This window comes from Heterodontus francisci, chromosome 27 (assembly GCF_036365525.1).
Source record: "Heterodontus francisci isolate sHetFra1 chromosome 27, sHetFra1.hap1, whole genome shotgun sequence".
Taxonomy (NCBI): Eukaryota; Metazoa; Chordata; class Chondrichthyes; order Heterodontiformes; family Heterodontidae; genus Heterodontus; species Heterodontus francisci.
In genome coordinates this window covers 38537739-39114454 of record NC_090397.1, presented here as the reverse complement: position 1 = coordinate 39114454, position 576716 = coordinate 38537739, and the positions used below count along the sequence as shown (strand labels likewise).

Sequence of the window (576716 nt, the reverse complement as noted above, 5' to 3'; positions counted from 1 at the left end):
TGAAGACTTGAGCGCATGTGAGAGCAGCAGTGAGAAGAAGATCCCAAACAGTGTAGGTGCGAGAACACAGCCCTGTTTCACTCAGGATAGGAAAGGGGTCTGATGAGGCACCGCTATGCTGAATTGTGCTTTTCATATTGTCATGGAATGAGGTGATGATACTTAGTAGTTTTTGTGGGCATCCAATCTTTTCTAGTAGTCTGAAGAGACCACGTCTGCCGACGAGGTCAAAGGCTTTGGTGAGATATATGAAAGCAACGTAGAGGGGCATCTGTTGTTCGTGGCATTTGTCCTGTAGCTGGCGAAGGGAGAATGGCATGTCAATGGTGGATCTCTTTGCTCGAAAGCCACACTGTGCCTCAGGTAGACACGCTCAGCCAGCTTCTGGAGTCTGTTTAAAATGACTTGAGTGAAGACTTTCCCCACTATGCTGAGCAGGGAGATTCCACGGTAGTTGTTGCAGTCACTGCGGTCACCCTTGTTCTTATAGAGAGTGATGATATTGGCATCGCGCATGTCCTGGGGTACTGCTCCCTCAAACCAGCACAAGCAAAGCAGTTCATGGAGTGCTGAGAGTATAGCAGGCATGGCACTCTTGATTATTTCGGGGGTAATGCCGTCTTTTCCAGGGGCTTTTCCACTGGCTAGAGAATCAATGGCATCGCTGAGTTTCAATTTTGTTGACTGTTCGTCCAGCTCATCCATGACTGGCAGAGACTGGGCTGCATTGAGGGCGGAATCAGTGACAACATTTTCCCTGGAGTACAGTTTTAGGTATTGCTGCACCCAGCGGTCCATTTGCTTGCACTGGTCAGTGATCATTTCCCCTGATTTAGACTTGAGGGGGGAGATCTTCTTGATGGTTGGCTCAAAAGCTCTCTTAATGCCATCACAAATTCCTCTGATATTTCCGGTGTCAGAGGCCTGCTGAATATGACTGCATAGGTGTTGCCAGTAGTCATTTGCACAGTGCCTGGCTGTTCTTTGTGCAGCGCTTCTGGGTTACTTTAAGTGCTCCAGATGTTACCTTGCTGGGGGCTTTCTTGTAGTTCAGCAGTGCAATGTGCTTAGCGGCTATGACAGGTTCCAGCTCTTCAAAGTGAGATTGAATCCAGTCTGCATTCTGCTTCTCACATTTGCCAAAGGTGGTCATTGCTGAGTCATAGATGGCGCCTCTGATGTGGGCCCACTTGGTCTTTGCATCCCCTGCAGGAGTGTTTTGAAGGGCTTTTTCAAGTGAATTTAGAAACTTATGTCACAGCTGTGGATAAGAAATTCAGTTCGTCTTGATGCATGGGCGGCCCTTCTGCTTGGAGTTCCTACTGGCTAGGACACATAGTTCTGACGTTCCAGCTTGCAAAACGAAGGGCTGGTACCCATTTTCCTTTTTTTGTCATGCTATTTGGTGCAGTGTTACAGTCCACTTTTCGGGCAATGCACCTGAGCTCCAAGCACCCATTGAAGCAGGCGGACTGTGGCGGGACAGAACCTTTCTGACTGGGGAATGCCCGGTTTGAGGCGGGCGGTAACTGTCCAGTGAGATACAATGACGTCTCCCATCGACAAAGGCAACCCGTGGCACCCAATCTCTATGCCAACTGAGCTGGACTTATAACCTGTAACTGCCGCCTTCCGGAGAACTCCCTCCACTTCTTGAAATAGAGCCTTGGAATCATCTGCATCCCATTGAAAAAGTAGCGTCTCAGTTTAACCTTTCACCTTAAAGATAGCATCTCCAGTAACACAACACTTTCTCGTTGAGACTGAAGTGTCAGCTTGGATTACGTGCTCAATTCCGTATTGAGGCTTGAACCCACATTGTTCTGATTCAGTGGTGGATAAATCAGTTACCCCTTATTATACACCAGAAACAACCTTATAGAGGATAGACGGAATTCTATCTCCACAGACCCAGGTGCAGCAGGCAGCCTGGTAATGGGTCAGGAACGCATTTAGCAATGAAGCGGCTTTGCTGTAGCTCTTTAACTCAGCCGTGGCATCAGCATCCTCTTTCCGGGTTTCCAGACAAATTAGAGAGGGCGGGCAGGATGGCGTGTTCAATTTGTCAAAGGAAGGATTACTAATTAAAGGGACCCCAGTAGAGGTTAGAATGGCATTCTTGAGGCTTCAGCAACCATCGGAATTGAAAGGAGACCTCGCAAGGCTTCTACCTGCATCCCTGAATTTCACCTGAAGGTCCTTCCACGAGATCTGAGGGACTGAAGTGAGGTGCCATTTGCCAAGGACGGAAGGAAGAGGCCACCCTCTGAACCAAGCAGGTATGGATGGAAGAGGCCAAGGGCATGAGCAACAGGAATGAGGTCCCTCAAACCTGGATACAGTGCCTGAAGAGGTTCAAGGACCTCAGGAGGGCAGGAAAGATGAGTGGCATCTCACTTTCAGGTGCCAAGTCCCACATTCTGACTCTCCCAACATGTCCCCTACACAACATTTCTCAGACCAACATACTTTGCAGCTCCACACATTCCTCTCTTACCAGCCCTCTTCTCACATCCCCATCTGAACAGCTAACACTGACAATCATCCTCATCGTTGTGCCATTTCACACCCATGCTTCACAGTCACCCTCCACAAAAATTGTCCTTCCCTCCTCGCCACACGATCCATTTCTCACATTCACAACAATCCAGAAGTTGGCAGGATCATGTGGGGTTCCCAACCCGACACCACTTTTCAGGGCTTTAAACTCTGCTCGCACCCGAGCTCAATGGGTTTGTTTTGTTGATGTTGATCTGTAGGAAACTTTGACTCATCTAGAACTTGATGTGAAACATGCAATTTCTTTTCCTCACCAATTTTCTCTGCTGTTGATTTCTCTTCCTTCAAGAGTTACAATGTTGCTGGGCACCCTCCATAATCCTCAGCAATCTGACCAACTTTCATGCATGATCTTTGGACATTGAATGTTCTCAGGTTATTCCACATGGGAATAAAGCAGCTAGCCTGATTTTGTACTCACCCTGATGCCCAGGTGGATGCAGCACCAGCAAGAGTCATGGAATAACAATAAAAAAAGCAATACTGGCCATTGTACTCCTCACTAATTCACAGTGCCAATTGCAGAATCTCTGTCATTGCCTTGGCGTCAATCAACTACATCAATACAAATCAGGGATTGAAACTGAGACCTTCCAGATTTGTATGATTCGGTTTGTCCCTGGATAAATTCCATTTAATAGGTTCTATTTGTCCCTAAACTTTTTTATTGCCAGTCTTGTCCTGGTTTCTTTTGCAGAAATATTAATGCCTGCATTTGCTTTCTTTTATTTTGTTGCTGTTGCACTGAGGTACAAGTTTGCTCATAGCTCTTTCTAAACAAATAATGAAATCCGAACTTCCATGAAACAGGAGCATAAGTCAATGCTAACAATAAGCGATCTATTTCGTAGCCATATTTTTGTAAAATGGTTCATTTTGATATTGAAGGAAGAAACATTATATCAAGCTGAAAGCCTGTTAATGGCATTTATTGCACATTGTGACTTTTTCACTGGTAACAGAAAGTGGCACAAAGAAAGAGCTCCCTATCAATAATAAAAAAGACAAATATTATAATGATCTCTTTTTTCCATGATTAAAAATGCAATGTCAGGCATTGAAGACTCGTTATTGGCAAATTACTGTTAGTGTTACAGTGTTTATTACAATATCACCTTTAAAACATATCTAATAGAATGTATTCTTAGATATTTTATTGATTCATTTAAAGATTTGTTTTGGTTATTTTTGATTGTTTTTCATATGGGATTTGTTAAATATTGTACAATTGCTTTTTAATGAGAAGACAATTCCTTATACCTCCTCTAAAAATCCATAAAATGCTATGGTTCACAATACTAATTTGCAAGAATAAAATTCAAAATAATCTAATGGGAGTTTCACTTGAGCAGGGATGCCTCTTTTTTCCATTAAAGGAAACTACTATAAAGACAAGGTATTTTTTAAATGCTAAGCAGAGATTTTTTGCAGCACCTGGAAATTACAGACAAGCCCAACATTTTTTGCCCATCTTTGGTTGTGGTGGACCTTCTTGTTAAACTGCTGTAGTCAGTGTGGTGAAGATCCTCCCACAATATTGTTTGATTTTCACCCATCAACGATGTTGGAATAATAATATATGTCCAAGTCAGGATGCTGTGTGACTTGGAGAGGAATTTGGAGGTGATGGTTTCATATGTTTTCATGATGGTTTCCTTGTTTTTCTAGATTGTGGAAGTCATGAGTTTGGATGCCACATTTGACTGTTAAATGTGATTTTAGTGTTATTATTATTGGGTTATTAATCTGTTTAATTTAAATGGGAATCAATGCCAAAGCAAATATAATGCAGAAAGGAATTTAGTATAAACATGTTAACTAATCACATGTGAATTTTGCCATATGCCACATACAAAAAATAAACAGTGTAATTGTGCCAACAAATGCAGCAATGGGTTAAGAAAGAGAAACTAGAAACGGTCTTGCATTTGAATAACACCTTTCCTGTTGAAATACTTTTGAACTCGAGTTACTGGTAGAACATTGGGAAGCGTGACAGTCAATTTGTTCACAGCAATGAGATAAATGAACAGATAATCTATTTTAGTGTTGTTGTTAAGGATTGCATTTTGGCCTGGAAAACTTCCCCGTCCTTCTTTGAGTAGTACCGTGGGATCTTTTATGTTCACCTTAGAGGACAGATAGGGTTTAATGTCTCATCTGCATTACCTCAGCACTGCAGAGATGTGTCAGCCCAGATTATGTGCTCAGTTCTCCGGAGTGAGACTTGAACCCATGGCCTTTTGACTCAGAGGAGAAAGTACTGCCACTGAGCCAAGGATGATACAAACACTTTAATTTTTAATCTTCTAATGGACAATAAAAACTTGTTGATGTCTATCTTGCCATTTCCTGTTTTCATCAGCCACTTTCAGGTTTCAGTATGTCATCCCCATTGGTGGTTATGAGCCCAGCATGGAACTTCTGCACTGACACACTCTCATAACCTCTGTTGTAGCAACACCATGGGGTAAAAATTCACCTTGGGTGGTGGCAAGAATCAGACAATATCACATCGGCCGCCTGTTATATGCTCAGGCTGAAGTCAATTGAACTGAATATTGTGCGGGGAGTATTGCGGGCTGCAGATACAATACTGCTCTATATGAATTTCTGACCTCGAATTTCAAAAAAGATTTAGGAATATCGGGCTCAGAAAACCAGGTGCCCATACTCAGCTCACATAAGATAATAGGTTGGGCAGGCGGCCTAGTGCTTCCACAGTCCTTCAGACACAGTGGGCTGGATTTTAGGCGGCTGTAAACAATGGCAGCCCGCGCGCGCAGGCTGCACTTCGTGGAGCCACCGCAACATTAAAAGCGGCTGATCATTTAAATGGCCGGGGCGCACTGCTCGCCCCCCCCACCCCCCACCTCCGATGACATGGAGGGGGCGGGTGGTCCATCCCAAGCAATGGCATCAGGTGCCACTACATAGGTGCCGACACCATTTTTAAAGGGCTTTGAGCTCTTCTATTTAGTTTAAATCTTTAAAGGGATAATCATTAAAAATTTATTTTAAAACTTAAATGGTTCTGGTCCCTCTCCCACACCCCCCCCTCCTCCAATAACCATACAATTCATTCCTTGCCCTCTCCCCCCCAAAATGCTTAACTTCTGTGTTGGAACATCCCCCGCCCCCCTCAAAGTTCATAAAATTTTAACTTCACCCCTTCAACCGCGCCCTACACCAATCAGAGTAATTTGACTGCACTCCCCCCGCCCACCCCCCGGCACTGAAATACCTACCTGCTGCCCCCTCCCCACCTGTGTCCTGCATCAGATCTCTGGCCACTGGCACCAATATTGGAGCAGGCTAGATGGCGGGAGTGAGTAAGTAATTACTTTGCTAATTTGCATTTATTTAAATATGTAAATTTGGCTGCCGTCGCTGCACGGCTGGGGGGGATTGACCATGAGACCTCGCTGCCGTTGGCAATATCAGGCTGGGCCTTCCCAGCGTTGAGGCCCGTGGCAGGCCTCTGCCGGGGGCATTTTCCAGCACCACCCCCCCAACCCACGTCACAACCCCTGACATCGCAGGGAGGGTGCTTTAAAATCCAGCCCAGCTGTAATGAAGGGGGTCTCAACTCTGCATTCATGAAGGGAGAAACCCTGTACACCTCTTCCATCAAGTGGGCCATTCTGTGCCTGTGAACGTCTGGTGGGGGCACTGACCCTACATTCGGCCAACGACGTTTGGGGAAGGGCGGGAACAATGCCAGTCCATGATTCCTTGATGTGGGGTAGGGACCACAAATGGTAGCTGATTTAAGGTCATGTTGCCGGTGATCCAATCCAGGCAATGGCAATGATATGACTGTGGTCATACTGCCCTGCTCTTATTTAAAGCTAAGATGGGCAATGTCACGCCATACTATATAGGTGATGCTGGAGCACCAATTCACATCACTTTCTCGCCTGATAAGTGCCATTGACCTACTGAAGGAATGAGTTCACCAGCAGCAGCAGTCACCAAGCTGCATTCAAGGCCAGAAAAGATAGTGGGTCTACTGGTTCTGTGTGACGTAGCTGCAGATGTCGGAGCGCTAGTGTCAGAGATGACTGCGGATGTCCAGAGGGACAGTGACACATCTGTGTTATCTGCTGAATGATGACCTGCAGCCGATGGACTTTGTGTGGCCCTCAAAGTGACCGTGGCTCTTATCCTCTACGCCACTGCATCATTCCGGAGATCCACTGGCGACCCAAGTGGGGTTTCATAGTCAGCAGTGCCACTGTATCAGGGAGGTCACCAATGCCTTGTACAGGTGGGCCGGGGACTATTTTCGCTTCAGGACAGACCCTGAGAGTCAGGACCAGAGAGCCCTCAGATTTGGGGCCATTGCGGGATTCCCACAGGTGCAAGGGGTCATCGACTGTACGCATGGGGCTATCGAGGCTCCAGCGGACAACAGCCGCAATACTGAATAGAAAGGGCTTCTACTCATTCAATGTGCAGCTCGTATGTGACCACAGGAAATGCTTCATGCAAGTGTCTGCCCGCTTTCCAGGCAGCTGCCATGACTCCTTCATCCTGCGCCAGTCTTAGGAGCCAATACTCTTCACTGCACCGGCTCAGATCCAGGGGTGGATTCTTGGGGACAAGAAACACCCTTTGCTGAAATGGGTCCTGATGCCGGTGAGAAACCCCACCAGCGATGCAGAGGAGAGATACAACGCCTGCCACTGCTTAATATGAGCTACCATTGAGCAGGCCATCAACATGCTGACGATGCGCTTCCACTGCCTCAATAGATCAGGTGGGGCCCTACAGTACGCACCAGAAAGGGTTACGCGTATCGTTGCTGTATGCTGTGCACTGCACAACTTTGCAATGCAGGGGGGAGGCCTTGCAGGACGATGAGAGACGGGAGCAGGAGACATCCTCAGTGATGAGGACACAGAGGGGTTGCAGCAGCATAATCGTATGGGAGGATGAAAAGCATCAATGCAAAGAACAAAGAACAAAGAACAAAGAAAATTACAGCACAGGAACAGGCCCTTCGGCCCTCCAAGCCTGCGCCGATCCAGATCCTCTATCTAAACATGTCGCCTATTTTCTAAGGGTCTGTATCTCTTTGCTTCCTGCCCATTCATGTATCTGTCTAGATACATCTGAAAAGACGCTATCGTGCCCGCGTCTACCACCTCCACTGGCAATGCGTTCCAGGCACCCACCACCCTCTGCGTAAAGAACTTTCCACGCATATCCCCCCTAAACTTTTCCCCTCTCACTTTGAACTCGTGACCCCTAGTAACTGAATCCCCCACTCTGGGAAAAAGCTTCTTGCTATCCACCCTGTCTATACCTCTCATGATTTTGTACACCTCAATCAGGTCCCCCCTCAACCTCCGTCTTTCTAATGAAAATAATCCTAATCTGCTCAACCTCTCTTCATAGCTAGCGCCCTCCATACCAGGCAACATCCTGGTGAACCTCTTCTGCATCCTCTCCAAAGCATCTACATCCTTTTGGTAATGTGGCGACCAGAACTGCACGCAGTATTCCAAATGTGGCCGAACCAAAGTCTTATACAACTGTAACATGACCTGCCAACCCTTGTACTCAATACCCCGTCCGATGAAGGAAAGCATGCCGTATGCCTTCTTGACCACTCTATTGACCTGCGTTGCCACCTTCAGGGAACAATGGACCTGAACACCCAAATCTCTCTGTACATCAATTTTCCCCAGGACTTTTCCATTTACTGTATAGTTCACTCTTGAATTGGATCTTCCAAAATGCATCACCTCGCATTTGCCCTGATTGAACTCCATCTGCCATTTCTCTGCCCAACTCTCCAATCTATCTATATTCTGCTGTATTCTCTGACAGTCCCCTTCACTATCTGCTACTCCACCAATCTTAGTGTCAAACTGCAGTGCAGAGATGGTGAGCAGAGAGCAAGGGATTCACAACAACACCTTATTCTTGAGCACTACCACTATCCTTGAGGTGCACAATATGCTCCCCACGTTACACATCACCATGGTAGGCAGTCTTCTGCATCTGTGGCATCTGTGTCTCCACTATTACTGGCAGCAGATGACTGAGCCATTGCCCATGTGACTGCATCTGTGCAGTGCCACATCAAACATACCGGCATAGCGATGATGTTGTTTCATACATTGGCAGTTCTGTCAGGTCAATGATGTAATGGGAGGACACATAATCGGTACATGCTGGCATGCGTCATTCACACAGTAAAAAGGAGACACATGTTAGAAAAGCACATTTAGTGAGAAGGATTTAATACATAAGCATCTGACCTGTGAAAACCTATATGGGCTGGATTTTAAAGGGCCTTCGACGGCAGGAACAGTGGGGGGGAGGTATGAAGATTGCAATGGATGAGCCTCGTCACTGACTCCAACGCCGGCAGGCCCCATCCCGATCTCAACGGAGGCGGAGAGGCCTCGTGGCGGCCCCTCCCCCCCCCCTCCACCGCTTGGCGACAGGACAGCGGTTTCCATATTTAAATACATTAACCTATATGAATTAATGAAGGTCCTGATACCTCCTTATTTGCCGCAATGATCTTCATTCGGGCAGCCGGCAATGCTGCGCCTTCGAATCTCCATCCAGGGAAAGGAGGCGTGACTCCTGTGGGGAGGGGAGAGGAGGTACATGTCTCAGTGTGGGAGCCGGGGAGCAGGGTCAGCCTCCTCAGATTGGTTGTGGGGGTGATGGGAAGGGGTAAAGGATAAAGGTTCTGAAATTTGGGGGGGTCATATATTCATCATATAAGGTCATATATTCACAGTAGGTATTCCAGCGGGGTAAGGGCAGGAATGATGTGTAATGCATTTGGAGGGGCGTGGGGCGGGGTCGGGAGGGGCATGGAAAGTTTTTTCATTCATTTGTATTAACTGTAAAATGACTGTCACTTTAAAAATTTAAATGGTCATTTAGGGCTGTAAGCTGTTTAAAAATGGCACTGGCGCATGTGCATTGGTGCCGGACGTCGTTGCTGGGAACAGCTCGCCCGCCCTCTCCATGTTATTGGTGGGGGGGGGGGCCATTTCAGCCATGCTAATGACCGCCGCATTTGGTATCAAGGCGGCTCCGTAATGTGTGCTCTGTGTGTGCAGGCGGCCATGCTTTTAAAATGCAGCCCATATGGTGTCTTTTTGAAATGGTTGCGGGTGCTCCATCGCGGTGCTACATCTGTACTAGCAGCTTGACCGGAGGCAGGCTGCTAATCAGGACGCCCTTTGGCTTCAGATGACTTGGGCAGTCGTCCTCTGGCTGCCTGAGAGCCTCCTCAACCGGTGCAGGACTGTCCTCAGACGTCGTGGCTGCTGGAGCTGGACTCACCGGCGGAGGGGCTGAGGAGCCTGTGTCCACATTGGAATCCCCCTGAGGGGGGGACTCCAGATGTGGAACACTGGCTTACCTCCTCCTTCTCAAGGCTTGTAGGAACCTCCCTGCTCTCCTGAGAAGGACCAGTAGCAGAGACACTCTCCAGGCCTTGGTCCCCCTACTGCTGCATGCAGCTCATGGCCGAGGTGAGGGTTTGCAGGTCTGCATGCATCCTCTGAAATTGTCTCTTCCTCAGAGTTGCAGGAAGTCTCCAGGGCCTCCAATGCCAACTCTGAGCCTCGCCCTGCAAGCTACAATGTAAAGAGTACAGGTTTAGGTTCACTGGTGCACATGTCACGAATATGACAGCATTGTGTCCAAAAGTGAAATGTTCTGAGTAATCATTGTGTTTGTCACAGAGCTGTATGTTCACCCGGGACCCCAAGCTCCACGTCAGAAATGGCACATCCTCCCTGGCTGCCAGCTAGCTCCAGGGCCTCCTCCTTAACCTGTGCTGGTGGTCTAATGTCTGGCACCCCTCCACTGGTCCTGGAGGCTTCCCTCGCATTGTGGGCCCTCTTCGCCTGGAAAAGCAAGGATGCAGATGTTGAACATTGACAAAAAACATGACGCATGTCACAACAGGGGCGCTAAAACAAAAGTTGGGGGAAGTTCAGTCTGTAATACAGACTCAGCCTGTCATGTAGGTGCCATGATCTGAGGTGCAAACGAGCGTGAGTTCTTTCACACGTGCAGCCATTCATGTGGAATTAATCCTCCCCCGCCCGACCTCCCTGTCTTTAACACTCTGTGTGGGGACACCCAGGTCAAACGGAGCTGTACAACAAAGTGCCACTTCTCTTTGCCATGCACATGAGATCGTTCACCCTCTTGCGACACTGGACCCAGTCTCGGCAGGTGACCCCACGGCAGCTTACTTCCTCTGCAATTTCTGTCCAGGCTCGCTTGATCAGGTGGGACCCTCAGCACCTGCTGACTTGACAGCTGACGCTATTCACAGTGTCATACAGCCCGCCCTCTTCACGTGATTGAGGGGGGTGGGCTGACCTGGGCATACTAATGAGCCATTGCGCGTGAAATAACGGCAACCCCGAGGTAATATTTTTTCACGACGGAAGGCTCTTAAAATCCAGCCCAGTGTCCAATCAAGTGCTGCTCTGTACCAATAGTGCAAAAGCAGGAAACTTTTCCTCTTGTTCACAATACTGCTTTATAGAGCAGCCAAACCAATTCTCTCTCCTCACCACCAAACATATTTGCTAAGGTCATATAAAAAGACAAAAATATGTGCAGATGTATGACAATATTGAGGGTTTTGTTTTTTAATTTAAGATTTTTTTTCCTTAACAGATATTTACTAATTTCATGGTATGGTACATGGAGCCTCTGTAAATACACATTGTAACAATGATCCTACTATTTTTCAAAGTGGAGCTAAAGAGGATTACTGGCACTGCTGAGGCCAGAATTAACTACAAAAGTTTGGTGCATTCTTCAAATTCTATAATCAGGGCAGGGTTGTAGAAAGAGGGAAGGCCACTTATTTCAAACACTGAACTGACATGCCAGCTACAAGGACTACATAGGAATGCAAAATATGCTTCATATAAGTCTTTCTAAAATGTCCTGTGACTTTAGATTTGTACATATAATCAAATTCCAGAACTGAATAGACAGAAACTCCCCAAACCACAAACATCATTTTCCCATTGTTGCACGTGTCACTATTCAGGGTGCATTACTGAAGTGCAGCGTAACTTTGAATGAAAGTCCAATGAATGGGATGGGTATTGGGGGGTTGGGAGGTGGGGCAATGGGGGCGGCAGTGGGGTGGGAGGGGGAGGGGTGAGTTGATGGTGGGTAGGGCAACAGATGGAATTAGCCTCCTAGTGTCCTGGAGTTATGGAGGCTGAAACAGCTATTGATGAGATTTACCTGACCTAAAAGATTATAGAATTCACAGCTGCAGTGTAATATTATACAAATCCAATTTAGAATGACGGAAGTTTGATATCTTTGTTCTCCATCCTCATGGGTCTGTACTTGAAGGGGAGAAAATGAAAATGCTGCCAGCTCCTCTGCAAATAATTTGTCCTATTTCCTACAGCATCACATATTAACATTACAAAGCATAGGCGTCAACTATAAGTAAACTCTTAACATGCCAATTAAATGGATTAAGTACAAATATTAAAATTTACGTCATGCATAAAAATTCCTTAATATATGCATCTTATTTTAATAAATCCTGAGGTACAAATTAGGACATAGGTTGTTGTGTTTTTCAAGGGAAAAAAAGGCAAAACAACCAAGAGGAGATAAGAGGTGGTATGGTAATTTTTTTTTTGTTATCATGTAACTCTGCAAGATTACAATTAAATACAGTATTAGGTTTCCAAAAACATTTTGCATCATTCTTCATGGGAAAAAATGCAAACAATCTGAGGTGTGCCTATCATAATTATTATAATTAAGTTGAAAATGCTGGCTGTACAAACAGGATAGGATTTAAGATCATTTAATGAATTTATGTCTGGAACAATTATCTTGATGAGGAGCTGTAAACATTGTGTTCAATTCAACGAAAGAGACGCACAAGACACTTTTAAGGTAAAAGAGTGATAGCTGTCATGGGCCCCTTTTTGTTTCCAAATTAATTTCCCTGCTGCTTATTGTCAGATGAATCTATGGACATTTACGTGCTCCACTGCTTGATAAGCAATGTATTAAATACTGAAGCCTGGACTCTGGAAGCTCTCTAACCAGATCCCACACAAGCTGGTGATGTTACTTCAAAAGAATGCTCAGCTTGCAGGAGTCTGCCCTGCCTCACAAAGACTATACCACCCACCAGGATTCTACAGACACAAGAAGGACTATGGCGGGAAGTAGCAAAAGAAAAGATTAAACATGGGTCTCAAACTGGAAAACAAGGGGAAATGTTTCTGCACAAATTGTGCAAAACACAGTGAACAAAGTGGGTCATCTGCAATCCATGTGAAAGTGGGGAGTTATTGAAGATGAATGGGTTAGATTCTAATCTATAACATCTTTTTAAAAGATGAGCAGGAAACAACATTATTTTATGATCATGTCCCTTGAAAAGAAGTTGCTAAGATTCATCGGGGGTGCTATCAGGAGTGGTGTCTGCATTGCAGGGGCCTTGTGCAAAGGTTCGGTTTTGTCCCCATATATTTGACTAGATTATAATTTATAATGATTATAAATACTATCCACTTAATCTGCTGTCGGATACACACATGTACAATCATGTAAAGGCATGTGTGCAATTGGTAATATAAAAATAGTTTTTTTTAATGATCAGGGGTCAGCCATTACTATGGTGCAGCTGCCCTTTCACTGGATCTGCTCGGGGCCCACCGCATGCTCTGCATTTGCCTCCCAAACTTGATCAGACAGTTTCCACAGCCATTGTCAGGTAGTTGTGCCAGGGCCTGCAGAAATGGTTGGTATCATCTTGGCAGGTGTGGCCAGTCTGCCAACCTGGCTGCCAATTACCCTGGCATGCCATTTTTCATGCATTCCCACTAAAACCACAATGTATTGTTGTTTGGGTGTTTCTGAGGAGACAATTGGCTCTGCTGCCTCTGGAACCTTTGAGAATACCTTCACCTGCACTAATCATTTGGCAGAGCAAGCTATGTTCTGCAGATCACAGTGTCTGGGTATCAGTGGGAGGTCATGGAGCATCTCTTGTGCAATCTGACCTGCCTGACATTCTCCTGCAGGCCCCCTCTTGTTCCAAGCACAACAGATAGGAGCATTATCACTGGGTAATCTATTGCCAGTAATAAGGTAAAAACTAAGCAAGTGGCATAAAGGATTGTGAGAATTTAGGTGCTAGCAGGAAAGGAAACAAAAATAAAATGAAGAATGTTTAAGAAATGATTAAAATACATTTACCTTGATATTAATGCTTAATGCTACCTATCAACCTTAGATGTGCGTAACACATAGGTGTGATTAACATATGGCATCCTGCACATCAAACAAATGCAAATAACTATGTTGGAGACCGCCACAATCCACCACTCCACCCACCAACACCCAAATTCATATTTACATAGGTGCACCTGATTGCCGTGGTTACTTCCATATTACTGGTTGCTTGCATCAGGAATTGCATTGATACACAAATACATGGAGTTCACTTTGCACTCCAAGTTGCCTGACAATGGAAGCAAATCTGGACTCAATTCTTTTATCAACTACAAAACCACTTTGGTTCTCTATTGTATATGGATTATTGTCGCCCCGATCTTAAGGGGAGATTTTAACTCCCTCCATCAGCCAGAAACTTGTTTTGCTACTTAGATATCGTACACTTTAACATTGATTGGTTGATGAGTTCATCTAACTCAGACAAACGCCTCATTGAAATCGCAAACTGTCAGCCTATGGCTCAGAAAGGATTCTGAAGTAATTTTAATGCTCTGCTGGTCGGAGTTTGTTTCATGGATGCTCCAACCTGTAAAATCTGCCAGAGTGCAGGCAGCGACTTCAAAAGGTTAAGTCAGATGAAGTGTCCTGAGCATCAGGGATACCTTTGCTGTTTGTTCATGGGATGTGGACATCAGTGGCAAGACCAGCATTTATTGCCCATTCCTCATTGTTTTGAGAGGGTGATGGTGAGCCATGTTCTTGAACTGCTGCAGTCCTTTTGGTGTAGGTAGATCCACAGTGCTGTTAGGGAGGGAGTTCCAGGTTTTTGACCCAGCAACAGTGAAGGAACGGCGATATATTTCCAAGTCAGGATGGTGTGTGACTTGAAGGGGAACTTACAGGTGGCAGTATTCCCATGTGCCTGCTGCCCTTGCTCTTTTAGGTGGAAGAGGTCATGGGTTTGGAAGGTGCTATCGAAGGAGCCTTGATGAGTTGCTGCAGTACACACGACTGCCACTGTGCATCAGTGGTGGAGGGAGTAACTGTGTAAGGTGGTGGATGGGGTGTCGATCAAACAGGCTGCTTTGTCCTGGATGGTGTCGAGCTTCTTGAGTGTTGATGCAGCTGCACTCATCCAGGCAAGTGAGGAGTATTCCATCACACTTCTGACTTGTGCCTTGTAGATGTGTACAGGTTTTGGGGAGTGATGAGGTGAGTTATTCACCTCAGAACTCCCAGCCTCTGACATATCTTGTAGTCTCAGTATTAATGTGGCTGGTCCAGTTAAGTTTCTGGTCAATGGTAACCCCCCAGGATGTTGACTGTGGGAGATTCAGCAGTGTTAATGCTGCTAAATGTCAAGGGGAGATAATTAGATTCTGTCTTGTTGGAAATGGTCATTGCCTGTTACTTGCACCTTAACAGCCCAAGCCTGAATGTTGTGAAGGTCTTGCTGCATGTGGTCATGGACTGCTTCATTACTTGAGGAGTTACGAACGGGACAGAACATTGTACAATCATCAGTAAACATCCTCATTTCTGACCTTATGTTGGAGGGAAGATCATTTCTGAAGCTGAAGATGGTTGGGTCTAAGATGCTACCCTGAGGAACTCCTGCAGCAATGTCCTGGGGCTAAGATGATTGACCTCCAACAACAACCATCTTCCTTTGTGTACAGTATGATTGCAGCCAATGGAGAGTTCCCCCCCGCCCCTCCCCCCCACCCAATTCCCATTGATTTCAATCTTCCTACGGCTCCTTAATACCACTCTCAGTCAAATTCTGCCTCGATGTAAAGGGCAGTCAATCTAACCTCACTTCCTAAATTCAGCTCTTTTGTCCATGTTTGGAGCAAGGCTGTAATGAGGTCTGGATCTGAATGGTCTTGGCAGAAGACTGCTTTCTTTTAATGCTGGGCCTGCAGTTCATGCTATGTTACCACAACTCAATAAAATGCTGAAAGTTCAAAGATATGATATATTGGGCTGGATTTTCTAGCAGGCATTAGAACCCTGAAATTGGGCCCATATGGGTCCCTGAGCCTGCCCATGTTGTCAGCGTGCCTGTCGGCGCAACCTTCCAGGAGGCAGCATCTCCTCCATATCTTCCCAGCCTCTAATCCCATGTCCACGGGCCTGGAAAGTTTAGCCAGGCAGGCAGGTCCTGGTGATCAGAGCCGTGAGAGTGGCCATTGCTCCCGGAAGTAACTGGGAGGTTGCCTCGATGTACCTGGCGGTCCCCCAACATAGCGGGAGGCTGTTCTGCTCTGGTAAAATGCTGGAGGGGATGTAAAATGGCCATTAATAGGCCAGTTAATGAGATTAATCAGCTGCCAGACTACGGTTGGCGGGCGGCCGAGCCGCTGCCGTTCCTGTCTTTGGAATAATCCAGTGGCAGCAAGAAGACATCAGGCTACTCTCCCATTGCCTTCTGCCACCATTTTACCTGCCCTCCCGCCTCCCAGCCTTTCTCCAGAGGGCTGGTAAAATCCCAGCCTCTGTTTCTCTCTCCACAGATGCTGCAAGACCTGATGAGTATTCCGTGCAATTTCTGTTATATGAAGTCACATAAAATGACAAACATGTGTGCACGGTATATGTATGTCATAGGATGAACATCCCACCTTTGTCACATGGCATAAAAGCTTTGGTGTAAATTGGTTTTCCGGACTAATTTCTAAGCCTTTTTTTAATCTTTCTAGAGTGAGAAATTAAGTTCCATCAACATCCAATCTGACCATAGATTAATATTTCTATATCTTGTTATGCTAATATAACTCAGTGTAGAATTTTTCTGTGCATGCATGTGCTTTGGAAGATGCTGCATAATTAAGACAGGCATTAGCTAAAACTGATCAAATTAATAATTACTTTGTTATACAAATTCACTTGTCATATCAGGCTAAGGTCAACAGGAATTCCTCCTGACTGATTGAATTGCAGAAGCAGAGTGAAGCCTGCATTATATATAGGGTTTTAGGGTGATTGTTTCTTCCAATGCTCCAAGTATTATTAAGATGTTAGGATTTGTGTGACACTTTTATTTAATTATTCTTGGGCTGGATTTTATCTGGCCCTTGGAGATGGGCTGGAACATGGGGGTGGCAGAGAAGATGGCATGGGGTGGCATTGGACTTGTCCATGGCGAGCACCATAACGGATGGGGAGTTTGCTGGGAGGCCAATTAAGCCACTTAAGTAGCCCATTAAGGGCCACCTCCTGTCTCATGGCATTTAACCAATGTCAGAGGGGCCTGCTACCATGTGGAGGCATTGCCAGGTGAAACCAGGCAGCCTCCTAGCGAGCTTTCTGGGGTGGCGGGGGTTGGGGGTGGTCCACGGCCCATGGAGGGACCCCCTCCTCCCCCCAGTGATGATGGCCACTCCTGCGGCAAGACCCCCACCCCATCACCCTCAACATAAACTCTCCACCCTCGCGATGGTCTGCCAGACTGGCCCTGGCAATCCCACTTACCTTGGTCCCAGGGTCTCCTGCATGTTCGCTGCTCTGGGCCTCCTGCAGTCCCAGCAGTGGCCACTGGTCCCAGTGGTGCTACTGGGACTGCTGATCTGCTGGCCAGCAGCTCCTGAGGCTGGATCTTGTTCCTTTAATGGGACAGCATCCCTGATGGCAGGCAGTTAATTACATGCCCTCCGTTGAATGCATTGAGGGGTCCTATAAAGGGCCAAGGACGGGTCGCTTCCCACCTTTCAACCAGTTGCCAAGACCCCAGTCGCCAAAATAAATTCCAGCCCCTTGTTATACTGACAGGCTTTTCATTTCCTTACAATGCAGAGACATATTAACTGCGAAAAAGTGTGAAGGATGAATACTGATGAAATTTATAATCTGTTTACAGAGATATCAAGGCTATGCCATTAGTTCTATCATACTGTTTCCATTGTTGAAATATATTTCATCCTGTACTGTTTGGAACTGTTTGGTCTCTCCAAGCTCTAGACACTTGTTTGATTGCCTTTTTATAGTGTACTTGTTGCAATGTCCTTTTATGTTAGTTATCCTTTGCAGTGAACAGTCGGTTTTTAAGCATTAATAAAGTGCATGTTGGTCATCTTTAAGAGAGATTTCTGTTGCTGCCTTCCAAGATGGGACGAGTTTGTTGTTTAGTGAGTGAACCTTGCTGCTTAATGTGAAGTGGGGGCAGATGAACAGGCCGATGCACTGAAATTAATTGCCTTTCACTTTCTTTGACTTCAATTACACTAATTTTTCATTTGACTAAATAATATATATTCTTTGACAGTCCCTGAAAAATTGTGATAATGAATTTAACAAATTTAACATTTGTAATTGATGCTCTCTTGGGCTATTACATATCCTGTGGCAACTTTGAACCTCAAAACAATTTAAAAATTCAGTTTACCATCAGCAAAAAGATTGTCTCTGTCTGAAACAGAACAGCAATTAACGAGGAGCAATGAAAAACTTGTTTAATATTTTGGGATGTTGTTAAGATACAAGATAAATTTCTCCATCCCTTAAAGGCAAAATAAATTTGAGGTAAAAAAACAGTACAGCTATCCATGGTACTCTGAATTTAAATAGATAAGTCAGTCATGTTTGGTCAAGGAATACTTGAAACCCAGATTATACTATTATTTATTTGCTGTACTATATAGTTGTATTTTATAGCTCTGGGAGAGAAAAACTACTTAAAGTGTCACCAGATATATATGAAATTAAATGGTTACCTACTGCCGACTATTCAATTAGGAATTTAGTTAAAAGGACATTATTAACTTCCTATTTTCACATATTTGTTCAGTTATATCCATATATTTAGACTTTACAATCCTACAGCAAATGTTTTCCCTGAGCAAGGATATTCATTTTCTTTACCATTAGATAAAAGTTCCTGGCTAATCACCAGCTGCTTCTGTGTATGTCTCATCGCTTCAGTTTTATGACTGTTTCTATCCTTTGTATACAGTTAAAGAAAGAAGTTGAAATAATTGAAATTATTCAAAGAATGATGTCAGTGTTACTCAGAGGAAAACTTGTTTGGTTTTTCAGTTGGCTTTCAAACGATGTTTTGTATTGTAGAAGTTACTCAGTGTTGGACCTTAGTCAAGTTTCTCTGTAGCTTTGCCTGGGTAAGGAAAAGGGTTACAGCTGATTGTGAGGCCTTTCTGTTCTGACCACAAAAGACCCCCTTTCTTTGCGAAAAGCGAAGCTTCCGGTATGAGATCATCAAGTTCAAGAAGAGGAAAAACTCCTTTCAGTTTGAGCAGACAGCAGTGCAGGAATCACTGATTATTTGGCAGCCGGTCAGTGCCTCTGTCACAGACTGGCTCAATGATGACAGCCTCCACAGCTGCAAAAAGAGAGAGACTAAACACTGAATATTTATCAGCAAATGACAGGATACAGACAATATGACTGGAACAATGTGGTCCTTACAGAAATATATTTATTAGATTTGCCTTGTAAGGTATTTATATGTACCTAGTAAAAGACTGCAAAATGTAGTTGTCTTTGCAAATAAACTGCAAGTTGGCTGCGTGTCAAGGTCGATTTTCCTATAAATGACACTAAAACATTCACTGTTCTCTATACCAAACAAAAACAATATTGGTTTGCTGACAAATGGGGAAAAGTATACTTGAAACTTGTATCACAAATAAATTAGTAAACTGTGTTCCTTCTGGGCTTTGTGGGGTGATGGGCAATAACTTTGACTTGGCCAAAAGTGTAAAACAGTTGTTATTGGATCATTATACTTCTCTCCTCTCTTTGGTTTCCTGCATCTGTGCAAGGATATCACTGTAAAACATGTACTGATAGGATAGATTTCAACCCAGTGGGTAACTGCTCCGCCAAGTTAATTTCCTGCCGAAGATTGCAGCAGGAGGCTATGGTGATTTTAACCATTGGGCCTCATTTAACTTCCGCTGGTCCACTTCCTGCACTGAACGGTTGCTGGCAGCAGAAGAACCAGCAGCCCTTGGGTCACCCACCGACTTCGAGGTAACTAGTAGGAAGGCGGTTTTCAGGGGGTCTCATGGGAGGGATGCATGAGGAGTGGTGAGGAGGCCCAGGGCCACAAATTTCCTTGTGGAGCCCGGTGGAGCACTCCTGCTCTTCCTTCCTTGCCACACAAAAGAAATGTTTTGACTTACATGGAGGGCTTCTCTTTCCCTCCAACCAGCTGCTGACCTGCTTCAGCCTGGTGAGAAATCCCAGTGAAATACTGCTGAGACCTATTGGTACAATAGAACGCCAATTTGCTTCTGCTTGCTTTAAGCTGGCACCAAACCAACTAGTAGAACCCTGTAGGTTAATATCGGAGATGGTGGCAAAGGGTTGAGGTACGAGTGGGTAAGTAACCTGCTCGTTTTTAACTGTCCACATCACCAGTTTCTGTCTGGTGGATTAGGTAAAACTAACCCCACTGATTTCATTCAAAGTTGCAAAAATAAAGCTGCTGTATTTGGAGTTTCAAAAAGTATTTGATAAAGTGCCACACAAGAGGTTGTTACATAAAATTAGAACTCATAGGATTGCAGGTAATATATAGTATGGTTTGAGGATTGCTTAATGGACAGAAAACAGAGAGTAGGAATCTCCTTTGGCCTCCTTATCTTGAGAGACAATGGGTAAGCGCCTGAAGGTGGTCAGTGGTTTGTGGAGCAGCGTCTGGAGTGGCTATAAAGGCCAATTCTAGAGTGACAGACTCTTCCACAGGTGCTGCAGAAAAATTTGTTTGTCGGGGCTGACACACAGTTGGCTCTCCCCTTGCGCTTCTGTCTTTTTTCCTGCCAACTGCTAAGTCTCTTCGACTCGCCACACTTTAGCCCCGCCTTTATGGCTGCCCGCCAGCTCTGGCGAATGCTGGCAACTGACTCCCACGACTTGTGATCAATGTCACAGGACTTCATGTCGCGTTTGCAGACGTCTTTAAAGCGGAGACATGGACGGCCGGTGGGTCTGATACCAGTGGCGAGCTCGCTGTACAATGTGTCTTTGGGGATCCTGCCATCTTCCATGTGGCTCACATGGCCAAGCCATCTCAAGCGCCGCTGACTCAGTAGTGTGTATAAGCTGGGGATGTTGGCCGTCTCGAGGACTTCTGTGTTGGAGATACGGTCCTGCCACCTGATGCCAAGTATTCTCTGGAGGCAGCGAAGATGGAATGAATTGCGACGTCGCTCTTGGCTGACATACGTTATCCAGGCCTCACTGCCATAGAGCAAGGTACTGAGGACACAGGCCTGAAACACTCAGACTTTTGTGTTCCGTGTCAGTGCGCCATTTTCCCACACTCTCTTGGCCAGTCTGGACATAGCAGTGGAAGCCTTTCCCATGCGCTTGTTGATTTCTGCATTTAGGGACAGGTTACTGGTGATAGTTGAGCCTAGGTAGGTGAACTCTTGAACCACTTCCAGAGCGTGGTCGCCAATATTGATGGATGGAGCATTTCTGACGTCCTGTCCCATGATGTTCGTTTTCTTGAGGCTGATGGTTAGGCCAAATTCGTTGCAGGCAACCGTAATCCTGTCGATGAGACTCTGCTGACACTCTTCAGTGAGCGATGTTAAGGCAGCATCGTCAGCAAAGAGGAGTTCCCTGATGAGGACTTTCCGTACTTTGGACTTTGCTCTTAGACGGGCAAGGTTGAACAACCTGATACCTGATCTTGTGTGGAGGAAAATTCCTTCTTCAGAAGACTTGAACACATGTGAGAGCAGCAGGGAGAAAAAAATCCCAAAAAGTGTGGGTGCGAGAACACAGCCCTGTTTCACGCCACTCAGGATTGGAAAGGGGTCTGATGAGGTGCTGCTATGTTGAATTGTGCCTTTCATATTGTCATGGAATGAGGTGATGATACTTAGTAGCTTTGGTGGACATCCAATCTTTTCTCGTAGTCTGAAGAGACCATGTCTGCTAACAAGGTCAAAGGCTTTGGTGAGATCAATGAAAGCAATGTAGAGGGGCATCTGTTGTTCACGGCATTTCTCCTGTATCTGACGAAGGGAGAACAGCATGTCAATGGTCGATCTCTCTGCTCGAAAGCCACACTGTGCCTCAGGGTAGACGCGCTCGGCCAGCTTCTGGAGCCTGTTTAAAGCGACTCGAGCAAAGACTTTTGCCACTATGCTGAGCAGGGAGATTCCACGGTAGTTGTTGCAGTCACCGCGGTCACCTTTGTTTTTATCGAGGGTGATCATATTGGCATCGCGCATGTCCTGTGGTACTGCTCCCTCGTCCCAGCACAGGCAAAGCAGTTCATGTAGTGCTGAGAGTATAGCAGGCTTGGCACTCTTGAATATTTCAGGGATAATGCTATCCTTCCCAGGGGCTTTTCCACTGGCTAGAGAATCAATGGCATCACTGAGTTCCGATTTGGTTGGCTGTACGTCCAGCTCATCCATGACTGGTAGAGGCTGGGCTGGATTGAGGGCAGTTTCAGTGACAACATTCTCCCTGGAGTACAGTTCTAGGTAGTGCTCAACCCAGCGGTCCATTTGCTTGCGTTGGTCAGTGATTATGTCTCCTGATTTAGATTTGAGGGGGGCGATCTTCTTGATGGTTGGCCCAAGAGCTGTCTTAATGCCATCATACATTCCTCTGATGTTTCCGGTGTCTGAGGCCAGCTAAATATGACTGCATAGGTGTTGCCAGTAGTCATTTGCGCAGCGCCTGGCTGTTCTTTGTGCAGTGCTTCTGGCTGCTTTAAGTGCTACGGATGTTAACTCGCTGGGGGCTTTCTTGTAGTTCAACAGTGCAATGCGCTTAGCGGCTATGACAGGTTCCAGCTCCTCAGTATGAGATTGAAACCAGTCTGCATTCTTCTTTGCACGTTTGCTGTAGATGGTCAAAGCTGACTCATAGATGGCGTCTCTGATGTGGGCCCACTTGGTCTCAGCATCCCCTGTGGGAGTGTTTTGAAGGGCTGTTACAAGTGAGTTTAGAAATTTTTGTAACAGCTGTGGATGAGAAATTCTGCTCGTGTTGATGCACGGGTGGCCCTTCTGCTTGGAATGATGCAACTTCTTTGGTCTGAGTCTAACCTTGCTGCACACCAAGGAGTGGTTAGTGTTGCAGTCTGCGCTGTGGAAGCTGCGTGTGATTTGAACACTGTTTAAGGAGGCTCGCCTTGTGACAATGAGGTCTAGCTGGTGCCAATGACGCGATCTTGGGTGCCTCCATGAAACCTGGTGACAGGGTTCAGTGTGAAAGAACGAGTTGGTGATGCAGAGGTTATGATAGGTGCACAACTCAAGCAGTCTCTGCCCATTCTCTGAGAGTAGGAATAAACAGGACATTTTTGGGTTGGCAGACTGCAACTAGCAGGATACTGCAAGGATCAGTACTTGGGCCTCAGCTATTTACAATCTATATTAATGACTTCAATGAGGGGACTGAGTGTAGCATATCCAAGTTTTCTGACAATACAAAATTAGGTGGGAAAGAGGCTGCAGTAGGTTATAGACAGGTTGGGTGAGTGAGCAAGAACATGGCAGATGGAATACAATGTGGCAAAGTGTGAAGTTATCCACTTTTGTAGGAAGAATATTAAAAGCAGAATGTTTTTTTAATGGTGAGAGACTGGGAAATGTTTGCATTCAGAGGGACCTGGGTGTCCTTGTACATTAATCACAGAAAGTTAACATGTAGGTACAGTAAGCAATTAGGAAGGTAAATGGTATGTTAGCTTTTGTTACAAAGGGATTGGCGTATAAGAGTATAGAAGTCTTACTACAATTATATTGGGCATTGGTGAGGCCACAGCTGGAGTACTGTGTGCAGTTTTGGTCTCTTTACACAAGGCAAGACACACCTACCGTAGCGGGAGTGCAACGAATGTTCACTGGACTGGTTCCTAGGGGATTATTTTATGAGGAGAGATTGACTAGACTAGGCTTATATTCCCTGGAGTTTAGAAGAATGAGAGGTGATCAAATTGAAACATATAGCATTTTTAAAGGGGCTGGACAGGATTGATGCTGAGAACATCTTTTCCCTGAAGAATATTTATATCTGACTCAAAATGTCAGCTCTGTTTCTCTCTCCACAGATGCTGCCAGACCTGCTGAGTATTTCCAGCACTTTTTGCTTTTACAATGAAAAAGCAACAATGGGACAGTTGAATCACACCACCAGGGTTCATATCTGTAAGGTGCGGAGGACAGTCATGGGAGCTGGGATATTAGTTGATGAATATTACTGCATCAACAGTTTTGTCATAATAGCACTGTATATGCAAATTAATGGATCTTTGCGTTACACTGTGCTAGCTTTTCTCAAGAAAGTGGCAATTTTGGAAAATTCTAGTTTATTAAAATATACACACATAATTTCTATAAAAGTTTTCAAAATCATGTTTAAAGAAAAGCAACTGTTTTGTTAAAAGAGCAACACGGCACATTGTTAAGATGCTTTACTGTTGACTTTGTATTACAGCATGAATGGAGCTTGAAACTACTTGGAACCACATATGCAAGGCATACTATGATATTCATTGCATCAGCTTCTTTTTTTAGCTTATTGCAGCAACTGAAACAATCCACTTTATTTGTGTATTGTAGATGTATTCTAAGTGTCCTATAGTTAAAAGCTCCGTTCAGCTGCAATTGAGCAGCATTCACTGACTGCCAGCCAAACATTTTCCATTCAGTGAAATACTTTTCGATGTGGCTAATATGAACAGCTAAGTGCATGTCCCTATTCTAGAGTCTTTGGGCTGGATTGATCAGGTACATATGTAAATATATAGATAGGTGGGTGGAGAGATAGGCAAAGGAATTAATTGTTATTTGGTAATCAATGATATTGTACCTTCTTAGTCGTGGCAATGGTGGCGGGGTAGAGGGTGTTGAAATAAGTAGGGAACACAAATTCCAGAGACATTCTCCTTGGCCTCCTATGTATTTTTGGCACAAAGCAGCTGGCAGACATCCGGTAGGAACCTCCACCAATGGTTTCCAGATCAATTGGTCTGGCCCCAAGATAGGGGATGTATCAGACATTAAACTGACAGGAACCAGTTAGTAGCCAAACCTTTCAGCCTCAGTTTGTCTTGAATCAGCTCTTCCCACTTCTCCCCCAAAGCTTGGAATTTAAATGGAAGGAATGTTGGTCAGGCACCATTATGGATGTGTTATAATCACCCCCCACCACCAACCCACTCCACCATCACCAACACCACCACCCAGTGGGTGCATTACACTCAGGCAGGAAAGAAGAAAATCTACCCTGACAGTTGACATGAAACACATAGTGTTGGCATGAACCTTTCTAGATTTACCATGTTTGGTGTCATGGATCAGAACATTACATCTGACGGTCATGTTTGGATCAGTAGTCCTACACAAGCAGAGAGAAATGAAAATGGTTTGTGTAATGCCATTCTAAGACCAGATTAGATAAGGATTCATTTGGGCTGCACTTTGCTCCATTTTCTGTTATATTTTTTGATACAGTGTAAACAGCAATTTTTCTGCATCCAGTCCTAATAAGACAATTTTACAGATGTAACATTGGTGCAGCAAAGTGACAGCATTGTGCAGAACACAACAAAATTGTTGGCAGTGCTCTCCTGACATCAGAAAAATCCCTTCTTATTTTTATGGCATAAAATGATGCCAAAGTGCCCTGCATCTTCTGCTGCCTGCCTGCCCTGCATTTTCTGCTGTCTGCCTACCTGCCCTGCATATGCTGCTGTTTGCCTGCCGGCCCTGCATATACTGCTGTCTGCCTGCCCTGCATATACTGCTGTCTGCCTGCCCTGCATTTACTGCTGTCTGCCTGCCTACCCTGCATTTACTGCTGTCTGCCTGCCTGCCCTGCATATACTGCTGTCTGCCTGCCTGCCCTGCATTTACTGCTGTCGGCCTGCCCTGCATGTACTGCTGTCTGCCTGCCTGCCCTGCACTTACTGCTGTCGGCCTGCCCTGCATTTACTGATGTCTGCCTGCCCTGCATATACTGCTGTCTGCCTGCTTGCCCTGCATACACTGCTGTCTGCCTGCCCTGCATGTACTGCTGTCTGCCTGCCCTGCATTTACTGCTGTCGGCCTGCCCTGCATTTACTGCTGTCTGCCTGCCCTGCATGTACTGCTGTCTGCCTGCCTGCCCTGCATATGCTGATGACTGCCTGCCTGCCCTGCATGTACTGCTGTCTGCCTGCCTGCCCTGCATTTACTGCCGTCTGCCTGCCCTGCATGTACTGCTGTCTGCCCGCCTGCCCTGCATTTACTGCCGTCTGCCTGCCCTGCATTTACTGCTGTCTGCCTGCCCTGCATGTACTGCTGTCTGACTGCCTGCCCTACATGTACTGCTGTCTGCCTGCCTGCCCTGCATATACTGCTGTCTGCCTGCCCTGCATATACTGCTGTTTGCCTGCCCTGCAAGCACTGCTGTCTGCCTGCCTACCCTGCATTTACTGCTGTCTGCCTGCCTGCCCTGCATGTACTGCTGTCTGTCTGCCTGCCCTGCATTTACTGCTGTGTGCCTGCCCTGCATATACTGCTGTCTGCCTGCCTGCATTTACTGCTTGCCCTGCATATAAGGCTTTATTGGTATGATTCCAACAGGTAGTAAGGGTCATATTAAACACCTGGTTAGCAGCCTCCTCCATATCCTCCTCATCAAGGAAGCATTGCGCTCCACAAGATCCTTGTTATTCAATCCTCCCCCCTCTGCAGCATCAGGTCATGCAGAACACAGCAGACCACTAGGATACGCGAGATCCCCGTTGGGGCATACTGAAGGGCTCCACTGGACCGAACAAGGCATCTGAATTCAGGAGACCAATGGCCTGCTCGATGCTCGCTCGGGTTGAACCGTGGCAGGTGTTGTACCTCTCCTCTGCATCTGTGCATGAGTACCTCACAGGCGTAAGTAGCCATGTCCTCAGGGGCAGCCATTGTCTCCTAGTATCCATCCCCGAAGGCGTGTTGGGGGTGGGTAGAGGTGCGGGTGTAGAAAAGCTGTGGGACCTGGGACTACCAAAGTATGCATGCTTCGTGGCTGCGGTCCTGTATCCGTGCACACACCTGAAGGATCTGCCTGCGGTGGCCGCAGACCAGTTGTACATTGAGCGAGTGCAAGCCCTTGCTGTTGATGAAAGCCACTGCCTGGTCTGTGGGAGCCTTGATGGCCACATGCGTGCAGTTAATCACACCTTCCACCTGGAGGAATCAGCCATAGTCCTGAACCCCATAGCTCTCTCAGCTTCACTGTCTGGATCAGTGCACATAACTCACGGAGCTCCTGAAAAGGGCATTGGTCATCACCTTGATGCATCGGTGCACTGCAGACTGTGAGATCCCACACGTATCTCCAGTGGATCTCTGGAAAGATCCTGAGGCTGTCATGGTGATCTTCAGTGCCACTGGCTTTGGATGTCAACCAACTCCCATGGACCTGAGCTAGTTTTGCAGCATGGCACAAAAATCCGTGATGGCCTCCCTGGTGAGGTGCTGTCTTTGGGGACACTGTCACTCAGACATCTGCAGGTAGTTGAGCCTTGGAAGGCAGACTCTCTCTGGAAGGTGGCCTCTTCTGCACGTAGGAGGCTGTTTGTGTGCCCTTCCGCACCCTTCTCCTGTGTCTGCACCCTGTGTCAGGCCCTCCCATTGGCTCTGAGGCTGCTGATCTCCTGCTGCCTGTGCCTGGACTTCCCTCCCTCTCTGCTGCCCCTCCTCCTCAATGGGAGCCCCAAATTCTGGGTGAATGAGGCCCATGGCAGGTGGCCTCTCTCAGTGTGCAAGGCCTTTTATGCAAATGGCCGTTCCCCACTTTCCCCCACTTTTCTCCTCAAGTGCCATTACCCCAATGGCACGGCACCCTGGCAGTACGCCCCCGCAGTGCTGGCACCTTATTCTCCCTTCTTCCTGGCTTTGTTTGCTGCTGCCCATGCTGCTCCACACTCCCTGACACACCATGCTGGCTCTCGATGGCTGCTGGAGAGAGCCAGCACTGAGCTCCTGCTTGTTTGCCACCTCCTTTTACTGTGCAAGGCTGTGAAGTCCTGTGCGCTGTTAGTAAAATTCAAAAAACCCTGTAAAATTGCTCTCAATTAGTGAGCTAATTGGTTAATTACCAACCACCACGTCAATGTCTGTCCTCCATGTCAGCTGCCGTCAGGAAAATGAGGAAACAATGTGAAGATGTCGGACTTCTGGTCTGATTTTACACCCCACCCCCCACTTCGGAGCCCGTTCTCAAGTGGCCCGTGAAATTCCAGCCAGGGGATTTGATTGAAAGATAAAATTAAAGTGGTGGTTATCTTCACTTAGAACACATGGTGACACACTAGATAAATAACATTGCAAATATTGTATCAGAGTTAATGGTGCATCAGAGAGCAAAAGCATTATTAAAAATAAGTAGCATTTCAATGAAGAAATCATGATTCCAAGGTAATATAAACAAACTGTGATAAAACTACTTATTTCTCTTTTATTGTATAATACTGCACTTTAATAAACAGGAGACAAAGATATATTATTTCAGTATTTACTTTATTGCCACAATCTTTCACCAGGGTTGCTCCTGGCATCATCCAGTTCTTTAATGAAGAGAAAGTTTTTATTCATTCACGGGATGTGGGCTTTGCTGGCAAAGCTGGCATTTATTGCCCATCCATGATTGCCCTTCAGCAGGTGAGTCACCTTCTTGAACCCCTGGAGTCTGTGGTGAAGTTACTCCCACAGTTGGCTGTTAGGTAGGGAGCTCCTGGATATTGACCCAGTGACGATGAAGGAACAATAATATATTTCAAAGTCAGGGTGGCATGTGATTTGGAGGGGAACTTGGAGGAAATGAGTTGCCACTGCTTGCTGTTCTTGTTCTGCTAGGTGGTAGAGGTCATAGGTTTGGGAAGTGCTGTCAAAGAAGCCTTGGTGAGTTGCTTCAGTGCATCTTGTAGCTGGTATACACTGCAGCCATGGTGTGCCAGTGGTGGAGGGAGTGAATGTTTAAGATGGTGGATAGGGTGCCAGTCGAGTGGGCTACTTTGTCTTGGATAGTGTCTAGCTTCTTGAGCATTGTTGGAGTTGCACTCATTTAGGCAAGTGGAGAATATTCCATCACACTTCTGACTTGTGCTTTGAGCAGGTGGACAGGCTTTGCAGAGTCAGGAAGTGAGTCAATTGCTGCAGAATTGCCAGCCTCTGATCTGCTCTTGTAGCCATAGTATTTATGTGCCTGGTCCAGTTATGTTTCTAGTCAGTGGTGACCTCCAGGATGTTGGTTCTGGGGCAATTTGATGATGGTAATGCCATTGAATGGCAAGAGGAGATGGTAATATTTTCTCTTGTTGGAGATGGTCATTCTGTGGCCGTTGTGTGGCATGTATGTTACTTGTCACTTATCAGCCCAAGCCTGAATGTTGTTCAGGTCTTTCTGTATGGGGGCAAGGACTGCTTTACTATCTGAGGAGTTGCAAATGGAACTGAATACTATACATCCTCAGTCAACATCCTCACTTCTGACCTTTTGATATAGCTAAGACCATTGATGAAGGGGCTGAAGACAGATGGGCCCAGACACTGCCCTGAGGAACTCCTGCAGTAATGTTCTGGGCCTGAGATGATTGACCTCCAACAACCACAACCATCTTTTTATGTGCTAGGTATGACTCCAGCCAGTGGAGACTTTTCTCCCTGATTCCCATTGACCTTCAATTTTACTAGGACGTCCTGGTGCCACACTTGGTCAAATCCTGCCTCGATGTCAAAGGCAGTCACTCTCACCTCGCCTCTGAAATTCAGCTCTTTTGTTTATGTTCAGACCATATCTGTAATGAGGTCTGAGGCCGAGTGGTCCTGCGGAACCCAAACTGAGCATTGGTGAGTAGGTACTGCTGAGTGAGTGCCACTTGATAGCACTGTCAACAACACCTTCCACTTTGCTAATGATTGAGAGTAGACTGATGGGCCAGATTGAATTTGTCCTATTTTTTGTGGACAGTCCACACCTAGGCAATTTTCCACTTTGTCGGGTAGATGCCAGGGTTGTAGCTGTACTGAAACAGCTTTGTACAGGCACAGCCAGTTCTGGAGCACAAGTCTTCAGCACTAGATCTTGGATGTTGTCAGGACCATGGCCTTTGCTATATCTAGTGCGTTCAACGTGTCTTGATATCACGTGGGTATCAAATTGTCTGAAGACTGGCATCTGTGATGGTGAGGACCTCGGTAACATAAGGACAAAAGAACATAAGAAATTGGAACAGGAGTAGACTATATTGCCCCTCGAGACTGCTCCGCCATTCAATATGATCATGGTTGATCTTCTGCCTTGACTCAACTTTCCCGCCTGCTCTTCATATCCTTGATTCCATGAGAGACCAAAAATCTGTCTATCTCAGCCTTAAATATATTCAACATCCACAACGCTCTGGGGTAAAGAATTCCAAAGATTCACAACTCTCTGAGTGAAGAAATTTCTCCTCATCTCTGTCCTAAATGACCCATCCCTTATCCTGAGACTGAGCCCCTGTGTTCTAGATTCCCCAGACAGCGGAAACAACCTTTCAGTGTCTACCCTGTGAAGCCCCTTCAGAATTTTGTATGTTTCAATGAGATCACCTCTCATTCTTCTAAACTTCAGACAGTGTAGGCCCAATTTAATCAGCCTCTCATCATAGGACAACCCGCTCACCCCAGAAACCAGTCTAGTCAACCTTCGCTGTACTGACTTCAAGACAAGTATATCCTTCCTTAGATATGGAGACCAAAACTGCACACAGTATTTCAGATGTGGTATCACCAAAGCCCTGTACAATTGTAGCAAGACTTCCTTATTCTTAATCTCCAATCCCCTTGCAATAAAGGCCAACATGCTATTTGCCTTCCTAATTGCTTTCTGTACCTGCATGCTAACTTTCTGTGTTCATTGACAAGTACACCCAAGTCTCTCTGAACATCAACATTCAGAAGTTTCACACTTTTTAAAAAATATTCTGCTCTTCTATTCTTATGACCAAAGTGAATAACCTCACAATTCCCCAAATTATATTCCATCTGCCACCTTGTTGTCCACTTATTTAACCTGCCTATATCTCTTTGCAGCCTCTTTGTGTCCTCCTCACAGCTTACATTCCCACTTAGTTTTGTATTGTCAGCAAACTTAGATACATCACTCTTGGTGTCTTTGGCTAAGTCATTAATCTTGATTGTAAAAAGCTGAGGCGCTAGCACCAATCCTTGCAGTACTGCCAATTTGAAAATGCCCCGTTTGTCCCTACTCTCTGCTTCTTGTCCATTAAGCAATCCTTTATCCATGCTAATATATTACTTCCAACTCCATGTGCCCTTATCTTGCATATTAATCTTTTGTGTGGCACCTTATCGAATGTCTTTTGGAAATCCAAGAATACTACATTTTCTGGTTCCCTTTTATGTACCCTATTACTTACATCCTCAAAAAACTCTAAGAAATTTGTCAAACATGTTTTTCTTATCATAAACCATGTCGACTTTGTCTGATCATACTTTGATTTTCTAAGTGCATTGTAAAGACTTCATTAATAATTGATTACAGGCTAACTGGCCTGTAGTTCCCTGTTTCCTCTCTCCCTCCTTACTTGAATAAGTGGTGTTACATTTGCTAACTTGCAATCCACTGGGACTATTTTAGAATCTAGGGAATTTTGGAAAATCATAATCAGCGCATCCACTATCTCTGCAGCTACCTCTTTTTGAGCCCTAGGATGTAGGCAATCAGATCCTGGGGATTTGTTGGCCTTTAGTCCCTTAAATTTCTCGAATACCTTTTGCTCTGATGCTATTAATTACCTCTTAATTACGTTGCATTCCTCACTCTTATTAGCCCCTTGGTTATCCTTTATTGCTGGTATGTAATTTGTGTCTTCTACTGTGAAGACAGACACAAAAATATTTGAGTATTGATGAAAATAGAGACATGTTTTCGAAGCGTTTTGTCTTGCACTCATCAGGACAATCCGCAAGAATACCAATGTAAGGGAAAACAACTTTATACTGTATGAGAAGAGAGTGCTGACTGGTTGGCATGTGAACTCTGATTGGTAGAGGAGTTGCCATAGAGAATGCACCAGTTTATGGTGACTGACAGTTAACTGCCAAGCTTTGTTTGAAATTTAAACCAAGCAGCTTGACTCTGATTGGTCAAGGCATTGCCCTGAGGAATGAACCAGCCAATGGCTCTCATGTATTTTGTTTAGTTGAAACAGGTGCAGTGTTTGTACATGTTCTTTCTGTGTGCAAAGAACAGGGCCCTCTGTATTAATACATGTAGCTTCCAGTATATGCAAATGCGCCACACTGTGAGCCCAACTGACAATCTTAAATTGGTTGTCAGCATAATTCTTAGCACACTGAGGATTATTTAGCAAATGTTGTCCAATCGCAGAATCCTCAGTGGATTTTGTGAGGTTGCTTAGCTCTTTCTACAGCGAGCTGTTCCTGCTGTTTAGTATGTACGTAGCCCTGTGTTGTAGATTCACTAGGTTGGCATTTCCTTTTTAGGTCCACCTGGTGCTGCTCCTGGCATGTTCTCCTGCAGTCCTCGTTGAACCAGGGCTTGTCCCTTGACTTGATGGTAATGGTACATGACGGCTATGAGGAACCATGAGGTTACAGATTGTGTTGGAAGACAATGGTTCTGCTGCTGTGGGCCAGGGTGCCTCATGAATGCCAGTTTTGTGCTGCTAGATCTGTTCTGAATCTATCCCATGTAGGACAGTGGTAGTGTTACACAAAACATTTGTGTGAATTTGGTCTCCACAAGGACTTTGTGGTGGTCACTCCTACCAGTAATGTCATGGACAGGTGCATCTGCGACAGTAAATTGTTGAGGATGAAGTGAAGTATATTTTTCCAATCGTGTTGATTATCACCATCTGCCGCAGGCCCAATCTGGGATCTGGGTCCTTCAGGCTGCGGCTAGTTTATTTAGCAATGACGCTACTGAGTCACTCTTGGTGATGAACATTAAGCATTTCATCCAGAGTACTTTCTGAGCCGTTGCTATCCTCAGTGCTTCTTCCAAGTGGTGTTCAACGTGGAGGAGCACTGATTCATCAGCTAAGGGAGGGAAGTAGGTGGTAATCAGCAGGAAGTTTCCTTACCCTTGTTTGACCTGATGCTGTGAGACTTCATGGGGTCCGGGATCAAAGTTGAAGACTCCCAGGGGTCAAGGTCGAAGACTCCCAGGGCCATTCCCTTCAGGCATTATGCCACTGTCACCACCTCTTGTGGTCTATCCTGCCTGTGGGACAGGGCAAACCTGGAAGGTGCTGGAGGGGTCCCAATATTGGCTAAAGGGTATGTTTCTGTGAGTATGACTATATTAGGCTGTTGCTGTACTAATCTGTGGGACAGTCTCCCAATTTTGGCACATCCCAAATATTAGCAAGGAGAATTTTGCAGGGTCATCTGAGCTGGGTGAGCCTTTGTTGTGTCCAAATCCAGTGCCTAGGCTGTGCTGAATAGTCCATCTGGTTTTATTCTTATTATGCTTTTTCATTGCAGTTTGATATAATTGAGTGACTTGTTGGGCCATTTTACAGGGCACTTAAGTGTCAACCAGATTCCTATGGGTCTGGAGTCACTTCTAGGCCAAACCAGGTAAGGGCAACATATTTCTTCCCTAAACACCATTAAAGAACCTGCTGGGTATTCACAACCTGGTAGTTTCATAGTCATCATCACTGATACTAGCTTTTGATTCCAGATTTGACTTGATGCCATGAAACTTCATGGGTCTGGAGTCAATGTTTAGGAATTCCTAGGACACTCCCTCTCAGTTGTGTACCTCTGTTAGAATAGAAAATATTTTAGTAAATCATTTTCTAACCATTCCTTCATTAACAGCATTTAATGAGGTCAGGGACCATCATGATCAACCAATGTGGCCATTAAATGACTATGGAAGTAATTTATCATAGTTACAGCCAGGCTCAGAACAGAATATTAAAAGTGAATCAATCAGAATTGGGTCAGTTCAGATTTATTCTGTCCCAGTGAGACTGATTCAGATTCATGGATCCTTTTCTGTTTAAGACAAGGGGGCGGGGGGATTTTTAAGCTGCCAAGTACTGTTGCAGCCAATCTCTGTGCCCACTGGCAGAAACTAAGGAGGTAGACAAAAAATACACAGATGATGCTGAATGCAGAGAAGTGTTCCAGTTCAAGGGCGTATTCTGGAGCTGCGTGAACTGCACCACCGCAAATCTGTTGGAAATCCAATATTAGTAGAAAGTCCAGGTCAGCATCTTAGCAGGCCAATCGACTGTGAAACATCAGAATATAAAAAATAGGAGCAGGAGTAGACCATTCGACCTCTCGAGCCTGCTCCGCCATTCAATAAGATTATGGCTGATCCTCAGCCTTGACTCCACTTTTCTGCCACCCCCCTATAATCCCCTGATTCCCTGAGAGACATCATAGACCAGCTAGAATATGCACTGAACAGCAATCACAAACTGGGAGCTCTGGCTGATGTTCCTTTATGAGGATAATTGCAGCATTCTCACTTCTGGATGCTCTTCTGTATATCACTAAAATATAGGTGACATGAAGCAAGTGACTGATATTAATAGAGAGCAGTAGGGGAAAGATGTGGGCACCTGTGGCATGTAAAGTTTCTTTTGACATAAAGAATTCACTTTTTCATTCAGATTGTCAGTGGAGCACGAGAGAGCTCCACGAATGCCAAGCTTGCCCTTACATAAAAAGTCCATGATGCCTCAGGAAAAATAGGACCATAATGATCTCAAAATGATCTGCTACTTTGGTCTCCGAAAACAACTAAAACTTTCCAAGAGAGTTAAGCAAGGTAGCGCTATTTTATCTACTGATTTAACTTGTTTCTGTGTATATTTTTTAATTATTATGAATAGTTTACAGTTTAGCCTGAAAAATATGGTGTGGGTGAAATTGGACTCATCATTGACTTCAATGAAACAAAAATTGGGTGGCCTGTATAATGGGTTGCCAATTCCCTATTGCCCATTTTTCACTGCTGTCTACGAGAAATGTCACTCCTATGTGTGCTCATGGTGCTATCAGTCTACCAGAAAGATCAGTAGTACACAATGATATTCTGTGATATTACTGGCATAAAGCAGTGATAAATAGGCAGCGTTGAGGCACACTCCATCCCATTCACTATATAAGCTAAGATTTTGGATCATAAGAGCTGCAGCTCTGCATAGAGAAGCTGTCTTTTGTGGTAAACGCAAGTAAAGAATGCTGGGAGATCTTTTGAGTCATTAGATCTTCGTCACCAGCATTTATTCAGCTTAAGTCTGTCAATCAGTCAGATCCTAAACTATTTCTGAAGAAAGAGTTCTGACAAAAGGTCAACTACTTGAATTGTTAACACTATTTCTCTTTCTACAGGTGCCGCCTGACTAGCTGAGTATTTCCAGTATTTTCTGTCTCGAGATCCTAAAACTATCTCTGTAGTTTCATTTATGATTTGGTTCAGTCACAAAAATGACCATCACATTCTACGAAAAAAAATCTATGCCATATGACAGCAATGACAATTCCTGTCCTTCCCACCACATATATTAAAAATAACATGTATCACATAATCTGTTACTAAAAATTTTATATCTCCCATATTTTGATTCCATAGTGAGCCTGCAATATAGTTCGTGAGGGTTCGCTGAAGAAAAAGAAAAGATTTGCATCTGCATAAGAAAATAATTAAACAAAGAGTCAAAACCATGTTGCCACTAGAGCTGGATTCCTGAATTTAATTATTTTTTGAATGCATGGTTACAGATAGCAACCAGCCCATTGAAGTACAAATTTATCGCAAATAAAGTCCTATACAATGCTAGAGCAAAGATACTGAAATAATAATATCAGAGACAGAGAGTCTGGGAATGAGCTTACAGAAGATGAAAGGTTTGGAGGCATAGGGAACAAGTTTGGAAAAGGCAGGAACTTCACATTTGATCTAATGCACTGAACACCATTGAACAGTGATAGCAGTTGAGATAGAAACCCAAGGAAACCACAGCAGAGGGTGAAATTTAGCTGGCACAGACACGATGGGCTAAGTGGCCTCTTTCTGTGTCTTAAACTTTCTATGATTCTATATGGTCGGCATCTGTCAAGACATGATGGCAGGCAGGAAGTGCATGGTCATTGCAACCTGGTAGAGTGTCTCCCACCATGTAGGTAAAAAACAAGTTGGTGAGCTGGGCCTGAAACAGGCATTAAACCCTTTGCATAATCAAACTAGGGGGTTAATGCCTTTTTTGAAGCCCATTTTAAATGTACTTACCTGATGTGGAAATGAGAAGCAGGACTGCTCTTCCCAACCATGTAAGTCACTGCTAGCCACTGATCTCTCCCACAACCACCATTGCAACATCCCCCCACAATCCCCAATCCAGGCATCTGTCCACTATTCCCCCTTCACAATAAGTGCTACCCATCCTCTCCTGGCCCCATCGCTCTCCTCCTGACCCAGTTGTCCCTCTTCCTAGTCCCATTTGATGACTTACCTGCTGGTGCTCCAGCAACCAGATATTTGGCGTCTCTTAGTCTGCACTTATACAGCTTGAAGATAATGAAGGCCACAGTCTGTTGTGATATCACTTTAACAGTTTGAGTACATCACACATCATCACAGGAAGTGACATCAACTAACATGTGATAGTTTATTAGAGCCATGTTGGTCACCAAGTCACATGTATATAATAGATCTCTCTTGCCATCTTGTTAATTTACAAAAAGGACCCACTCTTTAAATACCATTTAACTCAAAATTGTCTGGTACCTTATCACTGAAGAAAACAATAACACAATATGTTGGCAGTGGTGGGATCAATGTGCATTTGAAGACCACAGCATGGAGGCAGCAGAATGCATCGAAGTAGCAGCACTGCAGAGAGGCTCAACAATGGTGCTCAATGGGAACAGCGATTTTGAGGGAGACAATTCGATTCCGCGTGATATCAAGAAATGACTGAAGGCACTGGATACTGCAAACGCTATGGGCCCTTACAACATTCCGGCAATAATACTGAAAACCTGTGCTCCAGAACTTGCTGTTCCAGTGCATCTACCTGGCAATGTGGAAAATTGCCCAGGTATGTCCTGTACACAAAAAGCAGGACAGGTCCAACCCAGCCAATTACCGCCCCATCAGTCTATTCTTAGTTATCAGTAAAGTGATGAAAGGTATCATCAACAGTGCTATCAAGCAGCACTTGCTTAGCAATAACCTGCTCACTGACACTCAGTTTGGATTCCGCCAGGGCCAGTCAGCTCCTGACCTATTTACAGCCTTGGTTCAAACAAGGACAAAAGAGCTGAACTCCAGAGGTGAGGTGAGAGTGACTGCCCTTGAGGTCAAAGCAGCACTTGACTGAGTCTCACATCAAGGAGTTCTAGCAAAACTGCAGTCAATGGGAATCAGGGGGAAAACGCTGCACTGATTGGAGTCATACCTAGTGCAAAGGAAGATGTTTGTGGTTGTTGAAGGTCAATCATCTGAGCTCCAGGACATCACTGCAGGAGTTCCTCAGGGTAGTGCCTGAGGCCCAACCATCTTCAGCTGTTTCATCAATGACTTTCCTTCAATCATAAAGTCAGAAGTGGGGATGTTCGCTAATGATTGAACAATGTTCAGCACCATTCGCGACTCCTCAGATACTGAAGCAGTCTGTGTAGAAATGCAGCAAGACCTGGACAATATCCAGGCTTGGGCTGATAAGTGGCAAGAAATATTCACGCCACACAATTGCCAGGCAATGACCATCTCCAACAAGAGAGAATCTAACGATCTCCCCTTGACATTCAATGGCATTACCATCACTGAATCCCCCACTATCAACCCCCCACTGGGGGTTACCATTGACCAGAATATGGAGAAGCTATATAAATACCATGGCTACAAGAGCAGGTCAGAGACTAGGAATCCTGCGGCGAGTAACTCACCTCCTGACTCTCCAAAGCCTGTCCACAAGGCACAAGTCAGGAGTGTGATGGAATATTCTCCAGCTGCCTGGATGGGTGCAGCTCCAACAACACTCAAGAAGCTTGACACCATCCAGGACAAAGTAGCCTGCTTGATTGGCACCCCATCTTCAAACATTGACTCCCTCCACTATCGACGCACAGTGGCAGCAGTGTGTACCATCTACAAGATGCACTGCAGCAACGCACCAAGGCTCCTTGGACAGCACCTTCCAAACCTGCAACCTCCACCACCTAGAAGGACAAGGGAAACAGATGCATGGAAACACCACCACCTGCAAGTTCCCCTCCAAGCCACGGACCATCCTGACTTGGAACTATAGCGCTGTTCCTTCACTATCACTGGGTCAAAATCCTGGAATTCCCTTGCTAACAGCACTGAGGTTCTACCTACCCCACATGGACTGCAGCTGTTCAAGAAGGCAGCTCACCACCACCTTCTCAAGGGAAATTGGGGACGGGCAATAAATGCTGGCCTAGCCAGCGATGCCCACATCACAGCAACGAATAAAAAAAAGACATCGGGAACAAGGATCTCTCCCATTGGAGTCCCTTGAATACAGGACAACGTGACGCATTGTCAGAGGTAGCGGTGGCAGCAGCAGGACACTGTCCAGTTTGATGACCATCCATTGAGTTCGGTGCTCAGGGGTGTGTGAGTACATGAAAGAGGGTTGTTACTTCAACAATGGCTGGCAAGAAAAGGCAGGAATCGGGTGGAATCAGACTCGGGAAAAGCAAGCCGAGACGGTTCACGTCAGGGCTACAGAATGGCACCGCCGTTGTGCGGGGTGTGTTTTCCTGTCATAATTGCTTCCTGGCGGAGTCTCCCAGATTGCAGGCTGAAAGCTCTGGCTCTGAGCACAGGGCAGGGCTGAAGTCCGATGCTCTAGACACAGCAGAACTGCAATATTTTTTCTGTTCAGGGAAACCTCAAAATAAGAGAAATAGATAAAAATGGGAGTCATTTAAAGGGGAAAGCTCCAGCCAAGGATTCTTGCAGACAGGAAATGTGACATCATGACTACCAAATACCTGTCAATGAATTGGAAAACTAGTATCTCCCCTATGGGTTCCAACTCTTCAAACAATGAATGGAGTTGAGCTTTTTGGATCTTGCTGTCACTAAGCTTGACAGGCAAGTGATCAAAATAAAAATCACGATCGGCAATGAAGGGCTGCATCGTAATAACATCTCCGGACTAGTTGAAGTGGACCAGAGAGACCCAGTGAGACTCTGGACTACATGAGAGGACCAGCTGAAAGTCAAGATTAATTTTAGGATCCATCGTCTGGCACTGATGGTGTACAGGCAGCAGTCCATGGAGACCATTGAACAATTCATAAGCAGATGCCACAAGAAAGGTAAAGTCTCTGATTTCTCGGAGCTGGAGTTCTCCGAAAGGATCGTGGAATTGGTCATTGCGTCCATCCTGAAAGAAGCTTTTCAGAAAGAACCACTAGACAAATAAAGGGTATGACATTGAAAGATTCTTGAAAGAAGGCAGGAAGTTTGAGGCCATATTTGTAAGCAGGCAGTGCATACGAGCACTTGAAACAACAACCATAGGCGAGGTAGCCAGGTCACCTCAGCAAGGCAAGATATGTGGCAAGTGCGGTCTAATGCACCAACCGAGAAATTGTCCTGCTTTCATGGATAACTGAAAGGTATGTGGTAAGAAAGGGCACTGGGCAAGGCTGTGCAGGATGTTTGGTAATGGAAAATTGGCTAGAAGTCACACCAGGCCACAGCCTGACAAGAAACAAGCACCACTTGGTGGGCGAAACAGGGATGCATTCATAAGAGGTCAATTTAAACACAGACATGTCCATGTGATAGAAAAGGACATGAGCAATAAAGAGGACATTGATGGTGAACAAGCTTTTCACATTGTAAAAGTTGCACACCGGAGAGATGCGGTTACACAGCAGGAAGCATTCAGCACCATTGACATCATATGTCCAGAGAAGAATGGCCAGCACAAGTTGCGACTGAAGGTCAGTACAAGAGCAAATGCAAATATTTTACCACTGAGAATATTAAAACCTGGCAAGATGGGAAGCCATGTACAACCTACAAAGGCAAGACTTACTATGTACAACAGCTCTCCAATCAACTGTACAATAATGTTGGAGTGCAGGTATGGAAATTCTTTGTGGTCGCAGCAAATTTTCTGCATTGTTGATTACTAATGGTCCAGCAGTTGCAGGGCTACCAGCATGTAGTGAGCTTAGAATTGTGACAATCCATATGATCAGTAGTGTGCTAAGGACACACGATCAAATTAGATGTGATCCCATTGAGTCCATCCAGGATTTGCAAAGAATGCACCCAGATCGTTTTGATACTGTGGGAAGTTTCAAAGGAGATGCTACTCTACATGTGAGGGTTGATGCCATTCTTTCTACAGATCCACCAAGAAAATGTAGCGTCCACATCAGGGACCAACTCAAAGCCAAGCTGGATACTATGGAGAGGCAAGGAATTATTCGGCGTGTGCAGCAGCATACAGATTGATTGCGACCAGTGGGCACCGCAGGGACTGGAGTGCATTGTCGACACCGAGAGTGGCATTTTAATTTGAGTTTTTTGTTTATTTATCTGTTTTTTAATAAAGTTATTTTAAAAAAATGTATATAAAGGAGGCCTGAGGAATAAAGGCCCCCTCGACATGAAATATATAAAAGGGGCCTGGGGTATAAAGGCCACCTGGAAAAAAAAAATAAAAAGCATACAGATTGATGCAGCTTGATAACAGCTGTAATCAAAAAAGATTGCACCATCAGGGTATGTTTAGGCTGCATCGTTGAACTGGGCATTAAAACAATGCCCTCATAAAATCCTCACTTTGAAAGCGTTAAATCCATATTTTGCGAGAACCAGATTCTTTTTGAAGTTAGATGCAAAGCATGGATACTGGTCAGTTCATCTCTCTGAAAGTTCACAAGAGCTACCAACTTTCAAGACTATTTAGAAGATTCTGTTTTTCGGCACCTACCATTTGGTTTACCAGTAAGCCAGGATTTATTTCAACAATGGGTGGATCATATCATTGAGAGTGTTCCAGGGTGTGTCTGTATTGCAGATGACATAGCAGTAATGGGCAGCACAAAAGAGGAGCATGACAGGAGTCTGCACATCCTAATGCAAACAGCCAGAAATGTCGAATGACCTAGCTGAAAGAATGGTACGTACAGTCAAATCACTGATTGTGAAATGACGAGAAACTAAACAAGATCTACATGTAGCCATGTTACACTTAAGGGCAACACCAATTGGCACAGGATTACCATCACCTGTGGAAATTATATTTGGAAGGTAAATCAAGGCACCCTTCCAAATCATAATTTCATGAGATTTTCATCAATACAGGACAAGCTGTTAGAGAAACAAGAAAAGATGAAAGCTGTGCATGACAAGCATGCAGGTGTAGAACTACCACTGTTACAGATTGGACAGAAGGTCAAAGAGATCGAGCTGCAGGAGAGAACGTGGTTTCCCATGGAGATTTTGAAAATCTGCAACAAAACAAGGTCGTATGAAGTTACCACTCCTAATGGAGCAGTACTAAGAAGAAACTGATGTCAGCCTAAGGAAAAGCTAGCTGAAGAGTTCTCCTGAGACTTAAAAGCCCTGAGCTGAAGGTTACTGTGGTTCTAAGAGGTTCATGATACTACAGCACATCCAAGCATCACTGGCATCCTGGCCTTCAAGTATCAGCTCATGCAGCACCAGGATAAGCTTAAGAATGGGATTGATTGGCATAAGGGGTAGGAATAGTGGGGAAAAAACACATGCCTGTAAGAAATTTTGCACAGGGATAAATCACTTTGTGCTAAGTAGTCCAGTGGTCTGGAGTTACTTTCTTCTTTGTTTCTTGTGTTTGAGAGAATGCTTGGCAGACAATTTGCACCAGTAAACAATATTCCTTCTACATCTATTACTGATTCATTGCCTTCTTAAAAATCCCTGAAGGAGTGGTCTGCTGACTCTAGTGGAAGGGTACTTCCAAGTTGGTGGTCTTCTCCTTTGTTGTAACCCTATTCTGCATATCCAGTTCCTCTTCCTCCTGTTCCTGTTCTGCCTCTATTATAAGGACATATATGGGAATGCTCACAGTAATCCCCATAATCAGGGCTATGTGATGGAGCAAACAATTTCCCTGTCTATAACTTCAGGAAGGCAGCTTGCAGAATCCCTTCTTAGTTGCACAGCTGAGAAAAGTTTTTTCTAGTCACTCGAGTCAAAGCTGATGTTTCAAAGTTTGTGGTCAAATCCTGTGAACTCACTACTTCCTGGTCCCTCAAGACATGCAGGTACATTATCTCTCTTCCTACAAGTTTAAGTCAGGTGAAAATCTGGTTCAACTGATGGAATTTCTGAGGCAGCAGCTTTGGTCTTTATTATGCTGTCATTTTCGGACATGCACTACTTCAAAGTTGGGTGCACCACTTGACAGCAGCCAGTTTCATTGGAATTATATTTTATGACAGCTGTAGCTCTCGCATATCAGACTTATGCCCCAAATTCTGGTCTTTACATCAAAATGATACCATATTTCCATCAATAAAACTCAATTTCGGATCCATTGCTTTTGCATGTGTTATGATCTTAAATTGTTTCTTGTAACACATTCCTTCTAAAATGATAGTAATGGAATATTTTGACACCAAACCTCACCTAATATCTTGACAGAGTGACCTCTTAAGGACGCTAATGGTTGTTTGAAGCTCCTTGAACCTAAATAAGGTCAAGAAGGATAAGCATTTGGTCTTTAAAGCACTGCCTTTGAGTATCACAGGCAGGATTTTCATTGCAATGCGAAGGCAAGAACGTGAGCGTGCGGTTGCTTAAATTCACTCCTCGGGTTGGCGTGCCAGTTTCCAGACACAAAACCAGCATGCTCAAATTTTAAAAGGCTCTGCTGAGAGACAAAGGAGCCAACCTGCCTGAAATTGCTAAATGGCCAGTTAAGCTACTTAACGAGCCTGTTGTCAGCTCGTTACGGGCCAGTTTTGAATTTTCTTTTGGAGGCACGGGTTCCATGCAGGGTCCAAACCATGACAGGGAGGAGGAGGAGCAAACTAAGTGGGAAGCCACTCAAAGCAGCGGCACAGCAGCAAGAGGCTCCATCAAAGAGGGAAGGCTCAGAAAAGGCCCTCATTCAGAAGCAACCAGCTCTACAGAGTCAGGAGAATTATCTGTAATATCTCCTCACTCTTGACAGGGGCATTTTGTGGGGGTGGGGTGGACGGGTCCCTCTGCTTCTGGGCCTCGTGTCTTCATGAGAGGGGGTGTTCAGGAAGACTGCACATTCCAGTAGAAAGGAAGGAAGGACAGAACAGGAAATGGGATTAAGCTACTCCATGATTGGATCGACTGGTGATGAAGAAGAGCATCTGCAGCAGCAGAGGCAGAACCCTGAGCAACAGGGGTGCAGGGGTCAGAAACAAGGAACAGGAAGGCAACGGAGGTGATACCCTCAGCAGAAGGTTTACCACCAAAGGAGAAGCTATCTGGATATGTCGGAGCACCAGTGCCGCGAAAAGATATGCCTTTCCAGGCAGATGGTGCTGGCTTGTGCACCTTCGTTGAAGCTCCTTCGAGGGTTCACAGGAACCGTTGACACAGCCTTCCCGTGGCTGTAAAGATCACAGTGGCCTTGCACTTTTTTACAGCCAGGTCCTTCCAAGCAGCAGCAGCAGACAATAGTGGCATCTCACAGGCAGCATCACATTGTTGCATCACAGATGTAATGGATGCTTTGTTTGAGAGGGCAGGGGATGACATTGAATTCAAGGTGGATAGTGGCACTGAAGTTCAAAGGGCAGTGGGATTTGCTTCAGTCGCCGGATTCCCTCATGTGCAGGGGATCATCGATTGCACCCATGTGACCATCAAGGCACCAACAGACCAAGCAGGGAGATTCCTCAACCAGAAAGGATACCACTCCCTAAATATTCAGCTGGTATGTGACCACATCAAGAGCTTTATGGAGGTGTGTGCATGCTACCCTGGAAGCTGCAATGATCCCTTCATCCTTTTGCAGTCACAGGTACCACTGCTCTTCATGGAGCCTTCAGAAATCCAGACATGGATGTTACCAGGTAAGGCGTCTCTCGTGAGAAGATGGCTGATGACTCCTGTGTGTTATCTTGCCACAGAGGCTGAGAGACACTACAACCGAGGCCAACTGAGCGCAACGGTTAACATTGAGCTGGCCATCGGCCTCTTGAAGATGAGATCCAGGTGCCTTGACCTGTCGGGTGGTACCCTCCAGTACACTCCCTCAAGGGTCACCCTCATTGTGGCGGTCTGTGGTGCACTTCATAACATGATCCTTCAGAGAGGTGTGGACCTTGAAGAGGGAGAAGTGCTGGAATGGCATAGCTCCTCAGAGGAGGAAGAGGATCAGGAAGAGGAGGAAGAAGATGAGGATGAGGAGGAGGCTGACAAAGAACTGGAAAATGGCCCCCATGCTTTGCAGGGATGTTGCGATGGATGGTTTAGGAGGCAGGGACACTAGGGCCACTCTGATGCAGACATGTTTCACTTGAGCGATACTCAGTCTGAAGGACATTTTGGAGAGGAGATTTTGCTTCATCGAGTGGGAGCAAGTATCCATTAACAATAGTCTGCAACCTTCCAATGGCACTAACACTGCAAGGTTCCAGATTCTCCACCTGGCACACTCTTCCCCAACACACTCTTTTGCTTCAATAATTCTTATTTCCTCTTCCCCTGTCTTTTGCCATGATGAAATGAAGACACAGAAGTCTGCTTTAGTGCAACAACATGCCCAGTGCTTTATTGAATTACAGTGTGTTACGACCAGATGAGAAGGTCCAGGGGTTCCCTCTCAGCCTTTGCCTGGTTTAATCGTAACAGGGTTTAATTTTTTTTAAACACAGTGTTTTAGCTCCCCCTTAGTGAATCCTTGTTCACTGCTTTCCAATTGTAAGACAAAGAAATCAATTCAGACAGGTTTTCTTAGATTTTAAACAAGAAAGGTATAGGTTTACTGATCTTAAACGCCAACTGGTTACCGACTATGTATATGCGACACAACCACGCTAGCATGTATACGCGATAAACACACATGCAGGCAGAGACAGAAAAAGTAGAAGGAATAAAGGGGAAAAGTTTGAGGCAATATCTGGTAGTTACAGTCCTTTGAGTTCAATGTGGAGTCTTTGGTTGCCGGTCAGTCTTGCAATTCATTGGGGTCCAGTTCACGCTTCAACTTGTTCCAATGAAGGAGTCTTTTCTCTCTTGAGGTTTACCTGTCTTCTGTGGGTCTGTTGGCTTGGGGAGAAAGTGAGAGAGAGAGAGCGGTTTCCTTGTTCCAGCTTCAGTTTCGAACTGCCTTTTGCCTTTTACTGTGGCACAATTTGAAAATCAACATTACCCAGCCAGTTAGTCATGTGACTAGCTGGTTTGACCACTTCTGTTTGTGGATTCTGCCATCTTAGCAGTCATCCTGGAATGTGAGCTTCCTAACCTTCAATGTCTGATGATCAAAGTCCATTTTGGATTAAGTGGACCAGGGAATAGTCCTTTGTCTCTCCAAGCACTGGCTGTTAGTTTGCAAATGTTTTTCCAGCCACTGCTGATCTGTTTAACAGGTCATTTCATCGTTCCAGCAAGTTTAAAATCAATGTTCATATGACAAAATTAATATGCCTCATTCTTGGCAGGTGGGGGTCTGCATGACAAGTGTGATATTATTTACAATAGACACACCCACGTGACCCACAAAGTGACGTTACCTATGTCGTGGCCTCTGCTCACAGCCACTCCTATGAAGTGCTCCCCCTGTGGCTGAGGATGAGGTGGAGGCAGATTGCTCATTAGTGCCTGCCTGGGACTGGGATGCCCGTGACCCTCGGCCTCAACATAGGGGGTACCTCCAGAGGCTGCTTCACTGGCATCACTGCAGGGGCACGCTGCCAAAGGGCATAACTCTACAGATGCTTCATCCATCGGAGGGGCCATGGAGGCAGATGATGATGATGCAGACACGTGAGGGGTAGTCTCCTCATCACCATCTGACACCACCTCAGCCCTTTCACAGTGCCCTTGATCGCTAGACAGAACCACCAGCTGGGGTGCAGCTGGCATCCACTCCATGCTTCTTGCGCCATGTGCGCCACTGACCGGTCAATGCTACAGACTGAGGCATGCATTCTGTGCATGTCAGTGCACTGTTGCTACAACCACTCTGAGTACTGCCGCATATGGCTCTCCATGAGGTTGGCCATTCACTCAATGGAGGAGCTCGTGTGTTCAAAGCACTGAGACATTGCGGAGCACATGAGATGAATGGACTCCTCCGTTCTCATCCCATGACTCTGCAGTGACATCCCACCATCCAGACGTGCCCTCTCACTCTCCCTGGCCTTCATCTCCCATTTGGTTTCCAAGATGAAGAAAGATGCCGTTAAGACAATGCCCCAATACCTCTCTCTCACCACTCGCTGCTTTTCAATCACATAAGATGTTGCAGCCTGCACTCCAACCTCCTGTCCAATAGCACGAGGGTTCTGAACTATGCTTATTGGTTATCAAGGCTGTTGAACACACATCTCTCCCATGGTCAGGAGAACCCTATGCACCCTCAGGATGCCCCTCTCTTTTGCATCTGGTAATTGCTGACAAGGAGGCAGGAGGCATGCCATCTGGTCTAGCTTTGGACTCAACCTTCCAGACTTAAGCAAGTCATTGAAACATTTCCTGCACTGAACCTAGTTCCTCCTCACCACTCATCTGTTGCTGATCTCATAAGCCACCCCAGGCATTACTTCTTGGTAAGCCTTGCAGGCTTTCAGTTGCCACTGGCAGGGAACAGGATGTTTCTCCATTCAGCCATTGCCTCCAGAAGCACCTCCAGTGAGCTGTCAGAAAAACGAGGGGTTGCCCTGGCACAGGAACCTTCCCTGCCACTGCCATATGCTCAGCTCCTCCTTGCATCGTGGGGACAAATGGCAACCACAGAAATGGCTGCCGCTCATTTTCTAAATCGGGCCCGCAGGTGACTGTTTCTCACTTCCTTCCTGCGTCTGTGACACTTGGCCAATTAAAGACTTACCATATTAAAATTGCAACATGTGCACATTGCCAACATGGTGTGGTGTCGTGACCAGGAAATGAATGTGATGTCATGTTCTGACCCCAGAATTGAAATCCCAGCACACATGTGTATATCAAATAAGCTGTTACACTGTCACTATCAAGTCACCCTCATGTGAGCCACTGATTAGATGATCCTTTGCAAATTGGGATTTTCCACTCTTCAATGAGTTATGTTGAAATATACAAGATTCACCAAAGGATATTAATTTTAACAACAGGAGTTCCTTGACAAGAATGCACTTATGATTCACTCTGCAAACCCCTAATGCACAGGATGTACAACAATTCTGAAGACAGGAAAGGTTATTAGCTGTCTGTTTGAATTTGTCCTGCAAGATGAACTTCTAAAGCATGTTAGTCCCTTGCTGTTAACTAAATGGATATGCTCTGTTCTTCAAGACATGCATGAATACTGGGAATTCTAGGGAATGCTGCAAGTCTTAAGTATGATGCCGTTTAAAAAGTAATCGTGATGCAATATACCAGGATCTCTATAATGTCATTTTCTTGCAAACAATCAGGTTGTATATCTGGTACAAGAATGTTTAAACAATGTGTGATGGGAGTGACAGTCATTGTTGCAAATGATGACAAAAAGTTTATTTGTTTAAACTGATCAAATTTGAAACTATAGGATATCAGAAACATTTTGCAGCCTAATTGTAAAAGCTCTCAAAACATTTTCTGAGGTCTATCAGGTACAGATGTAAATGTGTGCAATAAACTGACAGGGCAGTGGATTCATCATTGAGAAGGTTTGTAAGTAATTATTTTTTTTTTACAAGTTTCACAATGACAACCTTGAAAATCCAAAAACTCTTTTCATTGCAAACTGTATGAATCCAGCCGACACCTACATTACTCATCAGGAATACTGTGTGGAACTCTAACATATAGCAACATTATCTGAGGTGGCCAATTCATCTGCCATTCCAGGAAGAATCATTTTTCCCAACCGAGGCCATATCCACTTATTTATTTATGAAAGGATTGGAAATAGTATTGCTGACGTTTAGTGATCCTGTATAATGATCTTCAGATTCCTTACTTGTGTGCACCATGGGCAATGTTTTGTCAGGGATGGGACAAAGTGACCTGATGATCACATAATGCAGAAAAATGCTTTTTTCCATGTTCACCAATGGCATAGTTCCGTTTGACTTGTATAAAATGCTATTCCTTCTTTCATATTAATTTAGAATGAGCACTTCATAGGAAATAGCCACTCAGATTCATAATCAATAGACAAATAGTACACAGGATACTGTTTCAATATTGATAACTGTAGCTGAAATAATAAAAAAAAAGCATAAGCATAAGCACCTCTTGTAAAGTGGCATATAACACTATAAAAGAATTATCGATGATATAGAAACTGGTTAACCCATCATAAGTTACTCGCTTGGGAGAGAGGTGCTCCGCAGAGAGGATATAAATGTTAAAATAAGAGCTGGTTGTACCATGCTGCTAAAAGGCTTGCATGTCACATGGAAACCAATATCCTTGGTTCATGTAGTCTGTTCAATTATACCACAGAAAATAAAAACCAAGATGAATCCAATCTTGTTTACACAGGTAACATTTATTGAAAGGGTGAGTTTGTGCAATTTGCCATTATAAGAATAATCATTTAAAAAAACACACAATAAATGACGATTAAATAACTATGAGGCTGACATTTCCTTTGGTCACTATTTGTTTCTGATGTTAATGGGGCAGGTAGAATTCCTATATTGGTTATTATCAATGACTCTGTAAAAGCAGTTAAAAAGAAAACTTTAATGATTATTCTAGAAATAGTGATCAGAGGAAATCTTCCAGTTATGTTTACAGTATTGCTGATACAAAGCAACCTGGAGTGGAAATCTTCCCTTAGTTTTCTTTAAATCAGGTGTTTATTGCACCTTTCTAAAAATGTTAAATAAATACACATTCTTATTTTTGCACATTTGTGTTATAACATGACAATTTCAATTATAAATTGCAAGGGAATTATATTTTAAAATTCTGCACTTATGATACTCAAAATTGTTACTAAAATACATGTGAAATAATGTTTTGAGCTGGATGGCCACTTCAAGTTTCAAAACATCATCTTGCACCTAATCTGAGCAGCCAGCTTTCTTTTATTAAATAGTGTTATGACAATCTATCATAGTGTTGTACATGCCTTTAAATCAATTTGTTTTGCCTTTCAATTTATGGTCACAGTTTGTGTCATGTCTGTTGATTCTAAGTAAGTGGCATCCAGCTTCACTTTATGCTTCAATCTTTTTAAGTTCATTGGAAAGGTTAGTGGGTTTTCAGAATTTAGGGGAATAATAATGTATGTTTGCGTAAGCTCATTATATATATATATATATATATATATATATATATATATATATATATATAGCCAGGGAGCATAGATTTAAGGTAAGGGGCAGGAGGTTTAGAGGGGATTTGAGGAAAAACATTTTCACCCAGAGGGTGGTTGTAATCTGGAACACACTGCCTGAAGGGTTGGTTTACATTTACATTTGAGAAGTATTTAGATGAACACTTGAAACGCCATAGCATACAAGGCTACGGGCCAAGTGCTGGAAAATGGGATTAGGATAGGAAGGTGCCTGATGGCTGGCACTGACACAATGGGCCGAAGGACCTGTTTCTGAAACTTTCAACTTAATGTTATAAAGTTAGATTTCATCCTGCCAAGCATTCAATTTTAAAGTTTGCCTTTGTTTTCAATTGTAATATTAACCAAATAAGTAGATTTGGCCTTTGAAGGCTTTTTAACGTAACTTTGAAAATGTGACAAGCTAGACCACAGTTTCAGTGACCCTATCCTAATTTCTAAGCATTGATTTAGAATTACTAATCCATGGTTACGTAAACCAGAAAAGCACAAGTTACTTTCTTGTCTGTATCAGCAAATTTATGAGACTATTCCAGACACAAATCAATAGTGGAAAATGCACTGCACTGAGAACCAACAATTTAGTTTCTTGCTTATTGTAGCTTGTCTGGAAATTATGCTGCCTATAAAGTAATGGTACTACAAGCTAAGATCATCTTCTGCTTACTTATGCCACATAAATATGATGCAATGAGCAGAAAATGCCACGATTAGGGGATAGCATTTGTTGAGAGGCTGTCAGATGTTGTGGCCTTGTGCCTCTGGCAGTATTAAGGAATTCAAAATCAGGCCACGCTTAATTCTGTTGGTGCCAGACTAGAAGTACAACAGACCAATCGGGATTAGTGTTATTTAGTCACAAGATACAGAAACAAATTGGAGACCATATCTTAGCAGTTAGGGGCAAGAATGTCTGGTATTTCCACCTGGCAAGGGATTTAGAGTGCCTACAGTAAATGTCAGATTATTTGACAATATCTTTTCGCCTTACAAAGCCATATATATATATACATACATATATATATACAACTGTTTGGGAGACTCTAAAGATGATGCAATTTATTTTAAAAATAGACAATCTGACCTGCAGCTGCTACACACTAAAGCTCCGATTTTAACCCTCTGTGCCCAACTTGGGAAGGAGGACAGGGGTTAAAACTGCGGCAGTTTGGTCATTAACATATGCAGTTCATGCCACTCACTAATTTTACCAGTGTGATTTGGGCAGCGTCACGGCAAGTGCCTATTTGAAAGGCAAAAGTTGGGGTTTGATGGTGCCTTTCAGATCCTGATGTCATTTTAACATGTTTACAGCGAGGTTGGCACCTGTTGCCTACCTTACCAGCCACTAAAGGTGCCAAAAGCAGCAGGCCCCGAAGAGGGTTAATAAGGTAAGTTTATTTTTTATGAAGCGGTTTCTTTGTGGGCCAGGTGGAGCCAGAGTGCTGTTACGGTTGGGAAACAAGTCACGGTTCTCTCTACCAGGCTACTACTGCCATCTGTTACTTTTCCCTTTAATTAACTTTCTCATTTTTGATGGGTTTTTACTCTCTCACATTATTTCCCTTTCAGTTATTCTGTTTTTTTCACATTTCATTTCAGCTGCTTGCTTATATTTCTTTTGCCATTCATTCCTCGTCTTCATTCTTTAGTGTTTGCTCCTACTTTCTGTCATTTATATTGGCTCATATATATTTTGTGTGGCTTTGATTTTAATTTTGTTTTGTCTGTGCATGTTGGCACATCTCAGCTTTGCCTTGGCACTATTGACAGACTTGGTACAAGATGACAAAAAAAGTCCACTGATACTTTACAGTTCTTGAAGCTCCATAAAATATCCAACAGCACTTCAAGTGAAATAATGGGGAATGTAGATAGCAATATTTAGTGAAGGTATGTTTGAGCGTTTTGTCAGAACATTCAGATCGTTGTGCATAAATGAATAGACTGTCTTCAAAAACATATGTAGTAGCCCACTGAAATCATAAAACATGCTAATTCATTTTTATTTCCCATTGTACTAAACAATGGAAAGTGCATGCTCAGTAAATCAAGAAAGTAGCACAGTTTTGACATCATGATATAAAGGTAAGCTTTTTTTTTGCCGAACACCTCATCATCTTACCAGAAATACATTTAATTGTCCACTTACTGGCTTTTAATTATAAAAATCAGTACAGGAAATAAAGAAGAAAGTTCCTTTTTCCAAAATGAAAGGGATGAGAAGAAGCCTACCTCATTATTTAGCACACACCCTCTGTATTCTTTATAAACTAGTACAAACAGAACACAATGATGCAATGCCTAGGCATAAAAAGAGAATTAAATATTTAATTTTTGTCATAAACAGTAACAAAGGGTGGGGATGCATAGATTGAAGGGGTTAAAACTTTGTTCATGCATTTGCTTGTACTTCCATGAAGCAATGGCCCTAGAAGAGTGCTCGGGAGGGCTCACATGGGTATATCAGCTATGCCATGTGATTCACAGTTCCTTCGGCACAAGTGAATGAATCACTCCTGTTGGGTTCTGCCTAATCTGCTGAACGGGCTAGAGATACTTCTACTCTATCATGCATCAAAGCAGCAGTCAAGCATACTTGATCATGGGTTTGGTACTGATATTGCAGGATTAGCATCCTTTAACTTGTAAAACAATTGGCAAAACATAACCTTTACAATGGAGCAACCTCCATGAAATTACTTAAGAACTTGTGTGCTATGCCCTTATTAGTAATGTAGTATCTGTCTTGTGGTATCTAGAATGGTGCAAAGTTTTTGATGTACATTGCATTGTGTGAAAAAAGTACAACGTATAATTTTATGAAATAAAAACAGAAAGTGCTGGAAATACTCAGCAGGTCTGGCAGCATCTGTGGAGAGAGAAACAGAGTTGACATTTCGAGTCAGATATGACTCTTCTTCTGAAGATGCTGCCAGACCTGCTGAGTATTTCTAGCACTTCCTGTTTTTATTTCAGATTTCCAGCATCCACCGTATTTTATTTTTATTTTAGTATCATTTTATGACCCAGACAATAAATCCGCATAATGCATGAGAAAAGATCAGCTGTTTCTTCCTTTTCATTTATATATCAGAATTAGATTCCGAGGATTTTATTGCATGAAAGGTAATTATTGAGTAAATGCTAATGTCATAATGTGGCACTTAAAAGTCGGTCTACCGCTTAAACTTGTATTGAAATGTGGCTACCAATAATTACAATTATTATCTCATGTGAGATATTTCAAGATTTTATGCCCATAAGTTATGAAATACTGATTGTGTTCGCCCCTGAAATGGCTCACACCTATATATAGAACTGATAAATAGCACTTGGGATGCTGTTAACCTATATATAGCCTTGAATGTCATTCACAGAAAGTACCTGCTGCAGCAACAGTATTACAGTGAACTCATTCTCCTGGCAAATGTGCCAGTAATATTCAATGACATACATGAAAGCCAATTCAGGTTTCCTATATTCATGCATATTTCCATTATATTTTAGTTATTGTCCACTGCTCTGAGATTGTCGTCAGCTATACTATCAAAATTAGAAAACATTCTTCCCATTTTGTTGAATGAATGCCTACATGCCACACACACAACAAGTTTGTAAAATTTGTTATAGCCATCCCAAGCCGAGGAACAAATTAAAAATTCTGCACATTTTTCATCAAGATTTCACTTGTCTGTGTCATTTTCTTTCTCTTAAGGGCTTTATTTTATGCTATGTAATGTGCTGTAACAGCTTGCGTGCTTTCTCTGATGTTCCCTTGTTGAGGAATTCTCATGTTGACGTGATTGAGTTTGACCTGCTGGCTGTGTGCCAGAAATGCATGTAACGGTGGATGCAACATTTCTTCTTTATTTATTCATCCAAAGATATTTAACTAGGGCAACCCAAAGAAATCATTACTCTTATTCACACAGCGCTCTGCAATTTTCATGAAGCAGAGTTTTGGGACAGTATTTTATGACGGAAGTAAACAAAGGATATTGTTTAAGACACTAGGGCTTAAATATTTTGTTTCAGCAGAACTGGAGTTCATCTTTAGCATGATAGTTCTTTCCCCCACTACAAAATACACCACTGATTCTGGCCAATTCAATATTTTGGCAGGATCCTAGGCCGTTGCAGGGACCTGGAGTGAGAACAGAAGTTGCCTGTGAGACAGTTTCTGTGCTGCTCGTATAACAAAACATTTTCAGCACAAAAACAGGCCATTCAATCCAACAGAGCCATGCCAGTGTTTATGCTCCACACGAGCCTCCTCCTCCCCTTCATCGAACACCATTAACATACTCTCTATTTCTTTTTCCCTCATGTGTTTTTTTTTATCTTTCCTTAAATATATCTACGCAATTTGCTTTAACTACTCTGTGTGGTAGTGATTCTTCATGCTAACCACTTTCTGGCTAAGGAAGTTTTTCCTGAATCCTCTATTGGATTTATTAGTCACTATCTTATATTTATGGCTCCTAGTTCTGGTCTCCCAAGTGGAAAAATCTTCTCTACATCCACACTATCAAAACATTTCATAATCTTGACGATCTCTAACAGGTCATCCCTCAGTCTTTTCTTTTCTAGAGTAAAGAGGCCATACCTGTCTAATCTTTCCTGATGTGGGTATAATCTTTAAGCTTTGATACCTAATGGCTAGCACAGCAGAACATCTACAGATACTAATGGATAGAATGAATGAAGTGGTGAAACCTGACAGAATGAAAATTAATGTAAAAAAAAACGACAGTTATGAAGATTGGAAGAAACAATGGTGGGAAAGCAGAGGTCAAAATAAATGGTCAACAGCTGGAACAGGTGTCACAATTTAAATACCTGGGAAGCATCTTGTCAGAAGATGCTTACTGCCATAAAGAACTCAGAGCTAGAATAGTAAGATTAATAAATACATTCTCCAGACATAAAGAATTGCTCAGTATAGGAATGAATAGAGATCTTAAAAAAAGAATGATCAAGTCTATGATTTGGAGTGTCTTGCCGTATTGGGGCTTAAACATGGATCTTGAGTAAAGCAGACATCCAAATACTAGAGAGTTGTGAAATGTGGTTCTGGAGAAGAATGAAGCGGGTCACTTGGAAAGAACACAAGAGCAATGAAGAAGTTCTCAGGATGGTGAGGAGAATAGATTATTAGTGAATATCATCAAGAAAAGGGACAATGCTGAATCGGCCATATTCTAAGGCAGGAGAACTTGCTGAAGGAGGTGACTGAAGGAAGATTAGAGGGATTTAGACCAAGAGGGAGAAAGAGAATGATGATGTTAGACAACTTGAAATTTAAAATGGGAGGCTCTTATGAGCAACTGAAGAAGAAAGTGCAAGACCACGAGGCATGTAAAAATGAGCAGAGGACCTGCCCTTAGGCAGATTACTATAACACCCCCAGGTCTCTTTGTACCTTTTAGAAATGTGTGTTTTATTTTATATTGCCTCTCCTCCATCTTCCTATCATAATGCATCGCTTCTCATTTCTCTGCATTAAATTTCATCTGCCACGTTTTCGCCCATTCCACTAGCCTGTCTATGTCCTCTTGAAATCTATCATTATCATCCTCAGTTCACATATTGGTTCATTTGCAAATTACATGTCCATTCTGCAAGTTTATTCATGTCTTCCGAGATTTTGCTGCAATCCTCCTCTGTGTTAGCTACACGCCCTTGATGTTGGCCGCAAATTTTGAAATTATATTTTATAAATGTGGCAATGTTTTAAAAGATTCGTCAGCTAAGCTTTTGGGCATTTCAATTTCAAGTTACATTCATGCTGCCAATGTCAACACTAGGGATAAACTGGCACCCCTGCCCCAAGCATTCCAATAGCACAAGTGGTGGAACATACATTGGATAACATAATTCTGTTATTTGCTTATTATTGCAATGTGTCTGCCTATATCCATCTAGTGACATATTTTACGCAGAAATGTAGCTCTTTATATAGTTCAAATCAGTTCACTCCTCCAGTGGCTCAGCAGGTAAATCAACAGTGCAGTATCCCATTCAATCATTTAGTGCAGGGATGCCTTGGATTCCCTTGTTTCTGTTGAGTTGCCAATCTCACCTGCAGCACATTGATGGCACTTTAAAGTAGCATCCACGTTAACCAGCTAGGAGTGGGGGTAAAGAATTGCTAAATGTAGCAAAAAAGAGTAGTTATGTGAAGAAAGAACTGACAAGAATATAAATTTTAACACGGCACTGAGGTTTGCTATGACTGATTGGGTAAACAAAGCAAATGCAGTAGACTTGGAGTATATAGATTTTCAGACGGTATTCAAAAAATGTCTGAGGAGTTTTGTTACAAAAACGTAGGTATATATTCAATTGTATAGTAAGAGGAAATATGACAGCACGGATAGAACATTGCTTAATGGACAGGAAACAAAGGGCATGGGTAAATGGATGTTGCTCAAATTGGAGAAGCATTCTAACAAGCTACCACTTAGTGAATGAGTGATTACTGGGGCTCGGGCTTTAGCTTGCACATAACTTTGACTGCAGGGGCAAAGAAATCATTGACTTTATCATTTGCTATTGAGTCCACTCTATCTGACTTGGTAACAGGTTTAAGGTCAGCTGTGTGTTTCTTGTGTCTCAGCAGCTCAGCCTAATCATTTGCAAAATAGAAGCCATGTACTTGGCACTCAACCTTTTCTGTGAGGTAAGCCTCTTCTCCCAAGACATCTGTGAGTGGCTCTCTTGATGAAAAAGATGACTGATCAGTGGTCCAATTATTCCTAATGTACTTTGAACATAGAAAGTCTGGTAAACTATTTGCAACTACATAATATGTTGCTATGATGCTCTGAATACCATGCAATTGCCAAGTAATTGGTCAGCCTCAGAAAAGAAGCAGAGATCACTACTGCAAAAGGGATTTGCATTGTCTTTGAAGCTTCAGCCCTGACATAGACCAGTCTTCCAGTAAGTCAGGAAACCATTCCATGAGGTCATCCAAAGATGTAGCTTTGGTCATGAGCGCCCTTTGGTGTTCAGCATCATGTAGCTTCTGGAGAATGTGCATGAATCCCGCACGCCAGGGACAAATTATTAAGGCATGGGAGAGAGAATTCTAAATTAAGGCAACACTTAACAAATGGCAGATACCTGAAAAAGCAATGTGCATAATGAGCACTACACTACTACTTGAAAACTATCTACCAACTTTTTTAATATGTTAACCCAATTTTCATCCTAGTGGGTAGTTCCAAATTATACTACAAAGTATTATCCTTTAATATACCATTAACATGATGAAAATACTGTAATAAAGTTTGGTGTTTCCAAGTGTTCTGGGTTCAAAAAGAGTGAACATGATGGGCTGAATTTTACCAGCCCCTAGATGTCGGGGGTGGTGGCGGGGGGCCCGTAAAATTCTGCCAGGAGAGGCCAGCCTCGACTCCCGACATCGAGAAGGCCCCGTCGCATTTTTCCGGTGGCGGCGGGACCTTGGTACAGCTCCCACCCACCACCGCTCGGCGGCGGCACCCCAATAGTGCCACTTACCTTTCCTGATTATGCATCCCGCCGCCTCCCACTCCACACTTCCAAAGCTTTCGCTGAATGGGCAGCTGTCACGTGCCGTCCCACTCACAAATATGAAACCCAGATGGGGCAATAGTGCAAGTATGTCTGGGTTGATCGGGGTCACATCTCTGCACTCTGAAAGTGAGGTGGGAGGGGGTCTGGGATTACTGTTGGGAAAGCTCTGCAGGCATGAAGGGAGGTACTGTGTATCCTCCCTCCGTAAACAGTGTATGCTCTTCATTTGTTTCTGTGAGGGAGCAAAGGCACTCTAGTCACCCTGTGTGTGGGGAGGGTGCTGGAAAGGGTAGGAGCGTTAAGGTAATATGGATGGTGGAGGCAATTGATGCAGCTGGTAGGATCTTTATGTGCTCATGCTGTGCCACTCTGAATGTGAGCCAAGATAGGCAATGCCATGCCACGCCCATAGTTGATCCATGAAGGGACCTGATGTACCTGTCAACATCAATCTCTACCCTGTTAGGAACCTTCGAATAAGTGAAGGATACAACTTTATTTATCACATAGAAATGGGTTTGGCTCATCCTACATTGTGTGATCCGCTTCTCCTGAGGATTTGTATGCGCCGGAGGCAAAATCAACAGGCAGTTGCAGTCCACGTCGGGGCCTCGGTCATGGGCAGCAGCCCCCAAGGGGAGCTCGCCAATACAGGTTGCCGCATCTACAGGGCCCACATGACATGCCTTTGGATGTCAGAGCACCAGTGTCAGAGGCAATTGCGCATATAGAGAGGGTGGTGACACGTCTCTGTGCCCTGCTCAATGATGACCTGCAGCCCATGGGCTCTGGTAGACATCATATGCCTGCGGTCTTCATAGTGGCAGCAGCTCTTAAACTTGACACCTATGCAGCATTTCAGGGGTCCACCAGAGACCTTTGTGAGGTCACACAGTCAGCAGTGCACCACTGCATCAGGGAAGTCACCGATGCCCTGCCCCGGAGGGCCAATGAGTATGTCCTCTTCAGGACAGACTCTCACAGCCAGGCCCAGAGGGCCATCAGTTTCAGCACCATTGCCAGATAACCATAGGTTTTAAGGTTCATAAACTGCACCCATGTGGCTATCAGGCCTCTCGCCAGGCTACCACCTGCAGACATTACCATTAAAGGAATGCTGTAAATCCAAGTACAGCTGGTATGTGATCACTGGAGATGCTTCATGCAAATCTGTGCCTGCTTCTCAGGCAGCTGCCATGCCACATGGGTACTGCGCCAGTCCCAGCTGCCACTGCTGCTGTTCACCGAACCAGCTCAGATGGAGGGGTGGCATCTTGGAGACAAGGGCTATCCTTTGCAGACATGGCTCCTGACACCAGTGAGAGACCCCACCACTGCTGCAGAGGAGAGATACAATGCCAGCCACACAGCTACAAGAGCCACCACTGAGCATGTGATTGGCGTGCTGAAAACATGCTTCCAATGCCTGGATAGATAGGGTGATGCCCTATGCTATGGTCCGAAAAGGCCAGCTCCTTTCTTTGCTGCTCGCTGTGCTCTGCACAACTATGCACCCAGTAGGGGGCAGGCCTGGCATGATGAGACGTCAACAGGACTGATGAGTACCTACAACAGGAAAGACATATGGGAGGGCAGACGGCACCCAGGCTCTGCCTGCAGGGATAGCAGTGAGCTTGGGATATATGGCAGTAGCTTATCAGACAAAGGCTGTCTGCTCCATAGGAACCACCATGAGCTCTGCAAACCACACATCACTCTCACTTATCTGCTGTGCACCAGTCCACATCTACAGCATCTCTCTGTAAACCATTAAAGGCAGCAGCTGACTGAGCCAATGTCCATGTCACTGCATCCATGGAGACGCTCATGAACAATGGTGGCATTGCAATGATGTTATTGCATACGTTGGCTTTCCTGAAGGGCCAACAGTGCAAAGGGATGTGACATTGGCACTACATGCTGGCACACATCATTCATACAGAGAAAAGGACATACATGTTGGTGAAGAACATTTAGTGAAAGACATATTTACATTGCTGTGACACCCGTGCATTCCCATTTGTGTCAGTGTGTTCACTTTAAATGCTTGCGAGTGCCCATTCTCGGTGAAACCTCTGTGCTAGCAGCCTGACTGGAGGAAGGCTGCTGATCTGATTGCCCTTTGGCTGTGGGTGACTTTGGTGGTCGTCCTCTGCACGCACGAGGGCTGCAGGGCCCCGGCTGGCTGGGGGATTGATCGTTCATCCTCTTCTGATATTGGACCCTTTGATGCCGAATGGCCCCATGGCTACTCAACTCCCCTGCCACCTCCAGCCAGGCTGCCTTGTTCAGGCAGGAGGGCCTCTTCTTACCATCGCTGGGGAAAAGGACGTCCTACCTTGCCCGCATAGCCTGAATGAGAGTGAGCAGGTAGGCATCGTTGAACTGTCGGGCCAGCCTAGAGTACTCCTCTGCCATCCTCAGTTTTTGGTGTGGTCCTTTAAGTGCAAAGGTGAATCCACTGTGCAACTGCTCTAATTCTGGCTGCAAGGTTTCTCTTGCATATGTTTGAAAACCAATGCAGGACTAGTGAGGAAATCTGTACTGTTGCCATGGTTTTTCATCTATTACACATCAACACATGTTCATGTACACTTTGTTGCTGCAGCAGCTGATCATAATTATTGATGTAATAGTTGGCAATGCAGATAGAATCTGAACATATTCCTGTTTCTTTACAAAGATCATTTAATAGCAGTTACATGTATTTTCACATAACAGTTAGCAGAGAAATGAATACAGATTCCAAATGAATATTAGTCTGCAGCTTTTATTAAAAGCCCTTAGTATGTAGATATTCTTCAACTATAGTTTTATTTCTGTTGTGTGTTTGCCTTCTATGGTACATTTAAGTCTCATGACCTGGTGTGTGCAAAATTAAGATTATTCACCCAGCTGCAACATGCCTACAAGAAGGAATGTTACACTTGAGAGGAAGAGGAGGATTGCAACTTCACAGGACACTGGGACACAACAAGGTACGTATGTGGCAGCAAAGCAGAAAGTGCTGGGGAAGCTCAGCAGGTCAGGCAGCATCTGTGGAGAGAGAAGCAGAGTTAACTTTCAGGTCTGTGAACTGCCTGACCTGCTGAGTTTCCCCATCACTTTCTGCTTTGCTGTCAGATTGACAGCAGTCCCACTCTTCTACAGTGAGGTAAGTATTTCTTTGTAAGCTGTCGGAAGCAGGTGCTGGGGCTCTTTTTAAATAGGGCCCCAGCACCTGCTACACAGCTGACAAAAGGTCCCTCACTGCATTGGATCATCAGATGTGCCGCCTCTCCCCACGCAATATGGGTGGTGGTGGGGGGGGGGGGGGGGCAGCCCGTCGCAGTGATGCTAATGAGCCCCTGCGTGAAATATTGCGGGGGGCTCAGCGACTCAGTGTGGACAGGCCGCCGACTTCAAAGTGCACTGCTGTGATGTGCAGCGTGCTGATAAATTTCAGCCCAATGTGTCTGAAATACCAAAGTGGGAATGGACAGAGCCTCTTGAGGGTAGCAACATTTTATAGACACAAGAAAATTGCACTCCTTATATTAACATTCTGAAATGATTTCCAGTAAAGAGGTAACAAATGTTTTCAACAGTGCTGCACTAAGTAATACTCTTTCAAGCACTAAGGCTTTTACAATATCTAACAGATGTTCAGGACATATAGGGGCAGAACTTGGACCTCATACCGAGTGTAAAACAGGCACAAGGACCAATTTCAGGGAATGACCTCCTGTGCCCAGAGTGTTTGAAAAATACTTGACCCGATATTGGGTTAACCACTTAAAATGGGTATTTGGCCACTAACATATGTTACCGAGCAGGCTCTCAGGGAAATTGTGATGCCCTGAGTGGAGCAAGCGTTGGGCGTGCCCCATTCAACTCTTCCAGATGTGGATTCACTAAAAAGGTAAGTTAATTTTTCTTTTTAACTTTGCTATATAGCCAGGAAGAACAGAAGATAGTTTAAGACTGTATATCTACAAAGCCCAGTACTGATGAAGTTTAAGCTGTCACTATTTGACAGATTAATACAAAGAATGGTCCATTATTAATAGAAGGAAGTGTATTAACTGCTTGGAGATAGAGCGTTAGCTGATAAAATACACTGGAATTTGTGACTCACGCAGACAGGCCACATGACCAATGTGATTAATGTGACAGATATTCCATTGATTCTATTGGTACAAGAGGGCTGTTGCTCTCTATAAGTGCAATCTGCTATAGGTCATGATCAAATATGGATTACCTGGATTCTATCAAGATGTGAGTAAAAACTAATGGCTGGGAAATTGCACTGAGCTATTCCCGCTCCGCTGGCATTATTTCGCTAGACGTCCAGCGGAAACCCCAATAAAAGAAAAAGATGCAATGATATACCCTAACAACAATTGTACAGGAGCACTGAGAATCAGCAATGGATATATATGTATCTGGACTGTACTACATAGGCTGAATGGATGTGAGCAGTGTTGGAGTGGTGGCTTACCCTTTAAAAGAAAAATGAGAACCCAAGTCGGGAGAAAAATAAAGTTAAAAGCTGTGGCTCTGACAGAATAATTTGGTATCCAGGATCTAAGGAGGATGGAGTTGATTTTAAAGTGAGACTTTTAAAAAACAAAATGAGTGACACATCTTCTGATATGGCTGAGCTCTATCAGTGATGGATGAAAACGTTAACTGTATTTTTGTAGAGGGAAGCATTTATAGACAGCCATTTTTCATGTATCTTTCTTATGAGATTCGAATTTGAAGAAATATTCATTTTCAATCTAGCTTGCAGCTTTGCATAATATTTCTCTTTTAATGTTACAATCGTTATTAACTGTTTTTGTTCATGTACAAAATCACCAGATGTTAGCAAGGGAATGGGATGAATTTATGGGTCTCCTGCCCAGCAGAAAAGGGGTGGTAGGGCCCTGACAATGGCATGGAAGAACTAACCAGCTCATTCCTGTGGCTATCTCCATTTTGCTGGGGTCTACAGAATGGGTAGCCTGCCCAGCTGAGAAGGATGAACAGCACATGCAGATATCTAAATCAGCGCCTAACGATAACATTAGAAAATTTAGGATTCAACTGGGCAGTTATACTCCACCCACTATCAGCTGGCAACCTGGTTGAAGAGGATCCCAAAAGTAAACACTTTATTACTGTGGGGTCGGGAGAAGTAGGATTGGTCCTCCAGGCTCCACAAAACAAGCCTGGGCAGTTGTCTCTCTGGCTCATCCACCCTCCTCACAAGAGATCAGGGTACTCCTCCTTCTGAGAAATTGGTCTTAAATGGAAGCACAAACCAGGCGATAACTAATTGGCAGCTTGTTTTAAATACTAAAATTCTGTTTTAAATTTTCTTTTCCAATTTCACTCCTTTTACTGATCCAATGCCAGTAATGGAGTGCAATGCATGAGTGTATCAAGGTTTTTACTTGCTGCTTTCTCTGAACTACACAATACTGGACTGCCAAAACTGTACACTGTTCACTATTGCCTTTGTTAATAATAAAGGTAACAAAAAAGGTTTCCCTACAGCTTTAAAACTGCTTAAATATTAATTTTCTGTTGCAGTAGTAACATAAACAACCAAAATGGCAACATTTGACTATAGTCAAATATAATTATTTCTACTTCATCAATAATCCAAAGATATTATTCCTCATTATCTTCCTATGTTGTATGCAACTAGCTAGATTTAACATTAATATATGCTTGACTACCACTATCAAAAAAAAATATGCTACTTGCCACAATTGTTCAATATCAACAACTGTGACTACGTTTTCTTTATTTTAGACTAAGTGTCGCAGTGAACAGTGTCTTTGTTTACTGATTTCCTGTTGTACTGAATCATTTAGCAATTCTTTTCCAAAAATATTTCTATGATTCTATTGATCGAGTAATCTTAATTTGTCCATGTCCCTTAACTAAATCAGACAAATGTAGAGTTTCTCTGAGGGAGCACTATGAAAATAATCCAAAGTCAGTACATACATCATACAGTAAAATCACATACACTATATAATGAAATATATACCTCGTATACTGAAGTAAATGCAAACCTTGTTAGAATAAACACTCACTGCAAAACATAAAAATTAAGTTAAGATAGCTCTCCAATCCTTAATAATATGAACTCATGATAAAAAAAACACTGTCCCTATATGTATTTCTAATAATAAGGTTTGGCAGGGCTTATATGTTGCATGTAACATCAAACTTTACTATCAGAAAGTCATACAGGCACAAATACATTATTTTAGTAACTACTGCAATTGAGGTTAAGCATAGTAAATTGTTGGGTTTAAAAGTGATTGAGCATATGTTAGATTAAGAATGTCAAAACATAAAACTTTGAGCGAGCCAACGCCATTCATCCTACTCAGTTGTCTCCTTCTAACCCCTATATGCAATTAATATTGTTATGCAATCTGCCCAATCATTTTTAATTTGCTGAGGATGCAATAACCATAGGTAAGGCATCCATAACCAAAACCCTGTGAGACTTTTTCTTCAACCCCCCCCCCCCCTCCCCCTGGCCGCACCCCCACCCCCCACTCCAATGTCACCACAAAAGGCTGATTGACACTCAACTCTGCTTTAATCATCGCTTATTATTTACATTTCAGAGAGGGCATTTTGATGCCAAAAGATAAGATTTTCCTGCACCCCCAATCTGCCTGAGTCTGAATGTGGAGTGCACCTACCCTGGCCAAGCCCAGATATGCTGTGATTTTCTTCCCCAGACTATGTATATAGACTTGGGGCACCCATGGCAAAGGCCTGCTCTGGCAGGGTCAAGTGCCAATAGAAGTGCAGAAAAGACTGGCACCATTGCATGCCAGGCCTCTCAGATTGGAACCTTCTGACTGCTGATGGGGAATGGAAGTCAGAAGGTCTTGTGTTGATTAAGCATCCTGGAGGCCCTGATTTAAAAGTCTAAAGAAAAACCTAAATTCTTTCATTGATTATTTGGCTATCTTTTACTTTTTTTTATAAAGCCTTCAATCATTTTAATAATCAGACAATGGCTGGGAGGATAGTATGTGCTCAAGGTCACTTCTGTAATGCAAGGGTTTACTATATAGTGCAGAACAGTAATAGATCTTTGCTTCATTATATTCTTGGTGTTAAATTACTTATCAAGAACACACACTGACAAAGGTCGATATCAGGAAGAATAAAGGTTCTGCACATTTTAACTCCTCAGAAGTAATCGTGCACAGAGATGTACTACATGACAACATTTTCATCAATTTCACAGTGTGGACACCATGTCCAATGCATGGTAGTCTGTAATGTTACCACAGGAAAACTTTTCACCTGCTAAAGACTATTTCCTGTGCACATCAATTGCTGGAAACACTTAAACTGTTTTCGTGCACATAATAGCACTGTGGCCAATTGCAAATTAATGTCTGAATCCAAGAAAGGAAGTAAAATACTGCATCATGCAAAGAAATAAAATGTAATATCCTAAAAATATCCTAAAAGAGGATTTATGCATGAAGGCAGGGAGCACGGGTGAAGTACGAAATTAATACTTTGTATCTGTCTTTACCAAAGAGGAAGATGCTGCCCAAGTCATATGAAAAAGGAGATGGCTGATACATTGAATGGGCTAAATATTGATAAAGAGGAGGTATTAGATAGGCTGGTTGTACTTAAAGTTGATAAATCATGAGGACCAGATGAGATGCATCCAAGGATACTGAAGAAAGGGTGGAAATTGCAGAGGCACTGGCCAAAACCTTCCAATCCTCCTTAGACACAGAAGTGATGCCAGAGGACAAGAGAATTGCAAATGTTACACCCTTGCTCAAGAAAGAGTGGAAGAATGAGCCCAGCAACTACAGGACAGTCAGTTTGACCTTGGTGGTGAGAAAGCTTTTCGAAAAGATAATTTGGGACAAAATTAATAGCAACTTGGACAAATGTGGATTAATTCAGGAAAGTCAGCATGGATTTGTTAAGGGTAAATCATGCTCAACTAACTTGTTTTAGTATTATGATGAGGTAACAGAGAGGGTTGATGAGGGTAATGCAGTTGATTTGGTGTACATGGACTTCCAAAAGGCATTTGATAAAGTGCCGCAAAACAGGCTTGTTGGCAAAATTAGAGCCCATGGAATAAAAGGGACAGTAGCAGCATGGACATGGAATTGGCTGAGTGACAGGAAACAGAGTAGTGGTGAATGGTTGTTTTTCAGACTGGAGGAAGGTATAGAGTGGAGTTTCCCAGGAGTCAATGATAGGACCCCTGCTTTTCCTGATATATATTAATGACTAGACTTGGGTGTGCAGGGCACAAATTCAAAATTTGCAGATGACAGAATTCTTGGAAGTATTGTGAACTATAGGAGGACGATAGTGATAAACTTCAAGAGGACGTAGATGGGCTGGTGATATAGGTGGACAAATGACAGATGAAATTTAATGTAGAGAAGGGTGAAGTGATACATTTTTGGTAGGAATAATGAGGAGAGGCAATATAAAATAAAGGGTGCAATTCTAAAGGGAGTGGAGGAGCAGAGGGACCTGAGAATATATGTGCACAAATCATTGAAGAAGGCAGAGCAGATTGACAAAGCGGTTAATAAAGCGTATGGGATCCTGGGCTTTATGAGTAGGGGCATGGAGTACAAAAGCAAGAAAGTTATGTCCAACCTCAGCTGGAGTATTGTGTCCAGTTCTGGGCACCACACTTTCAAAAGGATGCTAAGGCTTTAGGGACTGTGCAGAAAAGATTCACTAGAATGGTTCCAGGGATGAGGAACTTCAGTTATGTGGGTAGATTGGAGAAGCTGGGACTATTCCCCTTGGAAAAGATTAAGAAGAGATTTGATGGCGGTGTTCAAAAATCATGAAGGGTCTGGACAGAGTAGATAAGGAGAAACTGTTCCTGTTGGCAGAAGGGTCAAGAACCAAAGGATACTGATTTTAAGTGATTGGCGAAAGAAACAATGGCGACATGAAGAAAAACCTTTTTATGCAGTGAGTGGTTAGGATCTGGAGTGCATTGCCTGAAATTGTGGTGGAGGCAGATTCAATTGTGACATTTATTTTTATTATTTATTATTTATTTATTTTTATTTTTATTTAGAGATACAGCACTGAAACAGGCCCTTCGGCCCACCGAGTCTGTGCCGACCAACAACCACCCATTTATACTAACCCTACAGTAATCCCGTCTAAGAGCGAAGTCCAAAGTACGGAAAGTCCTCATCAGAGAACTCCTCTTTGCTGACGATGCTGCTTTAACATCTCACACTGAAGAGTGCCTGCAGAGTCTCATCGACAGGTTTGCGTCTGCCTGCAATGAATTTGGCCTAACCATCAGCCTCAAGAAAACGAACATCATGGGGCAGGACGTCAGAAATGCTCCATCCATCAATATTGGCGACCACGCTCTGGAAGTGGTTCAAGAGTTCACCTACCTAGGCTCAACTATCACCAGTAACCTGTCTCTAGATGCAGAAATCAACAAGCGCATGGGTAAGGCTTCCACTGCTATGTCCAGACTGGCCAAGAGAGTGTGGGAAAATGGCGCACTGACACGGAACACAAAAGTCCGAGTGTATCAGGCCTGTGTCCTCAGTACCTTGCTCTACGGCAGCGAGGCCTGGACAACGTATGCCAGCCAAGAGCGACGTCTCAATTCATTCCATCTTCGCTGCCTTCAGAGAATACTTGGCATCAGGTGGCAGGACTATATCCCCAACACAGAAGTCCTTGAAGCGGCCAACACCCCCAGCTTATACACACTACTGAGTCAGCGGCGCTTGAGATGGCTTGGCCATGTGAGCCGCATGGAAGATGGCAGGATCCCCAAAGACACATTGTACAGCGAGCTCGCCACTGGTATCAGACCCATCGGCCGTCCATGTCTCCGCTATAAAGACGTCTGCAAACGCGACATGAAATCGTGTGACATTGATCACAAGTCGTGGGAGTCAGTTACCAGCATTCGCCAGAGCTGGCGGGCAGCCATAAAGACAGGGCTAAATTGTGGCGAGTCGAAGAGACTTAGTAGTTGGCAGGAAAAAAGACAGAGGCGCAAGGGGAGAGCCAACTGTGCAACAGCCCCGACAAACAAATTTCTCTGCAGCACCTGTGGAAGTGCCTGTCACTCCAGAATTGGCCTTTATAGCCACTCCAGGCGCTGCTTCACAAACCACTGACCACCTCCAGGCGCGTATCCATTGTCTCTCGAGATAAGGAGGCCCAAAAGAAAAAGAACAGTAATCCCATATTCCCTACCTCCTACCTACACTAGGGGCAATTTACAACAGCCAATTTACCTATCACCTGCAAGTCTTTGGCGGTGGGAGGAAACTGGAGCACCTGGTGAAAACCCATGCGGTTACAGGGAGAACTTGTAAACTCCGCACAGGCAGTACCCAGAATCGAACCCGAGTCCCTGGAGCTGTGAGGCTGCAATGCTTGCCACTGTGCCGCCCCAATTTGTTCTGACCTCAGTGAGAGCGTTAATGTTAAAATATGAGATATGAACCCCCAGACCAATTTAAAGAATTACAAGTCAAGATTTCATGATTTAAGACTTTTATTATGACAATGAGAATGTCCTTGGATTAGGCAATTCCTAGTGATCCTGTTGGTCTTTTCCTTCTCCACAGATGTCAACTTTCAAAACAGGTTCAAGTCTTCAAAGCCTTTCGCTGTATCAGGGATGACTGAGAACAGGTGTTCCCTTTCTCTCTCCCTTGGGGCTGCCACTGCTGGTTGTCTTCCTTTCTTACAGCCTGATCTGAGTCAGCAACCATTGGTTTCCTTTCTTACAGCCTCTCCTGAGGCTGTGACCGCTGGCTTCCTTTCTTACAGCCTGTCTGCCTTCAGAAAATCTGTTCAAATTATTTGGAATCAAAAGTCAATAGCTCATTGTCCTTTTCCAATATGCAATGTTCACAAGTCTGACTTCAGCAATGCCACCCAGGTTTTCCATCGCTTCCGGGTGTTAGCAGCTGCCATGCACATTTGCATTCTCTGAATCACTGACTCCTTGTTTACAATCCAAATATTTGGGAGGGTGAGACCCATTGTTATACCCCTGCAGACTCTGTAACCGTAATTTTATGACCCCCCACGAGAGCAGGCTGGGGGTGTGGTGGGGGGGGGGGGGGCATAAAATTGTATGGGAGGCAGGGGTGCCAATCCCGTCACCTTCCCACCCCTGCTGCAATTTTAAGAGTGACGGGAGAGGTTACAAACGGTCCATCTGTCCCAGGCCAATTGAGGCCCTTGGCTGGCCATTTAATAGCCAATTAAGGGCCATCCTCTGTGGACGGGCACTCTGTCAACTGTGCCCAGTAATACCAGGAGGCCTCATTACGGGCCTGAGGGGGACTTTCCTGATCAGACACCCTGTGCCCCATGGAGGGACCCCCAGCAGCTCCTACTGCCCTGCTAGTGCACCTCCCACCACCCTCCTGATTGATCCCCGTCCCCCTCACTGGGGCCCAGCCGATTGTCCCCAGTGAGGTCCAAAACCCCACTGATCATTTTCGGCGCCAGCGTCCATGATCCTCCTGAAGCTGGGTGCAGTCCCAGCAGTGGCCACCACTCCCGGTGGTGCTACTGGGTCTGAGGAACTGCCAGCTCCTGATTGGCTCGCAGCCTCCGGAGGTGGGACTTCCTGCCTCAGAGGGGTGGAAGTCCCACCCAAGGCCAATTAAGGGCCTGGGCCACATATAATCTTTGCGTGGCTCCCAGGCCCGGTGGAGGTGGGCTCGCCTCTGACTTTTAAGCTGGTGGGCAGGGCCTCCGCCCCAACGTAAAATTCCAGCCTGTTCTTCAAAATAAGGTTTTTGATCTATGTTCTCTGTTGTCCTGGTAACCACGATTTCTGTCTTGGCTTTAAGCAGAATTGATGTGAGGTCACCTACCTTCTCTGACTCCATCTTAAACTTTATAAAAATCACATTTTAAAAAAATAATCATGTGATAAAGGTTAGCATTCATAACCCTTTCAAAAAGGAATTGAAGAATTATTTGAAGAGAAAAAAATTGCAGGGCTGCATGGGAAAGGCAGAGGAGTGGAGTTTCTCTTGGAGAAAGCCAGCATGGATAGAATGGGCCAAATAGCCTCCTTCTGTGCTGTAGCCATTTACTGATTCTATGAAATCCTCACATACTCTAACAGAGGATTGTGACTCACAATTTAAGAGATAGTTTTCATTGTATTCTGAAACCGTATGTAAGAGTATATTGCTATGAGGTTGTTTGTGACTTGCATATTTAGCGAAAATCAGCTTTGGAGAGTTTTTGCATTAGTCAGATTCCAAATGGTAGCCCTGAGAGTTTAGGTATTGCCATTTATGTGCTGTTTTCGACACTGTTGTTGACCTCACATTTGCAACATATTCCTCTTGAGCATTTCATATGTTTTCCATTGGGGAATCTGTCAGTTCAGTGGAGAAGATACTTCTTTGGGAATTCCTGCTGATCAGAGGCTTGTAAGAAATATCCACAACTCATGGTTTGCAGGTACAGCAGGTGATAAGGAAGGCAAATGGAATTTTGACATTTATTGCTAAAGGAATAGAGTATAAAAGTAGGGAAGTGTTACTGCAACTGTACAAGGCATTGGTGAGACCGCACCTGGAGTATTGCGTACAGTTTTGGTCCCCTTACTAGAGAAAGGATGCAGTTGTATTGGAGGCAGTTCAGAGGAGGTTCACTGGACTGATTCCAGAGATGGGGGGGCTTGTCTTATGAAGAGAGATTGAGCAGTTTAGGCCTTTACTCTCTGGAGTTTAGAAAAATGAGAGGAGATCTAATTGAGGTATATAGGATGATTAAGGGGATTGACAAAGTAGACATAGAGAGGATGTTTCCTCTTGTGGGGCAATCTAGAACGAGAGGTCATAGTTTTAGGATAAGGGGTAGCAGATTTAAAACAGAGATGAGGAGAAATTACTTCTCTCAAAGGGTCGTAAATCTGTGGAATTCACTACCCCAGAGTGCGGTGGATGCTGGGACATTGGGTAAATTTAAGGAGGAAATAGACAGATTTTTAATTAGTAATGGGTTGAAGGGTTATGGAGAATGGGCAGGTCGTGCGAGGGAGCCGTGGTTTACTAAAGAAGTTGAAGCGCTTGTCAAGAGGAAGAAGAAGGCTTATGTTAGGATGAGACGTGAAGGCTCAGGTAGGGCGCTTGAGAGTTACAAGCTAGCCAGGAAGGATCTAAAGGGAGAGCTAAGAAGAGCAAGGAGAGGACACGAGAAGTCATTGGCGGATAGGATCAGGGAAAACCCTGAGGCTTTCTATAGGTATATCAGGAATAAAAGAATGACTAGAGTTAGATTAGGGCCAATCAAGAATAGTAGTGGGAAGTTGTGTGTGTAATCAGAGGAGATAGGGGAAGTGTTAAATGAATATTTTGCGTCAGTATTTACAGTAGAGAAAGAAAATGTTGTCGAGGAGAATATTGAGATTCAGGCTACTAGGCTAGATGGGATTGAGGTTCACAAGGAGGAGGTGTTAGCAATTTTGGAAAGTGTGAAAATAGATAAGTCCCCTGGGCCAGATGGGATTTATCCTAGTATTCTCTGGGAAGCTAGGGAGGAGATTGCAGAGCCTTTGTCCTTGATCTTTATGTCGTCATTGTCGACAGGAATAGTGCCGGAAGACTGGAGGATAGCAAATGTTGTCCCCTTGTTCAAGAAGGGGAGTAGAGACAGCCCTGGTAATTATAGACCTGTGAGCCTTACTTCGGTTGTGGGTAAAATTTTGGAAAAGTTATAAGAGACAGGATTTATAATCATCTTGAAAAGAATAAGTTCATTAGCGATAGTCAGCACGGTTTTGTGACGGGTAGATCGTACCTCACAAACCTTATTGAGTTTTTCGAGAAGGTGACCAAACAGGTGGATGAGGGTAAAGCAGTGGATGTGGTCTATATGGATTTCAGGAAGGTGTTTGATAAGGTTCCCCATGGTAGGCTATTGCAGAAAATACGGAAGTATGGGGTTGAAGGTGATTTAGAGCTTTGGATCAGAAATTGGCTAGCTGAAAGAAGACAGAGGGTGGTGGTTGATGGTAAATGTTCATCCTGGAGTTTAGTTACTAGTGGTGTACCGCAAGGATCTGTTTTGGGGCCACTGCTGTTTGTCATTTTTATAAATGACCTGGAAGAGGGTGTAGAAGGGTGGGTTAGTAAATTTGCGGATGACACTAAGGTCGGTGGAGTTGTGGATAGTGCCGAAGGATGTTGTAGGGTACAGAGGGACATAGATAGGCTGCAGAGCTGGGCTGAGAGATGGCAAATGGAGTTTAATGCGGAAAAGTGCGAGGTGATTCACTTTGGAAGGAGTAACAGGAATGCAGAGTACTGAGCTAATGGGAAGATTCTTGGTAGTGTAGATGAACAGAGAGATCTTGGTGTCCAGGTACATAAATCCCTGAAGGTTGCTACCCAGGTTAATAGGGCTGTTAAGAAGGCATATGGTGTGTTAGCTTTTATTAGTAGGGGGATCGAGTTTCGGAGCCACGAGGTCATGCTGCAGCTGTACAAAACTCTGGTGAGACCGCACCTGGAGTATTGCGTGCAGTTCTGGTCACTGCATTATAGGAAGGATGTGGAAGCTATGGAAAGGATGCAGAGGAGATTTACTAGGATGTTGCCTGGTATGGAGGGAAGGTCTTACGAGGAAAGGCTGAGGGACTTGAGGTTGTTTTCGTTGGAGAGAAGGAGGAGGAGAGATGACTTAATAGAGACATATAAGATAATCAGAGGGTTAGATAGGGTGGATAATGAGTCTTTTTCCTCGGATGGTGATGGCAAACACGAGGGGACATAGCTTTAAGTTGAGGGGTGATAGATATAGGACAGATGTCAGAGGTAGTTTCTTTACTCAGAGAGTAGTAGGGGCGTGGAACGCCCTGCCTGCAACAGTAGTAGACTCGCCAACTTTAAGGGCATTTAAGTGGTCATTGGATAGACATATGGATGAAAATGGAATAGTGTAGGTCAGATGGTTTCACAGGTCGGCGCAACATCGAGGGCCGAAGGGCCTGTACTGCGCTGTAATGTTCTAAAAAAAGAAAGTGGAGTTGAGGCCAAGATGAGATCAGTCATGATCATATTAAATGGCGGAGCAGGCTCGAGGGGCTGAATTGCCTACTCCTGCTCCTAGTTCTTATGTTCTTATGGTTGCGTTTACTAAAAACTTGTTTAAAAGAGGGAGAGGGGCCTGATTTTAACTCACTCAAAACCCATTCACTTCAACAGAGTAAAATCGGGGCCCGAGTCACTCTCACAGTAGGAGTATCAAAATGATACAATATTGAAACAAAATAAGAAGGAGTGGAATTTCCTGCAAGGGTGTAATCGTAAGATAATGGAAATTATGCCCATTTTACTGATACTTACACCCAGATTCTCTGCCAATTTCATTTACGTATGCCAGAAAGAAAAAATGGGCATATACACGTGAAAATCAGCATAAACAATTGGGCCCTGAAGAAAACATCAAGCTCACACCATAGATTTCCTTTTTAATTATGAAAATTAAGGTTTAAAGACACCTAGCTACAGTTCATGCACTAATATAATATAATATAAAAACAAGAAATGCTGGAAATACTCAGCATCTGTGGAGAGAGAAACAGAGTTAATGTTTCAGGTGTGTTAACTCTGTTTCTCTCTCCACAGATGCTGCCAGACCTGCTGAATATTTCCAGCAGTTCTTGTTTTTATTTCAGATTTCCAGCATCTGCAGTGTTTTACTTTTATTATAGTTCATGCACATTAGACACAACAAGATGGATCTTGACTTTGTGCAACAGTGAAAAATGGGTGATAACAAGTGGACAGCCTGTCTTAGATCTCCACATTCTGATAGCTGAGAAGCAATTCAAATGAAAATAAAAATATGGAGTGACATGAAATAGGCTGCCTATTTGCCAACAGCCTTTATGCATTATCACATAAAATGACAATCTACCACAGTTTGCTGAAGAACATGCGATTCTAGAAGCTTTTTAATTTTTAGTGTAACTTATACTGATGGCATAAAAATGTATTCAAAGAAACTGAAAATACAGTGCAAATTTTGGAGGGGGCAAATAAAAAAATTAAAATCACTCAAAAAATCATATTCAAACTTCTGAATAATGACTTTGTTTCCTGTTGCATCTAAAATTATGGGTTTAATTTTACACCGCTTTGTATAATTATTATTGCAGGAAATTCCTGTGCAGAGTCCTTTAGCTTGGGGCGGTGCTATTATAACGAGCTGAGATGCCTTCAGACATAGTGACCGATAAACAAGCAAGGAAATTCAGACGTAGCGATTACATGCGTCTTTGGGCACAAATACTGAGGGAATTTTACCCTATACGGTTATGCATTTCATCCTTTCCCAACAATGTGACTGAATCTACTCCACACTGTACTTTCATCATGAACATTTTGGTTCAGAGATTGTACTGGCTAAGGAATTTCATAGCTTTTTAAATGTCCCTGCAGCAATACTTGCAGATCCAAAATTTACACTGGGTTGCACTCTTTACGTCTCTCCCCTTCTCTCAGCCAGAGTCTGTCACTGTGTCCATCTTCACTGTCATATTGTCCTTGCTGCTGCTGCTGCTTTGTCTTTCTTACTATCCCTGTATGACAGAATAAATTTTTCAACATTGACAGCAAGTGTACTACCCACTCCATCACAATTAGATGGTCAGCGACATCACAGTAAGACTGGTAATTATGCAGAAGCAGCAGTTGTGGCAGACAGACTGGTTCCAAATCATTGGGATTCCTGACAAATAGAATGAGTACTTACAACATTAACGCTCCCTGATGTTCATTATGCTGTTACGTCTAACAAACAGTAAGATTTGGATTGAAAGTATTCATGCAGGTTGTGGTCTTTGTTGTATAAACTGAAACAAGATAAACCCCTGCCTCCATTGAGCATGTCTTTATTGGCGTTGAGCCAGAATCTTGTCAATCAAACCTGGAGCAATAGTAGTGGTCATGTGATGATTTTTCCAATTAGATTGCCTGAGAAAAAAACCTCATAGAATGGTCACTTGATCACTATTGGCCAAAATCCTCCCTAGCGCATCTCTTAATAGCCCTGGCCTCCAGTGCAAGGGCTTATGAGCCTCTTCCACATCCTCCTCCTTGGATGAGGACTTGTATTCAATCATATCCTCTTCATGCAAGGCCTCCTCCCTCTGCAGTGCTAGATTGTGCAGAGCACAGCAGACCACCATAGTAATGGCGAGACCTTCGTTGGGGCCTACTGCAGGGCTCTATCACCATCGATCAGGCAACAGAATCTCATCTTCAGCAGCTCAATGACTTACTCGATGGTCGCTCGGATGGAGCCATGGCAAGTGTTGTACCACCTTTCTGCTGCTGTGCGAGGGTTTCTCACAGGCATCAGTAGCCATATGTTCAATTGGTAGCCATTGTCCCTGAGAATTCATCCCTGAAGGTGAGGGGGGGGGGGGGGCCTGAATAGCTGAGGCACCTGGGACTGTCAAAGTATGTAGGTTTCGTGACTGCTTCCTAGGAAATGGGCACTCACCTGCAGTAAATGCTAATGGTGGTCGCAGATCAGTTGAACATTGATTGAATAGAAGCCCTTCCTTCAAGGCTGGTTGACCCATAGGAGCCTTAGTGGCCACATCCGTGCCGTTGATGACACCTTGTACCTGAGAGTATCCAGCGATGGCCCCACACCGAATGGCCCTCACAATCTGACTGTCATGGTTGGTCCAGTAATGCACATAGTTGCCATCGCTCTTTAACAGGGCGTTGGTCACCTCCTTGATGCAGCGGTGGGCTACAGCCTGGGAGACCCCACACATGTCCCCAGTGGATCCCTGGAAAAAGCCACTTACATAGAAGTCCTGTGCCATGGTGATCTTCAGGGTCACGGGCATTGGGTGTCCACCGACACCCATGGGTTGCATCTCGTCCTGCAGTATGGAGCTTAAGTTGGTGAGGGTCTCCCTGGAGAGCCGCAGTCTTTGCTGACACTGCCGCTTGAGCATTTGAAGGTAGCTGAGGCACGTTCAGTACACTCTCTAGTGCAGGTAGGCCCTTCTTGGCATAACTGTCTGCTGCCAGTCTCCTCTTGGAGCTTCATGGGCAGACACAGCTGCATCCTGGCCCTCTCTCCTGCTGAGTTGTTGCTGCACAGCCAGGCCAGGGGGTCCACAAAGTCAGGGCATATGAGACACATGCCAGCTGATCAGTAGCCCTCCACAGCATTGTCCTTGCAGAGATGAACTTGCCTTGGCATCTTTCCCTTTGCTACTCACCTCAGAATACGCACTAATGCCCCACAGAGAGCACAGCACCTGAGACCTGAGGGCGGCAAAGCCATCTTGGGGCTATCCCGCCGCTGACAAAATCGGAACCAATGTCAGGTTTCTCAGCAAGCACGCCACCCCAATTTTTCAGCCCTGCTTGCCTCAACTCCTACTCCTGTTGGCTGCACAAAATTCAGCCCATTATGTGCAATTCTCCAAAAGGGTAGGCAAATGACCAGCTTCCAAGGCTAAAACAATGACACTGGAGAATGGTTTGGCCTGGGCTGACCCATCATCTGTTTCTCATTCTGTCATTTTCATTCCTGTGAGAAAGATCCTAAAAAGATGCATCAAAAATTTTGGGAAATACTGAGAAATAGACCCATTTCCCACTCCATAATCATACTGCATCATCCCTACCCTACTATTTTTGTCCTCTTTGAAACAACAGACATGTCATGAAAATTTATTGATTTCATGGTGAGAGCAGGTGGAATTTTCTTTTATTTTTAGTCGTTCATGAGATGTGGGCGTCACTGGCTACGACAGCATTTATTGCCTATCGTTAATTACCCTTGAGGTGGTGGTGGTGAGTTGCCTTCTTGAACTGCTGCAGTCCATGTGGGGTAGGTACACTCACAGTGCTGTAAGGAAGGGAGTTCCAGGATTTTGACCAAGTGACAGTGAAGGAACAGTGATATAGTTCCAAGTCAGGATGGTGTGTGACTTGGAGGGGAACTTGCAGGTGGTGGTGTTCCCATGAATCTGCTGCCCTTGTCCTACTAGGTGGGAAAGGTTGCGGCTTTGGAAGGTGCTGTCTAAGGAGACTTGGTGCGTTGCTGCAGTGCATCTTGTAGATGGTACACACTGCTGCCACTGTACGTCGGTGGTGGAGGGAGTGAATGTTTGTAGATAGGGTACCAATCAAGCAGGCTGCTTTGTCCTGGATGGTGTCGAGCTCCTTGAGTGTTGTTGGAGCTGCACCCATCCAGGCAAGTGGATTTCTTATTCCTTCTACCTCAAATTTACATTTCCTGTTACTATTGGACCTTCAGAAGTACAGTCCTTTTCATCCACTTCCTTTTAAATACAGTAATGCATAAGGCACAAAATAGAAAAAAAAAACTTTATTAGAAAACTGATAACTGGCCACGTTAATGGGCAACATTCTGAATATTTCCACAAATGGAAATGAAACACATTATCCTTTATCTGTTGCCAGTCTTTATATAGAACATAGAACATAGAACATTACAGCGCAGTACAGGCCCTTCAGCCCTCGATGTTGCGCCGACCTGTGAAACCATCTGACCTACACTATTCCATTTTCATCCATATGTCTATCCAATGACCACTTAAATGCCCTTAAAGTTGGCGAGTCTACTACTGTTGCAGGCAGGGCGTTCCACGCCCCTACTACTCTCTGTGTAAAGAAACTACCTCTGACATCTGTCCTATATCTATCACCCCTCAACTTAAAGCTATGTCCCCTCGTGTTTGCCATCACCATCCGAGGAAAAAGGCTCTCACTATCCACCCTGTCCAACCCTCTGATTATCTTATATGTCTCTATTAAGTCACCTCTTCTCCTCCTTCTCTCTAACGAAAACAACCTCAAGTCCCTCAGCCTTTCCTCGTAAGACCTTGCCTCCATACCAGGCAACATCCTAGTAAATCTCCTCTGCACCTTTTCCAAAGCTTCCACATCCTTCCTATAATGCGGTGACCAGAACGGCACGCAATACTCCAGGTGCGGCAGCACCAGAGTTCTGTACAGCTGAAGCATGACCTCGTGGCTCCTAAACTCGATCCCCCTACTAATAAAAGCTAACACACCATATGCCTTCTTAACAGCTCTATTAACCTGGGTGACAACTTTCAGGGATTTATGTACCTGGACACCAAGATCTCTCTGTTCATCTACACTACCAAGAATCTTCCCATTAGCCCAGTATTCTGCAATCCTGTTACTCCTTCCGAAGTGACTCACCTCACACTTTTCCGCATTAAACTCCATTTGCCATCTCTCAGCCCAGCTCTGCAGCCTATTTATGTCCCTCTGTAACCTACAACATCCTTCGGCACTATCCACAACTCCACCGACCTTCATGTCATCTGCAAATTTACTAACCCACCCTTCTACACCCTCATCCAGGTCATTTATAAAAATGACAAACAGCAGTGGCCCCAAAACAGATCCTTGCGGTACTAGAAACTATACTCCAGGATGAACATTTACCACCAACCACCACCCTCTGTCTTCTTTCAGCTAGCCAATTTCTGATCCAAAGCACTAATTCACCTTCAATCCCATACTTCTGTATTTTCTGCAATAGCCTACCGTGGGGTACTTTATCAAACGCCTTACTGAAATCCATATAGACCACATCCACGGCTTTACCCTCATCCACCTGTTTGGTCACCTTGTCAAAAAACTCAATAAGGTTTGTGAGGCACGACCTACCCTTCACAAAACCGTGCTGACTATCTCTAATGAACTTATTCTTTTCAAGATGATTATAAATCCTATCTCTTATAACCTTTTCCAACATTTTACCCACAACCGAAGTAAGGCTCACAGGTCTATAATTACCAGGGCTGTCTCCACTCCCCTTCTTGAACAAGGGGACAACATTTGCTATCCTCCAGTCTTCCGGCACTATTCCTGTCGACAATGACGACATAAAGATCAAGGACAAAGGCTCTGCAATCTCCTCCCTGGCTTCCCAGAGAATCCTAGGATAAATCCCATCTGGCCCAGGGGACTTATCTATTTTCACACTTTCCAAAATTGCTAACACCTCCTCCTTGTGAACCTCAAACCCATCTAGCCTAGTAGTCTGTATCTCAGTATTCTCCTCGACAACATTTTCTTTCTCCACTGTAAATACTGACGAAAAATATTCATTTAACACTTCCCCTATCTCCTCCGATTCCACACACAACTTCCCACTACTATCCTTGATTGGCCCTAACCTATCTCTCGTCATTCTTTTATTTCTGATATACCTATAGAAAGCCTTAGGGTTTTCTTTGATCCTATCCGCCAATGACTTCTCGTGTCCTCTCCTTGCTCTTCTTATCTCTCCCTTTAGATCCTTCCTGGCTAGCTTGTAACTCTCAAGCGCCCTAACTGAGCCTTCACGTCTCATCCTAACATAAGCCTTCTTCTTCCTCTTGACAAGCTCTTCAACTTCTTTAGTAAACCACGGCTCCCTCGCTCGACAACTTCCTCCCTGCCTGACAGGTACATACTTATCAAAGACACGCAGTAGCTGCTCCTTGAATAAGCTCCACATTTCAATTGTGCCCATCCCCTGCAGTTTCCTTCCCCATCCTACGCATCCTAAATCTTGCCTAATCGCATCATAATTTCCTTTCCCCCAGCTATAATTCTTGCCCTGCTGTATATGCCTGTCCCTGCCCATCGCTAAGGTAAACCTAACCGAATTGTGATCATTATCACCAAAGTGCTCACCAACTTCTAAATCTAACACCTGGCCGGGTTCATTACCCAGTACCAAATCCAATGTGGCATCGCCCCTGGTTGGCCTGTCTACATACTGTGTCAGAAAACCCTCCTGCACACACTGGACAAAAACAGACCCATCTAAAGTACTCGAACTATAGTATTTCCAGTCAATATTTGGAAAGTTAAAGTCCCCCATAACCACTACCCTGTTACTCTTGCTCCTGTCAAGAATCATCTTTGCTATCCTTTCCTCTACATCTCTGGAACTATTTGGAGGTCTATAGAAAACTCCCAACAGGGTGACCTCTCCTCTCCCGTTTCTAACCTCGGCCCAGACTACCTCAGTAGACGAGTCCTCAAACGTCCTTTCTGCCGCTGTAATACTTTCCTTGATTAACAATGCCACACCCCCCCCCTCTTTTACCATCTTCTCTGTTCTTAGTGAAACATCTAAATCCCGGAACCCACAACATCCATTCCTGTCCCTGCTCTACCCATGTCTCTGAAATGGCCACAACATCGAGATCCCAGGTACCAACCCATGCTGCAAGCTCACCCACCTTATTCCGGATGCTCCTGGCGTTGAAGTAGACACATTTTAAACCAAGCTCTTGCTTGCCAGTGCCCTCTTGTGTCCTTATAACCTTATCCCTGACCTCACTACTCTCAACATCCTGCACACTAGAACTACAATTTAGGTTCCCATCCCCCTGCTGAATTATAATGGACTATTACCCTATTGTGGAACATTTGCAATGTGATACAAACATTAGCAGCACAAAAAGAAAAGGTACACGGTTACCTTTTAACTACTGGGGTGATATGATAGTAAAAAAAACAAGGGGTATAGTTTCCGCTTTGAGTGTAATCGGTGATCCAGGAGCAAATTGTGCCCCAAACTGTGCTAATTTTGAAAACTGTTCTTTGTTCTCAAGTTTCTGCTCAAACTCATTTGTAGATCACTGAACATAAAGGGCTGAATTTTCTTAGCACGCCGCACTTTGAACTTAGCTGCGTGCCCTCACTCAGTGCCTACTGCAGAGTTCCCGCAATATTATGCGCTAGAGGCCTGTTCAAGTTGGGAAAAGAACCCGACCCGAAGCCGACCGAACCACAGTGGACCTGAGCCCGACCCGGCCCGAGACCCTCCAATTTTGCCCCCCCTCATATTACGTGGGGAGAGGCGGGTCATCCGGCACAGTGATGGACCCTTTATCAGCTGTGTAGCAGGTACTGGGGTCCTACTTAAAGCGCCGCAGCACCTGCTTCCTGACAGCTGCCAAAGAAATACTTACCTTACTGTTGAAGAGTGGGGCTGCTGTCAATCTGGCAGCAAAGCAGAAAGTGCTGGAGAAATCCAACAGGTCTGGCAGCATCTGTGGAAAGAGAAGCAGAGTTAACTTTCAGGTCTGTGACCAAGTTCTGAGTTGCCCCAGCACTTTCCGCTTTGCTGTCACATACTTACCCTGTTATGTCCCAGTGTCTTGTGAAGTTGCGATCCTCTTCTTCCACTCAAGTGTAACATTCCTTCTTGTAGGGGTGCTGCAACTGGGTGAATAATCATAATTTTGCACATGCTAGGACATGAGACTAAAATGTACCATAAAAGGCAAACACACAACAGAAATAAAACCATAATTGAAGAATATCTACATACTATGAGATTCTAATCATCTGACTGTGAAAAGCCGCAGACTAATATGCATTTGGAGTCTGTATTCATTTCTCTGCTAACTGTTATGTGAAAATACATGTAACTTTGTAAAGAAGTAGGAAAATATGTTCATATTCTATCTGCGTTGCCAACTATTACATCAATAATTATGATCAGCTGCTGCAGAAACAAAGTGTACATGAACATGTGTCGATGTGTAATAGATGAAAAACCATGACAACACAGATTTCCTCACCAGCCCTGCATTGGTTTTCAAGCATGTACAAGAGAAATCTTGCAGCCAGAAGTTAGAGCAGTTACACGGTGGATTCACCTTTACATTTAAAGAACCACACCAAAAACCAAGGATAGCTGAGGGGGTGCTCTAGGTTAGCTCCACAGTTCAAAGATGCTTCCGTGCTCACTCTCATCCAGGCTGTGCGGGCAAGGCAGGACGTCCTTTTCCTCAGCAATGGTAAAAAGAGGCCCTTCCACTTGAACAAGGCAGCCTGGCTGGAGGTGGCAGGGGAGGTGAGTAGCCGTGGGACCATCCGGCGTCAAAGGGTCCAATATCAGAAGAGGATGAACGATCAATCCCCCAGCCAGCCGGGGCCCTGCAGGCCTCGTGCGCGCAGAGGACAACCACCAAAGTCATCCACAGCCAAGGGGCAATCAGATCAGCAGCCTTCCTCCAGTCAGGCTGCTAGCACAGAGGTTTCACCGAGAATGGGCACTTGCAAGCATTGAAAGAGAACACACTGACACAAATCGGAATGCACGGGTGTCATAGCAATATAAATATGTCTTTCACTAAATGTTCTTCACCAACATGTATGCCCTTTTCTCTGTATGAATGATGTGTGCCAGCATGTAGTGCCAATGTCACATCCCTTTGCACCATTGGCCCTTCAGGAGAGCCAACGTATGCAATAACGTCATTGCCATCATTACTCATGAGCGTCTCCACGGATACAGTGACATGGATATTGGCTCAGTCAGCTGCTGCCTCTAATGGTTTACATAGGGTTACTGCAGATGTGGACTGGTGCACAGCAGGTGAGCGAGGGTGATCTGTGGCTTGCAGAGCTCATGGTGGTTCCTATGGAACAGACAGCCTTTGTCTGATAAGCCACTGCCGTACATCCCTACCTCACTGCTAGCCCTGTGTGCTGAGCCTGGGTGCCATCTGCCCTACCATGCACCTTTCTTGTTGTAGGTCCTCAGCATCCTCATAGTCCAAGGAGGAAAACTGTTGGCATCTCTCCTTGGCCTGCCCCCTATTGTGTGTGTAGTTGTGCAGAGCACAGTGAGCAGCAAAGAAAGGAGCTGACCTTTTCGACCCATAGTACAGGGCATCACCTTATCTATCCAGGCATTGGAAGCACGTTTTCAGCATGTCAATCGCCTGCTCAATGGTTGTTCTTGTAGCTGTGTGGCTAACGTTGTATTTTTTTTTCTGCAGAAGTGGTGGGGTCTCTTACTGGTGTTGGGAGCCATGTCTGCAAGGGATAGCCCTTGTCTCCAAGACACAAACCCTCTATCTGAGCCAGTTCAATGAACAGTGGTGGCAGCTGGGACTGGCACAGGACCCAGGTGTAGTGGTATCTACCTGAGAAGCGGGGACAGATTTGCTTGGTATCTTCAGTGATCACATACCAGCTGCACCTAGATTGAGAGGATTCCTTTAATGGTAACGTCTGCAGGTGATAGCCTGGCGGGAGGCCTTATGGCCACATGGTTGCAGTCTGTGAACTCTAAAACCTATGGTTCTCTGGCAATGGTGCTGAAACCGATGGTCCTCTGGGCCTGGCTGTGAGAGTGCATCCTGAAGCGGACATACTCACTGGCCCTCCGGTGCAGGGCATCGGTGACCTCCCTGATGCAGCGGTGCAACGCTGACTGTGTGACCCCACAAAGATCTCTGATGAGCCCCTGAAATGCTGCAGGTGTCAAGCTTGAGAATCGCTGCCACTATGAAGACATCAGGCATGGGAGGTCCACTGAAGACCATGGGCTGCAGGCCATCATTGAGCAGGGCACAGAGACGTGTCACCACCCTCTGTACATGCGCAATCGCATCTGATACTGCTGCTCTGACCTCTACAGGTGGGGCCTGTAGTTGCCTGGTGACCGTAATGACGAGCTCCTTTTGGGGGCTGCTGTTCACGATCAGGGGCCTCTACGTGGACTGCACCTGCCTGTTGATTTTGCCTGCGGCGCATACGGATCCTCAGGAGAAACGGATTGCACAATGTAGGATGAACCAGACTCATTTCCATGTGATAAATAAAGTTGTATCCTTCATTTATTTGAAGGTTCCTAACAGGGCAGGGATTGGTGTTGATGGGTACATCAGGTGCTTTCATGGATCAACTATGTGGCATGGCATGGTATTGCCCATCTTGGCTCACACTCAGAGTGGCACAGCATGAGCACATAAAGATCCTACCAGCTGAATCGATTGCCCCCACCATCCATATAACCTTAACACTCTTACCCTTTCTGGCACCCTCCCCACACACAGTGTGACTAGAGTACCATTGCTCCTTCACACACACAAATGCAGAGCATACACTGTTTACGGAGGGAGGGTACACATACCTCCCTTTATGTCTGCAGAGCTTTCCCACCAGTAATCCCAGACCCCCTCCTACCTCCCCTTAAGAATGCAGGGCTGAGACCCCTGTAATGCCCCCTCCCTCCTCTCTTCCAGTATGCAGGGTTCAGACTCCTTTAATCCCCCCCTCCCTCCTCCCTTCAAGTATAGAGTTCAGACTCATGTATATCTGGAATTACCTTCACTTTCGAGTACTCCTGCTTCTGATGTCCCGTCTATTTTTATCTTCATGAACAGGACGGCACCAGACAGCCGTAAAATGCGGTCGTGTGGAGCACAGGCGGCGAGATGCATAATCTGGAGAGATAAGTAGTGTTTGACATATGGTAATTGGGGTGCCTCCGCCGAGGGGCAAGGGAGTCACACCGACGTCTCCCTGCTGCCGGTAATACGCAACGGGCCCTTCTCAAAGTCGGGCGTCGAGGCGGGCCTCACCAGGTCGAATTTTACGGGCGCCCCCTCCCCCCACCACCTGCCACGACTCATGGTGTCGTGGGACTGGTAAAATTTAGCCCAAAATCTTCCAAGAGCCAGTGCAATTGAGCAGTGTTTAAGAACTTTTTTTCCCCAAAATTTTGCTTTAAAAAGCACTCCTTGGTGTATTTGAGAGTGGTAGCTGCTGCAGTTTTGTTAGTACAGCAGAAAACGCGTTTATCTCAAAGAATATGCATGAATAGGCTGTAGAGTGTCTAATCGAAAGATCAGGTGCTGCTCTTCAAGCTTGCGTTGATGTTCACTGGAACACTGGAGCAGGCCAAGGACAGACATGTGGCCATGAGAGCAGGAAGTGGGGGGTGTTGAAATGGTAAGTGACCAGAAGCTTGGGGTCATGCACTCTCCAGCCTTGTGGACTGAACATTGAGTTCAATAACATCAGCACATGACTGGCCTTTTTAAAAATAGTTTTATATTTTTTATTTTATTTTATTTTATTTTTAACCATGTTTTTCATGTAGTCAGAGCTGCTCATTATTCCGCTATTAACACTCTCTCTGGACTAATGCTTTGTCTTTCAGCACAAGCACCAACACACTCTTTGCCTTTGTCCCAGGACAGCTTTGTTATTTAATCTCTCCTGCCCTCTGCCCTATCACACACCTTCCCCTTTTATTCTCTCCCCCACCCCACAACTAGCAGGGGAGGAGGTGGCGTAGTGGTATTATCACTGGACTAGTGACCCAGAGACCCAGGGTATTGATCTGGAGACATGGGTTCGAATCCCACCACAGCAGAAGGTGGAATTTGAATTTAATTAATAAATCTGGAATTAAAAGCGAGTGTAATGATGGCCATGAAACCATTGTCGATTGTTGTAAAAACCCATCTGGTTCACTCATGTCCTTTAGGGAAGGAAATCTGCTGTCCTTACCTGGTCTGGCCTACATGTGACTCCAGACCAACAGCAATGTGGTTACTCTTATATGCCCTCTGAAATGGCCTAGAAAGCCACTCAGTTGTACCTAACCGCTACAAAGTCAATAAAAAGGAATGAAACCACCTGGCATCGACCTAGGCATCAGAAACAACAACGTCAAACCCAGCCCTGTCGACCCTGCAACATCTGGGCGCTTGTGCCAAAGTTGGGAGGGCTGTCCCACAGACTAGTCAAGCAACAGCCTGACATGGTCATACTCACGGAATCATACCTTACAGACAATGTCCCAGACACTGCAATCACTATGCCTGGGTATGTCCTGTTCCACCGGCAGGACAGATCCACCAGAGGTGGCGGGACAGTGGTCTACAATATGGAGGGAGTTGCCCTGGGAATCCTCAGCATCGACTCTGGACCCCATGAAGTCTCATGGCATCAGGTCAAACATGGGCAAGGTAACCTCCTACTGATTACCACCTACTGCCCTCCCTCAGCTGATGAGTCAGTACTACTCCATGTTGAACACCACTTGGAGGAAGCACTGAGGGTGGCAAAGGCACAAAATGTACTCTGGGTGGGGGACTTCAATGTCCATCACCAAGAGTGGCTCGGTAGCACCACTACTGACTGAGCTGGCCGAGTCCTAAAGGACATAGCTGCTAGACTGGGTCTGCAGCAGGTGGTGAGAGAACCGACACGAGGGAAAAACATACTTGACCTTGTTCTCACCAATCTGCCTGCTGCAGTTGCTTCTGTCCATGACAGTATTGGTAGGAGTGACCACCGCACAGTCCTTATGGAGATGAAGTCCTGCCTTCACATTGAGGATGCCGCCCATCGTGTTGTGTGGCCCTATCACTGTGCTAAATGGGATAGATTTCGAACAGATCTAGCAATGCAAAACTGGGCATCCATGAGGCGTTGCGGGCCATCAGCAGCAGCAGAATTGTACTCAACCACAATTTGTAACCTCATGGCCCGGCATATCCCCCACTCTACCATTACCATCAAGCCAGAAAACCAACCCTGGTTCAATGAAGAGTGCAGGAGGGCATGCCAGGAGCAGCACCAGCCATACCTCAAAATGAGGTGTCAACCTGGTGAAGCTACAACTCAGGACTACTTGCATGCCAAACTACGTAAGCAGCATGCGATAGACAGAGCTAAGCGATCCCATAACCAACGGATCAGATCTAAACTCTGCAGTCCTGCCACATACAGCCGTGAATGGTGGTGAACAATTAAACAACAAACTGGAGGAGGTGGCTCCACAAATATCCCCATCCTCAATGATGGGGGAGCCCAGCACATTAGTGCGAAAGATAAGGTTGAAGCGTTTGCAACAATCTTCAGCCAGAAGTGCCAAGTTGATGATTCATCTCGGCCCCCTCCTGAAGTCCCCAGCATCACAGATGCCAGACTTCAGCCAATTCGATTCACTCTGCGTGATATCAAGAAACGACTGATGGCACTGGATACTGCAAAGACTATGGGCCCTGACAATATTCCGGCAATAGTACTGAAGACCTGTGCTCCAGAACTTGCTGCACCCCTAGCCAAGCTGTTCCAGTATAGCTACAACACTGGCATCTACCCGGCAATGTGGAAAATTACCCAGGTATGTCTGTACACAAAAAGTAGGACAGGTCCAACCCAGCCAATTACCATCAGTCTACTCTCAATCATCAGCAGAGTGATGGAAGGTGTCATCAACAGTGCCATCAAGCAGCACTTGCTTAGCAATAACCTGCTCGGTGATACCCAGTTTGGGTTCCGACAGGGCAATTCAGCACCTAACCTCATTACAGCCTTGGTTCAAACCTGGACAAAAGAGCTGAACTCCAGAGGTGACGTGAGAGTGACTGCCCTTGACATCAAGGCAGCATTTGACTGCGTATGGTATCAAGGAGCCCTCGCAAAACTGGAGTCAATGGGAATCAGGGGGAAAAATCTCTGCTGGTTAGAGTCATACCTAGCACAAAGGAGGATGGTTGTGGTTGTTGGAGGTCAATCATCTGAGCTCCAGGACATCACTGCAGGAGTTCCTCAGGGTAGTGTCCTAGGCCTAACCATCTTCAGCTGCTTTATCAATGACCTTCCTTCAATCATAAGGTCAGAAGTGGGCATGTTCACTGATGATTGTACAATGTTCAGCACCATTCGCGACTCCTCAAACACTGAAGCAGTCCGTGTGGAAATGCAGTAAGACCTGGACAACATCCAGGGCTTGGGCTGATAAGTGGCAAGTAACATTTGCACCACACAAGTGCCAGGCAATGACCATCTCCAACAAGAGCAAATCTAACCATCTCCCCTTGACATTCAATGGCATTACCATCACTGAATCCCCTACTATCAACATCCTAGGGGGTTACCATTGACCAGAAACTGAACTGGAGTAGCCATATAAATACCATGGCTACAAGAGCAGGTAAGAGGCTCGGAATCCCGAGGCGGGTAACTCACCTCCTGACTCCCCAAAGCCTATCCACCAACTACAAGGCACAAGTCAGGAGTGTGATGGAATACTCTCCACTTGCCTGGATGGGTGCAGCTCCAGCAACACTCAAGAAGCTCGACACCATCCAGGACAAAGCAGCCCGCTTGATTGGCACACCATCCACAAACATTCACTCCCTCCATCACCGACGCACAGTGGCAGCAGTATGTACCATCTACAAGATGCACTGCAGCAACGCACCAAAGCTCCTTAGACAGCACCTTCCAAACCCGCGACCTCCACCACCTCGAAGGACAAGAGCAGCAGACTCATGGGAACATCACCACCTGCAGGTTCCCATCCAAGTCACACACCATCCTGACTTGGAACTATATCGCCGTTCCTTCACTGTCGCTTGATCAAGATCCTGGAACTCCCTTCCTAACAGTACTGTGGGTGTACCTACCTCCCATGGACTGCAGCGGTTCAAGATGGCAGCTCACCACCACCTTCTCAAGGGCAATTAGGGATGGGCAATAAATGCTGGCATAGCCAGTGACGCCCACTTCCCATGAATGAAAAAAAAACAACTTCACTTGCTTAAAACCTAATTCTTTTCTAACCTTTTCCAGTTCTGATGACAGGTCACAGACCTGAAACGTCAACTCTGCTTCTCTCTCCACAGATGCTGCCAGACCTGCTGAGTATTTCCAGTACTTTCTGCTTAAATTGTAAGAGCCTCCTCAAAGGTCCAAAACGGGTGGAATTTGTGGAGATCTGTGGAAACTCGCAACCGTGACTAATTCAATCTAGGGCGTGAACAGTTTTATGGGTGGGGCTGGCTGCCTGCACAATGTTTTTCAAACTAGTGCAAAAGATTGCAGAGAATCAATTGATGCTGGATGTGATTTTCACTTAAAATTTCACAATCGTTTGTGCTGGCTTGGCCAATTTTGAGTGAAATGCACTGAAAAAAACAATGCAACCTACAGAAACTCCAGATCCAAATATGTAAGTGAAACTGTTTGGTCCTTAACAGATCCTAAGTGCAAATGTAATAAATAGAGTTTAAAAACATCAGCAGAGTTGGATCAAATTTGTTACAAAGTGAAAATGGCTCCAATTTGATTTGTTCACAAGTGGAATGGCTTGTATTGATTTTTCATTTCCATCAAACTTAGTAATATCATTATAGTTTGAGTGCTAAAATAAAGTAACTTAAGTCTTAGTAAGGAAGTTTAAGATTGCTTGGGATCAGTCAGCACAATTGCATGTTTATTATCAGCTTCCATACCAGTCACCTCCCCTCCCTTTCAGCATATACTTCCTCTTTTGTTTGTAATTTTACCATTTTACCATGGCAATTTCAGGTCCATTGGACCACAAAACTGATGGAGTGAAGGAATAGCCACAATACACTGTTAAATCACTTTGTTTTTGTAATATTACTTGTTCCTTTGGTATGTGAGCTATTGTAAGACTCACATGACTCCAAGTTATATCCAAACAAAACGTAGGTTTTTATTATACTTTAAACTAGGACGTACAAATATATAGAGCTACTACAGAAGCCATACCAACACACATCTCACCCTTTTGGACTACACCCACAACTCCCTGGTCATGTGTGACATGACATCTCTTCCTCCAATAACCTTCACTTACAGATTTTTAAGGTGGACCTCTTAAGGTCGTCCTATAACATCCCCCTTTTTTCCAAAGATAAAAACATATATACAATATACAATGATGTTGCGGTTCAGACTAACTCTACATGAATAAAACAAAATTTATTTACAAGTAAGCAAGTATAACACTCTCTAAAACATCGAGGAGGTTTGCTTATTCGTCCCAATCTCGTTATCATAAACCTTTGCCCAGAGCTGGACTCATCTTGATGACTCCTCTGACTCTGGTGATTCCGAGCTCTGGTTAGCATGTTCGTAGCCTCTGTACGTTCATCTTCAGAGTTTGTTTTTGAAGGTGTCCACGATGCCACAGGGTTGTCACATGTACTATTGTTCGTGCAGCTCTTTGAGTTAACTTTGGTTCTGTCTGAGAATCACACCATTGGGTGTCTGCACCTCTTATGACCTGGACTGGTTGCATATCCTAGCAACCTCTGCAGGATACCAAGTTCCCAAAGCATGTTTGAGGACTCTGACCTTCTGTCCTACTTGTAATCAAGCCAATCATGGTTTTGCTTGCTTGTCATATGAAGCCTTCATCTTCCCTTGTTTAGACAGAAGTGTATCCGTTACTGTGGAAAACTTAGAGAAATGTTGACTGGGCAGGGTAGTTCTTACCTGCCTTCCAAACATCAACTCTGCAGGCAACGGAAAGCCCATGTCCAAAGGAATAGCCCAGAGGTGCAGCATTGCAACCTTGAGATCTTGTCCCGTCTGCCTACACTTTAAAATTAGCGATTTGATGGTGTGCACCATGTGTTTAGCCATGCCATTGAACTTTGGATAATGCGGTAATGATGTCGCATGACGGACTCCCCACCTGACACATATCTCTCGGAACTGTCTTCCTGCATATTACGGTCCATTATCAGAAATAATTTTTTCCGTCGCGCCAAATAGGCTGAACTGAGCACTGACCATATCAGCAACCATTGCATTTTCCGCCTGATGATTGGAAACTTGGTGAAGTAATCCATAACAAGGAGGAAATCATCACCTTGAATGTGAAATAAATCTGTGCCGATCTTCAACCATGGATGTGAAGGTGTTTCATGTGGGATCAAGGGTTCCTTGATTTGGCTGACAACTTTGACATGCCTCACAGGATTTCACTACCGTCTCAACATCACTGTTGATTCCTGGTCAGTAGACCGTCTCTCTGGCAAGGCGTCTGGTACGTTCTATTCCTAAATGCTCTTGATGTAGTTGGGTTAGAATATCAGAATGCAGAGCTTCGGGTATCAGGACTTGTTTCCCTTTGAAAATCACCCCTAATGATATACCAAGCTCATCATCTTGATACGGCCAGAAACAGCATAGACGTTTGGTTATTTCCGGTATGGTGTCAGGCCATTCTTCCACAATCACCTTCTACAGCAATGATAGGAAGTTACAAATATTTTCAGGTATTGTTTCATAAAAAATTATCTTTCTTCATACCTTCCATTTGTCTGCTTATTGACCATTAAAACGCTCAAGGGTTAAAACACAACTCTCATCAAAACACACTGTCTTCGGTCAGTTGAGAATTGAAAAGTGGAAATCACCCTATCATTTCCCAACTGTCCGTTACATTATCCACACCGTGAACAGGCAACTCTACCGAGGCATCTGCATCTTTATTTGGGTTAGGCAACCTGCTCAGTGTGTACGCTGTGACCATTTTGCTGCCCAGTTTATATCAGACGTCACAATCATAGCCCTGGACATTCAACAAAAGTCTCTGCAACTGCGGAGGAGCACTTGTGAGTGGTTTGCACCATTTGGTTTCAGTGGCTCATGGTCAGTCTCCACGGTAAAATGTTTTCCGAACAAGTAGATATGAAACCTAACAATACGAAAAACCAGAGCTAGGATTTCACGTTCGATCCTAGAGTAATTTTTGTTTAGTTTAGAGATACAGCACTGAAACAGGCCCTTCGGCCCACCGAGTCTGTGCCGACCATCAACTACCCATTTATACTAATCCTACTCTAATTCCATATTCCTACCATATCCCCAACTGTCCCTATATTTCCCTACCACCTACCTATACTAGGGGCAATTGCTAATGGCCAATTTACCTATCAACCTGCAAGTCTTTGGCATGTGGGAGGAAACCGGAGCACCCGGAGGAAACCCACGCAGACACAGGGAGAACTTGCAAACTCCACACAGGCATTACCCAGAATTGAACCCAGGTCGCTGGAGCTGTGAGGCTGCGGTGCTAACCACTGCGCCACTGTGCCGGATTGGTTTTGCAACAAAACGGTGATTGGCTTCCTTTCCTGCATGATGAAGGCACCTATTCCCTTCTGGGATGTGTCAACCTCACGCGTGGTCTCTTTGGTCGGGTCGTAATACTGTGATACGCTGTCTTGACTTGACAGAGCTAGCTTTAAGGACTCAAACACCTGCTGGTGGTCTTTCTGCCACAAGTAAGGAGTGCAGCAATTCCCTAAGTGGTGCTGCTCACTCAGCAAAATTGGGGATGTACGGGGTCAAGAATTTGAACAGCCTGAGATTGTAGATCTTCCCGGTCCTGAGGAGTTGGCATGGCTCTGACATTGTCGATCTTAGCTGGGTCTGGGTGTATTCTTGTGGTGGAATATATCGAACCAAAGAAGTTGATGTGCCCAATGTTGTCCTGGCACTTGCTATTAAACACCAGGCCCTCATGATGAGCATCCAGCATCAGCAAATGCAATTTTGGTCATGTTCTCTCATGGTCTGTCCCACCACCACAATATTGTGTGCTATACAGATACAGCCCAGGATATTTTCTGTGATTCTGTCCATGTATTGTTGGAAAATGTCCTGGCTGGCACATAAACCAAACAATAACTGTCTGTAACAGAATCTCCCGAATGGTGTTCTAAAAGTTGTGAGTAGCTGGGACTTCCTAGCAAAGTGGACAGACCAGTAGCCATGCTTCGCATCAAGATTTGAAAATACTTAGCACCAGGATTCAGCTGTTCCGGGGTTGGGATTTTATGCAGCCATCTCTCAAGGGTTAAATTCAGTCGTCGCAGGACAAAGCAAATCCATTGTCATCTTTCTTCAGAATGCAGGTAATGGAACTGCACCAGTCAGAATGCTGGTGCACTCGGATGATGACTCCATTATGCTCCATCTCATCCAGCTCCACTTTAAGCTTCTCTTGAATGTGCACATGACACTTCCTTGGCCTGTCGACAGTAGGAACTGCATCCTCCCTCACTGTGCAATGTGGCGTCACCCTTGAAATCACTGACTGCATCAAACCTGTCGGGGTAAAGGAGTTTCAGGGCTGACTTACCCAATGCACTCCGTGTTGCAACCTTCCGTACCTTTCGGTCCAGTACTGACCACATGTATTGTGACGATTTGTAAACCTTGGCAGACTGGAAGTCCTGCAACAGCTGGTCCAGTTGTGTCTACAATATAAAATATTTGTGGTAGCCATTCAGAGCTCCCATAGCTGCATAACAAGGTTATTGTTCCAATGCACTTGATTGGAGAACCATTGTAGGCAATCAGCCTGGCCATGGTGGGTCGTACAATAGATTCCCATTTATTTAAGTACATGTCCTTCAGTATACGATGGACAGAATATTTGCACTTGCTCCAGTGTCAATTTTCACTCTGAGCATATGCTTGCCACTCTTCTGCAGACATATAATCCTGATCATGGCGAATGCCTCAGATTGTGTGATAGTTAATTTGGATTAACATATCAATGCTATGTGAATTACTCGCTCGCTGTTCACACGAGTGCATTCTTTACCCGTGTCTTCCTGGCAATCTGTCTCTCTGCTGACTTGATGTACCTGCTTGGGACATTGTTGTGTGTTGGTATACCTTTTGTTGAGTTGGCCATTCTTGTCTTGCAGATGTTCTCTCTGCATGTAATCTGCCACCATTCCTGTGTGCAGTATCTGAGCTTGGCCTTCTGCACTGCCTCGCCCAATGTCCTTGCATGGACAACTGCAAATTGGGTGAGTCAGGCCACATTTGAGCCTTGGTTACCATACCAATTGTCATAGCTGCCCTCAACGCTTATAACTATTGGTGGCCAGCCATGATAGCTTCAAATTTCCTTCCATCATTGAGTAGTGCATCAAATGATGTATGCTTTCTTCTTTTCTAGCATGTCTTTTTGAAAGGCCTTTATTGGGGTAGATGTGATTACTAGCTCTATGACCCATTCTGACAATTGAATATCTGTGAAGTCGCATTCTTGAGCTTTGTCTCGGCACCTTGCAACAAGCTGGTCAATGGACTCATCTTGCCTTTGCAGGTAGGTCATAAGCTCAAGCTTATGTACTTGGAAATTGACCTTCATTTTGAGTTTCTCCTCCAGGTATGTCCATAGCTTGTTAGGGTCCTTCTGATCCTCAGCTGACAATTCTGATGTATTGATCCATTGCAGGCCCTCGTTGCCCAGTGCGATCTTGATTTTGATAGCTTGTTTCTCTGGTTTGCTCACTTCTTAATCTAGGAAACACAATTCCATCCACTGTCGAAACAGTTTAAATCCAGATGCTATGTCTGATGCTTTCCAATCCATAGTTGGATACCTGAAAGCCATTTTCTGGATGCTGCTGCTTTATATATATATACAAAATAGGACTTTTACAGGCTTTCTTTTTCACAGGCAATGTTACGACCACATGAGGAAGAGGTCTCAGGCTCCCCTTTCACCCCTTTACTGGTTTGGCAGTAATAGGGTTTAACTTTTAAAACACAGTGTCTTTAGCTTCACCTCATTGCTCTCTATTTGTAATTGTAAACAAACCAATCAGACAGGCTTTCTTAGGTTTAAACAAGAAAGGTGTAAGGTTATTAACCTTAACATTCTAATTTAGTTAAAACTACTAAAAATATGCAATGCAACCATGCTAGCATGCATACGTGATAAACACACGCACAAATAGATACTGAGGAGAAGAAAGAATTAAAGGGGAGGGTTTGCAGTAGTAGATGGAATTCAGTTAATTGGTTTTAGTTTTGCTGTAAAGTCTTTGATTGAAGTGAAGTCTTGTTGCTCTCGTTGGCGCCCAGTGCGTACTTTCAACTTGTTTTGCTGGTACCAGAAGGCTACAGGGGTCTTCTGTCTTGAGGCTTAAGTTGCTTCTGTCGGTCCCTGGAACTTTGCGTGAGAGAGAGAGAGGCCCAAAACCTTTCTGTGAGGCACAATTCAATCAATTCCCAAATTGGCCAGCAGGTTAGTCATGTGACTAACTCTTTGTTTGAAACAGCATCGCCTGTGAGGATTGTTGATTCTTCAAAGCTTACTAGACACACTTGGTGGGGGTGGGGGTGGGGGGGGTGGGAGGGGACAATTGGAGTGCTGGCTCTGACATGGACAATGGCTCTCAATGTCTTTTGCTCATCACTATTGACAAAAGCCATCTGGCTAATTGAATCAGGGAGCACTCACATTGTCTCTCTATGCAACCATCTTTCAGAATGCAAATGTGCAGCCATGTTTTCAGTCAGTCAGCTCTGTGCTCTTTTTAAACAAGTTATGTTCAATGTCCTGTAAAAGTTCAAATAATGTTCCATATGATGAAATTAATATGTTTCCATCTGGCAAGTTTGGTTTTTTGTCACAAGCACACTTCTTTTACAGGCTTGCTGCGTTATAGGTATTCTGCCTCTCAGGTGCAACTTTTTGTTTCCTTTTTTAGACAGGTCATTTTTGCAGGCCTGTCCCAAAACATCCACGAACGGCCCCCCCGGCCGCAACTTCAAAGCGCCCGCGGGAGATGGCTCGGAGAGCATCTGCAGCGCACTGTCGGCAATGCTGCATGCCTTTATTTAAACCACTGCAAAAAAAAAAACCCTTAGCAAATGTAATCACCTCTAAGTCTGCCAAATGATGCTTCACCTCCCGAAGGACGTGGATGAGCTTTCCGGACGTCGATGGTGGGCACTGAGGAAATGGCTTATTACCTGCACCAGATTCCACCCCCCCTCCCCCCCCCTTTACCCCCCTTCCACCCCCCCCCACCCCCGTCCCCTTCCCTGCTCCACCCTCTCAGCTCACCCCCTCACAACCCCGTCCCAGCCCGCCCCCCCCCTCGCACCATCTTCACCCCGCACCCCTTTCCCCTGCACCCCCCCCCACCCCCTCCCTCTACCCCTCCCCCTTGCATCCCCTCCTCCCACCGGCACCATCCTACACCTGTGTAGGGGCCCCAACAACCCCACTGCCTTGTGGGCGTCTCGGGAGAGACCAAGGCTAAGGGAGTAAACCCTAACAGAAAATCCGGAGCGGAACCCCGTAGGCGGTCATGTGTCACCTTTGGCATGTTTCCGGCAGTTCCTGCAGCCATACTGGTGCCAAACGTCGTGTCCTGCACTCCTTTGGACCCCACCAGAAAGGCCGAGAGGGGGGTTTTGACGACTGGGCAACTCTCAACCTCCATAAATTTGCCCAGGCATGCGCCATGGAGAGGTCACTCCATAGTTGCCTCACAGCGACTGAAACAACACGGAAGGCAGCAGTTACGGGTTATAAGTCCAGATAAATTGGCGTAGAAACTGGGCGCCACGGGTTGCCTTTGTCGGTGGGAGAGGTCATTGCACCTCACTGGACAGCTACCGCCCGCCTCAAACCGGGCAGCCCCCGGTCAATAAGGTTCTGTCCCGCCACAGTCTGCCTGCTTCAATGGGTGCTTGGAGCTCAGGGTCATTGCCCGAAAGGTGGACTGATACACCGCACCAAACAACATGAAAAAAGGAAAGAAGGTACCAGCCCTTCGCTTTGCAAGCTGGAACGTCAGAACTATGTGTCCTGGCCTGTCGGAAGACCTTACACAAATCAACGATTCTCGGAAGACCGCCATCATTAACAACGAGCTCAGTAGACTCAATGTGGACATTGCAGCACTTCAGGAGACTCGCCTCCCCGCGAGTGGCTCTCTAGCAGAGCAAGACTACACCTTCTTCTGGCAGGGCAGGGATCCTGAAGAACCAAGACAGCATGGAGTGGGCTTCGCCATCAGAAGCTCCTTGCTCAGCATGATAGAGCCTCCCTCAAATGGCTCGGAACGCATACTGTCCATCCGACTGCTCACCACCTCTGGTCCAGTACACCTACTCAGCATCTATGCTCCAACACTCTGTTCCGCACCTGAAGCTAAAGACCAGTTCTATGAACAACTCCATAACATCATTAGCAGCATCCCCAACACCGAACACCTATTCCTGCTGGGGGACTTTAATGCCAGGGTTGGGGCCGACCATGACTCATGGCCCTCCTGCCTTGGGCGCTATGGCGTTGGAAGGATGAATGAGAACGGGCAGAGACTGCTTGAGTTGTGTACCTATCATAACCTCTGCATCACCAACTCGTTCTTTCACACTAAACCCTGTCACCAGGTTTCATGGAGGCACCCAAGATCACGTCGTTGGCACCAGCTAGACCTCATTGTCACAAGGCGAGCCGCCTTAAACAGTGTTCAAATCACACGCAGCTTCCACAGTGCGGACTGCGACACCGACCACTCCCTGGTGTGCAGCAAGGTTAGACTCAGACCAAAGAAGTTGCATCATTCCAAGCAGAAGGGCCACCCGCGCATCAACACGAGCAGAATTTCTCACCCACAGCTGTTACAAAAATTTCTAAATTCACTTGTAACAGCCCTTCAAAACACTCCCACAGGGGATGCTGAGACCAAGTGGGCCCACATCAGAGACGCCATCTATGAGTCAGCTTTGACCACCTACGGCAAAAGTGCGAAGAGAAATGCAGACTGGTTTCAATCTCATAATGAAGAGCTGGAACCTGTCATAGCCGCTAAGCGCATTGCACTTTTGAACTACAAGAAAGCCCCCAGCGATTTAACATCCGCAGCACTTAAAGCAGCCAGAAGTACTGCACAAAGAACAGCTAGGCGTTGCGTAAACGACTACTGGCAACACCTATGCAGTCATATTCAGCTGGCCTCAGACACCGGAAACATCAGAGGAATGTATGATGGCATGAAGAGAGCTCTTGGGCCAACCATCAAGAAGATCACCCCCCTCAAATCTAAATCGGGGGACATAATCACTGACCAACGCAAACAGATGGACCGCTGGGTTGAGCACTACCTAGAACTGTACTCCAGGGAGAATGCTGTCACTGAGACTGCCCTCAATGCAGCCCAGCCTCAACCAGTCATGGATGAGCTGGACATACAGCCAACCAAATCGGAACTCAGTGATGCCATTGATTCCCTAGCCAGCGGAAAAGCCCCTGGGAAGGACAGCATTACCCCTGAAATAATCAAGAGTGCCAAGCCTGCTATACTCTCAGCACTACATGAACTGCTGTGCCTGTGCTGGGACGAGGGAGCAGTACCCCAGGACATGCGCGATGCCAACATCATCACCCTCTATAAAAACAAAGGTGACCGCGGTGACTGCAACAACTACCGTGGAATCTCCCTGCTCAGCATAGTGGGGAAAGTCTTTGCTCGAGTCGCTCTGAACAGGCTCCAGAAGCTGGCCGAGCGCGTCTACCCTGAGGCACAGTGTGGCTTTCGTGCAGAGAGATCGACTATTGACATGCTGTTCTCCCTTCGTCAGATACAGGAGAAATGCCGTGAACAACAGATGCCCCTCTACATTGCTTTCATTGATCTCACCAAAGCCTTTGACCTCGTCAACAGACGTGGTCTCTTCAGACTACTAGAAAAGATCGGATGTCCACCAAAGCTACTAAGTATCATCACCTCATTCCATGACAATATGAAAGGCACAATTCAACATGGTGGCTCGTCATCAGACCCCTTTCCTATCCTGAGTGGTGTGAAACAGGGCTGTGTTCTCGCACCCACACTTTTTGGGATTTTCTTCTCCCTGCTGCTTTCACATGCGTTCAAATCCTCTGAAGAAGGAATTTTCCTCCACACAAGATCAGGGGGCAGGTTGTTCAACCTTGCCCGTCTAAGAGCGAAGTCCAAAGTACGGAAAGTCCTCATCAGAGAACTCCTCTTTGCTGACGATGCTGCTTTAACATCTCACACTGAAGAATGCCTGCAGAGTCTCATCGACAGGTTTGCGTCTGCCTGCAATGAATTTGGCCTAACCATCAGCCTCAAGAAAACGAACATCATGGGGCAGGATGTCAGAAATGCTCCATCCATCAATATTGGCGACCACGCTCTGGAAGTGGTTCAAGAGTTCACCTACCTAGGCTCAACTATCACCAGTAACCTGTCTCTAGATGCAGAAATCAACAAGCGCATGGGTAAGGCTTCCACTGCTATGTTCAGACTGGCCAAGAGAGTGTGGGAAAATGGCACACTGACACGGAACACAAAAGTCCGAGTGTATCAGGCCTGTGTCCTCAGTACCTTGCTCTACGGCAGCGAGGCCTGGACAACGTATGCCAGCCAAGAGCGACGTCTCAATTCATTCCATCTTCGCTGCCTTCGGAGAATACTTGGCATCAGGTGGCATAAATATATCTCCAACACAGAAGTCCTTGAAGCGGCCAACACCCCCAGCTTACACACACTACTGAGTCAGCGGCGCTTGAGATGGCTTGGCCATGTGAGCCGCATGGAAGATGGCAGGATCCCCAAAGACACATTGTACAGCGAGCTCGCCACTGGTATCAGACCCACCGGCCGTCCATGTCTCCGTTATAAAGACGTCTGCAAACGCGACATGAAATCGTGTGACATTGATCACAAGTCGTGGGAGTCAGTTGCCAGCATTCGCCAGAGCTGGCGGGCAGCCATAAAGACAGGGCTAAATTGTGGCGAGTCGAAGAGACTTAGTAGTTGGCAGGAAAAAAGACAGAGGCGCAAGGGGAGAGCCAACTGTGCAACAGCCCCAACAAACAAATTTCTCTGCAGCACCTGTGGAAGAGCCTGTCACTCCAGAATTGGCCTTTATAGCCACTCCAGGCGCTGCTTCACAAACCACTGACCACCTCCAGGCGCGTATCCATTGTCTCTCGAGATAAGGAGGCCCAAAAGAAAAGAAAGATCCCTTTTGAGAGTGTGAAACAGCTGATTTTGTTTACACAGCTCTGTTTTAAACTGAGAGAGCATGTTTCTTTGTTTACACAGACTGGTTTATTTTGTAAAAAACTAAGAGAGCAGTTTTTTTTCTCAGCCTTTGCTTTCTGCAGCACTGTAGCTTGCAGTACCGGCAGCTGCCACAACTAGCCTTTTACTGTGTGCTGGACCTCTAGTAGTGCTGTTGAGCTCTTTCTGCTTTTTTTTTGACTTAGGCGCTTTCATGAAGCAAAATACTAGGAAAACTAAAACAGTTATGGCTGTATTAATTCTTTTCAAATTTTTTGATCTACTTCCAGATTAATTGAAAGCTCCGATCTTCCAGAAAATTGTCTAGTATACTCACAGACTTTAAGAACCTCTTGTCTGCAGTCCCAGCTCACTACACTCTTGAGGGTTTTCTGCCATTCCAAGTAGACAATCCTTGTTCTCTCTTGGTGTGTTCGTCAGAAAGAAATCAAACATTGCCACAATGTAATATTTGGTCGTCTTCCGAAAAAATATATCCCAAACTTTGTCATCACGGAAATTACTTGTTCCTATGGGATGTGAACTATTGTAAGACTCACAGGACTACAAGTAATATCCAAAGAAAACATATGTTTTTATTATACTTTTAACTAGAACACACACACACACACATATATAGCTCGAGAGCTCTACAGGAGCAACACCAATACACATCTCACTCTCTCAGACTACACCCACAACTCTTTGGTCATGTGTAATGCAACATCACTTCCTCCAGTGATCTTCTTAATGTGGTCCTCTTAAGGTCGTTGCACAACAGCTTTCAGGTAGCTCAAGTGTATATTTTAATCACTTCCTGACAAAGCACTGTAGTTTTCACAGTAGTTGAGGCAACTAGACATGTGACATCTTATTTATCACACAGGACACTGATGGCATTTAGAGTTTTTATTTAATTTAGATTTTAGTGAAGACAGTCAGGAATAGAATAAATTATATCGCAAATATGGCTGTCACAGATTTACACTGTTTGGAACTCTGCCCTATTTAGCAACATATATATATGTAAATGCATCATGTTAACTTGCAGAACTATAGTCTGCAATGGTATGAAGAACCAAAAATGAAAGCCAGAATAATGTAGAATTTTCCAAATAACAATATTCCTGGATGACATGGATATTTCCTTTAAACACTTTCTACTGAAAAATCTTCCTGTTGAAAGGTACTTATTTAATTCGTTTTAAGTGGATTTCTTCATGCCTGAGAGAACAACATTTTAAAAGGCTATGCTTTCTTTAAGTATGTAATGATAAGACTGGTGCCCAATAAAATTCCATGATGCAATTTAAATACTTTCAGTAGAATTAAGGAGATTTTTCACAAAGAAATCAAACATATAAAAAACACAAGGGAAATTAGGAATACAGCAGGAAAAGAAGATAATGGTTATTTTTGTTAGATGGTTTCAAATCAGTTCCTGATCCTTTCAGCAGCAATCATAATTTCTGTAAGTTAAAGGTCACCAAATGACACTAAGTTCGGGTTCTTGCTTCTGAATGACAGCAATGGTTTTCCATTTTGCTCAGTGTATTGCATTGTTTCATAGGGCAGGGAAACATTTGCAGAAGGTGGAAAATATTACTGACAGAAAGGAAAATTGACAGATATGATAACAGGAAAGTGGGAGTTAATACCACTTTGGGTGTGTTTGATATAAACATCAGTTTAAGTTTGTGTAATTGAGTTGGCCAAAGACATGAAGCAAATAAACAGGCAAGAGGACTGATGGTCTGTTCCAAGAGGTGTTTTTTCTAAGCACTACAGTTATTTTCATTAATTATTCTTCTTTTTGAAATTTTCTCTGAGACATGTTGCTGGACAACATGGCTAAACAGTTCATACTGTCAGATATTTTCATTACAGTCCTGGCAAAGTAGTGGACATGATGCTAATGAATAAAAACCTACCATAGCATGTGAAATATAGTACAATATAGAAATAAGGAGTATGTAGTGATCTGGGTACAGAACCAAACACAACAAAATATTTTTGATTAAGGTCTAATGCTAAAATTACAGATTTGACTTTTACTTGCATTTAACATGGTTCTAAAACTGTATAAGATACACAGCATTCAGTTGTAAGTACAGCTAAGAATATTAGCTTTTCAGCAGCATCACCAACCAAATCAATTCAGGGCACAGATGCAGAAAAAACTAAAATGGAACAATATTTGAATTGCACAATTTTCCTGCCTCTTGGCAGTTGCAATCATTTTTATGCACTTTTCCCTCCATTTTTGATCTCACTCTACATAAAATATTTTTTAAAAAGATAAACATTAGACAAACATAATGTATATTTTCTTCTGGCCGTTAATGGAAACAAAATTTGATGTGACAAAACTGGTGGTTGAGAGCAGTAAGGGGCCTTTCTTCTGTCTTGTTCACACACTGAAACATGCATGTAGGTGATGGTTAATGATGAAACCAGCCGTGATTGGTCACTTTCTGTTATTTTCACTTTCAAAGCTGCACTTCATGGATTCAGCATGAGGAAAGTTGTCACTAATTGCCTTTTTGATTGATAGGCATTTGACTCTCAAATGATAAAAATGTTTTCTTACTTAAAAAGCACCATACATCTCATAGTGTGTCAATGCTAATTTATTTAAAATAATAACTAGCATATCTCCCATGGCATTGCCGACAGTGAATCAGAGGATTCATTCTCTCTTACTGGCCTCTGTCATATTGGTATTGCTGCTTTTCTTTCAGTCCCTCTAGTTTTTTGCTTATAACTCTATGTTTTTCTTACTTGGTGTCTATAATGCTTTGGTTTTCTACTTTTTCTTCTGTCCTGTTGGATGGCTGGTTTGAGCAGCAGGGAAGGGGGCTTGCCAAGCTTTCTGGAGGTGTGCGCGGGGAAAATGCAGCTCACAGGACTCAGGTATTCCCTTAGCATCCCATCCTGGAAATGTACCCCATTGCTTCTCCTGCTGTTTTCCATTTCCGTCATTCCCTGTGTACTTTGGACCACCTCCTGCCTATCAGCCTTTCTCCTTTTCACCACATCCTCTTTATCACCCTATCCACTTGGTATCACTCCTTTCTTAGCATAGTGCAAAGACAGTGGTGTAGTGGTAATGTCACTGAACTAGGAATCTAGAGGCTCAGACTAATGCCCTGGGTTCAAATCCCACCATGGCACCAAATTAATAAAAATCAGAAATTGAAAACTACTTTCATTGATTTTTGAAAAACCTATCTGGTTCACTAATGTCCTTTCAGGAAGGAAATCTGGTGCCTCTACCTTGTTTTGTCCAGACCCACAGCAATGTGATTGACTTTAAACTGCCCTGTCAAGGCCAATTAGGGATGGGCAACAAATGTTGGCCTTGCCAGTGGCATCCCATGAAAGAATAAAAAAAGTGGCAGGGGCCAGTGGCACAATCACATTTAATCCTGTATACTCCCTAACCCAATGTTGACCTGTTGCCTTGTTTGTCACCACACAGTTATTTTTGACTCACTATTGATTGAATACTGTGAGTCATGGAAGAACGGAATATCATGTGTTATTTAGTAAAAATAATAGAAGCAAATGACACTATTAGGCATTACCAATATTAAAGAAATCACTATTAAATTGTGATAACAGGGCGTAGGCATGCCAAAGAGAAAATTATTAGATGTTATAGTTGTTTTTCTAAAAGATGTAGGTTTTTAAAAATTATATTTATTGTGCAGGCATGAACAAAATTAATCTGTGTTGCTAAGGTATCCCAGAATGTCTCTAAAATCAAATCATTACTTAAAATATATGTTTAGAAAAAAATTTCATTGAACTATTTTGATTTTGTAATGCAGTTGAAGCCTGTCTGACTGTAATGATTTCCGAAGAATTTAGTCACTATTTAGGGTTTTATAGTATCTTAATATGTTTTGAGATCTATTTGTGTTTTTTATTCATTCTTGACCTTTCTTTCTCTCCCTTTTTTTTAAAAAAAAAAGCTCTCAATGTTTCTGGTATAAAATTGCAAAGTAAAGTACTATTAATAATAAATGTGCTAATGTATTCATATGAAATTCATCTGGAAAATGGTTTAATGCCTTTGTTAAAATAGTAGATGGCATTTATATGGGCAATTTAATGCATATGTTATTAATTTTACATGTTTGAACCATTCTATGTGGAATAATGTCACTGTACTTTACTTCAACCAGGTGTTGCTCGTACAGGTAATGTCAGTAATGGAATATTTTGGTAGGATAGGACAACACTCCATTCCAAATATGCAAAGCATCAAGAAAGAAGGCAGTTTGTCTCTGAAAGAATAAACCTCATTGGAACTCAGATAACCTGACCGGAGGACCAGATGTAGCTGTGTAACTCGAAGAAGAATGCAAGGGTAAAATAATAGCAAACGGCAGATATGGAGGAAACAATGCTAAATTTATGCAAAAATTCTGTACCGATTCAGAGAAATGTTAGCAAGGATGTACCAAAACGGATGATAGAACTGTAAAGAATAGGGGCATGCAAATGACATGTACTGTGAGAAGTAATTTCTATGGACTGCATTATTCCCCTTGCTCTTACATTTAAAGGAAAATCCCTCACACAAAATGAGGGCACAGCATATATCAGGTGGCGAACCATGTGCATGAAATCACTCATTCCACATAAAGATATTGGAATTCTCAAGATTAGTCATGTGTCTTCAGCAGTTCTGCAACTAGGGTGTTAGCACCCCTTTTCTGCTTCTGCCTAAGATGAACTTCTACCCCAATGTCTACAAATGGACTGCCCATAAGCACCTAACAGTGAATATAATTACAATACAGTATTCAAATTAAAGGCCTGCTCGGATCTGAAAAAAAAAACCTGACCTGAACCAGACAGAACCATATCGGACCCGAGCCCAAACCCAGCCCGAGTCCTTCCATTTTTACCCGTGCCCGACCCAACCTGAGTCCGACCCGACCACCTGAATGTTCACTTTCTGCAGTTGACAGCATTTGTTTTACATCCATAGTGCACTCACTGTACTTACCACTTTTGAATGGATGGAATGGAAGGAAGCTCAAGGATGAGTGCGATGACGTCATAGAGACGCTCCATCGCTCACTGCGCAGAGTCAGTTTGTGGAGTCTGGATGCACATTTCCCTCCTTGACATCCTGGACTCCCAGCTCAGGCAGGCTTTTCAAATTTTGACGCTTACTCAACTTTCCTTTGCCTCCCAGCAGAGCCAAAGGTAGTACTGTGTGTGTCCGACCTGGACTCGGTCCGACCTGGACCTGACCCGAGCCTGAAAGCCGGACCCGGAAGAGCGACCCGACACGACCCAAACCCAACACATGTCATCGGGTCCCGTCGGGTTCGGGTCGGGTAACAGGCCTTTAATTCAAATAGCTAAGAGTGCTTTTGCACTAATTTGCCCATAATCTGTCTTTTCAGAATACTGGACCAAGAACACAAATTTCTTGAGCACAAACAATCCCCACTCCCATCCGAAGCAAGCTGGAGCACAGCTAGACAGACTAGAAGAGTCATAATAATGTTCAGAAACAAGTACAGGTTAAGGCACCAAGCATGGATGACAAAGTGACAGCAGTGATGAGTGTGAAGAATTATAACAGAGAGGAAAAGGTGTGCATTTATAGAGCAACTTTCACATCCTCAGGACATCGCCTGGTATTTTTCAGTCAATGAAGTATTTTTGAACTGTAGTCACTGTTGGAATACAGGATTCAGTCTCACAATCAACAATAAGATAAATGACCAGTTAAATTGTTCTCAATGTGATTTGTTGGTTGATAAATGTTGGTCAGAATTCCAGGAGAACTCTCTTGCTACTCTTTCAATGGTGTCATGGAACTTTTTTACATACAGCTAAGAGGTCAGAGGGGGTCTCCATTCAATGTCTCATCCAAAGGTGGTACCTCCAACAATGCAACTCTCCCTCAGTAAACCATAAAAGTGACAACTTAGATGGCATTCAAGTCCTGGAATGGAGATTGGAATCACCACATTGAACTCAGGGGTGAAAGTGCTATCCCTGAACCAAAATTGACACCTTTTGAGGGGCCAACTGTTATATGACAGAAGCCCAGCATGCTGAGTGCTCATTCTGCATTGTGAACATACAGACATGGGTAGCCTTGCTTTCCAATGAAATCAAAGATAGTGGTATTATAGTTTGGGCTTTCACTCAATATATTTACCATAAGTAGCATAAGTTTCTTATGATTTTAAATCTGTGCCTTTATTCATGCCATGCCTAAGATTGTATGCCTGGAATTAAAATTTACCCTTTTGTTGGGCCACTGTAGATCATGTGGATAACCTTATATATTCTCCTGTCATCTCCAAAAGGTGATAAATACCACACCATCAAGCCGATGCATATATGCTAAAGCTGAGAGGTATTTAAAAATGCATCAATTTACAGAGGCAGTAAAGCACACCAAGTTACTGAAAGTAAAATATTTAAAACAATAAAAATAGAAACAACCCGGTGCTAAAATAATATTTTCATGTCTTACTTTGTAGACTGCTTGATAAATTACAGAATTCTTCCTGTGAAGTTGTATGTGGATGTGCAGATTCCAATCTATGACTAGGTAGAAATAGGTATTCTTGTGTCATGGGCAACCTTTCAACCAAATATCTGCATCATCACTAAAACGGCCTATTTCTACTTCTGTTACATCACCTGACTCCACCCCTGTCTCAGCTCATTTGCTGCTGAAACCCTCATCTATGCCTTTGCTACCTCTAGACATAACTATTCCAATGCATTCCTGGCGTCTTCCCCCTCCATAAACTTAAGTTTATCCAAAATTCTGCTTCCCATATCCGAACTTGCACCAAGTCCCGTTCACACACCACCCCAAGCTCGATGATCTGTACTGGTTCCTGGTTAAGCAATAGCTTATCCTTGATTTCAAATCCCTTCATAGCCTCACAAGAATGCAAAGGGCTGCATGTTACATGTCTGCTGCCTCCCTCTCCCTTGAAATAAAGACGAACATTCCACTTGCTTTCCTAATTAATTGCTATACCTGAATGCTAACTTAATGTATGAGGACACCCAGATCCCTCTGTATCACAGCATTCTGTAGTCTCTCTCCATTTAAATAATATTTTTCTTTTCTATTCTTCTGGCTGAATTTTATTAGCGTGCCACAAATCGTGGCGGTGCGCTTTGAAAACGGTGGCCTTCAGGCGCGGATACGTGGGGGCTCATTTAAATGGAGGGGGTGGAGCGATTGTCCCGATGAGGTATGCATGCGCCGAAGCCATTTTTTAAGTAATTGAAGTCCTGGATGAAAATTGAACATAAAATTTTATTTAAACTTTGAATTCCCTTTCAAACCCCCCCTCCCCCCCTCACCCACCCCACTGAGTTCACCATAAATAAAATTACCTATACCCGTGGAAAACCACTTTTTAAATATGCTGACCTGTCGCCCCACACCCCCCCACCTTCAGCACCTTTGACCCTCAACCCCTTCCCACCATCCCTACAACCAATTACAATAGTTCTCCCTTCTGCTCCCCCCCACTCTGAAATTTTCACTCCTCCCCCCTCCCCACCAGTGTCAAGCCTCAGAACTCGCCACACCAGAACACGCCAGCAGGTTAGTCATGTGACTAGTTGTTTTTAACAAACTCCTGCATTTGTGGATTCTCCATCTTAGCAGACACCCTGGAATGCTGGCTTTCTTACACATTCATTGTCTGGTGATCAAAATCCATTTGGGTTAATTGGATCAGGGAGTAGATCTCTTGTCTCTAGGCACTGTCTCTTAGTATGCAAATGTTTTCCAGCCACTGCTGATCTCTTTAAACAAGTCATCTCTTCAATCCAGCAACAGTTTAAAATCAATGTTCATATGACAAAATTAATCTGCCTCATTCGTGGCAGGTGGGGTCTTCATGACACTACCAATCAACTTCTCTGGCCCCAAAAGTGAACAATTAAGGGTATGGAGACTCGTTACTGTAAGTAGTGCTTGTTGTTGGATGTTACAAAGTACCAATTTTTTTTTGCTATTTTTCCTTTCTGTCTCCTTTTTTTCTCTCTCTTAATGAAATCTTTCCTTCCCTCTCTATTTCACTTTCTGTACCTGATTTGACATTGAGTTCACCGATTCTAATTCACCCTTCTTCTCAATTCTTCCTTGGTTTATTTCTCAATTCTTAAATCTCAACGTGAGATATACTGTTGGGCTCGTTGTTCCCCAAGATCTCAGATGCCCTGTTGCATTCAGCTCGCTGTTCCAGCAACTTTGTGGGAAAAACATTTTTGAGTTGAAGGGTGTAGGAACAAGTCTAACTCAGAACATATGCTGTGAGGTGCCATGGGATGTCTCACTCCAGCAAAGTCTGGGCTATTAAGTAGTTACACCTGCATCTACACTTGCAAATGGGGCATCCAGACATTAAAATTGTTCCTCCTGTTGCCCAGCCATAGTATCGCATCCACTTTGCTTCCTAATAGGATGAGGAATGGTGGTTAGAAGGAGCATTTGTCACAGCTCTATACTGCAGTAAAATAATATATAAAAATGTTTTCCTTTCAACAACACTTAACTCTCTGTAAAGTCCAAATCTGTTGAAGACTTGAATTTTCCATGTTTCTTACATAACATTTCTTGCACCACTGTCACTTCATAACCCTGAGAATGAATAAGGATCTGACTGAAGAATAGGAAACAAGGAGTACTCGTTAAAAGAATTATGTCAGAATGAGGGTAAGTACTGAGTAAAGTGCCTCAGGCCTCGGTGTTGGGATCAATACTGTTTATAACTTATATAAATAACTTGGAGCGAAAGCATGCACAAAGTGGTCAGATTTGCAAATGATACCAAAGTAGGTGGGGCAATTGGAAGAGGCAGCTCAGAAATTACATAATTAGTTAGGTAAGATAAGTAGGTAGAGCAGTGCCAGTTGAAAGTATAGTGCAGGCAAATGCAAAGTGCTGGACATAGGATGAGAAGATAGACCTTGTTGGGGAATTTTCCCTATAATTGCCTGAGTGATAACTTGGTGGAGTGGACTGCCTGCTCCTTGCAGAACCTGCCCAATTTGCATCCTATCAAAATCAATGCAATGAAAATTGCACAGTTTCTACAATGGGTGAGTGATCCGTTCTGCCAGATTACTACCCAGGTGATGGAGGTGAAAATAACCCCCAATTAGCTCAGGATGAAGCTGAAAGAGACCCAGGAGTCTTAGTAGGCTCAATACTAAACATCTCCAAGCAATGCAGTGCAGCAATCAACAAAGCCAATAAGATGTTGAAATACACAGCCAAATATTAGAAAATAAGTCAGATGAAGGAGGGAATGATTCAACTTTGCAGTACGTTGATTAGACCAGCACCTTGAATACTGCATCCAACTCTGGTCACCAAGAAACAAGAGAGATATTCAAGTAATGGAGGTAGTGCTGAGTCACAAGGATAATCTCTAGCGTCAGGAATCTGCGATATTTATTTTAAGACAGCATATTTTGATGAATTTTAGGAAAGCATAGTTTGTGAAACTATGTATTCTATACAGGTTGATTTTATTACTGAATGTATATATGTAGTCTAAACTTTACTGTTTTGTTGGCCCAGTGGACTGATGTAGGAATTACACGTAAACTATCTACTGCAAGGGAAACACCTAATTTTGCGCCCAATTCAGGTTGTGAATGTTTATTTATCACAAAACCGATAAAGCTGCAGCAGAGTACCTGGAAACTTCCATGGCACTATTTTTAGATTATTGGTATATTTGCACATTCTGAATGAGGACACACACCCACCTTTAAATGTTGTATTAATCCCAAGTAAAATTGGCCAGACAGATACTCGCTCAAATAAAAGCAAAATACTGCGGATGCTGGAAATCTGAAATAAAAACAAGAAATGCTGGAACCACTCAGCAGGTCTGGCAGCATCAATATTAAGTGAAGCGGAGGGAGGATCTGGAGGGGCATTAGTCCCCATCAGCTGCTGGAGCTTGCGTTCCTTAACACCTGAAAGGAAGAAAAAAAGTTTTTTGTTAATGCGTCGGATGAGACGAAAGATGAAATGAAACTGCGGAGTAGAACAGCTTTGAGATAAGGTGAGGTGGTGCCGCTGGAGAGAGAGGTCCAGTGAAACCTCCAGTGTTAAGGAATGCAAGCTCCAGCAGCTGATGGGGACTAATGCCCCTCCAGATCCTCCCTCTGCAGATACTCGCTCAATATTGGCTGGTTATTATGTCCCTTGAACAGGATAATAAGCTGCGAGTGACACTGTAATGCTTATGATAACATTGTAACTATGAGTTGGCAGTGTGATAATGTTCCAGTCCATGTCATTGTGCAGAAATTACTGTAGGATTGAGACAAACAAACATTCATTTAACTTCATCAGCTGCAAATTAGAAATTCTGAATGACATGAGGAAAAAAAGGAACAAAGAATGTCATGCTCCTTCATTTTTCCCATTTCCAAGGTCGAATAATGTTAGAAATTTACATATGGCATAAAATCCACACATTTCGTAATCAAAGGGCTAACCGCTTGCCATCTGAGGCAACTTGGATAACTGGTTTCCTAATAGTCTTCAGTAGAATCACTGATGTTAATTTTTTTGGTCATTGTTTGAACAATAAGTAATATAGAATCCTACCTCTAAAGATCTGATTTTAGTGACCTACATTTCAGGAGCTTCACATCAGGGAAGAATTGCAATGACAATCGCCTGACATTTTCTGCCATGGAAGAAAAATGTATTATGTTATGGTATTTTGGAACGCACACGTTCTGAAGCACTCTGAATACCTCCAGTTTGAAAAATAATGAATCTTCCTGCACTTAGATTGAACTGCTTAGATGTAGTTGTGCCGCACATATTAGTTCAGATTTTAATCTGTGTGGGAATTGGGGAGGTGGAATGAGATGTGAGTCGCTGAAACACAAAGGCAAGTGGCGTAAGGCCTGGTCAATTTTAACTCCTGGGCCTCATCTGTATGTCACCGGTGAAATGTCCACATGAAGTGGGTGAGAAATGGCAGCTGGCCATTGTGGGATAGAATGTTTTTTATTTATTTTTTATTTTAGAGATACAGCACTGAAACAGGCCCTTCGGCCCACTGAGTCTGTGCCGGCCAACAACCACCCATTTATACTAATCCTACATTAACCCATATTCTCTACCACATCCCCACCATTCTCCTATCAACTACCTACACTAGGGGCAATTTACAATGGCCAATTTACCTATCAACCTGCAAGTCTTTGGCTGTGGGAGGAAACCCACACAGACACAGGGAGAACTTGCAAACTCCGCACAGGCATTACCCAGAACTGAACCCAGGTCACTGGAGCTGTAAAGCTGCAGTGCTAACCACTGCACCACTGTGCCGCCCACTGTGCTGGGGCAACTACTGTTGGACTGTAGGAGGCCATGGTCCAGGCTGAAGAAATGGTCAGCATCAATAAGATAAGCCACAGGGAGGGGATTTCTGGAAGGGGGAATTCCCAAGGCAGATAGGCCTAAACTTTCATTATGGGGCCAAGAGAAGCACTCCTGCTCCTCCCCCCCACTCCCACCCGAGCCTAAAGAGGAAGGTTATAAAAAGTAAGAAAACTACCTATTTTTGTCTCTTCTGGTCCCACATTCTCTTCCTGCCATCTGCTCCTGAGGGGAAAGCCACATCAGTAATCCCCTGTTCAGGTCACTAGTTAAAATTGTAGTCCCTCCAATTATGTCATTGGACCCCAATCTACATATTTACAGAAGGACGCCACTGGCTTTAGGAGGGCTTCTTGGCTGCATGCAAGTTGCAGAGAGTGGAGATCATGCAGGATGCCAACGGGTAAATCTCCTGGTTGATTTGAACTGCTCTCCCAACTGGCTTCCTCCAAGGAGGTTTGTTGTTTTTGTTGTGTTTGTTTAACTTTGAAGCTGATTGTTAGCCAAATGGGTGTGTCTTAGTCTGAAACCTGTGATCCTATGCACACAGTCACAGCAACGCGGTTGATATCATACCATATCTGCTGATATTTTTTCATTAAGGTTAGAAGCTATTTTGGGAAAAGCCTTCAAATTAAATAAAAATGCTGCACGGCGCTGGAGTTTAAATATTGTAAAATGTTATTAACTGAATTAAGGCAGAGGTAGCACAAATACAATCAGAGAACTTTCACTTCATATGGTTCAGGACATACTAAAACATAGGTTCTTCATATATGGCACAAAAGGGGCAGAAGTGAATTGGTCACCTGTTATACACCCGCCCAGTATGACTTCAATAGAAAGAACAATCGGGTGGGATGTATAATGGATGGCTGATCCCTTTGTGCCCCACTGAAGTTTAATGAGAGGGATGATGGTGAAAGTGGACGTGGAGTGGCAACTCCACTCAAAGCGCTCCCATCCCTCACCCTTTGTTTCCCCACCCCAGTCAGTACTCAACTTGCTGCATCCTCTCTCTCTGGTCGAGTCTGCCCCTGCACAGGTGCAGGTGGAGCAGTCGTAGGTCGTAGGCCATGAGCAGTATGAAAGCATCATGGCAGCTCCTAGGCAATCTGGTGCAGACCTTCATGAACCTTTTCTTGAGCACTGAGACTTTATTCATTTCAGGACTCCTGATTCTTAACCATCCTATGAGGTGCTGGGTTTTTCAAATGCTGGGAAACCTGTGCAAGAGCCTCAATATTGCTGCCAAAATCTCATGAAAGGAGCCTCATATCAGACACCCCGATATCCACATTGGTTAAAATAGAAACACGTGTGTGCATGTGGCAAGTTAGGGTTGAGATTTGCAAATTTGACAATTTAACCTCCCCACGACCCTCTCCCATCCATCACTGGGGAGTTAATATTGACCCCAGTATTACCAGGTCTCACACAGCAACTATTTATTGCCTATGGACCATTGTGACAAACTCCTTGTTCTCTACAAAATTACACATTTTTCCCAACTATTTTTGGTGAACTGTTGAAACTGTTTACGCACTAGTCTGATTAGAATAAGAATATATTCACACTGAAATTACAGCTTGTAATTAAAATATGTTCTTGATCCAAAAAAGCTTGCCATAAATCAGCCACCAATAGACCTGTAATTAAAATGATTTTCATCATCACTTAGGCTCAGTGCTGTTTAATTATCACATGCCACATAAATACAGTGGCAGTTTTAGGTTGCATCTCTGCATTTACTAAAATTGTCACAATGGTGTTTAAAAATCCAGTTATTAAACTCAATAAAACTGGTGTAACATCACAGGAATCACCCTTTAGCAGCAATCCCCATCAATTAACTGTTTAGTGTTTGTTTCTTTAATAAGAGAAAATGTTGTTCATACAAACCTCGCTTAACACAATATTAAAGCTATAGAACCCAAAAAAACAAATAGATTTAGACAATTGATGTTGGCTCTTCCTGTACTTCCTATTAGTTATTGGGACAAATCCCAAAGTCCCCATACAGACAGTTGTGGCAAACAACATCTGCTTAAGCAAACACAGAAGTCTTCAGCTTCCTGTTTTTCCCAGTGAGGTCACCTGGAAAGAACAATTTGAATGAAATCAGGTGTTTTTGTTCGTTGTGTCACAGCAGCAGCTCTTATGTAGAACTCGGGATTATCCTTTCCTGTTATTTGCACCCTGGCAGATTTCCTTTCTTGATTATCAGCAGCACATCAGATGTATTAATGTTATTCGGCAGCTGTTCAGCAGTGGCTGTGTAAACACCTCTATGACTCTGGTTCCTTTCTACATGAACTTACATAGGGAAGTAGCATGTAGGGAAGAAAATGAGATCATAATTTTTTTCTCCAAGTGAACTATTAGTTATAATCAGCCAATTAGTTTGTTTAGTAGAGCGTGTAATTGTGTTGAATTTGGTCGAGTATTCTGGTCTCAAAGAACTCTCACACATAATAGACTAATTTTACTGGGCCAATTTTGACAGAGATGCAGTAAAAAAAAAAGCAACAAGGTAATGTGCATTGTGGCAGGCATGTAATAATACCAGACTGATAATTTCTACAGTTAATTCAAACTATTCCAGTACTAGTGTCCCCTCAGCTCAACAGTAGTAAGGCAGCATTGACAGATAGGGAGGTGTGCACTGTAACTTAATTGTGGCAATGACATAAAGATTCCAACTACCAATTTTACTTAGATGTAGATCATTATTGAATAATGCTAGTGAGTATGGAAAGGGATTTTTAAAGTAAATATTATACAGTAAATTGCAAATTCAAAATGTACTTAACAGGTCTGCAAAATGTGGTGTGATGTATTTAGGATATAATGTGGTTGGGGTGGGGGAGAATACAATTCCATAATCTTGGTGAGGAGTTCGATGAGTGAAGAATGAAACTGTGAAAATTTAAAACTGTGCAAGAATATGTTATACAAATATAATACATATTTTATTGTCTAATAAAAGGTACTACCTGGAATATCACATTTTAAAGTGGAAATACATTCCACTGAAATACCATATAATCCTGAAATTGAGATATTTTATTGAATTTTCCCTTGTGATATCATGAGCTTTCACTTCAGTGTTATAAATGGAGGGTGTTGTCCATAAACTTGTCCTTACTTGTGATGTCATTCAGACAGAATTTCATTTTAAGAGGTGAAACCTATGCAAAATATCTTCTCCCGATGGTCTTTAAACAACATTTCTAAAAGCAAAACCAGTAAAATGGGGTGACTGAGAAACACTGGTAAATGTGCAAATATCTCCTACTACAATGTTTAAAATGACTTGAAAAATAAAGCTATGAATAAAAAAAAAGTAGTGCATCAGAATTGAAATTGACATGGCAAACCTCTTAACTAGCCCCTGCAATATTAGCCTTGATGTGAATGAGTTCAGGTTTGGGTCAGGTTCAATGGGCTGGAATTGGTTTAGTTTCAAATCCAAGTGAAAGTATGGCTTGCTCATCCCGGCTACATTGTGTTGTATCAATGAATGATAGGTGCGGCTGTGTCCTGTTCCTGAATCTACTTGATTGTTTTATTGTTGAAAAATCATTACCAGCTCCAAGTACCACATTTAGACTATGACAGCAAATTGAAACTTCATCCAATCCTGCAACTGTTTTTTGTCAATAAGGACCATTTTAGTGGCCAAAATTAACTAAATTCACCACAAATTCAAAACCCTAACCCTTTGCCTCAAAACATCCAGCTCACAATTATCCCACCAAAAAGCCACAGATGGCTTCCTGTAATTGGGTGTATTGTTTAATATATTGCTTTTCTATTTAGAGCAATGTAACGACTCTAACTACATTATTGTAAATTAAAGCTGTGGTACCGATTATTAAATCCAGGCATTTAAGGAGATTTTAATGAGGTATTTTTGGCATTGATGTGGGGCTACACTGAGTTCACAGTGCATTCTAGAAATCATGTTAATACTGTTGGAAAAGAACTAGCTGGGTGGGAAAACAGCATATACAATGTGAGCGGACTTCTTTCATCTTTGTCCGGAGTCTGAGGTCAGAACAGAGAATGAGGAAGTGGTTTTCAATTTACTGTCGGACCATGAAAATTATATTGTGGGTCAGGCACCTATTACAGAAAGCACCTGATGTTGCAATCCATTTGGTTCAATGGAAAGATAGATCAGGTACTTTCTATAAACATTGCCAATCTGCAATGCCAATTTTAAACTCCAGTGGTGTTCTAACTTATTTCTGTGGAATCTCGTTAGGCACTGAGTTGAGGCAATATTTGGTGCCTGTGGAAGTTGAGCGGATCTGTCTATTCAGAAGTAGTAAGAGATTTAAATGCTATTAGCTATGATGGCTTGGGACATGTGTTTGGTGGCCCTGATGGAAGGCAGTACATGCTTCCAGTTATTTTCCTAGTTCCAGGTGCAGCTTATGTATCATTTGCGCTGATTGGCAGATCCCCAATCAAGCTGGTGCAAACAATTGGATTTGAATGTGTTCAACCTTCTTTTCTGCAGTACATGCCAATCTTTCATCTGAAGACCTCATTCGGAGTAATTCCTGGTCAAATGTGAAGAAAGAATAAAGAACAGTACAGCAAAGGAACAGGCCATTCGGCCCTCCAAGCCTGCGGCAATCTTGATGCTTGTCTAAACTAAAACCTTCTGCACTTCCGGGGTCCGTATCCCTCTATTCCCTTCCGATTCATGTATTTGTCAAGATGCCTTTTAAACGTCGCGATCGTACCTGCTTCCACCACCTCCCCCGGCAGCAAGTTCCAGGCACTCACCGTCCTCTGTGTAAAGAACTTGTCTCGCACAAACCCTCTAAACTTTGCCCCTCGCACCTTAAACCTATGTCCCCTAGTAACTGACTCTTCCACCCTGGGAAAAAGCTTCTGACTATCCACTCTGTCCATGCCACTCATAACTTTGTAAACCTTTATGATGTCACCCCTCCACCTCCGTTGTTCCAGTGAAAACAATCTGAGTTTATCCAACCTCTCCTCATAGCTAATACCCTCCAGACCAGGCAACATCCTGGTAAACCTCTTCTGTACCCTCTCCAAAGCCTCCACATCCTTCTGGTAGTGTGGCGACCAGAATTGCACGCAATATTCCAAGTGTGGCCTAACTAAGGTTCTGTACAGTTGCAGCATGACTTGCCAATTTTTATACTCTATGCCCCGACCGATGAAGGCAAGCATGCCGTATGCCTTCTTGACTATCTTATCCACCTGCATTGCCACTTTCAGTGACCTATGGACCTGTACGCCCAGATCTCTCTGCCTGTCAATACTCGTAAGGGTTCTGCCATTTACTGTTTACTTCCCACCTGTATTAGATCTTCCAAAATGCATTACCTCACATTTGTCCGGATTAAACTCCATCTGCCATTTCTCTGCCCAAGTCTCCAACCGATCTATATCCTGCTGTATCCTCTGACAATCCTCATCACTATCCGCAACTCCACCATCCTTTGTGTCATCCGCAAACTTACTAATCAGACCAGCTACATTTTCCTCCAAATCATTTATATATACTACAAAGAGCAAAGGTCCCAGCACTGATCCCTGCGGAACACCACTAGTCACAGCCCTCCATTCAGAAAAGCACCCTTCCACTGCTACCCTCTGTCTTCTATGACCGAGCCAGTTCTGTATCCATCTTGCCAGCTCACCTCTGATCCCGTGTGACTTCGCCTTTTGTACCAGTCTGCCATGAGGGACCTTGTCAAAGGCTTTACTGAAGTCCATGTAGACAACATCCACTGCCAATCCTTCATCAATCATCTTCATCACTTCCTCAAAAAACTCAATCAAGTTAGTGAGACACGACCCCCCGTTCACAAAACCATGCTGCCTCTCGCTAATAAGTTCGTTTGTTTCCAAATGGGAGTAAATCCTGTCCTGAAGAATCCTCTCCAATAATTTCCCTACCACTGACGTAAAGCTCACCAGCCTATAATTTCCTGGATTATCCTTGCTACCCTTCTTAAACAAAGGAACAACATTGGCTATTCTCCAGTCCTCTGGGACCTTACCTGTAGCCAATGAGGATACAAAGATACAACTACAGGGAAATCAGAACCAGCTTAGATCATCTCTGTCCTCTTATAAATTTCACCAGCAGCATAAATCACATTTTTATTCCATTTCAATTCAATGCTGTTCCTAAGAATGTGGTTCCCCTTCCCAGAACATAGTTCTGCACAGGCAGGCTACTAATCAAAGTTATCTCTGTTTATTTGACAACTTCTTTAAGTCTATGACAGAGATGTATTCAGTTGTGTGCCTTTTCTCCTATATGTCTCAATTCCCCACGACACAGATTATCTTATGCATGTTCTTTTATCATCAAGGACAAGCAGATTGGGATTTTTTTTTTACCTTGCTATGAGAAGGGTTTATTTCTTTCTATCTCTAGCTTTTCCTCTTGAAGAGACTGTTCCTGCTGTTCTAGAGAATGCCTTCTCTAATTTAGACATCTGACAGGCATATAGATAAGAGTATAACTAAGCATTTAATTTATTAGCCGATATTGGTTACAGTCACCTGGTTTATATCAATAGACATGGACAACCTCTTAGATACACCTCTCTTCTTTGGCCTCCTTATCTCGAGAGACAATGGGTAAGCGCCTGGAGGTGGTCAGTGGTGTGTGGAGCAGTGCCTGGAGTGGCTATAAAGGCCAATTCTAGAGTGACAGGCTCTTCCACAGGTGCTGCAGAAAAATTTGTTTGTCGGGGCTGTTATACAGTTGGCTCTCCCCTTGCGCCTCTGTTTTTTTTCCTGCCAACTGCTAAGTCTCTTCGACTCGCCACACTTTAGCCCCGCCTTTATGGCTGCCCGCCAGCTCTGGCGAACGCTGGCGACTGACTCCCACGACTTGTGATCGATGTCACAGGACTTCATGTCGCGTTTGCAGACGTCTTTAAAGCGGAGACATGGACGGCCGATGGGTCTGATACCAGTGGCGAGCTCGCTGTACAATGTGTCTTTGGGGATCCTGCCATCTTCCATGCGGCTCACATGGCCAAGACATCTCAAGCACCGCTGACTCAGTAGTGTGTATAAGCTGGGGATGTTGGCCGCCTCGAGGACTTCTGTGTTGGAGATACGGTCCTGCCACCTGATGCCAAGTATTCTCCGGAGGCAGCGAAGATGGAATGAATTGAGACGTTGTTCTTGGCTGACATACGTTATCCAGGCCTCGCTGCCATAGAGCAAGGTACTGAGGACACAGGCTTGATACACTCGGACTTTTGTGTTCCGTGTCAGTGCGCCATTTTCCCACACTCTCTTGGCCAGTCTGGACATAGCAGTGGAAGCCTTTCCCATGCGCTTGTTGATTTCTGCATCTAGAGACAGGTTACTGGTGATAGTTGAGCCTAGGTAGGGGAACTCTTGAACCACTTCCAGAGCGTGGTCGCCAATATTGATGGATGGAGCATTTCTGATGTCCTGCCCCATGATGTTCGTTTTCTTGAGGCTGATGGTTAGGCCAAATTCATTGCAGACAGCCGCAAACCTGTCGATGAGACTCTGCAGGCACTCTTCAGTGTGAGATGTTAAAGCAGCATCGTCAGCAAAGAGGAGTTCCCTGATGAGGACTTTCCGTACTTTGGACTTCGCTCTTAGACGGGCAAGGTTGAACAACCTGCCCCCTGATCTTGTGTGGAGAAAAATTCCTTCTTCAGAGGACTTGAACGCATGTGAAAGCAGCAGGGAGAAGAAAATCCCAAAAAGTGTGGGTGCGAGAACACAGCCCTGTTTCACGCCACTCAGGATAGGAAAGGGGTCTGATGACGAGCCACCATGTTGAATTGTGCCTTTCATATTGTCATGGAATGAGGTGATGATACTTAGTAGCTTTGGTGGACATCCAATCTTTTCTAGTAGTCTGAAGAGACCACGTCTGCTGACGGGGTCAAAGGCTTTGGTGAGATCAATGAAAGCAATGTAGAGGGGCATCTGTTGTTCGTGGCATTTCTCCTGTATCTGTCGAAGGGAGAACAGCATGTCAATGGTCGATCTCTCTGCACGAAAGCCACACTGTGCCTCAGGGTAGACGCTCTCGGCCAGCTTCTGGAGCCTGTTTAGAGCGACTCGAGCAAAGACTTTCCCCACTATGCTGAGCAGGGAGATTCCACGGTAGTTGTTGCAGTCACCGCGGTCACCTTTGTTTTTACAGAGGGTGATGATATCGGCATCGCACATGTCCTGAGGTACTCTTGGGCCAACCATCAAGAAGATCGCCCCCCCTCAAATACACCTCTATGTATGTATTGTATCCTTACATTTTTCGCACCTATTTTGTTGCTTGTATATATTTGTTTATACAAATTCTGATAAGTAGACAGCAATATCACAAGATTTTAGCTTTGTGATGACTGGGAATGCAGCAATGTACACAATGCTATTATATAAATTAAGGATTCATGACAAAAAGGTACATGGGCACATATTTGAATCATTTCTCATTGATGTCAGCATGGTTCAGGTATTAAAATGATCAGATATGAGTTAGAAAATTCCAAATTGCCATAGCTGTGTAATATTGATAGAGTGTGATATCTTTCAGCTGAGTTGTTAAACTGAGGTGTGACATCACAGATCATATGCATTATTTGAAGAAAAGCAGAGAGTTCTCCCATTGTTCTGGCCAGCATCTGCCCTGAAGCAACATCATTAGAAGATTCAGGTGGCTCCTTACTGTGTATAATTGGCTGCTGAAATTATCTACATGCTATATAATTGCAAATTATTTTGCTATTTTTTGCTGGTTTCCTCGACTCACTTCCTGTCCACAGCCACCCTGCCTCCCACTGATACACCAGCTTTCAGAATGATCGTAATATTTATTCTCTTATCAAGGCAATTACATTTATTTTAAGTTATTAATGTTGTGTGTTTTAGTAGTAGTGTCACTAAGATGTTGTAGATAAAGTCTAGGGGCTGAAATTTATGGTCCCGCTGCAATGGCGGCAAACTCGCGCCGCACTTCGCACAGCTGCTGTGATATTAAGTGCGGTGGCTCATTTACATAGCCGGGGCGGACTGCCCACCCTGATGACGTGGAAGAGGCGGGCTGTCCATCCCCATCAATGGCATCAGCTGCCATTGCACAGGCACTGACGCCATCTTTAAAGGGCTTCGAGCCCTACATTTCAATTTCAATATTTAAAGACATAGTAATTTTGAAAAATTTAATAAATTGATCCTTACCCTCTCCCACCACTCCCCCCAATAACCATAGAATTAATTACCTGCCCTCTTCCCCCCCAAAACACTTAACTTGTGCATCTGACCAACCCCCCCCAAGGTTCATAAACTATAAACTTTACCCCTTCCCACTATCCCCTACACCAATGAAAAGACTCGAACGCTGCTGCCCCTTCTCCTGCACTGAAAAACCTACCTCCCCCCTCCTCACCAGTGTTCCACCTTGAATCCCCAGATGGGGATATGAAGGTGCGGGTGTGCCGGCCACCAGCACCAATATCGCAGCGGAACGGAAGGCAGAGGCGCAGGTCTGATTAATTCATTAATTTTAATGGATTTAAATGGGTGTCCCGTCACCGAGCGGCGGGGGGGCCACCACGGGGCCTCACCGTTGCCGGTAATATGGGGCGAGTCTTCCCGGCGTCAAGGCCTGTGGCAGGCCTCTCCCAGAGGTATTTTCTGGACCCTCCCCACCACGACTGCCAACAGTAAGATTCGCCCCAGAGTTTACACTAGGATTGACCAAGCATGGTCTGTGGAAAGCACAGTAGTGATGGATTGAATGGCATTCTCTCATTCTATGTTATCTTATATACTTAGAAACCACATGCTGAAAACAATAATGAGATACAAAAAAAGTAACAACTTATGCTTACAGCAGCTGGTTCAAACCGACAATTGATAGCGCGATTCTTGTTTTACCATCCAAATCAGGCGGAAAATAAACAATTAAACTTAATATAGAGGTGGGATGAGATGATGTGGAACAGGCTTAGGTCAAACATGGGCTAGGAAATCTCCTGCTGATTTACACCTATCGCACTCCGTCAACTGATGGATCAGTACTCCTCCATCTTAAACATCACTTGGAAGAAGCACTGAGGTTTGCAAAAGCACAGAATGTATACTTTGGTGAAGTACTTCAAAGTCCATCGCCAACAGTGGATTGGCCCTGAAAGACTAGGCTTGCAGCAGACAATGAGACAGCCAACACAAAGGAATAAGCTACTAACCTTATCTTCACCAATCTGCCCATCACAGGTGCATCTGTCCATGACAGCATTGGTAAGAACATAGTCCTGCTTTCAAATTGAGGACACCACCATCATTTATGTGACGCTGCCATGGTGCTAATTTCCAATTAAGAACAGATGGAGTAACTCAAAATTTTGTATCCATGCACTGCAGCAACTCGCCAAGCCTCCTTCAACAGTACCTTCCCAACCTGTGACCTCCACTATCAAGAAGGACAAGTGCAGCAGATGCATGGGACCACCTGCAAGTTCCCCTCCAAGCCACACACCATCCTGACTTGGAACTATATCACCGTTCCTTCACTGTCACTGGATCTCCCTTTCTAACAGCACTGTGGGTGTACCTACACCAGATGGACTGCAGCAGTTCAAGGCGGCGGCTCACTACCAATTTCTCATGGGCAATTAGGGATGGGCAACAAGTGCTGACCTTACCAGTGACATTCACATCCCAGAAAATAATTTTTGAAATGTAGTCATTGGTTGAATTTTAGTCAAACCCGACAGCTAATTTCCAGACAACAAGGCCTATAAACAACAATGTATGAAAGACCAGTTAATCTGTTTTCTGTGATGTTCCAATTGAGCTTATAGCAAGGTTTTTCTGTACTGGTAATTGGATGGAGAGAAATGACTCTGTCTTACTGGTTGACTGATTTTACACGAATGCTGCGGAACATCACTCATTAAACTAGGGATGCGAGCTGGTTGGATGAGTGCTGGTTCCCTCCAGCACTAAGTATGATCTGCTTTTGGTCTGAACCCAGATGAACTCTGGATTGTTAATTTATAGATTGGATGCCAGGCCACGATAATAACTTCCTGTTTGAGGTCATTCCAATTGGCCTGGTCGTACAGCGTAATCATGTATTTGGTATTCCTTTCAAGATATCAATAAAGGACTATTTGGATGCAAACCAAACAGTTGTCAAATGTGCCAACTGATGCATTGTTGAGTGCTCTCAAGTAATCAGGGGAGTCTGAAATGCCAAATATAAACAGGCATTGAGTTGCAGAACAAACTAACTAATTGTAGTCATTAGTAACTGTGAAAGAGAGCACAGACATGGTGGTCAGCTTTATTTTTTTGCTTCCTTATTAAACCATCTGGTGACAATTGAAGTTTTTGACCAAAATAATGGTACATCTAAGGATAGACTGAATTTGGATAATGCTGCTTGACCAGTAGCCTAAAATAGAGCTACAGTATAAATTGTCTCCAGTCGAAATTTACTCATTTTGAGATTTATTTCTGTGCAAAATACTTTGGAGGTTCTTGATTCCAGATCCTGGCTCGAGATGTTTTGAACCACCATCAATGCTAACATTCTGCCAAAAGAGGCTGCAGTCTGGATTAGATCCAACCTAACTTCTGGCTTCCTCTATTAACAATGATTCAAGAATAGCTAATTCTTTTCATTCCCAGGTCCTGATCCAGTTGTCAGGATGAAATGTGGGTCAGGAATCCGGAAATGCTGACAATGGGAGCCTGAGGGAGAAATTTGAGGAGCTCTGTCCAATTAAGGATGGTGGGCAGGCTCCAAAGCCACGACAACCAATCAGCATGCCTGAGTTTCTGGTCAGCCGGCAGCCCCACCAGCAGAGGTGGGTGCTGCTGATGTAGTTAGGAGAACGAGAGGGTGCTTCAAGATGGAGGTGTGCTCTGAAGACCTTAGAAAGTTTAAAAATAAAATGTAGCCATAGCTGCTAGACCAGCATTGTGAGAGGGAGCCCCTCCACAGGATGGCTTGCGGCTGCGGCTGTGGCCCTCTGTCTGGGGGGTATTAAATGAGGCATCTTTGGTCCCCGACCCTGCCGCCGAGAGGCCACCTCCATCCAGCTGATGGACCTTGGCCTCATTAGGAGGCCCTTATGCGATTTGGAAAATTCCAAAGGCCATGTGAAAAGTGCCCTCAGTTGGTACTTTAATTGGCCTAATAGGTTACCCACTGCTGGTGGGTGGTTAGCCATCACTCCCCGGAAACAGCCTCCCCCAAAATAGGCCAGAGGTGGGAACGTGCTGGCAGACTGGCACGACGGCTGGTATCGGGAAATTGCTGGCATGCCCGCCTCTGAGCCCGCCTCCGCCGTGCTATGAAAATCGAGCCCAAACTAGCAACAGATGACAGGTTAGCTGAAAAGTCAAATGTTTGAAGAATGTGAAATAGATCTTTGATTCTTGTACATAAACAGCTGTCAGTTTGTCAACAACCAGAGTAATTTTTTTCCAGATTCAATATTAGTTCAACAAGTTTGTGACCCATCTCATTTCACCACAACTCATAAGAAGTTGGATACGATTCTAGGAGTATCCACAAACTTCACTTCACTCGGCATGCCAAACATTAGCACTCCCAGAAGAGTTTTCCTTTTAGTTCACCAAACTGGAGGGTGAAGTCCTGTGTGAAGTTACCTCACTAAGCTTGTTTAATGAAATTCTGTGCAAAGATATGAAAAGGAGAGTGAGAAAAGACTCTCGGGTTCATCGATGTTTATCTGTGGAATGTGTAATACCTAGCTGCACAAACCCCAAATCCTATTTACGCTAACCTCTGGAGGAGGCAAAAAAGTTCACACTTAAATATACCATTTCTACAAAAACACTACTAGACAGTGCCAGCTCCTATCTCTTCTTGTTAATCATCATTTAACTCATTAAAACTTTGGGGTCGAAAATCTTCTGGTTTTCTCCTGTCATAAAATTACAGGATTTGCACTGGAAGGGTCAGAAACTATTCGGAGATCCAGATACATTGGGTCCTTCTTTTATGTTGGGGATTCCAGGATGGTTGGTTGTGGGGATTGGGGAGGAGTGAGGGTGGTGGGTGGAGCTGCCATCTGCCCAAAACATGGGCATTGGCATAAAGGAGTGGGGAGAGGGGAGACCCCGTCATTGGGTGATCCTTCTTTCCTGGACCATGGTGGGCTCTGGTGTAGATTTGGGGGATATAAGATGATGCATACCATACTGACCAGGGGCCGTGGGGTTCAATTAAGGTTTCATACCAGTATTGAGGTCTGGACCCTTAAAGAGAAAAGCCATATATTTTACTAAAACTATTTAAATATGGGCCCTTTACAAAGGGGTTGCCAGACTGTTTCCTTTTGTTACATGGGGGATCCTGACATCGCCACTCCCAACCCCACCCTTACCCTGGGGCCAGGAACTTCTACCAAGTTTTCTGGCCTCTTTGCTACAGCGATGGACACTTTAGCCATTCTCTACTAGTGAGGGTGTCTGCCCTTGCAACATAAAATTAAGACTGACCCCAGAAGCTACATTAGAATCAGCAGTGGAAGTTCCTGATGAGCACATCTCAACATTTATGCTCAGATGAAACCTCTGCTGATTTTTCAGACCTTTATGTACCACTTTCTTTTGTGTAGAATGTCCAAAAACATAAAGAATGGAAATTGTACTTTGGAGAAAAATCTGTATATTGGTCAACCTTCAACTAATCCACCCCATGTTTCCTTACAGTCCCAAAATTCTCCTATTATAAAAGGCCAGATCAAATTTAAAGACATTGCTGCAAGATTAAAATCTACAATAACTACCTGCAGGGCACAATGAAAAATTGTTTAGTCAAAGAAATATAACACTATACATCCACTATAATGGCTATGCACCATTTTTCCATTATAAGAACATATAGCAGAAAACCAATAACTCCAGCATACGCTGCTGAGTGCTTACATTTTCTAACATAAATTGTGTCAATACTGATGAATCAGTAGATTGTGAGTAAAATCAATGGACTGAAAATTGTGAAGGTAAGATCGCAAATTCCCAATATGCAATCCCAGAGTACAAGGATCTGTACAGAGAGCAGTGAAGACAGGTGTTTACTCCTGCAACTTTATAATATGTGCTTGTGAGAATGGAGAGTTATTGAGCATGGAGCCTTTTTGATGGCACTCAAAGGTTGTCAAGTTAGGTTGCCACTTTGCCTATCTGAATAACATACTAAATTTTATAAACCACATTTGGTTTTGGAGCAGAAAGATAGCAGCACTTCAGGTAAGGGCAATCCACATTTAAATAATACAACTAATAAGATAGAAGTCCCACATTGAATGTCATGATTTGGGAGGAAGCATCACTGAGTGTGGCCTTGCCTACATAACATGGGCATACGTCTGCTCAGTGGACTTTACCTGCTTTGGTCTAGTTGTTAAGCAAGGTTTCTGTTGGTTCAGTTTGTGTTGATATACAGTTTTATTTCAGCAGTGAGAATTTAATTATTTTTGCATTGAATATGTTGCACACATTTTTCACCTATTCTTGCTGAGCCTTCACTTTGTTAGGCCAAATATTCCTTAGGTACTAGCAGTTCCTGCTGCATTACACCTTACAGCAAACAATGTTTAAAGGATGGGAATCACGCTAAGGAGAAGTAAAAAGATGAATGTGTCTTTTGTATTTACCTGAATTAATATGCTCTCAGGTCTGTATTTATGTCTCCTTTCAATAACCCTTTAATTCTGTATAGGCTGTGTTCTAAGATTGTAAGCATTCCCTAAGTGGAAGAGGCAATTGTGGTGATAGGTTGGTGGTGGATGATTTGGCCCTGTTGGGATGGTTGTGACCTTGAACCTCCTGGTGCAAGGTGATGAGATATCTTTACAGCAACTGGAACAATGTTCAAAGCATAGTGGCTGCTAGCACCAGCCTTCTCTCTGTCATTTTATCAATCCTTTGAGAGACCTGGCTGGAGTGAAAGGAAGTGCAGACATCCTGTGAGGAAGCTGCCTTATGACATTCCCCATGACTAGTCCAGCAGTGGTGTCTTCAAAGTAGTTTAATCCTCCCTTCATTGCTCTTTCCAATCAATTATTCAGGCTGTCAGATTCTGCAGTGATTGACTTCTGTAGGTAAATGCCCAAAACTTCGGTGGCACCAGTCACAGAGTTTCTGAGAGAATTTTGCTCTGTGCTTCTTTCCTCTGTGCTTCGGGGTTGCCTGCAGAAGGTTTAAGATGCCACTCGCTCCACAGTACTTTGCATTTCAATAAATCTCTTGTTCATGACTGCAGTGCATTTGGAGGGGCATTTCGGAGGTGTATTGTCCACTAGCTGTTGTAGTCTTCACATAGACGACTTAAACATTGAAAAAATACCTTGCTCCTCCTCACTTGTGAGTAATGAATTGCCCAATGCAGCTTCCTTAAGCTCACAACATATGTTTTCTAGGTTATGAATATCTGTTGTTAAAGGTGTGGCAGAGCTACACAAATGACTGTGAAGTACTAGCTTCCATGGTGTGGTTGTGATTGGGGTGGGGCTTGGGGGGTAGGGATTGACAGCAATCAGGAGGTGTGGGGGGGGTGGGGGGGGGTGGTGTGGTGTGGGGGAGGTGGAAGCAGTCAGCAGTGACCCAGTGCTTTTAATGTGAACTTGGGAGGACCATGTCTGCTCCTTCCAGCTGCACATTTAACTAAGTTTATTTAAAGACCGCCTGTTAGGCCTTATCTGGACCTACCTTTCCTGAGTCAAACCAGCCTTGCAGTGGGAGCCTCAGCAGGTGTTCGGATTTCTATTTTCATGTGCAAAGGTTCTAACAACTGATTCAGACGTGGGCACTGCACTTTGATTTTGGCCTTTACCAACATGCTGGTTGATGCACTTGTAGCTCGTAATGAACATGCGCTGCCTGCCACCATATTGGAGGCTTAGGAGACCGTTTAGCACCTGAAGAATGAGAGTTGCACAGTTATGTTTACGGCCTAGTGTGTATAAATGAATGTTGTGAAAGGGAATGAGTGTTATTTGCATGTTATCTCCCTGAGGCTGCAGGATATGAGCTTTTAGATTTGGTCTATACCTTCTGCGGATGGTAAGTTAGCATGTTTACAAAGGTGGGTACGGAACTTTGGCACTTCTCCTGATATCACTGAACGTCCTTTGCTTTTGTTCCCAGGTACGATGGACTTGCATTTAGTCACTTGACTACCTCCACCTGTGCAGCTTATATCTCAGATTTAACAGGAGTAAAACGTTCAGAGTCACTAATAAATGAAGGAGTCTTAGGTGTGTCTCTCATTGTACATATTTCTCCATATCTATACTTTGAAACCTCTCTTCATTGGTTGGAATGAAAAGTAGTGAAAATCCTTTTTAATGGAAAATTGAAGCCCTTTGAAAACTGCTGGCTCACCCAATTTTGTGGCTACCGACAAAATGCAGGCCTGGATCCAAGGACATGCTTTCCATGCATCAAATCATAGAATCACAGAATGGTTACAGCATAGAAGGAGACCATTCCGCCTGTCATGTTTGTGTTGGCTCTCTGCAAAAGCATTATGCTAGTCCCACTGCCCTTTCCCTGTAGCCCTGCAAGTTTTTTCCCTTCAGATTCCCTTTGAAAGCCACAATTGAATCTACCTCCATCACACTCTCAGGCAGTGCATTCCAGATTCCCATGCCACCTTTGGTTCTTTTGCCATTCACCTTAAATCGGTGTCATCTGCTTCTTGACCCTTCTGCCAATGGGAACAGTTTCTCTCTATCTGCTTGGTCCAGACCCCTCATGATTTTGAACACCTCTATCAAATCTCCTCTCAACCTTCTCTTCTCTAAGGAGAACAGCCCCAACTTCTCCAATCTATCTACGTAATTGAAGTCCCTCATCCTCTGGAACCATTCTTCTAAGTCTTTTCTCTACTGTCTCCAATGCCTTAATTTCTTTGCTAAAGTGTGATGCCCAGAATTGAACACAATACTCCAGTTGAGGCCAAACCAGTGTTATATAAAGCTTCAGCATAACTTTGTTGCTTTTGTACTCTATGCCTCTATTTATAAACCCAAGGATCCTGTATGCCTTGTTAACTGCTTTTTCAACCTGCCATGCCATCTTCGATGTCTTGTACACAGGTCCCTCTGTTCCTGCACCTACTTTAGAATTCTACCTTTTATTTTATATTGTCCCTCCTCATTCTTCTGACCAAAATGTATCATTTCATACTTCTCTCCATTAAGTTTCATATTCCACATGTATGTCCCTTCCACCCAGCATGTCTACTTCCTCTTGAAGTCTATCACTATCCTCCTCACAGTTCACAATATGTCCATATTGAAATGGTGGAGAAGGCTTCACTTGCAAACTTAGAAGAGGCCTGACCTCCCCACTATAATTGGAGGTATATCGGTGCTAGAGATGACCTCAACCCTAAGTTTGCCAGTCTCACAAAATGTATATATTCTTGGGAAATTGTACAATCCAAGCCACCTTATGTAACTGAGACAGGAACTGAATTTGAGGCTAAAAGAGGCCCATAAGTTGATTCAAAAAGCTATTCAAAAACAGATTAAAGGGCAAAGTTAAGCCTCAAGTGCAACCTTTAAAAGGCATGGGTATGAAAAATAAAGCTGGCAGAGAAATTATCAATTCAAAACCTTTACTCCAAATAAAGGAAATATTTAGGGTGGATGAAAAGAAATGGATGGTGAATATGTTAAATTATGCATTTAACTATTCACCTCTAAAATACCTGGGGGGCTAAATTGGATAGCCCCCGAAAACTGGCATGGGGATTGCGATGCACCAATAATCCACGCCTATTTGATGTAATGCAGGTAACATGGCATCTTTGTGCTGTTAGCTCATTTATATGATTGCTGCATGCTGTCAGTGCTTACTGAGCTGTTCATTGGCTGCATGCATCAGCAGGGAGCCCAAAATCGATACTTGCGAGCACCACTTAAAGCTCACCTGCACTGCTTAAAGCTAACCTGCACCTCTTAAAGGGGAGGAACATGTGACTGGAGCAGGTGCTGCAAGTCCTATGTGAGCTGGGAAAGACAGAAGAATGGCCAATAATGGGAGGAAGCAGTTTTCTGATGCTGCACTGGAAGTTTTGGTGGAGAGATGTCTTGCACCTGCAGGCAATCAGGATGCCCTCCAGACACATGGTGAAAATGCAGAGGGAGCAGAGTTCTGCAGCATTCAATGCCAGGAGTCTAGCCCCAAGGACCTCGAGCAGTGCCACAAGAAGTTTATTGACCTCACACAAATGGTCAACGTCAGTGAATGCATTTTCAAATGCCATATTCCACCGACTACACCATTAGCCTCAGGCACTGCTCAACCCACCACACTCCTAACATGCATCTACCAGCAATTTCTATCAATCAGGACTCAAAGCTAACATGCATGTCCTTTCCATCGCCCTCACACACTTAGCACTGCTGCAAGCCTCACACCCATAACTCACAGTTTGCAGCACGCATTACCAGCTATTCAAACATGACATCCAAATCACCCAGACTGCACGACACTCATTGATACACTTCACTCTTGCTTGCAGGAGAAGGTGGTGCATAATCAATGGCTGCAGGAGCTAACCAAAGGGAGAGAGTTGCATCTATAGCGCTGGCTATTATCAGAAGGGCCATTGCTGAGGCTGTGGCCAGCGCAGGGCTGAAACCATCAAGGATGATGGTATTCTCATACAGAATCGTCCTTCTCATATCCCACTCCCCCTCATCACACATTTTCTTTTGATTTAAAAACTGCAGACAGTATAAGCATGCACCTCTTGCTTTTCCCCACTTCCCTCACCAAAACCTTACCCTTGTGCCTTTTTCTTTCAGATACCCAAGGGGTGCAACCTAGACAAGCAGTGAAGGAACATCAAGAAGACAGTGATGATAAAGACACACTGTCACTCAATTTCACACATGCAGCCACCAGCTCAGATACTGACACTGCGCATATCTTAAAGGATAGTTTAAACTGTGGATCTGCACATGGTGAGACACTGCAAACAAGTCAGGCCAGGTGGAAAGCACAGATGCTAGCTTGCTGGAGGGTGATGTTGCACACTTGGTCCGCTGCATACGATTCAGATGAGGAATCTGATGAGGCAGGTTACAGAAGAGGGCTGGTGGGTATACATAACAAAATGCTAGGGCATTGAGTGACCTGCCAGGAATCCTGTGTTCCATATCAAGGAGCATGGAGGAATATAGCACCAATTTGACAGAGGGCTTTGTGTAGATCTTGGAGCCCATCTTTTCCAGCATGGCAGAAGTGACATACAGGCCGGAATTTTACACCAGCCCGCAGGAGTGGGGGGTCGGTGGGATGGTCATAAAATTGAGCAGCAGGCTGGGGGGTGCCATTCCTGATGCCTTCCTGCCCCCACTGCAAATGTACGAGGGGTGGCGATGGAGAGAAATGGCCCACTAATCCCAGGCCAATCAAGGCCCTTAAGTGGCCAATTAACTGCCACTTAAGGGCCTCCTCCTGCTTTTACCAGTGATTAGCCAGCAGCTCTTGGAGGTGGGACTTTCTGCCTCAGAGGGGCGGAAGTCCCGCCCAAGGCCAATTAAGGGCCTGGGAGGTGTAAAATCCTGGCGTGGCTCCCAGGCCTGGTGGAAAAGTGCTCGCTCCCAATTTTTTGTCTGGTGGGCGGGGCCTCCTCCTGCCCAATGTAAAATTCTGGCCCTAGTGTCCATAAAACAACATGCATATAGTCAATGGCACCCTGCATCATAAGGAAGCCTGCGATTCTAGCAAGTGCTCACTCTGCCTGCTTGTCTCTAGCAAGAGCGAATGAAATGAAACTGCTTTTCTTCGAGTAGAGAGCCTCAGTGACCTCCCTTATGAAACAGTGGATGGTAAACTGCGAGCTGTTGCTAATATCTCCAGCTCCAGTGTGGAAGGAGCCAGGTCAATAGAAGTTCATCCCCTTAGTAACCTTCTCAATCTCTGGAAATCCTGTCCTTGCCCTGCTCTGAGGTTGGAGTTGTGGCTTCAGCAGTTGGCAGGTTTCAGTGGGGATCCTCTTAGTGAAGTGCAGATGGCTCACACATTGTTCCTGTCTGATATTCAGGTAGGAGAAATGCTTCCTGAACCCTCTGGCCTCCAGTAAAGAGTTTTTCTCTCCCTCCTCTTCCTCCCTCTTCTAGCAGCTTGTCCTGCTGTGTGTAATCTCTGCTCATTCTCCCAGGCATCCTCAATTCCAAGAGGACGGCCTACTGGTGCACACATGTCTGGGAGCAACTGGTTTGTGCAGAAGCCTTAGTAAGCAAAAGGGTTTTTCAGCTCCTGCTACACCACTCCCTGTAGACGTTTGATACTTGAAGCAACTATGAAAACACTGAAAAAGTGTAGAAATGCAGCAGCAGCCAGAAGAAATCAACCAGCAACTAACCTGCAAGTAGTTGATGATCCCTTGAAAGGTGTGTGTGTGTGGGGGGGGAGGGGGGGGTTGGTGCGGGGGCAGGGGTGGGGGGGTCCTTCCTGTTGCTTAATGTTTGCTCAGCTGTGCAAGCTTAAGAGAGGGCATCAGCTGCACCGTTGAGCTGCAAAATGGCAGCACTGGCATCAAATCAGTGCTGAATGCTGATTGACATCATGACCGGCCTGCTCTGCATTCTTCCGGCAAACGTCACTCTGCATGCACTGACATTTGCGCCAAGATAGCGTCTGGCACGTTTTGCATCACATACTACTGATGCCATTTTGGATACCTAAGAAAAATGGTAGCGCCCAAAAAATGGGCACTGCCGAGCCCAACTTCTCACCCATACAATATTGGTGCCTGTAAAATTCCATGATTCAATAAATTATTTTAAATGCTACACTATTCCTGTATAAATAATGCAATCCCCAAGTTGAGTAAATGGAACTCTGAAGCTACGAAGTGGAAAATGAAAGTCAGACAGAAACAAACCTATGATTTTTTTTGTCCATGATTCACACATGACTATTTGAAAAGCTTTAGAAGCCATAATCAATAGAGAATTTTAACATCCAGAAGGGAAGAAGATACATGGGAGAATATTTTTGCGAATATTAGTGGAAAAGATTTCCATGCTGGACACAAACATTGACTATTCCCTAATATTAACAAATGGAAAAAATGCACTCCATGACTGCTGACAGCCCAATTGAAAGAAAATAACACATTAAATAAGAAATAAAATAATAACATAATAAAAGAAAAATTGATATAATGTGATAAGAAATTGAAATGAAATAATTGGAGTTATTCTCAGGCATAGATTGCTCACAGTGCAGTAACATTTTCAGCAAGCCCTGCCTAAGGCATATTATCAGCATGTCCCATCCTTTTTTTAATGAACTGAATAATGCTGGATAGCAGAAGATCATAATTAGCTGAATCATACTGTGATAAACAAAGTACTTAGAAAGCATTTACAAGTTTACAACAAAGAGCTGCAATTGAGACTACCTGCTCAAAGGGCTATTCTTTCCAGTTATTGTGCAGGATTATTAATTAATTCAGTTAGCTAGTAGGTGGCAACATGATACTACCATTTTCCGCTCTTAGACAAATGCATGAAAGATGAGACAGTTTTCAAATGTGCTTTCGTTTTATTAAAATATAACTGCAAGAGAGGAATATTGCAAAATTAGTACAGCAATCAAAAGCCCACAACATGCTATCTGTCTGCTGTGTTGCAGAGTAAACCAAGTGTATGATTCCTAGAGAATAAGACTTCCCAAGTACTGGCATAAAGTTACCAAAAAATGGTCATACCCTGAACTTTTATTCTCCTCACAGGATAGAAGATGAAAGCATTTTGCAATTGCAATCAAATCTGATTTTTGATTGATTTAAATTATCCTTTTAAACCTATTTTAGCTCCAAGAAAAGGTTAACTGGTATTATGTCATACAAAGGATCAAAGAATTGAACAACAATCTCACCGAAGAAATATAATTATGCAGGATAATGGAGCACAATATAAGCAAATAGTTTTGGCCATAAACACCCAGAAAGTATCAAAGGTGCTGACATTAGTTTAATTTTGTTTTCTAACATTCAAGTAATCCTACAGCTACAGATTTGACAGGGGGGTTACAATGTGTCATCAGCAAATCCTTTATACAGTAGACTAACCTTAGGAGAATGCTCAGAACTTCCAGGGTGTAATATTGACTATGTGCAATGGTACAGAATACGTGACAGCAAATCTGCAGATCGATTTACATCTCTCATTATTTTATTTCTATTGAAATCAATAGTGGTAAAAATTGGGAGAATGGGAAGAGATGTAAAATGGACTGATGATTTCCCTTTACCCATTTTGCGCTATCACACACAGTCAAAATTATACCCACAGATTTTTAAAAATTGTTTCCAGGAAATCCAGTGGACCACATGTAATTTTTAAAATGTGGCTTTACTAGAATTTTGCTGTAGGCGTGCGAACTAAAAGCAGTGTGAGATGCCACCTTGAAGGAGGTCTCATGTTGGTCAGCTTTAGTGTGATCGAGTGTCAGGTTGGACCTAACACCTATTGTTATTTTTCATGCATCAGATCCCTCCACCATTGGCAGCTGTGCCTTCAGCTGTCTACGCCCTAAGCTCTGGAATTCCCTGTCTAAACCTTCCCATGCTCTTCTTTCCTCCTTTAAGACGTTCTTTAAAACCTATCTCTTTGGCCAAGCTTTTAGTCACCTATCTTAATATCTCCTTATGTGGTTCAGTGTCAAGTTTTGTTTGATAATGCTCCTATGAAGTGCCTTAGGACATTTTACTATGTTAAACGTACTCTATAAATGAAATTGTTGTTGTTGTAATTCACCCCTGAAACTGTATAACACAAGATTGACAATGTAACTGTATACTTACAGGAAATCCTGTTGAAAAGAATCACTGAAAGTATCTTTTATAAAACAGTTAAGCTGGCTGTGCAATGCGGTATTTGATGGTTTTCATGTTTCAGAGACTGAAGAATTGCAGTATAACTGCAGTTTCCCAGTATAAAACTAGGACCAATATTTAACTTATGTAATGGTATGTGAGACCACATGGAGGAGGTTGCAATTATATATTTCGAAATGTTATAGGGAGCTCGCTAAAATACTTTAAAGGTGAATGTTGAAGTATTTAATGCTTGAAATAAGAACACTAGCAGTTGCAGGTATATAACTGAGTTCTTGCCTAATTAGAGAGCAGTGTGAGTGGGCAGTGCCTAACTAGACTGGCACCTGTCAGCGCTCCTTAAATGGTACCAGTGTCAAACAAGTCCATGCAGTATAAGTCAATCAACTGAACCCGACTGTAAAAATTACATGAAATAAATAAATCTACAATGTACTGCAAAGAGCATATAAATAAAATATGCTGAACTATTTATAATAAAAATATATCAAGCAAAGTTTTAAATGGCTTTGTTCCCAGCATGAAACTGCACTTTATGGGACTGTGTATTGGAGAATCAGTGTCAAGGTCAGTACATCTGAATCACAATACCTTCAATTCTCCCGTCATTAATTTTAATGCCCAGCAATTTAGAAGTGGGTGAAATGGGAATGCTGCTCTCTGTACCCAGTTTTCTGATCTGTGATCCCTTAGAGCAAGGCTCCATGTGTTGAGTGTAGCCTCAAAATTTACCTCGAAATTAAACTCTTTTTGAGTCTAGTGCAAAAAAATTAAATATCATTACCAAAGGAATATGCTTATTCAAGTGCATTTATTTATGCAATGAGTATACTGTTTAAGGCATTGTGATATCACCGGTGTGAAATCACTTATTTATTTAGTTACTTTTGAGAATCACTATCTACATCCATGACCAGGTAAAATAAAATGATCCATTAAACAATGAAATGCCACCATTCACCACAGAGCTAAATGAAATATTTCAAGAATACTAAAACTGCAGCCCCGAAAGCTTCATGCACCATAAGAATCTAACCATAATTGCCTGCATACTGACTGAATCCACTCACGCTCTTACATATTTCGCCATGACATAAATAGAAGATGGGGCTACCATTTAATATTTATTTGTTCATTTCAAGGCTTTTGAAAGCTTAACAACTAACCATAGGCTGTTTAAATAGAACATTCCAAGCATATTGGTATGATACAAAATTTAAACTGCGCGTGAAAATGAACATAACACACATAACCATTGCGCTTATTTTGTATGGCTGATGCCACTCATTCTTTAAATGTGTGGTGATACACTATATGTTCCTCATTAAATCAGTTTCTGGACCAGGTAATATTTCGATCACAGCAACCTGAAGGTGTATGAATGTACAGTGTCGACATGTAATAAGATACAAATTTTATGCTGTGACCTTACTCTCAGGTGTAGATCCATGAAGATGTTTGAACTATTTAGTTTCATGTGATATGATGTTATATTACTGCAAATTGTATGTTCTACCTATTCTGCACAGCTATGTTCTAGTGGCTGGCTAGTTGTCTTCTAAGGGATTAGCTAATTGATTTTCACAGAGCTTTCTTGTCGTTCATAAGTACCATGCACATGCATGTTTTCAGAAAACCTCCAAATTATTACCCAGCATTAATTTCCACTGAACATTCCAAACTGTTCTCTTTTTCCTCTTTTTGCTACCAATTTTCTCCCTGTCCTAAAAGTGTTGGCTCTTTGCTAGAATATGAGTCTGCAGGCGATATTTAATGGGCTCCCCATCAGAGTTGGGCGAGGAGGTGGGGGGGGGGATGGGGGGTGCACACAGAATTACGAAGGGAGATGGGGGTTGCGGAGGGCCTGTTGTCTTCCCGTTATTCTGCGATAAGGTCAGAGGTGGGAAGGGCTGAAGATGGCCTTACCACCCAGAAGCTAATTGAAGCCCTTAAAATGGCCAATCAGTAGCCACTTAATGGCCTCTACCCACTGCTGCTGGAATTAGGACAGCGGTGGGAGGGGTCTCCCCCACCTGGGAAGGTTGCCTAGTGAAACAAGGTGACCTCCTGCAGGCTTGTGGTGGGGGGTGCCTCCTCTGTAGGCAATTTGTGACCCATGGAACGTCTCTGCAGGCAAACAACCCAACTCTCTTAACAATACCCCTTGCACTCATCGCTCACCCCATCAATGGGGCCTGCCTGACTGACCACAGTGACCCCGCCTCACTTACCTCTTGTCCTGGTCAGCGCTGGGCCTGGTTCCAAGGTCTCCTGTAGTACTGGCTGTGGCCACCGGTCCCAGTGGAGCTGCCAATACTACTGAGCTGCTGGTCCTCTGATTGGCTGGCAGTTCTTGGAGGCGGGATACCTATTTTTAAAGGGATGGGGATCCAGCGCCGGGCACTTGAGTGCCTGAGCGCTGTTGGATCATGCTGTGAGGACTCCAAAAGGGGGAGTCAGGGTTCCTTTTCGGCCTGGAGCCAGGAGCCTGCCAGCATGACAAAATCCAGCCCTACATGTGCCACAGCAGCTATTATTCTCTGCACACTTTGACAGTGCTAGCAGACTATTTGACTGTGAGAATATTATAGCTGAATTCAATATTGTTCCCAACTATATTGTTCAGTACCCATTTCCAGTACAGTGGTTGAACAAGCAAGAATTCTGGCCAATTTCCTTTCTCTAATTCAGGGGTACCAAGGCCAATTGTACCACATTTAGCTTTACTTTAGTTAACCTACCTGGTTTGTGTGAGTGTGTATATTGCGTGTGTGGTGTAAACTGCTCTATATTTCCTCATAGTCCAGCATGTGTGTTCTTATATAGATCCAGTGACTTCTTCAGTATAGGTTAAGACTAGGAACTAATAACATTCACAGCTTTTTCACTTGCTGAACTATGTATAATGCTGGAGGAACCCTGAGGAAGGAGAATAAAAATAAACAATGAAAGAGAAAAATGAAGATGGGTGAGAGATATTTCCCCAACACATTTTCCAACTTGCTGCCATTTTTTTGAATATACTTTCAACATAAAGCATTCAAATAACAGTCATTTGAATCTAATTTTGTTGATTAGATAACTGTTATATTTCACAAAAAAACAAAACGGAGTTAGCATTGATTCCCATTATTCCATATGGAAATAATTTAATCATTCAGATGAAATATAATGATGACCTCCAGTTTTCTCAATTTTTATAAACAATTCATCCCTTTTTGCTCCGCTGTGCCAAGTACTGAATAAATAGCTATGTGGGAACTAATTGGATCTCCCAACCTTCTTACATGACTAGCTTGATACATTTTACTTTGCCGTAGAAAACAGCAGGTGAGTCACAATAAGCATTTGTTCAAATTTGGTCCCTGGAGCTGAGAGCATTTACTCTGAACTAAGATCACAATAAATCAATCTACAAACATTTTACCATGAAAATGGCTGTAGATTTGCAACAACTGTGAGTTTGTAGTTTAATGAGCTGGAAGACAACCAAAAATCTAACTGAAATGCAGAGAAAGAATAAGAAATGGCATTTACAGTAACAGTAAATTACACAATGGGTGATGAGGTTTATTTAGTAAGATAATGTCTTGGGTCAGAATACTATCAGCTCACAGATTCTAAAATTCCAATATTTCTTACTTAGGTGTTGATAAATTAAGCAGTGGTTAAAAAAGATATTTTGGTGTGTGAAGAATGAGCACTAATGTACAAACAAAAACAAGAAATGCTGGATTCACTCAGCAGGTCTGGCAGCATCTGTGGAAAGAGAAGCAGAGTTAACGTTTCGGGTCAGTGACCCTTCTTCGGAACTAATGTACAAAGATCACTGGAATTTTACTAAAATTCACTTCATAATCCGTAAAATTAAAAATCAAGAAAATTCTAGTCTGTTAGTTGCTGCATATATTCGTCTTTCAGATGAAACCAAGACTCCGTCTGCCCTCTCAGATAGAAGCAAAGCATTCCACAGCACTACTTTGACGATTGGGGAGTTATCCCTAAGGTCCTGGCCAATTTTTATCCCTTAATCAACATCAGAAAAAAACAGATTATCTGGTCATTATCACATTCCTGTTTGTGGGAGCTTGCTGTGCACAAATTGGCTGCCACATTTCCTACATTACAGTTGTGACTACACTTCAAAAGTACTTCATTGGCTGCAAACCACTTTGAAAAGTCCTGTGGTCATGAATGTTGCAAGCCTTTCTTTTATCAGATTTAAAAGTTAGACACAGGAAACTCCAAGTGCCCTGGGCCAGTATTTTTTTTAAGTTTTAGTTTACTCACACTGGCCCCAGAATTTCCTGTGGCAATGTAATCGGAAGTTACACTGATATCACTATGACCACCTATTTTCACCTCTGTAATAATGCCTAATTTCGCCCCTGTCTCGGCTCATCCCCTCCTGAAACCCTCATTCATGCCTTTGTTAACTCTATACTTGACTACTTCAATGCACTCCTCCTGAATGGTCTTCCACATTCTGCCTCCCATAAACTTGAGGTCATCCAAAACCCTATTGCCTGTGTCTTAACTTGCACCAAGTCCAGTTCCCTTATCACCCGTGTGCTTGCTGACCTATTTTGTCTCCTGGTCAAGAGACATCTTGATTTTAAAATTCTCATCCTTGTTTTCAAATCCCTCCATGTCCTCACCCCTCCCTATCTCTGTAATCTCCTCCAGCCCTGGAACCCGCTAAGATATCTGCATTTCTCTAATTCTGGCCCTGATTTGCGTCCCTGATTGTAATTGCTCCACCATTGGTGGCCACGCCTTCAGTTGCCTAGGCCCCAAGCTCTGGAATAACCTCCCTACACCTCTCCACCTCGCTTTCCTCTTTGAAGACAATCCTTAAAGCCTACCCCTTTGACGAAGATTTTGGCCATCTGACCTAATATCTCCTTATGTGGTTCAGTGTCATATTTTTTATAATGCTCCTGTGAAGTGCCTTTTGATGTTTTATTATGTTAAAGGTGCTATCTAAATATATATTGTTGTTGAAATTTACTCCTGCTCTTCCTGGCCATGAAACTAAAGTTTGACCATCTGCATTCACCCTGCCAACCCCCTTTCCACCTGCAAAACCTTCTCTAACTTGCCCCCACAACAAATCTGACTGACAATCATCTAGGCCATTCAATCTTTCTAGGCTTACAGCCCCTTGGCGCCCATCCCCATTACAGCTAGTTGCTGAGCTTTTTATGAGGCCCAATTGTTAAAATAGACTGGGCCTCCTGTTGCAGCTCCTGGGCGGATGGGCTATACATCCCTCGGAATTCCTGCTCTGTAGTTAAAATCCGCTTGAAAGATGAGAAAAGCATGGATTTGTATTTAAGCAGTAACTGTTGTGAGTTAGGGTAGATGTGGAAGCCAGTGATTTTGGTGAAAAGAAATAAATTGCATTTCTATAGCATCTTTCATGACCTCCCAAAGTGCTTTGCAGCCAAGGAAATACTCCTGAAGTGTAGTTGCTGTTGTATTGTAGGAAACATGACAGTCAAATTGTGCACAGCAAGACCCCACAAACAGCAATGTGATAATGACCAGATATGCTGCTTTAGCAGAAGGCCAGGACACCAGGGATAATCTTCAAAATAGGGCCATGGGATCTTTTACATCAACCTGAGAGGGCAGATGGTGCCTTAACATCAGCCTGCATTTTGTGCTTAAGTCCTTACAGTGGAGTCTTGAACCCCCAAACTTCTGACTAAGAGGCACGAGCTCTACCACTGAGTCATGGTTGATACCTCAATGACATGGAATTTGAAGCTTAGCTTTTGGTTTTTAACAGAATGCCAGGGTTTCTTCTGGTCTGGTTCAATCTCATCAGGTGACTGGGGCAAGGGAACAGAGTACATAATGAGGACAAAAATTGATGGTTTTGGTCATCCTAATATTCAGCTGTGGAACTTCGAACTCATCCACAATATGTCATCAGACTTGTAGTCTGACAGCGTTGAAGTATTCATAGTCAAGGTTAGCGGTGAAAAACTTGACTTGGTAGTTATCAGTGTATGGAAGCTGACCCTGTGCCTGAAGGTGGTATCACCAAGAAGCAGCATCTAAGTGATCAAAAGGGGAGTGGTGGTTGAGGAAATATTCTTGGGGACACTAGACATGACAGTGCAGGTACGGGAAGAGAGGCCATTGCTGCCGATACTCTAGCTGCATTTCAGCTGATAGAAGTAGAGTGAATGCAAAGGTAGTCTTTTGGAGCTGGACACTGGATAAGAAACACTGGAGGAGAATGGCAGGTTTGACCTTATTTAACAGTGTGGAATGGTGCAGAAGGATAATAGATCATAGCCACACTCAAATGAGACATCATAACTTTGGCCTGGGCAGACTTGATGTTGTGAGCAGGTTGAAAGGCAGAGTGAAAAGATTCAAACTGGGAAATTTGGAAAAGATGTGCCAGAGCTCAAAGAAGATGTTTATTTCAGCACCTGATAAAGGAAATGAATAACAGAAACAGGGTGATAGCTGGAGAGAACTGGTGGATTGCAAGTAGGCATTTTGAGGAGTAGATAATGACAGTTTTGAAAGGGAGATGTTGGTGCTTCAGGAAAGAGACCAGTTTACAATTGCAGTGGCGATTTGATATAAACAATACGCAGTACTTAGGAGATCACAACGCTAACTTTTCAACAAAATATAAACAGTTACTACTTATGGTGCTGTATGTTCCAAATCGCCACCTTTGCTAGTCTGTCCGCACCTTTCCCTGTTTTTGAGGGAGATTTGCAACCAGAATATCAAAGAGGTGATCACAACTTTTAAAAAACTGTGTGTTGTGTGGTTGTTCTGTTGTTACTGCCAGTACTTTGTAATTTAAAATACAGAACAGTTCTTCATAACATGTGGCATTTGTTGGTTTATTCAGACTTGGGTCAGAAAGGGGCTTTACTTTGAAGTGTTTTGTTCGTACACCTTTTCAGCAAATGATGCAAACGTTTCATCCATTTTACTAATGAAATAGAAACTGTCTCATCAGGCTGAATTTTTCAGTGATGCCCAGGCTCCTGTTGCAGAGACCAGAAGCGCAAACTCCTGCCACCTGGGCAGGGGCGGGCGGAGGGGGCTGGACTGGGAGGTGGTATTCCACGATGGCCGGCTAATTAACTGCTGGAAGGTGGAGGAGCTGTCCTGTAAGCCAGTGGTGGAGGCATGAGGTCATGCTGCTGGAAGTGCTGGTGCCATATTTAAAGGGCTGCTAGCAGTCTTTTAAATTGATTTAGCCATAATACAGCCTGAGTGGAAGATCTGTGGTGGAGGGCCTGTCAAAGAATGGCAAAGGGAAGATCCTGGTGGCCCCACGGTTTAGCGATGCTTCCCTGCAGGTTCTCCTCCAGGCTTCTTGGTTAAGAGTGGAGGTTCGCTTCCCACGGAAGGGGAGGAGGAGACCTGCCCGGGGGAATGGGGCCAGGCAGCAGCATTGCCTGTCGCAGGCATGGCAGCATCATGGTGAATGGCCCCAGTCCGTCAGAGCTGTCTCCTGCACTGCCACTACTGTGTGGCCGCATGCAGGGAGCAATCCAGTGGCACCATCATAGACAGTAAGGTGGCCACCAGCATAGGCATTGGGCTTATCTTTGTCAGGCAACTAACAATGTTCATCTATGTTCTTGCAGAAGAAGGTAGCCCCCAATGCAAAGGACAGGGTGAAGACTGGCAATGGAGTCCCATTCCTTGCAATCCTGACTCTCATGGATGAGGATGCTCTAAAACTTGGAGGACACCATGGGAGCCATTCCATCACTGATGGCGAGACAGGAGTGGAGACACAAGAGAGTGAGTGGCCGTATGGATGGGCACAAGAGAGCCTTTGACAAACACGAGGCTTAGTGCTCATGTGTCCACCACAGATCACATGGAGCTCCACAATAGGAGTAGTCTGAAGGGAGTGATGGAATGCACATTACCCTCTAATTAATCCTCTCTCTCATGCAGGGTAAACGCAAGAGCAGACAGCTCCAAAGACCTGGGGACAACCTGTGAGATGGAGGAGGAGGGAACCTCAGAGGACACACTGTCACGTTGCTTCCCTGTCCCCCACCAGCACAGATACTCTCATGCTAGTGGGTATCCATTCGCAAGTATGTCTGGGATCACAATTTGGTGAGCACACCACACATGCACCCGAGCAGCTAACGGAGGCTGTGACTGCTGAGGCCACTGATATTCAGAGGGCTGGGGGAAGCCAGTGCGATGTTGAGCCTCAGGCAGATGATCTGCCTCTGGAGTTATCAGCCAGGCGGCCGATGCTGGAGCTGCAACGTGAGGTGAGGGAACATCTGGCGGAGCTTCCAGAGGCTATGTGCAACCTGGTAGAGATGGTGGAGGATTCCATCCAGGCCATGGTTGCCGCCATATCTCTGGTATGTGCGCGCTTGCCTTCCTCCATCGAGAAATTGGTGACCCTCATGGAGAGCCATATCCAGCAGACCACACAGTGGATTCTGGACATGCGTGTGGACCTGCATGCCATTGCCAATTCCATGAGTTTTGTGCAGCAATGGCTGGGTGAGAGGCAGGCTAGGTGCCTGGGCTCACTGCCAGGTCATCGCACTCCTCAGATGGGCAGGGAGGTACAGGTGGGCCTTGAAAGGACAGAGGAGCAGCTGTCTGATGCATCTGGGGCCTCCTCTCAGGACACTCCTGGTGTGTGTAGTGGCCCCTCGGCCCCTCTATCAATGACACCAGTGCCTCACTTAGCTGCAAAGAAGAGGAGGCTCCTGCACTTCCATCCCAATGCCTTTTGTCTCAATGTTCTGACCTCTCCCGCCTCCCAGCCTGACCTAATGGACCAGGAAAATTCAGCTCGTCATGATATTGACCTTGTGAAATTTTAATCAGAGAATTGAATAGGCTATTGGTGTAATCACACAACTGTTGCTAGAAAGCAAAATATTACACTTAAGATGTGAATCATAATTGAAGTAAAAAGTAAATATCATTTGGTGCTTACAAGATCAGGTGCAAGTATCATGCTAAAAGATAGCATTATCCAAAGCTTTAAAGGTCAGTCAGTGAAAATTCAGTGTCATGTAAAGCATCCAGTGTCTGAAACAGTCATTCTAGGAATAATTAGCATTATCCAGGAGCTGAACCACACATACAGAGAATAATTGTGTCCTACCGAATCCATCTGTAACTTCAGGATTTAAAAAATAATTTCTGTTACTGGTCTGTAACAGACCTTCCCAAACATTGGGAAAGTAGGGGTCTCTAATCTGGTAACACATAACTTATGTTACATAAGAGTATGATGTCCTATGACAAATGAAGATCCTCATAACACATAAGATACAAAGCTTCAACCCAGTAATTCACGACAGATGGAGTAGTATAGCCATGAGTGATGAAACTTGTGAGGGATGAAGAATATATAACTCATGAATGATGAACAGTGCAATTGAACATGAGAAGTGAACCTCCAACTGATAACCCATGAGAAATAAAAGGTTTGATAAACTAAATATGGTAACCCAAAGGATGAAAAGCAGATCATGCTTGATAGATGAAGGTCCAATGCAATAATGCTTAAGTATCGAAGAACAAGTTCTAATCAAGCAAAGTACACGTGATGAAGCGTATGTCAATCATTACAGACAAAGATAAAAATAAATAAGTGATTGCTTGAAAGAAAATAAGGCTGAAAGAAAAAAATGCTAAAAACTCTAATGAATGTACTTTCTGAAGACTTGATTTGTTATCTCCAGACTTGGCATGGGGTATCACAAAATAAAATGTCTCACTGTGTAATCACAGGGAATGAAGAAATAAAGCTGACACATATAATTGCTAAAGAAAATGGTTTTATTTCTTTTAAAATGAATGGTTTTGTTGATCCTAAAAATAATCTTCACTACAGGACATTATCTGTGGGCTATTTGTGGAGATACCTTGCTGTGACGATGATTCCTCTGGGCTATCAACACACTGCAGGATAGAAAGGATATGGACAGATAAACTGGAGAAGATCATTTTAAAACAATCCAGAGGACAAACTATTTTCAGGCAGTGACCCCCAAGGATACTGTGCTGTTAAACTACAGCGCTTATCACTATAGGGCTATGAATTAAACACAATTTGTTTGCCCATCAGGAACATAACTCCTTTATCCTGTTTTTCAGCATGTGTTGAATTAATAGTTATGGTGCCTGGTGTTTTTCTCCAGTGAAGTACAATCTGTAACGGAAGCTGACTGGCTTGTTTTTCCTCATTAAGTGAGTCTGGAGCTGAAAACATTGCTAATTGTTCCTGTTCCAGAAAGTTTAAAATAGATTTTTTGTATTGATGCATAGTGAAGTTGTATCCTTATAGTAGCTTAAGCAAACACACATTCCTTTCCTGCAGACCAATGTCTTGCAATTTGCAAATACAAAACCGCTTTCATCATGTTATAACTCATTAGTGCAATCAGGTGAGGACAACTTGCTGAAGGGAATTGTGTCAAATACTCACCTCTGAAAGAAAAACTTGCATTTATATGGTGCCTTTCATGACCCCGGCTGTCCCAAAGCGCTTTACAGCCAATGGAGTTCTTTTGAAGTGTAGTCACTGTCGTAATGTAAGAAACTCAGCAGCTAATTTGCACACAGACAGCAATGTGATAATGACCAGATAATCTGGTTTTTAATGTTAATTGAGGGATAAATATTGACCAGGACACCAGGGATAACTTCACTGCTCTTCTTCAAAACACTGTCATGGGATCTTGTATATCTATCTGAGAGAGCAGACAGGGCCTCAATTTGTTGTCTCCTTGGCAGCACTGCTTGGGTGTGACAGCCTAGATTTTTGTGCTCAAGTCTCTGGATTGGGACTTGAGTCTGCAATCTGTTGATTTAAAGACAGGAGTGCTACCAACTGAGCCATGGCTGATATTCTGAACTTTCATAGCAATCAAACAGATTTTTGTAAAAGGGCACAAAGCTGCTCAAGAGACGGGCATGGCTGTTTGAGACAATAATTCCTTAGAAAGTGATAATCTGTTTATCGAACAAATAGTGTGATTCAATGGTGGCACTCTTGCCTCTGAGGAAGATGTGTTGTGGGTTCAAGGCCCATACTAAGGACCTGAGCACAAAATCAAGATTGGCATCCCAATGCAGTACTGAGGGAGAGCTGCATTGTTGGAGATGCTGTTCTTTGAAAGAGAAGTAATACTGAGGCCCTATCTGCCCTCTATGGTGGCTGCAAAAGATCCCATGAAGCAATTTCAAACAAGAGCATGAGGAGTTCTCTGTGGTGTCTTGGCCAATATCCCTCAATCAACATCATTAAAACAGATTGGGGGTGAAATTGTTTTACACCAGCAGCACAAAATGGGCTCGTAGTGAATTGGCAACTGTGCCAGTTTTTATTTTCCATTGATTTGAAAAATATTGCCAAGATTTTTAATTTCAATTCATGTAAAAGCAATAGTGAGACGAGAAAAAGAATCTCCAATCGAGTTTGAACTGCCATTCTGTGAAATTCAGTGGAAAGAAGATCGGGCACCATGAAAAATCAGCTGCTGATTTGCTATGAGCCCGTTTCTTGCTGCTGGCGTAGACCAATTTCACACCAATTATCTGGTTATTATCACATTTCTGCTTGTGAGACCTAGCAGTGCATAAATTGGCTGCTGTGTTTCCTACATTAAAACAGTGACTACATTTGAAAAATACTTAAATAGCTGTTAAGCGCTTTGGGAGGTGCTGAGTTCATGAAAGGCGTTATATAAATGCAAGTCTGTCCTTTTAGTTAACACAGGGCTGCATGTACAGCAAGCAAAATTCAAATAGATCAGTACACAGCAATAACTACTCAATTCAGACACTGAGAATGCATGGGGTACAGCGAATGGTTGTGAGTGCATTCATAAATCTATAAAATAGAGATGGTAAATAGGATTGCTTACATGTACATCATCACAAGTTTTGTTAGGTTAGTATGTGTATGAATGTGGGAGCTATGAAAGTGCTTGCAAGGTCAACTACTTTTAATAAAATCTTAAGCTTCTTCCTTCTGAAATCAGTGATTTGTGCTCTCAAGTGCATAAGCAGCACCCCTCCCCCCCACCCACCCATCTTCAGTACTTGCTCAAAAGCATCAACCTTCCTATGTAAGTCTCAGCAAGTCTACATTTTTCAATATGGTTGAATTTTATACTTGAATGGTTCGAAACAAATTGTGCAAGAAGTTTCAAGAGTGGGGAGGCCACTTATGAGCAGACAAAGCAAGCACACAGGTGTGGCCACAAGTCAAGTCTCTAATTTCCTCTAGGTTGATAATGCCAGTGCTCGGGAGATTCATATTCCATTCCGAGAGACTGGGAGGGTTGACAACCTTATTGGCCGCAAACAAAACCAGGCCCACAAGCCTATTTGAAGGTAACAACCTATGGTTGGAGATCAAAAAATGGTTTTGTGAATTCACAGGAGGATTTTTTTCCTCAATATATTATATTTTCTGTTAACCATTAGTCTCCTGTAGACTTGTAAATCTATTCGAATAAAAAGTAGAGATTTACCTTTGACAGGTCAAGAATTAATGTGACAGATGTTCCATGTTTTACAAACTTGACCAAATACAAGTCTTGACATGAAAGCTGAGAACTTTATGTGGTACCAGAAATTGGCACAAAATGGACAGCATGACGAGAACACGTGCTTGAAGATGTTGGCCCAAGGCTCACTGGAAATTGATCATTGGGCTTCAACTCCATCCCCTTCTGGCTCCACATAACCATAACAGTCCCTTTAAGAAACGCTAGTTGAACCAATGTAGGCTCGGAAAAACTGAGCGATACATGTGTTCTGCCTGTTCTACCCAGTTTATTGCAAATATCAAGTAGGATCCTAAAACAGACCTTAGAACCCCATTGAGCATATTCAAGGCTCCTAACACTCGCTTCAGATAGGCACTTTTAACAAAACAAATAAGTGCTGGAAATACTCAGTTCTGGCAGCATCTGTGGAGAGAGAAGCAGAGTTAATGTTTCAGGTCTGTGACCTTTCATCAAAACCGGCAAAGGTTAGAAAAAAATTAGGTTTTAAGCAAGTGAAGGGGAGGGGAATGGGGGAGAGAAATGTTTTAATATTTTATTTTTTAATCATGTGCCTGCTTTTCATGTAGTCAGAGCTGCTCATTATTCCACTATTAACACTCTCTCTGGACTAATGCTTTGTCTTTCACCACAAGCATTAACACACGCTTTGCTTTTGTCCCAGGACAGCTTTGTTATTTAATCTCCCTCTGCCCTTTCAAACACCTTCCATGTTGTTCTCTCCCCTACTCCCCTCCCCTTCACTTGCTTAAAACGTAATTCTTTTCTAACCTTTGCCAGTTCTGATGAAAGGTCACAGACCTAAAACGTTAACTCTGCTTTTCTCTCCACAGATATTGCCAGACCGGCTGAGTATTTCCAGCACTTACTTGTTTTGTTTCAGATTTCCAGCATCTGCAGTATTTTGCTTTTATTTTAGGCACTTTTAACAATTTGATAGCTGGCATATTTACAGTGTAGATTGGGCATGAGAGATCATGCCCCAAAATTGGTGCCCCAATGCTACATTTTCACCAAAAAAACAGGTGCAATAGGGAACAAGCTTCCTCATGGAAGAGGAGATCAACATAGAATCATTGCCAGACCAGAAGAGTTCTTGCCAAGCAAACAATGCAGCCAGCAAGGTCATCCCAGGCACTTAATTGAATGTGATTTGTAAAAGCAAATGCTTATGATTTGCATGATCAGGAGATGATGTGTTAGTAGGACTTGGTATAGAATAGGAGAGCTTTAGATGAGCTGAAGGCAGATGGTGGAAAGCCTTCCAAGAGACCATTTGAACAATCAATTCTGGAAGGGAGAACTGATTGGAGAGATTCAAACATGTAACAAGCATGGAACATGGAACTCCGTTCCCTAGCTGCCAACTCCATTACTCTCCCTGGCAACTGCCTGAGATTGAACCTGACTGTTTGCGACCTTGGTGTTATATTTGACTCCGTGATGATCTTCTGACCGCGTATCTGCGGCATCAGTAAGATCGCCTATTTCCACCTCTAAGATCGCCTGATGCTACCCGTTGCTCAGCTTATCTGCTGCTGAAATCATTGTCCATGTGATTGTTACCTCTAGACTTGACTATTCCAATGCACCCAAATTCTCCGCTCCCTATACTTGAGGTCATCCAAAACTCTGCTGACTGTGTCCTTACTCATACCAAGTCCTGTTCACCTATCACCCCTGCCTCATTTTAAAAATTCTCATCCTTATTTTCAAGTTCCTTCGTGGCCTCAGTCATCCCTATCTCTGTAATCTCCTCCAACTCTACAGCCCTCCAAGATATCTGCACTCATCTAATTCTGATCTCTTAAGTATCCCCAGTTTTAATGTCTCCATCATTGGTGGCTGTGCTTTCAGCTGCCTAGGACCTAAGCTCTGGAATTCCCTCCCTAAACCGCTCTGCCTCTCTACTTCTCCTTCCTCCTTTAAGATGTTCCTTTAAACTTACCTCTTTGACCAAGCTTTTGGCCATCTGCCCTAATATCTCTTCATGTGGCTCAGTGACAAAGTTTGCATTCTAACACTCCTGTGAAATGGCTATGGACTTTGTTGGCATTAAAGGCAAGTTGTTGGTACTGTTATGGAGCTGTGGGAAAGACAGGCAAGAATTTGGAAGATGGCAGCACATTCTGGAGAGCAAACGGTGGTTTGAGTTAATGTGACAGTTTGCAATGACAGAGGTGTCAAAGTTTTTCTTCAGGAAGGTGGGTGATGGTATCAGTTTTGAAATGGATGGGAACAATACCTGAAGAGAGGGAACCATTTACAATGTCAGTTAGTATGGGGGCTAGGAAAGGAAATTGAGTGGTCAGCTGCTTAGTGAGAAGCAGGTTAAGGGAGAAGGAAATGTGTCTCATAGACAAGATGAATGGAAGGAAATTAGATGGCGATGCAAGTTCAGGGTTATGACAGAGGGTAGCATGGAAGCCGACTTGGCTTGGTGGGCAAGAGGAAAATGAGGCAGTAGAGTCAGCTGAGTTGATGATGCCAAGCTTGAGAGATGTAAGAGAGGTAGAGCTGGGTGTTGTCAGTGTGCTTGTTGAAGTGACCACCAAATTATCAGCACCCTACTGGACAGGGTTGGGGCCGACCATGACTCATGGCCCTCCTGCCTTGGGCGCTATGGCGTTGGAAGGATGAATGAGAACGGGCAGAGACTGCTTGAGTTGTGTACCTATCATAACCTCTGCATCACCAACTCGTTCTTTCACACTAAACCCTGTCACCAGGTTTCATGGAGGCAACCAAGATCACGTCGTTGGCACCAGCTAGACCTCATTGTCACAAGGCGAGCCGCCTTAAACAGTGTTCAAATCACACGCAGCTTCCACAGTGCGGACTGCGACACCGACCACTCCCTGGTGTGCAGCAAGGTTAGACTCAGACCAAAGAAGTTGCATCATTCCAAGCAGAAGGGCCACCCGCGCATCAACACGAGCAGAATTTCTCACCCACAGCTGTTACAAAAATTTCTAAATTCACTTGTAACAGCCCTTCAAAACACTCCCACAGGGGATGCTGAGACCAAGTGGGCCCACATCAGAGACGCCATCTATGAGTCAGCTTTGACCACCTACGGCAAAAGTGCGAAGAGAAATGCAGACTGGTTTCAATCTCATAATGAAGAGCTGGAACCTGTCATAGCCGCTAAGCGCATTGCACTTTTGAACTACAAGAAAGCCCCCAGCGATTTAACATCCGCAGCACTTAAAGCAGCCAGAAGTACTGCACAAAGAACAGCTAGGCGTTGCGCAAACGACTACTGGCAACACCTATGCAGTCATATTCAGCTGGCCTCAGACACCGGAAACATCAGAGGAATGTATGATGGCATGAAGAGAGCTCTTGGGCCAACCATCAAGAAGATCACCCCCCTCAAATCTAAATCGGGGGACATAATCACTGACCAACGCAAACAGATGGACCGCTGGGTTGAGCACTACCTAGAACTGTACTCCAGGGAGAATGCTGTCACTGAGACTGCCCTCAATGCAGCCCAGCCTCTACCAGTCATGGATGAGCTGGACATACAGCCAACCAAATCGGAACTCAGTGATGCCATTGATTCCCTAGCCAGCGGAAAAGCCCCTGGGAAGGACAGCATTACCCCTGAAATAATCAAGAGTGCCAAGCCTGCTATACTCTCAGCACTACATGAACTGCTATGCCTGTGCTGGGACGAGGGAGCAGTACCCCAGGACATGCGCGATGCCAACATCATCACCCTCTATAAAAACAAAGGTGACCGCGGTGACTGCAACAACTACCGTGGAATCTCCCTGCTCAGCATAGTGGGGAAAGTCTTTGCTCGAGTCGCTCTGAACAGGCTCCAGAAGCTGGCCGAGCGCGTCTACCCTGAGGCACAGTGTGGCTTTCGTGCAGAGAGGTCGACTATTGACATGCTGTTCTCCCTTCGTCAGATACAGGAGAAATGCCGTGAACAACAGATGCCCCTCTACATTGCTTTCATTGATCTCACCAAAGCCTTTGACCTCGTCAGCAGACGTGGTCTCTTCAGACTACTAGAAAAGATCGGATGTCCACCAAAGCTACTAAGTATCATCACCTCATTCCATGACAATATGAAAGGCACAATTCAACATGGTGGCTCCTCATCAGAGCCCTTTCCTATCCTGAGTGGTGTGAAACAGGGCTGTGTTCTCGCACCCACACTATTTGGGATTTTCTTCTCCCTGCTGCTTTCACATGCGTTCAAATCCTCTGAAGAAGGAATTTTCCTCCACACAAGATCAGGGGGCAGGTTGTTCAACCTTGCCCGTCTAAGAGCGAAGTCCAAAGTACGGAAAGTCCTCATCAGAGAACTCCTCTTTGCTGACGATGCTGCTTTAACATCTCACACTGAAGAATGCCTGCAGAGTCTCATCGACAGGTTTGCGTCTGCCTGCAATGAATTTGGCCTAACCATCAGCCTCAAGAAAACGAACATCATGGGGCAGGATGTCAGAAATGCTCCATCCATCAATATTGGCGACCACGCTCTGGAAGTGGTTCAAGAGTTCACCTACCTAGGCTCAACTATCACCAGTAACCTGTCTCTAGATGCAGAAATCAACAAGCGCATGGGTAAGGCTTCCACTGCTATGTTCAGACTGGCCAAGAGAGTGTGGGAAAATGGCGCACTGACACGGAACACAAAAGTCCGAGTGTATCAGGCCTGTGTCCTCAGTACCTTGCTCTACGGCAGCGAGGCCTGGACAACGTATGCCAGCCAAGAGCGACGTCTCAATTCATTCCATCTTCGCTGCCTTCGGAGAATACTTGGCATCAGGTGGCAGAACTATATCTCCAACACAGAAGTCCTTGAAGCGGCCAACATCCCCAGCTTATACACACTACTGAGTCAGCGGCGCTTGAGATGGCTTGGCCATGTGAGCCGCATGGAAGATGGCAGGATCCCCAAAGACACATTGTACAGCGAGCTCGCCACTGGTATCAGACCCACCGGCCGTCCATGTCTCCGTTATAAAGACGTCTGCAAACGCGACATGAAATCGTGTGACATTGATCACAAGTCGTGGGAGTCAGTTGCCAGCATTCGCCAGAGCTGGCGGGCAGCCATAAAGACAGGGCTAAATTGTGGCGAGTCGAAGAGACTTAGTAGTTGGCAGGAAAAAAGACAGAGGCGCAAGGGGAGAGCCAACTGTGCAACAGCCCCAACAAACAAATTTCTCTGCAGCACCTGTGGAAGAGCCTGTCACACTGTAATTGGCCTTTATAGCCACTCCAGGTGCTGCTTCACAAACCACTGACCACCTCCAGGCGCGTATCCATTGTCTCTCGAGATAAGGAGGCCCAAAAGAAAAAAAAGAAAGAAAGACTGGACAGAGGAAATCTTTACCCACTTTGTGTTCTGTAATGTAACCAATTTGTTTTGTAACAAAACAGGTTAATGTGATTGATATTGCCCTAGAGGTAGCATTTCCATTTTGGGCATAATTGCAGCCTAAAACTGCACTAGTTTTGAATCTAACCTCTTAAAACTAGTGCAAAGGATCATGAAAATTCAAGTTGCACTGAATGCAATTTGCATTAGAATTTACAATGTTTTGCATCAGTTACTCCGACATTAGGGGAATTGCGCCAAAAAAGTGCAGTTCAGCAGAAAGTCCAAGCCCTATATACATGATTTTATATTGGCTTTTATTCTTGCATGAGATTATTACAAGCATCCACAATAAATGTTTTCTTTTGGGTTCAGATTAATTGCTTTTATATACCTTTTTTGCTCAGATATTGCCAATTTCCTACTTGATATCGTGCAGGTGGCCAAAATGTCAGATTACATGGTTTACTGTCCAACACTAACCTAATGTTATACATTTCAACTTTTTTGTTGAACACGTACTGTGGTATAGTTTTTCCCCATCTCATTAGCAACGTAATATTAACAATATATGTTCCTGTTGTACTGCAGTATATGTTTCCTAAAGCAACATTACAACATTTATCGCAAGTTTAAATTTATGAGTCTGCAGTGGATTACTTAGACAATCTAAGACTAGAGGTTGTCTGATTCATGTCAGATAGGAGTCAGCCACTCACCACAATGTTTCCTCTATGATATAGTGAGAAACAATATAATATCCATTTTCATTAACTGTATTGGCGCTTGTGGAGGGGTCCCTGTGTTGTGATGACATGCATGCTGGGTCTCATATATTTTGTTTATTTATCTGACTTCTGTCATTATGCCTCCTATTGTCTTATGCTAATATCACTTCTGCCATTTAAACATTGGCTGTTCTCCATTTAAGCACTTTATTGGTTATGCTTTTTTTTCCCCCCTGTGTGTGTGTCTTCCCTCCCCTTCCCCTTGTTCTGTACCTTTTTAAATGCTGTTCAGCAGTGATATCTTCTAGTTCTGAAGAAGGCTCCATACTTGAAACATTAACTTATCTGTTTTCTCCACGATTGCTGCCTGACCCACTGTTTCCAGTATTTCTGTAGTTTCTTTTTTAGATTTCCAGCACCTGCAATAATTTTTCTTTTCATCTACCAGGTGGTGGTCTAGCCCTTATGATGCTGCACTAAGCAGCATATTATTATTCTGAGATGGGCTGAATACTACTGTACAGGCCGAGATTTGAATGATGCCATGCTATCGTTTGTTCAGTGGTTTGTTGCGATACTGGATTTGGCTCAGCTACATGTGCTGTGCTATTAGTTAATGCCAGCACTACTTCTAATTATAGAACTTTGCCCTAGGACCAATGGATATGCTGCTATTAAATTATTTTCACTCTAGACTATGACCCAGAGAATGGTTTCCCCTCTGATGTCCTTTCATCTCTTACTTTAAAAAGGCCACAATTGATTTCTTGAAAGCATTCCTTATAGTTTACCATAAAATTCCTCAAACTCTATGCAAGTTGAAAAGTCTTTGATACAGGATGCTATTTTATGAACCGATAAAACACTAGTTTAGTTTGGATTTTTTAAATTGTGCATATATAGCCACGCTCAAGTTCTAACAAAGGGATATTAGCTTTATTTTTCCAAAAAACAATATTCCCTCTTACAACAGATATAAACAAGAACTGCTTTATTTTCGCTCTGTGCATTGTCAATAATGCTGACAATGAAAGATTTGTACTACCACAAAGCTAAAAATGTATTTGCTTTCATTAAACCGGCTGGTGTAGTGTGAATTGTAGTGCAGTGTATTGAGCTAGCTGAGCTAGTAGGCTGAATTTTGTTAGCGCGCCGCACATCGTGGCGGCACGCTTTGAAGTCGGCGGCCTTCAGGCACGGATATGCCGGCGCTGAGCCCCCACGATATTTCGTGCAGGGACTCATTTAAATGGAGGGGGCGAGAGCAGCCACCCCCGATGACGTAGAGGGGGCAGCCACTCCGTTCCCCAGCAATGGCATTTGGTGCCACTGTGCAGACGGCAGCGCCATTTTTAAAGGGCTTCAAGCCATTCAGTGTCATTTAAATGTTTAAAGAGACAGGGTTGTGAAAAAGTAAAATAAAATTTTATTAACATTTTCAATCCCCTCTCCCACCCCCCAATGAATAATAAGTCGATTTTTTGTCCTAACTCCCCAAAATGTGAGCTTTCACTCATGAAATTCCACCTCCACCCCTCCCCCGCCCCCCCGAGCTTTATTTCCTATGTCCCTAAACCCCTTCCCACCATCCCCCGTAACCAATCGGAGTGGTTTTCACTGCTCCCCCCCACCACCCTGAAATTTTCACTCCTCCCCCTTCCCTACCAGTGTCACACCTCGGAAGGCGCGCGAGTTGCGGCCGGCAGCCGGACTATCGGCGTGGGACAACCGTTGGGACCAGGTAGGCTTATTTGCATGCATTAACCTTTATTAACATATTTAAATGAAGGCCCCCCCACCACGATCCCTGACGTCAGAGGCCTCATAAAATTCAGCCTAGAGTATTGTGATAGCTAAGCATTTGCATACCACCTGTGTGCTGCCCTCTCTGTTCGGGAGGAGTAAATAAAAGTTCCACAATGGATGCCAACAGAAAGACTCATATTAGATTTAGCTAGCGAATATACAAGAGAAAGAGAACAATGATTTGGGATTAAAATCTTTTCTTTACACATCATTTGAGAGATTTCCATCTGAAGAACATTGTGGCACACTTTTTAGAAATCCCAAAGTCAATTTTGAGGAAGTTTGAGAGATTAGAAAGACTGCTCTGGGTGTGTCTGCAGCACGGTACGTTATTGAAAAAAATGGCACTGAAGACATATTTTGAGACAATGGAGGAATTCACCCCAAACAAAGAGTGTGTAGTTATAAACGACAGTTACATGTTTGGCTGTAAGCTAATAAAATAGGGGATGAGGATTAAGTGAATGTTTTCCTCACCATGATGGGGCCAGAAACTTTTGAGGTGGTGTTCAACCAATGTTGCCTGTGAGACCCCAGTACATTGGACTATTCTGAATTAATGAGATCCTGGGCTCAAATTATGGCATGACTGAGAATGAAATTGCACTGAAAGTTGCATTTCATGAAAGGAAGTAGTTGCCAGGTGGGTCCAGTGCTGATTATATTCTTGAATTAAAGAAACTCTCTCGCCACTGTGGTTATGGTGTAAACTTAGGCGTCAACCTTAGAAACACTTTTGTTGGAGGCCTAAAGAACAGTAAAACCAGGTCAAGCTTTTGAGTTAAAGGCAATAAACTGATCTGGAAGAAGGTCTGTGATGAGTAACAGCCATGGAAATGGTAGGAAGAGATAGTTGCAGATTGCAAGGAAGTTCCTTCCCTGAGTTGGCAGGGGAGGTCCACTGGATTTCAGCAAGTACCTGGTGGTGGCAGCCAAGTTCATAGACTCAGAGTTAGAAATTTAGATGCTACTGTTGCCATGGTAGCCACCAACCATCTAAATACTGCCATTAGCTAGTGTAGTGTGATAGCTGAGCATTTGCATACTGCCTCTCTGCTGCCCTCTCTGTTTGGGAGGTTTAAATAAAAGTTCCACAATGGCTTTCGACTGTAAGACTAAAGTTAAATTTACTCAGTGAATAGACAATGACAGATGTGTCCTACCACAAAGCTAAAAATGTATTTGCTTTAGTTAAATAGGTTGGTGGGGGAATCTTTAAAATACCATAGGTATACTTTTTCTACAGTTGCTGTTCTGTTGGAGCCCCAAGAAAGAACAGTCACATGTGCTGCTTGCCACAGTATAGGGAAGAGTACTTTCAGTATAAAAAGTATAAAGTGCTTCCATCTCTCTGTAGTAAAACAAAATGGTGCAGAAACTTTGTAAGAGATCTTGCAATTTCCATTATTGATTCCCTCCCATGGAGAGCTGTTATTTCAGGTCTCCCCTCACACTAGGAAGCCACTTTAATAAGTTGTTTATGACAGCATTAGAGAGACACTCCATTGAGAAACACAGAGTAGGTGCTTGGGGCTTAACTGGATGTAAATGTGAAGGTGCCCTAGGTGAGAAAGGTTTAGTACAAGCTGAGACATGCAGCAGTACCCAACCAGTGTTGAGTTTTCCAGGCCCAGATACTTTGGAATCAGCATCCCTCATATAATGCCATTGCCAAGGGCTCTTTACCTCTTACACAGAATTTTTAAATGCAGAGTTTACCTTTGCTTACTGAACCAGTCTAGCTGGAATATTCAGTAAACTGTAAGAAATCTGTAACTGTAACAAGAACTCGAAGACCAGAAAGAGAGAGAGAGAGAGAAAACACAGCGGGAGCAGAGCTTTAAAAAGCGCGCCAAGAACTCAGAGACCAGAGAGTGACAGAGAAAACATAGCGGGACCCGAACTTTAAAAAGCGCGCCAAGAACTGAGAGACCAGAGAGTGACCGAGAAAACACAGCGGTCGATGCCGGGACATTGAGTAAATTTGAGGAGATAGACAGATTTTTAATTAGTAATGGGTTGAAGGGTTATAGAAAACAGGCAGGAAAGTGGAGTTGAGGCTGAGATGAGATCACCCATGATCGTATTGAATGGCAGAGCAGGTTCGAGGGGCTGAATTGTCTACTCCTGCTCCTAGTTCTTATGTTCTTATCGCACTCTAATTTCCTCATTCTTTGCTTTCAGTCAAATTTAGAAGACTGTCTGTTACAGTTGTTTTTTGCTACATCTTATTGGTATACTGCCTAAAATATGGAAAGGAAAACAAGTTTAGCTGGTAAGAATCTTAAGGAAAGCACTTCTTAGAGTGACAGTGCTGAACTTTAAGATATGCTTTCACTTAAGTCTGATGTTCCTTTATGACTTTACAGCTTTGGCATCTATTGATTTTTAAATGTACACACTTATACATAAAAAAGCTGGCATCTTCTAAACAGGTTAAGGTTCTATACTGAATGTTCGAAACTACTGTAATGCTTCTACTGGTTTATTGCCTCTTGTAAACATGTACTGCACCATCGAAGTATTAGTTTTGAGTATTTATATGAATGGCTACCTCTGCCTAATGGAAATGCATTAGTTTGAAATTCAATGGGTTTTGGAAATCCTGTAAATATGCAAACATATAATACAATACTGCATATTGCAAAACCTGTTTTACCAAATATTTTAGCAATGCTAATTTATTTGCACAAGTAATGGCTGTTGGAAAGGAGTGCTAAAAAAAATGCACTATGTGGTATCACAGATAAAGCTGAAAGCTGATGTGCATAGATGTCACTTTATCATTTGCAGGCAAATACTGCACTATTTTTACAAGAAACAAGCTAGATTAGAACCAATTAATAATAGGGCTTGTCTCTGCAGAGCCATTTATTTGCATTACTTTGCTATGCTTGTCAAAAATCTTTAATTCTTTTTGTTCATCTCTGATTCTTTCTGCCCTTTACTCCCTTTCTTTCAATATCTATCCTTACTTTTAATTAGTTTTCTTTCTCTGCTTTTTGTTCTTTCTTTACTTGTGGACATTTATCTTTCTCACGTGTATTTTATTGTTTAATTATTCAACCACCTCTTTCTTTGTTCTCTATTGTATTTTTGTGTTTTACTTTTTCCCCTGCTTTAATGTCCTCCTGGTTTGTCTTTGCCCAGTTTGTTTTCCAGGTGGAACCTTTTAAAAAACAAGAACTGGTGTTTGTCCCATCAGACCGTGGAGTATTTGAAGTTTTCTTTACTCATTTGTAAGGCTTTAAATCCAGCTACAGTAGGGAATCCACAGATTATTATTTTCCTTTAACCTTGAAGATATCTTGATTACATTTTGATCAGTTTGTTAGAATTTATTTTTTAAATTTGCATCCCTGTCCCCATTCCCCCTTTCCATCTTTCTCTTGTCCACCATCCTTCCTGTAGCATCTCCTCCCTGTCCCTTTCCCTCTCATTCCAATTGCCCTCCCCATCTCCCCCTCCTGTATCCCAATCTCTCTCCTCTTTTCTTTTCTCTATTCCACACCTCTTCTCTCTCCTCCTTTATTCACCTTACCCTTCCCCTCTTCCCTTCCATCTCCATTTTCCCTCCCTTCCACCACCACTCCCCCCACCCCCCCCCCCCACCCCCCACTTCTCCATCCCTACTTCCCTGTCACTTCACTCACGCTTCTCCCGGCTTTCCACTCTCCTCTCTTTCTTCCTCCATTCCTGCACACCTCCCCCCTGGTCCTTGTATCCTTCGCTCCATTCTGTCTTTTCTCCAGCTTCCCCCATCTTTCCTCAGTGCAGATTCAATTCCTCAATGAACTCTAACCTCATTTAAACTCTGCATTTAGTCTTCACTCAACATAAGAAATGCTATGGGAGATCAACCAACTAGAAAAATAAACTTGCATTAATATAGCACTCAGAAACATCTCTCAGAAATATTTCAAATGACTTATTAACTGGGCAAACATGGCAGCCAATTTGTACACAGCAAGATCCCATAAAAACAGTCAAATGAATCATTAGTTCATATGTTTTTTGGTGGTGTTGGTTGAGAGAGAAGTTACAATGAGAATGTTCTGCTCTTCTTCAAAAGGTATCATTGGATCTTTAACCTGCATCACTGGAACAGGCAGACATGCCTAAGTTTAACATTTCATCTGAAAGATGACACACTTGACTGGCATACAACTCAGCACTCCCTTAGTACTACACTGGGCACTGTCATTTGAAATTATTGGAGTGAAAGGAAAAAGACAGTAAGAATTTGCATTTATGTAACTCCTTTTGCATCCTCAGGACCAACGCAGATCATGTATTAAAATCTATAAACCTTCTGATCTTCCAGTTCCATCTTCCTCCCTCTTTGCAGCATTGTCCCAGTTCTTTCCTTTTCTGTCTCCAACTCTATCCCGATGATCTCCTCCTTTCTATTTGTGATTACCTGACTCTACTTCTAGAAACAATAGGCTTCATCAATGCACGTTCATCACTGCCACTATCAACATATCACTACAGCTGCCAGTATTCCCATCGCCACTCTCATAGAAATAAGGGCCAATAACAGCCGTATTTTAAATGGACAAAAATTATAGCAGATGCCAGCAATTGCATGACCCACAGCAAGGCTCCCTACTGGTAGCTTGCATTCATATAATAAGCTGTATGTAGATAATTCAAATTACTTTTTCTCTAGCTTATGTTAGAGTGACTGAGATCTACCAAAATAAATGTCAAAATTCAAAAAATTAAATTTGACATTATCTAAACAGAACCAATTTCTTTCAAATTAATGTAAATTTATTTTGAAGTACTCCAGATGTAGTAATGCTGTGCACAGACAGATGGGTAGAGGCAACTTAGAATCCAACCTTTTCATACCTGATTAAATAAGAAAGCAATCCTGTTTAATATTTGTGGCTGCTTTAGTGTAAAACCAGGATTGGGGTGCTGGTACAGTATTACCTTAAAGAGCAATCCATGTGGCAGCACAGTCAGTTGCCTTCTGAATTGTAAAGGGGCTAGTAGAGTTAGTTGCACAGGCAATGCTAAAAAACCTGTTTGAATTTGATTTACTGTATTTTAGCCAGCTGATTTGGACATTCTATTCTGGGTGTAATTAAGTTATTTCGAGTTGTACAATTTTATTCAATTACATTTTTTATTCAATTTAAAGGGATGCATTACCTTCTATAAATAGGCTTGATTTAAATTAATATTTAAGAAAATTAAATACACACAAGAATTTTGTGCTCTCCTACAATCACACAAGCCCCTCATGACTTGGAAAGCTCAACTGGTAGCTCTGGAATGTGCTATGGTTAGTGTAAATCATTTTAGCATGATTTTAATTCCTGTTTAAAAAAGCAACAGTGGTTAGATCTGTGTCCTAAACTGACCTTGTTTTTAATGAATGCTATTTTTCTCCAGTTCTGGCACTGGACCAGCCACCCCCATTGGGGTCCAGCTGGGCTTGGATCAGCTCACAGAGGCTGCCACAGTTTGTACAGCCTGCCAAGCGGAAGCCAGGAACAGTGCCGAGAACTGAAATAGATTAAGAAAAACATTATTTTGAACCCAAAAAAGAACACAATAGGCTCTCAAGTGGTGCCTTGTACAAATGGGGCTTTTTCTACAAGCAAAGAATAGCTCCATCAAGCATGTCAGAAAGATGCTCTGTGCTGTTGAAATGCTTCTTTTGGGGCTGTATTCTTGGCTGCTACTCTGCTTATCTGGATCGTACAAAGTGGCAAACTCCCTCAGTTTTCTTGATTTTTTTTTAGTTAAACTCGCACATTCAATCAGTGTCAAGAGGTGAATAGATCTACTGTGACTTAAGTTTTTAAGCATTCAGGCAGCAGCGTTTTGACTCGTGAGTAATTAGGTGAAATGGTTGGTAGTTTCATAGCCGAGAGCACTCTCGGTGAATGTGACATAATACCTGAGAGCCTGAGAACATGTCAAAAACATCAAATAATGCATGTTTATTTTTCTCATGTGGAGTTACACCACATTATTATGGGTGGAGCCTAGCAAAAACCTGTTTTTCTTATCAAGGAATCATTTCGTCAGCTTTCGGCACAGCCAGGATGAACATTTACCTGGCATGAGTTTCGCCCTAAGAGTTTGTGACGGTGATATTTGTCTGTGTGTATCTTTTTGATATGTGGTGGAAATGTGCAACTGTTTGTGCACTTCAAAGTTACCACTAGTCACAAGACTGGAAATGGAAGATTCTAAATGTTCCATTTAAAACCACAAATATGTTGTGTTGCTCATACTGTAAGGACCTAAAGAGGTGGAAAAATAGCGCAGAATTATCCTAAAAGACCACTGACGACAGCTTGTAGATTTTGTTAGATATTTTATTATCTCAGTATTTCCCTCCTTTAGAGGATCAATTTTAACTTTAGAATGGCCAATTGGCAAAACATACCAGCAGCAAAGAGGCCAGAATCATTTTAAGGCCACGTGTAAGAGGTGCAGTTATTACCACTTTAAACGTTCAAATTTAAAATGGCCAGTTGTTTATATCAGCCATAAAGCAATGATCATGTAACTATTTGCATTAACGTCAATTTCAAAGTTGCTGGTTATAGTATCATAGCAGCTCTGTTTATTTCGGGCAGACTGGCCAACGCAAAGAAAGAATTTGTGCCTACAGTCCATCAGCTTAAACAGAACATTATTGAATTACTTGTTGAATCATTGCTGTTTGTAATAAAGTTAGTAATGTCCAGATGTAGCTGAGACATGAGCCCATCTGTTCTCGTTCAGTTACCAGCAGACCTGCTGTGTTCTTTCAGAATTTTTGTTTTATTGTTATCCCATGCTGCAGCGTGAATTTTAAATGTTTTCCCTCTGGCAATTGCAACTGAAATGGTGTTTAATTTGTAGCATTACTGTGTTATACCGCGTTATGCAGGCAAATTGTGTTTGCATGTACGCATCCATTGTAAGCAGTGGAGGCTGTACCAAAGTATCACCAGCACCTATAGAATCTTATTCTAGTATCTTCATGAGAGGACATGAGTGCAAGTCAAAAATTGGGTAAGATATGAAAAACAAAAGCTGATGGGGTCGATTTTAACTTACCAATATCAAAGCTAAAGGGGTGGTAATGGCCTCAAAATGGAGTCAGTAGACCATACCACTAATACACTGGTGATTGGCCTGTGGCCATCTTTAGAGGAGCCTACAGCTGTTACTACTGTAGCACATGTAGCAACCTCAGGAACATCTGCAATGGAGCTCCTCATGACAGAGGCATCAAGCAGCAATTTGCATGCAAGCATATGATATGGTAAGGGTGCTAAGTATATGCTTTTCTCACCATAAATAAAGCAGAAAATAATATGAAAAGGAAGAGCAGCAGAAATACCTAATAAACCCTGAGCTTTCTTAACTCCCCATCATTGCAACCCTTCCTAGGATTTTGAACAGAATGTCTATTGACACCAAAGTGTCAGCCAATGAGTTGTACTGTGTGAGCCAATGAGATGGAGGTGGGCAGGGCTTACAGGGCAGGACTCAAACAAAGTCTATTTACTCAACAAATTGCAAAGCAAACAATGTTTATTTAATGAGCACTATGGCAGTCTACAGAGTCTCTTTAAAAAGTTGGTACAAAGTACAGCAAACAGAACCCATGACTAAAACTACAGTAACTTATTATGACTAAAGCAAGTGAAGTTCTGCTGTAAATGGTTTTTCACAGGTGTAATGGGCTGCCAGTCTTCACTCAGTAACACTCTCACCTCTGTCAGAAGGTTGTGTGTTCAAGCTGCACTCCAGAATCAAGCACATATTCTAAGCTGACACTTCAATGCAGTATTGAAGGAATGTTATATTGTCAGAGGTGCCCTCTTTCAGATGAGAAGTTAAACTGATTTATCTCAGATGAATGTAAAAGATCTCATGATACTATTTGAAGGGGAGTAGGGAAGTACCCTGACCAGCATTTATCTTTTAACCAACATCATTAAAACAGAATATCTGATAATTTATCTCATATATATGCTGTTTGTGGGACCTTGCTGTGTGCAAATTGGTTACTATATTACAACAGTGACCATGTTATAGAAGTACTTCCTTGCTGGTGAAGCATTTCGGGACATCCTGAGGTCATGAAAAGTATCATATAAGAGCGTGTGTGTCCATGCCATAGTGAGTCCCATGACATATAATGCAACATTGGGCTGAATGCAACAAGGATATGGGTACATCTGACATCTTCCAGTGTCATGAGCATTCATGGTAATATTTGAAAGAAAGAGGCACCTTTCAAAACATCAGGACATCACAAAGCACTTATTTACATACTTTAAAACAGTGTGAAGGGGAAGTAATTGTAAGCAGTATACTTACTTCATGTGTTCTTTTATCTTGTTACATCTGGTATGGTCAATGAATCTTTTCCTGTACTGTTCCCAGATGTGGAATATTGTGAAAGTGACATTCTTATTGGAGACGTCTCTGACCATTCTCCATGGTTTGCTATACTTGTTCCATTGCCCTTGTCTGATCAGAAAATCTACGGGCTGGATTTTGTTTTCCCGCCGGCGGGAACAACAGCGGGCGTACAAAATGGCAGATGGCACACATGGGCTGCATGCTGCCACGCTGCTGCGATTTTGAGCCCAGTGGCTCTTTAGAATATGCAGGGTGGCCGCCCCCACCCCCCGCAATCACATGGCGGGGGCAACCTCGGTGACATCATGAATGACTTCAACTGTCTCTGCGCAGGCACTGGCTCCAGTTTTAGAGGGCTGCCGACCCTGCATAGAGAATGCAGTTTCCCCCCATTCACCCCTGAACTACACTTAAAATAAATGTTTGCCCCATTCCCCCTCCCACTACACAGCAATTGCAGTTAACCCCTTTCCCACCACCACTGCACAGATTGCAGAGTGGACCCCTTTACCACCCACGAACTGCACAAAGTGCAGTTCATCCCTTCTGCCCTGACTACACTAAAAATTCAGTGTTCATTCTGTCTCCCCACACACTATTCTACATATGCTGGGTTCCCCCCTTCCCTACCTCAGCTTTCCCTGTAATTGTAAGTGAAGGTGCGTGAGTCCCTCCCGTCGCACTGAAGATCTGGAACTGAAGGTAAGATCATGGGTAATTCAATTTAAATGTATGCAAACAGGTAATTTCAATAGTTGAAGCATGGTCCCACTGCAGAGTGGCGGAAGGGCTGCCACAGAGCTTCTCTGCTACCGGGAAGATTGGGTTCAGCAATCCCGGTATCGGGCTCTGTGGCGGGCCGCTGCCGCTCCAATTTTCCTCCGCACTCCCCCGCTCCGCCATGGAGCTCAATGTCGGGAAGTGAACAAAATTGAGCCCTCCATTTCTGACCCAAATCAAGATATGTAGTTGTAACAACAAAACAAAAGGTATTGAGTACACATGTAGGAAATTCTCCATTGAGTTTTGAATGCTTGATGCATATAAAGAATATAAAGCAAGGATATAACCCTCATTCCTATTGAAGCTGTGTTTGAGGTACTAGGATCAGTTGGTATTCTCTTTACTTCTCAAAACATTTGCTAATGTATTGTTAATATATCCTGTTATGCCAATGTGTTTTGTTGAATGATAATTTCCTTTAACCTGCTGACTGGAGATCTGAATTTATTTTTTTTAGAGGACATTTTTAAAAGACAAGCTGCCTGCAAAGTTATCCTTTCAGCTTAAATTGGCTACGTAGATTTCTATGCTCTATCCTACACTGCACTGCTTGTGAGGAGAGAGATTAAATGTCTGCTAATATCTCAGCAATAACCAAGACCCAGGAAGTTTAAAGGAACTATCTGTTCTGTCAGCGAGCAGAGCAATACTGGTAACTGCTATGTTTGAATGACTGAGTGATTGTCATGTGACAAGCCCCTCCCCATCTGTGGTTTTAAGCCGGTGTTTTTCCCTGCAGCAAATGAGAAGCAACTGGACTCTGACATGCGGAGACTCTAAGTGGGGGTCCCTCTCTCTCTGTCTCCATTCCAGCTTGAAAGCTTTCAAAACCTGCTTGTTGATTGACCACCTTTGCATACTCCAGCTACAATCAGAAACCCCATTGGAGGAAATCATCCGCATCACTATCTCCAAGAGACTCACTGAACCTTATCAAACTAAAAGCCTCAGGACTACTGAATTCAGCTAGAACCCAGCCAAATCACCAATCTCCACATACTACGTACCTTTTTTTATGGACTCTAACTCAACCAAACTACCTTTCCCCACTCTGTAACCTATTTATGTGTGTGTAAACCTCCAGTGTGTGTGTGTGTGTGTGAAAGTTGGCACGTGGTTTATTATTTTATTAATTCGGTTTAGGTACAATAAAGTTAAACTCTTTGTTAGCTCAAGAAAACCTGCCCAATTTGTTCTTGTTATGATCATACCAAGTAAATAATCAAACACCGACTGAGTTGCCAGTACATCCACTTTAAGAAAGAATTAAAACCTGTTGTGGTCTAACAAGGAGAGGACTGTAGCAGAAATTTGGGGGTTCACGTCCAGGATCAAATCCAAAGACAAACGGGAAATTGGAAGTAGGAAACTAAATTGATCCCGAGCAATAATTTAAAAACTTCAATACAGGCTTTCTTGTGGTGAGAACAGGAATGACCCCCAGAAGCCTGGATGTTTCCATTGTAACAAGGCAGGTCAACTTCGAGCTGAATGCTGGAAGTCATGGTTTAGTCAGGGTAATGATCTGGCAGGGCCGAAGGTGGTAGCTTCCCTAATGGTTTTAGAAAGATCAAAAGAAGTCAGGGAGACAGAGCAGTGACAGGAAAAGGTCCCCAGCATTTTTCCTGACTCTGTGGTGACCTGATCCATGGTGTTAAAAGGTTTTCTTTGTAATAACACTTAGGATTCTGCGTTTGTAAAAATTGAAAAAGGATATCAGTGGACATTAAGATACCTACAAATAGTTGAACTTTATGGATGTTTTGAAAAGGAGTTCAACAAAAGCTGAATTCGTAAACAAAGCCAATTGGCCTCTTTCTGTGCCTTAAACTTTCTATGTTTCTAAGATTCTAAACCAGGACTGGAATGCATCTAATTTCAAGGAAACCAGCAGAGGGTTGACCTCAGAGCTACCCTTTGTTATGACAAAAGAGAATTTATGTGACCTGTTTCAGGAAGGTTTCGGTTTCAGTTGGAACTTTAAAAAACCAGTGAGTTTGGACAAAAAGCAGGCATTTGAAATTTGATTTTGACCTGCCTGGAGATCAGAAGAAGATCCCGAAAAATGATTACCTCTCTGTAAAGGAATCCTGCATCTCTTGAGAAGAAACCCTGTATTTCAAATGTGGCAGATTCCTATTGCCTCCTGTCTCTGAAGAATCCATGCATCAAGCTGTATTGTTGCCTCCTGCATTTAAGAAATCCTGAATATTGGAATATTTTACTGCTATACTGCTGCTGTAAGACTGAAGAAGATCCTTGTTGCTGCATACCCAATGGAAGACCTTATGTGAAGCTTTCTACTATTGAAGTTCTTTGAACGTCTACCCATCACAGACTGTTCATCAAACTCATCTGGAAAGACTTTGAGTGACATCCAACTATTCAACTTTGGGATACCTCACCAAACAAAAAACCTTCCTTCCAGATCATGACAGACTAAGTTTTTTTTATTATTCCTTTCATTCCTATGAAACAGCTGTAAACAAAAATACCTTTTTTTCCCAGTTAACCTGTTTTTGGATGTATCCGCATGTGCATGAGAGCTAGGGAAAATCAGGAGCTTTATTTGTATATAGATTTATGCCACTTTTGGTTAAGACTTGGTTTTATAATAAACAGTTAACCTGGTTAGTGTGCTTAATTAGGGACAAATAGGGTATCTAATTGACTTTCAGTAAATGGGAAAAATTTATTGATATACTGTGACCCGTAGAGAAGTGGGACTGAATTAACAGCTTACGCCTCTCGCCTCAGTCGTAACAATGGCCAAACAAGCTGTGTCAGAGGAGGCTGAACTGGCACTGCAGAGAGATGACCCAACTGTTTGGTTATCTGTAACCTTCTTTGGGAAGTTAGAGGACCCAGAGGATGGGTTAAACAGGTCTTCCTTGGATGAGGCTCAGCAAGCTGACCCAGCGTTAAAAAAAGGTAGCACAGACTGCTGAAACTGAAGCTGAAGCAGATGATGTTCCAGAGTGCTACTATTTAAAGGATGTGATGCTGCTGAGGAAGTGGAGACCTCCTGACAGACCTGCAGACAAAGAGTGGACTATGGTTCACCAGCTAGTGGTGCCACCAAGGTACCATAGGGAAATATTGAGAATAGCCCACGAGAATCCAATGGCTGGACATGTCGGTATCAGAAAAATCCAAGCCCGCATCAGACAGCATTTTCACTGGCCACAACTCCACAAGGATGTGGTGGAGTGCTATAAGACTAGCCACATGTGCCAAATTGGTGGGGAAGTCTCAACCTGCAATAAAACGTGCACCCTAATTTCCATACCGGCTTTCGGGGAACCGTTAAACAGAGTGCTGGTAGATTGCTGCAGTGTTCCAGTGAACATCAACGCAAGCTCGAGGAACAGCATCTCATCTACCGATTTGGCACACTGCAGCCTGCCGGACTGAACATTGAGTTCAATAATTTCAGAGCATGACAGCCCCCCATTTTACTTTCATTTTTAGTTATTTTTTCTTCCTTTTTTTACATTTTTTAAAACATTTTTTACAATCTTTTTTTTGCATTTATTTCATTTCATCTTAGTTTGTTCAGTTTGCTTACCCACTGTTTTTTTTTTCAGGTTTGCACTTGCTGCTGTTCAATATTCAGTGTATTAACACCTAATCTGTACTAATGCTTTGTCTTTCAACACACCATTAACATATTGTTTGCCTTTGCTCCGTGACCTTTTGGTCAGCTATGTGGCCGGGTCCAATCTAGACCTCCTTTGTTATCTCTTGCCCCACCCCCACCTCATTTGCTTATAACCTGTGACTTTTCTAATATTTGTCAGTTCCGATGAAGGGTCACTGACCCAAAACGTTAACTCTGCTTCTCTCTTCACAGATGCTACCAGACCTGCTGAGTGGTTCCAGCATTTCTTGTTTTTATTTCAGATTTCCAGCATCCGCAGTATTTTGCTTTTATTATTATGCTGGTAGATTGTGTGGGACACCTGTCAAAAACAAAAGGAGGCTACCAGTACCTTCTCACCATTATGGATGTGGCTATTCGATTTCTAGAGGCTATCCCTGTAAGAACTATCTCCACCAAGGTAGTGGTAGAGGGGCTAACCCAATTCTTCACCTGATATGGGCTGCCTGCTGAGATCCCATCAGATCAGGGCATGAATTTCATGTCCAGTATTTTTAAAAAGGTCATGGGTAATCCAGGAATAACCCAGCTAAAGTCCTCAGCCTATCGCCCACAGTCACAAAGGGCCTTAGAATGGCACCACCAGACTCTAAAGACAATGATCAGGGCATACTACTGTGAGTACCCCCATGACTGGGACAAAGGGCTGGGATTTCTTCTGTTTGCTACCAGAGGCTCACCCAATGAGTCCATTGGCTTTAGTCCCGTTGAATTAGTTTATGGACACGAGGAGAGAGGTCTTCTTAAACTGATCAAGGAGAGGTTTTTGGGAAACAGGGACGAACCTTCCCTGTTAAACTACATCTCCATGTTCCTCGAACTGCTCACGAGAGCCTGTGCGGTGGCTCAGGAACACCTAACAACCTCCCAGACAGCTATGAAAAGTGGCCTGTACAGAGTAATAAAGAGAATAAGCCAGGTGAATTATATAATTGACACTCCAGATCATAGGATAAAGCAAAGGCTGTGCCACATCAATATTTTAAAACGGTATCACAGCCAGGAAGGGGACAAACAAGCACAAGTCTGTCAGGCAGTCAGGAAAGAGGAGGGTGAAAGGGACAGTGAAGACGTGTTAGAGGAAGGCCTGGAGGATTGCCAAATCGAAGCCCCTACTGTCCGGTTAGCTAACACTGAAATGTTAAGGCGATTAGACACTGTACTCTCCTACTTAAACACAGAACAGAGAGGAGACTTAACAAAGTTGCTCACAGAGTTTAAAGGGATCTGCAGGGACAAACCAGGGTGCACAACCCTAACCCTACACCATGTGGATGTAAGAGAGACTCCTCCCATAAAACAAAATCGCTATCGCCTAGGTCTCAGGAAACTGACCCAGGTTCGGGAGGAAATTCAGATGGAAGGTCTAGAAATTAAAGATTTAAATTCTGAAGGGAGACACAGAAAAGCTCATACGCCAAAGGAAAACCCTAAGCCCAAAAAGGTTTTTGTGGCAGATTTGGAGGCTGGTGATGGTGGTGGTGACTGCAAGTCAAGTATCCTAACTGAGAAGGAATTGTGGGCCAGGCTGGATGAGCACTGAAAAAAACATGTACAAAAAGCACTGGATAATTTTTCCAATGTTATGAACAACTTTGAATCCAGGGTTGAGTTCACTGATATAGAGAAACTGGAAAAGGAAGATATTGTAGAAATAGAATCATAGAATTCACGAGGAAATTCAGTGTGTGCTGGAACACAAGCTGATTGAGCCCAATCAAAGCAGTTGGAGTTCCCCAATAGTGCTCGTGCACAATACTGGATAAAAAAATAAATAAACTAGAGTATGGCTATGACAGTGAGACTGATGAGTGTGTGTGTACAGTTTCTTTTTAATAATGAAATGTTCCTGTTGTCACATTTCATTTTGTGTGGTGGAAAGGTGTTCCACCAATGTGTTTTGTAGAATGATAATTTTCTTAAATCCACTGACTGGAGATCTGAATTTATATTTTTAGAAGGCATTTTTAAAAGACAAGCTGCCAGAAAAGTCATCCTTCCAGCTTAAGATGATCACCTAGTTTGCTACATCGTATCCTATACTGCAATCCTTCTGAGGAGAGAGATGAAATGTCTGCTAATATCCCAATAAAAAACCAAGACCCAGGAAGTTTAACAGAACCACCTGTTCTCTCAGCAAGCAGAGACATATTGCTAACTGCTATGTTTGAATGTCTGAGTGACTGTCATGTGACAAGCCTTTCCCCATCTGTGGTTTTAAGCTGGTGTTTTTCTCTGCAGCAGAGGAGAAGCAACTGGACTCTGACATGAGCAGACCTTGAGTGGGGTTCCCTCTCTCTCTCTCTCTCTCTCTCCTGTTACAACCAAGGCAGGAGTAGTAGACGTTAATTCAGTCCCACTACTCCACAGATCACAGCTTATTAGTCAAGTTTCCCATCTACTGGAAAGTAGCCAAATTAAGCACTCTATTGTCTCCCAGAATAAAGCACACCAAACCAGGTTTCTTTAAACACAATAAAATTAACTATTTATTAAAAAACTAAGTTTTAAACAATAATGAGATAACTCTATATGTGAAAGGATTCTTTTCAAACTTCTTATTCTTTCTAACCCTCTTTCACACACGCATACATTCAAAAATCGATTAACCGGGAAAAAAGGATGTTTTCGTTCACAGCTGTTTCTTAGAAATAAAAAGGAAAAACTAAAATGATTGAGTTTATCATTTTCGGGTAGGATGTTTCCAGTAAGATGAGGTGTCTCAGAGTCCAATAGTTGCAGCCACTCAAAGTCTCTCCAGATGAGGTTGATGAACAGTCTGTGATGGGTAGGCTTTCAAGGCAATTCATCTTCAGCAGGAATCACACAGGTCTTTCAGCAAAGGGTGTAGCATCAGGTCTGTTTATTTTGAAGTAGCAGTATAGCAATAGAAGCTTTCTTGATTTTTCAGGATCTCCCAAAAGACGAGGCAATAGGAATCACTCGAGGCAGAGATTTTTCAGAGACTGGAGGCAATAGGATTCTGCTATCTTTAAAATGCAGGGCTTTCTCTCTACAAAGCAATCTTCTTCCACAGGGCGTAGCAAATCCTCTTTTCCAGGGTCTTTTCCTCTCCAGGGGTCTTTTTCTCTCTCCAGGCAGACCACAGCCAAACCTCAAATGTAGGATTTCTTCCCAAGAGTTGCAAGTCTTCCTTTTCAGAGATAAAAACTAGAAATGCTGGAAATACACAGCAGGTCTGGCAGCATTTGTGAAAAAAGAAGCAGAGTTTCAGATCAGTGACACTTCTTCAGAACAGCAGTTATGCTATTCTGCATAACTCTGGATCAGCTTTTTGTGCTGCAATTATAGAAGATTTGTTAAACATTTCATTTGAATTATCTAAATCCCCAAGGAAAGTTTCAGATACTTGGCTATCTGTTTGTGGTGCCCATTTTACCTCTGACAACGTAACTTGTTTAGCCATTGCTCGGGTTACTCCACACACAGGAAATATTCCTGGAACTTGTTCCTGTAATTGTTCCGTTCCTTTAACTTCACTTGGTTTCTCTGTGATTACAGGAGAAACTGATACTTTTGCTTTGGCCAAATCATTCCCTCTGAGTAGGTCAATTCCCTCTACTGGCATACTATGGACAACTCCTGCCTGTCCAGCTTACAGGTCCTTCACAATGCAAAAGTGAAACCAAAAGTCGAACAATAAGTCATGTGACCTGTCCTTTCTGCTGAGTTGTTTGGAACAGGTGTCTTGCAGTCTGTCCCACTCAGTTCAAACTGAGTTTCAGCATTCAATGTTCACAGAAAAATCAATTTTCTCAGTCTTTAAAACACATAGAATTTTAAGCTTTCAAATAAAAAACAAAACTCTTGTGACACTCTCCATTTCAGCTTGAAAGGTTTCAAATCTGGCCTGTTGACTGACCACTTTTGCATACTCCAGCTACAATCAGAAACCCCATTGGAGGAAATCATCCACATCGCTATCCCCAAGAGAATCACCCGAACCAGTCAACTACCTCTTTAAACTAAAAGCCTCAGGTCCACTGAATTCAGCTAGAAGCCAGCCAAATCACCAATCTCCACAGACTGTATGCCCTTTTCTGTAGATTCGAACTCACGAATCTGCCTTTTCCCACTCTAACTATTTGTGTGTGTGTAAACCTCCAGACTGTGTGTGTGAGTGAAAGTTGGTGCATTGTTTATTATTTTTATTAGTTCGGTTTCGATACAATAACGTTTACCTCTTTCTTTGTTAACTCAAGGAAACCTGTCCAGTTGGTTCTAGTTATGATCATAGCAAGTAAGTAATCAACACCTACTGAGTTGGTCAGTACATCCGCTTTAAGAAAGAATTAAACCTATTGTGGTCAAACAAGGAGAGAGAAAAGAGGGAAGCCATTCAACCCCTCCTCACATGACTGTAACAATACTCTTTAATGTAAATTTATGATTGATATGTAGAAGTACTTCTCCAAAAGTAGAACATTGTGTTGTCAAATCAATGGCAGTGATTGCATACAAGTCTTTGGTAATAATGAACTGCAATTTATGCTTCATGATATTATTGTGCAGTTGTTTAACCTATTCTGATGAAATGCTTTGTCCATTATTTTAACCCATTTTAGCTTAAATGGTTAATGCCAATATCAAAGTTCCAATGAAGGAATTTGATTTGAACTCCCAGCATATTTATATGATATTACAACATGCAATTTCCAATCTATTGACTTAGTAATATTTTCCTTTTGCATTTGATGCATACAACACTTAAAGTTACATAGAAAACAAAAACTGATTGATAATTTGTCCAAACAATACTGAATTTTGAAAGAGCACCTTTAGATAGTTTGTTAGCAAGTGAGAATAAAAAGAATATTGTAAGCAGCACTCAATGCTGGGTTCAGTACTTTGACAGACTTTGCATCAGGGTGGAAATCCAACCATTATTTCACTACTGTTAAAGTACATAACAAGGGAATAACAATGCATATTGCTATATGCTCCAACACTCTGCTCCTCACCTGAACCTAAAGACCAGTTCTACGACGAACTCCATAATATCACTAGTAGCATCCCCAATACTGAACATCTGTTCCTGCGGGGGGACTTTAATGCCAGGGTTGGGGCCGACCATGACTCATGGCCCTCCTGCCTTGGGTGCGATGGCATTGGAAGGATGAATGAGAATGAACAGAGACTGCTTGAGTTGTGTACCTATCATAACCTCTGCATCACCAACTCATTCTTTTACACTAAACCCTGTCACTAGGTTTCTTGGAGGCACCAAAGATCACTTCATTGGCACCAGCTGGACCTCATCGTCACAAGGCAAGCCTCTTTAAACAGCGTTCAAATCACACGCAGCTTCCACAGTGCGGACTGCGCCACCGACCACTCCCTGGTGTGCAGCAAGGTTAGACTCAAACCAAAGCAGCTGTATCACTCCAAGCAGAAGGGCCGCGTGCGCATCAACACTAGCAGAATTTCTCATCCACAGCTGTAACATAAGTTTCTAAATTCACTTGAAAAAGCCCTTCAAAACACTCCTACAGGAGATGCAGAGACCAAGTGGGCCCACATCAAAGACACCATCTATGACTCAGCAATGACCACCTATGGCAAACGTGTGAAGCGGAATGCAGACTGGTTTCAATCTCACTTTGAAGAGCTGGAACCTGTCATAGCCGCTAAGCGCATTGCACTGCTGAACTACAAGAAAGCCCCCAGCGAGTTAACATCCATAGCACTTAAAGCAGCCAGAAGCGTTGCACAAAGAACGGCCAGGCGCTGCGCAAATGACTACTGACAACACCTATGCAGTCATATTCAGCTGGCCTCTGACACCGGAAACATCAGAGGAATGTCTGATGGCATGAAGAGAGCTTTTGGGCCAACCATCAAGAAGATCGCCCCTCCCAAATCTAAATCAGGGACACAATCACTGACCAACGCAAGCAAATGGACCGCTGGGTGGAGCACTACCTAGAACTGTACTCCAGGGAAAATGTTGTGACTGAGACCGCCCTCAATGCAGCCCAGTCTCTGCCAGTCATGGATGAGCTGGACGTACAGCCAACAAAATCGGAACTCAGTGATGCCATTGATTCTCTAGCCAGCGGAAAAGCCCCTAGGAAGGACGGCATTACCCCTGAAATAATCAAGAGTGCCAAGCCTGCTATACTTTCAGCACTGTCCGAACTGCTTTGCCTGTGCTGGGACGAGGGAGCAGTACCACAGGACATGCGCGATGCCAATATCATCACCCTCTATAAGAACAAGGGTAACCGCGGTGACTGCAACAACTACCGTGGAATCTCCCTGCTCAGCATAGTGGGGAAAGTCTTCACTCGAGTCGCTTTAAACAGGCTCCAGAAGCTGGCTGAGCGTGTCTACCCTGAGGCACAGTGTGGCTTTCGAGCAGAGAGATTGACCATTGACATGCTGTTCTCCCTTCGCCAGCTACAGGAGAAATGCTGTGAACAACAGATGCCCCTCTACGTTGCTTTGATTGATCTCACCAAAGCCTTTGACCTCGTCAGCAGACGTGGCCTCTTCAGACTATTAGAAAAGATTGGATGTCCACCAAAGCTACTAAGTATCATCACCTCATTCCATGACAATATGAAAGGCACAATTCAGCATATCAGCGCCTCATCAGACCCCTTTCCTATCCTGAGTGGCGTGAAACAGGGCTGTGTTCTCGCACCTACACAGTTTGGGATCTTCTTCTCCCTGCTGCACTCACATGTGTTCAAGTCTTCAGAAGAAGGAATTTTCCTCCACACAAGATCAGGTGGCAGGTTGTTCAACCTTGCCCGTCTAAGAGCGAAGACCAATGTATGGAAAGTCCTCATCAGGGAACTTCTCTTTGCTGATGATGCTGCATTAACATCTCACACTGAAGAGTGTCTGCAGAGACTCAAGGACAGGATTGCAGCTGCCTGCAATGAATTTGGCCTAACCATCAGCCTCAAGAAAACGAACATCATGGGACAGGACGTCAGAAATGCTCCATCCATCAATATTGGTGACCACGCTCTGGAAGCGGTTCAAGAGATCACCTACCTAGGTTCAATTATCACTATTAACCTGTCTCTCAATGTAGAAATTAACAAGCGCATGGGAAAGGCTTCCACTGCTATATCCAGACTGGCCAAGAGAGTGTGGGAAAATGGCGCACTGACACAGAACACAGAAGTCCGAGTGTATCAAGCCTGTGTCCTCAGTACCTTGCTCTACGGCAGCGAGGCCTGGATAACGTACGTCAGCCAAGAGCGACGTCTCAATTCGTTCCATCTTCGCTGCCTCCGGAGAATCCTTGGCATCAGGTGGCAGGACCGTATCTCCAACACAGAAGTCCTCGAGGCGGCCAACATGCCCAGCATATACACCCTACTGAACCAGTGGCGCTTGAGATGGCTTGGCCATGTGAGCCGGATGGAAGATGGCAGGATCCCCAAGGACACATTGTACAGCGAACTCGTCACTGGTATCAGACCCACCGGCCTTTCATGTCTCCGCTTTAAAGACGCGACATGAAGTCCTGTGACATTGATCACAAGTCGTGGGAGTCAGTTGCCAGCGATCACCAGAGCTGGCGGGCAGCCATAAAGGTGGAGCTAAAGTGTGGCGAGTCGAAGAGACTTAGCAGTTGGCAGGAAAAAAGACAGAAGCGCAAGGGGAGAGCCAACTGTGTAACAGCCCCAACAAACAATTTTATCTGTAACACCTGTGGAAGAGTCTGTCACTCTGGAATTGGCCTTTATAGCCACTCCAGGCGCCGCTTCACAAACCACTGACCACCTGCAGGCGCTTACCCATTGTCTCTCAAGACAAGAAGGCCAAAGAGAAGAGAGATTGCTATATTAGCAAATTATATATTCTCCAAGGATTTTTAAGTTCTCATGTTTTGGCATACACCTATATTTCCATTATGTGAAAATCAAAGTCATTGTTGTCCAGTAAGACCATTGAAACAATTCCAGCTGTATATTCCAGCAGTTCGTTCACCTAGGAGGGAAAATTCATTGTCTTTCTAGTTTACAGTTGGAAGAATGGTGAACAATGGGCACTACTGAATTTTGCCACTATACCTTTTTTGGACAACCTCTATCTCTTGCACTAATCTCACTGTTTATTTCAAAGTGCAAAGAACAAAGAACAAAGGACAGTACAGCACAGCAACAGGCCATTCGGCCCTCCAAGCCTGCGCCGATCTTGATGCCTGCCTAAACTAAAACCTTCTGCACTTCCGGGGACCGTATCCCTCTATGAGAACGGGCAGAGACTGCTTGAGTTGTGTACCTATCATAACCTCTGCATCACCAACTCGTTCTTTCACACTAAACCCTGTCACCAGGTTTCATGGAGGCACCCAAGATCACGTCGTTGGCACCAGCTAGACCTCATTGTCACAAGGCGAGCCGCCTTAAACAGTGTTCAAATCACACGCAGCTTCCACAGTGCGGACTGCGACACCGACCACTCCCTGGTGTGCAGCAAGGTTAGACTCAGACCAAAGAAGTTGCATCATTCCAAGCAGAAGGGCCACCCGCGCATCAACACGAGCAGAATTTCTCACCCACAGCTGTTACAAAAATTTCTAAATTCACTTGTAACAGCCCTTCAAAACACTCCCACAGGGGATGCTGAGACCAAGTGGGCCCACATCAGAGACGCCATCTATGAGTCAGCTTTGACCACCTACGGCAAAAGTGCGAAGAGAAATGCAGACTGGTTTCAATCTCATAATGAAGAGCTGGAACCTGTCATAGCCGCTAAGCGCATTGCACTTTTGAACTACAAGAAAGCCCCCAGCGATTTAACATCCGCAGCACTTAAAGCAGCCAGAAGTACTGCACAAAGAACAGCTAGGCGTTGCGCAAACGACTACTGGCAACACCTATGCAGTCATATTCAGCTGGCCTCAGACACCGGAAACATCAGAGGAATGTATGATGGCATGAAGAGAGCTCTTGGGCCAACCATCAAGAAGATCACCCCCCTCAAATCTAAATCGGGGGACATAATCACTGACCAACGCAAACAGATGGACCGCTGGGTTGAGCACTACCTAGAACTGTACTCCAGGGAGAATGCTGTCACTGAGACTGCCCTCAATGCAGCCCAGCCTCTACCAGTCATGGATGAGCTGGACATACAGCCAACCAAATCGGAACTCAGTGATGCCATTGATTCCCTAGCCAGCGGAAAAGCCCCTGGAAAGGACAGCATTACCCCTGAAATAATCAAGAGTGCCAAGCCTGCTATACTCTCAGCACTACATGAACTGCTATGCCTGTGCTGGGACGAGGGAGCAGTACCCCAGGACATGCGCGATGCCAACATCATCACCCTCTATAAAAACAAAGGTGACCGCGGTGACTGCAACAACTACTGTGGAATCTCCCTGCTCAGCATAGTGGGGAAAGTCTTTGCTCGAGTCGCTCTGAACAGGCTCCAGAAGCTGGCCGAGCGCGTCTACCCTGAGGCACAGTGTGGCTTTCGTGCAGAGAGATCGACTATTGACATGCTGTTCTCCCTTCGTCAGATACAGGAGAAATGCCGTGAACAACAGATGCCCCTCTACATTGCTTTCATTGATCTCACCAAAGCCTTTGACCTCGTCAGCAGACGTGGTCTCTTCAGACTACTAGAAAAGATCGGATGTCCACCAAAGCTACTAAGTATCATCACCTCATTCCATGACAATATGAAAGGCACAATTCAACATGGTGGCTCCTCATCAGAGCCCTTTCCTATCCTGAGTGGTGTGAAACAGGGCTGTGTTCTCGCACCCACACTTTTTGGGATTTTCTTCTCCCTGCTGCTTTCACATGCGTTCAAATCCTCTGAAGAAGGAATTTTCCTCCACACAAGATCAGGGGGCAGGTTGTTCAACCTTGCCCGTCTAAGAGCGAAGTCCAAAGTACGGAAAGTCCTCATCAGAGAACTCCTCTTTGCTGACGATGCTGCTTTAACATCTCACACTGAAGAATGCCTGCAGAGTCTCATCGACAGGTTTGCGTCTGCCTGCAATGAATTTGGCCTAACCATCAGCCTCAAGAAAACGAACATCATGGGGCAGGATGTCAGAAATGCTCCATCCATCAATATTGGCGACCACGCTCTGGAAGTGGTTCAAGAGTTCACCTACCTAGGCTCAACTATCACCAGTAACCTGTCTCTAGATGCAGAAATCAACAAGCGCATGGGTAAGGCTTCCACTGCTATGTTCAGACTGGCCAAGAGAGTGTGGGAAAATGGCGCACTGACACGGAACACAAAAGTCCGAGTGTATCAGGCCTGTGTCCTCAGTACCTTGCTCTACGGCAGCGAGGCCTGGACAACGTATGCCAGCCAAGAGCGACGTCTCAATTCATTCCATCTTCGCTGCCTTCGGAGAATACTTGGCATCAGGTGGCAGGACTATATCTCCAACACAGAAGTCCTTGAAGCGGCCAACATCCCCAGCTTATACACACTACTGAGTCAGCGGCGCTTGAGATGGCTTGGCCATGTGAGCCGCATGGAAGATGGCAGGATCCCCAAAGACACATTGTACAGCGAGCTCGCCACTGGTATCAGACCCACCGGCCGTCCATGTCTCCGTTATAAAGATGTCTGCAAACGCGACATGAAATCGTGTGACATTGATCACAAGTCGTGGGAGTCAGTTGCCAGCATTCGCCAGAGCTGGCGGGCAGCCATAAAGACAGGGCTAAATTGTGGCGAGTCGAAGAGACTTAGTAGTTGGCAGGAAAAAAGACAGAGGCGCAAGGGGAGAGCCAACTGTGCAACAGCCCCAACAAACAAATTTCTCTGCAGCACCTGTGGAAGAGCCTGTCACTCCAGAATTGGCCTTTATAGCCACTCCAGGCGCTGCTTCACAAACCACTGACCACCTCCAGGCGCGTATCCATTGTCTCTCGAGATAAGGAGGCCCAAAAGAATCCCTCTATTCCCATCCTATTCATGTATTTGTCAAGATGCCTCTTAAACGTCATTATCGTACCTGCTTCCACCATCTCCCCCAGCAGCAAATTCCAGGCACTCACCACTCTCTGTGTAAAGAACTTGCCTGGCACATCCCCTCTAAACTTTGCCCCTCTCACCTTAAACCTATGCCCCCTAGTAACTGACTCTTCCACCCTGGGAAAAAGCCTCTGACTATCCACTCTGTCCATGCCACTCATAACTTTGTAAACCTCTATCATGTCGCCCCTCCACCTTCGTCGTTCCAGTGAAAACAATCCGAGTTTATCCAACCTCTCCTCATAGCTAATACCCTCCAGACCAGGCAACATCCTGGTAAACCTCCTCTGTACCCTCTCCAAAGCCTCCACGTCCTTCTGGTAGTGTGGCGACCAGAATTGCATGCAATATTCCAAGTGTGGCCTAACTAATGCTCTGTACAGCTGCAGCATGACTTGCCAATTTTTATACTCTATGCCCCGACCGATGAAGGCAAGCATGCCGTATGCCTTCTTGACTACCTTATCCACCTGCGTTGCCACTTTCAGTGACCTATGGACCTGTACGCCCAGATCTCTCTGCCTGTCAATACTCCTAAGGGTTCTGCCATTTACTGTATACCTCCCACCTGTATTAGATTTTCCTAAATGCATTACCTCACATTTGTCCGGATTAAACTTCATCTGCCATTTCTCCGCCCAAGTCTCCAACCGATCTATATCCTGCGGTATCCTCTGACAATCCTCATCACTATCTGCTAAGTAGTATTTCTGATAAAATTTCTCCATACCATTTACTCATCTATCAGATCACCTCTCAGACACCTCTTTTCCAGCTCCAAATCCCATGTTTCTCCAGCCTTTCCTTATAACTCAGACCCCCAACATTAGATATCGTTGTCATAGCTTGTCACTACATGGCTTCTAAAGCTTGCATGTTTTCTTTATATATGTTGGCAACCAAAATGGGACACATTATTGAACTTATGGTCTGACTAGAGCATTGCCCAGTATGATCATGATTTTCCCTGATTGGTGTTCAGCTACAATTCAACATTCTATTAGCTTTGCTGATTGCTTTTTAAAAATTTGTTCACGCGATGTGGGCACCGCTGGCTAGGTCAGCATTTATTACCCATCCCTAATTACCCATGAGAAGGTGGTGGTGAGCTGCCTTCTTGAACCACTGCAGTCCACCTGGGGTAGGTACACGAATATTGCTGTTAGGAAGGGAGTTCCAGAATTTTGACCCAGTGACAGTGAAGGAACAGCGATATAGTTCCAAGTCAGGACGGTATGTGGCTTGGAGGGGAACTCATGTGGTGTTCCCATGAAGCTGCTGCCCTTTTCCTTCTAGGTGGTAGAAGTCACAGGTTTGGAAGGTGCTGTCGAAGGAGCCTTGGTGCATTACTGCAGTGCATCTTGTAGATGGTACGCACTGCTGCCACTGTATGTCGGTGGTGGAAGGAGTGAATGTTTGTGGATGGGGTGCCAATCAAGCCGGCTGCTTTGTCCTGGATGGTGTCGAGCTTCTTGAGTATTGTTGGAGCTGCACCCATCCAGGCAAGTTGAGAGTATTCCATCACACTCCTGACTTGTGCCTTATAGATGGTGGACAGGCTTTGGGGAGTCAGGAGGTGAGTTACTCGTCACAGGATTCCTAGCCTCTGACCTGCTCTTGTACCCACGGTATTTATATGGCTACTCCAGTTCAGTTTCAGGTCAATGGTGACCCCCAGAATGTTGACAGTGGGGGATTCAGCGACAGTAATGCCATTGAAGGGGAGATAGTTAGATTCTCTCTTGTTGGAGATGGTCATTGCCTGACACTTGTGTGACTGTTCATTGGTTTGATATGATAAGCAACAAGTCTCCTAAAATGTGTAGGTTCCTTTCAACTTTACCACTATTTTAAGGCTATTCATGAGGTATGTGTGTTACTAGTCTGCTGATCAGAGCTATGCATTTGTCCTGCATGTCTAGCAGTATTTTTTTCAACAGGTGTTCTATTTATCTTCAATGGAATTGTTCACAAAATACCCTCCTCCAATCCATCCATTGTAATTCTTCCCTCAAGTCTTTGAATTTATGCCCTTATAAAGTTATAAACCTGGTTTCTGGTTAAAACTTAAACTTAGATCATGCCTTGATCATTCTGTGGTCATTGCCCCTCAGGGACTTCTATTTCCTGCACATTGTCTGAATATGAGTTCAAGCTGAGGACCGCCTCTTGTGGTCTGCCTTATGCAATTAGTCTTGACACAATTGTGCATTGCATTTACCAATTTTGAATCTACCCCTTGAGGAAGCCAATTTGTGCGAAAATCTTAATTTTACAGTTCTCTCTAGTAATACAGAACTATTTACAATTCCACCTGTATGTAACACTAATTATTATATTCTTAACAAATCAAAGAAACTAAAACTTGCTAAAAGAGCAGATAGAGAAAAGTTATATGAATCTGTTCAGTTTTTGTCCAATATTATTGACAACAGCAATTTGCCAGCTACGAAAACAGAAAATACTGGAAGCACACAGTTAAGTTATCACCTGTGGAGAGAACAGGCAGGCTAATATTCCAGGTGTGTATCCTTTATCAAAACCCAAGGGTAATTTTAACCCAACTCTTCCAGGGGAAACAACTTGGCCAGATCAGCTGCCCATTTTGCATGTTGCCAAGATTTTAATTTCTATTGAGGTCAATTTCAGGCAGCATGTTAAACAAGCACTGGCTTCCCACTAGATGAGTTAGATGAAAATGAAAATGACAACATCCATCTCCGTTTTGTTTCAAATTTCTTGCATTTGCAGTATTTTACACTTAACTTGCAATTCTTCAGCTGCTCTGTCTTTGTTGATACCAAACTATTGGACTATATTCCAATTTACCAGTTAGATCATACATGTTTTCTGGTGATATATGTTTATTAATTATGTGATATAAGAATTTAAATTTCATAATCTCATTGGTGAAGAAACAAATCTTTATCCGTGGATCCAACTTAAATTTGCATCGTTTCCCATCTTTGGAATCACTATTTCAAATCTGGTCTTTTTCTATTTTTTAGGTGTATTCCTATCTTCCACAGCCTTCGTGTTGGTTCACGAACAACAACAACTTATATTTATGGAGCACCTTTAACACAATAAAACGTCCCACAGTGTTTCACAGGAGTTTTGAAAAGCTTGATTGGACACCGAACCAGATGAGGCAGTATTCGGGCAAATGGCCAAAAGCTTGGCCAAAGAAGTAGGTTTAAAGAAGCATCTTAATGGAAGAAACAGGTAGAGAGTCAGAGAGGTTTAGGGAGGAAATTCCAGAGCTTAGGGCCTAGGCAACTGAAGGCATGGCCCACCGATAGTGGAGAAATTAAAATCGGGGTGCTCAAGAGGTCAGAATTAGATGAGTGCAGATATCTCGGAGGGATGGGAGGGATGAGGCCATGGAGGGATTTGAAAATAAGGATGAGAATTTTAAAATCAAGGCATTGCTTGACTGAGTGCCAATATAGGTCAGTGAGCAGAGGGGTGATAGATAAACTTGGTGCAAGTAAGGACACAGGCAACAGAGCTTTAGATGGTCTCAAGTTTATGGAGGGTAGAATGTGGGAAACCAGCCAGGAGTGTGTTAGAATAGTGAATTCTAGAGATATCAAAGACATGAATGAGGGTTTGAGCAGCTGATGAGCTGAATCAGGGGAGAAGTCAGGCGATGTTCGGGAGGTGGAAGTAGGCAGTTTTAGTGATGGTGCGGATATGTGGTCAGAAGCTCATATTGGGGTCAAATATGACACCAAGGTTGCGAACAGTCTCGTTTAGTCCAGACAACTGCCAGGGAGAGGGATGGAATCAGTAGCTAGGGAAAGGAGCTTGGAGTGGGGACCAAATGCAGTGGCTCAGTGCTCCCAAAATTTAATTGGAGGAAAATTCTGTTCATCCAGTACTGGATGTCAGATAAGCAATCTGATAACTTAGCAACAATGGAGAAGTTAAGAGAGGTGGTAGTGAGTTAGAGCTGGGTGCTGTCAGTGTACATGTGAAAACTAATGCTGTGCTTTCAGATGATGTCACCGAGGGGCAGCATGTAGATGAGAAGTAGGAAGGGGCAAAGGATAGATCTTTGGGGGACACCCCCAGAGGCAATGGGAGGGTAAAGAGAAGTCATATCACTAGAGGTAATGGTTTGGAAGTGAGAAGAGAAACCATAGAAAGTGATACTCTGGCTGTGATTAGATCGATAAAAATGGAACCAGGCAAATGCAGTCCCACCCAGCTGGACGCCAGTGGAGATGTGTTGGAAAACATAAATAGGTAACTAAAGTAACTCTTAAATTCTCTTGTTAAGAAAAGAACAATTTATGGATAGAATATGACTTGTTTGATGGAAATAAAGTTAAAGTGAAGTTAAAATAATAACCAAATAGGGAAGAGAGGGTGTGCGATAGATAAAACACGATACCACGCACAAAGTTTTCTAATTGCTACATTAAAAGTGACAGCCCCCGAGAATGAAGAGTATGTAATCGCCATGTAATTGTGAGATACCTGCTCCATAAATAGTCTTTTTCTTTGTTTAATATGGTCCCTGTCATTTGTTAAATCTTGAATCAAAACATAAATTTAACAAAAGAGTAAATCATTCCTCCCAATATTAAACACAATGTGGACTGAATATCTATGAGATATTATTTTTAAACATAATTTGTTGTCAATAGCTTTTTATTAAGGATTTTATTAAGGATTTATTAAGAAAAATAAGGATTTTGGAATATTACTCTATCACCTGTAGCAAAATATTATTTGATATTTGCCAATACCATTAGATTCAAGTGGTAGCTTTTTATGATTGTAGGTTTATGAAATCTATCATAAAAATACATTGGCTTTTCCTTTACAAAGTAAACACTTGCAATTGTGCGGTAGTGAAGTGATGGGTTATGGAATGGCTTTGCTTTAAAGGATATTTTTATTTTTTACTATTTAACCTTTTGGTGGCCCTCAATTAAGTTTCTGTTGCAATGGTCAAAACATTCCTTGTATTCAGTGCTGTAATGCATCAACTGTAACTTACAAACAGGACTTTCCCAGGTCACTTCATCTTTGCTTTAGACTCCTTGTACACGGCAGCGAAGGGTAATCGGCATTTGACTCCTTTCAACAGATATTCATTAGAGCAGATGATTTCCCATTACAGAGCTTATCACTAACCTCTGGTATCCTGCAGCAGAAACCTAAAAAAGGGTTCATTCATGACATATGACAGTCTACTGTATGAAGAAGGTACTGTAAGATACATCCAGTAATTTCAATTTCCATAACTGGTTTGACGTTGTTATGGACAGGTGGAAAGGGATGTGGGTGTTTCCCACTGTTCACCTCCCAACTGACCGCAATAGTGTTTTGTTAAAAATGGTGAGTTAGTCCCTGAATGTTTTTTAGGGTCAAATAAACAGACAAATGATTTGTTTTAACCTATGAGAAAACTTAAGATAACTATTTATTTTTGCACAATTCCCGAAATGGTCGCAACCTCACCCCCACACACATACACAAGAATAGATAGAGAGAAAAGGGTTGGAGGTATTTTAGAGTCCAAAGTAAGGTAAGTGTTCATGGTTTACAGTAAACCTGTTGAATCTTCTTAGGAGGAAAATATTTTAAAGGTGCAGGTCTGGCTGTTTGTCTTAAACTTGTTGAGATGGTATATAGTTTTAGTGGTTATAACTCAGCACAATGCTGGTGGTGTGGATGTTGTTACCTTCACAGATGGAGAGTCTTCAAGTCACTTTGTGATGTCTCCACTGAAGTGGTTGTTCAGTTATTGTTCAGCAGGGTTCTTAGTGCTTGGTTGGGTCTCTTGCACAACCTCTGCCTGGACTGTTTTCTGAAGGTGTTGGCTTGATCTCCCCCCTCTCTCTCTAGAGGGCTATCTTTTTAAGTTAAAAATCCGCCACATTAGAGTTTCTGTTAGGAGACATATGGCTCTCTCCCCTGGTGTAACTACACAATGGACCAGGAGAAAGACACCATGGCTATCGATTGATGTGTGAATGGGGACCATTCTGGTAACATAGTGCTACTGCACACCTATTCATCTTGGTATGGGCTGTGAGACAGTCTGTTTCCAGAATCCTTTGTTAGTTCATTCCAGTCGATAAGAGTCATTAATATGCAATAGGCTCCTTTCAATTTCAAAGGGGTTCTCCCCTTCCATCTTTATAGACAGGTTTGTTGATTTCTAGTACAGGAGGGGTGACGTGACAACTACATCACTTTGACTCTGGTACAAGTGTCTGTGTTCTTGTGGTTTTTGTTTAAGAGTTGGCGGCACAGTGGCACAGTGGCCTCACAGCTCCAGGGACCCGGGTTCAATTCTGGGTACTGCCTGTGTGGAGTTTGCAAGTTCTCCCTGTGTCTGCGTGGGTTTTCTCCGGGTGCTCCGGTTTCCTCCCACAAGCCAAAAGACTTGCAGGTTGGTAGGTAAATTGGCCATTATAAATTGCCACTAGTAGAGGTAGGTGGTAGGGAAATATAGGGACAGGTGGGGATGTGGTAGGAATATGGGATTAGTGTAGGATTAGTATAAATGGGTGGTTGATGGTCGGCACAGACTCGGTGGGCTGAAGGGCCTGTTTCAGTGCTGTATCACTAAACTAAACTTTTCAATTCATAATTCTTCCATTTCATTGTTCATTTTATCACGGCTCCTTCCGTGCATGAAAATGTGACATCTCATGAGTGATGGTCATGACTACAATCAAAGCCAGGAGCCAAAATGTAAATCAAATTTCCCTCCAGGGAAAATATTATATATATATATATATTGTGTTTTTGGGAGGGACTGTGTCAATATTTCTGTTCTTTAAAAAAAAACTTGGTCTACTTACTTGAGAGAATTACTCTAGGGGGATCTGCTAGAGGTGTGTAAAATAATGAAGGAATAGATTGTTTTCATATAGATTGATTATTCCAAGAAGTTAGGCCAGGAAGGACCAGACGTCATGCATCTAAAGGAGGACTTGTATTTATATAGTGCCTTTCAAGACCACAAGATGTCCCAAGCATTTTACAACCAATGAAATACTTTTGAAGTGTAGTTATTGTTGTTATGTTGTGCAAGGGTGGAACTAGTTAGATAAAAGGAAGTTCTTCCTTTCTCACAAAATAGTAGACCTATGGACAAACTGACGGCTCATGTGTTGATTGTGGATTCACTGCGTACATTCAAAAGAGAGCTGGATCAGTTCCTGCCTGGCACAGAGATCATGGCTTATAAAAGGTAGGTGGAAAAATAAGAAAGATAAATCATGGTCCACATGTTCTCCTGGACTAGTTTTGATTGCCTAAGGAGGTGGCAGAGTAACTTTCCAAATTTTTCCCCTTTAAATTGGTCTTGATTTTTGAAATCTTTCTCTTTTTGGCTCTCCCAAGTGATGATATGGCTATTGGTAGGTGGTGGGTGTTGTAAAGCATGATGCTTAAGACATATTTGTACAGGCTCGCTGGTCTGGTTGCTCTGTTTCTGACCATTACCTTTTGCATGTTTTGCATAAAATATAATTATTTATGCTTCCTCTATTACAGTCGGTGCATCCAGTGACTACCCATTGTTACCCAAAACCTTAGAATGGTTATGATGGATATTGAAAACATATCATTGATGTGCAGTAGATTTTATTTCCATTGGTCCCTCTGGTTTTTCAGCTATGTTGTGCAATACATGTGAGCTAATGCTCTATTGCCCTATATCCTACAGATGGATGCTATCCAGGAGAGATTAATACATAGTAGTGGGAACACCAAATGTTTTTCCCCTCCCCTGTTATGGTGCCAATTCTAGTGTTCTAGCTCTTCCCCCAGTTAAAGTCAGCAGAGACCACAAATGAAACCAAAAACATTCTGGTTATGTGGCTGAGTACTGTGCCAGTATGATGCCTTCACCCACTACCCATGAGGAATCTTGTATTTTTGCTTTAAAAATGGGGCAAACATATCATCCATCCACTTGTCATTTTTGAGGAATGCTCTGTAGCCAAAGCCAACAACACTTATAACAGGCTGACAGTTTTATCTGCCTGCATATACATACGCATGTATGATAGCATAATGAGTAACTGCAGTCTGTGCAGCAAAGGAGCAATATAAATCCAGTTCTCTGGTGCGTTGTTAAGTCTTATGTTTAATGACATAAGTGCTTTCACACAGCAGTAAGGAAGAGCATGCTTGTCCATGCTGCATTACATAAACTCAGACCCAGTCACACGCCATTACAACAGCAGCATGGACTTGTCAATGGTAATTAAGGGAGCAATTATTATGGAAATCTGCAATTGATTAATCATCAGCTATTCCAAGTGTGAAGTAAACAGCTTAGTGGAGCAATTTGACCTTAGGTTAACCTGCGATCTACGACTTTAAGTGATTCATCATTCAGTTGTGTCATTCATTTTCAACCCAAAGCTAGGATAATAAGAAACTCTGACATCGAAGTAACATAAAATAATCAGTATCCATAAGGCGAACATAAAAATGATTAATACGAGTGCAATAAGTCTGTTCTCACAAAGGAACAACAGACACAATTGATGGTGGATCCTGTTGGATGTTTCCCCGAGCAGACAGCCAAAGTCATTTGGCACAATGCCTCATCACCAGAACTTTCAAACAAGTACCAAGACAAGGGACGCACTAAAGCTTGGGGCAGCCACTGCAAAGGCTCAAGGGGGAAAGGTCACTTTGTAAGGTCCTCCAGTCATAATGAATCGAGGGGCTGGAACCTGTGTAAAACCCCTCGAGTTGTATGCACCAAAATGTGATTTTGCAGTGAAATGCAAATGTACATTGCATGTAAAATGGAATGGAAGGGTTGTGAGGCAACTTGTGTTCTGTATGAAAGAAAACTGATTTCTTTTGCACTTTCTGGAAGGTCAACTTGGAACTGTTTTTTATAGATAAAAAGATACAGCACTGAAACAGGCCCACCAAGTCTGTGCCGACCATCAACCACCCATTTATACTAATCCTACATTAATTCCATATTCCCTACCACATCCCCACCTTCCCTCAATTCTCCTACCACCTACCTACACCAGGGGCAATTTACAATGGCCAATTTACCTATCAACCTGCAAGTCTTTGGCTGTGGGAGGAAACCAGAGCACCCGACAGAAACTTACGCAGTCACAGGGAGAACTTGCAAACTCTGCACAGGCAGTACCCAGAACCGGACCCGGGTCGCTGGAGCTGTGAGGCTGTGGTGCTAACTCCTGTACCACACACTGTGCTGTGTTTGGTAATGTATTTATTTATTTTTTTTTTTTAAACAGATTTTTATGAATAAAATATATTTTTGGAAAAAGAAACAACAGACACAATTGCTTTGGAACTTCAGTGAGCTGGTGATATCAAAATGCACCATGTACTGAAACAGTTTAGATTCAGCTTTCAGTTCATGTTATAAAGGACAAGTTCAATCTTTCAAATAAAAACAAGAAATGCTGGAAATACTCAGCAGGTCTGGCAGTATCTGTGGAGAGAGAAGCAGAGTTAACGTTTCAGGCCAGTGACCCTTCTTCAGAACTGGCAAATATTAGAAATGTGAAAGGGCACAGATGCTGCCAGACCTGCTGAGTATTTCCAGCATTTCTTGTTTCTATTTCAGATTTCCAGCATCCGCAGTATTTTGCTTTTATTCAATCTTTCAAAGTTACATGTGTTTCCCACTCTAGAGAATCCATATAGTAATCAATAATTACTTTGGAATTGTAACAGACACATGGGAAACTGCTGCAGCTTCTTGTAGTTTGTAAGATTCCTTTCCTTATTCCTTGTCTCCCACATACAGTGACTTTTTCTTCAAAGGTCACCACAGACCCTCTGCACCCTGGCCCAAGAGATAATTCTTCATGCACGAACCCAAAGTCAACAAGCTACTTCACTTTAGCAGTGCATCACACATGAGTTGCGCTCCTACCATCCACTTGCTTGGGCATGTAATGCTTTAATTATTCATTAAAATCATTCAGAAATGGTATCTTGTAAGTCACATTGTGCTGGCATGTCACCAGAGTAGTTCTGCTGCATTCCTGGTACTTCATTGTTGCAGGGAAAGCTTTATGATGTGCAGTTTCTGTGTGAATAGTTTTCTCTGACACAGTATCACCCACTCTCGAGATAATAATTATTTTTTTCATATTGGCCCTCAAGATGGGAGCAGGTGTACTCTTAGCATTATAATCTGAATAACTTGTGATCCTTGCATCTACTCTGAAATCACAGTGCTATCATAATATGTATTGACACATTATTGGCTGCACTAATTAAGAGACATGAAATCTCTCTGCAATATGTGGCCTGGGGACCTTGGGACTAATCTCTTGACTGCTGGAAATGGTGTAATGGGGAGATAAAACACAAGTCTACAATTGTCTGGCAGGAATTAATACAAAGGAAGATTTTATAAACTCTTGCACTTTGCTTCTAATGGGGAAATATCAAAATTACATGTTAGAGACATTGGGCCAGAAATTCTTTGGCACCTATCCTGTTTTACAGGCAGAAAATTAGTGACTACTGGTGCAAAATTCATTCACCCTGATATGTGGGTGCAGGGGTCACGGTTTGCAGCATGCCCAAGCCCATTGGAAACAGGCGGGTAAGACACAAAATGTGTTTAGCTACCTCATTTCCATGATTGTAGTGTGGCCACGAGTCACGCCTACGCAGCCCAGATCTCCATTTTTGTGTAGGCATCCTCTGTGCACAACAGGGGGCCAAGTAGCGTTGGGAAGAAGCCACATTCTCCGGGCAGTCATCCCTTTTTTTAAAAGGGGAAGTTGCAGTAAAGCACTGCAGGCTGCTGGATAATTGTTTTTACCATTGAGGGAGAAACAATGGCACAGGAAGGGAAGGAGATGGTGCCCAGATTGTGTGACGCCTCCCTGCACTCATGCTGTCAAGAGATTCACGCCAGGAAAGAGGCCATGTTTCCGATGGGGCTCAGGAAGCCCTCCAGAGTAACCCTGCGAAGAAGTGGGAGCAGGTGGCAAGGGTCATGAATGCTCAGAGTGTGGCAGCATAGACCTGGCAGCTGGGCTGAAAAATATTTAATGACCTCATTCAGATGGTCAAAGCGAGGGAATACATCTTCACATCACATCTTTCACCCACCTCTCACCTGCTCAATACAGCGCACCCCCATCACTCACCCAGCAGCACACCCTGGACTCACCCCTAACATCCTAGACTGCACCTCACCCCCATACACTTTTCTATCATACCAGCCACATACACACCTCTCCAGGCCTCCACAGATCTTCAACTATTCAGCTATGGCTGGCAAATCACCCAAACACACTGGGCTGGATCTTGTTCTCCCCCAGGCGTCCAGTTCTGTGGTGGGGGGGCCTGAAGATAGCTCTGAATGAGGCCTGCCACAGACCACGACGCCGTGAGGGTCGGGCCCGATTCTCCCAGTGGCGACGAGAGTCCATGGTGGCCCCCTCGTCACTGGGCGACTGGACCATAATTAAAATATTTCAATTAATAAAATGAATGAATTAACGTATACTCACCTGCGATCTTGATGGCTCGCCGCGATCTTTGGCATGGCGGCCGGCACTCCCGCGCCTTCAAATCCCCATCCAGGGAAAGGCGGTACCACACTGGTGGGAGGGGGAGGAGGTGAGATTTTCTTTCTGGGATGGGGGGACGGGGTCAAATAAACATAATGGGTGTAGCCGATGGTGGGAAGGGTTGAACTGTAAACTTTGTGCAGTTTGGCGGGGGGTGGTAAAGGTCATATGTTAAAGGTAATTGAGATTGGGCGAGTGAAAAAGGGGTGTTAGAAATGTATTTATTTAATTTTGGGGTGTCTGTCTTTTGTAAGCAATTCATGGACACCACCCCCCTTCCAGGAACCACTGTACCTACCATGATCCCCTACCCGGACTGAACGCCCACCCACCGACCTCCCTTCACTGGGGTCTTCCTGACCGGCCCCGGTGACCCCGCCTCATCTATCTTTTCTCCAGAGTTCCACCGCTGGGACTGGGTCCGAGGCCTCTGCAGTACGGCAGTGGCTGTCGTTCCTGGTGGCGCTGCCGATACTGTTGAGCTGCTGGTCCTGTGGTTGGCCGGCAGCTCAGGGCAGGATCCCCGTCCCTATTAAGTGTTTAAAGGGACGGTGATCCCGCCTCCTTCAACTTTGTTGGCCACAGACTGGAGGATTGCTCCGGGGGCCTGTAAAAGTGCAGAGGCAGGGCTCCACCTGACTTTTCGGCCCAGCGACGGGTCCCCCACCTCCTGCACAAAATCCAGCCCTGGCATTGCACAAACATTGAGGCTAGTTTAGAGTCGGGCTCTACATGTGCTAAAATACCGCGCACGAGTGGGCTGTAGCCCGGCCAGAGCGATAGGTCAACTCGTGTGTGAACTCCCCAGAAGACAAAGTCACATATCAGTTCTGCTGCAGGGGACTCAGATGAGGACCCTGTTGGGGTGAACTATACGAAAACGCTGATGAATATCCATAGCAAGACGCTTGCTGCATTGGCAGGCCTGCTAGGTGCCTCCAACAACTGGATAGGAGCACAGAGGGGTCCGGCTCCATGTGGCACAGTGCATCGCGTAAAGCTTGGAGCCCATTCTTTCCACCGTGGAAATGGTGGGAACCTCCATGGCAGCACCACCAGACTTACCCTTGACGGAGCATCTGATGGTTGCTGTCTCAGCATTCACTGAAATGAATTTCTTGGTGTGGTCCCACACCAACTACACATTCAGGGAATGGTAGCCCTGTCTTGCTCCATGTTGAAGTGGGAGGCCGACAAAGTCATGTGCATGCAGTTATTGCCTACAACATTGGGAAGCCTGCGATCCTGATGAACCCATGTGCCCATTCATCCTGGTTTTCCTTCCTCAGGGAGAAGAAGATGTAGTCCCCTCTCCTGTAGAATGCCTCGGTCACCTCCCGTATTTTTCTGTGGACATCGAACTGTAACTAATGTCACCAGCTCCTGCCTGGAAGAAGCTGGTTGCGATGAACGAAAGGGTAACAGTGAGCTTCTCAAGCAGTGGGAGGGCTGTCATTGCCTTGGTTTCAGGCTCCAGGTCTTTGTGAATGAAGTGACACTACTCTGTCACCACTTATTTAATAAAGTGACACCTCCCGAGGCACTGGTCCAGGCCCTTCACAATGTAGAATTGGTGCTCCCAGAAGACCCTCTCACGGTGGGGCTAAGGAGAACTTTCCTTCTGCTCCTTCCTTGCAGGGGTTCCCATCTTGGCCTCCTCCTCTGCATGTCCTACTCCTGCCCCCATATTTGCACAAGCAATGTAATTCTCTGCCTTTCTGTGGTCAGTAGAAATGTTCAAACTCCTCCAGCAACTCATCACAGTGCTTCTACCAACTTTGCTTGAGTGTAATTAAGTCAAAAGCACCTCAGCTGCAACTTGTTGAGAGGCCCTTTAAATAGCCCCAGAAGAGGACCCATTTTGTGTCCAGATTGAATAAAGAAGGCAATCTCCGCACATTTGTTGGCAATTTTTTGTATTCATGCATTGCATCAGCTCAGTGACAAACGATTGTTTACTTTCACCCTCTTCGGTCACATGCAAGGGATACACATATGCCTCCCGCTCTTCAATTCTGCAGGTATGTCTACATAGCACCTACGTGAATGGATTTTGCAGCCTACCTGTGCACATTCTGGTGCACCACCCACCATATTAGTAAAAGTGCCTGAAACAGGGGTCAGGCCCTTTACAGATGGAAATATGTAAATCCTATTATCTCACAACATGATTTAGAGACTTGTAACAATTACCCACTGGATCACCTAAACTACAACAGCTATCATATATAAGTGTAGGATGAAGTTTATATTAAGATCTATACTAAGAGTTATCTCAAACTTTACCAGTGACACTTTTTATTTTCTTCTTTGGCCTCCTTGTCTCGAGAGACAATGGGTAAGTGCCGAGAGGTAGTCAGTGGTTTGTGGAGCAATGCCTGGAGTGGCTATAAAGGCCAATTCTAGAGTGACAGACTCTTCCACAGGTGCTGCAGATAAAATTGGTTGTCAGGGCTGTTACACAGTTGACTCTCTCCTTGCACTTCTGTCTTTTTTTCTGCCAACTGCTAAGTCTCTTCGCCTCGCCACTCTTTAGCCCCGCCTTTATGGCTGTCCACCAGCTCTGGCGATCACTGGCAACTGACTCCCACGACTTGTGGTCAATGTCACGGGACTTCATGTCGCGTTTGCAGACGTCTTTAAAGTGGAGACATGGACGGCCAGTGGGTCTGATACCAGTGGCGAGCTCGCTGTACAATGCGTCCTTGGGGATCCTGCCATCTTCCATGCGGCTCACATGGCCAAGCCATCTCAAGCACCGCTGGCTCAGTAGGGTGTATGTACTGGGGATGTTGGCCACCTCGAGGACTTCTGTGTTGGAGATACGGTCCTGCCACCTAATGCCAAGGATTCTCCGCAGGCAGCGAAGATGGAATGAGTTGAGACGTCGCTCTTGACTGACATACGTTGTCCAGGCCTCGCTGCCGTAGAGCAATGTACTGAGGACACAGGCTTGAAACACTCGGACTTTTGTGTTCTCTGACAGTGCGCTGTTTTCCCACACCCTCTTAGCCAATCTGGACATAGCAGCGGACGCCTTTCCCATGTGCTTGTTAATTTCTGCATCGAGAGACAGGTTACTGGTGATAGTTGAGCTTAGGTAGTTGAACTTTTGGACCACTTCCAGAGCGTGGTCGCTGATATTGATGGATGGAGCATTTCTGACGTCCTGTCCCATGATGTTAGTTTTTTTGAGGCTGATGGTTAGGCCAAAGAACTGCAATACTGGCAAGAATTCGGCCCAGGTGGAAAAGAAAGTGCAAACCCTATGGAAAATCTATCCCCCTTTTTAATAATAACTTTATTCTTAAACACATTTCTTATTAGTGTTCTGTTTGTTAAATCATTAATCCATGACATGAACAAATGACATTTTTAAGTTTGCTCTTCACCTCACAAGATACTCAGGGCTATAGCCAAGAAACCACATTTGATGATATTCATGAAGAAACCTTAATGTGCTCGTTAAAAAATCCTTTTGCTCTGTATTTTAATGCAGGCACTAAACCATTTATTTTTAATGGGTTAACACTTCTGCTAAAATAACTGACAGAGGTATGCCATACATATGTTAGGCGATCATCCGCTAACATTGCCAATATTAATTTTCAGGTTAAGTTGTTCCTCAGCAATGATCTTCTATTGCAAATACTCCAGTACAATAAACTGACAATGTGAATGTAATTTGTAATGATAGGGCGCTGCAGCTTGCAGGGAGCACTGGTCGATTACAACTTGCATTTGTATAGCGCCTTTGATGTAGAAAAACATCCCAAGGTGCTTCAGATTTTAATGGACAGGAAATTGCATGCCCACATTGCCTGACGTCTCCTATGTCAATTGCAATGAATGGAAAATCAGTTACTGTGGGCTCACTATCTCCCTACCTGTGCTCCCTGTAAGCCCTGTCCTGCATTAGGATCAACAAATTGAGCAATTAGCCATGCTGTGTGGTCATTAAACAAGCTGTCATTTTCTAATGTGTTTGATTCACATATTTTATACATTCTAAATTGTTTCTTGTTTCTGAAAAGTAAGAACATTTGAGCATAGTGTTCCCAAAATGGCATAATGACCTTTTCAAATAATATTTCACATGAAAGTTGCTTCCAAATTAATAAAACAAACTTGGAACATTCAAAGCAATAAATACCATGAAATTCTAAAATATCGCATACCTATAATTAATATTTTGAGTTTCTCTCTTTTTAACCAATCTTCAATTTTTTTCATATTTATTTACACATTTTTTTCTACAATATTTTTATAATTTACTTTTGTATATTTAAAAACTTCATTCGCCTTCCATGGGTACCCTTTGAATTTTGTGCTCATCAAAGTGCAAAAGGATGGCAATTGAAAATAGAAAACTTCACCAGTATTGACATCAAAAACCTTAAATGCAAGTTAACATTTGTTAGGAGCAAAGGAAAATTTCATATGCTATATCCCTACAACATGCATCAGCTCCAGCTTCAAAACCATAGCCATACTGCATCAATGTTACGTTCTCCATTTTACATTCCTCTCTGGAAAAGAGTGGAACCATTCGGTGCTGTAGGCCAAGAAACTGGATTAAAACTGCCCTAACTTCTTTCAACAACTTTCATTTATATAACACCTTTAACATCATAAAATGTCCCAAGATGCTTCACTCCAGCATTACCAAAAAAAAATTTACACTGAGATACACCAGGAGATAGGAAGACAGGTGGCCAAATGCTTAGTCAAAGATGTAGGTTTTAATGAGCAACTTAAAAGGAGAGGGAGGTAGAGAGGCAGAGAGGTTCAGGGAGGAAATTCCAGACCTCAGTGCCTAGACAACTGAAGGCACAGCTGTCAATGGTGGGGCGATGAAAATTAAAGTTGTGCAAGAGGACAGAATTGGAGCATCTTGGAGGGTAGGAGGATGTTACAGAGATAGGGAGCGGCAAGACCACAGAGGAATTTGAAAATAAGGCTGAGAACTTTAAAATCGAGGTATTGCTGGACTGGGAGCCAATGTAAGTCAGCAAGCACAGGGGTGAATGGTGAATGGGTCTTGGTGCAATTTAAGATTTGGGCAGCAGAATTTTGGATGAGCTTAAGTTTACGGGCATAGAGATTTAACAGGCAACAAAGGAGACTGTCATTGGTATTTGAATCCTGGTCCCAGAAATGAAAGCTCATGGAGAAAAATTATTTTTGTTCCTCTTGTGATTAGTTCTCACTCAGTAACTTCAAATTTGCTAAAATTCTTTCCAATGACAGTACAAGAATACACTAGTGTGTGAGATCTAAAAATGATCAATCACAGAGGTTGATTCTTGCTTAATATATCTGTCACTTTCAACTGAAAGCCATTTATCCTAAAATATCTGGGAACAATATTTTGTTAATTACTGGATGGATGTAATTCATTCAAATGCCAGTCACTACTGCTGGAGGGCCAACACCTGATGCCATTACAGCTAATTAATACTAATTTAAAACCCACTTACATGAGTTGTCAAATCCTGGGCTGTGATACTTAAAAGCTAAAAGTTCTGCTTCAGATGAGAAATGTAATCACAGTGTGATCTCCATAATAGAACAGCTAAGGAATTGTCTATAGTTATGGACAGATGGGAAATGGTGTGGGTGACCTCCACTTTTCACCTCTCAACTGACTGCAGATAGTGTTTGAAAAACAGTGTTTTTATCTTTGAGAGTTTTAAAGGTCAAATAAATAGACAAATGACAGGTTTTCTTATAGGTTAAAAAAGATAAATATTTATTTTTACACAATAGCCAAAAAATATTTGAGACTTCACCCACTCACACATTCACTCACACACACATACACATGCATGTGCAAAAAGATAGAGTAAAGTGTAGCAATTAGAGTCCAGTCGTTAAAGAGTTTGTTGTTTTAAAGAAACCTTTAGAAGCTTTTTGGTTGGAAATCTTTCAGCACTGCAGGCCTGAATGTTTGTTGTCTTGAAAAGGATGAAGTGTCATAAGCTCCTTGTGCTTAAGCCTCAATATGAAGTCAATGGTGGACAATCTTGGTTCACTTTCACAGATGGGGAGTTCCAAAGTTGCCTTGCAATTTCTCTGCTGCAATAGTTAAAATATGTTATCAGCAGGGCTCCTGTTTAGCTGGAACAGTCTCACAGCTGCTTTGGCCGAAAAAGACCTTCTCTATCTGTTCTTCCTGTGTTCTGCCCCTCTCTCTCTCTCCAGAGAGATACCTTTTAATATAGAAACTTGTCAGGTTGTGGTGTCGGTCAGGTGACGAAGTACTCTCTCCCCTGGGATGATTCATACAATATTCCAGGATATAGGCACCATTGTTACATGATGACTTCTGAATGTGGTCCATTCTGATAGATAGTTGTTATTTCACACTTGCTATTTTGCTCTTCGCTTTGGAGTCAGTTTGTCTGTAAAAGTCTTTGTTAGTTATATTCCTGCAGTTAGGAGTGGTTAGCATGGAATGGGCTGTTTTCCATTCCAGTATGTTTTCCCCAAAGCTAATTTAGAACTGGATAATGCGTTTCATCTTCACAGACAAACATTGCTTATTGACTGTACAGGAGGGGTCAGCTGACCTCTACTCCATTGTATCTGTGGAACAAATGTGTCAATTTTTTGTAGTTCAGTTCAATAGTTGCCTTATATTTCATAATTCTTCCAGTTCATTTCATGTTTCATCACTGTTCATTCCGGGAGCTTTGTATATAAATAATTATTTTTTGAAACAGCTGACTGAAGAAAATACTTGATGGTCTTACTCTTAAAAAGACAATATCACTTTTCATACATATCTGTAAGGTGTATTTCAGAATTATAGACAAGAAACATGAACAGAATAATACATTTAACTATGTACCCTGTGACAATTTATCTTCTAGGTCTATGCAAATTTGAGGATCTGACAGATCATTTGAGGTTTTAATATTCAAAAAGATATAATTAAAAATACAATGGTATGAATTTGCATTTTGAACCCAGAATATAGGCGTTCTTAGATTGAATTAAAATTATTATTTTAGTGTGGGACATCAGTCTAGGGGACTGGAATATTTTTTACTTTTGTCACCCAGTGTTGCTAGCAAATAGATTAGTTAAGTTGGCCAAACAATGTGCCTAAGTCAAACATCTTTGAATAAGAGTTCCATTTAATGGAAAGTCTGGGCAGATGAACACTGGAATTGCACTCACAAGGAAATATTAAGAACGTTCAAATTTATTTCTCTTGGCACCTTTACACCAGGGTCTGATATTTCAGGGAGTGAAAAAATGTTGTTGAATTGATATGAAATATGATGGGTAACTTTCACCTGCATAGCTGACAGTACCCTGCCGGAGCAGATCACCTCATTGGAGAAACCATCTGATATCCATTCCACGTCAATGGTATGAAAATTAGGCAGGATGTAGGTTGGCCAGATAATCAGCTCCATTGGATCACTGCATGCGATGTGAACATGGAAATGTACCCTATGATGTTGATTTTGTATAGTAAACAAATTGAATTGCATAGTGCTGATTTGGTTCTAACCTACTTCAGCCTAACATCTGAGACCCAGACCAATTTTTAAAATAGTTTGAATAACAAAGGAGACAATATTTGAATTTTTCTGACAATTGAAAGAGTTTGTCTTGACAATCATGACAACTCCATTGCATTATTGAGAACAGTTCTCAAAATCATACATATCTCTATTAATTTGTATTCTATGTGAATGAGTAACTTGAAGTCTTGTTTGATAAATTAAAATGTTGCATGGTTTTCTCAATGGATAATTTATAATACTCATTAAGCTAAGGTGTTATTTTTCTAATGAATTGCCTGTAAACTTTAGTTTAATAAATTTGAAATCAGCTCTTGATCTGTTGTATGTTTACACTGGTGGGGAGGGAAGAGGCTTCACAAATTAAATTCCACGCAGCAATCAAAGGATTTATGTTCATGGAAAAGGACTTAACACAAAAGCATCTGAAAATAAAAACAAAACAGGATGACATTTTTTTTCATTCATATGCTGAGTCCCGGGGATAAACTTTTGTTTCTGGATCCTGATTCCATCATCAGGAAGAAAAGTGAGCCAGAAACCCACAAATGCTGGCACTGAGACCCAGAGGGTGATTTTCGAGGAGGTGGCTAATTATTGTTGGAGGGAGGGCTCCCAAGGCCGGAGGGCCAATAAGAGGTGTGACAGCACTGAAAGATCGGCAGCTCCACTGTCAGACTTGGGAGCTGCCAATAGAGTAGGGGAATGAGAGGGCATCTGAAGATGAAGGTGCCCTGTGAAGAATTATTCAAAGATTAAAAATAAAAAGTGGCCACAGCTGCCAGACAGTCTGCAGCTGAGGCCCTTTGGCAATTTGGGAGTGGAGTTAAATTGAATGAGGCATTGACAGCTCCCACTACCCCGATACCGGTCTGCCACCAGGAGGCCGCCTCAATTCGTTGACCAGGCTTCGGCCTCATTGGGGTGGCTGAAATTCCAGACAGCTTCTGACAAGTGCACTCAATGAACACTTTAATTGGACAAATTGGCTCGTCAAAGCTGGCAGGTGGGTAGCTGTCACCCACCCCCTCCCCCACCCCAATCCAGCCTCAATGCAAACTGCCTGGAGCCAGTACCATGACGGCAGACCAGGACCCTGCCCAATAGTGGGAAATTGCGGGCAGGCCATGCCTCCAATCCTGCCACTACAACCTATCGCAAATTCAGGCCCCAGTGTTTGGAACTTTATCTTAAACTGAATTCTGGAAGGTGTGTTGAGCTACTGATCATTTAGAAGTACTTTGTTCATATTTATTTATTTATCGAGCTATTGATTCATTTTTGCTTTGAAATTACGACTCATATGCAAGGATAAATATAGAATAATGTAAGAGGCATTATTGGGATTGTTTCATAATGGTAAACAACACAACGCTGTACAGCCCAATGTGAATTAAGAGGTCAAACAATATAACCCCTCTGCAGGTACATAATTCTATTTATTCAATGATTCTTTCTTTAAAGCAAGGAGTACAAAATAGATTTTCAATATTTAAAACTTTGCTGAATTTTCTGTTTACGAGGAGACACACATCAGCTGTTTCAAACAGAGACCGTGTTTTCCCTTTGATTACTGATTTTTTCCACCACATTATAGTGAAATGTCAGTAAACCAACCAAATATTTTATAGGAGTGTAATATGGATTTCTATACTTGCTAACAGGAAGCATCAATGCAGGGGACTGTATAAACAATTATAGAACACTTTATAAATCATTATTCATGGACAAGTTTAAGAATTTTTATGAGATGATACAAGTTTACACATATTTGAGAATCTAATTACAAATAGGATGCAGTTATTCAATATATTTTAATATCTTGTTATATATTATTTGAAAAATGCATGATCTTTGTTGTGAGGTCACCATGATGATGCCGAACTGATTTCACAGGGATACCAATGTATTCTGCAGCTGGCTTGTGGCTATCAAATTATTAAACTTAATTAGCTTTGGGAGCCCATGGAACTTACAAGTAACCATAACAACCACATTGGAAGATATCAGAAGCTGGTGGGGCCCCCAGTTCTCTGCATGGTTTCAATTCGAAAAGGCCAAAGTTGAAGAAATATACCTGGACCCTGGCTGACCAAGGTGGGACAAATGCCTGACAAGAAATGATCATATTAAAAGGGCAATGCTTGATCAATTATATTCTTTACATTTAAAGCATGACTTATCATCACTATAATTGAGTTTTCCCTTTTAAATATTATTTCATTTTAACGTATTTAGGGTATTACATCTACAAACAACCAATCTAATTGCATTTTAAGGTCATCTGTAGTCCTTCTTTGGCCTCCTTATCTCGAGAGACAATGGGTAAGCGCCTGGAGGTGGTCAGTGGTGTGTGGAGCAGCGCCTGGAGTGGCTATAAAGGCCAATTCTAGAGTGACAGGCTCTTCCATAGGTGTTGCAGAAATATTTGTTTGTCGGGGCTGTTACACAGTTGGCTCTCCCCTTGCGCTTCTGTCTTTTTTCCTGCCAACTGCTGAGTCTCTTCGACTCGCCACACTTTAGCCCCGCCTTTATGGCTGCCCGCCAGCTCTGGTGAACGCTGGCAACTGACTCCCATGACTTGTGATCAATGTCACAGGACTTCATGTCGCATTTTCAGACGTCTTTAAAGCGGAGACATGGACGGCCGGTGGGTCTAGTACCAGTGACGAGCTCGCTGTACAATGTGTCCCTGCCATCTTCCATGCGGCTCACATGGCCAAGCCATCTCAAGCGCCGCTGACTCAGTAGTGTGTATAAGCTGGGGATGTTGGCCGCCTCGAGGACTTCTGTGTTGGAGATACGGTCCTGCCACCTGATGCCAAGTATTCTCCGGAGGCAGTGAAGATGGAATGAATTGAGACGTCGCTCTTGGCTGGCATACGTTGTCCAGGCCTCACTGCCATAGAGCAAGGTACTGAGGACACAGGCTTGATACACTCGGACTTTTGTGTTCCGTGTCAGTGCGCCATTTTCCCACACTCTCTTGGCCAGTCTGGACATAGCAGTGGAAGCCTTTCCCATGCGCTTGTTGATTTCTGCATCTAGAGACAGGTTACTGGTGATAGTTGAGCCTAGGTAGGTGTACTCTTGAACCACTTCCAGAGCGTGGTCGCCAATATTGATGGATGGACGTCCTGTCCCACGATGTTCGTTTTCTTGAGGCTGATGGTTAGGCCAAATTCGTTGCAGACAGCCGCAAACCTGTCGATGAGACTCTGCAGGCACTCTTCAGTGAGATGTTAAAGCAGCATCGTCAGCAAAGAGGAGTTCCCTGATGAGGACTTTCCGTACTTTGGACTTCGCTCTTAGACGGGCAAGGTTGAACAAGCTGCCCCCTGATCTTGTGTGGAGGAAAATTCCTTCTTCTGAAGACTTGAACGCATGTGAAAGCAGCAGGGAGAAGAAAATCCCAAAAAGTGTCGGTGCGAGAACACAGCCCTGTTTCACGCCACTCAGGATAGGAAAGGGGTCTGATGAGGTGCCGCTATGTTGAATTGTGCCTTTCATATTGTCATGGAATGAGGTGATGATACTTAGTAGCTTTGGTGGACATCCAATCTTTTCTAGTAGTCTGAAGAGACCATGTCTGCTGACGAGGTCAAAGGCTTTGGTGAGATCAATGAAAGCAATGTAGAGGGGCATCTGTTGTTCACGGCATTTCACCTGTATCTTACGAAGGGAGAACAGCATGTCAATGGTCGATCTCTCTGCACGAAAGCCACACTGTGCCTCAGGGTAGACGTGCTCGGCCAGCTTCTGGAGCCTGTTCAGAGTGACTTGAGCAAAGACTTTCCCCACTATGCTGAGCAGGGAGATTCCATGGTAGTTGTTGCAGTCACCGCGGTCACCTTTGTTTTTATAGAGGGTGATGATATTGGCATCGCGCATGTCCTGAGGTACTGCTCCCTCGTCCCAGCACAGGCAAAGCAGTTCATGTAGTGCTGAGAGTATAGCAGGCTTGGCACTCTTGATTATTTCAGGGGTAATGCCGTCCTTCCCAGGGGCTTTTCCGCTGGCTAGAGAATCAATGGCATCACCGAGTTCCGATTTTGTTGGCTGTACGTCCAGCTCATCCATGACTGGTAGAGGCTGGGCTGCATTGAGGGCAGTCTCAGTGACAACATTCTCCCTGGAGTACAGTTCTAGGTAGTGCTCAACCCAGCAGTCCATTTGCTTGCATTGGTCAGTGATCGTGTCCCCTGATTTAGATTTGAGGGGGGCGATCTTCTTGATGGTTGGCCCAAAAGCTCTCTTAATGCCATCATACATTCCTCTGATGTTTCCGGTGTCTGAGGCCAGCTGAATATGACTGCATAGGTGTTGCCAGTAGTCATTTGTGCAGCGCCTGGCTGTTCTTTGTGCAGTGTTTCTGGCTGCTTTAAGTGCTACGGATGTTAACTCGCTGGGGTCAAGTACAGTAACAAAGTGGGTAGCAAACCTAATATGCCTGTTGCTGCTTTGGAATCAGATGAGGCTGTTCGAGGGAGGCCAAGATTATTAATAGTAATGTTCTCAAACAGCCACAGCTTTAAGATGATTAGTTTGGTAAACATGGAGAAGAACATTTGTGTCTTATAATTGACTCTTTGAACCTGGAATCAAAGAATTTTACAGCACAGAAGGAGGCCATTCAGTCTGTTGTGCCAGTGCTGGTTCTTTGAAAGAGCTGTCCGATTTAGTCCCACACTCAGCTTTCTCCACATAGCACTGCAAATTAGTTCTCTTTAAATATAATGCTCAACTGTCCTTTAGAAATTCTGATGGAATTTGTATTCCAGATCTTAACAACCCTCTAAGGTGAAAACATTTCTCCTTGTTTCCCCTCCAGTTCTTTTGGCAATTATTTTAAACCATGACCTCAGGTTACCAACCCATTTGCCAGAGGAAATAGTTTATCCCTACTTGTTCTATCAGAACATCTCATAATCTCTCCTTAACCTTCTCTGCTCTAAGAAGAACAATCCCAACTTCTCCAATCTTTCCATGTAACAGAATTTCCTCATTTCCAGTATCTTCCTGGTAAACCTCCTCTGTACCCTCTCCAAGGCATTGGCATCCTTCTTAAAGTGTGATGGCCAGAATTGTACTCAACACTTCAGTGAGCCAGTGGAACCAGCTGAGCAGTGATTTGTAAAGGTTTAGCATGACGTCCTTGTTTTTGTATTCAATGCCCCTATTTACAAAGCCAAGTATCACATACACTTTCTTAACTGCCTTATCAACTTGCCCTGCCACCTTCAAAGTTTTGTATATATGTATCCCCAGGTACCACTGCTCTTGCAGCCTCTTCAAAATGTATCATTTAGATTATTTTGGCTTTCCCTGTTGTTCCCTCCAAAGTGCATCACTTCACGCTTATCCGCATTAAATTATATCTGCCATCGGTCAGCCCTTTTCACCAGCTTATCCACATCCTCCTGAAGTCTGCTGTGACTGTGCTCACTATTCATCACATTGCCAAGTTTTGCATCATCCACAGACTTCAAAATTTTATTTCCTATACCCAAGTCAGGTTATCTATATAGAAGAAAGAATTTATGTACAAGAAAAGCAATGGTCCCAATACTGACCCCTGGGAGACCCTGCTGCATACGTCTCTCCAGTTAGAAAAACAACTGTTTACCACCATTCTATGCTGCCTATCCCTTAGCCAATTACACACCAAAGTAACCATTATCCCTTTAATCCCATGAGCTTCTATTTTTTGAATAAGTCTGTTAGGTGGGACGTCACCAAATAACATTTTGAACTCCATGGGCTGAATTTTCGACATGGAGGTGGGAAACAGGAGCCTGGTTTGTTTTCGGGTCAGAAACCCACATCCAGTTTAAAGTCACGAATTTCACAGGGGTGAGCCATTAACTGATATGAGGATGGGTTTCTATCCACAGAGCCAGTGGGGATGGGAACACAGGTGGGTCAGATGAAGTGTGGGACTGATTTAGACTCCCCACGGCAGCCATCACTGAGGCTGCTGGTTGTCCTGAGGGAGAGATCGGCTGATTGTGCCAAAGCCTTCCACAGCACCAGAGGGAAGCAAGATATTACAGGAGAGCCTGAGGCCTGGCACCTGGGGTGTAACTACCCCTCGCTTCATCAGTGCCGACATGAATCTCATTTTGGAGGCTGTATGGAAAGGAGGGAGATCCTTTTTCCAGAGGGTGGCAGGAGGAGGCCACCAGGCTGCATAGAGCACGGAGTTTGCCACTGTGGAGTCTTCTTACTGTCTCTGTTGACTGTTTTCCTTTCTTTGCACTGTCTAAATGATGAAACTTTAAGCTAGACATCTGGGACCCCTTTTAGTGCTGCCGTGGCAGGAATGTTATTCGATGTTCCAAGCTACGGCTTCCATGCACGTGTTAGCACAGGTATCTCACACTCCCTTCCATGTCCTGCACCTCAACCCAGGTGAAAGGGTCTCAGGTGAAATGGTCCTGAATTAGAAGATCCCTGACATTCATTGGCATTCTCACAAGCCCTTTGTGCTCCAAGCCATGCCCAGCCACCTTGTTGTGCAGCAAGGGCACCTCTGTTTTCAGCATCATCTTCCTCTGTGTCCAATTCCTCCTCCTTTCTCACCTCCTGCTTCTCCCCTGATGATCTGTCTCCTCCCAGGTCCTCACTGTCCTCAAGATCCACAGCTCTCTGGAGGGCCATGTTATGGAGAGCGCAGCAGACCACCACAATGGCCAAATCCCCTGAAGAAAGGTATTGGAGGGTACCACCTGACGGTTCCAGGCACTGGAAATGCATCTTCAGATTCCCGAAGGCCTGCTCAATGGTTGTCTTACAGAGTAGGTGGCATTGGTTGTATCGCCTCTGTGCTTCTATCTGGGGCTCCCATAGAGGTGTCAGTAGCCATGTCTTCAAGGGATATTCCTTGTCTCCTCGGATCCATCCACGTACTTTGGGGTTGGAGTGAATATCTGAGGCAGCCTGGACTGGCGGAGGATGATGGAGTCATGGCAGCTGCCAGGAAAGTGAATGCACACATGGAGGAAGCTCTTGTTGCAGTCACAGCCCATTTGGACGTTGTAGAAGTGGAAGTCCTTCCTGTTGATGGATCTCACTGGCCAGTCGCTGGGTACCTTTGTGGCCATGTGGGTGCAATGATGCCCTGTGCCTGGGGGAATCCAGCGATGTGGTGAAACTCACTGCCCTCTGTGCCTGCGAGGTCTCATCTGTCGTGAGTTGAACATACTGTCCAGCTCTGACAAAGGACGCATCAGTGACCTGCGAGATGCAGTGATGTGTTGCTATTTGAGAGATGCCACGAAAGTCTGCAACTGATCCTTAGAAGGTGCCAAAGGTGAAGAAGTTCAAAGTCACTGTGACTTTGACAGCTAGTGGCAGGACTTAGCAACCAGTGCTGTGAGATGTGAGGTCTTCGATGACAAGGTCACAGACATCTGTGACCATCTGCCTAGAGAGTCGCAGTCTCCTGTGGCACTGGGTTTCGGTCATCTCCAGGTAGTTGCATCTTCGGCTGTAGATCCGGTATTGAGGCTATGGCCTCTATTGCCTTCCTGCCCCTCTCTCCTCTTCAGTGCCCTCCTGCTGCTTGGGGTTCTGCCCCTCCTGGGGGCCCATCACCACTGGGCCCAAAATCTGAGAATTGTGCCGCTTGTTGCCAGCTACAGCCTTCCCTGTGGACAGGTGGCTGCCCTATTGTATTGGAAGCCTTGCCCATTGCTCTTCTGCCCCTGCGAAGCCAGGGGTGGGGGGAGGGTGATGATCTCGTTCAATGCTTGAGTGCTGCTTAGAGCCAAGTACACCTCCTTTGCAAACCCCACGTCCCCTTTTGCACCGCTAACCCTCTTAAGGGGCCTAGGTGATTGCCTGTGCAGCCATGACTGGTTCCCCACACTGTACCCAGATCGCTTCAGCTGATCTGCAACGAACAGCTCTTGAAACCCATGTGCCCCCTTAAAAATTCAAACATTCCCTGTGAACAAGCTCTTAAAGAGCTTCTTAAAAATTCAATTGGCCTCAATTGGGAGACAGACAGGATTGCTGTCTTACCCTGCCCCTGCCCTTGTGCTGGCGCCGAACATGGCATCTTGAAACATGACAAGTTGGCCAGCACTGGCACTTTCAGCATCTGCCCAGCCCCGACCCCTGCCTCGGGAGGCATCTGAAAATTCAGCCCCACATATTCAACATCTACTGCTCAATCGTCATCAACCTCTCTGTTACTTCATCAAAGAACTCAATTAAGTTTGTTGGAACAACCTTTGTTTAACATGTCCATGCTGGCTGTTATTTATTAATCCATGCTTCTCCAGGTGAGAACTAATTTAGTTCTTGATAATAGTTTGTAATAGTTTTACCATCACTAATGTCAGACTGACTGGCATGTAGTTACCAGGTTTATCTCCTCTTTTTTGCTCAAGGGTATAACATTTGCAATCCTCCAGTCCTCTAGCACCACTCCCATATCCAAGGAGGACTGAAAGATTGTGGTCAGAGCTTCTCCCATCTCCGCCCTGGCTTCCCTCAGCAACCTAGGATGCATCTCATCTGGACCAAGTGACTTGATAAATTTGAGTGATACAAACCTATTTAGCACCTCCTTTCTATCTACTTTTATTTTATCCAATATCTCTGCACCCTCCTCCTCACCGTGACATTAACTTTATCCTCTTTTGTGAAGACGAATGCAATGTATCCATTTAGTACCTCAGTCATGCCCTCTGCCTCCACAAGATTAACTGCCTTCTCTTTGTCCCTACTCATCCCTAATCCCTTTATCTATCCTTGTACTTTTTATATGCTTGTAAAAGATTTGGGCTAATATCTCTATTAAAATAGCTAACAAAGAAAGTTCATTAGAATGTGGTAAGTGTTTGTCCATTAATAGTCAAAGCATTAGGTTTTTTCATAGGAACCACCAGAGCCAATATAGAGATATCCTGTATTTTGTTTGGATGACAGAATGTTTTGTTTGAAATCGTCCTGACCTGATGGTGGTCTTGCTAAGTGCTAACGTCAATGTGTTCGATCACATTATTAAGCTAATCACACTTCACCGTTTACCTTTCAGACATCATTGTGGAGGCATTGGGCTGAATTTTCATTGAGCTGAGGAGATAGAATCAGAGGTGGGCATACTGGCAATTTCGGGCTACTGACTGTTGTACCAGTCTGCTGGCATGTTCTCGCCTCCAGCGTATTTTCATGGATGCTGCTTCGGCAGGGGTGCCAAAGGCAGGTAGTTGATTAGGCCAATGAAAGTTCCTTTTGAGGGCACTCAAACATTGTCTGGAATTTCCCAGATGGCATGTGAGCCCCCAATGAGGCTGAAACCTGGCCAATGGATGGAGACAGCCTCCTGGCAGCAGACTGGGGGGCCAGCGATGTCTCATTTAATTCTCCCCCTCTCCCTGCACCGCACCCCCCCCCCCCACTCCGCCCCACTCGCAGCCCTCATTGCCAGAGGGCTACAGTTGTGGCCACAGGCCATCCTGTGGAGGGGTTCTCCCTCCACAATGACAGCCTGGCAGCTATATCCACATTTATTTTTGAACTTTCTAAAGCTTTGGGGCGCCCTCTCGTTCTGCCATCTATATCGGCAGCACCCACTTCTCCCAATGGGGCAGCTGGCAGGCCAGCGGCTCCAATGCTCCAAGTGGCTTTCCTGGCTGTGGAGCCCACATTTTATCCTGACAGCAGGATCGGGACCCAGAAATGAAAATCCAGCCCATGGTGGTGATGAAAACAACTTTGGGTAATCCTTTTCACATTGTACTACTGCCCCAAACCTCCAGCAGCATTATACGGTCACAAATTACCTTGCTTCATTTTCTGGCAAATGCCGTTATTATATATAAACCAAAATAAATGATTTTTAGTGAGTTAAAACCTTTTCGTGATTGCTCAGCTTCTTGTAAACTTCCTTCTCAATAGACAACAAAATTGATTTTTTTTTAATGGAAATCATACAGATGTCACAAGACATGAGTTCATGTTAAAAGGTAGAATTCTGAGGTATTCAAGCCAATGACAGTCATTAAACTGTAAATGCATCTGCAGGGAAATATGAAAGTGATAGAATCTGTTATAAGCTAGTATATAAAGCAGTAAAAACCCATGGTCTTATGCCAAGGTTTTTATACATTGGCAAGGGAGTTCTGTATGGGAGAATATTATATCCGACTGTTTTTGCTATTCAATATAAAATCTCCTTCTGAACAACACGATTACTCCATTTATATGGACATGGAATTGTGGGCATATTTTTACTATGGAACAGATGAAGTCTGGGGCTTCTTTCCTACCTGTCTCTCAGTCTCCATAACATCTCTGACACTTACTGCATTGTTAAACTAAATTAAGCATAAGTCCTTAAGTAATGAATTATATATTAAATTCTATTTCCCCATTCTATGCTAGTCATCACCACATTCAACAAGATAATAATAAATATAAACCTGGAAATTTCATCTAGTTAGTTTTCCACCATCCACAGCTACAAGGATAATAGGGTTGTTGACTAGTCATAACAATCTCTATCAATTCGTCTACAACAGACCCGCACATGAGGCGAGGAAAACCCCAGTGTTGGAGAGCTTTGGGAACCGTAGGTCCAAAGCCATCGGTTCCTCCCAAGGAACCCATATGTCCTGGCTCAGATTACTCACATAGTGGGCTGGATTTTATGGCACTGGCAGAGCTCCTAGCGCCAGGGTGAAAAGGCAGGGGATCCCTGCCTAGGCCTTTCTGACCACCCCCACCATCATCGCCCCAGCGCGATCTTACGTTGTTCTGGCATTTAAGTAGCCATCGCCAGGATCCCCGTCCCTTTAAAGACGGGGATCCCAACTCCAAGAGTAGCAGCAGCACCACTGGGAGACGTGGCCATGACTGGTACTGCCGAGGCCTTGGGCCCAGACCCAGCGCTGGAGACCTGGCCCTCAGAATAAGTGAGGCAGGGTCACTGGGGCCAGTCCAGAAGGCCCTGACGACAGGTGGGTGGGAGTTAACACCCTCCATCTGCATATAATTAAACAATTGATACACAATTAACAGATTCCTTTTCTTTTATAATAAAAGATTAAAATGCGTAGTTTAATATTAATATTTATTTCAAAATAAATTCCATATTATATACAAAGTATTAACATACTCAAAGAACATTTCAAAGTAAATCAAAATAAATTCCATATTAGGTACAAAGTATTACATTGCAAGATGCCCCTCCTCTAGCACCCTAACAATGTCTTTGTACTTGAATACCCATCAGCAAGATTAGCATGTGAAGCATCACCAAATGACTAGCTCCATGTTCTTTGGGTCAACTAAGGATGGGAACTTCAGTACACATTTCTCCAGATTTAATTTTTTAAAATGTTTTATTTGCCCTGAAAACAGGGTTGTCCATCCTTTTCATGAGGAGGGCCGCATTACATTTTTTGTCTTACATAGGTAGCCAGTGAGACAATTTCAGAAAGATAAAGGCATTGAAAATTTAACTTACTCTTAACTAAAACAACAACAACAGATGTGCATTTTTGTGAAGAAGCTTTAAATGAGACGATTACTTTATTGACTTACTTTCTCATCACTATGTTGGACACTGATTTAGTGAGATACCTGGCATTTTTTTGCTTGCACAAGTAGTAAATGGTTGCCCACACACTCATTGTAGCGATGTGGAGTATTCCATCTGTCAGGAGTGATCTTGATCACTCTCTTTCCCTCTCTGTCTGTCTGTGTCTCTCCCTTTGCGCCCCCTCTCTGTATTGTTCCTCCCTCTCTATGTCACCCTCTTTGTGTCCCCCCTCGCTCTGTTCCCCCCCATTCTCTCTCTGTCCCCCCCCTTTCTCTAGTTGTCCCCCCCTCTTTTCTGCCACCCTTTCTCTCTCTCTTTGCCACCCTCTCTCTCTTCCCCCCTCTCTGTCTCTCCCTGTTCCCCCCATTATCTCTCTGTTCTACCCCTGTCTCTGTTCCCCCCTCGCTCTCTCCCCCTCCATTCCCAATTAATGTCCTACAGGCAACAGCCACAGGAATCAATAGACCATTTCGTCAGTAGATGCCGTAGTAAGGGCAACGAGTGTGATTTTTCAGAAGTTGAGCTGTCAGACCAAATAATGGAGTTGGTGATTGTATCAACATGCGTTGAAGCATTTCAGAAGGACCTCTTGGGGAGAAAAGAAAGGTCACAGCATTGATGCACTGCTGGAAGATGGCAGGAAATATGAAGCCATTGTAGCTGGACAACAACACCTGCAAGCACTTGGTGAAACCAACAGTATCAGCATGAGAACTAGGTCGAAAAGGGCAAGCAAGCTGTGTGGTAAATGTGGTTGGTCCCACTCACAGCGAATTTGTCCTGCATTTCAAGACCTGTGCAAGCATGCGGTGCAAAAAGACACTGGGCCCACCTATACAGGAATTCTGGCTCCAAAGACGCAGCCAGAAGTCATGGTCGGATGCAACTGAACAGACAAATGGGCAACAGCAGCAAGGAAAGTGCCAGAGATTTGTATAAACACAAGCCAATACACAAAATCACCGCTGAAACAAACCTGAGACAGGACCTAGAGAGAAGTATTTCTCAGACAAAAGACAAACAGGCATTCCACATTGTGAACCTGACATATCACATTGATGAAGTAAAACAAATGAAAGCTTTTACCACCATTAACATCATGTGCCCAAAGAAAGCTGAAAAACATATACTCACGGTCAAGGTTGACACTGGTACTAGTGCAAATATCCTACCGGTCCGAATCCTCAAAGATATGTATCGGAGTCATTGGAGATCAATGATACAACGAACAACTGCCAAGTTATCTGCATATAAAGGGTCACCTATCCCATACAGTGGCACATTAACAATGCAATGCAGATATGGCAAGTTAGTATGGAAACCACAAACATTCTACCTAGTAGACACGAGCGGATTTGCACTGGCACATCTACCAGCGTGTAAGTACCTCAACATCATAACTATCTACAAAAGCATTGCCAAGGGGAAACATCCAAGGACTGGAACCCAATCGTAGACTCTGGCCAGCATCAAACGGTGCAGTCTGGAAACCCAAGCAACAGCATAACTATGCTGCACCTTCACTTCTGCTCTCTAGAGAACAGCCAACACCACAACGAGCCAGAACGGACAGGTATCTCTGTATGACCAAGTACTCTTCTCCCAACAAGTCCTCGACCTTGAGCCCTAAGCCTTCAGACCTGGAGGATGAAGAGAGGCGAAGGACATGCAATGTCCTGAAGAGGCAGAGGAGGAATGAGTTGAAGCATTGTCTATTGGCTATTCGAGATGAGGTGCCAGAACTTTCCAAGAATTACAAGGCCTCAAAAGCGATCATTTTGTGAAATGCAACAGAGTATGTTAGCAGGCTGAGGACAGAGAAACAGAACTGAATGCAGAGTTGGTCAAACAAGATCTTCCTTTAACAAATCTATGTCAACTATCCTTGATTAACCTGTGCCTTTCTAAGTGACAGTTTATCCTGTCTCTCAGAATAGATTCCAATAATTTGCCCACTACTAAGGTTAGACTCACTGGCCTGTATTTGCTCCTTTTATAAACAGAGGCACAACATCAGCAGTTCTCCAATTCTCTGGCACCACACCTGTATCCAGTGAGGACTGGAAAATGATGGTCAGACCTTCTGCTATTTCCTCTCATGCTTCTTTTAACAGCCTATGTTACATTTCATCTAGCCCCGGTGAGTTATCAACTTTTAAGGATGCTAATCCCATTAACACTTCCTCTCTCCCTATGTTTATCACATCCAATACTTCACACTCCACCTCCTTAACTACAATATCTGAATTGTCCCCCTCTTTTGTGAAGACAGACACAAAGTATTCATTAAGAACCATACCAACATCTTCTGGCACAACATAAATGAGATGCGTGGAGTTCAGTTGATTGAAGATCTCAAACAGGTTTATTAACAGCTAACAAGTATATACGGTGCAGAGCCATCTATTTACAGGTCTTGCCACTTGGTGTTATACAGTGGGCCTGGCATGTAGTCACATGACTGCATCCTGGTACTCAGCTTATTAGCATACTAAGATCTTAGAGGGACATAACTCTTAAAGGCAATCACACAACACTTAACAGTTTGATTTCCATGCTTGATAACTACTGTCTTACCATCACAATCTATCACCTTACCAGGGTCCTTCCATTCATTATGACCCTCTCTTTTACAATACACCATTTCTCCTGAATTAAATTGTGCCTCAGATGGCCTTTTACTATGCCTCCAAATCTTCTCAGCCCTCGGCCTTGATGAAATCCCATCTCCCTGCATGTAAAGCATTCAAATGTGCAGAAAAAAATTGAACTAATTGCAGTACCTTCTAGAGCAAGAGGACTGTCGCACAGTACAGAAGGCAATTTGGGATTCTGCCCGTAGATTAAGTGATAGGGACTATATCCCCCAACCATCAGAACTGCCAAGGCAGTTGTCAACTTGCAGTTTGGTTGGTCATCTAAGATTTTAGACAGCATTTCATCAAAATTCCTTTCACAGAGCCCATTGCTGTAAGGACTTTCAGCTGCAGTATTCATAACCATAATGTTCATGTTTTCACACATGTCACTGAACTCGTCATTAACAAATTCCCCTCCATTATCTGTCAGAAACTTAGCTGGTGCCCCAAGTCCAGTTCCTATCCATTTCTCCATAATTTTACCTATAACTACCCTTTTGTCCTTGCGATTTATTATTGTAGAAAGACTGAATCTAGTTGTTAAGTCTATAAAATGTAGAATGAAAATACTCTTGTCTTTATCCCATACCTTTAAATCGATGGCATCTACCTGGTTAAAGTCACGTGCCAATGGAAAGCTGACAATAAGATGTGATGGCATCCTTCAATACTTATTACAGATATCACACTTTTCACTAACCACTTCTATTATCCTCAATCACACCTGCATCCTATGGCAGGGTTTTTAATCTTTGACAAGAAGGGTGAGCAAATTGTCTGTGTAACTTTAAGACACCCTCCACCTGCATATAATTAAACAATTGTTACACAATTAACACATGGCACCCACCTGAAACAGGTATTAGGTCTATTGCCTTAGCAATTTCGGGCCAATTTCAGGTCCCTTCACAAAAGTGGTTGCCATCTGAGCACAGCATGCAATCGTTCCTCAGGTGCTGAGCAGGCAACCTAATGATCTTTAAAGAAACAAAAGCAAAATGCTGTGGATGCTGGAAATCTGAAATAAAAACAGAAAATCCTAGAAATACTCAGCTGGCCTGGCAGTATCTGTGGAGTGAGAAACAGAATTATCGTTACAGGTCGGTGACTTTTCATCAGATCTTTAAAGGGACCTCTGGACTTGCCACCAAAAGAGGAAATAAAAATGTTTTATTTGCCTGCATGTAAAGCAGGAGTGCTCCTTCTGGTTCCACATTAATACTGCAGACACCCCTCCTGCTCTCTTGCTCCCTCCCCCAAACTAACTCTTGTTTTGGTATGAATAAAAACAAGAAATGTTGGAAATACTCAGCAGGTTTGGCAACATCTGTGCAGAGAGAAGCAGAGTTAACATTTCAGGTCAGAGACCCTTCTTCAGAACTGGCAAATATTAGAAATGTTAAAAGGTTTTAAGCAAGTCAAGTGGGGGTGGGGCAAGAGATAACAAAGGTGAAGGTGTTGATAGGACAAGGTCACTGAGAATAACTGACCAGAAGGTCATGGAACAAAGACAAACAGTATGTTAATGCTGTGCTGAAAGACAAAGTGTTAGTAAAGATAGGGTGTGAATGACTGTAAAGTACAAAGCACTCCAAGCACAAACATAAAAAAAAGATTTAAAAAAACAAAACACTGGGTAAGCACAGTGGAAACAAACTAAACAAACTGAAAATCCTAAAATAAAATAACCAAACAAAAAAGGAAAACGAAAAAAAAAAATAATTAAGCATAAAAAGAGGGACCCGTCATGCTCTGAAATTATTGAACTCAATGTTCAGTCCGGTAGGCTGTCGTGTGCCTAATCGGTAAATGATATGCTGTTCCTCGAGCTTGCGTTGATGTTCACTGGAATACTGCAGCAATCCCAGGACAGAGATGTGAGCATGAGAGCAGGGGCATGTGTTGAAATGACCAGCAACCAGAAGCTCGGGATCATGCTTATGAACTGAGCGGAGGTGTTCTGCAAAGCGGTCACCCAATCTGCGTTTGGTCTCCCCATTGTACAGGAGACCACATTGTGAGCAGTGAATACAGTATACTACATTGAAAGAAGTACAAGTAAATCACTGCTTCACCTGAAAGGAGTGTTTGGGACCTGGGATAGTGAGGAGAGAGGAGGTAAATGGATAGGTATCACACCTCCTGCGATTGCAGGGGAAGGTGCCGTGGGAAGGGGGAGAGGTGGTGGGGGTAATGGAGGAATGGACCAGGGTGTGGCAGAGGGAACGATCCCTTTGGAATGCTGACAGGGAAGGGAGGGGAAGATGCGTTTGGTAGTGGCATCACGCTGGATGTGGCGGAAGTTGATCCTTTGAATGTGGAGGCTGATGGGGTGGAAAGTGAGGACAAGGGGAACCCTGTCACGGTTCTGGGAGGGAGGGGAAGGGGTGAGGGTAGAGGTGCGGGAAATGGGCCGGACACAGTTGTTTTGGTACTGGTGTCCCCACTGGCTGTCTTCACCTGCTGTGCAATTGGCACCATGCCTCTTTGCTCTTGGGATGCGACTGGTGGCCCTACCATGCCAGTCGCTTCCTGATAATGCAAACAAATCAATTTTGCATGGTCTTCTTTCTCATCAGTTTTGGCACAGCGGTTCCCCTATGCCACTGAACTCGTGCCTGAAGTTTGGGTGAAACAATTTCTATGGAAATTTGTTTTGGTGGTATTGGTTGAGGGATAAATGTTGGTCAGTTTACCATGCCATAGCATCTTTCATATCCATCTAAGAGAGCAGACAGAGCTTTGGTAAAATGTCTCATTCTAAAGATACCACCTCTGAGGGAAGCCTGAGTATGAAACTTGCCAAGGCTAGGCTTGCAACCCAGTCTGTGGCTCAGTGCACCAAGTTGTTACTTTGGACCATTTTGTGTATCAAAATAAGACATTTATATTGAAAGATTGCTTCACATAAAGAAGTCAGATAACACAAAAAATTTTTAATTCAGAGATCCATATTAGAAAACAACATAAGATTAGTTCCTGATTTAAGATTGTACATGTTATATGCTGGAAACCAGTAACATGTTAATAATTACATCCTTTACTACCTAATACTTACAGCTTATTCCATCTTCCTCATGCAGGGAACAGATATCAATGCTCGGGAATGAAACACTTTTCCGTCTTTGGCATTCATTATCAGCATCAAGCATTTCCAAGTTAGATATAGCATTTGTCAGATTCAAGGTAACATCAAAGGACTGTTGTCCTCACACCAGCCATCCTTGTCATCCCTGTGAATGGGTTTACCAACTTACTAAATATTTCTACCAAATCCAAGAAGGTTTTGTCCTGTGGACCTGCACCCAATGGAACTTTGTTGAGATGGCTGTTGCATACGCTGTGCCAAATTCACATAGGAACTTTACATCAAAGAAGAGAGGAGACTATCATCCAATCAGTCTGCTGTATTTTCAAATCCAGATCCCAGAGACAAAATGGTAGTGTGATAACTCCTGGTATTTCCTAGTCCACTGTTGCATTGTTATGTTGTTAAAATATTGATCATGTTTCTGGGCGTACAGATGGTGTTTTTATTGTGCCATGGAATGTTTGCACTCATGATTCTTGATGGACTGGCTGCAACATCTGATTGTGTAGTACCTGCATTTTCAGTCCTATGGGTGCTGTGTCAAGGGACATCAACTACTTTCAGGTTTGTTGCTGATTGGTTTCTACTGCTCTGTCAGAGTTCTCTACTGCCATTTACAGTTGGTGAAGTCAACAGGGAATGGCGTTGCACATGGTGAAGGCCTTGGTCCTGACATCAAGGATTGTGGTCTTACCACTTGCTCCGAGTCATGGGTGATGTAGTTACCATCCGCCTTGGCCTGTAGCATAACAGGGAGGTTAAGCAGAGGCAGTACAGATGAGGTCAAGCTGCTTGCAGAGGGAGGAGGAGGATTTATCCACCCCGGATCTTCAGACAGCATTTCTCTTACCACAACCTCACTGAAAATTTCTGGGTGTGACGTCCCCATTTTACAAAAGAGGTGCTCACTGTAATCTGCCGCCTCTTGCAGAAAGACCAACAGCCTCAGAGTAGGGTGAGGACGGTGTTGCCAATGACTCTGAAGATGACCATGGCCACAAACGTCTTCCAGGCTGAAGCAAGTGACCTCCTAACATCTCCCAGTTTGCCATCCACTGCTGTATAAAGGAGGTGACAGATGCTTTTCTTGCCCAGTGAGGGGAATACATTGCACTTGTCTCTTTCTAGAGAAAAGCAGGTGGACCATGGACATGGCTCTACAAGGATAGTGGGCTTCCCCATGGTGCAGAGTGTCATTGACTGTGCACATGTGGCTTTGTGGATGCATGTAAATTCAGAGATGTACTGCAAACACAAAGCCTTCCACTCATTGAAGGTGCAGTTGGTGTGAGACCATGTGCTGCACATCATGCAAGTCATTGCCTGCTACCCTGCCAGCACACATGATGCCTTTATTCTGCATCTGTCTCCTCTACCACCGTGTCAAACCAGATGGTCGCGAGAAGGTCTGGCTTCAGACAGCACCACCAGGGCATGGGTGGCAGCAGTCTGGGCTGGCAATCATCAAGGGCACTGGTGGAGTGGTAGTGTTGTGAGACAGCCTAAGAGATTACAGCAGTTTCATGTTCCACAAAGGTGCTTCAGTAATCCTAGTAACTTGTTGGAGGACAGATTTCTGGACAACTGTGAGACCCTTCAAACCCCTTTGAACACTGGTATCCGCAGGCATGATGGCAGCAGTCTAAGTTTGTATAGCAGCAAGGTGAGCTTGCATGACTTCAGTCTGAGGTTCCACTGCAGCACTCAGACTCTGGGTCTATTTTGGTTGCACTGCAATGGAAGCTGAGAGATCGACCATCAGACGCTGCATCATAGTTGAATTTGCAAATTTTCTCATGGAGTTGGCAACCACTTCCACGCTGGAAATGATGAGCTCCAAGCTCTGTGCAAACACTTTGCAAAATTCATGCTGAACTCCTCCATACTCCTTGCCAATAACAGCAGGCTTTCTAGGAGACCTGCCGATGCACTAAGCATTTTTATGTGCATGCCCATCAGCCTTTTTTCTGTACACCACCCCATCGAAATCCTCATCTGTGTCCTTTGCAGCAGAACTCAAGTGTGACCACGCCCTCGGAGCGGAACCTGAAAAAGAGAGCACGGGGCTCGAGGCCCTCACTTATCTGGAGACTGGAGCTGGCTCTGTCTCCCTCTCTCTCTGTGCCGGTACGCACTGAGATTCGAAAGAGGGGAAAAAAACTTAGTGACATCACGGGAAATCTGCAAGCTGATTGATTGAGTAAGTAACAGCTGTTTTTGCATTTAAATAGCTTAAAAAATATGGGGAGCTTTTTTTTTTGAAAAAAAACCTCAAAACCTACCATATAAGTGATAAGGTGAGTACTACAAAAGAGTGCTTTTTTAAAAATTAGTGTAATTTATTAAGAACTTTAGATTGTAGTGGGTAGTGTTTGGAGTAGAAAAAGGCCCCTACTGTGATTAATATTTTTTATAGGGAGTAACAAATTATTCTAAAGGTAAGTCATGGCAGGAGAGCTTGCACCGGTGTGCTATGTGGGAAATTAGGGACGCTTCCAGTGTCCCTGGCAACCATGTGTGCAGGAAGTGTATCCATCTGCAGCTACTGGCTACCCGCATTACAGAGCTGTAGCTGTGGGTGGATTCACTGTGGAGCTTCCATGATGTTGAGGATGTCGTGGATAGCACGTTTAGTGAGGTGGTCACACTGCAGGTAATGGCTGCACAGGCAGTAAAGGGATGGGTGGCCACCAGGCGGAGTAGTAGGCACAGGCAGGAAGTGCAGGAGTCCCGTGTGGCCATCCCCCTCTCAAACAGATATACCGCTTTGGATACTGTTGGGGGGATAGCCTCCCAAGGGAAAGCAGCAACAGCCAAGTTCGTGGCACCACAGATGGCTCTGCTGCAAAGCTGGGGGGGGCTGGAAAGACTGGGAGAGCCATAGTGATAGGCAATTCAATTGTAAGGGGAACAGACATGCATTTCTGTGGCCGCAAACGAGACTCCAGGATGGTATGTTGCCTCCCTGGTGCTAGGGTCAAGGATATCTCGGAGCAGCTGCAGGACATTCTGAAGGGAGAGGGTGACAAGCCAGGGGTCGTGGTATATGTCGGTACCAACGAAATGGGTAGAAAAAGGGATGAGGTCCTGCAAGATGAATTTAAGGAGTTAAAAGCTAAATTAAAAAGCAGGACCTCAAAGGTAGTAATCTCAGGATTACTTCCTGTGTCACGTGTTAATGAGTATAGGAACAGGAGAATAGACAAGATGAATGCGTGGCTGGAGAAATGGTGCAAGAGGGAGGGATTTAGATTCCTGGGACATCGGGACTGATTCTGGGGAAGGTGGGACCTGTACAATCGGGATGGGTTACACCCAGGCAGGACCAGAGCTGATGTCCTCGCAGGTGCGTTTGCTAGTGCTGTTGGGGAGGATTTAAACTAGAATGGCAGGGGAATGGGAACCTGAGCAGGAAGACTGAGGAGGAGGAAACAAGGATAGAAATGAAAGACAGGAAACAAAAAGGCAAAAGTGGAAGGCATAGAAATCAAGGGCAAGAAACAAATAGGACCATAGTGCGAAATAATGCTAAGATGACTAAGAATGTTAAAAAGACAAGCCTAAAGGCATTGTGTCTCAATGCATGAAGTACTTGCAATAAAGGCAGGCAAATTGACTGCACAAATAGATGTAAATGGATATGATATAGTTGCGATTACGGAGACATGGCTGCGGGGTAACCAAGGATGGGAATCAATATTTAGGAAGGACAGGCAAAAAGGGAAAGGAGGTGGAGTAGCATTGTTGGTAAAGGAGGAAATCAATACAATAGTGAGGAAGGATATTAGCTCAGAGAATCCTGATGTGGAATCTGTATGGGTGGAGCTAAGAAACAACAAGGGGCAGAAAACATTTGTGGCGGTTGTACTTAGACCCCCAAACAGCAGTGGTGATGTAGAGGATGGCATTAAACAGGAAATTAGAGAAGCATGCAATAAGGGTGTAGCTGTAATTATGGGTGAATTTAATCTGCATATAGATTGGGCAAACCAAATTAGCAATAATACTGTAGAGGAGGAATTCCTGGAATGCGTACGTGATGGTTTTTTGGACCAATACGTTGAGGAACCAACTACAGAACAGGCCATCCTAGACTGGGTAATGTGTAATGAGAAAGGATTAGTTAACAATCTTATTGTGCGGGGTCCCTTGGGGAAGAGCGACCATAACATGATAGAATTCTTCATTAAGATGGAGGGTGAGAGAGTTGATTCCGAGACTAGGGTCCTGAACCTAAATAAAGGAAACTATGAAGGTATGAGGCGTGAGTTGGCTATGATAGATTGGGGAACGTTACTTAACGGGTTGACAGTGGATAGGCAATGGCTTGCATTTAAAGAGCGCATGGATGAATTGCAACAATTGTTCATTCCTGTTTGGCGCAAAAATAAAACAGGAAGGATGGCTCAACCGTGGCTTACAAAAGAAATTAGGGATAGTATTAAATCCAAGGGGGAGAAGTATAAAATGGCCAGAACAAGCAGCAAACCTGAGGATTGGGAGCAGTTCAGAATTCAGCAAAGAAGGACAAATTGTTTCAGATTTCCAGCATCCGCAGTATTTTGCTTTTATTTTAAGAAGGACAAAGGCATTGATTAAGAAGAGGAAAATAGAGTAAGCTTGCAGCGAACACAAAAACTGACTGTAAAAGCTTCTATAGATATGTGAAGAGAAAAAGATTAGTAAAGACAAATGTGAGTCCCTTACAGTCAGAAACAGGTGAATTTATAATGGGGAACAAAGAAATGGCAGACCAATTACATGCATACTTTGGTTCTGTCTTCACAAAGGAGGAAACAAATTACCTCCCAGAAATGTTGGGGAACATCGGGTCTAGTGAGAAGGAGGAACTGTATGAAATCAGTATTAGTAGGGAAATAGTGTTAGGGAAATTGATGGGATTGAAGGCCGATAAATTCCCCTGGGCCTGATAATCTACATCCTAGAGTACTTAGGGAAGTGGCCCGAGAAAAAATAGATGCATTGCTGGTCATTTTTCAAAATTCTGTAGACTCTGGAACAGTTCCAATGAATCGGAGGGTAGCTAATGTAACCCCACTATTTAAAAAAGCAGGTGGAGAGAAAACAGGGAATTATAGACCGGTTAGCCTGCCATCAGTAGCGGGGAAAATGCTAGAGTCCACTATAAAAGATGTAATGGCATAGCACTTGGAAAGCAATGACAGGATCGGACAAAGTCAACATGGATTTACGAAAGGGAAATCATGCTTGACAAATCTACTGAAATTTTTTGCTGATGTAACTGGTAGAATAGATAAGGGAGAACCAGTGGATGTGGTGTATTTGAACTTTCAGAAGGATTTCGATAAGGTCCCACATAAGAGATTAACGTGCAAAATTAAAGCACGTGGGATTGGGGGTAAGGTACTGACATGGATAGAGAACTGGTTGGCAGACAGGAAACAAAGAGTAGGAATAAACGGGTCTTTTTCTGATTGGCAGACAGTGACTAGTGGGGTACTGCAGGGATCAGTGCTAGGACCCCAGCTATTCACAATATATATTGATGATATAGATAAGGGAATTAAATGTAATATATCCAAGTTTGCAGATGACACAAAGCTGGGTGGGAGTGTGAGCTGTGAGGAGGATGCAGAGAGGCTTCAGGGTGATTTGGACAGGTTGAGTGAGTGGGCAAATACAGGGCAGATGCAGTATAATGTGGATAAATGTGAGGTTATCCACTTTAGTGGCAAAAACAGAAAGGCAGATTATTATCTGAACGGCGATAAATTGGGAAAGGGGGAGGTGCAGCGAGACCTGGGTGTCCTTGTGCACCAGTCACTGAAAGTAAGTATGCAGGTGCAGCAGTCAGTTAAGAAGGCAAATGGTATGTTGGCCTTCATAGCGAGAGGATTTGAGTACAGGAGCAAGGATGTTTGCTGCAATTATCCAAGGCCTTGGTGAGACCACATCTGGAGTATTGTGTGCTGTTTTGGTCTCCTTATCTGAGGAAGGATGTTCTTGCTCTGGAGGGAGTGCAGCAAAGGTTCACCAGACTGATTCCTGGGATGACAGGACTAATGTATGAAGAGAGATTGGGTCGATTAGGCTTGTATTCGCTAGAGTTTAGAAGAATGAGAGGGGATTGCATAGCAACCTACAAAATTCTAACAGGACTGGACAGACTAGATGCAGGAACGATGTTCCCGATGGTGGGGGAGTAGAGGACAAGGAATCACAGTCTAAGGATAAGGGGTAAGCCATTTAGGATTGAGATGAGGAGAGATTTCTTCACCCAGAGAGTGGTGAGCCTGTGGAATTCTCTACCACAGAAAGCAGTTGAGGCCAAATCATTAAATATATTCAAGAAAGAATTAGATATAGTTCTTTGGGCTAAAGGGATCAAGGGATACGGGGAGAAGGCAGGAGCAGGGTACTAAGTTTGGATGATCAGCCATGATCGTATTGAATGGTGGTGCAGGCTCGAAGGGCTGAATGGCCTACTCCTGCTCCTATTTTTCGATGTTTCTATGTTTCTATGTTTCATGCTCTGGCTACAGGCCTCTCATGCGTGGTGATTCACCATATGCAAATCTGCCTCTATGCTACCCTCTAAAGTACTTGCAGTGCCAGTCGCTGAGCTAGTGACTGCGAGTGTGAGACATGGACTGAATTTTATGCAGGAGACAGGGCTCCTGGCACTGGGTCAAAAAGTCGGGGGGTGGGAGTGGGTGAACCCTGCCTCTGCATTTTTTCTGATCCCTGTAGTGATCCTCTGCTCTTTTGGGGTGGAAGTTTAAGGAGGTGGGATCACCGTCCCTTTAAACACTTAATAGGGATTGTTGTTTTTAAGAGTGATGTCCCTTTCAGATCTTAGTATGTTAATGAGCTATGTACCAGGATGTAGTCATGTGACTTGAAGCCAGAGTCACTCTGCAACTAAAACACCCAGAGTAATGTTCTGTAAATAGTTTGCTCTGTACTGTGTATAATAGTTAGCTGTAATAAACAAGTTTGAGATCATTAACCAACTGGACTCCACACATCTCATTTATGTTGCAACAGACAACATAAAGAACACATTACAGGAATTGGGATACCATCCCCAAGAGCTGCCGGCCAATCACAGGGCCAGCAGCTCAGCAGTATCGGTAGCACCACTGGGAGTGGTAGCCACTGCTGGTACTGCAGAGGTCTCAGACCCAGGCGCAGTGCTGGAACCCCAGACCTCAGGTAAGTGAGGGGGTTCGCTGGGGCCAGTCTGGAAGGCCCCAATGAGGTGGGGTTTCGGGGGGGTGGGTGCTCAGTCCAGAGGGAGGGGTGTTCTGGGGGGTACATTTGTTTCCCATGGTGGTCCTCCGTGGGCCACAAATTGCCCACAAAGGAGGGACCTCCACTTCCCCCAAGCCCGCAGGGTGGGCACCTCGTTTTGCAAAGTATCCTCCCTGCATGGTGGAGGCTTTTCCCACCACTGGTAAGATCCTGGTGGTGGCAGGAAGAGGCCCTTATTTGACCTCTGGACAGGAAGGCCATCTTTGGCCTGTCCTGCCCCTGGGAGAATCGGAACCAGGATTCTTGGCGTCGGGTTCCGTGGTGGGTGATTCTACCCCAACTCTCTGTCCACCACCTCCAGCCCCCTCAGCTATGAAACCCGCCATCGGGATGAGCACCAAATCCAGCCCATGGTGTTTCATGATCATCAGTCTCCTCTCTCTTCCACCACATTCCAGCAACACTGTCTGGCCAGACTGTAGTTCTTGGGTATCTGAAAGAGGAAAGGCACAAGGGTAGGGTTGAGGTGAGGGAGGGGGGGGGAAGCAAGAGGTGCATGCTTACACCATCTGCATCCTGTAAACCAGAAGAGATTGTGGGATGAGGGGGAATTAGAACATGAAAAGGAGGATTAGGTAGGAACATATTGTCATCTTCAATAGTTTCAGCCCCATGGCTGGCCATGTCCTCAGTCATGGCCACTCCAATGATAGTGAGCAATGACTCCTTCATCGGGTAAGGAGCTTACAGTCGTGCCTATTCGCTGCCGGTTAGTTGCTGCTGCCTGTGGTTGTACACCATCTCGTTGTACAAGAGAGAGAGAAATGTGTCAGTGAGTGTAGTGCAATCTGTTTGGGTGATGTGCTTGTCATAGCTCAATAGCTGTCAGCATGCACAAGATGAAGCTATGAATGTGAAGTATGCGTCATGATTGAATTGAGCAGTGGCTGAGGTTAGTAAGGATATGACATTTGAAGATGTGTTCACTGACCTTGACCACTCCTGTGAGGTTATTAAACTTTTTGTGGTATATTATCCAGGTCCTCGGAGCTACACTGCTGGCATTGACCACGATGGTTATTTGTCGCACTGCTTTCATAGTGTCTGTTTGGTGGGGCCTCCTAGTCCCCTGTGGATAGTGGACCCCTATTCTCCTGTCTGCCTCCTGCACCAAAGCCTCCAATGCTACATCTAGAACCTTGAAGCACGGTTTCTGGCCTTTTGCACCATTAGTCAGTGTTCTTCCTGCTCAGAATGCCATTTCCAGCCACTCTTAATTCTTGCTGCTGCCAGAATACAACTCCCAATTGATAGATGCAGCCTGGATTTGAGCAGTGCAGGCTAGCTTTAAGTGGTGCTCGCCTTGCATGAACTTGGGCTCCCTGCTGAGGTGTATAGCCACTCAACAGTGCGTTCAATGCTGGGCTGCATGTTACTATCACATAAATTAGCAGGCAGTATGAAGTGTGCGTGGAGCCTGTATCAAAAGGAACGGTTAATTCAGTATCGTGAACCCTGTGCCCGTTTTCAGGGAGAAGAAGAGAAATGTATTATGCTCTAAAAATGTCTCATCCTAAAAATAAAACTGCCATAGCTCGTGGGCAATCATTGACATAACCAGATTGTTCATGCTTTTTTTGCTGGAGAATGTGAAAAATTCATGAAATTCAGCTTGTGATGTTAAGTTTGGCTGCATGATAGGAATATCTTTGTTCAGTGAAATCACGAGAGGATATAAAGTTAGATAATCTATTACAGGAATGTATTTGTACTCATAGCACTCGGAAATGCTGACTCACTCTGCTTCATCTCAGAGAGTCATATGAGATGTTTGTTATGATCACATGCTCCAATCACCATGGTGGTGGCATTGTCAATTTCATCTTGGGAATACACACTTTGACATTGCTTGCAGTTTAAGTACTGTGAAATCATGAGCTTTTGTGAACAACTGTTATTAAGTTAACTACTTGAGTACCAAATTTCCACCATATTTTACATTGGACAGACTCCCTTTAACTACTTTACATCTACACATACCTTTGACAAATGCAGGGAAGAAATAGCAAATTGACGGAACAGCACTATTGCTTTGCAGAAATGAATTTGAATCAATCATGTTGTGCTAATATGAGCTTATACTATGCTAAGATGTGGAATACCTTCTGTGCGTCATTTGTCTTAAAACGTATGAGATGATAATTATGATTGATAACAGGGAAAGACTATAATGAAATTATTTTCGCACAAAGAAAAAAAATTAAACTGATTCAGAAAATTAGTGTTAATGGTATGGGCTGCAATATTGTTGAATCAATACATTGCAAAACCATTTTATAAACAAGCAATCAAACCATCAAAAAAAAAATCAGACATTGATGCATTTCCCTGCCAGATGGCTTTAAACCAATCCTTCTTTTCCTATACTGCGGTCTCCTGAACTATTCAGAAAGCAAATTCTAATGCAGGGAGTATGATAAGGAGAATTACTAAGTCATTTCTCTTTTCACAAGAAGACTGTAAACAAATAACTTATATCAATCGTTTGACAGGCAATTGTTTGTCCAAGAAATTTAACTTGTGGTTAAATGTTTTTCTATTTATTGGCTGTGATTTAAGAAAATGTCACCTGAAGTAAGACTGCACAAGTTAAAAAGGAAAATATTATGTAGCAACATGCTTAATAAAGAAACACAACCAGTGGCTAAATCTAGGCTTCAATATTGCATTGATCTGAGAATTGCTGTTGCCAATATCTGCCAATTAGAGATCTGTACGATAAATGTCAATCAGTTAGATTATTGTGTTTCATTAATTCTGCCTATAAAGTAAGCCATGGCTAGTAAACCAACAAAAGAGGTCTCTTTGTGGGCTTATGGTGGAAAGCAGTGATGGGTTGGGTTTTTATTACATCACTTTTTCATATTCTGACACCTCTGGGAACATTTTCTAAGTTTTTACCATGATAAGGGCTTAATCAAAAATTAATTTCTGATGTTCCAAGAACGCATTAACAATGGTCAACGGACTGGATGCACTTATTATTTTGCAGCCTAGCTTTTTTCAACCGAGACCACCCATGCCACCAGTGTAAATCTGCTGTCCTAGATCAAAAAACAAGTCTCAGTTCTAGCCCATCAAAACTTCCCCTGTTCTAGTACCCACTATATTTTTCACTATCTTTTCCTATGTTAGAGAGAGCATAAAACTGGACGGAGTGGAAATTGGGCACCCAATCCGGACACAAACCCATTCTATTCCCACTAGCCAGTCAGGTTGAAATTAGGGTTATAGCTTCTATGGTATGAAATTTAAAAACCTACCTGAGCTGGGAGTCCGATGACGTCATTGTGACGTCATCGCGCTTTCGCTGCAGCTCGGTGGAGCTTCCCAGTGGGAAGGTAAGTAAAGTGGTGGTTGGGTCGGGCTCGGGTCAGGTCGAACAGTGGTGGGCTCGGGTCGGGTCGGGTCGGGCTCGGGGCAAAATCGGAGGGACTCGGGCTGGGTCGGGCTCGGGTCCACTGTGGTTCGGTTGGGTTCAGGTCGGGTTCTTTCTCCCGATCTAAAGCAGGACTCTAATCTGAAATGGCCTAGCAAGCCACTCAGTTGTGAAGGGCTATTAGGGATGGGCAACAAATTCTGGCCTTGTCGGTGATGCCCACATCCTATGAAAGAATTAAAAAAGTCTCCACGTGCACTGAGCTGCCTTCATAAACTCACATGACTTAGTACTTACCTATTGTTATGTAAATTGCCAGATGGTTAAGCTGCATGCTAACAGCAAACTTTTTTTTAATTTCCAAAATATACCTTATTCATAAAAATCTGTGAAAAATACATTGCCAAACAGTTTCAAGCAGCACCGAGTCAAAAATACAAACAGTGCAAAGGAGGTCCGTTTGCTTCATTACAATCATGAGTTGCCTCACAACCCTTCCATTTCATTTGTCATGCCATTAACATTTTTACATCTTACAGCAAATGAAAGTTTTTCCGATACAGTTCGAGGGGTTTCCCATGGATCCAGCCCCTCCGTTCAGCTTGGTGGGGGGACCTTACACTGTGGTCTTTCCCCACTGAGCCTTTGCTGCGGCTGCCCCAAGCTTTAGTGCGTCCCGCAGCACGTAGTCCTGGACCTTGGAATGTGCCAGTCTGCAACATTCGGTGGTGGACAACTCTTTGCGCTGGAAGACCGCAAACTGCAATATTTTACAAGTCAACACTTCTTATCCTGTCTGCAATTTAATAAATCACTCTTTTTGAAGAGTGTGGAGAGATACCACTTTATAGTCATTCTTATCTTTCTTTCTTTTAAGAGGTAAATGGTGGAGGCCAACATTCCAACATTCTACCTTTATTAATAAACTATTTAAATAGTAATGAATAACTTATGTCCTGCCACTGACAACACATTGGCTGGGGATTTCCTCAGAGATTCTCCCGCCAAGTCGTATGCAACTTTGGCAGGAATCCATTAACATATTTCCGCTGAAGTTACAGCAAGGAAGTAGGAGGAGGGCCCAGGAAAATCTGGGCATTATGTTCATGACGTTGGGGAGAAAATTAATATTTTAAAGGTGTATTTGCTAGAAGCTGGATGCACTGAGGCCACTTTTCATGCTTATTATGTGCAGCATGTGCTAGTTCTTGGGGATGTAACCAATTGAATAAAGGGGCAGATACCTGTAACGCTGGGTCTCAGCTTCGTATGTGCACTTCTTCACCTGGAGCTCTGAATAATTAATAAAACAAGCTGACCCACAAAATGGAGTGCAATTATACAATGACTGCAGTGGCTCAAGGAGAAGCATCAGCACTGCCTTCTCAGAACATCTGGAGATAAGCAATAATTGTGATCTTGTAAGTGTTGGCCACATCTCGAGAAGAAATAAAAACAAAAGAATGTTTCCCCTCTCTGCTAGCTGTACAGTCTCTTACACAAAACTAGTTTGGATTGGTCTCAATCCATGCTATGACCATGAGCCTACAGGACAAAAGTGACTACAATTTAATAGTAGATTCAGTTTAGCTCAGAAAAGCAGCAAGAGTAGCTGATTGTGAACATGTCAATCCACTACAATGGGGGGATGCTCTGCTAAAGTTGGGCTTAAGGCATATTGCTCATGTAGAGTGGAGTGTGCTTCGCTCTTCATCTGGCCTTTGTGATACCTGAGCATGGGTTACTTGAAGCTGTGTGCCAAAAGCTGAAAAGTGTTCCATTCTCTACCAATGACATTTTTCATCTAATAAGCACAAAGCTGCAGTAATACATATATATGTAATGTACACATTGCAATGACTTTACAATGAAGATTTTTTTGGTCTTCTTTAAAGACCTAATTTTTCATTAAGATATAATAGACAAAAGGCAGTTTATCCCAGTTAGCTTGTCCCGTTGTTTGTGATTTTGCTCAAAATTATGCTTGGGCCATTTTCATCTTTCATCTGCCTCTATGTCAAAGCTGTATCTAGTCCTTGTTTGCTGAATCGAAAAGAACTTTTTAAAAAACTTGTATTTTTTGCACTGTATCAAACATTGTCTTTATGGTAAAATGTGGAGTTGAATTACATGTCTGCTGTCATGTTTGATTAGCAATGTCACCTGTTATGACCGGGTGAGGAAGGGGTCTCAGGTTCCCTTTGTGCCCATTTCCTGGTTTGGCCGTAACTTTTAACTTTTAAACACAGTGTTTTTAGCTTCACCTCAGTGAGTCCTTGCTCGCTGCTCTCTAATTGTAAATGAACCAACCAGACAGGTTTTCTTAGGTTTAAACAAGAAAGATGTAAGTTTATTAGCCTTAACACTCCAACTCAGTTAAAATTACTAAAAATACACGACGCAACCACACCAGCATGCATACAAGATAACACACACACACACAAATAGATACAGAGGGGGAGAAAGAATAAAGGGGAGGAAGGGTTGGAGTAGTAAATGGAATTTAGTTATCGTCTTTAGTTTGGATGTGAAGTCCTTGATTGGAGTTAAATCTTGCAATTCTTGCTGGGGCCCAGTGCATACTTTCAAACTTGTTTCACTAATACCAGAAGCCTGAAGAGGTCCTCTGTCTTGAGGTTTAAGCTGCTTCCATGCATCCCTGGAACTTTGTTTGAGAGAGAGAGTTAGGGAGAGTGAGAGGGGGCTTTCCTTCTCTTTGGTCTTTGAATTGCAGTCTTCCTTTTCCCTGTGGCACAATTCAAAAAGTCCCCAGGCTGGCCAGTAGGTTAGTAATGTGACCAGTTCTTTGTTTGAAACAGCATCACCTGCGAGGATTGTTGATTTCAAAAGTTGTCCAGTCACACTCAGTGGGGGAGGAGGATGGAGGTTTGTCTCTTACAAAGTCAGTGGCTCTCAATGTCTTTTCATCACCAATATTAACAAAACCCATCTTGCTAATTGAATCGGTGAGTACTCCCATTGTCTCTCGATTCAACTGTCTCTCAGAGTGCAAATGTGCAGCCATGTTTTCAGCTGTTCAGCTCTGTGGTCTTTGAACATAACTTGTTTAAATTGTCCTGTAAAAGTTCAAATAGTGTTCCATATGGCGAAATTAATATGCTACCATTTGGCAGGTGTGGTTTCCATCACACATCAGTTCCTAAAGTAGAAATTCTTTGTCAATACCCCATTGAACACACTTTTCAGACAAGTAATTACTGTCCTTCAAATAAGTGTTTGCAAATAAGTTCCATTAAGATGAATATTAAAGCTCATTTATGCAAATCAAAGTAGTTGTTACAATAGAAGCCGTTCCCAGTGGATTAACTTTGTTGATTCTGCAATATAAAATATGACTTTTTATATGAAAAAGAACACAAGAAAGACATTGTTTAATGATTCTAATCCAGTAATAGAATGAAAAATGCAAATCTTGTGATACTACTGTAAATCACATGGATCGAATTCCTTTGGCACTTAAAGGTGAAACAAACCCTTTCACTGAAATTAAATATTGGGCATTACTTTTAATAAAATCTGTCGGGCAGACATTTGATGGCTATCTTAAATGCTAACTTCTGAAATACTCTGTAATACTCCATTAGCAATCTTGAGAAATTTATTTCTAATTTATTTTTTAAAAAGTGAAATAATATCCTTTGAAGCTGTCCTGCAGTTGGTATTTTTAAAGTACATACTTCACGCTATAGCTGGGTTAAATCCAGTTCTCAACTACACATTTGGAGAATCCCAATATAGTGTATTACTTGCTTGTCAATGCAGAGAATCATGTGACCATCAAAAAACTGTCCACAAACTGTTTCAGTTGGAAGAGAATGGGAACCTGGGAAAGTGAAGGGAAGTGACAGAAAATGTGTCATTTTCAAGTTATATCTATTGTTATGAATGCTGGACTTTGTAGCCTGATACTGTTTTTAAAAACTGTGATTTTTAATGTAGTGTCAAAATGGAGTCAGAAGAAACATGGGACTTCACATCAACTCTGCTTAAGGACAAGACAGGGATCTTGGTTACTAGGATGACAAGGAAGCCAGATCAAAGACTCTTTTGGAAAGCAGAAGGCACAGTTGTAACGCTTGAGGAACAGTGGGTTTCCCCCTCCCAGACTTTTAGATCGTAAACAAGGAGTCCGTAGCTCTGAAAATGTAAATGTGAATTGCAATTGTTAACGCATGAAAACAAGGAAAAGCCTGGATAGCTGTGCTGTAGCCAGACCTCTGGGCTTGGCATTTTGAATAGGAAAATTATTATTGATTTTTGTTTCTGGATAAATTCTACAGATGTTGAGAAATCTGCAGGTTGTAAGGAATACCAGAAGACGAAGACAAGGGGTGGCAGGCTCGTGAGAGAGGGACCACCTGACACAGCGAAAGACTGTGAAGGCATCGCTGGCTAGGACAGCATTTATTGCCCATCCCTAATTGCCCTTGAAAAGCATTAAAATGTGAAATCTTGTTGTGTAATTCATTAAATTAGTCTGGGAAGTTCATATCTCATATTTTAAAGTTAACCTTCTCACTGAGGTTGTAACATCTGCCAAGATATACACATCTTGATTGATGAACATTTAAGAAGGAACTTGCTGGAGGGTGGTTTGTATCAGAGCAAAACAAGCTTCATGATTAGATTAGATATACAGCACTGAAACAGGCCCTTCGGCCCACCGAGTCTGTGCTGAACATCAGCCACCCATTTATACTAATCCTACACTAATCCCATGTTCCTACCAAACATCCCCACCTGTCTCTATATTTCCCTACCACCTACCTATACTAGGGGCAATTTATAATGGCCAATTTACCTATCAACCTGCAAGTCTTTTGGCTTGTGGGAGGAAACTGGAGCACCCGGAGAAAACCCACGCAGACACAGGGAGAACTTGCAAACTCCACACAGGCAGTACCTGGAATTGAACCTGGGTCCCTGGAGCTGTGAGGCTGCGGTGCTAACCACTGTGCCGCCCAATGTGCTTAAGGGGATTTAACATATTTATCATTTCACCATAGATTTTATTATCACCTTGCAATAAACATAAATGTATGGTTGGCAATTTTAACTCTTCCTGGCTGTTACAAAAGAAATGCCGGAGCAGTTAAAATGGGATGGTTCCAATTCCTATACTGTCACAGCTGATCTGTGATTTTAACACTACTGGCTTTGGGATTGGATAAGGCTCCCACTGGAGTCTGACAGGATCCTTATTAATAAAGACAAATTAAATTATAACCTGCTCTTGAGTGGGACACGCACCAAGGCAACCCCATTAGGTGAAACTGTTGGGATTCCAGCAAAGCCAATGTTGGCACTTGGTGCTCTTCTGGGCCTGACAGGGAAAGTGCAGGCCTCTGCTGCCCCAGGCACCCACCCCTCCACAAGCGCAAGACCCTCACAACACCATCCCTCCCAGATTTACTTACTGCCAACAGCATTCTTTTAATGGTGACTAGTGGCCTGGAAGCTTCCCAATCTTCATCCACCTTGACAGTCAATCTACTGCTCTGGTGAAGCAGCAGATCGGTGGCATTCAAATGAGGCCTAGTAGCTAAAATCTGTTGGGCCTGCAACTCAAACTCACACACATGATGGCAGTCCATTCCCACTGACTTTCTAGCAGGAGTTAAATTTGGCCCTTGAGAAAACATTAATGAGGACTGCAACCTTGCAGTGACCTTTAGTGCTGGAGATAGTAATCAAACTATATACACACAGTCCTACTCACTTAGGTAGACATGTAGGAGATCATTCTAATTTTGTTAACATAAGTAGATATCACAGATATTTGGACGTTTGGACATTTTGTAAATTAAAACTTACTTCGATACAAAAAGTATCAAATACTTATAATATAGTAAATACAAATTTAAATATAATTATCATAATTAAAACATTGTGGATTTTTTGTCTTTCCTGTTCCAAGAAGCTGTAGCTTATCTGTTCCAGTCATGCTGGTGAGAATTGTAACACAGGGTTGAATTTTACATTTGCGCTGCCATAAACAATGGCGGTCTGCCTGCACGGACTGCACGTTGCGGAGCCGCCGTTATGTTCAGCGCAGCGGCTCATTTAAATGTCCGGGCGGACCACCCACCCGATGATATGGAGGGACGGGCGATCTGTCCCTGGCAATGGTGTCAGCAGCCTTTGCGCAGGCGCTGATGCCATTTTTAAAGGGCTTTGAGGCCTACATTTCAATTTTAACATTTAAAGATATAGTGATTTAAAATTGATTTGAAAACATGAAATAAATGTTTGTAACCCCTCTCCCACCCCCCAATGACCATTGAATTCATTCATTGCCCTCTGCCCCCCACTCAAAATACTTACCTTGTGTACCTGATCTTCCCCCAACCCCAATACATAAACTTTAAACTCTAACCTTTCCCATCATCCCCTAAACCAATGAAATTAGTCTGACCCTGCTCCCCCACCCTGCTTTGAAAAACTTACCTGCTCCCCCCTCCCTACCAGTGTTCTGCCGCGGATCCCCGGACGGGGACGCAAAGGCGCGGGAATGCCGGCCACCGTCACCAATATCGCAGCGGGATGGAAGGAGGAGGTGAGAAGGTAATTAATGCCATTATTTAAATTTATTTAAATATGTAAATTTTGCTCCCATCACCGAGCGGTGGGAAGCCTGCCACGAAGCCTCATCGCCGCCGGCAATATCGGGCCGGGCCTTCCTGACGTCGAGGCCTGTGACGGGCCTCTGTCGGAGGCATTTTCTGGCCCTCCCATCATGACCCCCATGTCGAGGGTGCTGTAAAATTCAGTCCACAGTCTTGATGTCATTTACCCCCAGCCTCCAGTTGTCCCTTGATGCAGTAAGTTTTGCTGGGGTACACTTAAAGGACAAGGTTGTTTTGTCCATGTTATAAATATGGTCCAAACTTTAGTTCCACAAAATGTCGTAGAGACTAGTCTTCCACTTGTCAGCAGATTTATCCCAAGTTCAAATTTTTTTATATCTTAGTCCATGCCGAGCCTGAAATGACAAATTGCAATTTCGCTGGTGGCGAAATTCTCTAAATCTGGTTTACTGCCTTCTTGACACATGTCACATTCTCTCACGTGCCAGGCACGAAGATCAGGGACTGCTGATGTAACTGATAATAAAAGAAGATAATTAATACTGGTCGGGCCTTGGGAAATTTGTCAAATGAAGTGTGATGGAATTTATGTCAAGTCTAAAGCCATAGTAAGTATTTGGTATTAAAGTGCAGAGAAGGAACTGTGAATTGACTCTTTTGTTGCTCTAGATGGGATGTCAATATTAATGGTAAATGAGCTTAACTAAATGGGTAGGACAGATGTTATATATTTTATATATATATTATATATATATATATACACACGCATACACATACATGGATATATAATAGTGGAAAACATGTGCTGTGCTGATAAATGTAACATGAAGCTGAACTAATTAAATGAAACTCAACTGAAAAAGCCTCTTGTCTAAAGTTACATTCTGGTCAGTTCTGTGGATTATCAGTAAATGAGTCACCAAGACAGTAAACCATGTGAACATATTGCAGAGATTCACCTGTACCTTGCACACAAGGAACTGACACAGGGTAATTTGCATCAGCCACTTGCAGCCAGTTCTGAACGCAAGTTCCTTGTGCTGAACATGTGCCTTTACCATCCTAATCTCCAGTCAGTGAGTGAAATTCTGAAACAAAAACAAGAAATGCTGGATTCACTCAGCAGGTCTGGCAGCATCTGTGGAAAGAGAAGCAGAGTTAACGTTTCGGGTCAGTGACCCTTCTTCGAAATTCTGAGTTGTGTAAGCCCAGATGCAGTCCATCAGTCATAAGACTAAATAAAACCAGTAAGGGACCAAGTCTAAGTGACTAATTCAATGTGATTGTGTAACTTCCTGAAAGACTCAAGTTCCTGGGTTAAAGTGCAAAATGATTTTCATAAAATAATTATTGAAATATTATTTTTAGAATATTTGTGTACCTGAAATTTAAATCTGAAAAGACTTTTTATCATAATGTAGATCACCAAGTTAGGAATTAACCAATATTGATAATATTCCTAAGGCAAGTCAATGGCAATTCCATTCCTATGTGTTTTATCATGATTTTAAATCTCAGGGCAAGAAATTGGACTTGTTAGCACTCTTGTTTTGAGCTCTATGAGTGCCCTTACAGCTCCAAAATGGTGGCCGTGGCACAGGCACACGCTTGTGGGTGAATCACGCCTGATGCCATATTAGTGCAGACATTAGAGTGTGTACAGTGAACCTCTTATTGATGCAAGTGGTGTCATTTTGGAACTAAACACTCCAATCAACACCCTCTCTTGCGACTGAATTTTATGGAGCCAGTAGGGGTCCAGACGCAGGGCCTCAAAGGCAAAGGGAACCCAGCCTCAGCCCTTTGTAGACCCCCACCACCGCCACCATTCCCAGCTCTACTTAATGGTGCTCAGACAACTGCCTCAGTGGTACCAGCAGTGCCACTGGGAGAGGTCGGGGATCAGGACCTTCGCTGGATCCCGAACCACAGGCAGGGTCTCCGGGGCTAGTCTGGCAGGTCCCAGCAAGGTGTAGGGGTGGGAGAGTGGTAATTGACGGTAAATGGGAGGTGTTTGCAGAGGGGTGACCTTTGCTACTGTGGCCCTCCGTGGGCCACAGATTGTCCAGAGAAGACGTCCCCGCCCCCAGGCCTGCAGGGAGGTCATTTGTTTTACTGGATGACCTCCCCACATGATGAAGGCAGTGAACAAGGATTCACCGAGGGGGAGCGAAAAACACGGTGTTTCTAAAATTAAACACCGTCATGGTTAAAGCAGGCAAAGGCTGAGAGGAAACCCCTAGACCCCTTCTCACCTCGTTGTAATAGAACGCTCACAAATTCAAAGAAAAATCTAGCCCAGTTCCTGTGCACTGCTGATGGATAGGCTGGGGCATGATTAGGATGTAAATTTAGGCAACTTCTACTGTGGGATAATGTGCCAAATCGGCAAATTTTGATACTTGTAGTTGGTTGAAAAAATTTTACAATGTAGTGGCTACTTGTACCAACGTGTAAATTTTTGGCTCCAGATTAGAAGAAAGCAGGATGAAGTAATTGGCTTTCATACTTTTTTTTAAAAGATAGTTTTGCATCTGCAATGAAGTGCAACACTTTTAAATATCACAAATGCTTACAGAAGGCAAGACAGATATATAAAATATGTCATTTTAAATTTTTGGGGGGATTTTCCAGCATTGCGGAGCCTACTGTAATTCTGCTTATGATGGCCTAACGCACACCAGAGGAGAGATTCAATCCCCAAAAATTGTAAAAACGGAATGTGGACAGAGCTCTATCAGGCATGATTTTAACTCGATGTGAGTGGCTAGCATGGGGCTAGGAGGTGATTGTCAAACTAGCCCTGACTTGCTGATGAAACCCAAACCATTTTAACTCCTGGGCCTCCTTGAAGTTCACCTGGCCAGACTCTTGCCTAAACCTGGCATCAATGGCTTCAAGCCAGATGGGAGTCGGGTGAATCGTGCCTAGGATGCCACAGGGACAGTTGGTTCCCTTGTGGACCCCGTGAAGAACATGTATTGAAAGAATGCAATCCTTCATATTGTATTTTGAGTATACTTTACAGCCCAAACATACTCTTTATTCTCCTGATCTTGACAATAAACAGAATTTCAACTTAAGGTACTTTTGCATTGCTGTCAATTTACCAGATGAGTGGCACATTAGTGGAACCAAAAAGAACTTAAAAAATAAGAGCAGGAGTAGACCATATGGCCTGTCGAGGCATTCAATATGATCATGGCTAATCTTGGGCGTCAACTCCACTTTCCCGCTGTTCCCATATCCCTTAATTTCCCTGAGAGACCAAAAATCTGTCTACCTCAGCTTTAACAATGGAGCATCCACTATCCTCTGGGGTAGAGAATTCAAAAGATTCACAACCCTTTGAGTGAAGAAATTTCTCCTCATCTCAGTCCTAAATGATCATCCCCTTATCCTGAGACTGTACCCCCGTGTTTTAGATCCCCCAGCCAGAAAAAATAACCTCTCAGTGTCTACCCTGTCAAGCCCCTTCAGAATCTTGTATGTTTCAATGAGATCACCTCTCATTCTTCTAAACTCCAGGGAATATAGGCCCAATTTACTCAGCTTCTCATCATAGGACACCCCTCTCATCCCAGAGATCAATCTAGTACACCTTCGCTGTGCTGCCTGCAATGCAAATATATCCTTCCTTAAGTATGGGGACCAAAACTGCACACTGTATTCCAGGTGTGGTCTCACCAAAGCCCTGTACAATGTTGCAAGACTTCTTTATTCTTGTACTCCATTCCTCTTGCAATAAACGCCAACATGCCATTTGCCTTCCTAATTGTTTGCTATACCTGTATGCTGTTACGATCAGATAAGGAGGGGTCACAAGGCTCCCCTCTTGCCTTCCTCTTATTTGACTGTGACAGGGTTTATTCCTTTTTAAACAGTGGATGTGCTTACGACTTCAGTGAATGTTTTATCTTTTATCTTTGTTGTGATCATAAAAGAACCAATCGGACAGGTTTTCTTGAGTTGAAACAACAAAGAGGTGAGTTTATTATACCTGATCTAAATAAAATAATAAAATTACGCCAAACTTTCACACATACGCGCACACACACACACATACACACACACACACATGAGAATCACATGCATACAAATAGATTACCGAGTGTTGAGGAATAGATTTGTGTTGGAATCGAGTCCAGAACAAATAAATATAATACAATCTGTGTTGTCTGGTGACTTTAGTGGTCTTCCAGTTGAATTTGTGGTCCTGAAGTTCTGTGTTGGTAGTTGTCCTTGGAGATGGTGAACAGAGGGCTTCCTTCTTAGTATCTTTGTCTTGAATCTAGCAGCCGGCAGCTAGGCTTCGCATGCCCCACCAGGCCTTCTGGAGAGAGAGAGCCCTTCTGGCTTCTGCACAGAATGAGTCACTGGCTTGTCTGCTTTGTCCAAGGGAAACTCCCAGCTTTCACAGAGATGGACAGACAGTCATAACTGTCTCAGTGTATTCTCTGGTGCCTTCTCATGAGATTTATGTTTAGGAATTTCAATCTCTCCCCTTCGCCCTTTCAATGTTAGTGTCCCAGGATGGCTTTGAATGTCTTGCTAATAAAAGCAATCTCAGGTAGTTCAATCAATGGGGCAAGCCATTGTGTTGGGTAAAGGCTAATAAGACATGCGGCACAGTGGCACAGTGGCTAGCACCGCAGCCTCACAGCTCCAGCGACTCAGGTTCGGTTCTGGGTACTGCCTGTGCGGAGTTTGCAAGTTGTTGTTGTGACTGTAGGGGTTTCCTCCCACATGCCAAAGACTTGTGGGTTGAGAGGTAAAGTGGCCATTGTAAAAAAAAAAAAATTGTCCCTAGTGTAGGTTGGTGGTAGGAGAATTGAGGGAAGGTGGGGATGTGAGAGGGAAAAATGGGATTAATATAGGATTAGTATAAATGGGTGGTTGATGGTCGGCACATACTTGGTGGACCAAAGGGCCTGTTTCAGTGCTGTATCTCTCTATGACTCTATCTCCCTTTGATGCCTTGGAATATGAAGGGTATTTCAGATGCAAATTGTGGTGGCCACCTTGGCTGTCAGTTTTTTAAAGGTTAGCTGTAGGATTCCCGCTCTTTTTGTCATTCAAAGGTTAATGTAGGTTTCCAAACGATTAATTAAAATTCCTCATTTGGCATAGCATGCATTCTTGACAATGCTAATTTTCTGTGTTCCTTGTTCAGGCACACCCAAGTCTCTCTGGACATCAACATTTACAAGTTTCACACCTTAAAAAAAATTCTGCTCTTCTATTCTTACAACCAAAGTGAATAACCTCACACTTTCCCAAATTATACATCATCTGCCACCTTGTTGCCCACTCACTTAACCTATCTCTTTGCAGCCTCTGTGTCCTCCTCATAGTTTGTACTCTCCTCATTTTTGTTCTAGTATCTTCTCACACAGACTGCAGCAGTTCAAGAAAGCAGCTCACCACCACCTTCTCAAGGGCAATTAGGGATGGGCAATAAATGCTGGCATAGCCAGTGATGTCCACATCCCATGAATGAATAAAAAAAAAATCAGCTTTAATGTGGGCCAATTAAATAAATTATTTGCATTACTAAAGTGCATTGAATAAATATGTGGTATATGCAAATAATAGAAGTTAATGGGATACTAAAATAAAGAAGTTAATAAACAAAAAACAAGATTAGTTACAAATTAATCTGAATCAAGCTAAATGCATCTACTAAATATAATAGATTTTCAGTAATTCTATTAAATCAGAATTAAATTACTACCAGCAAATAAATAAATAAAACTAGAAGTGGCAATGCAGGCTATGTGTTGGGACTGTGATAAGTGGGAGTCTGTGGCAATGAGACTGTCCCAGATTGCCACAGCTACAGGAAATGAGACATTCCAGCTCAGAGTCCTTTGGGGCAGAATTGGGCTTGGTAGCAACCGTTTCTTGGACGCTATGAGACACCTTAACACTCTTAAAATGGCATCCGTGGCAATGCACACACTTCAAACACTAAATTCATCGGAAGTCATATTGGTAAAAGGGTAATTGGGCACATGTGCACATATAACATTTGCCGGAAGTATGTAGAGCAGACAGATCATGGCATCAATCAGCTTGTAACACTGATTTGATGCCAGCGCTGCTATTTTGGAGCTCAGTGCCCCAGCCAATGCCCTCTTTTAACCTCTCACAGCTGAATATTCATTCAATGGTATGACGTACCCCCATCAGAGCTATTTAAAGGGATTATCAACTACTTACAGGTTAGTTGCTGGTTCATTTCTTTTGGATGTTGCTGCAATCCTATGATTTTTGAGTGCTTTGCCTTACTTGTTAAAAGTTTTGATAGTCTCCAGGGTGTGGTCTGGCTGGTGCTGAAGCACTTTTTGGTAACTTAAAAGGCTTGTGCATAAACCAGTTGCTTCCAGACATGGGAGACCTGGTAGGCCTTCCTTTTGGATTGAGCATGACTAGGTGAATAAGCACAGGCCACTCAGAGCTGTTAGAAAAAGAAAGGTTAGAAGAACTTGCTATAGGAGACCATGGGTGGAATTTAATGGGCCGCCAGGAGATGGGCTGGGAGGCGGGGTTCCATAGACTCATGACAGAAGGTGGGGGGCAGGGGGTGGAGTGCCCGTTGCCTTTCAATTGTAATGCAATTAAGTTGGGGATGGGAAAGGCCGAAGATGGCCTTCCTGCTTAGAGGCCAAATGAGGCCCTTAAGTGGCAATCACTAGCTGCTTAAGGGTATCTTCCCATCACCGCCAGAATTAAACCAGCAGCAGGGAGGACCTTCCCCACGCATGGAGGTCGCCCAGTAAAACAAGGCAGCCTCCCTGCGGGCTTAAGAGGGGCGGGGCCTCCTCAGTGGGCAGTCTAGGTTCCATGGAGCACCCCCGGCAGCAACGGCAGCCCCTTTGTTAACCCTCTCCCGGATTCAAAGACCACACTTCCCTCCACCCCACCTCATCGGGGGCTGCCGGACTAGCCCCGGTGACCCCGCTTCACTTACCTGGAGTCCGGGGCTCCAACGATGGGCCTGGTCCCAGGCCTGATGTAATAGCGGCAGTGGCCACTGCTCCCGTTGGTGCTGTCAATACTACTGAACTATATGCCCTCTGATTGGCCAGCATCTCTTGGAGGCGGGATTCTCGTCCTTAAAGGGATAGGGACCACAGCGTTGTTGAATTGCGTCTAGGGGCTCCGAAGGGCCAAGGCGGGGTTCCCCTTGCCTTTTCAGCCCTTCATTGGGACCCCTGCCAGCTCTACTAAATTCAGCCCTATTTCCGCCAGGGTGTTCAGAGTACAATTCTGTTACCTGAACTTCACCAACAGCTTGAGTCTTCTGTGCTTCAGTAAAGAGGGTGTTACTCAAATCTGCAAACTGCTGCAGCCATAACTCCAACCTCAGAGCAGGACAAGGAACGCTTTGTCAGTGGCGTTGAAGATGACCGTGGTGATGAACTTTTATGTGTCTGGCACTTTTCAGGCTGCTGCTAGAGATCTTAACAACATCTCACAGTTTGCAGAGCATTCCTGTACAAGAGTGATCACTTGGCTCTCATTTGCAAAGAGGGATAACAATTTCATTCCCTCTTGCCAGAGAGCAGTAGGTGGAGTGAGCATGAGGGCTTGCAATGATTGCAGGCTAGACACGCAGCAAACGATACATTTAGATGGGGTGTCTTCATCTTTGCTGATTCCTTTATATATGCCTTCCATTCGTTTGTATAACATACAATCGCCGATAGTCCTCATGTTTATGGATTACTGTACCTTCTCGTACCGGGTCACGCATCCAAACTTTTTGGCCATTGTTTAGTTCGGGTAAACTTCTCGCTCAAAATCTCCCATTGAGAGGCAGGTTCTGCCACAAGTGCTGCACATGAAGCTGTCAGGTGACTTTTTGGATTGTTGCTTTCGGCATTGGTGCCTGTTGCCAAGCTGCTGTAGCCACTGGTGGTTAAACCATGCCATATTGCACACAAAAATAAACTAATCACCCTTATGCATTCCTTTAGTGCCTGTCTTCCATATGCCTTTGCCTGTCCTGGAGCTCCTAAGAGGTGCTACCCCAGTGGCTGGTGGAAGGCTGCTGACTTTCAGTGGAGGAGACTGCAGATGGCCTTCGAGGATGATCTTGAACAGCTCTGAGCCTAGAAGGCTCAGTTCAGACTGCACCATCTCAGCATGGGTAGTAGCAGTCTGGACTGGCGAGCTAAAGGGCAACAGCAAGGATACTGGCTGAGTGACAGGAGTGAGAGCGCAAATGCTGTCATCCAGAGAGAGGTGTTGGAGGACAGATTGTTGGACTGTTGTGACACCTTGGAAGCCCCTGGAAACACTGGTGTCCAGAAGCATTCTGAGCTTCCACTGCAACACTCAGATAATTGGTGGCTGCTACTATGCTGTAATGGAAGCTGAGCCATCAGATGCTGCATTATAGTTGGTTCCATAAGTGCGTTAATGAAGTTGTCACCCATTCCATGTTGGAAAATATGGGCTCCAAGCTCTGCACAAGGCCCTGTACCAAATTGGAGCTGGACTCCTCCATGCTCCTTGACAGGCTCTCATCTCCTCATCTGGTTAATTCCTGTTGCCTCCAGTTGTCCACCAGTTTCGCCTGCAAGAAGGAGGAAAATGAGTCAGTGAGTGTGGTACAATCTGTTTGCATGATGTGGCTGTCATAGCTGAATGACCTGCAGTCTGTGCAAGCTGTGAGATGTGGGTGTTATTGCGTTGTTGGATTTGTATTAGTAGCATTGTAGGACATTCTAGAGAAAGTCTTAGACTCCAGTAAAAGTTAACTTGTCATGTGTTCTTTGTGTTATCTTAAGCAACACAGTAAGTTATGTGGATTCCAGTTTGTTGAAGATCTCTGTAGGGTTTATTAATAGTTAAACTAGTATATAAAATACTGAGCAAATGATATACAGAGCCTTTGTCTAGGGTGTTACAGTTGCAGAGTGACTATGGCTTCTAGTCACATGACTACATCCTGGTACTTAGCTCATTAGCATACTGAGTTCTTAAAGGGACTTCACTCTTAAGGTGATCATACAACAAACTAACAACTCTATTATTTATAGTTACTATATATTCTCTCTGCAAGCCACCAAAGCTAGCATCCTTCGTGCTGCTATAACTTCTTCTCAAGCCTATCTCATGTGACTGTTACATCATCACTCATATAGTGGGAGTGGTTTCTCTCACTGTCTTTGGCATTACCCCTTTACATCCTCATAGGACATCTCATCCCAAATCTTTATCCAGCATTTTCTCAAACAGAAATGCATTTTGACTTCTCTCCCTCTAGGTCTCTGACTTTACAGATTCAGTCTCATCAGAGGTTTGACAACTCTCCCCGATCTGGTTGTAATCTGTCTGGGACAATCAGTAGTCTTCATAGGAAGTCTGGGTTGCTGACTTGGTTTTTGTTTCTACAATTTGGAGTATTCCATTCAGTTTGGGTATGTTCATCTTCATCTGGATCTTGCAGATGGATTATTGGCTGTTACTTTTGCAAAATAGGAATGATATTCCTCCGATTCCTTTATATATTCTTTCCATTCGTTTGTATAACATACGATCGCCGATAGTCCTCATGTTTATGGATTACTGTACCTCCTCGTACCAGGTCACGCATCCAAACTTTTTGGCCATTGTTTAGTTCGGGTAAACTTCTCGCTCAAAATCTCCCATTGAGAGGCAGGTTCTGCCACAAGTGCTGCACATGAAGATGTCTGGTGACTTTTTGGATTGTTGCTTTCGGCATTGGTGCCTGTTGCCAAGCTGCTGTAGCCACTGGTGGTTAAACCATACTGAAGATTGTGCCCTCACTTTGCGCTTGGTTATACCCAAATGGCCTTGGTGTAATCGATTTAGCATACCAGATCTCATTGAAGTAGGAATAACAATTGTCATTGTAACCTAATAAGTCATCAACTATGTTTCAGTATTTCCTATACTCATGGAACGTCTTCATTATTCTCCCTCCTGGACTTTCTTGTGGCCACCCATGTGTACAATGTTGTCTAATGTGAATGCACTCTTAGTCATTCTTCTGTGCTAATCATATTTCTCGCAACTTCTGTGTGCTAGCTGGCCAACTTTGTGCAGTGTGTTGTGAGTATGACTCTATGTCACCTACGAAATCTGTATCTTCCTGTGATGAATGATCTATGGTTGTCCTTGATAACGCATTGGGTGATGATTGGAATTTGCCTTGGACGTATACAGTTTCATAGGTGTACCTCATTAACCAGGGACGAAAACTTTGTATACCTGGAGACATTTTTGCTATTTCTTTTTCATCTAATAAGGAAACCAAAAGCTTGTGGTCTGTCTTCATTTACCACATGTATTCCAATCATGTAGTCTGAAAATTTTTCACACACCCATGTGACAGCTAGACCTTCTTTTTCGATAACTGTGTAGCGTGTCTCTGTACATGACAGTGCACTTGACGCATAGAATATGGGTCTGTGGGAACCATCAGGTTGCTCCTGAAAAAGAACAGTGCCCAAGCTATCTGAAGAGGTGTCTGCTACTATCATCGTATGCAGCGGAGGACTGTAGTGTGCCCACACGTCCAGAGAAATTAGCATCTCTTTAATTTCCTGGAATGCTTGTTCCTGGTGGGCATCCCAACACCACACTTGACACCATGCTTGCTGGTTTCTTTGAAGGTGTCTCAGCGGATCCATTATTTGTGCGAAGTGAGGTCAAAACTTTGCTCGTTGATTTACCATTCTCACAAATCTCTGGAGCTGCTGAACTATTGTGAGGATGGAAAATTCCTTAATGACCCTTGTTTTCTGAGCATCTGCCATTATTCCTTCTCCACCCAAAGAAATGAATAGGAGTTTTGGAAAATTCACATTTCTCGTTTAAAGTCAGTTCCACTTCTTGAAGTCTCTGCAGAACCTCTGTGAATTTGTGGTCGTGTTCCTTAACTGACTTTCTGTGTATCAGAATATCATCCATGTGGCATATCACTCCTGTGAGCACTTCTAGGATATTGGACATTGATCGTTGAAAATTCTCTGGTGCAGAGGTCATTCCGAACTGTAACCTATTAAAACAAAACTGTCCAAAAGGTGTTATGAATGTAGTCAATAATCTTGAGGTCTCATCCAGGGGTATCTGCTAAAACCCACCATTGGCATTGTGTTTTGTAAACATGGTGCTCTGAGAGAGTTTTGATAAACTGTCATCCACCATAGACATTGGCTGAATCTCATGTGCGATTGCTTTGTTGAGCTGCGTTAAGTCCAAGCATATTCACAGAGTTCGAGGAACCAAGGCTGAACATCAGTCCATTGGTTGTGTTACTGGAGATAGAATGCCTGTTCTTGTCATCTCCTCTAATTGTTCTTGGACTTTGGTTAATAAGGGAGGAGGTATTCTTCTTGGTATGAAGATACACATTTGTCTGGCCCCTTCCTTCAAAGTGATCCTGTACTTCAACATTAGTTTTCTGAGCTCTGTGAACAGCTTTGGAAATACTGTTTGAAAGGAATTGTTTACCTTTGTTTGCTTGACTTTGGCTACCTTTTTAATCAGCTGCAGTTCCAAGCATGTATTCCTGCTCAGTAAAGAAAATTCTTGATTGTTTCAGACATATAAGGTCTCCACCAGTTGTCTGCCTCTATGCTGAAGAGTTGCTTGGAGTTTGCCTTTTACTCGCAGTTGTGTCCTGCCTGAACCATGCAACTGTTGGTTGCAAGTAATGCCTCTTCACCCAAGTCTCTTGGTCAGACAATACCATGATGCTAACCCCTGTGTCAAGCTTAAAATTCATGAGATGTCCATTCACGTAGATACCTGCTGTCCAGAAATCTTGGTCCAGATTGCTGATTTTTCCCAAGAACTCTCCTGGTTCTTTCTCTTGTGAATATTGCTGTACTTAATTCATTGCTCTTTGTGTGAAAGTCCGGCTTTGCACCCTTAAGCGCAGGAAGTTTGCTGTGGCACATCTTCCCGTAGTGTCCAGTTTTTCTACACTTAAAACACTCAGCTTTACTTGTTGGGTCTTATTGGCTCCACAATGTTGGCAAGGTTTTGCTATTTCATGCACCTTCTCACCTGTATGTTTTTTCTGTTCCTCAGAGTGTTTCTTTGGCTTTGGCTTAACCAGTTGGATGGGCATTGGACACCTTCTCATCCACGGCTTGTCTTCAGCTTGTAGGATGGCCCTATTCTGTTTGCGACCTTCAGCTTGTCTTACAATATGAATGGCCTTTTCCAGTGTAAGATCTTCCTTGGATTACGACAGGTCTGACAAGGATTCATCCTCTATGCCAACGACTATCCAGTCTCTGATTAGTTCTGCCTTTAATTCGTGTATTCGCAACCTTCTGCCAATCTATAAAGGTCATTAATATCGACGGGGCTAAAGTGTGGCGAGTCGAAGAGACTTAGCAGTTGGCAGGAAAAAAGACAGAAGCGCAAGGGGAGAGCCAACTGTGTAACAGCCCCGACAACCAATTTTATCTGCAGCGCCTGTGGAAGAGTCTGTCACTCTAGTATTGGCCTTTATAGCCACTCTTGGCACTGCTCCACAAACCACTGACCACCTCCAGGTGCTTACCCATTGTCTCCCGAGACAAGGAGGCCAAAGAAGAAGAAGATTAATATAGGAGTCTATAGTTTCACCAATCATCTGCACCTGCTTATTAAATTTGGCTCTTTCCAAGATTTTATTGGTACGGAAATTAAAATATTTATCAAAGGCTTGGAGTACCTCTTCAAATTTATTGGTAGCCTCATTGATCCCTTGTCAGACGATTACATTGTCCGTTATTGCTCCTACTGAATACAGGAGTGTGTCCGCTTGCTCCACTTCAGATTTGGTATGGAGTTGAGAAGCAATTCTGAGCCTTAAGAACCTTTTTCTCCATACTAGCCAATTTTGGACCTGGTTGGGACCTTCTTTATTCTGGAAACTCTCAGGCATCCCCAATATTGGATCCATATTACTTCCTTTTGTTTGCTAGGCTTTTCTCGGGTGTATCCCCTTAATTTAAAAACTTTCAGGCTTGGCTTGAGGGGCTTTCCTGTACTCCCCAAACTTTCCCGCACGTTCAGAAAATTACTGCACTTTTTCTCCTCGGCGCGGCTGAGCAACGGCTGCCAACTGTATTTGCTTCCCTAGTCCCCAATTCGACTGAGATCGTGTTCTGGACCCGATTTTGTCCCCCCACCCCCAGTATGCCATTTAAATAAATGGCCAGTTTCACTGTCTCACTGCTCCTGGATTGTCGATCGGCATGAAGACTCAGACATGACCGCTGGATGTGCTGGAAGTACCGATGCAGAGACCCACACTGTGATGTGGTCCAAGAGGCTGCAGAGCTCTTCACAGCCTCTTCTGCCAGTAACTAGTTTTCTTACTGTGCCGGGCCAGTATTTATCTTTAAATTTCTCTGTTGTTCCGCTGGTGTTTCTTCCAAAGGTAAGGAGATCTTCAAATTCTCCTGGTCGCTTTCATCGTTGCCACCAAGTTGCGTTGTTGGGTTTGTATTAGTGGCATTGTAAGGCATTCTAGAGAAAGTCTTAGACTCCAGTAGAGGTTAAATAACAACTCTTTATTATTTAAAGTTACCATATGCACTGTCTACAACTTACCTCAGCTAGTGTCCTTCATGCTGCTATCTATACCTTCTTGTTCTCAAGTCCATCTCATGTAACTGTTACATCATCGCTCATACAGTGGGATGGGTCTATCACTGTCTTTGTATTAACCCTTTACATCCTTATACTACAGGTGCGAGTCTTGCAACAGTGCTAAGTGTATGAGGGCGAAGTAAAGCATATGCATGTTAGGTATGAGTCCTGATTGATAAAGATTGCTGGTAAGTGAGTGATGGAGTGTGGCGATTTAGCAGTGTTTCAGGTTAATGGTGCAGTTGGTAGGATATGGCATTTGAAGATGCATTCACTGACTTTGAGCATTTATATGAGGCGATTGAACTTCTTGCAATACTGCATCCCCGTCCTTGGAACTTGACTCCTTGCATTGACATCCTGTCTGTTCCCACTGCCTTTTCGGCATGTGTCTGGAGGGCATCCTTCCCTCTCCTCCTTTCCACCTCCTCTACCAAACCTTCAGTGCTGCATTTGAAAACCTGAGGGCCCAGTCTCTCCCATGGTCAGCCATTCTTCTCTGTTTGCCAGGTCAGATTGAGCTGCAGAACAACTCGTACAGAACAGCACCTCCCAACTCCTACAGCTGCAATGCACATCACTTTTAAGAAATGCAGGCTAACTTTAAGAAGTGCAGGTTACTAATGATATTGGGCTCCCTGCTGAAGCAGTCAATGAACATCATGGGAATCGCTAGCTGTTAAAATTTAAAAAAAATCTGAACCTTGACCCCAACCCACCCACTTTTGGATTGAATGGAGATGGGACAATGAGCAGGCAGACAACCTGCCTCCCAGGAGATGGCTTGGCAAATTATATATGTTATTGAGTCTACCAGCCTCTGATTTAACCCACTTTGCAGATTTTGCAATGGGCAGCCAGGTTTCCCTGTTTTTTAAAAATTCTTTCATGGGATGTGTGTGTCACAGGCCAGGCCAGCAATTATTGCCCATCCCTAATTGCCCATGAACTGAGTGGCTTGCTAGGCCATTTCAAGGGCAAGTAAGAGTCAACCGCATTGCTGTAGATCTGGAGTCACATGTAGGCCAAACCAGGTAAGGACAGTAGATTTCCTTCCCTAAAGGACATTAGTGAACCAGATGGGTTTTTACAACAATCGACAATGGTTTCATGGCCATCATTAGACTAGCTTTAAATTCCAGATTTATTAATTGAATTCAAATTCCACCTTCTGCTATGGTGGGATTCGAACCCATGTCCCCAGAGCAATACCTAGGTTTCTGGGTTACTAATCCAGTGATAATACCAGTACACCAATGCATCCCCTTTGGAAACCCTGCAGCTGAATGGAGGTGAAGAGAACTTCAGGAAAATGGTATGTGCCTTTACAGTGCTGCTTGTAGGCCAGGAGTAGCATGAGTGCTTTCCCCCTGTTGCCCCAAGCTTACACTCCCATCAGAGCCAACCCTCATACAAAGACCCCCAAAGGATCAGACCCCCACACCCCAACTCCTCAGCGAAGGCTATGGTGTAAACTGCATCTAGTCGTATCATGGGCATTTAAAGCAATGTCTGAAAATACTTTGATATAGTACGAGGGGAAGGTAATTGTATGTAGTATACCTGCTTGGTACACTACCAATAGAGGTCATAGTGAGTTCTTCTACTATGACTGACTTGATAAGATCATGGAGTCTTACCTGCACTGCTTCCAGGTTCAATATACTGTGGAGGATGCTTTAACTGGGGATCTGGGTGTCCTAGTGCATGAATCACAAAAGGTTAGTATGCAGGTACAGCACATAATTAGGAAAGCTAATAGAATGTTATTGTTTATTGCGAGGGAAATTGAATACAAAAGTAGGGAGGTTATGCTTCAGCTATACAGGGCATTGGTGAGACCACATCTGGAGTACTGTGTACATTACTGGTCTCCTTCCTTAAGGAAGGATGTAAATGCATTGGAGGCAGTACAGAGAAGGTTTACTAGACTAATACCTGGAATGGGTGGGCTGTCTTATGAAGAAAGATTGGACAGGCTAAGCTTGTATCTGCTGGAATTTAGAAGAGTAAGAGGTGACTTGATTGAAACATATAGGATCCTGAGGTGTATTGACAGGGTGGATGTGGAAAGGATGTTTCCCCTTGTGGGAGAATCTAGAACTAGGGGTCACTGTTTAAAAATAAGGGGTTCCCCATTTAAGACAGAGATGAGGAGAATTTCTTTCTCTCAGAGGATTGTGAGTCTTTGGAATTCTCTTCCTCAAAAGGAAGCAGAGTCTTTGAATATTTTTTAAGGCAGAGGTAGATGGATTCTTGATAAGCAAAGGGGTGGAAAGTTATCGGGGGTAGGTGGAAATGTGGAGTAATCAGTTCAGCCATGAACTTATTGAATGGCGGAGCGGCCTTGAGGGATCGAGTGGCCTACTCCTGTTCCTAATTCGTATGTTTGTATGATACTGATGGGCAGCTCCATCTATTCTCCCTGAGCTGCTGCTGTTGAGTGTCCATAGTACTCAGTCCAAAGAGAGACCCCCCTTTCTGCCTCCCTTCTTATGGAAGAACTTTGAAGGCCCAGTCAGTAAACAGGGCTGTCCTGTGGCCTACATGTCTCCTTTCAGACATATTTTTCATAACAAACTTGTTTGCAAGATTTCAATAGCCATGATGCCAGTACTTTAAATCCTGCAGAACTATGTGATAGCCTTCCGGGAGAAGTGGGGTTTGAGAAGGAGGATTTGGATAGTGTCAACTTCAAACACTTCAGCCACGCCGGTGATCATGGCCTCAGCAATTTCTCTTCCCACAACGGCCAGCACTAGCTCCACCATGGGAATTAGAACATGCAGGCTCTCCTCTCCCCATCTGGTTAATTCCTGCTGCCTCCGGTTGTTCCCAGTTTCTCCTGCAAGAGGGAGGGAAATGAGTCAGTGAGTGTGGTGCAATCTGTTTACATGACGTGGCTGTCTTGGTTGAATGACCATGTGTGTGAGCTGTGAGATGTGGGTATGAGGCTTGCAACAGTGATAAGTGTGTGAGAGTGAGGTAAAGCCTATCCATGTTAGGTATAAGTCCTGATTGATAGAGATTGCTGGTAGGTGAGTGATGGGGGTGTGGTGATTTAGCAGTGGCTGAGGTTAATGGTGCAAGCTCCTATACCTGGAGTTTGGCCACGTTAAAATTAGCCTGATCCCATAAATTCCTGCAGATTGTGCCTGCTGTATGGTGCACAGTCATAGTTAACTTTTAAGGGCAATTCAGTGAGATAAACTAATTTAATTTTGTGGCAGAAAATAGGTCATTTTTTGATGGAGTTATTTTTAATATCTTAACACAGAGAGATGGCCCAAACATGATCAGCTTAATGCTGACCCACTTTATTTTCAAATGGGGCTTTGGTCATGCAATCTAAATAAACTAACCAGTTAATCTGCTTTCTTGGGGTAGAGAGTAAAGGTGACCCATTTCTACAGGCTGTTCAGTCTCACTGTTGTCAGAGTGCAGGGTGGGGGAAAATTTAATGGAGAACATTTTTCAAAGTTTCTGATGAATAGTCTGTCATTTTATTGATTTTTGTGATACAGGTATGAAAATGCAGAATTTTCCAAACTTTATTTTTTACAAGCTGAAGCATGCATTAGTTTGCCTCTACAATAGGTAATAACAAATCTAACTCTACATTATCATAAACATAATTTAAACTGTGAAGTTTCAAAGAGAGGTTAAAGCCATCGGTCTATGTGCATATATATTTCTTACTTGCTGGGTTACCCTGATAGAATTTTGTGGGCTTGGACATTTAGCAAGATCTATTAGCACTATTGCCTCACTGTCGGGTAAATCCTCAATTAAAATGGCAAGTTCTGATCATATCTATAATTTAAGAGATATACAAAAGAATGAACCCTGAGATTCTGCAGGTGGTTGGATGGTTTGGGGAGTCTATTTGTCTTCTGCCATAAGTCCAGATGATAGATTGGTGGATACCACATGAAAACAGCAGAGGCCCAATGTAAAACCTGTTTTCAGGAGGTTCCTCGATGCCTGAAAAGGGGCAAAATTTCTGGCTACCCCTTACAAGGCAAAGAGTGGTTAAAGGGCGGGGCCAGCAGCAGAACTTCACTAAGCAGTTAGTTTGAACCAAAGAAGATCAAAAGCAAATCTTTCAGAATTAATAAAGGCAGATTGAATCCCCGACAAAATATCTGGTGCACAATCCACATTCCTTCAGTATATGAACAGACAGTGCGAGCCTTGTTTGTAGCAGTCCCCTAGAGGACAGTTCGAAAGACAATGGACTGACATAAACAATTGAGTGATCAGTACTAAGTATTTCTATCACCAGGGTAGACATGGCATCTATTCACCCAGATGCAAAGGTTTGTTAGTTGTGAGCTGTTTCATCCTGCAGACCTTATTTTATATTCTCATCATCCCAGTACAGAAATACGAGGATGGCGAGAGTTCCTTTCAGCATTCAGTAACCAATTTAAAGTGGTCCCAATCTTGGCATAGCTACAGTTCCCCTAAAGATATGTATAATGTAGAGATTCTTATGAAGGTAAAAAGGATTTACCTCCTTTGTGTTATAGCTGCATCTATGCACACTGATCACAAGAGCCATTACTGGGAAGCGCATATGGTGTAGAGAGAGGTTTCATGGGGATAGGTAAATCACTAAACACAACACACTTTACATTTTAGCTTTATTTCTTCATTTGTTTTTCTCCAAATTCATCTGTACAATTCTAACCAGAAGCATATTAATGTGAGGCAAGTTGAGACAAATGTCTCGATTACAATAGGTTGATAACAGTCTATATCAATTTCCTCATTATAGTTCACATGATCATTGCAGTGCAAGTATACAATTATTAGACATGTTATCGTAATCTGAGCTCACTTCAGTATAGTGTGACGCACAGAAGAATAATAAAGATAAGCAACTTACTATACCTGCCAGGATGCCAATTCATAAGTAGCCATACTATAAATAGAAGATAGTGTTATCTGCATTCTCAGCATGATGTACAAATGTTGCTGCTCAAGGGACTAAAACAGCCAGCCAAAGAAAATAGCATGCAAAAGCATAATTAGATGGATGTTGGAAATCTGAAGGAAAAACAGAAAATGGCAGAAACACCTAGCAGGTCTGGAACCATTTGTGGAGAGAGAATTTTCGAGATGGAGGTGGGAAATGGAAGTCGGTATTGCTTCCAGGTCCCGAAACTTCCTGGGGCGGGGGGTAAGTAGATTGAAGTCACGATTTTCATGACAGCAACACCTTAACTGGATTGGAGTCGGGTTTGACAGCCAATGAGAGGCCACGGGGCAGAGGTGAGCCAGATGAAGTACAGGCCTGATATAATTCCCCATGACAGCCATTACTGTGGCTGCCATTTCAATCTAAAGGAAGCAAGCAGAAGAGTTTCTGTGAGGATTGGAGTGGCCTGAACAGTGCAAAGCTAGCATCGGAAAGCCAGAGGCTTTCACTCGGGGCAGGGCAGCCGCCTCACTCCCTAACTCCCCCCCCCCACCCCTCCCCCTCCCCCTCCCCAGTTCATGGACAGTGACCTGGTGGTGATGTTTGAGGTCATGAGGGAAAGGAGGGAGATCATCTTCCCAGGTGGTGGCAGGAGGAAGCCGCCCATCCAAACTAACAGGTCTGGATGGAGCTTACAGTTGCCATCAGCTGCAGAAACATAATTGGAAGAATGAGGATTCAGTGCCGTAAGAGGTTCAACAACCTCATACGCTCTTGCAAAGTGAGTGCAACCCCCAACTCTCAGGACAGGTCTCTGGGCTTGCACCCTCCAGCAGACACACCAGCTGAGCAGCCTCAGGGTGTATGCTGCTCCTGAACATGGGAGGTGTGTGTGTGCAGGCCACTTACTCACCCCTCAGAATGGCTCATAGCCATAATGCTGCAGAGGACCGGTCACTGTTGATACATGTAGCTTCTAGTGGAGAAGGGCAGATGCCATTCACCACAGAGGACAGCAGTGCCTGACCTCACTCTCTTTTGGCCTTGCAGGAGAAATGGGCACATAATGCCGTGGAAAGGGCGATGATGGGCGGTGAGGTTCCCTACTACCAATGGATAATGCCAGTGGAGGGAAGAGCAATAAGGGTAGCCACGATTCCGGACATGGAGGAAGTTGGGTCTGGCGAGATGGGAAGCCCTGGGTTGCAGATGGTGATTAGAGAGGGTGAAGCGCTCAATTTGGGGGATGCAGTGAAAGCCACCCTGTGCGGTAGCTTGTTGAGCATAATGTCTCGTTGGGCAGCCTCAGCACTGCAGTGGCTTCTGCTATCCTAGGCTGGTTCTCATAATCTCTTCTTGTGTCTCCTACAGGTGCAGGCGACTACTCAAGGACACCCTCTCCCTCCATGGCCCCAGAGGAACCTCATGAAACCAAGGAAGCACCATCTCGGCTGACAAGCGTATTGTCTACCATTCTCACTTTGGTGAGTCCAAGCATTTGGTTAGATAAGATGGCACTGGGTGAGGAGCATGGCACAAGTGTGCAGGAGGAGGTGCCAGAGGCAGAGGCTGCTGTGGGAAGTTCTTCTTGGAGCAGCAAGTACAGGCCTGCTCAGCTTGGCACAGATGGAGGGCCTCAGGAGTCACAGGAAAGAAGTGTCTACCTGGAACAGCAGCCGGAGATGTGCTTCTACATGTCAGAGTTCCCTGAGGCACTGTGGTCCATAGGCTGAGGACAGAGGAGCCTATTCAGCTCAAGTACACCACAATGGTTGAGGCCTACGAGTGCATGAGCTCCTCCATTGAGAGAGCGGGAGAGCCAAATGTGGCGTCACTCTGAGTGGATGCAGGAGCAGTACACTGACATGCATGAGAAGCATGTAACATCTTGCAGCCTTAAGCCGTCTGTGATGCTGGTGGCACAGAGATGTCTGGCATGGATGCCAGTTGCACCCCAGCTGATGTCCCCCTCTGGCTCTCCAGTGCCCTCGTCAAGGATTGAGGATGTAATGGAGGAGGATAAGGATGCCACTCCACACAGGGCACCTTCACCATCCTTGGCCTCCTTGGCTCCTTTGACAGTGGGAGCCTTTGGGAAGCAAAGGCATGTGAAAGAGGCTGCCCCTGAAATTATGACGGAGCAACATCCTCTGGAGATGCCCCCATGAGGACCTCCACGATGTGGATGACTCCCACATGCATCTCAGCTGCAGGCAATGACCACTAAGCAAGCTGCCTCCGCCTCCTCCGTGGCCACAAGGGGAGCACTGTGTAGGAGTGGCCAAGCACAGAGGGCACCATGTCACACGGAGCATTAAGTAGGTTACTGAGGTGTCTTCTTACTGTCTATGTGCACTGTTTCCCTTAGTTACAATTTTATAAATAATCACATTTCAAGGCACATGTCTGAGACTCCTTTTGTTGGCAGCGTGACAGAAAAAGTGGTATGAGATGGTGAAGAAGAGCAAGGGTGCGATCAGGGAGAGAGCAAAGGCTGTGGCCACATGTGCATCCTTCATTGGCAGTAAGAGTTTAGATGTTCCAGCCTTCATCTTCAATGGATGTGTTAGCACAGTTACTTCAGAGTGACTTGCATCCCCTGCCTTTCATCTTGGGTCAGACGAACTCAGTTAAAACATTCCTGAATCAAAAGATCACTGAAATTCATGGCATCCTGCCGAAACATTCACATCCTATACTGTGCCTGGCCACCTCCTTGTGCAGTCGGGGTCCTTCGGTGTTCTGCATCCTCCCCCTTCGCATCCACTTTCTCCTCCTCTCTCACCTCCTGCTCCTCCTCTTCCTCCGATGAGCTATTGGGTTCCAGGGCTTCACCATCCTCAAGGTCCACACCTCTCTGGAGGGCTATGTTATGGAGGGCACAGCAGACCACCAATGACCGAGGCCCTTGAAGGAATGTATTGGATGGCACAACTCAACCATGAAGGCACTGGAAGTGCATTTTGAGAAGCCTGATGGACTGCTCAATGGTGGTCATGGTGAGCAGATGGCTTTGGTTTTATCGCCTCTGTGCTTCGTCCATAGCAGGGAAAGTCCTGAAACACATTCTCCTGAATCGCCTACTTCCTGTGACTGAGGAAATCCTCCCAGAGACACAGTGTGACTTTAGACCTTCCAGAGGAATCTCCAACATGCTATTTGTTGCCTGACAAGTCCAGGAAAAATGTCAAGAACAACACCAGGGACTCTTCATTGCATTCAACAACCTGACCAATAAAGCATCAGTAACCTGTGAGATGTAGTGGTGTGCAGCCATTTGCGAGATGCCACCAAGATCCACAGCTCATCCTGGGAAGGAGCCAGAAGCAAAGAAGTTCAAGGCCACAGTGACTATGATGTCTACAGGCAGGACATGGCGACCAGTGCTGTGAGGTGCGAGGTCTTCAGCGACAAGGGCACTGATGTCTGTGACCATCTGCCTCAAGAGTTGCAGTCTCCTGTGCCACAGGGTCTCGGTCATCTCCAGGTAGTTCAGGCTTCGGCAGTAGATCCGATGTGGACGGTATGGTCTGCCCCTTGTTCCTCTCCCGAGCCCTCCTAATGTCACAGGCTCCGCCTTTCCTGCTGAAGGTGTTACCCTTGATCGACACTGGGACCAAAATCTGAGAGTCGTGTTCCCATTGCCATCTGATGCCTGCCTTGTAGTCAGCAGGTTGCTCAGTTGTCTTTGGCTGCCTTATCTGCTGCTTCTTCTCTTGCCCCTGTGATGCCAGTAGGGCGACGACCTCCTGCACTTCCCACATGCTTACTTCCCACTCTCCCCAACACCTGTACAACACCAAGGGCACTTGGTGGCCGAGACTCCCTCTGCATCATTGAAACTTTTATACCTCCAGGGTAATTCCCTGGGGTGGCCATGACTGGCTTACCACTCTACATCTGTCTCCTTTCACCTGGTCTGCCCCAGACAGCATCCCCATAAAACTCTCAACTCCCCCCATTAACGAGCTTTTAATGAGCTCTCCAATTACCTTAATTGGCCTTAATTGGGTGTCAGGTGGGATTGTGATCTCACCGTCCCCTGCCCTGGAGAACATGACCAGTGCCAGGAACGGCATCGCAAAACCAACATGCCTGCTGGCATTAGTATTTTCAGGCCCTGTCCGCCTCCGTTCCTGCCCTTGCCACACCAGAAAATTCAACTTAATGTTTCAGCTTGATGACCTTTCTTCAGAACTGCAATAAAATAACATACTGCAGATGTTATGATGTCCTTCTTCATTTAGATCAATCCAAAATTGTAAAAAACATTACTAATCTTCCTCATTTCATTTTCTTATTCCTGTTCAAAACAATTCACTTCAGATTGACAATAAGGCTTTCTTGATGGCTCAGCTGGTTAAAACAATGAGTAGCTGACCCACATGGGACATTGTGGTAATATAATAAATTAAAAGCAAAATACTGCAGATGCTGGAAATCTGAAATAAAAACAAGAAATGCTGGAAATACACATCAGGTCTGTCAGCATCTGTGGAGAGAGAAGCAGAGTTAATGTTTCATGTCAGTGACCCTTCTTCAGAACTAGAAAATATTAGAAATGTAAAAGGTTATTTTTTTTTTAAATTCATTCATGGGATGTGGGTGTCACTGGCTATGCCAGCATTTATTGCCCATCTCTAATTGCCCTTGAGAAGGTGGTGGTGAGCTGCCTTCTTGAACTGCTGCAGCCCATTTGGGGTAGGTAGTGCTGTTAGGAAGGGAGTTCAGGATTTTGACCCAGCGACAGTGAAGGAACGGCGATATAGTTCCAAGTCAGGATGGTGTGTGACGTGGAGGGGAACTTGCAGGTGATGGTGTTCCCAAGTATTTGCTGTCCTTGTCCTTCTAGTTGGTAGAGGTCGCGAGTTTGAAAGGTGCTGTCTAAGGAGCTTTGGTGCGTTGCTGCAGTGCATCTTGTAGATGGTACACACTGCTGCCACTGTGCGTCAGTGGTGGAGGGAGTGAATGTTTGTAGATGGTGTGCCAATCAAGCGGGCTGCTTTGTCCTGGATGGTGTCAAGCTTCTTGAGTGTTATTGGAGCTGCACCCATCCAGGCAAGTGAAGAGTATTCCATCACACTCCTGACTTGTGCCTTGTAGATGGTGGACAGGCTTTGGGGAGTCAGGAGGTGAGTTACTCGCCTCAGGATTCCTAACCTCTGACCTGCTCTTGTAGCCATGCTATTTATATGGCTACTCCAGTTCAGTTTCTGGTCAATGGTAGCCCCTAGGATGTTGATAGTGGGGGATTCAGCGATGGTAATGCCATTGAATGTCAAGGGGAGATGGTTAGATTCTCTCTTGTTGGAGATGGTCATTGCCTGGCACTTGCGTGGTGCGAATGTTACTTGCCACTTATCAGCCCAATCCTGGATATTGTTCAGGTCTTGCTGCATTTCGACATGGACTGCTTCAGTATCTGAGGAGTCACGAATGGTGCTGAACATTGTGCAATCATCAGCGAACATCCCCACTTCTGACCTTATGATTGAAGGAAGGTCATTGATGAAGCAGGTGAAGATGGTTGGGCCTAGGACACTACCCTGAGGAACTCCTGCAGTGATGTCCTGGAGCTCAGATGATTGATCTCCAACAACCACAACCATCTTCCTTTGCGCGAGGTATGACTCCAGCCAGCAGAGGGTTTTCACCCTGATTCCCATTGACCTCAGTTATGCTAGGGCTCCTTGATGCCATACTCGGTCAAATGCTGCCTTGATGTCAAGGGCAGTCATTTTCACCTCACCTCTTGAATTCAGCTCTTTTGTCCATGTTTGAACCAAGGCTGTAATGAGGTCAGGAGCTGAGTGGCCCTGGCGGGACCCAAACTGAGCGTCACTGAGCAGGTTATTGCTAAGCAAGTGCCGCTTGATGGCACTGTTGATGACACCTTCCATCACTTTACTGATGATTGAGAGTAGGCTGACGGGGCGGTAATTGGCCGGGTTGGATTTGTCCTGCTTTTTGTGTACAGGACATACCTGGGCAATTTTCCACATTGCAGGGTAGATGCCAGTGTAGCTGTATTGGAACAGCTTGGCTAGGGGCACGGCTCGTTCTGGAGCACAGGTCTTCAGTACTGTTGCCGGAATATTGTCAGGGCCCATAGCTTTTGCAGTATCCAGTGCCTTCAGTCGTTTCTTGATATCACGCACAGTGAATCGAATTGGCTGAAGCATCTGTGATGCTGGGGACTTCAGGAGGAGGCCGAGATGGATCATCAACTCGGCACTTCTGGCTGAAGATTGCTGCAAATGCTTCAGCCTCATCTTTCGCACTAATGTGCTGGGCTCCCCCATCATTGAGGATGGGGATATTTGTGGAGCCACCTCCTCCAGTTAGTTGTTTAATTGTCCACCACCATTCTCGGCTGGATGGGGCAGGACTGCAGAGCTTAGATCTGATCCGTTGGTTATGGGATCATTTAGCTCTGTCTATCGTATGCTGCTTACACAGTTTGGCATGCAAGTAGTCCTGTGTTGTAGCTTCACCAAGTTGACACCTCATTTTGAGGTATGCCTGATGCTGCTCCTGGCATGCCCTCCTGCACTCTTTATTGAACCAGGGTTGGTCTCCTGGCTTGATGGTAATGGTAGAGTGGGGGATATGCCGGGCCATGAGGTTTCAGATTGTGGTTGAGTACAATTCTGCTGCTGCTGATGGCCCACAGCGCCTCATGGATGCCCAATTTTGCATTGCGAGATCTGTTCGAAATCTATCCCATTCAGCACGGTGATAGTGCCACACAACACGATGGACGGTATCCTCAATGTTAAGGCGGGACTTTGTCTCCACAAGTCCTGTGCGGTGGTCACTCCTACCAATACTGTCATGGACAGAAGCATCTACAGCAGGCAGATTGGTGAGGACGAGGTCAAGTATGTTTTTCCCTCGTGTTGGATCCCCCACCACCTGCCGCAGACCCAGTCTCGCAGCTATGTCCTTTAGGACTCGGCCAGCTCGTTCAGTAGTGGTGCTACCGAGCCACTGTTGGTGATGGACTTTGAGGTCCCCCACCCAGAATACATTTTGTGCCCTTGCCACCCTCAGTGCTTCCTCCACGTGGTGTTCAACGTGGCGGAGTACTGAGTCATCAGCTGAGGGAGGGCAGTAGGTGGTAATCAGTAGGAGGTTACCTTGCCCATGTTTGACCTGATGCCATGAGACTTCATGGGGTCCGGAGTCAATGTTGAGGACTCCCAGGGCAACCCCCTCCCTACTGTATACCACTGTGCCACCACCTCTGGTGATGGCAGTGTCTGGGACATTGTCTGTAAGGTATGATTCCGTGAGTATGACTATGTCAGGCTGTTGCTTGCTATTCTGTGGGACAGCTCTCCCAACTTTGGCACAAGCCCCCAGATGTTAGTAAGGATGACTTTGCAGGGTTGACAGGGCTGGGTTTGCCATTGTCGTTTCCGGTGCCTAGGTCGATACCGGGTGGTCCGTCCAGTTTCATTCCTTTTTATGGACTTTGTAGCGGTTAGATTTTTAGATTTAGAGATACAGCACTGAAACAGGCCCTTCGGCCCACCGAGTCTATGCCGACCATTAACCACCCATTTATACTAATCCTACACTAATCCCATATTCCTACCACATCCTCACCTGTCCCTACCACCTACCTATACTAGGGGCAATTTATAATGGCCAATTTACCTTTCAACCTGCAAGTCTTTTGGCTGTGGGAGGAACATGATACAACTGAGTGGCTTGCTAGGCCATTTCAGAGGGCATGTAAGAGTTAACCACATTGCTGTGGGTCTGGAGTCACATGTAGGCGAGACCAGGTAAGGACAGCAGATTTCCTTCCATAAAGGACATTAGTGAACCAGATGGGTTTTTACAACAATCAACTATGGTTTCATGGCTATCATTAGACTAGCTTTTAATTCCAGATTTATTAATTAAATTCAAATTCTACCTTCTGCTGTGGTGGGATTCGAACCCATGGCCCCAGAGAAATACCCTGGGTCTCTGGGTTACTAGTCCAGTGATAATACCACTTCTTCTTTGGCCTCCTTATCGCGAGAGACAATGCGTAGGCGCCTGGAGGTGGTCAGTGGTGTGTGGAGCAGCGCCTGGAGTGGCTATAAAGGCCAATTCTAGAGTGACAGGCTCTTCCACAGGTGCTGCAGAAAAAATTGTTTGTTGGGGCTGTTACACAGTTGGCTCTCCCCTTGCGCTTATGTCTTTTTTCCTGCCAACTGCTAAGTCTCTTCGACTCGCCACACTTTAGCCCCGCCTTTATGGATGCCCGCCAGCTCGGGCGAATGCTGGCAACTCACTCCCACGACTTGTGATCAATGTCACAGGACTCATGTCACGTTTGCAGACGTCTTTAAAGCGGAGACATGGACGGCCGGTAGGTCTGATACCACTGGTGAGCTCTCTGTCCAATGTGTCTTCTGGGGATCCTGCCATCTTCCATGCGGCTCACATGGCCAAGCCATCTCAAGCGCCGCTGACTCAGTAGTGTGTATAAGCTGGGGATGTTGGCCGCCTCGAGGACTTCTGTGTTGGAGATACGGTCCTGCCACCTGATGCCAAGTATTCTCCGGAGGCAGCGAAGATGGAATGAATTGAGACGTCGCTCTTGGCTGACATACGTTGTCCAGGCCTCACTGCCATAGAGCAAGGTACTGAGGACTACGCCACTGCTTATCCCTAAGAAAGTTATAAGCAAGTAAAGCGGCGGTGGGGCAAGAGATAACAAAGGGGAAGGTGTAAATAGAACAAGGTCACAGAATAGCTGACCAGAAGGTTGTGGAGCAAAGGCAAACAATATGTTAATGGTGTGTTGAAAGACAAAGCATCAGTACGGATAGGGTGTTAATGGACTGAAAATTGAACAGCCGCAAGTACAAACATGAAAAAAACGTGGGTAAGCAAACTGAACAAACTAAGATGAAATAAAATAAACACAAAAAATATATTTAAAAAAAGGAAAAAGAAAAAAAAAAACTGAAAATAAAAGTAAAATGGGGGGCCCGTCATGCTCTGAAATAATTGAACTCAATGTTCAGTCCGGCAGGCTGTAGTGTGCCTAATCGGTAAATGAGATGCTGTTCCTCGAGCTTGCATTGATGTTTCCTGGAACACTGCAGCAATCCCAGGACAGAAATGTGAGCATGAGAGCAGGGGGGAGTGTTGAAATGGCAAGCAAACGGGAGCTCGGTGTCCTGTATTATGGTCATCCTGGACATTATGGTCCTCGGCTCAATCTGCAATCTGTGCTCAGTTAGATGGCAGTAGCTACATCACTATTAGTCGCAGCATTGCTGGATCAAAGGGAAAAACCAACTAGTATTCCCACCATTGATCTAACTACTAAGTGATCTGAATGTTGGGCGAGGACAGAATAGGACATGCCTACATTCTTCCTTTTGGTGAAAAGCTTGCTGACTCTCAAATCTTCATTTTTCCAATTGAGGAATATAAATCAGGCAGATGTAATTTTAAAAATGGGATAATTTTTATTGCATCAAGTTGTTGCCCAACTTTTGCACCAATCCAAGTTTTCTGGCATCATTTCTGCTGTATGTCGCATAATCATCCATCCATTTTTGGCATGTTAAAGTTGAATGAGACAAAAATGACATCATGATTTCATCTGCCCCTTTTTCCATTATTTCCATTTCATTTTTGGTGGTTTCTCTTATCCATTTAAAATGAACATTTATGATTACTAGGTACCAGAGAGAAGCTAGAAATGGGTTTAAATAGGAAAGGGAAATACTTGCATTTATATACTCAAGATCATCCCAAAGCATTTTATATCCAATGAACTAATTTAGAAAGGTAGTCACTGCTGTGACATTACCTCAGGAGCGGAGAGCAGTCGGACCTGTGTGGAAACAACCAGAACCGGGAGCTGATAAATCCAGCGTGAGGCTCGGGGCCTTCACTTACCTTCAGGAGCAAAAAGCAGTCAGACCTGTGTGGAAACACCGTGAACCAGGAGCGGACAAATCCAGCGCGAGACTTGGGGCCTTCATTTACCTTCAGGAGTGGAGAGCATTCGAACCTCTTCCAGTGCGCCGGAGTTTTTAAAAAAAGCAACAGTGATGTCACAGGAGAACTGCAAGGTGATTGGTTGGTGAGTCACTGCTGTTAGGGACTACTCTAAATAGCTGAGTAAGTATCTCAGGTCAGAAAGGTTTAAAGATTATTTCAAATATAGTAAGTAGTGTTTTTTTTTTTAGGGAGTTCTGTAGTAACGAGGACCAGGGAAGAAGGGCCCTCGAGTAACTGATATTATTGGACATTAAGATCTTCCAGAAGGTTTAATTTAATTTAAAGGGTTAAGTCATGGCAGGAGAGCTCAAAGCCGTGGTGTGCTCATCGTGCTCCATGTCGGAAGCCAGGAACAATTCCAGTGCCCGGGACCAGCATGTGTGCAGGAAATGTATCCAGCTGCAGCTCCTGGAAGCCCGGGTTTCGGAGCTGGAGCGGCAGCTGGGGACACTGGAGCATCCACAAGGCGGAGAGTATCGTGGATAGCACATATAGAGAAGTGGTCACACCACAGGCTCAGACCCCACTGGTAGGAGGGGAATGGGTGACTACCAGGCAGAGCAAGAGGACTAGGCAGGCAGTTCAGGAATCTCCTGTGGCTATTCCCCTGCAAAACAGGTATACCGCTTTGGATACTGTTGGGGGAATGGCCTCTCAGGGGAAAGCAGCAACAGCCCAATTCATTGTACTACGGTTGGCTCTGCTGCACAGGGGAGGAGTAAAAAGTGTTGGAATGCAATAGTTACAGGGTATTCAATTGTAAGGGGAATAGATAGACATTTCTGTGACCGCAAAAGAGATTCCAGGATGGTATGTTGCCTCCCTGGTCAAGGATGTCTCAGAGCAGTTACAGGACATTCTGAAGGGGGAGGGTGAACAGCCAGTGGTCGTGGTACACATTGGTACAAATGACATAGGTAAAAAAAAAGGATGAGGTCTTAAAAGCAGAATATAGGGAGCCAGGAAGTAAGTTGAAAAGTAGGACCTCAAAGGTAATGTTCTCAGGATTACTACCAGTGCCACATGCTAGTCAGAGTAGAAATAGGAGGAGAGATGGGATGAATATGTGGCTGAAGAGATGGTGTGAGGGGGAGGGTTTTAGATTCCTGGGACATTGGGACCGGTTCTGAGGGAGGTGGGACCAGTACAAACTGGACGGGTTACACCTGGGCAGGACCGGGACTGATGTCCTAGGGGGAGGATTTGCTACAGTGGTTGGGGAGGGTTTAAACTAAAATGGCAGGGGAATTGGAATCTTTGCAAGGAGTCAGAGGAGGGGGGATCAAAGACAAGAACAAAAGACAGTAAGGGGAATAAGAAAAGTGATAGGCAGAGAAATCAAGGACCAGAAAACAGGGCCACAGTGAAAAATAGTGGGAAGGAGACAAGTAATGTTAAAAAGACAAGCCTTAAGGCTTTGTGCCTTAACACGCGGAGCATTCACAATAAAGTGGATGAATTAATCGCGCAAATAGATGTAAACGGGTATGATATAGTTGGGATTACGGAGACATGACTGCAAGGTGACCAGGAATGGGAAATGAACATCCAGGGATATTCAGTATTTCGGGGGACAGACGAGAAACAACAGGCGGTGGAGTTGCATTGCTGGTTAAAGAGGAAATTAACACAATTGTGAGGAAAGATATTAACTCTGACGATGTGGAATCTGTATGGGTAGAGCTGAGAAACACTAAGGGGCAAAAAACATTAGTGGGGGTTGTATATAGACCCCCAAACTGCTGTGGTGATGTTGGGAATGGCATTAAACAGGAAATTAGAGATGCATGCGATAAAGGAACATCTGTAATTATGGGTGACTTAAATCTGCATATAGATTGGGCAAATCAAATTAGTCACAATACCGTAGAGGAGGAATTCTTGGCGTGTATACGGGATGGTTTTCTGGACCAATACGTTGAGGAACAAACTAGAGATAGGCCATCCTAGACTGGGTATTGTGTAATGAGAGAGGAATAATTGACAATCAAGTGGTGTGAGACCCCTTGGGGATGAGCAACCATAACATGATAGAATTCTTCATCAAGATGAAGAGTGATGTAGTTGATTCTGAGACTAGGGTCCTGAATCTCAGTAAAGGAAACTACGAAGGCATGAGGCGCGAGTTGGCCATGATGGATTGGGAAACGTTACTTAAAGGGATGACGTGGATAGGCAATGGAAAACATTTAAAGAGTGCATGGATGAACTGCAACAATTGTTCATCTCTGTCTGGCACAAAAATAAAACGGGAAAGGTAGCCAAACCATGGCTTACAAGGGAAATTAGAGATAGCATTAGATCCAAGGAAGAGGCATATAAATTTGCCAGGAAAAACAACAGACCTGAGGATTGGGAGCAGTTTAGAATTCAGCAAAGCAGGACCAAGAGATTGATTAAGAAGGGGACAATAGAGTACGGGAGCAAGCTTGCAGGGAACATAAAAACTGACTGTAAATTTTCTATAGGTATGTGAAGAGAAAAAGATTGGTGAAGACAAATGTAGGTCCCTTCCAGTCAGAAACAGGGGAATTTATTATGGGGAACAAAGAAAAGGCTGACCAACTAAATGCATACTTTGGTTCTGTCTTCACAAAGGGGGACACAAATATCATACCAGAAATGTTGGGGAACACAGGGCTTAGTGAGAGAGAGGAACTGAAGAAAATCAGTATTAGGAGAGAAATGGTGTTGGGGAAATTGATGGGATTGAAGGCTAATAAATCCCCAGGGCCTGATGGTATGCATCCCAGAGTACTTAAGGAAGTGGCCCTAGAAATAGTGGATGCATTGGTGGTCATCTTCCAAGATTCTATAGACTCTGGAACAGTTCCCACAGATTGGAGGGTAGCTAATGTAACCCCACTATTTAAAAAGGGAGGTAGAGAAAAAGCAGGGTATTATAGACCAGTCAGCCTGACGCCGGTAGTGGGGAAAATTCTAGAATCCATTTTCAAAGATTTTATATCCGAGCACTTAGAGAACAGTGGTAGAATCGGGCAGAGTCAGCATGGATTTACGAAAGGGAAATCATGCTTGACAAATCTACTAGAATTCTTCGAGGATGTAACTAGTAGAGTTGATGAGGAGGAGCCAGTGGATGTGGTTTATTTGGACTTTCAGAAGGCTTTCGACAAAGTCCCACAGAAGAGATTAACACGTAAAATTAAAGCGTATGGGATTGGGGGTAGTGTACTGCGATAGATGGAAAATTGGTTGGCAGACAGGAAATAAAGAGTAGGAATAGATGGGTATTTTTCCGAATGGCAGACAGTGACTAGTGGGGTACCGCAGGGATCGGTGCTAAGACCCCAGCTAATCACAATATATATTAATGATTTAGATGAGGGAACTAAATGTAATATCTCCAAATTTGCAGATGACACAAAACTGGGTGGGAGGGTGAGTTGTGAGGAGGATGCAGAGAGGCTTCAGGGTGATTTGGACAGGTTGAGTGAGTGGGCTAATGCATGACAGATGCAGTATAGTGTGGATAAATGTGAGGTTATCCACTTTGGTAGCAAAAACAGGAGTGCAGATTATTATCTGAACGGCTATAAACTGAGAGAGGGGAATATGCAGCGAGACCTGGGTGTTCTGTTACACCAGTCGCTGAAGGTAAGCATGCAGGAGCAACAGGCAGTAAAAAAGGCAAATGGTATATTGGCCTTCATAGGGAGAGGATTTGAGTACAGAAGCAGGGATGTCTTGCTGCAATTATACAGGGCCTTGGTGAGACCACACCTGGAATATTGTGTGCAGTTTTGGTCTCCTTATCTGAGAAAGTATGTTCTTGCTAGAGAGGGAGTGCCAGACTGATTCCTGGGATGGCGGGACTGACGTACGAGGAGAGATTGAGTAGGTGAGGATTATATTCGCTGGAGTTCAGGAGAGTGAGGGGGGATCTCATAGAAACCTATAAAATTCTAACAGGACTTGACAGGGTAGATGTAGGAACGATGTTCCCGATGGTGGGGGAGTCCAGAACCAGGGGTCATAGCCTAAGGATACGGGATAAACCTTTCAGGACTGAGATGAGGAGAAATTTCTTCATCCAGAGAGTGGTGAGCCTGTGGAATTCGCTACCACAGAAAGCAGTTGAGGTCAAAACATTGCATGTTTTCAAGAAGGAGTTAGATATTGCTCTTGGGTCTAAAGGGATCAAAGGGTATGGGGCGAAAGCGGGAACAGGCTACTGAGTTGGATGATCAGCCATGATCATAATGAATGGCGGAGCAGGCTCAAAGTCGCGAATGGCCTACTCCTGCTCCTATTTTCTATGTTTCTATGACATGGGGAAATGTGCAGCCACTTTATGCACATCAAGGTCCCACAAACAGAAATAAGATAAATGACTGAATATTCTGTCTTAGTAATGTCAGTTGAGGGATAAATATTAGCCAGGACATGAGGAGAGCTCCCCTGATCTTATTCAAATAGCACCATATGATGCTTTACATCCATCTGAGAAGGCAGATCAGGCCTCGGTTTAATGCCTCTTCTGAAATTTGCATCACATCACTCCCTCAATACTGCACTGAAATGTCAGTGTGAATTATGGGCTGATGTCTCTGAATCAGGGCATGAATACAGGACTTTCTGACGCAGACAAGAGAACTACTGCTGAGACAAAGCCTGGCATCAAATAGCCCAACACCAACATTGACCAAAAGCAAAATACTGTGGATGTTGTAAATCTGAAACAAAAACAAAAAGTGCTGGAAATACTCAAGCAGGTCAGGCAGCATCTGTGGAGAGAAAAACAGAGTTAACCTGTCATCAAAACTGGCAATGGTTAGGAATGTAGGATTTGAGCAAGGAAAAGGGGGGAGATGGGAGGAAGAACAAAAGGGAGTTAATGACCTAAAAGTTAATCTAGGTAAAGGAAGCAAACAACACCTTTCAAAGATAGATGTCTGGTAACTATGCCTTGTTTATGTACATCTTTTCATATTCCCAAACACCACAGTCACACATCATCCTGGCTTGGAACTATATTGCCATTCCTTCAATGTCACTGAGTCAAAAAACCTGGAACTCCCTTCTTAACAGCACTGTGGCTGTAGCTACAAAACATAGAACATAGAACAGTACAGCACAGTAAAGGCCCTTCAGCCCACGATGTTGTGCCGAACCTTTAACCTACTCTAAGATCAAACTAACTACCTACCCTTCATTCTACTATCGTCCATGTACCTATCCAAGAGTCGCTTAAATGTCCCTAATGTATCTGCTTCTACTACCACCGCTGGCAGCGCATTCCACGCACCCTCCACTCACTGTGTAAAGAACCTACCTCTGACATCTCCCCGAAACCTTCCTCCAATCACCTTAAAATTAAGCCCTTTCCGCCCTGGGGAAAAGTCTCTGGCTATCAACTCTATCTATGCCTCTCATCATCTTGTACCCCTCTATCAAGTCACCTCTCATCCTTCTTCGCTCCAATGAGAAAAGCCCTAGCTCCCTCAATCTTTCTTCGTAAGACATGCCCTCCAGTCCAGGCAGCATCCTGGTAAATCTCCTCTGCACCCTCTCTAAAGCTTCCACATCCTTCCTATAATGAGGCGACCAGAACTGAACACAATATTCCAAGTGTGGTGGAACCAGGGCCTTATAGAGCTGCAGCATAACCTCGTGGCTCTTAAACTCAATCCCCCTGTTATTGAAAGCCAACACACCATACACCTTCTTAACAACCCTATCAACTTGGGAGGCAACTTTGAGCGATCTATGGACATGGACCCCAAGATCCCTCTGTTCCTCCACACTACCAAGAATCCTGTCTTTAAGCCTGTATTCTGCATTCAAATTCGATCTTCCAAAATGAATCACTTCACACTTTTCCAGGTTGAACTCCATCTGCCACTTCTCAGCCCAGCTCTGCATCCTGTCAATGTCCCGTTGCAACCTACAACAGCCTTCCACACTATCCACAACTCCAGCAACCTTCGTGTCATCGGCAAACTTGCTAACCCAGCCTTCCACTTCCTCATCCAAGTCATTTATAAAAATCACAAAGAGCAGAGGTCCCAGAACAGATCCCTGCGGAACATCACTGGTCACCGAACTCCATGCTGAATACTTTCCATCGACTACCACCCTCTGTCTTCTATTGGCCAGCCAATTTTGTATCTAGACAGCCAACTTTCCCTGAATCCCATGCCTCCTTACTTTCTGAATGAGCCTACCATGGGGAACCTTATCAAATGCCTTGCTAAAATCCATATACACCACATCCACTGCTCTTCCTTCATCAATGTGCTTTGTCACATCTTCAAAGAATTCAATAAGGCTTGTGAGGCATGACCTGCCCCTCACAAAGCCATGCTGACTGTCTCTAATCAAACTATGCTTTTCCAAATAATCATAAATCCTGTCTCTCAGAATGCTCTCCAATAATTTGCCCACTACTGACGTAAGACTGACTGGTCTATAATTCCCAGGGTTATCCCTATTCCCTTTCTTGAACAAGGGAACAACATTTGCCACCCTTCAATCATCCGGTACTACTCCAGTGGACAGTGAGAACGCAAAGATTATCGCCAAAGGTGCTGCAATCTCTTCCCTCGCTTCCCGTAATATCCTTGGGTATATCCCGTCTGGCCCCGGGGATTTATCTGTCCTCATATCATTCAAAATTTCCAGCACATCCTCCCTCTTAACCTCAACCTGTTCGAGCATATCAGCCTGTTCCACGCTGTCCTCACAAACGAACAGGTCCCTCTCACTAGTGAATACTGAAGCAAAGTATTCATTTAGGACCTCCCCTACCTCCTCCGACTCCAGGCACAAGTTCCCTCCACTATCCCTGATCGGCCCTACCCTCACTCTGGCCATCCTCTTGTTCCTCACATAAGTGTAGAATGCCTTAGGATTTTCCTTAATCCTACCCGCCAAGACTTTTTCATGTGCCCTTCTAGCTCTCCTAAATACATTCTTCAGTTCCTTCCTGGCTACCTTGTAACCCTCTAAAGCCCTGTCTGATCCTTGCTTCCTCAACCTTAAGTAAGCTTCCTTCTTCCTCTTGACTAGCTGTTCCACATCTCTTGTCATCCAAGGTTCCTTCAGCCTACCATCCCTTCCTTGCCTCATCGGGACAAACCTATCCAGCAGTCGCAGCAAGTGCTCCCTCTACATTTCTGTCGTGCATTTCCCTGAGAACGTCTGTTCCCAATTTATGCTCCCCAGTTCCTGCCTAATAGCATTGTAATTCCCCCTCCCTCAATTAAATATTTTCCCATCGCGTCTGCCCCTGTCCCTCTCCATGACTATAGTAAAGGTCAGGGAGTTGTGATCACTATCACCGAAATGCTCTCCCACCGAGAGATCTGCCACCTGGCCTGGTTCGTTGCCAAGCACCAAGTCCAACATAGCCTCCCCTCTAGTTGGCCTTTCTACATATTGAGTCAGGAAACCTTCCTGGACACACCTGACAAAAACTGCTCCATCCAAACTATTTGCACTAAGGAGGTTCCAATCAATATTAGGGAAGTTGAAGTCACCCATGACAACAACCCTGTTACTTCTGCACCTTTCCAAAATCTGCCTCCCAATCTGTTCCTCCGTGTCTCTGTTGCTATTGGGGGGGTCTGTAGAAAACTCCCAACAAAGTGACTGCTCCTTTCCTGTTTCTGACTTCCACCCATGATGACTCAGTAGACAAACCCTCCTCGACGACCTCCCTTTCTGCAGCTGATACTATCCCTGATTAGCAATGTCACTTCCCCACCTCTTTTACCTCCCTCCCTATTCCTTTTGAAACATCTAAACCCCGGAACATCCAACATCCATTCCTACCCCTGTGATATCCACTTCTCCGTAATGGCCACAACATCGTAGCTAAAAGTACTGATCCATGCTCTAAGCTCATCACCCTTATTCCTGACACTTCTTGCGTTAAAATAGACACACTTCAACCCATCATACTGGCTGCAACTTTGTCGTTTCAATTGTCTAACCTTCCTCACAGACTCTCTGCACTCGGTATCTGCCTGTTCAACAGCTACCCCATCCACTGATCCGTAGCTCCGGTTCCCATCCCCCTGCCAAACTAGTTTAAACCCTCCCGAAGAGCTCTAGCAAACCTCCCGCCCAGGATATTGGTGCCCCTCCAGTTCAGATGCAACCCGTCCTTCTTGTACAGGTCCCACCTTCCCCAGAAGGTATCCCAATGATCCACATATCTGAATCCCTCCCTCCTACACCAGTTCTGTAGCCACGTGTTCAGCTGCACTCGCTCCCTGTTTCTAGCCTCACTAGCATGTGGCACCGGTAACAATCCTGAGATTATTACTCTGCTCGTCCTGCCTTTCAGCTTCCAACCTAACTCCCTATATTCGCTTTTCAGGTCCTCATCCCTTTTCCTAGCTATGTCATTGGTACCGATATGTACCACCACCTCTGGCTGCTCCCCCTCCCCCTTAAGAATCCTGTAGACTCAACATGGACTGCAGTGGTTCAAGAAGATAACTCACCACCACCTTCTCGAGGGCAATTAGTGATGGGCATTAAATGCTGGCATAGCCAGTGACACTCACATCCCATGAATGAATAACAAAAAACCCTGTCTCGGAATGAATGAAAAACAACATTTACCAGAAAAGCAAATTGATTTGCAGAATATGATCCTAAAACACAAATAAAAATCCAGAATTCCAATGTAATAAAAAGGAATGCATCTTATTTATTGACCTTGAAACAGTGGCCTTGATCATTGACCTTTAATCAGGGCTGTTTTTCAGTTGTATGCTTTCTTTTTGAGTTGTTAGTCTTTTGGGCACTGTGTCAACATTTTTGCAATTTGACCTATGTGTTAAAATAAAGAAACAGAGCTAATTTTTACCTTCACTGCTTGAGTAGTAAATTGACAGAGCATAACGCCTGCCTTTCATTTCCAAGCAGTTTAAAAGTAAATGTTTTGGAAACATGGAGGGCGAGGGACTGTTTGCTAAACATTTAAATTCAGGGCAGGTAAGGTTTAAAAATTGTCCAATCAGGTTAGACGCGGATGTCAGAACTACGCTGCAAGTTTAACATTGGTGGGAAGTGGAAATCATAATTCTAAACTTGCAGTATAAATGGCGCACCACATAGCAAGTGGGGCCATGGTACTGGGGGAAGAGTCTTTTTCAAAATAAACTACTGACTGTCTGGTTTTCAGGTGTGCAGGGGTATATTGCAATGTTAGTATGGCAAGTATTAATTAATTGTGAATAGTTGAATCTTTTTTATTTATATGTAACTGCAAGAGAACACAAAAGTAATAGCAGAAAAAGGGTTAGCTTGAAAGGAGGCAATTCTGTAACAAATGTCCTATCACCCAAGTAAGGAGGGCAGATCAAGATGAAACACCCTGAATTTGAAAATGACAATAAGAAGATTTTTTCACCTTTCTAGTCTCGCGCAGACACATGCTGCCTGAGTTTCCACTGCTCTCTCAATTCTGCAATCCCTGATAGCCCATTGTGCACATGTTATCTTGGCAGACAGCACGAAAAGAATTGACCTCCTATACGGTCATGCAAAGTTGGCTTCAATGTTGTCACTCACAGCATGAGTACAGTGTAAGCTGTTTGCCAAAAATGCGCTAGGCTGTTTTTTGAAAGTGCAAACATCCTAACAGCTATTGACTAATAGTGGGAATTTTAAGCCCCTCAGGACAGGCAGGATAAGGTGTTAAATTATTAAAAGTGGCTGACCTCCTCTCCCTCCCTGCCTCCCCATAATATCGGGGCTGTCCTGTAGGAGAGTGAAAAACGAGCTCTATTTACATGTACTTCAAAGCATTTGCAGTCCTTCTGCTTAACGACGGACGATTTTTTTATTTAACAGGGTTCTGATTTCCATCGGCTCTTTTCAAAACATTAGAAAGTTAAAAGTGGTCCTGCAGACTGCTTGAGAGCCTGAAAATGTAAAAGATCTTATTTGTTTCTTTAGTTTTACACGTCCAGATCTGAACATTTTGATTCATAATACTGTGACGTTTGCTATGAAGGGGAGAGAGCTTTAGCTGCTATGTCTTTGATAGATTTTATAAGAGGTTCAGTTGGCCAGATTATGAGGAATGGAACATGATGTCCAGCTGCTTTACTTGATAGACAGTGTCTATTGCTTCAATGTATGACCTTCTATGTCCTGAAGAAATGTATCCAACTAGCTTCACTAGCCAGACAGGAACCATTAAAATGATAGCATTGTGTTTACATTTATATTTGAAGTGACTCCAATAAGTTCCCCAGTAATGTTAGTACTCTGCAGGTACAAGCCTAGATCTTCCACTTCTGCAGAATTGGAGCCCCTACCATAAAGATGCAGCCTGACCCTGGCCTATTTTACAGCAATGGGATCAGTTACATAATTGTGGCAGGCTGCCCAGTCTTTGCTGAGCAGTCTGTCTAGTATGGGGGAAGAGATTGGAATGTCTGCCACCTCAGTGCTGCCATTATAAATTCACAAAAACATTGGCACCTAGGCCTAGGCAATCAATCGCTCAGCAATCAATTGCAGAGGCTTTTGTATCATTTAAATTTGAAATGGTCCCTGCAATTTCCATAGCAAAGCTAATTGCTAGGGTTGAGCACTTTGTCCCTGGTATTCATTGCTGCTATGCCAAAATGACATGAAATACATCAAATTCTGTCATTTGTATATTAGTATAATAAGATCACTCGGGGGTATCATTGCATAATAGTTATAGGACTGCACGAGCAATCTAGAAGTCATGGATTCAAATCCTAACAAGGCAAGCGCGAAACTGAATACAATAAATCTCTTAGTTTGGGGGCTGGCATCAGAAAAATTGACCATGTAATCAGTTCAATTGTGATAAAATTCAACTGGTTAGCAACCTTGAGTGCATTTGGCTTAAAGTTAGCCTAACCGATTATTGCCAGAGCTTCCTGGAGCACATCAAGCACACCAGATCCCACTCCCCTGTGCCAAAGCCACACACAACTCCAGGATCACCTTGGAAGGCAAAGATAGCCTGAGTGTTCATAAACCCTTCCACCCTCACCTCGGACAAGTACGAGGAGATCTTGGACTTCTTTGCCCTTAAACATAAGACCAGTTGTTCAATTGCCTCTGCTGCTTCCCACTTCCCCTTGTCCAACAAGCCAAGCCTTACTCCAAGTCCTCACCCCTGCCTGCGCTCTGAAGCCATGTCCCTCTCTAGTTTTTCTCATACTTCCCCTCAAGTCCTCTCCAAGCTCATCTCAACCATGAAAGCCCACCTCATGCTCCCTTGACCCATTCCCACTAAACAGCTGATCACCCAACATCTCTTTCTGGCTCTCTTTCTAGCTGACATTGTAATGGTTCCATCTACTCAGGGGTACTATCTCCTTCCTTTCAAATCCGCAATCATTACCCTACACCTCAAAATTTCCACCCTTGCCCCCTCTTCTTGCAAACTAGCACACCAGTTCCAAAGTCCTTTCATCGCCAAAGTTCTTATTATATTGGGGTAGAAATTGATATGCGTTGTGCCTGTTTTTTGGGCATAAAATGGGCAGAAGTCTTACCTATATGACAGTGAGTTGACCTGTGCCAAATCTGGGTTTATGATAGGCCCACTGGTAATTTGTGGGCCCTTTATAAGGCTTCCTGGATGGCAAGAAAAATATATACCCTGTTGTTTATGCCGAAGTCCATGCCCATATTTCCCTCAACATTGTTTGAGTCTCTCCATTTTGGTTTCTACCCCTGCCACAGCACCAGAATGGCCCCTGCCAAAGTCACAAATGTGAGCCTTTATGACTGTGACCATGGTACATTATCGCTCCTTGTGCACCTCATTCTTTCTGCACTCTTTGACATGGCCAATCATATCATCTTCCTCCAAAACCCAAAACCTCTCCGCCATTGTCGAGTTCAGTGGGACTGCCCTTGCTTGGTTCCACTCTTACCTATCCAATCAAAGCTACAGCATCTCCAGCAATGACTTTTCTTCCTGCTCCATCATATTACCTCTGAAGTTAACCAAGGACCCTTCTGTTTCTCATCTACAAGCCCTAGGCAGTATCATCTGCAAGCATTAGGTCAGTTTCCATATGTACGTTGATGACAAATAGCTCAACCTCTCCATCACCTCTCCTGATCTCTCCACTGTCTCTGAGTTCTCAGTTTACTTGTCTGATAACCAGTCTGAGCTTCCAAACCCATACCCTTGGCATCACAAAGATCATTTACTTCCATCTCCTTAATATTCCTTGCATCCACTCCTACCTCAGCCCATCTATTGATGAAAGCCTCATCCATGCTTTTTTCACCTCCATACTCAATTATTCCAATGGCTGGCATCATATCCTTCACTCTCCATACATTTCAACACATCTAAAACTCTGCTGCTCATATTCTATCCTGCATCAATTCCCACTAACCCATTGCCCCTGTTCAGTTCTGATGAAAGGTCATTGACCTGAAACACTTAACTCTTTCTTTCTGCACAGATGCTGCCAGACCTGTGAAGTACTTCCAGCACTTTCTGTTTTTATTACCCCTGTTCTACCTGACCTACATTGACTCTCATCTTTATGCTTAAATCCCTTCATGGCTTTACCCCTCCTTATCTTTGGAACGTTCGCCAGTCATACAACTCTTCCCCCCACAATCTCTGGCCTCTCGTGCTTCCTTCCATGCACCCCCTCTTTCCCACTTCACCCCACTATTAGCAGTCATTGTCTTCAGCTGGCTAAGCCTCACTGACTGCGGGGAAACAATGTAACCCAAGTGGAAAATCTAGGACACAGTATTTATACTCCTGGAAATCTTAAAAATACATAATGCACTTAGTGATTCTGGATGCTAGAATCATTACTTCAAGTCACTGGACTGATCTACATTCTTGACAATATACATGTAGATGAGTTAGCATTTTGCAGAGTTCTACACAGCACTATCAGTTTATAGGAAGGTAAGCAGAGCTGTTGGCTTGCACAGTGTTCTGCAAAGTAACATTAGAATACTGCAAACATGAGAACACAATTCAATTCACCATAAGTTGCTGAATCTCTCCAGGAACATGTTTTATTAAGCAACCAGAGCAAATCTTCTGCCAATTCTGAGAATTAGATATGAGGAAATGCATTCGTTGGTATGCCCTCTGAATTTCTATTCTGCTCTGCAGGGTTTAGCCCCAGATCCATGTGTAGCTTCCGTTGTGGCTTTGACTAAGACTGGGAACTTGTGACGATATGTGGATGTGCCTCCACATCCTGACACCCTGGTGAAATGGATTGTTGTACAAAGTGCTGCTCAGTTAAAATCTCGTTCTGCCTCCAATTAATCACAGTCTTTGTTAAAATGTTCCTATCACAGCTTGTTCTCCTTACAAGAAAGATCAATAAATTTGAAAAGGCATTTGTACAAGCCTATTGAATAGCATAGAATCCAAACCGATCAGCGACTTAGCTCTAGGGGTTGATTTTTACTGATTTGTGACAACTGGCCTCTGCTACACTCCTGCAGCCAATGGAAATTTCAATGGGAGCCAAAATGAACTCCATGGCTCCAGCTTAGCAACTACAGAAGCTTGCATAAGCTCTTCTTTTCAGTAACAATTTAAAGATCAAGTATTTCAGCTGAAAACCTTCTTTCAAAAACAATATTGGCCCATGATACTTATTAAACTTGCTAGGAGTGCATTTCCTACTTTCTGCATACCTGGACTTTTCTGTTAATTTCACCAAAAAAGCAGCATAATTGCAGCGTAGTGCCAATTGCCGGCACAAAGGATCGAGGAAATTCAAAAGTAATTTGCTCACACTTTATGCTATGCTGAAATTTCCACGCCGTTTTATGCTAATCTAATGAAATTTCCACCAATATCTTCTGCCACTGATGAACTGAGCGTCACCCTCAAGCACAACTTACATGAATATCCTGAATTTATGCCTGTTATGCATGGGCTGTAAATTTATGCCTAAAATTTGACAATGTTTTTTAACAATTTCTTTGTTTTCTCCTCACCGAGTCCTGAACTGTATTTTCTGCATCTTTGAATACATCCTTATGGCATCAGAATGATTTGCATCAAAAATGGAAAAACTACCTTGCATGCCTATTGTTCATAATGGTTTGATGTCTTTAAACTTTTATTTTCATACATAAAGAGGGAGTTGATGGAAGAATGTGACAACAGTTTGGCACTTGCCTCGGGCCCCAATTGTTTACGCTGATTTCCACTTGTTTTCTGTGGGAGTTTATCTTGGGGCATAAGTTAATGACAATTCTGAGGACATTTTATGCATGAAAAGTAAAGTTTAAGGTCATTAAATCATCCGTTATGAAAATTAGGTACGCAAGAAACTTTTTCCATTTTTAATGCTAAGCATTCAAATGCTATAAGGATGCATTCAGGAAAATACATTTCAGGACTCAGTAAGGAGAAAACAAAGAAATCATAGAGAAAGTGTGAATTTTGGGGGTAATTTGCAGGTTACTTTGTTTCAATAAAGTCCAGGATATAACATTATTATATAATGGTGGTATAAGTTGTTTTCAATATTGTTGACCACTGCCAATTTCCTCCAAAGCCTTTCTTTTGTTGTTCAATTCAATGGTTTCATTCAAACGTAGACAATAAATTGACAACAATGGTTTATTTTACCTTCTCTGCTCTGTTACCCTTCTTCAAGGGATCATTCTTGGCCCCCTTCTCTTTCTTATCTCCATGTTGCTCTTCAGCAGCAGCATCTGTAGACGTGGGGGCACCTTTTACATGTGTGGCAATTAGGGCCCTACCAAATTCACGGCTAGGAACAATGTGCCACTTGGCGCATTTGTTGATTGACGTAAAGCTCACCTCACTGATTGCTGGATATGTTATGAACATCACATGTTTTAGTGATTGACACAAGGCTCACCTCACTGATTGGTAGATGAGGGAGAGCGGTTTTGAGAGAAGCAGTCTCAAGTATTAGCAGACAAGTGAGAATGCCTGAATGAGCAAATCAAAAACAGCCACAACATTACTGCAGCACATCGAGTGAAAGAATTTGGAGGCCATATTCTGCATACCGATGGTGGAATACTGTTTTGTATAAGTTGCAATGTTTCATTGGCTCACGCACGATGGGCAACGGTTCGGCAGCACTTAGAGTCTGAAAGCCATCACAGCAGAAAGAGAGCATCCAACAATGCACTGCTGGAGAACGAACAAACAAAAAACAAGTAACGATTTAATCTCTTTTTAAGAAGTTGACAGAGAGCTCAGAAAGCCATCAGTTGGCTACAATGGAACTTGTTAAAAAAATTTTAATTTAGAGATACAGCACTGAAACAGGCCCTTCGGCCCACCAAGTCTGTGCCAACCAACAACCACCCATTTATACTAACCCTACAGTAATCCCATATTCCCTACCACCTACCTACACTAGGGGCAATTTACAACGGCCAATTTACCTATCACCTGCAAGTCTTTGGCTGTGGGAGGAAACCGGAGCACCCGACAAAAACCCACGCAGTCACAGGGAGAACTTGCAAACTGCGCACAGGTAGTACCCAGAATCGAACCCGGGTCCCTGGAGCTGTGAGGCTGCGGTGCTAACCACTGCACTACCGTGCCGCCCAACTTATGGTTGCTTTTGCAAGCACCAGCACACCATTGGAAAATCTTGATCAACCAAAGCTGCAGGTATTCATTGAACGTAATGTGCAAAATGGTGGTTGCATGTCAAGCGTAAATAAACTACGACAGGACCACCTACCGAAGGTTTTTGCTGCACAATATGAGGAGATAAAGGCTGGGATTTTATGTGGCCCTCTGAAGCAGTGTTGGAGGCGGGGGGAGCAAGCAGTATTATGACAAGTGGCAGGGGGCATGGATGGCCCATCGCCTCCCTGTCCCCAAGTGATCTTACTGGGGGCGGGATAGGCCGACGATGGCCTTCCCGCCCAGAGGCCAATTGAGGCCCATAAGTGGCCTATTAAGAATTAATTAAGGGCCTCTTCCCCCCGCTGTTGGGATCGTACCAGTGGCGAGAGTGGGTCCCTCCTCCATGGGTAATTTGTGTTCCATGGAGGACCCCTGCTGGGAACCAGTTTACCCCTCAGGATCTCTCTCCCCCTGGACTGCACCACCACCCCCCCACCCCACCTCGCCGGGGCATTCCGTACTGGCCCCAGTGACCCTGCTTGACTCACCTTGGATCTGGGATTCCAGCGCTGGGCCTAGGTCCAAGGTCTCTGCAGTACCAGTGGTGGCCACCATTCCCAGCCCTGTGATTGGCTGACAGCTCTTGGAGGCAGGATCCCAGTCTTTTTATGTGGCCCTCTAAAGGGATAGGGATCCCAGCTCCTGAAACTTAGATTTAAAAAGATGGGAGGATTGCTCCGGGGTACACGAAAAGGCAGAGGCGGGCTTTCCTCTGCCTTTTCAGCCTGGCACCAGGAGCCCCACCTCCAACACAAAATCCAACCCACAGTCTCAGATTAACGTCTGTGAGTGTTTTACAGTTACTTGTGATGAATCCACCAATGAGCAAGACAACTATGTGCTGCATGTTTTGTTTGATGATATGTTTGGTAAGACCGAAGGTGTACAGTCAGGAAAGCTAACAACAGTGCTCGCAGACTGTGCCCAGTTAGAAGCTGTTAATTACACCACAGTTTCCCATACAATAATCAAAACCTTTTCAAAATGCGGTGCAGATTTCAACAAAGTGTCTGTTTTCATTAGTGACGCTGCAACTTACATGACAAAATCTTTCAAATCTGTGCTTCAAGTGTAATGCCTAATGTTGTGCATATTACATGTAATGCACATAATTTCTCTTGTCAGTAAGCTGTGGAAGAACAGGTTTGGTAAAGTCTAAAAAAATCTTCAAACACTGCCCTAGTCGCAAGCATTTCAGGTCTCTGACCTTTCTGATGCAAGGTCACAGACCTGAAACATTAACTCTGTTTCTCTCTCCACAGATGCTGCCAGACCTGCTGAGTATAACACTTTAATATAATAAAACCTCCGATCAAACTTCGAAGGAACATTATAAAGCAAAATTAGACACCGAGCCACATTATGCAATCTGAGGCCAAATGTCCAAAAGCTTAGTCAAAGAAACAAGTTTCAAGGAGCATCTTAAAGGAAGAAAAAGAGGTAGAGAGGGAGAGAGGTTTAGAAAGGGAATTCCAGAGCTTAGGGCCTAGGCAGCTGAAAGCATAGCCACCAAAAGTGGAGCAATTAAAATCAGGCATGCTCAAGAGGCCAAAATTAGATGAGCACATGTATCTCGGAGGGTTGAGGGGCTGGAGTAGATTAGAGATAGGGAGTGGAGAGGTCAGGAATGTTTTGAAAACAGGGATGGGAATTTTAAAATTGAGGCATTGCTTGACCAGGAGCCAATGCAGATCAATGAGCACAGGGGTGATAGGTGAACGGGACTTGGTGTGAGTTAATACACAGGCAGCAGAATTTTGAATGACCTCAAGTTTACAGAGGGCAGATTATGGTAGACCAGCCAGGATTGTGTGGAATAATTAATTCTAGCAGTAAAAAAGGCATGAATGAGGGTTTCAGCAGTAGATGAGTTGAGGCAGGGGTGAAGTTGGACAATGCTGCAGAAGTGGAAACAGGTGGTCTCGGTGCTAGCACAGATATATGATCAGAGGCTCCCTTCGAGGTCAAATAGGACACCAAGGATGCGAACAATCTGGTTCAATCTCAGACAGTTGCCAGGGACAGGGATGGAGTGGGTAGTTAGGGAACGGAGTTTGGAGTGGGAACCAAAGACAATGGCTTCAGTCTTTCCAATATTTAATTGGATGACATTTCTGCTTACCCAGTACTGGATGTTGGATTAAACAGTTGGATAATTTAGTAACAGTGGAGGAATTGAGAGAGCTGGTGGTGAGGTAGAGCTAGGTGGTGTGGTAGAGCTAGGTGGTGTTAGCGTACCTGTGAAAACTGATTCTGTGTTTTCGAATGATGTTGCCGAGGGGCAGCATGCAGATGAGCAATAGGAGGCGGCCACGGATAGATCCTTAGGGAACGACAAAGATAATGGTATAGGAGCAGGAAAAGAGGTCATTACAAGTGATACTCTGGCTACAATTAGATAGACAAGAATGGAATTAGGTGAGTACAGTCCCACCCAGCTGGCCGATGATGGTGAAGTGTTGGAGGAAGATGATGTGGTCAAACGTGTCAAATGTTGCCGACAAGTTGAGAAGGAGCACTAGCGCACCATGTCTGCAGTGTGTACCGCCCACAAGATGCACTGCAGCAACTCGCCAAGGCTCCTTTTATAGCACTTCCCAAACCCGTGACCTCTATCACCTAGACAGATAAGGGCAGGAGGCACATGGGAACACCACTACCTCCAAGTTCCCCTCCAAGTCATGCATGATCCTAACTTGGGCAAATATGGCTATTCCTTCATCAAGAGACCAAATCCTGGAACTCTCTACCTAATAGCACTGTGGGAGTCCTGACACCACATGGACTCACCTCTGGGCATAAAACTGACATTCCAGATCACCCACTCATTACAGAAACTGATGGCCTCCCAGATTCCACCCTCAAGCAAAATCCAACTTATGCAAAACTCTGTCACTTGGTTCCTGTTCTCCACTAAGTCCTCCTCCTATCCACACTGACCTACACTGGCTCCCCAGCCCCAACTCACTCAATTCAAAGGCCTTGTCCTCATCCACAAATTCCTCCAAGGTCTTGCCCCCACCTGCACCACTGGAATTTGCTCACACTCGACATGCCCTCCTGAATGATTTGCTCCTTTGCCTCCAGCCTTCTGTGAATGCTCTCTTCCCTCATCCTACTGTTTGTGACAGTGTCTTTATTTATCTCACTCTGCTGTTTGGAACTCCCTCCCTGAACCTCTCCATCTCTGAACCTCTTCAAAATCTACCTCTTCAACATGGTCTTTAACCACTCTTCTAATCTGTCTTTTTCTGACTGAGTCTCCATTTTCATTCTACCTATTTGTAAAGACATAGAGATAGAGATACTTAGGGCAGAGAACAAGAGAATACATTTTACAGAGGATTATGAGGCTGTGATTTACACTGTGCACTATACAGGTTAGATTGAAACAAGATCATGCCAACTTACAAGAATTGTTTAATTAAGTGGTTGAAAGAAAGCAGAATAAAGGGAGGCAGGAACAGGGTGGGAACACATGGGATTAGGGCTACGAGAGGATAAACACCAACATGGCTGGTTGGACCAAATGGTAGTTTCTATGATGCAATTTATGTTATTCTAGTTAAGTGTCTTGCGGTTCTTTTACGTAAAAGGTATTATGGAAGTGTGAGTTATTTTTGTAATTAATAATGTTTTCCTTTTTGAATCATGAGACAAGAGTAATGTAAATTATGTGAATAAATCTTGAATAGAATAGTTTGAGCAAATATTGATTATATGCATTAAATTCCTTATGTACTTATTATTATAAAGAATTATAGTAAATACATTGCTTAATTTATCAATTTCCTAAATTTTGATAGTTTTACCATGGCCTCTCATTTACTTCATCCCTTGTCCTTATCTACAGATCATTTTTGCACTTCTGTTGTTAAAGTTAATTTCAGTAAATGTTCTACATTTCTAGAGAAAGCAATGTCCTTGGCTTTGAAATATGATGAATTTAGTTCATACTTTACCACCTCTCTACGCATTATGACATGATGTTGTCGATACCTTTGACCTGATGCATGCAAAATGATCAACAACTTCTTAATGTACTGACGTCAGTTTTCACATTATGTGTATTTATTCAAATGTTTGAATGATCTTTTGATGTCATTTTATTGTGGTAGATGCAAATTTAGCAGCAGCATTTATTGACACAGAAATCAAGCAGACAGCATCGTAAATGCTAATTAATGGCTACTGCTATAAATTGTTGTTACACCCGGAACTGCAACATCCTGCACCTTTGTGCGTTCAATACTTTGCAACATACGTCAACATAGACAACCTCAAGTGATAATGAAAAAAGTAATAAGTGCATATGGACACATCAACAAAATTGTTAAATCTGTTGTTTAACTTGTTCAAGAGCAATGTTGAATATGCACATACATGTTTAAATATGCAAAAATTTATTCCCTGTGCTAAATGTTGCCCTATCAGAAATGAATGTTGTGTGTGCACAACCTAGCCTAGGAAGAATTGAAATCTCAAATTTGCACGCAAGCGATGGAGAGATATTCCACAAATATTACACATAAAAATGATCTTAAGTGCACATACACTTTGAGAAACCAAGCAAGGGGATATTTTTCATACGGTTCCAAAAATGAAACTATTAGCTTAAGTGAACAATTTTTTATTCATCTGTAAAGAAGTAACAAATACTGAGTTCATTCAATTATTTGTGTATTTTTTAATTTCATTTGTCTCAATCTGTTTTTTTCCCTTACCTTTTCCTCTATTCAGTGCTAAAAGTACAACCGTATTTTGTTCTTTATGGGTAGTGTCATAAGCCATTGCATGTATTTCAGACTGCACTCATTTTTTCCTTCAGCATTTCCTTTAATGAGTGCAGCTTAGTGCCAGTATCCTTGTTTCAAGCTGAAACACATCTGACTTGATTAACTAGGGGTCTTTGGGTTCCATCTCAGCACCCATGTTAAGACTAGCAAGCTATGATAGCACTTTAATTCCAAAATTTCCACCAGTCACAACAATATCACCTTACTCAAATGGAGCCCGAGTCAATGCATCAAATTTCTGGTCTTGTTTTTAGACATTCTGCCCAGCCTTGGTCGCATTGAATACATAGAGTTACACTGAACACATAATCCACAGCAGGTGAGATATTTGCAGCAACATCTCCAGGAGAATCACAGTCAAGGGGTATTAAAATATCAAATTGTCATGGTAGGCCCTCACCTGCCAAGAATGAGGCACATTAATTTTGTCATGAACATTGATTTTAAACTGTGACTGGAATGAGGGGAGGACTTGTTGAACAGATCAGCTGTAGCTGGAAAAGACATTTGCATATTAACAGATGGTGTTTGGAAGGACAAAGTAGCCATTCCCTGACACATTCGCCCCACAATGGACTTTTGATCACCAGACGTTGAAGGTGGAGGAGTTCGCATTCCAGGTTGACTGCTAAGATGGCCGAATATACAAACGGACATGGTCAAACCAGCTAGTCATATGACTAACCTGCTGGGCAACCTGAGTTTTTTGAATTTGTACAAACAGTTTAGACAATAAGTCTGTTTGCTCCTGGACTGAAGATCTATCCTGTCTGCTCCCATCTCTTTCTCACAAGCCTCTGAATCCACTGAAGGCACATGAACCCCAAGAGAGAAAAGTCTCCTACAGTGAGCAAGGTTTAAGAAGAATACTGGGCCCCAACAAAAAGCAAGATCTACCTACAATCAAGGACTCTACAGTGAGCTCGAAGAACCGTAACAACAACTCTTCGGATATTGCCTCAAAGTTTTCCACTTTATTTCTTCTATTCTCTTTCTGTCTCTATCTGCATGTGTGCATCACGTGTGCATAATAGCGTGGGTGTGACCTGTAACCGTAGGCATTAACCGAATTAGAGTTTAAGTTTAAATAAATTTCAACTTTTCTTCTTTAAACCTAAGAAAGCCTGTTTGTGCTCGTTTATTTGCCTTATAATTGGAAAGTGTTGAACAAGGATTCACCAAGGGGGAGCTAAAAACACTGTGTTTAAAATTAAACCCTGTTACAGAAAGACAAGGTGAAGGCTGAGAGGAACCCCTAGATCTCTTTCTCACCTGGTTGTAACAGAAATTTGGGTGCTAGTGTCCAGGATTTTACCCACAGAGAAACGAGAGAAATTGGAAGTGGGAAGCCAAATTGTTCCCAATCAAACAGAGCAAGATATCAATACAGGTTTTCTTGTGGTTGTGTGTGCTTGAATACTAACATGTCTGCAAATGAAGCTAGTAGTTTTCCAAGCCAGGAGGAAGTAACCTGGGATAAGTTAAAAGCACTGTCTATGGAGGAGTTGAGGAAAATGACTGAGCAGTGTGGGCTCACTGTATGTGGCAAGGCTAGGAAGTCTGAACTCCTAAGGCTAGTGGCCAACAATTTTTCCCTTGAATATGAAGAAGCAGAAACAGTGTTAGAAGCAGACTCTAATAGGGTATTGTTAGCAAAGATACAAATGGAACAGAGGAAACTTGAATTTGAGGAGAGGGAGCGAGAAAGAATATTCCAGAGGAATGCGAAGAGAGAGAGTTGAAGCAGTTTGAGTTAACTTGGGGGAGACAGAGTAACCCCAGTGAAAGCATGGCCAATATGGAGGACCATAATTCAGGGCTGGGCACAAAATTGTTAAAACTAGCTTCACTAATTCTAAAATTCAATCAGGACGATGTAGAAGAAAGAGAGTTGAAGCAGCTTGAGTTAACTGGGGGGCGGCAGAGTAACCCCAGTGGAGGCATGGCCAAAATTGTTAAAACTAGCTCAATTAATTCCAAAATGCAACGAGGAGGATGTCGGAAAAAAAATTCTGTCCTTTGAGAAACTAGCAAGGCAGCTAAAATGGCCAGCTGAGACCTGGCCTCTTTTACTACTAAACAAGCTAACTGGAAAAGCCTATGAGATTTATTCCCTGTTACCAGATGAGAGTTCATCAAATTATGAACTGACCAAAAATGCTATCTTCAGGGCTTATGAATTGGTACCCAAAGCTTATCGCCAAAAGTTTAGAACCCTCAAGAAACAAGCTAATCAAACTTATCTGGAGAAAAAAATAAGCAGGTGGCTTTTGACCAGTGGCTGAGGGCTCTTAAAGTACAGCTGAGCTATGAGAATCTCAGAGAAGTAATCGTGTTAGAGGAATTTAAGCACTCTCTTCCACTCTCCAAAAAGACCCATGTAGAGGAGTAGTGGGTTCAGAGAGCCCGGCAAGAGGACATTCTGGCCAATGAGTTTGCTTTCATTTATAAGTCAGTTTCCCAGGGGAGAACCTTCCCTGGACATCCCCACAAATCCAAGGACAAAGGGTGGGAAGGTGATAGGAGCCCAAGCAGTCCTGGGAGAGAAAGAAAAGCAGGAGACATTAGCCTCTAGCCTAATAAAAGGTGATGAGCAAGACTGAGACTTAGAAACCATTGTGCTTCCATTGTAATAAAGCAGGGCATTTAAAGGCTATCTGCTGGAAGCTAAAGGGAAAACCACTAGGGTTTTTCAGGACACACCCACTCAGTGAAGACGGGACCCTGATGGAAAGCACAGCAGAACAGGTTGTGGCTTTAACCAAAGTAAGTCTGAGAACCAGGAAGCTTACTACTGCAAGTGCAGGATAAAGCTAATAGGATTCCTGAAGGTTATCAGGGTGTTGTGTCTGAAGGGAAAGTAACCCATACCCCTAGAGTGGGCCAAGTAAGCCCATAGTAATTCTCAGAGACACAGGGGCCACTAGATCCCTTTTACTGGGAAAGGGCCTGGCCTTTCCCCCAGAGAGTGCAGTGAATACCAGAATGGTGGTGAATGGTATTGGAGGGCAGTGTATGCCTGTACCTGTACACCGGGTGCACCTGGAGTGCGACTTAGTTTTGGGACTGGTGACTGTAGGGATTGTCCCCAGTTTGCCTGTGGACGGGGTTGACCTGCTCCTAGATAATGATCTGGCAGGGGTAAAGCTGGTAGCCCCCCAGTAGTGAAAGAAGGACCGCAGGAGGTCAGCGAGACAGGGCAGTGGCGGGAGACGGACCCCTGCAGTTTCCCTAAATGTGTATTGGATCAGGCCATGATCAAACCAGCTCTCCCAGAGGAGACTGCACTGGCAGTGCAGGCAGATGACCAGGTCTGCATGTCCGAGACTTTCTTTGGAAAGTTAGCAGACACAGGGAATGAATTAAATGGATTTTCCCTAGCTGAGGCTCAGCGAGACAACCCAATATTGCAAGCGTTAGCACAGGCTGACCAGTCTGAAAGTGAAGCAGAGGGAGTCCGTGACTGCTACTATTTAAAGAATGAGGTACTGATGAGTAAACGGAGTTCTCCTCACAGACCTGACAGCAAGGGGTGGGCAGTAATTCACCAGTTAGTGATGCCACAAAGGTACCGGAGAGAAATATTAAGAAGGGCCCACAAAACAACAGTGGCTGTACATGCCAGTATATGAAAGACCAAAGCCTGCATAAGACAGCAGTTTGACTGGCCAAAACTCCACAGAGATGTGGTGGAGTATTGCAGGAGTTGCTACATGTGCCAGGTTGAGGGGAGACCCCAACCTACAGTGAAACCTGCACCCCTAAGTCTTGTACCAGTGTTAGGAGAACCCTCCAGCAGAGGGCTGGTGAACTGTAAGGGACCCCTGCCGAGAACAAAAAGGGACAGGCAGGCACAAGGCTGGCAAAAGGTTAGACAGAGAAGGGAAGGGAAAAAAGTGACCAAGAGGGCAGGTTAAAGGATGTCCGGAATCCCAGATGAAAACCCCTACTGTCCGGTCAGCCAAAATTGAAAAATGTGAAAAATTAAACCCCACATTCTCCTGTGTAAATGCAGACACTAGAAGCACTCCACCAGAGTTGCTAACAGCATTTACAGGAATTTGCAGAGACAAAGAAAGACCTCTAAGGGGCAGAGAAACCATGAGGGCAATGCTTCACCTAGTCGAAGTGTCACAGGAGAGTAGAGTCCACACAAATACCCGCTGGCAGGAGAGTCCTCTGGGACAAAGGGAAGATTATTAAAGAATCTTCCCCCACAGTCAGAAAAAAAGTGAACCACCCAGCCCTTGAAGTCAAAAGCCTTTGCATGACTCAGCGAAGCACTGAAAGAGAGTTCAGGATAGATCCGCCCACTCCTGACTCTTTTTTAAAAAATAAATGACCTCAGCTGGAACAAAGACCTTAGGCAGCCATGGAAATGGGCAAACAGAAGAGAAACTTTCCCCCAAAAAAACACATGTTTATTGGGATGGCAAAAAGGGGACAATTAAAGCAGCACCGGCACCAAGAAGAGACAGGCTGTAATAGGTTTTAGGGTTGATGACTGAATGAGAATGAATGAGAGAAATGTATGTTTTTTTCGCGATCCATTTAATGAAATGTGCCTTTTCTCAAGCTGCATTTCATTCCACTGGGTGTGGAGGTGTCATGCTCGGCCCCCACCTGACAAGATGAGGCACATTAATTTTGACATGAACATTGATTTTAAACTTTTACTGGAGTGAAGAAAGGACTTGTTAAACAGATCTCTGAGGCTGGAAAAGACATTTGCATATTAACAGATGGTGTTTGGAAGGACAAAGTAGCCATTCCCTGCCACATTCAACCCACAATGGAATTTTGATCACCATCGTTGAAGGTGGGGGAGCTCGCATTCCAGGTTGACTGCTAAGATGGCCAAATACACAAACAGACATGGTCAAACCAGTGAGTCATATGACTAACCTGCTGGGCAACCTGATTTTTGAATTTGTACAAACAGTTTCGGCAGTAAGTCTGTTTGCTCCTGGACTGAGAAGATCTATCCTGTCTGCTCCCATCTCTTTCTCACAAGCCTCTGAATCCACTGAAGACACATGAACCCCAAGAGAGAAAAGTCTCTTACAGCGAACAAGGTTTAGGAAGAAGACTGGGCCCCAACGAAAAGCAAGATCTACCTACAATCATGCACTCTATAGTGAGCTCGAAGAACCATAACAACAGCTCTTCAGATATTGCCTCATACTTTTCCACTTTATTTCTCTGTCTCTATCTGCATGTGTGCATTGCGTGTGCATGCAAGCGTGGGTGCGTCGTGTATCGGTAGGCGTTAACGAATTAGCATTAAAGTTTAAGTTAAATAAATTTCAACTTTTCTTCTTTAAACCTAAGAAACCCTGCTTGTGCTGGTTTATTTACCTTATAATTGGAAAGCGTTGAACAAGGATTCACCAAGGAGGAGCTAAAATCAGTGTGTTTAAAAATTAAACTCTGTTACAGTAAGACGAGGTGAAGGCTGAGATAAACCCCTAGACACCTTTCTCACCTGGTCGTAACAAAATAAACAAAATAAAAATTAAAAGTAATTCAATTTATCATGGTTTTGATTGCTCCCTGAATGCTGAAATGCTTTTGTTCCTCCATCTACCAGTGGGCTGTCTGCCAACTACATTAAAGTCAGGTTGGGGATATATTTGTTGTCTTGGTGATGTGCAGTGTAATAGAATAGGAAAAGCTACTGGAAGCATGAAGTAAGCAAAGAATAAGGTCTGTGTATAGGCGATAAGAAAGATCATGCAGCAGGCATCGACTCTTAACTGGAAAATATTTAGAAGCTGACAAATACAATTGCAATGGATGTGATGTTTTCTATACATATCAAATAAACCAAAGTTCAGTTCGAGGAGTGTTTATTTTTGCTTTAACAACCATAACAATGCTATTCGGATTGCAAACAAAGCACAGACTGGAGGCTAAGGGATGCTTGTGTAAAAACAGCATGGAAATTGCTGCTGATGCACTTTCTGAGGATTAACTGTAGGTTACCAACAGGTTTTAAAAGTAACAAAACCGACTTTATGAATGATTTTTCTATGGGCTAAAATGTGGACTCTAAGGGGGTTAAATTGTCTAACCCCGAAAACAGATCACAGTATTTAAGTAACTCACACCTGTTCATTGCATTGCAAAAAGCTTGTTAAATTTGTATTGCTTGCTGCTTTACATGATTGCTGCAGCAGTCACCGCTGCCCCTGCTGTTATTGGTTACAAGCATCAGCAGGATCAAAAGTGGATCTGGGCTTTGATACTTTGAGGAGTAGCCAAACATCCAAGCAAACACTGCATTGAGGTCTTGGTGGAAGAGGTGAAAGAAGAAGAGAAGTCCTGCATCTGCAGAGGGACAGGAGACCAGAGGTTAATGCCAGGAGGCTTGCTCCAAGAACATGGATGCAGTGCAGGAAGTTTAATGGGTTGACACAAGTTGTCAAGATTGGTGATTTCATTTTCGAATGACATTTCTTACCAACTGCACCAGTAGCCTCATCCACTGCTCAATTCACTACACCCTGATAACTTACCTACCAACAATCTCTATCAAACAGCACTCAACCCTAAATTTCACATGCTTTACCTCACCCTCACATACTTTGCACTGTTGCAAGCCTCGCACCCACAAATCACAGCTCACACAAACTGGCAGATATTCAACATTACAGCCACAATATCCAAGCATTTTGAAGGGCACACAGTGACACACTTCCATCTTTCTTGCAGGAGAAGGTGGCACATTACAGGAGGCAGCAGGAAAGAACTAGCAGAGGACAAATGAGCTTGCATGTTTTACCCTCCCATAGAGGAGACAGTGGCATCTGTTGTGGGACGATCTTAAGAAGACCAACTTAAGAAGATATAAGTGAATATCACCAGAGGAAGTGATTTCACTTCATATATGACCAGGGAGTTGTGGGTGTCGTTAGTAATAACATCTACCCAATAGAAGCTTTTCAAAAAGACCTGCTAATAAAGAAGAAAGAGCACGCTATAGATGCACTAGTCAACGATGGAAGGAAATTTGAAGCTATTATGCTGTTGGGCCTGCTACAACTATTGGGATGGTAACGACAGCTCAGAAGTCTGCTAAGCCTTGCGGCAAATGTGGCCTGACTCTCACAATTTGCAGTTGTTCAGCATAGCAGGACCAGCGCAAAGCTTATGGCATGCAAGGACATTGGGCAAGGCAGTGCAGAAAGCTGAGCTTAGATGCTGAACACAGGAATGGTGACAGATCACATGCAGGGAGAATGTTTGCCAGACAGGCTGGCAAATGTAACAAAAGGTACACCAACTCACAACAAAAACCCAACAGGTACATCAGGTCATCATATCTGCTTACTTAGTTCTCCTTCCCTCAACCTACTTCCCTCCTCCCTCAATCTCGTTTGAGTCACAAGCTGCAATGATATAAGCATGCATTCCTTACTTTCTTCTCTCCCATCGCACAACCTAACCCTTGCCCCATTTCATTTCAGATAACCAATAACTGGAAACTTCTCAGTCAGAGGAGAAAGAAGAGGAAAACAGTGATGTTGAAGAAACCCCATCACTTGATCTTACACTCACACCCATCATCTTAGAGACTGACATTGTGTGTATTTTAGAGGCTAGTATAGAGGAGGCATATGGGATACTTGCCTTTATTAGCAGAGGCATATAATATAAAAGCAGAGAGGTTATGATGGAGCTATATAAAACGCTAGTTAGGCCACAGCTGAAGTACTGTGTACAGTTCTGGTAACCACACTATAGGAAGGATGTGATTGCACTGGAGAGGATGCAGAGGAGATTCACCAGGATGTTGCCTGGGCTGGAGTATATCAGTTATGAAGAGAGACTGAAAAGCCTAGGGTTGTTTTCCTTGGAGCAGAGGGGGGACATGATTGAGGTGTAGAAGATTATGAGGGACATTGATAAGTTAGATAGGAGGAAACTTTTTCCCTTAGCGGAGGGGTCAAGAACCAGGGGGCATAGATTTAGGGTAAGGGGCAGGAGGTTTAGAGGAGATTTGAGGAAACATTTTTTCACCCAGAGGTTGGTTGGAATCTGGAACGCACTGCCTGAAGAGGTGGTGGAGGCAGGAACCCTCACAACATTTAAGAAGTATTTAGATGACCAATTGAAACGCCATAGCATACAGGGCTACGGGCCAAGTGCAGGAAAATGGGATTAGAATAGTTGAGTGCTGTATGGCCGGAACAGACATGATGGGCCGAAGGGCCTGTTTCTGTGCTGTATAATCTATGACTCTATGATGAGACATCGGGCACGAGTGTGCAGGAGCCAGGGGAAGATCACGCACCAGTTCAGCTGCAGAAAGCCTGATGAGGACTTTAATGGGTCATGTTGTGGTGCACCTTTAAGAAGGTGTGGTTATGTTCTCAATGTACAACAATGTAAGGAAAATAATGTAATGTACCTTGTGACTGCTACTCGGTGGGATTCTGTAGAGGCTAGGCATCCAGACTAGACCTCTGTAAGATTGCTCCTAGTTGTACACTTGCAGTACAGTTATAAATAAAGAACATACATTACATGTTAACTGATCACATATGCGTCATTGGTTCTTGTATATAGTCAACACTAACACAAGGAGAAGCAAACAAACAGGTCAAGCTGCAGAAGAAAGCTGAGAGACGTACATAACCGAATGCTTGGTGCACTGGAAAGCCTGCCAGAAAGCCTGCGTTCAATGTCAAGGAGCATGGAGGAATCCACCACCAACCTAGCACAAGCCTTTGGACAGAGCTTGGAACTCATCATTTCCAACATGGCATGAATGGTCATCTCCATCTGCATGCCTGTGGAACCCACCATTACACAGCATCTGATGGCTGATGTTATAGCTTCCATTGAAGCAGGCAGCTTCCTTCAAAGTTCTGAGTACTGCAGTGGAACCTCAGACTGCTATCTTGCAAGCTCAGACTGCTGCTATCATCGATCTGTATACCACTGCTCAAAGGGGCTTCCAGGACAGTACAGAAGTCCATCAATCTGGTTTCCAACAGATCAGTACAATTCCTGAGGTGTCACCCCAGGAGAATGGCAGTGGCTCCACGAAGCATGAAACTACTGTACTTTCTTAGGTTGACTGCATTCTTGATTCCACTGCCACTCCGCCAGTGCCCTTTCTGTTACCTGTCAGCCAGCCAATCCAGACTGCTGTGGCCCAGACTGAAATGGTGCAGTGTGAAGCCAGGCTCTCTAGGCACAGAGTTTCTCAAGGTTACACTCCAAGGCCATCTGCAATCTCCTCAATTGAACATCAGTAGCTATCACCATCCATGATGCAGCCAGGGGGGAACTACTTCGTAGGAGGACTCGGAGGTAAAGGCACAGGCACTAAGGGAATGCACAAGAGTGATTAGTTTATTTTTGTATGCATTATGTAATTATTGATTTCATAAATTAATTACAATATGCATTTTTGTGTTGTTTTTATTTTTGTGTTGTTAGAAAGAAGACAATGTCACACTCATATGAAATGCAGTGATTGAAAATACAGCACCCAACCTTAAGAGTTATAAAAATGGATTTTTCCTTTAAAAAAGTGGACAATGTGCTGCATCAATGGCTGCCGAAGGTCAAACCACCTGGCCCTATATATTCAAACTGTCTTACTGTCTGTTAAGGACAAAAGGATACATTCCAAGCTAAGAGGTGTCAATTACACCCATCCTGAACCCATCAAGAGACATTTTTGAATTGAATGGGTTCTTCTGAAACAACGAAGGTATGAAGTAGGCACATCCTGGGCCATTGTTGGTCACCACAGGGAGGGGATCTGTGCCTTCCAACAGAGGTACAATTTTGACCTTACAAAGTAGCTCTGTGGAGAGAGACGGCGAGAATGAAAACAATATCACCAAAAGCTTGTCCAGCTGAGAGATCCAGCAAAAGCCAAAGAAAGTGCCCTGCTGTGAATACTTCAACATGTGCAGCAGAGAACTGAAAGTAATCCCTGTCTCCAGATTGAAGTCTCAACCATCAGAGAAATCTACAAACAATTCAGGCCTACAACTTTAAAAGAGGAATTGACCTCCAAGAAAATTCAACAGGTTTACCATGAACCAAAAAAACCTACCTTACTTCAAATCACTTACCCTTTTCCCTCTCTATCTATTCTTGCGTCCGTGTGTGTGTGTGTATGCAGGCACATGCGCACGAGTGACTGCGTATGTGGATGCGGTTGTGACAATTTCAGGAATGAGTTTTGCTCAATAAATAGATAGTCTTCTGTTTTAAACCTACAAGAAAACCTGTTGCTGTCTGTTTGTTTGACAAATAAAACACAAAGGGGTTAAAACCCTACTAGCAAAAACATTTTTAAAAGCAAAATACTGCAGAAGCTGGCAATCTGAAATAAAAACAAGAAATGCTGGAGGCACTCAGCAGGTCTGGCAGCATCCGTGGAGAGATCAGCAGAGTTAACGTTTCAGGTCAGTGACCCTTCTTCAGAACTGGCAAATATTAGAAATGTAAAAGGTTATAAGCAAGTATAGTGGGGGTGGGGCAAGAGATAACAAAGGAGAAGGTGTAGATAGGACAAGGTCACAGAATAGCTCCATGACCCACACCGCTTACCACCAGGCCATAAAAAATGTGACAGAGGAAAGGTAAGCAATGTGAAATTGCAGGTGACTGGGGAGTTATGGTTGAGGTTACCGGTATCGCTCATGAATTATTTGGTTACGTAGAGCTTGGGCAGAAAGGGGCTGTCTATGTTGTAGCCTCCCCTCCTTCTGCTCTTCCCCACTTACTGTTGCACTTGCTTCTCCTCTACTTCCTCTTCCTCCTACGACTCAGCTTCTCACCTGATAAGTGGTGGCAAAGCCATTCCCTCATAATGGCGAAGTTGTGCAGCATGCAGCATACGACCACAAATCTTGATACCTGTTCATCTGAGTACTGCATGCCTCCTCCAGAGCAGTCCAGGCAGTGGAAGTCTGAAATAAAAACAAGAAATGCTGGAAATACTCAGCAGGTCTGGCAGCATCTGTGGAGAGAAAAGCAGAGTTAACGTTTCAGGTCAATGACCCTTCTTCAGAACTAGCAAATATTAGAAATGTAAAAGGTTATAAGCAAGTAAAGTGGGGGTGGGGCAGTGGAAGTATTAGAACATAGAGCAGTACAGCACAGTACAGGCTCTTCGACCCACGATGTTGTGCCAAACCTTTAACTTACTCTAAGATCAAACTACCTACATACCCTTCATTCTAATAGAAAATAGAACATATTGTTTGAAGATGCTAATGGTGTCCTGTATAATATTCCTTGGGACAGCAGGGCTCTCATTGTATGCCTACTCTGCACGTGTGCGTGGTTCCAGACTTGAGTCATGAGCCATGTTATGAGTAGATTAATCTTGTCACTCTTTGAATTGCCAGGGTGGGTCAAAAACAAGTGGTACAGAGGGCTGCCATGCAATGAAGGAATCGTGACTGCTGCCAGGATAACAGGCATTTACTTTCATGATTTGCTGCCTTTTGTCATAGACCATTGGCACGTTGAGGGAGTGGAATAACTTTCGATTTTTGAAAATGGTCAGGTTTGCACGAGGTGCACGCAAGGCAATATATGCGCAGTCAAAGGCATCCTGCACTTTGGGAAGCCACGCAAACTTTATGTTCTCTCTGCCTGCTTGTCTCTGACAAGAGGGGATGAGATGAAACTGCCATTCTGTGTTTAGAGAGCCTCAGTTACATCCCTTATGCAGCAATGCACTGTAAACTGCGAAATGTTGCTTATACCTCCAGCAGCAGCCCGGAAGGAGCCCAATGCATAAAAATTAAGAGCCATAGCCACCTTGACAGCCACAGGCAATGCTCTACTTACCCTGATCTGAGGCTGCAGTTGTGACTGTAACAGTTGTCTGATTTTAGTCATGACCTCTCGTGTTAAGCAAAGACATATCATGCATTCATTCTTGCTGAAGTCCCTAAAGACCCTGGGTGGATATGGCCTTCTGCTAAGAGCCCTTCTCCCTTTCATCTTCCTTCCACTTCAAGCTGCTTGACTCCCTTCCTCCTTCCTAGCATTCTCAATTCCCAGAGGAAGACCTACCAGGGCACCTATAACTTGGAGCAAAATGTTTCAACACAAACTTTTAAATGAACAGAAAAGTGCTTCAGCACCAGTCAGACCACTGCCTGTGAAGTATTTAAATATTGGGCAACTAGAGGAAAGTTTCAGAAATGCACACAATTGCACCAGCAGCCATTAGGAATAATGCAGTAATAAGTAGTTCATGATCCCTTTAAATAGCATTGATGTAAAGAAGAGTCTGTGTATGAGTGGGGAGTGGTATTTTGGTAAAAGAGTGAAAACAAGCAGCAAATGGGTGCTGTGCTAATCAGAAAAGTCTGTTTGAAAGATGGATTTAGGATGCAATTTTGGGGTAATTAATGATTGCCATGATTTAAACATTCCTGCAAGTGCTAAAATGGACACCTGTGCATTTAGCTCTCAAGTGCTAATTAGAAGCAATTTTCCTGGAGCAGTATATGCAGTTTCCACTCAGCCACTTTCACTGAAGGTGTGGAGTGCGCTGACTGGCAGAGAAGTGAAAAGTTGAAAGACTGAGAGAGAGGGCGCCCAGGTTCTCACATGCAATACTGGAGTTCCTGATGGAGGAGGTCCAGAGGAGGATGGATGTCCTGCTTCTGCAGGAATGTTGGAGGCCACAGAGGCAGCAGATATGGCGCATGAGAGAAGAGATTGCCTGTGAGGTGACACCATGGCTCCAGTGCTGCAAGAGCCATAGTCATTTATGGCATAGAAGGAGGCCATTCGGCCCATTGAGTTTATACCGGTTCACCATGGAGCTATGCAGTCAGTCCCATTCCCCGGCTCAATCCCTACACCCCTGCAAGTCTATTTATCTCAGGTGGCCATCCAACTTCCTCTTGAAGTCATTGATCATCTCCACTTCCACCACCCTAGTGGGCAGCGAGTTCCAGGTCATTACCACCCACTACGTAAAAAAAGTCTTTCCTCATATTCCTCTGCATCTTTTGCCCAAAACTTTCAATCTGTTTCCCATGGGCCTTGTACCATTTGTTAATGAGAACATTTTTTTCTGGACTAACTTATCTGAGCCTGTCATAATCTTGTACACTTCTGAAATCTCCCCTCAATTTCCTTTGTTCTAAGGAGAACAAATCCAATTTTTCCAACTTAACCTTGTAACTAAAATCCTCCATCCCTGGAAACATTCTAGAAAATCTCCTCTGCACCCTCTCAAGGACCCTTACATCTTTCCTGAAGTGTGGTGACCAGAACTGGATGCAATACTCCAATTGGGATCTAACCAGAGCTTTATAAAGGTTCAGCATAACTTCCCTACTTTTGTACTCAATGCTCTATTTATGAAGTCCATGATCTCATATGCTTTATGAACCACTCTCTCATTATGTCCTGCCACCTTCAAAGATTGATGCACATGCACCTGCTAGGTCCCTGTGTACCTGCATACTCTTCAGAACTGTATCATTAAGTATATATTGCTTCTCCCTATTCCTTCTGCCAAATGCAGAACCTCACATTTGTCTGTATAAAATTCCATCAGCCACCTCTCTGCCCATTCTGCTCGCCTAACTATATCCTGCTGCAAGCGATTCATATCATCCTCATTGTTTGCCGTGCCTCCAAGTTCGATGTTGTCAGCAAATTTTGAAATTCTGCACTGTATTTCAAGATCCAAGTTATTTATATATCGCAAAAAAAAAGCAGTGCTCCCAGCACCAACTCTTGGGAAACACTACTGTCTACCATCCTCCAGTCTGAAAAGCAACCATTTACAACTTGCTGTTTTCTGTCCTTAAGCCAATTCTTTATCCAATTGGACACTGATCTTCCCTATTCCATAAGCCTCAATTTTGTTAACCAGCCTTTTATATGGTACCTTTTCAAATGCTTTCTTAAAATCCATATAAACAACATTCATTACATTCCCTTCATCAATCTTCTCTGTTACTTCATCAAATAATTCAATTAGATTAATCAAGCATAATCTACCTTTTATGAATTCATGCGGGCTATCCTTAATTAACTCGAACATCTCCAAGTGCCTGTTGACTTTTTTTTTCCGTCATCATTGTTTCTAAAACCTTACCCATCACTGATCACAGAATCACAGATCAAATGATCACTGATGTTAAACTAACTGGCCTGTAGTTGATAGGAATGTCCTTACACCCTTTCTTGAATAGGATATCACATTTGCCACTCTCCAATCCTCTGGCACCTCCCCTGTATCCAGAGAAGATTGGAAGACAATGGCAAGAACTTCCCCGGTCTCAATCCCCAATTCCTTTAGCAACCTGGGATGCAAGCCATCCAGACCAAGTGACTTATCTACCTTAAACATAGCCAGCTTTTTTAGTACCTCCCCCATCTCAATTTTTATCCTATCCAATGGCCGGAATTTTACAGTGGGCGGACGGGAGCAGGACTCCGATGTAAATGTTGGTGCCGAGCCAGCTTCCGCCCAGCCTGGGGATCCGTCCCGTATTTTACGGATCCCCAGGCTTTAATTGGCCCGAGGCGGGACTTCCACCCACGAGGGAGGAGGTCTCGCCTCAGAGCTGCAAGCCAATCAGCGGGCTGGCAGCTCTTAGTCTCAGCAGCGCCACCGGGAGCAGTGGCCACTACTGGGGCTGCAGCTCAGCCAGCCGAGGAGGATACCAAGGAACCGGTACTGAAGGTAAGTTTGGGTTGCCTCACCAGGGGAATCGGTTGTGCCTTGGTGAGGCTAGGGTGGTCGTTTGGGGAGGGGGGCATCTTGGATCCCGGGGTTGGGTTTGGAGGCGGGGGTGGCCCAATACTGGGCACCCTGTGCCCGATTGCCAGACCCCCCCCCCCCCGGGGTTCGGAAGGGCCGGCAGCTATAGCTGTGCAACCTTTCACAGCCCGGCATACCCACTTGCCATGGGTAAAATACCCGTGGAGGCGGGCAAGGGTCCTTAAGTGGCCGTTAAGTGGCCACTTAAGTGTCTTGATAGGCCTCGGGCGGGCGGGCCGCTTCTCAACCCCCGCCCCCCCGCCGGACCTCCGTAAACTTGGTCGGAGGCGGAATCGGGGCGGTTAGGCCTCCCAGAGCCTGCTGCTCAATTTTACGCCGCCCCCACGCCACCATCCGACCCGCTGGGGCGGCGTAAAATTCCGGCCAATGCCTCTACTCCCTCTGCTTCTACTGACATTTTGTCAGCCTCCATTTCCTTAGTGAAAACTGATACAAAGTACTCATTATGTATATTAGCCTTGCCCTGTGCCTCTAAGAATATATTACCCTCTCTGTCCCCAATAGGCCCCACTCCTCCTCTTACTACTCACTTACTATTTACATGCTGGTTGAAGATCTTTGGGTTCCCTTTTATGTTGACTACCATTCTATTTTCATATTGTCTCTTTGCCTGTCTTATTTTCCTCTTCATCTCCCCTCTCAACTTATTGTACATGGCCTGGTTCTCACTTGTTGAAATTTTGACATGGGCAGTCAAGGTAAGATCCCGTCTCAGAAACACATTGCTCAATAACTGCACCACCACCAGCATCACAACCTCAGCACACTGCAACCACCACCCAACTATACACTGACATTCACACATCTCACACTCTTGCATCCTTCACAGGTATTATTCACATCTTAGACATGTCTCACAGCTCTTCAGCCACGTGAGGCATCTCACATACAAACACACTTGTCAATACACTCATTCACAATGCAGGAAAAGATAGCACATGACAGGCGGCAGCAGGACCTGACCGGGGGTGGGGAAGCATGCCTGGATAACATCACTTCCTTTGAGCAGGTAATGCTGGCCATCGTCAGGAAGTGAGGGACAAGTGGCCAGAGGCAGAGCAGGGGTCATATCGCCTTTTGGGCACTCCAGCTTCCTTACATATCCACAACTATTCCTGATCCTAATTCCCCCAAACCTACTCTGACTCCCAAGCTCCATAAGGTCTCATGACACACATCCTCCGATAGTAGTCACACACACTGCACACTAACCCTTCCAGCTATATCATTGCAGGCTCCCAGGAACAAGATCCAGCTTTCACCTGCCCATCACCCGGAGGAAGTGGAAGGCAAACTTCCTACCTCCCGCATCCCCGCTCCTACCCAGGAGGATGAGGAGGAGGAGAGTGAGGAAGAATGTGCTTTGTCAATGACCACCATGGTACAGACACCAACTCAGAGACTTAAAGGCTAGGTTAGAAGTGGGGTGCTCACAGTGGGATTCACTGGGCACTGGTGGGCAGCAGCCATGCCAGGTGGAAGGGATGCCACAGGTGCCACCTTGCCAGAGAGCAAGACCACATATTAGTTCTGCTGGAGAGGAATCAGATGAGAATCACACAGGGCCAAGCTTCAGAAGAAGGCTGATGGGTGAGAGAAGCTAAATGCTTGGTGCAATGGAGAGCCTGACTGAAAGCTTACAGATCATGGCCATATGGAAGAGTCCACCTCCACCATGATTCGTGGATTGACGTAGAACCTGGAACCTATCCTCTCCAGCATGGAGAGACTGGCCAATTCCAGCTATTGACCTGTGGAGCCTGATGTCATGCCATGTTTGATGATGGAACTCACAACTTCCACTACAGCCATAGCAGCTTCCATGGAACAACAAAGTGCTGCAATGGAAGCCCAGATAACTGGCTGAACAGAGACCCTGAGGTAGTGATGTGGGAATTATGGAGCAGGAACTTACTGGCCTCTCACAGGATGCCAGCATTGCTCCTCCCTCCCCCACCATTTCACCATTGCCCTGCTGTTGTCAGTCAGCCAGGCAGCCCAGACTGCTCACGTTCATGCTGAGATGGTGCAGTCTGAGGTAGGGCCATCACGACCCAGAGCCTCTCGAGGGAGTCACAGGAGGACATCTGAACTGCCCTCTTCAGAACCTCAGCAGCCATCCAGCTCTCCTGCTGGGGTTGCACTAGATTAGGCAAGAGTTCTCAGGTATCCACTAAGAGCAATCACCAGGGTGAACAGTTTAATATTTGTTACTTGTATGATGTTTCTGTTTGAAGATGCTGCAGAAAAAGAGTGATGATGCTAATTGGGCAGTCATGGAATTGGTGGCTTTTTTATTGTGATCTTCATGAGGAAGGAGTTGAAAGGATTGTTTGCAGTTGATGGGCTTCCTGATCGATCTTCCATTGTGAAGAGAAATCACGTGAGAACAGTGCTTCCGTGTCTGCTTGTGGAGTACGTCTCTCAAAAGTGCTCTTCAATTTGATGGTTGCAAGTGTCCCTCGCAGGTGAGGCCGTCTACCTGGAACCCTCTGATTCTCCGTCTGGTCTTCCTCCTCTTCCTCCTCCTCATGGCCCCTGAGCATGACCTGCTTGCACAATCACTGGTGGTAATGACTAATCTCTCATGATTGCAAGATTGTGGAACATGCAGCAAGTCATCAAGAGTATGGAGACGGTGTCGGCAAAGTACTGCAGAGCATCTTCAGACCTGTCAAGGTATCTCAAGCTCCACTTGAGGGTTCCAATGGTCTGTTCAATGATATTCCTGGTGGCTGAGTGATTCTCATTGGCTGAGTGCTCAGCTGGTGTCTGGGTGTTTCTCAGGGGAGTCATGAGTCATGACATCTGAGGATATTCCTCGTCATTTAGTAGCCAGCATGCACATTGTGTTGGGGGTTAAAGATCTGTGGAACAGATGACTGTCTTTTTTTCAATTCATTCATGGGATGTGGGCATCACTGGTGAGACCTGCACTTATTGGCCATCCCTAATTTCCTTTGAGAAAGGGGTGACGAGCAGCCTTTTGAACTGCTGCATTCTGTGCAGCGTTGGACTGTTGCATTATAAATGCATGGCAGCTCCCTAGATAGCAGGCAATCACCTGAGTGATGAGCTGCACATTGAGAGAATGGCATCCCTTCCTGTTCCCGAACACATCCAAAATTAAATGAGGGGCTTGCATGGTCACATGTGAGCAGTTAATGGCTTCCTGGACCATGGGAAATCCTGCAATCCTGTTGAATTCTAGAGCTCTATCCCTCTTGTCTTCTCTGGCAATATGGAATGATACATAGTCATTCCTCAGAGTGTATTGAGCCGCAGAGACCTCCCTTAGGCAGAAATGTACAGAGGATTGTGAGATGTGACTTATATCACCAGTGACCACCTGAAAGGCATAAAAATTAAGTGCTACTGTGACCTTAACATTAGAAAATAGGAAATAAGAGCAGGAGTAGGCCATTCGACCTGTCGAGCTGGCTCCACCATTCTATTATAGATCATGGCTGATCATCTACCTCTACTCCATTTTTCCACACTATCCCCATATCCCTTGATGTCATTCATATCCAGAAATCTATTGATTTCTGTATTCAACATGCTCAATGATTGAGCTTCCACAGCCCTCTGGGGTAGAGAATTCCAAAGATTCACCACCCTTTGAGTTAAGAAATTCCTTCTCATCTCAGTCTTAAATGGTCTGACCCTTATTCTGAGACAGTGTCCCCTGGTTCTAGACTCACCAGCCAGAGGAAACATCCTGTCTACATCCACCCTGTCACGTCCTGTAAGAATTTTGTAAGTTTCAATGAAATCACTTCTCATTCTTCGAAACTCTAGAGAATACAGGCCCAGTTCCTGCAATCTATCCTCATTAGACAATCCCGCCATCCCAAGGTAGTTGTCTCCCTCCAGATTGACCACTGTCTCCCTTACCCTCCAGACCAACCACCCTCTGGCACTGCCACCCTCCCTCACTCTCTGGAGCCCTCCCTCAGCTCCTGAGCCAAACCCATCCTCCTGCAGACCGATCCCCACCTCCTTTACTGTCCGGACCAGCCTCCCTCTGGCACAGACACCCTCACCTCCGGACTGACATCCCTCCATCACCTTCTGGACAGGTCTCTGGCCCAACCCTCTCCCTGGCCCCCCTCCTCAGGCTCAACCCTCACCCAACAACCTGACCACACCATCCCACCTCACCCCAATGACAAAGACAATGCAGTCCTGGCTGTGCTGTGACCTTTGACTCTTCATTCCATGAGGCCACAAATCTCTGTGATGACCTCCTTGGTAAAGTGCAGCCTCGTTGTGCATTGGTCTTGCACCATGTGAATGTAGGAGTACTGCTTTCTGAAGATGCTTGGTGGATAGGACCTCCTGTTGAGAGCCCCTCCTCACTCTCCTGTCCCTCTCTCCTGCAGTAGCTGTGCTGCTCTGCCCAGTCTCATCGCCTCCTCCAATTTTTCAAGCAGACAATGATGCTGATGACCAAACACTCCCTTTCCCCATGGCGACTTTTATAAGGTGTTTAACAAGGTAGAGTAGAACAGCACTTACTCTTCTTAAGTGTAGTATTATGAGAATTTCTGAGAAAAATGATAGAGTGTTGGTGAAGTCTTGACAAAGTGTTGCAGAAAGTCTACCAATACGTCTCAAAAATGCTCTTCAAACATAACGTAGTTAGTCGATCTCAATCAGCAAGTGAACATTGAAAGCTGAGCATGGCTTTAAGTAGTGCTCCTGAACAACTATTTGTTTAGTCGTGTTCAGCTCTGTTGGGAGAGATCAATAATTGAAGTGCTACCCACCGAAATTCCATGCTGCCTCTTTAACGAGCGCCAGCATGCAATTTCATTGTCAGTCCGAGCCTTAACGATCCTCTACGTGGTTGTTCCTAGTGAGTGCTACAGTTGCTCTATTAAGAGGAGTCTTTTTCTAAACACAGGTTAAACCAGCTTTGCAGCTCAAGGCCACATCTTGGCTACCTCAGATAGTTTAGCGCATAAAGTATTCAGGGAAAATCGCCCTGGCTTAACCTGTTTGGACCTGACAACACCCTCTGATAAAGAGGATAATTTGGATTACCTGAGTGTTTGTGGGAAGGTAAATCAAAACAGTCTCAGACATGCATAGGCTATCGCAGCAGATATATATAATGAACTGAGGATGATTTGGTAATTTAAGTATATGGTCTTAGGATGATTACTCACAAGCATTCATTCTCACCTTGGTGCTGCTTCACTGAGGCAGTATGCAGAGTACTCAAGCAACCTTTCAGCTGGTTGAACATGCACAAGCGTCATGTCATTTTATGGTTGGCACAGACGTATGCTTCCAAAGTCGCTCATAAATCTTACAAATTAGGACCATCAGCCATGCTGGGAAACTTTCCCAATGGTGGGAACATGTTGGGGAACTGTCTCAATGCGGCTCCCTGCTAGTTTACCGCCTCCTAACCCACCTCCCCGCCCCAACCTGCCTTTACCTCCGCCAGTAAATTTCTGCCCAATGGATCCCCACCCTTTTTCTTCTCCATAGCTTTTAGGAAGTGAGCGTTCTCCTAGGGGTCAATTATCCTGCCATGTTACTTTTTGTTTCAAGGGCTATTTTACTGCCAGCATTCTAATACATGTTCTAACGCTAGCGCTTGTTATAAATTTCGAGCTTGCCTTATCTATTCTGTTGCATCATTTGTCTCTTCCATATGTGGACTAGTATCAACCACAATCAGGAGTTTACATTCGCTATCAAAATTCTAGGTGGACAATAGATACTCTAGGAGTAAAACAATGCAATCCCCTTATTATGTAGCTCATTATTGTGATCCTCGCATGTGTGCCTATGTGTGCTTCTTCACCGTTTTGGAAGGTGGACTGATAAACAAATTTGTGAAATGAGGCCAGATCCCAATCGTTAAGCTATTTTGTTTTACATTTAGTAAGGGGACCGGAACAGGAAGAGTTATAGTAGATTTCACCACAATATGACTTTAACTTCAGTTCCTCCTTGAAATAGAGAATAAATAATAAAAAATAGAGCACACTGACATTTTTAGCATGCTAAAATACACTCACTTTTCTTGGACAGTACATGAGCAGTTCTTTCTTAGTGTAACTACCAATTAAAACAGGTAATCCACCTCCGCCATTGAGACTTCATCAGCACTTTGTGCTGCACATGCATGGCTTCAACTCCTGCCCGTCTCAAGTGTGAATGCCTACTGGTGGAATCTCAAATGAGATAACGGGCTGAATTTGTGGCTGATGGTGAAATCCAGCCGCTCGGGCTGAAAGCGAGAGCCGGCCCCACCTCAGCTGGCGGCGGGAGCGAGGGTGACAAATAGCCGGCAACAGCCATTTAAGATGCTTCCGTCGGGGCTGCCATCCAATTAAGAATGGCGGCCCGCCCCCGAGAGCTGCTGGCCCAATAGGAGAGCTGGAAGCTCAGCAGCGCCACCACTAGCAGTTGCCACTGCTCAGGCTGCAACACCAGGGATAGGGTGTCTCAATGGCAGGATGCCCTCAAAGAGGAGTAAGTGTGGTTGGAGGCAGCCAGGACCAGGCAGGCAGGCTCCGGCAATCTGGGGCAGATGGGATTGTTGAGCACTGGTAGTGCTGTTGCTGCGAGGGTGGCCATTGCTGCCAGGCTCCCCTCTGTGGGCCATGGCGTGCCAATAAATGAGCCCCCCGCCCCACCCCTCTGGACCCTGCTGGGAGGCCACCAAGTTTCACTGGGTGGTCTTCCCACAAGACAGTGGTCCCTCCCAATGTGGGGAAAATGTCCACAGAGGCGGGAAGTGGCCTCAATTGGTGACCTGGCGGGCAGCCAAGCCACCAAATTTCCTGCCGCCATGCCATGTTGCCAGCAGTAGGAAGACATCGGGCTCCCCTCCCGACGCCTTCCCCTGCGATTTTGCCAGCACTCCCGCCTCCCAGTTCATCACCAACGGGACAGGAAAATTCAGCCAGTAATGTGTGGGATGCTCCCCAGGAGCTGATAAAAATGACTTCAGTCTTCCTAATGTTTAGCTGGCGGAAATTACGGTGCATCTAATACTGAATGTTGCACAAGTGATCTGACCACACAGAGGGGCTGGGATAGGTGTTGGAAAAGAAGAGCTGGATACTGGATATCATCAGCATACACGGGGAAGGTGACCCCAGATGTTCAGATGATAAGTGAGGATGAGGAGACGGGCCAAGGATGGATCATTGAGGCACTCCAGGGATGGAAAGAGAAGCAGATGCTCTGGTACTGATTGCCCGGAAGGAGGGGGCGATGATGAGGGATTTGAAAGTGGGGTGGGGGGAAATACCTGAGAAGAGAGTGCCAGTTACAGCTAGCAGTTGGACACATAGCATCAATGATTCAGTCTGATCTGTGGACATTCCTCTGTTTGGCCTCCTCTTCTTCCCACATAAATAGCTGGTATATGGAATTTTCATGAGGAAGCCCATTGCACCTTTATTGGTGCCATTAGCAGAAATGGTTGCACCAGAACAATTGCCACAATGCCAACTGATTACCGAAGTAAGAACAGCAAAGAAAAAGACAAAAAAGAAGGAAAAAGGTTGAAAAGACATCAGAAACGGCTCCTCACAATCTTCAGACAGGCACTTAAAATCCATTTCCATATATATTTGAATCCAGCAACCCTGGACATTCACTATTATTATCAGTGATAGGCAACATGGTTTTGTGCAGGGAAGGTCATGTCTTACCAACTTAATAGAATTCTTTGAGGAAGTGACAAAGTTGATTGATGAGGGAAGGGCTGTAGATGTCATATACATGGACTTCAGTAAGGCGTTTGATAAGGTTCCCCATGGTAGGCTGATGGAGAAAGTGAAGTCGCATGGGGTCCAGGGTGTACTAGCTAGATGGATAAAGAACTGGCTGGGCAACAGGAGACAGAGAGTAGCAGTGGAAGGGAGTTTCTCAAAATGGAGACGTGTGACCAGTGGTGTTCCACAGGAATCCGTGCTGGGACCAATGTTGTTTGTGATATACATCAATGATTTGGAGGAAAGTATAGGTGGTCTGATTAGCAAGTTTGCAGACGACACTAAGATTGGTGGAGTAGCAGATAGTGAAGGGGACTGTCAGAGAATACAGCAGAATACAAATAGATTGGAGAGTTGGGCAGAAAAATGGCAGATGGAGTTCAATCAGGGCAAATGCGAGGTGATGCATTTTGGAAGATCCAATTAAAGAGTGAATTATACAGTAAATGGAAAAGTCCTGGGGAAAATTGATATACAGAGAGATTTGGGTGTTCAGGTCCATTGTTCCCTGAAGGTGGCAACGCAGGTCAATAGAGTGGTCAAGAAGGCATACGGCATGCTTTCCTTCATCGGACGGGGTATTGAGTACAAGGGTTGGCAGGTCATGTTACAGTTGTATAAGACTTTGGTTCAGCCACATTTGGAATACTGCGTGCAGTTCTGGTCGCCACATTACCAAAAGGATGTAGATGCTTTGGAGAGGGTGCAGAGGAGGTTCACCAGGATGTTGCCTGGTATGGAAGGCGCTAGCTATGAAGAGAGGTTGAGCAGATTAGGATTATTTTCATTAGAAAGACGGAGGTTGAGGGGGGACCTGATTGAGGTGTACAAAATCATGAGAGGTATAGACAGGGTGGATAGCAAGAAGCTTTTTCCCAGAGTGGGGGATTCAATTACTAGGGGTCACGAGTTCAAAGTGAGAGGGGAAAAGTTTAGGGGGGATATGCGTGGAAAGTTCTTTACGCAGAGGGTGGTGGGTGCCTGGAACGCGTTGCCAGCGGAGGTGGTAGACGCGGGCACGATAGCGTCTTTTAAGATGTATCTAGACAGATACATGAATGGGCAGGAAGCAAAGAGATACAGACCCTTAGAAAATAGGCGACATGTTTAGATAGAGGATCTGGATCGGCGCAGGCTTGGAGGGCCGAAGGGCCTGTTCCTGTGCTGTAATTTTCTTTGTTCTTTGCTCTTTGTTCTAATGGGTGAGAAAAAAAATCAGTGTTATGTGGGTCAGAATGACAAGAAATTGCTTTCCTTTCTTACTGATGTTATGGGGTCTTCATTAAAATTCCTTGGAACCCAAACTGAAAATGCACATGATGCCTTAATTTGGCAGGTAGCTGGCATTGGAGATCTCAATCCTATTTTTAATAGGAATTTGTCAAATTCATGATCATTTATTCAATGAATCTGATTAGAAAAGCTAACTTGAAAAGCTCAGCAATTCAGGCAACGTGGAAGAGAGAAAGAGAGTTAATATTCCAGGTCTATGACCTTCCATCAGAAGTTCCGCCTTATGTGTGTCCAAGAAAGCCAGCCAGAGTACGAGAGGAAATATTAAAAATAATTGCAGCTGAAAGTGAAATTACAGATCCAGAAATGCTACATCTCTGAGAATTAATGTACTTAACCAATTTTTAAAATTATGAGTACAAAATACATATAGTTTTCAAAGAATGTATATCTATTATATGATATAACAACATCGTACAGTTGGAATCAACTATGACAAGGTCATTTTTTTAAATTCATTCATGGGATGTGGGCATCGCTATCTAGGCCAGCATTTGTTGCCCATCCCTAATTGCCCTTGAGAAGGTGGTGGTGAGCTGCCTTCTTGAACCGCTGCAGTCCATGAGAGGTAGGTACACCCACAGTGCTGTTAAGAAGGGAGTTCCAGGATTTTGACCCAGTGACAGTGAAGGAATGGCAATATAGTTACAAGTCAGGATGGTGTGTGACTTGGAGGGGAACTGGCAGGTGGTTATGTTCCCATGCATTTCTGCCCTTGTCCTTCTAGGTGGTAGAGATCGTGGGTTTGGAAGGTGCTGTTGAAGGAGTCCTGGTGAGTTGCTACAATGCATCTTGGAGATGGTTCACAATGCTGCCACTGTATGTCAGTGGTGAAGGTAGTGAATGTTTGTGGATGGGGTGCCAATTAAACGGGCTGCTTTGTCCTGGATGGTGTTGAGCTTCTTGACTGTTGCTGGAGCTGCACCCATCCAGGCAATCGTAGAGTATTCCATCACACTCCTGACTTGTCCCTAGTAGATGGTGGACAGGCTTTGGAGAGTCAGGAGGTGAGTTACTCGCTACAGGATTCCTAGCATCTGACCTGCTCTTGTAGCCATGCTATTTATGTGGCTACTCCAATTTAGTTTCTGGTCAATGATAGCCCCTAGGATGTTGATAGTGGGGGATTCAGCGATGGTAATGCCAGTGAATGTCAAGGGGAGATGGTTAGATTCTCTCTTGTTGGAGATGGGCACTGCCTGGCACTTGTGTGGTGTGAATGTTACTTGCCACTTATCAGCCCAAGCCTGGATATTGTCCAAGACTTGCTGCATTTCTCCATGGACTGCTTCAGTATCTGAGGAGTTGCGAATGGTGCTGAACATTGTGCAATCATCAGCGAAATCCCCACTTCTGAACTCATGATTGAAGAAAAGTCATTGATGAAGCAGCTGAAGACGGTTGGGCCTGGGACACTACCCTGAGGAATTCTTGCAGTGATGTCCTGGAGCTCAGATGATTGACCTCTAACAACCACAACCATCTCCCTTGGGCTAGGTATGACTCCAACCAGCGGAGAGTTTTCCCCCAATTCCCATTGACTTCAGTTTTGCTAGGGCTCCTTGATGCCATGCTTGGTCAAATGCTGCCTTGATGCCAAGGGTAGTCACTCTCACATCATCTCTTGAGTTCAGCTCTTTAGTCCATGTTTGAACCAAGACTGTAATGAGGTCTGGAGCTGTGTGGCCCTGGCGGAACCCAAACTGAGCATCACTGAGCAGATTATTGCTAAGCAAGTGCTGCTTGATGTCACTGTTGATGACTCCTTCCATCAGTTTACTGATGATTGAGAGTAGACTTCTTTTGGGCCTCCTTATCTCGAGAGACAATGGATACGCGCTTGGAGGTGGTCAGTGGTTTGTGAAGCAGCGCCTGGCGTGGCTATAAAGGCCAATTCTAGAGTGACAGGCTCTTTCACAGGTGTTGCAGAAAGATTTGTTTGTCGGGGCTGTTATACAGTTGGCTCTCCCCTTGCGCTTCTGTCTTTTTTCCTGCCAACTGCTAAGTCTCTTCGACTCGCCACACTTTAGCCCCACCTTTATGGCTGCCCGCCAGCTCTGGCGAACGCTGGCAACTGACTCCCACGACTTGTGATCAATGTCACAGGACTTCATGTTGCATTTGCAGATGTCTTTAAAGCGGAGACATGGACGGCCGGTGGGTCTGATACCAGTGGCGAGCTCGCTGTACAATGTGTCTTTGGGGATCCTGCCATCTTCCATGCGGCTCACATGGCCAAGCCATCTCAAGCGCTGCTGACTCAGTAGTGTGTATAAGCTGGGGATGTTGGCTGCCTCGAGGACTTCTGTGTTGGAGATACGGTCCTGCCACCTGATGCCAAGTATTCTCCGGAGGCAGCGAAGATGGAATGAATTGAGACGTCGCTCTTGGCTGACGTACATTGTCCAGGCCTCGCTGCCATAGAGCAAGGTACTGAGGACACAGGCTTGATACACTCGGACTTTTGTGTTCCGTGTCAGTGCGCCATTTTCCCACACTCTCTTGGCCAGTCTGGACATAGCAGTGGAAGCCTTTCCCATGCGCTTGTTGATTTCTGCATCTAGAGACAGGTTACTGGTGATAGTTGAGCCTAGGTAGGTGAACTCTTGAACCAGTTCCACAGCGTGGTCGCCAATATTGATGGATGGAGCATTTCTGACGTCCTGCCCCATGATGTTCGTTTTCTTGAGGCCGATGGTTAGGCCAAATTCATTGCAGGCAGCCGCAAACCTGTCGATGAGACTCTGCAGGCACTCTTCAGTGTGAGATGTTAAAGCAGCATCGTCAGCAAAGAGGAGTTCCCTGATGAGGACTTTCCATACTTTGGACTTCGCTCTTAGACGGGCAAGGTTGAACAACCTGCCCCCTGATCTTGTGTGGAGGAAAATTCCTTCTTCAGAGGACTTGAACGCATGTGAAAGCAGCAGGGAGAAGAAAATCCCAAAAAGTGTGGGTGCGAGAACACAGCCCTGTTTCACACCACTCAGGATAGGAAAGGGGTCTGATGAGGAGCCACCATGTTGAATTGTGCCTTTCATATTGTCATGGAATGAGGTGATGATACTTAGTAGCTTTGGTGGGCATCCGATCTTTTCTAGTAGTCTGACGAGACCACGTCTGCTAACAAGGTCAAAGGCTTTGGTGAGATCAATGAAAGCAATGTAGAGGGGCATCTGTTGTTCACGGCATTTCTCCTGTATCTGATGAAGGGAGAACAGCATGTCAACGGTCGATCTCTCTGCATGAAAGCCACACTGTGCCTCAGGGTAGTCACACCTGGCCAGCTTCTGGAGCCTGTTTAGAGTGACTCGAGCAAAGACTTTCCCCACTATGCTGAGCAGGGAGATTCCACGGTAGTTGTTGCAGTCACCGCGGTCACCTTTGTTTTAATAGAGGGTGATGATATTGGCTTCGCGCATGTCCTGGGGTACTGCTCCCTCGTCCCAGCACAGGCATAGCAGTTCATGTAGTGCTGAGAGTATAGCAGGCTTGGCACTCTTGATTATTTCGGGGGTAATGCTGTCCTTCCCAGGGGCTTTTCCGCTGGCTAGAGAATCAATGGCATCGCTGAGTTCCGATTTGGTTGGCTGTATGTCCAGCTCATCCATGACTGGTTGAGGCTGGGCTGCATTGAGGGCAGTCTCAGTGACAGCATTCTCCCTGGAGTACAGTTCTAGGTAGTGCTCAACCCAGCGGTCCATTTGCTTGTGTTGGTCAGTGATTATGTCCCCTGATTTAGATTTGATGGGGGTGATCTTCTTGATGGTTGGCCCAAGAGCTCTCTTCATGCCATCATACATTCCTCTGATGTTTCCGGTGTCTGAGGCCAGCTGAATATGACTGCATAGGTGTTGCCAGTAGTCGTCTGCGCAGCGCCTGGCTGTTCTTTGTGCAGTGCTTCTGGCTGCTTTAAGTGCTGTGGATGTTAAATCGCTGGGGGCTTTCTTGTAGTTCAACAGTGCAATGCGCTTAGCAGCTATGACAGGTTCCAGCTCTTCATTATGAGATTGAAACCAGTCTGCATTTCTCTTCGCACTTTTGCCGTAGGTGGTCAAAGCTGACTCATAGATGGCGTCTCTGATGTGGGCCCACTTGGTCTCAGCATCCCCTGTGGGAGTGTTTTGAAGGGCTGTTACAAGTAAATTTAGAAATTTTTGTAACAGCTGTGGGTGAGAAATTCTGCTCATGTTGATGCGCGGGTGGCCCTTCTGCTTGGAATGATGCAACTTCTTTGGTCTGAGTCTAACCTTGCTGTACACCAGGGAGTGGTCGGTGTCGCAGTCCGCACTGTGGAAGCTGCGTGTGATTTGAACACTGTTTAAGGCGGCTCGTCTTGTGACAATGAGGTCTAGCTGGTGCCAACGACGCGATCTTGGATGCCTCCATGAAACCTGGTGACAGGGTTTAGTGTGAAAGAATGAGTTGGTGATGCAAAGGTTATGATAGGTACACAACTCAAGCAGTCTCTGCCCGTTCTCATTCATCCTTCCAACGCCATAGTGCCCAAGGCAGGAGGGCCATGAGTCATGGTCGGCCCCAACCCTGGCATTAAAGTCCCCCAGCAGGAATGGACTGGTGGGGCAGTAATTAGCTGGCTTGGACATGTCCTGCTTTTTGTGTACAGGACATACCTGGGCAATTTTCGACATTGTCGGGTAGATGCCAGTGTTGTCATGTCTGGCATATCTACCATAGCGATTTCTGAGAGCACAAAAGCTGCCAATGAATTTGTACTGGGATACAAATAGATATACCTACAGCATTTTCATGGCTGTACACATGACTGCAAGATTAGGCCGATCCACCGAGGCTTCCATTTCCTTCTGGAGCAGATTTTTCTTTCGTCACCTGTGTTACCTGTCTTTTCAGATCCAAGATGAACAATTGTCTCTTCCTGCAGCCACACATTCTCCAGAAACTCGTCCACATCTCATTCAACAAAGCTTAACGTTTTCAATGGTTTTTACAGCGAGAATAGTATGTAAAAAGTTGAAGTTCACGTCAAATCACTGATTCTGTGTTGATTGCATATGTGAAGACTTCAACAGTGCATGCTGTGGTGGAGCAGGGTATCCCCGATAGTAACTTCCATGTTTCCCTGTTTAACTGCATATATGCGGATAATAGATTTGCTGTGGGTTTCACACTTAATGATATCGAGCACTGACAGTTTCATCATTAGTACAACTGCAAATTCCAGGACATTATTAATACAACGTTATTTATGTCAAATTAGAATTGCAAAAAATACTTACCATTTGTCATTATAATTCTATTTTCTGAAACCATTTTATCTAAATTAAGTCAAATCCAACACATTTTTCATTTTAATACCTGATTTCTGTCTTCTAGTAGGTTACATGAGATTTCATTTGCAGAACATCAACCTACTCTGATCCCTACTTATTTGACCTGTTATTGAATTTCTGTTTGACTCTGTCATTTGAATTGTGGCTTGTCAAGATCACAGTACAACTGTCAACAGAGTCTTTTACATGGGTATTCCTCATCTGCAGGGCACGTCTGTGCTGAACTTTGACTGTCCCAAGGAAACAGGTTCATGGAAATGAGTAAGGTCTGGGAAATAAATTGTATTGATTTTTCTCAAGAGCTTGTTTGACCTTAGTGACCACACATCACTGCTCAATTTGCTGAAGGACAGAAAGAACCTTTCCTATTTATTCTGTGTGATACCCATTTGAGAGAAAGTATTCAAAAAAAAGTGTTTAACTTTCTCCACCTCAAACACAATTCGGGCACTGAGGGGTAGAATAGCATGACAACTGAATTTGATCAAAGATCCACAGGGGAACCACTTCCAGTCTAAGATCACTTCCACATCAACATTTCTTTTGCCACTAAAGGTCAAATATTATACTTGAATAGTTGATTACTAATTAATTTCACGGTATTGATTAAGTATATTTTTGGCCAGTTGAAGAAAAGGTAACCTTTTTTTTCATTCAGATAACAGATGTAAATATCATTAAAGTAGCTCAGAATGTCACGTTTAACAGAATGTCATGTTGCGTTGCACACTTTCTAATATGTTTTGATACCCCTGGAGTGCTTTCATCACTTTTGAATCAGTATTATTCAAAACATGAGAAGCTATGTAATAGAGTATAAATCTACAATAAGATTAGAGACAGTTTATTTTATGTAGACTGTATTTATCTTATGTCAACCATGCAGATCCATAATAAAAATAGAAAATTATGCTCCAGTTCTTGGACTGCACATCAAGACTTTCCTCATTTCCTTTTTTCTCAAATTCCACATTATCATTTTTCATAAATTGCTCAGTGTTTTTAGTAGCATCTGTTCAACGTTCCAACGATGGAGCCCATCACCTAACTTTCTTTCTCAGAATCTGATTAACCTGCTGTACATTTCTGCTATTTTCTGTTTCTATTTCCCTTTATAGTTGGTAATATATAACACAATATAATACTTTCCACTTTAAGTCATTGATAGTAATCTCACCATAAGGTTGTGTGTTCTAGTCCCACTTCAGGATTGTGCTCATAATACAAACATATGAAAATGATGGACAGAGCAAGATGCACTAGCCCACACAATTGTGATGTCCTGTGCATCACAGTGCAAACACTCCTACCCACCTGGAGCCATGTAATTTCCTGGGAGAAGTGAAAAATCAAATAAAAACCCAGGCCAGTTCAGGTAAAAAAAAACCTGGAAAAATCCTCTCTGACTCTTTCAGGTCACTGAAAGTTATCCAGGAGATCACATTGACTCCAATTTATATTACAGGATACCTACCTCTTGTGTGAGATTATCTCCACCCCAGTCAGGAAAGGGTCCAACTCTCTCTTGAAGGTATAGGGTGAATCAGTGTTCAGTACACAAGTTGGCAACAAGTTTTTCAGTCTAAAGTAACACTTGAGTGCAGACCTGAGGAAGTGTTGCATTTTCAGAGACGCAGTCCTTTAAGTGAGATGCTAAAATGAGGTCCCATCTGCCTGCTTAGTGAGTATTAAAGATTGAATGGCAATATTTGAAGAAGAGCAGAGAGTTCTCTGTGTCCCAGTCAACAATCACCTCTCAATCGACATTACCCAGACTGATTATTTGGTTATTCATTGCTGTTTCTGTCATCTCATTGTAGAATAGTTATATGTCATGATTGACTACACATCAAAGTAATACATGATAGGACTGATTCCCCAATTGGCTGCTCTGAGCAAGGGATGGCACTTTCAGAGAACACAGGCTAAGGAATTGCATGACTGCATGCTTTGATTTTTCATTTATTTAAATGAATGGTGGGAAAATCAGGAGCTGTAGGCTGATGTGTTCCTGACCAGGATCCTACAGAGCATCACTCCTTACCAGGAGTGCTCGAGAGTGAAATGAGCCCTTATACATAAAGCACCTTGGACGATCCTGAGATATGTGATTCAAATACTGTCTTTCTTCTTACAGATAATGTTAAAATGTTCAAAAGCATTGGCATGAACTTGATGGGCCAAATGGCCTCCTTCTGTACTGTAATAACTCTATCTAAATATATTCTAAATATGTATTAATTTCAGCTAGGAACAAAACCACTTTTGGTAGTTAGGGAATCCTTCATTATGTTAAAAAAAAAGTTGCTAACAATAGATTAGAAACTTTTACGCTGCGATTTTTTACCAAAACCTTGAAAAGTCCTTCATAGACTAGAATGAGGCATAAACTCTTCCTCTATGTGATGATGCAGGATGGCACTGGCAGATAACTTTATCAAGAGCACGTATATATTTTGTCAATATATTTACTTTTATTTTTTGAGACCTCAAACAGCATATAATTGCATCTGAAGAATATGAATGCATATGGTACATTATAACATAGGGAGGTAATACATTTCTTAAAGGTATAGGGTGCAAATTTCACCTCCACCTGTGCTACAGAGGCCTAGTGCCCTATAGCTGGGCTGCGCTGTTTCGGCAAACACACCCAGCCTGCATGGCACAACCTCTTGAGAAGGGTGCATGCGCGGGCGTCCCCAGCATGTGACAGAAGCCTCAGAAGGAGCGCTATCCTGACATTACACAGCCCTACTGCTTGGTGTGACCCATAATTTGGACCATGTAGGCCCAGACAATGAATCAGTGTGCCATTCTACAGAGAGCTAGCACTGAGTTGCAAGATGAGCCCAGCGCTAGCATTAAAGGGCCAGGCCTCCAACTTGCCGGTAAGGTAATTTTGAAGAACGCCTGCTGTTACAAAGCATCTGCAGGTACTTTGGAGTGTTTTTGATGTTGTTGCACTGAGTTTCTTGATTGGCCAAAGAGTGTTGCCACAGAGGATTTGGTGACCTGCCCACACAAAGGTTGCAACAGGTTTAAGGACAGCAGTGACAGCGACTCTTAGCTGGATAATTTCCAAGCCCCGACTCCATGCCACATCTGTGTCACTCACGCAGCACTATCTTTAGATGTAAATACCCTAATGAGGCTGGAGGCGAGCTTGGTGCCCAATTAGTGGCTCCGAGTGTTATCAGGAGGCGAGAGCTGCCAGCAGAGCAAGAGAAGTAAAGGCAGACAGCTGGCATGATGGGGACTGGCCGCCGCCTTGCAGATGAGAGCAGATAGCACCTTGGAGGGCCAGTAGCCTCACTGTGCAGGAAAGTGGCCAAACAGCCAAATGAAGATAATGCACAGGATCCGGCGCAAGGTCCCGAGATTTTTCACCTTATGAGCAAAGACTTTAACTTATTCCCCCATTGAACATGACACCTGTGCACTAATGTATTCCAGACTGCTCAAGTTCGCTAATTTACTGATTGAAAATTACAATTGCACCCTCCTTGTCCCAATTACAAGCTCCTCAAGGAGCTTAACAGGCCATTAATTGGAGGTGAACGGTTTCCTGGCTCCTACACCCACCGCCCTCACTTTAAAAATTAATGTGCATTCCGGAGGGGTCGGGATCCAGAAATGCCTTCTGGGAGTGCAATCTTCAATCTGCGCCCTTACCCACGCTCACCCGCAAAGCGCTTTGAAAATTCGTCCCTCTGTGTCTGCAGCAAGATGGGGAGATGGAGCCGAGGCTGTGGAGAGGGAAATCTCTGTGCAATACGTTCTGCCAACTTGATGACAGACTTCGCCATGTTTTTTGGCAGTGATAGGGGACTCATGGCACCCAGTCAATGCACCCAACAGCTCGGTGTACATGCCTATCAAAGCTCTCCAAAATGCCACCCTATTGAGGCCCTCATATGAGTGCTCTGTAGCAGAACTTGCCTGTAATCTTGCCCTTCGGTGAGTTGGTAATCAAACTATCCTTTACTCCTGGCCTGGCTGCAGACCACTTATGCCCGGTGACTCACCATATGTTGCCTAACTCTATACTAGTAGCTGAGGTGTCTTAACTTGCAATAAGTCCTGTTCCCCTAACACCCCTGTGCTCGCTGACCTACATTGGCTCCCACTCAACCAACCTCTTGATTTGAAATTCTCATCCTTGTTTTCAAATCCCTCCATAGCCTCGCCCCTCCTTACCTCTACAATCTCCTCCAGCCTCACAACCCTCCAAGATATTTGCATACCTCTAATTCTGGTCTCTTGTGCATCCCTGATTTTAATCACTCCACCATTGGTGGCTGCACCTTCAGTTGCCTAAGCCCCAAGCTCTAGAATACCCTCCCTACACCTCTCCTCCTCTCCACCTTGCTTTCCACCCTTAAGACATTCCTTAAAACCTACCTCTTTGACCAAGCTTTTGGTCATCTAACCGAATATCTCCTTTTGTGGCTTGGCGCCATACTTTGTTTCATAATGCTCTGTAAAGCACCTTGAGATATTTTCTTAAGTGAAAGATGCTATCTATATATGAGTAGTTGTTGTAAGGTATGTGCAACGTCAGTTTCAGAGCTGGTGGCTGTGAATGTCAGATCAAGTCATGGGGCCTCTTCAGCTGTGCTGTGGTGTTGTTCCCTCTTCCTCCTGGAGCTGCTGTGGCTGGGCAGGCAGCAGTTCTTTAGTGTCTGAAAGCAGAAAATCAGAAGAAGAAGGTTGGTGTGAGGGAAGTGGGGTGAGGTGGGAAACACAAGGTCCGTGGTCACACCATCAGCAGCCAGTTAGCAGGACGCAGGTGAGGTGGGAGTTAATAAGGGGCATTAGGCAGGAACATACCATCATCCTCAATGATCTCAGCAAAGCCGGATGCCACGGGCATTGTCGCTTCAGCCCCATGATGCTGAGAGTCATCTTTTCCATCAGGCTGAGGTGATGCAGGTGTCCATGTCCTCCATCAGTTCTGCTCGGTTTCCTTTTATTGTGTGTCACCTTTTCCTGTAAGAGAGAGGGCAGAATGTCAGTGGTTGTGTAGCGCTATGCTTGGGTGATGTGCCTGCCATAGCTGCATAGCTGGAGCTACGTGGATGTAGAAAGAGGTGGGTGTGAGGCTGGCAGGATTGGTAAGTGTGTGAGGGTGAGATGGAGTAACTGGATGTTAGGGATGTGTCCTGAGCATCAGGGAATGTTGCTGGGTGAATGATGAGGTGTAGTGCATTGAGCAGTGTAAGAGGCTGGTGTTCTGGTGAGTATGAGATGTCATGTGAAGATGCATTCACTGACCTTGACCACCCCAATCAGTTATTGGATTTCTTGTGGACTGCTGCCAGGTCCTCGGATTCAGACAGACGAAATTGACTTTCCTGGCTAGCTGCTCCCACTTCCTTCTGAGGGCGATCCTTGAGGGACTCCTGGCCCCCTGCAGGAATATGGCATCTCTCCTCCTCTTCACCTGCATCACGAATGCCTCTAGTGCTACATCCATCCCCCTGGAACCCTCCCTCTGCTCTGTTGTTCCATTTTCCATGTTTTAAATTGCAGCAACATCATTCAGTGAAGTTTCCCTTTAAGAGGGACAGACTGGCTTTAAGAAAAGCAGGCTAGCTGCACCACGTGCTATTAGCAGAATGCTGTTCAGCCCACTGCTGAGTGCAGAGGCAGCCTGGAGCACAAAGAGGCAGCCAGCAGTGAGGCAATGCAAATATGTTAATGAGGTGGGAGCACCAAATTTAAGTGTTGGCCACCTCCAACTGAACTGGTGTGGGCAGATGGAGAATAGTGACCCTGCACCCGAAAAATGGGGCAAACAAATTTTTAACCCATACTGGACGAGTGTCGGGAGTTGAATTACTCTTATCTCTTGCACAGTCGGGTATAGCATCTTTAAGATTGGTACAATTAAAGTTGCCTCCCACTGAGTGACCACCTCTGTTTTGCCAATATATCTTGCAGTCTGCAAACACACACTGTGATCATTGTCTTGAAAATGGCAGCAAAATAAAAAAAATGAAAACACCAAAGAAGGCCACATTAAAAGGATCCAAAACCACTTGTCTGTGTGCACTTCTTCCCAAGTGTGCACACTACCACATTGGAAATGTTGGGCATATGTTGCTAATTATGCGAAGCAGCCACAAGCACGTGTCGAGTGTATAGTGCAAATAAAATAGCATCTGTATTTCGAGACACCGTGGTGTTGTTGAGCATCTTTCTCCCAGAGAACTTTTCTTAGGGGTTTGTTAGTAGATTAGTAGACATCTTTTCATTTATGTCTTGATTTTGTTTTATTTGGCATTTAGGAGGAAAAGTTTATTTTCTTTCCCCCTGAAGCCAGTGGAGGGAGAATTGGGTTCTCTAGTGCCTATTTTTTGGGAACTATGAAGCCTTAAGTGTTGAAAATGGCATCTGCAGTGTGTGCATGTACTTCCAACAGGAAGTGCACTGGATGCTATCTTTGTAAAGATGTTTGTGCCTAGTGTCTGCCGACAGCATGCAGGACATGACAACAATCAGTGTACAACATTGATTTGACACCAGTGTTGCCACTTTTAAGCTCTAAACTCCAGCCTATGCCTTCTTTTAACCTCACACAGCTGAACACGACATTAAATGGTATGAAGGAGGCACCCCCCACCCCACCACCATCCCCCCCCCCCCCACCCCAACTAATACTATTTAAAGGCATCATGAACTACTTGCAGGTTAGTTTCTGGATTATTTCTTCCAGAGGTTGCTACAATTCTACTAGTTGGTTAAAGTTTCAATATTTCGACAGGGAGTAGTGTGACAGGTACTGAAGTATCCTTTTTGCTGACTAAAAGTCTTCTGCACAGACCAGTTGCTCCCAGACGTGGGTCGACTAGTAGACCTTCCTGTAGGGATTGGGCATGAGTGGGAGAATGAGCAGTGACCATGCAGAGCAGGACAAGCTGCTAGAGAGGAGGAGGAGAGGGAGAAGGGCTCTCTTCAGGATGCCATATCCGCAGAGGGTGTTTAAGGAGCAATTCTCCTACCTGAACTTCAGCGATCATCAATGTGTGCACTGCAATAAAGAGGTCATCCCTGAAATTTGTCTGCAGTCACAACTCCAACCTCAGAGCAGGACAAGGACCGCCTTTTCTGTGGCTGTCAAGATCACCGTGGCGATGAACTTCTATGTATCTGACTCCTTCCAAGTTGCTGCTGGAAATATAAGTAACATCTCTGCTGCATAAAGAAAGTCACTGAGGCTCTCTATGCAAAAAGAGGCAACTTCACCTCATTTCCTCTTAACAGACACAAGCAAGTGGAGCGAGCATGAAGGTTTGCAAGGATTGCAGGTTTCCCTCTAGTGCAGGATGCTGTTGACTGCATGACATTACTTTGCGTGTGCCTCATGTCAGCTGTGTCATGTATCAGAGCTAAAAAGGATTCCACTCCCGCATTATGCAACTGGTGTGTGACCATAGGCAGTGCATCAGGCAGGTCAATGCCCGTTATCCTGGCAGCAGTCATGATGCATTCATTCTGCGGCTGTCCGGTGTCCACTTATATTGCGATCATCACAGCAAACAAAGAGTGGCTATTGGATGACAAGGACTATCCGCTGATGACATGGCTTATGACTCTAGTCCGCAATCAGTGATTTGATAGAGGTATTCAAGATCATGAGGGATCTGGACAGAGTAGACAGAGAGAAACTGTTCCCACTTGTGAAAGGATCGAGAACGAGAGGGCACAGATTTGAAGTATTTGGTAACAGAAGCAAAAGTGACATGAGGAAAAACATTTTCATGCAGAGAGTGGTTAAGGTCTGGAATGCACTGCCTGAGAGTGTGGCGGAGGCAGGTTCAATTGAAACATTCAAAAGGGAATTAAACTGCTATATGAAAAGGAAGAATGTGCAGGTTACAGGGAGAAGGCAGGGAATGGAACTGAGTGAATTGCTCTTTTGGAGAGCCAGTGTGGATATGATGGGCCAAATGGCCTCCTTCTGCACTGTAACGATTCCGTGATTCTGTGACACGTGCACAGGAGTCGTACAACAAGAGCCAGGCTGCCACAAGAGATCTGATAGTGCAGACCATTGGTGTCCTAAAGCAACGATTCTGCTGCCTGGCTTGCTCTGGAGGAGCCCTGCAGTACTCAAGGTCTCATGGCCTGTCGTGATACGCTGTATACTGCACAACCTTGCATCATGAGGAAACAGCCCTTGCCACCACCTATCATTCAAGAAGCTGAGGAATAGGAGCCCCCAATTCCTCAACCTGCATCCCTAAATAAACTAGACCCAGTTCCGTTTCCAAAACCACATTCCCTAGTGCATCAACTTCAAAATCCTTGTCCTCATTTTCAAACCTTTCCAAGGCCTTGATAATATCTCCTTCCTTTTTAACATCAAGTCCCTCCCTATATCATCTGTTCTTCCAATCGGGTTTTGCTGCATGTTCCCTCTCCCTCCACTCAGCCATCTGTAGCAGAGCTTTTAAGCTCCCTTGATACATTCCCTCATTTTGCTACAGTTCTCCTCACCTTCAAAATCGTCTTCAACAGTGTCTTCTGCAATCTCCCCCAGTCTTCCTTCTCATCCTACTTGATCTGATGGCTAGCTGTGAGGTGCCTTGGGACATTTTCTTATCATTAACGGGTGCAGTGGTTATTGTTGATGATTAACAATAAAGCATGGGACCTTTTCAATTTATTTGTCTCACAAGATAAACTCGCTGAGTGTTTGGTGGAACCAAAAACTGAATATGTTTTTACTAAGAACCCTAGAGTGTTTGAGGCAGTGATCAATTGAGATTATCATCCAGCCAGCCATTGTGAAAAGTAGTGCCTCCAAAGTCATGCTGATCTCAGCTGCAGAGGTCCAAATGAGACTACCATGAGGCATTTCCATGTGTTCATGGAGGCCGTCAACACAGTGCCCTTGCATTTATTGGTTGTTTCTAAAACTAATGCTTCCTTGGTTACTATCTATGTACTTCGGATTAATAACAGGCGAGTTTCTGATTATTTTTACTCTGACAAAACTGATCCAACACTGTACCAACAAACTCAGTGTAATGGAGTATATTAGATTTCAGAATGGCCTTCACAGCAAGATGTGTATCCTTCAATATAGCCACACACATCACAAAAAATACACTATTAGGAGCTTCAGTTGGCACAGCTCTGAAGGAGGCTAGTTTATGTGTTGTAACTTCCATTCTAAGAAAATTACCTTGAAATTAACTGATATCGAAGTAAAGCAACACACCTATGCCTTAAAACAATTACATCTGAGCCTGGCTTATGAAGAAGACCATAATAATGTCAGTTTACATTCCCAGTAATGACTGCCTGGTTTTTATTTAGGTAAATAATGATATGCTGGTTGCCAGTTTGACTTATGGAAGCTATCTGATTATAACTTCCAATGTGTACAAAGTAACCAATATATTTCTATTAGCTCTATAAAGGCAAGAAAATAAAGAGAACCTAAGTAGGTGTTATCTGGTCTCCAACACCACATACAATTTTCTCCATGTTGTCCACACAGATGTAATTAAAACAAAGTCCTTAACACTTCCATTAAAATAACAAGGACAAAATATAGATGTGATGGCATTAAACATTTGTGTGATAACATTACTCACAGTAATTTCCAGGCTATTATGTTAATCAGAGCAGGTCAGCAGTAATTGCTACCTTGTTCAGATCTTCCTTTGACAACTGCTCTGTATTCAAAACATACCCCTTACCACCGCCCTCCCAGATTATATTTTTCAGATCAGCAGAGCTGAACTGTGTAAGGTCACATCTATTGGAGAGGTAAAAACAATAATTTATTAATGAAGTTGCATCCAAACCATCCTTCGTTGTTAGGCAAATATATTTTCTATTGTTACTGGTGTTATTCTTCACGTCAAATATGTGAATACTACCAGCAAGGGGAACTAAGCTGTTTGATAGGCAACCAAAAATAACTGGTGGAATACATGAATATTTTCAGAAGCAAATTAAGTTTACAGTCTGTCCACCAGGAAATTAACTTTGTAATTTATAGGCAAACAAGAGTAATCCCTTTTAAAAATGGCAATCAACACTTTTTGCTCTGCTGAAAGGCATACTTGCATATAATTTGTTCTCCATATTAATAAGTGAGAAGTTTACATTTGTTGTCAGGTTGCCTCCCTAACCTTTTTTATAAATAAAAACATAAAAAGTCCATTGTCTTAACGTCTGATCCACAGAGCTACATTTAGAACAAACTCTATCTTCATAAATGTATGTTACATAATTTTTTATAAGGTGGAGATCATCACGATCTTGATACGGTTTCTTTCAGGTGCAAAGATGTTTATTAAGCATTCAGAGTTGACTGGCTGAATTTTCAAGCCTCCTGCCGAGTAGACACGGGGCGGTAACTCTCCAAAAGTGGTGGGCAGTAAATTATCGCCCTGTTCCCCCAGGTCTACAGCTGGATGGCCAAGTGACCCCATGAGTCAAATGATAGCATGATTTAAAATGCAAATCAGGGTCCTAAGATGTACAAAATATCCCAATTTCCATGGTTGGACCGAACTTGGTGGAATGTGCACCATGCATCCAACTGGTGGTGCCACCAAAGACTATCTCAAAGGAAAGTCCTTTAAATTTTTGGAGCTGGGAGGAGCAGGAGTGCTTCTGAGACTTAAGGGGCAGGATCTCCGATGCTAATGAGGCCTAGTGCATTTTGAGGGCCTCCTGCTAGGAATATCATATTCCATTGCCCAGCCGTCCTTAGTCTGCTCGAGGGGAAATTTACCTGCACAAAACTATTTGAGAGCAGTGATGTCCTTTGTTCCAACTGAGAAATTAACTTGGCCCAACAACTCCAAATGGACAAGCATCATCAACCATATTCAATTTGGCAGGTTGGTTGAGATATCCCACATGAAGTCAAATTAATATTTTGACTACGACTGTTATGGGTGGGTGGGAATGGGAAGGTTTGCTTAGTGTACCAGCTGTATGATATTATTTACTCATTTATAAAAGGCAAATGGACGACTTTAACTCCTAGGCAGAAAGCCAGGCTGGGCATGTGCAACAAATGCAAAACAGCAAACAACAACTATGGGCTGAATTTTATAAGCCAGCTACTGAAATCGGCAGCAGGCGAGAAAAATGGCAGCTGCCCTTGCGGGTTGCACGCCAAAGAGCCGCCGCGATTCGAAGCACAGCGGCTCATTTAAATAGCCGGGGTGGGCCGCCCCCTCCCCGATCAGGTGGAGGGGGTGAGCTGTCTGTCCCCAGCAATGGTTTTAGCTGCCTGTGTGCAGGCGCTGATGCCATTTTTAAAGGACTATTTGCCCTACCGGCATATTTAAATATTTAAAGAAATATTTAATTAAATTAAATGAATACATTTCTTTTGCCCCTCTCCCATCCCCCAATAACAATTAAATTATTTGCCCATTCCTCCCCAAAACACTTACCTTTACCATCTGACCTTCCCACCATCCCCTACAACTATGACGTTAATTTGATCCCGCCCCTCCCCCGCACTGAGAAACTTACCTCCTTCCCCCTCCCCACCAGTGTTGCACCTCGTTTCCCTGGACGGGGATCCGAAGGCGTGAGAGTGCCAGCTACCAGGCCGAAGATCGCAGCGGGACAGCAGGAGGTGAGGTAAGTTTATTTCAATTAATTATTTGAATTGATTTAAATATTCAAATTATGGTCCTGTCACCCAGCGGCAGGTGGGGGGAGGGGGGGGGGGGTGGTGCCACGGTGCCTTACCGCCACTGGAAGGATCGAACTGGACCCTGCTTGCATCGAGGTTCATGGCGGGCCTCATCCAGGGCCATCTTCAGGCCCCCACTCACCACCACGGATCCTAACATTGAGGGCTCTTTAAAATACAGCCCTATATATCCAAAAAGTTAAATATAAGTTAGAGTAAATCATGATCAAACCGGAATGTCTCATTCGACCAACCTCAAGTGCTGCATTCAGTTCTGGTCACTGAGAAACAAGGAAGACATTCAAATGCTGGAAGCAATGCAGTGAAGATCTGCAAGGCTGGTCCCTGGTGCCAGGGATCTGAGTTATGAGGAAAGACTGGAGGTACACAGGTTCGTCAGCCTGGAAAGAGATTCTGAGACGTGGTCTTGTACAGGTAAATAAAGTAGTATGTTGTATGGAAAAGTAATTCCAAAATATTATTTTAAATTAAATTGTGGTGGCAGGACAAGTTGTGATAGGTTCAAACTATTCAAAGGTAACTTTGGAACTGATAACAGGAAGTTCTTTGTCCTACAGAGCGTGATCAACACTTAGAATGGAGAGTGAAGAAGGTGAAGTTCCTGAATCATTTGTGAAATAATTTGATGCTGCACTGGAGAGATGCCAGGGTGCTTCTGGATGGATAAGTAATACGGGCAATAATTATTATCTGTAATTATCATGGGATCTTATGATGAAGATGGTAGAGATGGGTAATGTGGTCCCTGATTTACCATAAACAATGCTATGGGAGACCCTCTAATATTTCACAGAATCATATCTTACAGCACACTATTAGCTTTTACGGCATTTGACTATGCTGGGCTAGGGGTAAGTACAGGGGAGTGGGACTAATTGGATAGCGCTTTCAAAGACCGAGCACAAGCCTGATGAGCTGAATGGCCTCCTCCTATGCTGTATGAGTCGATCATTTACATTTTTAAGAAAGGACTTCTCAATGGCAGATAAGATTATTTTACAAAGTACACTTGAAGAGTGTAATATTTTATCAACATTTCAAAGTACAGTATTTACAAAAGCTGCTATAATAAGGGCCTTAACTATGTTAAGGATGGGCAATAAATGTTGACCTAACCAGTGACACCCATGAATGAATAAATAAAATGTGGAGTCATTATTACCTAGTTATTTATTCCGTGTTAAAGTCAAATTTAAACATTATAATAAATGGAAAGCTATTCATTTAAATGAGTCAAACTTCAGTTTCAAGTTAAGTGTGATTCATAACCAGAAAACAATGAACGTACACACAGTGTTATCATTCTACAAACGTTTGTGTTTTCATTTGAAATGTTATATTGAGGGTGGAGTTCACTGGTTTCCTTCTCTGGAACTCTGCTATTTGTTTGATAAGTTCTAGCTGCGCATAAATGGTACTTTTGGAACATTCTGATGCTTCAAAAAATATTTTCCCTATCTTTCTAAATATTACCAGGAGTGACTCAAGCAGACAAAGCTGAGATAGGCAAGGTTCTGAACTTTTTTAAACTGGTTGGCCCTTTCTTCCATTGGCTATGTATGTATATGACTGGGGTTAACAATACCAAAACTGCACCAGCTGCTCATTTACAAAGAAAGACTCCTGGGAAAATTATGCTTCCACAGACAAAGGCAGCTGAATGCGTACTTTAGAGGAGATTCTTATTTACATAACCACATAAAGGCAAATCCCTAAGCAATTAGCAATGTCAGGAACCTGTCAGATTGCTCCTGAAAAGAGGGCTGCATTTTTTATTCACGTATTCAATCAATATAGTTCTTTATGCTTTTAATTAGAAGATCCCATTGTTACTTTAGTGTAACACTCAAGGGTCTGATGGTGATCAGGGTAGGGGGTAGATTTGTTAGTTAACCACATGTCAAAGTGTTGCCTGTTATTCAGGCGGACATTTTATCTATAGTTTTATTTTCAGAATTAAGAGCAAACGTTAGTGAATCTAAATTTAAACTAAAGTTTTAAAATTGGATTCCAAAGGAGACGAAGTTAGCTCTTCCAACAAAATAAAAGAATAAATTTACCTTTCCACTGTTAAATGAAATGTATCAAGGGTCACCTGCTGTTAAGCTATTTGGGTTTAATACTAATTACTTGGTCAGTCTGAATGAGGTAAATTAAATATCCCTGCCTTATGCTGACCAGGATACATAATCACACACACCAAGGTCCTGATATTGTCAGAAATTCAGACTGCTGCATCATGTGCTTAAATAGGTACATGCTGCATCATTTATTATGACTCTCACTAGTAACTAAATGTAGGATCTTTTACTTTTGGGCCTCCTTATCTCGAGAGACAATGGATATGCGCCTGGAGGTGGTCAGTGGTTTGTGAAGCAGCGCCTGGAGTGGCTATAAAGGCCAATTCTGGAGTGACAGGCTCTTCCACAGTTGCTGCAGAGAAATTTGTTTGTCGGGGCCGTTGCACAGTTGGCTCTCCCCTTGCGCCTCTGTCCTTTTTCCTGCCAACTACTAAGTCTCTTCGACTCGCCACAATTTAGCCCTGTCTTTATGGCTGCCCGCCAGCTCTGGCGAATGCTGGCAACTGACTCCCACGACTTGTGATCAATGTCACACGATTTCATGTCGCGTTTGCAGACGTCTTTATAGCGGAGACATGGACGGCTGGTGGGTCTGATACCAGTGGCGAGCTCGCTGTACAATGTGTCTTTGGGGATCCTGCCATCTTCCATGCGGCTCACATGGCCAAGCCATCTCAAGCGCCGCTGACTCAGTAGTGTGTATAAGCTGGGGGTGTTGGCCGCTTCAAGGACTTCTGTGTTGGAGATATAGTCCTGCCACCTGATGCCAAGTATTCTCCGAAGGCAGCGAAGATGGAATGAATTGAGACGTCGCTCTTGGCTGGCATACGTTGTCCAGGCCTCGCTGCCGTAGAGCAAGGTACTGAGGACACAGGCCTGATACACTCGGACTCGAATCATCGTCTGAATATAAAGACGCCACATGAAGCTTTGCCTTTGGCTGTGGATATAGGATTTTGGGTTTGCATTCCCTATGATTTTTCATCCAATCATTTTAATTTGTGGGCATGTACCTGAACTTCTGATATGTGTGCTCAGCAGGTGAGTACAAAACTTATAAAATGACCTCTTATACTCTAATGGCTTCCTAACATTGTTAAAGATGACCTACATGGGAGTCATATACAGAGTAGGTAACTTCCAACTTGAATGGGGCGGAAAGCTGATGGGATAGGTTGCCCATTATACACGCTGCCAAATTTTGATTTGAGCACGAGTCAGAAAAAAATCCTATTTATTTATTTCTTTTTTTTTATTTAGAGATACAGCACTGAAACAGGCCCTTCGACCCACCGAGCCTGTGCCGGCTAACAACCACCCATTTATACTACCCTACAGTAATCCCATATTCCCTATCACCTACCGACACTAGGGACAATTTACAATGGCCAATTTACCTATCACCTGCAAGTCTTTTGGTTGTGGGAGGAAACCGGAGCACCCGGCGAAAACCCACGCAGACACAGGGAGAACTTGCAAACTCCGCACAGGCAGCACCCAGAATTGAACCCGGGTCCCTGGAGCTGTGAGGCTGCAGTGCTAATAATTTGTTATTTTAATAAAATTAAACAAAGCCTGGGAACTGCATCGATGTTAATATCCTTGTGCTCAGCCTACACTGCTGTACTTTTCAACCTTTTTGATCTCCTACATCGTTGCCCTTCGTCCCCCATTTGTATGATGCCTAAAAACCCTTTGCACTCAGCAGAAGTAGCCTTCACAGTTAATGTGCACATTGAGGGGCCTCTATGAATCGTTGGAAAGGGGGAATGCATACTAATGCTTTAGTTTTTAGGCATTTATGCTAATCAATACTCATCCAGCAAAGATTCAAGCTGTCAGTAATTAGTCTCAGGTCAAACAACAGTGAAGAACTGTTTGCTGCAATTATTCAGAAGAGCGACTTAAACATGTCTGAAGTCAAACTCTTGAACCTATGAACAAAAATAACAAACAGGTGAAGACAAGTTGGTCTGTAGATTTTGGCCGGGCTTTTACCTTTGGCGGAAGGGAGCCATCCACTGACTGAAAAGTCGGTGGCGAACCCGCTTCCACTTGGCCTGGGGATGCGACCTGCATTTTGCGGGTCCCCGGCCTTTAAATGTTCTGAGGTGGGACTTCCACCCACTCGAAGCAGGAAGTCCCACCTAACAGAGCTGCCGGCCAATCAGTGGGCCAGTAGCTCTTAGTCCCAGAAGTGCCACTGGGAGCGGTGGCCACTGCTGGGACTGCAGCCCAGCTTGAAGATGAAGATTTCGGGGAGCCTGGAACCAAGGTAAGTTTTTGTTCCCTTGCCGGGGGTGATTGGTCAGACCTCGGCGAGGCAGGTGTGGCTGATTAGGGGGACGGGGGGCATGGATGTTGGGTGTTGGGGGGGGGTTGGGGCAGTGGGGACAGCCCTCCATTGGGCACAGGGTACCCGATCATCAGGGCCCCCCCACCCAGGCCGTCAGAGAGCTGCCTACTTTTAACAGATGGCTTTTTTCGGGCCTGGTTCGCCCACTTGACGTAGGTAAAATCCTCGTAGCGGTGGGCGGAGGCCCTAAAGTGGTCATTAAGTGGCCACTTAAGGGCCTTGATTGGCCTGGGGCGGGCAGGCTGTTTTTCACTGCTGACGCCCTGCGTAAAGTGGTAACCAACGCAGGCAGGGGCCAGGAAGGGCCCCCCCACAAGCCTCGCGCTCCATTTTATGCCCGCCCGACACCTTCCCGCTCTTTGGGGGGGGGTGGCGTAAACATCTGGCCCTTGTCCCATATTAGCAATGTACAACTGAGCATCATCATTCCCAATGCCATACAGTTGCTTGGGAGAGGCAGAAAAATCTTAGACTAATTCAGGGAAAAGTAAATCTGAAGGATTCCGCTCTGGCCTCTGAAGACGATTACAAGTTTCAGGGGACCAGGGACCATGGACACATTGGCCAGCACTACACTTACTTTTTATTAGCTGTGATATTGGCCGTAGTGAAGAACTTGTCTAGCTCCCTTTTGAAGACTTGCAGTGAATCAGTACTCACTGTACAAGTCTGCAACTTCTTCCACAGGTTGATGAACCTCTGTGAAAATAAAAACCTCCAAAACAAATCAAGTACACAACATTGCTCTTCTCATATAAGAGCAAAATACTGCGGATACCGGAAATCTGAAATGAAACAGAAAATGCTGGAAATACTCAGCAGGTCTGGCAGCATCTGTGGAGAAAGAAACAGAATTAACATTTCAGGTCAATGACCTTTCATCAGAACTGTGACAAAACAGAGTATTTCCAGCAACGTCTATTTTTATTATAGCTCTTAATGACACACAAACTGAATTTGCTGCTGCATCACAGACATTAAGCATTAAAGTGCTTAGGTACGTCCACTGTATATTATGAAATTCAACTAGCTATAATATACAGCTGAAGCAGTCTGCTGGTCCAGAGTGATGCTACATCTTCACTGGGCTTATTTTAGTTTGTTGATTATTGTTAAAAGGCAGATCATGCTTGACTAATCTAACTGGATTTTTTTGATGAAGTAACAGAGAAGGTTGATGAAGGGAAAGCAATGGATGTTGTCTGTATTGGCACACTCATGCAGGGAAAATTATGAACTGTAAAATGAACTGATGAATTTAACTCAAAATGGACACCTTTTGCTGCGAAACAAGATGGAGTATGCGGTCAGGTGACCTCTCCTATCCTGCAAATACACATGGCAACTGCTGAAACCCTGAACAAATCATCATGTCTGGTCAAATGTGAAGAAAGCATAGCATTAGAAATGTAAATGACCCAATGTTCATGGCTACCCCTCTACAACAAGTTGGGTTAACAATGACTTGACAGACATGGTGACTGCAACTCAAACTCAGGATAATGGTTGTGAAAAACACCACTTTTTCAAGATGGCATAGAGATGAGCAACATCCAAACCCATTGCCTAACAATGACCACACCATTAAAAACCATTTATGAAAACACAATGGGATAGAAACTTGGGTCACCTGACAGAAACCAAGTCTCTGATAAGGAGTTTTAGTAAGAAACATTTTCTGTGCAGAAAAGCCAGAAAGCCAGAAGGAAGAGAGATCCATCCCAGCAAGAAGGACCCTGCCAGAAAGCCATCTTTAAACTTCTTAGAGGCTGAGACGAAAGGTGATCTTGAAACTCCTTACCTGATAAATTGTAACAGGATTTCTGCCATTGAACTGTGACTGATATTTAACCAAAGAAGTCTGCAGCAAAGCATCTGTCCACCTGAAAATTTCCAAAGTTTGATGCCAGTGAACCAGGAAAAAGGAAAAACAGGCCTGTACTATTTTTATATCTTCCTCCCAGGGAAGCAAACAAAGATTCACAACAAACTCTTTGCTAACACCATCACACCTAAATGAATGCTATCTTATAATCTCTGTCTTTTCTTGTATGTGTGCATGTGTGTGTGCGCGCACATGCACGTGGGTGGGCGGAGTTGTGAATATTTTCGGGTATTGTTTATTAAATATTTATCTTTCTTTAACCCTATGAGAAAACCTGTCATTTGTCTGTTTATTGATAACTAAAATGGTCAAGGGTTAAAGCACCATTCTCATAATAACACTTTTTTCGGCCACTTGAGAAGTGAAAAGTGGAAATCATCCACTGCTGCCTACGAGGGTCGTGGAAGCGGAGATAATGAATGATTTCAAGAGGAAATTGGTTGGAGACTTGAAGGAGATAAACCTACGGGGCAACGTGGATCGAGTGGGGGAGTGGGACTGACCAATTGCTCCGCGGAGAGCCAGCATGGACTCGATGGGCCGAATAGCCTCCTTCTATGCCATAAATGACCCTATGATTGTTTACTTATTAGTTCAATTGGTGATCTTTTTGACTTGGGCAATATATTTAATTTACATATCAATAATATAGCAATAACAAAGAAATGTCAATGTCCACAAACAACATGCCACACAGACGCACGATCTTGCTGATGTCTAGATCCTGCAGTTAAAGTTACTGTTCACCACCATCATGCTGGTCTGTATTATTCTTCTGTTTGATGAAATTTTACTGCACCGATTCCACAAATCTTAAATATTTGGAAATGTCCATATGGAGGAAATAAAAATAGGGTAAATGTTGTTTTCAAACTAATTATGAATTTCTGTGACTGAGTAGACCTCAGGTTTTAGGATTAGATGAGATGGTTCAGATATGTTTCTTAGCATAAACGGAGTGCTTACACTATGAAGTATGACTGAAGCTGTAATATTCAAGAGAGTTGGATATGCTTTAAATGTCCAGCCTGATATTTTTAATCTGCAGCAAATTCTTTTAATGCTCCCAGCCTGTCCCAAAAAAATAAGCATTTATTAAACTGTGAGTTTTACAAGTTTTGGTGCCAATTCAGTGACAGGTTTAATGACTGTATCAAACTCATACAATTTCCTTAATGACACTTCCAAAGTATTATTTTTAACTGCATCTTCTGCTCTTAATGCAATGAAGGGATTACAGTGGAGACTTTATTTTTTTTTTAATGAAGATACATAAGTGAATGTAGAAGATCAACAAGGTTGAAAGGCACAGATCCTGTAAATGGTTGTTGGCACAAATGCTGGCGTGAAATGTGCATGCAAGGCCTGAAAGTAGTGACTCATGAATTCACTCACTCTCTGCATGCTAAATGCAGTGCTTGAGATCCCTGCACTGCTTCCCAGTCAGCAGTGCACCTTCTCTTAAATAATGCTAAATACCTTTATTACCAGTGCCAATAAATGTTGCTTCATGAGGAAGTGTGCAACTTCCCTATTTTCACTCATGTCTGCAGTGCACTCCACTCACCTATTCAAGTGTGTGTTTAAGACAAGCCAGCTTCTTGCATGTTAAGAACCAGGCTCCAAAAATAATGTGGGGGCCACACCTTGGTGTTAAGTGTTGCAATTCAGAAATTTGAACCCTGTCCCTGTTGATATGTAAGGCCAAAAGGAGGTTTCTTACTTCACATATTCTTTGGGTATCAGTTACTCTAGGGGCATTTCTTGGGCACCTGCCAATGGGAGGACACCAGGAATTCCAGTAGAGGGTGTTTGCTCTGGGTGGAGGATGTGCCCCCCAAAAACATGTGTAAAATGACCTACTGGCCACCTTTAAATGGGAGTCAAAAGATACTTTCAACATTTTCAACATTTTCAGTGGTTAGCCTACGTCTTAGACCTGGACCCCAAATGGGATCTACTTCCATTGACTTCCAAGCCAGTTTATCTGCTTTCACCTGTCCCACAAGCTTCTAGACTGTGAAGTGTTCCCCTAGCCACAGCCCCTCTGACATGGGTGTCTTTGTTTGGTACTTTGCCTTAAACAACGCCTTGCTGCAACTCATGAGAAAGAGCGAGTCCCAGCCTAATTTCCAATGCTTCTGCCACACACCTCCCAAGTTTACCAGAAGGGTCACAAATGTTCAGGATCTGATATTTTAATGAGCTCTAGTGCTCAACTCTTTTGCTGCCATGCCCTCATAAACTATAGGGATTCATTTCAGTGCATCCCTCTCGCTTTATTTAATGGAAGATGATCTGGAGGCGCAAAGATGGAGTACAAGGAGTGTCAGAGTAAAATAAATTCCAATAACATGCAAATGTGGGTTTTAGTGATGGCACCTGTGAGACCATCTGGAGCTCCAGGCACAATGTAGTCAACATACATAAAAGGAAAGGAGCCCTGCTTCATCATTGTGCAGCTGGTCAGTGACCAACAACATTGCACCATGCAAGTCAGTGTCCACTTCCCATGTAACAGCCACAAGGTAAAAGAAAATTGAAAGGATGAAAAACAGAAGATACAAAAACTAAACAAACCTAAAATGTTTTATGTCCTCATGGTGATGAATTAAGGGCACAAAATTGCATGGAAATGTCTCACAAAAGGAACTCAGCTAAAGACCATACAGTACATATAAGTAACTAGACATTTGTGGGTTTTCAAAATTCACAAAAATCTTTGCTCTAGTGGAAGTAGATATATAAGGACATCCTTTGAAATACTCCCTTTTGAGCGTTCAAGATTGTATTAAAGGACCTATATGTCATAATTGTGGTTTAATTAAGGTCTTTTTAACTGATGAAATCATTGGCGTTCCTGCCTTTATCTTTTTTCAGATGCATGGTCTATTTTTCCACAACTTTATAGGACATTAACAAATAGAAACATATGTTGATGAGCTAATATATCCACAGCATGAAGGAATATCCCAGCAGCTTTCTGTACTGATTCCAAAAATGACAATGTCCAGGAAAGATCCAGCTAATGATATCATTTTTCATTGTTTAAAAACAGCAAAAGGAAAACAGATGCCGTGCTAAAATAGGAGCAATTAGGACTGATGACCAAATGCTTGGGCAAAGAGGGGGTTGTAAGGAGGGGGATGGAGAGGCAGGATGTTCAATGAAGGAATTCCAGAGAGTGGGATCTGGGCTACTGGAAGCATGGCTGCCAATAGTGGTGTGGAGGAGTCGGAGGAATGGAGAATCTGGGAGGGGTCATCATAGGGTTGGAGGAGCTTACAGAGATTGGAACAGACGAGGCCATGGAGGATGAGAATTTTAAATTTGAGGAATGAGGGACAGGAAGCTAATGTAGGTCAGTGAACAAAGGGGAGGTGGGGGATTGAGGCTTGGGATAGAATATTGGCAGCAAAGGTTTGGATGAGCAGAAATGTGCATGCAAAAAAGAACTAATAGTTGGGCTTTTCTGAGATAACTATTCATTCAAGCAATCCAAGAAAGTTTTACAATGTTGTCAACCACAAACTGACCCCTTTCGTGACTGACTCCAATTATTTCAGGATATGCAAATTTTGATAAGTGTTAACAATATCTGTGCAAACAATTTGGAGTTACCCACCTTTAAAATCAATTCTGATAAGAAGGTGCAGAGAGTTAGCACCTGAACAAACACTTCCCATGTATAAATAATGAATTTAAGTGAGATTAGATTTCCTATAAATGATCCTCACCATTATATTTTACAATTTGAAACCCAAGTTATTTTAACATATAACTCCTCCCTTTCCTGCCACATGTCCCAAAATATTTTGATCCTCTTTTCTCCTGCCCCTCTCCTGATGGTTTGTACTCCTTGCTGGGATGCAGTACCACAAGTGCCAGTTTCTCTCTGGCACTTTGCTCAATTGCCATTATTGACTGATAACTGGCAGTTTATTTGACCATATAAGGGAACCAAAGATGCTCACCTGATGAAGAAAGAATGGTTTGTATTTATATAGCATCTTTCATGACTTCAGCAAGTCCCAAAGTATTTTACAGCTAATGAAGTACTTTTGAACTATAGTCACTGTTGTAATGTAGAGAAATGCAACAACCAATTTGCGTACAGCAAGGTCCCACAAACAACAATAAGACACTGACCAACTAATCTGTTTTAGCAATGCTGGTTGAGGGATAAATGTTGGCCCAGACATCAGAGAGCACACTCCTGCTCTTCTTAGAATAGTGCCATGGAATGTTTTATGTGAACCTGAGAGGGTAGATGGAGCCTTGGTTTAACATCTCATTCAAAAGATGGCATCTCTGAGAGTGCAGTACTCCTTGAGTATTATACTGGGGCATCAGCCTAGATTACATACCCAAGTTTCTAAAGCAGGACACAAACCCACAACATTCTGGGCCAGAAGCACAAGTGCGTCTGCTAGCCAAGGCTAACACTTTACGGTAAGCTAGGCAAAGGTAAATCTAATGAATGTTCAGAAAAGTTTCCTAGAAAAATCTGTTTTAGAACAAAGAAGGGAACAGACCAGACTAGATTTAGCAATGAGTGATGAATCAAAATTAGTTAAAAAGGAGTTAAGAGAATGAATTTGAAAACATGACCATTTGACATTAGGGCTGAAACGGAGAGCCACAAACCAAGAATTTCAACTTGAGTAAGACAAACTTTGAAGGGATGAGAAATGAATAAACTACAGTAAACTGGGCTGAACTGTTAATGGGTAAAGTTAGAAACACTGGGAAATAAAGTATACAAAACCAATACAGGCCCCTAAGAGGCAAAAGCTCCACTTGTGTTGTTAAGCAACCATGGACAACAAATGTGGTAAGTGGCAGTATTAAGCTAAATGAAAAGGGTAACACAAATGCAAGGAGTAGAAACTCAGAAGACTAGGACAGTTATGGTAGCTATAAAGAGATACAAAGAATGTTATCAGTGGTGCAAATAGGAAATATTTAAAGCAACTTGCAAGGGATATGAAAGCTAATATCAAAGATTTTTATAACTATATTAAGGAAAAGTGAGTGGTAAAGAGGAATGTGGGCATATTAAAGGCAGATGCAGGCCATTATGAAAAGGCAGACTTGTTAAATTTATACTTTGTATCTGTTTTCACAGTAGAGGAACCTAAATATGTCAAGAGGAGGAGCTCCAGTGGTTAGAGTCATAAATGACACAAAGGAAAATGGTTGTAGTTGTTGAGCTCTTAGCTCCAGAACATCACTGCAGAATGCCCTCAGGGCAGCATCCTAGGCCCACCTATCTCCAGCTGCTTCATTAATGACTTGCCTTCTATCTTAAAGTCAGAGTGGGGATGTTTGCCGATAATTGCGGTGTTCAGTTCCATTCGCAGCTCCTCAGATAATGTAGCAGTCCATGCCCATAAGTAGCAAGACCTGAACAGCATCCAAGCTTGGACTGCTAAGAGTCAAGTAACATTCTCGCCACAAAAGTGACAGACAATAACCATCTCCAACAAGAAAACACCTCCAATTAACAACAGCATTTTACACTCCTGTAGTGTTTTTCTACATTAATGGCAGTATATAAATGTAAGTTGTTATACTTGTGGCAATGCTTGCCTCTGTAAGCATGGGTAACACAGATTGCTGTCAGATATATGGTTGAATTTGAACAATAGATGTAATTGCCTCTTCCTCTTGGGCACCTACAGGAGCAGAAGAACAAACTTAATAATGTATAACATGCCCCCAGAACGATAGAGTTGCACATGGTAAAAGTTTGCAGTGTATTATACTGTAAAAAGGCAATGTGGGCCTGTCTGTGAGAGATTGAAAGAAAGATAAAGTAAGAAGATAAGGAGAAGGAAGCTTCAGACTTCACCCACTACTGATCCCTCAATTATCCCCAAGTTCATGAGCTCAAATGGTCCTTCTTTCTGAAGTGTAACCTTATCCTTGACCCAAACACCCTTTAGAATGCAGTTTCCTTGCTGGGAATCCAGCATTGTATAACATGGAGTTGACTATTCAGGACATTGAAATAATCAAGATACAGCAGCAAAAAAATCTTCTTAAAAAGGATACTACTCCTTTTATTTATTTGATATTTATTATTTGATATTTTTTCTGCTCATTCGGCACTATCAGCAATATATGCCAATAGACCACATCTTTTTAATGCAACTCTAAACAGTGCTGCCAAGGTGCAGAGGAACATGTTGTCCTTTGGCATATGTGTTGTCATTTAACAGAATAAAGGACAGATGGCACTGAACTTGACTTAGACAAAATTCAGATCTTTACAAACGTTTCCAGAAGGGACCATTTAGACCACTTCGGGTTACATACTACATTTGGCACTTGGCCCTGTGTGATCATTTTTGCTTTGATTACTGTTTCTGGCTGAATTTAAAATCAGAATTGTTTGTCTGAAGCGATTTGCCCAGATAATTAAGCAGAGAACATGCATTGCTGGTTATGTCTCACTCAGCTGAATTGCCTTACTTAAGTAGGCTACAGGAAATACTTTGAGGTTGACTTACCCCAGGCAAAAAGATTTGCACAGAACTTGTAATGTATCCTTGATTAATGAAATCTGATGAACTCTACTTACTGAGGTAGAAAAACATAATTGTCAACCATTATCAATAAAGAAGTACTTGTAATATTTTTCCAACCATGTAGCACTAATGGCCTTTCGGCAGACTTGATCATTGATCTGAAACATTCACTCTGTTTTCTTTCTCTGCAGTTGCTGTCTGACCTGCTGAGTATATACAGCATTTCCTACTTTTATTTCCGATTTCCAGCATCTACATTATTTTGCGTTTGAATGAGATGAGCAACCTGTTTTTGGTTGAGAGGAATGTCGACCAGGCCACCAGCACTCCATGCTTCTCTTTAAATAATGTCATGCCACTGCTATGTTCAGACTGGCCAAGAGAATGTGGGAAAATGGCACACTGACACGGAACACAAAAGTCCGAGTGTATCAAGCCTGTGTCCTCAGTACCTTGCTCTACGGCAGCGAGGCCTGGACAATGTATGTCAGCCAAGAGCGACGTCTCAACTCATTCCATCTTCGCTGCCTCCGGAGAATCCTTGGCATCAGGTAGCAGGACCGTTTCTCCAGCACAGAAGTCCTCGAGGTATCCAACATCCCCAGCATAAACACCCTACTGAGCCAGCGGCGCTTGGGATGGCTTGGCCATGTGAGCCGCATGGAAGATGGCAGGATCCCCAAGGACACATTGTACAGCAAGCTTGTCACTGGTATCAGACCTACCGGCTGTCCATGTCTCCGCTTTAAAGACGTCTGCAAATGCGACATGAAGTCCTGTGACATTGATCACAAGTCGTGGGAGTCAGTTGCCAGCGATCGCCAGAGCTGACGGGCAGCCATAAAGGTGGGGCTAGAGTGTGGCAAGTCGAAGAGACTTAGCAGTTGGCAGGAAAAAAGACAGAAGCGCAAGGGGAGAGCAAACTGTGTAACAGCCCCGACAAGCAATTTTATCTGCAGCACCTGTGGAAGAGTCTGTCACTCTAGAATTGGCCTTTATAGCCACTCCAGGCGCTCCTTCACAAACCACTGACCACCTCCAGGTGCTTACCCATTGTCTCTCGAGACAAGGAGGCCAAAGAAGAAGAATTTCATGAGGTCTTTATTGTCCACTTGTCTACTGAATTCAATGGAAATGAAAATCAGGAGTGATATATAAAGGGCTGCTGAATCGATATTACCCCTTTTACGTTATCGGCCAAAGTAAAAATGACCACGAGTGTCATCGTGGGGTAGGGAAGGGGGCAGGGGGAGTGGGAATATTATGTAGCCTGTGGAGGCTGTGTATTGGTTAATGCTACAATAATAAAGATACCTCTGACATTGTTCCAGTATTATTGTGCTATTTTCTTTTCAGCCTTAGAGTGGGGAGCTGAAGTCTCAAAAAAATAGTTGGCCCCATGAACCACTTACCTCCCTGAAAGTGACAATAGTCTCAAGGTTGATTGAGTAGTTTTCACAATTTGAGAGTCTTTTTGGAAATACTTCAGAACCTCTTTGCTATATTACCCAATGCAGAGGGGGAAAAATGACAGGGAAAGCTTGCTCAGATGACAGGAATTTAATGTCACCTATTAACATAATAATGCTGTAAAATGGATCAGTGATCACTGATGATCATTATAATTGACAGGTATCTCCAAGCTGCCTGTGCACAAATTATACAGTGTTTTGGGCATTGCCCTCACAATTCTTTTGGGCCTCCTTATCTCGAGAGACAATGGATACGCGCCTGGAGGTGGTCAGTGGTTTGTGAAGCAGCGCCTGGAGTGGCTTGTACCCTTGTAGAAATGGGAGGGAAAATCCACAAAGGAAATCAAAAAAGTGTGCGTAAAGACCAGCAGAACATATGGTCAAGGTGGGGACCCTTACTCAAACAAGATTTCTGTACACAAATGCACATAGCATAAGAATGAAATCAAGCAAGTTTGAAGCACAAATTCAGCATAAAAGCTATGATGTAGTATCCATTACAGAGACCTGGCTACAAGCTAGCCATGGTTTGTAGCTAAATATTTCAAGCTTTAGAAAGGACAGGGAAGTTTGGGAATGAGGAGACATAGCAATATTGATAAATGATACAATTGCAGCAGTCGATAGAAGGGTGATCAGGCGGTAGAAACACTATGGGCTGAGTTAAGGAACAGCAAATGATGCAATACTTTGGTAGCAGTTGTTTACAGGCCTCCTGATAGTAGTGATGTAGTGGAAGGATGTATAAATACTAATATCAGGGATGCATGTAACAAAAACAATGTGGCTATAATGGGAGATTTTAATTTTCATACAGACTGGGATAGGCAGAATATCACAAATAGTAAAAGCAATGAATTTCTACAATGTGTTCTGGTCCATTGTCTGGAACAATATATTTTAGGACTGACAGGGGAACGGGACATCCTAGACTTAGTTTGTTTCTTTTTATTAATTATCAGGATGTGAGAATCGCTGACAAGGCCAATATTTAATGCTCATCCCTAGTTGTACTTGTCATTCTGCTCAAGATTAGCTAACTCAGCACAGACCAGGAATTGAAAGTGGGAATGTCCGATCTCTATCGCTTTATGCTGCACTGTAAAATACCTTCCCTTACTCAGCCATTAGCAGGACTAATTTCCATGTTAAACTTTTATATAAAGCACACTATCACAGAATGGTGCTAGCATGCAAATTTCTCCTATATACTTGGGGCAATTTTTACTGAATATAATGAAATTGACTATAAACCTTTTTATTTGTTTTGATTTAAAATGTAACCTTATTCTGTGAGTTAAGCATCCTTAAAACCAATAACATGCAAGCATAAGCATTTAAGATAAAATATTACTGTTACCAATCACTCACCTTTGCATTTATTAAATAGTTGTTTGGTAGTACAGAACTTGAGCATTGCTGAAAATAGAGACCTTTTGTCAAAGCTTTTCGTCTGGCACTCATCAGGACAATTCACAAGAATCTCAATGTAAGGGAAAGCAACAAATTTATACTGTATGAAAAGAGAGTGTTGATTGGTCAGCAAGTGGACTCTAATTGGTAAGGCATTGTCATGGAAAATGCACCAGTTTATTGTGACTGACAGTTAACTGCCAAGCTTTGTTTGAAATTTAAACCAGGCAGTTTAACTCTGATTGGTCAAGACATTGCCCTGAGGAATGAACCAGCGAATGACTGTCGCTTATTTTGTTTAGCTAAGACAGGTGCAATGTGTGCACATGTTCTTTCTGCCTGCAAAGAATAGGGCCCTGTCTATTAATACATGTAGGTGTCTGTTCTTTGCAGACAGAAAGAACATGTACACACATTGCATCTGTTTCAGCTAAACAAAATAAGTGACAGCCATTCGCTGGTTCATTCCTCAGGGCAATGCCTTGACCAATCAGAGTTAAGCTGCCTGGTTTAAATTTCAAACAAAACTTAGCAGTTAACTGTCAGTCACCATAAACTGGTGCATTTTCCATGACAACGCCTCACCAATCAGAGTCCACTTGCTGACCAATCAGCACTCTCTTCTCATACAGTATAAATTTGTGACTTTCCCTTACATTGGTATTCTTGCAGATTGTCCTGATGAGTGCAAGATGAAAAGTTTTGTATTTTTTGTTAAACAATCTGAATTTTGGCATTTGACAGGATTGTTATATCTGAAATTTTGTATCAATGCATTGAGAATTTGGTCAAGATCTGAAGTAAGAGTTCACCAAACTGACATTACATTGCATTTTAAGAGAAGGTAATCTGACATAACAACAGCTTCAGACCAGCCAAACTATAATGCAACCAATGTGAAACGGAGTTTTAAAAGCTCACAGATGGTTCATCTGACTATTCTCTTGGTTCTTTATTAACAATAGCACTTAAACTATATTCATATACCGTTAAATAAGGCTCTGAGTCCCAGCACCGAGAATGGCATGGCATTTGTAGTATAACTCAAGAATGAAAGCTTTGTATTACTCTCAGCAATATAACTGCACTGAGATTTTAAAACTAATCTACAAAAGACAGGAAAGGTTACTCTGCCTCTTTAAAGATATGACATTTAAATTTTGGCATGTTTTAATGCAGTGTATAGTAACCAATTTAATATCATTCTATAGAAGGACTATTTCACATTAGCTTATATATTAAGATTCTGTGCAGCCTAGTTGATTCCCAACTGACAAAAAACAAGCACACAACAGCCTTGCAAAGTCTCAGTAATCTTGAACTGGTCTATAACTGATCTTATTACTAAACCCCCTGTCAACAAAAGTCCTTAGTTTTGAAATTAGCTTGTGCCATGATGCCTATCGATAAACTCCATTCTTAGTTCAGAGCCCCCTGTGGAGCACAGATGCTATAACCAGTCATGCCATTATTATTAATTTAATTATAATTCATTCCTTTATTGTCATATAATTCACTCACTACATATCCTTCCAGGAACTATAAAAAAAAACTAAGCCAGAGCAAGCAGCATGTTTCATAAAGAAAATTCATTGTCCTTATTAATATTTTACCTGTTTGGTTTGAAATGTCCAGAATTTACTGCAAAGCTACAAAAAATGTGAACTTTTTTTCTGTACTAGAATAAGGTGAAAACACACATGTTAACTGTGTGCTCTTTTGTTTCTGGGGCATGTAATTGCTATTTAGTTGTGTATTTGGGCAGTCATGGTTAAGGTGACATGGCCTGGATTTGGAAAATTTACTTTTCTTTGGCTGGTTGACAGGAGAACTTATTTCAGTGAATCCTCCTGCCCAAGTATTAGTGTAATTGAGTCTTTTTAAACCTTTTTACCCATGATTATTTCAACTTTCTCCAATGTCCCTTCAAAAGCATCTATTCATGCCTTGAGATCTAAATCATTGCACTTAGCTATCCTCTATAAGTTCCTTTATAAGTTCCCACTTCAGTCTTCAGAATTAGTAGAACATCACATTGGACTTTGCTTTGAAGATAACTATCTGAAGAGAAAAATAATTGCAGGGCTATGGGGAAAAGGCGATGGGGTGGGACTAGCTGAGTTGCTGTTACAGTGAGTCCACATGGACATGACAGCCGAATGGCCTCCTTCTCTGCTGTAAACATTCTATAATTCTATGATTCTATAAAAATATAAAGCTCATTTGTTAAACAAATGAACAGGTGAAACATTTAATACAGTGTTATAATTACATTTTCAAGCAGACACTCTAACAAAATAAAATTGCTAAAATTCTGCAGAGGTTCTCGCAATTTCCCACAGCAACGTCAGCGAGATGTTGGTAGAACCTCAGGGAAAGTTAGCCCAAAGTTAGACCAGAGAGCGAGAAACCTCCTGAGGAATTTCAGGATCTACAACTTTAAGAGCTAATTAAATCTTTTAGAAAATGATTTTTAAACATGTTTCTTTGGACTATCATCCTGTAAGTTGTTTCTAGACTGTCTCCGAGCTATTATACTGAGATTGATAAACTATCCCTCTTAACTGTTCATTTGAATGGGACAGATATTTTCTATCTGGAAAGAGTTATCGGGACATCCTGAAATTTGAATATATAGGCCCGGACTTTGCAATCGCAATAATGGCGAACACTGAGTCATTCATTGTTATTGAGGGCTGAAATAACACTACAACTTCTGGCGATCACACTTGCGCCGCAAACCAGAAGTTGGGGTGCACCCCAATGGGCTGTGGAATAGTGCATGCCGATGGTCCTGCCGGGCTGGTTTGTAGAGTGGCAGGGACCTGTAATTCAGGAGTTTGGTCTGATTGCCCACCAGTTATGATGATTTTCACGCTGATTTTCTTAAAGCTGATATTAGTAGGCACAGAGCCTGCTCAGGAGATTCCACACTATTAAATTATGAAACAACAGACTGCTTTTTTGTTTTATGTGGTAATAAAAATTCATCATGCAGTCTGTACATCCACATATATCATGCATTGTTATGGTTCTTAAGAAATGAGCAGAAAAGTATTTTCTTGAGTTTTTGCAATGCAAACAAGGAAGCGGTTTCAGGAGCTGGATGCAGTCCCAGAGCTGCTCTCACTCATTCCCCTTGTGAGCCAGGAGCTGGGGATTGGCTGTTTCTTTCCAGGTGATTTCACTGTGTTTTCCCCCTCCCATCAGTTTTATATTAAGTGCTGTTTCCGACAACGGTGGGACTGAACAGCTGGGTGTTTTTTGGGGGGTTGGTGGGGTCGGGGGGGGGGTGGTGTTGGTATGGGGAAGAGGAGGAAGAGGATATGGGTGGCATTGATACCCAAGGGACACACCCTGTCAGACAGGAGTTTTAGGCAAAGCCAGGGACCAAAAAAATTGTGAACAACACAGAATTTTCCCGTGCCTGTCAATTCTCCAAACCCAGCGGCGCAGAGACATACGCCAAGGATGAGTACCGGCTGTTTGGGGAAGAGGAAAGAAAATTTTACCTGTTGAATGTACTGTCAATATTGCAGACTTTTGTCCCAGAATAGCTATTAGGGGTTTATGATCTGTTACTAGCAAGAAGTTTCTACCCTACAAAAACTGGTGAAACATTTTGATTCCAAAGATAATTCCAAGTGCTTCCTTTTCTGCACATAATTGCGTTCTCTCTTGGCCAGGGTACGCAACGCAAATGCTATTGGCTTCTCTTGACCGTCATCCATGACATGACATGACTGATCACTGCTGCAACTCCATAGTTTGAAGCATCACATGCTAGCTTCAGGTAAGGTATGGGATAGCTGTTGAATGAAGATTTGAGGTTGCATTTACTAATATCGCAGTCGGATGAATGGATCATGAACAGCCTGACCAGAAATGCGTTGGTTATTTCCTCCCTTTCCCCTGTTCTTTTTACCTCTTCTCCTCTCCTACTCCTCCTCAGCTGTTCACCGTATACCTGGTAGCAAGGGTTGTGCCCTCATGATGGCAAGGTTGTTCCGCATGCAGCAGATCACGATGAATCATGATACACGCTCCAAAGGGTACTGCAGGGCTCCTCTAGAGTGGTTCAGGCAGTGGAAGCATTGCTTAAACACCTCAATGGTCTGCTTGTTGACATTTCATATGCCTGCATCGTTCTTATTATACGCATGCTGCCCACATGTGCATGCATTACAAATTACAATCATGAGCCTGGTGGTCAGCAGATAGACCTTATCAGCCAGTAGCCACCCTCTAGTTTCTTGTGGTTGCTAAAATGCTGATGGTACCGCAGACTGGCACAGAATAAAGGCATCGTTACTGCTGCAAGAAACTGGGCATCAATCTGCATGACGCACTGAGTATGGCCACACTCCAGCTGGACATTGAGGGAATGGAACCTTTTGCAGTTGCAGTACATCTCTGAATTTACACGCGTTGCCTGCAAAGTGACACGTATACAGCTAATGGCATCTTGCCCAATGGGGAAGCCTGTAATCTTGGTGAAGTCACATGCTCACTCTGCCTGCTTCTCTCCGGAAATAAAGAATGCTATATACTCTGCTCATTCTCCCTGTCATAATGCAGGACAAGAGGGAGAGAAACTACAGCACCCATGACTAGGAGCAGTGGTGTGAGCGGAACCTTTGAAGTGAGAACCAAGGCCTTCACCATGTGCCACACCACTCCCTGTAGACTTCACCAATTTTAACCTCCAAACACTTCCTGTAACTCAGCAACAAACAGTAGAAATCAATCAGCAACGAACCTGAAATAGCACTGGTGGGGGTGGGAGTCAAATCAGTGTTACATGCACACTGACCAACGTCACAGTCTGCCCACTCTGCATACTTCTGCCGCATGCTCCTAACGTTCGTGCTAATAACCTACCCAAAATGATATCTGGCGTGATCAGCACCAGAAGTCTGTGCTCGTAATGCAGGTGCCATTTTGGATCTGAAATGGCGTCAATAGCACTGAAAATATGGGCACTATGGAACTGAATGTTGTGCCCATTTACTCGAAAAATAGGAAAATGGTAAATTTACAAGGTAAATGCAAAGCTGATGAGAAATAACAGAAAATAAGTGATGGAAAAAATAAAAGGAAGAGATACAGAGCAGAACTACCTAACAATTCATACTGGCTTATAAGATAAACAGTGAATTAGGCCTGTAAAATAGTTTATCAAACAAACTGTTGCAGATTCCAATATGACCGGCATCAGCAGAGGAGAGAAATTTAACATGGCAAGTTCTAAAATAAAAAATGATTGATCAAATGGAAGAGAATGAAGTAAAATGGAAGCAGTGTTAAGAAAATATCAAGCAAGAAGTTAATAAAAATATAAAATGAAACAATTAATTTCGAAAAAATGAAAATGCTCCCAGCTTTCCCTTCTTAAGGCAGTTTCATTTGGAACCCCATCATCCTTCTGTTTCTAAATTGTTCAATACTAGATATTTACAAATCCTGTGGAGAACACTGCTACTGGAGGATTATCTTTGCACTATCCCTAATTAGATGTGAATTGCAAGGTTTACAATATTAGACAGGGAATACAAATTATACATATTACACAATATAGCCAAATGACTTAGAAGCTTCTACTTTGTGCCTTGTCTAACCAAGAGGAAGAGATTTGCTTAGCTTCGGAACTACACAACTTTCATTAAGGACTAGACCACAAGGCCAATCACATAAATCCTATTTTCTTTTTAAAAAATCAGTTTCTTCCTGGTTTAGAGTGGCGCAGTGGTTAGCACCGCAGCCTCACAGCTCTAGCAACCTGGTTTTAGTTCTGGGTACTGCCTGTGCAGAGTTTGCAAGTTGTCCCTCTGACCACACGGGTTTCTGCCGGGTGCTCTGATTTCCTTCTACAGCCAAAGACTTGCAGGCTGATAGGTAAATTGCCCCTAGTGTAGGTAGGTGGGAGGAGATTTGAGGGAAGGTGGGGATGTGGTAGGGAATATGGGATTAATGTAGGATTAGTATAAATGGGTAGTTGTTGGTTGGCACAGACTCAGTGGGCCGAAGGGCATGTTTCAGTGCTGTATCTCTCTTTGACTCTATGATAATGCCCCAGAAAAGAAGGTACCAATCTATAGTTAGGTCCATAGTGTATAATTTTCAAAGATCATAGCCAGTTTTTACAGTGAGATGAAACTTGCATTTCTGTTTTATCACATAGCCTGGCTGTTTCTAAGTGGATTGGTCTGTTTTGTGTTATTTGAGGACTTTGTACAACAAGGTCTCAGATTACACTGTGAGGAAGACAAATGATTTACTTTTGTAAGTGGTTGGATTTAGTTTGTGTTTCTCTCTGCAGTTAAGGCAAGACCTTTTCTCCGAAACAGCATGAGCATTTGATGATATTAACCTTTGGATTAATGGTGGGCTAGGGATGATTGCTATACAATGATCCGTGCTGGAAATACATAAATGTGGACATCAGTAGGGGTAAGGTCAAAGTAAGCTATGATGTACCCGTGTCTGCACTTACACATGAAAGATGACATGAGAATAGCAAAATGGTGAACTAATGGAAGGCTTCCAGCAGCCATAACATGAGTCACTGCCTTTCAAAGAGGAGGGAAGAAAAAGAGAATATTGAGAAAAAAACAAACCAAAACAAAATCTAATGCAATTCTCCCACTGGTTGTTGGTTGAGATTGTGCAAAAAAATGTGATGTGAATAGTACAGTGGATGCTATGTAATGGAATAATTGGGAACTAATTCAGTCACCCTCTCATTGGATGTTATCCAAAGCATTTGAGCAACTAAACTGTGAAGCTTATCAGTATAGAATTAGCTTTCTGTAGCTTATTCTGCTAGAACTAGTCAACTCATTAGGGATTTGGTTTGCAGGAACATCTAGAGGCAAATGGGAAGATGCTGGCCCTCAATGGCATATCTACCCCTCTACCTTCTATTAATGGGCCAGGTTAGTTGTGGGCTTGCTTGTTTCAGATATTGGATTTGCAAGTTTACCTTAGAAGATCAACTTGGTTCGGAACTTCTATTTCTTGGTGTTATCTTCGAGGCACCTCAATTCCAATGAGACCCACATGGCTACCCATCCCCCTTCCCACATCCCATTTCCTGGGAGATTGTCACTGGTTAGTCAATCGCGAAAATACTCATAACCACTAGTGACAATAAAGAGTTAAGGTTTTCTATAAAAATTGAGTAAACTCACTTAGTATTGAATTGATTTACTGTCATTCTAAGATTCAAAGCATTGAATTACAAGGGAACAATGTGGATAAACTAGTCAATTAGAATGTCTCCTGAGTGATCTACCCATTGAACAATGCTGCCTTTCCTAAACAGTTGGTGTTCTGGTGTATTTAGTGAACAAGAGACAATTCTGCAACCAATTGTGTTGTTCCTGGTTCTGAGGTATCCTTATTTTAATGGCACAGTCTGTGATTTTGTTTCTGGACCCAGTGGTTGAGGCGAATATGCAGAGGCCATTGCCAAAAAATTGTGTTGCTGGCCTGCACAGGTAGGTTGAGCTGCTGTCCCACAAGTAGGCAGAAACATGTAGCACCTGGATGATACCCATGTTCTGCAAATGTTAAGTGTGGTAGACAAACAGTAAGGATGACTAAAGAGGTTTGTAACATTTTATCAAGTCAAATTATAACACCTTTGACTAGTGTGACAGCAAAAAGGAGGAAAAAAGATGACATGAGATAATTGGTTAATGTTTACTGTGATAGCTGAATAGGATTTCAAAAGAAGCATTATCAGTCTATGCATTAATGCAGGCTTTTCACATTTTTGAATAATGATTGTACCAGATGTCTCCAACATTGACCTGAATGGCATCTCACTTAATATTTGAAATAGTTTCAGCTGTCATGTGATATTAAACAAGAGACAAAAGTATCAATTTTCCACTCCAAGCAGATGAAGGGTTTTTATTATGACTAAAAGCTGACTATTACAGAGCTGCAGTTAATGTGGACATCGAGATTTATTTTTCATTATCTTCAAAAACTTATTATTCTTTTAAAAATATGCCAAATGCTACAGTTTTAACTTTTAGTATTTCTTTAACTTTTTTTACTTGCATGTATGGTCAGCAAGAGGAATACATTTAAAGATAAAATAAATCCCTTTAATAAAATATTTTGTTAAACAACTGTTTTGAGTTGTAACTTGAAAATCCAAGATGTTTTAAGGTTAAGTGTTAGTTGTTTGTTATTTAGAGGTCATATTTCATAGATCTGTTTCAGTATTTTTTTTTAAATGTAGTTTATAAAAAATATACAGTCGTTCTACAAGATAACTTGAGATAAAGTTTTGAAGAAGGATAATATGATTTTTTTCATGCTACATTTTTGCTGATTGATTAAACTCAATAGCCCTGGGGAGTCAGGGAGACTGAGAAAAACACAGGCTGTGTTATAAAGATTGTATTCCATAATTGTAACAGGAAGCAGAGTGCCTTTTCAAATTACGAAAGCAAATTTCATAGAAATTTCTAAAGGAAGACCTGAAATAAGTAGGCTGCAGCCCAATACACTGAGGCTTCATATAAGAATCTACATCTATGTGGGATATAGTTCAAACCCATTTGCAACTGCCTCTGCTGTTCCATATGCCAGACATTACTGGTCTTGACTTCAGCACAGACAAGTCCACCTCAGACCACATGTGGAAATTCCAGTTTTCTATATGCAACGGAAGGCCAACCAAACGTCCAGACATTGTGTCAAGCAATATCCAGGAATCATATAAATCTGTGGGCAATTTCATATGAGATCTGCTAGTCTTGCCAAAAATCCCATAAAATATTATTTGTCAGTCACCAAACCACTATATTACAACAATTCTGGAGTTTCTGAATGAGTTATTGATGCCAAAGGAAATATATTTGATGGAATTGTAATGCCAAAAGAATATATATAACACATATATATCATTCATTATATTTTGTTATAGAATTATGTTGCTGACTTGTAGAATCAACAGAAATATATGTCCTCAATAGGTTTCCGAGCCAGACAATTCTCCTTCTAGGCCTGATCAATATCTTTGGATAACTTTCAATATCTTTGGATAACTTTTGGATCTTCCTCATATGAGAGTGCTACCACAAAGCCAAGCCTTATCCTTATATAAAGGCTATTATTTCATCAGTGTACCATTTTCCTCCTGCCATCTGGTGTGCTTTTGTTTTCTTCAGATTTAACACTTAGAGGTAAACAAAGTGGGGTTGATTCCAACTTTGGGTGGTCAAGGTAAATGGGCAAATTTGATTCAGTCACCCATTACACATCTCTCCTGATTAAAGTCAGGAGTGATATATAATGAGCAGCTAATCTGATATTGCCCTTTCTACACTATCACCCACTCAAAGTCAGGATGACCCCACAAAGTGTGGAGCAATATGTTAGGCATTTATACAAATGACATTGCTCCAGGAACTGAAACTTTCTCATAAAACAATAGCAGAAAAAGGAATCCTGAAACAAACTTGAATTGAGGAAAGGTTATTCTATTTCACCGACAATACTGCAAAGGCTATGGGGCCCTGACAACATTCCAGCAATAGTACTGAAGACTTGCGCTCTGAACTGGCCGCGCCCCTAGTCAAGCTGTTCCAGTACAGCTACAATACGGGCACCTACCCGACAATGTGGAAAATTGCCCAGGTATGTCCTGTACAAAAAAAGCAGGGCAAATCCAACCTGACCAATTACCGCTTCATCAGTATACTCCTGATCATCAGCAAAGTGATGCAAGGTGTCGCTGACAGTGCTATCAAACGGCACTTACTGAGCAATAACCTGCTCACTGACACTCAGTTTAGGTTCCGCCAGGGCCACTCAGCTCCTGACCTCATTGCAGCCATGGTCCAAACATGGACAAAAGAGCTGAACTCCAGTGGTGAGATGAGAGTGACTGCCCTGAGGTCAAGTCAGTATTTAACTGAGTGTGCATCAAGGAGCACTAGCAAAATTGGAGTCAACAGGAATCAGGGGAAAAACTCTCCACTGGTTGGAATTACACCTAGCACAAAGGAAGATGGGGTAGGCGGTGGCGTAGTGGTATTATCACTGGACTTGTAACCCAGAGACCCAGGGTATTCCTCTGGAGACATGGGTTCGAATCCCACCACAGCAGAAGGTGGAATTTGAATTTAATTAATAAAAATCTGGAATTAAAACTAGTCAAATGGTGGCCATGAAACCATTGTCGATTTTGTAAAAACCCATCTGGTTCACTAATGTCCTTTAGGGAAGGAAATCTGCTGTCCTTACCTGGTCTGGCCTACATGTGACTCCAGACCCACAGCAATGTGGTTAACTCTTACATGCCCTCTGAAATGGCCTAGCAAGCCACTCAGTTGTATCTAACCGCTACAAAGTCCATAAAAAGGAAAGAAACCGGACGGACCACCCGGCATCGACCGAGGCACCGGAAACGACAACGGCAAACCCAGCCCTGTCGACCCTGCTAAGTCCTCCTTACTAACATCTGGGGGCTTGTGCCAAAGTTGGGAGAGCTGTCCCACAGACTAGTCAAGCAACAGCCTGACATAGTCATACTCACGGAATCATACCTTACAGACAATGTCCCAGACACTGCCATCACCATCCCCGGGTAGCAGGACAGACCCACCAGAGGTGGTGGCACAGTGGTATACAGTAGGGAGAGGGTTGCCCTGGGAGTCCTCAACATCAATTCCGGACCCCATGAAGTCTCATAGCATCAGGTCAAACATGGGCAAGGTAACCTCCTACTGATTACCACCTACTGCCCTCCCTCAGCTGATGACTCAGTACTCCTCCATGTTGAACACCACATGGAGGAAGCACTGAGGGTGGCAAGGGCACAAAATGTACTCTGGGTGGGGGACTTCAATGTCCGTCACCAAGAGTGGCTCGGTAGCACGACTACTGACCGAGCTGGCCGAGTCCTAAAGGACATGGCTGCTAGACTGGGTCTGTGGCAGGTGGTGCGGGAACCAACACGAGGGAAGGAAATGCTCGACCTCGTTCTCACCAATCTGCCTGCCGCAGATGCATCTGTCCATGACAGTATTGGTAGGAGTGACCACCACATAGTCCTTGTGGAGACGAAGCCCCGCCTTCACATTGAGGATATCGTCCATCGTGTTGTGTGGCACTATCACCGTGCTGAATGGGATAGATTTCAAACAGATCTAGCAATACAAAATTGGGCATCCATGAGGCGCTGTGGGCCATCAGCAGCAGCAGAATTGTACTCAACCACAATCTGTAACCTCATGGCCCGGCATATCCCCCACTCTACCATTACCATCAAGCCAGGAGACCAACCCTGATTCAATGAAGAGTGCAGGAGGGCATGCCAGGAGCAGCATCAGGCATACTTCAAAATGAGGTGTCAACCTGGTGAAGCTACAACCCAGGACTACTTGCATGCCAAACTGCGTAAGCAGCATGCGATAGACAGAGCTAAGCAATCCCATAACAAATGGATCAGATCTAAGCTCTGCAGTCCTGCCACATCCAGCCGAGAATGGTGGTGTACAATTAAACAACTAACTGGAGGAGGTGGCTCCACAAATATCCCCATCCTCAATGATGGGGGAGCTCAGCACATCAGTGCGAAAGATAAGGCTGAAGCATTTGCAGCAATCTTCAGCCAGAAGTGCCGAGTTGATGATCCATCTCAGCCTCCTCCTGAAGTCCCCAGCATCACAGATGCCAGACTTCAGCCAATTCGATTCACTCCGCGTGATATCAAGAAACGACTGAAGGCACTGGATACTGCAAAAGCTATGGGCCCTGACAATATTCCGGCAATAGTACTGAAGACCTGTGCTCCAGAACTTACCGCGCCCCTAGCCAAGCTGTTCCAGTACAGCTACAACACTGGCATCTATCCTGCAATGTGGAAAATTGCCCAGGTATGTCCTGTACACAAAAAGCAGGACAAATCCAACCCGGCCAACTACCGCCCCATTAACCTACTCTCACAGTAAAGTGATGAAAGGTGTCATCAACAGTGCCATCAAGCGGCACTTGCTTAGCAACAACCTGCTCAGTGAAGCTCAGTTTGGGTTCCGCCAGGGCCACTCAGCTCCTGACCTCATTACAGCCTTGGTTCAAACATGGACAAAAGAGCTGAATTCAAGAGGTGAGGTGAGAGTGACTGCCCTTGTCATCAAGGCAGCATTTGACCGAGTATGGCATCAAGGAGCCATAGCATAACTGAAGTCAATGGGAATCAGGGGGAAAACCTTCCGCTGGCTGGAGTCACACCTAGCACAAAGGAAGATGGTTGTGGTTGTTGCAGGTCAATCATCTGAGCTCCAGGACATTACTGCAGGAGTTCCTCAGGGTAGTGTCCTAGGCCCAACCATCTTCAGCTGCTTCATCAATGACCTTCCTTCAATCATAAGGTCAGAAGTGGGGATTTCGCTGATGATTGCACCTTGTTCAACACCATTCGTGACTCATCAGATACTGAAGCAGTCCATGCAGAAATGCAGCAAGACCTGGACAATATCCAGGCTTGGGCTGATAAGTGGCAAGTAACATTCGCGCCACGCAAGTGCCAGGCAATGACCATCTCCAATAAGAGAGAATCTAACCATCTCCCCTTGACATTCAACGGCATTACCATCGCTGAAACCCCCACTATCAACATCCTAGGGGCTACCATTGACCAGAAACTGAACTGGAGTAGCCATATAAATACCGTGGCTACAAGAGCAGGTCAGAGGCTAGGAATCCTGAGACGAGTAACTTACCTCCTGCCTCCCCAAAGCCTGTCCACCATCTACAAGGCACAAGTCAGGAGTGTGATGGAATACTCTCTACTTGCCTGGATGGGTGCAGCTCCAACAACACTCAAGAAGCTCGACACCATCCAGGACAAAGCAGCCCAATTGATTGGCAGCCCACCCACCACCTTCAACATTTACTCCCTCCACCACCGACACACAGTGGCAGCAGTGTGTACCATCTAGAAGATGCTCTGCAGCAACTCACCAAGGCTCCTTAGACAGCACCTTCCAAATCCGCGACCTCTACCACCTAGAAGGACAAGGGTAGCAGATGTATGGGAGCACCACCACCTGTAAGTTCTCCTTCAATCCACACACCATCCTGACTTGGAACTATATCATCATTCCTTCACTGTCTCTGGGTCAAAATCCTGGAACGCCCTTCCTAATAGCACCATGGTTGTACCCACACCACTTGGACTGCAGCGGTTCAAGAAGGCGGCTCACCACCACCTTCTCAAGGGTAATTAAGGATGGACAATAAATGCTGGCCTGGCCAGTGATGCCCACATTCCGTGAAGGAACAAAAAAAAAACTTCTCTTTGGAAAAGGAAAGTACCCTTGTATGCAGACATCATTAACATCTAAATTGAATATCATCACAGCTTTGTTCCATACGGATAGCAGTTGACCTCAGATCTCTCTGTGGCTTCTGTTTTTTGGGAATCTTGCCATATCTATAGTAAAATATTAAAAATTGTTGGCATTCCCTTTTATCTTGTTAATTTGAAGTATGGGGGAGTAAACCTATTGATATCTGATGTGCAATTGTCTTATTGGAGAAATTTGCAAATAGAATCTTACCCTTGCTGGTGCATGATTACTGCACTGATCTTCTTTACTGGAATATGTCCAATAGAGAGTGTGAATTAATGGCATAAATTGAAGCATATTCAGAGCTGCTTCTGAAGACGTTCACGTGTCATGTTACCAGCACAGCCGGTGCAATGGTTCACTAAAGCAATTAACGACACGTGAAGTGTAGATTGAGCATCAGCAATTAAGAAGACAAACAGCTAAATTAGGCCTCTGTCATTTCTGACAAAAAGTGAGCTATAATTTCATTGCCAATGTTCATGATCTTCTTACGATTCAACAAAAACATGGAGGAAAGTCCATAGTTATTCCAAACAAACCTAGCAGATTTTATTGTGACAGTCAAGCTTACACAGTCTTGTACTATATGCTGAGATCTTTTCTTAAAAAAAAGCAAAGCAGCCGCTCTGATTCAAGCACAAGTTGTTGCCTTAAATCCACAGGCAACCAGACATAACACTCACATCACATGACCTACTATTCCATCAAACCAAAACATAAAAAGCAGCATCTGTCAATGATTTAGCATTCAGATTTGAGACTGTCCCCATGCCTTTTGATCAGTTAACTACTTGCAGGTGGATGAAATGGAATATCTCCAAGAGAATTAAGAGCACAGGCCCGACAAGTTCAGCACAGTGAAAGAACTGCTGGCTTTCAGGATAGAAGGTCAGCACAGCTGAGACAGATAAGGAAAAAGAAACAGGCATGTGGACTAAAATATATGAATCATTTGCATGCAGGCTGAAACAGTTGTGTTCTTTTTCCATGCGTCATTTGCACTGTAGATAAACACACGTGCATAGCCAAAAGGGTACTTCTCTCAGGGAACTGCAACACATCTTCCACCAGTCAACATTTGAGTACAAAAAATCTCCTTGGCAGGACATTATTTGGGGAATAACTCAGTCACAAGAAACAGTGGGGGAAAAGTTGGATAAGGATCAAGCACAGGGGTCATGATGCATAATTAACCCCTGCCCGTTTTTAGTGATGCGGGCAGCACGCAAGCTTCATGCTGCCTGTTAATTTAAATGATAATAGCATGCAGCCCAGTGCTGAGTAGCTGCACACCTCAGCATGGGCCCCCAAGTTCATGCAAGGATAGCACCATTTAAAATTAGCCTGCACTGCATAAAACTAGCCTGCACCTTTTAAATGTAAGGGGCAATCTGGCACTAGAAGTAGCTGGTAAAGAATTTATGAGTAGAAAAAGGAGTGAAAATGGCACAACTAGCCAGAGATCCTGCCTCAAGTTTCTCTAATGCTGCACAAGAGGCCTTAGTGCAGGAGATGGACAGGAGGAAAGAGGTCCTCTTCCCTCAGGGATTGGGAAGACCAACCAGCCAGACATTGCAAAGGCAGTGGGAGCAGATACTCATCATAGTCAATCCCAGCAAACTAGCTTTGAGGACCAGGAGGCAGTGCCGTTAAAAGTTCAATGATCTGACACAAGTTCTCAAGGTCAGTGAAAGCATCTTCAACATGCCATAGCCTTACAAATGAACCATGAGCCTAACACAATGCTCCATTCACCACACTCCCTTCCCTCACCTTCCAACAGACTCTATCAAGTATGATTCATACCCAACATTCATAGCCTCACGTCATCCTCATATATTTAATACTGCTGTAAGCCTCACAGTCACATCTCACAGTTTGCACATACTGGGATGAATTTAGTGCAGCCATTTGGAGCTGGAATGGGCGTGGGGGGTGGGGGCTGTTGAATTGCATCAGGCGTGTCTGCCTGGAAATCCAATGTCGTGACATTGATTCCAGATTTAGTCAACAGCGGGAAATCATCAAGGTGGAATTTCTGCCCCTGATGTATCATGAATGCAATTTAAATTGCTGAACACTTTGTTTTAATACATTAGCATCTAATTCATCTGGCCCAATGGGGTGCTTGGAATGATGGGCGGCCTTCACGTGCCTTCGGATTCCTGGTCATTAAAAGCTGGCAGCACCAAGATGAAGCCTCAATGCCGTGATGAGTATGTGGCCATGACCAGCACTAGATAGGGGAAGAGTGGGGAGCCAAGACCATTGTTGGCCTGCAATGCTGTGCAGTCTGTATGGGGAGTGGTGCTCTTGGGTGGGAGGTACCTCATCTTTCTCTCGTCTTGCCACTGCTGCATTGAGCTCATGGCCAAGATGATGACGTGCATTTGGAATCTGGCTCTCCATGAAGGTTGCCAACCACTTGATTGAGGAAGTCATGCGTTCACATGCCTGGAACATGACAGCACTCAGGGTATGGATGGACTACTCCATCGTCTGTTCATGGCTGCGCATGGCCTCTGGCATCTCCATCAGATGTTGCTTTACTTCTCTCTGCAACACCAGCATGCCCAGTGCTGTTGACACCAGAGGCTCGTCTTCAGCCTAGGGCTCAGCATGGGCCTGGTTACCCACAGTCCTTCAACTGTCTCAGCCTCCACCAATTGCTCAGGTGCTTGTGCGGTGCTTTCACCAGCTTGTGACCTTGATTCTACAGCCGAGTGGAAAACCACTTAGGTGAAAGTATCTGCACTGGTGGAAGTTGCAGGAGAGTCATGGGATGGTGCAACCTCTGAGTTCTCCTCCTCCTCAGAGGTTGACAGCTGTCCCCCTTCTGCTTGAGTCTCCTGCAGTGCCGACCTGCATGAAAGAACACAAACATGGGTGGGTTAGGCTGTGCAGATCTCGTCATGTGGGTCTCCAGAAGTGAACTGTATGTCGATTGAAGCCAATCCTCATTCTCTTGCAGCAGAGACTCCAGTCTCTCTCCATCAGATATGGAGCAGCCCACTGGGTCCTCACTAATTCTAGTGCCTCTGATTCAGCTGTGGAGAGAGGCCGAAGATCTGGGATGCCTCCGCCAGTCCAGGATGTCTCCCTCCTGTTATGGGCCCTCTTGTCCTGCAAGTGGAAAGAAGGAGATAGTCATACTTTGCAGAGAGATCAACATGAAAGTTCTGCTACTGTCAGCCCCTGGTCCCCTGCTGGGGTATCACCAGGGCCCTACCAAATTCACAGTAAAATTTAACAAATTTCACAGTCACAACATTTTAAGAAATCGTGAATTTTTACGACTTCACATATTTAACTCGTAAATTTCACATTGTCGCAACAAACCATGAAAATTATCTATTTAAAACAAAAAAAAAGACAAGGGAGATTTCTGGTTTCTGGCATTCATTGTATACTCAAAAAGTTTTGTAAAACGTTGACTATAAATGAGTCAGATTCTTTACTCACTGAAGTCAGTGGTTGAATGTGAGCATGGAGCAACCTGCAATGGTTTCCTTCTTCATTCCCTGTCTCTGCGCTGTGAACACCTGTCCGTGTTTAGACACAGCTCTCTCTGGGTCCACAGAGTTTGTTGGAATTGTCAGACAGTGCCATGATAGTCTTGCATGGTGGGGGATTCTGCCTTCGACAGATTTCCGAAACTGCAGCACAGACAAAGTACAATCTGCTTCTTCTGCAATGCTTTTGTAAACAGGAATCTCCAGCCAACAGTTCTTGAAAAGCCAGGAATCATATCAAATGAGTTTAAATCCATTATCAACCGGTGCATTTGTTCAGGGTCAAAGATACGCACAGGAACGCTGCAGAAGGTTGTTGAAACCTCTGAGCCACTTTTTCTTCACCGCTTGATTCTTCCCTGTAGTTGTAATATTGTCTGAACTTCTTTGCCATACAAGGAAATACCTTTTGAGCATGAGCATTTAATTCACCATCATCATAGTGTTTTTGTTTGACTTTTCTTCAGCCCAGAACAGAACATCCATTACTTTATTGTAAGCTTTGTGGATTGTGAAGTGTCAAGATTCAAATCAAGTGATTAAATCCATCAGTTGTGTAGCATTATTGGCAATGAACTGAACCTCCTCATTAAACTGAGCATCATTTCGAAGGTTACAATGTCTGTTAAAACCTGTGTTTTTGGTGTCAGTGTGAGCTCTTCTGAGACAAAGTCTGAGTAGTATTTCAGGTGAGCTACATGATACTATACTGCCCGAAAACAAGAATTACAACATGTAATTACTGGCTCTGGAGGAAGGTTCCCCAATTGCAGCCATTTCAGCCACATTTGCATCAAAACTTGCAGCTAGGGCAGTGTTTGAAGACATTTTTAATGGAGCTGACAAATTTGTCGACTTTACCAAACTTGCTTTTCTACAGCTCACTGACAAGAGAAATTATATGTGCATTACTTGCAATATAGACAGCATTAGGCAGTACACCTGGGAGCACAGACTTGAAAGATTTTGCCACGTAAGTTGCATTATCACTAATGAAATCACTTTGTTGAAATCTGCACCATATTTTGAAATGAGGTGAATTTTGTATCAATGACTAAAATGCACGAAGTTCGCAAAATGGACAATTTCATGGAGAACCCGCAATTTCATGGTCTGTGAAGCATTCCTCACAGCTATGAATTTAGTAGGGCTCTATTTATCACATATAGCTCATGCTCCCATCCACTTTCAGGGGAGTTAATCGGGTGTCCTGCAAAAGAAGGTAGCCTGTGGCTGAGATGAAGTCATGCATCTGTCAGGATGCGGAGTGCCTAACCCCCTCTGCCAGCACAATTGTAGTGCCTCCCTCCCAATGTCCTGCTTCTTCCTGCATCAACACTTGCAATTCCTAAAAAAGAGAGAGGTATGGAACAGTCACCTTGGCAGGTCGTTGAACCTCTTACGACACTGTACCCATGTCCGGGGGTTGATCCCACAGTTGCTAACCTCCTCAGTGATTTGCATCCAGGATCGCTTCTTCAGGCAGGGAGAAGCGGACCTCTCGCCTTTCCCTTACAGCCTAGAGGAGACTCTCGAGGGAGGCATCACTAAACCTTGGGGCCACCCAGTGTCTTGCCTCTGCCAGACTGCAGCGTCCTTCTCTGGGTGGGGGGGGGGGCGCGGGTGGTGGTGCTGGTGGCCAGGAGTCACTCCAACACCTGTCTCAGCAGTGAACAGCAAGTAGCAAATCAGTCAAAAGTATCAATGAAAGGGCTTTAAATATGGTGCCAGCACTGGCTCCAGAGTCATCCGATGTCATTTTAAGCATCTCGCATCCCACCGGGCCTCCATCATGTAAAGCAGCCACCCGACGAGTTATTGTGCTGGGCCAGTCACCCATGTGACTAGTGGGAATAGCACACATTTCTGGGTCCACCACCATGATGGGCTCACTAAATTCAGCCTACTGTCAGCTATTCAATATGACAGGCATATCACCCAAACACGTTGCTTCACACTCACTGACACACTTCCCTCTTTTAAAATCTTTTAAAAATCTCTAACAATAATTAAAATCTGAAGGAATGAGATGCCACATTTGTAAAAGTTAATTTTCAGTGCTGGAGCAGTTGTTTGGCAATAGTTAAGACTTATCAAACAGTTAATAATTCACTTACACCCAAATGGACAAGCCCTAACTTTTTCTGGTGTTTTTAGTATGTATCTATCACATAAGTATCCTAACTTCAAAGCTTACCTTGTGTTTTAATGCCGAGATACTGATATAGCGCAGCTTCTGAAGTAGTTGAGAAACTCAGACAGCAAATTCCTGATTTTTGCATTCAAGTACACTTTAATAATGGTGAGCGCCTATATTCTCATGATTATTTTTATTGCAAGATCAAGGCAGATGTGTTCAGGTCACTGCACTGGAGTTTGAACCCATGGCCTTCTGACAGGCTGACACATCACTGAGAAACAAGGTTCTATTTCACCTCTGTAATTTAAAATTGCCACTGTCTGTGTAGCTATTTGAGCATGTTGTTATGATCCCCATGGAGATCAACCAACCAAAAGAATCAAATCTAATGACCAACGCCAATTTGGAAAAAGCACAAACGGACTTTTATATATTTTACTTTAACACTCAAACCAAAATAAACATTAATTAAACATGAATTAATGGTTAAATCCTGGTCAATATATATGTAGCTTAAAGATTACACATTAATCATCAGATGCAACAAAGATAGATTTAACGGATTTACTGGGCAGTCCTCTCAATAAAGGTGACACGAAACAGTCACAAAGTTCCTCAAAACCATAAACTTCTTCAGGTAGATGTCCAACTCCTGTCCGCTGACATGGATGTAATGTCTTCTTGTTCTTCCCTTAAATAATTCGGTCTTGTCACCTCTTGAATGATTCCAGTCCTGCTCACGTCGGCGTTGACGGAGTGGTTCCATCCATAGCTGTTTACGTCACCGAGAACAGCTGCAGCAAATCGTATTTGCCATTGGCCAGCTCCCAGAATCAAGTCTTTGCTATTTGTAGATTGACTTTGTTTTAAAACCAACAGCTTGCAGCTTGTTTCAATTCTGCCATCTTGTAAACTGACATCGGATAGTTGTGTTCACATATCTGGTTATATGATTCTGTGCCCTGTGTTTTTAACTGGTTCTACCTACTTCTGTTTTCCCAGAACTCTGAAGCTTTTGGTTTCATTTTCCAGTGAAGGACTTTCTATAAAAAAAACAAGCTTTGAAACCAGAGTCAGTGCACCTAATGGTACATTGTTCAGATAGCAATCTGCTCACGAGCACGCCATCACAGTGTCATTATGCAATCAAAAAATCATCTGTTTCTATCTGTGGTGCCCACCCTCTTCTGTATCAATAAAGATTCCAACATCATCCCACCACATTTAAATTTATAAAAATACAATTTATTCTCTAAAAATTTCCTCCACAGCTGAAGATGACCACCTGCATAAATGAAACCCAGCTGTGTAGTGTAGCCAAAGAATAAGTGTGCATCTCCAATAAAATTCTAATTTACTGTATGCATTACTGTTCCCTTTGTTTGTTGATCATTGAAAGCATAAGGGTACAAGAGGTCCTATGAATAAAAATGCTGCAAAATGAAGTAGGTTAATTGTCTCATCGATTTCACCAAAATGAACCACATAGGCTTTAACAAGCCCTGATTATTGCCATTTTTACTGCATCTGTTGTACCATTTTCACAGAAACCATGTACTGTAACCACAGTTTTTTCAGCAGATTATTTATCAATGTAATTCCTGCTATGTCAATAAAAATAAGAGATTCCATCGCACCTTTGTTGGTGAAGAAACACCTGCATTTTTAACTCATTACATAATTTACTGATATTTCTGTTTCAAGTAGAATGCATCAAGCATTTGTAAAAGCCCAAACCTTCTGAGAATTTAACACAATCCCTGAATCCCCACAATATCTAGTTACACTTTACACAGTACTAATTGGAGAAAAAGACAATATTAGTCCCACCTATGTCTAATATTCACTTGTGTTAACAGCTATTTTTGAGTGGCAACCATTTTGTTGATTTATTTGATGTGGGCGGGGCTGATAGCAAGTTTCAGTCTTTCAGCAGTTATTTTAAAGTACAATATGCAATTGGACACAGAATTCAAATAGAAACTCTTTTTCACTTTTATAAATCTTAAGCAGCTACATTTTGTAAATACCACTGTCAAAATTAAAATATTTAAGGTTTTATGATGAAGCTTTATAAAACTCGGGTTCAGCCTCAACTGGAGTATTGTATCTAATTCTGGGGAGGCTGTAAAGGTTTTAGAGAGGGTACAGAAAAGATTTATGAGAATCGTTCCAGAAATGAGGGTCCTCAGTTACATGGATAGATTGGAGAAACTGGGGCTGTTCTCCTGAGAGGAGAGGGTTGAGAGGAGATTTGATAGAAGTGTTCAAAACCCTGGGGGTCTAGACAGAATGGATGGAGAGAAACTGCTTCCATTGGCGAAGGGTCAAGAACAAGAGAGCACCGATTTAAGGTGAATGGCAAAAGAACCAACAGCCACATGCGTAAAAACGTTTTACGCAGCAAGTGGTTAGGATCTGGAATGCACTTCTGGAAAGTGTGGTGATGGCAGATACAATCAGGGCTTTCAAAAGGGAATTGGATAAGCATCTGAAGAGAAAAGAAATTGCAAGGCTACAGGGAAAGGATGGGGGAGTGAGACTAGCTGAGTCGCTCTTGCAGACAGTCGGCACGGATGGGTCAAATGTCTTCCTTCTGTGCTGCAACCTGGGTCCATTTTATAATTCTGTGTTTCCATTTTTACAAAATTCACAGAAAAATGCTTTCCTGTTTGTTAGAAAAAAAATTATTTTTTGAGAACAGTAGGGACTGAATTCTATAAGCCGCATGCCAAAGAGTCGCTGCAATTCCAAGTGCAGCGGCTCATTTAAATAGCCTTTCTTTTGCTCCTCTCCCACCCACCGATAGCAATTAAATTAATTATTTGCCCTCCCCCCCCCCCAAACACTTACTTTCACAATCTGACCTCGCACCCCCTCCCTAAACTGCACAAACTTTAAACTATAACCCTTTCCACCATCCCCTACACCCATGATGTCATTTGACCCCATTTCCCCCCCTGCCCCACACTGAGAAACTTACCTCCTCCCTCCTCCCCGCCAATGTTGCGCCTCATTTCCTGGAAGGAGATCCGAATGTGCGGCAGTGCCGGTTGCTGGGTGAAAATCACAGCGGGACCTCAGGACGTGACAGAAGACTCATTAATTCAGGTAATTTAATTGATTTAAATATTTAAATGGCGATCCCATCGCAGAGCGGTGGTTGTGGCGCCACAAGATCTCGCAGCCACCGGCAATAATGGGCGGGGCCCTGCCGTCGTCAAGATCTATGATGGGCCTCATCCAGGGCCATCTTCATGTCCCCCGCCCCACGCCATGAACGTCGAGGCCTCTACAGAACCCAGCCCTTGGTTTTATTCATGGTCATTTGTAAAAGTATTCATTTTTGAAAATTAACTAGCAAGTTTAATTTTTTTTAGGAATAACATCTTTATAATGGTGGAGATATAAATGGGATATGACCTCTAAGCTCCCTGCCTGTTAATGCTGGAATAAAGATTTCTCAGCTGGTTTATATTCCTCCAAATTTAAGCAAAGGTTCAATGCCAATGTAGTAATATGACAATGTTTTCTTTATCTTTGTTTCTGGAGTCTAAACTATGTAAACAGTGCATCAACTCTGACCAAAAGGATTAATACAGAGTGATTCTGCTGGGCTCATTAAGCTCTAAAGGCAGAGAGTTTTACTGTGGTAGTAAAAGGTTGCATCTTGGTTGCCAGTTAACTGAAAATTTTTAAAGATGTCTCAGCCTGGTCTAATCAATACACCTGTGAAAAATAAAAATTGGTTCCATCTTCCAGTTATAACTAGCAAGCTTTTTTTAAAAAAAAACATCACTACTTCTTAAGTAATTGAACACTTTGCAAATGATTCTGTGAAATAATAGGGTGAATTTCAACTCCTTGGTGGGAAGCCGAATGGGGGGGGGGGTGGAAGAGCCAATGGCCTTCCCATCAAGAAGTCTCCATGGGAGACCTTGGCGAATTTTAACAACCAGCCTCATTTATATCCTTCTGTTGAGCGGAGGCCGGCAGCAAGCCAGCTTCAGGCAGGTCAAAATCTCAGGATCAGAGCTGCTTGTTGGAATCAAGATAAGTCATGTAGGGAGGGGGAGATTGGAGCTGATTCACAGTTGAGAAGTGGGAGATGGAGCCTGGAGCAGCAAGACTTTCCATATGGGCCCCAGAGCCCTTTTATACACATTAATGATTTTTGCCACAAATAGCAAACAAAGAAAATCTTCCCTATTGAGCCTTTCAGCACAAAGTAGCACTAAAGCTAAGATTTTGTAGAGTTGTAGGGCTGGATTTCATGAGCCCCCCTAGGCAGGATTGGACGGGGGGGGGGTGGGGGCATGGAATATTGTGACAGGTGGCGGGGGGCAGCAGGGCAGCGGGCCCGTTGCCTCCCTGTTACCCAGTGATTTTCCCAGGGGCAGAATAGGCCAATGACTGCCTTCCCGCCCAGAGGCCAATTGAAGCCCTTAAGTAGCCTATTAATGGCCAAGTAGGGGCTTCATCCCGTCGCCGCTAGGTTCTTACCAGCAGGGGGGGCGGGGGGGCCTCTGCCTTGTAAAACGAGATGCCACCCCTGTGGGCTTGGAGGGGGTCCCACCTCTATGGACAATTTGTGGCCCACAGAGGACCTCCACCAGGAACCAATTCACCCCAACAGGAACCCCCTCCCCCTGGACTGCAAGGCCACACCACAGCTCCCCCCTCACCAGGGTCTTCCGGACTGGCCCTGGAGACCCCACCTCACCTACCTCTTGTCCAGGGTTGCATCGCTAGGCCTGGGTCTGAGGCCTCTGCAGTACTGGTAGTGGCCACCGCTTCCGGTGGCGTTGCCGATACTGCTGAGCTGCTGGCCGTCTGATTGGCCAGCAGCTCATCGAGGTGGGATCCTTGTCTTTAAAGGGACGAGAATCCCGCCTCCTGAAACTTACATATAAAAACACCTGAGGATCGCTCAAGGGGATCGTGAAAATGCAGAGGCGGGGATCCCCCTGCCTTTTTGGTCTGGTGTCGGGAACCTCGCCTCCTACACAAAATCCAGCCCACAGAGTGTGCCATTTTAATTCTGGCATTTGCAATACAAACTATTCTAAAGTATTTTTAGCCTGTATTCTTCAAATATACTTGCTGCAACTGCTCTTAATAATTTCCACAATAATTGCTAGTTTTACTCTCCCATGACTTATTGGTTAAATAACTAACTATGTAGTATGGTATTGAAACATTATAGACCAGGCCCATTGTCTAATTTCAGCCTGCATGGTGGTGACGGGGATTCTACCCTCTAGGGAGGTGAGAAATCAGCCAATGTTCTTACTCCTATTATCCAACTGCTTTCTGTTGAAATATATGGATATAAGAGAAAGAAAGAACTTAAATCTATATAGCAGCTTTCACAATTTCAGGGCATCCCAAAGTGCTTTCCTGTCAATTAAGTGTGTTTCTAATAATGATAGTGACGTAGGAAATGCGACTGCCAATTTGCACGCAGCAAATTCCCAGAAACAGCAAAGCCGGTACAGACACAATGGGCCGAATGGCCTCCTTCTGTGCTGTAACAATTCTGTGATTCTGTGATTCTGAAATAAATGACCAGGTTTCCTGTCTTAGGTGTTGGTTGAGAGGGATGTCTGTTAGCCAGGACATCTGGAAAATGACCATGCTTTTCTTTAAATAGTGTTTTGGAATCTTTTTACATGCACTTGCGAGGCCAAACTTGGTTTAACTCTCATGCAAAAGATAGCATTTCCAACTGGGTCTCAGCACTGCACTGAAGTGCCAAAAGTAAGCACAAGATTGGACTCAGCCTTAATTTTCCCCATGGTTGAATTTTGACACTTACTATCTAGTCTCAAAATTAACAAAATTAAATTGCTGATTTTGATGTAACTTTGAATAAATCCATAGAATTTGTAATCCTTCAGCTGTTGAAGGTTAAACTGAAAGCTTCAACTTTCTCAGCCAGTATCTCAGCTGAGGACCATATACATGAGGTTCGAGCAATTAGGCAAACATGCTTTTGGCCTGGTTCTCATCTGATTCTTTCTTACTGCAATTTGCCAGAGTCAAACTTCTTATCACTGGGAGCTCTTGCATGAAACATGGGAGAGCATCATTAAGCTCCCAACGTATATGTTAATTACCTAGTACAGCCATTTTCTGGGTTTTGTGTTACGAACAATCATCAACTTAAAACCAGCACCATAGGGAAGGAATATGCTACAATTGTAGGGCTTGTGCTGATAAAAATGCTTGAACGTATTTGCTATTAAGTTTGGTTGTTTGAAACTCTGCTTTTTCATTACTTTATCTTCAGTGTTTTCCCAGTAGTTTGGATTTATCTATTTTGCATTTTCTTTTAAATCTCACAACTTTCTATTTTTGGGTTTTTGGGAGCAACAATGCAAAACTCTGAAGACAGGAATTCTTCTGGGGATTCCTCTCTTTTTGTTTGTTTTGAGTGAGGATCTAGGAAAAGATTATAGGAAGGTTTGTTTACATATGAGGTGGACTTCTTTCACCCACCTTCAGCTAATCATATGTATCTATCAACCAAGATTCAGTTACTTAGATATGTCTAATGTTATGATCCCCATGGAGATGAACAAACCAAAAGAACCAAATTTACCAATGACTCCAATAAAAAAATGAACAACTTTTCACTTTTAGAACCTTTACTCTAACAATCATACCAAAATCAACATAACTTAAACATGAATTAACAGACAAATCACAGTCTATATATAGTACAACATACATATTAACTATCAGATACAGCAAAGACAGATCTCATGGATTTACTGGACAGTCCACTCAGCGTATATGGCACCGACTATAGTCACAAAGTTCTTCAAAGCTCTGAACTCCCTCAGGTAGATCTCCAGCTCCTTTCTTCCAAGATGCAGCCACCGATTCTCATCCAACAGCAGTTCCCCTTCAACTCAAACTCCATGTTCTTCACCAAAATGGCGCACTACCCCAGAACCTCCACAGCTCTGCTCATGATAGTCTTGATAGTATGCATCCATCTGTATTACCTTAAGTAGCTAAAACAGCTGCAGCAACTTGCATCTGCCTATTTGCAGCTCCTAGGTCCAGCCTTCACTTTCTTTGTCCTGCTTGCACCCCACCCCTGTGTGATCTGAGCTTGGATAGCTCTGTGTCTTTTTAATCTGGTTCCAACCTGTTTCTGTTTTCCCAGAAACCTGAAGTTTTAGTTTCCCTTTCAGTTAGGGTCTGTCTCCAAAAAAAAGCTTTGAAATCAGGGTCACGGCACCAAATAGAACATTCAACAGATAGCTCGCACATGCTCCCCAACTGGTCCTGCAAAACCACTGATTCTATCACACTAACAAGGTCTGCCTTTGCCAACTATGCCTCACCAGGCAGTCATGAACTAGACCTTTAGACTAGCCCAGTGACGGCACTGTTCTGCTGTTGGCCATGAACATAACTATAGCAATATACTTTTAAGCAATTACATAAGTTCAAACCACTTGTGAGGATGTATGCCAAATTGATAAATCTGTGTGGCACCAATCTATAAACTGGTGTTAGATGTCTACTGTGTGGCAGGATTCTCCAAAATACGTATAATTATATATTCATGCATGTGGTCAGTTAGACAATTTCTACCAATCCTATTTTTTTATGAGCTGACTGATATTCTATTCCATTAATGTGAAGGTGGTTCAACAAAATTATGCATGTGAATGTCTGCTGTCCCAGGGATAGTTACAATGGCTTCATTTTATAACAATCTACCATGCTATCATTCTAAGAAAAGCCAGAACCAAAGATATCTCTTCAATACACAAAGGCCTGGATTTTATGGTCAGCAGTGAAGCAAGGCCACAGCCTTAAGGAAAGCCGAAAGCCTCATTGAGAGATCTAGTCATCTCTGTAGCGAGAGCTTTACCTGTCTTGCCATGCATTCAGTTGTAACATTCTTAAAGGGGATTGCCAACAGGGAGCTGCAGAGATAGCATCAAGCTGACCAAGCAACCAATCACATTAAAGAATTCTCACAGACAGCCAACCAGGAAATGAAAAGCACTAAAATCAAATCACTTTAAAAAAAAATTACATAGAGAAAAATAAAGATTGGGACATATACATGGGGTGAAGATAAAAGCTGAAATATCATGAAAAACTTTTTTAAAAAATTAAATAAATCTAGCAATTAATCATAATGAAGACATTTAACAACATTCCACAAACATATATATATATATATTTTTTTATGGCCAAATCATTTGTTCAGCAACAATTATTACTCTGGTCATCATGAAAAACCCAGTTATACCTGATTGATCAAGGTGTAACTGTTATGGGGTTTCTAATCACAATGTGAGAGCGGAAAAGGGGAATTTCTCACGACATCAACTGATTTCCATGATTTGCTGGTGGTGGTGGGGGAGCACAGCGCAGCCTGTGGTGGAATGAGTGACAGACCACAACATCAGGATCATCATGTTAATCTGCCCATGTGCTAAATCCTGAAGTTGTGGTCAGTTTCAGAGGGGTAGTGATGGCGAACGCTGTCAGTTCCTTTTCAAAAACCCTCGCAAGATCCATTTTTATTTGCATAAATGCAATACACTGAGTTAGTGCTCTAACCCCTCCAATATTTTCTGCCCTCTTTCAGTGATTCACCCCAAAGTAATTCATTTCTTTGGATATTGAAATATAACAAAACCATTTAACTTTCTCTATGAATGGAATGTGCATGTGTGTTCAGTGTTTCTTAGATTGATATTCCTCTTTGATGACAGTATATGTTGAATGTCTTACTCTGTTATTTCTCCTAATTGCTTTGCAGTTGGAGGAGTAAATGTGGTGGCAGGCTTTTCAGTGCCAATGCGTTTCTTGGGATGAAGAGTCAAGGAGCTTCATCTGATGGGTAATGAGATGGCGCTAACACTTCTAGAACTGTGACTGATGCTCCAGTTGCTTCCTGGTTGCAGGATCGTGAAATCATAGAATGATACAACACAGAAGGAGGCCATTCAGCCCATCGTGTTTGAGCCAGCTCTTTGAAAGAACTATGCAATTAGTTCCACTCGCCTGTTCTTAACCCATAGCCTTGTAAATTCTTCTGTTCAAATATTTATCCAACTCAGTTTTGAAACTTACTATTGAATCTACTTCTACTACCCTCGCAGGAATTCCAGATCACAACAACTCACTGTGTAAAAATAATATTACCTCATTTCACCTTTTGTTTTGTCAGTCACCTTAATGTGTGTCTTATGATTACTGACCCCTCTTCCACTGCAAACAATGTCTCCTCATTTATTCCACCAAATCCATTCATGAATTTGAATACCTGTATGTGGTCTGCACGGAATGTCCTCAAGGCCCTACGGGAAAAGGAGACGGTGGATCCTGTCAGATGGTTCCCTGAGCAGACCGTCAAAGTCATTTGGCGGAATGCCTCATCACCAGAACTTTCAAACAAGCACCAAGACGTAGCTTGGCTGGTGGTGAGAAGGGCCCTCCCCGTCCGATCCTTCATACACGCCCGAAGTCTCGCCCCCTCCGCACAATGCCCCCGCGGTGGCTGTGGTGGGGAAGAGACAGTCGCCCACCTCCTCCTGGAATGTGTCTTCGCAAAGCAGGTGTGGAAAGAGATGCAGTGGTTTTTGTCGAGGTTCATCCCAAGCAGCTCTGTAACACAGGAGTCTGTGCTCTACGGGCTGTTCCCAGGGACGCACATCGAGACAAACATCAACTGCTGCTGGAGGACCATCAATTCGGTGAAAGACGCCCTTTGGTCTGCCCGAAACTTGCTGGTCTTCCAGCGCAAAGAGTTGTCCACCACCGAATGTTGCAGACTGGCACATTCCAAGGTCCAGGACTACGTGCTGAAGGACGCACTAAAGCTTGGGGCAGCCGCAGCAAAGGCTCAATGGGGAAAGACCACAGTGTAAGGTCCCCCCACCAAGCTGAACTGAGGGGCTGGATCCATGGGAAACCCCTCGAACTGTATCGGAGAAATTTTGTGTGCTGTAAATGTAAAAATGTATATGGCATGACAATGAAATGGAAGGGTTGTGAGGCAACTCATGATTGTATAGAAGGTAACTGATCACCTTTGCACTGTCTGTATTCTTTGACTTGATGCTGTTTTAAACTGTTTGGGAATGTAATTTTTACAGATTTTTTTGAATAAAGTATATTTTGGAAATTTAAAAAAAAACCTGTATCAAATCTCCTCTTAACTTTGTCTGCTCGAACTGAAGTCCCTTATTACTGGTTCTATTCTAGTAAATCTCTTCTGCACCCTCTCTAAGGCCTTGACAACCTTCTTGCAACTCAATATCAGAATCTTCTGGAGTGCATATGTCTATGTTGGTGGTTACGTCTCTCGGAGTGAGTGATACATGTTGCTGTGATGTGATAGGGGAGAGCATTTCTTTCTGAGCTTTTCTCTTTATGGGTATATATACAAACAGAAGGGAAATGTACATTAGAACATTAGAATGCTAGTAATAAGACACCTTCACACAGAACTTACATATACTGTTTATTATTCTGTTCCAGTGCGATGTATGCCAATACGTATATGAGTCTGTAAGTAAGATGAGAAGGATTACTAAATGAAAGATAATAATAATGGGAACATGGGAAGGCCTCCAGCTACCACCTTGATGACGTTGTCTATGGATTCCATCCACAGAATTTCAAAGTCAGTCTCTTCATAGCGTTCTGCCAAATATTTATCTCTCAACCAATATCAGAGAAACAAAATATCTTGTCATTCCTTCAACAGCACCTCCTTCCAAACTCACACATTCCGAAGAAGGGTCACTGACCCGAAACGTTAACTCTGCTTCTCTTTCCACAGATGCTGCCAGACCTGCTGAGTGATTCCAGCATTTCTTGTTTTTGTTTCAGATTTTCAGCATCCGCAGTATTTTGCTTTTATCACAAATTCTACCACCTGGATGGACAAGGACAGCAGGCACAGGGGAACACCACTCCCTGCAAGTTCCTCTCCAAGTCACACACTATCCTAACTTGGAAATATATTGCCATTCCTTCACTATTATTGGGTCAAAATCTGGGGAGGAGGAAGAAGAGGAGGCAGAGGATGATGAAGCTAGCACTGCAGAGCACTCCAGACATTGGAGGATGACCGCCGAGCCCATCCCAGGTCACACGGCAATCGGCAGGTTGGTCTGGCCACAAGCGCCACGCTAATTCAGCAATGTTTCACTTGAGTGCCTCATAGCCTTATGACAGATGACACTGCAACTCTCCTTCCATCAGAGAAAGAAACTATGCAGTGAACACACACATCTGAAGAATCCCATTGCCACCCAAAGACCTTGAGATTGGGGTCTCCACCGCCACCATTGCCCCACATCACAGACCATGCAATTGCACCAAACCCAGGATCTCCCCACCCCCTTAACCTTCATTTCACTTTTCTCAACAAAACAAGTTTGATCGAGATCATCAAAGGTTTTCATTATAACAAGATGAATCAATGACAAAACAGAGAGAACTTCACCCAGGTGACCCATCAAATGCAACTAACACAGTGGTGCCTTGCGCTCACGCCCACTCCTACGAGGTGCTCCCCCTGTGGTTGAGGATGAGATGGAAACAGCCTGCTCCATTGTATCTGCATCCATAAGATGCCCACAGCTTCCATCGTCATCGTGTAGGTGCCCGTGGGGGCTCCGCCACAGGCTGCTGCGCCTGCATCATTGCAGGAAAAACCCCTGTCACGGGGCCTTGTGGCATGGATGGTCCCTGAGTCGGAGGGGCCAAGGAGGCAAGGGATAATAAGGCATGGCTGCCGTCCTCCATCTTCCAAGGGAGACTGCCCACAGATGACTCTGCCTCATTCTCCTCCTCCTGCTCACCTGTGAAGTGCCACTCACTCAGTGCTCCCTCTTTTAACCTTGATTCAGGCCCAAACATGGTGAGTGTCTGTGCTGGTGGATGGTGCAGAGGTATGATGTGGTGATGCAGGCTCTATGGAGTCTCCCCTCCACCAACGCCCAAGGAGACCGGCGATGTCTGTGCACTGGAAAGCAGTAAGCAATGATTCACCAAGGGGGAGCTAAAAACACGGTTTGTTTAAAATTAAATCCTGTTACGGTAAGACCAAGTGAAGTCTGAAAGGGAACCCTAAACCTCTTTCTCACCTGCTCATAACAGAAATTTGGGTGCTAGCCTCCAGGATTTTACACATAAACAAACAAGAGAAATTAGAAGTGGGAAGCCAAATTGTTCCCAGTCAGAAAAAGAGCAAGATTTCAATACAGGTTTTCTTGTGGTTGTGTGTGCTTGAATACTAACATGTCTGTAACTGAAGTTAGTAGCTCCCCAAGCCAGGGTGAAGTATCTTGGGATAAGTTAAAAGCACTGTCTATGGAAGAGTTGGGGATAATGGCTGAGCAGTGTGGGATCACTGTACGTGCCAAGGCTAGGAAGCCTGAACTCCTAAGATTAGTGGCCAACCATTTTTACCTTGAATCTGAAGATGCAGAAACAAGGTTAGAAGTAGATCCCCCCAGGGTGTTGCTAGCAAAGCTACAATTGGAACAGAGGAAACTTGAATTAGAGGAGAGGGAGAAAGAGAGAGCCTTCCAGAGGAACATGAAGAAAATGAAAGGCATGAGAGGGAGAGAGATAGAATATTCCGGAAGGAATGTGAAGAAAAAGAGCTGAAGCAGCTTGAGTTAACTAGGAGGCGACAGAGTAACCCTAGTGAAAGCATGTCCAAAATTGTTAAAACTAGCTCAATTAATTCCAAAATTCAAAGAGGAGGATGTAGAAGAATTCTTCTGTCCTTCGAGAAACTGACAAGGCAGCTAAAATGGCCAGCTGAGACCTGTCCTCTTTTACTGCAAAGCAAGCTAACTGGAAAATCCCATGAGGTCTATTCCCTGTTGCCAGATGAGAGTTCATCAAATTATGAACTGACAAAAAATGTTATCTTCGGGGCATATGAATTAGTACCCGAGGCCTATCGCCAAAGGTTTAGAACCCTCAAGAAGCAAGCTAATCAAACTTATCTGGAGTTTGAAAGAATTAAGCAGTTGGCTTTTGACCAGTGGCTGAGGGCTCTTAAAGTACAGTTCAGCTATGAGAATCTCAGCGAAGTAATTCTCTTAGAGGAATTTAAACACTCTCTCCCACTCTCCATAAAGACCCATGTAGAGGAGCAGTGGATACAGAGAGCCCAGCAAGCAGCCGTTCTGGCCGATGAGTTTGCTTTAATTTATAAGCCGGTCTCCCAGGGAATTATCTTTCCTAGTCACCCCTACAAATCTGAAAAGGTCAAAGGGTGAGAAGGTGATAGGAGCCCAAGCAGTCTTGGGAGAGAAAGAAAAGCAGGAGACACGGGGGCCCTCCTTTAGCCAAACAGGAAGGTGCTGGAGCAGGAATGAGACCTGGATACTTGTGTGCTTCCATTGTAATAAAGCAGGGCATTTAAGAGCTGACTGCTGGAAACTAAAGGGAAAACGTGTAGGGTTAATCAGGGCACACCCCCTCAGTGAAGATGGGAACCTGATGGAAAGCACAACAGAACAAGCTGTGGTTTTAACTACAATAACAGTGCACCCCAAGAAACTTACTGCTGCAAATGCAGGAAAATTTAATAAGATTCCTGAAAGCTGTCAGGGTTTTGTGTCTGAAAGAAAAGTAACCCCATACCTCTCATGTAGGCCAAGCAAGCCCATAGTAATTCTTAGGGACACAGGGGCCACTAGATCCCTTTTACTGGGAAACGGCCTGACTTTTTTCCCAGATAGTGCAGTGAACACCAGCATGGTGGTGAATTATCTTGGAGGGCAGTGTATGCCTGCATCTGTACACCGGGTGCACCTGGAGTGTGACCTAGTTTCAGAACCAGTGACCATAGGAATTGTCCCTAGTTTGCCTGTGGACGAGGTTGACCTGCTCCTAGGTAATGATCTGGCAGTGCTGAAGGTGGTAGCCGCCCCAGTAGTGAAAGAAAGACCACAGGAGGTCAGAGAGATAGGGCAGTGGCAGGAGATGGACCCCTGCTGTTTTCCTGAATGTGTAGTGGATCAGGCCATGATCAAACCAGCTCCCCCAGAGGAGACTGAATTGGCACTGTAGGCAGATGCCCATGTGGTCTGCCTGTCCAAGACTTTACAAGACTTTAACTGGAAAGTTAGGAGACCCAGGGAATGAATTAAATGGATTTTCCCTAGCTGAGGCTCAGTGAGCCAACCCAGTATTGCGAGAGTTAGTACAGGCTGCCCAATCTGAAAGGGAAGCACAGGGAGTCCCTCTCTGCTGCTATTTAAAGGAGGTTCTGATGAGGAAATGGAGTTCTCCTCACAGACCTGAGGAGTGGACAGTAGTTCACCAGTTAGTGGTGCCACAGAGGTATCGGAGAGAAGTATTAAGAGGGCCCATGAGACTACAGTGGCTGTACATGCCGGTATATGAAAGACCGAAACCCGCATAAGACAGCAGTTTGACTGGCCAAAACTCCACAAAGATGTGCTGAAGTGCTGCAGGAGTTGCCACATGTGCCAGGTTGAGGGGAAACTCCTACCTACAGTGAAACCTACACCCTTAACTCCTGTACTGGTGTTAGGTGGACCCTCCAGCAGAAGGCTGGTGAATTGTAAGGGACCCCCGCCGAGAACAAAAGGGGACAGACAGGCACAAGGCTGGCAAAAAGTTAGACAGGGAAGGGAAAAAGTGACAAAGAGGGCAGGTTAAAGGAAGGCTGGGAGGAATCCTGGATGAAAACTCCTACTGTCCAGTCCGCCAACCCCAGGAAATGTGACAAGTTAGACCCCACATCCTCCTATGTAAATGCAGACACTAGAAGCACCCCAGCAGAGTTGCTAACAGAATTTACAGGAACCTGCAGAGACAAAGGAAGACCTCTCAGGGCCACAGAAACTGTGAGGGTGATGCCTCACCTAGTCAAAGTGTCACATGTCAGTGCTGTAGAGTCTGCACAAATGCCTGCAGGCAGGAGTGTCCCAGAGGACAAAGGAGAGATTAGAAAAGAACCCTCCCCTGCAGTCAGAAAAAAGAAAGCTACATATCCCCCTAAAGTGAAAAGTCTTTGCATGACTCAGCAAAGCACTGAAGGAGCGGTCAGGATAGACCCGCCCACTACTGACTCTCCTGAAAAAAAAACCTCAGTAGGAACAAAGACACTAGGCAGCTATGGAAATGGACAAACGGAAGAGAAACTTTCCCAAAAAAGAACAACATGTTTATTGGGATGCCAAAAAGAGGCAATTTTAATAAGTTTTAGAGTTTATGAATGAATGGGAATGAATGAGGGAAATGCATGTTTTTTTCTGTATCTTATATTTTCTCTCGACCCTTTTAATGAAATGTGCCTTTTCTCAAATCGCATTTCGTTCCGTTGGGTGTGGAGGTGTTATGCTAGGCCCCCACCTGCCAAGAATGAGGCACATTAATTTTGTCATGAACATTGATTTTCAACTTTTACTGGAGTGAAGAAAGGACTTGTTAAACAGATCGGCCATGGCTGGAACGACATTTTCCAGATGGTGATTGGAAGGACAAAGGAGCATTCCCTGACATATTCAACCCAAAATGGACCTTGATCACCAGGTATTGTGTGTAAGAGGAGCATTCCAGAAACTTCTAAGGTAATACAATCCAAGACGTGGTCAGACCAGTTAGTCACATGACTAGCCTGCTTGGCAACCTGGATTTCCCTGAATTGTACAGTTTGAACTGAGACTGTCTGTTTGCTCCTTGACTGAGAAGATCTCTCCTGTCTGCTCGCATCTCTTTCTCACAAGCCTCTGAATCCACTGAAGACACATGAACCCCAAGAGAGAAAAGTCTCCTACAGAAAATAAGGTGTAAGAAGAATACTGGGCCCCAATGAAAAGCAAGATCTACCGACAATCAAGGACTCAACAGTGAGCTCAAAGAACCGTAACAAAAACTCTTCAGATATTGTCTCAAACTTTTCCACTTTATTTTTCTTCTGCTCTTTTCTGTCTCTATTTGCATGTGTGTATTGTGTATGCACGCTAGCGTGGGCACGTCATGTAGCCATAGGTGTCGACCGAATTAGAGTTTAAGTTAAATAAATTTCAACTTTTCTTCTTTAAACCTAAGAAAGCCTGTTTGTGCTGGTTTCTTTGCCTTATAATTGGAAAGCAGTGAAAAAGGATTCACCAAGGGGAGCTAAAAACAGTGTGCTACAGTAAGACCAGATGAACGCTGAAAGGGAACCCTAGACCTCTTTCTCACCTGGTCGTAACAACACAAATATGCTTGAGTAGGCTGCCCTCCCTCACCAATTGCAGCATGACATTGACACGATCTGTTGCACTCCTCAGTGGTGTCCCTTTCTCAATTACACCCCATATATGAGGGTGGTTGGCATCTGAGTGATGCAACTGGGCACTTGCTCTGGCAATGTTAGGGAAATCCATGGGCACTCAGTCTGCTCAGCCTGTGAGCATGCTGCTGCATAGAGAGTTAGAGGTCTGCCATCCGTGTGTCATTTGCCACTCACCTTCACAGATCTTCGCAGGTCACTGAACCTCTTGCTACACTGGACCCACATCCTCCTAATCAGGCCTCTATTGCTGACTTCCATGTGACATCCATCTAGGCCCTTTTGGTCTCCTGAGCCACCTTTATTCTACCTGATTCTGGAAGAGAATTTCTCACCTCACAGCAACTGCCTCCGTCAAAGCGTCACGAGAGGCATTAGAAAATCATGGCACTGCCTGTGGATGGCTGCCCCTGCCAGTGTCAGCCCAATCAGCACCCTCCTTCGACTTGTCCTTAGTGAGTGGCAAGCCCAGTCATGGCTGTTGCTTGCCTTTTCAAAGGGCTATCTGACCTCCATGCCCGGACTCCATGCCTCTCCCAACACCGCTGATTGGGTGTCAAACCTGCTCCCGGGCTAATTAGTTACTTTACGTTTGAAAATTACATTGTGTCACTGATGCTGATGCGACACAGGGTCAGAACCCGGAAATTATCTGGGCACGGGTTCCCGACCCCAAATTGAAAATCCAGCTATGTGTCACACACATTGTGAGTTCACGAACACAGAGGAACATGTTCATAACTTACACAAACAGTCTCAGCTGCCAATGTAATCAGCGGTCTCAACTTGCAAGATTCATATGTAGCATTGGTAGCATATTTCAGTGTCAGCAAAAAGTCTACCCTGCAGCAAAATGGGAATATATGTGCATGTATGAAAAAGAAGAAAGTTGTGTGTTTTGCTTGCTGTTTACTTAGCCTCTGCTGGGATGCGAGGAAATATTTTGTAGCATGCAGTGCTTCTGGCCATATACTTAAAGTAAGCAAAGGCTCGATATTCTTACATAGCATGACATGAATCATGTAAGCCTTTTTCACATTTGCTCCCAGAACGTATAATTATGGGAGACTGCGTATATTTGCTTGGCTACCTTCATCCAGCATTTCAAACACTGTTCCTGATAGGAGGGTGCCACTTATCTCTGAACAGAACAGCGCTTCGTATCTGCACCTTTTCTGGAACCATAAGGAATTTACTCTAATATTTCAGGCACGCGCTTGCTTTAGATATACATTTTTACACTATTCATATATTAGATGAGTTAAAATACCGGCCAATTTTACCCTTGGCGGATGAGAGCCACCCACCGACTGAAAAGTCGGTGGCAGACCCGCTTACGTCTGGCCTGGGGATCCGACCCGTATTTTGCGGGTCCCAGGGCTTTAATTGGTCTGAGGCGGGACTTCCACCCTCTTGAGGTAGAAAGTCCCGCCAAATAGAGCTGCTGGCCAATCAGCTGGCCGGCAGCTCTTAGTCCCTGCAGCGCCATCAGGAGTGGTGTCCACTGTTGGGACTGCAGCCCAGCCTACAGAAGAAGATGGTAGGGAGCCCCGGAACTTAGGTAAGTTTTTGTTGCCTCAGCGGGGGTGATCGGTCAGATCCTGGCAAGGCAATGGTGGTCGATTGGGGGGAGGGGGTGTTGTGTTGTTTGCTGGGGGTGGTTGGGGCAGTGGGGGCAGCTCTCCATCAGGCACAGGGTGCCCGATCATGAGGACCCACCCCCTCCTCCCCCACCCCAGGCCATCAGAGAGCCGCCTGCTTTTGTCAGGCAGCTTTTCTTGGGCCTGGGACGCCCGCTTACCATGAGTAAAATTCCCGTGGCGGCAGGCAGAGGCCCTTAAGTGGCCGTTAAGTGGCCACTTAAGCGCCTTGATTGGCCTGGGGCGGGCCGGCCCTGCGTAAAGTGGCGGCGAAGTTGGGAGCAGGTCGGGAAGAGTCCCCCCGAACCTCTCGCTTCTTTTTAGGCCCCCCACCACCACCTTCCCACTCTTTGCGAGGGAGGGGGGTGGTGAGTGTAAAATTCAGCCCACCATGCATGCTTGCCTATAAATTTAATTGGAGCTAAAAGTAGAGGTAAACCATCTTTTATGCTACAGGCTAATTTTTTCTTAATACAACCACACCAGTTTATCCCAATCAACTTTTGCTGCACACTATCCTGCTACTCCAGTGTTGTTATATTCCTCCAATGTCAGCATCCATTGAAATAAATCACCTCCTAATATCTCGTGACTCGGTGTTAATTTATGTTGTCTGATTAGGTTTCTGCGAACAGCCTTGGGATGTTTTCCTACATTAATGGGTTATATAAATGCAAGTTGCTGTAAGGAATCATGAATGCTCCATGCCAGCCTCCATGAAACTTAACCAATGGAACTAAGCTTGGCCTGGCCTAAGGTTATTGCACAGCTTGTGAGCATGTCATAGTGACATGTTTTAATCAGTTTAGATTTTTGTTACTGATCCAAAATTGGAAAGAATACGAGAAAGGAGATTTTCATCAACTGGAGTCGGGACTGACGTTGGGAGGGAGAGTTGATATTAAATATCACGTTGCTGAAGGAGTGCAGCAATAAATAATAGAAATCTGCTGAGTGAAATGAGAAAGAAGCAAAGAGGAAATATTTGTGATACCAGCTGACATGAGTGCAAAAATTTTACTAGAAAGAAGCTTTGTAATGTTGACTCTCAACTTCTGCAAGGTTAATGGATTTGTTCAGATTTTTTTGGGTGGTGTCTTAGCAAGAAGTCTTATGTGGATCGCTTTATATATGAGGAAATATTGTACTATTCTCCATTCTTGGCTATTATCAAGAAGGAACTCAGAATCCTGCAAGAACGTTTGCATGTTCATAATAAGTATAAACAGCACCAGGTATATAGCAGTTCAAGATGTACACTATAGGCCTATGCTTAAATTTGTTTATTGCTCTTATTGTAGCCCCACTATTTTACAATCATATTTGTTGAAATATATGGTGGTTATCCAGTCAATTTTCTGTATGCATGGGACTACCCACCTGAACAGTGGTACACAGACTGTTGCCCACAATTTTCTGTCTATTCATAGTATAATAGTGAATGACGCAATCTGCAGGTGCCAGTTTGTCCCCATCTTGCCTACCCATTAACTTAGTATTGGCCTACAAGATGTATCTTCAGCACCATTTCCTCTTTGGTTAGCATAAACTAAACAAACATTTTGCAAGGAATCTATCCATTATCGTACACAACAATCCGGATTTTGCTGTGAGTGGCGAAGGAACTGCTTTCACTGTTCACCTCATGTCTTGTTGTCCAAAGACTTTTCGTGGGCTTGTTGGTGAAGATTCCAAGTAATCTGTCATCTAATCCAATGCAACCCCCTCTACAGGAGATCTGTGAGCAGGGAAAGCAGCAGGGAAGCTCTTTTACCAATCAGATTGAAGAACCCTCACCGAGACGTAGACTGCAAAGCAGGAAGCAAAGAAAAAGAAATCTAAATTACATTTAAATTATTGTACAGGAAGTGAAATAAAGACTGGGACATACTTAAGGATTTAAGGGACAGCGATGTGAAAAATACTAAAAAAACAAAAAAAAACATTAATTTTTATTTCTTTAAAATAAAAATCAGCAGCATTATTTTTCTTCTGAAGGAAAGAGACTCCATACCTATAAAATGAATATTTCAGGGCCAGAGAGGTTGCTCAGCAGTAATTATCATTTATGAGACTAAAAGCTCAGTAACTGCTGATTGCACAAGCTTTTATTTTCTCATCTATTTTTAGTGCAAGCATAATGGATAATTCCCCTAATTTCATGCCATTACGGTGATTTCGGTGCAGATTCTATTGGCGAAGACTGCAACAGCACACCCTATAGTGGAGCAGTGTTTTACTGTCAGCAACCTCTGGATTTTTGTGTTTAACTGCACATGCATGTGCCAGGAAGTTGCTGTCAGTTTTACTCTGTAATAACAGCAAGCACTGACAGCCTCATTGTTTTGAGTACAGCAAAATTTGAGCCAACGACTTACTTGGCTCTGGGCTTGTATCAGCAAACAGTTGCCTCATGATGACTCGGCATAGAGTAAAGGATGCTGCTATGATATATTCGCAGGCTATGAAATACAGTTACTCACTGTAGGCCAAGACAAACTTAAATCCATTGGGTAAGCTCATGGTGGCTGAGAAGTAGAGCATTCATGCTTTGTTATCACAATGGGTAATGACATTTCAGAAATTAAGAAAGCTCTGTGACTCGTGAAGCATGCAATCCATACAGAATGGTTTACAAGCAGAGTTTCAATTTAATTACGCAACCTACAGAGTGGCTTCTGGAAAAGAGTATATAGTTACCGCATCATTTTTTTTTTAGCTGCTTTGAAGAAGAAAACGATCAATTGTAAACAAAAATACAAAATAATAGGAATTAGAAATTGGTGTGCCCTGGTTTTTGGGCGTGAGTGCCATGATTTGCGACCAGCCTGCACCAGTTTCAAACAAGGTGGGCAGCATGTAAAACTGGTGTACCCACCTCATTTCCTTAATTGTAGCATGGGTCCAAGCTGCTCCCATGCTGCATTCCTCTCGGTACCACTCAAATGTGAGGTAATGCATTTTGGAAGGTCTAATGCAGGTGGGAGGTATACAGTAAATGGCAGAACCCTTAGGAGTATTGACAGGCAGAGCGATCTGGGCATACAGGTCCACAGGTCACTGAAAGTGGCTACGCAGGTGGATAAGGTAGTCAAGAAGGCATATGGCATGCTTGCCTTCATCGGTCGGGGCATAGAGTATAAAAATTGGCAAGTCATGTTGCAGCTGTACAGAACCTTAGTAGGCCACACTTAGAATATTGTGTGCAATTCTGGTCGCCACACTACCAGAAGGACGTGGAGGCTTTGGAGAGGGTACAGAGGAGGTTTACCAGGATGTTGCCTGGTCTGGAGGGCATTAACTATGAGGAGAGGTTGGAAAAACCCGGATTGTTTTCACTGGAATGACGGAGGTGGAGGGGCGACATGATAGAGGTTTACAAAGTTATGAGCGGCATGGACAGAGTGGATAGTCAGAAGATTTTTCCCAGGGTGGAAGAGTCAGTTACTAGGGGACATAGGTTTAAGGTGCAAGGGGCAAAGTTTAGAGGGGATGTGCGAGGCAAGTTTTTTACACAGAGGGTGGTGAGTGCCTGGAACTTGCTGCCAGGGGAGGTGGTGGAAGCAGATACGATAGCGACGTTTAAGAGACATCTTGACAAATATATGAATAGGAAGGAAATAGAGGGATATGGGCCCCGGAAGTGCAGAAGGTGTTAGTTTAGGCAGGCATCAAGATCGGCGCAGGCTTGGAGGGCCGAATGGCCTGTTCCTGTGCTGTACTGTTCTTTGTTCTTTGTTCTCAAGGGCAATTAGGGATGTGCAATAAATGCTGGCCTAGCCAGTGACCTCAAATTCCAGGAAAGGACACCCTAAAGTGCTTCACAGCCAATGAGGTACTTTTGAAATGTAGTCAGTGTTGTAATGTAGGGAGATACAGTAGCCAATTTACACATAGGTCTCACAAACAACTTTGAAATAAATAAGAAAATAATTTATTTTAATGATGCTGGCTGAGCACTAAACTTTAGCCAGGGCATCAGGAGAACTCCCCTACTCTTCTTTGAAGTGCCCATCTGAAAAGGTAGACAGGGTAGACAAGGCCTTGGCTTACAGTTGAAAGATGGCACATCTGAAATGGCAGCACTCCCCCAGTACTGCACTGGAGTGTCAGCCTTGCTATTGACCCTAAATTCCTGGAATGGGGTTTAAACGCACAACCTTCAGACTCAGAACTGAGAGTGCTGCTACTGAGCCAAAGCTGTGGAATATGTAGCCTATAGTTCTTAAGGGAGCTGAAATAATCTAGACCTCCCAGACCATCTCCTACTTAGATCTTTCATGGGAATCATATGGTATAATCTTGAAGTAATGTGGTTTTTGACATCCTTTCATTCTCAAAGATGCTTTTAAACTGTCTCTGTAGGGATTTAGGAAACTTTTTAAAGAAAGATGCCTATTCAACTATAATGACCTTGCTGAGTGAGGTTATACAATTGTGGCTCACCTAGGTGAATGGGCTTTTTCAATTGGCCTCAATAATTTGACTCGCTCCTTCATGACATATAATTGGAAGTATGCCAAACTGCCAAATACTATACTTCACCATTTCATACATTATATTCATAAATTATAAATTACACAGTGCAGAGAGATTATGTATGAGCCCTACAAAATGACTTGTGACAACCTTGGAGACTGACACTGGAGGAAGGAGTTACCTCTATCATAGTGTTTCAATTTCTTTTTGAACTGTTTCAATGATTCTGTGGTTTCCACAGTGACACAGATATCCACTTACGTTGCAAAAAAGGAAAAAGCTGGTTATTGGTTTTCGATTGTTGACAATCTTGTGTTAAAAAAGACTCAGGAAATATGAAAGACTGTGCATAGCCACATTCACACAACAGCTTTCACTATTGCCTGCATCAATTTCAGTCGCGAAGCTATTCAGATGAATCTATTTGTGGGACAAAGATGGAAAAAATGAAAGCTGTGAGCAGCTGTATTCAACCTCTAATAGAGAAACATTTAACAGTGCCAATCCCATAATAATCATAACTGGAGTGCCCAATGTACTGTGGATAGAGGGTCAGCCAGAATGCAGATAGTCCATATTTTAGTCAGTTGTAAAGTAAATGCACAGCGCTCTGCTACTTTAGTGACAGTATTTTCTTTATACAACCTGGGAAATAATGTGGTCAAGTAGACTTGAAAAATAAAATCTAGAAGGAATAGCAGGGGCGATTTTCCCCACATACCGTAGGTGCTAAAGCGTCTGAGGTGGCTAAGACGGGGTCTTAAGCTGGAACGTTGGTTTGGCACATTCTTGATAAAGGAATTGAAGCTTGCACAAGGAACCGCCGCCCAGAGTATTGTTAAACAGCTGAGTGCTACTTCACTTGTCTGCTAATGCTCATTAAGGAGGCTGCACAGCATTTTGGTGGCTAGTGCTTGACCTAACGCCCTCTCCTAAAAACAACCAGCTGATTGGGAGTGAACAAGTTGTTGTAGAGCATTTTGAGTGTTACTTAAAGGTATATCACCTTTCGCTGTTCACTTGCTCCTGGAGGTTTGAAATGGACTTTTGAAACATGTCGGTAGACTTCCTGGTACACTTTGTCAAGACTTCACCAAAACTCTTTCAACAATTCACCTAAAAAGAGTAAGCACTGTTTGCTCTATCCAATTGCCAGTAATTGCACCAGAGAAGGAGGCAGAGAAGGAGGTTGAGGAGGAGAAAGGGACAGGCAGGTGAGGTGGACTCCTTCCCTCCTGCAGATACAGGACATTCTTCCTCCTCCACCAGGACTCCCAAATGCTGTATTTGACAATCTTTGCATCCTCTCAGTCGGTCCATGAGTTATCCTGAAACCTGCTGCTGTGTGTCAACTAACCTATTCCACATTTTCAGTGAAACTGCTTGAGCCGAACTGGGAATGGCTCGGTGATTTTACTGGAGGCAGCCTCCTAATGGGCCACATCTGGGTCTGGCATCCAGTTAAGGATGGCGGATCAGGCTCCCGATGCTACTGGCTCAGTTTGAGGGCTGGCAGCTCAGAAGCCTCAGTATCACCACCGGGAGAGGTGGGTGCTAATGAGCCAGACAGGAGACCTGGGAGAGGTAAGTATTATTTAAAATTACGGAAGGCTGAGGGCCAAAGACCCCACCGCTTGGAGGGTAACTCCTCGGCGGGGGGATAGGCTGCGGGGTTACCTTTCCTGCCCACGGCACTCTGTTTGGGCCATGGATCGTCTGGCTCCGATGGCCCCACACGCCCATCGGCTGCCGCTGGAAGGCCGCCTCCATAATGGTGGCGGCCTCCCCACACACCAGGGGCTGCTCCCTGGCGGCCCCGCTTAATGGCTTCTAACAGGGGACTTAATTTTGCAAATCGGCTGCCCACCACTATGGAGCGGGCAGTTGCTCTGCACCCCGGCACGCCTCCTGCCCGCTGCTGGGAACCTTCTCCGGGGAGCTATTACAACGTGACTCCCACTATTTCTCTAGCAACCCTGCCTCCATTCCCTCCATTCCCACCATCCGGGGGCTGGTAAAATTCAGGCCATTAGCTGTGAAATTAGCTGTATAATGTAAGCAATAGCAGGATGACAAGCAAGTAGTTTGCCCTTTGATTTCAATGATCTGTTCAATAATGCCAAACTATGTTTCAAATCAAATAAGAAGAACAGCTCAGATAGAAGAAAACTTAAACAACACTAAAAAAAACTAAGTAGAAGTAGAGAGGCAAGAAATATGATTCCAGATAGAAACAAATCTTCTATGATTTCAGATTTTCTATTCTATTTCTGAAGATTGAAGCTATTATCACCACCTTGTTCTATCTCCTCGATGCTGTTGCAATATATAACATTATCATTGCAACATTAATGTAGCACAGTAGGATAAATACACAGCAGCTATTGTAATAATGCACTTCTTCCCAAGTTAACTTTCTTCCAATCTGTTCTCAAAATTATTTTACAATAGTCTAAATTGTTTTCAATTATCAATTTCTTGTAAGGATCTGTGGCAAATAATTTCTGCTGATTTTATATAGATAATTTCCACAAAAGATCTATATTCCAATCACAGAACTCAAGATCCCGGGAGGAATCTTCACCCACCAGGAACACAATTTTGTAAAATTAGCCCTAATGTGGCAATGTGATCGGCACTGAAGCTTTACTGAGGGGAATTGTTGTGACCCTGCTAAGGGTTTTAGTAATAACTCTGAAATTAATAACAGCAACTGTGGAGGTAGAGTTAGAGGTGCTGATGGTTTCTGATGAATACTGTGGTATAGTGGATTCTTTTAGTCAGATTCAGAAATATTGGGGCAGGATTTTATCCCCCCCAGTGCCCCAGCAGCGATGGCCGCACACCCCCAGCCCCCACCCCATTGCCGGGGTCTGCCTGACTGGCCTCGGCAACCCTGCCCCACTCACCTGTCCCAAGGTTTCCGACATCTTTCCCTCTGCAGATCTCCTGCAGTACCAGCAGTGGACATCACTCCGATTGGCCGCCAGCTCTAGAGGCAGGAGCTCATCCCTGAAAGGGACGGCGTCCCCGACGGCAGGCCGTTAAACGATGGAGGGTCAAGGTGGGTTATCACCCTGCCTTGCGGCCCACCGCCATGGACCCCATTGCCGCACGAAAATCCAACCGATAGAATGACAGAAAAGTATGTTGCAATAATAACAATGAGAAACTTGCATTTATATCGTGACTTTAACAAGATAAAGCATCTCAGAGTACTTCACAGTACTGCTAATACAGCAAGACTGGAATTTCCCACTCTCCATGCCTGTAGGAGCAAACCTCCTGGTGTCAGGAGGAATTACCCTCCTCTCTCCCCATGGTTCTTAAAGTAACGTAGCCCTGCAATCTGGGTAGCCCTGCAAATAGAGCATGGCTGACTTCCAACCAAATTATGGGTGATGATGTGCACCAGTAGTCACAGTGGTTTTATGATAATCAGTAGTACAATGCTTCATTAAATCAGTAGGGATTGCCTTAAGAACGTCAACTGATGTCGAAATGAGGTAAAGGGTTGTTACTGATTTTAATTTCTAGATTTATAAACGAATACAAGGCCTAAGAAATTAGTTTTCAGGTGATACGTGTGAAGACCAGGAAATAGCTTTCTGAGAATCAGTACTGCAGAGAGATGAAGCACATAAAATGTTGCTTATTAATGCTATGTTGGGAGGAAATACCTGAGATTGAGTAAATGGCAGACCATTGCTAAATCAACAGGAGTCACTGCAAGGGGTAATTAACTCACCTATCACCATTGTTCCTGGTTGCCATGAAGATAATGACATTATGTGGGAGAGGCAATTAGGAGTGAATTTGCTTTGCTGCCACCTACATGAGCCAAGTGTCGGCTTTGCAATGGAATTCAATATAACAAAGAGACAGGGCATGGAAGCACTCAAAGCTGATGTAAGGAAAAGTTATTCTCCCACCGAGCAATGTTCCAGCAAATCTGAGGGCTCATCCTCTGAGACAGCCAATTCAAATAGCTTGCAACTTTATATATTGTGACCTGCTTTCTCTGTTGTCTTTAACACAAGCAGGTACTCTCTTTCTTCTCCTTTCTGTACAGTACAAGATATTAATTGAAGGCAATAGGATCTATCCTTTGGCTTTAAGGTGATACCTCATTAAGCAGTGTGTAGCTTATGTAACATATAGCCTGCCTGTACAACAAAATATGAAGAATTGCAAATAATAAGTGATTTATCTGCTTATAAATCTATTAAGTCATGCGTAGCAATGCGAGGCCTGATTGTTTAATTTTCTCAGAAGGTGAAGAATGTGTCACATGAAAGATGTAATATTTTGGTAGCCTTTGACATGTACTACAATATGAGTTGGACAAAGTATGTGAGGGGAACAACAGCAGAGCAAGTTTAATACCAACAAGTATAATAACTTAGGTGCCATGGATATACCACATTTGACACTGAAATATCTCCAGTTAAATTTGAAAGAGATCTGGGAGTCTTACTAGTCTTTGTTGTGTCCAGTGCACTCAGCCATTCTTGATGTCATGTGGAGTGAATCAAATTTATTGTGGGACAACCTAAAGAGAGGACCATTTTAAGAAGCTGTAAGTGAAGATCACTGGATGAAGTGATGTTGTGTCACACATGACCAGAGAGTAGCCCGACAGAGTGAGCAGTGTTTAGATGTGGCTCGTGCTGTAACTGTTTGTATATATATGTTCCAGTTTAAAGTATAATAAAACCCTATGTTTGCTTTGGCTACTACTTGTAGTCCTGCGAGTCTTACAATAGTTCACATATCAAAGGAACAAGTAATATTACAAAATTGCGCGAAGACTGGCATCTGTGATGGTGGGAACCTCAGGAGGAGGTGAAGAAGGATCATCCACTCAATACCTTTAGTTGAAGGTGGTTGCAAAAACTTCAGCTTTGTCTTTTGCACCCACATATTGCAGTCTGCCATCATGGAGGATGAGGGTGCACATGGAGACTCCTCCTCCCTTTGAATGCTTAATTGCCCACCTCCATTTGTGATGGGATGTCATATGTCTGCAGAGCTTTGGTCTAATCCATTGATTGCAGGATTGCTTGACTCTGGCGATAGCATGCTGTTTAGCGTACATGTAGTCCTGTGTTGTCGCTTTACCAGGTTGATAACTCATTTTCAGGCGTGTCTGGTGCTGCTCCTGGCATGTTCTTCTGTACATCTTATTGAACCAGGGTTGAACAAGTTTATCCCAACAGGATTGAGTTGCAATGGTTATTTTTTTAACCTCAGTTTTGGCACAGTTATTGGAAACGAATCATAATTATTGGAAATTAATCATAAGCACTATGATTAAATAATAACTAAATTACCAATTAAACTAATTTTTTTAGAGAATTGAGTATAATAAGCCAGTCAGCTATTTTAAATATCAAGTAATTAAACACGAACATGAGGTCACAGTTGAAGTAAGGTTAAATATTGTTTGCACACAGATTCCTGCAGCCCCATTAAAGAGTCAGAGCAACCATTCAATTGAGTGAACTGCTCATTTCTGCAGTAAATGCCTTTAAGCAGTGGAAAGAGAACAGAGGAAGGAGAGAAAGGATTGAGAGGATCAGATACTATTCTTTCAGATGAACTTCTCAGCCAACAAACAACAACTATTTGGCATTCACCAAACCGCAGCATGTGCATCATTTTCACCTCAACACAGCTCATTGATACATGCAGAAGTAAAGTACAGCAGATGCTGGAAATTTGAGATAAAAACAGAAATTGCTGACAATACTTGCAGGTCTGTCAGCATCTGTGGAGAGAGTAAGAGTTAATGGCTGGAACTTTACCGGACCGCTAAGTACGAGGTTGGAGGCAGATGGTGGTGGGGGTGCGGGGGGTGGGTGCGGGGGTGGGGGGAGGGGTGGTGGTCGTAAAATGGAAAATGGGATCGGGTCATGTTGGGCCGTAAGTCCGATGTCTTGACGTCGCTTCCAGGTTTTACCAACAGCAGGACCCATGGAGGGAGAACTTCTGACATCAAGATGAATGACACAAAAGGCCAATTAACTCGAATTTTACAGGGCGATTTTGATTTTCTCAGTGGTACACGGGGACTACAGGGTTTCAGAGCCCTGCCTGGTAAAACCAGGTGGCAGCGAAGCAGGGCATGGCAAGGAAGCAGGGGTTAAGTGCTGGCTCTCTAACTAAGCCAATTGGAGAGTCAATGTGTGGTGGAAGGAAGGGTGCTGTGCAAAGGGCACTGCCAAACATCGGCAGAATTGGGCCAGGCCCACATAGGGGCAATGACACTTCCCCGAGGATAGGACTGATGGGCAGGTTTGGGCTGGGGGTGGGGGGGGGCAGGGTGGTAGGCCATCCTGTTGGAAGGCCTAGGATTCAGAGAGAGGCCACCTACTATGGACCTCATTCATATAGTCCTTGTGGCTCCCATTGAGGAGGTGGGGCAACTTAGAGTGCGGGAGTTCCAGGCACCGGTAGGGGCACATCACCAACCTCACAACCATCAAGAGGGCCAGACTTGGGGTGGGAATGGCATAGAGGGACATGCCAACAGCTACGTGCACGCAGAAGAGCCTATCACCAGGAGATCATGTGCTGACCGAGGTTGAACCAAGGATTGGCAACATGTCTGTACATGGACACCAGTGTCCATGGTAAAAGTTTTGAAGTCCGTTGTAATTTTAACTGTCTAACTCCAAGCCTTTAAACTTGTGTTTTAAAATAACCCAGCAGCAGGAGAAGTTCATTGGGTTCGGGGCAATCATTGGGTTCCTCAGGTGCAAGGTGTCATCAGCTGCAGGCATGTGACTATCAAGGTTCCCCTGGACCAGCCACTGGCCTTCATCAACAGGAGGGGCTTCCACTCCAGCAATGTGCACCTGGTCTGCAACCACTGCAAGCAAATCCTTCAGGCATGTGCACAGTTCTGGGAAGCAGCCATGATGCATACATACTCTGCCAGTCCCAGAGCTCACAGCTTTTCCAGCCATCAGTGTGCTTTCAAGGATGGATACTTGGAGCCAAGGGCTACCCACTTAAGACATGGCTACGCATGCCTGTGAGGAACCCATGCACGAATGCAGAGGAGAGATACAACATCTGCCCTGGGTCAACTAGAGTAACCGTTGAGCAAGCCATTGGGTTTCTGAAGATGCAATTCAGGTGCCTTGATCAATCTTGTGAAGCTCTTCAGTATGCCCCAGCATGGGCCTCACATATCATGGTAGTCTGCTGTGTACTGCACAACCTAACAATGCAGAAGGGGGAGGCATTGAACAATGAGGGGATCATTAATCGTGAAGCCTCCTCAAATAATGAGGATGTGGAGGAGCCAGCAGACCAGGCAATGCAAGATGAGGAACCTCTTGGACCACAGGCAAGGCAGAATGAGATACGTGCTCGGGATGCCCAAAATCCTAGCCATTTCCAGTGACCCTTGTGTCATTTCAGAAAGATTCCAATAAAGTCTTACCTGTACTTAGCCCTGATATTGCCTCCTTCATTTGGCACTCTATCCCCCAGCACCCAGGTACAAAGCACACAGTGGCAAGGCTAAGGAGGTGAATGGAGGGGTCTCAGACCACCACTTACACCCCCTTGAGAGATGAAGGGTGTAAATGCCATCGCACAGGGCACCAACAATTAGAATGAGAAGCAGAAAGATTGAGTGAAAGATTTATTGAGGCATACACCAGAGACGAAATTTAAGATCGAACTATTTAAAACACCCATGACCATGTGCAGCGAGGTACTCTTCTTAACTCACTGATGAGTGCTCCTATAAGGTTCCACCCTTGTGCTTGCAGCTAGGTGAAGGCAGGCTGCTGATCGTGCTGCCCTGTGGCTTTGAATGACCTGGTGCAGGACCCTACTCTGCTGTTGTGGCTACTGGAGCTGGGGACACTGGCTGAGGGGCTGTGGAGCCGCTGTCCACACCAAGAGCACCCTGAGAGGAGCCCTCAGAAGCAGAAGGCAGCTGCTCCTCCTACCTTGCAAGACACCCTTGTGCCTCCCTGCTCACCTGAGCAGAACGAGGAACTGGTGGAAAATCCAGGCGCCTCGACCCACTCTTGCTTTGCCACTGCTGCATTGAGTTCATGGCCGAGGCAATGACATGCAGATCTGGGCACATCGCCGGCATAACTAAGTAGTTTGCTAAAACTGGCTGTCCATGAGGGTCACCAATCTCTCGATGGAGGAAGCCAAGCACGCATCCATCAGAGACATGGCATCACTCAGGGCCTGGATGGACTCCTCCATCATCCGTGCATGGGTGCACATAGCCTCTGGAACCACCACCAGATGCTCCATCACCTCCCACTGCAGCTGCTGCAGTTGCATGTCGCAGCTGACACCAAAGGCACATCAATAGCCCAGGGCTCAGCACAGGCCTGGTCTCCCACAGTACTCCAACAGAAAGTGGCCTCAGCTATCATAGCCTCCGTCAGCTGTTCGGGTGCATCTGTAGTGTGCTCACCAGCTTGTGACCCTCAATCTAATTGCGAACGCAAACCCACAGGTGAGACAGTATCTGCGCTGGTGGAGGTTATGGGGCAATGATGTGACACTGCACTCTCTCTTGAACCCTCCTCCTTCTCAGATGTGGCTGGCTGGTCCCCAGTTTCTCGACATCTTCTGCCCTTGGCTTCACCCTGACCTGCATGAGAGAAGATAAACATGTAAGGGTTCAGGAGTTCCCATTTCCTCATCCCAGCCATGCTTGCTGTGGAGCTCCATGTGTGCAGCATCAGACACTTAGGAACTATTCCTTCTGTGTGCCAGCTTCACACTTGTGCACCCGCACTCCTTGACTCAGCCTTTGGGTTGGCATCCCCATCTCACTATCAGCGATTGTGCGGCCGCCCTGGTTGCCTAATAACTCCAAGGTCTCCTCCTCCATGGGAATGAGGATGTGGAGGTACGAGACCCCTCTGCCAGTCTTGGCCCACCCTTTAATATTGTGTGTCTTTTTTTCCTGGAAACACAAAAAGGAAGACTGCTATGTTGCACAAAGAGAGAAGCAAAACATCTTAGCTGGTGGGGCCGAGAGGCCCACAATGGGGGTATATGAATGCCAAGTACATACGGCCACTCGCGAGGAAACTTGTGGCAGGGGCGGTGGGTGGTGATCAGCATAGACAGACAGGCGCCTTTTCTTTAATCTTTCATAGAATGTGAGCATCACAGACAAGGCCAGCAATGGTTGCCCATTCCTAATTGCCCATGAGAATGTGGTGGTAAGCTGCCTTCTTGGTCTGCTGCAGTTGATGTGATGTAGGTACAATCACAGTGCTGTTAGGAAGGACGTTTTGGGTTGATGACCCCGCAGGCAACAGCAGCAGGAGAACACCAGGCAGCAGCAGGAAAACACCAGGCAGCAGCAAGAGAAGAACACCAGGCAGCAACAGCAGGAGAACACCAGACAGCAGCAACAGGAGAATACCAGGCAGCAGCAACAGGAGAACACCAGGCAGCAGCAAGCAGGAAAACACCAGTCAGCAGCAGCAGGAGATTACCAGGCAGCAACAACAGGAGAATACCAGGCAGCAACAGCAGGAGAACACCAGGCAGCAGCAACAGGAGATTACCAGGCAGCAACAACAGGAGAACACCAGGCAGCAGCAACAGGAGAACACCAGGCAGCAGCAACAGTCAAATAGCAGGCAGCAGCAACAGGAGAACACCAGGCAGCAGCAACAGGGAATACCAGGCAGCAGCAGCAGGAGAACACCAGGCAGCAGCAACAGTCAAATAGCAGGCAGCAGCAACAGGGGAACACCAGGCAGCAACAACAGGAGAATACCAGGCAGCAGCAACAGGAGAATACCAGGCAGCAGCAGCAGGAGAACACCAGGCAGCAGCAATAGGAGAATACCAGGCAGCAGCAACAGGAGAACACCAGGCAGCAGCAACAGGAGAACACCAGACAGCAGCAACAGGAGAATACCAGGCAGCAGCAGCAGGGAAACAGCAGGCAGCAACTACAGGAGAACACCAGACAGCAGCAACAGGAGAATACCAGGCAGCAGCAACAGGAGAATACCAGGCAGCAGCAACAGGAGAAAACCAGACAGCAGCAACAGGAGAATACCAGGCAGCAGCAACAGGAGAATACCAGGCAGCAGCAAGCAGGAAAACACCAGTCAGCAGCAGCAGGAGATTACCAGGCAGCAGCAACAGGAAAACACCAGTCAGCAGCAGCAGGAGAACACCAGGCAGCAGCAGCAGGGAAACACCAGGCAGCAGCAGCAGGAGATTACCAGGCAGCAGCAACAGGAGAACACCAGGCAGCAGCAGCAGGAGAACAACAGGCAGCAGCAACAGGAGAATACCAGGCAGCAGCAGCAGGAAAACACCAGGCAGCAGCAGCAGGAGAACTCCAGGCAGCAGCAGCAGGAGAATACCAGGCAGCAGCAACAGGAGAATACCAGGCAGCAGCAAGCAGGAAAACACCAGTCAGCAGCAGCAGGAGATTACCAGGCAGCAGCAACAGGAAAACACCAGTCAGCAGCAGCAGGAGAACACCAGGCAGCAGCAGCAGGGAAACACCAGGCAGCAGCAGCAGGAGATTACCAGGCAGCAGCAGCAGGAGAACACCAGGCAGCAGCAGCAGGAGAACAACAGGCAGCAGCAACAGGAGAATACCAGGCAGCAGCAGCAGGAAAACACCAGGCAGCAGCAGCAGGAGAACTCCAGGCAGCAACAACAGGAGATTACCAGGCAGCAGCAGCAGGGAAACACCAGGCAGCAGCAGCAGGAGAACACCAGGCAGCAGCAGCAGGAGAACAACAGGCAGCAGCAACAGGAGAATACCAGACAGCAGCAGCAGGAGAACAACAGGCAGCAGCAACAGGAGAATACCAGACAGCAGCAGCAGGAGAACAACAGGCAGCAGCAGCAGGAAAACACCAGGCAGCAGCAACAGGAGAATACCAGGCAGCAACAACAGGAGAATACCAGGCAGCAGCAGCAGGAAAACACCAGGCAGCAGCATCAGGAGAATACCAGGCAGCAACAACAGGAGAATACCAGGCAGCAGCAGCAGGAGAACACCAGGTAGCAGCAACAACAGGAGAATACGAGGCAGCAACAACAGGAGAACACCAGGCAGCAGCAACAAGCGAATACCAGGCAGCAGCAACAGGCAAATACCAGGCAAAAGCAACAGGAGAACACCAGGCAGCAGCAACAGGAGAATACGAGGCAGCAACAACAGGAGAACACCAGGCAGCAGAAACAGGAGAACACCAGGCAGCAGCAACAGGCGAATACCAGGCAGCAGCAACAGGAGAACACCAGGCAGCAGCAGCAGGAGAACACCAGGCAGCAGCAACAGGCGAATACCAGGCAGCAGCAACAAGAGAACACCAGGCAGCAGCAACAGGAGAATACCAGGCAGCAGCAACAGGAGAACACCAGGCAGCAGCAGCAGGAGAACACCAGGCAGCAGCAGCAGGAGAATACCAGGCAGCAGCAGCAGGAGAATACCAGGCAGCAGCAACAGGAGGACACCAGGCAGCAGCAACAGGAGAACACCAGGCAGCAGCAACAGGAGAATACCAGGCAGCAGCAGCAGGAGGACACCAGGCAGCAGCAACAGGAGAACACCAGGCAGCAGCAGCAGGAGAATACCAGGCAGCAGCAGCAGGAGAACACCAGGCAGCAGCAACAGGAGAATACCAGGCAGCAGCAACAGGAGAATACCAGACAGCAGCAGCAGGAGAACACCAGGCAGCAGCAACAGGAGAATACCAGGCAGCAGCAACAGGAGAACACCAGGCAGCAGCAGCAGGAGGACACCAGGCAGCAGCAACAGGAGAATACCAGGCAGCAGCAACAGGAGAATATCAGGCAGCAGCAGCAGGAGAACACCAGGCAGCAGCTACAGGAGAAGACCAGGCAGCAGGAAAGCACAGGAGAACACTGGGCAGCAGCAACAGGAAGGAATCCTTTGTGCAGGCAACAATGAACACGGGGCTGGCTGCGCTTTAAATGGCGCCAGCACCTGCTGCGGTGTGATCTGGTGCTTGCCTTTGCTGCCACCTCGGGCTCCGGATTGGATGGCCCCTGCGCCTCACACTGCTTTATGGAATGGCCCCTGCACCGTGTGCTGTTTAATTGGCCGACCACCACCATGAACCACACCAGTGGGATAAAATACAGCCGAATGTTTCAGATTGATGAACTTTCTTCAGAACTGAATTGTCTACAGATGCATAACTACTCTGTCTGTTAGCTACTGCACCACCTTTAGCTATGGTGATCGTTGTAGCGGTGAATTCCCACACTAAACTGTAAAAATATTTTCAATGCTCAAAGTGAAATTCGACTGCTTGGTCTGATTAGAAGGTGTTCAAATCTATCCCACCCCCCAACATTTCTTCTTCTTATTATTCTTAGGCTGTCCCTGGCGAATGCGGATGACTTTCTTCCACCCCAGAGTTTTGGGCCCTTTGGTGACTGAATAGCCCAATTCTGGATCTGCACATTCTGCCACAGGTGGGGCCGGTGGTGTTTGGTGAGGCGGGTGAATGAGATGCTCGAAACTCCAAACGCTGCCTCCGCTGCTTCCACTTGTTCATTGCCTGGTCATGTCGACGTTGTTCGAACTGGCTGGCATCTTCGCGGATGCTTCTTCTCCATTTTCGGCGGTCTCAGGCAATAGATTCTCATGAATCGGTGGAGATGTCGCATTTTTTCAGGGAGCCTTTAAGGATATCCTTGTAGTGTTTCCTCTGCCCTCCTGGTAACGTCTTGCCGTGATGGAGCTCGGAGTAGAAAGCCTTTTTTGGGAGTCTCGTATCAGGCATGCGGACAATGTGGGCCATCCAACATAATTGACTAGCCATAACCAGTGTCTCGATACTGGGGCATATCACTATTATCGACAACAACCTGCATTTATATAGCACCTTTAGCACAATAAAACATCTCAAGGTTCTTCACAGGAGTGTTATCAAACAGAATTTGGCACTAAGCTACAAAAGCAGATGTTAGGACAGATAGCCAAAAGCTTGATCAAAGGGGTAAAATTTAAGAAGTGTCTTAAAGGAGGAAAGAGAGTTAGAGGGGCAGAGAAGTTTAGCAAGGGAATTCCAAAGCTTCGGGCCTAAGCAGATGAAGGCATGGCCACCAATGGTGGGATGATTAAAATTGGGGATTCACAAGGGACCTGAATTGACGGCACACAGAGATCTTAGTGTATTATAGGAATGGAGGAGGTTAGAGACACAGAGGGATAAGGCCAGGGAGGGATTTGAAAACAAGTATGTGAATTTTAAAATCAAGGTGTGCCAGACCAGGAGCCAATGTAGGTAAGCAAGCACAGAGGTGATGGGCAAATGGGATTTGGTGCGAGTTAGGATTCAGGTAGCATAATTTTGGATGAGCACAAGTTTATGTAGGATGGAAGATGGGAGGCCGGCCAGGAAAGCCTTGGATTAGTTAAGTCTAGAGATAACAAAGGCATGGATGAGGGTTTCAGCAGCAGATGAGGTAGGGCAGAAGTTGCAAACTAAAGTTAGGCAAATATTCCTGGTGCATGGTCTCCAGCTTATAGCATGTATCTACTCCAACAAGGAATAGAGGATGCTGCACTGTAACAGCTGCTGATGCAGGTGGTAGAATTGCAGTGGGTTCTTTCTGTGTTTGAAAATCTTTCAACCACGATGTAACGTTAACTTTCATTTATGAAAATGGATGACTCTGGAGTCACTTTTCTCCATGGCCAAACAATAGAGTATGAGCTGTCCATTTTCTCTGAAAGTGATTACTCTATTGGCTGGATTTTTAAAGCCCGCTGGGGGTGGGAGCAGGTGCATGTGTGATTTAAAGATTGTATTCTCAGAGGTCGGCATTGGGTCTTCCCACCTCCGGAACATGAAGCCATTTTTAAAGGGATGCTGGGAGTGAGGGAAGGGCCACCCTGCCAGCCTCTGATTAATTGCCTTTTGAGCTCTTTGTGGAGCTCATTGACACGTCAACAGCACTTTACAATTTTGAAAGGAATGCAATGTGGAGAACACCATGTCTGGAAAACGACAGGGTGTACAGGTCATGAACATTGCGGGGAGGCCATGATGACTATGGTGGCGGCTGATTAAAATACTGTAGAGGCACAAAATAAAGCTCAGTCACTTCAAAAGTGCCACAGAGTAGCCATTGCCGCAGCTGAAAGACTCGCCTTTCTCAGTGGTGAGTGGTAGGAAACTGGAGGGGGACGTGAGTCTGCTGGTATCACTTGGGCAGCTGGAGTTGGCAGGGGAAGGCCTCGTGATCACACAAAGTTCAGCTGCAGGAATTCAGATGGGAACATGCTTCTCAGACACTGGACAGAGCAGCTAGGGTGAGTTGCAGCAGATGCAACCTTCTGGACTGCAGGAGGCCAGAGGAGTACAACGGGAGGGGGGTGGGGGGCATTGCTGCAATGGGAAGAAGATGCTGCCCAGAACATCGGGTCTACTGCCCAAGAATCAGCTACCTACAAATGACAGAGTGCCAGTGCCGTAGGAGGCTATGCCCATCCAGGCAGGTGGTGTCGGACCTTTGTGCTCTGACATGCGATTGCATGAGCATACAAATTCAGAGCAGGAGTAGGCCACTTGGCCCCTTGAGCCTGCTCTATGGCTGATCTGATTGTAACCTCGACTCCACATTCCCACTTACCCCCGATAACCTTTCACCCCCTTGCTTATCAAGAATCTATCTACTTCAGCCTTAAAAGTATTTAAAGACTCTGCTTTCACTGCCTTTTGAAGAAGAGAGTTCAAAAGACTTAAGACCCTCTGAAAGAAAAATCATTTCCTCATCTCTGTCTTAAATAGCTGACCCTTTGTTTTTAAATAGTGACCTTGAGTTCTACATTCTCCCACAAGGGGAATCATCCTTTCCACATCCACCCTGTCAAGACCCCTGAATCAAGTAGCTTCTTATTCTCTTCAACTCCAGCAGATACGTCTAGCCTGTCCATCCTTTCCTCAGAGGATAACCCGCCCATTCCAGGTATTAGTCTAGTTGTGTCCTCCATGGCAGTCCCTTACCTGCAGCCATCAAGGTCACTGTGGCATTGAATTTCTATGCAACCGGGTCATCCCAAGGCTCAGCTGTGGATCATGGTGGCATTTCACAGTCGGCAGTTCATCACGCCATCAGGCAGGTCACAATGTCATATTCAGGAGGACAGGGGATTATATCCACTTTGACACAGATGGGCCTGTGCAGGCACAGCGGGCAGTGGGTTTTGCCTCCATCGCTAGATTCCCCCAGATGCAGGCCATCATCCATTGCACCCATGTGGCCATCAAGGCACCCAGTGACAGGCCAGTGAGATCCATCAACAAGAAGTGCTTCGACTATCTCAATGTCCAACTGGTCTGCAACCACAACAAAAGCTTCCTCCAATAAAAACAAGAAATGCTGGAATCACTCAGCGGGTCTGGCAGCATCTGTGGAGAGCGAAGCAGAGTTAATGTTTCGGGTCAATGACCCTTCTTCGGAACTGACAAATATTAGAAATGTCACAGGTTATAAGCAAGTGAGGTGGGGGTGGGGCAAGAGATAACAAAGGAGAAGGTGTAGATTGGACAAGGCCAGATAGCTGACCAAAAGGTCATGGAGCAAAGGCAAACAATATGTTAATGATGTGTTGAAAGACAAAGCATTAGTACAGATAAGGTGTTAACGGACTGATTATTGAACAGCAGCGTGCAAACATGAAAAAAACAGTGGGTAAGCAAACTGAACAAACTAAGATGAAATGAAATAAACGCACAAAAAAAATTGCAAAAAATGTAAAAAAGGAAAAAAGAAAAAATAACTAAAAATGAAAGTAACATGGGGGGCTGTCATGCTGTGAAATTATTGAAGTCAATGTTCAGTCCGGCAGGCTGTAGTGTGCCAAATCGGTAGATGAGATGCTGTTCCTCGAGCTTGCGTTGATGTTCACTGGAACACTGCAGCAATCCCAGGACAGAGATGTGAGCATGAGAGCAGGGGGGAGTGTTGAAATGGCAGGCAACCGGAAGCTCAGGGTCCTGCTTGCGGACTGAGTGGAGGTGTTCCGCAAAGTGGTCACCCAATCTGCGCTTGGTCTCCCCAATGTAGAGGCGATCACATTGTGAGCAGCGAATACAGTATACTACATTGAAAGAAGTACAAGTAAATCACTGCTTCACCTGAAAGGAGTGTTTGGGGCCTGGGATAGTGAGGAGAGAGGAGGTAAATGGGCAGGTATTACACCTCCTGCGATTGCAAGGGAAGGTGCCATGGGACGGGGACGAGGTGGTGGGGATAATGGAGGAGTGGACCAGGGTGTCACGGAGGGAATGATCCCTTCGGAATGCTGACAGGGGAAGGAAGGGGAAGATGCGTTTGGTCGTGGCATCACGCTGGAGGTGGCGGAAATGGCGGAGGATGATCCTTTGGATATGGAGGCTGATGGGTGGAAAGTGAGGACAAGAGGAACCCTGTCACGGTTCTGGGAGGGAGGGGAAGGTTTGAGGGCACAGGTGCGGGAAATGGGCCGGACACGGTTGAGGGCCCTGTCAACAACAGTGGGGGGAATCCTCGGTTGAGGAAAAAGGAGGTCATATCAGAAGCACCATCATGGAAGGTAGCATCATCAGAGCAGATGCGTCGGAGACAGAGAAACTGGGAAAATGGAATGGAGTCCTTACAAAAGCTTCCTCCATGTGTGCGCTCGCTTTCCTGGCAGCTGCCCTGATCCTTCATTCTCTGCCAGTCCAGGGTGCCTCGGTATTTCACTTCATCGCCCCAAAGTGCATGGCTGGCTCCAAGGGGACAAGGAACATCCATTGAAGTGATGGCTACTGATGCATCTACAGGAGCTCCAGACAGAGGCACAGAGGTGATAGAACCAATCCCACATGCTCAGCAGGCCAACCATTAAGCAGGCCATCGGGCTTCTGAAAATGCAATTCCAGTGCCTGGAACAGTCAGGTGGCACCCTCAATTACCCTCCTGCAAGGGGTTCGGTCATGGTGGTGGTCTGCTGCACTCTCTATTTCATGTCCCTCCAGCGAGGTATGGACCTTGAGAACAGTGAGGCCCTGGAAGGTGACAGCTCATCAGGGGAGTAACAGGAGGTAAGAGAGGAGGTGGAAGAGGGGGTTCTGGAGGATAACACTGAACAGAGAGGTGCCCTTGCTGCATGACGAGGTGGCTTCCTCCTACCAGCCTTCGGGAAGAAGACCTCCCTCCTCTCCCTCATGGCCTGCAACATTAGATCCAGTTCAGCATCGGTGAAGCAAGGGTCTGCCCTGCTCTGCCAGGCCTCCAGCTGCCCTGTGACATCTCACTTCCCTCTGGTGCAGTGGAATGTTTTGGAACAAACTGCAGATCTCTCCCTCTGGAAAACCAACAGCTTCAGTGATGGCTGCCGTGGGGGTGTCTAAACAAGTTCCACACTTCATTTGACCCACCTTCATTCCTGGCCGACGTGGCTCTAAGTGGACAGGAAACCCATCTCCTTGCCAAGTGAGGGCTCATCCATTTGAAAATTTGAACCTGAATCAGATTCCCACTGGAGATGAGTTTCTGACCAAAACCAGACCCAGCTCCTGATTCCCACCTCTGTAACGAAACTCCAGCCCATTGTTCCTGGGCTGACTATTTTGATCAAAATGCTCAGATTAGTGGCATAGTTCAACTTCTTTTGGGCCTCCTTATCTCGAGAGACAATGGATACGCGCCTGGAGGTGGTCAGTGGTTTGTGAAGCAGCGCCTGGAGTGGCTATAAAGGCCAATTCTGGAGTGACAGGCTCTTCCACAGGTGCTGCAGAGAAATTTGTTTGTTGGGGCTGTTGCACAGTTGGCTCTCCCCTTGCGCCTCTGTCTTTTTTCCTGCCAACTACTAAGTCTCTTCGACTCGCCACAATTTAGCCCTGTCTTTATGGCTGCCCGCCAGCTCTGGCGAATGCTGGCAACTGATTCCCACGACTTGTGATCAATGTCACACGATTTCATGTCGCGTTTGCAGACGTCTTTATAACGGAGACATGGACGGCCGGTGGGTCTGATACCAGTGGCGAGCTCGCTGTACAATGTGTCTTTGGGGATCCTGCCATCTTCCATGCGGCTCACATGGCCAAGCCATCTCAAGCGCCGCTGACTCAGTAGTGTGTATAAGCTGGGGATGTTGGCCGCTTCAAGGACTTCTGTGTTGGAGATATAGTCCTGCCACCTGATGCCAAGTATTCTCCGAAGGCAGCGAAGATGGAATGAATTGAGACGTCGCTCTTGGCTGGCATACGTTGTCCAGGCCTCGCTGCCGTAGAGCAAGGTACTGAGGACACAGGCCTGATACACTCGGACTTTTGTGTTCCGTGTCAGTGCGCCATTTTCCCACACTCTCTTGGCCAGTCTGAACATAGCAGTGGAAGCCTTACCCATGCGCTTGTTGATTTCTGCATCTAGAGACAGGTTACTGGTGATAGTTGAGCCTAGGTAGGTGAACTCTTGAACCACTTCCAGAGCGTGGTCGCCAATATTGATGGATGGAGCATTTCTGACATCCTGCCCCATGATGTTCGTTTTCTTGAGGCTGATGGTTAGGCCAAATTCATTGCAGGCAGACGCAAACCTGTCGATGAGACTCTGCAGGCATTCTTCAGTGTGAGATGTTAAAGCAGCATCGTCAGCAAAGAGGAGTTCTCTGATGAGGACTTTCCGTACTTTGGACTTCGCTCTTAGACGGGCAAGGTTGAACAACCTGCCCCCTGATCTTGTGTGGAGGAAAATTCCTTCTTCAGAGGATTTGAACGCATGTGAAAGCAGCAGGGAGAAGAAAATCCCAAAAAGTGTGGGTGCGAGAACACAGCCCTGTTTCACACCACTCAGGATAGGAAAGGGCTCTGATGAGGAGCCACCATGTTGAATTGTGCCTTTCATATTGTCATGGAATGAGGTGATGATACTTAGTAGCTTTGGTGGACATCCGATCTTTTCTAGTAGTCTGAAGAGACCACGTCTGCTGACGAGGTCAAAGGCTTTGGTGAGATCAATGAAAGCAATGTAGAGGGGCATCTGTTGTTCACGGCATTTCTCCTGTATCTGACGAAGGGAGAACAGCATGTCAATAGTCGATCTCTCTGCACGAAAGCCACACTGTGCCTCAGGGTAGACGCGCTCGGCCAGCTTCTGGAGCCTGTTCAGAGCGACTCGAGCAAAGACTTTCCCCACTATGCTGAGCAGGGAGATTCCACGGTAGTTGTTGCAGTCACCGCGGTCACCTTTGTTTTTATAGAGGGTGATGATGTTGGCATCGCGCATGTCCTGGGGTACTGCTCCCTCGTCCCAGCACAGGCATAGCAGTTCATGTAGTGCTGAGAGTATAGCAGGCTTGGCACTCTTGATTATTTCAGGGGTAATGCTGTCCTTCCCAGGGGCTTTTCCGCTGGCTAGGGAATCAATGGCATCACTGAGTTCCGATTTGGTTGGCTGTATGTCCAGCTCATCCATGACTGGTGGAGGCTGGGCTGCATTGAGGGCAGTCTCAGTGACAGCATTCTCCCTGGAGTACAGTTCTAGGTAGTGCTCAACCCAGCGGTCCATCTGTTTGCGTTGGTCAGTGATTATGTCCCCCGATTTAGATTTGAGGGGGGTGATCTTCTTGATGGTTGGCCCAAGAGCTCTCTTCATGCCATCATACATTCCTCTGATGTTTCCGGTGTCTGAGGCCAGCTGAATATGACTGCATAGGTGTTGCCAGTAGTCGTTTGCGCAACGCCTAGCTGTTCTTTGTGCAGTACTTCTGGCTGCTTTAAGTGCTGCGGATGTTAAATCGCTGGGGGCTTTCTTGTAGTTCAAAAGTGCAATGCGCTTAGCGGCTATGACAGGTTCCAGCTCTTCATTATGAGATTGAAACCAGTCTGCATTTCTCTTCGCACTTTTGCCGTAGGTGGTCAAAGCTGACTCATAGATGGCGTCTCTGATGTGGGCCCACTTGGTCTCAGCATCCCCTGTGGGAGTGTTTTGAAGGGCTGTTACAAGTGAATTTAGAAATTTTTGTAACAGCTGTGGGTGAGAAATTCTGCTCGTGTTGATGCGCGGGTGGCCCTTCTGCTTGGAATGATGCAACTTCTTTGGTCTGAGTCTAACCTTGCTGCACACCAGGGAGTGGTCGGTGTCGCAGTCCGCACTGTGGAAGCTGCGTGTGATTTGAACACTGTTTAAGGCGGCTCGCCTTGTGACAATGAGGTCTAGCTGGTGCCAACGACGTGATCTTGGGTGCCTCCATGAAACCTGGTGACAGGGTTTAGTGTGAAAGAACGAGTTGGTGATGCAGAGGTTATGATAGGTACACAACTCAAGCAGTCTCTGCCCGTTCTCATTCATCCTTCCAACGCCATAGCGCCCAAGGCAGGAGGGCCATGAGTCATGGTCGGCCCCAACCCTGGCATTAAAGTCCCCCAGCAGGAATAGGTGTTCGGTGTTGGGGATGCTGCTAATGATGTTATGGAGTTGTTCATAGAACTGGTCTTTAGCTTCAGGTGCGGAACAGAGTGTTGGAGCATAGATGCTGAGTAGGTGTACTGGACCAGAGGTGGTGAGCAGTCGGATGGACAGTATGCGTTCCGAGCCATTTGAGGGAGGCTCTATCATGCTGAGCAAGGAGTTTCTGATGGCGAAGCCCACTCCATGCTGTCTTGGTTCTTCAGGATCCCTGCCCTGCCAGAAGAAGGTGTAGTCTTGCTCTGCTAGAGAGCCACTCGCGGGGAGGCGAGTCTCCTGAAGTGCTGCAATGTCCACATTGAGTCTACCGAGCTCGTTGTTAATGATGGCGGTCTTCCGAGAATCGTTGATTTGTGTAAGGTCTTCCGACAGGCCAGGACACATAGTTCTGACGTTCCAGCTTGCAAAGCGAAGGGCTGGTACCTTCTTTCCTTTTTTCATGTTGTTTGGTGCGGTGTATCAGTCCACCTTTCGGGCAATGACCCTGAGCTCCAAGCACCCATTGAAGCAGGCAGACTGTGGCGGGACAGAACCTTATTGACCGGGGGCTGCCCGGTTTGAGGCGGGCGGTAGCTGTCCAGTGAGGTGCAATGACCTCTCCCACCGACAAAGGCAACCCGTGGCGCCCAGTTTCTACGCCAATTTATCTGGACTTATAACCCGTAACTGCTGCCTTCCGTGTTGTTTCAGTCGCTGTGAGGCAACTATGGAGTGACCTCTCCATGGCGCATGCATCACTATAAACCAGAAGCTTCAAAGCAACAAAAGAAAAGATATTAATGGTGATTCTTTCAGGAATAATATAAAATTCAAGGCAACAATGTCACTAAATGGCAAGATTAAAGGCACTTTAATTAGCTCAAAAATGTCAGAAAGATTGACCAGTACATGTGGTAGCAATAAAATTTAAAAATTACATTTATGGCAGCAGTTCTGAGAAGACCTGTTCACAGGTTCGGACGGTAGTGTTAGAATTCTCATGCAAAGCACATTATGCTCAATAAAAGAGGATACTCTTCAGTTGAGCAATTAGTTACTTAGTTGGTTCTTTGGTTTACTTTCAACACTTGCCATCATCTGAATCAATTCTCACTTCTGTATACATAAAGAGAAGTAAATATCAGGTTAGCAAGTCCAACAAAACAAGTCAGCATTTCTAATCCAGTACAGTCCAGTTTTGGGCACAACACCTCAGGAAGTATATATTGAGCTTTGAGGGGGTGCAGTGCAGATTCACCAGAATTATACCTGGGCTTAAAGGACTAAATTTTGAGGGCAAGTAGTATAAACTTATCTTGAGTTTAGTAAGCTGACGTGTGATCTGATTAATGTGCTTAAAACATTAACAGGATTTGATCAGGTAAATGTGAAGAAAATATTTTCTCTGGCAGGAGAAATCAAGAACAAGGGGACATAATCTTAAAATTATAGCTGGGCCATTCAGAAGCAAAATCAGGAAGCACTTTCTCACACATAGGGTAGCTGTGGATGCTGGGACAATTAGAGCTCTCAAGCCTAAGATCGATAGATTTTTGTTGGGTAAGCGTATTAAGGAAGATGGAGCAAAGATGGTAAGTGGAGTTTAGGTGCAAAACAGCCATGATGTAACTGAATGGTAGAGCAGGCTCAAGGGGCTGACAGCTTACTCTTATTTCTAATGTTCCTAGGTTCATATGTTCCTAATACACAAATGGCAGAGAAACATGACAACAAAAGGGCAATAGAAAATCTGTCTGCCAACTCTAGCATAAAGCATTTTTTTCAAAAACATCTGGTCACCAAGCCTGAATTAACTTCAAATATTCTGCCATCAATAGCAAATTCACTTACAGAGTTGCCAAGACACTAGGTGGTCCTTAAATATTTCACTTCTCTTTTAGCCAGAAATCCATTTGTTGCATTTTTATGCCCTGAACATATGGAATGAAGCTACATGCCCAATGCCTATGCATTTGTATGAATGGAGGAGAGAAGAAAAACATACAGCAGGAAGAATTGCTCTGGTCATTATGGGGCCAATAATGCAGTCCTGTTGCGGTGGCGGGAGGATGGTCACTCTTTAGAGTGTTGTGCACATTAGCATTCCTCATACTATAATATAAATTCAGCTCATCGATAATGATATTGCAGCACTCCTGTTGTAAGTCCTTGATGCATTGGGAGTACTATGGAGTCAAAGAGCTCAATGCTCTATGCATACTTTGCTGTTTATAACCCTGAAGGTGCAGCAGGTGAACATTTATATCGGATCCATGCCTTGTATCAAGTAAGAGAACACAATTATACAAATGCACCTCAACAAAATTTGGCATTTCTCCTGAAGCCACTGATATTTATCATTAGTTTGCTCCCAGGTACGGTGGACCTGGGAGCTGGTATCTAATCACTGAATGAATTCCATCCCTGCAGCTTGCATCTGACCTTTTACAATTGGGTGTCCATTGGTACCAAACAGAGCTTTTTTTCCTACACCGCATTTGCCACAGCAACACTTCTAGTGACTTATTGCTAAAGGTGGAGTATTTGGTGCTGTCCTCATTATGTCCCTGTTGTTGCTAAATCTGTTTCTCCTATCAGCAAAACAATAAAAGCTAACTAAATTTTAAGAGCAACGCATTAAGCTTCTGTATGTTAGTATCCACAGTGTAATTTCAGGGACATAGGGGTAGATTTTCATTATTACCACTTGGGCATTAAGTAGCATCTGAGTAGAGCGCAGACAGAAATTCTGGTGAGAAAGAGTCACACTCTGGAACAAAGTGCACCTGATTTTCCTTCCACTAAAATTAATGGAAAGAAAATCAAACAGGTTCAGTAAGTGGCATGTGATCCTTAACATCCTGGTTGTAAAGACCAAGATCTACCAAATAGTTTCATAATTCTAAGCAATCTTTATAATTGATACTTATATAATTTTCATATTGCTTTGTGGGATAATTTAGTAAACAGTTTAGCAGAAACAGTGAAAAAGGGAGTCTTGACATAAACATCTGGTGAGCTTGTTTTGGCTGTTTTAAGAACATAATTTTCAATCAACTGCTGTGACCCAGCAAGTTTGGTATACTAACATGTTGCAATCTGCAGTGCTGTGACATGGAATCATGCCCAAGAGTTCCAGCGTCAATTGGACTTTGGTCAATTATCCAGCAAGAGCAAGCAGGAGGAGAATCAAGATAGTCATCATCATCATATAAATGGAACAGCAAAATGCAAGACACTCCCCTAGTACTCAATTTGAGTAGCAGAAGACTGAAGAATGTAAACAACAATAAAACAATGGCAGTAAATGCTTTCACAGTCTTACTATTCTGCAATAACCAGAAGTCTGCAACAGAAAGATCAGTCACTGAAGAGAGATAAACCCCATAGAGTGCCGCCACTGTCCAACAGACTTTGAGTGAATGGATCTTGTGCCAAAGGAACCTAAGAGACATGCAGCAAAAAGTAACTGAAATGCTCCGCAATATGAACAACTCTAAAGACATCAATGATGAACAAAATATTGAAAATCTGAAACAAAAACAGAAAATGCTAGAAATACTCAGCAGGTCAGGCAGTATCTGTGGAGAGAAAAAGTTTCAGTTCTGTTATCTTTCATATTGAAAAATGCTTTTAAGTGTCTTTCCACTTTGAGGGTCATATAAAAGGTATTCTGTTGATAAAAAAGTAGAGCCCAGTGAACCACTAATTAGGAATAGGAATTTTTAAAAAGCTCTTCAAGAAAAGTGAAGATTGACACAAAAAATTTAAGTCAGATGTGATATTTCTCAGTCCTTTGTGTCTTTGTCAAACTAAGATTCCCAACTGTGGACTGGGTTGGTTCAGCAGGTGTGCCTGATATATGTAACCTTTGGAGCTATTTGTCCTCTGACTTTAGTTATACACAATATTCATCACAACAAATGTCAGATTCCAAAACAAAAGGATCTTCTCTGCATCCTTGATGTGTATTTTTAATTTTACTGTGAATCTGGAACATAAACTGTGAGGAGTGTACTGAGCTCATGGTGGCGATCACATTGAAGAAGAGAATAAAAAAGGGCATTGATGTTTTCCACTGTTTCTGTTTCTAGTTTGACACATGAGCAATTTCTTTGTGCTAATTATTTCTACATGATTTAAGTTTGTTATATACCAATGGGATCCAAATTTGAAGTGATCTTTATTTAGACAGTGATTTACAATTGCAGTGTAGGAAACTATTAATTGACTGGGACGTCACTAGAATGACAATTTTAGTTTATATGTGCAACAGTTTTGCTAATATCTGCCAAAATGCAGATTTTCTGTAACCCTGTAATAGATGTTATGTCAGGCAACATCTGCCAAGACTGAGGCACACATTATTTCGCCACATGAACAAAAACTTAAAATTGCAAGCCCTGACTGGAAGGACATTTGCATAGTACCAGACAATGTTGAAACAATGGGGACTCAGTAGTTGCTTCCCCAATACACAGAAGTGGTCAGACCAGTTTTAGTCACATGACTACTGTTGCAGAGTTTTGAACTGAGAGTTTTAATTTTAAATTAAAACTGAGAAAACAGGATTTGAAAGGAGACAAAAGCCATATGCTCATGAAGTAAAGATCTCTCCTGGAACTGAAGCAAGAATAACAGCCTCTCCTGTCTGCCTGCTTCCATCTCTTTCCCACGGAACTGAATTCTGTGAAGACACATAAACTCAGAGAGAGAAAAAATCTCCTACATGAACAAGGTTTACGAAGAATACTGGGCCCCAATGAAACGCAAGATCATATCTTCAATCAAGGACTACAGTGAGCTCGAGAAACAGTAACAAGATATTGCCTCAAACTGTTCTACTTATCTTTTCTTCTGCACTTTTCTGCCCTATTTTCATGTGTGTATCGCATGTGCATGCTAGCGTGGGTGCGTCATATATCCATAGGTGTTAACCGTATCAGAGTTTAAGTTTAAGGTTTAATAAATGTCATCTTTAAACCAAAGAAAGCCTGTTTGTGCTCATTTCTTTGCCTTATAATTGGAAAGTTGTGAACAAGGATTCACAAAGGGGGAGCTCAAAACACAGCGTGTTTAAAATTAAACCCTGTTACAATAAGATCAGGTGAAGATAGTAACAGACCCCTAGACACCTTTCTCACCTGGTCATAACACTATCTATTTACCTGCCTGTCTGTCTGTCTCTCTATTGCTAAATTCTGCAGCTGACCATTATCCAAACAATTTCAGATCATCAAAATTTTTCTTGAATAGCAGTTTTTGTTTTATTTACTGCAAAGGGAGATTTGGCAAAAAAAAAGCCACAGTCTGAAATAATTATCCTTGTTAAAGGTTGTTGTAAAATGGCCAAAATGATGGAAGGAGTTTTGAGTAGTATCCAGTTACAAAGCAAAATGTCCAAGAAAGGACAGGCAGTAAATTCCAACTGTCTAAGTGTTTGCTGCTTGCAGTCATTTAAATACACAAAGGCTAATCCTTTGGAAATATTTTAGCATATTTTAATGAGGCATGTTTGTTTTTTCATGAACATGTATTTTTAACTGATGGTTTTGATTTTTACAACACTTGTCATTATAGAAAATATTGTCTTCATCTCCTGGAAAGTGAGGAATAGGAGTATAATTATATTTATGTTGAAAATAATAGACAATAATGAAATGGTTAGTTCAAATACAAGTACCTGAATGTTCCTAAAGAAGCAGGCCCAAATGAAATATAACTGAAAGTGACAAAATAAAAAAGTGTAAGTATGAACATTGTTCTGGAAATTCTTCAAAACCTGCTGGATACATTAATGCTATTAAGAGGCTAGAAAACAGCTAATATTATTTCACTGTTTCAATGGTGATATAATTTAATTGACATTATTTATTTTTGCCTTTCAGAAAACATTAACAATCATAAAAGGTTATCAAATAGCATGAAAGCTCAAACTGAGACATGTGCTCCTTCAGTTAAAGCTTTCCACATTAGTCTTCATGTGATGCATGCTTCTAACCTCTTTCCAAAGAGATGTTAAATCAAATTCACATCTGCCTGTTCAGGTGGACTTAAAATAAAGAGCAGGTGTTCTCCCATGATCCAGGCCAATGTTTGTATTCCAGCCAACACTATCAGAAAAACAGGTTGACTGATCATTGATATAATTTGTTGTTTATGGGACAGTGCTTTATGCAATTGGCTGCCACATTTGCTTATAAACCAATTGAAGCTGCACTCAATAAGTAATTCATTGATAATGAAGCATTTTGAGATGCCCTGAGGACATATAAAGTGCTACATAAATTGAAGCTCCTTCTTTTTGCAGGAGTCGAGGGATGGGTGAGGGGGCGAGGAGCGAGATGTCCTGAGTGCCATCTAAGATCTGTGCTTTTCTCCAATAGACTTCAAGTTTAAATTGTAGCCAAAGCTTTACACCACCAAAAGACTTGCAGGTTGACAGGTAAATTGGCCATTATAAATTGCCCCTAGTATAGGTCGGTGGTAGGGGAATATAGGGACAGGTGGGGATGTGGTGGGAATATGGGATTAGTGTAGGGTTAGTATAAATGGGTGGTTGATGGTCGGCACAGACTTGGTGGGCCGAAGGGCCTGTTTCAATGCTGTATCTCTAAAATAAAATAAAACATTTTTAAAAATTATAAAAAAAATAAAATTTCCCTGATTAACTTCAGATATACCTGCAGTTGGTATGCCATGTTTCCTGGAAAGGTAATCTATGTTTCATTAGATTCCCTCATTGGATGTAAAGATTTTCATCAAATTCTAGGATATATACCTGAAATACAACCAAGACTTTTGCTTCCATTCTTCTGCTGCAATTTTGTTTCCATGAAATTTTGGTAGTAATATGAAAGAAAGCAGAACTGAAACTTGCTGCATTTTTTTAGAGTCCCTCTCCATTTAAATAATAGTCTGCCTTTTGATTCTTCCTGCCAAAGTGCATGACCTCACACTTCCCTACATTAAACTCCATCTGCCAAGTTTTTGCCCACTCACTCAACCTATCTATATTACCTTGCAGATTCCTTATGTCCTCATCACAACATGCCCTCCCACCTATTTTTTTATCATCAGAAAATTTGGATATATTACACTCTGCCCCTCCTCCAAGTCATTAATATAGATAGTAAATAATTGAGGCCCTAGGACTGATCCTTGTGGCACTCCACTAGTTACATCTTTCCAACCTGAAAAAGATCCATTAATCCCCACTCTGTCTTCTGTGCATTAACCAATACTCAATCCATGCTGATACATTACCCCCAGTACCTTGAGCTCCTATCTTGTGCAATAATCTTTTATGTGGCACCTTATCGAATGCCTTCTGAAAATTCAAATGCACTACGTCTACCAGTTCCCCTTTATCAACTCTGCTTGTTATATCCTCAAAGGACACTAGCAAATTTGTCAAACATGATTTCCCTTTCACAAAACCATGTTGACTCTGTTTGATTGCGTTAAGCTTTTATAAATGTCTTGCTATTTCTTCCTTAATAATGGACTCTAGCATTTTCCCAATGACCGATGTTAGGCTATCTGGCCTTTAGTTTCCTGCTTTTTGTCTCCCTCCCTTCTTGAACAGAGCCATCGCATTAGTGGTTTCCAATCTGCTGGGACCCTCCCGGAATCCAGTGAGTTCTGGAATATTTCGACCAATGCCTCCACTATCTCTGCAGCCACTTCCTTTAAAACCCTTGGATGTAGGCCATCAGGTCCTGGCCACTTGTCTGCTTTTAGTCCCATTAGTTTGTCAAATACTTTGTCCCTCGTGATAGAGACTGGGAGGGTGGATTTGCCACCCAACTCCTATCAACAGGATAGGGGAGCTCCTGGACTTACCAGGAATTCTGACTTCTGGAGGCTTCAGGGGAAATCATGTCATACATAATATGAGTCTCAGTGAAGGGTTCCAAACTTCTAGTAGTGCTTGGGCCCGTCCATTTTTCGGACAGATGTTAGAGTCCTTTAGGCACATGTTAATGAGGGACCTAGTGTCTGTTTTAGGACACCTTCCTGAAATTGGGATGCTCAGGTTTTCCTGCTGTGGATGCAGCCTAGTAAGGGAACTGCCAACAAAAGTAAGATGTTTCATGTGAAATTAGGAGGAGCAAGTGATCCTCATGGTTCCACAGCACTCCTGAGGACTGCTGCTGGCCTGCAATCTCCACCCTCTGTTCTCCTCATTCCCATCCAGGGTTAGTGAAAAAGCAACAAGCTGCCTCTGGATGTGCAACATCCGTGACAGTTTGCTCCAACTATTACAATAAGACTCAAGGCTCAATTTCAAGCAAACCTCGCATGCACAGGAAAACAGGCATAACAATGTTTTCCCTAGTATGTTTTGCAAAAATGATTGCCGCTGATTAAGAAATTAAATAAGTTTATAACCTTTCAATAGAGCTCTTTTACTGAATTATAGCAGCTTAATTTTCCTTTATTTTAATAATTGTCCCTGCTAGCACAATACAGCAGTGCACAGGAACTGTGCCATGTATGTTCCCCACTTTGATTGCCCCATGTAGTGAGTTCCTGATTTGAGGCTGTCTAGAGATATAATGCCACTCACCCACATAAAGCTACTTTCACCTTGTCTGACAAAAATAGATTATTTTATACTAAGTTTTGATCTAGTGCTTTCTCCTTTAAGACCAGCGACTGTACATAAAGTGACTGCAATTCGATTTTTGTATGGCACTTGATTGATGCAATGTTGCACTTTTTATCACTTAAAAGCTGAAGATAGAAATAATTCAAACTTAAATGATGTTGTGCCAAACTAATGTGGGTGGACATAGGAATGAAAAAGTGCCAACCAAGACTTAGAAATTAAACTGACTGACAGACTATCATATGGGCAGTTGATGAGTGAGAGACAGGAATAATATCAGTGGGATTGAAAGGACAAGCAACCATTGCAGAGATATATGAGAAGGATGGTATGGCAGTGTGGGAATGAAGAATGTGCATTTGTGCTATAGCAGGAGACTCACACTACGAATGATTAAAAAACCTAATATGATGAAAATGTAGAGGTTCTCAGGCTACATATGTTATGATTATATTGTGTACAAACAGACTTACTTTTGTTTATTCAGTGAAAAAATTGAACATTATTTTATTAATGTCACATCAATGAATTAACTGCTGTTGGAAAAATATAGAACGTACCAATCTTCCGCCTCTTGAGTGGGGATGAAATGTATAATTTATGTCACTGCAAAAGGATTTGTACACATTCTTTACAAGTGTTTAAAAATATTAGCAGCCAGCCTTGGCTACTCCCATTATACACTTCTTTGGATAGTAACAAAAACAACAACAACAATTTGCATTTATATATCACCTTTTAACATAGTAAAGTTCTTCACAGGAATATTATCAAACAAAATTTGTCACCGAGCCACTTAAGGAGAGATTAGGGCAGGTGACCAAAATCTTGGTCAAAGTTGTAGTTTTTAAGAAAGCAGGAGGTAGCGAGTCAGAAAAGTTTAACAAAAGAACTCCAGGGCTTAGGGCCTCGGCAGCTGAAGTGCACTCATCAGTGGTGGGGTGATTAAAATTGGGATGAGCAAGAAACCAGAATTGGAGAAACGCAGTGGTCTTGAATAGTTGTAGGAGTGAAGGAGGTTGCAGAGATAGGGAGGGGTAAGGCCATGGAGGGATTTGAAGACAGGATGAGGATTTTAAAATTGAGTTGTTGCTAGATCGGTAGCCAGTGTAGGTCAGCGAGAACAGGGTGATGGTGTCATGTATTCTGTGTCTTCTTGAGTAACTCAGTGAGTTACATGGATTCCAATTCTTTGATGATCTCAAACAGGTTTATTAACAGCTAACCGTTATATACAATACAGAGCAAACTATATACAGTATCTTTGTCAAGACAGTTACAGTTGCAGGGTGACTATAGCTCCTAGTCACATGACTACATCCTGGCACTTAGCTCATTAGCATATGGAGTTCTTAAAGGGACATCACTCTTGCAGCGATCATACAACAGATGGGACTTGGTGCGGATTAAGGTATGGGTAGCATATTTTTGGATGAGCTCAAATATGTGAAGGGTGGAAAGTGGGAAGCTAGCTAGCAGACCATTAGAATAGATAAGCCTGGGGGTAAAAAAGACTTGGATGAGGTTTTTGGCAGACAAACTGAGGCAGGGGCGGAGTGAGACGGTGATACACAGGTAACAGAGGTACAGGGAAATAGGCTGTCTTGGTGATGGAATGGATATGTGGTCAGAAGCTCACCTTGGAATTAAATACAACAAAAAATAGAAATCTGCAGGACACTGTAAGAAGCTTTTGTATCAAAGGTGTATTATGCCACTTTTAAGAAATACTCTGCGTTCTTGCTGCTGTAAAGGATTAAGTGAATAGTTCATCTTTCATTATTAAATCCCTTTCCCTAAATACTTAAAGTTCACCTAAGCTGAGATAAAGAAAACATTGTGAAATGGAGCTAAATACAAATTAATATTTTGTTAATTAGAATAGTTTTAAAAATGTTTTCTTCACATAACCAATATGATGGCTATTCTGTTATAATCACAACCCAGTTAATAATTTTCAATCACAATCCATTAATAAGTACTAATAAGGTGGAACCATTTTTCTATACATTATTGAGTGCAGTATCTTTCTTACACTTAATTCTATGTCCATATTGTGTTTGAATGCTTCAATTCAGTATGTGAATCTATGCCAGTGATATAACACTGATCTATTTATATTGCTTCAAGTGACACAGATGACTGTCATATGACTGCAATATTTTTGGTCTGTACACATCAGTTGTGTGAATGCACATACACACTCTTTAAATGAAATTATTATTGCATGGGTAGGCACTATCTGATATGTGGGGTATACTTTTATGATGGCATTCACGGGTGTGTGAATTCACCTTTGTGCTGATAATGCTTTTGTGAAACATGATCCAATACTTTAGAACCTGTGAAGCTTCATTTAACTAATTCTGCAGTGCAAGAAATCTCCATCAATGCAGAAAAAAAGTACTGCTGAGCATTGTTATAAAACAAATGGTATAAATTGAGCCAGAGAATGATAAAGGTAAGTGCTATCTCTTATTGGCAGCACATATTCGAAGCATTTCTTTATGAATCTAAGACTTAAAGGTCGGAATGAGTGCCCCTGTTCAGTTAGATGTGGTGCAATGGTTTCTGACAGTCAAAGGAATTTGATTGTCAGAATGGGTGTGAATCTGATGAAAATTTTGAACATCCTGCATCTGAACTGCTTTGAAGTCAATTTTCTTGAATCACCTGCAATGGCTTCTCTTCCACTCCTGCTACCCAAGGATTTATCCTTAGCCCCCTCCCAGTTGTCCTAATATTTCCTTATGTGGCTCGGTGTCAAATTTGGTTTGATAACGCATCTGTGAAGCATCTTGGGATCTTTTACTATGATAAACGCACTATATAAATGCAAATTGTTATTGTTGTTGAAGCTGATTCTTATTCAAAATGTAGAATACACAGTATTTACATTGACAATTTTAATTTCAGGTCTCCCTGAATACTAATGTAAAACAATACTCTACATTATTACTTCTGGGTTTGAAATAAAATCTTTCATTTTACATCATGAGAGTCATGTATTTAGCAATTGATGTAGTGATGTGCAATTTTATATTCTGGGATGAAAGTAGCTTGTAACATACTTAGAAGCTGTTGGCATGTATTACTAAAGGAGGGAACTAGGCAGCCGTTATCGAGATGTGTGTCATCACATATTGATGCAGAAGGCAAGAATAGTCCCCCTGCTGTTTAACTACTTGGAACTGAACTTGTGCTGTGCTGGGTGCCAGTGGGGTGCTTACTGACAAAAGCATTGCAGAGATGCATGGCAATCAGTATTAGTTACAAAAACGTAGGATGAATAAACAAGCTGTGCCGGTAACTTAAATAGTTGTCATGAATGATAAAGGTAATGCCCAGATGTTGGAAACACAACAGTTGCCAAGCAACTAAGGTGAAACAGAAATAAGATAGACAACTGCAATTCAAAAGCAAAAGAGATGCAGTTTATTATTTCCAGTTTAATGTTTCAGTGGTGCAGAATATGAAATCATTGTAAATGTATATGAATAAGCACTCAGCAATATTTAATTACTGTTTCAAAAATCATCAATAATCACTACAAGCCAACTTTACTGTGCTATCTGTTCTCCAACTGCATTTCAATACATAAATGGTAACATCTTTCCAAAATCAAATGGTGTTATGACACTGAGGGGTAGATTGAGGTCAGGCAGCTGACCAACTGAGCATGCCAGTGGTAGACCTGATCCATTATCAGGGCCGGGTGTCATTAACATTGAACTAGCGGACTGTAGGCTGAAGCCAGGTGCCCTGGTACAGCAAGGTCAGCCTCTTGGCTGGAAGAAGGTCAGTCAGCGGGTGGGGGGAGGGTTCTACCTGGGGGGAAATGGTGGTGATAGTGGCAGCGGCCCATGCTGGCTCTGTGGAGTTTGGAGGAGCATTCCTGCATCTCTGGGCTTCACAGAATAATCACAGACTTACCTATGGGAACCTCCTTGGCTGGTCGAACAACTGCTACTACACAGAACAAGTGCAGCGTACACTCAGCATAACTCCTAAGATGTCAATTGGGGTTTTATGTATGTCATAGGATCCAGATTTGCATTTTAAATGGATCTGCCACCTGACTCAGGGGTTGGGGGTAGTGTGGGTGAGTGGGACACCGGCAAGGATTGCCACAGCCCCAGTGACAGCGAGAGCAGTGCAGTAAGTCATTCCCAACATTTTAAGGGACACTTCAAAATCTACTCCTCGATAATATAGGTTTTTTTGGATATATCCACTGGATTCACCAAGTAAATCATTTTGAGATTTATTACAAAAGTAAAATTTACTGTGAATGCTGGAAATCTGAAATAAAACCTTTCAGATCAATGACCTTTCTGGCAAAAGCTAAGATTTATTGAACTATCTATAATATTTAACTAACTGTGCTTTGATATGAGAGAATTTGAGTCAGTAAAGTTCATGGGATCTTTTAAGCTGCATTTATACTTGTACGTTCATAGAAGTAACAGTATAACCCAGAACACTACAGCCTTGGGGGGGTCCTCATACTGGCTTGACTTTCCAAAGCATGCAATATAAATGCAGTCAATAATTTTGTGACTTTTGTTAAACCTTTCCACTTGTACACAGCATCACCTTGCTCACCCAATCCCCCCACACTATCCTGTTTGGTTGCTAGGACAGAACAGTTCACTCTAACAAGCATTTCCACAGACACTTCTCATTGTTGCGTTTTGCTCACACTACAAGTCAAGATTCCTTCTCTGCCAGTTTTTACCTAGTTCCTCACATGACCCTTGGCTAGACCCGCAAATCCCTGCTTAAGGAGTATGTCTGTCAAAATGGACTTCTGACTTAATACCTTTTAGTATTACAGGCGTGGACACCCTTTCTAAACATGCTCCTAATAAAACTGAACAAAATAAACAATATTAAGAAAAACCAAGAGGGAAAATTTCCTCTATGTGCAGCAAAAATGAAAGGCTGCTCTTCATGATTCTTTTGCACTTAGTGCACAGAAGACATTTCTCTGAAGGTCCAATAGTGGTATTACAACCTTTGGAAGAATGTTACACCTAATACATTTCCCCCACCTTTTTTCAAAGTTGCCGGACACCTGAAATCACTGCATCTGCTCAGACCTCAAAACACCCCCTTGCAGGGCCTTGTGCCAGGAAAGAAGAGCAGAAACATAGGCACAGCTGTAGGCTTGTGAAGCCTGTAACTCGGGACTGGCTTCAGGCCTTCAGTTTGCTATTGCAAAGATCTGAATATCGTCAGGGATGCTGTAAAGGAAGTTTCCACTTACGGTACATTCTCAGCCCTCCCTTGCCTTGCTGTTTGGTCTCCTAAAATTCTCCAATTTGATAAGGACTCAGATACAATAGCTAACACCAGCTTCTTTAAACACCTCCCAAATGATATCTTTCTATCACAGACAGTGGGGTAAAGTGAATCAAGAGCTGGAATGCTCATCCTGCTCCATCTCCATCTCCAAAATTGCTCTTGTCCTGCATCTCTGGTTAAGTGCTGCTTCTTTTTCTAGTGCCTGAGATCTGAACACTTCCCAGATGCTACAGAGAGGAATATGAAGACCATCATGTTTATTACCTATAAAACAAATTCACTAGTATGCTTTTTAAACATCCCCCTCCCATCCCTTTCCATAATACTTCTGCTAACTGATACTCATTCCCTTCGTATTCCTTGTGGTCATGAGTTTGACATCTACCGCTGACAAACATGGTAATTCAGTCAGCCATACCTGGTGAGCTGAAGCTCTTGCTAACACATATCCTGTAATGTCATCTGAAGCTTACAGTTAAAACATTATCCAACTAGTTGGGCTGATTTCTTGGGTTCTGACTCCTCAATTGAATATTTTTAATTTAAAGCTTTTCAGATTAAACACCATGGGATATCCTTTGGTACCTCTGCACATGATACATTTTTCATAAGGTAATGATGTTCTAAAGGTTTTCTCAAGGCTGAATGGTCTGCAGCTTATTTGCTGTAACAAAAAAATGACGTCAGAATATCCCTGCCAGATGAATCACCCTTATAAAGTTCTTCTAAACCATCTATGAAACTATAATTATCTATAATGAGGGAAAAGACAAGGAATATGAAGATGTCAAATCCTCAGATGAAGGAAACAAGTGATATACGTTAGTGTTTAATTTAATCTGCAGATGCTGATTAAATATTTTGATTTTACAATATCTAACAGAGACATCAGAACGAAGATCAGCCAAACAGTTGGACAAGTTAAATGCAAACCATTAGTGATACAGTCCAGCCCATGTTGCTGAATGGAAAAGGACCATTCACCTTTAGACAAATCTTCAAAGGTAGCTATGAAGTGAAGAGTTTTTAACTATTTTGCTTTAAAAACTATCAATGATTACTGCACAAGGGAATTCTGCACCTTAGCCAATGTACTACCAGAGGAATTTTAACCCTCACAGGGGAAGATTTTTTTCCAGTGTCCCATGTATTACAATATTTTAATCCCACTTATAACAAATGTGTTAATGATTTTTTTACATTTAGGTATAGAGGAACTATTCCTCTCAAGTGCTTTACCATAGGATGGTACAAAGATGGATGTGGTGGAGAAAAAGAATAGCCTCAATACTAACCCCTCCACAACATTTGCAGGACTCCGGAAACCCAGCAGGAAAACAGACATGGGATCAGCCTTTGCCAGCAGGCAAATGGGCCAGGAGGAGGAGGAGTGCTCCTCTCAAGAAAACTATCAGCCTCCCTTTTGCCATTCGCAGCCTCTCTCTAGCCTAATTTACCATCTGGCAACCCCACCCTCCCCAGCTGATGCCTGGCCTGCAATTGCAGATCACTCTCAACTGATGCTTTATCCATGATTGTGATTGCTGAGGATTTCAGTGACCCCAGCCTTGCTGGGTTTCCCCATCACTACTCCTATCCCCTGCACACCCCCACCACCTCCCAGTAAGTATCGAGGCCCATGTTTCTATGTTTTCAAAGGATTTGTGTTTCGATAAATACATGTCAATGGCATACACGATACTCTTTTATGGACAATTGAAATTAGTTCTTCATTTTAATGAAGAGGGCGCAAGTGCGGCACAGTGGCGCAGTGGTTAGCACCGCAGCCTCACAGCTCCAGGGACCCGGGTTCAATTCTGGGTACTGCCTGTGCGGAGTTTGCAAGTTCTCCCTGTGACCGCGTGGGTTTTCGCCGGGTGCTCCGGTTTCCTCCCACCGCCAAAAGACTTGCTGGTGATAGGTAAATTGGCCATTGTAAATTGCTCCTAGTGTAGGTAGGTGGTAGGGAATATGGGATTACTGTAGGGTTAGTATAAATGGGTGGTTCTTGATTGGCACAGACTCGGTGGGCCGAAGGGCCTGTTTCAGTGCTGTATCTCTAAGTAAATAAATAAATAATACTTCTAAACAATACCACTTCACTTCACATTTAAATCTGCTCATTCTATTACTGCTCCAATAATTGAGGAGGAGCTGCGTCATTTACAGAAGTGTTTAGAAATGCCTTCTAAGGAAGAGCTGGGAGAACAGCACATTACTTTGCTCTCAACAGTTATTTTGAGATGATGATGCATCTTAATGTATTCATATTCCTGAATTGCATGTTTTCCAAAAATTACTGAATGCCTTTTTCATGACCCTGCTCTTCTTTATAAGCTGACATATTGCTCCCCACTTCTATCCTGATAAATTCCTACATTACCACAGCGACTACACTTCAAATGTACTCCATTGACTGTAAAACACTTCAGGGCATTCTGAGTCTGTGAAAGGTGCTAAGTAAATGCAAATCTTTCTTTTTTCTTCAATGTACAATGAGCAAATTTCGGTTTGGTTTCTACTCCATGTATATAGTTCACAATCAACAAGCAACTTCAACTTCTTACCTAAACAAATGCTAGTTTGTTAATTTTATATATATTTGTCATGCTCATGCAATCCGAACTTATGAAGTATAAATTTGAAACAGACACTTTCCTGTAAAACAAAATGCGGTTGAGAAGTCAGGTGACATTTTCTTTCCTGCCAAATACACATGGAACCGCAAGAACCCCAAACTAATTTTCATGTCTGGACAAGTCTTGGTGAAGTCATTAAAATGCAAACGACCTTTCTAGACATTTCTTTGAGAAGCCATTAATTATGCAAATTACCTTTGAAAATGGTTGTGAAAAGCTTTATTTTGTCAAGATGGTATGTGGATGAGTGATACCCAGACTCCATTGTCTGACAATGGCCTAACCATCAGAAACTATTTATGAGGACAATGGAAAGAGATGCTCTGGTCAGCTAACAGAAACTAGGTTTCTGATAAGGGGTTTTATTAAGGAATATTCTGAGCAGACAGAGGCAGGAAAAAACATCTATGCTAATAAAGGGAAAAGACCGTGCCTAAGACAACTAGCTTTATGCCACATGTAGACAGAGTCTCGGGTTGGCCCTGAACTCTCCACCTGAGGAACCGTACCAGGGCTTCGCCATTGAACCTTGACTGGAATATAACAAGAGAAATCTGCTACTTCAACATAAAAAATAGTAAATATGTCTTCCTAAACCTCCAGAGCTTTTCTTCAGTGGACAAAAAAGGATTGCGGGCCTGCATCGTTTCAAGTCTTCACCCCGGAGAAAAGCAAGTGTAACAGAGAACTCTTGAATCATAAGACCTAAATGCATGCTACTTTTATGATCATGATCTTTTCTTGAGTGTGTGTGTGTGTGTATCTGTATGAGTGTGCGAGTGGGTGTAGCTGCGTATATTCGGGTGTTAAACAATAAACATTTATCATTCTCTTAAAGCTGATAAGAAAATCTGTCATTTGTCTGTTCATGAAAATTAAAGCACTCAGGAGCTAAAACGCTTTCTTTTAAACATGCTGTCTTTGGTTAGTCGAGAGATGAAAAGTGTGAGCCATCCCTGTCATCTCTCTCCTGTCCGTAAAATATATATATAAATAAAGGGCTGAAATTTATGAGTGCGCTGCAAATCGCAGCGGCACTCTCTGATCCCAGGGGCCATCAGGCGTGGATGCGCTGTCGCTGAGCCCCCACAATATTTCATGCAGGGGTTCATTAAACGGAGGGGGCGGAGCAGCTGCCCCCGATGATGTAGAGGGAGTGGACCTCCGTCCTCGGCAGCAGTATCCAGCGCCACTGCACAGGTGCCGTTTCTATTTTTAAAGGGCTTGAAGCCCTTAGAAGAAATTTTAATTTATAAATTTACATTGAGGTGCATTGTTTATAAAAATTTAAATAAATGCTGGAGGCCCTTTCCCACCCCTTGTGTCAACCCCACCCCCCCCCCCCCCCCCACCCCACCACCCAATGTTTGTTTTCAGGGCAATATCAACGAAAACTTTATTCCCAACCCGAACATTCCCCTCCAACCTCATAATATTTGCCTTTCAACCCCTTCCAACCATCTCCATAGCCAATAAGAAGTGTTTTCCCCGCTCCCCCTTCCCCGCACTGACACTCTCACTGCTCGCCCCTCCCCACCAGTGTCACCCCTTGGAACTTCGTGCGGAGTTCCGAAGGTGTGGGAGTTACGGGCAGCAGCTGGAATATCAGTGCGGGACAGCCGCCGGGACAAGGTAAGTCAATTTGCATCTTTTAAACTTAATTTTAATATTAAAATGAAGGCCCCACTGCTGACCGGGGGGCGGGGGGAGGTGGAGGGGGGTTGTGGGGGGGGTGGTGCTGCTGCAAGGCCTCGCCACCACTGGTAAAATACAGCAGGGCCTTCTCGGCGTCGGAGGTCATGGTGGGCCTCTTCTGGAAGAATTTTCCCAGCCCCCCCCACCACGACCCCGCGCCGGTGGGCTCACAAAATTTAGCCCTAAATGTATGTGTATAAAGTTTTGGCTACACTGTACGTTGTAAAATGGGACAGTTCTGAATTATTTGAAATCCAGTCCCTAATATATAATAAAAATCCTCCTTTTCTGATCTGTGGCAAAAGATAATGAAAAAAAAATTCCTTGTCTGCTTTCTTCTGGTTTACCTTGAAACATTTATAATATGCCTCCAGGCTGGTTTGGGTTCCGGTTCAGGCATTGACACATATAACATTATTGTGCCATTATAGTCAATGTACAAGTGTTGTTAGTGTGGTAAAACAATATAGCTGGCCCAGGATATGAGCAATTCCACTTCTTGTGGAACTAGAATGGAGCTGGGAAAGGGATCAATGCTGAGCAATAGAAGTCAATATAATCATGATATTATTGCTTGGCTGGCAGAAATGTCTAGCTGGACCAATTTATCCTTTAAACTATTTAATGTCTGCATTTTTATTTGTAATGTTTGAATTGTGGCATTCCTGATCGTGTATGTTATGTAGTGGAAAATGGGTAAAATATTTAAGAAGGTGGCAGATTGATTTGCAATTGTGATTTTGCACAAGGTGAATTCTCAATCTCAAGCAATATTCAGTCATGTAGACGAGGCTAGCTAATTGCCCATAACGAGGAAGGCAAATTGACTGGGACATCATCTCAAGAGTGTTCTTACACACCTTATGGCTGAATTCGTGATGGTATAGGACTTTTGGAATTAGTTTCTTTGCCCTTCTTTTAAAAAAATGAACTTGATGAGTAAGGTGGTGTACTGAATTTTAGTGGGGCTGGAATTTGGATTGACTTTCTTATTCAGGTTCATAGCAATAATAGCACTGAAGCATCCACTGGTCCTGGAAGCATATTACGTGCACAATGAGAACTTCAGATTGACTCCATGACCATGTGGACATACCAGAACTGAAACAAGCCTAACATCAGTCATTGGGAAGATGCTGGAAAATATTATTAAAGAAGTCTTAACATTGCACTTGGAAAAGCATAGTATGATTAGAACAAGTCAGCATGGTTTTACTAAAGGGAGATCCTGTTTGTTTTTTGAGGATGTAGGGGAACCAGTAGATGTAGTATATCTGGATTTTCAAAAGGCATTCGATAAGGTGCCACATAAAAGATTAATAGGCAAGATAAGGGCTCATGGTGTTGGGGGTGATATATTAGCATGGATAGAGGATTGGTTAACAGACAGGAAGCAGAGAGTGGGCATAAATAGGGCATTTTCAAGTTGTCAGGCAGTGAATAGTGGGGTGCCACAAGGATCAGTGCTGGGGCCTCAGCTATTTACACTCTATATTAATGACTTGGATGAAGAGACAGAGAGTAATGTTTGCTGATGATACAAAGCTCTGTGGAAAGGTAAGCTGCGGGGAGGATGTAGAGAGGCTGCAAAGAGATATAGACAGGTTAAGTGAGTGGGCAACAAGATGGGAAATGGAGTATAATGTAGGGAAGTTGTTCACTTTGGTCGTAAAAGTAGAAAAGCAGAATATTTTTTAAAAGGTGTGAAACTGGTAAGTGTTGATGTTCAGAGAGACTTAGGTCACTTCATCAGGGGAGGAGGGGACGGCGGTCTGCCTAGGCTCTGTACATGAGCTGCTGTGTTTAATATCGTGGTGGCTCCGCGGAGTAAAAGCCGCACATGCGGGCCGTCATCTTGGAAGCTCGCCACCAATCAGCTGAAAAAATTCAGCACTTGTGTGTGCCAAGAGATTTCTCTTGACATCATCATAATTCCTCAGATTAAATACAATGTGCAAAGGAGGATGGAATGGACAAACCATATTCAGGGCTTTAGAGTATTTATGCTGCAGGAATCTATCTTAAAACCTTTTCTGTTTTGGAGATATAAGTAAAATCATGCACATAAAGTGAAATAAAGAAAGGAAACAAAAAATGGGATTAAAGATAGAGATAAAAGAAACAGAAAGAAAAAGTAAAAATGAAAGTTTTATTTTAATTTGTTTTAAATCTCTGACAATAATTGAAATCTGAAAGAATGAGACTCCCCACCCTTAAGAACACAACTTCAGTGCCAGTGAGCTTGTTTGGCAGTAATTATGACATGTCACACCATTAAAAACTCACTTACATTTGAATGGACAAGCCCTCACCTTTTATGGCATGTTTAGGGGGTATCTAGTGGGTAAATGCAGCAACTTCACGATATTCATGTGTTTGAATGCCAAGTCTCTCCTGAGTTAGAGCAAATCTTGTGGCTGAACAGAGCAAATCCAACAGCAACTTCCTGATTTTTGAGTTTAACTGCACATGTTACACGATGCTAGAAGTTGCTGTCTGATTTGTTCCTTAATAACAGTGAGCGCTGGTAGCCTGGCTGTTTTTCCTACTGCAAAATTTGGAGAAATATGTCAAAAGAAATCAATCATATCTGTAATAGTATGACCTCCCAAATCCTAACATATGAGTTCAAAGACGGATGTCCCGAGACTATTACTCCAACTTGGCTTCTAATTTAATTGTTGCTTTAGCATAGCATTGCTCCACAAATTATACCACCTGGAGTCAACTAATTATGCAACCATGATTCTGGATTGTAACACATATGCCTGCATGATTTTGTGTTGTAAGCCCCTGCATATTTGGCTCTGGAGTTCACTGAATAAGCATTTATCAACAGAAATCATTTAATTCTGTCCACCCTATATAATTTAGTTTTGTAATGGGTGCATAGGCCTGAACTGCTTTGAAGTGTTTCTTAAAACAAGGTTGCTGTTGCTTCAGTTGATGTTGAAATCTAGTTTTTGGGCATTTCTCTATTTGTGCATTGAACATGTTGTCCACTCGTATTTCTATGTTTTGCAAAAGCCTTCATTTTGCCATGGCACACTTTCCTGAAGTCTTGCCAATTACTGCTGCAGTATAGCATAAGGTTGGGATGAAGGGAATACTTTTGGCTGAATTTGCACAAATTGGATGAGGAGAAACAAATTATGAGTGTCTAAAATCCTCATGTTCATTGACATTTCAAACAATTTACTCATTCCTAATAATATCCAAGGAGCATTCTTTGCAGGCCACACCAGTCTTACCTGTGCATCTTAAAGAAGACATATTCATTGCCTATGCTTCACTATGCAGCAATGCACCAAGGCTCCTTAGACAGCACCTTCCAAACCCGTGACCTCTACCAACTAGAAGGACAAGGGCAGCAAATACATGGGAACACCACCACCTGCAAGTTCCCCTCCAAGTCACACACCATCCTGACTTGGAACTATATCGCCGTTCCTTCACTGTCGCTGGGTCAAAATCCTGGAACTCCCTTCCTAACAACACTGTGGGTATACCTACCCCAAATGGACTGCAGTGGTTCAAGAAGGCAGCTCACCACCACCTTCTCAAGGGCAATTAGGGATGGGCAATAAATGCTGGCCTGGCCAGTGACGCCTACATCCCATGAATGAATTTTTTTAAAACTGTAGAAACAGCAACCGAGCCATGCCATTTACTGTGAGATATCTGACTAGCAATCTCAAGGAGTTGGATGGCTCTTCTAATAGATGTTAAGGTCATAATGGCATTGGATTCTATGCAATATGATCCTTCCAAACCACCACAGGGGTTATCTCTTAGGTATACCCCTCCATATAAATGAGAGGGACAGGAAATTCAAGCATTATAACTTCCTCCCAGGCAGAGCTCACCTCAGTGTCCTCCAACCATTTGACCTTCTGAACAGTTAATCCACAAACTTCTGCTGGTGCTAGCAAGGATTTAACATTGTTTCAGTAATACTGCAAATATATATGTGTTTACTTGGCTCAGTTGTAGACATCTTCTCTCTGAGTCAGAAGATCATTGGTTCAAGCCCTTCTCCAGGACTTGAACATCTTATCTAGGCTGACACTTAAGTGCCATAGTGAGAGAGTGCTGCATTATCGGAGGTGCCATGTTTTAGTTATATTAAACTGAAACTCTAAGTTTTTGGGTGGATATAAAAGATTCCATGACACTATTCATGAAAGAGCAGGGAAGTTGTCTTACACCCCTGGTCAACATTTATCCCTTGACTCACATCACCAAAACTAGTAATTGATCTCATTGGCTGTTTGTGGGACCTTGCTGTGCACAAACTGGCTGTTGTGTTTGCTGACAAAACAATAGTGACTTGGCTTCAAAAAGTAATTAATTGGCTATGAAGTACTTTGGAATGTCCTGAGGACATTATATCAATGCTAGTCCATTCACTTTCTGATTGAGAATAAACAACTGTCAATGCAGTTTCACATAGCCATTGTGTTCAAATAACCAGTTAATGGGTAGGTGTGTCGCACTTTCCCCATTAATAAGTGGCAGGTGTGTTTCTATATTATAGGGTGCCATTCTGATGAGATCACTGTAGTTTGATGAGAAAGCAGTGCTGTGGCTCTGGATAGTAAATGAAACCAGCGATGAAATTACCAATTACCAAACTGAAGTTTTTTAACTGTAATAGGGAGTAAATTTTCTTGGGATGATACAAGCACAATGAATTGTCTGGGTTATCTCCGGACTTGTAATGCAGGTAGCTGAGTAGAGCAAAAGGTTTTTTTTTGACAGAACCTTGTTATCAAAATAAGCACAAAGAGTTTTTAATAGAAGAATTAAACCAGTTAAATGTGCTAGTAAGGGAAATCATAATTTAGCAACTTAGATTACAGCCAATAAGGTAACCTTTCTACATAATTTTGTTTGAAACTTATTATAAAAAGGAATTTAGGTTTAAGTTAAGCAATATAGATCATTAAGTGTATGAACGCATTTCAGTTCTGACTGCTCTTCATACTGCCTTCAGTATTGCTCATTGTGAAATATGAGAAACACATTCATAGCATCAGCCTTATAAAGAGTGTTGTAATCTTGATTCCTTTTGCCTGAAGGGCACATCCCAGTGGAATGATGTCCTGTTGTGTATGTCTGTTCTCACTATTCCCAAGTACAGCTCAATGACTAAATGGTATTCCACCTTTTCCTGGGACAAGAAATGCTATTATTTTAGAATACGTTACAATTCTTTATTGATCTCTCCATCAATTAAAAGAGATTTGCATATTATTTGTTCTCTGTTATTGATAAAGACATTCTAATGTCTTATCGTATGCCACAATGCATAGGAAAGGCCTTCAATGATGAGTGCAAGCTTTTGCCAAAAGCATACAATGAGCAAGTACAACAAACTTTAAATGATGATGGATTTTGCACTACCTATCTGTTATGAACTGGACTTCCTTGAAGGGAATTTTATTTTTTTATCTGTTTTTTTAACCACAGGAAGAGTAGCAATTGTATTGGCTTCCAACTGGTAGGTAGGCTCATTACTTAGCAAATTTGCTAACATGCCAATAATTCCTGCAGACTATGTGATGCTCAACAGTCAGTCTCTCCTTCTCCAGCTCCATTCGTAAAGTCAATAACAACTTCCATGTTATAAAAATGTCTCACATTTTATCATTTGGCAATCTAGGAACTGAAATTTCTTGGGCTGTGATCCTGGGAATTATGCCCGTGAATGACATCTGGCTCTGATCCTGCTGGGATAATGAAAGCTCACATCATTTAACTAGCCTTGGTGGATGCCTGTGCCAGTAGAGAGGCATCAGTCAGGGTTCTAACTGCCCCAAAAAGCTGCAAACTGTGATCTAGGAATGGCTGTTCCCTCTCTCTAAAGGCATTACCTCCAGTAGTTTCCTTTAAAATCGTGCATTTAAATCAGAAAAAATATCATTCCTTTGGGGGTCCTGCCAATGATCCTTAGTCTGAACTCGCGTGGTAAGCACCACAAATGCCAATCCTGAGGCCCATGTGCCTCTCCCCCCCCAGGTGTACTGGCCTCCAAAGATACCTCAACCTGATTTTAGGTTGAGGGCTTAAGAACTCCCTTCACAGGGAATCACTGTTTCACTCTGGCCCTTCCATGCCAGTGGCCCTGTTTGGGGTGGGCAAGAGTTCTACATTCAAACAAGGGTACATAGCATTAGGACAGGACCCAGTGTATCCAAACCCTGGCCGCGTTTGTGGCTGTTCTGCTGGACTCCCACTGGAGTAGCCAAGCAATTTTACGGTCCTAATATTTCAGGTGCTATAGGTCCATTTCAATATCTATTTGGGTATATACTTTAGTACATTTTTGTTTATAGACATCTGTCATTAAAACAAACATCTCCATATGTACAGTCAATAACAGGATGGCAGAAGTGGTGTTGGTATTAGATCAAAAAAAATTGCACGTAATTTCAAAAATATTTCTACAAACAAGACTAAAAAGTTAGTTCTCGGCTACAACTCAGAAACCATATGCTATCGCTCTTTGAGTTTTGTATAGTTTTCATGAAAAAAAACGTTTGATAAACCTTTTTGGCTGAGGATACTGAAACAAAGAAGAGCCAAGTATCGTTCTCATCACTGAAGTATTTTGACACAATTTATGGCATTGGGCTGTCTGCCTGTAAACCATGTGAAAACAGGTTTGTCATTTTTTTGTGAATCCAAGGCCAATTTAAGAATTAAATAGAAATTTTACTGTGATGAACAAAGAGCAATGTTATTAATCAGACTTCTGATTTAGCCGACAATTTGATTGCAAGTAATAGCTGTTGTAAGCGATAAATGATTATTCAAGCACTCACCAGTCGTGAGAGGATTTAGATACCTCAGCTTTGCTAATTTGAGGAAACTTTAGTCTAGAAAGTCATCTCTTGGGTGCAGTGCACAATGGACAGCATCACATTAGGGACCTGTTTTATGCACTGCCCGAAACTCAAGTTATAAAATAAATTCTTTAGATGACAGATGAGGCAATTCTTTGGCCTCATTACTTAATGATCAAGCTGATTTATATACCTCTTTCCTGGGTGTGCCAGCCTGCCTCCTACCCATCAGCGACCGATGCAATTCCCCTTATACATGTTCAGGTCACTTATTTATCTGTCCATTCGATTTTATAAGTGCTTTCCTGTTTCTCTTCTTGTTCCATATCCTCTTGCACCTCTTTGTAGTATTCTAAAAGAAAACTCGAAAAGTTTAATGACAGAAGAGGTTTACTAGGATGTTGCCTGGTCTGGAGAGCATTAGACATGAGGAGAGGTTGGATAAACTCAGATTGTTTTCACTGGAACGACGGAGGTAGAGGGGCGAAATGATAGAGGTTTACAAAGTTAAGAGCGGCATGGACAGAGTGGATAGTCATAAGCTATTTCCCAGGGTGGAAGAGTCAGTTACTAGGGGACATAGGTTTAAGGTGCGAGGGGCAAAGTTTAGAGGGGATGTGCGAGGCAAGTTCTTTACACAGAGGGTGGTGAGTGCCTGGAACTTGCTGCTGGGGGGAGGTGGTGGAAGCAGGTACGATAGCGACGTTTAAGAGGCATCTTGACAAATACATGAATAGGATGGGAATAGAGTGATACAGTCCCTGGAAGTGAAGAAGGTTTTAGTTTAGACAGGCATCAAGATTGGCGCAGGCTTGGAGGGCCGAATGGCCTGTTCCTGTGCTGTACTGTTCTTTGTTCTTTGTTCTTATTTTATGTCAAAAGGAGGTGCGATACAACATTGAAATAATCACAGTTGAAGTGGGCTGTGATGCAAAGACAATTACACTATGTCAGTTTTTAAAATCAGTTTCCAATCAAGACTGAGGACCGAGGAATTTTTGAAATGCCTCTCGCAAACAATATATCCTTAGATGTTATAGGTAGGTATTCTTTGGGATTGAATTTAGCCCAATTCGCCTGGTGGAAAGCAAATGAGTTGGCAGTTAAAATCTATGTAAAATTAGTCCCTTTCCCATCATCTGCAATCTTAAATTGCAGAGTTCTGAAGATGGCTGAGCTGCCTGTCTAAATTGGGGTAGCTATTACATCCAGACCTGGATAGGGAAGCCTACATTTTTTTATTCGTTCATAGGTTGTGGGCATCACTGTCTAGGCCAGCATTTATTGCCTATCCCTAATTACCCTTGAGCAGGTGGGGTGAGTTGCCTTCTTGAACCACTGCAGTCCTTGGGGTGTAGGTACACCCCAGCTGTTAAGAAGGGAGTTCCAGGATTTTGACCCAGCGACAGTGAAGGAACGGCGATATGTTCCAAGTCAGGATGTTGGGTGGCTTGGAGGGGAACCTGCAGGTGGTGGTGTTCCCATGCACCTGCTGTCCTTGTCCTTCTAGGTGGTAGAGCTCACGAGTTTGGAATGTGCTGTTGAAGGAGCCTTTGTGAGTTGCTGCAGTGCATCTTGTAGATGGGACACACTGCAGCCAGTATGGAGGGAGTGAATGTTCGAGGTGGTGGATGGGGTGTCAATCAAATGGGCTGCTTTGTCCTAGATGGTGTTGAGCTTCGTGAGTGTTGTTGGAGCTGCACCCATCCAGGCAATTGGGGTGCATTCCATCACACTCCTGACTTGTGCCTTGTAGATGGTGGACAGGAATTGGGGAGACAGGAGGTGAGTTACTTGCCACAGAATTCCCAGCCCCTGACCTGCTCTTGTAGCCACAGCATTTATGTGGCTGCTCCAGTTCAGTTTCTGGTCAATGGTAGCCCCCTACAATGTTGATAGTGGTGGATTCAGTGATGGTAATGCCATTGAACGTTAAGGGAAATGGTTAGATTCTCTCATGTTTGAGATGGTCAATACCTGGCACTTGTGTGGTGCAAATGTCACTTGCCACTTATCAGCCCAAGCCTGAATGTTGTCCAAATCTTACTGCATATGGATATGAGCTGCTTCTGTACATGAGGAGTCGCAAATGGTGCTGAACATTGTGCAATTGTTAGTGAACATCCCCACTTCTGATCTTATGATGGAGGGAAGGTCATTGATGAAGCAGCTGAAGAGGGTTGGGCCGAGAACACTACCCTGAGGAACTCCTGCAGTGATGTCTTGGGACTGATATAATTGACCTTCAACAACCACAACCATTCTTCTTGTGCTAGGTATGACTCTGAACAGCGGAGAGTTTTCCCCCTGATTCCCATTAACTCCAGTTTTTCTAGGGCTCCTTGATGCCACACTCGATCAATGCTGCCTTGATATCAAGGGCAATCACTCTCACCTCAACTCTGGAATTCAGCTCCTTTGTCCATGTTTAGACTAAGGTTGTAATGAGGTCAGGAGCTGAGTGGTCCTGGCAGAACCCAAACCAGGCATCAGTGAGCAGGTTATTGCTGAGCAAATGCCACTTGATAGCACTGTCAATGACCCCTTCTATCACTTTGCTGATGATTGAGAGTAGACTGATGTGGCGGTAATTGGCCAGTTGGATCTGTCCTGCTTTGTGTGCACAGGACATACCTGGGCAATTTTCCACTTTGCCGGGTAGATGCCAGTGTTGTAGGTGTACTGGAACAGCTTGGCTAGGAGCACGACTAGTTCTGGATCACAAGTCTTCAGTACTATTGCCAGAAAGTTGTCAGGGCCCATAGCCTTTGCAGAATCCAGTGCCTTCAGCTGTTTCTTGATATCACGTGGAGTGAATCGGATTGGCTGAAGACTGGCATCTGTGCTGCTGGGGACCTCAGAAGGATGCCGAGATAGATCATCTGCTTGGCACTTCCGGTTGAAGGTGGATGCAAATGCTCTGCCTTGTCTTTTGCACTGATGTGCTGGGCTCCCCCATCGGTGAGGATGGGGATATTTGTGCAGCCTCTTCCTCCTGTCAATTGTTTACTTGTCCACCACTATTCATGACTGGATATGATTAAGACAGCTGAGCTTAGATCTGATCCGTTAGCGTGGGATCGCTGAGCCATCTCTATTGCATGCTGCTTCCGCTGTTTGGCATGCAAGTAGTCCTATATTGTCGCTTTACCAGGCTGACACCTCATTTTTAGGTATGCCTCGTGCTGCTCCTGGCATGTCCTCCTGCAATCTTCATTGAACCAGGGTTGGACCCCAGCTTGATGGTAATGATAGAGTAGGGGATATGCTGAGCCATGAGGTTACAGATTGTGGCTGTATACAATTCTGCTGATGGCTCACAGCGCCTCATGGATGCCCGGTTCTGAGTTGCTAGATCTGTTCGAAATCGATCCCATTTAGCACGGTGATAGTGCCACACACTGAGTTCCGATTTGGTTGGCTGTATGTCCAGCTCATCCATGACTGGTAGAGGCTGGGCTGCATTGAGGGCCATCATTCTCCCTGGAGTACAGTTCGAGGTAGTGCTCAACCCAGCGGTCCATTTGCTTGTGTTGGTCAGTGATTATGTCCCCTGATTTAGATTTGAGGGGGGCAATCTTCTTGATGGTTGGCCCAAAACCTCTCTTAATGCCATCAGACATTCCTCTGATGTTTCCGGTGTCTGAGGCCAGCTGAATATGACTGCATAGGTGTTGCCAGTCGTCATTAAGCAGCGCCTGGCTGTTCTTTGTGCAGTACTTCTGGCTGCTTTAAGTGCTGCGGATGTTAAATCGCTGGGGGCTTTCTTGTAGTTCAACAGTGCAATGCGCTTAGTGGCTAAGACAGGTTCCAGCTCTTCATTGTGAGATTGAAACCAGTCTGCATTTCTCTTTGCACTTTTGCCGTAGGTGGTCAAAGCTGACTCATAGATGGCGTCTCTGATGTGGGCCCACTTGGTCTCAGCATCCCCTGTGGGAGTGTTTTGAAGGGCTGTTACAAGTGAATTTAGAAATTTTTGTAACAGCTGTGGGTGAGAAATTCTGCTCGTGTTGATGCGCGGGTGGCCCTTCTGCTTGGAATGATGCAACTTCTTTGGTCTGAGTCTAACCTTGCTGCACACCAGGGAGTGGTCGGTGTCGCAGTCCGCACTGTGGAAGCTGCGTGTGATTTGAACACTGTTTAAGGCGGCTCGCCTTGTGACAATGAGGTCAAGCTGGTGCCAACGACGCGATCTTGGGTGCCTCCATGAAACCTGGTGACAGGGTTTAGTGTGAAAGAACGAGTTGGTGATGCAGAGGTTATGATAGGTACACAACTCAAGCAGTCTCTGCCCGTTCTCATTCATCCTTCCAATGTCATAGCGCCCAAGGCAGGAGGGCCATGAGTCATGGTCAGCCCCAACCCTGGCATTAAAGTCCCCCAGCAGGAATAGGTGTTCGGTGTTGGGGATGCTGCTAATGATGTTATGGAGTTCCTCGTAGAACTGATCTTTAGCTTCAGGTGGGGAGCAGAGTGTTGGAGCATAGATGCTGAGTAGGTATACTGGGCCAGAGGTGGTGAGCAGTCGGATGGACAATATGCGTTCCGAGCCATTTGAGGGAGGCTCTATCATGCTGAGCAAGGAGTTTCTGATGGCGAAGCCCACTCCACGCTGTCCTGGTTCTTCAGGATCCCTGCCCTGCCTGAAGAAGGTGTAGTCTTGCTCTGCTAGAGATCCACTCGCGGGGAGGCGAGTCTCCTGAAGTGCTGCAATGTCTGCATTGAGTCTACTGAGCTCGTTGTTAATGATGGCGGTCTTCCGAGAATCGTTGATTTGTGTAAGGTCTTCCAACAGGCCAGGACACATAGTTCTGACGTTCCAGCTTGCAAAGCGAAGGGCTGGTACCTTCTTTCCTTTTTTCGTGTTGTTTGGTGTGGTGTATCAGTCCACCTTTCGAGCAATGACCCTAAGCACCCATTGAAGCAGGTAGACTGTGGTGGGACAGAACCTTATTGACCGGGGGCTGCCCGGTTTGAGGCGGGCGGTCGCTGTCCAGTGAGGTGCGATGACCTCTCCCACCGACAAAGGCAACCCGTGGTGCCCAGTTTCTACGCCAATTTATCTGAACTTCTAACCCGTAACTGTTGCTTTCCATGTTGTTTCAGTCGCTGTGAGGCAACTATGGAGTGACCTCTCCATGGCGCATGCCTGGGCAAATTTATGGCGGTTGAGAGTTGCCCAGTCGTCAAAACCCCCCTCTCGGCCTTTCTGGTGGGGTCCAAAGGAATGCAGAGCACGACGTTTGGCACCAGTATGGCTGCAGGAACTGCCGGAAACATGCCAAAGGTGACACATGACCGCCTATGGGGTTCCGCTCCGGATTATCTGTTAGGGTTTACTCCCTTAGCCTTGGTCTCTCCCGAGACGCCCACAAGGCAGTGGGGTTGTTAGGGCCCCTACACAGGTGTAGGATGGTGCCGGTGGGAGGAGGGGATGCGAGGGGGAGGGGTGGAGGGAGGGGGGTGTGAGGGGGAGCTGGGAAGGGGGCTGTAAGGGGGTGGGGGGGTGCAGGGGAAGGGGGTGCGGGGGGAAGATGGTGCGAGGGGGGTGGCTGGGACGGGGTTGTGAGGGGGTGAGCTGAGAGGGTGGAGCAGGGAAGGGGACGGGGGGGTGGAAGGGGGGAAAGGGGAGGGGAAGGGGAGGGGAAAGGGGGGGAAAGTGGGGGGGAAAGCGGGGGGGGGGGGGGAAAGCGGGTGCAGGTAATAAGCCATTTCCTCAGTGCCCACCATCGACATCCGGAAAGCTCATCCACATCCTTCGGGAAGTGAAGCATCTTTTGGCAGACTTACAGAGGTGATTACATTCGCTAAGGGATTTTTTTGCAGTGGTTTGAATAAAGGCATGCAGCATTGCCGACAGTTCGCTGCAGATGCTCTCCGAGCCATCTCCCGCGGGCGCTTTGAAGTTGCGGCCGGGGGGCTGTTCGTGGATTTTTTGGGTGTTCGGGGCACCTTATCTCAAGACTTCCCTCGGGTCCCGCTGCTCCTTCTTCACCTCAATGGACTTACCGCACGCCGTGGCTGCAGACACTCTGGGCGGTGAAGACAGCAGGATCGGAGATTAAAGTATCGACAGCTGTGCTCTTTAGTTTCGTCTGGATCAATTTCGTTGAGAAACCAAAGAGCAGGTGTGGCTGGGAGAGGGCAGTGGGCCCAGGTAAAATACACTAAACTAACCGTTAGCTTTTAGTTAGGGCTAAAATGAACTGATTTAAAGAGCCAAGGGACTTTAAACAGTTTAAGAGGGTAGATTGGGGGAAAAAACATTAGGAATGGGAGCAGATGGCCAAGGATATCGTTGAACAGCAAGGGAGCTTCCTAGGGAGCTTACAGCCCAGGAGCCAAGTGGTTCAAGAGTTCACCTACCTAGGCTCAACTATCACCAGTGACCTGTCTCTAGATGCAGAAATCAACAAGCGCATGGGAACAGCTTCCACTGCTATGTCCAGACTGGCCAAGAGAGTGTGGGAAAATGGCGCACTGACACAGAACACAAAAGTCCGAGTGTATCAAGCCTGTGTCCTCAGTACCTTGCTCTATGGCAGCGAGGCCTGGACAACGTATGTCAGCCAAGAGCGACGTCTCAATTCATTCCATTTTCGCTGCCTCCGGAGAATACTTGGCATCAGGTGGCAGCACCGTATCTCCAACACAGAAGTCCTCGAGGCGGCCAACATCCCCAGCTTGTACACACTACTGAGTCAGCAGCGCTTGAGATGGCTTGGCCATGTGAGTCGCATGGAAGATGGCAGGATCCCCAAAGACACATTGTACAGCGAGCTCGCCACTGGTATCAGACTCACTGGCCGTCCATGTCTCCGCTTTAAAGACGTCTGCAAACGCGACATGAAATCCTGTGACATTGATCACAAGTCGTGGGAGTCAGTTGCCAGCGTTCGCCAGAGCTGGCGGACAGCCATAAAGCCGGGGCTAAAATGTGGCGAGTCAAAGAGACTTAGTAGTTGGCAGGAAAAAAGACAGAGGCGCAAGGGGAGAGCCAACTGTGCAACAGCCCCGACAAACAAATTTCTCTACAGCACCTGTGGAAGAGCCTGTCACTCTAGAATTGGCCTTTATAGCCACTCCAGGCACTGCTTCACAAACCACTGACCACCTCCAGGCGCGTATCCATTGTATCTCGAGATAAGGAGGCCAAAGAAGAGAAGTGCCACACAACACAATGGAGGGTATCCTCAGCGTGAAGGTGGGACTTCATCTGCACAAGGACTGTGTGGTGGTCACTCCTACCAACACTGTCATGGACAGATGCATCTGCTACAGATAGGTTGGTGAGGACGAGGTCAAGCAGGTTTTTCCCTCTTGTTGCTTCCCTCACAACCTGCCGCAGACCCAGTCTAGCAGCTATGTCCTTTAGGACTCAGCCAGCTCAGTCTGTAGTGGTGCTACCAAGCCACTCTTGGTGATGGACATTGAAGTCCCCCACCCAGAGTACATTTTGTGCCCTTGCTACCTTCAGTTCTTCTTCTAATTGATGTTCAATGTGGAGAAGCACTGATTCATCAGCTGAGGGGTGGGGGTTGGGTGCGGTGGGTGCTGCAGTGGCGGTAGGTGGTAATCAGCAGGAGGTTTCCTTGCCCATGTTTGGCCTGATGCCATGAGACTTCACAGGGTCTGGAGACGATGTTGAGGACTTCCAGGAAAACTTCCTCCCGACTGTACACCACTGTGCCACCACCTCTGGTGGATATGTCCTGCCGGTGGGACAGAACATACCCAGGGATGGTGAAGATGGTGAAGGTGATGGTGGTGTCTGGGACATTATCTGTAAGGTATGATTCCGTGAGTATGACTATGTCAGGCTGTTGTTGACTAGTCTGTGGGACAGCTCTCCCAATTTTGGCACAAGCCCCCAGATGTCAGGAAGGAAGACTTTGCAATGTCGACAGGGTGGGTTTGCTATTGTTGTTTGCAGTGCCTATGTTGATGCCGGGTGGTCCATCCGGTTTCATTCCTTTTCTTAGACTTTGTAGCGGTTTGATACAGTTGATTGGCTTGCTATGCCATTTAAGAGGGCAGTTAAGAGTCAACCACATTGCCGTGGGTCTAGAGTCATATGTAGGCCAGGCCAGGTAAGGACGGCAGATTTCCTTCCCTAAAGAACATTAGTGAACCATATGGGTTTTTACAACAATCGACAATGGTTTTCAAACCAGGTGAAAATAGGCCAACAGTTGTCAGTAAAAATGAGGAGGCCCAAGAGATAACTGAGCAACTTTCCTTTGAGAGTCCAAGAGGAGCAGGAGTGTTTGCAGAACATCTTGCAGCTTTTTGCATCGACATGTTCTTGGCTTCTTGTCACTGTTCTTCAATGAGGTCCAGGTAGTTCTATGTGTCTTTGTGTAATTTGTGCTGGGGGATCTGTATGTACACCTTCAGAGGCATCTTAACCCCCTGATCTCCCTGCTGTTGTTCCTGCTAAACCTCTTTCACCAGATACTGTGTTACGCCTGCTGTAATTGATTGTGAAAATTTTGGTCAAGCAGCCACAAATAAGTCCACAATCTCTCAGATGCTGTAAACCATTCCCCAAACAAAACTACCTCTGTCTGACATTGCATTTGCCTATATTCAACAATTATTTAGCACATACAGTAACTGCAAAGAGGTAGGTACAAGAATTTGGATGGAAATCTGCTTAAATGGCAATTCACAATTTTCAAACAAGCTAACACAACAAAATGGTCAAAGTAACGTGCACCAGAAGACTGAGTACGCAAACAAGATTACTCTATGTGACAACACAAATAGTGAAGATGGTGAAGGTGATGGTAGTGTAATGGTACCTGTAACACACAGTAACTTTTCACCTTATACAATCTATACTGGTGTTACGACCAGGTGAGAAAGTGGTCTCAGGGTTCCCTCTCAGCCTTTTCCTGGTTTGGTCGTAACAGGGCTTAATTTTTAAAAACACCGTGTTTTAGCTTCCCTCTCAGTGAGTCCTTAGCCACTGCTGTCTAATTGCAATGGCAAAGAAATCAACAAGACAGGTTTTCTCAGATTTAAACAAGAAAGGTGTAAGTTTATTAACCTTATGCACGCTAGCATGCATACACAATAAACACACATGCAAATAGAGACAGAAAAGGAGAGAGAATCAAAGGAGAAAAGGTTTGAAGCAACAGCTGGAGTTCAATTACTGGCTTTAGGTTTGATGTGAAGTCTTTGATTGCAGTTAAGTCTTGCAGTTCTCGTTGGGGCCCAGTGCACACTTCCAAACTTATTTTAATGGTCTTCCGTCTTGAGGCTTGAGTTACTTCCGTGAGTCCCTGGAACTTTGCTTAAGAGAGAGAGAGAGAGACAGGTAGAGATCTTCCTTCTCTTTTGTCTTCAAATTGCAGTCTCTTCCTTTCTGTGTGGCACAATTAAAAAAAAAGGTTGCCAGCAGGTTAGTCATGTGAGTAGCTCCTTATTTGGAACAACTTGTCTGGTGAGGTTTGTGGATTTCCCTCAAGCTTACTAAACACTCTCAATGGGTGGGGGGGGGGGGGGGGGGTGGTGGCGAGGGGTGGAATGCTGGCTCTTACACATACAATGTCTCTTGACCAAAAATCCATCTGGCTAATTGAATCAGGGAAGCGCTCCCACTGTCTTCTTCAGGCAGCTGTCTTTTAGAATGCAAATGTGTAGCCATGTTTCTAGCCACTGTCCTTTAGAATGCAAATGTGCAGCCATGTTTTCAGCCACAGTCCTTTAGAACGCAAATGTGCATCCATATTTTTAAGCCACTGTTGTGGTCTTTTTAAACAAGTTATCTCAAGTCCAGTAGCAGTTCAAAAATAATATTCCATATGACAAAATTAATATGTCTCATTTTTGGCAGATGTGGTTTCCGTCACACTGGTAAGTAAACAAACATGATAAACAAAAGTAAGGAATCATTAAGTATGCTTAGGTTGGGTGTGCGTTGAGGCAGTAATTACACTTCAGGATTGAGGGGATGTTAGCAAACCACCTCAGCTTCATTCTTTGTTTTATAATGGCATATTAGTGTCTGGCTGTGCTATTTTCTTGCAACATGCTGAAAATCGTGGATTATTCTATTTTGTTATCATACTGTGTACTGGGTCTAGAGTTCCTTAATTTCCTTTATTTTTATCAATTACATTGATGCATGCCAAAGACTAAAATGTTTTACTTTGCATCCAATGTGAACTTCAGATATGATGTAAGGAATTGTAGGAGTGCTGCAGTATTCATGCTACACTACCTCAGCAACTGGTCTCAGTCACAACATTCAAAATCTACCTAATAGCATATACATTTTTTACCATCATTCTGAGGAAGATTGATAAATTACAAGTGATAACAAAAGAATTATGAACAAAGTGGATTTGTACATGAGAAATTCAGCAGAGTCTGCTCGAAAAACCTACAGGACAATTAGTATATTTTGGAAAGTTATTGGTGAAAAGATTGACTGTGGCTGAAAAGTACTGTGTGCTGCCCATGCATTTTCATGTGGGCTCAAGAACAATGTGAAATTTGAGCATGCAACACATTATAATGAGTCAGGCATGCCGCCAGCACTATAAAGTGTTGCTTACTGGCTGCATGCCTGCTTGAGGGGGCGTGAAATCGGGCTTCACTGATGCCACTTAAAGGCAGCTGGCATCTCTTAAAGTGGAGGTGCACTCTGGCTGCAGGCAGCAGGGGAAATTTCACAATTGGAGAAATCGTTGCAGGAGGTCTAGAGAGGGCACCCAGGTCTTCTGATGCAGTGCTGGAGGTTCTAGTTCAGGTTGTGGGCAGGAAGAGGGAGATCCTGCTACCCCCCAGGGGGCAGAAAGTCCTTGAGGCAACACTTTCACCACCAGTGGAAAGAGGTTGCTGAAAAGATCAATATCAGAAGCTTAGTTCCCAAGACATGGCTGCATTTCCCGGTAAAAGTTCAGTGACCCCACCAGAGTTGTAAAAATCTTGCCTCTCACTTCAAGCACTCTCTCCTCACTTTTGCCCCACCTACAGCTACATGGCACCCTCCTACAATCGCTGCACTACACGTCAATCCACTTCCTTCTTGCAACTCCTTTTCTTCCTACTCTCACCACTATTGCAGCCCTCACTTCCCCCACACTACACATTTTGAAGGAGTCAGTTGCATAGATGTTAAGGACCATGGTGACCTTCACAGCTACAGTAAGTGCTGACCATGCCCTGGTTTGAGACTATCGATGGTTGTAACATAGAAAATAGGAGCAGGAGTAGGCCATTCGGCCATTCAAGCCTGCTCCGCCATTCATTATGATGAATAGATCCAACTCAGTAACCTGTTCCCACTTTCTCCCACACCCTCTGATCCTTTTAGACCCAACAGCTATATCTATAGAAACATAGAAAATAGGTGGTAGAGCTCGGAGACAGCCTTTTTAATGAAGCACAATTACTAGACACATTGCTTTTCAGTGAAACAGATGTATGAGAAAATGATCCCTGGAAGTCAGTTTTGGGAAATGACCGCCTGGGCAGTGCCCTCCTTGTCCCTCTTCTCTCAGCTGCTCTTGATTTTTCCTGTCTCCTTCATTGCTGTTTGTCATCCTCCTGCCCAAAGGCAGACTTATCAGACCACCAGTAACAGCATCAAAGTTGTTTTCAAAGCAGAACTATAGGAATCCAGCACCAGCACAAAGTTGTTCACAGGAGTCAGAATTCTGTTGTTAAACACAGAACATATCACCCAAAAGGCACAGAAGTTAACCAGCTGTCTACAATGCCAAACCAGCAACTTATGGAGTGGATGGGCCCTTTAAATAGTTCTCCTGCAGGATTCTTACTGCCTGTTAGTGCCATGATTTGTTGAGCGGGTTTATCATGTGGTGAGTCAGGCACGGGAGTAAACCAATTTCTGAATTTCTCTTAAGTATAGGATCCCTATATAAATATAATGATCCTTTTAAATGTTTTATTTAGTTTTTTTTTAAATTTATTTAGAGATACAGCACTGAAACAGGCCCTTTGGCCCACCGAGTCTGTGCCGACCATTAACCACCCATTTATACTAATCCTACACTAATCCCATATTCCTACCACATCCATCCCTATATTCCCCTACCACCTACCTATACTAGGGGCAATTTATAATGGCCAATTTACCTATCAACCTGCAAGTCTTTTGGCTGTGAGAGGAAACCAGAGCACCCGGAGAAAACCCACGCAGACACAAGGAGAACTTGCAAACTCCACACAGGCAGTACCCTGAATTGAACCCGGGTCGCTGGAGCTGTGAGGCTGCGGTGCTAACCACTGCGCCACTGTTTCTCTGGACATCTATAGAGGAGCTTGTCAAAATGGCGGGTGGTGCACTTACAGTGTGAAATAAGCACAAGAACACCACCCACCATTTGGACCCTTAGGTGCCTGTTTTATGCCTGTAATACAGCCGCAGAAATTTCCAAGCTACATTCATCCCATTTAGTTTAAATTTTCTTTTTGGAGATGGGAAGGTTGCGTTCTAATGTACTATACAACCCCATGCTAGATTTTTGAAATGTGAGGGACGACACTTGTGGAATGTCACTTTAACTCAGCTACATACCTAATCTTCAGACTTTAACTTGAAACTTAATGGATGCCAAATCATGAAAACATTTCCTTAACCATATTCAAATATTGCTATGCTTTTACACAGTCCTTGCAGACATATACAATTTGAGGTGTTTAATAGTGCCTTATTGTTCAAATGACTGGCAAATACACTGCTTTGACTGTATTTTATTATTCTGCTCACTCTGAGGACTGCAGTAATATTTCTGTACCACGTCCAACAATAATAAGAGATCAGAATTTTCCGCTTTACATAGACTGGACCACAAACAAAACAAACTGCAAGGGCTGGATTTTACACAGGCTTCAGGACCCTGATGCAGTACCAAATGGGGGCCCTGAGCCCTCCTAATTGGCCCACTCCAAGCTCACCATCCTATTAAGGATGGCGACATGCTCCCAATGCTGCAGGCACAATCAGAGGGCTGGCAGCTCTGGAGCCTCGGCAGCCCCATCGGGAGAGATGGGCACTGCTGAGGCAGGTTGGTACCGTGAGGGAGTCTCGAAATGGAGGCGCCCATAAAGGTAAGGATGGAAAAAAACATTATCAGGACCAAAGCTGATAGGCCTCTTGGAGCAGAGGAGAAACCCCTCTAGAGGAATCGTTTGAGCCACGATGCAACCTTCCATGCCGGCGGCCCAGTCATTGGGGCATGGAGCCTCTGGCCTGCCGCAGAGAGGCTGCCTCCATTGAGCTGGTAGCCTCGCGTGCGGCAAAGGGTCAGTCCACTGGCAGCAAAATGCTGTCGAGGCCATAAACTCGCCCCTAATTGGGGCTTTAACCAGTTTAATTGGTTGCCCACCTTCATGGAACGGGACAGCCGATATATTCCCTGCCCGCCCCGGAAAAGTTCCCGGCAGTGGGAATGCATCGGGGAGTCATCTTGACATGGCTCCCCATTATTTTCCTGACCATACCTCTCTCGCCTCCAAGCCTGCCACCATGAGCCGGGAAGATTCTGCATATGTATCCATTGTATTCAATGCCATCTGTAAAAGTCAGCAATATTTATTGGAAGTAGGGAGATCCCAACAGAATTAAAATGATTATAACACTGTCAAATCAAAGAAAAAAGTAACATTTTAACAACGAATTTAAAGCTAAAAGTTTCATCTCATGTCACTGCAGTTTCAGACACACGTTCTCAAAAAAGGAAGGTGAAGAAATTCAACATTAGTGTTCTGGCTATCCTGTAAACCCACCGTGTACTCCTAGTAATTCAAATACATTTGTTTCTCCCCCTACCACACACACAAAATTAAAATTATCGAGTAAATTGAATTGAACAATTGTATTAAAATTGCCTTTTTATGCAAAACCTGAATTCAAATGATGCAATAATTTAAATTAAGCAACTTCAATTAACAGGAGAGAGATTGTATTTGTTAGCAGAAACACATCATTTGCAAGCAGTAGGGAAGGTTGAAGTTTGTTATCAGAACCTCTGTGCTGCCCACTCTCCATCAAGGTTAGAGAATAGTTAGATCCAATAACAGCAGTGTTGTGGTTATCACAGTTCTGCAACTTGACCAGTACTAGTAGAACTCCTTTATCCCTTATAAAAAAGGGGGTATACTCCTTACTACATGCAAAAAAGAAAGTCAAGGAAAAGACCGTGGCTTGGACTTGCCCACCCCATTGGCAACTTTACAATTGGGATAGCCTTTGTGTTGAACAGTGTGGAATCATCACTATAATGCCATTGTTTCTTTCCGAACATTCATTAGCCAGGCAGAAGAGTTGAGTAACTGGGAAACAGCTCTTAATTTGCTTATTGCCACTGCCAGGGATGAAAATATAGTTCTGGTGCTGCATTCAAAAGGCTGCAGTCAGTGAAAGGGCGATATCACTTTTTTAGTAATGTGACATAAGGAGCAGCCTCAGACCTAGCAGCCACTGCAAGCACCTTCAGATTTTCCACTGTATCCATGGATGTTTCTGGCAGAACTGAAGACTAAGATATACTATCTGATGGGCACTGAGGACAGGAAGCCCTATAAGAGAGTGGTGCAGGCTGACTGGAGGGAGATGGCAGAGGTAGTCTCTATACCTCCAGTAACGTAAGAACTGCTACACAATGCAGGATGGGCTTTAATGACCTCACGAGGGTAGAAAATATAAGTCAATGAGTTGGTAACAATCCGTAGGCTCTATCTCTCATGTTTTCACTCACCTTCTTACCTATTATATTCTTTTTCTTTCAGCAGCTCAGTTATCAGGGAAACTCACTTCTGCAAGGGACAGACTCTCCAAAACTCAAGCACATTCTTTACTCAAGACCACTCTCTTATCTCAATTTGCCTTCCACAAGGCCTTTAGCCTGTCTTTGAGGACACCTCACTTAAAAGGAGAGGCACCTACACTTATTTTTATCATGGCATGCATACCTTAATATGAGATCAGTCTTTACAACATTCACAAGCCTTGTAACATTGCTTTCTCTCCTTCCAAATGAAAAAGAATGGTGCTCAACTAGCATGATAAAAGGTCCACTGGAGGAGTATGACCATCACCGAAAACTATCAGTCTGCAGGAAAGAGGAGACATTTGTCTTAATAGGCAGATATGCAGAAGAGTCTAGAGGAGAGGGCAAGATTGGAGGTGAACAGGCAAGAGAAGTTTGGTAAAGTCTGGGCAAGAGAAGTTTGGTAAAGTCTGGGCAAGACTTTTCATATGTAGTTTCAGCTTCACCTCCTTTCTCAAAATATTGCAGTTTCCTTACACTCACCTGCTATTTCTTCAAGGGCAAGTATCACTGTACACAGTTCAACAAGTTCTTCTGTTTTTCACATCATAAGGGATGTCTTGAAGGAAGAAGCCAGCCACTTTCCTGACTGTCCAAGCACTTTCAGCTACTGCCATATCCTCACTAGCACAGCACAGAGACACCCACTCACAAATAATTAATTAGATAGTCAGAAGCGGTGTCACTCAGTGAGCTAGAAAGAACTAATGAGAATGAGCAATCAAAACACAAAATGCTGGAAAATCTCAGAAGATCTGGCAGCATCTGTGGAGAGAGAAACAGAGTAAGTGTTTCCGGTTGATGACCTTTCATCAGAACTGATGTAATGAACTGATGAAAGGCCATCGATCTGAAATGTTAACTCTGTTTCTCTCTCCACAGAAGCTGCCTGACCTGCTGAGTATTTCCAGCATATCCCAATTGTGATGGAAACCATACCTGCCAAATGGAACACTATTTGAACTTTTACAGGGCATTTAACATAACTTGTTTAAAAAGACCACAGAGCTGAATGGCTGAAAACATGGCTGCACATTTGCATTCTGAGAGACAGTTGAATAGAGACACACTGGAAGTGCTTCTTGATTCAATTAGCAAGATTGGGCTGGGCAATAGTGATGATCCACATCTTGTCTGTGTAACAGCCAGCACTCCCTACCCCACCGAGTATGTCTAGTAAACTTTGAAGAATCAACAACCCTCACAGGCTATTCTGTTTCAAACAAACAGCTGGTCACATGTCTAACCTGTTTCCAACCTAGGAATTGATTGAATTGTGCGTCACAGAAAGATTTGGGGCAGACAGTAATTGAACCTCAAGAAGAAAGCACCCCTCTCTCTGTCTCTCTCTCTCTAGCAAAGTTCCAGTGACCCATGGAAGCAACCTAAGAGGACTTCTTCAGCCTTCTGGTTCCAGCGAAACAAGTTTGAAAGTGTGCACTAGACCCCAATGAGAACTGCAAGACCTAAGTCCAATCAAGGACTTTGCATCCAAACTAAAAACAGTAACTGAATTCCATTTACTACTCCAACTACCCCCTCCCCAATACTTTCTCTCCCTTTGTATCTATTTGTGTGTGTGTTTATCTTATACGCATGCTAACGTGTCGCATCGTGTATTTTTCGTAATTTTAACTGAGTTAGAGTGTTAAAGCTAATAAACTTACATCTTTCTGGTTTATACCTAAGGAAACCTGTCTGGTTGTTTCATTTACAATTACAGTCAGAGAGCAGTGAGTAAGACTCACTGAGGTGAAGCTAAAAACACCATGTTTTAAAAGTTAAACCCTATTACGGCCAAACTAGGAAAGGGCAAGAGGGGAGCCTGAGACCCCTTCCTCACCCAGTCGTTAATATGCTTTTATTTCAGATTTCCAGCATCTGCAGTATTTTGCTTTTGTATCAGTGAGAATGAGGACCTGAGAGTGGATGAGAGAGAGGGGCAGAAACAATTACTCTCAACTATGTAGTCTAGAGATTCAGATCTCAGGAGCCCAATCTTCAAAAATGCTGTGACTGGGGAGCATCAATCTTATGTGCAGGCAGTGGAGATGATTGTTACATGGGAGGAATCCAGTATGCACATCTGCAACATCATGTAGGAAGATTCTCATGACCTGCAGAATACTCTGGAGAATGTGGCAGCTGGGGAGATTGCTGCAGACTTCTAAGGACATTGATGGCTTCCAGAGTGACAGCTAACAGAGCTGCATTGGATGCTTGGAACAAAATGTTTGCACATGCCTTCCAAGATCTTATTGGGACTATACAGTCTGTGATGACACTGACAAGTAGCAACTTAGGAAACTGTGCACAGCATGAGGGAGAATTGATTTTGTTGGTACTTCATGGTGAATGTTATTTTTTGAAGTAAAGGCAGCTTGATTGCAGAGTTCTGAGTTCATTTCTGTGTATGTTTTCAACCTTTCTGAGTAGAGCTCAACTACGTTTGCATAAGCTCACTGAACCATTGTGTTAGCCTGAACAAATTTCATTCTACAATAAAGACCATTCTGCTGGTACATTCAATTTTTATGTAAGGGTTGAGACCTTTGTATTAATAGAAATTCATATATTAACAATATTGGTGGGCGAAGTATATAATATGCTTTGTCTTCAAATACCATGTATTATATTAGACCATATATTTTCCCCTAGTTTTGTTTAAAATCAGAATTTTACTAGATTATGATGTTAGTATATCAATCCCCTTAGCTGTCCATTATTTGAACACATAATCTAGGTTGACAGTCCAGTGCAGTACTGAAGGAGTGCTGCACTGTTGGAGGTGCCATCTATCAGATAGGACATTAAACTGAGGTCCTGTCTTCCCTCTTAGTTGGATGTAAAAGATCCCATGGTGCTATAGCAGAGGAATTCTCGCAGTGTTTGGATCAACAATTATTCTTACGTTTAGTGTTATAATATTTTATCCCTGAGCTAACATCTAAAACAGATGATCTGGTAGATTATTTCATTGATGTTTGTGGGAGCTTGCTGTGCACAAATTGGCTGCCACTAATCCTACATGACAACAATGACTACACTTCAGAAGTGTATTGGAATGTTCTGAGGTCATGAAAAGTACAATATAAGTTTTCCAATGCGAATGGAAAAGAACTCCACGTATACACAATATAAATTTTTTGTGTGTGAATTATAGACGCATAAGAAATCGCTCTTGGTTTTGAACTTGTCTAATAACTTGTGACTTAAGCACATGTGCGCAGACGGGCCCCAAGCCAATTCAGGGCTGCATACATCTACAGTTCACGCAAATATCCACTGTTTCCAATCTCTGATATACCTCTTGCATGTGTTAACTTTTCCTCTTAAAAATTCAACTTTGGTCATTTTCATTTGGCATTCTGTATAACATAATTATTGTGGTAAATGTTATTATTTTATAAACCTTCTAAAATGCTAGCATACAGTAGTTCCACAGGATGAGCAGTTAAACAATTTAGGCCACAACGATCAAAAGGAACTCAACTTCATGACCCACATTCCAAGCATTCTATTTGCTGACTGATCCTAACCACAAGTACATTTACTGCTGGGAGTAGGGAATGTGTAATTTAGCCTCAGGCCCATCCTGTACTTAGATCCACCACATCAAGCCATTGGCTATTCATCTTTTGATACTGTCTGTTTAAGCAATACTATACCCTAGGAAATCTCATCTGTAAGCAAACATTGCTTTTATCTCTTACACCAATTAATTTCCTTAGGATCATTGAATAAATCATAGTGATTTGAAAACTTCACTTTGCATTCTCTTGAACTTTGGTAGTCTTTGTGTTTCAGGCCTTGGTCCTGCAGCTTGGTTTTCCAATTAAAGAAAGAAAAAAGCAAGCATAAGGATGAAAACGGCTTTCTTTTATCCTCATTTAGTATGAACTCAAACATTGCATTTGTTTTTGATTTAGACACCCCTGTGCCTGCCAGATCTCAAAAATGTCTATTTATACTCATTGTGCAATTTGGAGCCCAGAGCTAAGCAAAAGTGTGGCTGCCACTTTCCCAGTTTGTTCTCACTTTCCAATGATTGGTTTGCAACTACCTCTAGCAGTTCACCCCAACTTAAACTCGGGGATGGCCATTTTAACCTCACTCCATAGGTTAATATTTTATGTGGGGCCCTTCATTGGAACAGATTTCAGCTTTCCAGTATTTGTTATTTTCTTTTTTTAGAATTAAAATGCGTCATTGCTTTCCAACAAAAATGTTTCTGGTAAAGTTTTGTAGAGTAATGGATCAGCTAAACTGAAAATTTTCTGTTGATGCAAAATGGTTTCAGCATTGCAGAATCTACAGCACAATTCTGCCATGATGTCACCAAACCTGCAGTGCTTTGCATTTTCAACAGCAGCACAAGACAACCTCAATAATGTAAAAGGAACTGTTACGACTCAGTGAGAAGGGGGTCTAGGGTTTCCTCTCAGCCTTCACCTGGTCTTACCATCACAGGGTATAATTTTAAACACACCGTGTTTTTAGCTCCCCCTTGGTGAATTCTTGTTCACTGCTTTCCAATTGTAAGGCAAGGAAAGGTTTTCTTAGGTTTAAAGAAAAAAGGTTGAACTTTATTAAACTTAAACTCTAATTCAGTTAACGCCTACGGATACACAACATGCTCATGCTAGCATGCACACGCAATACACACATGAGGATAGAAACAGAAAATAACAGAGGAAATAAAGTGGAAAAGTTTGAGGCAATATCTGAAGATGATTTTGGTCACTGTTGTTAGAGCTCGCTGTAGAGTCCTTGATTGTAGGTAGGTCTTGCTTTTCATTGGGGCCCAGTATTCTTCTTAAACCTTGTTTGATGTAGGAGACTTTTCTCTCTTGAGGCTCATGTATCTTCCGTGGGTCCAGAAACTTGTGAGAAAGAGATGGGAGCAGACAGGAGAAGTCTTCTCAGTCCAGGGGCAAACAGTATCTCTGAGTTCAAACTCTCTATGGCTAGTAAAAAAAAAACCTGGACCAGGCAGTTAGTCATGTAACCAGCTGGTTTAACCAGTCCTGGCTTTTGTGGATTGTATCACTTTAGTAGTCTCTGAAATGCTGTTCCTTACACCTTCAATGTCTGGTGATCAAAATCCATTGTGGGTTAAGTGGACCAGAGAATAGCTCTTTGTCTCCACAAGAACTGTCTGTTAGTATGCAAATGTACTTCCAGCCAAGTATCTAGTGATTTTTTTTAACCTTTCTTCACTCCAGCAACAGTTTAAAGTCAATGTTCATATGCCAAAATTAATATGCCTCATTCTTGGCAGGTGGGGGCCTGCATGACGGAAGACTTATATTTATAAAGAGTCTTTCATGACCTCAGGATGACCCAAAGTGCTTTATATAGCCACCAAAGTACCTTTATGAAGTGCAGGCTCTGGTGCAATATAGGAAACGCTGTAGCCAATTTGCGCACAGCAAGCTCCCAAAAACAGTAATGTAGGGCTGTAATATAACTGAGAGCATGATTTGGAACTTTAACATTAAATGTATTAAAATTGGTACCTGAGGGACATAATAGATTTCTTCTCATAGTATATTGAGGAAAAAAAATGAACCACTGTTTGTTTTTAAAATGGTACCTTTTTTGGTACAATCATGCTTCTGTTGCACTCAAAATCTTAAATAGCCACACAAATTTTCTATAGATAATTAGCTCTACACACATTTTTACCTTTTTATCTCTTAAATTCATCTTCTCAGTGCAAGGTTTAAGTTAATTGAGCACATGTTTTATGCAAATAGCACGATTTCCAACATTTTTATCATAAATTATGTCAAAATTTTGTATTGACAATTAAATTTATTTTTCAGTTCCATCATTAACATCACAAAACAGGTGTTATTTTCTTTATCTTACACAAAATGAAGCAATTATCTGTATAAATGGTATTTTAAATTGTCTGCATATGTGGAGTAGACTAGTTAATTAATAATCAAGAGTATTCACTAATATAATGTGATTTGCCTGCTTGAAAGACAGTCCATCAGTTTTAAGTTGCTTTCTGCAGAGTCCTGCTCCAATGATGTTTCAATCAACATGTCAATAGTTTATATTCTTCATTCTTTTTCTGCAATATTCTCTTATTTTAATAGGAATGGCTTTTTCACTTTGTTAGACAGCCCTATTCACATCTTTTTACCATTGCCTGGTTCCAAGGTCACCTAGTCCTTTATGCATTGTACCATAAAGAAGGCAGCTGTTTCTCTCACAGAAAATTAAGTTCATTGGCAGCAACATTTACCTGCATTTGACAGAAAATCATTCTATAGAGGCTTGAAATATCACTTATCTATGCTTCAGATTGCGAAAAATACATGGTACTCATTGACTCATTTAATAAGGGGAGGTGGTGGCGTAGCGGTATTGTTACTGGACTAGTAACCCAGAGACCCAGGGTATTGCTCTGGGGACATGGGTTCAAATCCCACCACAGCAGAAGGTGGAATTTGAATTCAATTCATAAATCTGGAATTTAAAAAAGCTAGGCCAGTGATGGCCATGAAACCATTGTCAATTGTTGTAAAAACCCATCTGGTTCACTAATGTCCTTTAGGGAAGGAAATCTGCTGTCCTTATCTGGTCTGGCCTACATGTGACTCCAGACCCACAGCAATGTAGTTGCATGCCCTCTGAAATGGCCTAACAAGCCACTCAGTTGTATCTAACCGCTACAAAGTCAATAGCACTGTGGGTGTACCTACCCCACATGGACTGCTGTGGTTCAAGAAGGCAGCTCACCACCACCTTCTCAAGGGCAATTAGGGATGGGCAATAAATGCTGGCCTGGCCAGCAACACCCACATCCCATGAATGAATAAAAAAATAAAATAAAATAAGGTGTCCCTGAATTCTTACGGGAGGCTATAGCTGTATCATAATTGGGGTGCATAGTGAAATATGAGAACTAGAGGTTCGCATTGAGAAGTTATGCTCTTCGAGGCCAAGGCACAGAATTCTGTTCCAGGTGTGTCAGAAGACCATGAATTTGGATCAGAATCTGGATCTGGGTTTCCGATTTATTCAAAAAGGTGAAGAAAATTCTGGATGGGCAGGGCGTGTATTATTCTGCCTAACCCATTAGCATCTTGTCAGCAGTTTGCAGCCTGTCTGGGGATGTTCCTGGGCTACCCCAAGAATCCTGCCAGATGCAGCCTGTTAGGCTCAGCAGGACTTACCACCACCAAGGCAGGTGCAAGTGCAATTCTGAGCCACAAGTGGGCTCAACCCTACCACTGAGGAATCAAATAGTAATCAATCCCAAAATAGCTATAAAGTTCGTAAATGCCAAACTTTTATAATTTTACAAATGTATTTTCATAAATCTTTTCACACTGCCTGCAGTTTTCAGCATGGCAAGTTATTGGTGCTCATCTTCAAAGAATGTGGTGTCACTCCGATATTCAGTGGATGCTCCTGTTGTGACAGAGGTGCCTGCCCCTGTTATTTAAATGGGTCCTTCGATGAGATTTGGGAGGGATCATTGTCACATTAATATGGTGGTCAGAAGTCTATTTTTACACTCTATCATAAGTGTGTAACAGACTGATTAAAAAAAAAAATACATTGCATATTTTGTCACTGTTGAAATTATGAGGGCATTTATATTTTGCTTATTAATACTCCATAAAACTAATAGCACAGAACAGAGAATAGCTGCAGTGCCATGGTCAGTGCTGCCCAACTAATTCCCTGCATTTAACCTCCATCTGCTATCTTAGTCTTTAGGGCCCCAATGTAAATGCCATATGCCACTTCATTGGAATATCCTGCGAAAATGTCAGATTGGTTTAGCCCACCTTTGTTACATTTTGGATTGATAATCCCTTTTACAAACTGCTGTTCTTTATACCAGCTCAACTGCTACGCCTTGTTCACAAAGGTTTATATTTTCTCATCCTTCACCACCACTGACCGCAGCAATGATATCGCCATGCAATAGATATTTCTCGATCAATTTTGTTCAGATTCAGTGTTTTCTTTCTAATTAAGGAGTGCTTGTTTAAAGTCACCCATTTGCAAGCTCTTTTTAAATATCAGTTATTTAACTTGTGTGGTCATAATGGTTTTAATGATGAATCAGGGAATTCAGATTCTGCTCCCTTGTAACTTGTTTAGTGATGGCTTCAAATATTTAAGGAGTAGACTGGATAGTGTTCAGGTCACATGAATTCTGGTAAGAGGTAAGTAGCTCAGCATTACTAATAATTTCCTTTATTGAAAACAAAGATGCCTTTGTTACAAAGTATTATTTATTTATTTAAGTGTTTATTACATTATAATAAATCCTGCTGATAACAAATCCCCGGTTTTAACGATCTTTATGACAGGACCTGATCTTTTGATTAGCAATCAGCCCCACTAGAATAAACACTTAAGCAGGATCTACCTAGACTAACCTAAGATATAGCAATCAAATTCAAGCTGAGGCTAACTGAAAGATGACCTATTGTAATGCAAATCCCGCATGGCACATGTATTTGTTGCCTGATCAGACAGACTGCCATCTTCACACCAACTGCAATGAGGCCATAGGTGTGAGGAGACAAATGGCACAAGACAACTGGTACAAGGCAAATGTAGCCAGTCAACATGCGTGAAGGGGGAAAGTAAGAAATAGTCTTTGCCTTTGAAAACAATAATTTCAAATCATGATTATTTTTATTCATCCATGGGATGTGAGCATCTTTAACAAGGCCAGCATTTGTTGCCCATCCCTAATTGCCCTTGAGAAGGTGGTGGTGAGACGCCTTCTTGAAACGCCACAGTCCAGGTATTGTAGGTACACCCACAGTGCTGTTAGGGAGAATGTTCTAGGATTTTGACCCACAGACAGTGATGGAAGAACAATCTATTTCCAAGTCAGGATGGTGTGTGGCTTGGAATGGAACATGCAGGTGCATCTGTTGCCTTTGCCCTTCTAGGTGGTAGAGGTCACATATTTGGAAGGTGCTGTTGAAGGAGCCTTGGTGAGTTGCTGCAGTGCATGTTGTAGATAGTACCCACTGCTGCCACTGTGCACCAGTGGAGGAGGGAGTGAATGTTTAAGGTGCTGGATGGGGTGCTGATCAAGCAAGCTGCTTTGTTTTGGATGGTGTCAAGCTTCTTGAGTGTTGTTGGAGCTGCACTCATCCAGACAAGTGGAGAGTATTTCATCACACTCCTGACTTGTGGCTTGTAGATGGTGGAGAGGCTTTGGGGAGTCAGGAGGTGAGTTACTCACCACAGAATTCCCAGCCTCTGACCTGCTCTTGTAGCCACAGTATTATGTGGCTGGTTCAGTTAATTTTCTGGTCAATTGTAACCCCCAGGATGTTGATGATGGGAGATTCAGTGATGGTAATGTCATCGAACATCAAGGGAAGATGGTTAGATTCTCTCTTGTTGGAGATGGCCATTGCCCGGCACTTGTGAGGTGCAAATGTTACTTGCCACTTATCAGCCAAAGCCTGAATGTTGTCCAGCCTTTGCTGCATGTGGACATGCACTGCTCTAGTATCTAAGGAGTTGTGAATGCTACTGAACACTGTGCAATCATCAACAAACATCCCTACTTCTGACCTTATGTTGAAGGGAAGATCATTGGTGAAACAGCTGAAAATGGTTGGGCTTAGGACATTACACTGAGGAACTCCTGCAGTGATGTCACTCCTAACAATTATGTCATGGACAAATGCATCTGTGACAGCTAGATTGGTGAGGGTGAGCTCAAGTAGGATTTTCCCTCTTGTTGGTTCTCTCACCACCTGCAGGAAGGCCAAGTCTGGCAGATATGTCATTCAGGACTCAGCTAGCTTGGTCAGTGGTGGTGCTACCCAGCTACTCTTGGTGATGGATATTGAAGTCTCCCACCCAGAATACATTCTGTGCTTTTGCTTTGCTCAGTGCTTCTTCCCAGTGCCGTTCAACTTGGAGGAATACTGATTCATCAGCTGAGGGAGTGCCATAGATGGCAATCAATAGGAGGTTTCGTTGCCAGTATTTGACCTGAGACTTCATGGGGTCCGGAGTCAATGTTGAGGACTCCCAGGGTCACTCCCTCCTGATTGTATACCACTGTGCCACCATCTCTGGTGGGTCTGTCCTGCCGGTTGGATGGGCCATACCCAGGGATGGTGATGAAGGAGTCTGGGACATTGGCTGTAAGGTACGATTTGGTGAGTATGACTATTTCAGGATGTTAAATGCTCGTGAGGAGGACTTTGCAGGCTATGCCTTTGTCATTTCCGGTGCCTCGGTCAACTTTCCTGTAGCAGATTGATACAATGGAGTGGCTTGCTAGGCCATTTCGGAAGGCAGTTAAGAATCACCCACATTGCGGTGGGTCTGGAGTCACATGTCGGCCAGACCAGGTAAGGACAGTATATTTCTCTCCCTGAAGGACATTAGAGAACCAGATGGGTTGTTGTGACAATCTGGTGGTTTCATGGTCACCATTACTGAGACTAGCTTTTTATTACCGATTCTATTAATTAATTAAATTTAAATTCCACCAGCTGCTGTAGTGGGAGTTGAATTCACATCTCTGGAGCATTAGTCTAGGCCTCTGGATTACTAATACAGTAACATTACCACTCTGCTACCATTCCCCCTGGACCACAATGTAAAATCACAGCTGCAATGTGCAATTGAGGATCTTTTGGAATGTTAACATTGAGGAAAGTCCAAATAATATGACGCAATCTATACTGTTTTACTTTGTTAACAAAATAAAATGATGTTCAATTCAAATTGATCGTTTCTACATTTTTATACTGCAGCAAATCACCAATACTATGGTGAATATCCTGACATAATAGTATTTTCTGCTGATCCTGAGGGGGCTCGTTATAGTGAAGTTCGACTCTATATGTAACTTACTTGACTGACCACTGGTCACAACTAGTGGTACTAGCCACTGAGGCTGTAGGACACATGGCTGTTTCTAGCCAGGGAAGTCAAGGATCAAAAATGCAACTTCCTTTTTTTAAAAAGAAGACAATCCCACCTTGTATGACTTCCCTTAACTGTAGCTTCTTAATGTCCCAGTATCTCTATTTCACTCTCAATGATTCAATTGTGCTAAAGATTAAGATAAAGAAGAAAAAGTGTGCTTATGACAGTGCCAGGTAGAAAATACTATTGAGAACCAGGCTGAATATAAAAAGTCCAGAGGGGAAGTGAAGCAAAGATAAAAGAAGCAAAGAGAGAGCATGAAAAGAGACTGGCAGTTAACATTATCAGGAATCCCAAAGTTTTCTATAGACATATAAATAGTAAAAGGGTGGTAAAAGGAGGAGTGACAAATTAGGGACCATAAAGGGGATTTGCACATGGAAGCAGAGGGCATACTGAGGTATTAAATGAATACTTTGCATCTGTCTTTACCAAGGAAGAAGATGCAACCCAGGCAATGGTGAAAGAGGAGATAATTCAGACACTAGAAGGGTTTAAAGTTGATAAAGAGGATGTATTAGATAGGCTGTCTGTACTTAAAGTGGATAAAGCACCAGGACTGGATGAGATGCGTCCAAGGATATGGAGGGAAGTGAGAGTGGAAATCGTGGAGACACTAGTCATAATTTTTCAGTCTTCCTTAGACTCGGGGGTGGTGTCAGAGGACTGGAGAATTTCAAACTTTATACCCTTGTTCAAAAAATGGTGTAAAAATAAGTCCAGCAACTACAGACTACTTAGTTTAACTTTGGTGGTGGGGAAACTCCTGGAAAAAATAATTTGTAAGAAAATTAATAGTCGCATGGACAAATGTGGGTTAATTAAGGAAAGCCAACATGGATTTCTAAAGGGAAAATCATGTTTAACTAACTTGCTGGAGTTTTTTGAGGAGGTAACAGAGATAGTTGATGAGGGCAATGCTGTTGATGTGGTGCACATGGACTTTCAAAAGATGTTTGATACGATGTCACACAACAGACTTGTGAGCAACGTTATAGCTCATGTAATAAAAGGGACAGCAGCAATAGGGATACAAAATTGGCTGAGTGACAGGAAACAAAAAGTAATGGTTAATGGATGTTTTTCAGGCTGGAGGAAGGTTTGTAGTGGAGTTCCCCAGGATTCAGTGTTGGGACCCTTGCTTTTCCTGATATATATTAATGACCTACACCTTGGTGTACATGGCACAGTTTCAAAGTTTTCAGATGATATGAAACTTGGAAGCATTGTGAACTGTGAGGAGGATAGTGTAGAACTTCAAAAGGAGACAGACAAGTTGGTGGAATGGGCAGACAGGTGGCAGATGAAGTTCAATGCAGAGAAATGTGAAGTGGTACATTTTGGTAGGAAGAACATGGAGAGACAATATAAAAGAAAGGGTACAATTCTAAAGGAGGTGCAGGAGCAAAGAGACCTGGGTGTATATATACAGTTAATAAAGTATACAGTATCCTGGGCTTTATTAATAGGGGCATAGAGTACAAGAGCAAGGAAGTTATGTTGAACTTATATAAGACACTAGTTCAGCCTCAGCCGGAGGATTGCATCCAGTTCTGAGTGCCACACTTCAGGAAAGACGTGAGGGCATTGGGGAGACTGCTGAAAAGATTCATGAGAGTAGTTCCAGATATGAGGAACTTCAATTATGAAGATAGATTGGAGAAGTTAGAACATGGAGAAGAGAATGTTGAGAGGTGATTTGATAGAGGTATTCAAAGTCATGAGGGGTCTGGACTGAGTAGATGGAAAGAAATTGTTCACACTCATGAAAGGATGGAGAATGAGAGGGCGCAGATTTAACTTATGTGGTAAGAGAAGCAAAAGTGACACGAGGAAAACTTTTTTCACACAGCGAGTGGTTAAGGTCTGGAATGCGCTGCCTGAGACTGTGGTGGAGGCGGGTTCAATTAAAGCATTCAAAAGGGAATTAGACAGTTATATGAGAAGGAAGAATGTGCAAGGTTATGGGGAGAAGGCGGGGGAATGGAACTAAGGGAATTGCTCTTTCGGAGAGCCGGTGCAGACATGATGGGCTGAATGGCCTCCTTCTGCACTGTAATGATTCTGTGATTCTAGGAGCCGACCCCATGCCAGTGGGCAGTGGGACCCTGTGGCAGAAATTTACCGGCAGAAGCCAAACAAGAAGCCGCTGCCGGGACTGCCATCCAATTGAGGATGGTGGCGCCACCCTTCCCCCCCGGTCCTCCCTCTCTCCAACGTTGAGCTGTCAGCCTAATCAGAGGGCCAACAGCTCGGAAGCCTTGGCAGTGCCACTGTTCGAGATAGCTGCTGCTGAGGCTGCAAGATAATGGAGAGGGCGCTTCCATGGCGAGGCAGCTTTGAAAATAAGCTATTTTTTTTCAGCAAGCCGGGGCCAGACAAATTAGTGTGGAGGATGGATAGGGCACCTTCAAGTGGTGACACCGTAGTCACAGGGGTAGCCATTGCCAGCAGGGGGCCCCTCCATAGGCCACATAGTATCCCTCTATGCCTTGCTCATTCAAGTACCCATCCAGATGCCTCTTAAATGTCGCTACTGTTCCTGCCTCCACCACCTCCTCAGGCAGCTCATTCCAGATACCCACTATTCTTTGTGTGAAAAATTTACCCCTTTGATCCCCTTTAAACCTCCTCCCTCTCACCTTAAATCTATGCCCTCTAGTTTTAGTCATCCCTACCATGGGAAACAGACTCTGGCTATCTACCCTATCTATGCTTCTCATAATTTTATATACCTCTATCATGTCCCCTCTCAGCCTCCTTCGCTCCAGGGAAAACAGACCCAGCCTATCCAAGCTCTCTTTATAACTCAAGCCCTCCAAACCAGGCAACATCCTTGTGAATCTTTTCTGCACCCTCTCTAGCTTAATCACATCTTTCCTGTAGTGTGGTGACCAGAACTGCACACAGTACTCCAAATGCGGCCGAACCAACGTCATGTACAACTGTAACATATCGTCCCAACTCTTGTACTCAATGCCTTGGCCGATGAAGGCAAGCATGCCATATGCCTTCTTCACCACCCTGTCTACCTATGTTGCCACTTTCAGGGAACTATGTACTTGCACCCCAAGGTCTCTCTGCTCAAGAACACTCCCCAGGGCCCTGCCATTCACTGTATATGTTCTGCCCTGGTTTAACTTCCCAAAATGCATCACTTCACACTTGTCTGCGTTCAACCAATAAAGTTGTCGCCTTCTGCAGCCCTGTTGCCGTTTTCTTGATTTCCCTTACCAATTGCCTGCACCCGTAAATCGAATAGACAGCAGAATGCATTGACCTCACTCGGTGGGCTCCTTTCCATCACACCCTTTGCCGGAGCCAGTGACATGTTAAAGGCCCAGTAAAAAAAAATTAAAGGATTTCTCTTGTCTTGCACCATTTCAGATTTAATTGCAAACACTAACATTGCAAAGTCGTATGTATTAATAAAAAATAACTCCACGAACCCCAATTGCAGCTAGGTGGTCTTTTTAAATCGCTTACAGGTGCTACTACGTTGTGGAGACAGGCTGCTGACCTTTCTGCTCCATGGCACGTGATGGCATTTTCGGTCGTCCTCTGGCTGCATGAGGCCTGGAGTGCCCTGGCATACTGAGGGCCTGCTGCCCAGGTGCGGGAACCACCTCTATCATCACTGCTACATGAGGCGCTGGTATCACTGACAGAGGTGATGAGGACCCACTGTCCACACTAGCAGTGCCCTGAGAGGAGCCCCCAGATGCAGTGGCAGCCGTTGCTCTACTCTTTCAGGACACACGTCCCTCCCTGCTCACCTGAGGAGTTCGAGGACCTGACAGTGAGTCTAAGCATCTCACCCCCACCCCTCCTTGCCCCCAACCATTGCTGCACAAAGGTCATGGAGTTGGCGATGGCATGCAGGTCTGCTCTCATCTCCGACATCCACTGGGTGGTATGCTGGATGCGGCTCTCCATGAGGGTCGCCAATCTCTTCATGAAGGATGCCGTGCACCCACACACGCCAGAGACATGGTTGTACTCATGGCTTGGATGGACTCCTCCTTCATTCACACATGGGTGCACATAGCATCTGGAAGCTCTGCCAGATGTTCATGAACCTCACTCTGCGGGTTCAGCATCTGCTGCCTTGTTAACTACTTCAGAGGCATCAGCCTGAAGTTCAGCATCGCTGTGACCTCCCACAGTGCTCTGAATATGAGTGGCCTCAGCTGTCATAGCCTCCATCAGCTGCTCAGGCGTGACTGTGCTCTGCTTACCAGATTGTGACCCCATTAATAATCGCACGTAACAACCTACCAACATGAAAGTAGTTGTGCTGATGGAGGCTGCGGGTGATTGATGTGATGGAGCACCCTCTGAGGGCTCCTCCCTCTCCTTAGAGGTGGACAACTGTTCCCCGGTCGCTGCAGCTGGCTGCACTTGTTATTGACCTGCGAGAGAGAGAAGATCAATTAGAGGGTAATTCACATTCCATCACATCCTTCCAACTACTAGTCAGGAGCTCCACGTGACCAGTGGTGGATTCATGAGCACTATGCCTCATGCTCATCCATCATGCCACTCGCTCTCATGGGTCTCCACTCCCATCTCACCATCAGCAATAGGCCGGCCTGCCTCCAGGCTTCACAGCTCCAGAGCCTATTCCTCCCTCAGCGGATAATGAGGAAATGGACACCACCGCCCGTTTTGGCACAGTCCTTCACATTGTACCCCTTCTGCAAGCATATAAATGTCCATTGTCAGTCATCAGTCAAAGAAATGTACAATGCCTGGGCTGGTGGCAGCCTGACTACCCATCATGGTGCCGCAGGGACACCTACTGCAAGTGGCCACTTAACAACAGTGCAGGACTCTGACTGACTGGGCCCTCGCCATAGAGGCTGATATGCCCCTGATAACCAATGCTGCTGCCTGGGCATTGCCAGTGACTGAGTGGGTATGCCCTTACTTCCAATTTGACGTTGACCCTTTATCACATATAAGGCTGTACGATGAACAATGGGCTGGATTTAGTCTTGCTGGCAGGGCTCCCGGTGCTGTGCTGAAAAGGCAAAGGGAACACTGCCGTGGCCTTTTGGAGCCTCCCCCGGCATGATTTTACGGCGCTCAGGCACTTAAGTGTCTGGCGCCAGGCTCCCTGTCCCTTTGAAGATGGGGATCCTGCTTCCAATGGCAGCCGACCAATCAGAAGGCCAGTGGCTCAGTAGTATCAGCAGTGCCACCGGGAGGGGTGGTCACTGCCGGTACTACAGGAGGCCTGGGAGCGGTCCCAGTGTCGGAAACTAGAAGAGAATGTAAGTGAGACAAGGTCGCTGGGGTCAGTCTGGCAGGCCCCAGGCAATGGGTGGGGGAAGGAGGGAAATGAGTGCAGGGGGATGGGGTGTTATGGGAGGTGAGTTGTTTGCCAGCGGGGGCCCTCTGTGGTCCTCATATTTCCCATAGGGGAGGCCGCCTTCCACCCCACCCCCCACCAAAGTCAACAGGTAGGTCGCCTCTTTTCACTTGGTGACCTCCCCACCTTGGGGAGGGCACATCAACCCCCTCCCCCTGCCCCCCACCCCCCCACACCCCTACTGGCTTAATTCCAGCAGTGGTGGGAAGAGACCCTTAAGTGGCTGATAATAGACTTATTAAAGGGCCTTAATTGGCCTCTGGGCAGGAAGGCTGTCTTTGACCTTTTCAGCCCGCAACTTAAGCGTAGTGTGACAGTAAGTAGCGGACCCTCCTCCCCCCACCTCCTGTCGCATTTCTATGGGCCCTCCCACCTCCTAGCCTGTCGCCGGAGGGTGGGGGGGGGGCATTAAATCCAGACCAATGTGTGCAGTATTCACCTTGCTAGAATGCATGAGGCTATTGACCATCTTATGACACTGTAGCCAGTTGCAAGGGCTGACCCTGTGGCTGCTGACTTTGCTGCAATCTCTATCCAGGCTTGCTTCGTCTGCCGGCCCAGTCTCCTCCTCCCATCCAGAAGCAACAGGACCTTCCTCCTTGCCCTCGCAGCCTGGAGGAGCAATTTCAGAAAGGCATCAGTAAACCACGGGGCCACCCTGGATCGTCCTTCCGGCACCATTTCAGAAAGTGCTTCGGTGTCGAAGACCAGGACTCCAACTCTGCTCTCTTTGGGCATCCTTCTATTTAACAAACTGGTGGTTGCCCTTTAAATATGGCGCCAGCTCTACATAGAAAATCGAAGCAGGGGTAGGCCATTCAGCCCATCGAGACTGCTCTGCCATTCAATACAATTCTGGCTGATCATCCACTTCAATGCCTTTTTCAAATGCTATCCCCAAATCCCTTTATATCATTGGTATTTAGAAATCTGTCAATCTCTGCTTTAAACATACTCAATGACTGAGCTTCCACAGCCCTCTGGGGTAGAGAATTCCAAAGATTCACAACACAGCGGCCTGACTTCACGCCGCCCACACTGCCTCAGTGGACAATTCCCCCACCTCGCGGCAGTTAATTAGTTGGCTCCGACATAATTCCAAACTTTAGCCCACCCTGCCCATGCGGCAATGGCTCCTGCTTCCAGTCCTGACATCGGGATCTTGTGCCTTCTGACAAAATTCCAGCCAGAGAGTCCGTAATGGAGTTGCTGCAGTTAAATTTCATGTCTAATTCACTGTACTATCATGAGATAAGTTTCAAAATTTATTTTAGTGTCAGCCTGGTCCGTTGGCAGAACTCTTGTCTTTAAGTTAGAAGATTGTGGGCTCAAGCATCACACAATTTAGGCTGGCAATTCACTGCAGTATTGAGGGAGTACTGTACTATATCGTTGAGATGAAAAGTTAAAGCAAGGCCCTTATCCACCTATTCAGGTGGATCCATTATCCCATGGTTCAATCGGTTGGACATGATTAGATTTTTAGATTAGATTAGATTAGAGATACAGCACTGAAACAGGCCCTTCGGCCCACCGAGTCTGTGCCGAACATCAACCACCCATTTATACTAATCCTACACTAATCCCATATTCCTACCAAACATCCCCACCTGTCCCTATATTTCCCTCCCACCTACCTATACTAGTGACAATTTATAATGGCCAATTTACCTATCAACCTGCAAGTCTTTTGGCTTGTGGGAGGAAACCGGAGCACCCGGAGAAAACCCACGCAGACACAGGGAGAACTTGCAAACTCCACACAGGCAGTACCCGGAATCGAAACTGGGTCCCTGGAGCTGTGAGGCTGCGGTGCTAACCACTGCGCCACTGTGCCGCCCTGGGCCGCCATGGGGCCATCCTGGTGTCCTTAACCAATAACTCTGGAAGGAGATTTTCTGTTCTTTGTTTTATTTGTTCTTGGGCTACGGGTGACACTGACAAGGCCACATTTACTGCCCATCCCTAGTTGGCTTGAGGAGGTGGCCCTCCTCTGTCATATAACTTGTTCCTTTGGTGTGTGAACTATTGTAAGACTCCCAGGACTGCAAGTAATATCCAAAGAAAACATAGGTTTTTATTAAAACCTAACTAGAACATAGATATATAACCAATTACTGCATGAGCACATCTAAACAAATATCACTCTGTCGGGCTACACCCACAACTCCCTGGTCATGTGTGAAGCAACATCACTTCCTCCAGTGAGCTTCATTTACATCTTTTTAAGGCAGTCCATTCTTAAGGTCGTCCCAAAACATCCTTGTGCTGACAGCTGTCCCATGGTGGTGTTAGGTAAGGAATTCCAGAATTTTGACCCAGTGCTGGTGAAGGAGTGATAATTTATTTGCAGGTCAGGATGGTGTATGACTTGGAGGTAATGGTGTCCTTGTGTTATTGCTGCTCTAGACTTCCTTGATGATATAGGCCATGGGAAAGGAGGTGCTTTCACAGTAGGCTTAGTCAGCTGCTGCAGCATAATGGCACCAAGCACATAATGCACCCTAATGTGCTGATGGTGGAGAGAGTAGATATTGAATCCAGTGGGACAGCATGGTTAAGCAAACCTGGAATTCCTGGAAAATAATCTTCTGACTTAAAGACAAGAGTTTGATTAATGAGCCAAGCTGATACTGAGCTAAATTTGGAAATTTGGTCCTGAATGTGTTGAGCTTCTTGAGTATTATTCAGGCGCATTCATCCAGGCAAGAGGTAAATATTCCATCACATGCCTGACTTGAGCCTAATATGTGACCTTCTCCTCTTTGTTTAGTGCAACAGCAGTCCCATTGCAGTACCCCCACATTTTCTGTCCGCAGCAGCCCTCTTGCTACAGGAATTCCACCCGGAGCCCACCGAGCATTGGTATTGAGCCCCATCCCAGGAAGATGGGTTGGGGTCATGGTAGGGTCAGAGAGGTGGGTAGAAATTCTGCACCAAACCTCTTCTGGTGGAAATCCAGCCCCATGCATTTTGCCTCCATGCACTCATGATACCAAACATCCCACATTCTATTGAGAGCAACATCTTGGTGTAATTTTAATGCTGATGTTGCAAAGAAACCTCTGCACAATTATATTGAAAGTGATGTGATGCATAGGAAATTATGTGACAATGTCAAATTTCAATAAAATTTTAAACTCTAATTTGTACGATTCATTTGTGCTGTAAGTTTTAGATTAAAATTGTTTCTTTTCGGGTCCCATACCCTTCCCATCAGAAGTTTCACACTGTTACATCTGTTATAACACACAATACACTTCTAATTGAGTGTTACTCCAACCATGTAAATTGCACAATACTGTTCACAAGCATCCAACTTTTACTTATGTCTTAATAAGCAATGAGAAAAAGCAATCCCTTAAAACAAAGAAAAGCACCTTTAAAAATGACATGGGGAATAATGCTGACTTTGGGTGATGGTGTAAAATAGAAGATAGTAATCTAACTGCCTGTTACATACCTCTTCTGATTTTCATCTTCATAATGGATGTGAATATAATAAAATTGAATCAGACTTTCTTAATTCTAATTCAGAACCTCCCTGGAAAACTGGAAGTCAATCTACTCATCTGTTTAAATACTATTATATTAGCAAACTTGAGTATATAAAAACACAAACACAGTACATATAGACACACAATATTATTAAAGTCCACTGCAAAAGTTCACTTAAAATGGGTCACAACCGATGAATTTAGTGTTGTGTGACACTACAGTGAATATTGAGGAAAAATATCCACTACTTATTTGATGATGTGCATGTTTCACAACACAGATGTATCTTTTTTTTTACAAATTTACGCATTGTCTTGTCAATCTTTATGCCTTTAAAAGAATATTGATGCCAATGAGCACTTACTATCTTCGGTGCTCAAGGCACTTTGAGTAGGCGGTGTTGATGAATAACACTTCTACTAATTCACAATGGGGAACTATTACTGCTTTAAATTTTTAAATGAAAATTGCAAACATAATGAAAACACACCCTCTGAGTCAGACTAATTCATGTGGTACCTACTTAACATCTGACACACACACACTCTGTCGAATTTTATAATAGCACCCACATATAAAAGAATGATAATACTATAGTTACGACTGCTTTGAGAATTGTTAGGATGTCTTGAAGATTTGCAAGGGAAGCTGGGTAATATTTTTTGTTACAATTCTGGACATTTTCCATTGATCATCAGATAAAATATGTAGTATTAATGAAATGAATATGTCCAACCAATCTTTTCATAAAGTCTAATTTTCTGCATGTATAAATATATGCCACATCATCACTGGTTGGAGGCCAGGATTAGGTCTGGGAGGCAGACAACATGATTCATTGTCCCGCAGTGGAATTCAGAGTTGTATTTACATTGTAGGCTGCAACAGCTTCCAGACAATGTGTTTGAATTTCACAACTGCATAAAGCTCTTTGAATGGAGGTACAGAAATTAATTAAAGGCAAACTTATAAGAAAAGAGACAAGGGTCTGAATGGTGGTAATATTTACCAATTATCACCAAGTGGAAAATTGCAATCTGGTGGTGCGGATTATTTTAATTATTTTAATGCCATTCCAGCATATTTCAATATTGGTTCAGTGCAGTTGTAAATGTTAACAACTGGTGTATTAAACATACCAATTTCGCCATTTATTAGGGGATGGATGCAATTAACTTAAGTTAACCATATGTTAAACCATTATGCCACCAGCACTATAAATCGCCTTCAGATCAAGTTTTATTACCACAGGCGGACTTGTGTTTAATTGATCTTTTATTATATTGTATAATCTACAACATATAATGAATGTTAAAACTCTTAACCGTGCAGAGGAATCTGGCCATAATGAGGGGTTATAAGGTTCAAAGAGTTATTTTCCTATGAATGAGGGATTAAACATTTAAAAAGGTTCATCTTCCTGAAAGGTTAAAAAAAATAATCTCTATCACACTAAATGGACATGATCCCCTGTGTGAAAAAGATTGCTTCATCTTAAAGGAAGCTTCTGATAAGAGGGATTCGCTCCCAAAGTCACAAACCTCACCACATGGTAAAACATTGATAACATAGTTTCGCGAACTGTCAAGAAAGCTACCACAGTGTAATATTTGATAAAATGGTTTTATGCCGATAACCCTAAACCATAGTCAACTTAAATTTTGACAAAGCTAACCAAATCCAAAAACTGGATTATAATCTTGAAACATAGATGACTAATGAAAAATTGACCTTCACAAGGCTCACAGCTTGGCTTACTTAGAAATCAAAGAAGCCCGAACCTTACCTAGAAATTAATAGTTATACAGCCTTATTTGGGAAATAAAGGGAGATGAACTTACTTACAGTTGATGTAACACCCCCATAAGTAAGAAATCAGTTGTGCAACTTGAAAAACAGCATAAATATTGGAAGCATGAATTGGATTTTTAGATTTGTTGGACTTGCTCCAACGTCTCTCATGGTAAAGGTATGTCCAGTGGAGTGAGACGATGATAGTTTGCCACTTAACTGAGACAGAGGTATCTCGCTAACTCTATGGACTTTTACTCAGGGATTTAAGGTAAATGTTACTTTAATAATTGATGGATATCTGACTTAGATATTTTACTCTAACATTACTTGGATTAAAAATTAGATTCTCTACTAGAAATAAGATTATAATTCTGATCTTTTCCTAGAACAATTGCGATTGAGATTGACTGTCTCACCAACTGTGAATTGCATGTTTGATTCTTCAATAATCTTCTATATAATTTAGAGTTTATATTTTCTCACATAGTCTTCTGTATCGCTATCTTGTGAACCCATCTCCTTGCACTCTTTGGTGGGGAGGTACATTACTGAGGAGAGATTCCCAGACAATCATAATATCTGGGTTATTATAATCTGGCTGAAACTTGTTAAAAAGGCTACCTGGAGGACAATAATATTCTCAGCTGGTTCCTTTCCTTTAAGGAGGGTTAGATTAGTCCTTCAGACCCATTCAGTGTCTTTGGGATCTGTAGTTCTCAACCTTAAATTGAGAGTGATCATCTGAGAAATACGCCTGATCTGGAATAGCGCCAAAAAGGGGCTAGGCTTTTAATCCACCACAACAGGTGTGATATGATTCATCACTCTGCTCAGAATGTGAGTAATCCTTTAACACCGAAGAGTTGAATATCATATTGGCTATTGAGCAGCACTAAAACAAATGTAAAGACAGACCAGCTAACCGCCTAAGGCTGTATTTAAACTTTATTTTTACGTTTAAAAGGTGGCTTCACTGCCTATTCTCTTTCTATTGCAGCTGGTGTTATATCCAAGTGTCACAAGACTACCTGCTCAAGGTGGCCTTAATAAAAGTTTGAATTCACCTCAAATCTGTGATCTCTAGTAAAAGATAGATTGCAGTTTCTCTAAAAATGCCAAGTGAAAACCGCATCACATGGATATGGAACAGGTCTTTTTTTACACTTGTGAGCTGCCTTCTTCCTGATGAGCAGATTTGATTAACTTAAACAAATACCTTATTGACTTACCTGAGGTAACAAATTAAGAGGCTGTGAATTGGAACATTTGGCATTAACAGTTCAGCAGCAACCAAGCAGGTTGGACTCTGAATAATTAGCTGTTGGAAATGTCCAAAGGGTCCAAAGGCTTTAAATTGGGCTCCCACACAAATATGTTTTTTGTGCTATGCTGCTAGGTCAAACTGCCCCAGAAGAAGTGCACTGACTGCCCTGAAATTTCCACGCCAGGTCATTAGAATAATTACGATAGCTGCCTGAACAGCTCTTGTGCAGGGATCTGGTCTAGGGGAGCAACTTGAATGTCTGGCCAACAAGTCCAATTTAAAGGGATATGCACACTTAAAGGTGAGTACCTTCATAGAGGGACAAAAATTAATTTTAGCTTTATCAAGCTGCAAGGTCAATTTCACATATTTCTGAGCCTTGGCCAAGGTTAGAGGGGGATGATGGGGGAGAACAGTTTCAGAATAAATGGAGCGAAAGGACACAAAATATGGAAGCACAAAACCGATTCTGTGAGCAAATGAATGAGGAGTACAATAGTTGCTCCTCTGTTACAGAGATGGCTGAATCAACATGCAGCTTGTGCATGGTGGGTGCAAGGAAGGTTTGGTAATCCAGGGCACCAAGGCACCCACCTCAAGGACTGGCGCAAGAGGCCAGAATTGGAGGATGCGGAGATCTCAAACAACAACAATAATAACTTGATATACAACACTTTTAATGGAATGAAATGTCCCAAGGTGCTTTCCAACTTCAATCTCAAGCTTATTGAGATTATTTTACTGGTGGGACAGTCAGATGCCATTTTAAGAGGTTAATCCCAACTTGCTGAGCTACCTCATTAGTCAAGTTTCCTGTGACATGCCCAAGCAGGTCAAGCAGGATCTGTGGAAACCTACTTCAGCATTAATGAGTCTATATCACCCACCTCAGGTACAGGCAGATCTCTGATGAATCCTTTGAAAATTCTGTTGGATCCTGGAAGAGAAGAGAAATTGCCCATCTGGGTAGCTGGTGTTATTGAATAAGATGATAAAAAGTTTGTAGGTGGCAACAAATGCTAAATAAAAATAAATTAGTAACTGGAACTAATAAGACCAAAAAAAACCCACTTAAAACTCTGTCAAACCGAAGGACGTCACAAAGCTAAAAGAAATTACCAACCTAAGGGTCATGCATCTTTAAGAGCTACAGGAAGGTGCATGCAGGGGCTTTATGCCAGCAGCCCAACCCTCTCCTCTAGCTTTCTTTGCATATGCTTGCTCCAATGAACCAAAGCAGTGCAATTTGTAGAAAAGACAGGATGTGTATCCGGAATGGCCCAAATGTCTATCATGATGGGTCCAGTAAAGAAGCACAAACCTCGTTTTTTCCCAGCACAAAACTGTGCCATGAAATTCAATAAGGCCCAAAAATGTCCATGAGGATCATGACATGCGATTAACCCATACCTGTTCCTTCCGAAGCAGGCAGCATGCAAATATTGTACAGCCTGCTCATTCCCATGATTGTAGCATGCAGCCAGTGTGAAGCATGTGGCTGAACGGTTAAATATCAGTGCACGGGGCACAGACTGGTAAGAGGCTAGCACCACATAAAGCTTGCCTGCACTACTTAAGCCAGCCTGCACCTCTTAAAGACAAGGTATATTTTGACTGCAGCAAGTGCTGGAAGTGGCTGGGGAAGAGTGTCCATGCTCAAAGATCCTCCAACACAACACTACAGGCCTTGGTACAGGAGATGAACAGGAGGAGAGAGGTGTCTACTCACAGAGGAGCAGGAGATCCTGCAGACAGACACTGCAAAGGCAGTGGGAGCAAATAGCTGTCGTGGTTAATGCCAGTATTGTCGCCCTGAGGACCTAAATGCAGCGACGCATGAAGTTCAATGACCTCACGCGAGTGGTCAAGGTCAGTAAATGAATCTTCAAATCTCATATGCTTACAAATGAAATATTAAACTCGCACACTGCTCAATTCGCCACCACCCCTTCATTCACCTACCATCAATCTCTATTAACCATGTCTCATACCTCACATTCATAGCTTCAACTCACCTTCACACATTTACCACTGCTGCAAACCTCACACTCACATCTTGCAATTTGCACACATTGCAAGCTATTCAACCATGACAGCCACATCACCCAATAACATTGCATTCACTAACACACATCTCTCTTTCTCTCTTGCAAGACAAATTGGCACACAACCACAAGCAGCAGCACCTAACCAGCGGGACACAGGTATGGCTGTACATCCTAACCCAAATGAAAGAGGTGATGCTGGCCATCTTTAAGGCTGCAATGACTGAAGCTGTGGCCAGTGGTGGGGCTGAAAGAATCAATGATGACCGTATGCTTATACATCATCCTCCCTCTTACATTCCATTTCCCCCTCATCCCACAATCTCTTCTGAGTTACAAGCTGCAGATAGTGTAAACATGCAACTCTTGCTCTCTGCTCCTCTTCACACCACAACTCTATCCTTATGCCTTTCTCCTCTCACATACCCAAGAACTACAACCTGGAAGAGGAAGAAGGGACTGATGATGAACAAGCTTACTCTAACACTGGTAGCCACCAGCTCAGATACTGGCACTGCACGTACTTTATAGGGTAGCTTAGAAGCAGATTCTGTATGTGGTGAAAGATCGAGTATGAGTGAGTTGCACCCAGGGCAGGGGGAAAGGGTAGCATAGCTGCTAGTTCGCTGAAAGGTAAGTTCGCATATGAGTTCTGCTGCAGAGAACTCAGATGAGTCTTGATGATTTTGATGGATCGGCCTGCAGAAAAAAGCAGGTATGCACAATGAATTGCTTGGTGCATTGACATGCCTACCCGAAAGACTGTGGTCAATATCGAGGGGCATGGAGGAGTCCGGCATCAACTTGGCACAGGGCGTTGCACAAAACTTGAAGCCCATCCTTCCCAACATGAAAGTGGTGGCCAACTCCATGACAACAACTGTGGACCCGAACATGATGCAGCGTCTGATGGTCGATGTCTCAGCTTCCATTGCAACACAAACAGAAGTCACCTAACATCTGGGTTCTTCAGTGAAAGCTCAGACTGAAGTCATGCAGGCTCAGACTGCTGCCATCATAGCTGTGGATACCATTGCTCAAAGGGGCTTGCAGGGTCTCACAGCAGTCAAGCAATCTGTGCTCTAACAGATTACTAGGATTGCTGAGGCATCAACCCATGGGAGTGGCAGTGGCTCAAAGAAGCACAAACTTACTCTCCTCTCACATGATGACAACATTCGCCGTCCCACCACTGCCATGCTGCAATTGCCCTTGGTGTTGCCTGCCTGCCAGCCCAGACTGCTTCTGCCCATGCTGAGATGGTGCAGTCTGAAATTGGATCTTCTAGGGCCAGAGCTGCTTGAGGTCCTCCTGCAAGGTCATCTGCAGACTCCCCTACTGAAAGTTAGCAGCTTTCCACCAGCCATGCTGCAGCCACTGGAGTAGCACTGCATAGGAGTGCGAGGACAGGCAAAGATATACAGAAAACAGGCACTAATGGACTGCACGATGGTGGTTAGTTGATTTTCTTTTCGAATATTGGATGGTTTGATTGATAAAGTTGACTTGGAATATTTGTTTTGTGGTGGCTTTTATTTCAGCATTGTGGCCAAGAGAATGCTGTGATGGTCCATAGCAGATGGAAGGTAAGGTGTGGGACTGTTGGTGAATGGGGAAGTGAGGTTGTGTTCACCGGTACCACAGTCAGATGGGCGGATCATGGACAGCCCGTCCGGAGAAGTATTGGCTGCCTTCTCCCTTCCTCTTCTTATTCCTCCTCTTCATCATCTGCTTGCTGTATACCTGGGGGCATGTGCTGTGCCCTCATGATGATGGGCTTGTGCAGGATGCAGCAGACCACAAAAAATCATGACACAAACTCCAGAATGTACCACAGGATTCTCCAGAGCAGTCCAGGCAGCGGATGTGTTGCCTAAGCACCCGGGGGTTCTGCTCGATCACATTTTGTGTATCAGCATGGCTCTCGGTATATGCATGTTGCCCATGAGTGTGTGTGTTTTGCACTAGCTTCATAGGCCAGGTGATCAGCAGATAGCTCTTGTCACCCAGTAGCCAGCCTCTGGTTTGTCGTGGTGACTCAAATGTGGATGGTGCAGCGGACTGGTGAAGAATGAAGGCATCATGGTTTCTGCAAGGATATTGGGCATTGACCTGCAGGGTACACTAAGGATGTTCACACACCAACTGCACATTGAGGAGCGGAAACTTTCTGTTTGTGGTACATCTCTGAATTTATATGCGGTGCCCACAAAGCGACATGTGTATAATTATTGGCATTCTGCACCATAGTCAAGCCTGGTATTCTGGCCAAGCCACATACATGCTCCACCTGTTTCTCTCTGGAAAGAGAGAATCGAATGTGTTCCCCTCTCTTTGCATACACAGAAAAGAAACAAAAAGTCTGGCAGTTATCTAGTGCCTTTCATGACCTCTCAAAGTGTTTGCAGCCAATGAAGTATGTTTGAAATGTAGTCATTGTTGTAATGTAGGAAACACAGAAACCAAATTGTGCACAGCAAACTCCCACAAACAGCAATTTGATAATGGCCAGAACATTTGATTTTGTGTTGTTGCTTGAGAGATAAATATTGACCGAGGCACTGGGGATAACTCCACTGCTCTTCTTTGAAATAGTACCATGGACTATTTTATATCCACCTGAAAGGGCAGATGGGGCTTTGGTCTGACATTTCAATAGAAAGACAACATCTCCAACAGTGCAGCACTCACTTAGTAGCACACTGAAGTGTCAGCTTGGATTTTTGTGCTCAAATCTTGGAGTGGGACTTAAACTCATAACCTTTTAACTCAGTGGCAAGAGTGCCACCAATTGAGCCACAGCTGACACCAAGAGCATTGCTAACCTCCCTTATACAGCAATGGATGGCCAACTGCAAGATGTTGGAGACATTGCCTGCTCCAGCCTGGAAGGAGCTTGTTGTAAAGAAGTTCAAGGCCACCATCACCTTCACAGCCATTGGTAATGCCGTCCCCACCCTACTCTGAGGCTCCAGGTGGTAAATTTCAGTGAGCACATCCTTAAAGAAATGAAAATGCCACACATACTGTTTCTCACTGAGAATTATTCCCTGAAGACTCTTGATGGATATGGCCTCCTGCTGAAATCCCTTCTCTTTTCCTCATCCTTCCTCTTTGAGCAACTTTCCCTCCTCTGGGTCACCTCTGCCTATTCTCCTTGTCATGCTGCAGCTCAAGGGATTTAGAAACCAAAACAAATATGACTGAAAGCAAGTGGTCTGTGCAGAACCCTTGAAGTCAGGACCAAAGGGTTCACCATGTGCCACCCCAAATCCTGTGGACTTCGACAACTTCACAAACCTTCAAACGCTTCTCCTAACCTTTCAGAGGGCTGGCAGCACACCAGTTGCAGCAGTGTCACTGGGAGTGGTGGCCACTGCTGAAACTGCAGAAGGCGCTTGAAGAAGAGAAGCCATGAGCCTGGACTGAAAATAAGTTGGGGGGAGGGGAGGGGGAGTGGCTCACTGGGGCCAGTCAGGCAGGTGAGGAGAAGGGGTGGTTGACTGGGGGTAGGAGGGTGGATGATGCCACAGGGGTGGCCTTTGCTGCCAGGGCACTCCGAGGGTCACAGATTGCCCACAGAGGAAGGCACCCCCCCACCAAAGCCCAAACTGAGGCCTCATGTGGCACAGGCATCCTCACATCTTGTAAAATACCAGCGGCGGCGGCAAGAGGCCCTTAAGTGGCCATTAATAAGCATCTGGGAGGGAAGGCAGTCCTTGGCCGTCCCTGCCCTGGACCAAATTCAAGGGCGTCAGGAAGGCAATGGGCACTCCACCCCCATCCCCGCCTTCCCATGCAATTTTATGGGCCTCCTCACCTCCATTCGCATCCCTAGACCGCCCATAAAATTCAGCCCATCATGTGCAATCCATTTCATCATGGCTGTACCCATTTATACACCTAAGAAAATCTCCTGCAAAAGTCCTCTCCACCCCCACTCAGGGTAAATCAAGCAATTCTCCACTGTCATATTCAGAGACCATCACATAATGAGGCTGTTCTTGCTGAGATGGGACATCCTTTGCTGTACGTGATTAGGTAGACCTTTTCCTGCATCCTTCAGGTTGAGATAACTTTGCCTTACTGGAAGTGCAAGCTGATAACTGAAAGGCAAGGGTAATGGGGCAGCAGGGACTTGGTGAACGACAGTACAAACAGTATATCTCCATAACAATGAGTTTTAAGATTGAGAAAGAATCAGAGGAACAACAGAGAAAGAGGCTGAATTGGAGTCTAATCAGATACAGAAAATTAAGAAGAGCGAGGGAAAGAGAGATTTGATAATGAGGGGAAAAAATGTCCAAAAAAATTTTAAAAATTAAAATTTGAATTTTATTTAATCTCTAAGAAAAAAATATTATGTGCAAGAATGAGACTGAACAGTTTAAATTGTTCCCTTTCTGGCAAATTGTGGAGTGAGGCAATGATCACACTGCTAAAAGGGCACTTACGCTGTTAAGTGCAAGGCCTAATTTTCTGCAGCGAGTTTAATGGGCAATTAATGTGCAAATCCAGCAAGTTCTTTAAATATAGGGGGAACTTGCGAGTGAGCTGATGTTCTTGCAAGGCAAATGGCAGAGCAACGCAGGTTGATTGGCAAACTATAATGATTCGCAACTCACAGCATATCTCCTCTTCACCTGAACTTGCTGGTCAATTTGGGCATTAATAACAGTGCATCGGGAACTCAACATTACTTTTCCAGCAAGATCTGGCACAATATCTCTTTTTGCTTTGTCAATTATATAGCTGTCAAACTGTTCCAAACCAGATATCTATCCAAATCCTTTAAAGAAGTGTTAATTCAAATCTTACATAGCGCATAATCTGGCAATCTAAGCCACAAATACATAACTTTATAGCTACTTTTAAACTGGTCCTTGGCCACGTGTACTTTCAGTAGGGTTCTCATGCAATTGTAGCCATGTGAAAAATATATATTTTTTAAGAATGGCGGAAATGCAGAGATATCTTTTTACTGATTCTTCCTAAGTATCGCGCATCTTCTTGGGCCCCTTAAACACTCTACTGGCATCATTATGTGATGTCTTAGGGTTGGCCAAAAGAACATGGTGAGTTGCTACATGTGCTCCTGTGCACATAGAAGGCAGCTGCTGGCGGCTGGCAAATGTGAAGGCGTGATCTTAGGAATGCAGAAATAAAGTTTCTAGGAATCTTTTTCCGACCCTCTCCCATTGCTGCACTTGCTGGTAATGCTATGGATTTGGATATAAAAGTGGAACTATGCCAGCAGACCATATTGTTTGATAAAGAGTGCACAAAGCAGGAGATTGAATGCACAAATACAAAAGCAAAATACTGTGGATGCTGGAAATCTGAAATAAAAGCAGAAAAGGCAGGAAATACTCAGCAGGTCTGGCAGTATCTGTGGAGAGAGGAACAGAGTTCACGTTTCAGGTTGATGGCCTATCGTCAGAACTGGAAAAAAATTAGAGATGTACCAGGTTTTAAGCAAGTAGATAAGCAGGCAAAGGTAGGGACGGGAGTGGGGCGGGGGGAAACAAATGGGAAGGTTTGTGATAGGGTGGAAGGCAGGGGAGATTAAATGACAAAAGGAATGATGGTGCAAGGCAAAAGAAGCTGGGAACGGGCTATGTAAAGAAACAAAAGATGTGTTTAGAGGAGGTGTAAATGGGAAAGCAGAATCATCACCAACATTTGCCATCCAAAAATAAAAAAAGCCACAAAAAAGCACAAAACAAAATAGGTGCAGAAGTTATTAAATTGATATTAAATTGTTAAACTCTGTGTTGAGTCTGGAAGGTTGTAAAATGCTTAATCAAATCCCTGTTCCTTGAGCTTACATAGAGTATCATTGGAACTGTGTAGGAGGTTAAGGACAGAGAGATCAGAGTGGGAGTGGACCAGGGAATTCAAATGATAGGTGACTGAAAGCTCGGGGTCACGCTTGCGAACTGAACAGAGGTGTTCCACCAGGCAGTCACTCAATCTGTGTATGGTTTTCCCAATATGCATAGTCTTGCATACATAAAGAGTGACAAATTTCAAGGTTGCTAGCTCAGTGAACTAAAGCATTCTACATTGTAATGATGCAGAGTGTTGAGCACCTGTAAGTTTGTTGTGTGCATTTGCACTGAAAAGATGACTTTAACTTTAAAATTTGTAGAAAGGTGACATTTTATATCAAAGTTACCATTATAGTTTGCAAAGGCATTGATGAGGAAGCTGTGACAAATCCTTACTGAATGTTTTCTTTCATAACCTCAATTAATTAAAGTTACTAAAGAAATTAAAAAACAAAATCAATTTTAATATTCAAGTCACTAAATCTTAAACTCCCTTTCATATGAATTAGATGGATGCAGTTTAAAAAGTCACACCATTTCTTGCCAATAGATGGTTTGTGAAAGCACATATGCATATCTGTGGATAGTGCACTCGAAGGCAGTTGTATACAGTGAAGCAAAGGGAAGGTTGGCACTGACACGCTTAGCATGCTTAGCAGGAGATAGGCTGACAGGATGATTGGTCTTTGCAGCACCCAGAGGACAGTCCTGCAAATGTAGATCATGGCAAACCTGTGGAAAGATGCCAAAATGTTGTTGTCCATGAATGATTCAAGGTGGCACTCTGCATCTCTTGTTCTTTTATTACTCGTTTCTCTGAGGCCCCTCCATGAATGCCTAGTATGCATGTCCATATATCAACATGGCCCATCTTCAGGATGTAAATGACATTTAGAATTGTTGTCATACTGAAATTTTAATGTTGATTCACACAACAAATTGTGTCAACACACCCTCACAGCATGTTACATGCTCGGTGGCATACAGGAAGGGCTGCAGGATGGTCACATAAATGCCATCAAATTGAGCAGCTGTGCCATGCTGTTTTTACAATACAGTGTGAAAAGATGAAAGTGCAGTTGTACTGAACAATGGCACCAATCGCTGGTTTGATACAAACTAATCGATAGCCATTCCCAATGCTAGCCTGGTAGGATGTAGGTGGATAATAGTTGAGGGACTGCCACAGGCAGTACTATCACTTTACTGGAGTTTGCCTCAAATGTCCTTATAGCAGATAGCACAGTTTGGCAACTGCCTCCATGTTGGCCTGGAGCCACATGAGCAAGTCCCCTCAGTCACTGCTTGTCAGATGTGCTTCAAAAAGAAGAATGCCAATGAGACAAGCCTGACTGGAATCCAGAGAGACTTCAGCAGAGAGCACTAAAACAACAGTGAAACATCAAATGTGATGTTCAATTGATTTGATCTTCTCAAAATCATAGCCCAATGAACTGGAACCGTAGGTCAGGTCCATAAATGTGTGATTGAATGTAAATTCTTCCATACCCCTTTCAAAACAAATTCTGAGATCTTGGTGTACTAGCAGTAGAGTTGCTGGTATGTAAAAAGTTCAATGTTAAGATTTTTAATTGTCCTTCTTGCAACTGGGGCCACTTGTAAAATCACCACCCATTCCATCCTTTTGAGTGTTAAAAGTTTTCAAGATGCAAAGCTTTCTCATTCAGATATCATCTGCCCGAAATCATTTTCTGTATAATTCTAATTATGATGAGTATAAAGTAAAATCAGATAAATATCTGGACCCAAAGAACATTGTGTTCTAGGACTGTCTGAAAATGTAATATTCTTGATATGGTGCTGAAATTATACTTCAGTCTTCAAAGGATGATTGTACACCACATTTATCAAGAACAATGATGCACTAAATAGGACTGTAACTCGTATTTAACAGACATCCCATGTACTGAACTGTGCTCTTTAGTGATTCATTCCTATTTTGCAGCTGTTGTTTGAGATCTCCCAGAAATGAAGGAAAAGAGCCAAACTACAGTTTACATTCCTAGCTGTTCTTTGTGGTTGTGAGGTATAGTTTCCTTTATATGATAATGATGAGTTCTGCCAATAGTGTATTGGAATAACAATAAAGATAATTGTGCAACAAACAGGTATATAATTAGTCATTGAACATGCCATCAACTTTAATGTCTTGAATAAAGAGTGTTCATAAATTTGTGAAGAAATCAAATCTCTCACTTTTTTGTGGGGCAGAGGAAGGGGTTCGAGAACATATGTGCAATCACGTTGTGGTCGTGATTGCAGCTGCTACAAAACTCATTTGGCATGAAAATTGTTCTTCAACTTTTAATTCCAAACATAACACTTGTTCCTGCACTCCTGTAGTTTGAGCAGTGTTAATGGATAAACCTGACAGCTTCAGAAATACCATTGCTTATGATTGTTCGAAGTATGTTAGATATTTGAGAAGCATAGAGCATCAAGAGTGGGGCATTTTTCACCCATGAATTCCACAGTGTAATCACATTTTCTAAATATCCAAGAGAACATGTTCTCCATGGCTCTGATCTTTTTGATTTTAACTCTGGGCCAGTTTTTAATGGGTGAACAGCGGTGTGAGCTAGAAACTTGCCCACTACTCCAGCAATGAGGCTTGGGATATTATAGCTCCACCATCCACCATCCATCCTTCGCCTCCACACCAAGTTCAAATCCTGCTTGCTAACTACCCACCCATTCCAGGAGGGAAACAGCTGACAGCAGATAAACGGTGGGATTGGTTGTCGGGTCATCCTGCAAGTGCCCAGCGATTGGGAAGGCGAGGGCACATTTGCAGTGGAGAGGTCTAAGCTGTTACGCCTGTCCACACAAGAACTTAAAACTTACTTATTTGGGCCCCTTCTGGATTCAATCCTCTTCACCATTGGGTTGACCTGATGGGAAACTTATTGTCATTTCCTGGTCAGGACAATCTAGTAAATATTATATTACATTATCTTATATTATATTACATTATAATTATTACAGAGTGGCGCATGGTTAGCACCACAACCTCACAGCTCCAGCAACCCGGGTTCGGTTCTGGGTACTGCCTGTGCGGAGTTTGCAAGTTCTCCCTGTGACTGCGTGGGTTTCCATTGGGTGCTCCGGTTTCCTCCCACAGCCAAAGACTTGCAGGTTGATAGGTAAATTGGCCATCGTAAATTGCCCCTAGTGTAGGTAGGGAAATTGAGGAACGATGGGATTAATGTAGGATTAGTATAAATGGGTGGTTGATGGTCAGCACAGACTTGGTGGGCCAAAGGGCCTGTTTCAGTGCTGTATCTCTCCATAAAAAAAAACTCTATTATATTCATGATATTTTATTCTATTTATATTTAATTTTTTAACCATGTGCCTGTCTACTTGTTTTTCATGTTTTTGCTTTCAGACAGAGCTGTTCATTATTCTGCCATTAACACTCTCTCAGGACAAATGCTTTGTCTTTTACTACTGCTATTAGCACTCCCTTTGCCTTTAGTTCGGTGCTATCTCTGTCATTTAATCTCTCCAGCCCTCTGCTGTATCATACACCTTCTCTTGGGTTCTTCTTCCCCTTCCCCCCTTTCACTTGCTCACCTCCTGACTCCCCAAAGCCTGTCCACAAGGCACAAGTCAGGAGTGTGATGGAATACTCTCCACTTGCCTGGATGGGTGTAGTTCCGACAACACTCAAGAAGCTCGACACCATCCAGGACAAAGCAATCTGTTTGATTGTCACTCCATCCACAAACAGTCACTCCCTTCACCACCAACACACAGTGGCAGCAGTGTGTACCATCTTCAAGATGAACTGCAGCAATGCACCAAGGCTCCTTAGACAGCACCTTCCAAACCTGTGACCTCTATCACCTAGAAGGACAAGGGCAGCAGATGTATGGGAACACCATCACCTGCAAGGTGCAGGGCGTAATCGATTGCCCATGTGGTTATCAGTGTTAAACTTCAGAAAGCTTGTTATGGAAGGAGCCTATCTTTACTCAGTTTCACATTTATTGTACAGGATTATTGTAAAAGGATTACAGACATGTAGCTCCTCACTCAAAATCCTCCCCCTGCATAAAATCAAACAATTGAGACACAATTAACAGATTAACAACCAGGTCACCCGTGATCGGCCAGTGAGATCCACCAATAGGAAGAGCTTCCACTCCCTCAACATTCAACTAGTCTGCAACCACAAAAAGAGCTTCCACCGTGTCGGCGCTCGCTTTCCTAGCAGCTCCCATAACTCTTTCATCCTCCAGCAGTCTAGGCTGCAGCAGCTTTTCATTCCACTTCCCACGCTCTGTGGATGGATTCTAAGGGACAAGGGTTATCTCTGGAAGAGACGGCTACTCACCCTTTACAAAACCCCAAGATCGAGGCACAGAGGTGCTACAACTGCAGCCATCTGCTCACGAGAACCATCATTGAGCAGGCCCTCAGGCTTCTGAAGAATCAATTTCAGTGACTGGACTGGTCGGGTGGCACCTTGCCGTACACTCCTGCAAGTAACTTGCGCATTGTGGTGGTCTGCTGTGCTCTCCATAAGAGAGGTATGGACCTTGAGGACGGTGATGTCCTGGGGCATAGCTCATCAGAGGAAGAGGAGCAGCAGGACCTGGAAGAGGAGTAGGAACAGAAGGACGAGGAGGAAGATGCAGAAAAGAGAAGTGCCCTGTCTGCACAGGAAGGTGGCCAGGGATGGCGAGGGACTCGAGGGTCTCATCAGGATGCCGTCAATGTCAGGGATCATCTGATCCAGGCAGATTTCAGTTAAGCCCTTCTAACCCAGGAGGACGGCATGGTCTGGCGCTCACTTTGAGCTGCCCATGAGAACATTTGCATTGAAGACCAGAATCGATCCACTCTTGTCGCCAATGAATGATCTGAACATTAGTCCAGAGGTTTACTGTCCCTCTTTAAGGTCTCTTGCTTCCCTTCACCACCTGTTCCATCTTTTCCTGTCCCACCATTAAAGAATGAGCTCACACGTCTGGTGTCATGTATCAATATTATATTCAATACAGTGTTGAAAAAGAGTAGTGCACACTTACAGGTGAAACAAACCCCAGTGACCCATTCAGTGCTTTGCCCGATGTGGTGGTTTCTGCTCTTGGCCACTTCTATGTGTTACTCCTTGTGGCCTCAGGAATGGTGAAGGCAGACTGCTCTCTTGCCTTTGCTTGCAGCTGAGATGCACGTGGCGGTCATTCTTATGATGGAGGTGCCAGTGAGGGCACCCTCAGAGGCTGCTGCACTGGCATCAATGCAGGGGCAACCTCTGTCACTGGGCCTTGCTGCACAGATGTTCCCTCAATTAAAGGGACCAAGGAGGCCGATGATGATGGTGGCGCCCCATGAATGTTGGCACCCTCCGCCTCCCCGGTGACTGCCTCTGCCCTTGGCTGGCACTCCAGATGGCTAGAGGGGAGCACCAGTTAGGGCACAACTAGCATTCCCTCCAAACATCTCTGTCCCAACAGCGCCCCTGTGAGAGTGCAGTCTGCATTCTGTAAACGTCTGTGTGGATTTCCTGCCTGGACTCTGAGTTCTGTTGCTTATGGCTGTCTATGAGGTTGGCCACTGTCTCAAAAGAGGAGCATGTGTGCTCAAACCTGGAGCCATTGTGGTGCACATGAGCTGAATGGACTCCTCCATTCTCAGCCCATGACCCCGCACTACCTCAGGGAACTTTGTCATGTAGGAGCACATCTATTGCTGCTGATCAAAGTGGAGCCTCCTTTTATGTGACTCCCAAGGTCCTGCATCTGCACCCAGCTGAGCAAGGCTATGCCTGTCCTCTTCATCTGAGGGGGATTGCCCACAGCTGCCTCTGCCTCTAACACCTCCTCCTCACTCGTGATGTGCTCATCACCCAGCACTATCTAAGCACGCGCAAGGACCCACTGAGGTGACTGTATCTGATCTGGCGGAGGTGCGTTTGTAAGATATGACAGTGCTTGCTCTGATGTCTCTACTGGCAATGCTTGGCCCAGTGCAGACAAAGGTATCTGCCCTTCCCCCACAATGTCAGAACCTGTGGGAGATATGAGAAGAGATCATGAGGACTAGCCTTGGAGAGTAGATGCTGAGGCTTCCCAATGCAGCTGAGTCTTTGGCATGCTGTTGGATGGAGTGGCGTGCACTGCACCTCCTTAATCTACGCATTGCAGTATCAATTCACCCTCTCCACCAGGGTTTCCCCAAGATTTTCATGGTCAGCCATCATGGCGATTTCCATTGCTCCCTCCTCCATGGTGGTGACAATGTGTAGATTGGGAACCCTTCCTCTGGTCTGCACCCTTTCTTGGGCATTTCTCCTACAAGGACAATAGAGAGAGAGTGAGATAGGGCACTGCTGGCTTCTATGGCCCGTGCTAGTGGCTCCTTGACATAGGAAGCTGCATGTATCAGTGCTGGGAGGTTCTCAACAGCGCAATGGCTCTGAACCTTGCTGAGGGGTCAGTAAGTGCCTTGGGCACACATACACCCATGTTCAGGAGCAGCATGCACCCTGAAGCTCCTCAGCTGGTGTGTCTGCTGGAGGTTGAATACCCAGAGACCTGTCATGAGAGTCTGGTGTTGCACTCACCTTGCCCAAGCAAATAAGGTCATTAAACTTTTTCCGGCACTGGACCCAGTTACTCCTGACCACATTTCGGCTGCTCACATTCGCAGCCACCTCTATCCATGCCTGATTGATTGGAAGGGTGGCCTTCTTCTATCACCTCCCTCCTCTTCCTCACTGCCACAAGGAAGACCTGCAGGTCAGCCTCTGCGAAGCATGGGGCAGCCCTGCCCTGGGTGCCAGGCCTCAGCCTTTCTTCTAGGATCCCTGGTGCTTGCATCCTTGAAGTTAAATGGCAGCCACAGTAATGGCTGCTGCGGTCTGTTTAAATCACGCTCAGTCCCACCGCCATTCCCACCCCCCTGGCCACTAATTGGATGCCCAAACCACCCTTTAGCCAATTAACAGGCTGTCACCCGCACCACCAACAACCCCCCCACCACCCCCCCAACCCCCCACTTCAAAATCAGGGCCTGTGCCTGCTTTCCCCTTGCCATCCGTTTCCTGACCCTGGAAGGAAAATCAGGCCCCAAGTATAAAAATCTGAATTGTGTCCCAGAAATAGTTATTCATTTTCTGTTGAACATCATTGATGAATGAAAAATTGAGAGCTCTGACTTCTGTGCCTGATTTTTCAGTTTGCACTCTCGTCGAATGAAACACCATGGCAGGAACGGAGTCACCATAAATGTACCCCAAAGTGCAATCACAATTGTACAGAAACCCTTAAGAGCTTCTCTTATTTATCAGAACCTTTGATATAGTAGTTTATTCATAGCTCCATCACATACATTTTGCATTGTTTTTGTAGACAGTCTTTTCCTGGTCATTCAAAAATTTTACTTTGCTGTAAAATTTTAAATGTTTCCATTAATTTGAATTAAGCAACACAAATGAGAATTAAATAATTTAGACAAAGCAATTTTGGAAGTAGAGGTGTAGATTGTATTATAACATTGGTTTACAATTTGATTTGTACGAAATGTTGTCAATAACATGTAGGAGGACTAACACAGATGCTGTTAATAATTAGTAATCTTGTGTCATTCTTCACAGGTGTCAACAGTGGTTCCACACTGGATCACAGTAATGCAAAGCAAAATACTCAAGCCATATGGAGCAACCGATTTGGATGTGCTATAACATTAATATTGCGGTACAGAAAACTGACGTGTTTTTAAAAAGCCTTGACTAAGCATGTGGTCTGTTTGTGTGCTCTGCAATAATAAAGATGAGCTGTGTTGAATAAAATTCAAAGTCTGTTCCAGCTAGACTCTGAATTAATGATGGTTGTGCTTCAGATGCACAATCCCACATGCACAGTGGGACAGTTTGCCCTTTTTGATCTTCTCTACCTATGTTTGACGCAGCAAGAGAGTGAGTTTGTCACCATGATCCTCAATGGGCTTTAAACGTCAGCATTGATCAGCAATGCTAACTATTTTTAACAGATTGTGCACATTTTAGCTCTCTAATAATATTATTCATGAATAATATATAATCATATAATTCCAAGCCAAACCCCAGGTCTGGACTACTAGGAGGGACCCACTTTGCCACTCAAGTGACCTATATGCCAGATACATCTCAGTGGTCAGGTTGTTCGGCAAAGTAGAGGTCAGAACCAAGGAAACCTTGACCCAAGGAACTCCCTCTTTTCAGCTTCATCCCACTGACATCAGTTCTGCTCACCACATGCCCCTGAATAAATTGGGCGGAAGCAGTCTTCAGGACCAAGATCCAAGAATAGATTCTCCCAATCAAAATTTTGTTGGAAGATTAGCAGAGCCCCCAGAGAAATGAGGTCAAAGGCCACCATTTACACAATTTTGTCACACTTTCCACTGATATCTTGCTGAAGTCACAGTTGTAAGGGTACAGTTTCCTCTTTGGGTGCAAATGGGAGATTGGCCAAAAATGCACTTGAAATTGCACTGGTTAGGTTACAGTTCAAGTTTAAAATCAAATTAATTTAGATAACCACGAATATAAAATATTCCACGGACCAAAGCAATCAGTAGTGCAATAGAATGTAATTGTTTCTTTCATTCCATTAAAAACGTATTCCTGGTGCTTTTAAGAATGGTAACCTTGTTCATTTTTATTAATATGGGTTTATCACAAAAAACAACCGTTTTAATAAGGGTAAAATACTGTGGATGCTGGAAATCTGAAATAAAAACAGAAATGCTGGAAATACTTAGCAGGTCTGGCAGCATCTGTGGAGAGAGGAACAGAGTTGACGTTCGAGTTTGATACTTCTGAAGAATTCATATCCAACTGTGTGTCCAACAAAATGAGTGCAGTTTGAAGAGGATTCTTGAATCAACGCAATTGCTGGAATCTCACAATTTCGACCTGCAGGCATAGCCAGTTTTGTGGGCAGGGCCTGAGCCAGACAAATTGAATCTTGAGCCAGGATAAAAGATCACAGAAAACACTAACGTAAGTCTTTTTTGGCATAACTCACTTCTGTTTATAATGCCCCAAGCCTTTGCGCTGGCTCAGCCAATTTTGCCTGGATTGCACTGATGTTACTGACATAAATAAGGAGATTTTGCCCTGTAAATTCTATCCCCTGGTATTTCCTGACACTGGTTGTAGTTAAACTGATTGTTAGCTACATTATAACAGTACCTGACAGAAACTGAACTGGAGTAGCCATATAAATGCCACGGCTACAAGAGCAGGTCAGAGGCTGGGAATCCTGCGGCGAGTAACTCACCTCCTGACTCCCCAAAGCCTGTCCACCATCTATAAGGCACAAGTCAGGAGTGTGATGGAATACTCTCCACAGCCTGGATGGGTGAAGCTCCTACAACACTCAAGAAGCTCGACACCATCCAGGACAAAGCATCCCACTTGATTGGCACTCCATCCACAACCATTCACTCCCTCCACCACCGACACACAGTGGCAGCAGTGTGTACCATCTACAAGATGCACTGCAGCAATGCACCAAGGCTCCTTAGAAAGCACCTTCTAAACCCGTGACCTCTACCAACTAGAAGGACAAGGGCGACAAATGTATGGGAACACCACCACCTGCAAGTTCCCCTCCAAGTCACACACCATCCTGACTTGGAACTATATCGCTGTTCCTTCACTGTCGCTGGGTCAAAATCCTGGAACTCCCTTCCTAACAGCACTGTGGATGTACCTACCCCACATGGACTGCAGCGGTTCAAGAAGGCAGCTCACTACCACCTTCTCAAGGGCAATTAGGGATGGGCAACAAATGCTGGCCTGGCCAGCAATGCCCACATCCCATGAATGAATAATAAAAAAAAGTACCCTTAAACTCCGGGATTGAAATGGCACTTCATGATAATAATAATGAACACCTTATAATGAAAATCCTTTGTGGTGATTTTATCATAGGTTGTAACTCAAAAACTTTAATTAGGTTAACTTTTGTTAAAATATTAGGCAGAAGTAGTTAATATGAATGCATTATTGCATTTGATACTGATACCGTACAGTCTGATTCCAAGCCATTTGAGAATGGCTACTCAGGATAAATACATTTTCTTGACTCTTGTAATTGATGAAAATATTATTAAAGCTTTATAAAGTGATTCAGTTGCAAACATTATATATCAAATATATATAGATTTGAAACTTTGTGCAAGTAATTTACTGATAGTACTGTGGTAGTGGCATCAAATTGTTATTGTCCCAATCATTACACATTAGCTCAGGTAACATACTGACAGCTGCCATCAACATTGGCTACTGGCAGTAATAGAAAAGTGGCCTGAATATGAAATAAAACCACACACTAAATAAAAATAATATATAATCCAAAGACATCAGGAGTGATTGCAATGTATTTTACTTCATGCATTGTTACATTATCTGGTAAATTCTAAAGACCGCTGTCTTAATCTGTTCCAGGCATTGTTACGGCCAAAGTTGGAGAAATGCACTATCTTTCTCTAGGTCCCCCCCCCCTTGGTCACATCATATTTTACCCAATTACCGATATGGCCAATTATATACTTCATCTATTTTAGTTTCAGGATAAATATAAGCCAACCAGGTTTCTTTAATAAACAACAAAATTATTGATTTATTATGAAACAATGAAGATGCAAATCTTATTAACACACAGTTTGGAATATGAAAGTATAAACATATACCCTTCTAAAATAACTTACACACACACACATCGGTTAAAGAGAAAAAAATAAAGAAAAATGAAAAAACTGGCTCTGCAGAGATCAAGTTTAAGAAAAATACTTTGGCCTAGTTATTGTCAATTCTTGAAGAAAAAGGATAAGATATGGAATGTTCCAGATGACCCTTTGGCCTGACATCCAGGTACACAGGGATGTCTGTCACTGGAATCTTTCTGGAGCATTTCTTATCAGGTGACTTCGAAGATTCGTCTGGCAGATTTTCTGGAGAATCACTGTATCATGGGTTTCAACTATCACACTGGATTCTCAGGGTACCTCAAAGAGGTGGAACAAAAACGAGCTGGTTGGTTTTCACTCTTAGCAGGCTTACACCCCAATTGACTCCAAACAATATCAAAAAATGAAAACAAAACTCCTGAGCCATAAACCCAGACATGTGACTTCTCTAAGTCCAAGTAGTTCCATAGTCCATAAGGCTCCGGCTGTTTACTTAACTTAAAATATGTGACTTCCAGTATGTGTTTGGTTTTAAATAAAGTCCCAAGTGTCCTTCCAGTGACTTTTTTTAAAGAAAAAACAAGTCCAGTATCTATGGAATCTCTTCCGTCTTTCAAATGAAGGCCAAATGGCCTCTTTCTGTGCCTTATGCTTTCTATGATTCTATGAACCAATTTCTACTCTTTTAAACCCGAATCCTCAAAAAACATATTAATAATGGAAGCAGCTTCATAACAGCACTCTCTACAATAATCAACCACATTTGTAAGTCAGAAAATATTGTTCTTCCTAAAAGTACATATTTCAAACATCAGGGTTTATTTCTGTGAAAATAAACACTGCTGATGAATGATTCTGGGGATTTTTTTTGTGAAATATATTGTACACCAACATTTTAAAAGTTGAGGTATTATTGCTGTTATCTTTTATCAATGTTTGCAGCATTTGCCTCTGTGCCTTCGTTAAGGTCCAGCTCTTAGCACTCTACACCAGACTGTCTCTAGCCTCATACATTCTCCTTTCAATGAAATGTCTCACTTCTCCAGAGTGGCTTCCATCACCCATCAAAAACACATTTCCCAAATAAATGCAGCTTTTTAGTTCTTTTTCACATGCCTGTAGTCAAAGCATAATTTAGAATAAAAATTGATGCAGCCCTTCCATTTCAAGCATTACTTCCATCTATTTACCTGATTTAAAGGAGGGCTCCTCTTGACCCCACATTAAAAGGATCTGATCACCAGTTCAGAGCTGTAAGAGATGGCAATATTATTTTAATCAAAATTTGTAGTTGAGATTTGTAAGGCTATCCAACCCAGGAGCATCAATACTTTAAATGAAATACAGGAAGCTGTGCTGTATACAGGGGTACAGAAAACTGACTGAATCTGTCAGCATGCATTGCAAAGGTCAAAAGGGCTACCTGGGCTAAAGTAACCTGTTAACAGCTGCAAACTGTTTTCATTACAGATAAACTTTGCCACTGATTTAAAATAAAACATTTTAAGGATATGGAATGTTTAGCAAAAAGTGGAAGAGTCATAAAAATTGAATCAAAACCAATAAACAGACATATTTCAAAAAGCTGTGTTTTGCTTTGATGCCAATTTAGAATTTTGGAGAAGCTGCATGTACATAAAACCATGGTGTCTGAAAACATGAAGATAAAAGACAAAACATATTTTAAGAAATGCTAATTTAGCTGGCCTAAGTGATCCAAAGTGCTTTGAAAAGCTGCAAGAGAGTGACATCACAGTTTGCCATCTTTTGAAATATGGAGAAACTAGAAATTCTCCAAGCAACAGTTTGTAAGAAGTCAGTAATTTAAGAGACATAGAGGGGTGGATTTTATAGGGGCCTCAACGTTGGGATCCATGGTAGGGGCGGGGTGGCATGAAGATTGCCCTGGATGAGGTCCGCCACTGACCTCGACGTCGGCATGGCCCATCCCGATCTTGACAGCGATGGCAAGGCCTTGTGGCTGCCCCACCATCACTCGGCAATGGGACCATCATTTAAATATTCAGATTAATTTACTTACCTGAATTAATTACTTTCCCGTCGCTCCTGAAGTATGCCGCGATCTTCATCCCAGCAGCCGGCACTGCCATGCCTTCGAATCCCATCCGGGGAAACGAGGCGCAACATCTGTGGGGAGGGGGGAGGAGGGAAGTTTATCAGTGCAGGAGGGGGGGAGCGGGGTCAAATGTACTTGATTGGTCTAGGAGGGGGTGGGAAGGGGTAAAAGAAATAAGGTCTGAACTTTGCGGGGTGGGGGAAAGGGCATATATTCAAGGTAAGTATCTCAGTGGGGAAAGGGCAGGAATTACATGTAACGCTAATGGGTGGGTGGGAGAGGGGCTGGAATTATTTTTTAAATTATTTTTAATAATTTTAAATTCACTGTTCCTTTAAAAATTTTAATTGTCATTTAGGGCTCTAAGCCTTTTAAAAATGGTGCCGGCGCCTGTGCAGTGGCGCTGGACACTGTTGCCAGTGACGGCTCGCCCACTCCCTCCATGTCAGCGGGGGGCTGGTCCGCCACAGCCATAATGAGGCGACGTGTATAAGATAACAGCGGCTCCGCGGAGTGAAAGCCACACGTGCGGGCCGCCATCATTTTGGCCACTGCCGCACTCGGCAGTGGCCACAATTAGATGCCTCTTTGGACAATTGCAGCTTAATGTGGATTTTGATAGGACAGTACGATCTTGTCAGTGAAATATATTTCCCACTTTGGAACGAAAGATATCAAAACTGTTGCAAAGAGTGATTCAGTGCTTAAGCCAAACAACTTGGTCAGTTGCTAAAGAGAACGGTCGGCAGGGTGGTGACCGCTCACTGGGTGATCGTGTATGTATAAAATTCCTCGTAACGTATTTGTGACTAACAGGTGAATTGCATTGTTAACTAGTATTCCTACCAAACCTGGGAGACATCAGTGTTTAATTTGGACTTTGAGAATGGGCTCATCATTTTTCGTAATTCTCGTATCCGAACAGTACATTAACCTGTAAAGGTGGTTACGTCTGATAGAAGCCCATTCCTCAATACCTCTGCTCACAAACCAGGCCCTGACATCTGACCCAGGTTCTGACTCCTGATTCATGCCCCCATTCTGATCCATGACCCCTAGCCCAAGCCCCATTCCCTGAGAACGCTTCCCTGAGGGGTACTGTGCTGCTAGCAAAGGCCCAATCTTGGAGTTCTCTTCACTGGCAGGCTCTTGATGCTTTGCCCAATATCTGGAGAGTGTCGGACCTCATCATTTAGGTGAACTACACCCCATTGATATCTCAAAATTAGCCATGGCCCAATTTCTAGACCAACACACGCCCTACAAGAAAACTGGGAAATCACTTATATTGTCACTACTGTTGATATTTCAATGTATCTCTTGTATATTTTATTTAAGTACACTTTAGACCAGAAGGTTACTTGCTATGTGAAAGGAATGGGGCTGCAATTATGCAAATCTCTGCTTTCTATCCCACACTGGTGACACAATATACCTTGCTGTTTCATTAGTCAAATTGCCACTGTTCGTCTTTATCCAGACAGGAATCATTTTAATCAAAGTAAATTATATTATTTGATGTATTCTAAAAGAAACATTCTAAAAACCTTGTAAGTGTCTTGGTGGCTTGGCATGAAATTTGTTATATCCATGAGTAGACAACAAAAGAATTTAGCAGTTGCATGAAACCTGACTGAATATGGTACATCAGGGACTCTGTGAAAAATGGAATCCATTTAGATTAACATGGAGCAAATTTCTGCTCCTAAATTGAAACTGTATTTCAATGGGTTTATAGACCTGTAACCTTTAAAGTGTCAGGAGACGAGGCATTCTTCATGAAACAACATTTTGGCTTTTAATAATACTACTACTTGAATTATAGGAGGTGATTTTCATGTCCCTAACATCCTGTTTGCATTTAAAAATGGAGCAGTAGCAGAACCAAAATAGTACATGCAACGTACAGAAGCACCAATTTGCCACAATGTTCCTGCCCATACCAATTTTCAGTTGGACCATGGTCAGAGCTCCTGCTGAAAACAGACAGGAGTCTCATGAACATATATTAATCCATGCAAGTGGGGAGTATTCCATCACACTCTTGACTTGTGCCTTGTAGATAGTAGACAGGCATTGGGGAGACAGGAAGTGAGTTACTCGCAGCAGAATTCCCTTCCTCTGACCTGCTCTTGCTGCCATAGCATTTATGTGGCTAGTCCAGTTCAGTTTCTGGTCAATTGTGACACCAGGACTAGGTAGTGGGGGTTCAGCAATGGTAATGCCATTGAAGCCAAGGCGAGCTGGTTAGATTATCTCTTATTTGAGATGGTCATTGCCTGGCACTTGTGTGGCGCAAATGTTACTTGCCACTTATCAGCCTAAACCTGGATGTTGTCCAGATCCTGCTGCATATGGGCATGGGCTGATTCAGTATCTGAGGAATCGTGGATGGTGCTGAACATTGTGCAAACATCAGTGAACATCCTCACTTCTGACCTTATGATGGAGGGAAGATCATTGATGAAGCAGCTGACGATAGTTGGGCCTAGAACACTACCTTGAGGAACTCCTGCAGTGATGTCCTGGGACTGAGATGATTGACTTCTAATGACCACAACCATCTTCCTTTGTGCGAGGTATAACTCCAATCAGCGGAGAGTTTTCACCCTGATTCCCATTGACTTCAGTTTTGCTAGGGCGCCTTGATGTCAAGGGCAGTTACTCTCACATACCACTGGAGTTCAGCTGTTCTGTCCATTTTGGACCAAGGCTGTAATGAGGTCAGAAGCTGAATGGCCCTGGCGGAACCTAAACTGAGCGTCAGTGAGCAGGTTATTGCTGAGCAAGTGCCTCTTGATAGCACTGTTGACAATTCCTTCCATTGCTTTGCTGATGATCGAGAGTAGACTAATGGCAGTAATTGGCCAGATTGGATTTATCCTGCTTTTTGCACACTGATTTAAGACATACATGGGCAATTTTCCACATTGTTGGGTAGATGCCAGTGTTGTAACTGTACTGGAATATTTGGCTAGGGGCGCAGTTAGTTCTGGAGCACAAGTCTTCAGTACTATTGCCGGAATGTTGTCAGTGCCCATAGCCCTTGCAGTATCCAGTTCCTTCAGCTATTTCTTGATATCACGTGGAGTGAATCGGATTGACTGAAGACTGGCATCTGTGATGCTGGGGACCTCAGGAGGAGGCTGAGATGAGTCATCAACTCGGCACTTCTGGCTGAAGGTTGTTGCAAATGCTTCAGCCTTATCTTTTGCACTGATGTGCTAGGCTCCCCCATCATAGAGGATGGGGATTTTTGTGGAGCCACCTCCTCCTTTAATTGTCCACCACCACTCACGACTGGATTGTGACAGGACTGCAGAGCTTAGATCTGATCCATTGGTTGTGGGATCACTTAGCCCCGTCTATTGCATGCTGCTTCCACTGTTTGGCATGCAAGTAGTCCTGTATTGTAGCTTCACCAGGCTGACAACTCATTTTTAAGTATGCCAGGTGCTGCACCAGGCATGCCCACCTGCTCCCTTTATTGAACAAGGGTTGGTCCCCCGGCTTGATGGTAATGGTAGAGTGGGGCATGCCAGGGCATGAGGTTACAGATTGCCAGTTTTTGCACATGTCCACAAAACATGGGTGGTACAAATTGGCACAGGTTAACCCATTTGTTACAGGATGGCATTATACCAGTCTTGAGACTGCTAGATTGGCAGTGCAAAACAAGTTAAGTTGCAGACCTTAATTGAGGTCAGCGAATGCCAAACTTTCTATGTGCATGCAGAGGTCCATTTCCCAAAAGTCTAATATTATATAAGAATGTGGACAGGAGCCTTCTTTCGCATATAACATCAAAATGAAGTCTTTTAAAATATATCATTTTACGCTTAAAAGTTATCTTGGAGATCCAAAATATCTGGGCCTTCGCAGGGTGTAAATGGCTGTCATTTTATGCAGTTTTACCAATTTTACAGTCATGGTCATATACTAGTGGTGTAAGCGTACTTATTGATGGCTCTGGCATGTAATATTTTCAGAGATTTAGACATAATAATTACAGGAATAAATTTCTCAGAATTGGACTCTCCCAGATCAAACTGAGAGTTACAGAGCTGAATTACGTCAATAAAATAAATGCAGTCTGGAGTCATAAAGATTTGATGTGCACAATAATGTTTGTACCCAAGGAATATTGCTGTGCAGCACATATTTGGCATTGTTGTAATAAATGTCAAAAATTTAATGACAAACATATAAAATGTTAAAAAGGAATTAACTACACTGTGAATCCAGGCAGGTGGTCTTTGCAAAACAGATAGGGCTGTCAAATTTTAAAGGATTAGGAAAAAATTGTACAATTAAGCCACAAATTAGACACTTCAAGAAAACAGTTTGCAAAAAAAGGCAGAAAAAACATATTATAGTCCCTTATCAATAAGCAAGTTAAAATATGAAATAAATGGTGCACAAATTGCACAATGTGCTATTAGTATAATTACCAAGCCTCTGTGAACCAGATAGATGTCAAAACAGCAAATCCATTCATGTGTATACAGTTTAACATTTCAGTTAGTTAGTAGATACTGCAATACATGAATATGAATATAAACTGGTAAATGTGACGAGTGGGGTAGACAGACTTACCTTCGAGCAGTTGTGAGAGGGGTTATGAATTAATGAAATGGAGAAAAGAATGACAAGAAATGGTAGTGAGAAGAATACTAAGGAGTAACCATGGAACATAGTGAAATGTCAATAAAGAAATGTGCAAAGCACTAGGAAAAACATCAGGGATCAAGAAACATTACTTACTATGGGAGGTGTGACCCCACAGTTTGGACTTGATTTCAGTCAGGATATGACTGGGAATTAAACTTTTCGGACTGTAAAACTTTTACAATACATAAAGTGAAATGAGATAAAGGAATTACTCACTAAGGACAGACTTAAAGAATTAGAAAGAAAGGATATTATTAAAGATAATGTTTTTGCTGGATTGAATGAAGAAATAATAATGGCTATGCAGCAATATTGGATACTGATTTGTGGAACACCAAATAGTAAGAAAGAAATAGAGGGGAAGGCTTGCAGACAATTCAAGAGGTTTACAAGTGTAATAAGCTTATAATAAAGGGGGACTTTAGCTATCAAGAGACACCCTGGGATAGCAAGATGGTAATGGTCAAAATACAGAAGGATTCACAGAATACGTTCAGACCTGTTTTTTTAACTCAATACATTGCAAGTGTAAAATGAAAAGATGTAGCGCAGACCTAATCAACTGGAACAAGTAAGTAACCTGCAGGTATAAGAACTTTTAGGGTCCACTGGGCAGCACAGTGGCGCAGTGGTTAGCACTACAGCCCCACAGCTCCAGCGACCTGGGTTCCGTTCTGGGTACTGCCTGTGCGGAGTTTGCAAGTTCTTCCTGTGACTGCGTGGGTTTCTGCCAGGTGCTCCGGTTTCCTCCCACAGCCAAAGACTTGCAGGTTGATAGGTAAATTGGCCATTGTAAATTGCCCCTAGTGTAGGTAGGTGATAGGAGAATTGTGAGGATGTGGTAGGGAATATGGGATTAATGTAGGATTAATATAAATGGGTCGGCACAGACTCGGTGGGCCGAAGGGCCTGTTTCAGTGCTGTATCTCTCTATGTATCTATAACCAATGATTGTAACATAACTAAATTTACAGTCAGAAAAGCAGAATAAAAAACAAAGATGAATAATTCCAAGAAGGAAGTTTTAGGGGGAAGAAAGGGACTATACTCTAGATTAATTGGGAGGAAAAAGTAGCAAATAAAACAACTAAGCAGTTGTGGAAATATATTCAAGTAGAGGAATTGGTAGAGTATAGTTGAAAAACATTGGGCTAAAAATTGGTCTGTACCATTATTCAGATGCAGGGGTCATGATTCACGACCTGCAGTTCCAGTGGAGGTAGGAAGCATGCAAATTTGATGCTGCCACCTCAGTTACCTGATTGTAGCATACGGATGTGCATCTGCCTCACTGTTGGCTGCCTCTGAGCTCAGCAGGGAGCCAAGCGGTGTGTGCTAATAGCATGGGCAGCCAGTTTTCTGTTCTTAAAGACAGTCTGTCTCTCTTAAAGGGAAGCTGCACTGAATTACAAGAAGATGCTGCTGAATACTATTGCTGCAATTCCAAACAAGGTAACTTGAACACCAGGGCAGAGAGAAGGCTCCAAGGTCACAGATGCAGTGCTGCAGGCCTTAGTAGTGTGGGTGAGCAGGTGGAGAGATGCCAAGGTTCTGTGGGGGGCCAGGAGGCCCTCAAGGTCAAGTCTCAAAGAGGAATTGGGAGCAGGCGGCCAGGGAGATCGTTCTTGGCGCATGGACCCGAGGACCTGGCAGCAGTGCCACAAGAAGTCTAAAGACCTCACGCAGGTGGTCGAAGTCAGTGAATGCATCTTCACATGACATCTCCTACCCATCGCCTCTCACACTGCTCAATGCACACCACCCCCATCACTAACCCAGCTCTCAGGACTCACACCTAGCATCCAGATATTCCACCTCACTCTCACATAACTACCAATGCTGTTAACCTCACACCCACTTCGTGCTGCCTCCAAATACCTCCAGCTATTTAGCTGTGGCACATCACCCAAACATAGTGCAGCACAATCACTGATGTTCTTCCCACTCTCTTGTGGAACAAGGTGGAATACAATAGAAGAGAGCAGAGCAGAGCTGATGGGGGACAAGAACACCTGCATCTCTGAGCCCGATGGAGCAGATGACTGGCTGGCTGTGACAGAGCCCGTGGTATTTGACATCACTGATAACATTGAGAATGATGGCATATTCCTCATTTATGCCCCTTCTTATCTGCCAGCTCATTCTTATCCTGCATATTGGCATGATGAACAAGCTGCAGATGGTGCCACTATGAGCCTCTAGCTTTCCACCACACTCCCTTTCCCTCACCCCATCCTTCCGCTTCTGATTTTCTGCTTTCAAATACCCAAGAACTGCCACCTGCTCATGCAGAACTTCCCCTCTCCACAGTCTCTGCTCCATCTCCCAGTTAGTTGCTGATCCAGAGGCACTGCAACTGCAGCCCCCATACCTGTGTGGACAGGTCACCAAATTATCTGCCCTCCCTCTCAGGGTGCAGCAAAACTCCCTGCCAAATCCAGGAATTCACCACAACACCTCCAAAAACACTCCACAGTACTTCCAGAGGTTATTCAAAATGATCTTACCTGCAAAATGGGTGCCTGGTCTATAAGTAATACTAATGCAGGGCCCCTCTTGCAGCTGAACGCTTGATCTTCAGTGAGTGACAAGTGAATTTACCCAATGGGCCTGTGTGCTCCAAATTTGGCATTTGGGCATCATATTAGCCAGATGGGCTGTGTGATTGCATGATAGGACATGTTCAGAAGCTTTCGAAGCAAGTGGGGAACGTCCATGTAAGTGCCCTTCTCAAGGAGGTACGGCACCACTGGAGGTGGCGCTATAGATCTGAATTTCATGTCTATTGTGTTTCGGAGTAATGAGGTTGTGGCAAAGACTCTCAAAGTTGAATAAAGAAATTAGGTTAAAATAAAGTCTAAGAGGATGGAGCACAATATATATTAAATCAGTTGAGATAGAAGGATACCAGTAGAAATATCATAAACGTGTAGAAGAAAAGCAAAATGGAAGATGAGAATGGCTAAGAGAGAGTCATATTCCTTCAGAGCACATATTTCAACTGTTATGCACAAGGTGTAATAGTGGCCCACTAGAATTGTGCCCAACAGCTTGTGTGCAGTAAAATAGATATGATTTAATTTCCCAGCTAAAATATCAAATCAGTTTTCTCTGACAGTGAAATATTGAAACTGCAACCAATCCAATCCTCTGTAGAAGTGCAATATCCTTCTTTCTTGTGAAGACCAACTGTATATTAGATTCTATAGCAGCGCATGTATTAGTGACATGAAACAAGCAGCTCAATAGCAGTTTGCAATGGTGTTCATTTTTATTATGATAGTGTGTCAGCCTCCTCAGTGTTGGGTTTGTGAGGATTCATGCCAATAGCACATCTTATCTCACTTCCACTACTAGGGCAAACACAGCTGAGACTATTTGGCATGGCTTTTTTTCCTCTAGCTTTTTCCTTACGCGTTTTAACTGTTTCTACTTCATTGAAGAGAATCGCAGCAAGAAAAGAGGCATTGAGGATTCCATGTATCAAATAAGCCACCAGAAACTTAAATGAAAATGTATATACATGTATCCTATGAAATGGCAAATTTCTCAAGCAGTTGATCCCATTAAGAAAAAAAATGAAAAGTAATATGTTCTATGTGGAAAAAGAAATTGTTGCATTTGCACATCAATTCCAAATTCCAAGTAAGGCGGGGTTGGGGGAAAAGAGAACAAAAGGGGAGATGTGTGATAGGACAGGGGGCTGGAGAGATTAACTGCAAGGAGGTTAAGAGAGATAGGCAAAGAGAGTGTGCTAATGGTGTCGTGAAAGACAAAGCATTAGTGCAGAGAAAGCGTTAATGACAGAATAATGAACAGCCCAAGCCAAAAGCATCCATCTCTGGGATAGACTGTCCACTGATATTCATTATAAGCTCACTGACTCCCACAGATACCTCGAATATACTTCCTCACACCCTGCCTCCCGTAAGGACTCCATTCCATTCTCCCAATTTCTCTTTCTCCGACGCATCTGCTCCTTCCACAACAGTGCTTCTGATATGTCTTCCTTTTTCCTCAACTGAGGAATCCCCCCCACTGTGGTTGACAGGGGCCTCAACCGTGTCCAACCCATTTCCAACACTTCTGCCCTCACCCCTTCCCCTCTCTCGCAAAACCGTGACAGGGTCCCCTTGTCCTCACTTTCCACCCCACCAGCCTCCACATCCTCCGCCATTTCTGCCATCTCCAGCATGATGCCACCACAAACGCATCTTCCCCTCCCCTCCCCTGTCAGCATTCCAAAGGGATCATTCCCTCCACAGCAACCTGATCCACTCCTCTATTACCCCTGACACCTCGTCCCCTTCCCACGGTACCTTCTCATAAAATCGCAGGAGGTGTAATACCTGCTCTTTTACCTCTTCTCTCCTCACTATCCAAGGCCCCAAACACTCCTTTCAGGAGAAGCAGCGATTTACTTGTACTTCTTTCGATTTAGTATACTGTATTCACTGCTCACAATGCGGTCTCCTCTACACTGGGGAGATCAAATGCAGATTGGGTGACCGCCTTGTGGAACACATCCGCTCAGTCCGAAAACATGACCCTGAACTTCCAGTCACTTGCAATTTCAACACACACCCCCTGCTCTCATGCTCACATCTCTGTTCTGGGCCTGCTGCAGTGTTCCAGTGAACATCGACGCAAGCTCGAGGAACAGCATCTCATCTTCCGATTAGGCACGCTACATCACTCAACATTGAGTTCAATAATTTCAGAGCATGACCTGCCCTCTTTTATTTTTATTTTATTTTATTTTGCTTCTTTTTTTTCACCATGTGCCTACCTACTAGTTTTTTCATGTTTGTGCTTTTGGCTAGGGCTGTTCATTATTCTGTCATTAACACCTTCTCTGCACTAATGCTTTGACTTTCACCACACCATTAGCACACTTATTTTGCATTTGCCCTATGAACTCCTTGTCAGTTCATCTCTCCAGCCCTCTGTCCTATCAACACCTTTCCTTTTGTTCTCTTTTCCCCCACCCCCACTTTACTTGCATAAAACCTATTACATTTCCAACCTTTGCCAGTTCTGATGAAAGGTCACAGACCTGAAGCATTAACTCTACTTCTCTCTCCAAAGATGATGCCTGACCTGTTGATTATTTCCAGCACTTACTGTTTTCATTACAGATTTCCAGCAGCTGCAGTATTTTGCTTTTATTATATTGCATCGAATTCACCCTATTTCCTCTCCATTCAGCCTTTGTTTCTTTCTATTCCTTAACTCTCATCATTTAAAATCCCATTGGTCACCAGGATCCCAAATGTCCCGATGCCCTTGTTGTGCTGTTTAAAAGCTGGATGATCAAGATGTACTGACGTAACCTGCAATGTCAACTATCTTTGACACAATGCAAACAAGCAAAATCCTCCTGTTTCCAAGAATGAAGTTTTTATTTTCCTGGATGAAATATAGTTCGATATGGACAGTTATTTAAAACAAAAGCATGTAACCATTTTACATTTTTCAATAAATTCCCACCCCCAACCTCTTTAATCTATTCCAATAAACTCACTGTCTGTGATCTTACATTAACTCATTCAACTACACAACATTAGTTGGTTCATACAGCATATGTCAGTTAGTGGGCACTCTACAAACACAAACATTTATTTATAAGCATGATCTTCCATCTGTTACCACTAAGTTCTACAATGATCAATTACAAAAACTGGATAAAGGATGTGTTTAGCTCCCCCAGATGTTTTTCAACTTATTAAAGGTGCAATCCTTCTCACATATACTTTTCAAATTAATTTTCAAAGTACTCACCAAAATTAACCATAACTTGAAACAAACAGATTCCAGTTCTGTTTAATCATTGAAATACAAAGATTTTGGAAGTATTGTGAACTGTGAGGAGGATAGTGTAGAACTCCAAAAGGACATAAGCAAGTTGATGGAATGGGCAGACTGGTGGCAGATGAAGTTCAATGCAGAGAAATGTGAAATGATTCATTTTGATAGGATGAACATGGAGAGAAAATATAAAATAAGGGGTAAAATTCTAAAGGGACTGCGGAGGGACCTGGGTGTATATGTGCATAAGTCATTGAAGGTGGCTTCATTGGTCATTGAGAGAGCGGTTAATAAAGCATACAGCATCCTGGACTTTATTAATAGGGGCATAGAGTGCACGAACAAGGAAGTTATGTTGAACTTGTATAAGACACTAGTTAGGCCTCAGCTGGAGTATTGCATCCAGTTCTGGGCGCTGCACTTTAGGAAAGATGTGAGGGCATTGGAGAAAGTACAGAAAAGATTCACGAGAATGGTTCGAGGGATGAGGAATTTCAGTTATGAAGATAGATTGGAGAAGTTAGGACTGTTTTCCTTGGAGAAGAGAAGGTTGAGAGTCAATTTGATAAAGGTATTCAAAATCATGAGGGGTCTGGACAGAGTAGATAGAGAGAAACTGTTCCCACTCATAAAAGGTTCGAGAATGAGAGGGCACAGATTTATAAAGTATTTGTTAAGAGAAGCAAAAGTGACATGAGGAAAAACTTTTTCAGGCAGAGAGTGGTTAAGGTCTGGAATGCGCTGCCTGAGAGTGTCGTGGAGGCAGAGTCAATTGAAGCATTCAAAAGGAATTAAACTGTTATATGAAAAGGAAGAACGTGCAGGGTTACGGGGAGAAGGCAGGGGAATGGGACTGAGTGAACTGCTCTTTCGGAGAGCCGGTGCAGATACGATGGGCTGAATGGCCTCCTGCACTCTAACAGTTCTGTGATGCTGTGATTTTCACATCTTGATTCTTAGTGTAAGAAGTAGGGGCGGCACAGTGGCGCAATGGTTAGCACTGCAGCCTCACAGCTCCAGGGACCCGGGTTCGATTGTGGGTACTGCCTGTGTGGAGTTTGCAAGTTCTCCCTGTGTCTGCGTGGGTTTTCTCCGGGTGCTCCGGTTTCCTCCCACAAGCCAAAAGACTTGCAGGTTGATAGGTAAATTGGCCATTATAAATTGTCACTAGTATAGGTAGGTGGTAGGGAAATATAGGGACAGGTGGGGATGTTTGGTAGGAATATGGGATTAGTGTAGGATTAGTATAAATGGGTGGTTGATGGTCGGCACAGACTCGGTGGGCTGAAGGGCATGTTTCAGTGCTGTATCTCTAATCTAAAAAATCTAATCATAATCAAGTCCATACTCAAAACTAGCTATGATTAAGTGAATTTACACTGTCAATAAGGATAACATCGAAAAGTCACATGGTGCAATTGGAAGGCTGCTTTATGGTTAAGCTAAATATAACGTAGCACCTAATCTATGTTACACTTGGAGTGGTTGGCAAGACACACAAAAGAGTAAGAAGGTCCCAGTTTGAAGACTGCTCATCTTGATGAGCAATTCATTACTCCCTTTCGGCGGCACAGTGGCGCAGTGGTTAGCACCGCAGCCTCACAGCTCCAGCGACCCGGGTTCAATTCTGGGTACTGCCTGTATGGAGTTTGCAAATTCTCCCTGTGTCTGCGTGGGTTTCCTCCGGGTGCTCCGGTTTCCTCCCACGTGCCAAAAGACTTGCAGGTTGATAGGTTAATTGGCCAATATAAATTGCCCCTAGTATAGGTAGGTGGTAGGGAAATATAGGGACAGGTGGGGATGTGGTAGGAATATGGAATTAGTGTAGGATTAGTATAAATGGGTGGTTGATGGTCGGCACAGACTCGGTGGGCCGAAGGGCCTGTTTCAGTGCTGTATCTCTAAACTAAACTAAAAAACTAAATTGCATGACCATGACAGAGAGCACCAACAGTAAATTGTGATGCTTATTCCATGAGTTTCTAACAGCATATGTATATGGAACATCAGTAAATTTTCTGCAGAGTATCTGATTGATATATGCTAAAAAAAATGAAAGGTAATTATTTACTGAGCCAAGGCAATGTTGATGAAATCATCATCTTATTTTCTTTCTTTGTCTCTCTTTTTATGCTTGTCTGTTTCATTCTCCATTTCATATGTTCTCTTACAAACTTTTTCTTTAGATATTCCCTTTCTTCAGGGATCCAGATCAATTGCCTGGCCTGATTCCCACTGGTGGTGTCCAGTCATTCCTTTCTGGAGGCCAATTCACCTCAAGTTATTTGGCGTACCAGACTCCAGACATAGACTGGTCCTAAATGACCATAAGTTCCTGTCCTTAACTCTCCCTTCCTGATTACATGTTATCTCATAAGGGATGGGGAAAGAAGTTTTGCCATCTGCTTACTGTAAGGACTCGATTCCAGTCTCCCAGTTTTTCCGTCTCTGTCACATCTGTTCTGATGATGCAGCCTTTCATACCAACACTTCTAATAAGTCTTCCATTTTCCTCAACTGAGGACTCCCTCCAACTGTGGTTGACAGCGCCCTCAACTGTGACTGTTCCATTTCCTGCACTTCTGCTCTCACCCCTTCCCCTCCCTCCCAGAACCACAATAGGGTTCCCCTTCCCCTCACCTTCAACCTCACCAGTCTTTGTATTCAATGGATCATCCTCTGCCATTTCCACCAGCTCCAAACATACCTTCCAAAGGGATAGTTCCCTCTGCGATACTCTGGTCAACTCCTTAATCACCCCAAATGCCCCCTTCCCTTCCCATGGCATCTTTTCATGCAAGTGCAGGAGATGCAATACAAGCCCTTTTACCTCCTCTCTACTCACCCTGCAAGGCCCCAAATATTCCTTCCAAGTTAAAGTGTTACGACCAGGTGAGAAAGAGGTCTAGGGTTCACTTTTTAGCCTTCACCTGGTCTTATTGTAGCAGGGTTTTATTTTTAAACACACAGTTTTTTAGCTCCTCCTTGGTGAATCCTTGTTCACTGCTTTCTAATTATAAGGCAAAGAAACGAGCACAAACAGGCTTTCTTAGGTTTAAAGAAGAAAGGTGAAATTCTATTCAACTTAAATTTAAAACTTTAATTCAGTTTACGCCTACAGATACATGCTGTGCCCCACGCTAGCATGCATATACTATATGCACATGCAAATAGAGACAGAAAAGATCAGAAGAAAAATAAAGTGGAAAGGTTTGAGGCAATATCTGAAGTGTTGTTGTTACGGTTCTTCGAGCTTACCGTAGAATCCTTTTGTAGGTAGATCTTGCTTTTCGTTGGGGCCCAGTATTCTTCTTAAACCTTTTTCACTATAGGAGACTTTTCTCTCTTGGGGTTCATGTGTCTTCAGTGGGTTTCAGTTCCATGAGAAAGAGATGGGAGCAGACAGGACAGGAGAGGAGGTCTTTTTAATCCAGGAGCCAAGAGCTTTCTGCCAGTTCAAACACAGTTTCTACAATTTAAAACTCCCTAAATTGGCCAGTAGGGTAGTCACGTGACTGACTGGTTTGACCAGGTCTGTTCTGTGTATTGTATTGAAGCAGGGGATAGCTCCTTTGTTCCAACACTGTCTGTTAATATGCAAAGATGTCTTTCCAGCCAGGGGCCTGGTAACCCCTTTCTCTTCTTCCCAGCAACAATTTGAAATTTAATGTCCATGTGATGAAATTAATGTGCATCATTCTTGGCAGGTGGGGGCCTGCATGACAACAGTGTACTTCTTTCAATTTAGTAAACTGCATTCGTTGCTTCGAATGCAGTCTATATGGGGGAAAGTAACCCAGATTGACTCTTTTGTAGAGCACCTCCATTCTGTTCGTAAGCATGACTCTGAGCTACCGCTTGCCATTCATTTTAATTCTCCACCTTGCTCTCATTCTGATCTCTCTGTCCTTGGCCTACTGTGGTGTTCCAATGAAGCTCAATGTAAGCTCGAGGAACAGCATATCATCTTTCGATTAGTTATTTTACAGCCTTCCGGACTCAACATTGAGTTTACATTTTCAGACAGTAATCTCTTATCCTATTTTATTTCCTTTTTTTGCACATTTTAGTTTTTCTCTTGATTTTTGCTTTTGGACAGCACACCTGCTCTAGGCACATCTTTTGTTTCTTTGTTTCTTTTCTTGCCCTATCACCACTCCCTTTGGCCCTGTACGACTACCTCTTCTGTCATTGAATCTCTTCTGTCTTCCAACCCATCACAGAGCTTCCCTTTTGTTCTTTTTCCCACCCTGCCCTTGCTCAAATCCTATTACATTTCTAACTTTTCCCAGTTCTGATAAAAGGTCATCAACCTTAAAGACTAACTCTGTTTCTATCTCCATCGGTGCAAACAGACCTGCTGAGCATTTCCCGCCTTTTCGATCTTTGTATGAAGTTGCAACAGAAATATTTTCTCCCAGAAACAGGTTTAAAAGCATGAACATAATAATGTAAATGTTCCATTAGCATTACAGCACATAAATGTACAATTAGAATGTGTACAGTGCAATTCAAACTGCTATAAAATAAATTATTGTGTCTTGAACCCAGTTCAAATTTCTGGAATTAGGTTAATTTTCTTTCGAAGAAGTAAATGTACATTTTACGGCAAGATTATATTTCATAATGACCTTACTTGGAAAGAATTATGTGCTGGTTGATTTTGAACTGATAAGATTAAACTCAAATTGATTTCAAACCTACCTGGTTTAAACAGTGAAACCTAATTACCGAAGAATCTCCTCAATTAAGTGATGGGGGACTTGTGTGTCCCATTCTTTAGAGGGCTGAAAGGATAAGATTGAAAGTTAAGTCCATTAATATTACCTTCTGGTTTCAAACTACGAACACATTATTTACAAATCAACTGCTGTTCAATTTTATGGCATAGTTTTTGAATTTTCAACTTTCCTAAGCCTTTTTAATGTTACATTTTTATACAATTTTCAAAAAACATTGTTTAGTAACCAGGATAACCAGTTGGTCAATTATTATGACCGGACTGGCCATGTATGTGATTCGACCTCACCACTCCAATTTTAACGACCATTTTCCCTACTGTCTGGCAAAACATTACCTTATGAGAGCACAGACCTGTAGTCAAACAGCACATTCTTTCTGCCACTTGCAATCTGCTCACAATATTATACTCTGTTATTGTACACAGGCCACTCCATTTTATCACTTTACTATTGGTGATTTTACGCTTTCAGATGGCAAATAATGTGCCCTGTTATGATCAAGTAAGGATGGGCTGAAGGGCTTCCCTCTTTTCCCACTCCGTGTTAGACTACAACAGGTTTAATTATTTCTTAAAGTGGATGGACTGGCCAAATCAGTACATGTTTGATTACTTACTTGCTATGATCATAACAAGAACCAATCAGACAGGTTTCTTGAGTTAACAAAGAAAGAGGTTAACTTTATTGTACCGAAACCATACTAATAAAATAATAAACAATGTGCCAACTTTCACTCACACACATACTAGAGGTTTACACATACACAAAGAGGTTACAGATGGGGAAAGGTAGATTGGTTGAGTTAGAGTCCATAAAAATGTATACTGTCTGTAGAGTTTGGTGATTCGGCTGGCTTCTAGCTGAATTCGGTGGTCCTGAGGCTTCTAGTTTGAAGAAGTAGATGACTGGCACAGTGAGTCTCTTTGGAGATAGCAATGCAGATGATTTCCTCCAATGGGGTTTCGGATAGTAGCCGGAGTATGCAAAAAACATCAGTCAACAAGCAGGATTTGAAAGCTTTCAAGCTGGAATGGAGAGAGAGAGAGAGAGAAGGACCCCCACTTAGGGTCTCCTCATGTCAGAGTCCAGTTGCTTCTCCCTTGCTGCAGAGAAAACACAAATTTAAAACCTGAGACGGGAAGGGACTTGTCACATGACAAACAATCTGTGATTCAAAACATAGCAGTTAGCAGTATTTATCACTTGCAAAAATGACCAAGCAGTTCCTTTAAACTTTCTGGGTCTTGGTTCTTGATGGGAAATGCACAGACATTTAGTCTTCTGCCTCACAGTCCTTTGCAATGTAGGATACAGTGTAGCAAACTAGGTGATCATCTTAAGCTCCTAGCAGTTATCCTGTTTAAATATCTTTTAAAATGTCTTTAAAAAAATTTAGATCTCCAATCAGTGGATTAAAGAAAATTACCATCCAACAAAGCACATTGGCGTAACACCCCTTATACAGTATGTTCCAAAAATATCACCTATGTCGCTGTGTCATCATCCAAGTTCAGCTCTCAGCACCATAGACATAAGTCTATAAGTTGTTGTTTTCATACAATGTCCTTTTTACCTTCCATGATATGCCTATCCTCAGCCAGAGTATTTTGCATTCTTTGATTCTTGCAATTTCTCTCCTCCAGACATATAGCTTCCCAGATCTATATGGACCAATTTTGACCCTACCTGCTGGCAGAAACTTGGGCCTGAATTTTACGCCCCCCAAACAAGCGGGCTGGTGGCGGGGGTGGGGTGGGGGGGTGGTGCGATGTAAATTCAGTGGGAGACGAGGGGTGCCATTTCCAAACCCCTCCTGACCCGTTGCAATTTTACGCGGGGCAGCGGTGGCGAGAAACGCCCACTCGCCCCTGGCCAATCAAGGCCCTTAAGTTGCCAATTATCTGACACTAAAGGGTCTCCGCCCACAACGGTGGGTATTTTGCCCTTGGCTGGCGGGTTGCTGAGACCTCAAAGAGTCTGGCTGGTGAAGAAAGAATGCTCAGAGGGGAAGTGAAAAAATAACAGCAGCAAAGAGAGAGTATGAGATGAGACTCGCAGCTAACATAACAGGAAATCCAGAAGTCTTTTATAGGCATACAAATAGTAAAAAGGTGGTAAAAGGAGTAGGGCTGAATAGGGACCAAAAATGGGACTTACAAATGGAGGCAAAGGGCATGGTTCAGATATTAAATGAATACTTTACATCTGTCTTTACCAAGAAAGAAGTCATAGTGAAAGAGGAGGTAGTTGATTCACTGGATGGGCTAAAATTGATAAAGAGGAGATATTAGAAAGGCTGGCTGTATTTAAAGTTGATAAGTCACCAGGACTGGATCAGATGCATCCAAGGATACTGAGGGAAGGAAGGGTGGAAATTGTGGAGGCACTGGCCATAATTTTCCAATCCTCCTCAGATACCAGGGTGGTGCCAGAGGACTGAAAAATTGCAAATATTACACCCTTGTTCAAAAAAGGGTGTAAGGATAACCAGCAACTACAGGCCAGTCAGCTTGACCTCAGTGGTAGGAAAGCTTTTAGAAACAATAATCTGGGACAAATTTAACAGTCAGTTGGACTAATGTGGATTAATTAAGGAACGCCAGCACAGATTTGTTAAGGGCAAATCATGCTTAACTAATTTGATTGAGTTTTTTGATGAGGTAACAGAAAGAGTTGCTGAGAGTAATGCATCTAATGTGGTGCACCTGGACTTCCAAAAGGCCCTTGATAAAGTGCCACATAAATGGTTTGTCAGCAAAGTTGAAGCCCATGGAATAAAAAGGACAGTGGCAGCATGGATATGAAGTTGGCTGAGAGAAAGGAAACAGAGAGTCGTTGTGAACGGTTGTTTTTCGGACTGGAGGAAGATAGATATTGGGGTGCCCCAGGGGTCAGTATTTAGGACCATGGCTTTTCTTGATGACCTAGACTTGGGTGTACAGAGCACAATTTCAAAATTTACAGATGACAGAAGTGTTGTGAACTGTGAGTGGGATAATGATGGGCTTCAAGAGGACATAGACAGGCTGGTGGAATGGGCAGACATGTGGCAGAAGAAATTTAATGCAGAGAAATGTGAAGTGATACATTTTTGTAGGAAGAATGAGGGAAGACAATATAATGAAAGATACAATTCTAAAGGGGATAGAAGAACAAAGGGACCTGAGGGTATATGTGCACAAATCATTGAAGGTGATAGGGCACGTAGAGAAAGTGGTTAATAAGGCATTTGGGATCCTGGGCTTTGGAAATAGAGGCATGGGGCTGATGTTGGCAGTGGGCGGAAAAAACGGCACTGAGAAACTTAACTCCTCCCCCGTCCCACCACTGTGGTGCCTCATTAGATACCAGTGGGTGGGGGAGGGACTAAATGATGGGAATGGCACCCCCCAAACATCCCAAATGATTTTACAACACTCTCCCACCTCCCAGCCCACTCACACTATGGGTGGGGCATAAAAGTCTGGCCATGATTTCCAGTTCTGAGCATTGCACTTTAGGAAGGAAGTGGAGAAAAGTGGGTGCAGAAAAGATTTACAGAAATGGATTCAGAGATAAGAGACTACAGTCAATGCATATGTAGGCAAAACTGGGGCTGTTCTCCTTAGAGTAGAGAAGAGAAGGTTGAGAGGAAATTTGATAGAGGTATTCCAAATCATGAGTAGATAAGGAGAAACTGTTCGCATTGGCAGAAGGGTCGAGAACTAGAGGACACTATTTAAGGTGATTGGCCAAAGAACCAGAGATGACATGAGGAAAAACTTTTTTATGCAGCAAGTTATTAGGATCTAGAATGAACTGAGTGACAGTGTGACAGAGACAGATTCCATATTGGCTTTCAAAATTGGATAATTACCTGAAGAGAAAAAGAATTGCAGGTCTATGAGGGAAAGGTGGGAGAGTGCGACTAGCTGAGTTCCTCTTGCAGAGAACTGGCACAGACATGATGGTCCGAATAGCCTCCTTCTGTTCTGTAACCATTCTATGAAATAGTTCTGTATTTTAAAGTCATTTTCCATTATTTAAAATTGAGTTACTCACCAGCGGTGGACTAGACACTGATTAAATTTGCTCATCCTTTGTGATAACCCATTTTCAGCTGTATTATAAAACTGCACCAGGTTACCACTCTTAAGTATACTCAGAAATATTTTTACTTTGAATATACTTAGAAATTGTTCTAAAAAATCACATTTTAAAACATTGCCATTTGTGCTGGTTCATGGGATATTTTATGTTTGGCAAAATGCAAATGAGTTTCAGCAGAAACTTAAGTGAAAGAATTCTTGTGCAAACGAGGGCAATTTGGAACACAATTTTGGCCCTTATCACCGATTGCACCAAAGCGGAAATTGTTAACTTATTTAATTGGCACCCAAGCAATATAAATATACTCCCTTTGTTTTTAAATGTCGCTTTTGAGGTCCTTTGGCATTGCATTCATCATTTGATATGAAAAGCATCTCCCCCAAGAAAATATTCTCAGTCCTTTTCAAATGACATTCAACCCATGCTTCCTTATTGTGTTATCATTTCAACAATACATCAATTTAAGGTCTGGTTATGTATAATTGCCTCATTTGTTGTTCTTTGGTCAGCACAAATTAATGCAAGGCAAACTGCTATCAGGAAGAGTGGTAGAAACTACTCCTTAGGGATTAAATGTGTTAAGGATCCTGTCTGTGCTGGGGATAGGAATTGACTCCTTCAGCAATTAATGTTATTTTGGTACTGTGCTCTAACTTTTTAATCTGATTTTTGTATTTGTATCCATGAGGAATAAATAAGTGTAATTCCTTCATTTATTGTGCTGATTTTCAGCACGCCCGTTCACCATTTTAATTTAAGACAGTAGAACAAGGAAAATGGAGAATCAGGGGTATGAAGTAGTGCGTGATAAGGTGAGCTTGTCTGCTGCTGAAACCCTTATCCATGTCTTTGTTCCCTCCAGACTCAACTATTCCAATGCTTTCCTGACGAGCCTCCCACCTTCCACTCTCCATAAACTTGATCTCATCCAAAACTGTGCTGTTTGTATCCGAAATAGCACCATGTCTAATTCATCCATCACCTGTGTGCTCGTTGACTTATATTGGCTCCTAGACCGGCAACTCCTCAATTTTAAATTTGTGATTCTTGTGTTCAAATCCCTCTCTAACTTCACCCCTCATTATCTCTGTAACCTCCTCCAGCCCTATGAGCCTCCATGATCTCTGCACTCCCTCAATTCTGGAAGTCCCGCCTAATTGAGCTTCCGGCCAATCAGCGAGCTGACAGTTCTTAGTCCCAGCAGCACCACTGGGAGCAGTGCCCACTGCTGGGACTGCACGAAGCTAACGGCAGCAAGAGGGATGACAGCCCCGGAAAGAAGGTTAGTTTTTGAGGCCTCGCCGGGGACAATCGCCCGAGTCCCAGCGAGGAAAGGGGGGGGTCAATTATGAGTTAGGGGGCCTGTTGTGCAGGGTGCCCGATAAGGAGGGCCCCCCCAAGCCCACAAGAGGGCAACATTCTGGGGGCCTTTGCTGCCCAGCTGGCACTGGTAAAGTACCAGCAGTGGCAGGAGGAAGTCCTTGAGCGGCAGTTAATTGGCCATTTAAGGGCCTTGATTTCTCGCCTCCACCGCTGCCTCACGTAAAATTGTAAACGGGATGAGGTCCTACAAGCAGAATTTAGGGAGTTAGGAGCCAAGTTAAAAAGTAGGACCTCAAAGGTAGTAATCTCAGGATTGCTACCAGTGCCACGTGATAGTCAGAGTAGGAATGAAAGAATAGTCAGGATAAATGCGTGGCTAGAGAGATGGTGCAGGAGGGAGGGGTTCAGATTTTTGGGACATTGGGACCAGTTCTGGGGGAGGTGGGACTATTACAAATTGGACGGTCTACACCTGGGCCGGACTGGAACCAATGTCCTTGGGGGTGCTTTTGCTAACGCTGTTGGGGAGGGTTTAAACTAATGTGGCAGGGGGATGGGAACCAAATGAGGAGGTCAGTGGACAGTAAGGAGGTAGTAACTAAAGCCTGTAAGGAACTAGATAATGAAGTCAGCGTGACTAAGGGAAAGAGTAGACAGGGAGCAGATGATGAACGCAAAGGGACTGGTGGTCTGAGGTGCATTTGTTTTAATGCAAGAAGTGTAGTAGGTAAGGCAGATGAACTTAGGGCTTGGATTAGTACCTGGGAGGATGATGTTATTGCTATTACTGAGACTTGGTTGAGGGAAGGGCATGATTGGCAACTAAATATCCCAGGATATCGATGCTTCAGGCGGGATAGAGAGGGAGGTAAAAGGGGTGGAGGAGTTGCATTACTGGTCAAAGAGGATATCACAGCTGTGCTGAAGGAGGGCACTATGGAGGGCTCGAGCAGTGAGGCAATATGGGCAGAACTCAGAAATAGGAAGGGTGCGGTAACAATGTTGGGGCTGTACTACAGGCCTCCCAACAGCGAGCGTGAGATAGAGGTACAAATATATAACCAGATTATGGAAAGATGTAGGAGCAACAGGGTGGTGGTGATAGGAGATTTTAATTTTCCCAACATTGACTGGGATTCACTTAGTGTTAGAGGTCCAGATGGAGCAGAATTTGTAAGGAGCATCCAGGAGGGTTTTCTAGAGCAGTATGTAAATAGTCCAACTCGGGAAGGGGCCATACTGGACCTGGTGTTGGGGAATGAGCTCGGCCAGGTGGTTGAAGTTTCAGTAGGGGACTACTTTGGGAATAGTGATCACAATTCCGTAAGTTTTAGAATACCCATGGACAAAAACGAGAGTGGTCCTAAAGGAAGAGTGCTAAATTGGGGGAAGACCAACTATACCAAAATTCGGCAGGAGCTGGGGAATGTAGATTGGGAGCAGCTGTTTGAAGGTAAATCCACATTTGATATGTGGAAGGCTTTTAAAGAGAGGTTGATTAGCGTGCAGGAGAGACATGTTCCTGTGAAAATGAGGGATAGAAATGGCAAGATTAGGGAACCATGGATGACAGGTGAAATTGTGAGACTAGATAAGAGGAAAAAGGAAGCATACATAAGGTCTAGGAGGCTGAAGAAAGATGAAGCTTTGAAAGAATATCGGGAATGTAGGACCAATCTGAAACGAGGAATTAAGAGGGCTAAAAGGGGTCATGAAATATCTTCAGCAAACAGCGTTAAGGAAAATCCCAAAGACTTTTATTCATATATAAGGAGCAAGAGGGTAACTAGAGAAAGGATTGGCCTACTCAAGGACAAAGGAGGAAAGTTATGCGTGGAGTCAGAGAAAATGGGTGCGATTCTAAACGAGTACTTTGCATCGGTATTCACCGAGGAGAGGGACATGACGGATGTTGAGGTTAGGGACAGATGTTTGATTACTCTAGGTCAAGTCGGCATAAGGAGGGAGGAAGTGTTGGGTCTTCTAAAAGGCATTAAGGTGGACAAGTCCCCAGGTCCGGATGGGATCTATCCCAGGTTTCTGAGGGAAGCGAGAGAGGAAATATCTGGGGCCTTAACAGATATCTTTGCAGCATCCTTAAACACGGGTGAGGTCCCGGAGGATTGGAGAATTGCTAATGTTGTCCCCTTGTTTAAGAAGTGTAGCAGGGATAATCCAGGTAATTATAGACCGGTGAGCCTGGCGTCAGTGGTAGGGAAGCTGCTGGAGAAGATACTGAGGGATAGGATCTATTCCCATTTGGAAGAAAATGGGCTTATCAGTGATAGGCAACATGGTTTTGTGCAGGGAAGGTCATGTCTTACCAACTTAATAGAATTCTTTGAGGAAGTGACAAAGTTGATTGATGAGGGAAGGGCTGTAGATGTCATAAACATGGACTTCAGTAAGGCATTTGATAAGGTTCCCCATGGTAGGCTGATGGAGAAAGTGAAGTCGCATGGGATCCAGGGTGTACTAGCTAGATGGATAAAGAACTGGCTGGGCAACAGGAGACAGAGAGTAGCAGTGGAAGGGAGTTTCTCAAAATGGAGACGTGTGACCAGTGGTGTTCCACAGGGATCCGTGCTGGGACCACTGTTGTTTGTGATATACATAAATGATTTGGAGGAAAGTATAGGTGGTCTGATTAGCAAGTTTGCAGACGACACTAAGATTGGTGGAGTAGCAGATAGTGAAGGGGACTGTCAGAGAATACAGCAGAATATAGATAGATTGGAGAGTTGGGTAGAGAAATGGCAGATGGAGTTCAATCAGGGCAAATGCGAGGTGATGCATTTTGGAAGATCCAATTCAAGAGTGAACTATACAGCAAATGGAAAAGTCCTGGGGAAAATTGATGTACAGAGAGATTTGGGTGTTCAGGTCCATTGTTCCCTGAAGGTGGCAACGCAGGTCAATAGAGTGGTCAAGAAGGCATACGGCATGCTTTCCTTCATCAGACAGGGTATTGAGTACAAGGGTTGGCAGGTCATGTTACAGTTGTATAAGACTTTGGTTCGGCCACATTTGGAATACTGCGTGCAGTTCTGGTCGCCACATTACCAAAAGGATGTAGATGCTTTGGAGAGGGTGCAGAGGAGGTTCACCAGGATGTTGCCTGGTATGGAGGGTGCTAGCTATGAAGAGAGGTTGAGTAGATTAGGATTATTTTCATTAGAAAGACGAAGGTTGAGGGGGGATCTGATTGAGGTGTACAAAATCATGAGAGGTATAGACAGGGTGGATAGCAAGAAGCTTTTTCCCAGAGTGGGGGATTCAATTACTAGGGGTCACGAGTTCAAAGTGAAAGGGGAAAAGTTTAGGGGGGATATGCGTGGAAAGTTCTTTACGCAGAGGGCGGTGGGTGCCTGGAACGCGTTGCCAGCGGAGGTGGTAGACGCGGGCACGATAGCGTCTTTTAAGATGTATCTAGACAGATACATGAATGGGCAGGAAGCAAAGAGATACAGACCCTTAGAAAATAGGCGACATGTTTAGATAGAGGATCTGGATCGGCGCAGGCTTGGAGGGCCGAAGGGCCTGTTCCTGTGCTGTAATTTTCTTTGTTCTTTGTTCTTTGTAAAATGGATGGCCATAAAATTCTGCCTTGGTTTGCATTATTTGACTGATTTCTATATTCCCATATTTTGAACAATTTTATATCAGAACCAAGCCTTAAATGCCAGTGTAAATAGAGTGAAACATCAATGGTTGCTGTCCTTGTTGTGCTAAAGGAAGTAATTTGCTTAGTTAAAATGACTACTATATTTAATGGCCTCTCTGATTTGCTAGCAATGTAACATCCTTGAAGCAACCTACTTAAATTGACTGCCTCTTCAAAAGAGAAGGAGAATGTTGCTTCCTGCAAACCAAAAGTTATGGTGTAGAAAAGAAGTCCTTTCTTTATTTAAAAAAGGATCAGAATGTTTGGTTTGGGAATAACCATCATCTCCCAGGATATTCAAATCTGTTTCAGATTATTTGAAAGCAATTTGGTTGGAACAAAATGTAGCTGTATTTTTAATAAGAAAATGTGTTTTCTATTTGATGGAGAAGGAATATGTTTTTGTTTTCATTTTGAGGGATAAGTAAGGGAAATGTGTGGTGGAGGAATTTTGGCCAGATCTGTGCAGTCCATATGGAAGGAGAAAATGCTGACATTTCCAACTAAGTTAGTCTGTTGGAGAATCTGTATATCCATTAGTTTGGTAAAAATGCCTGATATCTAAAGATTAGGTTTTTAGCTCATGGGTTTTATTGGCACAAGTGATATAAAGATTATTAATGCACTTGGAGAGATAGGTTTTCAACAGCCATGAAGTTAAAATAGACTTATGTTTGTACATAGGAACATTGGAAGATAGGAACAGGAGAAGGCCATTCCTGGTCTGTAAGAAGAGTTTATTGATATCTCTCTTAGCTATTACCAATGTCATCTCCTGGGTTAGTTTCAATCACCTAGAGGGACTGAAAAATAATTTTCCAGGTCTTCTTCATGAATTAGCCATATGCTTTTCACTTCTCCACAGAGTCTACATGGCACCTAGGGAAGGGAGTCATTGAATTGATGCACAGGGCATCACAACTCTATGGGACAGGCTAGTCATTTTCTGTCCATTTTTGTATTTTTTTATGTGCCTCCTTCTTCTTTCTTTTGGGCCTCCTTATCTCGAGAGACAATGGATACGCGCCTGGAGGTGGTCAGTGGTTTGTGAAGCAGCGCCTGGAGTGGCTATAAAGGCCAATTCTGGAGTGACAGGCTCTTCCACAGGTGCTGCAGAGAAATTTGTTTGTCAGGGCTGTTGCACAGTTGGCTCTCCCCTTGCGCCTCTGTCTTTTTTCCTGCCAACTACTAAGTCTCTTCGACTCGCCACAATTTAGCCCTGTCTTTATGGCTGCCCGCCAGCTCTGGCGAATGCTGGCAACTGACTCCCATGACTTGTGATCAATGTCACACGATTTCATGTCGCGTTTGCAGACGTCTTTATAGCGGAGACATGGACGGCCGGTGGGTCTGATACCAGTGGCGAGCTCGCTGTCCAATGTGCCTCCTAGGGTCAGGATTTCTATCCACCTGTCATTCAGGGAATGGGGCTTAATGTGGAGTAACACAAAGAAGGTTTCTGGATCGATTAATGATTCTGATATCAGCACTCACAATACACATTGTTCTGAATACATTTTGTACCTTAGTACCTAGACCCATTAAGCACAAATGCTCTTTTCACCATTTTAATCCTGCTACAATTGGCAATTAGCACTATTCATATTTAGTATTGTTCTTTGCTTTCACTAACCATGGGTGTCCAGAACAGGACAATATCACGTGCTTTCTGTAAATCAAGTCATGTATATCAACTCCCATTTACCAATTCCCTTACAGACTCAAAGAATTTCAATACATTTGTCAGCCATGAATTGGTACTTTGATTACAACTATTTGAATGTTTTCCTTTATAACAATATTTTCCTACAGAAGGTGCCAAGTTGACAGACTGATCATTGCTTCTGACCTTTATTTAATGATTGGAATAACTTGAGCTGTTTGCCATTCTTGTAGCATCATCACTGTGCTCAATGATTTGTGAAATATTTCTGCCATTTGCACCTTGAACATTGCTGCTGCTGAGCTCAGAGTGAACTTTGCCATTTCTGTCTTGATAACTGTTTAGTTATTCCATATATCTTTATACATGGGTAGTCAGATTCACTTTATAAAACCTGGTTAAAAACAACATCCTGTTGAATGTAATAGCCATAAATAAGCACAAAAAAAGAAACAGCAATATCTGATGAAACACCAACCACCAAGACATGACATGTGGAAAAAGGTGCAGTTAGGACATAGAAAATCTTTCCCCTCCAGATACTAATTAACCTGCTTTCCATTTCCAGTATTTCCTATATCTATTTCAGATGTCTAACCTTCACAGGGTTTTAAAAAAAAATTCTACAGCAGATAATCCAAGAAACCATCTGGGCACATATTACGTACTTTCTTGTTATTAATTTTTGCTCACTTTATAACAGAAGCATTACACATTTTGCATGCCTGTAATCTGCTCCAGAACTTTCAGCCTTCAGTGCACATGAATCACAACATTATAAAACTCAAAATATCAATCTATTTAAACAGTTTTGTTACTACCCAAATTTTGGCTCTGGAATCATTCTGGTATCAAAAATCATCAGCAAAATCAGTCAAAGGTATTCGTTAAAATGTGATCACTTAATGAAAACCAGATGAAATATCAGAAAACACACATGTCAATAATAGATGTATAGATAGATGACTAGATATTCCTTTATTAGAGCAAAAATATTCTTTGATCTGATCTGAAACTCTTTGGTCGCCTAAAAGTAGAGTGGAAACTTCAAAAATTAATCCTTAATAATAGAACTGTTTCCTCAGACCATAAAAAGAACCAATTGTATTGTTAATATATTAGGTGCTTAACATGAGAAATAAGAGCAGGAGTAAACTATAAGGCCCCTTGAGCTAGCTCTGCCATTCAATGCAATCATGGTTGATCTTCTGCCGAACATCACTTCCCTCCCCACTCCCAATATTTCTTGGTTCCCTGACAGATCAAATATATATCTATTTCAGCCTTGAATATATTCAATGATGGAGCATCCACAACCCTCTTGGGTAGAGAATTTCAAAGATTCAAAATCCTCTGAGTAAAGAAATTTCTCCTCATCTCAGTACTAAAACATCGACCCCTTATCCTGAGGCTGTACCCCCATATTCTAGATTCCCCAGCCAGGGGAAAAAACTTCTGTGTCTACCCTGTCAAGCCCCTTCATTGTCTTGTATATTTCAATGAGATCACCTCACACTCTTCTTAACTCCACAGAGTATAGGTCCAATTTACTCAGCCTGTCATTATAGGACAGAGGTCTTGTCCCATGAACCTATCAAGTGAACTTTCACTATATTGCCTCCAAGGCAAGTATATCCTTCCTTTGACATGGAGACCAAAACTGTGCACAATACTCCAGGTGTGGGCTCACCAAAGCCTTGTACTAATGTGGTAAGATTTCCTTATTCTTGTACTCCATTCCCCTTGCAATAAAGGCCAACATGCCATTTGCCTTCCTAATTGCTTGCTGTACCTGCATGCTAACTTTCTGTGTTCCTTATACGAGTACAACTAAGTTTCTCTCAATATCAACATTTAAAAGTTTCACGCCTTTTAAAAAATATTCTGCTTTTCTATTTTTACTACCAAAGTGAATAACCTTACACTTCTCCAGATAATACTCCATCTGCCACCTTTTTTGCCCAGTTAACCTGTCTATATCTCTTTTGCAGCCTGTTTGTGTCCTCCTCACAGTTTATATTCCCACTTAGCTTTGTATTGTCAGGAAACTTGGATACATTACTCATGGTCTATTCATCTAAGTCATTAACATAGATTGTAAATAGTTGAGGGCCCTGCACTGATCCTTGCGGCACTCCACTAGTTACAGCATGCCAACTGGAAATTGCCCCATTTATCTCTCTGCTTCCCATCCGTTAACTAATCCTCCATCCATGCTAACATATTACCTCCAACTCCATGAGCCCTTAACTTGTGTGTGGAACCATGTTGAATGCCTTTTGGCAATCCAAGTATACTTCCTCTACTGGCTTCCCTTTATCTACCCTATTAGTTACATTCTCAAAAAACTCTAATAAATTTGTCAAACACAATTTCCCTTTTGTAAAACCATGTTGGCTTTGTCTGATCATTGAGTTCAAAAGCAAGGAATCTATGATGAACCTTTATAAAACACTGGTTCAGTCTCAATGGAGCATTGTGCCAATTCTGGGCACCACACTTGCAGAAGGATATAAAGGCATTAGAGAAGATTTACAAAAATCGTTCCAGGGATAGGGAAATTCAGTTACGTGGATAGATTGGAAAAGCTGGGCTGTTCTCCTTGGAGAAGAGAAAATTAAGAGGAGATTTGATAGAGGTGTTCAAAATCATGAGGGGTCTGGACAGAACTCCTTCTGTGCTGTAAATATTTGAATGATTCTCTGATTATACTATGATTTTCTAAGTGCATTGTTAAGTCTGCGTTAATAATGGATTCCAGCATTTTCCTGATGACTGATGTCAGGCTAATTGGGCTATAGTTCCCTGCTTTCTCTCTCCCTCCTTTCTTGAATAACAGTGTTACATTTACAACTTTAACCAAAAAGTTAGCAAAACACTCGACTCTAGACTGTTAGCAGTGGCTCAGTTGGTAGCTCTCCTACTCCTAAATCACAAGGTTATGGGTTCAAGTCCTACTCCTGGACTTAAATGCAAAAACTGATACTGTACTCCAGAGAGTTAACAATGCTATACTTCAGAAGCGATGCTAAACGGAGGCTCCAAATGGCCTTTCACATAGATGTAAAAGATCTCGATGTGCTATTTTGAAGAGCAGGGAGTCATCCCTAGTGTTCTGGTCAGTATTTAGCTCTCAATCAACATCATAGAAACAGATTAACTGGTCATTATAACATATTTATCATTGTTGTTTATGGAAGCTCACTGCATGCAAATTAGCTGCTGCATTTCCTACGTTACAGCAGTGACTATACTTCAAAAGTACTTCATTGGCTGTAAAGTGCTTCTGGTGGTGTTTTTGTTGCAAGGGTATAGATAGATTTTTGGACTCTAAGAGAATTGAGGAATATGGAATAAGGTAGGAAAATGGAGTTGATGTAAAAGTTCAGCCATGATCTTATTGAATTGCAGAGTTAGAAATTACATTTAGTAATATTAATTGATGTATACTTATGTTCATAATCCTTTGTCTACTATTTTAGTGCAGGTATTAATGCAGTTAAAATGAACATTTACCTGTTTATATCACCAACAACAATTTATAAGTTTTATCTCTTTACGGAGTTGTAAATTGTTTAGAAATAAAGTTTGTTCACAAAATCATTCTCTATTTCAATTGTTCAGATGCGGAATTATGGGGGTGTATTTTAATTTTTAACAATTATTCTTTTCCTTATTTGAAACAAACCAGAGTGAGCCAGATTCCAAGAAAATGAAGTCCTCTTTAAATATCAGCCATGCTGATTCACTACTGGAGGATTGGGTGTGGAGCCTTCCAGTGTTCATATTGGCAGCAACTAAGTACAATTTTCAATACATTAAGTTCATCAAAAATGTGCCACATAGTATTAAACTTTCAAAATCCCAGATGTCTTGGCGATAGATCCTCAATAGAGAATGAAAACAACTTTAACCAAACGTTAACTGAGCTTTATTCACTACAAGAATATAGATAGATTTTTGGAGCAGGAGTTTAGGCAGCCGAGGGCAGGATGGCCCGGAATTTCGCACCACCAGCCGGATTGCTGGTTTGATGGCACCATCCTGCCCACGAGCCATTCTTGAGAAAGCCTATTAAGGCCCCTCCACTGCACCAATTGGAATTTTCATGTCAGCAGGTGGGCCCCACACTGTGGCTGAAACACAGCCAGTGGGAGGAGGCGGCCTCCAGGCGGGAGACAACAGAGGAGGTGTGGGGCGAGCACTTCATCCCACTACGGATCCCCACCCCTGCATCCACCATGGCTGTAGGGCCACAGCTGTGGCTGCTGGCCACCCAGTGGAGGGGTTGCCCCTCCACGATCACAGCCTGGCAGGCTGTGGCCATTTGTAAATCAATTTTTCTAACTGGTCTTCAGAGGGCACCGCCTTTGTGAGGCGCCTTCTCGTTCTCTTTCTCTGTAAGCATCGGCAGCTCCCACCTCAGACAATGTGGCTGCCAATGTGCCATTACTGTAGGCCCTCCTATTAACCTTCCCGCCTCTGGATCCCGCCCACTGTCTTTAATTGGATGGCTCTCTGACTACTAATTGGCCAGCTTGCTAAAAATCTATGGCGGTGACGATTCCCGACATGGTGCGGTGTCAGGACCTGCATTTGATCCTGATGTCTGACTCCAAATGGAAAATCCAGCCCTTGGACTCTAAGGGAATTGAGGAATATGGGATATGTGAGTTGAGGTAGACGATCAGCCAGAATCTTATTGAATGACAGAACAAGTTTCAGGGGTTCAGTCCGCAAACAGGACCCTGAACTTCCGATTGCTTGCCATTTCAACACTCCCCCCTGCTCTCATGCTCACATCTCTGTCCTGGGATTGCTGCAGTGTTCCAGTGAACATCAATGCAAGCTCGAGGAACAGCATCTCATCTACCGATTAGGCACACTACAGCCTGCCGGACTGAACATTGAGTTCAATAATTTCAGAGCATGACAGCCCCCCATGTTACTTTCATTTTTAGTTATTTTTTCTTCCTTTTTTCTACATTCTTTTTTACATTTTTTACAATCTTTTTTGCATTTATTTCATTTCATCTTAGTTTGTTCAGTTTGCTTACCCACTGTTTTTTTCAGGTTTGCACTTGCTGCTGTTCAATATTCAGTGTATTTACACCTAATCTGTACTAATGCTTTGTCTTTCAACACACCATTAACATATTGTTTGCCTTTGCTCCGTGACCTTTTGGTCAGCTATGTGGCCTGGTCCAATCTACACCTTCTCCTTTGTTATCTCTTGCCCCACCCCCACCTCACTTGCTTATAATCTGTGACTTTTCTTATATTTGTCAGTTCCGAAGAAGGGTCACTGACCCGAAACATTAACTCTGCTTCTCTTTCCACAGATGCTGCCAGACATGCTGAGTGATTCCAGCATTTCTTGTTTTTATTTAAGTTTCAGGGGTTGTTTGGCCGACTGTTGCTCCCATTTCTTAAATTCTTATAGTATCTGGAGTGATGCAGTTGACTCTCCTTCCATAATGTGACCTAAATGTGTCTGCAAGAAGTAAGAATCCATTAAAGCTAAAGCAATTTTGATGAAAAGGAAGTCTAAATGTGACAGTTAAATGATTAATTGATGTCAACAAACAAGTGAGAAAATGAAAATGTTGTTGCTATTATTTTTGACCCACTAGTAAAGGGTATCCCATGTTAGATTTGGCAACTGATGAGTAGCATTTAGGGATGTTCACTCAGATCCTTTGAGTCTGGGTTCACCACTAAAAGATGAATTTGATTACAATGTGCATGTGAATGCTGTCTCCAGCATAATTTAGGAGATTTTTGAGTGTCTGAGTCAAGGGCAGTTTAGAGAATGTCTGCATAGGGCAGGCAAATAAATGTCACAGATGCTGCATGATCTGATGAGTATTTCCAGCATTTTCTGTTTTACAAAGTAGTGCCTTCGATATTTCCCCTTCAACTCAACAGCTTTGAAGAGGAAACTTAACAATTCAGGTTTCCTGACCTACCTAACAGATGATTTCTTTGGTTGCACAGTCACTAGATTAGAACAGCAGTCTAACTCGGTGATTCCATTTCAGCAGGGATTTCTATATTTTATGGCAACATTGGTACCAATATGAACATGGGCTGAAAATATCAAAGCTTTATGGCTTGTGCTTGGGTCATTGATAATCTCAGAGAAAGTCAGTAGCTATTTTAAGTGGGTCTTCTGGAGAACTACAGTTTTCCATGTATGAATTGCACATGTACCCGTTTAGCGAGTGTGGATTGAGAATAAATCATAAAGTGGGATCATAGCCCAGAAGGCAGTGTTCAACAATGCTATTTGCCACTCTGTATTGACACAGAATGTCTAATTGCATCAGCATAACATACCAAGACATTCTGCATAATAACCAACTGTCATCATTCTGACTTGCCAGGATGTCATACACTTTTGTCCTAAAGTCTCAAATTTATACAGCACATAATTATTCTGAAACTGTGGCATGTCTGATATGAAGCAGATCTTCATTTTCCTCCCTCGAGCCCACTTCAAATAATTGGTTAAATTGATCTTTTCTCGCCATATAAATGTTACGACTTCTATTAAACATATATTGGAAATTGTTACCTGGCATAAATGTCATCATTTCATGGCTTGCTACTGAGTTTATAAGTCCTTGCAAAGTGGTAAAAAAAAAATTAAAGTAAATTAAGACCACTCAGTCTACTTTCTGGAGCATTACAACTTTCTTTGGTTATTTCTATATTTTCTTCCTGAAGATATTAACTCTTGCTGCGGTACAGTTCCACAGATCCTCCAGTACCTTGTTAAAGTGGACATTCTAAATGTTTGGGCACAGTGAATGTCAATGAGCTATTTGACTATATACGGCATCACAGTTGAGATAAATTCTGTCATCACTGCACACAGACAATTCCAACCCCTCTTTTCACAATGATTTGGTTTATGTTACTACCTCACAAAAAGGAAAATGTATTCTTGAAAAGGTGGAGCAAAGTATGATGCAAATCAGTGAAGCATTAAACTGTTTGGTGTATTTCTTTCCTATTTAAAATCTATTATCTCCACTCGTGATACATTTGAAGTTATTAACATCCTTTACACATTATGGTACTCGACTTTTGGTTATTTTTTTAAAATGGTAAAGCAGAAGCTTAAAACTGAATATTGCCTGAGTGTGTAAAGTTGCTTCATTGGATTATTCCTATTAAGAAGCGACGATAGTGGGTGCTATAAGGAGAATTAACTTATGGCAGTAAAAAAAATGCTCTTAATTTATTGTTCAAATTCTGTTAACCATTATCTGAAGTGCAATAAAGTTTCCATTTACTTTGATCCTACTTTGAAGAGGTACATCATTTTATTTTCCCCACTGTTATCAATACTTTCTGTGAACCTGGAAAAGCTGAGTGTACACATACAGACAAGCAATTCAGGGTATATTTTGCATGTGTGTGTGAAAGAGACAGACATGCCAACTCTCATGAAATTATAGTGAGAGATGCGATTTCTCAGTAAAATGAAGCCTCTCTCGCAATCTTGTTCTGAAGTCTTGGAATTTTTCTTAAAAAAAATAATAAGATTGAAGTGACTTCCCCTTTCTGACCTCTGCTGCACTTTGTTCAAATTCAACCGATGGCCCAGTCTACCCCTTTTCCTGGGCTGTGGAACAGGAGTTGGTGTTTGGTGAGGGAATGAGGGCAGTTGGTGTTTGCTGGAGGACTGGGGGACAGTTGGTGTGTGTTGGGGATCCTGAGTGAATGTGTTATGGGAGTTGGAGTCCATATGTTTGTGGGGTGGCCAGTTGGTGAGGTAGTGAGTTTGGGGGGGGTGGTTAGCGAGGTCAGGGATAATTGTTTGTCAGGGTGATTGAAGGAGAATGGTAAATGTTTGGTGGGGGTGGGTGGGGTCAGGCATGACAGATTTGAACCATCATGTTTTCCTCTATCTGGAAGAGTGCTGATGGAGTGTGTGTTGATTTTGGTCTATTTCTGGAGCCGGTGGGAGGTGATAAGGGCCAGGCAGCATCACCTGTAAACCTCATCACTTCAATCAACTAAACTACCACTGAGAATATTGTTGTAGGCTCCTTAGCCTTCACCATTCACTGAGTAGTTGACAAGTAGAGTCCCGCAATGTCACACAGGAACAGAAGCCGGCCATTCAGCCTGTCAAACCTGTTCCCCCATCTTTACATTAAACTCTAATACAAAAGCAAAACACTGTGGATGCTGGAAATCTAAAACAAAAACAGAAAGTGCTGGAAATACTCAGCAGGCCATGAAGCATCTATGTGGAGAGAAACAGAGTTAACATTAAATTCTATTGGCTGATATGGGAAATGATAGGGAACAAGTGCAGGGATAACAGATGGGGGAGAAATTCATTCGCGTAGCGTCTGCCCTGGTGAATCAACATAAGTCTGCGTAGTGCTGCTATGTGAACTAATTTCTCCCCCATAGTATTTTTTAAAAGCTTTTTGCAAGACGTTTTCAGATACAGTAATATAGTTTTTGTAAAGGATTCTGACCTGTCAGAGATTAAATCAGCCACGAATGAGATTTATAAACCAACTGTCAATCTATGTTGGTATATACTTGAAAAAAATGGCAACTCATGATTTTTTACCAAATCTCTTGATGTTAAATGATTTGTTTCCTGACTTATGAGATGGTGGGGTTGGCATGTCTGAAGAGAATGGGTGTGCACAAGTGCATTTTTCTATATGTAAATGTGTGCTAGCTCAGAGCCGAAGAGAGGCTGAAATGTGAGAAAAGTGTCAAATAAAAATCAATGGAATTAGAATAGAAATTTTTGCCTGGGTGGTAAGGTTTAATATTCACAATTCATTATACAGAAAGTTCCTGGTCTTAGTTGAACAGTCAAGGGACAATACTGCACAGAGATATGGGATTTGCCCACATGAGAAAGAAATCAGTAGACAAAATAGTCCCTTTTATCTGAGACTTGGTTGTACAGAATCTGAACCAATTGATTATTTGAAAGAAAGACTTTCATTTATATAGTGCCTTTCATGATCTCAGGATGTCCCAAAGGGCTTTACAACCATTGAAGTACTTTTGAAGTGTAGTGACTATTGTAATGTAGGAAACACGGCAGCCAATTTGCGTACAGCAAGCTCCCACAAACAGCAATTTGGTAATTACCAGATAGATCTGTTTTTATGCTGTTGGTTGAGCGATAAATATTGGCCAGGATAAATAGTGTCGGGGATCTTTTACATTCACGTGAGAGGACAGACAGGGCCCCAGTTTAATGTTTCATCCAAATGATGGCATCTCCAACAGTGCAGCACTCACTCAGTGCTGTACTGGAGTGTCAGCCTTGATTTTTGTGCTCAAATCCCAGAATCCACAATCTTCTGACTCACAGCCGAGAGTGCTGCCAACTGAGCCACAGCTGACACTGTGATTGACAATTGTGATGCATAGGGTTCTTAAAGTAAGGACATTGCCCAAAATGTAAAAATTTCCCCGAACACATTGTGCTAATTGTGATCTTATTATATAATGGTCAAAATTAATTGACTACAACCTTATTTGAGGTGAGTCTAACATCCGAATCTAAAAGATACTGCTGATGTGTTTATCTAGCTGCCTGCCAACAAGTAAAAGTTCCCTAATGAAGCCAAGCAAGGTCAAATGGCAGAGGAATTGGGATAGAAACCCATAACGAAACTCCCACAGCTGGGAGTACAATGTAGAACTGCTGCAGCTACAAAGACAGTCACGCTTTAATCAATGAATGCCAATGCTCATTGAAGATGGGATACATCTTCATTTCAGAATGGAGTTAAATAACGGGGTTATTCTTTAAAGTGACCACATTTATCAAAGCGAGATTTTGCTGATCTAACAAGATGTACTACAGAAGCCAGAAAGGTTGCAGTATAAATTGTCCAGAATATGGCAAATTATGTAAAATTTATTAGATTAGCAAATGTGGTAGAACAACAAGGACATGGGAGGTGAATTTTCTCAGGGCTTTTACTGCTTTGCGGCCATAATTTTAGGAGAGGTTTAGTGAAAGCCTCGTTTCTTTAGGTAAAATCTGATAGATTTCTTTCAGAAAATAACATTTTGTGATACAATATACAAATAATTTGAGACATGATATGTGGTCCATGTAGCATGCTTAAGAGGAAAAGATGACTTTGAATCTTTGATTCCCAAAGCTCTCCACCACTGGGGTTTCCCTTGTGTCATTTCTGGGTCAATTGTAGACTAATTGATAGAGACTGATTGCAATGATTAGTCAACAACTGCATTATAATTGTCTCATGTAACAACCAGGATGGTAGGAGGTGAATGAGATTGATCATGGTCTTTTTTCATCTAGTAATTTCTTATTAAGCAGTATTTCCACTGAATATCTCCGGAAGTTAAGGCAGTGGAGTGGGAAAAGCCTGAAGGAAATTCGCCCCATTGATTGTCGCTCGAGACACTAATGATTTCCAAACTGTGTTGTCTGCCTGCTTTTCATTACCGTCTTGACGTGTTAGTAAATTTCTTCAAAGGTACATATGATTGCAAAACACTAAGCAACATCAAAAATATATGTTTAATCATCTGAGCAGCATTCAGTACATTACAGCCTGTCCTAAAGGATGATGGTAATCATTTAGGACCTGGCATTCTTCTGCTAAAAATAAGAGAAAATTGTGCCTTCCTTCCATACGAAATACAAATGCATAAGTTCCAAATGTGCAATTTTTGGGAATGTAATTTGCTTGGTGAAAAGAAGTTTACAGCTGCAGTAACGATCTTCTCATGATTCTTAAGCAGGTATTCACAGGCCAAATGTTTCCTATTTCTATAGACGGCTGCTCTCAGACCTGAATGTTCAGCATTTGATTGCAGTACTAGAAAACATTTTCGAGAATCATCTTCTCCACGGTATTTGAATACCATTGTGTAATTTGATTTGATATTGTATACAATGTATAATAAATCAATCCTAGCGGTTCTGGTATTTAATTGAACAATTTATTGCAATCTTCTAATGATACTTGTTTAGTGCTATGACTTTTTTTGAGAGCACCAAGTCTCAAAAGCATTTTCAAGTTTGCGCCAATAGTTTCATATCATGTTATACAATATTAGTAATAAATATAGGGCAGGGTTTTTAAATCCTTTCAGGGTCAGGATTGGAGGCAGGCAGGCACGCAGTTGTGCACGGCTAGCCTCCCTGCTAGTTCACAGCCACGATCTCAACCCCAAGTTTTTTTTGAATGAGGGTGGCTCGAGGTCGGATTGGATGCCTGCCGCTTCCCAGCAGGCAGCCAACTGAGGCCAATTGTTGGTAATTATGGGGTCTATTCCCTGTATACGTATCTAACTAAAGTCTGTAGGTTACCATTTTAGCAGAGAGAAAGGATGCAATGATCCCAGTACATTCTTAAACAGCATTATAGGAATACACCCATGCCCTAACATTATGCTGTGATTATTCAGGCAGTGTAGTTTGCAAAAGCACCATTAGGTTTAGAAGTAGAATTGACATTGCTGGATTATTACTCTAGATATTTTTCTCAGGTTCAGCATTTCAAATAACCCTGTAGGCATGCTCGTCACTCTCTATGACCTGAAATGTCCCATTAGCTGTTCCATATTTAGTCACTTGTGTTGTATCCACAGATCAAACAGATAACTCTTGTTACTGTATTTCAACTTATTGGTTATTTCACTTTTTTAATTCATTCGGGGATGTGGGCATCATTGGCTAGGCCAGCATTTATTGCCCATCCCTAATTGCCCTTGAGAAGGTGGTGATGAGCTGCCTTCTTGAACAGCTGCAGTCCTTGGGGTGTAGGGGTACACCCACAGTGCTATTAGGAAGGGAGTTCCAGGATCTTGACCCAACGACAGTGAAGGAATGGTGATATAGTTCCAAGTCAGGATAGTGTGTGGCTTGGAGGTGGTGTTGTTCCCATGCATCTGCTGCCCTTGTCCTTCCAGGTGGCAAAGGTCACAGGTTTGGAAGGTGTTGTTGAATGAGCCTTGGCGCATTGCTGCAGTGCTTCTTGTATATGGTACACTCTGCTGCCACTCTGCATCTGTATTGGAGGGAGTGAATGATGAAGGTGGTGCCAATGGGGTGCCAATCAAGCGGACTGCTTTCTCCTAGATGGTGTCGAACTTCTTGAGTGTTATTGGAGCTGCACCCATCCAGGCAAGTGGAGAGTATTCCATCACACTCAGGACTTGTGCCTTGTAGATGGTGGACAGGCTTTGGGGAGTCAGGAGGTGAGTTACTCGCTGCAGATTTACCAGCCTCTGACCTGCTCTTGTGGCCATAGCACTTATGTGTCTGGTCCATTTCAGTTTCTGGATTCAGCAATGGTAATGCCATTGAAAGTCAAGGGAAATAGTTAGATTCTCTCTTGTTAGAAATGGTCATTGCCTGGCACTTGTGTGGCGCGAATGTTACTTGCCACTTACCAGCCAAAGCCTGGATATTGTCCAGGTCTTATTGCATATGGACATGGGCTGCTTCAGTATCTGATGAGTCACAAATGATGCTGAACATTGTGCAATCGTCAGCGAACATGCCCACTTCTGACCTTATGATGGAGGGAAGGTCATTGATGAAGCAGCTGAAGATGGTTGGGCCTAGGACACTACCCTGAGAAATTCCTGCAGTAATGTCCTGGGACTGAGATGACCGCCAACAACCACAACCATCTTCCCTTGTGCTAGGTATGATTCCAACCAGCGGAGAGTTTTCTTCTTGATTCCCATTGACTCCAGTTTTTCTAGGGCTCCTTGATGCCATACTCGGTAAAATGCTGTCTTGATGTCAAGGGCAGTCACTCTCACCTCACCTCTGGAGTTCAGCTCTTTTGTCCATGTTTGGACCAAGGATATAATGAGATCAGGAGCTGAGTGGCCCTGGCGGAACCTGAACTGAACATCAGTGAGCAGGTTATTGCTAAGCAAGTGCCACTTGATAGCATTGTTGACAATCTCTTCCATCACTTTACTGATGATCGAGAGTAGACTGATGGGGCAGTAATTGGCCAGGTTGGATTCGTCCCGCTTTTTGTGCACAGGACATACCTGGCAATTTTTCACATTGCCGGGTAGATGCTAGCGTTGCAGCTATACTGGAACAACTTTGCTAGGGGCACGGCTAGTTCTGGAGCACAAGTCTGCAGTACTATTGTCGGAATGTTGTCAGGACCCATAACCTTTGCAGTATCCAGTGCCTTCAGCCATTGCTTGATATCACGCGGAGTGAATTGGATTGGCTGATGACTGGCATCTGTGAGAAGGCCTAGATGGATCATCCATTCAACACTTCTGGCTCACGATGGATGCAAATGCTTTTGCACTGATGTGCTGGGCTTCCCCATCATAGAGGATGGGGATATTTGTGGAGCCTCCTCCTCCTGTCAGTTGTTTAATTGTCCACCACCACCTTCACACTGGGGGTACCCACCATCTTACTGTGTGGCACTTCTTTCTTTTGGGCCTCCTTATCTCGAGAGACAATGGATATGCGCCTGGAGGTGGTCAGTGGTTTGTGAAGCAGCGCCTGGAGTGGCTATAAAGGCCAATTCTGGAGTGACAGGCTCTTCCACAGGTGCTGCAGAGAAATTTGTTTGTCGGGGCTGTTGCACAGTTGGCTCTCCCCTTGCGCCTCTGTCTTTTTTCCTGCCAACTACTAAGTCTCTTCGACTCGCCACACTTTAGCCCTGTCTTTATGGCTGCCCGCCAGCTCTGGCAAATGCTGGCAACTGACTCCCACGACTTGTGATCAATGTCACACGATTTCATGTCGCGTTTGCAGACGTCTTTATAGCGGAGACATGGACGGCCGGTGGGTCTGATACCAGTAGCGAGCTCGCTGTACAATGTGTCTTTGGGGATCCTGCCATCTTCCATGCGGCTCACATGGCCAAGCCATCTCAAGCGCCGCTGACTCAGTAGTGTGTATAAGCTGGGGGTGTTGGCCGCTTCAAGGACTTCTGTGTTGGAGATATAGTCCTGCCACCTGATGCCAAGTATTCTCCGAAGGCAGCGAAGATGGAATGAATTGAGACGTCGCTCTTGGCTGGCATACGTTGTCCAGGCCTCGCTGCCGTAGAGCAAGGTACTGAGGACACAGGCCTGATACACTCGGACTTTTGTGTTCCTTGTCAGTGCGCCATTTTCCCACACTCTCTTGGCCAGTCTGGACATAGCAGTGGAAGCCTTACCCATGCGCTTGTTGATTTCTGCATCTAGAGACAGGTTACTGGTGATAGTTGAGCCTAGGTAGGTGAACTCTTGAACCACTTCCAGAGCGTGGTTGCCAATATTGATGGATGGAGCATTTCTGACGTCCTGCCCCATGATGTTCGTTTTCTTGAGGCTGATGGTTAGGCCAAATTCATTGCAGGCAGACGCAAACCTGTCGATGAGACTCTGCAGGCACTCTTCAGTGTGAGATGTTAAAGCAGCATCGTCAGCAAAGAGGAGTTCTCTGATGAGGACTTTCCGTACTTTGGACTTCGCTCTTAGACGGGCAAGGTTGAACAACCTGCCCCCTGATCTTGTGTGGAGGAAAATTCCTTCTTCAGAGGATTTGAACGCATGTGAAAGCAGCAGGGAGAAGAAAATCCCAAAAAGTGTGGGTGCGAGAACACAGCCCTGTTTCACACCACTCAGGATAGGAAAGGGCTCTGATGAGGAGCCACCATGTTGAATTGTGCCTTTCATATTGTCATGGAATGAGGTGATATTTGTGGAGCCTCCTCCTCCTGTCAGTTGTTTAATTGTCCACCACCACCTTCACACTGGGGGTACCCACCATCTTACTGTGTGGCACTACCACCGTGCTAAATGGGATAGATTTCAAACAGATCTAGCAACTCAGAACTAGGCATCCATGAGGTGCTGTGGGCCATCAGTAGCAGCAGAATTGTATTCAACCACAATCTGTAACCTCATGGCCTGGCATATCCCCCACTCTACCATTACCATCAAGCTGGGGGACCAACCCTGGTTCAATAAAGAGTGCAGGAGGACATGCCAGGTGCAGCACCAGGCATACCTAAAAATGAGGTGTCAGCCTGGTGAAGCTACAACACAGGACTACTTGCAAGCCAAACAACGGAGGCAGCATGCAATAGAAAGGGCTAAGCAATCGCACAACCAACAGATCAGATCTAAGATCTGAAGTCGTGTCACATCCAGTCGTGAGTGGTGGTGGACGGTGGGCACTCTTACAAATACTGTCATGGACCTGTGACAGGTAGAGTGGTGAGGACGAGGTCAAGTCAGTTTTTCCCTCTTGTTGGTTTCCTCACCACCTGCCGCAGACCCAGTCTTGCAGCTCTGTCCCTTAGGGCTCAGCCAGCTCAGTCAGTAGTGGTGCTACTGAACCACTGTTGGTGGTGGACATTGAAATCCCCCACCCAGAGGACATTTTGTGCCTTTGCTACCCTCAGTGCTTCTTCCAATTGGTATTAAACATGGAGATTCATCAGCCAAGGGGGTGGGAGGTGGAGGCGGGGGCAGTAGGTGGTAATCAGCAGGAGGTTCCATTGCCCATGTTTGGCCCCCAGATGTTAGGAAGGAGGACTTTGCAGGGTCAACAGAGTTGGGTTTACTGTTGTCGTTTCCGGTGCCTAGGTCAATGACAGGTGGTCCGTCCAGTTTAATTCCTTCTCTTCGACTTTGTTGTGGTTTGATACAACTGAGTGGCTTGCTAGGCCATTTCAGAGGGCATTTAAGAGTCAATCACATTGCTGTGGTTGCCACTTGCCTTCATGTGATCTCTGTTGACCTCTGAAGGGAGTGAACTAAACACTTCTCTAAACTTTTACACTAAACTATCAAACTGATTTATTAAAAAAATGAATGGATGAGTAAACATAAACAATGACAAACTGCAGATTTATAGTAATTCCCTGAATAACATCCTTTTTGCAGCATTTTGTTCTTGAGCAACCACAAAGGTTTCTCTAGGCTGAACTTTTCTCCACTATTCCATAAAATAATCAGGCAGATTAGTGACAGAAATGGCTGAAGCCACAGAAGGACCATTACCATTCACATTTTATTCATTCCCTTTTAAAGTTGTTGTACCAAACATACGGCTGGATAACAAAAGGGCAATAGAGGTATCTGACAATCTTACGTTGTTGAAGTATCTCCATTATGACAATGGCCTTAGCTCAGTGTTAGAGGCAGTAGGCCATGGGTTCAAATAAGGCTCATGAGATTGTGGGTAATATAGTCGCATGAATTGAGAATTGGTTCGTGGAGCGAAAATAGAGAGGAGGAATAAACAGATCATTTTCTGGTTGGTAGGTTGTGTTGCAAGGATCAGTGCTTAGGTCTCAGCTATTTACAATCTGTATTAATGGATTAGATGAGGAGACCAAGTGTAACATCGCTGAGGTGGCTGATAATACAGAATTAGATGGGAAAATAAGCTGTGAGGAGGAGGCAAAGAGCCTGAAAAAGGACATAGTGATTGGGCAAGAAGGTGACAGATAGAGTTTAATGTGGGGAAATATGAAATGGGCCATATTGGTGGTGAAAATCGAAAAGCAGATTTTTTTTTTTAAAGGTGAGAGACTGGGAAATGTTGCGACTGAGTGATTTGGGGGTTCTTGTACATGAAACCCAGAAAGTTAGCATGCAGGAACAGCAAGCAATTAAGAAGCTATGTCAGCCTTTAATACAAGGAGTAGCAGTCTGAATGTAAGGAAGTCTTGCTGCAATTGTATATGGCTTTGGTGGGAGCACACCTGGAGTACTGTGTACAGTTTTGGTCTCTCTACCTAAGGAAGGATATATTTGCCTTGGATGGAGTACAACAAAGGTTCACCATATTGATTTCTAGGATAAGTGAGCTGTCCTACGAGGGAAGATTGAGTAGAATGGATCTGTATTCTCTGGGGTTTAGAAGAACGAGAGGTCAACTCATTGAAACATAAAACATTTTTAGAGGTCTTGACAGGGTAGATGCTGAGAGGCATAGATTTAAAGTGATTGGTAGAAAGATTAGCGGGGAGATGAGGAAAAACATTTTCACCCAGAGGGTGGTAGTGGTCTGGAACTCACTGCCTGAAAGAGTAGTAGAGACAGAAACCCTCAACTCATTTAAAAGGTGTCTGGATATGCACCTCAAGTGCTGTAAGCTGCAGGGCTACGGAACAAATGCTGGCAGATGGGATTAGGATGGGAGGCTCGTTTTTCGGCTGGCGCAGACATAATGGGCCAAGTGGCCTCTTTCCATACCATACACTTGCTATAATTCTATGACAGGCCATTTGCCCTGGCTGGGAAGTGTAGAACTAGGGGGCATAAGTCTAAAGATAAGGAGTTGGCCATTTAGGACTGAGATGAGGAGAAAGTTCTTCACTTAGAAGGGTTGTGAATCTTTGGAATTCATTTCCACTCAGCACTGTGGATGCTCAGTTATTATTGAGTATATTTAAGAATGAGATTGATAGACTTTTGAACACTAAGGAAATCAAGGGATATGGGGATAGGGCAGGAAACTGGAGTTGATGTACATGATCAGTCATGATCTATTTGAATGGCAGAGCAGGTTCGAGGGACTGTTTGACCTACTCCTATTTCTTTTTTATTAATACTACTCCAGGATGGAGCACATAATCTCATTCGGCAATCCAGTGCAGGTTTAAGGAAGTGCTGTACTGTTGAAGGTGATGCCCTTCAGGTGAGGCATTAACTAAGGATCTGTCAGTCCTCTCAGGGTGGATGTAAAAAAAACCCATAGCATCATTCGAAGAAGAGAAGGAGAATCTTCCTGATGTCCTGGGCAACATTTATTTCATTGATGTTTGCTGTGTGCAAAAGTAATTAATTAGCTGTGCAATATTTTAGCATGTGCTGAAGTGAATTCTGATAACATTTTTAGGATTGTCTGAATAATGTATATTTATGAATTACATTCTTGAAGCAGTTTTCAAAGAATGCTTATGTTAAATTTATCACATAATTTTAAATTCATTGCAAGAATATTATGACATTGATTATAATTTCCATTGTTGAATTGGAATTAAATTATGTTGTGTGAATGAAGTAAACTGTTACTATTTGAATTAAAATTCCTTTGATTCTACTGTTTCTCCTATTGCCTCCACTTTCTATTTGTCTTGTTTTCTTTATTGTGTGACTGTGGAGAATTTTGACAATGAGATAATTGAGTGGAGAGAATGCAAGAGACAGCTTGGGGAGATAAAGATTCTGGAAAGGGAGAGAATGATTGTTATGTCTTTATGTAAGCATCTGAAACAGATTTTAGAGAGAGAACAAAGAGGAAAAATTGTGAGATTGCAGAGCGAGAGGAGATTATGGTGGGAATTTTAACCCAAAAAATGGGCAGGTTTGGGCTTGGGGGTTAAAAACTTAAAAATCAAATTTCCACCCCAAACCTGCCTCCAACTTCTGGCTTTAATTTAGGTGGGAAAGTGGGAGGTCGACTAACATGCTCCAAAGAGGTTGATTGCCATTTTAAATATGATAATAATGTTAGGAGCCTCATTCTGCTTTTCGAATGTAACTATGGACGACCGGGTTTTCCCGAGCCTCAAGAAACACAGCAAACTACACCCAATCTATGGCTACCGGATCCAGGAGGTGAGTGACTTTACACTTACTTGTTGAATCTAGCATGTCTGTCTGGGCAACCCCTCCCAACCTTGCCACAAGGCCTCTGACCAGCTCTCCCCCAACTGGCCTCCGATCCCCTTTTCAGGCCTCCAATCTTCCACCTCCCTCCCCACCCCCAGGCCTCCGATTCCCTTTCTGGGCCTCCTACCTGCCACCCAACCTCCGCCTCCCCAGGACCCCAGGGTCAGCAGGCTCCCTGGGATCATGACTGCCAACCCCCAGCCCTTCCCACCCCGCTGCAGACCTACCTTGTCCTGCAGCCTCCACTGACCAGTTGCCCATCTGACAAAGGATGTGATAGCAGAACACCTGGAAAGCATAAACGGGATTGGGCAAAATCAGTATGGGTTTATAAAAGGGAAATCATGCTTAGCAAATCTACTGGAATTTTTTGAGGATGTAACTAGTAGAATAGATAAGGGAGAACCAGTGGATGTGGTGTATTTAGGATTTTCAGAAAGCTTTTGATAAGGTCCTACATAAGAGGTTAGTGTGAAAAATTAAAGCACATTGGATTGGGGTAATATACTGGCATGGATTGAGAATTGGTTGACAGACAGGAAACAGAGAATAGGAATAAACGGGTCTTTTTCCAAGTGGCAGGCAGTGACTAGTGAGGTACCGCAGAGATCAGTGCTTGGGCCCCAGCTATTCACAATATATATTAATGATTTGGGTGAGGGAGCTAAATGTAACATTTGACACAAAGCTGGGGGGGAAGGTGAGCTGTGAGGAGGATGCAAAGAGGCTCCAATGTGATTTGGACAAGTTGGATGAGTGGGCAAACGCATGGCAGATGCAGTATAATGTGGATAAATGTGAGGTTATCCACTTTGGTTGAAAAAACAGAAAGGCAGATTATTATCTGAATGGTGATAGATTGGGAAAGGGGGAGGTTCAATGACGCCTGGGTGTCCTTGTACACCAGTTGCTAAAAGCAAGCATTCAGGTGCAGCAAGCAATTAGGAAGGCGAATGGTATGTTGGCCTTCATTGCACGAGTATTTGAGTACAGGAACAAGGATGTCTTACAGCAGTTATACTGGGCCTTGGTGAGACCACAACTGGAGTATTGTGTGCAGTTTTGGTCTCCTTACCTGAGGAAGAATGTTCTTGCCATGGAGGGAGTGAAAAGAAGATTTACTAGACTGATTCCTGGGATGGCAGGATTGATGTATGAGGAGAGATTGGGTCGACTAGGCCTATATTCACTAGAGTTTAGAAAAATGAGAGGGGATCTCATAGAAACCTATACAATTCTAACAGGACTAGACAGGCAAAATGCAGGGAGGATGTTCCCGATGGCTGGGGAGTCCAGAACCAGGGGTCATAGTCTCAGGATACAGGGTATGCCATTTAGAACCGAGATGAGGAGAAATTTCTTCACTCAGAGGGTGGTGAACCTGTGGGATTCTCTGCTACAGAAGACTGTGGAGGCCAAGTCATTAAATATATTCAAGAAGGAGATAGATATATTTCTTAATGCCAAAGGGATCAAGGGATATGGGGAGAAAGCGAGAACAGGGTACTGAATTAGACGATCAGCCATGATCTTTTTTTGAATGGCGGAGCAGGCCCGAAGGGTCGAATGGCCTACTCCTGCTCCTATTTTCTATGTTTCTATGTTTCTATGACTGGATGCCAAACCCTATCACTCAGGTTGGCTTCTGGACAGGAAACCAATCGGTGCCGTCACACACAAGCTGTGGATCTAAAAATCCACAGTGTATGAGGGAAATCCTGATTTTCGGGATCCCTATGTCTTACTGACCCCCGCCCCATTCCTGGTAGGTCAGTTAAATAAAACTCCAGGCCCATGAGATTGTAGAGTATGGAGAGTATAGAGTGCAGAGAGAATGGAAGATGTGAGAGTAGAAAGAGTGTGGAGATTGTAAGAGTGTTGGAAGAGAATAAAGAAAGAGAAAGAGAGCAGAACATGAGACAATTTGTTTCATCGCAAACTTGTATTTTTCATGTTATGTATAGCAAAATATACTTCAAAGATATTTTAAAAAAATAATTGACTGCTTTGAGTTGGATCTCCCTCACTGCTAGAGTGCCCTTGTGATTTTTTTTTGATGAGGCAGATAGGCGGGGGTTGTTTTCCTTGGAGCGAAGAAGGCTCAGGGGGGACCCAATTGAGGTGTACAAAATTATGAGGGGCATTGATAGGTTAGATAGGAAGAAACTTTTTCCCTTAGCAGAGAGGTCAATAACTAGGGGGCATAGATTTAAGGGAAGGGGCAGGAGGTTTAGAGGGGAGTTGAGGAGGAATATTTTCACCCAGAGGGTGGTTGGAATCTGGAACACACTGCCTGAAGGGGTGGTAGAGGCAGGAACACTCATGACATTCAAGAAATATTTAGATGAGCACTTGAAACGCCATAGCATATAAGGCTATGGGCCAAGTGCGGGAAAATGGGATTAGTTAGGACGGGTGCTTGATGGTCGGCACAGGCGCGTTGGGCCAAAGGGCCTGTTTCTGTGCTGTAAAACTCTATGGCTCTATGTCTCCACAAACATTTCCTGGCAAAAAAAAAACGTACAATGAAATTTGTAATGGCCTAAGGGTTCCTAACTGTGCTTTTCTTACTACATGAAAGCCAATTACAGCCAAAGAGAAATGCGTGCTCATAATGTGAAAAACAGCGAACAAGTTTGTTATAAATAGTGTTAATTCTAAATAATTCATACAGACACTTTGAATACATTGGTATATTATATTTAAACAAGCTTAATGGTGTGAGATGTGTCAAACACATGAATTATGAGTATTACGTGAGGCTTTGAAGATAAAGCTATCATTTCTTGGAAATAGATATGATAAACCAGTTATCCTTTAGATGGTTAATGTTTAAAGACTGTTGGGGAGGAAATGATCATAGCAGCATTAACTGTATGATCTGGATTTCAGTTCTATTGAAACTGTTGCATATGGAACAGTTCTCAGATCATATGCCATCTGATTAGCTCACAGCAGGTGCCCACATGTTCCACAAAAATGTGTTTCTTTAATTTATGGCATGTGGCATGTTCTTCTTTGCTGTATTCTGGCCAATTCTCATGATATCAGATGCTGAAATGTCAGTATTGAATAATAAATTGGCCATTTTGTGAGACTGAATCCATTAAGCAGTCTGTTTTACTTACTAGATTATCATAACCAAACAAAATGCAACTGCATCTGAGTGTATTTAAATAGGGCCTTAATGAGCACCATCTATTTTGACAGAAATTATGCACATATTTTTAAAAAGATTTTTTTTAAATTAGCTCGAGTATAAATATAACTAAAGCTACTTTCCTCGTCCATCTTTCCTGGTTGTTTTATAATACAGCAATTAAGTAAATTAAAGTCTTTCAATAAGTATGGACAGTTTATTGTCCCCTATGGTTAATAGTTACATAGAAGGAATCTATGTAACTTGAGAACAGAAAAATACAACCGAAAATGGTCATTCTGCCATCAACCATATTTGGTCAACAGATTAATGCTCCAGGCATCTACTTGTTGTTTGCCAACTCCCCCATCACTCAAATCCTTGGCTTGATAAACCAGCATATTTTGGGAATAAGATTCTACCCCTGTACCAACTCCTGTACTGGAAAATCTGTCAAATTCCTTTTTGAAAGAATATATGGACCTTGATTTTCACAGGGTGGGGGTGGGGGCTTTTGTGTGGGCAGGTGGGGTGGTGTTATTCGAGCGATAGGAATGATGTGGGGGAGCCAGGTAGCTGGACTCAAATAAGGCCGGGGCATGGAGGCCCTACCAATCTTATTGGCATAGCCTCATTTGAATAAGTATTCAAAGCATCCTGCCCAATAACCTAGTTAACGGGCAGGAATGTAAATTTGACTACTGCCAAAGACCCAGGGCAATGGTCCTCTGCAATCAGAGGCTGGAAGAGATTCCCTCAAATTGCAGTGGGAGTGGGAGGCTATTTTTGTTTTCAGTAATCAACTGAGAAGCTTGGGGCTGGGGAGGTACCTCAGTTACTATCCTAGAGATATTTCTGTTTAATTTATATCAACTATAGTTCACAAAGAGTAACATCCCAGAGACATAAACCGGAAATTTACACCCCCTCAATCCCGAAAAGAGTGGGCTGGGGGCTGGTGGCTGGTGACGTAAAATGTAGTGGAAGGTGGGGGGGGGCCCTTGCCGACCCGCTGCCACCTCGGCTGCCAATTTACGCGGGGCGACGGTGGTGAGAAACGGCCTGCTCGCCCCAGGCCAATCAAGGCCCTTAAGTGGTCTATTAACTGCCACTTAAGGGCATTTGCCCGCCTCCATGGGTATTTTACGCTTGGCAGGTGGACGGCTGAGGCCTCAGAAAGTCCGCCTGATGAAACTAGACAGCCTTCTTGCAGGAAGAAGGGGCACTCCTGATTGGGCACCCTGTGCCCCACGGAGGGCCGCCCCCAAAGCCCCAACCGGTCCCAACGCACAACATGCCCGCTGCCTGCTCTAACCAACCCCCCTTGCTTCACCGGGGCCCGAACGATTGTCCCCGGCGAGGCCCTAAAAATTTACCTTTTTTCTGGGGTCGTCCTTCATCTTCATCCCGAAGCTGGGTGTAGTTCCAGCAGTGGCCACCACTCCCAGTGGCGATGTTAGGACAAAGAGCTGCCAGCCCGCTGATTGGCCGGCAGCTCCATTAAGCCGGACTTCCCGCCTCAATGAAGTGGAAGTCCCGCCCAAGACCAATTATTGGCCTGGGAAGCATGAAATCTGGTCTGGCTTGCCACTGACTTTCTGGCCAGTGGATGGGTTCTACCCCGCCCACCATAAAATTCTGGCCATACAAGCCAACTTGAATCCTGATTAGGACAAATAGATGCAATATCAGGTGTACTCCCACATATCACATTAGTTTTGAAACAAGGGAGAGCCATTATTTATATTCCATAGCAGTTTACACTCTTAATGCAGGTATGATTTTCATTTAGCATGCCCCTCCCCCATCCCGTGGCATCAGGAGCACGACAGCTGCCTGGAGGCGGCCTCCTGGTGGCAGACTGTGGGGTCAGTGCTCCAGGAAGACTTTGAGGCTACCCCCAGCAAACAAACCCAGTTACAGTTGCAGTCGCAGGTCGCCCTTTGGAGATGATGGAGGTGCCCTCTATCTCGCTTTCCTAAAATGGCATGCTGCAGCTCCTTCAGTTCTGGAGGGCCTTCGCCACCATCCTTAATTGGATGGCAAGTGTGCCATCTGGCCACTAATTGGCCAATGCAGGCAAAATTGATGTCAGTTGACTGCGGCAAACACGGTGCAGGGTGGGAACCTGCATTTGATCCCAACATCAGAGACCAACCCAAAATGGAAAATCTTTGTCTCTTTATCCATCTGTCAAAGTCAAGCTAGAGCAGTTTTGAACCTAGACAGGGAGATCTTACTCTCTGCTCATCCAGAGACAGGTTGAGTGAGCACGTGTCTGGAATGGAAAATGTTAATGCTGGTTTGTTAAAGGATTTCTATCTGCGAGAGACTTTAGCCCTTAAAAAGGGGAAGAATCAGATGTTTTAAGGTATGAGGGGCACTGAGAATATATAAATCACTGTGAAACTACTCTGTTCATTTTTTTCTTGTAAAATAAACCAGTTTGTGAGTTCACAATTGGCCTATCACGCCAGAAAACTTTTCAACCTGCCTGCAAAAAGAGAACACGTGGTGGCATGTGTGAGGTACTTAAATCTAGTACACTCAACAAAGGATCTTGGTCGGCAAGCTGCCTCTGGAAGGCCAGAAATGAGACACGTGGTTCAATGTTAGGTTTTGCTTCGGGCCGATTCATTCCGGGAATGGACCATAAACTGCAGTTTGGCTTTTCAGGTCATGAAATTTGTAAAAATAACGAACATTGGGCCAGAGTCATGCAGTAGTGTTAAAAAATAATTGTGTTATTTACTGGTGGCCCTGAACAGAAAACAATTCTAGCAACTGGAACTGGTAAATACAATTCAAAGTTACAGTTACTGGTTGAGCTCACTGCCTATTACACTGCAGTTCACTTCACAAGATGTCAACATATTCACATGAAGTAAGTATATTTTACTCGGTGGAGAGCTTAATTAGCATAAACTAAAGATCACCAAAAAAAATGAAGGGAGAGGTAAGGAAATTTTTTTTTCCAACCAGAAACAATAGTGGAAGTTGAAACCATAACAACTTTCAAAAGTGGTGAATGAATATTTAAAATGAAATTCAAAGGGTATGCAGAAAAGACAGGGAACTAAGTGGATAACTCTTTTAGGAAACTGGCACATGCATGATGGATTGAATGGTTTCTTTCTGTGCTTTATTTCTCTTTAATGTGGGTCTTGATCTCTTGCTCTTTCTCTCTCTCTCTGCTCAGTTGATGTTCCTCTCCTGGTTGCTCATCATTTCCTTCTCTCTCTGAAGAGCTTTCATTGCACCATGCAATGTGACACAGGGCTAGACGGTAGACTACGTACCCATTGAAATGAGAGGTTTCTGGCTGCTGTTGGAAAACTACAATCAGATGGCCACTGAACCTCAGAATTAACCTATGAATTCAAACAAAGGGCCCATTTTGGGGTTTCCTGTTGGTTTACTGCTGGGCCCCCTCAGACCCTTTGATCTGAAGAAGGTCCTACACAAGCCTCCACTACCAACCTCATGAGCACCTTCTGCTATTGGGTGTTCTGGCCTGGACAAACAGGAAATGGAGGTAGGAGAAGCAGGAATGCCTCTTATCCTATTTTCATAAATATGTCGGGCCTGTACCTATCTGACTGAAGCAAGTCTCCACCCCTTTTCATGATCTCAGGACAATTCAAAGTAAATTATATTCCAGAAAGCCAAGTGATGAAGGGTAGAACTAGAGCCAATCTTTACACACTTTTATAAGCAATTTTACAGAGATAAACATTACAAACATGCACCTCCTCAACCAGCCACCACAGTTTCAGTCTTTTCCTATTTACTTTTTGTAATACATTTATTTCATGGGATGTGGGCATCACTGGCCAGGCCAGCATTTATTGCCCATCCCTAATTGCCCATGAGAAGGTGGTGGTGAGCTGCCTTCTTGAACTGTTACAGTCCATATGGGGTAGGTACACCCACAGTGTTGTTAGGAAGGGAGTCCCAGGATTTTGACTCAGCGACAGTGAAGGAATGGTGACATAGTTCCAAGTTAGGATGATGTGTGGCTTGGAGGAGAACTTGCAGGCGGTGGTGTTTCCACGCATCTGCTGCCCTTGTCCTTCTAGGTGGTAGAGCTCATGGGTTTGGACGGTGCTGCCTGAGTAGCCTTGGTGCGTTGCTGCAGTGCATCTTGTAGATGGTACACATTGCTGCCACTGTGCATCTGTGGTGAAGGAGGTGAACGTTTGTGAATGGGGTGCCAATCATGTGGTTTGCTTTGTCCTGAATGGTGTTGAGCTTCTTGAGTGTTGTTGGAGCTGCACCCATCCAGGCAAGTGGAGAATATTCCATCACACTCCTGATTTGTGCCTTGTAGATGGTGGACATGCTTTGGGGAGACAGGAAGTGAGTTAATCACCACAGGATTCCTAGCCTCTGACCTGCTCTTGTAGCCATGATATTTATATGGCTACTCCAGTTCAGTTTCTGTTCAATGGTAACCCTCAGGATGTTAATAGTTGGGGATTCAGTGATCGTAATGGCATTGAATGTCAAGGGGAGATGGTTAAATTCTCTCTTGTTGGAGATGGTCATTGCCTGGAATTTGTGTGGCACAAATGTTACTTGTCACTTATCAGCCCAAGCCTCGATATTGTCCAGGACTTGCTGCATTTCTACACAGACTGCTTAAGTATCTGAGGAGTCGCGAATGGTGCTGAACATCATGCAATTATCAGCGAACATCCCCACTTCTGATCTTATGATTGAAGGAAGGTCATTGATGAAGCAGCTGAAGATGATTGGGCCTAGGACACTACCAGAAGGAACTCCTGCAGTGACTAAGACTGGGACCTGGGACTGAGATGATTGACCTCCAACAACCACAACCATCTTCCTTTGCGCTAGGTACGATTCCAACCAGCGGAGAGGTTTCCCCCGATCCCCATTGATTCCAGTTTTGCCAGGGCTCTTTAATGCCATACTCGACCAAATGCTGCCTTGATGTCAAGGGCAGTCACTCTCAATTTACCTCTTGAGTTCAGCTCTTTTGTCCATGTTTGAACAAAGGCTGCAATGAGGTCAGGAGCTGAGTGGCCCTGGTAGAACCCAAACTGAGCATCACTGAGCAGGTTATTGCTAAGCAAGTGCCGCTTGATAGCACTGTCAAAGACAACTTTCATCACTTAACTGATGATTGAGAGTAGACTGATGGGGTGGTAATTGGCCGGCTTGGATTTGTCCTGCTTTTTGTGTACAGGACATACCTGGGCAATTTTCCACATTGCCGGATAGATGCCAGTGTTGTAGCTGTACTGGAACAGCTTGGCTATGGATGCAGCAAGTTCGGGAGCTGCAAGTGAAACCCAAGTTAATGCCCAACACCTGCATGCAATTAAATACCATTAATATACAAATAACAAAGTACTTTATAGCCAATTAAGTATTGTTGAAGTGTAGTCACTGTTTTAATGTAGAGACATGGCAACTAATTTGTGCACAGCACAGTCCCACAAACAGCAGTATGATAACGATCAGATAATCTGCTTTGGTGGTTTAGTTGAGGGATAAATACTGGGCAGGACACTGGGGAGAACAACCCTGCTCTTCTGCAAAATAGTGCCATGGGATCTTTTACACCCACCAGAGTCAACTTAGATTATATGCTCATGCTCTGGTGTAGGACTGGAATGTACAACTTTCTGACTCAGAGGTCATGGTGCTACCAGCTGAGCCATGACTGACACTTATAATATGTATATCACTTGTTTTTTCAATCTTACACTTATCAATATTCAACATCATCTGTCATTGTTCTGCTAATTTCAGATTACTTAATTCATTGTTAGGTTTTTTGATTATTTTGATTGACCTAACTGCCTCCTCCATCCAGAATATCAATTTCCATGATTTAACAAAAAATCTGAATTTAAACTATTTGTGTAATTTCAATGCACTTAAAGGTCCATTAATATTTGAATTTTGTATCAGGTTTAATGGGAGACTAGTTGTAGCCTCAGATAAACAATAGAATGATAAGCTTTAGAAATGGTTGACTACTTGGGACCCACCTTTGCGCAATTCCCTGGGGTTGAAAAACTCCACATATTTCTGAAGGACAGACCAATGTTGAGCATTAAGTGGTAGCCATTCCTACATCTTGGTGCCTGTAATTGTCAAATTTCACTGCAGAAATACAGAAATGCAGATAATTGATGCTGGCATAAAATCAACACAGCACCAGTATGAACAAGTGCATAGACACTCGACTATTGATTTTCAATAACAACCAGTTAAACAATGGTATTTGCAATGTGCAGTAGACCCCACTGAGGCATTGCTCACTGTTTGGGGCCTGGAGTATGTTTCCTGATTTTTTGAGATCACATTTAGAGATCTCTGAACGGGTCTGCAGCAGCAGAGCCCGACTGAGGCCCTGATTAGTGCCATCGTAATGCTCCCCTAGAGTCTTTACTTGATAACAAAGAAGAAAAAGACTCCTAACCAAAGAGGAAAAAGAAAACTGACACATATTTAAAGAAGCAAATTGACAAAGATATACGACAGATGTGATAGTCAAAGATTGGACTTATATTCCAGCAGTGCCAAGACAAACTGTATGGGATAGGGTATTGGAATGCTCTCCTGCTATTTCACTTTAATGTGTTCCAAAGCCATATTGGCACTTTAGTCTCAATGATACTCAAATTTGGTAAAACCACTGTACATTTACAAGGAAGTGGCATTCTACGTGCAGCCTTAAATTCAGCTTCGCCATTTACTGTTCTGTATTTTTTCTTAATAGCATTTACCTTTTCTTTTCCACTTTGCTGATTTTTGGCTTTGCATTCTAACTATTGAATTTCTTTTTTTCCTCATTGCTACCTTTCCCCTTAATTCTTTCAAAATCTTTGCTTTTTTTCCCTCTGAATTCTATCATTCTCACTTTTAGTAACGGATCTTTTCCTCAGCCTTTTTGCTCCCCTTTCTTTAATTCTGATTGTTCCCATGCATCTTTTTGTCATGCGATCCGATTTGCTCATATCTCTTGTACTTTTGAGTCCATTGCCAGAAATACCAATGACATCACCAAGAGGCAAAAACTAACAGTGAAGGGAATTTATTATAATTCATGAGAAAACACAGATTTGCACAGTACAGAAAGACTATTGTTACGACCAGGTGAGAAAGGGGTCTAAAGTTCCCTCTCAGCCTTTACCTGGACTTATCGTAACACGGTTTAATTTTAAACACACTGTGTTTTTAGCTCCCCTTTGGTGAATCCTTGTTCACTGCTTTCCAATTATATGGCAAAGAAACCAGCACAAACAGGTTTTCTTAGGTTTAAAGAAGAAAGGTTAAAATTTATTAAACTTAAACTCTAATTTGGTTAATGCCAATGACGTGCCTATGCCAGCATGCATATGTGACACACGCATGCAGATAGGGACAGAAAAGAGCAGGACAAAATAAAGTGGAAAAGTTTGAGGCAATCTCTGAAGAGGGTTTTTGTTATAGTTCGTCGAGCTCACTGTAGGGTCCTTGATTGTAGGTAGATCTTGCTTTTTGTCGGGGCCCAGTATTCTTCTTAAACCTTGTTCGCTATAGGAGACTTTTCTCTCTTGGGATTCATGTGTCTTCAGTGGATTTGGGGTTCCGTGAGAAAGAGAGGGAGAGCCAGACCCGAGAGGTCTTTTTCAGTCCAGGAGCATACTCAAACTCTCTGTGCAAAATTCTTTGTACAATTTAGAAAAACCAGGTTGCCAAGTAGGCTTAGTCATGTGACCAGCTGGTCTGACCATGTCTGTGTGTGGGTTCGGCCATCTCAGCAGTCATCCTAAAATTTGAGCTCCCTCACCTTCAATGCCTGGTGCTCAAAGTCCATTGTGGGTTAAATTGAATAAGGCAAGTAACCCCTTTGTCTCCATAAGCACTGTCTGTTAATATGCAAATATCTTTCCAGCCAAGGGCCAGTTTTTTTTTAAAGCAAGTCTTTTCTTCACTTCATCAACAGTTTTCAAATCAATGTTCATATGACACAATTAATATGCCTTATTCTTGGCAGGTGGGGCGGGGATGGCACAGTGGGGTGCGGGGTGGTGTGGTGGGGTGCGGGGTGGTGTGATGGGGGGGGGGGCAGTCTGCATGGCACTATGCATATGCAACTCATCAAAAACATCAGCCCAAAGTAAAAAATTGCAACTCCAAGAGAGGAGCGAAGAACAAGGCTTGTGCTTGCAAGGTAGGCAGAGGTATAGCATCACTGGGATAGATAGACCATGAGGACTTCTGAAAAAATATGCATGTAGGAGGTAGGACAGGGTAGGGTCAGGACAGGGAATCAATTGTTCAATTCCAGGAGTCCCTAATTGCCATGGTATCCAATTGTTTTCTCAAATGATTTTGTGAGAGTATTATTAGTTCCTTTTTTTATGAATGGGAATACATTGAGGGATTAATTTTAACATTGAATTACTAGCAGGCAAAGCTAGATCAGGTCAGAACCATGCCAGAAGCAGACGGCCATATTTGGAAATACATGGTACAAGATAATACAGTTGTAGTCAAATCGAAAACTGCTAGGAAGTATTGGGTTCTGGAAAAAGGTGCATTGAGAAACATATTTCTGAAGGAGCTTGAACGACCATTGAATCACATAGAATATACAGCATAGAAACAGACCATTTGGCCCAACTAGTCTGTGCTGGTGTTTACGATCCACACAAGTTTCTTCCCATTCCAGCTGTTTCATCTCAGCCTTTCAGTATACTTTTATAAAATTAAACACCTGATTCACTATCGAACCTGGGTTGTAGCAATGAGAGCACTGAATACTAACCAGTGCACCAGGCGGGGAAAGAGAGCTTTAAATTAGCTGTGGAAATAACATGGTTGTGAAAGGAATGGGGAAAAAAATGTTCTAGCAATTTAATAGTTATAGTGAATTGTTTGGCAACTTTTCCTCCATATCTAAATTTGAGCAAATTGGCATAGAAAACTTAACAGATAATGGTTATTTAAGCCAATCAGAAAAGTGTAATGGATGCTACAAAATTTTGGGACTTTTTTGCTTACTAGGCATTTTGGTTTAGTTTATGTTATGTGTTTTTCTAAAGTTAGATTCCATTTAAAAAGAATTAACCCTCAGAGATACACAAGCCACTGAGGATGTTGATTAAGACCTGTGAATTTCTAACAAATAGTGGTTGCCACATCGGATCTGATTGGCAGATATTATCATGTGGCACACTTCAAGCAAACTATAATTCAATTATGTTATCCCTCCGACTGCAGCTGCTAATGGAGGCAAGTACTGTCCTACTAAACCTTTCGTCAGTTCACACAGTGCCATCTAACAATTCTCATATTAATCAGTTCAATTCAATTAATTTCAATTAGCATCAAGAATGAGTTATGCTTGAAATTATTTTTAACACAGAGGATTTTAAATTCCTTAGTCACATTAGTCACTTTGTGTAACAGCTGTAATATACGAAAATAACTGTAGTATAAAAAAGCTGGGTTCTGTTCAGATATTTTTCTGCTCAAATGCATTTTTTGTTTGTTCAGGGTGAGTGCCAGTGATTTGATGAATCGACATTTTGAACAGGCAACGAGGACAAATAGTCTTTTGTCCTCTGGTGGTCTTGTCATGCTTGTGAAAAATTAATGATACACAACATGCAATAGAAATGTGTGTGGCTCTAAATGGCCACCCTGGAATTTTATTTTGTCTCCAAAATCAATGAAAGGCAAACTGAATATAATTGTGGCAAAGTATTTATTAAGCAATTTATTCAGTATGCAAATGTACCAGCTTCCCAAATGCAGGGATGCATGGGGAGATGGGAACAAGAGTAGGCCATACAGTCCCTTGTGTCTCACTGCCTTTGCTCTATATCACTTGATATCATTGCCTAACAAAAAAAAATCTATCAATCTCGGTCTTAAAAATTTCATTTGACCCAAAGAATTCTACATTTGCACTACCCATTGAGTGAAAAGGTGCTTCCTGATTTCACTTCTAAATGGCCTAGATCTAATTTTAAGGTTGTGTCTTGTTGTGAATTCCTTCATGAGCAGAAGAAACCTGCCCTCATAATTTAACACTTTAAGCCCTGGTATCATTCTGCTGAATCCACACCATATCACATCGAAGGACAACATATCCTTCTTCAGGTGCAGAGCCCAGAATTGAATGCAGTACTCCAGACGGGCTCTGCCCAAGTCTCTGTACAACATAAGCATCACTTCTACTCCTTTGTGTTTCAACCCCCTTGATCTAAAGACCAACAATTTTGATTACATTTTGTACCTGTGTACTCAGTTTAAGTGATTTGCAAACAAAACAAAAAGTGCTGGAAATGCTCAGCACCTGTGGAGAGAGAAACAGAGTTAACATTTCTGGTCTCTGACCTTTCATCAGAACTGGCAAATGTTAGCAAAGAATTCGGTTTTAAGCAAGTGAAGGGGAGGGGAGTGGGGGAGAGAACAAAGGGGAAGGTGTTTGATAGGGCAGGGGGAGATTAAATAACAAAGCTGTCCTGGGACAAAGGTAAAGTGTGCATTAATGCTTGTGGTGAAAGGCAAAGCATTAGTCCAGACAGAGTGTTAATAGTGTAATAATGAGCAGCTCTGACTGCATGAAAAGCAGGCACAGGGTTTAAAAATAAACCTAAAAAAACGCCGATCATGCTCTGAAGTTATTGAACTCAATGTTCAGTCCGCAAGGCTGGAGAGTGCCTAATTGAAAGATCAGGTGCTGCTCCTCAAGCTTACATTGATGTTCACTGGAACACTGGAGCAGGCCAAAGACAGAGATGTTGGCATGAGAGCAGGGGGAGTGTGTTGAAATGGCAAGCAACCAGAAGCTCGGGGTCATGATTTCGGACTGAGCGGATGTATTCAGCAAAGCGGTCACCCATTCTGTATTTGGTCTCCCCAGTATAGAGAAGACCGCATTGTGAGCAGCAAATAGAGTATACTAAATTGAAAGAAGTACAAGTAAATCACTAATTCACCTGAAAGTTGTGTTTGAGGCCTTGGATAGTGAAGAGAGAGGAGGTAAAAAGGCAGGTATTACACCTCCTGCGATTGCATGGGAAGGTGCCGTGGTGTCCAGGATAATGTGCCGTGGTGTCCTTTCAGGTGTATCAGCGATTTACTTGTGCTTCTTTCAATTTAGTATACTGTATTCGCTGCTCACAATGCTGTCTCCTCTACATTGGGGAGACCAAACAAAGACTGGGTGATCGCTTTGCTGAACACCTCCGCTCAGTCTGAAAGCATGACCGCGAGCTTCCGGTTGCTTGCCATTTCAACACTCCCCCTTGCTCTCATGCCAACATTTCTGTCTTTGGCCTGCTCCAGTGTTCCATTGGATATCAACGCAAGCTCGACGAGCAGCACCTGATCTTTCAATTAGGCACTCTCCAGCCTTGCAGACTGAACATTGAGTTCAATAACTTCAGAGCATGATCGGCCTTTTTTTAATAATTTATTTTTAAACTATGTTTTTTCATGCAGTCAGAGCTGCTCATTATTCCATTATTAACACTTTCTCTGGACTAATGCTTTGTCTTTCACCACAAGCATTTGCCTTTGTCCCAGGACAGCTTTGTTATTTACTCTCCCTCTGCCCTTTCAAACATTTTCCCCTTTGTTCTCTCCCCCACTCCCATCCCCTTCATTTGCTTAAAACCTAATTCTTTTCTAACCTTTGCTAGATCTGATGAAAGATCACAGACCAGAAATGTTAACTTTGCTTCCCTCTCCAAACTTGCTGCCAGACCTGTTAAGTATTTCCAGCATTTCTTGTTTTGTTTCAGATGTCCAGCATCTGCAGTATTTTGCTTTTATTATGTGATGCACATATGTTTGTCAGCTGTAGGTCAGTTGGTAACACTCTACCTTTTGTGTAAGAAGGTTGTGGGTTCATGTCCCATACCAGGACTTGAACACAAAAATCAAGGCTGACACTCCAGTGCGGTACTGAGGGAGTGCTGCATTGTTGGAGGTGCTGTCTTTCAGGTGAGATGTTAAACTGAAGCCCTGTCTGCCCTCTTAGGTGAATGTAAAAGATCCCATAGTACTGTTTTGACGAAGAGCAGGGGAGTTATCCCTGGTGTCCTGGCCAATATTTATCCTTCAATCAACGTCACAAAAACAGATTATCTGGTCATTATCACATTGCTGTTTGTGGGAGCTTGCTGTGTGCAAATTGGCTGCTGCGTTTCCTACAACAGTGACTACCCTTCAAAAAAGTAAAGCACTTTGGGATGCTCTGTAGTCATGAAAGGTGCTAAATAAATGCAAGTATTTTTTTACTTGGAATTTATTACTTGCTGAAATCGGATATTTTCAGAGATTTGCGACATTCAGAATTTGCTTCCTAAATCCCATCAATACACTAATATCTCCAGGACACCCTGTGGTGCATTTTTCTTGCAAAGTAAACTGGAACCAAGTAATTAATCCATTTTAAACATGCCTCATAGTTGATTTCTAATTAATGAAAAAGTGAGAAAAGTTATAATGAAATATGTTCCTCAGGAAACACAACTCATGAATGTCCACAGAAATAAAGATGCGTTCGCACTCCATAGAACACAATGACAGGGCTAAACCGCTGTACCCTGTTCTGTTTGGTCTTTAATATGTTTCCTTGTTCTTCAGTTGAGGCTTTGCTATCAATGCTATCTGTAACCCTGGCTTTGATTTGGTACATTATCACAATACTTGCCCTTTACCTTGCAAGAACTGTTCCAGCTTAACATGTAAATACTTTTCATTTTCCCAAAATATGTCAAAACCACAAACTTTAAAACAGGCAATGTCTTAATTCAAGCAAATACAAAAGAAAACCAATGCTGGAAATTTGAGCTAGAATTGGCAAATGTTGGAAAAGCACAGCATGTCTGTCAGAATCTCAAAATGTTAACCAAACTTTCACATATCATCTTATCTAATCCAGAACAAGAGGGGATATGTTAAAGTTAGAGCTGGGCCATATAGGAGTGAAATCAGGAGGCACTTTTTCACACAAAGGGTTGTGGGAAATCTGGAACTCGCTTCCCGCAAAGGCTGTGGATGCTGGGACAATTGACATTTTCAAGACATAGATTGATAGATTTTTGTTATCAAGGAATAGGGATCAAAGGCAAATTAAATGGAGATGAAGTAAACTTCATCCATAATCAAACTGAATGACAGAACAGGCTCCAAGGGCTGAATGGTCTCCTCCTGATCCTATAAGGAAATTATTGTTATAATTTTTTAAAAGTCAAGAAGTTTCAGTTTGTTTAAGGCAGTGGTTCTCAAACATTTTTGGTTGAAGGACCCTTTTCAAATTAATTAGTAATCATGGATCCCCCCCAGCTAAATTATAATATGATACATTACTCATAGTATGAAAGGATTTCATGTAGAGTGTCTTCATAATGCTTTTAAGAAAACAGATATTTATTTACAGATATTTACTTACTGATTACTTTCAGATATAGTGATAATCCTGCCACTCTCAATGCTCCTCCATGCATGCTCCCCGCCAGGTAAGACAGTCAGCCCACTCTGCATTGCAGATGCGACAGCCGCACTTCACTCCTGCCTCCCTGCTTGCACCAAGCTTGCCTCCAGCCACTTATGTCACCCACCCATAAAGCCAGACTTTCTTGGCAAGCACTCACGGACCCCCTGGAAAGTGTCTGTAAACCCTTAGAGGTCTGAGGATCCCAGTTTGGGAACCACTGATTAAGGTGAAGGCAAATGAAGAGAACAAATATGAAATAAGCACAACAAGGAAATATCAAAATGCAGCTCATTATGGAGTTCTTGTGCTGTTTCGGGTATGTGAATCTCAGAAAATTGCTACATTAAGGTTTACAATTCACTTCTATCTCCAAAAGCATTTTCACATCCAATCATTTTAGATGCCTAGTGGGCTAAGATGGAGAAGCATTAATTTAAAATGTCACACGGAGACAACATACAATTAATGTCAACCAGAAATTAATGTGTCTAAATGCAAATGTAACTGAGCTTTTAATGCATTTCTATGTTTGCTCCCAATGTGCAAGTTTGGCTTAGATTAAAGATTTTTCAACTCTAAATCAGAAACATATGAGTACAAGGCCCATTCTAAGACTGGAGCACATACTCTAGGATGACAATTCAGTGCAGTGTGAAGGAAATGCTACATTATCAGAGGAGCTGTCTTTTTAATGATATATCTGTTTGCTGGTGTAGGTGGATATTAAAAGGTGCTTCTTTATTAGATGAAACCCTTGCTCGTACCAGCAAATTCCTCTAATGTGCTCTGACACAGCCAACTGCAAGCTGAATATAAAATTTCAGCGACTTAAGAAGATCTAACACCAGGAAGACCTTTTCCTGGCCACTCGTCCTAGTGAGAACCAGCAGTTGGCTACATTTAGGAACAAAAGAACATAGGAACAGGAGTAGGCCATTCAGCCCATCAAGACTGCTCCACCATTCAATACGATCATGGCTGATACATCCACTTCAATGCCTTTTTCCCCACACTATCCCCCGTATTTAGATGTTTCAGTAAGAACAGAGAAGATGGTAAAAGAGGGGGGGGTGTGGCATTGTTAATCAAGGAGAGTATTACAGCGACAGAAAGGACGTTTGAGGACTCGTCTACTGAGGTAGTATGGGCTGAGGTTAGAAACAGGAGAGGTGAGGTTACCCTGTTGGGAGTCTTTTATAGACCTCCGAATAGTTCCAGAGATGTAGAGGAAAGGATAGCGAAGATGATTCTCGACAGGGGTGAGAGTAATAGGCTAGTTGTTATGGGGGACTTTAACTTTCCAAATATCGACTGGAAATACTATAGTTCGAGTACTTTAGATGGGTCAGTTTTTGTCCAGTGTGTGCAGGAGGGTTTTCTGACACAGTATGTAGACAGGCCAACCAGGGGCGATGCCACATTGGATTTGGTACTGGGTAATGAACCCGGCCAGGTGTTCGATTTAGATGTAGGTGAGCACTTTGGCGATAGTGATCACAATTCGGTTAGGTTTACCTTAGCGATGGGCAGGGACAGGTATATACCGCAGGGCAAGAATTATAACTGGGGGAAAGGAAATTATGATGCGATTAGGCAAGATTTAGGATGCGTAGGATGGGGAAGGAAACTGCAGGGGATGGGAACAATCGAAATGTGGAGCTTATTCAAGGAGCAGCTACTGCATGTCCTTGATAAGTATGTACCTGTGAGGCAGGGAGGAAGTTGTCGTGCGAGGGAGCCGTGGTTTACTAAAGAAGTTGAAGCGCTTGTCAAGAGGAAGAAGAAGGCTTATGTTAGGATGAGACGTGAAGGCTCAGTTAGGGCGCTTGAGAGCTACAAGCTAGCCAGGAAGGATCTAAAGGGAGAGCTAAGAAGAGCAAGGAGAGGACACGAGAAGTCATTGGTGGATCGGATCAGGGAAAACCCTAAGGCTTTCTATAGGTATATCAGGAATAAAAGAATGACTAGAGTTAGATTAGGGCCAATCAAGGATAGTAGTGGGAAGTTGTGTGTGGAATCAGAGGAGATAGGGGAAGTGTTAAATGAATATTTTGCGTCAGTATTTACAGTAGAGAAAGAAAATGTTGTCGAGGAGAATACTGAGATACAGACTACTAGGCTAGATGGGATTGAGGTTCACAAGGAGGAGGTGTTAGCAATTTTGGAAAGTGTGAAAATAGATAAGTCCCCTGGGCCAGATGGGATTTATCCTAGGATTCTCTGGGAAGCTAGGGAGGAGATTGCAGAGCCTTTGTCCTTGATCTTTATGTCGTCATTGTCGACAGGAATAGTGCCGGAAGACTGGAGGATTGCAAATGTTGTCCCCTTGTTAAAGAAGGGGAGTAGAGACAGCCCTGGTAATTATAGACCTGTGAGCCTTACTTCGGTTGTGGGTAAAATGTTGGAAAAGGTTATAAGAGACAGGATTTATAATCATCTTGAAAAGAATAAGTACATTAGAGATAGTCAGCACGGTTTTGTGACTGGTAGGTCGTGCCTCACAAACCTTATTGAGTTTTTCGAGAAGGTGACCAAACAAGTGGATGAGGGTAAAGCAGTGGATGTGGTGTATATGGATTTCAGTAAGGCGTTTGATAAGGTTCCCCACGGTAGGCTATTGCAGAAAATACAGAGGTATGGGGTTGAAGGTGATTTAGAGCTTTGGATCAGAAATTGGCTAGCTGAAAGAAGACAGAGGGTGGTGGTTGATGGCAAATGTTCATCCTGGAGTTTAGTTACTAGTGGTGTACCGCAAGGATCTGTTTTGGGGCCACTGCTGTTTGTCATTTTTATAAATGACCTGGAAGAGGGTGTAGAAGGGTGGGTTAGTAAATTTGCAGATGACACTAAGGTCGGTGGAGTTGTGGATAGTGCCAAAGGATGTTGTAGGGTACAGAGAGACATAGATAGGCTGCAGAGCTGGGCTGAGAGATGGCAAATGGAGTTTAATGCGGAAAAGTGTGAGGTGATTCACTTTGGAAGGAGTAACAGGAATGCAGAGTACTGGGCTAATGGGAAGATTCTTGGTAGTGTAGATGAACAGAGAGATCTTGGTGTCCAGGTGCATAAATCCCTGAAGGTTGCTAACCAGGTTAATAGGGCTGTTAAGAAGGCATATGGTGTGTTAGCTTTTATTAGTAGGGGGGTCGAGTTTCGGAGCCACGAGGTCATGCTGCAGCTGTACAAAACTCTGGTGAGACCGCACCTGGAGTATTGAGTGCAGTTCTGGTCACCGCATTATAGGAAGGATGTGGAAGCTATGGAAAGGGTGCAGAGGAGATTTACTAGGATGTTGCCTGGTATGGAGGGAAGGTCTTATGAGGAAAGGCTGAGGGACTTGAGGTTGTTTTCGTTGGAGAGAAGGAGGAGGAGAGGTGACTTAATAGAGACATATAAGATAATCAGAGGGTTAGATAGGGTGGATAGTGAGCGTCTTTTTCCTCGGATGGTGATGGCAAACACGAGGGGACATAGCTTCAAGTTGAGGGGTGACAGATATAGGACAGATGTGAGAGGTAGTTTCTTTACTCAGAGAGTAGTAAGGGCGTGGAACGCCCTGCCTGCAGCAGTAGTAGATTCGCCAACTTTAAGGGCATTTAAGTGGACGTTGGATAGACACATGGATGAAAATGGAATAGTGTAGGTCAGATGGTTTCACAGGTCGGCGCAACATCGAGGGCCGAAGGGCCTGTACTGCGCTGTAATGTTCTAAAAAAAAAAAATCCCTTTATGTCATTGGCATTTAGAAAACTGTCAATCTCTGTTTTAAACATACTCAATGACTGAGCTTCCACAGCCCTCTGGGATAGAGAATTCCAAAAATTCACAACCCTCTGAATAAAGAAATTTCTCCTCATCTCTGTCCGAAGTGGCTTCCCCCTTGTTTTGAAATTGTGTCCCCTGGTTCTAGACACCCCAACCAGGGGAAACACCATACCTGCATCTACCCTGTCTATCCCTTTAAGTATTTTGTAAGTTTCAATGAGATCACCTCTCATTCTTCGAAACTCTAGAGAATACAGGCCCAGTTTCCCTAACCTCACTTCAGAGGACAGTCAGGCCATCCCAGAAACAAGTATGCTGAACCTTTGTTGCACTCCCTCTATGGCAATAATATCCTTCCTACTGTAAGGGGACCAAAACTGCACACAGTACTCCAGGTGCGGTCTAACCAAGATTCTATACAATTGAAGCAAGACTTCGCTACTCCAGTACTCAAATCCACTTGCGATAAAGGCTAGCATACCATTAGCCTTCATAATTGCTTTCTGCACCTGTGTGTTAACTTTCAGTGACTTATTGATAAGGACACCCAGGTTCCTTTGTACATCTACACTTTCTAATCTCTGACCATTTAAGAAATACTCTGCACATCTGTTCCTCCTACTAAAGTGGATAACCTCACATTTTTCCACATTATATTCCATCTGCCACGTTCTTGCCCACTCACTGGGCTGAATTTTACAAGCCCCCGCTGATTTCGGTGGCAGATGAAAAATGCCAAAAAGCCACGGCGATCCCAAGCACAGTGGCTCATTTAAATAGCTGGGGCGGGCCGCGCACCCCCCCCCCCATCCCAATCACACGGAGGGGTGGGCTGTCCATCCCCAGCAATGGCATCAGCTGCCTGTGTGCAGGCACTATCGCTATTTTTAAAGGGCTGTTAGCCCTACCGGCATATTTAAATATTTAAAGATAGATTTAATTAAATTAAATAAATACATCTCTTTTGCCCCTATCCCACCCCATCAATAACAATTAATGAATTAATAGCCCCAAAAAACATTTACCTTTACCATCTGACCTTCTCCCCACCCCCCACCCTCGAACAAACTGCACAAACTTTAAACTATAACCCTTCCCAACATCCCTTAGACCCATGATGTTAATTTGACCCCGTCTGCACCCCCACTCCAACCCCACCCCACAACCCCACACTGAGAAACCTACCTTCCTCCCTCCACCAGTGTTGCACCTCGTTTCCCCGGACGGGGATCCAAATGCATGGGAGTGACGGCTGAAGATCGCAGCGGAACATCAGGAGGCAATGTAAGTTTATTTAAATTAATTATTTTAATTGATTTAAATACTCAAATTATGGTCCCGTCACCCAATGGCGGGGAGGCCACCACAGTGTCTCGCGGCCACAGGGAGAGTTGACCCTGCCAGTGTCGAGGTCCATGGCGGGCCTCATCCGGGGCCACCTTCAGGTCCCCCCCTTGCCACGGATCCTGACGTTAAGGGCTCCTTAAAATCCAGCCCACTAAGTCTGTCCAAATCCCCTTGTAGCCACTTTACATCTTCCTCACAACACACATTCCCACCTAGTTTTGTGTCATCCACGAACTTGGAAATATTATATTTGATCCCCACATCCAAATCATTGATATATATTGTGAATAGCTGGGGCTCAAGTACTGATCCTTGCAGTACTGCACTAGTCACAGCCTGACAATGCGAGAATGACTCATTTATTCCTACTGTTTTCTGCCTGTTAACCAATCCTTGGATTTGGCTGCTTAAGAACCAAACTCTGGGATCTGGCAGCACTAACACAACACAAAAGCACTTAAGAAGCCGGTAACATGAGTTGAAACAGAACAGGGAGCTTTCCTGATGTGCCAGCCAACATTCCTCTTTCAACCAATACCAAACTACTGGTCAAAATTAAAAGCAAAATACCGCGGATGCTGGAAATCTGAAATAAAAACAAGAAATGCTGGAAACACTTAGCAGGTCTGGCAGCATCTGTGGAGAGAGAAGCAGAGTTAACGTTTCAGGTCAGTGACCCTTCTTCAGAACTCTGAAGTTCTCAAGGAGTCTTTCAGGAGTTCTGAAGAAGGGTCACTGACCTGAAACGTTAACTCTGCTTCTCTCTCCACAGATGCTGCCTGACCTGCTGAGTGTTTCCGGCATTTCTTGTTTTTATTCCAAACTACTGGTCTTTCATCTCATTACTGTTTATGCACAAAATGATTGTTGTGTTGGCACTTTAATATGAAGTGTTTGGGGATATTTATGATAGATATAATAAAGTGCTATATAAATGCAAATTCTTTCTTTCATTGACATTCCATAGAAATGATAAAGAAAATTTACCTTGGCCTGGACAAAGTTACTTTACTTGTCTCAGAAGGGAGAGGTAAACTAACTGACAAAATAGTAGAGTACTTCTGGATGAAGCAGGTTAAAGGGAGGAAATGGGTAAATAATAATAATCTAGCGCTTAAGAATAAAACTGAGATGATAGAACATTTGGAGGCTGGGAAATATTTCAGCATCAGTAACCATGAGGTTAATAGATTCAATATTGACACATTTCAGGATCCTTTAGCTAGCTTTCAAGGAAAAAGATCTAGATATCAGTTAGTTATAAAATATGGCCTCAATTAAATCTTGCTTCAAAGTGGTTAGTTTCTAAGGACAGCTCAAACTTAAGTTGTGAATCCAAAGTCATAAAGTGGTTAATTAAACAGTCAGGGATAAAAGAACTTGCATTTATATCGGGATAAAATTGAATGCGGTCAACAAAAGGTGTGGGACTGCAGGTCCGAGTGCAGTAAGGTTATTCTCTTTAAATACAACCACTCACCAAAGTGCAATAGCATAAAGGTTCTTGGTTAGATATCATTAAGTAAATAAAAATTGTACTACTAGAATGTGTGACTCCAATCATAACTGTTGCACTGTAGATGTCTCCTTACAATGGAATAAAGCAATTTAGGATTAAATGGATTTCTCTAGTGTTAATTCAACCCGTCTTCAGGGAGATTGAAGAAGTACATGTATGTAAAGCATGGAGATTCTGTCCAGGTCAAAAGAAGATTTCATTGTTATACTCTTGGGCCCTGCTACAATGCAAGTAGATATAGGGCAGTATGAGCAAAGTGCCATAAAAGTAAGATTCTCAGACTGTTTATTGGAGTGACTGACATCACTGAACACAAGTAGGTACCTATGGTAGATCTATAATACAGAGTGATGAGAAAATAGTAAATGAACACCACAAGGTCAATTTTAATGACTGCAAAGAAAATAAATGTGAAAATGATAGTGAAGGGCGAAAAAGTGGACGAAACTGATATATTAGGATGAACAGAAAATACTACATGCCATATTCAATAATAATGTAAAAGAAACAAACAAAATATGTTTAAAATAAATAAGAGGTGAGATGGTGGGGTGGGGGGGGGGGTGGGTTTGCGGTTGGTGGGAGATAGTGATACAGAATACATTTTGAATGTTTTGTAAGAGTTTTCACTAAATAAAATATTGGCGAAATTCCCTTTCTAATATTTGAGGTTTGTGGATTCTCTGGATAAATAGAGAATGATCAGTAAAAGTTAGGATATGTAAATATTTATAGGAAAACAAGACCAGATTGAATGCATCCAAGAATACTTTGAGAAATGAAGATAGAAGTAGAGTATGGCGAAAAAGTTCACAGCTTGTTGGGTACAGGAATGACAGCAGAAGACTGGAAAATATCTAATGTTATTTCAATCTTTAAAAGAGGCCATGAAATCAATTAATTGAACAAAAGTCTGTTAGCTTGACATCTGTAGTTTGAAACATATTACAGCCTTTTATAATGGAAGCAATTCAAATCTGTTTGATCATAGTCAAGATAGCAATTTCAAACTAAAGCAAGTCAGGACTAATAACTTATTGGCATTCTGTAAGAATGTAGTAGAATTGAATGATGATAATGTGGTTAATATTATATAGCTTGAATTTCAAAACACATTTGTTAAGATTTCTCACAAGAGTCTTGGGACAAAGAATAGGAGTTGTAAAGGGAATGATACATTTGCTGAATAACAGCAAATAAAAGATAATGACGAATTGTGATAGCTTGAGAAACACAGCTTTAATCAAGTCTGTCCCAGGAATTGTCTTGCACATTTTTCTTTTTTCCACTGTTTAAAAATTGTATTGGTGAGGATATTGTGAATAGAATATCCAAGTCTGTAGGTTACACGAAATTGCATTGGCAAGCTATTTTGATAAAGGGACAATATTCAAAGAAATTTACCAACTGGGCAGACCAATTGAATAGAACATCTAATATTAAGAAGTGTATAAATTCAGCTAAAATGATATGTATACAGTAATTATAAAATGGTGACTATATCATTAAATATAATGAAAATGACAGTTGGCGAAACAAAAAAATTATCATCACAATATATGGCAGTAATTGCAAGAACTTAATATAGGAGTAGATTAAGTAAGGAGTAGAGTTATCACAGCCTGGGACAGATGGAAGATGAAAAGCATCAAGGAAAAGTATGGAACAACAGGATTAGTTGGTTGATAGAGCCAGATGTTTGACCGAAATGGATTTTTCTTACACCCGTATGTCTATGTTCTACTCACGCTTCTCGTAGCTTTTCTTAATGAGAAGGTAACAAGGTCCACCCCTGGCCATCTTGACTTCATCAACAAGCAAAGTAATTAGATTTATTTGTACCTGAAGCTACTTAATTTCCCGCAGACATATTCTGAACTACATAAAGAACTAAGGGAATGTGTTTGAAAATATTATTACATTGTATAATACTCTGGGACCCAATCTATCTCATGGAAGCGCAATCTATTTTCCTGGGCTCATTGGACTGTGTAATTTGATAAGCCTTAAGGGATAATGTTACATATCTTACAAGGCTATAATTATCATTTCAGTGTACTTTACAATTATATCTTCTGTTGAGGCTCCCTTAACCTTTGCAATGAGTAGCTCCTCATCCTTGTGGACCACTGCCTGCCCAATGAACTTCACAAGAAGCTTGAACCATTCTGATGTTTGGACCTGACTAAAACATTATTGGCAATCCACTTATGTTTGACTGGGAGGATCACCAGGTGGGAAGGGTCAGGAAATTGGTCACTCTTCTGCTGGATGATACTTATATGGCCAGGAGGAGTATCAATGCTTTTCATGGACCCACAAAAATAATTTTAAAACCTTACCTGGAGCATTTTCCTAGTGGCCTCTTTAAGGACCAGTGGTTTGGCCACTTGTGTTGCATTTCACTGAACAGGGTTTGAACAGTGGGTAAAACTTACACTGCAGCATTAAGATTGTATTGCTTTTTTTTTAATGTCACAGTGCCTCAATCTGCATAACTTAATGAGTCTCGCGCCTGTTTTGGATACCTATTTCTCAGCATGTTCCAAATTCAGGGCGGGCTAGACGTTGGCAAGAACCATAAGTTCTGCAATGTATTTTTGCTCTTGCTACCCCCATTCCTGCCAAAAAATACCAGGAGAGAACTGAGATCAAAATCGACCTCAGTCAGCCTACACGAAGAAAAGTGTATTATTTCTCAATACAAGATGTACAGTAATTATTAACTTACTGAAAACACTACTACAGACAACAATTCATTACACATGTCATTAAAAAATGTAAAACTGCACTGATATGTCTCATCCTTGCCTTGTAATCAAATGCACCAGTGCCATTAACATTATGTGTTACGACCGACGTGGGAGGAATGCATTGTCTTTTCTAGTTCCACTTCTCCACAGGTCACAACATATATTTAAATGTTTACCCAGTTCCCAAGACGGTCAATCATAGACTCTACACTTTATCCCAGAATAAAATACATCAACCAGGTTTCTTTAATAAACAACAAAATAATCAGTTTATTATAAAAAAAAAGACAACCAGTAATGAAGCAAAGCATTAACACACAGATTGAAATATGAAAGTTCCCTTTTTATCTTAGCCCATCACACACACACGCACACACATACACACCAGTTAACCCAAAAAAAAAGAGATTTTCTCTTTAGAGCTCTGTTACAAAAAAAAAACCCCAAAAAGAATACTTTGGCCAAATACTTACTAATTCTTGAAGAAAAAAGAGAAGATATGGAAAGATGTCAGTTGTCCCTTTTTGGTGTCCCAAATACGCGCAGATGGCTGTCACTGGGATCTTTGTAGAACAGTTCTTTTCAGGCAATGTTGAAGATCAGTTTGGCAGGCTTTCCAGGCGAAATGCAGTAACAGGAGTTTCTGGGACGCTTTTCAGGAGAAATGCAGCAGTAGTTTCTTTATTTCTTACACTTGATTCTCAGTAAGTTCTCAAAGAGATGGATGTGGGTGAGCTGATGGTGACTGCTCTCTTAGCTGGTTTTCTCCAACTGCCTTCAAAACAGTTCACACCCCATCAGACTGTTCAAAGCGAAATGAAAACAATGGGCTGGATTTTACAGACCCCCCAACTTTGAGTTTCTTGGCGGGTGGTGCTGGAAAATGCCTCCAGGAGAGGGCTACCGTGCACCCCGACGCCGGAAGGGCCCGGCCCGATATTGCCGGCGGCAAGGCCTTGTGGCAGCTCCCCCGCCAATCAGCGATGGGACTCCATTTGCATATTTAAATATATTAAAATGAATGCATTAATCAGACTTACATCGCTACCTTCTGTCCTGCTGCGATCTTCCTGCTGTTGGCCAGAACTCCCATGCCTTCGGATCCACATCCGAGGAAATAAGACAGAGCACTTGTGGGGAGGGTGGAGGGGGTAGGTTTATCAGTGCAGGAGGGTGGGGAATGGGGACAAAGTAACCATTCGTGTAGGGGATGGTGGGAAAGCTTTGAGGTTAAGGTTTATGCACTTTGTTGGGGTGGGGAAGGTAAAGGTAGGTGTTTTGGGGGGAGAGGGATAATTATTCATTTTATGGTTATTGGGGGATGGGAGAGGGGCAAAATAGATGTATTTTTTTCATTCACTGTATCTTTAAATATCTAGGGCTTAAAGACTTTTAAAAATATTATCAGTGCATGTGCACAGGCAGCTGATGCCATTGCTGGGACAGGTAGCCCACCCCCTCCACCTGATCAGAGGGGGGGAACGGCCCACCCTGGCTATTTAAATGAGTCGCTGCGCGAAGGAACGCGGCTGCTCCGTGACATGCAACCTGCATGGGCGAATCACCATTAGATTATAAAGTTCAGCCCAATATCTCAAGAGTCAAGCCTTCTAACCCCTATAAATCGTGACCTGTCATTTCTCTGTAAACATTCCCCTCAAGTCAAAAAGCCCCTGTTGGGTATTTACCTGAAGACAAGCGTCTTCCATTAAGTTTTTTTTACAAACCAAGCCCAAAAGACTGTCCAATGACCTCAGTGAAATAAAAAAAAATCCCTGGAATCCTTTTCAGTTTTCCCAAATAAAACAATGTCCATAATTGAGCACTAATGCTGTGGAGGACAAGTTTCTGGAGTGTATTAGGGATGGTTTTCTAGCGTGGAATGTTGAGGTACTGACTAGAGAACAGGCTATTTTAGATCTAGTGTTATGTAATGAGAAAGTGTTAATTAACAATCTTGTTGTAAAAGAACCTTTAGGGATGAGTGACCATAATATGACAGAATTTTATATTATATTTGAAAGTGAGGTAGTTCAATCTGAAGCCAGGGTGTTATATTTGAACAAAGGAAATTATGAAGGTATGAGGGGCTGAGGTGGATTGGGAAAATATATTAAAAAAGTATTACAGTACAGAGGCAATGGATAGTCTTTAAAGAATTATTACATAGTTTACAGCAACTATACATTCCTTCAAGGCACAAAACGCCAAAAGAAAAGGCAGTCAACTGCGGCTAACAAAGGAAGTTAAGGATTGTATAAGATTAGAAGAAAAGGCCTATAAAATTGCCAGAAATAGTAGTAAACCTGAGGATTGGGAGGATTTTAGAATGCAGCAAAGGAGGGACAAAAAACTGATAAAGGAAGGGAGAATAGAACATGAATGTAAACTAGTAAAAAATATAAATACGGACTGTGAAAACTTCTACAGGTACGTAAAAAGGAAACGTTTGGCTAAGACAAATATGGGTCCATTACAGGCAGAGTCAGGAGAATTATAATGGGGAATAGAGAAATGGCACAGAAGTTAAACAATTACTTTGTGTCTGTCTGCACTGAGGAAGATACAATAAATCTCCCAGAATTAGAGATCTAAGGGACTAAGGAGAATGAGGAATTGAAGGAAATTATTATTAGTAAGAAGGTTGTGTTGGAGAAATTAATGGGGCTGAAGGTTGATAAGTCCCTGGGATCTGATATTCTACACCCCAGAGTTTTGAAAGAGGTAACTGGAGATAGTGGATGCATTGGTGATCATCTTCCAAAATTCTATAGATTCTGGAATGGAATTCTGCAGATTGGAAGGTAGCAAATGTCACTCCACTATTTAAGAATGGAGAGAGAAAGAAAACAGGGAACTACAGACCTGTTAACCTAACATCAGTGGTAGGAACAATGCTAGAATCTATTCTAAAGGATCTGATAAGTGAACACTTGGATAATAATGATCTGATTGGGCATAGTCAACATGGATTTATGAAAGGGAAATCATGTTTGATGAAACTGTTGGAGTTTTTTGAAGATGTTACTAACAGAATTGATAAAGGGGAGTCGGTGGACGTAGTATACGTGGATTTTCAAAAGGCTTTTGATAAAATCCAACAGGAGGTTGGTTAGCAAAATTAAAGCACATGGGATAGGAGGTAATATACTGGCATGGATTGAGGATTGGTTAACAGGCAGAAAACAGAGAGTAGGAATAAATGGGTCATTCTCGCATTGGCAGGCTGTGACTAGTGGAGTACCGCAAGGATCAGTACTTGGGCCCCAGCTGTTCACAAGATATATCAATGATTTGGATGTGGGGACCAAATGTAATATTTCCAAGTTCATAGATGACATAAAACTAGGTGCGAATGTGTGTTGTGAGGAAGATGCAAAGCGGCTTCAAGGGGATTTGGACAGACTTAGTGAGTGGGCAAGAACATGGCAGATGGAATATAATGTGGAAAAATGTGAGGTTATCCACTTTGGTAGGATGTGCACAGTATTTTTTAACTGGTAAGAAATTAGAAAGTGTAGATGTACAAAGGGACCTGGGTGTCCTCGTCAATAAATCACTGAAAGCTAACATGGATGTGCAGCAAGCAATCAGGAAGGCTAATGGTATGTTAGCCTTTAGCACAAGAGGATTTGAGTACAGGAGTAGTGAAGTCTTGCTTCAATTGCATAGAACGTTGGTTAGACCGCACCTGGAGTACTGTGTGCAGTTTTGGTCCCTTTGCCTTAGGAAGGATATTATTGCCATAGAGGGAGTGCAACAAAGGTTCACCAGACTTGTTCCCAGGATGGTGAGACTGTACTATGAAGAGAGATTGGGGAAACTGGGCCTGTTTTCTCTAGAGTTTCGAAGAATGATAGATGATCTCATTGAAACCTACAAAATAATTAAAGGGATAGACAGGGTAGACGCAGCTAAGATGTTTCCCCTGGTTGGGAAGTCTAGAACCTTTGGAATTCTGTACCTCAGAGAGCTGCGGAAGCTCAGTCATTGAGTGTGTTTAAAGCAGAGATTGATAGATTTCTAAAAACAAATGATATAAAGGGATATGGGGGATAGTTTGGGAAAAAGGCATTGAAGGGGATGATCAGCCATGATCATATTGAATGGCAGGGCAGGCTCGATGGGCTGAATGGCCTACTCCTGCTCCTATGTTCTTGCGTCCTATGTTCCCATTTTAAAATGCATGAGTCCTCAAAAAAAAATGCTTTTCAAAAAATATAGATGCACCGTCATAACAACTGTAACAACTCAGTGGCATTATGCAGCATTTATGGACTGAATCCCAAAAAGAGTAAATAGATTCCCAAAATTAGAGAATCGTCCACAAAGAGTAGTTAAAAAGAATGAAAATGTATTTTTGTTCAAGGTAAATGAAGAGATGCCTTCAGAAATAGTTTCAATAATCCAATGCAATGAAGTTACATCGCCCAACAGTTTGAGCACCAGTTCTTTTGTCAGTCTAGCTGGTAGGTGAACCTTGACGAATACCAACTAACCCTGCTGAATGTATTAGAATTCACTGTTCTTTGGCACATTTTGGGATAACATCGCAACAGTTACAGATGGTGTCTTTTATCCTTTCACAGTATTTAATGATGTACCTAAACAAAATTATGATGTATATTTTCCTTCAAATTACTGTGTCCCTTCCTGTGTCTTTTCCATCAGGGAGACGGTAAGCTAGTTTAGAGCAGAGACAAGACCTTCAGTTGCTAGCGCATTATTGAGATGATTTGATATGACAGAATGGGGACATTGACCATTCATAATCAGAAATTATCTCTTCTCTATAGAATGGGCTTCACTTTACTGAGAAAGTGTTTGTTTTGTATAAGCAAAAGCAGATAGCCTCCAATTTGGAAAGAAATGACTAGAGTACATTAATACGATGTTGGTTAAAATCTATCTGCTATTGTTTCATTTGTACCAGTATGCTTTTTCATCCCTCGTGGACACATATTTTGTGGTATTTTAATAAGCATTGAATTATTCCAGTGTCGCTAGAAAGTTTAATTAACTGTCACAATGTGTAGTATCCTTTCTACTGAGGTAAATCATTTTCAACAATATCATGTTGTCTCACACAATTTAAAACAGTTACATTCCTCAGCCGAATTTGAGGAGAATATTGTTGTATGCTTGATTAGTCCGGCTAGGAGAGATTACTGAGTCTTCAGTAAGTTTAACATTAGTTTGTTATATATTAACTATATACAGCTTTATACAAGTCTGTCTACTGTCATGCTACTTCTTCTTCACGTCTCTTTCCATGTGATTTCTTATGTCATCATAATGGGAGGTGTTACTCACACTGTCCCAAACATTAACCCTTTCAAACCCTTATACTACAAAGATCAGGGCTGATTTTAACTATCGGTGGAGTATGGGTAGTTAGCAGGTGGCGTCCAGTCGCTGCCCACCTGTCCTTTTTGTCGAGGGCCATAGGTTTCATTTCCATTCTGTCAGTGAGCTGTAGATGCCACGCAGCTGCCATGCTACAGCCTGCCAGCTTTTGGATGGGCTGGAAATTGTCTAGCTCAATCGCTGAGCCAGTTGACAACCAAACCTTCAGGTGAAGGTGATCACGACAGTTGGGGAACGAGCCATCGGCAGCCCACATTTTTGTTGCAGGCCCTAGAGCTGCTCCTTCTGTCTCCCCACCCCCAGAAAAAATGTTGATATTTTCTGAGCAATCTCCACTGGTACCTTTACATTGCAATTGGGATCCTGTGTGTGTCATTTCACCCCAATTTTCATCATTTAATAGACTCCTTCCTAATTCAGATGCGCACATGGGCCATCCTGGACAAAATGGCAGCAGGGCAGATCGGAGCAGGTTGTTACTGCCTCTTCTGGCCCAGGTTCAAGTCAGCTGTATTATTTGGTAGAAAAACAGAGAATGCTGGAAATACTCAAGCTGGTCAGGCAGCATCTGCAGTATTTTGTTTTTGTTTTAGTATTACCTAGTAAATTGTATTCTATGTCTTACGCACTTCCTCAGATGTTAAGTGCACTTTCCTGCGTGCAACGGAGCCACACAGACCCGAAACGTCCATTCTTATTCTGTCTTGAGTAAGTAGATCTTAAGCAAGGGGTAAGTATAGGTTCAAACTCAGTGGGCTAGGGAGGGAATAAAACATCCGCAGATCCTGCTGTTGATTCCTATCCAGTCAGGCAGAGAGTAAAGCATCTTTAAAGGGAAAAGTGGATGCGTATTTGAAACAGAGGACCATAAAGGACTTTGGGGAGAGAGCGCAGGGCAGTGGGATTAGTATTGGCTCACTCTGGCAAGGAGTCAGCATTGACACAATGGACCGAATGGTAACCTTCTGTGCTGTACATATAAAATTGAAATAGGTGTCAAATGTCATATCAATGCACTACTGGTCTCCACATAACTTTACAAGAAACTGCATTGTCCCTATTTGCTGACTTGGGGTGCTCTTAATTTTTATTTTGTATTACTGAGGATTTGAATTTCACTCCTTGCAGGTAGATGTGGACTTTAGGCGCTGAAGAACAGTACATCAAGTCTCCAGAATGAATTTGCAACACTGACGTGACCTCCTGATGTCTGTTAATGTACATCATTTTTCAAGGACATTTCAGGACTGAATCTGTTAGCTATTTTCAAAGCAAGAAAATAAAGTTTGTAAATATTCTGACATACTGGCATTGCTCCTGAAAATTGATGTCATCACTGTCTCATTCAGATATGTAACTAGTCAGGAGTGAATAATTCCCTACGCTTATCAGTGCGATGAATGGATAATGTCATGAACTAATCTGTGGAACCTGGAAGTGCAAAGCACAAAAGTAAAATTAATAACAAACTAAATAACACAGAAAAGAAATCCAGTTGTAAACAAGAAAACAATCTTTGGTTAATGCCATCTCTTGAGTAGAATAAATATAGGGAACTTATCTTGTGATTTTGTACTCTGTGATCTCTCTCTAACCGATCTTACTTCCTATACTGAGCTTACTCGATGGCAGAACTTAGCACACTTGCAAAGCATAGCTCTTAAAGAGAGAGTAAGAGGAAGCAAATAACACATGTAACCAATCTCCATAAAATAGGAACAAAGCCATAGAACCATCTATAGTTTGAATAGAAAACATCCCAAAAATCTTACAAAATGAAAATGGTGAAAAGTTTATGTGAAGAAAAGATTATCTACTCCTTTTGTCCCTTGAATTGATGAAAAGGTGACAATAAACTGGTGGAACATGCGGGAAAGTGATAGTACATCTTTCAGGAAGATTGATAGAGGTTAGATATCATGCCAACTTACATTTCAAAGGAACTGCATTATTCTTTATTTTTTCACTCTGTTGCCCCCTTACAGCGAGGAGAAAAGAAATGTATTATATTGATGATAATGTTCCACCTTCAAACATTGCATGAAAGACTGTTTTCGAATAAAGAGCAATTAATGTAACCGCATGGGCATTTCAATAGGAGGCAGCACGAAACGCCCTTTAATTTTAAATGTAAACTAATTCTTATCGAAACGTATAAAATTCTTAAAGGGCTTGACAGGGTAGATGCTGAGAGATTGTTTCCCCTGACTGTGGTGTGTAGAACTCGGGGTCATCGTCTCAGGATAAGGGGTTGACCATTTAGGACTGGATGAGGAGAAATTTCTTCCCTTAGAGGGTTGTGAGCCTTTGGAAGTCTCTATCCCAGAGTGTCCTCGATGTGCAATCATTGAGTATGTTCAAGAATAAATTCAAGTTGGGGATAGGGTGCGAAACTGGAGTTGATGTAGAAAATCAGCCATCATCTTATTGAATAGCAGAGCAGACTTGAGTGGCCGTATGGCCTACTCCTGTTCTTATTTCTTATATTCTTATATTCTTAATTCCTTGATGTATGCTTAAATCAACATCAGAATAGTACTTTTTAAATCTTTTGTGCCCTTTTCTTCCTTCACAACATGTCTGACGCAGGTAAGACATATAGTGAGCTGAACATTTACTTTGCTTATTTGAAGAATTTTCTGACACACATTTTGTTTGGTTTAATTTTCTTTCTGGGGCACGCAACAGGCAATAACTGTTAGGAAACACTCTCAGTTGACATAAGACTCTCCTTCCAAGCTTAACAATGAAAAAAAAATCTCCTTATAATTTGGCAGATTACAGTTGTACATTTTCTCAGCAGCACTCATCAAAATAATAAATTGCAGAAAAAGATCTAATTTATTCTCACTGAAATTCGAGGCAGAAGGCAAATTTAGAAACAGACATTACCATGAATGCTGTACAATATTATGACAAATGCATTGCACAGGGACAGTCATTGGTATTTTGCCTTTGTATTTACTAAGGAGGCTAAAGGAAAGACTGCTGAGGCATCAGAAGAGGCAGGAAAACAGCTAATAAAAAGATAAATATCAAGAAGGATATAATATTAAAACAGCTAATAAGAATTAATGTTAAGCTAATTTTCTATTAATCTGTAAGGAACATTTACATTGTCAGTTTCCTGGCCATTATTTATTACTAAATGAACATCAATAAAACAGATTTTTTAAATTCATTCTTGGGATGTGAACATTGCTGGCAATGCCAGCATTTATTGCCCATCCCTTAATACCCTTGAGAAGGTGGTGATGAGCTGCCTTCTTGAATCGCTGCAGTCTATATGGTGTAGGTACACCCACAGTGCTGTTAGGTAGAGAGTTCCAGGTTTTTGACCCAGCGACAGTGAAGGAACATTAATATAATTCCATGTCAGGATGGGGTGTGACTTTCTTGGAGGGGACCTTGCAGGTGATGGTATTCCCATGCATCTGCTGCCCTTGTCCTTCTAGGTGGTAGAGTCCTCGATTTGGAAGGTGCTGTCTAAGCAGCCTTGGTGAATTGCTGCAGTACATCTTGTAGATGGTACATATTGCTGCACTTATGCACTGGTGGTGGAGGGATTGAATGTTTAAGGTGGTGGTTGATGCGCTGATCAATCGGGCTGCTTTGTCTTGGATGGTGTTGGGCTTCTTGACTGTTGTTGGAGCAGCAGTCATCCAGACAAGTGGAGAGTATTCCATCACACTGTTGACTTTTGCCTTGTAGATATGGACAGGCTTTGGGGAGTCAGGAGGTGAGTTACTTGCTGCAGAATTCACAGCCCCTGAGCTGCTCTTGTAGCCACAGTATTTTTGTGGTTTGTTCAGTTAAGTCTCTGGTCAATGGTAACTCCCAGGATCTTGATGGTGGGAGATTCAGCAATGGTAATGCCGTTGAATGTCAAGGCGAGATAGTTAGATTCTCTCTTGTTGGAGATAGTCATTGCCTGGCACTTGTGGAGCACGAATGGTACTTATTATCTGGTCATTAGTACATTGCACTTTGTGGGAACTTGCTGTGTGCAAATTGGTTTAGGTGCTTCCTACATGACACTTCAAAAGTGCTTCATTGGCTGTAAAGCTCTTTGGAATGCCCTGAGGTTGTGTTTAACTGTGCATGTGCAGATGCCAGAAGTTGATGTCAGTTTCATACTGTAATGACGGCGAACGCTGACAGTTTTGCTGTCATTGCAACTGCAAAATCCAGGCCAATGAGAAAGAAAAGGGAAACTGGACTAGAGTAGATAGCTCTGGTGTGAAACTAGCAACAGCATATGTACAATGGGATGAGATGGGCTCCTCCAATGCTTAGATGTCTATAATTCTACAACAATGACATTATACATATGGATCAAACAGACAAACATAAGTTTTTTTGGTTGGAATTATTGATTAAGAGATCTAGAATAAGAATTCTGCAATAAAAGTTGTTCAGAGCAGATGTGTTGACATATTTTCTATCTCTTCTAGCATTATCACCAATGAAACCAAATTCTCAGCTTCTGCCAAGGTTAGAAGGCTTCCCTAAATGATAGATAGCCCTTAACTTCTGATCTACTTTATTGTAAAAAAAAAGTCTGTATTCTAGAAATTGATTAATTGTTTTGAAGCCAAAGTACAATATTCTTTCCTGATTTCATTTTCCATGTTCAGTTTTTCAAATGATTAATCAGGCTGTAAAAGTGCCTTCTTTGAGAAAAGAGGAAGATGTACACATTACCATTAAAACATGAAAGCTGTGCATCTAAAACATGTTTGTTCTTTACTGTACTGCATCATCTTCTAGCTATAGTCTACTGGATGCTCTCATGATTATTACGGTGGATTAGCACTTCCGCATGTCACCTTGCAGGACACTGAACAAAAAACAGTCAAGATTTTTCATTTTTACAATCCTTGTTAGATGAATGGATATAGTATAACATTGTACTACAAAAGTCACAATAAACAATGTGTATTTATGTGTTGAAAACTATGCAAGTCACTTGTCCAACAAAACTTAAACAAATTCTCAAATATGACAAAAAAATTCAATGTTCTCTCTGCTAATATTCAGATTGTATATCCCAGAAATTATCTACCAATGATTGGCATCGATTCCTTGACTTCAATTAACTACCAGTGCTTGATGCCTGTTTTCGTACAGACATTAGAGAAAGTTTGAGGAAGTTAATGATGTTAAACATTGGCAAGTATGGCCAAGATAAAATGCTCGTATGTAGTCTTGACTCTACACTGATAGCAGTCTCTCTCATAATAAACAAGAACCTGAACCTAAAGAGGTTATCAACGAGCCCCTGCTCCAAACACTGCTCATCCAGGTGCATACCTTTGGTATTTTAAGAGGGAGATGAGATAAGCAATCATTTAACTGGGGATGGATTCTAGGTGGCATCAATCAGATTGATTCTACCAGAAGGCAAATTACTTAACATCCAAAACCATTTTATAATATTTAGGCCATGCACTATAGTCATGTCAAAATGAAACAAAAATCTCTGGAACAAATTGCAGCTGTCATCTGTCTGGTTCCAAACTTTTCATGAGGCTTTTACACATCAATGTGTCAGCACAGGCATTTCTTGAGCACACTCCCTTCTTAGTTATGGGGAGTGGATCCTGATTTTCCCACTATGGAACCCTGTTAAGTGATGCTTTCTTGGATTACATAGAGCTAAATAAACAAATATATTGAGATTTGTAAACGAATGAAACTTTCTTTTCTATAAAAACAAGCCAGTTATATTACATTAAACAGTAGTACAGCCCCCACCCCCTTAATCATAGACATCAGCTATGTTAAATTATTTTGGTTTATTGCCCTCCCCAAAGTAAGTCTGTGCCACTTCTTGGATGGTCTTAAAATGTGTCTACAATCCAGTCTGATGTGCCAGTTATTCTGTATACTTGGCCTAGGTACAGTACGATCTATTGCATTGCATCAACACCAACAATGCAATAAACTCCCACTGATTTCACAAACATGTGAAGTTTGGCACCAGAAGTGTGACCACCCTGAAAGGCGTTACTATTAAAGAATTTTTTTTTAAATCCTGCAACCTGTTTTATCCTCATTAACTTACTAATGAATGAAAAGAGCTTCCTTTCCTCTCAACTCCTTCCTATCATTAGAAATCTCTCCAGCAGTCAAACATTGATAATCAGCACTCCATGAAAATGTTGGGAGTACACAAACAGGGATTTGGCTTCATCTACTTCATCTAATGTTCATCTACGGCACTGCAAATTCCTATTCAAAATGTAGTTAGTAATACACTAATTGGGGCAATATAAGTGGAACATTAATCACACTATTAAGAGGTTTGCAGGTCTCAAAACCACCATAAGCGCATGGTAATCCCTGTAAGGATCACAATTAAAGGTTTAAAAACAGAGATTCAAGATACCTAACATTATTTTGCATGCAAGTACTAAGTGAACAAGGTGGCAATAGATGGGATTTGATAACATTACCATATCATAAAGGAATTTATCTCAGTATGTAGCATAATAAGTGAGTTCCAATGTAAAATAGTTTATTCAGTCACTGCAGATGGTTTAGCAGAACTGTTCCAGAAATAAGCACTGAGCTACAATGAATTGCAGCAAAGTTATGCAGATTCTCCTTGCCAAACACAGATATTGTTCATTCCTCCCAATTCAACTTAATGGAAAGGTGATGGTGCATTTTCATTAGCTGTCATTCAGGTATGTTATTAAGTACTGTGGTCAGTCTGAATGATTTATGGTCTGTCTGTATTCACTGTAATATAATGCCATGAAGTATATTGCCCTGCTAGTCATTTCTGAGCTATCAAGGGAACAATATATTAAAGCCCCATATACATTGGAAATTTATCCAGGATAATCCTACTATAGATTCTAGTTTTTAGTTTAGTCTCTCATAAAAAGAAACAAAGATGAGCACTGGGTTAAACGCTAGTTTATAATTCCTTAGTAACATGCAGCAAAATAATACCTGGATAGTAGGAGCTGGTTTCAGCTACAGTGTTCTGTCAGCAAAATGAAAAACCATTTAAAGACATTTTCAAAAGCTCCACCTGTACATATTCTATAAAATGACATTGACTGAAGCACACTCAAAGGATAAATATAAAGCAATAGAAAAATGGATTGAATGAGGAGCTCAATCCCCAAAGGTAAAAAATTTTATAGTGCCTGCAGCATAAAAATAAGTTCACAATGGCAGTTCACAAATGGAGATAGACAGGAAAATGGATGTGGAGCCATGGAGGGAAAGATCAGGAAGGATGACAAAGCCTAGTCGAAAAGATGGGTTTTGAGAAGGCTTTTAAATGAATAGATTTAAGAGGAGACACAAAGGGATTTAGGGAGGAGATCTTGGCACCCCATGTAATACAAACAAAATTTGACATATTCAGTCACCAGAATCCAATGGTCCTCATTTTAATTGGATAGAATCATGGAATGAAATCCCCCCCCTCCCACCAAATCATTGGAAAAGTCCCAGAACCCTACTAAACAAAAACAGAATTTGACTTATTCAGTTACCATAAATCAGTGGCCTCAGATGACACTGACAAACTGCATGGGATTTAATAATGAGAGTTATGATATTGTCTGAATCTCTCACTGTTTTCCTACATTGTAACAGAGTCCAGTCAAGCACAATAAAACCGGCAAGATGAATGTTATATCGGGTGAGATACATATAGCTTACAGTAAACACATGGATTCCTGGCAATACCTGTGCAAATGGGATAGACATCCTATATGGGAAAAGAGGTTAATTTACATGTATTCAAATAATAAAGGATTACATGGAATCTTGCTTTGCTGAGCTTGAATATAATCTGAACAGTGCTGTCTTCCTTATCTGAATAACTGCCGTAACTACTTTAAAATGGGCACATCGATGGGCCGAATGGCCTCCTTCCATGCCGTAAATGACTCCATGACTCGTGGGGGGAATTTTATGCTCTCCTCCACGTTGGGTTTGGAGATGGGGAGAGCATTTAATCGGGTGGGATCATACAGAGGTGGGATCCCTCCACCTTCCTGCCTCCACCCAAATTAAGTTCAAGACAGGCAGGCCTGTGAATGGCCTTCCCACCCTGCCATCAATAGAGGCCATTTACTGGGAAATTAATGCCCAATTAAGGGTCTCATAGGCAATAAGAGCAGGAGTAGGCCATTTGGCCCTTTGGTTCCACAGCTGATGATATTAGCCCAGCTGTGGGCTGGACTGTCGCTACACGGGGTGCAGGCCAAGCAAACCCATGCAGGTTGCTTGCCGGCTCCGAGGGGAGATGGAGGGGGGGGGGGGGGGGGGGTGTCTCGTTAAAAGGCACATAGTGCCTGATGGACGGACCCGACATTGGGAAGGGGGGGGTCCATTGACAGCCACCCCCTGCTGCTGATCCCCCTACACCCCCTTCCCTGTGACCCCCACCCTGCGAAACCCTTCCCACCCAACCTGATATAAAAACAAAAAGTGCTGCAAATATTCAGCTGGTCAGGCAGAACCTGTAGAGAGAGAAACAGAGTTAATGTTTCAGGTCTGTGACCTTTCATCAGAACTGGCAAAGGTTAGAAAAGAATTAGGTTTTAAGCGAGTGAAGCGGAGGGGGGTGTGGGAGAGAACAAAGGGGAAAGTGTTTGATAGGGCAGGAGAGATTAAATAACAAAGGCAAAGAGTTAATGGTTGTGGTGAAAGACAAAGCATGAGTCCAGAGAAAGTGTTAATAGCAGAGTAATGAGCAGCTCTGACTACATGAAAAACAGGCACACGGTTAAAAAATAAAATATTAAAAAGGCCAGTCGAGCTCTGCAGTTATTGAACTCGATGTTCAGTCCACAAGGCTTTTTTTTCCTATTCTGTCATGGCATGTGGACGTCACTGGCAATGCCAGCATTTGTTGCCTATCCCTAATTGGTCTTGGCAACTGACTGGCTTGCTAAGCCATCTTTGAGGGCAGTAAAGAGTCAACCACATTGCTGTGGTCTGGAGTCACATATAGGATGGCAGATTTCCTTCCCTGAAGGACATTACTAAACCAGATGGGTTTTTACAACAATCGATGATAGTTTCATGGCACCATTACTGAGATCAGCTTTCAATTCCAGATTTTTACTAATTGAGTTTAAACTCCACCAGCTGCTGTGGTGGGATTTGAACCTGTGTCCCCAGGGGCATTAGCCTGGGCCCCTAGATTACTAGTCCAGTGACATCTCCACTACGCCATTGTCCCGCCCTATTGTAGAGTGCATAGAGTGGAATTTAAACTCAGGTGCTGCTCCTCGAGCTTGCGTTGATGTTCCCTGGAACACTGGAGCAGGACAAAGACAGAAATGTTGGCATGAGAGCAGGGCGGAGTGTGAAATGGCAAGCAACCGGAAGCTCAGGGTCATGCTTTCAGACTGAGCGGACGTGTTCCTCAAAGCGGTCAGCCAATCTGCGTTTGGTCTCCCCAATGTAGAGGTGATAGCATTATGAGCAGTGAATACAGTATACTAAATTGAAGGAAGCACAAGTAAATCGCTGCTTCACCTAAAAGGAGGGTTTGGGGCCTTGGATAGTGAGAAGAGAGGAGGTAAAAGGGCAGGTATTACACCTCCCGCAATTACATGGGAAGGTGCTGTGGGAAGGGGAAGAGGTGTCGGGGGTAATGGAGGAGTGGACCAGGGTGTCGCAGAGGGAAAGATCCCTTCAGAATGTTGATAGGGAGGCGAGAGGAAGATGTGTTTGGTAACTTACCTGATGTCTGGGTGCAGTGCCTCCGGTGGGTCTATTAGTGGCAGCAGCCACCACCTTTGAGGTGGCGCTGCTCAGTTAATGAGCTGCTGGCCGCTGACAGACAGCTTTCAGCAGGCAGGACTTCCGTCACCGGGTCCTTAACCCTGGGGAAGGCCCATCGCTATTCACTTAAGTGCCTAATTGGCATGTAATCTTGCCGACCTTCCCCAGAGGAGGTGACGCGGGGCTCTCACCAGCGCTTTAGCCGGTAGTCAAGACCCCCATCGTGAAGGTAAAGTCCCGGCCTACGACTCTACGTCAGATGTGGAGCTCGGCCATAGCTGGAGCAAATTGCACAGAAGTTGTTCTGACTATCAACAGAAAATGCTGGAAACACTCAATGGGCCAGCCAGTACCTGTGGCAAGAGAAATCAAGTTTATGGGTTGCATTTCCCTGGCTCTATCGAAATGGGGTTAGAAATGTGGGGGGAGTGGGGGGGTGGGTGGCGGCAAAATAGTAGAGAGTTGCATCGAGATGGCTCCCCTACACATTCCTGGCTTTGGGGGCCTTTCCCGGGGTGAGTTGGGAACCCAGTCGACTGACCACTGCATGGAGGCGGGCAGCAAATTTGGGCAATTCAGGCCAAAATTAGGTGCCAGTTTGCAACGTCATTGATATTTTCCCTCTGTTGAAGTGGCCCCCTGGCAATTGTAGAGGCTGCCAGCTCAATCGAGGTGGCCTCCTAACACCAAGACAGGAGGCTATCAGAGCCAGAGGCTCCATGCCCCAATGACGAGGCTGCGGGGATGAAAGGCCACAATTGTGTCTATTGCTACTCCTGCGGAGGGGTTTTCCCTCGAATGCCAATGGTCCTACGGCCTTCGGGCCTCTTTATTTGATTACTTCAATGCAGGCAACCGAGGCCACCTCCATTTTGAGGCGCCCTCTTGCTCACTGCCTGTATCAGCAGTGCCTACCTCTCCCAGTGGGGCTGCCGGCCTGACATTGCTGTGGGCTATCTGGGCTTCCAGCCTCAGGAGTCCGCTCGCCATCCTTATAGGATGGTGAACGTGGAGGTAGCTAATTAGGAGGTTCCCTCCTGGAAGGTTGTGTTGGCAAATGCACTAATGACATGGGTGGGCTCGGGACCCCCATCTGGGTCCGATGTTGGGGTCCCAAAGACTGCCACAAAATTCAGCCCAACATTTTAGTTGCTGCCCAACCTGCTAAGTATTTCCAATATTTTTTGCCTTTTATTTCAGATATGCAGCATCTGTAGAGTTTTACTCTTCATTCTGATTAGACTGAAATGATGACAAGAGTCAGACAACAGAGTTTTTTTTTATTGGGCCAATTTTGCTGCCGCATAGTATCTAATGATTTTTGCCAGTGGTTAGACGTGTCCGAGGATGTTTAGTTTTTTTACATTTTTTGCAAGTTAGGTTGCTGAAGCTGTGAGCTGATAATGCCACAGTGAGGGAAACTGGCCATTGGGGACCTGAGTAAACAGGGCAAGCAACTGAGTATCTCCTTAACCAATCAGATTGAAGGATTGTGAAATTAACAGCACAAGGACTGAGAAGGGAGTAATGTCAAATCAGGTACAGAAAGAGAAATAATGAGGGAAAGCAATATTAGATTGAAAAAGAGAAAGGAAAAGATTTTTTTAAAATGTAAATTTCTAAAAACAATGAAAACCTGAAGAAATTAAACTGCACATTTTTATGGCTAATTTTCAGTGCCAGAAGGATTGATTGGTAGTAATTAACACTTACCATGTCGCTAGAGAGGGACTTAGACTGGAATGGACAAGACTAACCTTTCTTGGGGGAGGGGGTGGTGTTTCGATCATATCTACAGCAAAAGTACAACAACCTCTCGCCATTAAATGCATTTCCATCATGAGGCAGATAGCAAGAAGGCATTTCCGTGAAGCTAACAGCAGAGTGGTACAACTCAGACAGCAACTTCTGGATATTTGAGTTTAATCGCACATCTGTTCCTCACTTGTAGTTGCTGAAATATTTGTGCCTAAATAACAGTGAGCATCATTTGCCTTACCATTACTTTGAGAGGAAAGTCTGGGCCATTATTTAGATAATGGGCTTAATTTTACTGAGGCCCTGATGTCGGGATCCATAACGGCGGTGGGGGGAGGGAGCGGAAGATTGTACTGGCAGCGGCCCTCCACAGAGCCTCACGCCAGGAGTGCAGGGCCTGATCTTCCCGGCGGCAGCAAGGCACTGTGGCGGCCCTCCCACCACTGGGCGAAGGGACCCAACTTTAAATATTTAAATAAAGTCAGGGCCTCAGTAAAATTAAGCCCATAAATAAAATTGACAGCAATCTTACCGGCTGCCCAGGATCTTCCATGTGGTGGCTGGCACTCACGCGCCTTCACTTTCTCATCCAGGGAAAGATGGCACCACTAACGTGGGGAAGTGGGGTTCTTAGGATTTTAGTGTAGTTGGGGGGGGAGTGGGGGAGGGGTGACCTCTGCACTTTGAACAGTTTGGAGGGCGGTGGGGGGGAAGGTCAAGTCTTGCATGTAAGTCTTTTGCTGGTCGGGAGAGGGCAACTAATATATATAAGTGTTATTGGGGGGGAGGAAAGGGGCGATTTTCTTTTTGTGGTGTACTGGGGGGGGGGGGGCTATGGGTTTAATTAAATATTTAAATTTGGCGGCAGGTTTGGCTGCCCTGTAAAAATGGCCCGACCAGCATATTATCTGGAGCTGCCGTGTGCTAGATTGCAGCGGAATTGCGGTGCGCAGCTTGCACAGGTGGGCTGCCATTTTTTTCACCTGCCATCACCCCCGGCGGCGGGAACGTTGAATCTAGCCAACACTTGTGACAAATAATAAAATGACATACTAGAAATGTGTTGTAGCATGCGGTGAACATTTATTAGAATTTGTTGAAACGAGTCTTTAGTTTAAAATAAAAACACATATTGTTAGACATGCACGGTCAGTTGACATTGAAAAACTCACCCTTCATCAGAATTATTTTAATCTATCTTTTCCCTTTCACATGCTGATTGATACGTGCATTTCCTGCAATTTTTGATTTTATTTTACGTTTTTACCTTTTTTTTTATTGTTAGAAATTAAAATATTAATTCTCAATTTTATCAGAAACTAAGGAGTTGATCTTCAGTGATTCTGAAATCCTATGAAGCCATGCCCCAAGCAGGAAAGCAGTACTTTCAAATGCATGGGTCAGAGCTAAGGCTGCAGCATCATTGCACCAATTCTCTAGCCTCCATTCACTGGGAGGTTATATCTCTGCTGGGGTATGGAAATAAGGAATCACCCATAATGTTTTCATTACATTGTTCACTTTCTCTTAATTACTGTAAATGCTTAATTAATCATAATTCTGCGAACACATCATAGAAATCCTTTCTTGATAGGATAGAGGCCAGATGTATACTTAATATCTCATCGGTAAAGAAATCCTAGAATCTCAGTGCTGCCATCTCAACCACAGGTATAGAAATCCTAATGGCCACTGCCTTGAAATAGTAAAGCTTTTCAAGAAGCTTTCAGTATAAGCATTTCAGTGGTTAGCACCGCAGCCTCACAGCTCCAGCGACCTGGGTTCAATTCTGGGTACTGCCTGTGTGGAGTTTGCAAGTTCTCCCTGTGTCTGTGTGGGTTTTCGCCGGGCACTCCGGTTTCCTCCCACCACCAAAAGACTTGCAGGTTGATAGGTAAATTGGCCATTATAAATTGCCCCTAGTATAGGTAGGTGGTAGGGGAATATAGGGACAGGTGGGGATGTGGTAGGAATATGGGATTAGTGTAGGATTAGTATAAATGGGTGGTTGATGGTCAGCACAGACTTGGTGGGCCGAAGGGCCTGTTTCAGTGCTGTATCTCTTAATAAATTAATAAATTCAATTCAAGATTAAAGAACATACCCAGAAACACTAAACTGAGAATGAACTTACTTTTTCTTTCAACTCCCTGAATACTGATAACATTTCTGCTAGATCTGCTACCTGATCTTTAATTTAAATGATATTCATGGATGTCTTTGAATTTTGACAACATCTGCCATAGTGCTACCAGGATTGATCTGAGAACAGTTGACAGGACAGCCAATGGTAGGTCAAGGGAAGCTGCAGTCAGAGGAATAGAGAGTTTGGGGGATGGTAGTGGCTGTAGCGCTGGAGAGGTTACAGTGGTAAGGAGGAGCAGGGCCATGGAATGGTTTTAGCACAAGGATGAGAGTGGGCCAGCAAGTACAGGAATGAAAGGGGTGCAAGATAATGCAGGATAGAAAATCAGCACAGAGGAGGATTGGGTATCAAGAATTGGGTAATTTCCTGAGTTAATGACTTCCGAGCAGCCCCATTAATAGATCTCAAGCAGCCTCATTAATGGGTTACAAGCACGTGCGTTAATGCGTCATGAGCACCTGTGTTAATGGGTCCCAAGCACCTGCATTAATGCATCATGAGCACCCCATTAATGGGTCACAAGCACCCGCATTAATAGGTCCCACGCAGCCTCGCTAACAGGTCCCAAGCAGCCTCTATTAATGATTGCTGAGCTCCCCTGTCGATTGGTCCTGAGGAGCTTTGACAATGGTTCCCTATTAGAGGTCCCCCAACATCCTCGCAATTTTGAAAGCTGATTAAGCTGGACTTTCTAAACTAGTCTTGGGGCATCCTAATCTAATGCACAAAATTTACATTGTTGATTTACTTTTGGGAAGTCTATGACTGAGGATTCCACTTTGGGAGCTGCCCCCTCTCCACTGCTGAAAGGCTGGGACTCTCTATCCCATTTCATTTTCCAGAAATTGCTTACCAACAATGTTTCCTTTCCACACAGTCACCCACAAAAGAGAAGCATAATGGGATCCTCCTTGGGAACTACATTCACTGCAGTAAACAAGCTTAAGATAGATCCCTAATGGTGGGAGTAGTATGTATTCCATTATTTCAGGCATCTTTGTTGTGTCTTGGTTTTGTGCAAAGAATTGTGGTGTTACTGGTTCCTCCTACTTTGTTTTCTACAACACTGTTTTATATTAGATTTTGGAAAAATGAATATTGGGCTGAATTTTCCTCTGAGCAGCAAATGAACAACTCACACTTGCCCATAGTCGTTAGATGGGATTTTGCATGGCAAGTTGATGTTGACCAATCATCCAAAAAGTGCAAGGTCCTCTACAGGGGAGTTAGGACCTATGTGAACAGGTAAGAAACAATTCACTTCATTTACCAATGAGATTGAAGAATCATTAATGAGCAGTGCAGAGTCTGAACCAGGACATGTCAGTTAGGATATCAAATCAGGTACAAACAACAAAATAAAGAGAAGAAAAGACTGGAATAAAAGAGATGAAAGATCCAGTAAGATAAAGTTAAAAAAATGTGGTTTTTTTTCATTTCTAACAATTAAAATCTAAACAAATGAGATGTCACACTTGTAAAAATTAGTTTCCATTGCCAGAGAGGTTGTTTAGCAGTAATTAAAACTCACCACATTGTTTGAAGGATCCTAAGACAGGAATGGACATGCCCTAATTTTTTGTGATAACTTTAGTCCAAAATACAGGAACTTTACACAGATCAAAATATTTGAATAGTAGGTCAGCTGGCAAGAAGGCACTATAGCATAGGTTTTGGAAGAACAGTGAATCTTGGACAACAGCTTCCAGATTTCCACATTAAACTGTGCATGTGATGGAAGGGGCCATCAACAGTGCTATCAAGCAGCACTTGCTCAGCAAAAACCTGCTCACTGATACTCAGTTTGGGTTCCGCCAGGGCCACTCAGCTCCTGACATCATTACAGTCTTGGTCCAAACATGGACAAAAGAGCAGAACCCCAGAGGTGAGGTGAGAGTGACTACCATTGACATCAAGGCAACATTTGACCGAGTATGGCATCAAGGAGCCCCAGCAAAATGAGTAAATGGGAATCAACGGGAAAACTCTCCACTGATCAGAGTCATACCTAGCATAAAGGAAGATGGTTGTGGTTTGTGGAGATCAATTATTTCAGTCCCAGGACATTACTGCAGGAGTTCTTCAGGGTAGTGTCCTAGGCCCAAACACCTTCAGCTGCTTCATCAATAACCTTCCCTCCATCATAAGGTCAGAAGTGGGCATGTTCGCCAATGATTGCACAATGTTCATCAACATTCGCGACTCCTCAGATACTGAAGCAGCCCATGTCCGTATGCAGCAAGACCTGGACAACATCCAGTCTTGGGCTGATAAGTGGCAAGTAACATACGCGCCACACAATTGCCAGGCAATGACCATCTCAAACAAGAGAGAATCTAACTATCTCCCTTTGGCATTCAATGGCATTACCATCGCTGAATCCCCATTATCAACATCCTGGTCATCATTGACCAGAAAGTGAACTGGACCATCCACATAAATGCCACGGCTACAAGAGCAGGTCAGGGGCTGGGAATTCTGCGGCAAGTAGCTCACCACCGGACTCCCCAATGCCTGCCCACCATCTACCATGCACAAGTCAGGAGTGTGATGGAATACTCTCCACTTGCCTGGATGGGTGCAGCTCCAACAACACTCAAGAAGCTCAACACCATCCAGGAGAAAGCAGCCCACTTGATTGTCACTCCATCCACAACCTTCAACATTCACTCCCTCCACCACCGACGCACAGTGGCAGCAGTGTGTACCATCTACAAGATGCACTGCAGAAACTCACCAAGGCTCCATCGACAACACCTTCCAAACCCGCGACCTCTACCACCTAGAAGGACAAGGGCAGCAGATGCATGGGAACACCACCACCTGCAAGTTTTCCTCCAAGTCACACACCATCCTGACTTGGAATTATATTGCCATTCCTTCACTGTTGCTGGGCCAAAATCCTGGAACTTCCTTCCTAACAGCACCCAACACCCCAAGGACTGCAGCGGTTCAAGAAGGCAGCTCACCACCACCTTCTCAAGGGCAGTTATGGATGGGCAATAAATGCTGGCATAGCCAGCCATGCCCACATCTCCCGAATAAATTTTTTAGAAGTGCGGTTGCTGGAATTTGTTGTCTGATTTACACTTCAATAACAATAGTTTCCCACCATTATTCTTACAGCAAAATCCAACTCAATATATTTAAGGTTTGTAATATTGTTGACAACTATGTAATGGTTTCACTTGCAGCACTGCTGTAATCTTTGAAGGGGATTCCTAAAGTGTTTTACAGTAAGTTTCACTTGTTTTTACAGAATTGCCAAAATGCCATGACATTTTCTATTCAATAGATCATGGTTTATTCAATGTTCTCAAATCCGTCACTCATACTTTGTTTGAGCTCCAGACTCCCATTGCTCTAACTCCAGACAGGCTCTTGGTGAACCTTTGAAAAGATGCCTTATTATTAATATAAATATATTACCAAGCCAAAATTTTAAAAAAGTGTCTTGGTATATTTTAGATGATTCCAAAGTCAAAAGATGTTCGTATAGCCTAAAATGACATCTATTATGTACGTCACAATAAAATGCTTTTTATTGTCATGAATGGCCATAGCTATTATGAAGCCTAGCCAGTGACGCCCACATCCCACGAACGAATAAGAAAAGAATACTTTCATACATACAGTTAAGACCCTTTAAAATGAAATGTTGATTACCATGGCAACATTTCAGTACAACGCATCAGAATTTCTCTTTGCCACAAGCTGACTCTTTGAATTGCATCTGAACTGTAAGAAAGACATAAAATTAGAGACAAGCTAAGAGGGAACTGAATTAATATTTACAGAATAGAGGCAAGTTGAGGTTGCCTGAAAGGAAAAGGCATTAAAAAGAAAATTATACAAGTCAACTGAAAAGCAAATGAAAACTATTATCTGAGAAAAGACTGAGGGAAGGAAATAGATCAGGATACATTTTCACTCGGGCAACTCACCAACAAAACTGACATCAATTTTGGGGCACTGTGACACCAAAAGTGGCCCTGAGGTAAGCCCTGAGAGGGATGAGGTGATCACGAGATGTCCAAGCGGGGGCTGGGAACAGTTTCGGGAACACTGTGGAGTTGGGAGGAGCATTCCTGCTCTTCTCGGTTCCACATGCAGGTAAGAAAAAAATTAAATAAATTTTGATGGTGGCCTCCAACGATGGTTGGGCCACATGTGGACATGGTTATTCTGAACACAGTAGACCCACCCGGGACACCTAAAAAATGGGCCCCACGACTTCAGCAATGCAACCAACACCTGTGCAGATTGGGAATAGGCTATCCTTCTGTAAAATTAATATGCTTAGCACGTGATTATGCCTTAAAAATAGCCGCATTGCACACACATTTTTATGTCGAGTTTCATCAGTTTAAATTGGCAACAGACTAGCCTCCCCAATCTCTGCTTTTCCACCACTGATTCCTCCGACCATCCATTGACTTCTTCCTTCCTTATTGGGGAATTGGTTTCAGGAGGAGTAATAGGCAATGAGAAGAGGAATCAGAAATGAAACGGAAAACTAAGATGGGGAAGAATTGTCAGGGAATCAGTGAAAAAGGGCAGAGAGGTTTTTATTCAACTGGAGTTGATGATGACACGGGTACATGCCAACCACTGCCTAATAAGTGCACAATTTATAGACCTGGCTTTATCTCTGAATGTGGATGAATCCCAATGCTCTGGAATGAGTGTTTTTTCCAAGAATTTATGTAGCTTTTTTTTAATACATTCACGGGATGTGGGCGTCGCTGGCCAGGCCAGCATTTATTGTCCATCTCTAATTGCCCTTGAGAAGGTGGTGATGAGCTGCCTTCTTGAACCGCTGCAGTCCTTGTGGGGTAGGTATACCCACAGTGCTGTTAGGAAGGGAGTTCCAGGATTTTGACCCAGCGACAGTGAATGAACGGCGATATAGTTCCAAGTCAGGATGGTGTGTGACTTGGAGGGGAACTTGCAGGTGGTGGTGTTCCCATGTATTTGCTGCCCTTGTCCTTCTAGTTCGTAGAGGTCGTGGGTTTGGAAGGTGCTGTCGAAGGAAGCCTTGGTGCATTGCTGCAGTGCATTTTGTAGATGGTACACACTGCTGCCACTGTGTGTCGGTGGTGGAGGGAGTGAATGTTTGTAGATGGGGTGCCAATCAAGCGGGCTGCTTTGTCCTGGATGGTGTTGAGTTTCTTGAGTGTTGTTGGAGCTGCACCCATCCAGGCAAGTGCAGAGTATTCCATCACACTCCTGACTTGTGCCTTGTAGATTGTGGACAGGCTTTGGGGAGTCAGGAGGTGAGTTACTCGCCTCAAGATTCCTAGCCTCTGACCTGCTCTTGTAGCCACGGTATTTATATAGCTACTCCAGTTTAACTTTGAGGCTCAGTTCAGTGAGTTGTCACAGCCCTTGGGGGACGGTGGTAGCATGTAACTGAGAGAATGAGGAAACATCTTCCATCCTCCATAAACTTAAGATCAACCAAAACTCTGC

The 576716-nt window shown here is 43.6% G+C and overlaps 1 protein-coding gene across 1 annotated transcript; it reads left to right on the top strand.

Annotated features, from left to right (window-relative positions):
• The first annotated feature begins 43498 nt into the window (after positions 1-43498).
• On the top strand, positions 43499-44269 carry LOC137384937 (putative nuclease HARBI1). The gene has a single exon (XM_068059647.1). The coding sequence runs from the start codon at positions 43499-43501 to the stop codon at positions 44267-44269; it is 771 nt and encodes a 256-aa protein (XP_067915748.1).
• Positions 44270-576716: the final 532447 nt, after the last annotated feature.

Coding starts and splice junctions, on each gene's coding strand:
- LOC137384937 (XM_068059647.1), top strand. CDS start 43,499: ATGGATGCTTTGTTTGAGAGGGCAGGGGATGACATTGAATTCAAGGTG.